The 486,869-nt window shown below is 40.3% G+C and overlaps 8 protein-coding genes and 1 long non-coding RNA gene across 11 annotated transcripts; 4 read left to right on the top strand and 5 right to left on the bottom strand.

Annotated features, from left to right (window-relative positions):
• The first annotated feature begins 2,811 nt into the window (after positions 1-2,811).
• LOC124154907 (protein bric-a-brac 2-like) lies at positions 2,812-24,993 on the top strand. Its single transcript, XM_046528680.1, has 6 exons — positions 2,812-3,341; positions 3,489-3,688; positions 3,777-3,965; positions 9,629-9,934; positions 9,970-10,204; positions 24,185-24,993. Exons 2-6 carry the CDS (start codon positions 3,506-3,508, stop codon positions 24,991-24,993), a joined length of 1,722 nt encoding a protein of 573 aa, XP_046384636.1. The 5' UTR covers positions 2,812-3,341; positions 3,489-3,505.
• A 48,945-nt stretch (positions 24,994-73,938) lies between these two features.
• On the top strand, positions 73,939-276,996 carry LOC124154908. Its single transcript, XM_046528681.1, has 8 exons — positions 73,939-76,204; positions 97,618-97,864; positions 265,640-265,782; positions 268,485-268,678; positions 270,468-270,629; positions 271,720-271,823; positions 272,706-273,052; positions 276,197-276,996. Exons 1-8 carry the CDS (start codon positions 76,019-76,021, stop codon positions 276,497-276,499), a joined length of 1,686 nt encoding a protein of 561 aa, XP_046384637.1. The 5' UTR covers positions 73,939-76,018; the 3' UTR covers positions 276,500-276,996.
• LOC124155394 (glycine-rich cell wall structural protein 1-like) lies at positions 112,035-144,847 on the bottom strand. The gene is made up of 4 exons (XM_046529174.1): positions 144,740-144,847; positions 121,251-121,495; positions 119,017-119,471; positions 112,035-114,067 (listed from the first exon to the last, which is right to left on the bottom strand). Exons 2-4 carry the CDS (start codon positions 121,459-121,461, stop codon positions 113,774-113,776), a joined length of 960 nt encoding a protein of 319 aa, XP_046385130.1. The 5' UTR covers positions 121,462-121,495; positions 144,740-144,847; the 3' UTR covers positions 112,035-113,773.
• Positions 198,156-219,776, bottom strand: LOC124155396 (vasotab-like). Its single transcript, XM_046529176.1, has 3 exons — positions 219,640-219,776; positions 205,251-205,445; positions 198,156-198,301 (listed from the first exon to the last, which is right to left on the bottom strand). Exons 1-3 carry the CDS (start codon positions 219,680-219,682, stop codon positions 198,210-198,212), a joined length of 330 nt encoding a protein of 109 aa, XP_046385132.1. The 5' UTR covers positions 219,683-219,776; the 3' UTR covers positions 198,156-198,209.
• LOC124155395 lies at positions 245,156-258,283 on the bottom strand. The gene is made up of 4 exons (XM_046529175.1): positions 258,178-258,283; positions 249,522-249,645; positions 247,068-247,325; positions 245,156-245,632 (listed from the first exon to the last, which is right to left on the bottom strand). Exons 1-4 carry the CDS (start codon positions 258,189-258,191, stop codon positions 245,447-245,449), a joined length of 582 nt encoding a protein of 193 aa, XP_046385131.1. The 5' UTR covers positions 258,192-258,283; the 3' UTR covers positions 245,156-245,446.
• Positions 276,997-289,405: 12,409 nt separating the features above from the next.
• Positions 289,406-321,481, top strand: LOC124155398. Its single transcript, XR_006864181.1, has 3 exons — positions 289,406-289,507; positions 294,822-294,919; positions 318,767-321,481. It is a non-coding gene; the product is annotated as an uncharacterized LOC124155398 (long non-coding RNA).
• Positions 309,221-379,090, bottom strand: LOC124155397. 2 transcript variants are annotated; one of them, XM_046529178.1, is made up of 25 exons: positions 378,642-379,087; positions 376,184-376,345; positions 375,893-375,958; positions 374,241-374,327; positions 372,519-372,623; positions 372,349-372,429; positions 368,829-368,960; positions 368,536-368,697; positions 366,968-367,102; positions 365,658-365,801; positions 363,712-363,834; positions 360,169-360,297; positions 359,911-360,078; positions 358,874-359,002; positions 358,658-358,786; positions 356,523-356,651; positions 356,307-356,435; positions 355,970-356,092; positions 353,632-353,703; positions 350,799-350,930; positions 347,035-347,145; positions 342,470-342,646; positions 341,377-341,490; positions 337,170-337,304; positions 309,221-310,072 (listed from the first exon to the last, which is right to left on the bottom strand). In XM_046529178.1, the coding sequence occupies exons 1-25, from the start codon at positions 378,768-378,770 to the stop codon at positions 309,296-309,298; spliced, it is 3,780 nt and encodes a 1,259-aa protein (XP_046385134.1). In that variant the 5' UTR covers positions 378,771-379,087; the 3' UTR covers positions 309,221-309,295. The 2 variants fall into 2 exon arrangements, with proteins under 2 accessions (XP_046385134.1, XP_046385133.1); XM_046529177.1 differs by lacking the exon at positions 309,221-310,072 and adding an exon at positions 325,656-326,586 and having other exon boundaries at positions 378,642-379,090.
• A 1,321-nt stretch (positions 379,091-380,411) lies between these two features.
• LOC124155399 (zinc finger protein 83-like) lies at positions 380,412-424,510 on the top strand. Of its 2 annotated transcripts, XM_046529180.1 has the most exons (10): positions 380,413-381,036; positions 388,726-388,890; positions 392,751-392,816; positions 410,667-410,756; positions 412,243-412,542; positions 413,964-414,038; positions 414,203-414,337; positions 420,145-420,300; positions 420,560-420,646; positions 423,599-424,510. In XM_046529180.1, the coding sequence occupies exons 1-10, from the start codon at positions 380,908-380,910 to the stop codon at positions 424,373-424,375; spliced, it is 1,980 nt and encodes a 659-aa protein (XP_046385136.1). In that variant the 5' UTR covers positions 380,413-380,907; the 3' UTR covers positions 424,376-424,510. The 2 variants fall into 2 exon arrangements, with proteins under 2 accessions (XP_046385137.1, XP_046385136.1); XM_046529181.1 differs by lacking the exon at positions 420,560-420,646 and having other exon boundaries at positions 380,412-381,036.
• Positions 424,511-452,598: 28,088 nt separating this feature from the next.
• On the bottom strand, positions 452,599-467,808 carry LOC124154946. Its single transcript, XM_046528710.1, has 4 exons — positions 467,175-467,808; positions 463,462-463,670; positions 457,304-457,381; positions 452,599-454,669 (listed from the first exon to the last, which is right to left on the bottom strand). The coding sequence occupies exons 2-4, from the start codon at positions 463,619-463,621 to the stop codon at positions 452,610-452,612; spliced, it is 2,298 nt and encodes a 765-aa protein (XP_046384666.1). The 5' UTR covers positions 463,622-463,670; positions 467,175-467,808; the 3' UTR covers positions 452,599-452,609.
• Between the last annotated feature and the right edge of the window lie 19,061 nt (positions 467,809-486,869).

The following is a 486,869-nucleotide window of genomic DNA, read 5'->3' on the forward strand; positions in this document are numbered from 1 at the left end:
TTCCTTTCTGCGCACAGCGATTTTTTTCGGCTCCGGCTGGGTCGCACGCCTAGCTATGTAGATCAGTTCGTCACAATTCATAGTGAATTAACGCACAACTGTGATACGGTGTTGCATTCCGCAGGATAACCACACTCCTTGATGCCTTGCATAAGTTTATGAACTTACGAACAAGCTCTTGGAATGCATCTAGTTTGTATTTCGAGGTCTTACTGTATTCGGGAAGATATCAACCCTCGATTGCATCATGCTGCATAAATATTGAGAAAATGAAATGAATATGCTTGTTTTTTACATATGGTTTTGCACCTTATTTAATCGTGTGTATCATACGTATGTACTCTTGTTTCAGAAGTTATTTTTCAGTGCAGCTATACGTTCGGGAGATTGAAGAGACAAGAAATTTTGACAAAGTATGTTTTTTTCAATGAATCCTAAAAGCAAAATTCAAATGAACTTCATTATTACGGACCTCTGGTTTTTCGGTCCCGTGAACTTCGTAATAACAAGTCTTCTGTACATTGTTAACCTCTTTCGTTGCTCTTCCCTCTGAACAGTGAAACCTCCCATCCTTTCACTCAAATTTGTATTTATTAGGTTGTGACTAATGGCTGTTTTATAGAACCCTATTGAAAATTATAATATAGTGAGGCTTGTATGCATCTCAAAACATGGAAAGTTTTGAAGATAGCTAAAAAGTAAAGATGGAAATTCCAGTTAAGCGCTATGAGGACGTGAGTAAGTAATTGGAAGCAGTCAGTAAACATTTTTAACTGTCCCTACATGGTAAGAATTCTCACCCAAAACACATGAACTACACATACTTGTGGTGAAGCTTCCTCAACTGAGGAGTTCTGATTTTCCAGATAGCCTATATTCTCTCATCCTCCAGAGACCATGTCATTTGCTTTGTAGTTGCGTTGTTGTCTGCTGTCGACTGACCAATGAGAACTGTGGGCCACAAAGCATGCGTTGGCTTGTAGTGTGGCTGTTTTAATCAATTCTTGACACCTTTGGTGTAGGCAGTGGATGAGCACATGGTAGGATAGCCCTGTGCAAAATTCTGTCTTCCTTAAAAAATATAGACTGAGAATATGGACTGACTTCCAAATGGTGGTATGACTATTTGGTGGTATAATTTTTAAATATTTCCTCTCGAATCTTCGCCAAGTATATTTATAAAATGTTACATAGATGAATGCATGCCTATACTATATTTACTTTTCAGCCATAATCCTCTGGCACAATGAATCTAGGGATGCTCTTTTCCTGACCAGCTGGGCAACACATATTTCCAATTTGGAGTTTTGCAGTGATCTGCTTATATTGTACTTCATGATCTTCTCCAGTGTTGTTTCACAAAGTAGCATTAGCTTGAGCACCCACTTTATATTTACAGTATTTCAACACATGATTAGGTCCAAATAAATCACAATGTCACACATTAGCTCTCGTGCCAATTTTTGCACATAGTATTGAAAGTATATTTTTTATAGCAGTTTATGGGTCACTACTTTGTGTTACCAAGATCTTCAAGGAAAATATGCTTCTTTTTGTTGCATTGATCTGTGTTTATCGACCATAATAATTTTCATAATCTATGCTGATATTAGGTCCTTGATACTGCAATTAACTTCGTACAGCGCTGTTTTTTTCACCGCTTGAATCATGTCGTGGGATGTATGTGCTTGTAGTACATAAGCTATTATCCAAAACAGAAAATTATGACAAAGTAACCAAATTTCAAAATATTTTAGGCCATATCATTGCATGAATTGCTATAAAGTAAAATTACGCATTATTTACTAAATTCTTATTGATGTTTTGGATAGGTACATATTCACAGTGGAACATCAGTGTTGCGGTTTTCATGTTGCATGTGAATAGCCTCCTTTCCTCAATTTTTGTGACTGGCATTGGACTTCAAAAATGAAAGTGCACTCCCCTCTAACACGATTTTCCTAGGCACGATTTTAGTGTCAGCGTAACCGTAGGGTAAGTATATTCTATGGTGTTACAAAGAAATTCTTGGGATGGAGGTGAAATGGAAATATGCAATAAGAAAGTGCATTTGGGGCATTTTGAGAGGAAGCATTCTTGGATATCGCTTGCCTGAAATTGCAGATCAAATGAATTTAAGGCTTTGTATGAGAAACATATCTTTTGCTGTTGATAAAAATGCTTCCAAACTCATGAAAACTGAATGCAAGGCAGTGGGGTAAGAAGCACTTTAACTTCACTTCGTAGGAAAGGAAAAAATGCTATCATTGGACCTTGATGGAAAGTATGTTCTAAAGATGACTGGAATTCTACTGTCAAATATATTGCTTGAGTCAGAGGCGATGTAAAGCTACACTCTCTATTATACTCCCTTTACCCTCGGCAACGTGGAATTGTTTTACATGGAAAATCGTCATACTTCCTACACGTCTCAAAAATATTGCCAAATTATTATTAGCCGAGTTATTATAATGAAGAGCTTAAATCTGCTGAAAGGATAGTAGTAAGTATCAAATATACCACCGGACCCTGCGACAATATATTCCAGCTTTAGTTGGTGTGTACCAATATCGACCACTTGAAAAGTCCGCGAGTCGTGTTTGTTTCTCACGCTTCCCGTTGTTGCAGATACTGTCGCTTCCTTCTGCGTGAGAAGTACGCACGCCTGCCGTCGCTAGATCAATGGAAGAAAATAAAAAAAATCATAATTGAAAAGGATTTTTTTGTACCCTAATGTCCATCGCTTCTGCCCTACCATACTATTCGAAAATGAACTGGAACATCGCGGTCGCTTGAAAGTGACGAAAAATAGCCAAAAGTTTGCATATACTCTAAATTATGTCTGGATGAAGTATAACTCCGAGAAAGAAAGTATTCAATTAATTAATTGTTATAATCTGTCAAAATTCTCGGCATAAGTATCTCTCATGCTTGTGGTTAGAAATCTCAGCCTTTAAATGAGAAGAAAAGTAAAAATTGATCGGTTTAAATGGAAAGTTCAGTAGACATAATTATTGCTTTTCGAGATTTGAAACGAAAAATATGATTATCTCAGAATTTCATTGCACTTAGGGCAAACGGTAACAATGCTACGTCGGTAAATAAAAATTTGTAGTGATTTTTTCGGTGCGACTTCGAGAGACTCAACTGTTTTTCTGTTTTTATTCACTAATCGCTACTGCCCTCTGTACGGTAAAGAAACGACAGTGTCTGTCTCCGTTTGTCAAGTTAATTTGTTATTAAATTACCAAACATGAAATCAGATCCCTTATTTCTGTAATACGTTGATCTCCCCAAAATTATTCGTCTGGAATACCTTTATCACTCTCGAATTCGACTGGGTAAGTTCATTTTCGATTGCAAGCCCAGAGGACTCCCATTTCTCCGCTGATTACATGGGGCCTAATATTATTGTTACAAGCGAGATGTAGCTTCGTCTTCGGAAGGTGCAGAATGGCATGAAAAAACGTATCTACTTGGTCGTTCAGGTGATACAATCGCGAAAATGGCCGGGCAGCAGATATGCCTTAAGTGGAATAGCTTTCAAACTAATATTGTGACGAGTTTTGAGAATTTGTGGGAAGAAGAGGGGCTAGTTGATGTGACACTAGCAAGTGACGGGCAGTGCATAAGAGCCCATAAAGTGATTTTGTCTGCATGTAGTCCATTCTTCCGTCAAGTATTTCAGGTGAGGCACTCGCGGACTATGAAATTGCGCATTTCCGCGTAGTTCTGAAATTACATATTGACTTTTCGTTTAATTCTCAATATTTCAGACCAACCCTTGTCAGCATCCTGTCATCATTCTTCAAGATGTTCATTTCTCCGAACTCGAGTCTTTGTTATGTTTTGTATACAAGGGTGAAGTTAATATCGGCCAGGAAAACCTACCAGCGCTTTTGAAGGCTGCAGAAACATTGCAGATTCGTGGGTTGTCCGGTGCATCTGAACAGGTGAAAGAGAAGGTTAGTATTTTGCAAGTTTGAGAATACATGACCATTCCTCCTGTTCCTACAAGGTAAGGTAATGGTGTAAGCAAATAATCCAATAATTTAGCTGCGTGCTGAGAACAAATTTGCCAGTGCCATGTAAATATTGTACGCCAGTATCGCCTTAAACTTTTTATGGGTGTATTTTTAAAAAACTGTATGCTAGATACCAATAATGTGATAATCTGGAAGAAATGGTCCATTTTGTTTTGGCTGTTATACTATTCAGGTAATGTTGAAGTTAAAGTTTATGTGGAGGCATGTATTGAGCTTGTTGAACTGTTTTTGCAACGAAATTATAAACACAATGTGACACGAAAAGCACTTAAGGGAAAGGGACACAACTCAATAAGGTGTCTAAAACATCAAGGGCAAGGAAAGCCTAATATCAAAATTGAACCTTTAATGTTCAAAACCTATGAAAGCATTGTGTACTATTGGATGTTCTCTTTCGTATGCATAGTTCTTTTTACTAATAATACCGAACGAACATGGCATTCTTTTGGATGCCTGCCTACCTCATGCCTAGCCTTCTTGGGGAGCAGAAAAACTTCCCTTTTAGCAACTTAATGCAATTCATCTACTTTCCCATGTCTCATAAAAATAGCTTCTGCTTGCTGCTCAATTAACTGCAGGGTGGAATTCTTCTATTTGTGTGTGTAACTCAGTCATTTAATTTGCCCTTAACTGATTAACATTACATGGTATGTTGACTGTAGCAATCACATGTGATAACATTTGTTTTTAATGATGCCGAATCTAAGTTAGTGATTATGATATGTTATGTGGCAACTGAGTGAGCAGTGACTGAGTTGAATCATTGCTATGTAGCCTTAGATCAAAGGTAGTAGTAACCAGTAAGCTGCAATTGTATTTTAAATGATAAGCTTCGGTATTGAAAGATTTAATTTGAAAATACATACCTTCTGGTGTTAGAATGTGCCGCTGATGAGATGAAGTATGCTTAGTTAAAGAATACTAGTTTCTATAATTTGCAGTAGAAAATTATAGTAGTGCACAAAAGCTGGGTGAGGAAATGATGGCATAAATGTACAGCATAGAATAGCAATATTTACCACTGTGTCATGTGAGATTATAGGACATTTTATACTAAAGTGAACCTCGAGAAGTTTGCAATGGGCGTTAAGTATTGTTATGTTATTATGGGCGTCTCTATTGTTAAGTGTTGACAATAGATTCAGGATATTATTTCCTCCGCCTCTGGTAAAGCAAGGATTCACCATAGCGAGTGTTTATTTCAGTACTGTGGGGTCTTACTTTATAGAGGTTGCATTGAAACTTGTGCTCTAAATAAATTTCAAACAGACCTTTTCATAAATAATTTCAGTACGTACCAAATCTTTATTTTTGCATTGGTTCTTATTCTTGCTCTGAGCTCCTGAACTGATGTAAAGTAAACCGACCCATCCCTATCAATGAGGGCAGTATATTTCGTCTCAATTATTTCATAAAATCACCGTTGAATGTCCAAATCAATACACTTGGGCTAGTTATTTTTCTATTTTCAACCAATTTGATGGATTTTCAAGGGGCCTTCAATTGGAAACTTATTATGTGAATTTAGGTGTATAGTACACTCCCGATTATCCCAATGGCCAATGATGGATGGGAGAGACGACACGAATAATCGGAAAATATGGATAACCTAAACTTTTACTTTAATTCCTTGTAATTTTCATAATTAAAGTAAAACAAAAAATGTATTATTATTGATGCACTTATTATGTTATTTTAGAGTGCTTCCCGGACTCATTGAGATCTTTCTTCACCAGACCGCAATATTTTTAAAGGCAATAACATGATTGCACTCGTATTACTACTGCTCTATATATGACCTGATTTTGAAAACCACGCATCCTTGGCTGCGTGATCACGGATACAGGAAAGTGGTTGGCACAAATCCTTCAAAACTACTGCTCGACGTCGGAAAATACACTGCCAGGCACAATGCCACGTAGTCGCGTCTCGCACAAGTTGCGTGGATTGCAGCTGCTGCAGGACATGCATCCGTGATCACGGATTGCAGATGTGCACTGCGAGGCTTGAAAAACAGGAAGTCAGAGCTCCCGTGAATGCAGCTAGCGTGCAATCGCATCATTATGTAGCAGTGGTTCTAGGCTGTCAGTAATTCCATTTTACGAAGGGAATTCTAATGGAAATGATGAGCTCTGTGTAGCCTACCATTAAAATGCAGTAATTCTGGGTCTGATGTAATTTTTTTTAAAAAAGATCGCAGGAAACACTGAACGAGAGTAATAACTCATGCACGGATAATCCGCAGCCAGATAATCGGAAGTCTGCTCTATTATTTTCCCATCACAGACTTTCGTGCCACCTGACCTACTGTGTTTACATTTTGTAAATCACAGAAAGCTTCTACGGATACGAAGGGCTCCAATTGTTCACTGGACAACCTCAAAACTGTATGGAACAAAAGGTTTTTTAAATAAGCTGCGATGCATCCCCAAGAAATCTATTCAAAACTGCTCCGGAATTTTTGCTGTCGTCGTTTTAATTTTTCATTTAATGGTTAAGCATTATATCTAAGTAAAATTGGAAGCAACTGTTGCAAAAGGTATGAAATGAAAAATATTTCTGATGTAGCAATGTATTTTATTGAAGCAAAAGGAAGATGATAGATTCCTGCACAAACATATATCACATACTGATAAGGATATTTATCATCCTACCATGTTTTCTTTTAAATGAAGGAGTTTACATTTTCATTTTAACTTCAATGAAGGGGTGCCATTTTAATTAAATGTGGACCTGCTGTTGGATGATGACCCGGCTTCTAGACTAATCTTCATTTTACTTCCACGCACCCTTACAAAATGCCACAGATACATAAAAAACCAAAAAACTCCAAAAGCATGAAACTTGCTTTGCCTACTCGCTATAAAACTTAGCTACTCTTCATTTTTCTCTAACTGATTAAGAGCTGGATATGAACTGACAAATAAAACAATCCAACCCAGCTACCAAGCAGGACACCTTGTTTGGCACAATTTTTCCCAAGCACAGACAATATCAGTATGAGTTTTTTAACCCATCTCTAAAATATGGAAAGCTTTTCCTTTAAAAATTAAGATTATGAATGGCTGGAAGAAATAGGACCATGAAAATAGTGAAACCAGTGAAGAGAAAACAATGTGCCAAGGGGGAATGAAGGAAAGTATGTCACGGAATGCATTCTTAGGATGCGCTTATCCAAAATTTAAGAGCGCCTCATTCAGATGCACGTAGGATCCTCAAGCTAGCGGTTGCCTATGATTGGTGCACGGCAGTCAACAGGTTACATATACAGCTCTCAGAGGGAGAGTAAACATAAGGGTGTCCTGAAATACATTTTGGAAATGTGAAAGAAGGAACCCCTCAGCAACGCCTCGGCTCAGAGGGAAGCAAGACCAGGCTATGGAGGATGCCTCAATAAGATGTGCGTAAGTTTACCTCTGCCCTCGTGCAATCAACTGCCCAAGATTCAATCACAGCCAATGACCAGCCGTATTACACTGTTGAATGCAGGACTCCAAGGGTTTTAGAGTAGATCACGCATTTCCCATACCTTTCCACCTGAGCCACCTTGCGTGCTCAGACCATTCACACTATTTTTCGTGCTACGGGGCATCTCGCTTTCATCATGCAATGCCAAAAGGGTACAATTCTTTGCTTATGAGAGAAAGTGAAGATGTTCGAAAATGCAGATACAGAGAAGAGTGTTGTTTGTAAATTAGGAGTTCATTTTGGTATGGGTAAGACTCATATCACTGCTATTCAGGAGCAAAATAAGACAATTGTAAAGATGTGGAAGGAAGATAATAATGAAAATAGATTATAAATAGCATTATCAGTATATGAAATATTTTTGAGCAGGAATCCTCATCTACCCTCTGTTTCAATCAACTACATTACTACTTCAGAAAATTACTGTAAATATTTTTACATGCCTTCGGCAACATACCTTTCTGCTGACATCATGCTCAACCATTAAATAAAAAAATAAGTGACCAAAATTAAATTTCACGGGTGATGCAAAGAGATTTCTACAGCATGCATCGCAGCTCGATTAACAATCCATTCATTCCACATGGCTCGAGGAAATTCAGCAAACAATCAAAGCCCTTTGTAAGCATTTACGGATTTACAAAATCCAAACGTATAGGGCCTGGTGGCATGTAAGTCTGAGAGGAGAAGCCTCCATTTGGAGGGCCAATGAAAATTCATAAAAGAGGCTGAAAACAGAAAATTACTGTGACTGGCTTAAATGTACGGGTTTGGACATTTAGCAGCGTTTCTGCGAAATATAAGACAGAAAAATTGTAGTTATTGTGACTTGAACCCAGGTCGCTCACAGCAAATTTGACAGATATTAGACTGCACACTCCTGTGCAACTGGTTGCGGCAAATTAATGAAAGGAGACAGTGGTGAATTGGAGTGGTGCTGCACCAAATCTTCACTTGCGTCTTTCTCTCAAAACACAGGATTTTGAGGAAAGCGCCAACTTATTTAACACTTCCTCTGGACGTGAAAATTACTTACCTTAGCTTCTCATGATGTGACCAACGGAAGAGCTTATCAGGACTTCCTCATATCTCAGAATTTCATCGAATAATTTTTAAATTTTTCTTCGGATATCTAGTACAACTATATATGGGCTTTGGATGATATTAGAAAAATTAATCAATACCACACATACAAATTTATTCATTGCATTGACTACCACCTGTTCCTATAGGAATCTATCCCATAATTTCTTGACTATCCCACCAATTACACCCACCGGAACTTTTCTGAAAGCACTGACAAGCAAGCTCCAGCTCACTGAGGTATTATCTGAATGAAATTTCAGCGGTCTGAACACAAAGGACCTATTCTTGGGTTGGCTTTATCAAGGAAAACATGCTAAGAGAAGCTTTCTTGAGCATTTTGGAAGGCGTATGAATTTGCTCTTGACGCCCATTGCAAACTTCTCGAGGATCACTTTAGTATAAAATGTCCTATAATCTCAAATGACACAGTGGTAAATATTGCTATTCTATGCTGTAGACAAATGATTAGGAAAAGATATACATATAAATAATGCCAACAAATCTCAAAAACCTTTAGGCACCAAAATTTCATGCTTGAAAAAAACCCACTTTTTGTTTTAACACGTTGCATACGGATGGCGAGAATCAATTTTTTCCCCGAACGTTCCGGACGGATGACGAAGATTCTCGTCATATAGGCGCGTCAACCTAAACAATTTTAAAGCGTACAACACGTTATCATTAGTACGTTTTTAATTGTTATTTGTTATTAATAATGAATTAATGCATCGTAACGTTTGATTGGGTAAAGTTATATTCTAAGCATTAGCTTTTTAACCATGTTTAAACCAAAGGCATTACGCCATAATAGGCACATATTTCCAATCTCGGCGTTCCCATTAGGAACTTAAATACCCCGGTACGCAACGTGTTAATCACAGTGGCTTTTTTTTTTTGGATCAGGTGAAATCAAGCTAACCCTGTTGTTGTTGAACTTAAGGGAGTTGAAAAATCAGAAAGTGATATTTTCATCCAAGTGTGATTGGCATTTGACTTTCTCTGATGCTGTGCATTGCGTTCGTGTGCAGATGGCCATTCCGAGGAAGGTGCAGGGAGCAGAGGGTGCTGAGGGCGCAGTGGCGCCACCTCCCAGCAAGCGCCACAAGAGCTGTGGCCCATCCCCACCCGCCACACCCACCAAGGACGAGGAGGCGCTGCTGAGTGCCGTGGCAGAAGCACCCCCCCTGGCGCTGACCACCACCACCGGCACGGAAGGCGAGGGACTTCCCACGCCCCCCCTCGAGGCAGAGGGAGGAGCGGAGGAGGCAGGTAGGGGGGGAGAGGAGGAGGAGGAGGAAGAGGGGGGGGTGGAGGACGGGCAGCGGAGGAGGCAGGTAGGGGGGCAGGGGAGGTGGATGGGGAGGGGGAGGAGGGGGGCGGCATTGGGGGCGGAGAGATTGGTGAGGAGGAAGACGAGGATCGCCCCCTCGCACACCTCTCCCTCAAGATGGAGCCGGCCGAGTTTGAATACCCGTGCGACTCGAACAGCTTGCCGCTGGCCCTCACGCTCACGCTTCCCAACTCGGCTGAGGAGATGGCAGCACTGCCCTCGGTCATGGCCTCTGCAAGGAGGATCTCGGATTGTGACGCGACTCTCATGAAGGGTGAGTTAGCCTCTCTCAGCCTCGGTTTGCTCGCTAGTGTAGCCACCATTTATTTTCTTTCACCTTTAATGATAGTGGGATTTTAAATGGGTATACAGTCATGCTTAGGCGGTGTATTGAATAATTACCCTTAATAAGCATTGTGACCACTTTATGCCAGCCAAAAGAGAAATTAGCAATAAATTAACCTCTGAGAGCAGTGAATAGGGAATTGCAAAACTCATGGATCAATGGAAACATAAATATAAAAAAAAAACCTGTTGGAATTAATTGCTGTTGATTAATGGAATGAGACAACTCAGGATGAAGAGTAACATGGATGCTGAATGCCAGTAAAGGTATTGATGTGGCTCAGAATTAACTTGGTTTCAACGCAGTGAATTTGGCCGTTAGTTGTGAGGTCTTAAGAAGAATGAGAGAGGGTGTGAGTGTGCTTTAAATATTTTTATTGACACCCAAATTCCAGGAAGCTTATTTCTTGTTTTGTGCTTATTTTTTTCAACGAATGGGCAATTATCTTGAGATTGCAGTCATAAGGTCGTGAGCAGTGTTCAAGAAAAGAAAATCATAAGGAAGCCACACGAATTTATTAGAAATAGAGTGGTAAAGGGTTCATATGGGTCAGGGAAATCAGTGGATTAGGTCTGTGAAATAGGATGATGGTTAGAGAAAAACTGTGGAGGTGGGGCATAAAAGCCAAAATGGTTGAATGAGCAGCCAAACAATGAAGGGCTCTAATGAATGCTATTGGTTGGACTCTGTGGTCATATCACTTCAACGCGCTCCTTCTTTTCTTTGTGAAGGGGTTTTGTCCTAACACCACCAGCACATACTTTGGAAGGCTGTCTGTGGATGTACACGTTGATGCATATTTCTCTAAATTCTCATGTATCACTGCTTTGCCATTGCTACGAACGGAAAGAGAAATTTCAAAACTCCATTGGTGGGCATGAGGGGAAAGTCATGGATGTTGAAAATAGAAAGTTTGTGGACCGTGCTTAGATTTGCCCGATTTTGACCTCACTTGAAATGCCGTGGGCGTGCTGTGTTGTAGTCTTTGGGTTCAGTCCTCCCCTTCACTGTTTGCTCTGTCAGATAATGTTCAACCTAAAGTTTAGTTTTCACATTATGATATGTCCGCAGGGCGACCATATCTTCCCAGTAGATATATATTTCACCTTTGTGGTTTTCTATCACGAAAATATCACCTTGAGCTCTGAGTTTTAGGTGATTATTTGAGTGGTATATACAAGACTGTAAGTTGTTATCAACTGCATAATTGATATTATTCATACATTTCTAAAATTACTCCATAAATGGTTGTAGATTTTTATATTTCGAAGCAGTACTTGTCATCTTAAATATACTGCAGGAGATAATTACCCACTTGCTGCCCTTCTTACAAGGCCCTGGTCAACTACCAGGGTCACCAAAGACCTGGAGGGTGTTTCAGAGTCTCCCATTCCGAGCGGATTGGGAGACTTGACTCGGATTCTGCGCCACTTACTATCGGCGAGACAATCCGTGCATTTCAGACTTGCTTCCTATCGACTCAAGGAAGGCTTTCCAATAGGATTGGGCTAGAGGTGCCGGAAAGTCATTCCGGTTGCGAATGGTGGTCTGTTATGATGCCGTTAATTATTTGGCTCTAATATGTAGTATAATACCACTTTATTTCATGAGTGCTGATGTATGTGGATGTTCTGCTAGAGTAATATAGGTGCAAGTGAATTTAATTATAGTGTAAATCAGACAATATATGTGCGGACTATATGTGTGTATCACTGTTGGCACAAGTTTGTTTACATGTTATTTGGACGAGTAATTTGGCAAAAAGAAGATGAAACAAATTTGAATGCATGGCGTAATTACTTACGTAATAACGTAGGTAGCATAATGTATTGGAAAGGGGTCCTTGGTTTGGAAGTACATATAACCATGTGTCTTTTTCGATATAATGGTGTGCGTGACTTGGCATCCTAGTTACATCAAAATTACACATTTTTATTTTTTTAATTCGGTTGATTCCGTAGTGTACATCCTAAATATTCGTTTTAACATGAACTATTAGATTTTGCATACCAGGAATAGCCAAGGGGGAAACTATACGAAGTCACCCTCACACCATCTTATCAGATATAGTCAAGAAATTTCCACAGTGTGATAAGACTCGTCAGTAGCTCAACTGACTAAAGAATTTGACCGAGTATCAAAAGATTTGGGTTTGAATCCTGCTCAAGGCAAGTGATTTTTCCATTTTGGTGCAATTTTGGCACAATGAAGTATAATTAGAAGATATATTAAAAGGTGCAACAATAGTAAGTATGTCTCATTTTAGTACCTAATGAAATGGTGTTATGAAAATAAATGAGTACATGCAAAACAGATAAAAATCTAACCACCCTACTTAAGTCAAGCCATTGATATTAAATGACACATTCAACCTAATTTTATCTCTGTATTTCCTTCCAGCATACTTCAACTTTTATGGAAAATTTGTTAGATGTTTACAGCATATCATGAAGGCCATAATGTCATTGAAGAAGGTCAATAATCACATTGAAATTTGATAAAAATGAAAATATGGCAGTTTGAATAAGCCGTTGAGTAAATAATGCTGAGTATCTGTTGTTGCAAAGAAAGGATGGTTTTCGCGACTACCTGTATTTTAATTCTAGTGATACATCACCTTAACAATCAACTGTGCTCTCATGAGAATGAAGAAACAAAATCGTTTAAAATTTACCTGCATTCTGGTCATTGGCACAAAACGAGAGGAGATTACATCCAAAAAAACTAGAAACAGACAATTATGAAATAATTTTATCCCGCAATAACGTAAACTATGTGACAATGTATCAATTAGCACTTATGGATGGCCGTATATACCTTTCGCCTCCATTGTGAAGTATCAAACCTGGTGGGAGGTTGTTTTTGATGCTCACTTGTCTCTTGAAAATTGTGATGTTTTATCGTTTCTGTTTGGGATGACTATTGAAGCCATTCCAAAAGCGGAACGCTTTCCATTCGTAAGTGTGAAATGCACAGAAGACGAATGATGGATAGGTTCCCGATAGACTCGGACTGTATCCGTTTCCAATGGTGCCAATCCGATGAGACTCTGAAACACCCCCCTGACCTACATTGTATTCTCTTTTGAGTAAAAATATGTGATAAAAGTGAATTATTTCAGCATTTTTAATCTTATTTTATTCGTCACAATTCAGGACATAATCCTTGAATTTGAAGACGTTATGATGGTCTGATATTCCCATTGTTGGTTACAATAGATAACTATTTTTTTCTCGGGAACACCAGTTAGTAGAGTTAATGTTACGTAAGAAAAGCGTGTTTTATATTTTTGTTTGAAGGCACATCACCATGCATTCAGCCATGATTTTCATTTATCAAGTCCACTTGGACCAATGTGAGTAATCGTAACACTATGGAACAGCCTACTGCCTGTCAATGTGAAGTGCTCCAGGTCGTGGAAATATTTTACAGCATGTACCAGGCTAATTATGAAAATAAGTGAGTTGGCAAACACATCCATTGGCAACTTTCAGTAGCTCTGAGATGGGTTGAATGAAACAGAAAGTCACCATTAAATAATTCCTTTGGGCAAAAACTTGCATTTACTTGGGAAACGAGATGTGATCACCATAGCAACAGATTGTGGTAATGCGAGACACTGCGAGTCCGTTTGTGTGTTTGAGTTGGAACGTGGAGGCTTGGTGACTTGGGTGTTAGTGTTTTGCAGTGTTGTGAATTTGCTTCAATACTTGTTGTGTGCTAGTGATAGGTTGTCAAATACCCCATGGCTTACCTAATTTTCTTTAGAGTGTAAGTTTCAGAATATGGAGTGATTAGTGCTGGATAAGTGAAATGCACAGCATGCTTCTAGTACCATTGCTATTTGTGAATAAGTGAATATTTCAACCTGTAGTGGAACTAGAGTTAATTGGGTTACTTGCAAGTTACATAGTGAGCTATATAGTGCACCCAATAGTATTTCAGTGTAAATATTGAATGTTGTGCTCTCCAGGGAAATACATTTGGTGTTACGGACCAGAGCAGGAAGAGTGTATTTCATGATTTACCTCAATTGTCTTCAGCGTTGGCATTGTGGAACACTTGTTCAAATTCTAACCTTAGTTCCATGCGGATGAATTCTTCTCTGGTTTCTGATTAGGTTAGAATGTGTATTGCTGATGCAGACAAGATTTAATTTGGAGACTCTCCCACCTTCCTCTGGGTTTATTGATGTCGATGTTTGCTGTTATCTAGAGATTTGCTTCAAATGCCATTTCCAGCAGTGCCTGGAAGCCAACCTTGACATGTTAGATGCTGTTTGCCCAATCGGTGGGTCATACCCAACCTTCTCCCCACTCAAAGACCAATCGACTATTTTTCCTAATTTTACGACGCTTGCCATCTAATGGCATGAGAAGTTAGAAACGTAAAACTTGCTGTGTTAATTGTATAGGTGATAAACTGTGTGATGCAATGGGGCCTGTAACCCACGTGTGGGTCACTCCACCCAGGATGAAGCTTGTCTCGCTCAAGGGCAGAGTGCGACCCAGTCGCGTCTCATACCCTTGCCAGACTGAATGTGGGTTGTCGGAATGTGAAGGAAGGACGTGATCTTTCCTTGAGCTCTCTGCTTGTTCTGCTAAGGTGGTGATTCTTCTTTAAGTTTTCATTTAAAACCTCATTTCCTCCATCAATTAAAATTCTGGGCGTCTATCACGTGCCCATTCTCTCATTTTGTTTTGGTTGGTCAACGCTCAAAGGGGCAAAATTTATCCGTGAGAGGGAGTATAACTCCCATGCCACTGGCCTTCTTTTTGTGATGAATTTCTCTCGTAAAAGTGATGCATATTGTATTGAAATTTTCAGGGTGTATGTTTGGGACGCTTGTCCACGTAGGCCTCAAATTTGAGTACATATTTAGTGTCTTCTCAGATGCAATTACGTATGTGCAAATTCAAGAAAGAGGAAAATGTTTGCAAAAGTTTGCTCTATGCATCCTAAGTAATTCAAGATCATAGAATCGTCTTTAAACAAGCAGTATGTCACTAAAGAAAGTTGAAATGCGGCCAGTCGAGAGGGAGGATTGTTTTATTGTTGCGCCTAATATGTGCGCCTCTGCATTCTGCATTATCTCTCTCTCATTTTATGGTTGGATATCATCTGTGAGAACTCATGCTTTTGTAAGTTCAGTCTGTTAGTTACCACCTGTCTTCAGAAATATGTACCAATATCCCTTCCTGGCTCCAGAATTGGAAGTTCTTCATTCATTATATTCTGATATTTTATGGAAAAATTGGAGCCTGTGTAGGCATCGGCCCTTGACCGGACACTCTTTCACACAGACCTGAAATTGATATTTATTGAAAGAATTCAATGGAAGGGAGAGTGAAGTTTGAGCGAAGCAAAATCTTCCCAATTCCGCCATTGGCTCCCAAAAATGTAAAATTAAGAAATGCCTATGTTTCTGCTCACTTTTCATGAGTTGACGGTGCTTTTAGAGGTCTGGCTCATTTCCTCTTTCATGGAGGACCTTTCCTTGAGGGAAGACATTACTTGCGGGAGTGTGAACAACAAGCGACCACGTGTGGCCAATTCACAAGGCTGAGAAGCAACAGAGAAGTGGCTATCCGCTCAACATGAGTTGGTGACTTTATTAACTTATTTGCAAAAGAGTTGATGCCGTTGATTTTTCACTGAAATCATGTACCTCAAAAAGTAATGTAAGTTCAATCAGCTGAACAATTGTCGAGGAAAGCCAATAGACATGGTGAGAACCCGAAGATAATGCAGAAATCGCCATGAAAAGCAGGTGACAGATCAACGAGTAGAAAAACAAGTGCGTCTATAATTTTATAACTTCAATGCTAAACATAAAATTAGTGGTTTAAGTATATTGGGATTAGCCATCGTGATAATTTTACAAGAGTCACCTTCAATAAAATTAGTGAACAAGACCATTTTACAGTTCTGTAGGAAGTAAGCTAAGAACATAGCATTAATAAATTTTTCTTGTGTTTCTATCCAAAAGATAGGGTTCATTTGTGGCTATGCTTTGGGAAAATAGTCTTGTGTCACTTCAGGATAGCCTCTCCTCATGTAGGTAAGAGATGGAGAGAAACTGTGTACATAATATGTTGGGAGAACTTATTGTTAGTTCTTTTGTAGCCTTCACAGTGATTCATATCATCCAAGCAGCGAACAAAGTTTGAGTAAAGTCACTCTGCTTGTACTCAAGTTGAGCCCCTGCTCAGTCATTACTGCCCACTTGCTCAGTTCTCAGATATAAACACCTTGACAGTATAACCTGGAAATTCATAGAAAGGTAGCCTTAATATGTACTAATAATAATGCCTGAAAGTTATGTTTTGAATTTTGTGGATGCACTGTGAAGTCACTTGGCCGCTAATGTATATGTAATAATAATGAAGGTTGGCTGCACAGAGAAAAATTCTCTCCAAGAAAATAAGTGGCAAAATGGGGTCCCGTCTTAGCTTCTGGTAAAATATTGTCTGACCATTATAAGTTGGCACTTGGCCATTAAACAGTCAGCTAATCAGTGAAAGCAGCCATACAAGCCAGTTGGGTGAGGTAGGGTGAAGAAACGTGCATAGCAAATATGGCAGGCTTTGTTTACATAAGTTTGATTGTGTCTACATATCATAATTCTCCTTACTTTATTGAAATAACAATGATATTTCATAAAAATATTACATTTGTTTATATTACTGTGTTGACACGCAACTTTGCATACTTCGTTGCCTTCATATGGCTTCTAAAAGAGTATGGTGTATTTAGGCATAGTTATTATGCAGACGACTACATTTCAGCTTGCATTAATAATTATTTCAACTTACAGGTACCCTATTTCTCTCTGTCAGTGCGTGTAAATAATCAGTTTTTAATGCTAGAAATATGTGAGTGTCCTTTTTCACTGGTTTTTCACCTTCGCATTACAATAACCTGTACTGAAAACTCTTCTAGCAGTTCCAATGAAACTTCAATTGATCAGAGGCTCAATGAAAGTCATTCTTAGCAATCAAAGAAACTTCAATGAACGTGCTCTTCTAGGATGTTTTCATCTTAATTGTGTATATATGGTGATAACACAATTAAAAGGACATTATCTCTCATCAAAGATGCATTTATTTTCGGTAGATACATATTTCACTGATAATTGTCTTCCTTTGAAGATAATTACAGCTATTGCTCGGTCCAATCTTCATACAATGCTCTGCAATTTCAATGTTTTAAATTTATTTTACTAAGTGCTGTTTTGTTTTTCATTGTATTGTATCCTTCACTGGTATCAACGATTTGGACGTCACTTCGTAATAATTTGAGCTTTTGTCGAGGACAGTAATGAGTGTATTGCTTTCAGTCATTTGCATCTTAGTCATGAAACTATTATCGTACTTTAAAAATGCTGAAAACACTCCCTGCTTCATGATTTCTTGTTAAAAAATTTTCATTCCAATTCGGTTGAGGATGACCCTGAGGAATGATCAAACTTATCAGTAAACACCTTTTAATCAAGTAGATGTCTTGTGAGGTGTGCACTATATTGCGGAAAATATAATTTTACATTTACAAATATACTAATCAGTGATCAGATATTTATGATTCTCATAAATTACATGTATGTATTTTGAGTGTCATTTGGGTATGCTTCGAACAGAAACTTTTATAGTTGTGCTGCTGAGCTTCAAGCCTTTATGCATTTTGCTTTATTTAAATGCATATTTTCATTACTAGCTTGTAAAACCACAAAAGTTATTGTAAATTCACTTTGAGCACTACCCATCTCACGCTTGGATAGAAGCTACAGTACGCCCATCAGGAGTGAATGCCCTGTGCAGGCTGCTGGCATTCCGTTTTGCGCTACTTTAAATGCCCATATACCAATTTATGATGGTCAGATCATTCCCATTCTTGACTACAAGCCCTTACCCCTTGATGAAGGCATCAATGACATTCAGATGAATGCATGAACCCACAGCTAGGGGTTACTCGTGGTAAATTATTAGTTACTGGCAATTTTCTTCATATATTCTTTAATTTCACTTCACCACCCAGTTTCAATGCATTGTCGTCTGGAAATGAATCTCGTTTGAATACCGTGGAGAGGAAGCAAGTGGGTGAAATAGAGACAAAGGGAAGACGGAGAAGGCTTGGGCGTGGGGTGGAAAACATTGGTCAATCATTACGCCTCCACGGTAATAATTAGTCAATGGAATGTTTTGAGTTGAAGTCACCTGGAGACGATATGAAATACTGCTCATGTTGGACAACCGGTGGTGGTGTGAAACTTAAGCATTTGTGGAAAATTGATGGTGACTTTTAATTCACTAGTACATATGTTATAATTCCGATACAAAATCCTCTGGGTGTAAGGTGGCTGAGGAGAAGGAATTGACCCTCCTTCCCTGACATTCACATGTCTGTGGCTTAAGTTGAGGTGAGCTCTATCCTCACCTCTCCGAACCAACCTTCCGGTTGAATCTCTCGGGGCAGTAGAATTCCATCAGATTCAGCCTGGAACAACTCCTGAAATATATCTTAGTATTAGTGCCTTCAATGAGCAGGGTTGTCTTTGAAATCAGAGAAAATTCAGGGCATTTGAAATTGGTAATCAGGGAAATTCGTGCAGGGCATTGGGGTGTACTCATGTCATGACGAGAAATTGATATGTTAGTTTCTTCCTTTATTTTTTCAATTGTGCATACTCTTTGTTTGATGTGTCGATTAAAATTTGGCTCCATATTTCTACTTTTATTTGACTTACCATAAGTTTACAAGTTAATATGCTTAGTTCATTCTGAAGAAAATTTGCTTTTTTTAATCGAAATTTACTCCTAAAATAATTTTGTATTCCAGTGACTCTTGCTCCTCTTTAAGGGCTACTTGATGGTGATAGGAAGAAAGTGAAGTCTGGGGAAAGGACATTTTATGTCTCAGAATAGTCAGGGAAAAGTCAGGGTATTTGAATGTGGATGAATCTTCTATTACTCTTGTGAAAGAATCTTTTGCAATGTTGGAGAATTTTGGATGTTGGTTGTGAATGAGCCAGGAAGTAATGATTGCTTTTTTACCATTTAAACTATAGAGTGATGAAAAAATTGGAGTTAACTATTGCATTGAAGGTGGTGGTGGGGTTGCTGGGTAACGTTTGGAGAGTGCGTCTCGCGCATTTGTCTTCCTCTTGAGTTCTGATCTGAAATGCTGTCAATATGTTCCGATTCCAAGTGTTTGGCAAATGATTTTCTATCTATTGGTTATCAAAATGTAGTCTATGTTAATGAATTGGGAAATACTTCAAGCATCGTAAATGCTGAAACATCAGCAGTGCAATGATTGGCGTTCTATGTTGGAGCAAAACTCAAGAGAAAGGCAGTGTGTGGAGGTGTTCAAGACGTGCCTTTTCTTTTTCATTGTGTAATACATTTATGTCTGTAGGTAATTGATTCAGATAGTGAAATTTGCTATTTAGTGATCCTTTGCTAGCTTTTATGTGCCAATCTGGTGTTGGCAGAACTTTAAAATACTGCTTACTCTGTGAAGAATTTGGTACTGAGCCTTTTCCCTGCGTTCCCAACTGTTCTTCTGGCTGAAATCTCTTCTTCTCTGCGGTCCGCATTCAATCAATCGCACTGGTGGTCTATTATTCCTCCTCTCAGCTGAAAGTCTGAGGACAAGGGTGATTGGTTAATTTTAACTGTATGTTAAGAACGCTTTAGCTCGTTTTTGATTCTTGTCTTCCATCTTCTCATTTTTATCAGGATATGAGTGTAGTAGTGTGGTTCATATCAGTTCATCAGATTTGGAGATTCCTATTCAAAAGCAGAGCTTAGTAAGCATCAAACACAGGTACTTTTGCCTCATAGAAGTTTTCCTCTTTCTCTTGTATTTATATGCTTTGTGATGCTTGAAAATTCATTTTTGGGAATTCCCTTTACTCCAAATAATATCTTTATCTAATTATACATATAATTATACATTTATATATTTTGTATGCTCTTCTTCAGGAATGTCTTTTGATGTCTCTTATTCCTTTTTTCCTCTCTCTATTTACATATCTCTCTTTTCTTATATTTATATTAATATGAATTTATATATATATATACATATATATATCTTTACCTCTCTCTCTATCTCTCTCTCTCATAGTGTAAATTTACATTGCTATATATTTATGAGACTTGTCTTGTTCTTCCTTCTCTCCTTTGACGCACGGTAGTCTCTTATGTCATCCATCAACGTTTGACTCTAGGTATTCTCACATTAACGTTGGTGGGTGTGACACAGGCATTGTTGGTTATGAAATCCGTTTGCTACACCAATCTGCCACGTCAATCTTTTTTCTATGTACAACAGTTGAAATGTGGCTTGCCATTTGGTAAGGGTCCTAGTGCTGGTAGTTTATACAAATTTATCTCCTTGTCTTATGTTCCTAATCAATATAAGTATTTATTTGTGCATATTTGATGGATGAAGTGAAATGGATATGAGGGTTGTTCCTTGCGCAGGACATCTGCGCAGTGTGCTTAATGCAGGTCCAGTTGGTGCGTGTGGAATGCTTACAACTTACTAATGTTGTCCGTGTTTTGATTTACTCATCTCCTCAGCCATTGACGTTTTGGATACTTGCATCTGCATCATGTGATATGATCTTCCTGGATAACTTTTTCACATTTATACATATTTTTATAAGTATATTAGATACATGTAGATAACTTACATCCTTCCTCTTACATTGTCCTATTTTTCTCTAGTAATAATGCACTTTTCTATAACTAACTTTTTGGATTCTCCTTAGATTACTGCTACTGTCTTGGCTACGTGTGTGGTATATGGGAAATAATTTAATTTTGAAAATTGTTACTACGCAGCCTCTGAAATATTATTTTGGCATTGCTAATAATTTGGAATGGATTTGATATACTCAGCAGTTTTGTATTGCTAGCCTCCACCGTTTGGTGAATCTTTTTGCAGTTTTTGTATCTCGCCAATAGAGGGCAGTGTCCAAAATCATGGTCTGAGAATTCGATCAGCCTGTGAAGACTTGCAGTCCATCGGATGCTGTCCATGGACCACCCTCCACGTGGGGTTACGTATCCAGTAGTTTAAACCAAAACAATTTTTAAACATTTGCAGTTCTAGTGAATTCCCTCCCAAAATCAGCTTAGGACAGTCTTAAGTCGTCCAGTGGCTTTGATGATCCACTTTTATGCTGATGACCTGTGTCCCATTCTTACTTGCAGAACTTTGTTCTTAATTACCATTTTGCTTTCACCGATGCTTGCATTGTACCACTCTTTTTATGTGTTATTCCTTAATATCAATTTTTTGCGAGGAAATATTTTCTTAGCACTCATGTAGGTCCACGTTTTCCCCATCTTTTCGAACCAAGGGAGGATTATGTTAGGCCCACATCATAGCATTGGGTGCTTCCTCTGCACTTGAAATCCTTTCCTTCAATGCAATGTGATACGTATTACCCCTTGGATTGAAACGTGGAGGGGAAGGAAATGTTTCTTTTGCATTGTTTGGGTGGTGAGTGGCCACTTTGCGCGAGGGCCAGTTGCCTTCTGTTATTGGAGGCACCAGGAAAGCACAACAGGGTCAATTTTGCTTTTGCATCTCCTAGCAAGGGGATTATCCCTTTCATTAGGGAAAATTTTTAAGTTTACTCTTAATGCATTTCTCATCCTCCCCTGCACAGTGTTGAATTTTTGACCAGAAAAAAGAAATAGTATGTGCGCCTATCCGATTTGTAAACATACTAAGGGTGATTTGTTGGAAGAATGTTGGGATAGACTCAGACACAGGTCTTTTGCTTGTAAGTCGCGCACCAAAGCCGCTGAACCACTGGCCACTGTGCATGGATACCTTTTGGAAGAGAGTTCTTTGGAGCTGCAATTGTTGTCATTTATTGTTTAAACTATTGGATATGTAACCCCATAGGGATATAATTTTTGTGGGCACGTCCAATGGACTGGAAGTCTGCTCCCTTTGATTGACTTTTGGGACGCAGATTTTGAATGCTCCCGTCGTGGCTCCATACGTCTGGTAATGTTGAGTTTGGATTGAAGCCGTGCCCATCCCTATTTTTTTGCTCTTTGAATAAACTCGTTTAGCTTTTAATGACTGGCAGTTTTGCACATAATAGATTGACATTTTTCGATCGCTTGCACTAAGTCCTATTGTCAGTTGAAGTGAAATTACTTGAGTTGAAATTGCTAGACAAGTGCCATCAAACAGCTTGATGCATGCGAGGTTAATGCTGCAAATGAATCGTTGGCATCTCTTCCATACTGGAAGTCTTGTCGTCAGACACTGGATATAATGTCAGATGCTTTTGGCAACGCATCAGCTGAACCATTTTTCATGTCTATTTTTTCCCTATTAATATGCCATTTTTTCATAACTCAAGACAAAATTAAATTCAGCTCAGATTGCTGTGATTGCTTGAGCTGTTGTGATAAGAGTTTGATAGTTTTTTAAGTCCCTTCACCTTGAATCCAGAAATATTAGTCAACAAATTTTTATTTGCTCCGTAAAAGTGTACGAATTTTAACTTATCTTACTTAAATGATTGGGATTCACTTACATTACATGAAATAATGCTTAATATTTAATAATTGGTTTAAAAAGGTCTTAATTACTAAGGATTACTGTTATGTTGAGAGTTACTGATAACAAACTGCATCAAAATTTCATGTTGCCAACGGCTGTCTTGGGGAATAGTGCATGGAGAAACGCGAGTATTTTGGTGTGTGTTTGCGTTTATAAGGTGCACACATCCATGTGCAACAAGTAATTTCTCAACACAAACCAAGTGGGAGGAGAATACTAGATAACTCTGTACTGTCTTTCTTTTCTCTCCAGTCTGGATTTGAAGTAGTCTTCTCTGCATTCCATGTGTGCAAGTTTGCAGCAGTAATTTAAATGCTAGTGTGATGATTTGAAACTCACGGAACAAGAACGTTCTCTCGGTCGTTGACAGTTTGTTTGTTTTGCTTCCATTTGCCCTGACCCCCATCTGCATGACTTGTCCCCCCTCCCCCTCCACTGATTGAGGAGTACTCCCCCCCCCCCAACCTCCCCTCCCAGGGTTGTTACACGCCACGGAATTCAGGGGAGAGTGTGGTGAGGATTTGAAAAGGGAATATTTGCAAATCAAAAATATTACTGGACTGTCAGCTTGGCTTCCTTAACATGAAAGATGTGATAAATTTTCTTTTGGAAATAAATTAATTCCACATCAACCATTTTCATGATTGTTGTAGAAAAATAAAGGTTCTGAAAATATAGCATTTTGCTGCATTTTTTAACTTCAATAAAGTATGTACATTAATATACCAAATATTTATTTTGTTGTCTTACCATCTAGAAATTGTTGAACCTAATCTCTACTCAGAACTCAGCTTTGCCATGTATCTCCTGTAGAAAATTTGATGGTATTGTAAGCCAGGCCAAATAATCCATGAGAACCAAAGAAAGTTTTTATTCCGCCAGCTTAAAAACCTATGTGAAAAATAGATTGAGGAAGATCCATAAACCACTTATCCTGGCATATGATACCTCAGAATCATTATCACTGGGGGGTGTTGTAAACCACCTAGGCACTCCAAAAACGATGGTCTCCCTAATGCACCCTTGTTCCTAGGCAAACCCAAATCACAGCTGACGGTGGTCGTAATCATTGGCTTAGCTGGGCGAAACCATTAAGTCATGATCATCAGGGCAGTGCATTAAAGTGGTAGCAAATGAAGGTATTCGAGAGGGAACAGTTGGGAAATTTGAATTCTGGACTCTTGTAACAATCCTGCTTCCCCCGTCTGTGCTGCCTTGCATAATGGCTGCCGACGCTCCATTTGCTCCTCTCCCCACTCTGTGCTGCGCTCCAACCCAAGCACCTTTGTTTCTCTCTTTGCGTGTCGCGTGCAGGTGAGGAGACGAATGGAGGCAACAACGGAATGCAGCAAAGGCGGCGGAGCAGGAGTCGTGGGGTCTCGTCAGGTGGCATGGGGGGGTCTGGCGCAAGGCGCAAGCGGCGCCACTGCAACAACTTCATCTGGCGCTCTGCACCCGCCACTCCCCTCCTGCCACCAGTGCCGCTCCCCACCGACAACGGCGACGCCAGCCAAGCCGGGGGCGACAGTGGCGGTGAGGGGGAGGAGGGGCTGTCGTCCTTGGCACCACCTGCCCCTGTCGTGGCGGCGCTCGGCACCTCAGACCACGGCACGGCAGAGGACGATGGGGACGAGTCGGACAAGGGCAAGAAGGCGAGGCAGCGTGTCTCGGACGAGGAGACGGAGGCTGTGGGCGCGGGAGGGGGGGCGCCACCCCCTTACAGCCTGCTCCCTCACGCCTGCCTCCTTCCCTCGCCCAGCATCCTGTCTGCTTGGGCGCGGGCACGCACGCCTGAGCAGCTGTCGTGCGACCTGATGCGCTTGCTGTTCAGCACGGAGGAGCGCCTCGTGTGCAACGTGAATGGGAAGATGGGGAAGCGTCGCTTTGACGCTCACAAGGTGCTGCTCATTCGGGAGGTGGTTCGCCACCACTATAACGAGTGCTCAGGGGGCGGTCGGGCGGGTGGGAGTGGGGGGGAGGAGGGGGGGGACGAATCGGGCGAGCGGACAGTCACGGACTTTGAGGAGCGCTGGAAGGGGTGCGTGACTCGCATTGACACCGCAAACCGCGGCCTCAAGAGGAACCTGGTGCTGCGTGGTCGCAAGGCTTCTTTCCTCGTCTAAAAGATGCGTCTCCTTTGATGGCGTTGACGTCCTTGCCAGTGAGGGCATCCTCCCCCTCCCCCATCGGGTGACATCCTTATAGAAGACCCCTCTGGTGCGTGTCTCCCTCCGCAGCTGCTCTGCAACGGATGACGCTCGTCCTGCCGTGTGTGTTTGGCTTCCCATGAATCTCTTGTTGGCAGTTCTGTAAGAATTGCTGATGCTGCGTTGGATGCAGCAGAGGATGCATCCTTTCGTTATGAGCCATAGGCTTCCATGATTATTACTGGTGATGTTTTTTAACCTGGGGATGTTTTTGTCTCCGCAGATCTCAGTTTAAAGAACAATTTTAATTGAAAATGTTCTTCAATTTATTTTGGAATATAAGCTGAAGGGTTTATAATGCTCAGTTGATCTGATTAAGTATCAATTCTTTTTATGAATTTTTCAGTTGTTGAAATTGTTTATCTAATGTAACTGTTGAATATCCATGAAAGTTTATGTTTTAGTTGTTAGAGTGTTGGTGGCTGTCTTAGTGTAATAAGCAGGGTGTAGTCAAATTTTGGCTAATTACCATGTCTGGTACACGTAATGGACAGCTTGCTGAGAGTTTATGTCCAAGATTCTTGCAAAAACATTTTGTAAAGTAATTGTTGTCTGATCCGTTAGGAAGGTGATAGGGACTCAAGCGTGGTCCTCATGTTTTGGAGAATTTATGTGGATAATAGATGGGGGTGTCTGTAGTTGCGTAGTTCTTGTGTTGGCGAATAGAAGTGAGCTCTATGCCCACGATTGCTCGCTCATATCATGTTGCACGTACATGCATGAGAGTGGTATGGTTTGACCATGACAATTGAATCTTCACACTAATTGTGCGCGGTTTGTTAGGCGCTCATCTCCCGCTTGGAGAAAAGTTTAGCTCTCTGTTTTACGTATCCCATGAGCTCACTATTGATTGAGATGACGTAGGTCCCGGAAATAATATGAGTTATTTTTAGAGAGGTTGTTGAGTTTTTATGGAGCTTGTCTTGCAAAGTAACCATGTTTAGATTTGTAGAAGAATGGCTATGTTTTGTAAGGTTGCATGTTTGTGGTTATGTTAACTAGTGAATCGGTGTTGATCGTAATGTACATGGGTACATTAGATATTGAAAAAATAGTTGAATTTTAGAAAGAGTATATATACATACACATAAAAATTATATGTATGACGAGGGGATTTTATGTTTTGTGCAGATATTGAAAGATGAAGAAAATGTTGTAGAGCATCATATTTATTGAAATGAGAAGAGGCAGTATTTTTATTAAGAAGCAATAGTAAATTCATGATTGCATGACTGAAAACATTTTTGGCAATGAGCATAAGTATAGGTTGCATGTTGATTAGGCCATCAGCCTTCTACCTTTAGTCACATGCTGCGTCTTTTATTACGTTTGTGAGGCATTGCGATGATGGCTGATGATATCACCGTAGACGGAATCGAGCATTGCCTGTGCAAGATCGCTACCATCACAGTCATCTAGCGTGCTTCAGATGGTGTGCGTAGTATTGTGTAGCTGGACCTCAGGATGTCAGAAAGGCATGTTGTATTATGCTCGTGCAATGGATTTTAGGGTGCTGCACGTCACTTGTAGTGTTGCAATTGATGTTTGAAGTGGTGTGCGCAGGCCAGTGCTTCCGTCGATAGAGAAGCTGCGCCATTTGTCAGTGCGCTTTGATTTGACAGGAGGTGAGTGTGGGCTCTGCAGTCCCCCCCCATCTCGCTGCCAGTCAATGTTGTTGCGCACTCGTTTGTTTCAGGTACAGCCTGGACTTCTTCTGTATTGCAATTTCATGGTTTCCACTGGTAAGAGTGGACGGGTCGATGTGGGTGAATGTTGTGCGTGGAGTAGGTATTTGAAAAGGGGATGAGCAGGTTGGCTCGTCTGCCATTGTTGTCTTGAGCTTTGCTTGACGTAGGCCAGAGCGCAATGGGAATAGTTTTGAACAGGTGTGGAACCGCAAGTTGTTCCTCTCATTGTTTGGTGTGTAGTTGTGTGAGGATGTCTTTCAGCCAGCTTTAGGCATCTCAAGTGAGTAATGCTAGAGCTAAGGGTTATAATAATTACTGAATAGTATTGCAAAGAGTGTCGATTGTGTTGGCATACCTCTATGCTTGTGTCAAATGCCCCTTGACTGTTGTGGTGGCATTTGACTATTGCCATTCCCCTTCAACCCTAATCCTAGCTGCTGGACCCTCTCCCCTCCATTCCCACATGGTTATTTGCGCTGCTTTGCGTTTTTGATCTCAACAAGAACTGGTGCTCTTCATAGATGCACTGGCAACATAAGTTCCTTCAGCTTAATCCTTTACTCTGTTCTGAGCTGAGCTGGCTAATATATTTGTGCGAAGAAATGACAATTGACTTAGTTCCATGACATAATTATTAGGCTGTGAGTAAATTTATTTTTCTTCATCATACAGTTGAAGTTATCGCTAATTATGCTGGTTTAAAATCCTTTTTAGTGTCTTTCTGATTATGAAATGTAGTTATCTTTGTTCTAACATTGATATTCACTAAGTGACTATCCTAATCTCAGAGAAAATGTACTGAACATGAAGTTAGAGGATGATCATGATGAAGGATTCTGGTATAAAATATGTTTTTAGTTAATGAAAATGCAGTATTATTGATTTTTTGCTCTGGCCTGCATTTCAGAATGCCTTTTGATGACTTGTTGATAGTTTGAGGTGTGTGCTTATCTGCTGTCGATCACTGTGGCTAGTAATTGAAGTTTCCTCTTTATCCAGTTTCTTCCCTATGGAAGTTAGCTGTGTAAATATTTAATATCATGAAAAATGTTTTGGGAATAATTTTTTGAGCATATTGAGATGTCTCAGATATTTCAGGTATTTCTGTTGGTGGTCAGATTTTGATGGCAAGCCATACATCACCTTAAACCTTTTTCTTTGTCTAGCATGTTTGAAATGAGAATTTTCTCTGAGCTAAACTTAGTGCAAAGCTTCATTATCGTGAAAAAAATCTTGTAAGTATAGGCACTGAATTTTTAAAAAATCATTGTAACTCACAGTACAGTCAAATGACCACAAAATTTTCCTATAGACTAAATAGAAATGTTTTCTATGCCCATTAGATCATGACTGTAGTTTGTTGTACAATTATGGATGTTGAAACTGTTCAACTAACTTAACTTGTTACTGGTTTCTGTGAAAATGCGGTGCCTCTACTTATAAGACAGGATGTTATCGGGGACATTTCTAATAAGCCCTTTTAGTTGTCTTGTATATTAATTTTGTTGATTTGTCTATTTTCAATCTTTTATGGTTTTGCTGAAACAGCTTGCCAGAGTATGTGCTTCAAAGTTTACACGTTGTGGGAGAAAATTAATGAGGTTGCATTGTATGTGTAGTGCTGGGAACTCTTTATCACTTTGTCATTTTCACATGTCATGCAACCAGTCGTCCATTGTGCCGTCTACAATGAGAGAGGCACCAAAGCTTGTGGTCGCTGGTTTTTAGTTCTGCTGTAGCTCTTGTTGTGTTTTAAGTTCCAAGGATAAGTGGGTTGCTCATTTTCTTCAATTCTAGTTCCAGTCATAGCATCAGTTTGCCATCCTTATTCGTACTGCAGTGTTTTATTTTCAATGCTTGAGTTCCAAAAGCTATGATTAATTTTTGTTGGGGCATTATGAAAACTGCCAAAACAGCACGTCATTCACAAATGTTGTCATGCATGGCTTCATTCTATTTAAAATATGTCATTCGCGTATTTTTTGTACCAGAAAGTTTTTAAATTGGGCTTTGCGTGGCATTGTGGTACCAGTTCTTTTTGCCTTTGGTTGTGATTCTGGTTCTGAGGTCAATAACCCATTGGTTCGATAACCGACTTATCCCTAGTTCCAACTCAAAATATCCAGTTATCATTGTTTCCTTTTTTATTTACAAACTCAGTTCATACATACAAAGAGAATAATTCATATTGTTACTTTTTAGCAGGAGGCTTGTTTTCAATGTGTGTGTGCCAATAATTATCAAGTGCTTTTCTTCTGTTAATTTTCTGAATTGAGTGTCATTCAACTAAAAGTTAATGGGATATTTTTTGTTGTTTTTGGAACAATATTGAGTTTTACTGCAACTTGGGTCTCGCTCGATTTGTGATAGCTTTTACGTCTCATCTACGGTTGTGCTTTGTTGCTTGAAGTTGCCGATGATGTGCTTGTGCGCATAGCGCTTGTTTCCCACTTCTCCCTTACCATTCTGTTCTGCCCTCCCATTTTTGTGCGCAGATGGTCTTGCCCTGTGGTTTATAGTTCCTCCCTCGTAGACTGCATTCGTTTAAGTTCACCCTCGCATTTCTCTGCTGAGCCCTAGATTCTTGTGTATTTTTGTATTGTTTTGCTGTTGCCAGAAGCTCTTGAATTGGAGAAAGTTAGAGAAGTGGTCGTTGTTGGTGCGGTTAGGTTCTGCTTCGTTTGAGGACTCATAAGCTGTTCATTGCCCAAAATTAGAATCTTGCCGTTGGGATAGTATTATTGGGTTTGAAGCTTTGTTAAGATATTAAGGCAACGTAACTGTGACTGTCGGTGTGACAGTGTGCATAAAAACGGGTGTTTCATAGTATTGCTCTCTTTCTTAATTCTCTCTGAGAATATCCTTTGATTGTGTTGACTGAGGCGAGGTGTGTTCGGCTGGCGCTCTTTGTCTTCCTGCTTCCTACATTCCAATGGACGAAGCAGCCCCTCTCTTCAGTTATCCTCAGCTATTCTTTGTTTGATGATCTGCCGAAGTTTCCTCTCAGAGCGGATGTAAATGATGATATCTTTTGTGATTGTTTTATTTTTGTTGCTTTTGGTGTTAAAGTTAACGCTGTTTCAATCTTAAATTGGCAGTAGCTGTTCATTGGCTTTTATGGGTGCTAATTATTTTTGGTATTTGTTATGGGTTTAGCATAAATATTTTATTGAAATGTTGCCTATAAGAAGAGATATTACTTTAGGATTCTTTATCTAAGGAGATAGAATATTTAATGGGAATGTATAAGTCTAGGTTTCCATGTTAGATCTTGAATTGTATTTGGTTCCATGTTAAATTTAAAAAAATGTCCCTAAGTGTTTGTCATTGATTTTTGAGATGCTTTTAGGGGACTTAAATGGAAAATGTTCTAGGCCAATGTTGATATAGTATAAAGTGACTGATTCAGTATCTTTCTGGTAGAGTATGAAATGTTGTGTAGTAGGTATATAGTGTGTACTCATGTAATGAGTTTGAGCTGTGTCCTAGAGTTGTTCCGTTTCAGGTGATTCAGCCGCTGTTGGTTGGTCAGCTGATTTTTCGAAATTGATCTGTGGAAAATCCTTTGGTTTTTGTTCCGTCGTGCTGAAGGAGGAGACATTACTTCTCGAGTTCCTGCTAGCCCTTTTTCGTGTTGTTGGTGTGAACGAAGGAGAGCCTTCTCTCCCGTGGCCACATTCCTCCCTGACTGTCTGTGCTCTTCACTGCCAGTCGGCTGGCGTACATCCCACCAGCAGCACGCTGTTCATTCCCACCTGTTGCGTTTGTCTCCAATTGACGAGTGATCATCATCAGTATTTTATTTGCAATTTTTTTTTCCTTCATGTCCTGTGTGAATACTCTTGTGTGTGTATTAATTATGTATACTTTTGGTGTTTAGCAGGGTGTTATAATGTTGGTGTTTGTATAATATATATATTTTGTGCAAAACTTGCCTAGGAAGGGATAATAATAACTTTGTGAGAAGTTTTAGGACACCATAAGCGTTGCTACATATAGTTGCTACTGTAATGTGATGTGCATTGTGATTGCTATTGTACAGGGATTGCACTGCCTATTATAATGCGACGTTTGTGCACGCACATGCGTGTGCACCAATGCGCCAAGGGAAATGCATGTAGTAGGCATCACCCAAGCCATTACATTTACCTCCATAAGAAAGAAACCCATTCATGCCGTTTTTTGCAACTGCCGGTGTGTGTATGTGGGCGTGAATGTTTGCATTTTGCGCGGTAGGGCACGATCCGCAACTCTTGTGGCCTCCACTCCCTCGTGTTTGGCTCCCAGAAGTATTTTTTGATAACACCCCATCCAGCCGTTGTTGCCCTTCGGGTCGCCCTGTTGCGCAAGCAGCCCCCTGGCCTCCCACTCCCCACCCTTCCCGGCGACAAACACACGCCACAACCACGCCGTCATTCCTCTTGAACACCGTATTTGAATGGGCTGATAACCTGCAAGGCGTCCGTAAAAAATTGTCAAGCTGCTTTTTTTAGAGGTTTTTTAAATGTTGCCATATTTTTAAGGCCACAGGAAACTTGAAGGATTACGAGAATATATTTTTGTTCTATTTGCAGTTGAATATTATGAAGATAGAGCTACAGTTCATGTTGTTACTGATTACCTCACAGTTAGTGTTTGTGGATAAACTGGTGTTCATAATGGAAGGAGTTCATGTTAGTGCTTAAATGTATATTTGGATATATGTGCGGATGTGTATGTCGTTGTCATCTTCATCGTCATCAATCAGGAGTAGACTGGAGAAGCCGCAGCTTCTTCTGTGCAGTGTAGCTGGCAAAGAATAACGAGAGACTTTAATTATTACTTAATTACATATACAGTACCTGCCAATCCTGTGGCCTTAGAACCTTCCGAGACGCTCTCCTTCCTTTGGGTATAAAAAGAGATCTCTTCATACATTCCCATTTGATGAAACATTTACTAGAGCATTGAGACTGCATTGGACATTGCTCCCATAGACCCCTTGTAATAATGCAAACGCACGTCGTTGTAATTGGATGAAAGTTGTCAGTCTCAAGTAGGCCAATTAAGTCAGTGGTTAGTGATGAAAATATAGTGCTGTGAGAGTATATAAATATACATATATATATTATATATATAATAAGATGATGGTGATGATGATGAACAGACTGAGGTGAATTGTTTTGTATGTCATTGGCATTTGCCCCGTCCCAACCCCTGACGATCATGTGACCCCTGGCCACACCCCTCCTCCCGGGTGCAGAGTGGACAAGGAGGGCGTGGGGGGCAGAGGAAGTCTCACCCGAGGGAGCAGAAGCATCGTCAGCGGATGCAGATGCGTCTGCACTTGCATCCGGCTAACGGTGCACTCCCACAAACATATGTACGTAATGAATGGTTTCATTTGTGGCCATTCCTCTTGAGGCAGCCTCCTGCACAGGGTGATGCAATCGGAGAGTATGTCACGTAATAATGCTGCCCCCACAACCCTTTGTCCGCAGAAGCACCTATGGGACTTGCCCCTCTCCTCATGGGCGTGCAAATGACTTATGCCCACGTTGTGGTTTTTGTTTCCCATGTAATGTTTTCCACCTCTGTAATGTGTCTGATGCTATGTGTTCCGCAATCAACATTTTGAAGGAGAGATTTAACTTGTGAAATAAAACAGAGGACAGCTTACTCTTGTGTGTCAGTCTGTGCGTGTGTGAGCGTACACCCTCTCGCCTCCCTTGAAATGCAGCATTGAAGGCAGACTCCTCAAGGAAGATTTGTAGCAAGTAAGGATCTGTTCAATTTTCAGGAACATAAATGTGACTTTAAGGTACTTGGCGAGGTAGTTTCAGGACCCTAGGGAATACAGGGAAAAGTGGGGAGATTTGAAATGGCTTACAAGGGAGAAGTAAGGGAATCCTTTCCATGGTTGGCTAAAAATTATGCCATAACAAGGGAACCAAAATGACCACTAAGGAATTCTTACTGAGTTTTCTTACCTGCAACAAATAATAGAAGAAAATTACTCTGTAAACGGAGCAATGAATCTGTTACTCCACAACTTATTTTACTGACCATGGTTTTAACCTGTTACTTCATCATTAGGGACTAACACACAGTTACAAACACAGTTATGCACAGACAAGGCAAAGAACATTCCAGTGTATAGTTCTAAGCTAGGCTATTTGTAGTTCCACGTATTTTTCAGTGTGCTTATAGAAAGTCCAACTTCACTCCTCCCCCACCATCTACGGTCGTCCCCACCCACTGCTCCCCCCACTCACTGCTCACACTCATCAGAAATGCTCCGTATAATAACCTTGTCTGTGCATAACTGTATGCTTGTGCCTGTGTTAGTCCCCCGATTGGTTTGGAAATGAAGATAAAGGAAGAGTAGGTGATCATTTGGGATGAATTCGAAGAAGTTGAGAGCGAGTAAGGTGGGCAATACTGCTTTCAGACTCACTGCGTTAACACAATGAATGTCTGAGGTCGACTGAATTTTCAAAGCGCCAGACCAACCTGTCTAATTGGCAGAAATGGTCACGAGAAACTATCGCTCCGCTCACCCCCACTTCGAAGTGGGCTGAAATAAAAAAAAAGCTGGACATAAATTCCTGTAGTCTTGAGTACAGCTGGATTAATTGAAATGTTTGCTTATTGTGTATTTTAAAGATGCTATGAAACTTATTTAGGATGATAAAATCCACAATATTGTTTAGGAGGGCGATGAAAATAAAAAAAAAGGTGAAGTGATGTTGGAGGCACAGTTTCCAGGGGCATGTCGAAATTTTTGATGCGGGAATATCAAGGGGAATGTAGAATTTATTCAATTGGTAATAATGTTAAAGCTATCAAATATGGTTGCAAAGGATGATTAAAAATTGCTATTGTGTCTAAAATTTTGTCAAATAACCGTAATAATGTAGAAAATACCACTAAGACATTGTTATTGCTAATTGCTCAAAATCAAAGGCTTAAACTCTTATTCATAGTTAGAGGATGAATACTCCTCGTATTCCAAAATATTTTCTTCTATCACCAGAATATTTTCCACCTCTGTTTTTTTTTTACTTTAAGGGACAGAACAAGAATTAAAATGATCGGTTGTAAGCAGAGTATCCTACGGAAAAAGCCATGCTTTGTGACAATCCTAGAAACTTTTCTAAAATGTTCTTCGCTATACATATCTTCTAATATCCTTGTGCCAGGCTTCCAATTCAACTTCTCTAGAGAAAGAATGGCATGTTTCACTATTCCCGCTCCATTTATTAAAAATTTGTGAATAGGTTGTACCATGTGGTGCCATGGATAAAGTTTTTCATGTAGTTTAGCTGATTTAAAACGGTAAGCTGGAAAACCATATCAAAGTCCAGCGGATTTTTCAAAATGACTGAGGAGCAGATAATTGGGTCGTCCGAAATTCTTGGAAGGATTTATCATTGCACTCTAAATGATTGTGGATTAATAATTTTACCATCTCGAAGATTATTGGGAGATATTTTTAATACAGCGGCAGGAAGTGTTAATGACTTTTTTAAACCAAATATTATTGAAATTCAGAAATCAACCATTCACTTTGGAGAACTCATCACAATTTCGAAAACATTGATAAAAAAAACATTTTTTGAACATAGGCCTCCGACCAAGTTTTTTATTTCTTGTCTCCTTCCGAAAAAGTTATTAAAGTATAAACTCTAACACGAATGATGTCTTCTGCTTCACGGACCCCCCTGTATTTGCCCAGACCATAATATGTAAATCTTGGCGTGTCATTTTTGTTGTAGCCATTACTGGGCAACTACACTGTGACTGTCCTTCGGCACTAACTTCGACTAATTGTAAGAATACTGGAGGGAGACTGATGATGAGCATTAGGCTGGAAATGAGCGAGCCAATAGCTTAGACGGCATATTTTGGGGAAATCCAACCTGTAGAAAGGAAGCCTTCGCACGAGTTCATAGTAACAGAACAAATCTGGGGACATAAAGAGATAGCCGGCGAGGTCAAAGGGCCTGGAGTGCGCGCAAACCGTTATGTTAATTGCCGTCCGCACGCGGAAAGACCCGAGGGTTAAATCGTCAGCAGAGTGTATATACCAAAAAGGCACCGCAAATGATAGGTAATTTACAGTCTGTGTTACACCCGAGGGTGGCCCGCCAGCTACCCGAGTCGGTCCTTTCCTCTCGCGGCTCTGGTAGCTGGCGGGCCAGTGCTCCACCCTACCGCATACAGACTGAAGTGCAATCCACTCCAGATTTAGGAAAAATCCAGTCTCTCAAACGGACTGCTGAGCATGTCAAGTTCCCGAGTGCCAACCCCGTGTATTGCGGGTCACTGCGCTCGAGAACCGCGCGAAGTCAATTAACTTTACCACGAAATACTCGGAAAGTTCCAAGTTTGCGCTGGATGATATTGTTCCGTCACATAGATTAAGCATCACTGTAACCGTTGATGAAAATATCTTCGCGTAGATCAGTAATTTTATCTCTGATTTAGTTAAAACTTAAGCGGAAAACCGTTAATTTTTAATTGATGTATAATGGTCATTAGGAAAGTGATATTTTCCGATAAACATAGCTTAATAGTATCTAATAGATGTATATCATCGTTATATAATCACCAATAGAACAATCTTTATGTTTTGTCCGCACAGCAGGGCAACACACATTGAAGTATTTGGCTATAAAAAGTATGCATTTTCGCGATTTTTGTCTCTTTTTGATTGAGGTTAGTTTAAATTAGACGAACATGAACAAACAGAAATGATCAGTTAACGTATTTGGGTATCTAGGCATTCTAGAACAATCCTATATGTAACTTTTGGATCGATAAAAAGCGGTGAAAACTGGGGTTTTTGGCCAGCTTTTTTCGATTTCCGCCCGCTATGCAACCCATTTGCATCAATTGGAAATTTGCACCGAGAGTTGCAATTGCATTCAACAGCTGAAGCATGGATCCTCTTCGAGAATCTGCAGGAGCTGAAGACTAATTGTTACGAAGCTGTACCAGCTTTACTGAAGAAGCATGGCGGGAAAAACACAAGAGCATTATACTTGCTCTCAAAGCTATTTTACACGGGTCATGTAATTGCACTATTCAGAAATGGGTTGGCGGTAGTTTCGTGGGGCCAAGTGCAGTCGACAGGTATACCGGACAGAGCCACCGCTCGAGCGCGACCCTTTACCGAACCCTTCCTCGCGCTCTCAGAGATAACCCGGGTCAGCCCCCCGGAACTAGGGCTTTAGCATGGCCACCTATAATACAGGCCGGAACATGCAATTTGGCGACAGCGCTTTACGTGACGTCAGGGGTGCTACTCTGCACATCGCCTGGGGTGCGGTGGATCGGCCTCTCAGCCGTTGACGGTAATACGGTTGGACCTCCGTTCACCTTCCCTAAAGTTAAGCTAAAAATTACGGTAGGGTTGAGTTATTCGAGTAGTTATATTTCGTATTTTAACAGCTATTTATTAAAAGTAATCGTGAGAACTAATAACAAGCCAAGGGATAAGAGAGATTATTCACGGAAATATATTTAAGTACTGCGATCGACGTCCCAGAAGTTCAGACCAAGAAGGAAATACCGTTTAGTTTACTACTTAACCCATTGGTTGTTAATATGGAAGGACACCCTATAAAATTTATTGACTTAGAAATAAAGAGAGGCTTTTAAATAAACATCATTTCACCTCCCTGCATAACCTAAAAAATTAACATGTTAAAAAGTAATTCGTTATTTTCTAGCACCTTTCGTCGCGGTATTTCAGGGGAGAAAAATAATTTATGAAGGTCAACAACATTTATTTAAACTAAAAATCAGATATATACATTTTCCGGTAAACATTTCATATTGAAGAGGTCAAACAACCTCACAATGTCACAAGACATGGCCATAAAAGCATAAATATTACTCCAGAAAGTGGAATAAATAAAAGCTGCCACAGGTCCTTAATTTCAATTTCAGCTGGAAACAACCTCCATAGATCTTGCCATTTGAAGTTCACCGATGAACCGTCACCAGCAACAGCTATCAGTTTCACAGGCACCACATTACCTGATGGAAAAAAATGATCAGTACAAATGTTAGGGCTAATTAGAAAACTATGTGATATAAAAAAAAATAGTCTTAGCATAATATAAATTGGACAACGTTTAAAAAATATGAAGCCACTAGGAAGATAAATATATATTCAATCTAATATTTCTTAACAACAAGATCAGTATAATGAAATATTAACGACTTCCGAATTGGAAAAATATCTCAACAAATAACATTATACTAACATTTAACTCAATACTTATTAAAAGAAAATCAAATTTTACAAACGAGAGGAAATTATTGAATTAATCTCGATAATGGTAGCCACAACAGGTTCTTCATAATTGATTATATGGCCAAATTTTCAAGGTTCACTAACAAACGTTCACTCAAAAGGGAGTTTTAGCTGCAGAGAAAATTATTATATTGTTCTAAATACTACATACATATATGTAATTTCACTCAGCACTCATGGATTTTCCAATATACCTACTGTATTGGAAGGCGGCTAGACGTCAATTTACTAAGTATTTTCAATATGAAAACTTATAGTCATTTCCTCAGAAGTTCTTTCATGTTCCACTAATTCATACAATATTCGTTCATTTCATCTTTAATTATTTCCACAGATTTTCATGCTTCACTGATCACAATAAGGAGTTTTACCTGCAAGAGAAAGATGGATTAGTTCAAAAATACCACGTATAGATATATCACTCAGTACCCTTGGATTTTCAATATACCTAGAATATTGTAAGGCGGATAATTATCAATTAAGGTGCCCTTATCGATAAGAGAACAAATATTGACATTTCATCAATGTTCTTTCATGTTCCACCGATTCATAAAATATTTGTTGATCTCATTTCCAAGATTTACATCTACTTATGTTCACAGGTTTTCATAGTTCACTGATCACAACAAGAAGTTCTACCTGCAAGGGAAAGATGAATTAGTTCAAAATACCACTTATATATTCCGTATCACTTAGTAGCAATTGATTTTCCAATGTACCTTCAGTAGTAGAAGGCGGCCAGATGTCAAATTAGCATGTATTTCGGAAATAATGATAAATATTATCATTTCATCAGCAGTCTTTTCCTGTTCCACTGATTCATACAATATTTCCTGATTTCATTTCTTAGAAGTACAACTCATCTACTTATTTTCACAGATTTTCATGGTTCACTGATCACAATAAGAAGTTTTAAGAAGAGGAGAGGGCCTGAAACACTGTGGGAGTAGCACCAGGGGACAACTTTAGGCGATCTAACTCGTAACTTTTCACTTCAACGTTCTTATTCATGTAAGTTACACGGTGTAGGATATCCTGCTCAGCAAAATGCTTGACGCAAACTATTGCGCTTGAAGAAAGATTCCAATCCTTCCGAGGGATATTCTTCAGCCACTTCTGTCAACTGCGTTCATCTTTGGTGAACTGGAACACAGTCACATACCCCTTGTTCTTGGTGGATAGGTAGTTGCTTCTGCAATATGGCACACGATAACGTTTGGGCACCTTAAATGAAAACAATGGAAAGTTGCATGAATAAAAATAGTTTCGCTGATTACAGAAAAAAAGGAGTGCATTCATGATTAGTTTGGAAAATATGAATGACATTAGTACCTAGAAACATTAATAGAGTTAATGAGTAGCCATTCTTCCTTCAATAATATACGACGTTATTATAGATACAGCTACACATAGTTATTCATAAGGCAACCAAATATAGCAATCACTGTTAACTCAAGAATAATAATATTATAAAAAACAACGCAGCATTTAAATACCCGACAAATACACTTCGTTTCATTTGTGTTCTCTTAATGTTCCTTCGTGGCCGGCCGCCAAGAGACGCAATGCTTTGGATGAAATACTGCTGAATATCCACTCACAATACACTGAGAATATCTTTTAACTATTTTACTTGCCGTAAGGCAAAACACAGTACAGAAAAATAATTCTTTTTCCCCATTTAAAACCAGTATTGTTGCACTCTCAATTCCCCTCCATTAATGGCCGGCCGGCATGTGATCACAATACTTTTGAAGTAATAAACGTGATTTTCCTCCTTCAGCTCCCAAAAAATATCTTTAAACTATTGTACGTACCTTTAGCCAATGGGATATCCACAAAATAAGTCCAGTTCTGCCTTTTTAACAAGAGATTTAATGCTTCTTAGGTCACACGGACACTCTTCACGCATAAGTCGCCATGCTCTTAAGCAAACACAATCGCACCCCGGCACAGCGTTGCCAAAATTCCATGTTCCGGCCTGTATTATAGGTGGCCATGGCTTTAGGCATGTTCCTATTTTGAAGCCAGTTCAGGGCTGTGGCCAGTAGAGGCGCCACTAGTCGAAGAGCCCATCGGGAGCATTACGTTGCATTGCGAAGCACTGGATTTTGTTGGCAATAGATACTGATTTTAAGGTGAAAACCGTATTTATGATACGTTATTTGTAATACAAATAACATCCAAATTAAATGCCCGACATAAGGTGTACCTTAAGGGATGTAATTATTTAACCAAGCGGAGTGTCGTGACCTCGAAAGAGCACGATACTATTTGGGGAATTCGTAGCTAGAGGTAGAGAAGGATCTTAATTGACAGAGGCAGTCATTATAAAGGAATACACACCCATTTCTTAAGTAAAGACCATTTAATAACATTCAGCAAGAATACATGTGAGACTTTGGCTAACTTACTCGTCAAAAGAGCTCATGGCGAAGCAGAGTTGGAGAATCGGATGGATGGCTCGAGGGGGAATCGAACGATCGGCGTAACTGGCGATGTGGCGGAGAGAAGACGCTGGTTTGTCGGCTGACAAGACGAGAATCAGAGTGGCAGAGGTTCCACGTCCAGAAGAGCGAATGATCCTTGGCGTCTCCGAGTTTACCTATTTATAATGGGTCCCCTCTCTGGAATATTCCACGGGTCGCTCGACACGTGCAAACAGAATAAATGCGTAGTTTCTCACGACCTTTAGGAAAGACCCGTATTCTATATGAATTTATTAACCAAGGTGGGATGAGTTAATCTTACGTCAGAAGCGAGAGTTGAGTGTTTTCCCGGATGTATCCCGGATGCGGTCACTGCGATATGAGCGGTGATTTCAAAGGGATGGCGAAAATTAATGAGCGTATGTCTCAAGAAAATACGCGAGGCGAAAAGTTTGGAAATAGCCTTTGACCTCATGAGGGCTCTCCTTCGTGAGAACCTGGCCAAGAAGGGTTGGCAAGCCTAATATGGAATCGTGAGAACTTGTATTGAAAGCCAAAGAGAGATAGGTCATAGGTCGCGAAGAACGTAAAAGGAGGAAAGGTGAAGGCTATCTGATACTGGCCGGAGGAGGGGGGGGAACCTTGCAAACGTGCGAAAGTCGGAACACGACATCACTTCCCCCCCTGGAAAAGCGTTTTTCGTCCCCGAAAAATGACCCTAGATAACACTATTGGACGAGCAAGTAAAAACCATAAGCCAAAGCCATAGATACAAAAATACAAAACACCAGAAAGTAATCAAAACACCAAATAACCTCAAAAATGACAACGAAATGCACGCCGTACAGAGAAGCGACAAGCAACTTGAATTACACAAAATAAAATGGCAACATACGAAAACGAAAAAACCCAATACCAGCAATAAAACTAGGGCTGATGAAGTCAGCCGTACCTTAGCACAAAAATATCAACCAACACTCATGAAAAGTGGGCAAAACACACAAAAAAGACAGCAACGGGCGAAAAGGATCACCCAACACAGAAAAAAACACTAAATACTTGTCCCATTACCAAAACACTAGCAAATACAAGCCTGCACAACTACAGGGTGCAGAGCAAAATCTAGGAAAAACGAAAATGTTCGTACCAACATAAACCAAAACGACAAACCATAATAGCAAATACGCAAAAATATACACAAAAAAATCAAAAAAATAATAAAAGGAATTCGATGCAGTAAATAAATGAAGCATCGTAGCATTGGCAACGCTCTATGCGCCCAAAAGTCCAACAGCATAGGCAAGTGAACGAGTCCATTAAAATGCCAATGAAGACCAGCAAGAGGCCGAAGGCACAACATAGCTGATAAAAAACTCAAAACAGATTGTAAACAGAACACAGAACAAAGAAAATATACACTAATCGACTCCAAGAGTCTATAAAAATTAAGCTTGAAGAGCAGTCCCAAGACAAAAATAAAACACCAATAACCCAAAAACACAAAAAACACCAACAACCAAAAAAGCACAAAACGGAAAAAGCTAGTCACAATAGCACACGCAAAAAAAAACACTAAACACAAAACAAGTTCTACGGCCGACGTCTCATGGGCAAGTAGACTGTCTCCAGTATTTCCTCATAAACAGGACCGGTTACGGCGGGGGTGGGTAACGGACGGCGGAAGCTAGCAGCTGCGGTTGGAATGGGCGGAGGGGGAATTAACGGAGGGCCAAGTCTCGTAGGTGACGTTGGGGGAGGGCGATCCGATGGCGATGTGTCGTTCGTACTCAGGTAAAAAGGTACAGGAGGGCGATTACAGGTAACATAAGGTAAAAGGCTGAGGAACAAGGAGGGGAGGCAGAGGAAAAGGATTATGGCGATATTCAAATACAGCATCCACGGCCGAAGCTCAAGCGAGGAATGGCTCTCAGGATCCCATGATGATTTGGTACATTCGTCCAGATCCGTGCAGGATAAGGAGTGCGCTTTTGAGAAAGGGGGAAGGGAAACGGATAGTAGTAACGACCATTCCGCAGGAATAAGGCGTCGGACGGATAAGGTAGGGTTGGCTGAGGGTAAACAGGGAAAAGTAGGAGCGACTACGCTGCCATTGTAAGACAGTTGGCAGTCGCAGGGAAGGGTAATGCGGAAGGAACCCTTTCTCCTAGCGCCCCAATCACTCCACCTGACTGCGTCGCAACGGATCACAGCATCGGCCGGAGGATGAGTAATTAGAAAGGTGGCCGGGCCAAGTGAAATGACCCGGGTCTCCGATGATCGTTGACAATGTAGTGGGCAGACCTTGGCTGCTTCTTCTGCCGTACCCCCAAGGGCGACTAATTTCGCACACTTGGCCGGAACGGACTCGTCTTCTCGTACCGACTCGAGAGAGCACAACTCATCTCGATAAGGGTTACACTGCAGACTTCCCAACTTTACTCCTTCAGCGGTACGTACTAGAGCCAATTCCGCCGCAGGGGCCGTGATTTGACAAGTGAAATCGCCGTAGGCAAAGGGAATGGGGATAAAGGAGTGGAGTGAGACTGACGTGGTGTTAGCCTTTGTCAGAGGTATCACTAGGAATAGGTATAAGGACGAAGGGGATAGTAAACAATCAAGGAGTGGTAGAACGTAATATCTGGAGAAGTGTTGGATCGCCAGCTCCCAACCTCGGCTGTGGACAGAGCGCTGCAGTGATAATAACTCAGCGCGAAGTCTATCCACATTCACGACCGAAGGGCTCAGTCTACGCGTCTGACACATGGCTAGGACATCTCTTTGGGCTGCTATGGTGGAAGTGATGAGGGTCAGTAGGCCAAAATCAGGCCTATCTCCCGAGGCCGGTGCGTACGCAGGTATGCAAGGCGCTGAGAGATTTTTGACGCCCCCCATCTCAGCCAAATCGTTCTCCAGCTCCCTCGCTTCCTCCGCGGAGATTATCATTCGTTTGGAATGTCTGCGCGTGGGAAGTGTGAAGGTATTGACCATTGCGCCCCCATCCGTGGCCAGGGGTGCCTCCGACAAGGATTCGAACCAATTCCGTCTGTCCCAATCGCGAAGAGCAGAGTCGACCGCGAGCCGTGGGAGACTGCATACTGGCCGATTATCAGCTGTTTTGCAGGCCCTTCCAACCATCTCTCTCAGTAGCTGAAGCTGATAGCCTGGGTTGAAGTCCCACCGAAACGCCAGGGCTAACGCCGTCTCATAAATGGTTATGTTTGGAAGGTTCCTGAGGTATGCGCCAGCGGTCAGGTCAACGTGGGGTGATTGGCTGCCAGCTCTTGGCGCGCCTTGAGTGGGCGTGGTCAGCAGGACCGCTGCCACTAGGAGGCGCACGCCCCTCCCATTTTCACAGGCTAGAATCCTCTGAGGCGTCATGGTCACAGAGGACGTGACAAGCGGCCTGTTAAGAATACAAGCAAATCCAAGGAGACTTTTAGTCTGAATTCAAACGCTTAAGAATTGAGTAAAAAAAAAGATTCATAAAAATATACAAAAGAAATATCACAGTATTTTAAAAATTGCCAGGCACCATGAAATGCCAGAAGCCAGTAGAGAGTCGACTGTGTTTTTAAAAATGGCTGCCTCCCATCCGGAGACACGCCCACAGGAGATAATGACACACACTCTTTCAAAACACGCCATGAGCCATCCTCGCGTGAAGCAAGAGCGCTTGCCACGCGATAACAGGAAGTGGCGTGGTTAGCCGTTGGCGCAAAGAGAGTTCCGTTGAGGAAATAAACAAAATGCACCTACAGTGAACAATAATAATAGGAAGTCAGTAAGAGTGATCAAGTCTTTTCGCTTCCGCTAGTTATTTCACAAGTGGCATTAAAGGTTGTGTAATCAGAAAACCTTATGGGTTTTTTAACAAGTCGTTTAAAACTCTCAGCTGGACAATTAAAATATATCCAGTTAATTATGACGGATAAACGTTTGTTTCTAAAAGTACTTGAAATTACTGAATAGTGGAAGTATGTAAGTAATTAAATTCCTCCAATTAATTAACATGCTGCGCTTCACAGGCGACCAGGTCATGTAAAATTGCGTGAGGAAAAATCTAGCTGAATAACAATTCACGTTCTCATAAGTAATACATAACTTCTTTTCCACCGACCCACAGTCAGGTGGATACAAAAATAGTTCAGTACCCCTAAGAAAAAATCTTAGCTTAATATTTCTGCGACCAGTTCGTTGCATAACAGCAAACCGAACTTTCCTCATAAAAGTGCTTAAGAATTGCACCATTTTTAATCTTGTTGAGCCTCTTTCAGTGTAATCTAAAACCGGGGTAATTCCTCATTACCCAAACTAACAAAAAGCACCAACTTGTGCTAACTTGGCTTACTTAGCCACTGCGCCCATACGTTCTCTGACGTATTACCGGCAAATTACTTAATAAAACTTGGCTTACCTAGCCTCCATGCCCATACGTTCCCTGACGTATTACCGGCAAAAGTATTTCATAAAATACATTCAAGCCCATGTACTAACACTTGTACATTACTGGCAATTAACAACATGATGCATCATAAACTTATTAATTCAACACGGGCCTCTAGGCGTCCCCAGATACTGACCCAAGGAGAAGTCCTCATCTCCCAAAATAATTACGTAAGTGGTACCACTGAAAACTTATACTTCTTAAAACAACAAAACACTTTAAAAGGAGGAGGGGTGCCTCTCATCCCTTGCTCTCCTCTGGCCCCAAGCGCATCTCACGCCGGCCAAAAATTATTACACTGATTGGCTTCAACATCCCACCCACAATACTTCGAGGATTTTACTCCAATCGAAGCCTCAAAAAATCAACCAAAATTATGCATTTTGGCGTCACCGCTCTTACGGCTGTTCACAGCTCGGGCGGTAATTGCTGAAAAATAAACACATGTTAATTACATCGAAATTACTCTCATACTCAAGCATTATTCTCACAGGCAAGCTAACAAAATCTACTCGCGAGTACGTAACATTGCGACTTCCATTCATGCCCGCAATGAGACAACGCCCTAAATGCGTAATCGCTGCTTCAAGGGAAGGAAGTGGTGTGTGGCGGGTTGCCTCCCTCTTCTCTCAGTCAGGCGACTATGAAAAAAAGAGAAAAAATATCTACCTTTATCCGCTCACAGGTTAGCTGAAAGCTCCTTGTCCTGCCTCTTTGGAGTGGCGCCTGGGCGCCGAGCCGTTGAGTGACTTAAGGATGTGATTTCTCACGGTTTTAACTTGCTTACCTCTCCTTCAGTCTTTTCCCACTGGTTTGCTGATACATCTCCTCGGCCGCCCTTTCGGCCAATTTTTCATTGCATGCCACATACATAAATTCCACACACAATTGCATCATTTATAACTAATGGGGGTCAACAAATTGTTCTACTTTTAAATGTAAACAGTATTTAAATGTAAGAGTGTCAATTTACTCATGAAAGCGGGGCAAGTTTGAGAACGCATTCTCCAAGACAGGAAAAAAAAATATTAAGAACAATTTGTTGACAGAAAAAGATTCAAAAATACATCAAGAAATATGGAAAATTGGCTGTAAAAGGTTACTTTTCATTTTATACTAACAGCCGTGTTGCCTCACTTGGTATTCAATTATCTGTTTCATAATATTATTCGAGTTTTCACCAGCCGAATAGAACTGGAAACTGACTGCGGAAAAAATCCGGGCGATGTGAGTCGTTAATTTCACTACGCCATTTCCTGCCTCCGAATTAATCTTCGGCCGGCGCGTCGGTCGTGCTTATCTCCACGCCTCCCTGACCTACATTTACTACAGCGGCTTCTTCGCCTTCGCGCTCATGATGCGGTGACATGCGTGAGACATGTACCGTGTCTAATTTTCCTTTCTTGACCCTCACTTCATAAGTGACAGGTCCTACCTGCCTAATCACTTCATAAGGACCGTAATATTGAGGCAAGAGTTTTTCACTCTTACCCACCTTTCGTGTGGGGGTGTAAATCCGAACCTTATCTCCGGGATTAAATTTAACATTTACATGCTTAGCATCATAACGCGTCGCATCTTTTTCTTGGCGGGCTGCGAGTCTTTCCAGGGCTACCTTTTGAGCCTGCTTCCATCGTTCCCGCGATTTTACGCCTTCCTCGCCTTCGTCAGGTGAGAGGCTAATTTCCGGGGGTAGCCTGGCCTCGCGGCCATAGACCAGAAAAAAGGGGGTCTCCCCCAAAGAGCCTTGTAGGCCTACATTATATGCAAAAGTTACCTGGTTTAAAAATTCCGTCCAATCGCGTTGCTCCGTACCTGTGAAGGCAGAGAGCATTTCGGCTATGGTTTTATTCAATCGCTCAGTGAGACCGTTTGTTTGGGGATGGTAGGCCGTTGTAAATGTACTAACTACTCCCATGCTTTTCAGGAGGGAGGTCACCATTTCGGATTGAAATACCTTTCCTCTGTCAGATAGAATCGTGGTCGGACAACCGTGACGACAAATTATTTGTTCGAGTAGGAATTTTGCCACTTGACCAGCGGTTCCATTTGAGAGGGCTCTCGTCTCCGCGTAGCGAGTTGCATAATCAGTTGCCACTACAATCATGGTTTTACCTGTGGCACTACGCTTGAATGGACCAAGAAGGTCCACGCCCACCTTCTCAAAGGGTTTACCTGGCTTAATTGGCTGGAGAGAACCTCCGGGCTTCGTATGGGGTCCTTTTCTGCACTGGCAATCCGGGCAGCTGCGTACATACTTTAAAATGTCCGCTTTCATCCCTACCCAGTAGTACCGAGTCTTTAATTTGTCATAGGTTCGTGCGAAGCCTAAATGGCCGGACATAGGGTCGTCGTGGTGAGAATATAATACCTCTCTTTTCAATTCTTTGGGAATAACTGTCAAGTAATCCTTTCCCCGAAGACCGGCATTTTTTCTGACCAATAATCCGTCTATTAGCGCATACCCCCTCGAGATTTTTTCTATCTTTGGCGGTGCGTTTTCTGGGTCTTCTAGCGCTTGTATTAAGGGAACAAGAGACGAGTCATTCCTTTGTTTAGCCTTTAAGTCCTCCGCCGCGAGTAACATAAGAGGTATCTCATTTGGCCCGTCCTCATCCTCCGCCGTCGGCTCAGATACCGGGTGTCTTGATAGGCAATCGGCGTCTGAGTGTAAGCGGCCTGATTTGTGCACGACTTGGTAATCAAATTCTTGCAAACGCAAACTCCATCGCGCGAGCCGACCAGAGGGGTCTTTGAGGGATTTCAACCAACATAAAGCATGGTGATCGGTCACAATTGTCACTTTTTTACCATAAACCATATCTCGGTGGTGTAATAAGCCCCAAATCGTAGCAATACATTCTTTTTCGGTGATGGAATAATTTCTTACAGCTTTAGTTAGCGTCCTAGACGCGTAACTCACGGGGTGCATTTCTTTTTGATTCTTTCCTTGCAATAAAATCGCCCCTATTCCCGTCCCGCACGCATCCACGCGGAGCTCTACTGGCAGTTCGGGATCAAAATGCATTAATACCGGAGCGGAAGTCATTGCGTCTTTGAGCGCTTGGAAAGCAGTTTCTTCGGCTTCCGTCCACGCGAAAATCTTATCTTTTTTTGTCAACTCGTGCAGAGGCCGTGCTATCTTGGAAAAATTGCAAATGAATTTTCTATAATAATTACACAAACCTAAAAAGCTTTGCACTGCCTTGACCTTCGTCGGGCGGGGGAATTCAGAGATTGCCTTAACCTTATCGGGGTCCGCCTACAAGCCGTCCGCGCTTACGCGATAACCCAGCATTTTAATCTGAGTCTGTGCGAAATGGCATTTAGACGGCTTCAGTGTGAGGTTCGCCTCTCTAAGTTTATCAAAAACTTCCCTCGTGTTATTTAATAAATCCTCGAAAGTTTCAGCGAATACTACAACATCGTCCAAATATACTAAAACCTTTTTCCATTTTAATTCAGAAAACACATTATCAGCCAAATTTTGGAAAGTAGCGGGCGCTGAGCAGAGACCGAAACTTAATACATTGAAATCATAGTGTCCTTCGGGAGTTACGAAGGCGGTTTTAGGTTTATCTTCCTCTTTAACGGGGATTTGCCAGTAGCCACTGAATAAATCAAGACTAGTAAAATACTTAGCCTTACCTAAATATGTCAGAAGATCGTCGATTCTTGGGAGAGGGTATACATCCTTCCGCGTAACTAGATTTAATTTTCTATAATCAACGCAAAATCTCACTCCGCCGTCTTTTTTCTTGACTAAAACGACAGGACTTGACCAAGGCGACTTAGAGGGTCTAATTATGCCAAGACTCAACATTTCATCCACTTGTCCTCGGATTATTTCTTTTTCTTTGTGCGAAACTCTGTAAGGCGCTTGATGAATTGGCATTGCATCCCCTGTGGGTATTGAGTGCTCCGCTAGATGAGTCCTTCCCATCTCACTTGGACTCCAAGCAAATACATCTCTATACTGAGCTAATAGAGCGTCTATTTGTTTTCTTTCCTTGCGATTCAAATCTGGATTAATGTCTAACGGCTCTGGAAAATTTTCAATGAAATCAACCTCTTCCACTTCGCCAAAATCTATATCTCCCCCTCCGGTATTTTCGTGTCTAAGCCTCCTCCCTAGGGTAGTCCCCTTGAATAGTTTTTGAGGAACGAATCGATGGTTACAAACCATAGCTACTATATTGTCGCCGCTCTGGGGGACTTCGACACTCAACCCCCGTTGAGTGAGCATTGCTGTCGTCACTAAAATATCCCTAGGTGCGTTCGTCCTTCGTGGACCCTCATATTTAATTTGAGATCTAGGGGGAACAGTTAAGTCGTATCCGAGTCGCAATTTGTCCAACTCACCCTGCTCATCATCATCCTCATCCGAGGATGAGTCAGAAAAGTCGGGATTAAAGAAATTCGTCGCCAGAAAGATTTCTTCGTCTCCCCATTTTAGCCCAACTATGCCTGAGTGAAGATCTATCCTCGCTCGAGTACGGCGTAAGAAATCATTTCCCAACACCAAGGAGACGTAGGCATTTTTAATGACTATTGCTTCTAAATGGAACTCAGCTTTCCCCTTAAGCCTAATTTTTACGGCAGCCATTCCCAATACCTTCACTGGAGTTCCGTCTGCCCCTTTTATACCCAGCGAGGTTTTGCGAATTGGAGATCTTACTAGGTCGTCTCTTAGAACGCAAATCCCAGCTCCCGTATCAACTAAAACTGTCTGATCTAGGTGGTCCTCTACGTCTGCTTTGATGAGAAGGAGGTCTTTAACGTCCGGTCTATCCGCGAATGCTGCCTCTATTACATCCGCGCATTTGAGTTTCCCACGATCTTTTTTTCACGTGGGGCGGGCCGAGGCCCCTGATCTGGTTTATTCGGGCATACGGAAGCGTAATGCCCGGTTTTCCCGCAACTGTAGCAAACTATGCGCCCATCAGGAGTCCTCGGTTTTTGATCATAAGGTTGGCGCCTCGGCGGCGTCGCCTGATTTGGCCCGCCTTGACCTCTGTTCTGGGGGTTAAATCTCTCTTGATTGATCCTAGGACTCGGAGGGGGCCTTTCCTGATAATAACGAGGGGTTCCTTGCCTCATTGGTGGGCCTGAATAGCGTCTACTCCTTTCCAATTCGCCGCGAAGACGAGAGATTTCTTTTTCTAATCGTCCTATCGAGGCGTTCGATTGCTCAACTGCTTTCTGAGGGGTAATTTTTTCTTTCACGGTTTCCGAGACCAAAATGGCTGCCTCATGCAGCTTAATAAATTCTAATAATTCTTCACAGGTCCTGGCCTTCATAGGCAACACGACCCTTACAATATCTGGTCTCAGCCCCTTGAGGATGTTACGGATTTTTTCCGATTCACGCATTTGGGGATCAACCTCTTTGCATAAGGCGGTCACGTCATAGAAATATGATTCGGAGGTTTCGAACGCTTGCTGAGTGCGCTCGTTCAATCTATGGGCCTTCATCTCATCCGACATCGTCCCCTTGAAGGCAGCCTTGAAGGCCGCCACCAGTTCTTCCCAGGTGCCACGAAGGGCACCTGATTCTACGTCATAGGCCGGAAGTGCTTGCAACCATCTTTGGGCAGTACTTTCTAGAAAACATGGGAAAAGTCTTAATCGTGCGTCGGTTGACCATGAGTTGGCAGTGCTAATCTTATTGAAGGTAGATAAAAATTGCAAGGGGCATTCGTTTGCATTCCCGCTAAACTTCGGTGGCGTCAGATGGACTCCACCTATACGAGGAAATGTCGAAGTATTATTTTCGCCTGAAGGGCCAGCCTCCGTGGTCGGCGCTGCTGTCCCACCATCTGCCATCTCCGCTGCGTTTATTTGCAACGTTCTTAAGTCCGTGACAAGGACCTTATCTTCCCTCAACTCACCCTCTGAGTCACTCGTTTCGGAGTCCGCAGCCGGACGCCTAGTAGGATTTACGGGAATACGATACGCAGGAGATTTTCCTGCCAAACGGTCACTTCTTTTTGGGGGCGGCGTTCTTGACGTCGACATGAATTTACCCTCAAAAACTCAGAAGAAACTAAATACAGGTCGAACGGAGAGACTCTTACGCGAAGCACAGGTAGGAAGCGAAAATAAAAACCCTATACTTAAGTACTACACACGCACTTAAATATTACACACGCAAACACAAAATCAAGAACATTTCCTGGAAAGCAAAACCCTGCCTAACACATAATCAAAACTCGACACAGATCATAAAAAAGAGCAAACATGCAACATAAAAAACACTTCCTGTAAGAGAGAAATTAATTCATACATCTTACAACATAGGGCGTTTCCCACACGCCTTGCTCAAAGAAAAAAACATAACTAATATCTAATTTATGCACAAAGTGCGATGTGAATTCTTTTATAAGACTGCTTGTAATATACCCGGCGCATATACACCATTTGTCGTGACCTCGAAAGAGCACGATACTATTTGGGGAATTCGTAGCTAGAGGTAGAGAAGGATCTTAATTGACAGAGGCAGTCATTATAAAGGAATACACACCCATTTCTTAAGTAAAGTCCATTTAATAACATTCAGCAAGAATACATGTGAGACTTTGGCTAACTTACTCGTCAAAAGAGCTCATGGCGAAGCAGAGTTGGAGAATCGGATGGATGGCTCGAGGGGGAATCGAACGATCGGCGTAACTGGCGATGTGGCGGAGAGAAGACGCTGGTTTGTCGGCTGACAAGACGAGAATCAGAGTGGCAGAGGTTCCACGTCCAGAAGAGCGAATGATCCTTGGCGTCTCCGAGTTTACCTATTTATAATGGGTCCCCTCTCTGGAATATTCCACGGGTCGCTCGACACGTGCAAACAGAATAAATGCGTAGTTTCTCACGACCTTTAGGAAAGACCCGTATTCTATATGAATTTATTAACCAAGGTGGGATGAGTTAATCTTACGTCAGAAGCGAGAGTTGAGTGTTTTCCCGGATGTATCCCGGATGCGGTCACTGCGATATGAGCGGTGATTTCAAAGGGATGGCGAAAATTAATGAGCGTATGTCTCAAGAAAATACGCGAGGCGAAAAGTTTGGAAATAGCCTTTGACCTCATGAGGGCTCTCCTTCGTGAGAACCTGGCCAAGAAGGGTTGGCAAGCCTAATATGGAATCGTGAGAACTTGTATTGAAAGCCAAAGAGAGATAGGTCATAGGTCGCGAAGAACGTAAAAGGAGGAAAGGTGAAGGCTATCTGATACTGGCCGGAGGAGGGGGGGGAACCTTGCAAACGTGCGAAAGTCGGAACACGACAAAAAGGGATAGCTGTTAGGGCGATGAAACCGGGAACGAAATTATTATACTCGCTTCAGCACTGTGGTGAATTAGGAGTCAAAATAAATTAAGAAAAGAAAGGAAAACGGACCATCTTTAACTGTGGACGAAATGGGACAATTAATCCGTTAACAAATAAAATTATACCAGGTACAGGCACTTCTTAAAATTTTAATTAAGGAAATAAGCAACCATGAATCATGGGCGTAATCAGAAGGGAGCAGCAGCCCCTCCCCCCCTAAAATTATATATATATACAATTGACAATATATACAATATATTGTCAATTACTAAATCGGGCCTAAGGAATAGTGGTAAGGAGGTGGAAAAATGTGAAAATTTTAAGAAGCGATACAACCCAGACTCGTTTAAAAGGAATGAGCCAAAAGGAAAGTCCTAGTATAAAAATCACAGCAAGGAATCAAAAGATATCAGCCATCTAGTCAATAGGAAAGCAAACAAAATCCTAGGAGTATAGAAAAGAAAATACAATTCAGTTACAATGGCAGAGCAAGAATGTACCCAAGACAATTAAAGATACATTTAAAGAAAATTAAGATCCTTTTCAGAAGGCTTTTACACAGTAGGGGTGAAGGACAAGTATGAAATTGTTCTCAGTGAACCAGCCCAAGTTTTGAAAACTTGGAAATAAAACTTAACTGAGCTCTTAAACTGCGAAGAAAGTATAAATAGAGAAGAAAATAAAAAGGAGAGGATATAAATGTTTAAGGGATGATACATGGGCGTACCCATGATCATAACTAGGGGGGCAAGCTATGGTCTAGCGAGGGAGGGGGGGGGGCAAGCCAACTTGTGACATTTTAGCATTATATTATTTTAGCATTCTAGATTATTTCCTTGAAAAATAGTTTTATCTTAGTTACATGCCTTATACTATTACATATCATTATTCGTGGGTTTAAAGAAAATTTGTCGAAAACTTTCGTTTCAATGCAGTACTGATTTAAATCAGTAAATTAAAGACTTCTGCGATTTTTGCTTCTGGGGGGGAACCCATGGAAGAAAGTTACCCACGCTCTGAGCCAAGAAAGATGAAATAAAATCCGTATTACAGATTTCTGTTTCAAAAGCGGCAAAGCTGTTGGTAAAGATGCCATGATGCTTTTTTAATAAAAATTATCACAAGAGTATGGCCAAAAGACAGAACGGGAGGAATATAGAGGGATACTTCATCAAAATAGGAGAAAAAAGTCGGTTTAAAAGTCAATGAAGACAGAAAAAATGGCCTGAATATTATCAGAAATGAACACGAAGACAATTCTATACCAGCGTTACATCATAAATTTAATAAAAACACCAATTTAAATATCCAGCAGAACGACCGTCGTGAATTAAACTGTAAAGAGCAGTTGGAAATTATGTGAATTATTGAAAACCAGGACAGCACTCTGATAAACGAACATCTTTTATCCATCTTTTTCCCCTGTTCTGGCGTTCGACGGCACTTCAAATATACAATATTCCGTCTTCGAACTGCCATAGCCTGTGGAACAATGCGGCACACCATACGACCACGGCATCCCTCCGAAAGAGATTAATAATCGGAATTTTTACGAAATAAAAACGATTTTTATGTTCAATAGAACAAACGATCGAATCATACTACAGCGGTAAATAACCTCAGTAGTTCGTTCAATCTTCAAATAAGAGTTTTAAACACATATGCTCTCAAGAGAAATTCAGGCTGAATCATATGCTCAGGGCTCTTAAGCTTGGGCTTTTCTACAGGTGGCGCCACCCCCAAACCAATGCGGAGAACGCAGGAACTGGCTTCAAAAAAGGAACATGGATTCCAATGGGCAGGGATAGGGAGTTCTAGGCCCGTATCCAGAAACCTCACTACTGCTAGATACGTCATCAGATGATGACGTAGCCGCTGTAGCGGCCGAGCACCGCTACGGGCACCGCTGCAAAAGTCTAGTGAGGTCCATGGCACACTACTCGCTACAAGTAATATGGCCGCCGGGTTTCGTCTGCTTATCGTCTCGCATTTATTATTAATAATTATTGATGTTTAAAGGGCTATAAGCTCATGATAATTATTTATTATTACTTAAAAAGATAGTAAGAATGCTTCAATAACCATATTTTATCCTAATGAGTAAATATTTTACCTAATTTAACTACCACCCACACAGCACAAAGTGAATAATATGCACATAATATTCAAATATTATGCGAATATTATGCCACCACAATGGTATAAAACGCGCATATTATGTACATAATATGTGCATATAAATGGTATAATGTCCTCATAAATTGCGGTATTATGCGCATAATATGCGGAATATATGCAGTGATGGAATGGCATAACATGCACATAATATTCAAATATTATGCGAATATTATGCCACCACAATGGTATAAAACGCGCATATTATGTACATAATATGTGCATATAAATGGTATAATGTCCTCATAAATTGCGGTATTATGCGCATAATATGCGGAATATATGCAGTGATGGAATGGCATAATATTTGCATATATACGGAATATATGCACCTTTTATGTACATAAAAGGTGCATATAAATGGTATAATGTCCTCATATATTCCGTATATATGCAAACATTATGCCATTCCATCAGTGCATATATTCCGCATATTATGCGCATAATATCGCAATTTATGAGGACATTATGCCATTTATATGCACATATTATGTACATAATATGCACAAGTTATACCATTGATGTGGCTATATATATGCACATATTATACCCATATATGCCATTTATATGCACCTTTTATGTACATATTATGCACAATTTATACCATGGATGTGGCCTAAAAAATATATGCGCATATTATACCATTTATATGCTCCTTTTAGGCACGATTTATACCATTGATGTGGCTAAATATACGCACATATTATACCCATATATACCATTAGTATGCACCTTTAGGTACATGTTATGCACATTTTATACCATATCTACGAACCTTTTATGCATATTTTATACCGTTGATGCGTGATAACATGCAGTTGCATAATATTCGAAAATTACATGAATAAAAATTGATTTCTGGAAACGAGGAGAAATTTAATGAATCATTCATGTAGACACAGCATAGGTACATTGCACTAAAACAAGGCACAATCCTTCATCGTTGTATCACAAATATACAAATATTCAGTTAGGAGTCCTATATCATCGCAAATTTGGTTTAAATATCATGTGAATGACATCTAAAGACAAACATTCGCCCTTCCATAATCGTTACTCATGAAATTGCGATTAGAAAGTACAAAGTATGTCACACGAATTCACAATCACAACACTCGCGATGATTCCTTCCATGACATCCGCATGGTTGAACATCTACGGTCTTTTCTTAGCGAATGTATTAAAAATGGTCCAAAATGTGATTCCAAGCCACAAAGAGGTCTTCTAATCGCATAATTATCTCTGTGTTAGTCATAGAGTTGTGGCGAGCAATCACGCAAACGATGTAAGCAAGCCGTTCATGAAAATGCACTCCGAAACAATAAAGATAATATTGTCATTAATAATCACAAACTAAAATAATTATATGCATATATGATCAAGTACGTGATATCTTCAGGGCGAAAGTGCAGCTCACAACCTGGTTCAGTACTTAAGTGCCAAAACTTCGTCTTTCCTTGGAATAGCCTCCCTTCACTTTTCAAGCTGGGACTCTTGACTGAAAAAGTACCGTCATAAGATATACATTTAGGTAATTAAAAAAATTAATTAAAGTACTGGGAATAACACTCAAAATTAGGAGCTGATAATTTCAGATTTGCTTTCTACCCTATGACAAACGACAACGACTCACGTACGTGTACTTACTTTGATTTTAAATAAAGTCCTGTTCTTCATACCATGAAGCTTATTATTCCTTATCGTATATGCGTTACCAGAATAGTACTGTGACATAAAATAGTTCCGTAAACCCATCTTTTCCTCTTTAATATTAGATTTTTCAATAGACGTTCAATTTTCCCAACTACGGCAATATGGCTACGGCAACAACTAACAACAATGAACAACAACACAACGGCCATGGACAACGGCAATATGGCTACCAAGCTGCGTACCTCGCCAGACCGGAATATGCCGGTGTGTAAAATAAAAAAATAATAATAATTGTGGAGTATTCTGCGAACGATACGAAATTGTTAGTGATATATTAAAACATAAGTTTTCACATTTTTTGATACAGAGGATGTATGATCATCGATTTTTACGGATACAATCACAGTTTACGGCGGCATAATATTTAAATATAATGTGCATATTATTCGCATATTATGTGCATAATCGACGGAATATTATTTGCATATTATGCCTATCCATTTATGCAACTTTTATACTGAATAGGATTTTTGAGTTTGCTGGGTGGCCGTTAATTAATGATTCTTATAAGAATCATAACCCAGACGGCACAGAACCCTCCGTATCTAATTCGTATGTACATAGTACCCATTGACTAAGGGGATACTGTGCCGCTCCGTCGCTTTTCGTCAATGGATACATACCATTCGCGGCCTGTCGACGAAGCGCGTACGCAGCATGTGAATGTCCGCTACTAAGCACGTACGATTGGATACATAGCGCGCAGGAACACGGCACTCAGGCTAATCTCAATCGATTAGGTCGAAATTAGTTATATCGTAACTCGCACGATCGAAAAATGTATCGAACGCAACACAATCGATAGCTACCGACCGTAGCGAGAACCTTGATACGAATGAATTGTAAGTTCTCAATAGGTAAATAACACCATATCATGAATTCTAATTACCATGAAAGACTCACGACCGACAAAGTTTTTGTCGGTTGTGAGTTTTTCATGGTAATTAGAATTCATGATATAGTATTATTTACCCATTGAGAACTTACAAAACTTACTCGGCCACTTAAATAACTCTGCGAAAAATGAGATTCTCACGGCTAATTCACGCACCACCAGCATCCAGCATTGTTAAGTGGCTCGTACTTACTTGGAAACCTTGAGATGTTAATGAGAGTAAATTCTTATTAATTTTGACACAAAATAAGACATCACATAGCCCACGAGCATTAAAAAGCTTACCCTAAAGCCTGACGAAATAAGATTTTTAAATAAAAATTGCCGATGAAACAGGATTGCTGACACATCTGCTATTAGTATGATCGAATTCATCAAAATGCAAGCAAAAATTAACGTATAGTTCAGTCTCAGCTACTAAAACTTACCCATATCAGGCGCTAAAGTATTTGAAAAATTATTTGGTATGAGTAAAAGTCCCTAGGTAACTGCAGTAAATGTATCAACCTATTAAAAATATGAAAGTCCTGCCAAATCACCAGCATAAACACTTGTAAAATAAAACATGTTATCTCTTAGATCACACCTCCGATTTTATACTTACTTTGCATGAAGTCACCACCGCAAGAAATTTTAAAGAGGCAGGAAAGAAAAAACCCACAGAAATACAATACATATATTATGTATTTTCTATTGTCAACCACAATAATATTTCCAATTTTCTCTTCTATCCCACATCTAATTTAGCGAAACAATTACTCTTATTCTCTTTCGAATAGAAAATTATTTAAAAGAGGACTGGTCGATACATACAAACTATCGTCAATACTTTCTCCGATGAACGTCCACTATCACTGCACCAACTTGCACAAATCAAATCCACATCCACAAATATGTCACTTCTGCCACAATGTCTGTCTTCTTGGCGACAGGTAACAGTGAAGCAATGGTACCTTCCTCCAATCTGGGCACCTTCCATTCAGCAAGAACTTTCTCCTCGTCTTCTCGTCCAAGGCCACAGATTACTTTCTGATATCACAATGGTGCAATGTGAAGCTCACACACCTAAAATTAATAAATAATAAAATACCATGTAACTTATTAGGTCAAATCATTTCCAATTTTTGGTATTTCTGCATGAGAAATCAAATTGCTAGGCTCGTAAATATAGTAAATATTTGTATGCCTGATATTTTTATTGTTTTAAACTATAGCATAAGATAATTTGAAATGATGAAATCCGACGTGTAATACACCATAGGGCAAGCTAAGAAGCAATATTCGATCCTATAAACTTGGCAGCTTATTCCTAGTTTCTCCTTTAACCACACGTTTACCGAATGAATTAATACAAAAAAGACAACTAAAATGCAAGAATTTTCAAAAGAATTGCTGCTACAATATTTTGAATCACCATTTTTAGTACTGAATAGTTCGGGATGTTGATAAATAATTACAGCGAGAAAGAGTACATACCTCACAGTTTTTCGTAGGGGTGAAATGTTTTCTTCTTATCGCCCAAATGCACTTCTTCTTCAACTCAGGATCTTTTGGAGAGCTAAAAACTTGAACCATATGTCCCGGAGTTTCCATTACATCCCGACAATACACACACGAAAGGCATTTCTAACAAAAATATCTCACAAACACGTTTCTGAAGCCCAGTGAATGAAATTAAAGAATAAGGGAAACTTCACCATTACCAGACACTCTATTCTTCACTAACTTAACCACAAAAATCCCTGAAATGTAGTGAGACGTGACGTAAACGACGCGATCTCCAACGGCTTGTGAAGGCATGTGATCTTTCTAGGAGGATAGGGCACGATGGCACCAGATGGCACCACCCGCGAAAGAAAATAGTCCCAGACCGAATACAGTTTTATCGATGAGATACAATTTTATCGATGCATATGAATTTGCCAGTCCTCTTGCATCTTTTTTCGTCATTAAAGGAAATAAAGAAACAAAACCTTCTAAGTAACTTCCTAAGCGCGATTTTTGTATCTTGATTGTCCACCCTCGTATTTAGGTACGAAAACTTCCTGTGCCGTCTGGGAATTAATGATAAAATGTTACTAACAACGAAATAATATACATACAATGTCAATATTATTAATAGTTTACGGCGGCATAATATTTAAATATAATGTGCATATTATTCGCATATTATGTGCATAATCGACGGAATATTATTTGCATATTATGCCTATCCATTTATGCAACTTTTATACTGAATAGGATTTTTGAGTTTGATGGGTGGCTGTTGATTTATGATTCTTATATGAATCATAATTAACGATGGGATGTTACTAACAATGTAATAATATACATATTATGTCAATATTATAGTAATAGTTTACGGCGGCATAATATTTAAATATAATGTGCATATTATTCGCATATTATGTGCATAATCGACGGAATATTATTTGCATATTATGCCTATCCATTTATGCAACTTTTATACTGAATAGGATTTTTGAGTTTGCTGGGTGGCTGTTGATTTATGATTCTTATATGAATCATAATTAATGATAAAATGTTACTAACAACGAAATAATATACATACAATGTCAATATTATTAATAGTTTACGGCGGCATAATATTTAAATATAATGTGCATATTATTCGCATATTATGTGCATAATCGACGGAATATTATTTGCATATTATGCCTATCCATTTATGCAACTTTTATACTGAATAGGATTTTTGAGTTTGCTGGGTGGCTGTTGATTTATGATTCTTATATGAATCATAATTAACGATGGGATGTTACTAACAATGTAATAATATACATATTATGTCAATATTATAGTAATAGTTTACGGCGGCATAATATTTAAATATTATGTGCATATTATTCGCATATTATGTGCATAATCGACGGAATATTATTTGCATATTATACCTATCCATTTATGCAACTTTTATACGGTATAAATTTTGAGTGTGCTGTGTGGGCAATAAATACTGTCAACAATACCGTGATGAAACCTCTTAGGATTCACCGTTTTATTTGCAATTAACTTCTAAACGGGCCCTGTCATGCCTTGAAAACCATTTATAATTAAATACAAATAAATTAGGGACACAAGAATGTCTCGCCTTGATGCTTTTGAAATACTTTTTTACGAAAATTAACCATTGTCAACGCAACTATGCTGAAACCTCGTCGACTTTGCCATTCTAATAGCTATTAACTTTGGTATAGACCGTGGCTTTCCTTGAAAACCATTAATATTATATATATATAAGTGCCCAAATAAAGTTGCAATCACCAGCTTTGTGTCTCTGATATCCAAAATTTGCGTAAAATACTCAAAGCGACAAAGTCGTCTTCCAGTCAGCTACGTCCATTCTCAGTTACTGCTAGTTTGAATAATTTCAGTTCCGAGCCATTGAAAACCATGTTCAATTACGTGAAAACTTACCTATAATGATTTATGCCGTCACAAAAATGATGAGTTAAAGTTTAAGGGAAGGGTCGATGGAAATGGCATATTGCTTCTCAGTCCGTTTACAATAGCACATGATATTCATCTCATAATGAATGTCACGTAAATCTTTGGACGTTGCAATACAATACATGTATCTATTATATTACCTCAAAGTCTAAAATATCCAACTATACCAATGCAATCGACAGTTGTACGAGTATATTTGTCAACCACAATGACGAATTGCGCAAGTGACACCAAGGATTATTCAGCAATAAATACCACCACAAGAATTACTGAGTTCACAAACTTGTATTTATTAACGTCGTAAAACTCACTTTCAATTCAACAAATAAAATGATCACACTTTACAAGAACACTTGTCCAAAAAAAAGTACTCACGAAGAAAATCAACATCAACACGACACGTACTGTTACTTCACAAATCTAATTAACACAAATTGCAAATAAAATTGTCCAGGAAATGTTCACACGAAGAAAATCGGGAGCGAATACACTAACTGTAACTTCACAAATCAAATTACACATACATTGCGGACACAAGAAGTCGGTAATTAGAGCGAAACATCGGCAGCGACGACCCGTACAACTTAATAACGGCACTATTTTTAAAAAATGCTCACTTTCCTTTCATTTCGCATTATCAACAATAATTGTAACAGATGAAACATTTTATTTAAAAAATCATCAATAAAGTCAGCACCGAAACTAGGGTGTCCTGAACAAAACTTGATGAGGTTACTCTTTTCCGCCCAGATTGGTGCATTTTCGGGGTGCGGGGTCTGGGGCATCGGCCGGCTTTCCCCGGCGGCAGAGCCGCCGAGGCCAGCCGGCAATCACCGGCGATCGACACTAGTCGAGACACTTGGTACACGTCGCGAGATTTCTGAACACGAAGATTTATCAGCATGTACCAGCTGGTTCTCAATGATAACTTTGCCGATTTAAAGGGACACTTTTCACATAATGAACGGAACCAGATTCACAGAAGAAACTTGAAGAACCAAGAAAATCCCATGGAACCGAGAATAAATTCCGTGTGAGATACCGCATCTCCTAAGACATCTTATTTCCACGAACACCACTAAAAAAGAGAAATTATATCAATAATTTCCATTCAGATTTTAAGAACAAGACAAAAGATTCTCCGCTGAAATTTCACAAATCACGGCCTAATAATGTGCTTACCTTCGTTACGCCATCGTGCCGATTAAAATTCAACCTCCACCTTCTTCCATGCCATAGCCTTTAAAGAAAGACTCACAGCATTGGTTTTCTTGCACTCCAATACAACTTTCCTATCAATAATTAGTTTTAAAATCAAACTCTTCTCCTACGCCGAGATTCTTCTTCCAACCCGTTTCCATTTTGCTTACTAACAAAGTCGCGTTGCGATATTCGTTATTCAATTGTCGCCCTTAGTTCCTCTCAAAGCCCGCATAGTAGGGACTCAAAATGTCGCTAAATTCGTCTACGTCATCAATCCAGCCCAAAATAAATGTGGCAACACTGCCCCCACCCATTTGGAGCGTTTTGGAGTAGTGAGGTTTCTGGATACAGCATTCAGCGGTGCGCGCCGCTACAAGCTGAAGCATGGTTTCTGGATACGGCCCCTAGGGGGCTGACCCGGGTCCTCGGGAGACGGCCGTCACAGCATGAGGTCACACCTGCCGATATGAACTGTCGAAGTGCAGTTTTTACTTTACTAATTTCAATACTCTGAGGTAAGTGAATGCACTCATCATACTCCTCGCGTTGTAGCGATTAAATGCGTCTTTTGATCGAGGTTCTACGACGAGGAATAAGAATTTTACGAACAGTGATTGTATATATATGCCGATTGCCTATAGAGAATTGGCAACGCCGAAATTTTGTTAGGGGAGGGGGGAAAGCGGAAAGATTTCTTTTTCTCCCCCCTCTCCACTTTAAAGCTTGTCCATTTGTAAAGGCCTGTTTACACGATACATTAACACATACGAGTTAATGTCTGAAGAATCTGAGCTTTTCCCGGTGAATAGCGTGGATTAAAGCTTCTTGGGTTTCCAACCGGGTCAGGGTCTGCATGGTGTAGGCCGACGTTTCGTTGGGAGACTTTCCCAACATCCTCAGGGCTCCGGGATTTTTCCTCCTTCCTCGTCCTATTTAATGCCAGGTTGCAAGCGCTACTTAGCTGCAGTCCTCGATCTCTGTTGATGTTTTTGGGGTGAAGACGGATCTCTACGGCTTCTTTAGTTATACGGTCCCAATAGCCTCTTGTTCTTCCAAGTTGGGCAGTTTCTTCCCAGTGGATTTTCCTGGACACAGTGTTCAGCAATGGCCGATTTTTCAAGTTGTCCGAGTCGGAGGTGGCGTCGATGCTCCTTCACCCTCGTCTCAATGGTCCTCTCCGTCTCTCCAATATACACTTTACCACATTCGCATGGAATGCGGTAAATGCCGGCTGTCTTGAGACCAATAGGGTCCTTGGCTCGGACTCACTGATCCCGGAGTTTGCCAGGAGGAAGGTGAATGCTGCGAATATTGTGTTTAGCAAAAAAGATTCTTGCTAAACACAATATTCGCAGCATTCACCTTCCTCCTGGCAAACTCGTGAGAGTAACACATCGTGAGAGGGACATCCGAATCGTTTGGCGAATTTATACAGCACATATAGTCCAAGTATAAATTTCAGGACATTTCGAGCATAATACTCCAAATTTTTTTCTCAACATGGTCTTGATAAAATACGAAAATATATTACGCCAATGTTAATATTGCCGTTTGCGTCACGGCTACCATCCATGCACGCGTTCACCCGTGTCGAGGGCGAAGGATTTTCAGACATTTTTCAATGTTTACAAGTGAAATATCAGTTACTCCCCAAGTTAAAGTTTATTCGGAGTACAAGTGGTGTCTACATTTTGAATACCGTAACTTATTCCCATCATCTATATATATAAAAGAAAGTCGAAAATCGTGTTAGTTAGAACACTTATAACTCGAGAACGGCTGCACCGATTTCAATGAGATTTGGTTCTTTGGATTCGTCACAGGCGGGGTTAACATATAGGCTATTAAAAAAAGGATAATTTCACAAAACAAAATTCATCTCTTTCCTATGGACATGCATTTAGGAGTTATAGTAACACAACAATTGATAAGTCGGTCAAAACTACAAATTAAATAATTAGTTTTGTTTTTTACCACTTTAATAACTGAATTTAGTAACAATATAACATTTTAATTACTAAATATATTCAAAATATTAATTAAATTGAAATTACATTTTTTAAATTTAATTCGAGCTGATTGTAAGCCCAACCGTGGCCCAGCTCGAGTTGACACTTCACTACCGTGTTTGTAAACAAATCTCCAAGCAATTGTTGACAAACGGTAATGTCCGTGTTCCTGTCGAGGAATCGAGTAGTTTGCTCATCAACAAAGAGTTCCAGAATATGATTGATCACCAAAAGAATCAAAGATGGTTGATTTAGCGAGCAAGAACGAAGATGTGGATGACTAAAACGAGGTAAATTCAAATAGTTCGTACTCTGCATGGATTCGAATCTTTTAAATGTGTAACAAACGAAGACGAAATCACCAACTATCTATCTGAATATTTTAAGTCCTTGGACGTACCTGGCTTACCAAGGCACGATTTACAGAAAAATGTAGTTTCTGTGCTCATGATCTTTCGAAGCCTAAACCAACCATAACTATCCAACGGAACGTGTTTGATCATTAAAAAATTGGTGATGAATGTGATTCACGCAACTTTACTCAAAGGAAAATTCAAAGGTTAGGAAGTCCTCATTCCGTAGATTCCATGATCTCAACTCATATGCCCTTTTGAGCTAAAACGTATTCAATTTACAATTCGTGTTGCATTCGTGATAACGATTAAAAAATCGCATGGTCATTCTTTCAGTTTTTGTGTTGTTTGTGCTCATGTGCTAATGAAAACCCATGATTTTCTCATGGTCAATTTAGCGTGCTATGTTCACGAGTCGATAAACCATCCTCTGTATTTCATCCTTCGCTTCAAGTGCGTAGCTAGGATAGGGGGTTTTGGGCGCAGCTAATACCACGGGTCTGTAGGGTATAGCAAACTCGCTAAGGTAAGCGGGAAGTGTGGGGGCACTTCCCTCAGACATTTTTTGAGATAAATGGTTCAAAATAGTGGGTTTTGCGGCTGTGTGAATAATTAAATATGTTTTGTTTGTTAGTCATCCGTCCCCCTAATATTAATAACAAAATCTTTCATAAAAAAATTCTCTAAGCTCTTGGGGGGGGGGGGGGGGTTATCCCCCAAAACCTTGGTGCGTTTACGCATGCAGTACGTTTACGCAGTGCATTTTTTCCAAACAGAGATACTAAAACTGGCGCGCCTTAAGGCCCGTATCCAGAAACCTCACTACTGCTAGATACGTCATCAGATGATGACGTAGCCGCTGTAGCGGCCGAGCACCGCTACGGGCACCGCTGCAAAAGTCTAGTGAGGTCCATGGCACACTACTCGCTACAAGTAATATGGCCGCCGGGTTTCGTCTGCTTATCGTCTCGCATTTATTATTAATAATTATTGATGTTTTAAGGGCTATAAGCTCATGATAATTATTTATTATTACTTAAAAAGATAGTAAGAACGCTTCAATAACCATATTTTATCCTAATGAGTAAATATTTTACCTAATTTAACTACCAATAAATACTGTCAACAATACCGTGATGAAACCTCTTAGGATTCACCGTTTTATTTGCAATTAACTTCTAAACGGGCCCTGTCATGCCTTGAAAACCATTTATAATTAAATACAAATAAATTAGGGACACAAGAATGTCTCGCCTTGATGCTTTTGAAATACTTTTTTACGAAAAATAACCATTGTCAACGCAACTATGCTGAAACCTCGTCGACTTTGCCATTCTAATAGCTATTAACTTTGGTATAGACCGTGGCTTTCCTTGAAAACCATTAATATTATATATATATAAGTGCCCAAATAAAGTTGCAATCACCAGCTTTGTGTCTCTGATATCCAAAATTTGCGTAAAATACTCAAAGCGACAAAGTCGTCTTCCAGTCAGCTACGTCCATTCTCAGTTACTGCTAGTTTGAATAATTTCAGTTCCGAGCCATTGAAAACCATGTTCAATTACGTGAAAACTTACCTATAATGATTTATGCCGTCACAAAAATGATGAGTTAAAGTTTAAGGGAAGGATCTATGGAAATGGCATATTGCTTCTCAGTCCGTTTACAATAGCACATGATATTCATCTCATAATGAATGTCACGTAAATCTTTGGACGTTGCAATACAATACATGTATCTATTATATTACCTCAAAGTCTAAAATATCCAACTATACCAATGCAATCGACAGTTGTACGACTATATTTGTCAACCACAATGACGAATTGCGCAAGTGACACCAAGGATTATTCAGCAATAAATACCACCACAAGAATTACTGAGTTCACAAACTTGTATTTATTAACGTCGTAAAACTCACTTTCAATTCAACAAATAAAATGATCACACTTTACAAGAACACTTGTCCAAAAAAAAGTACTCACGAAGAAAATCAACATCAACACGACACGTACTGTTACTTCACAAATCTAATTAACACAAATTGCAAATAAAATTGTCCAGGAAATGTTCACACGAAGAAAATCGGGAGCGAATACACTAACTGTAACTTCACAAATCAAATTACACATACATTGCGGACACAAGAAGTCGGTAATTAGAGCGAAACATCGGCAGCGACGACCCGTACAACTTAATAACGGCACTATTTTTAAAAAATGCTCACTTTCCTTTCATTTCGCATTATCAACAATAATTGTAACAGATGAAACATTTTATTTAAAAAATCATCAATAAAGTCAGCACCGAAACTAGGGTGTCCTGAACAAAACTTGATGAGGTTACTCTTTTCCGCCCAGATCGGTGCATTTTCGGGGTGCGGGGTCTGGGGCATCGGCCGGCTTTCCCCGGCGGCAGAGCCGCCGAGGCCAGCCGGCAATCACCGGCGATCGACACTAGTCGAGACACTTGGTACACGTCGCGAGATTTCTGAACACGAAGATTTATCAGCATGTACCAGCTGGTTCTCAATGATAACTTTGCCGATTTAAAGGGACACTTTTCACATAATGAACGGAACCAGATTCACAGAAGAAACTTGAAGAACCAAGAAAATCCCATGGAACCGAGAATAAATTCCGTGTGAGATACCGCATCTCCTAAGACATCTTATTTCCACGAACACCACTAAAAAAGAGAAATTATATCAATAATTTCCATTCAGATTTTAAGAACAAGACAAAAGATTCTCCGCTGAAATTTCACAAATCACGGCCTAATAATGTGCTTACCTTCGTTACGCCATCGTGCCGATTAAAATTCAACCTCCACCTTCTTCCATGCCATAGCCTTTAAAGAAAGACTCACAGCATTGGTTTTCTTGCACTCCAATACAACTTTCCTATCAATAATTAGTTTTAAAATCAAACTCTTCTCCTACGCCGAGATTCTTCTTCCAACCCGTTTCCATTTTGCTTACTAACAAAGTCGCGTTGCGATATTCGTTATTCAATTGTCGCCCTTAGTTCCTCTCAAAGCCCGCATAGTAGGGACTCAAAATGTCGCTAAATTCGTCTACGTCATCAATCCAGCCCAAAATAAATGTGGCAACACTGCCCCCACCCATTTGGAGCGTTTTGGAGTAGTGAGGTTTCTGGATACAGCATTCAGCGGTGCGCGCCGCTACAAGCTGAAGCATGGTTTCTGGATACGGCCCTAAGTCATTTAATGCGAATGCTGCTTCATAGGGGCTTTTCTTGCACGATTTTGAGCATCAGTCAAGCGTCGGTCTGGGGTCGTGTCAACCTGCCCCCTGAATGGGCCAAGTGTATGCAACAGACTTGGACCTAAAAACATTTTTTTACAGCTAATAACGCAAATAGCCAACAACTGAATGCGTATAATTTTTATTTCATGAACTGCTTTATTAAACCACAATGCCCAAAATTTTTTAAGCTAAAACGTAAGAAAATTTGTTGAAAAAATCCGCGTTAACGTGCTCCGATTCACCCTATGTAGATTCAATAATGAAAATGTCTTTCTGACAAGCAATTTTGGTACTCATTTACGTAGTTTTATTGAATTTGTACATATAAATTAAACATGACTAAAAACGATACAGCCGCTCCTGATTTATAAATGGTGTAAGTAGACTGTAAGTTCATTGATTGTTAGGCGGTACGAAGTTCGCCGGGTCAGCTAGTGTTAATATAAAATAAGAAGTATTTTAATTTTTTACCTAGAAAAACCACCGGCAAAGAAATGGTTTTATGAGAGAAGATCATTTTTGCATTATATTTTTCAGATGAGCAATCGGGTTGCCTTAAAAATGCTTTGAAGATAAATATAATTTTTCAGTGAAAGAAGTAACGAGATATTTATGGGCATTGAGAAAAATTGGCTTGCTTTCAGGCCGCAATGCGTTCTAGGAAATGTTGTCCTTTTCTTTCGGTGGAATACATGCATCTCACCTTTTCCGTTGTTTTTTTATACTCACATCTCGGATACCTTAATTCTTTTCTTGTCCATCTTCGTCGTCGTCTAAGTTTCCGCACCGTAAATCGCTACATCACAAGCTTTATATTTGGTAGCTAATACATATCATTTTTATTAATTGCGCAGAATAGTCATCAGGTACCCGACACGGTACAATTTTATCGGATGAAAACTATGCTTGCGTAGTATTTTGTTTGTAGGATAATGATCAGTATTTTTTCACCCGTAAGACTGCCACAAGGTATTATCATTGCGTTAGTGTAAGCTCTATTATTGGTGCGAAACCACTTATATGTAATAATGTAGAGGACATTGACATGTATGATATCACCAGGTGCCAATTACGACTGACTCTAGCTGAAAAAAGAAACAAAAACAGGAAAGACTTAGTTTGACCTCTCAGTGAAAGGGCGAAAGATAAAACATATACTAAATGTGCCTTAACCCAGTGAGAAATGGATCGTCGAATCTACGTCGATTCGACGTCGAAGTACTCATCGATAAAACGTCGATGGTAACACATCGATCGATGTCTATATGGTCCGAAAATCGACGTGTTTTCGACGTCGAAGCCATCGACGTGTTTTCGACGTCGACACCATCGACGTGTTTTCGACGTCGACGCCATCGACGTGTTTTCGACGTCGACACCATCGACGAGTTTTCTATGTCGACGAGATATCGTCTTTTTACCTGCGATTCCTACTAATAATTGCGGAAATATACATCTTTTCGGCTAAGAAAGAGCATCTATTGCTGCGCCAACAACGTATTTCAATCGAGCACGTAAAGTCTAAACAAATGAAGGCTGAAATAAATTTATAATGGTGATTTGTAATCTTAAGTCCTTCGTATTCATCTTCAATAATAATCAGAAATCCTTGAGAAAAAATGTGAGGAGTTGACATCTATGACGCGAGTATAAAGGTATCGAAATGAGGTAAACGTAGTCACAAAGCCAAGCTTGTGCATATCACATACCACGCAGGAAAGAAGTTAGAACTTGGACGCAAATAGAAGGTCCGGCGTATGTGGCAAATGTGTGAAAATGGAAATCTTGAACACATTAAATAGGAGAAGCTAATCCTACCTGTCATACAGCGGTCCAAAAGCAGACCGATTCCGAAGTATGGAAGACGTAGTGAAGCTTGTCTTTACTAAGCGACGGAATGCCTTTTTCGATGATTAATACGAATCCAAAAGCTCATTAAGTTTCAGAAGGATTTTAAATACCAATAACAGGATTTAGAGCTAGCAAAGTTTGTCGCGCAAAATAAATGCGACAATAAATTTTCTATACGGCGCCGAATGTCTCTGTTCCGAGTTTACTGCGAAGAACTAACAGCATGACGACTAACAGCTCAACTCAGCTCAACTGATACACGCAATCGAACTTCAACGGTCAAGTTACAGAATTAAAAGGAATCAAAGATTGTTCTCGGAGATTAAAACTAATGTTTATGGATAAATAAAATAATTATTTAATTTTATATTTCTTATTTAAGACACATATGTTGTAATAGCGTCTCACCGTTATTTTTAAGACATTAAAACTACATCACTAAGTTCTCCCCTCAGCCAATCAACACGCTGACCCCGCTGGCCAATGAGAATAACACGTCGAAAAAACGTCGATTGAACAAATAAAATCGACGTCGACCACATATCGATCTATAGTCGTCGAATCGACGAAGATTCGACGTAGATTCGATGATCCATTTCTCACTGGGAAATGGTAAGAAAGAGGCAAAAAAGTCATGTAGTTAATGTTGCCGAAGGTTTTTTATGTATTGGAAATATATTTATGATAACTATTCAGACGTCAGCATGAAGATGCCGGTTGGAACACCGGAGAAACTGTCGTCGCAAAGAAAATCCACGCGGTGAAACCCAGAAGTATGGAGACATAAACTATTTAGACATTCCAACTTTCGATGAACACGAAGAAATATGTTAATTTCTTACTGATACCTGGAATACATTAAGAATTAATAAACATTTTCTAAGGGAAATGTTAGTAACGACTGGAATAAATATCATAACGAATTAAACGTAATAATTTGGCGCACATAAGTATTTTTATTTCTCGTATGATGAGACGCGTACAAATCTTGGGATATAATATATCCCAAGAAAATGCTTAGGAATGATGAATGCCCCTATCAGTGTGACCAAAATACTAATATATAGAACAGTATGCATTGATCGTGTTTGGTAATAATGTGTTAAAGGTATAATCTAGAATGTTATTTTGGAGGCAACTTTTAGAATACTCTTTCAGACGTAAATTCCGATTTTCGTTTCTTCCTTATACGTGCGTTGCGACGCAGATAGGTACGCCTCGGTATTTTTGAGTACAAGCCATACTACTCTGACATCTGTCTCAGAATACTATCACAATGAGAATCGCGTGACTGAGAACTTATGATTCACCTCTGTTCTGGCACCGGGAGTCGGAGAGGTCGCGAAGAAACTAGGAATAAAGAAGAATGCCTCGGTCAGATTTTCGCGGATGGTGCGAGTAAGTCAGACTGGCCAATTAGACACAGAAGGCATAAGAAATACCCGAAGTTCGATCGCAGCGCAGAACGTAGTTGCTCGCGCTGGCCGTGGGGACCGACTTTTGAAAGTGACTGCACCTATACCTTATTCTTCTAACTTCAGAATCAGTTTGATTGTGTAACTTTATCAAATACCTTACTGAAGTCTAAAATTATGACGTCAACTTGAACATGTCTCTCAGCCAAGGCTAAGATATCTACATCTACGAGGTACTTACGATGCAAGCCACCTGCAGGTGTGCGGCATGGAGTGATTCCACATGCAGCACTCACATCCTAGCCATGATTAATCAGAAATGCCGGACACAGACCAAGAACTCAGGATAACGACACGCGGTCAAACCAGAGGAGGGATAAGGACACGAACATGATACCATGCAAATGAAACTAATAGTTAATGATTGAAAAAGGAAAACTTAGCCTAGTAAGTGATTCATGCATGAATTATGGCATGAAATTGATAGATACCATGAACAAATAAATAGATGTCATGAACAAAGAGAGTTTGATGTGTTTCACACGCGCTCCCTTTTCCAAAGCCGTGTCGTTCTTTTCCTAACATATTTTGGCTATCTGGATGTCCCATTATTGAACTGAAAATAATTTGTTCCAAGATTTAGAAAGAATTGGAAGTAAGTGAGATGGGCCTGTAATGACTACGCTTTTTCCTATACCCAACCTTAAATCCGTAGCGGATACAGAAGGGGGGCGCCCTCCCCCCTTGTGGGGCCGCCCGTATTGACAAACATCGCAGAACCACCATTGTATCTTTTTTATATAATAAAATGGCATTGTTGTGTACAGGGCTTTAAGGGCGGGTGCCGCAGGTGTCAGCGAGGTCGGCAAGGTCCTCGGGGTCCTTATCACGCGAATGTTAAGACAATGATGAGGGCGGGTAAACTAGAAAATATAAAAAGGTAAATGTGGAAAGGGAGGATAGATATCTTGGGTCTATCCGAAGTTTGGTGGGAGGACAGTAGGGACTACGAGAGTGACGGGTACAGGGTTATATATAGCAGTGCAGAAGAAAGTCAACGAGGGCTTTGGCCCTGGCGTTAAAAAGTTGGAAGATCCCTGCTTTTGTACTAGTGATTATTCTTATTATATGTTGAGTGATGCGGAAATGTTGATTACTTGGTTTTTCGATTTTCATCTTTTGGCCAGCATAGATATTTACCTGTTCAGTTGGAATTGATATGTTTGGGTAAGGCTGTTACATCCATGTTTGGTTGCCAACTGACTCTTGGAAGAATTTGATCTTGCAGAAGTGCAGTCATTTAGTTAATATTTTAGTATATAAATGCACTAATTAGCAAAATGATATATTTCGGGTGTTTTTATTTTTCTACTTCCATTTGCAGTGGTGCTAATGACTGCAGTAGTAGGCCATGGAACGGAAGTAAAATAATCCCAATTGTTTTTGGGGATTGCGAAAAAATGGGAAATGTCACCAACAAAAACTTATTTGCTTATAATAATTTGTATAGATCGGAAGGGTGTAATATTACATCATGTTTTGATACTAGAAATTCTTATTTTTGGACGATAAGGGAGGTAGAATGTGCCATACCATTATGAATCCCAAGATTAGGTGCCTTATTAAACTCGTGGGTTCAAGATTCTTGCGTAAGTAGCCATCCCCGAGTAACTTGATTCTGCCTTTGAATTTACCGCCGTTTGCGTGGTTACTGCCATCTTCCAGTCGTATGCCATACTATTTCAAGCAGCGGTGACCCTGATGGAGAACGAAATAACTACAACGGTCCGCTTATTGGATGCCTTTGACACATAATGCGGTTTGCCGGACAGAAGACCATTGTTACACGAGGTTTATCTCATTTTCTCTCGGGTAACAACGATTTTTCACGAGATGAAGTACTTTTAATAAAATGCCTATTTGCGATCGTCTGTGCTATCTGGGAATAAATCATGGGTCTATGACAAGAGGGTAGTTTCCTATTTTTTATTGCCTAAATCGAAAGATTATTACTCCTGGAATACGTATTTCACGCTTTTAATTTTTAAATGACGATAACAACTTTTCGCGGTTAAATGAAAAGTGAAAATTTTCAAGCGCGCGAAAACGCGACGGCTAAGTATGAATGCTGGAAAAAGCTCGTGTAAAGTCATTCTGGTTCCGGCTATACCGGATGCGTTTCCGCCGTGTGAGGCCACATTGGTGGGAGGCTATGAGCGCCGCTACGACGCAGGCTGCTAGCAGGTAGCACTTGGCTTAAATAAGGATTATTATAATACCCTATCAAACGAAGGAAACTTTCCGAACATAGGCAATTTCAATTAGTGATTATCAAGAGATATTTCCCTGAGCTCTGTGCCTCATGCATGCATTGGTAATCTCAGACGATGTAAAACTCCTACCTACTCGGATAAAAACTAGGTCCCTGTGACGTCACGTGGAGTGGCATCGCATGGGCGTCAATCTGGCCATTTTTCAAATGAGGCTAAAATTGGCCATTAACATTCGTTTAAACTGGGATTTCTAAAGCAAAATAATTAGTATATTATTAATACACTAATGGTGGGTAATGAATCGCTATCAATGCCATTCGTTTTCTTGATGAAGGAAACTCTTATTTGGTGGCAAAATAGAGGGAAGTTTATGATGCAAGGCACTATTTTCGGCAAAAATGGGAAAAAATTAAAATTTGTATGAGGCGTACAAATGTTTTTCGCTCTAAACGGTTTTGGGGTATTTATTTTGAGGTGAATAATAGACCCAAACAGAAATTTTCATCAAAATCTGATATCAAATGGGACAGAAGTTTGTTGAATTGAGGCAGTGTGCATTAAATGTATATATGGTGCAGGCCAATATGACTGAGGATCACTACACTTTGTCTGATAAATTTAGTGAAGAAAACAGCGTAAGTTTTCGATGAAGAGAGATGCTTCCCCACAAAAGGCTAAAATACGACCTCTGTTGATGGGATACCCCTCTTAGAAATGCCGGTGAAGCTAAAAACGTCACATATAATGAGGCAAGGATGATATTAGGTGGCGCAGTTGTTCCTAGGACCTATGTAAGCGATTATGCCCGTGGAACCTCTATCCTCAGCCCGCAAAGGGTCTGACACCCAGTTAGACACGTGTAGGCAACTTAACCGTACAAGTCACATTTTATACCGGAAGTAAAGTCATTTTCGTATTTTTACAAGGAAATTCTTATCTACTAAATGTAAAAATAAGCGATTCAAATTCGATAGAATGAATTTTTGACATTTTGGACGCCTTCAGTGACCATAAATACTTCATTAACGGTACGTCATGCCGGAAAAATGTCATTATTTATTATGCGCCCACGAAATACCCGCCGCTTTTAAGATGGCGCCATTTTTGGTACTTCCGATCGTTGCGGCAAAAATTCTCGCTTTCAGCTGGTTTTCATTATGTGAAAACGACACCTTGGACTTGTTTAGGCTGATATAAATGTATGATAAGTATAAAATAATTAGCCAACATCTACCCCGTCCCTCTTTCCCCCCCTCCCCCCCTGTGGGCGTTCTGCGGAAAAAATCGCTTAGATTAATCCGAGGAACAACTGCACCACTGAATGTCATGCTTGCCTCATCGTGTGCCTTCCTTATTATTGGCGAGCAATATTAGTCTCGACCGGTCGTGCTAAGTGTGGCTCATTGCCAGTCTTATGTGCATTTTTCTTATTTATGGGATTATTGTGATTTACATCTACATAATACCCTGCCAGCCACCTCTAGGGTGTTTGGCAGTGGGTGACAATTCACCAACATGCAGCATGCAAGAGGACCGCCACATGCACACCGCACGGCCGTAGAAATGTTACGCATACTAGCAAAATATACATGCTTATTCATAAAAAAAACTTGCTAATGGCTATTAATTTAGGTGAGGTGAAAGTTACTACAGCCAATGCTTCTAGCGTATTCAGATTTAAGTCTGTCCTTGGGAACGAAAATACGGAAGTTGTTTTTGTGACTGATAACCGTAACCGAAGAAACTCATCGACCGCAACTTTAAAGCTGGCAATTCTCGATAAAATGCAGCGGAAATTTTCTAACTGGATCAAGGTGTTTTTTTCTAATGGAACTACACCAAAAAAATTTCATCCGCACTTGCAGCTTTCGAAGGGAAATTTATTTGAGGCACCTTGGAGGGAGATAGGCGTGCTTCCTCTTTTTACATTAGACGAATACATGAACTGTGTGACGAGCGGGAGTGATGCGTGTGTATATGCGTGTGTAAGTGCCCCTCGTGCGTGCGTCGGGCCTTCTTCGTTTGCTGGGCTGGTCTGACGTCACTCGCTCCTATGCGTCCATTGGTGGTGGTGGGGGTGTTTCTATTCTGGTGAGTGGTGACGTCGAGTGCCCGTCGTTTCGCTGCCGGATTAATATTAGCCGGGCGTGCGCCAGTTGGACGACGCGCGTGCTCGCTTCGCTTGTTGTTCGGCCGCCGCGCGACGAGGCCACTGCACCCGCTGCTCTCCTGCCCGGGAGGGCCGGCTTCGATCCCGTTCGCATCCTGTTCCGGGGGTCGTGGCTGCACCTGACAGCCAGCCATTCGGCCCTCGTGCACGTGGACGCCGATTCCTTTTCCCACCGCCGTGCGGCGCTCCGGTCGCCTGCGACTCCATCTGACGAAGGCCTGGGCTTTTTCAGTCGAGTCGTCCGTGCTGTTCCGTCACTCTCAAATCCTTTCTCCGTTTTGTCGGGGGTTTTTCACTGTCGTGGCCGTTGATCCTCACCCGTGATTCCCGGTCTCTCTCCTTCTGCGATGGTCTTTCGTAGAATTTGCTGGCTTCTCTCCTGAGCGTCCGCCGCGAGGCCTCGCCACTTCGGAATATCTCTGTGCCACTTCTCCCTCTCAGGATTCCACATCGCTGGGTGTATTTAACGCCGCTCCAACCGCCCATAGACGCTTTTATTTCGGCGCGCACCCTGTACTGGCACTTCCGCTGCTTGTGTAGTGCGCCGCTTCCCATCAATCACGAACCATCCGGGTCCGGGTTCGACGCCAGTGCGATCGCCGCTCTCCACGATAACGGGGGTTCTCAGGAAGTGGTGTCCGTCCCCATTGTGGCCATGCAGACGACGTGACGGAGTCCCTATATCGTCCGGACGAGGCAGATTCCGCCCGTTTGTTTGACCAGTATATCCCTGCGCCATGTGCCCCGATCACGCTGTCAGCATTCTGTGAGTCCCTCATGAAGCGCTTCCCTCGTGCGTCAAGCAAAACAAACGAAAGGCGGCAAATGTTGGTCATACTTTTCGCGAAATGAGCTTTGTGTTGTGAATGCGTTGAGTGCACGGACTCAGGTTGGTGGTCGACTCGAGTGACGTGGGTCCTAATCCTGGCGCAGATACACTTCCTCCATCCCCGCGCTTTGTGGGACCCTTCGAGGGCAGCACTCCGTCCGTCGCAGAGGCCGTTGAATCGTGGTCTCCTTGGCGCCTTTCCTTTTGGTAGCTCGCCGGGTTTTCCTCCTCCCCATCCTTCCCTCTCGGGGCCAATGGCCCGACCTGTGGGTGGGCTGCCCATTCCAAATCCCTCCTGGGGCAAGTCCTCTTGATCGGGGCAGTGGCGACCTCTGACAGCGACCGACACGACACGCCGCGCTACGCCATCTGACCCTCAGCCAATCGGACGCCGTTCAACGCGTGTCCACGAGCGGGCGTGTTTCGAGTCACGGATTGGTGGAGTCGATGAAGAGTAGTGCACTCGACATCGACATGAACTCGTGATCGAAGGACTAGTGGCTTCGCAACCCGGAAGGTGATCCAGTGAAGCCAAGTAATTGATCAATTTCGTATCTGAACTGAACGATTGCGTGTGTGAAGTCTCTCCATAATATTCTACTTTTATTATCAAGTTCTAGTTGAAAATGCTCAGAGTGCGAATGAATTTAGCATGATAATTAATTTAAGGGCCGCTCACCATTGTTAATTACTATTCCAAGAATGCAAGTACTCAAGCGATAAACAATAAACATTCTGCATTATTTTATTTTCGTTCGCCATCGATGATTACCATTTTGTGAAGGGCGAATAAAGTAGTAATAATTAACAGATATTCTCAAGTGATTAATTTTGGATCACCATTGCAATTTATTATGTAATGAGTGCGACTGTATTAGCGATAGTAATTGTTGGATATTCACAAGGAGTAGATAGCCGCTCGTCGTTGTTATTCACCATGTTATGAGTGCGAATATAATAAAGTGATAAATAAATATTCCCAAGTGGTTGATGGGATCCATTGTTGACCGTTAATCATCTTTTGTTTCCCCGTGTTGCATTCGTGTGCGCGTCTATTCTTCTGTGAGCGGAGTGTCCGTTTGTGTGGTGTTGTTTGTGATTGTTGCGCGTGTCGTGGATTGTTGTGATGCAGGGCGGCGGTGAGGGCGGGGGCGTGGGGGTGCGGGGGGGCCGCTGCTCCACCTTCCTCTACTACACCTGGAAGATCTGCTCGTGCATCTTCTCGCACGTGGTGCTCGTCTCGCTGGTCGTCGCGTACTGCATCCTCGGGGCGTTCACCTTCGAGAGCCTCGAAGCCGAGCACGAGAAAGATGTGAGTACACAATGCGCACCATCATTCCCTCCTACCGTCGAGTGATAGCGAAAGGCTTTCAGCGAGTTCCCTAAGAGTGATCGCTCAGTGGACCATCATCTTCCGAATCACACGGTCATTCCTACTGTCCCTCTCTCTATCGCTTATTCCCTCACTTTCCGTATTTGTAACAGTCGTTCAATTAAATTCCAATCGTGGTGTCACAATCGCTGTTACCGGCCGTACGTTATGATTGGCTGAAAGTCTGACCATCGATGGTTTCAGCGATGAAAAAAATGGTATTTTTCATCCCTTGAGCCATCGCGGAAAATGATGGTGTGAAACGGTCATCATTGATGCGATCGTTGGAGCTATCGCTTGGGAGGGACGGGAAAAATGATCGCTTAGTTGAGGCCTAAGCAAACAAATGAATGCACAATTAGGATGACGCCTTCCTTGCCTAGATCGGTCGTATGAACACTCACTTTGTGGACATGCACGTAACAGATGTGGCTCTGCGGCTAAGCATATCCTGAACCGGTTCACAGTGCTTAAAAATACGTCGTTTACTTCGATGCACCGGTTCCGTGGACTGAACAGCTTTTTTTTCTGCTCAATCGGTTTTTCCCTGCTGAACCAAGTTTTCGGCTGCACCAGTTTTTTCTCTTGATATATTTTTTTTGCTGGAGTTATTTTTGGCTAGGTTCGAAGCAAAATTCATTTCATTAGAGAAAATTTCGGACAAAAGATACTTCGTTGTTGATTTGCTCTGGATTTTCCGCTTGGTGAGGTGATCCATGATCGAATCATCGCCGACACTAAAGAAGGAATTTTGCTGGGAACGAAATTAGACATGTTTTTCCCCTCGAATCTAATGTAATTTTACGCATTGTGGTGGGGAAGGGGATTTTTGGATGGGACGAAAGGGAGTAGGCCTTATTTTGAATTGAAGTCCAAGTATGGAGGGGAGACGGCCAGAATACTTCGTAATTACTTCATGCAAAGCTACCTTAATCGGTAGAATACTTAAATAACTAATTTACCCCTAATCTCAAATTAATGGTGATGAAACCATTTAAACTGTAAATTCCTATGCTTTCAACGTGCTCGTCAAAAGTGAACTTTCCCTGGTGGCGGCTGCCCGCGAAACATGTGTACGAAAGCCAATGACACCGGCGCTCTCTTTACTATGCCACTCCTTTCTTCGACATTCCTTCGATATATTTACATTCCACAATGGTCGCCGCTGAATCAAGATGTGGAAAAAAGAAAATTCCCTTTGCTAAAGTACGCACACATATAACAGTGATGAATAAACGGATGGATTCCGAGCATGTGAGTGGGAAATGAAAATCACAGTGTGAAGTTTATATTTAATCGTAACTTCACAAATTTAATTTACACATATATTTCAATTCACACGTATAAAAATATTAATCACAAATCAAATTAGCACACAAATATTATGAATAAAACCGGGCGAAAACACATACAGCAAATTTTCAAATTTAATCATCACGAATTGCAAACGCGCTTGTCCGTGACAGGTATTCACGACGAAGGCAGCGACACGTTCTGTTACTTCACAAATTTAATTTTCACACAGATTGCCAGAACACTTTGTAAGTTCTTGCGGCGAAAACACTTGGCCGCGAAGACGAGTACACCCAAACGCCACCGTTTTCATTACAATACTCACTCCTCTATTCTCTCTTCCGCGCCGTCAACAACAATTGTCGTCCATTATCGCTTGACTCATTTTTTTCCTCCCATTGTCAACATTAATTGTTACAAAATATTTTAAGTGAAAATCAGTATCATATAAAATTTATAATCGGTTTGTTTTGTAGTTGCCATGATTCTACTGTATGTAGACGGAAGTAGAGAAAAATCGAAAAGTAATATTGGGTGAAATCGCAAGAAGGGTGGGGGAGGAATCCTTTCCCTCTCTCATGCAATGGGGATGATGAGGAAAAGGGAATTAGGAAAAGAGAGTGATTCTCCACTCAGAATATTTGGTGTCGATAATGCACTCGTAAGAATCGCCCTCTCATCATCGGGAGTCGGAATGTAGAAGTGGAGGGATTTAAGTAGTAGGGCTGTGCAGGAAGGTTGAGCGACAAATAATTCGGGATGAACTCAAACAGAAAAAGAAAACGGACTCACTTTTAGACCACCAAATAGGATGTGAGAACGCTTCCGGCTGCCGCTGGCCGACTTCTCACTCTGCCACCCTAACTGCCGTCCTCTCGGCGGTGGACTGGCTTAGCGCAAACCTCGCGTCGGCGACAGCGGTGACCTCCCCGGACATTAAATAAAATAAAAACAAAACCCATTCGCCATTCCTTCGGTGTATTTAAGCAGGTTTTGGTTCACTTTGACGAGATCCACGTGGCCTCTGAAATTTAAAATACAATACTATCTCTCTCTGTGATCTACCGATTCGATCGATAGATTTTTCTTCCTCATAGGAAAATCCACTAGGATTGGTAGCATATTAATTGCGTCAGCTTGGTTTCGCTGTTAGTAGGGCCCGCCCGCCTTTGTGACGGTGCGGGACTCCTCGTCCCTTCCCTTCCTTCCCTATCCACTCCCAGGAGGCGTCGTCGGGCTCCCATCGCGGCGGCGCCTCCTTCCCTTCTCCTTCCTGTCCTCCCCCTTCTGGGTGCAGAGGTAAAAACCTCGCGCTTATAGACCCAGGAGTGTAACCCGCGAGCCCGCCCCAAGGGTTTCGTTCACACTCTCTCTCTCTCTCTCTCTCTCTGTGCATTTGTAAGGAACGCGGAGGACGAAAAGAGAGAACCAATTTCATCTGAAGCTGGGCTCCATAACTTTTATTCAATCTCCATTTGATCCACTTTGTTTTACATCTCATGGAATATATAGAAAGCGCGTTTTTGCGAGGTATAGCGGTGAAGTTGGATTTGCTAGTTGACTACTTCTAATTTAAGTTATTCTTACATTGCTGGAGTATTGTTTTAGATGACAGCTCAGCAGAAGGTTCATTTCGCATGGCTCAATGGCTCATCCTGCTGCGAATTTCGATTAGTTTGGCGCGCCGATCAAAACAACTCACGGTCCTCCATCTGACTCTCAAAGGAATTTGGACTTTTTTGGCGTAAAGTTCTGTATTGGTGAAGAATTTCTCATAGCTTTTGCCAGAAGATCTAGTTCGTGTTTATTGCTACACCAAATATCTGGCACTGCTTCATTTTTGCATGAATCAAATAGGAATCTCTCCACGAGGTTAATCCGTAATTTGTGATTAAAATTTGCAAGATCGCCGCGGAAAGTGCGTTCATAATGCAAAATGATAAATCTTAAACCTCTTCTTAAGTTGAATGAAATGTTTTATCTTTGATAATTCAAACGATGGAATATCAAGGCTAACCTCTGACTCTTGATGAAAAAAGTGAGTGTGGCACAATTGGAAAAGTGAGGGAGGCAACTTTTGATGAAAAAAGGAACAATCACAAGTAATGATATGCCCATTGAGTAAAACGAAAGCAGCTTATTTGAGCTCTGCAGCTTTGTACGCAGAGCGTCGAGATAGGGCGGAATTCAGCTGGCAGAACGGAGGAATTTTTGTTGCATAAACAAAAAGTGGGTTTGTTCCAATTTTGAAATGTCCGACTTCCGCACCTGGGCCATTCTACTCATTGCAATTAGACATCGACATCTGTGAAGATAACAGGATTAGACGAGTATTCGATCTGGGAATTTGGTGTTATTTTGCAAGCAATATTAAAAAGAGAAACATATGAGCCGAACTGTTTGAACATTTTTCTTTAGAAACTGCTAAAAGATCGCAACTGGTACACAATAATAACCAGTTTACTCAAAATATTAATGCACATGACAACCATTATAAAAACGTCATTTTACCAATAGGTCAGTTATGTGTGAAAACAGCCGAAGCAAGAGATAACCTTGAACGCTGCGATCGATTAATTTCTTTGTTAAAGTCCTCATGGCTTCAATGCAATCGAGACTTCCTTCACTGGTTGTCACTCAACTCATGTCCACTTATCAGCAGTTCCAGAAGGAATGTAACCACATTTAGCGAATCAGTCAATAAAGGAGATACAGTGGAGATTTTATTTCCAAGCTCACCAGAACATTTGAAGAGTCGAGGAAGCGCTTAATGGCGAGGAAACGGAGATAATGGAGTGGCCACTGAAGGATTCCGCTTTTATGTATGTACTTATAATGGGAATGGAAATACTCTGCTACGTTGCGTTGGAATATATAATGTAACTGTGTGTAATTCTCAGTATGCAACCATTGATTTGTCCATAACTAATTTTGAATTTTGCTCCAAGTTTCATAAAAAGTCTTTAACAATATTTTTATCCGCGACCTACGGATGGAAATTCATTTAATACACTGGTATTAGCAGTGCTTATGAACTTTGCTCACTTTTTCATCAAAAATGAGATTAAAATAATATGTTTCCCAGTTGTATTGTGTAATTTATTCTCCTCTTACCAGCGTATTCATGCGATTCGAAAATATGGCATCCAAGAAATAAAAAAATTATTTCCATGGAAATTAGGAAATATTTCATACGTTCGGAGCTTTATTGGGTTCGCCAATTTAATTTTCATTTGTTTAAACATTGTGTTTAGATTCAGCTCACCAAATATGATAAATGCGCCAATGGTGAATCAATTACAAGGAGGTATTTAATTTTGGCCAACTTTCGAGCGTAAATATTGTACTAACAGAAGCGTCGCGTCGTTGCGGTGTAACTGTCCCTCCCCATCCACTCACGTTACAGCTACATTACAATGGCACAGCGGGTTGCCCAATCAGCAGGAAAAGTGTCCACAGTAAAATGCAGGGATGGAAATTTCGAGGTTCCCCGCAACATAATTAATTCAATTGTGTTATGCAAGATATGGCGGAACAATGTGATAAATTAATTCTACGTAACTTCTCGTTCCCTCTTCTTTTAGGTTTCAAATACATCCGCCATTAACGATGCGCTTCGCTGCAAAACGACATCATCAGCTCCATCGTAGCATTTTAATTATTTAATTGACCTGATGATGGCGCTTCGCGTCGAAATGCGTCGTTTATGATGTATTTTCGGAATGAAAAAGTCAACGGAACGGTAGGTTGTATTGGATTCATTACTCAAGTTAATGTTGTTTTTTTACCTAGATAGATGTCTTTTATGATTGTGCCTGATTATTACGCACGCGAAGGGCTTGTAAGTGCTGTCATCGCCCTCCCCCCATGCCTTGGCCCGCAAGAATAACCAATAGATGATGCACTGCGGAAGCTAACCGCAAACCAGAGTCCCTGAAGGACAGCCTTCCAAAATGCACCCTGGTTTGACTGCCTTTGTTCCCGCCTGACTGCTGTTAACGTCGTGTTAACGTGGAGCGTATAAGTTAAAAAAACACCTGAACGAAGTGCTATTGTGATCCGCATTTCGAAAAAGGAGTGGCCTTCCGATCCTAAAAGAAGGGCTGTGCGGTGGAGAAATTCCCAAGAGACGAACGAAAACCCACAAACACGTCGTGATTGCGTGAGGCAAGCTATTAACGATATTATCAGCTATTTCACCCGCAATTGCACATTTGTAATTATTTAAATATTCAACGTAATGCTTATTAATTCCAGTAAAAATGTCAAATGTCATTGAGATAACTTGACATTGTAGAATTATCGGCTTCTTAAAAGTTGAAGTTGTAACCTGCGTTCCATTGATGTAATTTCATAGGAAACTTGATTTTAAATTTTAAATTAAAATCTCGCTTAGTTTTTTTCACATCACTTTATTTATTTCCGCCCCTTCTTCTATTTGCACTTTCATCGTAGCTTTCACCAGAACAGTATCCTTTTTATTACATTTTATATTACTGGTGTATCCAATGTATTGTGTTTTAAAGCAGTTTATGTAAAGAGATATTTAATCAGTGCGATTTTTTTGACAGTCACCGGTTACCTAAATATTTTCGTGAGAATTTTGTGTCAATGATCATGGTACAAAAAGTAACAAAAATGGGAAAAACTGACAATATAATATAGAAAATAAAAAGCATATATTTTCTGGAAAACAGCCAAAAAGGAGGGACATTAGAAGTGGAAAGGAATTAATTGTTATGAAAAATAAAGAGAGATTCTCAAAATAAATTATTATTTTAAGTTTCCCATCGTAGCTTTTTATTCCATTCCATCCACCATCAATGGAATTACTGCGCATGTGATGAAGTAATACTAAACTGCTTATGCCAAAATTCTTCGACCCCAGTTCTTCCCGAAGAACCATGGTGTATGTCGTTAATTTTGATTAGGCGCTCCTAGACCTGAGGTGTGTGGTATACCCGCCAGGAGGTGCGGGGGCCCTCCCGCAGAAAATTTTTGAGATAAATGGTTCAAAATGGTCAGTTTTATGGCTTTCTGAGGGATATTTTATTAATCCATGCACTCTGCTAAAAGTAAATTAATCAAATTAGGTAAAATGGATTAAACTTATAAGTTTCTCTGAGCTCTGGGGGGGAGGTTTTATCCCCCAAAACCCCCCTCGCTGCGCCACTGAATTTGATTACATTGATTACATCATAATTAATTTAAATTTTGGTCAAAGGCCCTTTTAAATGCGCAGTGGATTACTTCAGATCTAGCGGACGATTGGAGGATATTTGAATATCCGTGATTCACCCGTTCATGATGTCCATTGAGATATGTACCATGCGGAAATGAAGCATACCTATTTAGACAAGTCAATGGAGGAGAAGGAGCAATCTATGAATGCACTCGAGTTCAAGAGTCGGGTGGCAAAGGAACTGATAGCCTTCAAGAAAAAGGGGACGGTCAAATACACCCAGCCCTTCCTCGCTGCAGTTGAAGAGAAAACCCACCCATAGTGTCATAGATGAGCTCAGACTATGTAAATGTGGTTACTATCCAATAACAAACTGAGCACTTAGCAAATAGGCGTCTGGACAAAAAATGCATAAGCAAAACTAGGTCCATGTACTGTGCTTGCTCGTTATCGCCATGTCCAGATTGTTTTGAAAATTTTCACTCATGATGTGCATTTTACAGGGACCCAAAAATATATTTGTAATAAGTGTTAAAAATTTGATAACAATCGTAATTTTTGAATTCAAATGTAAAAATAATTTTAATTTAAAAGTATGAATTGTCTGTAAATTTCTTACGACGTAATTTTTATGTTATTTACCTTACGTTGGTGAAAATATTTCAAGATGTCACCAATCTTGAACGTCATCATAATATTAAAATGTGACAAAACGTAGTTAAAAAACCTGCTAAATATGCTTCCATGAATGTTAACTTGACCATGAAATGTATAATAATACTCAAAGCGGTTCTGAACATTTTTTAACCAAAAGATCCAATTTATAATCTAATGTGATTAAATGTTTATATTAAATGTGTATAATAATGTTTATATTAATGTTTATGTTTATGGATGATTCAATACCTATATTTACATAGAGATGAGTATTGTTGTTGTTGTTGATCTCTGCTAATAAATTCGGGTAGTATCAAATGGTGATCGATGCGAGAGATATCTTTATTATTTACCGGCCATCAGTCACAACAAGTTGGCGACGAGGATTAAAAAAAAGAAAGATTGTGAAGTTCAAAGACCAGAAAAAACCTTGTCGACGCTTATTTACGTAAATTTAACCCGGATATAATGGACTCAAAACAGCTCAAAGAATTACTTTCTGCGCTGACTTCCGTCATCAAAAATCAGCAAACCGCACCAGCTCCGCAGATAATTCCATTTGAAGCCTACGACGCAAAAACTGAAAAGTTTTCTTCGTATATGGAACGCTTCAATAATTACTGCGATCTCAAGAACGTCAGCGATGATATAAAAAAGGCTCAACTCCTGCGTTCATCGATCGGAAAAGATCACTACAATAATCTTGCTGCATTTCTGGGACCAGATGATCCTATTAAAGAAATCGATTTCGAAACCTTGAAGGCTCATTTCGAGAAAATGCTGTCACCATCAGTCTCAACGATCGTCTCACAGCATTATTTTCTCAGCATCACTCAACAGCCGCATCAATCAATCTCGGATTTCGTCGCATCGCTGAAGGGAAAGTTGAAAGACTGTGATTTCTACGCTACTTGTCCTACTACCACGTGCAAAAAGAAGTTCTCAATAGCTGATATATTCCTCCGTGCTCAGTTTATCAGAGACCTGAAGGATAGCTGGATACGAGAAGCGATACTGCAAGAGACAAATCTCAAGGATTTCGACGGAATCCTGACGAAAGCCACAGCACTAGAAGCATCTCGCTTCGAATCGGGACAGTTGAGTAAATCGCCTGAGAAGACATCGGATCAAGCCGCAGATACAAATAAGATTTATCGTCGTCAAGAAGGAAAACGTCGCAATCGCCGGAGTTCCGAGTCTCAAGATAATCGCCGTCAGTCCAACTCTCATCCGCGTCATTTTTCCCATTCCCGCAATTCTAGAGGGCATATTAATTATCGGTCATTAGGTCTCGATGGCATTTGCCTCAAATGTGGTCGCACAAACCATAAATCGCGAGATTGCAGAACAATGCGCGAATCTCTTAAGTGCATTTCCTGTGGGAAAATCGGTCACATTTCAAAAGTCTGCATCACCACCCTGCTCCGTAAATCGAAGACCAACACCCTGTCGTCTCAGCGGTCTCAAGAACAAGAAGAAGATCGTCATTCAAACAATGATTATGGCATCACTCGCATCGAAGACACTGAGGATTTGTATGAAGTTGGACCAGACACCGATAAATACATCGTAACAGTCACTCTCAATAACAAGCCGCAGTTGTTCGAAGTGGATTCAGGTGCGCGTTTCTCTTTAATCTCAGAACCCGATTTCAACAAACTTGGACTTAATATACCGCTTCAACCGACATCAATTTCTTTCCGCTCATACTCAGACCACGTCATCAAACCCATAGGCAAAGTTACGGTCTCAGTTACCTATAATAGGAAGTCAATGGACGCCGATCTATTTATAGTACCAGCAGGGCATGATGCTCTACTCGGACGAATGTGGATTCGTGGACTCGGAATTAGTCTAAAAGAAATAGATAACCATGAATCAGGTCTTCGCACTGTCAATGTGAAAGTAGTCACCTCACTAGAAGACATCTTCAAGAAATATGAACAAATTTTTGAAGAAAGAATCGGGTGTGTTCCAAACGTCGAAGTACATCTTCAACTTAGAGAAGGCGTGACACCCATTTTTAACCGTGAACGAGATGTTCCTTTTGCATTGAGAGAGAGAGTTGAAAGAGAGTTATCCACATTGGAAAAACAAGGTGTCATCACTCCCATTATATCAAGTGACTGGGGATCGCCACTCGTGGTAATACCTAAGCCCGATGGAGGAGTGAGGCTATGCGTAGACTACAAATGTGGGGTGAATTCTAGACTCGTTGCATCAAATTACCCCATCCGCAGAATAGACGAGGTTCTCCACAGCCTCAGAGGTTCCAAGTATTTTTGCAAATTGGACTAGTACAAGGCTTACCTGCATTTACGGGTCGATGAAGAAGGGAGCAAGATTCAAACGATTTCAACACACAAAGGCACGTTCCGAATGAATCGCCTCAGCTTCGGGATTAAGACTGCTCCAGCGGAATTCAATCGCATTCTAGGTCAATTGTTGAATGGCTTACCAAAGGTGGAGGCATACTTCGATGACATTATCTGTCATGGTTCAGATCTTGAAGAATGTACCAGAAATCTTACTGCATGTTTGGAACGCCTCAGAGAGAATGATCTTCATCTCAATCGTGCCAAATGTTCATTCTTCAAGGAAAGCATCAGTTATCTTGGTCATGTAGTGTCGCATAATCAGATTCAAAAGTGCCCAGTTAAAATTCAAGCAGTTTCTCAAATGCCACGACCAAAGGATTTAGGTGAGTTGAGGAGATTCCTGGGCTTAGTAACATATTATTCCAGGTTTATTCCAGACTTCTCTTCAAAGTCCTATCCACTACGCCGCTTGCTAAGAACGGGTGAACGCTTCGTTTGGTCTGCTGCTGAAGAAGCTGCCTTCGTAAATCTCAAATCAGAGTTGTGCTCGGATAGACTACTCATTCCATTCGATCCATCAAAGCAAGTCATACTCACAACTGATGCCTCACCAACTGGGATAGCTGCAGTACTTAGCCATGATATTGATGGTCATGAGCGCCCAATTGCTTATGCCTCACGAGCTCTGACGCAGGCTGAGTCTAATTATAGTCAGCTTGACAGAGAGGCCTTGGCCATTATATATGCAACAACGCACTTCTTCAACTACATTTTCGGAAAGCGTTTCGTTCTCGTCACAGATAATGAGCCACTCTCAAGGATTTTTCACCCAGATCGTCCACTACCACAGATGACCTCTTCGCGTTTACTGAGGTATGCATCTTTTCTCAGTGGTCTTGATTACACAGTTCGATGCAAGAAGGGGAGAGAGAATGAGAATGTTGACTGTTTATCTCGCGCCCCAGCCTCTACATCTAGTCCTTCTCTAGAAATCTCTATCGATCAAGAAATCAACGCTTTGCATGCTGAAACCCTGCTACAAATCTCGAGCGCATCAATCACTGCAGATATTGTTGCTGAGGAAACCGCCAAGGATCCAGAGTTGCAAGCGCTTCTACAGGAGCTCAAGACCAGCCGCAAGGATAGCCCGTACACTGTCTCTGGTGACATGTTGTTCCGCTCTGATCGTGCAGTAATTCCGAAGTCACTCCAAGCACAAATTCTTAAAGAGCTTCATATGTCGCATTTGGGAGTCACGAAGATGAAGCAACTTGCCCGGAGATACGTGTACTGGGAAGGGTTAGACAAAGATATAGAACGTCTTGTTAAGAGTTGCGAGCCCTGTGCTAAGGTCCGCCACAGTCCGCCGAAAGCGCCGATTCATCACTGGAATCAGCCTGATGAGAATTGGGAGAGGGTGCATATCGATTTTGCAGGGCCATTTGATAGCCAATTTTTCCTAATGTGTGTGGATGCAAGGTCGAAGTGGGCAGAAGTCCGCATGATCCATGGCGCTCCATCCTCTGCCAAAACAATCGTTACGCTGGAGGGCATCTTTTCAGTACATGGCTACCCTTCCGTAATGGTGTCGGACAATGCAAGCATCTTCAGGAGCGAAGAGTTCCTAAAATACTGCAAAGAGCGAGGAATATTCCAGAAGTTCAGCGCACCTAATCACCCAGCCACAAATGGACTTGCGAAACGCAGCATCCAGACATTGAAGAGGAGACTTAAAGCTGCTGCTGATGATCCTACTCCACTAACCACCAAGTTACGGGACATTATGTTCCGCTATAGGGCAACACCTTTGGCCTCAGGTCGGACTCCTGCAGAGCTGTACTTAAAGAGGAGGATCCGCACTCGTCTCGATGCCCTGCTTCCCAACTGCAAAGCTTTTGTCCCAACAAAACATACTAACTCACGAATTCGCAGTCTCCAGTTGGGGGAGAGAGTACAGGTGAAGATTTATGCAGGAATTCATCACAGTTGGCAGTTTGGCATCGTATTAAAGAAGCTCGGCAATTGCCATTACATCGTAAAGTTGGATAACGGTCGAATCATAAAACGTCACATCAATCAGCTGATAGCCACCTTGGTTCCGAAGAAACAAGTCACATTCTCGCCTTTGTTTCCACAACACGCAATGGGTGTGCCATCCTCAGCAGGAGCTGCAGGGGTGCCTCCTGATTATCAATTGCCGCCAACCCACCAATCGCCGCTGGCACCTTCTCCTCCGCAAGTCGTTCGACCAACCCCGTCTCCTTCGGCCAGTAGCCTCCTACCGCACCTTCCCAGGAACCGGCAAAAGCCGACCTATCTTAAAGACTATGTTGTCTTCAAATAAGTGGGGGAGAACTAATGTGATTAAATGTTTATATTAAATGTGTATAATAATGTTTATATTAATGTTTATGTTTATGGATGATTCAATACCTATATTTACATAGAGATGAGTATTGTTGTTGTTGTTGATCTCTGCTAATAAATTCGGGTAGTATCAAATGGTGATCGATGCGAGAGATATCTTTATTATTTACCGGCCATCAGTCACAACATAATCGCAGCTTATTAAATCCCGATGGCCTGTTTCAAGAATAATGCCCTCATATGAGGTCGTCCAAATGTCATAATGTGGCAAAAGTGTTTGTGTATAACTATGTAACTACAATATAATTGTGAAATACCCGTAAAAATCGATTAAAAATTTTATCACTCGAATGTAGTTACTCATGCATGAGAGGGTTAACTAGAACAGAAATATTTTTCCTGGAAGATAATTCTAAAAAAAAAGGATTTAACAGTTTAGTGCATGAAATTGTTTTAATATTTAAATTCAAATCAAATGTAATAATGATAATCTTTCCCAAAAAGGATGGTATTGATATGCAAGTTGAAAATGGTGGAACTAGATCCCTTGCTAGCAGTTTGAAGAAACTGAATGAATTATTATTATTATAGTATTCTACCGATAAAGGGAGGTTTCCATGGAGTATTCAAGAAGTGATCTGGGAGCCTCCCATTCCTTCCAGCACTGCCTTCTCCAATTCACTGTAAAGCCTACTCCCTTTCAATCTATCTAAAATCCTATTCTTTTCCTTCCCCTCCCTCGTTTCCCTAACATTCTACCCTCTAACACTATTTTCAACATCCCCTCCCCGATGAGCACTAACTCCATCCATACCTTCTGTCTCCTCCGTATCTCATCTAAAAGCTGCCTCTCCTCACCCACCATGTCCAGCACTTCGTCGTTTCTCCTTCTCTCCGTCCACTTCGCCTTCTCCATTCTTCTCCATACCCACATGCCTCGAATGCCTCCAATCTCCTCTCGTCCTCTTTCCTCAGTGACCACGTTTCCGCATTGTAGAGAGCTACACTCCAGATCAAACTCTTCAAATACCTTTTCTTTAAACTCTTACATAACGATCCTCTCAGAAGTTCCTTCCTGTTCATGAAAGCCTCCTTTGCTAGTGCAATTTGCTTCCTCCTGTTCTTGCTAATGTGTCCGTTTTCCTCTAATGTGCTTCCCAAATAGGTAAATTGCTCTACCTGCTCAACTTTTTCCCCACCTACCTCTTTCTTGAGTCTCGCATTCCTCGCTCGCGATACTTTACAAAACCGCATTACCTTAGTTTTCTTGTGATTAATCCTCATCCCATACTCCTCGCACCGCTCGTATAACGCATCCACTAGAGCCTGAAGCCCCCTCGCTGACTGGCTAATCAGCGCCTGATCATCCGCGAACCTTACCGATTTCAACATCATTCCTCCCACTTTCACTCCAGCTTCAAACTCGTCCCACGCTTCCCTTACCATCTCTTCAGCACGTTAAAGAGCAGCGGCGATAGCGGACAGCCTTGCCTCACACCTCGGCCAATGCTTGCCCACCCAGATTCTCCGTCGGCTACCCTCACTTGCGCAGCCTGGGCCATATACAGATTACGAATCAGTCGCCTATCCCTCCAATCTACACCTATTTTATTGAGAATATCCAACAACTTTACCCAGTTCACTCTATCAAAAGCTTTTTCAAAATCCACAAAGCAGGCATACACGTCCTGCTCATATTCTAGGTTCCTCTCCACTGCTATTGCATCACGGTTGACTTCCCTTTTCTGAAACCAAACTGATCTTCGCCCAAATACTCGTTTGCCCTCGCCTCCATTCATCTGTTCAATATCCTTAGTACCACTTTCGCCGCGTGCGATATTAGGCTAATAGTCCTTTAATCTCCGCATTCCACAGCTTTCTTCTTTTTCGGGAGCGGAATTAAAACCGTCTTCACGATATCCTCCGGCCAGCATCCCTCCTCATAGATCCTGTGCACTAGTTCGAAAAAAACTTTTCTTACTATCCTTCCCTAAATTCTTCAGAAGCTCTCACGGGATATTGTCCACGCCTTTCCTAGCCTTCATATCACGAAGTGCTCTCTCTATTTCCGAATCTAGTATCCCCGGCCTAAGATTATCCTCCTCCACTGCACTTTCCTCTTCTAGAGTCAATATCTTCGGCCTGTTCATTCCGTCATACGGATCCTTCACGTATTCCTTCCATCTACTCTGTACCTCTTCTCGCTCGGTTAGCATCCTCCCATCTTTAGCCTTAATTTTAGACATGGCTTGTCCTCTTTTGCCGCCCGATAGTGGCTTAACTTTGGCGTACAACGCGCCTACTTCTCCATCCTTCTGGAACTTTTCCATTTCCTCACACTGTCTTTTCCACCAAGCCTCCCTTGCTCTCTTAGTTTCACGCCGTAATCGATTATTTTTTTCCCTATACATTCTTTTGCCCTGCTTTGTGTCCACGTTCATCATCTTCCTTCTCTCCTCCATTTCTTTTACCATTGCCTCCGTAACCTCTTTATCCTTCTGCTGTCAACGTAGCCAATTAACTTCTCCGCCGCATTGGCTATTCCCGTTTTAATATTAACCCATCTTTCCTCAACAGTCTTCTTAATTTCAATCTCCCGCATACTAGTGTCCACTACTTCCTGATATTCTCTCCTCGTACTCCCCTTCAGCGCTTCTACATTCCATTTCCTCACCCTCCTGCATTTCATGAGTATTTTGAATCTTACGTTGCATTTCTTAAGTACTAGGTTGTGGTCTGAATCCGCATCTGCTGCTGGGAAGCTGCGCGAGTTTTTCACATTATTCCTAAACCTCTGTCCTACCATAATGTAGTCTATTTGATATCTTCTGTGGATGAGGGTAACAGTTACCTATTTGGGAAACCGCGTCTTCATATTCCTCTTTGAATTTACAAAACCATTGAAAATACGCTAAACTATGTATGTGGTGCAAGCAACCCAAATGTGAATACGTCGACCAGGTTGAGAAGAAATTTAGCAACCTTTACAAATCTCTGAAATATGCCAGAAAATGAGTCGTAGCAGACACCTTCATAGGTCACACTAACCACATGTCCGCAGAAAGTCACGCTGTCGAAACTTCGAATGCTAATGGAAGTGATTTCAAAGGCATGGTCCTCGACGAAATATATATTAATTAAAATGATGAGATCCATTATAATGAGGCGAAGGAGATGAACAAAATGGAAAAGATGACGATAAGAATATGATCGAAGTAATCGACGATTCTTTTTCAAGATTACAGCTTTGAAAATGGAGTGAAACTTCATCCCATTGATATTCGAAAAAAACTAAATGATTTCTCGTCACGGGACAGAGGAGCAAAGGCATATTGCGACATCATATTTTAAGAAACACCTACAAAACAATATAAAAGTGTGATAGCCTTGAAGAAAATTTTACAGAAGCCCTCGAAAAAAAAACGTGGTTAAAATTACGGTTTTTAAACAAGAATTTATAAAAAAACTGTAATATTTATGTAAAATGAAAATTTTGAAGTAAATTACAAAATCAAAATTGTCGAAGCAGAGTAAAAACCGACCGTTGTAAACTGTTCAAACCATGGAGGGTTTTTTATTACTCGATATTTTTATAAAAGAAGTATATTCTTAAAATCCAATTTAGCAGTCGGATTGCTACGTCATGAAATATTTTATTATCTCTGATAAAGAGCAGTTATTTCATTTGTTAAACATTTCATTGATCTTTCATTATATTTGATAATGGAATATATTAGTAAACATTTTCATCTTTACAGAAGTGAAAACCAAAATATTTGATATTTCTTTCCAATGTTGGTTTATCCTCATAGGAAGGTGACTTTAATTGATGGTGTTCCAATGTTTGTCCCGCTTATGCTATATATTAATTATAATCTGGCTTCAGCATATGAGCTTCGAAAACTGCGTTATTCTACGCTAACCAGAAGTTTCGGCAAGCTTTCCATAGCTACAGAATCCGCGTGGTTTTCCAGTAGGTATAAGATACGCCGGTAATTTTGATTAAAAGGAAAAGGATGTGATTACTGAAACAAGTAATAGGAGTGCAGTAAGTTACTTTTAAATATTTTTCAACGGAAATTTATAAAATGTACTCAAAAGGACCAAATAAACACCGTCTTTACCGCGAAAACAATCAAATCGTCACTTTCATCAGTTCTTTTGTTCGGGATCTCCTTCCGCCCAGCGTCCTTGAGGAAATGCGCTTGTGTCACCCCATTTGGATTTTGGCAGCCAATCGCATTTCATGTGGTGAGCCAACGAATCAAAGTTATTCCAAATCACCCCTCTTAAGCTTTTCGGCTTTCAGCCTCCCACTCTTTGCTATTTTATGAATTTAAGGGCCGAGGTTTACCGTCCCGTTTTCAAGCCCAGTAAAAATTCTCTCCTTTACACTTAGCTCTTCTCCGTAAGTTATGAAATTAATTTCGCTTAATGCGGGAAAACTCTACCCTATTTTCTCATCGTTTAATTAAAATTCTTCATCGGTCATTGCTTGATAACACTGGAGAACAGCTATTTCGTCGTCTTAAGTATGTGATTTTTTTGGACCGACTTTTGGCCTTGGCATAATAACCTCAGTTTTTTTCTATAATCACGTCAAATTTTTAAGGAACAGGTTACCCTCTTTTTGTCTATAAGCGTCATACAAAATTAGCATATGAAGGAATTAAGTAGGAAATCTTACCTTTTATACCATCCATAGAGAAGTTTTAATATTTACAAAGGTTAGGTACAAAGTATGTAGTTGCTTTGATAAAAGGCACGATTTGTCAACGCGCGCAAATTGACAGCAAAATGTGGTGTGTGCAGCTCGAATATCGCATGAACTCTCCATGTAGTATTCCCTACACCACTCTGCACTTCCCGCTGGTCTCGTACGACGCGCTTCAGTCACCCGACGTCATTGGGAGAGAGGTTTAATGGCAGCCAATTGGAGAGCAATGATGCCTCTTGTGACCCGCACTCAATCTAGCAGAGAGTGGTCAAAATAACATGAAGTGTAGAGATAAAACTTGAAGTACGTGAAGAAAACTAACTGCAGTTCTGGAATCACCCTGCCTATTTGAACGAAAAACAGCTCGAAAATCGAAGTCGACAGAAAATATGTATAACATTGTTCCCCAGTGTTAATGAGTGGCGGAGGAAGCATTTCCTCTGGACCATCTAAAGAATAGTGGAGCTAAATTTAATTTCCCAGGTCATACACAGCAAGGGATGAAGTTCGCTATGAACAAATATTTGACTTAACCGGGATAGGGCGAACTTCATCCCTTTGTGTGTTTAACTTTGCGCGTGACTGCGTACAGAGTTACTTGTTTCAGGCAGTTCCTAGGTCATCATTTCTAATTTATGCCACGGCTATTCAAGGAAGAGATGTATCCTGTATTGGCTGTCCCATAAACAATGAACACAGTTATATTTTGTGTGTATCCATTTTCATGGAGGTTATGCGAAGTGAAGTAAAAGTTTGAGCTCCCAACCAAATTATACGAGATCTGTACGAGTGTACGTGCCATCACGTTGTCATCATCCTAAACACGTGTCCTTGTCTTTATAGAAAGCTGGGGTTTTGGCATACTTCTTCCTACATGAAATTTAAATTACTATTTTGTTGCATGCTATATGGGAAAAAAGAATATCATTTAGCAATTTATTGACACATTTATTTTATGGTAACATTTTAACATGTTTTAGTGATTAAAGGATTGCCAGCAAATACTGGATCGCCTTTTAACTTATTATGCAGATTGACTGCCCCAGTTTTCAGCCCATCATGTTTCACTTTTTGATAATTTTTCACGTGAATTAAAATTAAATGGAGCAACTTTAATTCTAAACTAAATATAACTATATATTCTAAACTAAACTAGCAATTAGTGGGAAAAATAGAGAAGCAGTGTGAGAGTCAATCACGAATTCCGCGTTCCCGCATATAGTGTAATGGAAGTGTGAGTTTGGTGGAATGTGACGTGATGGGAACTTATTGATTTACAACTCCTTATTGGAAGAGTGGATGTAAGGCGAAATGATATTATTATTATTATTATTAAACGCATATAGAAGGCTGCAATTTCACTCACTGACTGACTGATTCATCACAATTCGCAGCCCAAACTGTGATAGGTGGGGGTATTTGGCTTATTGGACGTAAAAGTAAAAAAAATTTCATCGGGAGAAAAAATCTGAAAACTTGAAAAAGTCGATTAGTTTTCGAGATATATCGACTTGAATTAACATGGGAGCCTTATGGGACTAAAACTTTTTCGCTTTAATTTTGTACTTTTAAACGTCCAAGGAAAAAGATATTCAATGGACATAGACTAGATTTTTTGGTCAATTTTTTGGTACGGTTGCCATTGCGACCAATTGATATTTAGTATTTTTTATTATTTTTTGAACGTTTTCTATGCTTTTCTTATGGAAAAAGTTTAGGAATTTTTTTGACAAACTTGCAATAATCGTAGGACAAATTCCTTGAAATATAAGGTGTAAGATTTTTTGGTTGATTTTTTGGCTATCTTGGAATGTTCATACGTCGAAACAATTCCGAGGAATAAACGATTTCGATTTTACATTGTCGTGAAGGGCGAATTTTCAAACTCGGATTTCGGCCTTGAGACATGTGCCATATAAAAATTTGGAATATCCTAGAAAAACCGTAGAGGGTACTTCGTACCCTTACGATCTACCTTACTTTTCCCGTAACCATCTTTGTTAATTCATAATAAAATTTCGAAAAATATCCTGCACGCGAAAAATCATTGTCGCCATTTTTTTGTGGAGCATACAATCCTGGATATCTTAGCAACCATTTCAGCTAGATTAATGAAATTTTCAGGGTAATACTTTTATCAATAAGGTCAACTTTTGCAATGATGACCAATTCACTCGAACGATTCATTAGCGAGTTATTTCGATACTAATCTCCTTAGTTACGCTTTAATCGCTAATAACTTTTTTATTAATCAAGTTTTGAATATGAAAGTCAGATATATAAAATCTGATAATGTGTTTTATCAGACAAATGTTAAATCAAGCGGATCGAATGATTAGAGCCGAAGTAATTATCGATCAAAGTGTACATTCGATAGATCCCTTTTTTGGACTTATTTACATAGTTACGGGCATATAAATTTTAATATATTGGTAAGATAGAAAAGCTCTATGCACACATGCAAATAATTTTGATGAGTAACGATTCCTAATGAAAATATATCGATATGAAATTATATCGATAGGACTCATTTTCTCCTTTGCTATTGACCGTACCTCTCTGATATTTTCATGGTAGTACCTGATCGGTAATATAGATGTTTCGTTATAATAAGGGCTCCATGGCAACCATAGTTTTCATTTTATATCGACATTTCATTTCAATGTAAAGTAAATGGCGATACACTCATATCGTTTTTACGTACGATTTCATTCAGGATTTCGAAGTGGTTGCTAAGGCTGGAAGTGATTGTTGATGTCTGGTACCCCAACTCTACTACACGTAAGCGTAACCAATTCATTATTTTGGTTTAAACATTGACTTATTTTTTTACTTTCAATGACGTTTGCATGCATTACACCATTTCAAAATGCTTAACTGTATTTATGTATTTTTTATATTTGATTGGTTTTAACAGTTTTAATTTCCCTTTGATAATATATCTCCTTTCCAAAATTACATACTACATTATGCATCATTGAAATACGAAAAATTCAATATTCAAGGCGCATCCTTACCCATTCTTTCATCAAATCATTTCAGTCGCATTATTGATTGCCTAATGTGCGGAATAATTTCAATCATAGTAACCGGTAATACTGACCATTATATACTAGGGTTGCTTTTTCCCGTGGTTATTTAACTACACGAAATTACGGATAGTTTGCTATTAAAATTTGTAATTACATTTTCTAGCATGCGTAGGGCCTATATGTTATGCCTGCTGCATACTTCTTTACCAACGCTGAAATTTGGGGTTATGGGGACTACACCCTCACGTAATTCATCGTTTAAGAATGTTTTACATTATATGGGATTCAAGTAGTCGGGAATCGATATCTAATAAAGTTCGCGTAAGACGTCACGACAAATGAATGCCATAACCAAAAACTGAGTTGATTCGGCGAAGACAATTTGCTGTGAATATGTAATGATTATGAAAAAATCTTGCGCGACCGGTTATGAAAGCCGTGTTACGCTGATTTGCGTTGGTGGCGCCATCTATTCAGTGATAACAAAAATATATTTTAGAATATCTATTTTCATGTGTATTGTTAATAAAAAAAAACTTTCGTGCATGGTGATACTTTTGTGTCCCGATATTTCTCGTTCATATTGCCATCTCCCACCTCACAAATAAGAGCAGGTTTTAGAATAGCTAATTTTATTGCTGTGTGTGAAAATAATTTACAGGCCAGGCGATAGCTATCTTTCAGATTATTCCGCACTCATATATTTAAGAATAGATGAACAGTTATGATGTGTATGAATTGTCGAATTTTTATAAATAAACCTCAAGGAATATGCGAATGCTGGATTTTGAGGACAGAGCGTTTGAGCTTTTCTCGGTTGAAAAGTGGTAGCATTTAATAGATCCGCGCTTTTTGGATTTCTGTCATCGAAATTAACTTGATAGGCTGGGTATTGGTGCATTGAATTGGTCTCAGTCCTATAGTAAAAAAAAGCTGTTATATTTTTTTAAGTATGTTGGGTTCAAATCTTCATAATCAGAAAGAAAAAAGCTACAATTCTAGGACAAAGGTACAGATACGAAAAATCGGCGAGATTTCACAAGTGCATCCGTCGTTAATTTTATATTTCTCTCAATTACATAAATATTCTATTCAAAACGGTCTTAACGCTTATATCATCGTGGTTACTAAGACGACGTTATGTATTGTTGAGAGCGAAAGAGCGTATCCTCCGTCTACTTCATCTATTAAAACGATATTGTAAGTGTTTTCTTTCCCTTTTTAAGCAACTTATGGACCCAATACTCGAACACGCGTGACACAAACATGTTCCAACCCCCCTCTCGAACCCGCTTGATGAAATCAAGCGCCTATCGACTCGTTATTACATATTGCTGCAAGTGGGTAATTTCCTGGTGGCAGCATTTGATTTACATTCATGAATAACAATTGTACCAATTTAATAACTTAGTAAGAAACAGAAAAGACACCTAAAGTAAAAAAATAATACATTAATTCTGATATCATACAACTAACAATTGAACTATGACCCCAATAACCCAATTCCAAACATTCCATGGAAACATAAGTTCTAATATCGTACAACTAACAAAGGAAGTATGACCCCAATATCCCAGTTCCAAACATTCCATAAAATTTATTAATTCTAATATCGTACTGCTATCAAATGAGCATTGGCCCAATTAACCCCATTTCACTCACTCCCTAATAAACCACTATAAGTAATCAACCAACCAATAGATGATGAACACTTATTCCTAAAAATGTTCGCATTTGCGGGGAATATCTGTGATGCATTGTGGGATATGGTCCTCTCTCTCTCGCAGGTGAAGCGTGGCATTTCCCGCGTGCGTGAGAACGTGACGGACGACCTGTGGTTGCTGACGCGCAACACGCCCGTTCTGCACCGCGAGAACTGGACGTCCGCCGTGGTGGACCGGCTTCGATCCTTCGAGGCGGAGCTGCTGCTGGCGATGAAGCGGGACGGCTGGGACGGGTCGGAGGACCTCGCCTCCATCCAGTGGACGTTCGCGGGCGCGCTCTTCTACTCCATCATCGTCATCACAACCATCGGTGAGTGCACGCACTCCCTCCATCACTACATCTTTCTCCCTCACACAATCGCACGAAATTACCCGTGTCCGTGGGCTGCCATAATGAAAATACCAAAACTAGTAAATAAAGTGGTATATTATTTTATATACCCTTTCTCTAATTTTAGTGAAAAATCAGAAAAGAAAAAGAAATATATTCCCCAAATTTATTGTCCACATAGTGGACAGTACCACATAGATTTCCGAAGAGGTGTTTATTGCATTAACAACATTTACTAAATAATTTATTTTAAAATCTATGATTAACCCTTTCAGTGCCAACCTGTTTGTCCAGGTACTATGCTACAAGTGACGAGGCATTTTTGCTGATTTTGCAGTAGGTTAGGGAAAAAAATTAGGTCTCAAAAACAAATAAAGATATATATTAAAAAACTTTAAGAAATCTTTTTCAAATTGTCACCATTCTTTTGCAGCTATGAAATGCAAGTTCAATGTAGTAAGGACAGCGCCCTAACTTATTGTAAGTCCCAACCATAACTTAATTTAGAGGAAATCGTCATGTCCGTGGACATCATGTTCGTGAAATCTGCAGTCCATAGATATGACAGATGGTAACGGACATGATTATACCTACACTATGACTAGTAACAGAATGTCCAATGACAAATTTAAAAAAATTCTCGTGAGTAAACACAATATGTATTGCTCTTCTGCTATGCCCGTGGACAAATATATCGTGTCCGTAGACAGCACAAAAGTAAAAATTAAAAAAATGTTAATACGATCTCTGCCACTTGCGTCTTTAGATTGTATGATTGACAAACTGTAATTTCAGAATATTGGTTCTCTATAAACAAACAATAATTTTTTAAAAATTCTGCTTGTAGAAAATGTACGTTTTTTGGAAATTAACCTACGTACTAAAACGCGTAGCAACAGTTGAGAACATAGCTGCCAAGCTGTAGCTCTCAATGCCTCGCGCTCATCAATAAAGAGTAATATAATAAATGTAAAGAACGATGAATAACATAAGTACTGATTGGTATTTGCTTTCCTTTTATACCCTAAGGTAGAAGTTTCTGCCTTGCCTAAAACCAGCAGTACCCTGCCACTATGCCCGCATTCCACTTTCCTGAAAATCTCCTCTCAAAGTTGCCGATGTCTTGACGGAACCGTTACCCTTGTTAATTTGAAACTGCTGCTAACTTTATGGGAAAAAGTCCAGGTTTGAATGAAGGAAATACATTGTAGTGACATGACCTTACACGCTGACAGTAATTCCTCGACATGAGCGACATAATCATCACTTTTTTTATTTACACACGTTCGTCGGAACCCAAGCCAACCTCGTTTTTCTTTACGATTCAGGTGTTTCATACACGGGCAATCTTGGAACAGTTTTCTAACATGTCGACCCACTTGATTTAAGCCTCACTAAGGCGAGGATATTCAACTTTTAAAAATTGAAATTTTTTGCGTCCTGTCTTGTCTATTGCTTTCACTAGCTGTTTCATCGGTCCGAGTTTGATGTGCAATGGTGGAAAGTAAATATTTTCCATCTGGACCAGTGGATCACGAGCGACATTTGTGTAGCCAGGAATGAAGGCCTGTCTCGCAGGTCCCAGTTCTGTGCGTTGTTGTAATGTTTTTCTCGGGCTCGGCTGTCCCATTCACGAAAGAAACAGCAGTATTTCACGAAGCCTGATAGGAGTCCCGTGAATGGAACGACAGCTTTCAGGTCAGCTAATTTAGAATTATAATCATGATAATTAATTTTTGGTATTTCCGGACGTCTCCTTCATATTAGCATAGTATGCAACCGGGACTGAAGGTAACTCATTCCCATTGGCCAACAGGACCAGTTTAAAGCTTCTATTTTACGAATCTATCAGTCATCAGTTCTTGCATCAATGCATTTGAATTAGGGAAAAACGCTAAACCTCCATCTTCCGGAAAACTAATTTCAGCGTTGACTTTGTGATCCTATTGGTAGAGATTTTTACGCCCGTTTCTAAGAGATTCACTGCTGAAGTCGAGATCCAAGAAGTTGAGATTTCCTCTTAAGCCCTTACGAGATCATTCAATTATAACTCATTAACGAAATATTTACGCCCGTCAGCCTGAAATGTTTACATTATTTTCATTCTCGTCGGAAGACGCGTCGCGACAAGGCATGCCGAAGGAAGCCGCGCATGAAATCTGCTCCGTTCGCCTGTCTGTCGCCCCCGCGCCGATTCTGCGTTGCCTAGGGAACCACGCACTATAAATAGTCAATTTGTGGCTAAACAGTCGCAGACACGAGTAAATGGACAACATTTCCATCTTTTTACTGGTCTCATCCGTAGCTTCGGATCTTTATCCACTGGAACCTGTCCCTGTTCCTAATCTTGTTAATATTTCAGGAAATAGCCCCGTTGTCGCAGCCGTTAAGGCTAAGAATAGAATTGATGGTTTGAGGCGTAGCTTTAAGGATAGATACCAGTTGTTTGTGATTGATAAGGTAGCCTTCGTCTTTGTCATTTCTAAAATAAATGCTCTTACGCTACCTTTATTACTCAGTCCAATTGTGACCAATTCTCTACGATCAATTTTCATAGTTCAATCCTTAGTGTGATACCGGGGTTATTTTACTCTTAAATGGCTTCCGAAAGCTTTCAATATACTTTTGTCCAACGTCTGCCATATCAACCGACATATTGTGTCTAACAGAGGCGCTGAGAGGGGGGGGGAAGCTCAGAGAAATTTTACGATTAATCCATTTTACTTAATTGGATTGATATCACTAGTAGAATAATATAAGGATTAATAAAATGTCCCTCAGGAAGCCGTAAAAACTCACTATTTTGAACCATTCATCTTAAAATTCCGCAATTTATTTATCTCGCAAATATCGCTTTTTCTGATGGGTATTCCATACTCCCACACACCCCGGTATTTTTTACACCTTAAACCCCCAGACTTAATTCCTAGCTGCGCCCCTGGTGTCTAATGTGTTCTTTTGTTATCTTCCACTTTTGTTTCATATTCGCCGTTTTTGTTTCGACGCAATAGGAAGCTATTTACGTAGTGATCCCTCTGTTCCACTAATTTTGACTACTATTTGACCGCCAATTGGCCGTCGCTGAACGGAGGTTTCGACAAAAATCCCTCCATCATCTTCAAGTCAGAATTTCGAAGGGCGGGACTGGCGTCATGTGACGATAAACAACGCGGAGAAGACCCGAAAAATATAATCACTCGGACTCAATGACTGAAATTTAGGCAATATTCAATAACAATGGGGAACATGCACAATTTTTAAAAATTACTATCATAAAAAGGTCACTACCTCAAATGTGCTCCCCCCGAAAATCTGGCGGATGGATAATGTCTGTAACTGAGTTATGAGTCTTTAAAAATTAATCTTCATCGGCTGCTTAAAAACACGACGTCATCGAAGCGTGACGTCACGGCACGTTATCCACTGGTGAAAGACAGAGGAAGTGGATAGAAAATCGGTCTATGCAGGGCCTCAAACGTGAATTTGGCGAAAGTAATTGCTATTTTTACTTCGATATCTTAGATTCAAGGCTCTACCGCTCCACTCTCTTAGCGGAGTAAATGGTGTACCGTCCGATGACGTCAGAAGGCGTTCCAGGTCACGTGACTTCAAGCGATATTCGAGCACTTTTACTTAGCATTTAATGACGTTTGTTTAGTGCTAGGAGAGTTTTGGCTTATACATTTGGACTATTGAGGATATTTTCTATTCAGTGAGACTTACTAGCATGATGAACAAATTTCATCCCCCATTACATGAGCATATTGATGCGCAACGTGTAGGCTCGGAGGTGGGTGTAGCACCTTGATGATATGTCAAAATGGCTTTCCCTTCGAATGTGGTCGTCACCACCTGATACTTCGATAGTATTCGGATCGTTCCTCGAACCAGAATTTGCAATTCGTGGAAAGAATCCGGAATTGATGAAGTTGCGGTGAGTTATGACGGAAATTAATATTCCCCGTTTAGAGATTATGTTTAAAAATTAAAAAAACGCTCAAGTTTCCACTGCCCACTTTTACGCGTTGATGACGTCAATAAAGCGCCGGATGATTATTTCGTTCAGAGAGGGCAGCAGTGAAGAATCGCTCGCAAGAGCAGTTGCAACAATAAACCACTCGAGTGTGCAGAGGAGTAGGTGAAACCGCTCCCCATGGACTCGTGTCGTCACGTAATTATTTACGAAAGGATAGGGTGGTTTCCTGTTATTTTTTATTGCCTAAATCGAAAGATTATTACACCTTGAGTACGCATTTTACGTTCTCTAGATTTTCGAATGACGATATCTATTTTTCGCGATTAAACGAAAAGTGAAATATTTCAAGCGCGCGAAAACGCGACGGCTAAGTAGGAATGCTGGGAAAACTACTTGTGACGTCATTCTGCTTCCCGCTGCCGCAAGTGAGGTGACCTTGGGGCGAGGCTTTGATCGCTGATACGACGCAGGCTGCTAGCAGGTAGATTAGTACCCTGCTAGCAGGTAGCGCTTGGCTTAAATAAGGATTATTATTGCACTAACAAATGAAGGAAACTTTCCGGACTTAGGTAATTTTAATGGGTGATTATTGAGAGATGTTTCCTTGAGCTCTGTGCCTCATGCATGTATTGGTATTCTCAGACGATGTAGAACTCCTGACTACTTGTATAGCGTCTAGGCCCCTGTGACGTCACGTGGAGTGGCATCGCATGGGTGCCAATCTGGCCTTTTTCAAATAAGGTTAAAATTGACCATTGCCATTCGTCTAAAACGGTATTTCTAAAACCAACTAATTTGTATATAATGAATACACTAATGGTGGACAACGAATCGCAATCAATGCCTTCCGTTTTCTTCGATGAAGGAAACTACCCTATTGGTTGTAGGGCTGATCAAGGTAAATAAAAATTCACATTCTAGGATGCTGAGCACTTGTTGGCAGAATGCACGGATGAAAGTTTTGGAAGTCCACCAAACAACTTCATTTACAGTTTTGTTATCAGCCACCAAAGAACCCCTCCTTAGCTATTCTTTGAGCTTAAAAAACGGCTCCCATACAAGATATCTTCGCTATCTAACAGGAAACCATGTTTTGAAGACACAAATATTTCAATTCTGCTACTGATAAAGAGTTGCTAACTTTTTTATTTTTTGCTCAAGTTACTATCAAGGGCTCTAGTTGCCCCATGCGTATTTATTAATATATCGCTCCTCAGACGACGTATAACTCCTATCTACTCGTATAGAAACTATGTCCCTGTGACGTCACGTGGAGTGTCATCGCATGGGCGCCAATCCGGCCTTTTTCAAATGAGGATAAAATGCACCTTTAACATTCGTCTAAACTGGGACTTCTAAAATCAAATAAATATCATATTATGAATACACTAATGTTGGGTAACAAATCGCAATCAATGCCTTTCGTTTTCTTTGATGAAGGAAACTACCCTATTGGAAATCGATGGATGCTGAAATATATCGCGCAAGGCAAACGTTGATTTAGCTACGAAGGGAAAGGGTGTAATTACAGATTGATTCATCTCTTAATCTATTTATTTCTTATGTTGGATCAATGGTTTGCCAAAATTTTTTAGTGAATTTTATTCCATGAGGTAACATTTAAGTATAAATTATATATTATATTTAAATTAAAACTTCTGTGTAAAGTGTTTCGAAAAATCAATACTTTTTGAATGATTCTTTTTGATTAACGAACAAATAATTTATCGGTAGTTGTAAGTTCTATTCTCAAGGTTATTAAATTATTAGAAAATAAAACTCCCAGTGAAAAATATTCATCCCTGTCGCGGTAGTAGCATATCAGACCATTAAGATCTATCACGTGATCTTGTTGTTTTTTCATTTCCATCTCGGCCTTGTGCGCAGAATTCGACAATGGGCGCTCTTCTTTATGCGATCTTTCCTTCCTGATATACTTTCGAGCGGGAAATGATGTCACACAGGTGACAATCGATAAAGCTTGTTTGATAAGTCGAAGGCGAGCGCTATAGCAACCGACTGTTGAGTTCGAATCGTAAGTTGATTCTCGGTACTCGTAAGTAATTTCGCCGAACAGATACGTATGGAAATTCGTTTTTCTCCCAAAAAGTAAAGGGCCTCAATAAACTCTTGTCGTAACTTCGTTGGAGAATTTCCATTTTATTTGTGAACGATGGTTTCAAGGAAACGCAGTCGACAGTTTGAAAAAATGCCGCACGAATCCGTTACATGAAGAGCAACATGGGTCCGCGGCGTCTTTTCATCTACGCCCAACTGACACTGCATCGAACGAGGCACACACTCACCCTCTCTCTCTCCTTTCACTTAAGCATTCGTCTCCCTCCCTCACTTCGAGGCGTCTTTTTTAATGTTTTTTTCCGGAGGCGCCCCTCCCTCCTCACCCCCCCCCCCCCACATGCTAGTCTGTGTTCATTCCCCGCCGCCGTCTCCTCTTCCTCTATTTATAAGATCGGTGTAGCGAAACGACAACAACTCACTCCTCTCACTTCAACTCGTCTCCGTCGCGACCGCCCGCCCGCACTACCACCTCGCGGCATTAAACCACACCAAAATACACGCAATTCCACACTTGAAAGGCCGGCTTGCAGAAAAAGATAATTGGCAAAAATATTTTAATCAAGCGCTTAGCAAAAAATTAGCTCAACAGCTTGGGGGCGTTTATAGAAAAAAATATGGGAGGGCTGGACGTCATCTATGATACTTCTAGGTCTATATAGTACTGAGGAACCATTTTAAAGTACGGAGTACAATATGTAATACCATAAGGGACAAGCAAGGAAATATTTTAGTTTAAAACGAAGACAAAGCCGAGAGATGGAAGGAATACCTGGAGGAGTTATACAACGGAAGCAAACTCAGCTGAAAAATTATCGAGAAGGAATTTGACTGAGGAAAGATGCATTTCTCCCATATCGTCATGGGAGCCAGCATCTTAAATAGGAATTTGACGGTGAAATAAGAGGACTGCGAAAGAATAAGGCTGTGGGAATAGACGATATTCCAGCGGAGCTTATCAAAAATGCAGGAGAGAAGGCTTCAACTCATCCATACAGAACCATCTGCGACATGTACTCCAAAGGAGATACACCTGGTTGGTCCAAAAAGAACATCATTATTCCTATTCACAAAACGAAGATAGGAGAGAAGTGCAAAGATTTTAGGACCACACATTCATTGAAAGTACTGACGAGAATAATTTACAGGAGAATAGAACGGAGGGCAGAAGAATTCCTGGATGAGGACCAATTCGCATTTAGGAAAAGCCAGGGAACAAGAGCAGTAATTTTGGCTCTGAGCCTACCCATAGAGGAGAGGATGAACAAAACGACTTTCATAGCATTTGTGGACTTTGAGGAGGCCTTTGATAACGTGGAATGGAATCTAATGCTTAGAATTCTGACAAACAATTCGGTGCTTTATGAAGATCGCAGAATAATTCACAGTTTGTTTAAAAGCAAAGTAGCTGCGATAAAATATGAGAACCCAGCTGTGTAGAACCAATAATAATAGGAGAAGGAGTGAGATAAGGTTTTCCAGTAATTTTTAATGTTTACATCGATAAAGGTATCAACGAAATCAAAAAGAAGGCTTTGTGTGTCTATATCCACGGAGAAAAAATTAGTATGCTGCGATTTGCTGATGGCATAGCACCCATAGCTGACTCTTTGACCAAAGGAGACTTTGAAAATGTGGAAAGGACAATGGCCATATATCATCTGAAAATCACCAAGAAGACGGCTAAGATATTAGTATGCTGCAAAAGAGAGGAGGCTAAGACAAACATTGACTTAGGGAAGCGTAAGCTTGAAGAGGTGAACGAGGTCTCTTACCTGGGAAGCCGAATTACCAGCGATGGACGAAGCAAGAAAGAGATAGTCAGTAGAATAGCGCAGGTGAAGAGGGCTTTCTACAAAAAGTAGAATCTTCTTACAGGTGAGAATACAAGCATGTAAGTAAGGAAACAATTCATCAGATGCTACATATGGAGTATGTTTCTCTATGGAAGCGAGGCTTGGACGTTGACAGCAGCAGAGAATTTAAGAGTGAAAGCATTCGAAATGTGGTGCTACCGAAGAATGATGAAGATAAAATGGATCCAACTAGTAAGTAACGAGGAATTGCTGAAAATAGATGAGAGAAATTTCTAGAAACATGGAAGAGATGATTTCATATTCTCAATATCACTCGGCTAATATAGACCGTATTGTTACAATGGGGAACAAGGGCGTACCCAGGATCAAAACTAGGGGGGGGGGGGCAATCCATGGTTGTTCAAGTTGTAGGTAAGATTTAAGCATGGAGAAGGTGAATGAAATAAACATTTTAAAGAAACTTTAACAGCTCTTTATTACTTTTTAAAAAAATTTGCTTGAAAAAATATTATTTTCCTTATAGGCATTAGCGATTTTTGCTTCAGGGGGGAGCTTCAGGGCTGCCCCCTCCTGCCCCTCGCTGGGTACGCCCATGATGGGTAACTCTTCTAAAAATCTTAAGAAGCAGACGGGACAATTCAGTTGGCGGCGTATCATGGGGCATGATGGCCTGATGAAAACAAATTTTAGAAGGACACGAGGAAGGGAAAAAGGGCAAGGGACGGCCCCGTATGAGTTATATAGGACAAAGGGTTATAAAGGATGTAAAAGAGAGGAAATACGTCAAATAAGGGGACATAGGAATAGGCGTTATTATTGAAATTTGAGTGAATGATGCATTGAAACTTGCGGGCATAGCGTTTTTTTTAACGAGGCAATCATTCTAAGTCTTATTCGGTCAAAATCTGCTGAAAAATAGAGTTCTTGCGAGAGGTGGTCGATTATTTGCAGGTAAAGTTTTTGTGCTTCAGGAAACATATATTTTGAGATATTTTTGAAAGTGAGTGAGTATTGCATTGCAACTTGTGGGCATAGCGTGTTTGAATCGGGCACTCATTTCAAATCTTATACGGTCAAAATAGGTGAACAAATAGTCTTTATCAGAGGTGGCAAGCAAAGATTTTGTGCTTTGAGATGACTTTTATTGTGATATTATTGAAAGTTGAATGAATTTTGCGTTGAAACTTGTGAGCGTAGGGTATTTTAATCATGCAATCATTACATATCTTGTATTGTGTGATTCGGCTAAGTAGGTAATAGAGTTTTTACGAGAGGTGGTCCAAAATTTGCTAGTAAAGTTTTTGTGATATTGGGGGACATATAGTAGGGAATATATCAAGTTGAGTGAGTATTGCATTGAAACTTGTGAGCGTAGCGTATGTTAATCATTCCAAATATTATACGGTTTGGATCTGCTAAAAAATAGAATTTTTAAGAGTGGTGGTGGAATTAGTATGCAAGTAAAGTTTTTTTGCTTGTGGGTACATTTATGGGGATAATTTTTAAAGCTGAGTGAATTTTTCATGGAAACTTGCGATCTAAGCGTATTTCAATGACGCACACATTAAAAATCTTATCCGGTCAAAATCGGCTGAAAAATAGTGCTCTAACGAGAGTTGGTCGAATATTTGCGTTTGTAGTTTTTGTGTTTCGGGGTGCATTTATTTTGAGATATTGTTGAAAGTTGAGTGAATAATGCCTTGAAAATAGTGGCTATAGTGTGATGTAATCAGGCATTCATGCCAATCTTATTTGGTGAAAATCGGCTTACAAACAGTGTTGTTACTAGAGTCGGTAGATTATTTGCAAGTAAAGATTTATGCTTTGAATGGAAAATTGGACATATATTGCTATATTTTCTAAAGATGTATGAATGATGCATTGAAGCTTGTGACCATGGCGTGTTTTAATCAGGAAATCATTTCAAATCTCACCCGATCATAATCGGGTAACAAACACATTTTTTATCAGAGGTTGTCCAATATTTTCAAGTCATGTTGTTTTTGCTTTTGGGAGATATATATTGTGATATCATTGATAGTTAAGTGCATTTATCTTTGAAACCCATGAGCATAGCGTTTTTAACTAAGGAAATCATTTCAAATTTTATCCTTCAAAATCACTCAACAAAAAGAGTTTTTATCTGAGGTGGTAGACTATTTGCAAGTCATTTTATTTTGATTTGAGGAGTTATACATTGCGATGTTATTGAAAGGTGAGTGCAGTTACCTTTGAAACTCGTGAGCAGAGTTTGTTTTGAATAGTTAATCATTTCAAATCATTTTTAGTTTTTATGGCGCCCTAGAAATCATGGAAATACAAAAACTAAAAAATCTGAACAATGAGGTGACGGAGAGTAAAATTTTTTAAAAATATCCCTCACTATTTCTGAAAATAAAATTTCAAGAACCTAGGCACACTTAAAATAGCAATTTTACTTAAGAAGTGTTAAAAGCCGTTGTCCGCCGATCCCCTTTCTACGCACGCGTGAAGTTGGACTCTAGAATATCAACCGTCCCCCGTTCACCCCGAGAAGATGGTTGGTATAGAAGAAGGACACGGGGTCAACCACCCAAGAGACGGAGATCGTCTGGACGAAGACTCCATCCGGACGGCCACAACGCGAAAGAAGACGGTGAAGGCGTGCGTGGTACCCTCCCTGGAACCATTCTCTCCCTCACCCCCGGACCCTGCTTCTCCACCGAGACCCTAAAAAAAACGACCCTTTCTCCCACAGCCGTCAATATCCCCTCTTATCGACACCCAAACCCCCATCCTTCAACCCCTTCAAGCACCAAGACTTATATATGTAAGGAAGAACTCTTAAGAATTATTTTACACTTGATAATGTTGTCTGTAGCAAAGAAACCCCTTGGGATAAAATAGTGGAAATATTGCAAGGTCTACTTTTAGTAATTTTTAGAACTTTCACCGCAACGTGCCTCACATCATGCAAGTATTTGTGTTTTTAGAGGACATGTATTGCGATATTATTGGAAATTGATTGACTTTTGCATTGCAACTTGTGATCCTTGCAATGCATCGTGCAAAATCATGCAATCCTGTCAAAACTTATACAGTTGTATTCGGCTAAAAATGGAGTTTTTATGAGCGGTGGTAGAATATTTGCAAGTCAAGTTTTTGTGCTTTGAGGTGATATTATTGAAAGTTGAATGAACTTGTCATTGAAACTTGTGCGCGTTGCGTATTTTAATCATGCAATCGTTGCAAAACTTATACGGTGTGAATCAGTTAAAAAGTAGACTTTTTAAGTAAGGTGGTAGAATATATGCAAGTAATGTTTTTCTGCTTTGATTGGAATTATATTAGGATATTTTTGAAAGTTGAGTGAATAATACATTGAAAGTTGTGGGTATAGCGGTTTTTAATAAGGCAATCGTTTTCAAATATCATCCGGTCAAAATGGGCTGAATACTTATTATCAAAGTTGAGTGAACTGTTATGAAACTTGTGAGCATAGCGTTTGCAAATCCAAAGTAATTTGAAAAGTATATGCTGGAATTCTGTACAACCATACAAGTTTTCTTTGGTGGAGGTTGAATATTTGTAAGTAAAGTTATGTGTTTTTTCATGATTTTTTGTTTTACTATTGAATGTTTTGCGAATAATGCTCATAAAAAGCCAGATAATGTTTTTTAATCAGGCATTCTTTTCGATGCTTCGCTGGTAAAAATCTTTTCGCAAATTGAGTTGTTATGATATTATGTTTAATATTTTTAAGTTATGTAATGTTGTTTTGATATCGTTATTTTATAAATAGCAATGGGATACCTGCATGAAAACGTTTCAGCATAGAGCACTATAATCATATAAACTCTTCGAAAGCTATCTGGTTGAAATCGAATCGTATTTTCAGTTTTTATTTTATGAGGTTTAATATCAGCACGTGTTTTTTATTTTTGTATCGGAGATATATTTCGTGATATTATTATAAGTTTTACCAGAAATGCGTTGAAACTTCCAGTATAGTGTTTTATTCTAGCAATCAATTCAAAACAAAACTAGTCGAATGAGGTTCACAAATACAGTTTTTACGATTGGGGGTTGAATAATTTCAATTAGGATGTTGGTGTTTGGAGGTGTTGGTGTATATTACGTGACATATTCTGTCTCATTTAGAAGCTGCTTCTCCTCACCCACCATATCTAGCACTTCGTCGTTTTTCCTCTCTCCGACTCCTTCACCATTCCTCTCGACACTCACTTCTTGATCGCTTGCATCGTGATTTCTCGTCCTCCTTTTCCCTATGTGTCCATAATTCCGTACTGCAAAGCTATACTACTGATTGGTCACTTCATCAACCTTTAATTTAATCTTCTACATAAAGATCCAATCCTAAGCTCCTTCCTGATCATGAGCGCCTCCTTTGCTAATGCGATTCTCTTCGTGGTGTCCTTACTACTGTATCTGTTTTCCTCTAAATTGCTGCCTAAATAGTCGAATTGATCTACCTGCTTAAATTATTTCCCACCTATTTTATCCGGAGTCTCACATCCCTGGCTTGCGATGCATTACAATACCGCATTACCATGGTCTCCTTGTGGTTAATCCTCATCCCATTCTCCTCGTAACGCTTGTATAACGGATCCACTAGAGCCTGCAGTCCCTTCGCTGACTGTTTAATCAGCGCTTGATCAACTGCGAACCTCACTGATTTAAACATCATTCCCCCACTTTTACTCCAACTTCCAATTTATCGTACGCCTCTCTTACTATCGTTTCAGCGTACGCGTCAAAATGCAATGACGACAGTGGATACCCTTGCCTCACACCTCGGCCAATGCTTGCCCACCCAGATTCTCCGTTCGCTACCCTCGATTGCGTTGTCTGGGCCATATACAGATTACGAATCAGTCGCCTATCCCTCCAATCTACACATTTTTTTCTTGATAATATCCATTAACTTTGCCCAGTTCACCCTATCCGATGCTATTTCAAAATCACGCAGGCATGCTGTCCTTGCTATATTCTATTTTCTTATCCGCCATGGGCCTCATTACCGCTCTGGAATCTCGAATTGACGCCCTTATCAATTTCTGAAACTAAATTGTTAGTCTCGCTATCACTCGTTTGACTTCGTCTTCATTCGCCTGTACCTTTAAAATCCTTCTCTGCCTTTCCGCCGCGTGCGATGTGAGGCTAATGGTCTTATGTTTCCTCCATTCTTCTTTTTTAGCTGCGAAATAAGAACCGTTTTAGATCCCTCCTGATGGATTCTGCGTTCCAGATAGAAAAAACCTTTTCTTACTATCCCTCCCTAGATTCTTCAGCAGCTCACATGGGATATTGTCCACGCCCACTGCCACCCACTGCTTTCCTGACCTTCATATCACGAAGTGCTCTCTCTATTTCCGAATCTAAGATCCCCGGCCCAAGATTATCCTCCTCCACTGCACTTTCCTCCTGCAAAGTCAATCTCTCCGGCCTGTTCCTTCCGTCATACAGGTCCTCCACGAATTCCTTCCTTCTACCCTGATCCTCATGGGGTTGCTCAGTCAACATCCTTCCATCTTTAGCCTTTCCTAATTGGGTTGGAGATACAATGAGGTAAAGACGGATGGGAGAAATTTGGACATCCACCAACCTGGGGGAGTTTCTGTTTGGGGGTCTCCGCGTGGACCCCTTCCAACACACACCCTCTCCCCCGCTGTCTCCCCTCCCCCTCAGAGGGGTCTCTTTCGAAATGAGAGAGGCCTTCCGTCGTAGTTCGCTCCCTTTGGCACGCGTCGGGCACGCTTGTCACGTGACCTCCGAGTCTCTCATACCTTGATTCTCACGATTCCGGACCAGCGGGACCGGGAGGCTGACAGTGGCCGTCTCCGTCTTGTTGACCGAAATAACATCCTTCTGTTCACTTCAATCTCTCGGCTGTTTCCTCATCATTCCACGTTAACTCAACGAAAACAAAGACAATCCTCGACCCCTTCCTCTTCCGATCCCTATCGATGTACTCGCGGTCAGTGGTGCGATGAAAAAATGCAAGCTCCAAAAATGTTTATTTAATAAATGGACATTCGAATCGTCTGTAGTTGTGTGTGCAGGGGCGACCAATCTCATGACTGTGTCCATTGGAAATTAGTCTCATCCTCCGAGAGAGATCTTCGAGGCTGGAGTCTCGCACATTTATCTCAACAAAGTGATCAGCAATACCATTTGTTTTTTCTTTTACCCATCCAACGCGGCTCTTTGCTCCTGTGGATTATGGTAATTTTTGGATGTTAATGCTACGTGCAGAATTAAAACTCACACAAATTTTCTTCCATGGTATTTATTATAATCATAATAATAAATAATTTTTTATAATAAATAAAATTAAATGGAGTGGTTGACTTCGATGTATGAGTACGGAATTTGAAAGCAGGCATCCGGGGAGACCACTAACCCAAAGTCATTATAATGTCTGTTGATATGATATTAATATTGGGTAGACTTAGGTGAGCGCCGCGTGAGAGTGGACGGCGAGATCTTGAACTTCTCCCGTGCTTATACTTCCCTTCTTTAGTGCAATAGCACACGTCCAGCGAGCATGCAAAGTCCAGTTTAATGGCTGGCGAAGGTTTGAAATACTAAATTCTGAACGGGGACTGAATTTGTGATCGCTATTACTTACTGTTAATTTATCGAAAATAATATATACAGATCGTTTAGTTTTTCATGACATCTGACGTCTGGCGCATTACGGCATGTTAAAAATTTGCGACGAAATCATATTGTCGTCAGTTGAAATGCACGCAAAAGCGAGAGTCTGAGGAGAGAACGGAGCTAAGATTAATCTTAAGCGGATCTGCATTGCGTAAGTGGGTTGCATTTCATTTCTATTGAATTCAACAACACTGTTGAGTGCTATTCCATGGGAGTTCAGTCTTTCGGTCAACGTCAACACTTCCATGTTGCGAGAGTAGGAATAATGATAATGCAGGCCCTCGTGGGCCTCAATGGTCCTTTGCGGCGGGTTTTACAAACAAATTAGCAACACATGGAATTGAAATCTTGGCAAAAATATTTAAATACTCAGTTTGAGGCATTAGAAAACTACGGCGTCTCTACTGGAAGTAATGCCGATTTAAAAACTGTTGTTTAATTTGATTGAATGAAAATGGGAAAAAACTACCTCAATGGCTTTGGGGCGCATACGAAAAAAATACCGCTTACTGGGCGGCATCTGTCACTGTTATGAAGTACCAGCGGCAAAGCGATGCATTCGAATTGAGTCGAATTGATCTCCAGCTTCCACGATGTTCTTTTTTGGAGTCTACTCCTCCATTCCACATTCGTTTCTAAATTATTTTTCATTTCGAGATGTATATTTTCATTATTTTCGGCTAGGGGTCATCATAACGTTCGTGATTTACGCTTTGACTCAGCAAGTAACCGAAGAAGAGCGCATTTGAAGCCTGAATCACGTGATCGATTTATACTTTCCCTCCGAGGGATCGCTCCGATGATAAGTGACCCTTTCGCGCAATCATTTTCCGCGATGGCTCCAGGGACGGGAATCCCATCCATTTTTTTATCACTCGGCAGGTCCCTTATTCCGTCCCTGAAACCATCGCTGGCACCGTCTTTCAGCCAATCAGAACGCACGCCCGCTAACAGCGATTATGACGCCACGCTCGTCTTTTAAGTGACGGAATAAGCGATAGAAAAAGGGACAGTGGGAAGTCCCGTAGTGAGCGATCGTGCTTTTGGTCACTAAGAAACCCATCGCTGAAGCGCGATTCACTCCACAGGGACGGAAAAAAATTATCGTGTGGTTATCAGGCTTAACAAATCACTACGAACTTCACAAAATTTCACACTTATTCAAAAATGTTTAATTGTTAATGTATTGTTATTATTTTGTGTCCTATGAACCGGCCTCAACGAATTCACACACGGACATTCACTCAGTCTCACAGTGGGCGATGTTGAGATCGAGTTCATTTGTTCTTCCACTATAGATTCCTTATTCGGGGAGATTATCCGTCCACTCTTTAGGCCATGCACTAGTGACACACATCACAGCTTCTTCTCATCGGCGGCTTTGGCTGAGCGCGCGAACTCGGGCCCTCCGAACGGGAAAGGGGGCCCTCCGTGTGGACCTCCAATGGGCCCTCCGTGAGGACCTCCAATGGGCCCTCCGTGAGGACCCCCAATGGGCCCTCCGTGAGGACCTCCAATGGGCCCTCCGTGAGGCCCTCCAATGGGCCCACCGATCGGTCCTCCTGGGTGGGGCGGCCTTCGGACTCCGTGGCCCTCGGTCGCCGATCGAATCCCGTTGCAGCAGTACTGCTTGTCCTTATCGCACTTGCCCTGCAGAGAAATGAAAAAAGAAAACATGGTCAATAAATAAAAACGAACAAACTTTGTATCAATCCACCAATTTATTAATGTGGTACTACTAGTTTCGACGCAGCGGCGTCATCCTCAGGTACAAAGGCTACAAATAATCAAACATCCTTATATATCATATGGTATGGTCTCCATTAGCGATACAATCGTGGCTGCGGTGGCGTAACTATGGGGGGGGGAGAGAAGGTGTGAGGGGATAGATCCCCCCCTCAAAATCATCAGAGAAATAAAAAAGTTATTTAAATATATTGCCTGGTTTTGAAATATGAGAACTGCATCTGCATAAATTTTAACTTTTAGTGCCAAAATGATGTAAAATGTAAATTCAGGCATGTCATTTTTCAAAAACATTTCCCGCCCCATGCCATCTCATTCCCCCGAAGCATATTCCTAGTTACGCCATTGCGTGGCTGCATCCATTCCGGTTCGAACGGGACACAAGGAAAACCTTCACAACTAAGAGCCCCTTCCCCCCCACTTACTCGAAGCATGCCAGAAATATGCACTATATGGAATTTCAAACGTTCCAAAGAAAACAACTTGACTATTTTACTTTATTATTGTTATTTTATCTAGATTAATTCAAACTATGGATTCCGGAAACTTCCGAAATGTGTTGCCACCGAAGAAGGATGAAGTTCAAACGGATTGATCGTGTGAGGTACGCGGAAGCGCGGAAGTTTTAGAAGTGTAAGAGGGAGAGGAGAAGTATTTTGAAAACCTAAGAGATAGGAGACGGGAGAATTGGATGGGTCAAATGATGAGAGACACGATGGATGAATGATGAAAATGGTGGTTGAGGGACAGAAGTGGAAAGGAACGGAGTACGACAGGAGTGCGCGACGGATGAGATTTCTATGCAGGTAGAGCAGGAAATAATTGAAGGATGTTAAGCAGAAGAATTATAAAAGTGTTATGAGATTGACTGTTGATGATGACGTACAAATATGAATGATTTCTTGTTTTCTTGGCGGATGACTGGGACAAATTATCCTCGGGTATTTCACCGGGTCAAATGGTCCTCGTTGGCCGACGTTTCGCTGAAAATCCTTTCCTCGCATCATCAGGGTTCAGGTAAGATGCCGCGGTTCCTTGCCCACAGCAAGATAAGGGGCCCAATAATAAAAAGGAAAGCTCTGGCTGGCCGAGACTCCACCAATGAACGGCGACCCAGGTTCATGGAGAATCGTATTGATACTCCGAAATACAGAACTGTGGCATTTGATTCTCGAGGGACGCGGTTTCCTGGGATGCGAACGATTGGGAGATGCGACACAAGGGACTCATTCGCAAACTCAGCCTGCTTCAAGTCCCACGTCCACTTCTCCACCACTTATCCGATGTACTGCCGCCAATTCCGTAGGAGCTCCTCTATCACCTCTTCGGCTTCTCGTCGAAGCAGACGTTGCTCTCTGCTAGCCTTCCCTTGCCCGCCCTTCTTTTCACACATTTTGCCATCGACATTCCCAGTGCTCTACGCCACACCAAGGGCGTACCTAGGATCATAACTAGGGGGGGCAAGCCATGGATAAGAGGGATTATTATAATTAGTTTATGAGAATATTTCCTTGAAACATTAGTTTTATTTTAGTTACATAAAGAAGACGAGAGAAGATTGGAGGCATTCGAGATGTGGGTATGGAGGAGAATGGAGAGGGTGAAATGGACGGAGAGGAAAAGGAAGGACGAAGTGCTGGATATGGTTGGCGAGGAAAGGAAGCATTTAGATGAGATACGGAGGAGACAGAAGGTATGGATGGAGCGAATCCTTAGCGGGGAGGGGATGTTGAAAATGGTGTGAGAGGGTAGGATGTTAGGGAAACGAGGGACAGGAAGGAAGAGAATAGGATTTTTAGATGTCAGATGAAAGGGAGTAGGCCTTGCAGTGAGTTGAAAAAGGCAGCGCTGCACACAGTGGGCGGAAATCGAAAAAAGCTTGACAAAACTAATATCTCCGTTATTATTCAACGTAGATCCACGATTTTTTTCGATTTACAAATATTTTTACCTCCTTAATCCGATTCTAATGTTATTTTTGCTCTAAAACAATCAGGGGCTTCTCTAAAATAAAATGGCGGAAGCAGTAAAAATTCCCTAATTTTAATATTAAAAGCGCTGCATGTTAGATGCTTATTATATTCATACAAGTACTATCACTGACTTAGAAACTTTGATACATAACCCTAAACAACTTAACCATGATGTATCAATACATCATAGAATGTATAGATGCGTGGTATCTATGTAATATTAAGGATATGGATTTTAACAATGTATTCCACGGAAATTAATGCAAGTATTTTTCGATTATTTTCATTAGAAGTTAAAACCATATTTCTGTTTCTGAAATGAATGACTAATGAAATGGAAATAATGCATACCTGAGTAAATACAGTAATAGGTCTTCGTTACCTGAATCAATCTCGTCTCCATCTGACTCTGCGTTCTCGTCAATCAGAAGGAGGTTCCTAGCTCCCTTAGGTACCTTCACATTTCCGTGATTCGAATCGATTGATGAGGATACTATTGCGTCCGAAGATAGAAGAAGTCTTAGAAAAATAAAATTTTGCACTGGAAAATTTTCTGGAGTGCTGCTCTTTGAACCTCCTAATATCCTTGTGCCTCGATTCAAGGGCCTCCTTCGACAATTGTCCAATGGGTAGCACTGCTGCGTTTACAATACACGCTCCATGTATTAGAATCTTATGCACAGTTGGGGGTATATAATACCATTCAGAGTGCTCCACATAAAGGGCGGCAGTGGAAGAGCAATACTCGCGGAAACGATATTCATCAATTAGAAGTCGCTAATTTCCCAAAAAATCCTTTATCTCTGCATCTCCCCCAATACTAAAGTTTTTGATAGAAATTTGAATGCCAATAGTTTTTTCGACTCTACCGTCTACACCATTCCTTGGCACATAGCATCGAGCAGTTCTTTTCGAGTCACTTTCCTCCTCTTCATTTTCTCCCCTGTCGGAGATAATAGCTTCTAAATCTACTAGCCACAAAAAATTGCTACATTTTCTAACGTTGCCTTATCGACATAAAATATTTCTACAACTAGTGGTGTTAATCATACTTGTGACCGATTAATGTATTCCCTCCGTCGTGTACGACCTCTCTGTATTAGAATAAGTTCAACAACCGGTAACTAATCGATGGGCTCACCTAGGAGAACTCCTCTGTCAGTAGTCACTGTGGCTAAAAGACGCCGATGTTTCAACACTCACCAGCTAAGTTAGGCTCACCGTATGAGTAAAACTGAGGAAGCAAGACATTATCTAAGACAATAGAACGTGTGAATTTTTGGGAAAACCGCCCGGTAAATCGCCAGCTAACTCGTTCACTAGCGTGTTCCAGAGAAGCGATCTTTTGGAGGGCATTAACCGATGCACGTGCGCTGCGGTGGTAAAACAAATAGCGGCGAGTTTCAAAGAAACAACCTAGCCCCAAACACCAAATTCAAGAGCCCCACATTTTGAAGGAACAATAAGCTGGAGTAGTCAAGAGGTGTTACATAGTGAGCTACTAGTAGTGGAAGCGGATTACCGCCCCAAGGAAAAATTGCGGTCCGTTGGTCGTGTGCACTGACCGCGCCTGCTTCGATTCTTTTCCCTCTCCTCTAGGTCGGAGGGATTTCTAGTTTGAAGGGACCTAAAGTGCGGGAAATTCCCTGTACATATGTATGTGAGAGTACGAATAAGGGAACAAAGCACTCTGCCGACGCATGGTCACACGTCCTCATAGGGCTCATGGGTGACCGGCGGCAGCGGCGAATTTTCTACTTTCTATGTGCAACAAGAGAGTACGAAATTTTTTTGGACAAAATATTGCCTTTACTTTTAGATTTCACATCTTTCCTAACAATTGGGGTAAAAATAATAGTGGTGGAACCATTATTTGCTTTAAACTGGAGCAAAACCCAAATCAGGGTAATCCGCGGCCGGGCCGGGCGGCAGCGTTGACTTTTTTTACATATCCCATCAACAAGCAAGGTAGCAAGTTGGAGCAAGATTTTTCTTTTGGATCATATAGTCAAGATTCAGGTCTTTATTTCCATGTGAATTTTAAGATCCAGTCTCGTCGCCCTCATAAAGTTTTTTTCCACTTTATGTCAAAAATAGTCCAAAAACAATGCACTTTTGAATGTTTAATTTTTATATGAAAAATTGATAAAAATAAATAAACTATTCCGTGTAATTCTTAGGAAAGGTTTACTCTTTTACAAAATATGCGTTGAAATTTATGGAAAACCATATTCATGGCTCAATAGCGAAAGTAAATACTCGATTTTTGCAGAAATTCAGAATTGACATTTTTTATAATTTTTTCTCGTCTTTAACGGATTCTAATGATTTAATGGGCGAACCAAATATTGAAATAGCCATAGTTCCTTAATCCTTGGACATTATTCTATCGGACTGTACCATTTTTGTTTACCAAAAAAATAGTGAAAATTTAGGGTTTTGTCACACTTTTTTCGATTTCCGCCCACTGTGCGCTGGAAGGAAAGGGGGGCTCCCAGATCACTTCTTGCGTACTCCATGGAAACCTACCTTAATCGGTAGAGTACTGTAAAAATAATCTTATACTAATACATATAATTTTTCGTGGGTTTAAAGAAAAAATGTTGAATTCTTTGGTTTCAATTCAGTACTGATTTTGGTTAAAGGCTTCTGCAATTTTTTCTTATAGGGGGGACAGCTGCCCCCCCTGCCCCTTACTGGGTACGCCCATGATACTGACGACATTACAATCGCTGCTGCATCACGGAATGGAGACAATCACATTAAGAAACTCGCCGCACGCTTAAAACTTAAAACTAGTACGATCTTTCTTTGTGAAAATGAAATGGTAAGAAGAGAGAGAGAGAGAGAGAGAGAGAGAGAGTGAGAGTGTATACTCACGAATTTGAGTGCGGGTTCCTTGCAGTTGAATGAGTGGACGCACGAACACGAGTCGAAGGAGTGATAGCGGTGTCCCACGCCCAACGCGTCCAGACGCTCCTGCTCCCAGGAGGGAACGGGGCCCGTCAGGATGCCTGGACCGCTACCGGGCGGACCGTATCCCGGGCCCCCGAACCCGGGGCCCTTGATGCCGGGGCCGGGGTATCCGGGCCCCCCTCCGATTCCTGGGCCTGGGTATCCGGGCCCCCCTCCTATCCCGGGGCCCCCGAATCCGGGGCCCTTGATGCCAGGGCCGGGGTATCCAGGGCCCCCTCCGATCCCGGGGCCTGGGTATCCTGGCCCACCCCCGATTCCTCCGGGTCGGTACCCTGGGACGCCGATGGGCCCTCCGGGTCCGGCGAGGACGGGCCCCTCGTGCACGGGAGGCGGCTGAGGTCGGTAAGGCCCACCGGGCCCTGCGGAAGGAAAGACACGTGGTGTAAGTTTAACATTCTATCGTCCTAGTTTAGGGACCAAATACACGCACACTCGAAGATCCACTCAACAACGGAATGCTGGTCGCTATGCACCGCATTGCACCATGAGATCAGACTAAACTTTTTTGCCAATAAAACGTTTTTACAGGTATATATTAAAACAATAAAAAACACACCGAGAAAATTAATGTGGCATATATGTAGTGGTTTCGTTTGTTTTTCAGTTGATATGTTAAATTATTATATTTATTTATTCACATCAATTTAGATTAATTTTAATAATTAAATTTTTCTTCGTCTTATGTTGACCTCATTTAATTAATGATAAAATAATTTTTGGAGTATAGGTCAAATTTGACCTATTTTTTTAATTTAATAAATATTAATACAATATATAAAATAAATAATGCTTGAACCATCTGAGACAGTTCTTTTATTGAAATTTCCTGAACAATTTCATGCATAAAATACCATTTCTTGAAGTGGTCTTTTGATGGGTAACATTCTGTATATAAAACATCGGTTATACCAAAATGGAATATGTGTTTATTAGTTGCATGGTTAACAAGTGCATGTAACTGTATTTTTTCTTAAATAGATGATTTGTGTTGTGAAAGCCATTTCTTTTTTCGAAAGCAAGTAGGTAGTTGTAAAGGTGATCAGTGACCATAGGAACGTCTGTTTCGACGCAAAAAAAAACTAAAGTGAAGCGTCTGAGAAATGCAAAAGGTAAAGGACTATGCACCAAGATATGGTATCCATTCACTAAATAAATACCTTGTATCAATACCTAGTAGTCTGGTGGATTAGTTTTTTCACCAATCTTAGAAAATTAAAACAATTGAGAAGTTACGCTTTTTGCTTTCATCGAGTTCTTAGAAACCTCAAAATCCGAAGAAACTGCGCCTCTGGGCTCTTTTGTACATCAGTTAAGTTAAATTTGACTGAAGGAAGAGTTCTCGGGTTTCCAGACGGGTCCAAGGGTTTTTCAGCACCGACGTTTCGAGGGCTTAGTCTGCCATCGTTTTCAGGGTGAATCCAGAGTTAAATTTGGCAACTTTGTGACGAACGTACTGAGGAATTTCTTTTTTTTCCAAAATAATTGCTACTCTTTGGCTCACTTTTATTTCGGCAAAATGAAGCACTTTTTTCCCCTCGCTCTTTTGATGACACGATGAAATTGAACCGTTCCCTTGGACGTGAGCCGTTAGTTATTCGCGCGCCTTATGCGGCCACTTATTGAACTTAGAAACAGTGCCCTTGTTTATCTAAAACTGTGATATCATCCGAATTTAAGATGAAATTCGTAAAAGCATTATAACACCACAAGGAAGGAGGTCACCGGAAGGGCAGACACTGGCGCGAGACATTCAGGGCAGAAGGTCCAGTTCCTTTCCTCAACATACCACGACGCAATCAGAGGATTTTTATTTTTGCTATTATGATAAGGGATATGAAATGATTATTAAAATGTTGTTTTCATTTTATTTCCGTGTAATCTTCTTTATATCGTATCCATTTTGTTCTGACTGCTGCAAAGTTTTCCATGGTAACGTAACAAAAAACCCAAAACCCCACCCCCAGCAAAAACGTGTGATTCAGGCAGGGGCTATTTCTAGCATTCCATGTTTGGTACTGGAAATCCTGGACCGGCACTTGCATGCTAGAACATGGGCATAGTCTAGGATCGTGCTAATCTTTATTTTATTTGACAAGGTGTGTAGACCTAAGGGTTATATTTAGTCAAATGGGGCTCACCTCCTCCTCCTCCTAGGCCGAATTTGACTCCGTTTCCTCCTAGGACTCCGACGCCGGGTCCCTCGCCCAAGAAGCCGTCGTCGATGCCTCCAGCCACGTACTTCCGCTTCTGCGCCGCGCCTCGTCCCCACACCCAGCGCCCCTCCGCCTCAGCGGCCGACTCGTGAACTACAAAGAGCACGAGCGCCCACCATGTCACCGCCCGCAACATTTTGTCACTCCTCCCGACGCTGCTGACGTCACTGCTGTCGTCATCATATACGAGAGAGAGAGAGAGATGAATTGGAGAGGGTTACTAAAGCATTTATAGTTTTTTTGCGATATATTTTGAATAAAGGGCAAAAAATAATATAGGTACAAAAAATCAATTTTCGTCTGTAGGTTGGCTCGGATAGGTGAGGACAGAGCTCGCCTCAACTTGAGCCACAGACATGTGAATGTCAGGGAAGGAGGGCCAATTCCTTCTCTTCGGCCACCTTACAACCTCAGGTATGGTATGGTATTTGGAGGAGGTGACCGACAGCTGACGTCATTTATGCCATGAGGAAATGGGTAGGTAAGGAAGGGTGGAGAGAAACCCGGCGTCGGCATTAGCCTGCTCTTAACGAAAGGCGCCAAGGGGACCATGGCTTAACGTCCCATCCGACGGACGGAGTGTTGCGCTTGAATTGTCCTCCACACAACTTTCAAGCAGAGATCGGGCAGTCTCTTAAAATTCTCTGTCACCGCAGGGATTTGAACCCGAGCCCGCCGGGTGGGAAGCCAACACTCCAGCCACCACACCAACCCGATCCCCTACACCCTCAGGGTTTTATCTAATATACTAATGAATTATAAGTCAGCGTCAATTTTCCACAAATGCTTAAGTTTCACACCACCACCGGTTGTCCAACATGAGCAGTATTTCATATCGTATCCAGGTGACTTCATCTCAAAACATTCCATTGACTAATTATTACCGTGGAGGCGTAACGATTGACCAATGTTTTCCACCCCACGTCCAAGCCTTCTCCGTCTTCCCTTTGTCTCTATTTCACTCTCCCCGCCCTCCTCTTCACCCTCCTCCAAATCTCCCCCCCCCCTCAACCCACTTGCTTCCTCTCCACGGTATTCAAACGAGATTCATTTCCAGACGACAATGCATTGAAACTGGGTGGTGAAGTGAAATGAAAGAATATATGAAGAAAATTGCCAGTAAGTAATTGATATTTCATAAGCATGTTCCACTTTCATATTCACGGCTATTCCCAGAGTCCTTTGGATTCCACCGATCTTGCGTCTTTAGTCGTGCGTTGTAACAGCTCCCTATTCATTCGCATTCCCGGTTTTCATGCACCTTTAATCTTGGTATATTTTTCGTTGCCAATTAGAAAAACCACTATCTAAAACTTAACGAAACTATAGTTAATGGTGTTTTATTTATAAACCCCCCCGATATTAAACTAGATATAACAGTCTGGGCCATTGTTAGTGCTGGATTAGCGTGGTGGATAAATTGTTAGTGTTCCAGCTTGTGTGTCAGGATTCAAATATTGGCGGCGGCGGCGAAGATTTTTCATAGAATGTCCGATCCCTGCTTCATCTCTTTGTGGAGGATACTTCAAGCGTAGCCCGTCGGATGGGACGTTAATCCGTGGTCCACATGGTGCCTTTGGTTCAGAGTAGGATAATGCCGACGCCGGGTTTCTCTCCACCCTTCCTTCCATGCCTATTCCTTTGGGCGAAGACGACCCCAGCTCCTCCGAATACAATTTATTGATAGCTATATTTTATATTATCCTGCCTTTTTTCCTTCAGTAAATTCTATGTCGCCCTCTTATGTTTTATGTTAGCTGGTTTATGCCACGTTGACTCCGCCTTCGTTGCGTTCCGATAGTAAACAAATGTAAAATGCAACAAAAAGTTGGTGTATTATTGTTCTCCGAGGAAGGATGAACTGTAATGAATGCGAGAGCGCTTACCGACCCCGGCGCAGGAGAATGAGCTTGAAATGGTAGAAACATAAACATCACGTGATGAATGTGAAGGCTCCGATTGGCATACGGTGAAGATAGGGCTACTTTTCATGAAGTTTACGCACAATTAGATCGCCTTTCAGCCATTACTCCGCCACGTTGAGCTCTCTTCTCTTTGTATTTATTTCACTATTAGCGAGGAGATTGAATGCAGGATGCATCACCCGTAACTTTTAACCTTTATTTTTGTCTTCACTTTGGGTGCATTTCAATCGGTTTCCAAAATTGTCCGCAAAATTGTTGATTAAACTTAGAGATTCATTCATTCGCTATATTTGCATTTACGAAGAATATCACTGATCAGCTTTGAGTTCTATCTATTGATTTCGTTTTACACGAATGTAAGTTTCGCTTGACAACCCGATTAATAGCACGTCCGTCCGTGAAATTCGGATCGCCCTGCCCGACAGCGACGCGAGTGGCGGCTTTTGCAATCCCATTTCATTGCGCGGTGGGTGACAGCACTCTCAGTGATCGTTTCGGGGAGCTCTCATTCGTGACTCTGTGGCATCGCGTGACGTGGAGGTGTGTGCCCCGTCTGAGCGTGACGTCACGCCGCGCGTGGCTACGTTCGTTTGTTTGTTTTGACGGTCGTCCTTGCGGAGGGTGAGAGTGCGGCCTTGTGTCGCCGTGACTCACACGCACTGCGTAACGATGTGAAGGGGAGGGGGAGGGCAGGGGGTTTATTATGATTAGGAGGAGAGAGTGCTGCCACGGAAGGATCGGCGGCGGAAGGGCGAAGTTCATTGATGGAATAATCTCGCATGTTGCTGAGTCTTTTGTGCTTGCCGACCTCGGAGGACGAAACATTCGTGAGTGACTTCTGCTCTGACCAATTCTCAGATCGCGTGATAAGTGTGATTGGCCGAGACTACATCTACATAATAACCTGCGAGCCACCTCTAGGGATTTTGGCAGGGGGCTATCAATCACCAACATGCAGCATGCAAGAGGACCGCCACATGCACACCGCACGGTAATAGAAATATCACGCATACTAGCAAAATATACATGTATGTTTGATAGTACGCGTAATATTTCTATGCTCGCAGACTACTGTGATAGCATTTGTTTTCACGTCATTTTTTGCCGACATGAAGCTTTGCATGTCATCAAACTAGCTTTCCTCGTTACTGTGATACAAATAATAACTGTATTATTGGTATTTTATCGTGTATAGTTCAATTATCTTATGTATTTACATTAATACGGAAAGGTTGAGGATGGAGACGAAATAGCGCCTCTTCAATCATAGATGAAGTTATCTTGACTGTGTAGTGATCAACGGGCGGTCATTGTGCCTCGATTGCGATCGTGAGAAGTGTGAGCCACCTTGGGCGAATGAAATGAGCCAGTCAGTAACATGAAGAGCGTTCGGTGCGGTGTTTACCTTTCGACACGTAGGTAGCAGTCATTATGATCGCTGGGATTGGGAAGCCAATTGTGTCACAGGCGAAATTATCACCCAGTCCTGAGTCTCATCTCGAAAACACTCTAAAGGCCGTTTTACACGGGGCACGTACTTGCACAATCTGACGTATGTGCGAAGGCGCAATCAAAATTGCATCTTGTGAAGCGGTGAATGCTAGAACACATGCGAGAATGCGTGGACGTCAGATGGAAAAATAGCCCCTGTTCTAATTTCGTTCATGCATTCGCACAATTCCACGCCATTTTAGAAATTAATGCAGCTCTAACCTGCGCAATTCCGTGCCCCGTGTGAAACGGCCTTTAGAGTGTGGAGCGACGTGCTTTTCGCGTGTGGGCGACACTCTTTCTCAAGAAATGCCTTCCTCGAATGTGGGTCACTTGCGAGTCTCCAATATGATCTCTCGTGGAAAGGCGGATAGAAGAATATAATGGGGTGCATGATATTTCATCGATGGGTGGAGTGGAACAGACACGAAGCCAAGGAGGGGGGTAGTGGGGGGCTTCGGTCCTCCAGAAACTTTTTCCCTTTGTGGCGACTTCCCGTGATACATCTTATTCGGAGACAATCAGCCCACGAGTAACGCAGTATCCCTCAACTCGAGATCCAGCACCCTCTTACGCATTTAATATTAAAGGACTTTGATAGGCATAGTATCTAATAGATGTGCCCAGTGGCGCAGCGAGGGGGGGGGGGAGTTTGTGGAATAAACCCCCCCCCCCCAGAGCTCAGAGAAATTTTTAAGTTTAATGCATTTTACTTAATTGGATTGATATTACTAATATAATAGTGTAAGGATTAATGAAATATCCCTCAGAAAGCCGTAAAAACTCACCATTTTGAATCATCTATCTTAAAAATCCGCAATTTATTAATGTGGCACCAGGCGCTTATCCTGCTGGGTATTCCATACCCCCAAGCACCCCGGTATTGGTTGCACCTAAACCCACTCCCCCAAGCCGTAACTCCCAGCTGCGCCCCTGGATGTGCCAACGATTTAATAAATCACTCCCACCACAAGTGGATGAATGGACATTTATCCACTCAATGGTTTCTTATTTTTTCAATGGTTGGTGTCAACTTACTTTGAGCAATGCATGATTGGTGAGCGCTTGATGGTATTTTCAATTTTTATGGCCTTTATTTTCGATGACTACGAAGATGCAGCACCCTCTCTAAGGGTGTTTGGCAGTATACACCATCAAGTATTGCATGTTGGTGAATACCCCCCCCCCCCAAACATCCTTTAGATGGCTTGCAGGACAGTAATTGATGTACATACATACATTCAGCTGAAAAAACGTAAAAGTTGAAATCATTTCTCAAAACATTAATTCCAATGTTCGTCAGCTGTGCGTGCCCTAGGCGTGCTTCATAAGTTCCTCTAAGTCTATGAATAATGAAATGTGGCCGTAATCACATATTTTGGTCACTGCGTCTACGAGCCAAGGGTGATTAGAATGATTTCATATGACGCCTTCTCGACCATCTAAACTATACGAGTTCACGAAGGTGGTAGTGTTGCCCTAGAATGATGGATGATGTTATTGCACAATTGCATTCGGTACAAATGCCAATGGCATGGCTTAGCATTGATGCTGTGTGGTGGGCGTTGGTACTGTTTGGGGTCGCTCAAATGTCGCACCAGCCGTGGGCGACGACAGTTGGCCTTCTGCGACGGCAGCGCCGACGTGGGCGTCGAAGCGACCCACTTTTGACAAAAGAAGGCGTCCGTGCGCCAGCCTCTCTTTGCAGAATTCAAGGAGGCGACGACATAATAGTGGAGCTTGATTTATGTAGTTATTCACTTTGAGCGCATTTTAATATGTTTTCAAAATTGACCGCAATCCGTTGTTGAGTAGAGAGCGATCAATTAATACCTAATATTTACAATATGTTAGTGTACACTCAGGAGGAATAGCAATGGAAAGTATTATAATCTATCTATTACGTATTCAGGAATATTTTAACATCCTTAATTATTAAATCGAGATCGATCTGCTATCATTGACGCGTGTGACCACAGTAATAAATTCATTTAAGTGCGCGGTGGGTGTCAATTACACATCTTGTGGCCTACTGATCTGCCTCGTGGTTTTGGCGGAAGAATAGCTTGCTTGGTGCGGTTGTGGTCTCCATGGCAGGGAGGAGCGAAGAATTCCCCATTCAATCTCATCTTAAACTGAAAATGTAATCAATCATCCTCACGATTCATCTTTGCTCGGAAAGCCTTTCGCTTGCTTGCTTAGTGGAATTGTTGAAAACGCCAATGGTAAGTCCGTAAATTGATATGCATGGTGGTAGGAATGCTTGACAAAATGAGTGCAAAATGGAGAAAGATTAATGTGAGCCTTTTGCCGTGCGCGAAATTCGGTCGTTCAATAAGACCCGATGGCATCATAAAAATAATTCGGCATTGATGGAGGAGAATGATAAACTACAGCAGATTAATCTCTTTCCCGTTCAGCCATTCCCTCGTCTATGTTTAAAATAAAAAAACCCGAAATTTACTGACCCTTATTTTATGAGTTGGTGACCGTGTGCGTTGGATGATGCATGGGCGATTTCAACGCACGAATAGACACAGTGAGTCTTCTCTTCGATAGTGGCTTTGATCATTCGTTCATCTCCCGGGTATTCAGCATACGTAGTCACCGAATGGTAAACAATTGAATCCTGGCACCCTCTCCCCAGGTGAAGACAAAGAATTGCGCATCTGGGCATCTTGAAAAGAACCTAGAGAGATAGGCTCTAGTGTTGGAAATCACGCAATTATTTCCGAATTTTTTTCTCAACTCATTAAAGAAGATAATATGGCGAAGCTGGAGATTAATTGGATCCATCAAGACACTCTGATCACCTCAAACAGCACTTACTTAACATTCTCTCAATCGAATTATGTTTTTATCTAAAATCGAATCGAATTGTCCCTTTTACCATTTAAAATAATTCATGGGAGTCGGCCATAATTGTACGGACCGGACGACCTTCGGCCAATATTCAACGGACATAATGCATAGCGACTGGAGTGATGAAGAAAAAAAGTCAAATGGAGTGTTAAAAATATTATAAAATATGCCATTTGTAAATGCTTTTAAATTGATTATGTGATGTAAATGAAGAGACCCATACCCTACCCTTTTACAATCTATCACAACCTTCTAAAAGTGTTCGTGATGAAAAATCAACGGTCCCAACCATTTCGCATATAAGTTGATGATGTATTGTCTCTTATCGATCGGACCGCAGCGTTTCAGCTACTCTTGGGCCTCGCGCATCGACGTCGCGTGCTTTTCATTTGTTTATACTCTTGTGAGGAATTCCTCCCTCCAATGAGCGCTTCTTTTTGGACGAGTTAAAGAGCGAAAACTGGAATGACGTCACTAACTCCTAGAAAAGGACAGATAATTTGGTGGTTTCTTTTTAAATATTAAAATTATGAGGGAATGGCTATATTACAAAGATTATTCTTTTTTATATTGCGAATTATTTTAACGAATTTCTACCGTGAGTGATCTATCGCATGAGAGTAGTATTTCAAAATGTCCGTGGGCAGTCCGTAAACTTCTTTCGGTTATGGTGCGGAAAAAAAACGAAATTGATGGAAGAGAATTATTTATTCCCAATTCTGACATTCTCCCGTCTGTGTTTTAAATAAAATAAAAAGTACGAAAGTCACCGCCCTTATTTTATGAGTTGGTGACGCCATTGCAGGTCTAGGTCAATTTGACGTATGCTCGGAATGGTGTTTTCGGAAGAAATAGAGCAACTTTGCTTTTCGGACTTGAGAATGACGTGAGTTGTTGAAAGTAGGGACGTGGGTGTAGGATTTATTTCCTGAGATTGCATCATCGCCAGGCGATACACTTTTTGGGCTGAAATCAACCGCTGACTGACGAAGGGCGGTTCCCTTGCTCCAGTGCACTTCCTTTGAACGTGATTTCCTTTTTTTGTTTGCGTGTTCCTTCTTTCCGGCCGAAATCCACCCTGGAAAGCCATTGAACCGATGTCTCCGATGCCAAGGAGCTGAAAGAACGCCTTGGTGTTTAAACCTCCTTAGTTCCCCTTCACTGTGGATTCAAGTCGAATGAATTCATAGCGATCCTATCCTCCTTCCGTATTTCTCCACGCATTTACTCACGTAATGGCGCCACCCTGCATCGACGGAGCGGATGTTTGAGGAAACAAAGGAAGACGTTTCCTGGACACCATTTGAACCTCTTTTTTTTGGGACCGTCCGTTTTTTTACGTTACGGCGGCGAGTGATAGGGAGTGTGTATAGCGAGTGAATGTATCGCTTGAAGCAGGTTGGAAAGCGGAGAAAGGGGGCCAGTCGACCGTGGCGCCACTGGCATTGTGGTGTTCGGCCTCCCGACCACGCATTGTTGTGATTCTCCTTGGAGAGGGGCTTAGTTCCTCCGGGTCCCGCCCGCGGCGCTGCCCCACTGCTCCCTCAATGTGTTCCTCGTATCGAGAGGCGGCGATCAGTGACGCTTCGGTGCGCGAAATTCCAGACAAGGCGGAAGTGCGATTTGCGCACGTTTTTACTACCGTAAGCAATACCGAATTGGGAACTGGAAGCCCACTCGCTGCTTTTGGGAGGTTCGGATGGGTGAGGGGAGAGCTCTCCCCAAACCAAGGTAGCCATTGCTGCGCGAAATTCACGCATTAGGTAAATATGTCGAAAGACTGGAAATCAAAACGCCGATTAAAGCCGTAAGAGGAGAGATAGTCGCCCTCGTCGGGTTCCAACGTCTTCTGCTCCCCGTGGACGATTGCCCGAGTCCAATGAAACACTGGTTGCAGCAGGTACTTAACCAGGGCCTCGAAGGCTTTCGGCCCTTCCGAAACTTTTTTCTTAGTGGCGACTACCAGCGATAGATTAATCTAGAGAGAAGACCACAAGTCCAGCGATGTCTACGCTTTAACACTATTTTTTTTTCAATTGAGCTACTTTTCAGGATGCCTGTCAAGAGCGAACGGCGAATTTGACTTTCAAAATTAACTATAGCTGATTCAATGACGTGTGTGTATTTCCAATGCGTGCGAATTTCTAGCACATTACGGCAACCCGCGTACTTCCAAAGCACCCGCGGATCTAATTTCTGGCTCCGTACTTTGGGTTGCGGAGTAATAGTAGCGCCATTATGTGGAGTAAATAGTAGCTCTAATGGCGTGACCAGGGGGGCGGTCCAGGAGGTCCGGACCCCCCCCGAATTATAAAAACACTAATTTTTTCCCATAAAAGATAAGAAAATATTGAAAAAATCATGAATTAAATTTTTTTAACAAATGTAGTTTTTATCGATTAGGAAAAGCATTAAAATTAGTTTGAAACCCTCTATTTAGTACCCTGTTTTTCAAAAATTTTCCCCCCTGATTTCGGAACCACCCCCTTAACGAAATTCCTGGCTACGCCACTGAGTAGCTCATCATTCGCACACGATCAGGGCAGAGGCATTAGTTCCCTTTCTCGAGTCTTGAAAGCTTTGTATTTGTTGTCCGAAGGCTTCAATTCCTGAGATTCCTGGGGCATGTAGTGAATTTGGAATCATCAGCTATTAATCCCATGAGAACAGCACTCAATGCTATTGAAATGGTTTCTTAAATTTTCTGCACGACGACGACCCAATTTTCCCTTTTTCCACCTCTCGCCACGTACCTTCTTCTAACTTTGAAACCATCGCTGATACGGTATGTCTTCCATCCAATCAGGGGCCGTATTCTGTAACTCCAAACCGATCGGTGCGGCACCGATTCGTCGGGTGCGACGTCACACCGACTCCCGGTAAGAAATCGTGCGATTCTGTACGAACCCGGTCGGTGCGGCACCGACGAGAGGACGGGAGATCGTCGGTAGCCGTACCGACAGCAAAAAGGTGTCGGTACGGCCACCGACTAGTGGGTTTCATGAACTCCCCGGTGCGCATTGTACGTTTTATTTTGTTTTTACCTCATCACCGAGTAAATAATGAGGTTTTCTCCAATGTTATCTTTTTCTACCCCTTCGAATACGCCTCTATAATTCACTGTGTCATCATCCATATTAATTACCTTGACAGAAATATAAGATAATGGTTAATAAACATGAGGTTTGCTGACATATAATGACTTTCTCTCATTTATGTTATCACTTAAGTGAAATTTCACTCGCTTGTAATAATCTTTATTTCTCTCTATCATCATTTGTTTGCTCCTTTGACATAAAAATGATATTTTTGATTAAATATGAGTTTTGCCGTAATGTTATCACTTTATCTCACTCTGAATAGGCGACTGTTATTGCACTCAATCATCAATTTGGCGTTTCTCTCGGCATAGAAATAAGATCTTTTTATTTAAAAATGAAGTTTGCCACAACGGTATCAGTTTCTTTCATTTGTAACAGGCAACTATATTTCATTTCATCGTCAGCCATTGATTCCCTTGACGATAAAAGAAGATATTTGTTAATAAGTATGAGGTTTACCGCAATATTGTAATTTTCTCTCACTTGGAATGCGCAATTTATACATATGTATTTCACCCAATCACAATTTATTTACTTCCTCGTCATTACACTTCTTTTAATTACACCCAGCTCCATATTTTTAAAGCAATTTCGTAACTTGTTCCTCTAATATGACATTTACATTTGAATCCTACGTTCACGTTCCATGGTATGTTATTTTCGTCTGCTACGGTGCCAATGGCATAACCTTCCGTTGATAACATTTAGACGGAACTTACTTAATGACAACTATATTACTAAATCATGAATAAATAGCATTATACGGAACCAATATTTAAAAAAAGAAACTACGATCTCAAGGATAGTTTCAATAATTCATTCCAGCAACAACAATCTCCATCACATACCAACTTTATTGTGATGTTGTAATATTGTTTCCTTCGATTCTGTAGGTACAGCATTACTACCACACATTATATAAGCATTATTAACAACTTATCCAATATCGATTATCTTAATCTAGCAATAAGTCGTAATTTCCGCAAATAAAAAGATTGAGAATGACGACAACAAACTTTGCCAATGAGTCTTCACTTGTTTTTACCCTTCTCATTGGTGGAGACACGTTAGATGACTTCCAACTTCGGATATATTCGGATTTTCCCTGTTTGGGAAGGAGAGGGAACCGTACCGACTGGTTTGATTATACCGACGACCATACTGAATCGCTGAATTAGCCGTCGTCGGTATGGAAACCGTCGCGTCGTCGGTACGGAATGATGTGCCGTCGGTGGGCTGGGAAGGGAAACCGACCGGTGCGGTACCGACGAAATACAGAATACGGCCCCAGAGCCCACGGCCGCTAACAGCGATTGTACGTAATGCCACCATTGGCTTTTAATTGAACGACTGTTGCAAATTAGGAATGTGACGGAGTACGCAAATTTTAATATTTCAAATTTACCCCGCACATTAAGAAAAAATTAGCAAATGTATTTTTTCACATTTTTGAATTTACCGCGCCTATGTGTACAAAAATATTAAAAACATTTTCTGTAGATATAATTAAAAAAGTACACTGTATTTAAAAAATACAATCAAATCATTTTTGAATTTATCGCGCAAATTTAAAAAAGAAACAAATTTATTTATTCATATGTGTAGTAACGGTGACGGTGATGCGAGTCCAGTGTCTTTTACCCACCTACAAAAGTGCTCAATGCGCCATGAGAAATTTTCAATTCAAAAGGAACGTTCGTAATTATTACCGTGTGATTAATAATTATCATGTGTCAAAAAGCGATCACTCTTGAAAACCTATCGCCGGAGCTATCAATTAATGGGGATGGATAATGTGATCGTGTGATTCAGCCCTATTATTAATATATGGAGTGGCCTTAATGCGCATGTGCAGAATCGCTGATGCGATAGCTCTTGTTTCGTATGACCGTGGGTGGCGCGTGATGGTGTGTGCGTGGGCTTCGCAGCCCTCTGCTCCCTGCCCCCGTCCCTGACCTGCTCACGCCACGCATAAAAAGGCTCACGCCACGAGAGAGACGAAAAGGGAGCATCTTAAGGCCGTATCACACTAGCGACTGCGGCCGGCGCTGCGGCTGCGACCGCGACTGCGACTGGCCCGTCGACATATCAGAGCGAGGCAGTCGACGCTTCGACTGCGACTCCGAAGAATAGCCGACCGGCTATTCTTCAGAGTCGCAGTCGCAGTCGCAGCCAATCAGAGAGCTCCATTTCAATCTCGCGCGCTGGCGGCAGACGTGTTTGTTTGTTTTGGTTACCGTAGCGAGGGAAGTTCAAGAAGGTTATAAGATAACGCTGAGATAATTTCGGATTTTTAAAGTGAAGATGGAAGCCCAGTATATTGGATATTGCACCCGAGTACACAGGTGAATGAAAATGAAGTACGTTTTAACATATTTTAGGAACATTTTCAACAATTGCTGCTCTCTATCTATTCTTTGGGCTTTCGTAAACAAACAAGCCACAAGCAGAAACGTTCATACGTGCGCATGCGCGATCGTGGCGTCGGCCGCAATGTGTGATGGGGTGTAGTCGCAGCCGCAGCCGCAGTCGCGGTCGCAGCGGCGGTCGCAGTCGCTAGTGTGATACGGCCTTTAGAGTGGTGCAGTGGAGTGATGTGTAGTGTGGTGAACAGTGGTCGACTGCCGAAAGGTCCCAGCCGGAAGAAAGCGAATAATGGGACGGAATTGGGAATAGGGTAGTCTCCTTCATCAAAGAAAACGAAAGGCATTGATTGCGATTCGTTACCCACCATTAGTGTATTCATAATGTACAAATTATTTGGTTTTATAAATCCCAGTTTAGACGAATGGCAATGGTGAATTTTAACATCATTTGAAAAAGGCCAGATTGGCGCTCATGCGATTCCAATTCACGTGACCTAACAGGGTCCTAAATGCAGGAGTCAGTCAGTCAGTCTAGTTAGGAGTTTTACAACGTCTGAGATTATCGATGCATGCATGAGGCACAGAGCTCAGGGAAACATCCCTTAATAATCACCCATTAAAATTTCCTAAGGTCGGAAAGTTTCCTTTGTTTGATAAGGTATTAATAATCCTTATTTAAGCCAAGCGCTACCTGCTAGGGTACTCCGTTACCTGCTAGCAGCCTTCATCGCAGCGGCGATCATAGTCTCGCACCAAGGTGGCCACACTCGGTGGCAGCGGGAACCAGAAAGACGTCACTCGGGCTCCTCCCAGCATTCATACTTAGCCGTCGCGTTTTCGCGCGCTTGAAATTTTTCACTTTTCAATTAATCGCGAAAAATAGAAATCGTCATTTAAAAATCTAAAAGCGTGAAATACTTACTCCAGGAGTAATAATCTTTCGTTTTAGGCAATAAAAAAATAATAGGAAACCACCCTATTATATTTGTCACTTCAATGGACATTTATAACGTCGTGGACGTCAGATGCCCAAACCGAAGGGACACAAGTAGGTACCTAGGGGAGGAGAAACCTCGGTCTATCCCCCGTAAAAAAATTATGGCATTGAAATTGAACTGAGCTATTTCTTGGCCGATTGTATTTCTTATCAGCAGTTTTTCTGGTCAATTTTATATCATATCCACGTATTTTTTCATTCCGAAGTGTCTTATTTTACGATTCATTGTTAGAAGTAACAGAAGACGGATGCAGAGCGCACGAAACACGTTACTCCGACACTGCGAGTTCCAAAATTTCGCGCAAAAAAATTCCCGTTAATTAAAAATGGACCAAAACTCACCATGCTCCTCGCTAATCTTTTCTACGTGAATTTATCGCTAATTTTTTGCCTTTGATTCATAAACATATATCGCCGCACTTCCTCACGGCAAGGTACAATTTGAGTTGCAGCAGTTGATGTGTTTGCTTTTTCTGTCTCATTTTAATCTATTTCCAAAAATGTCCGCTATGCGGCGATGGGTTTAGAGCGATCCCTATATTCTCAATATTTACCGTATCGTTGCAAGCATATACGATCGTCAAGAATCGTATCGGAAAGTTATAAAAATAAAAATTCAATAAAAATTTCGGCTAATTTCCCTAATTGTACCTCGCTCATATGTGAAATTCGGATCAGTATGCGACACGAGCGGCGACTTCTGTGAATCTATTTAAAAGCGCGGTTAGTGACAACACATTTTGGGATCGAATCCTCTCTCTCTCTCTCTGTCATTCGTGGTATTCGTGACTCACGTGAATGTTTTCGTACTTGAGCGTGATAATTGTATGCAATCGCGTTTTCTGCGGCCCACGTCACAGAGTAAATCCGAACAGGACCAATTTCAGACTTCAGCGCAACATGAAAACGGCAGAATGAATCCCAGATGGAGGAGTGATGTGTCTGATTTGCTGACTCAGGCGATAGTGACTGTTGGAAACCCGTTTATTTTGGTTGATGATTTTAAATTTCCTTCAATTTGATGACCGCGAAAGAGGAGAAGCTTCTGGAAGTTGTCAAAGTCGATTCACAAGTATTTCATTCGTTAACATTTTCCATTTCCCATTACATATTGTATTGAAGTTCGTGGTGCGCTGGTTGGAACCAAAAGCCAAGGCTCAACCCAGGAAGTGAACCAAGCTTCTGTATTATTTATGGGAAATTGAAAGAGTTATCGAAATAAATACTATTAAATGGATTGCCCTAAATTTTTAACCCTACAATGCGCGCGCTCCTCTTCATATGTTTCCATTGGTGCGTGTATTTCTCGTTAGAAATATATACTTGAAACATCTTTTTTCATCCTCTTTAAGGCTCAATACCCAGTAAATCTCTTTTCCATATTTAAACCAAAATTAACCTCTGATTCTAGAATCAATAGAACCGATCGTGTATAACTCCTGCGAGCCTTACCTCGAGCAAATATTTATCATTAATCTATTCTCATCTCTCCTTGGAACATCTGGAATTCTCTGCCGATATTAATAAAAGATTCTTAAGCTCTATTCATTTTCTAAGAAAAGATATATAATTAACCTCCTACCTCCGCGATCAATGATGTCCAAAAAATATGTACATTTTTTATTTTTATAGTGTGATATCACAAGTTTATCTGAAAGTTTCTTGTCTGAATTGACTCTTCCTCTTGTTCGTTTCTGTTTATTCCCATTGTTTACTTGGTGTTATTTATACTTGGGTGTATTTTTTCTGTTCAATTCTGTTTTTTATGAGGGAATCGTGCCAGATGTTTATTTTTTATTTTTGTCGCTCGAGCAGATATTGCTACGAATTTGCTTTTATGAATCGTTTTAAATACATTTTTTGACCACTTGAGGTTTAAGTCATGTAATGTTTCCCATTTTCCCATCATATTTGAATTCGCGCTGATCCCTGTGCCCCCCCCCCCTTGGCCAGACTACCAAACTGGAGAAAGAGGGAGAAGTACCCACTTATCTCCGATTTCTTCCCATGAATCGTCGGTGACTTGGCGCGTCGTGGCCTTGACCTCGTTCCGTCTGCGTCCACCCGAACTCCGTGGCGTAACAGTCGGATTTTCCTGCCTCGCAAGAAATTAATTATTCCAAGGATTCCGTTCGTCTGTAGCTGTATTCTTTTCATCACCGAGTATTCGACGTTCCTCAATAGAATTCGGGGAACTTTCCTTCTGTGTCCTTCGTGCTGATTTTTGGGGAACCTTCAGCCAATTGAGACATGTCCGCCAGTCGTCCGGTCCGGTAAAAAACGTCGCTTCGCGTGAGAATGGAGTTAAATTTGCTCAGAGTTGAACGACGAATGATTTACTATTATTTATTTATTCTTCCGGTTTAGGTAGTTTTACATGGAGTGTATTGCTATTTAATTAGTTAAACCATTCCCGATCGGACCTGTCTCTTTAACGCACAATATGGCCTAATCCCTTCTAAATCTAATAATACTATTCTCATCCTTCCTCTCCCTCGCTAACCCAATATCCATCCCTAATCTAACGCTGTTTCCAACATCCCATCCCCGCTAAGTGCTCGCTCCATCCATACCTTCTGTCTCCTCCGCATCTCATCTCAAAGCTGCCTCTCCTCACCCACCATGTCCAGCACTTCGTCGTTCCTCTCCGTCTACTTCATCTTCTCCATTCTTCTCCAAACTCACATCTCGAACGTCTCCCGTCTTTTCTCGTCCTCCTTCCTAAATGTCCACGTTTCTGCACCGTAAAGCGCTACACTCCAGATCAGACTCTTCACCAGCCTTACCTTTAAAGTATTACGCAAGGATCCTCTCATGAGCTCTTTCCTATTCATGGGGATGAACGAATTATCACCGAAAATGTATACCTTATAAGAAAGTAATCCAGGCGTAAGGTTTGTTGTTGTTTTATATGGTATATTTTGTAAACAATTAAATTTTAATTTTGAAAAATCAATATTTGAGGTGTAAAAACATGCCCTGACGTCAAAGACCGTGTCTGTATGGCTTTTGAATGTTTTCCACACCATGGCAACGAGTCAGAACATAGCCCAGACTGCGAAACACTTTTATTGTACTTTGCGGCACTAAATCACTAAAGGGGCTTTCCTTGTGGTCCATCGTACTCGCCGTAATTTGCTGCCGTGGAATGTTTATACCCTCAATGATGTAGCCACGATTGTTTACCGCTCAGGGTGATACATTTCGTGAGCAATACACAAAGCGAATGCAAACGGAGCTTGCAGTGAGATTCAGTGGCGTAGCCAGGAAGGGGGTCCGGACCCCCCCGAAATATAAAAAACACAATTATTGTCCTTCATAAAAGAAAACAAAATATTTAAAAATCAGGAATTTACAATTTTTTTTCAACAAATTATGCTTTTGCGATTATGAAAAGTGTTAAAATTAGTTTAAAACCCATTACTTAGTGCCCGGTTTCAAAAAATATTCCCTCCTGGTTTTGGACCACCCCGAACGAAATTCCTGGCTACGATACTGGTGAGATTCACTAACGTCTATAGGTAAATATGGAAAAAAAAACTCGACCGTTCGATTTGAAATACGATTTTTTAAATGCAAATCTATTGCTGAATTCGTACGAAATATTTGAGGGTTATAATCTTTATTTGGAGTTATTGTTACTCATTAGATTTTGTCAGTGTTTCCAAAAATGTGTGAACTCTCCGCTATTTGTTTATTCCCCCGTTGCAAACAATAAAAATGTTTTAATTGGCGATTAATTTATGAATGATGACACCTTTAACAGATATTTGCGGCAAGGCCCTTAAGAAGTTGTGGTTCGTCAAGGGAGTCGTGCGGTGATTTTCGGATGAGAGAGAGAGAAAGAGATGTGTGCTGTTTCGCACTCGTCCGGCCACGCCTTGCAAATGCAGCGAGCGCATTGGATCCGTTGTGGAAAGATTTAATTCTTTAACATAATACAAAGAGAATCTGATCGATTCGTCAAAAACTGCTACGGCCGTACAAAAAGCGTTTCAATGGTGTTAAACGAATTGGGTCGGGAGCCGCTAGAGACTCGGAGTCTGCGCGCTGGGCTTAGACTGCTTGAGCTATTTAGAACATAGATCTTTCGAAGGGATACGGAGAACATCATATTAACCTCTCTATATTTTAAACAGTCCTACAAAAAACGAAAGAGTGACATTTTGCCAAACGGATCTGTTATGGAATTAATTTATTTCTTTAAGCAGTAATGGACGGTCATAAGTGCTAGGTGGGACTCAGAAGTGACATATTTATTACGTGCATCTCTTATTCTTTTGTTTCATTTTGTAAACGCCCACTATCGTGAAGCCAATGGATCAATTTCTATGACCAATATTTGGTTTAAAACATGACAAATTGGAAAATATTTACTTTTTGTAGAAGATGGTCTACTTTTTTAGTGCCGTGATTCCGAAACTATTGCAAATACAGGGCTGATTTAGGTTTCATTTGTGGAAAATTTATTCACGTTTAAAAATTGTTGTGACAGCTTACAACAACAAAGCATAGTTTTTGAGAGAAAAAAAAAAGAAAAAAAAATCGAAAATTTTTAAGTCTTTTGCCTCCCCCGGGAGTCTCTCAGGCCTTTGGGAGTTACAAATTTGGTCATTTGATGCGGGCAATGGGCCCTTACTACATCTCTAAAAATTCGAACTGTATGTATTCATGCTCCTGTTTTATTCAACTGGCTTATAGTTTAAGTTCGACTGAATGGTGTCCTAAATATCCTTACTAGCGGCGGCGGAGGCTGTTGGCTGACGGAGAGTGTTCGGTGTTGGGTGGGATGGCGAGTCTTCTTCGGCGCAGACGTGCGGGTGATGCAGTTCTAATTGTGATCGGTGGTGTCGCCCCTGTGAGGAATTTGATTCGGAGGGTAACTTACTGTCATGGTGATGGTCGGTCGTGGGCGGTCGCTCTCGTGATGGAGAAAGGTTTCCAGCCAATTAAAATAGAGAAAAGTCGATCGCAAATGAAATTCCCCAACAAATGCGACGCTCCTGTGATTCGAAAAATCGCGACTATATGCATGTGTATAGGAAAATATGTGAAGACGTATTCGGTGAGCATATATGTCATTGGCAGTGACCGGCATTTGTCGTGACCGACATCGGCCGTGATTGACATAAGTGGTGACCGACGATCGACTCACTCAAGTGAATGGTTATAGACATCACTGAACTACTCTCACTCAGTTACGCACTCTGTCGTCATTCGTTCATTCATTCATTCATTCGTTGAGCAAGAGAGAGCAATCGCCTCGTGGGAATATTGCAATGGATGAATTAATGAATGAACGAACGTGATTAGCGTGGCGCGTGGTGCAACAGAAAGACTTCCCTCCTTTCGAAAGTGCGCCCGCTCGCGTGGGAACCTTCGCACGCGTGCCTCGTGCACTGATATCCTCCACGGAGAGAGTGAAAGCGAATACGATTGCCGTTCATCAACCAAGCGTGCCTAGTATAAGACACGGTCTCCGGCGTTACTTTGTTGGAACTGCTTCGTCATAGAATAAAAATACTTTGTCCTATTCCACACTTTAGTTTAAATAGCACGACCCGGGTTTCTGCATAGACTGCTATCATTAAACCTTTTGGGAACTCCCCCCCCCTTTTTATCTTTTTTCCTTTGTCGTTTCGCCTATGCTAGCCAGCCCAAGGCCTTCCCCCACCCCCTTTCTTCAAAAACAGCTTTACCCGTCATTAATGTTCCTTCCCACCCCATTTTTCATGCTCCCCCCTCTACCCACGGTTACCTATTCAAGCGCAAGCCACCCACCGAATTGTACCTGATGATAGCATTAGATGCAGAAACCCGGGTCGTACTATTTAAAATAAAGTGTGGAATAGAACAAAGCGTGTCTAGTTTTACCTACGCTCATCGTGATTTTAAGCTCTCGTTCACCACAACTTAACGGACGTAACTTACCGTAACTGAGGAGTTACGGCTCTAGGAGAGGAGCGTCTACTGGTTCCAAACGACTTAAAAAAGGATTTAAAATTGACTTGGAACTTCAGTTGAGAAAATACGCAATAGTCTAATGGACTATCGAAGGTTTTCTCAAATTGCTTTCGGTATTGATCATTGGTCTTAGCTGCGATTCGTGGAATGTTTGAATTATAAGTCGGGGTGATTTTAGCCAAGTTACGCCAAGTTAAGCTTTTGTCAATTCGTGGTCTCAAATAATATAAGGTAATTTACTACGCAATTCAAATATAAACGAAAACATTATCCGTTAAGGTACTTGGATCGATGCGGTGATATTGATTCATCAAGTAGATTGTTACTGTTGATTGAGATGCAATTATACACACTATTAAACAATCAAATGGCACCACTAGCTTCAATACTCTGAGTCACAATGTAGTCTCCGAAAATCAAATTATTCTTGCAATGAGGAAGTACCAAGTAGATTGGGAGAAAATAGAAGTTTTGTAAAATTAGGAGAAGGAGACGGTTCAACTTAATTTGCCACGCCATGTGGCACGATGGCATCATGAAGACAGGCGTCCAATGACAGTTAGACGGTAAGAAAGTCGAAGATTTATGCGAATGAATTACAAAGAACCAGTGATCATGAATGTGAAAGAGAATAAATAGGTGAATAGGATAGGGTTAGCTGATAGGAGGGCGGTGTAATGAGCCGCGTCAAATCAATCTTATGATCGTCGACTCTTGTTGATGATGATGAAGTAGCGGTACGATTTTGGACGAATGGATTTCTTCTCTTAGAAGTAGATGAAATAAAGCTATAAACATTCTTTGGCGTATAAAACTATTTTCTTTTTTCATTCAAAAAGCTAAATATTGAATTTTTACGTTCGCATATGCAACAAAAACCTAGTTTTTCGGGAAAGGTACCGTAATTTTTTCTCAGTTCGTGGCGTTCGTGCAATATTTGAAGTATAATTTATGTAGTATAAAATGCAGAAAGTGAGAGTTCGATTGTGGTGATTATGAAGATTGATAAAACGAATCGACGGAGTTTAGTAATACGGAAGTTCTGAGGATATTTGGAGATCAATTGAAGTCTTCTAAAAAAAATGACAAGAAGATGGGACACTTTAGTCGGCTACGTCATGAGACATAATGAAAGCCTTCATAGGTGGACAGGCGAACGGGAAGAAGGGCAAGGGATGGCCCAGAAAAAGTGACATAGCACGTAGAAGAGAAGAAATACGTCGCCATGAAAAGGATAACAGATAGGAGAGCTTTTTCAAATCAATATTTGGATTGTTTACTTATGATGATGTAAACTAAACTTAATGTCTTTATCGAATTTCTGCAATATATTTTAATAAACAGTTTCCTAAAGTGTAAATCCACGTTCAATTACTGCGAGTACGTTGTACTCGCGGGTTGAGGGCAGCACTTGACGTGATTACATCGGCGGCGAAAGAAATACGGTTTGGCGATCAATTTTTCACCTTCTATCTGTCATCGTCATTAATACCGTGTTTTTCAAAAATTTCCAATGGCGAGACAAAAGAAAACTCGAAATGAATACACGTGACTCTTTCCTTAAATATTCCATCAATACGAAGTAAAATCTGATGCTTTCCCGGCGAATATATTCGAAAAAGGCTATTCGGGCTTCCAGCCGGGTGGTCTCCCTCCATTCTGCTTCATCAATACTTGTTTCCCTTATTTTTCGAAGAAATATTAAGACAAATTCCTTCATAAACAGAGGATGTACTAATATGTCAAAGCTGCTCATTGGATTTTAAAATAAAAGTACACCTAATTAACACTGGTTTGTATGCTGCGTGTACTATGAGGGCATGACCAAAAGTCGCGAGGCGCAGTTCTCTTATCGACGATTATTTCGATGTGATGCCATAGTGGAGGGAGGGATGTCGCCAATTGCGATTCTCTCGCCTCCGATTCGATTAACACGCGTGCTGCCTCCGCCGCCAATCAACACACTCTTTGGTCACCCCGCCATTGACCCTAATATCTGTAAGGACTTGATGGAGAAACGGCAATGCTGGATAACCTGCCGAGTGTTTGAACTTATTAATGTCATTTCCTTCGTGGCAAAAAATGATTCGTTGTGCAAGAATCGCATTCGTAATGGCCATTAGTGGTGGGAATACCTGTCAGAGTCGATTGCGAAGATGTCGAATGAAAGTTTCGCTTCTTTCCGTTGAGAAATCATCTGTCGTCGTGAGATTCGATCAAATATGAACTGCGGAGATTCTGGCGATACCGAAGTAATTTCGATCGGGAAAAAAATGATTGGGAAAAAATGCCGAGGTCCCGGCGATGTCTCGGCTACTCACTTCTCGATTGTACTCTGATTTAGAAGGAATTTACCGTGGTCTTTATTCAAACCAAAAGAGAAACACACATTGATACAGCATTTAAGGAGATAACCACCCATATTCGTCATGAGTTTTTTTTGCATCGCCAGCAGACAGTGCAGTAGACGGCAGCATACCTAAGTTTATGCATTGCATAAATTTTTCAACCGAGTTTGAAGGCCCGCACCGCAAAGATTGTTAATTGGGTTTTCAAACAGAATACGCCATTGAATATGATGTAATTCTTTCCCGGCGAATTGTTTACTTGATCTCGTATCGGTGTTCCCACCGATTTAGCTTCAATATCTTAAAATACAAAATGATATATCTCCCCCTCTTTATCCGAATTCTCAAGATCTCTGCGGCCGATCAGAATCTCAGTTGGAATCTCGTGATTTATTACTCTTCAGTGCAAGTCCCCACGATCGCAAATGCAATATTGTAAACATTTAGAATTAATCGATCGCTTTTCATTCATCGGAAAATTTTGAAAACCGATAAAAGTGGCCGAAGTAGCGATAGAAATCCAGCTTCTGTGGCCCTAGTGGACCAGTCTTCTGCCTGTGTAATCCCATCGGCATTCTCTTTGAGTTGCCTGATGAGCGTAAAGGCCTTTTTTCACAGTACACGGAATTGCGCAATCTGACGTACGTGCGAAGGCGCAACCAAAATTGCGTCGTGTAAAGCGGTGAATTGCTAGAACACATGCGAGAATGCGTGGATGCGAGACGGCAAAATAGCCCCTGTTCTAATTTCGTTCATGCATTCGCGCAATTCCACGCCATTTTAGAAATTAATGCAGCTCTAACCTGCGCAATTCCGTGCCCCGTGTAAAACGGCCTTAAAAGGCTGGCCTTTGGGCGCTGCCAGTTGACAGTTTCAAACCGCAGCATTCCTCGCACGTCTCGATTGCCAATGGATCGCTTTTCAGGCACCCGCCGCCATTCACCCGGTCCGCAGTCCTCTGGAGCAAACATCCTCAGCAGCACTAACACTCCGTCACACTAAGTCGACAGTCGCATGCGCGTTCAAGAATTAAGATTTCCGCCTTTCCTAATTGTGAACCTTGGGTATAATTGGAAATAAGCAAATATGTTTTTTTTTTAAGGTCTATTGAGCATATGAAGATCGTCGAGACGGAATTCAAGAGTAGTTTAGATTTTGGTTTTAATGTTTCCGCAGCGATTAGATGCACTGTTACATTCCATTTTTCGGGTGTGCGTCTGCGTGCTTAATATTTTAAAACTCGACGTTTCGTTCCTCCTGCTGGGAACGTCGTCGGGAGACTCAAGACCTAAATATTCTTCTCAGTGACATAAAATAAAAAATATTTACTAATTATCATTTATGTTTATTTTTTATTTTATTAGTAGAAAAATATTTAAACATCTTCAGTCTCCTGACGATGTTCCCAGCAGGAGGAAAGAAAAGTCGAGTTTTAAAATATTAAGCACGCAGGCGAACACCCGAAAAATGGAATGTAATAGTAGTTGAGATATTTCGCGGAGACAGTAAGAACCAAACTATAAACATTCGAAGCCTGAAAACTATGGGAACGTCGGAAATAAAGTGGACGATGCCATTTATGGAGTTATTGGAAATGTTTGTTGCTGACGAACTGTCCACTTATTATTTCTCTAAATTTTCAATTGGAAAAATTGAAAATAAACTCCGCAACTCTCGACAGCTATTCTTCGTCACACTCGGCCATTGGTAATAATGTCCCAAACAATGGTTGGATGCGGCAAATCCGCTTCGTAGTCCATCTGTATCTACGAGGAACCGTGCACAACACCGCTGGGGTGTATGGCAGGGGGTGATTCCACAACGGGCACTCATCCTAGCCTATTAATCAGGAACGCGCTCGTTAGTCGGACACGGGCCGAGCGCTCTGGACAACGAAACGTGGTCAGTTATGATGTAAGTTATTATGAGGCAATCTAGATCAGGGGTCTCCAATTTACTAGGGCCACATTCCAAGTTCCGAATCGCCCCTCGGGCCGGATAGCAAATTTGCCGATGACTGAAGTATTCGATACCAACGTCTGCTGAAGAATCCGGTGGCGTATTTCTTATTTGCGAACAGTTGAAGGCGACTTTGACGTGCAGTACAGCGCTGCAATGCTCCTAGCGGCGTCTCACAGAGTTAAACGAGCGAGAATCGCGCGCTACTTGAAACGAGTGCGCGGGCCGGATGAAAGCCCTCCGCGGGCCGTAACTTAGGAGACCCCTTTGGTCTTGAGGACTCGTGACGCGGTGATCTCGACAATGGCGCACCCTCGCGATGGTTGTCATGCTCTTCGGAAAGATTCGCACTTGCGGAATACACTTCCCTTCGATTCGCCGTCGGCCCCTCTCCCACTCACCTCCAATAGCTCGCCTCCGCGTGCTTAGCCTCCTTGAGGGCGCGTGCCGTGTCTGCCGTGCGTGCTGCTGCCTCCGATCACTTTCTCCTGCGTTGTGGGTGCTCTGCCGTCGAGAGCGAGAGTGTTACGAGTCGCTTGGGCGTCCGTCGCTTTTATTATTATTCCGAGGTAAGCCCCCCCCCCTTCCCTCACGTAGGGGGAGGGGGGGGTAAGCGAGGTCACCCCTTGTATCCTCCAACTCCACTGCCCTGGGAAATCCCCACATTCACTCCCGATGGAGCTCACCAATGGTAATTCACGCTTAGGAAGGTGAAAGGAAGGGAAGCAGATGGAGAAAATGGACAAGGTGGTAGAGAAGGGACCTCTCTAGGAATCGTACCCATTGCATATATGTTGAATTCATCTTTTAATATATCCATTTTAACAATGAAATAATCCGTAGTAGGCAGGATTAAAATGTATACGCATTCAAAAGGAAGAGCCCCATTGCACCATGTGCGTATACATACGATATAAATTCGAAGACGGGGAATGAACGGTATTATTTTACGTGGAGTTGCAGTGTTTAAGTGGGAATGGAGTTTTAAAATTCCTCAGAGTAACGCTGGAACTGAGACATTAATTTTTTATCAATTTATTTATATATATAATGACGTAATTTAATTAATGCGGCTTCTTCATTCTCTGAAAATTGTGAGTTAACCATGCTTTCATTTTGACCGCGATTTTAAGTTTTTATATTGGTTTAACTTCAAAAAGATATTTATCTATCTTCCAGTTGTTATCTACATTTGTTTCTCACATAGGCAAGCTTAGTCGCGAGGCCATAATGAGCGGGAAAGGCAGACAAGGGGATCAAAACCCCCTCTGCCCCCCCGCAGTGATACAGCCCCTGGCAAATGAACCCCTCCCCTAATGCATTCACGTGTTTCTGTTAGTAAACCATTCCTCTCTCCTCTTAATTACCAACGGCTAAGGCCTCGTCTACAGTGGGACGTTAGCCATAAGACCTCATTAACCTACCCTAGCCATAGTACCTCATTAACTACGTTATATTTCGCATGTAACATGACATTAGTTTTCATTCAGTAGGTTTTCGCAGATTTTTCGCGCCCCCTTCTTGTGTGGGCGTTTCCTGAAGGATACTATTCCCTTATTCTCATGTTTTTCCCTCAAAGAGAAGTCTTTTTTACACAAAATTTCCGCATATACTTTTTATGTTGTTTGGCATTACACTGAATGTCTATATTGTATATTTTTGTATGGTAAATGTTTATTTGATATTTTTTATATGTTTCCATTGACGCGAAAGAGGGGTCTCAACCTCTCCCGAAAAAAGGCATCTATTATTATTATTATTGTTATTATTATTATAAGACGGATGCCGTAAGACAGAATCCGTGAGAAATATTTGCAATGGGGCACACTATCCGTAAGAAAATAATTCAATATGATTCTGGCGCTGTTCATTTTCGATATCATTTCAGTCCCTCGAGACTTGTGTCTTTATCGTATTTTTTCACATGAAAGTGAAGTGTGCCGAGTTACACTTAGCAAAATGTATTCTTCCTCGTTCTCAATGTGCTTATTACACGCTCTGTTTAATTAGTTATCCAATTTGCCAGGATTTTACCGAATCGAGCGACTTTATACAAATGTAGTCGGTGTTTCCTGCTCAGACTTTTGATATTTTCTTAATCTGTAGTTGCTATTTAACATAAAACTTACAAATTCATGAACATAAAATTAAATGCCTTACTTAGTGAAGCGTGAACCATATATCCACTCGAATTCATTTAAAGTAATCCACTCTCGTTGATTACATATATATATATTGTATACGACATGTCTTTACCGCGGTTTACATTTCATGGACATATGGCTGAGGTCGACGAAATCACCCGACACCACCCACTTCCGATTTGGCTGGACGCTGCATTGATAACAGTCGTGCTCAAGACGCGCTCTGATTGGCTGGACGCAAGCCATAAGGGTTTACGTCCATTGTGGTATTGCATTTTGTCTCCCTGAACGTTTACGTCTAATTGTAGAGCAGCCATGAGTCCTCTGTTTCGCCGAAATAACTCGTTCCCTTTTCGGCTTTTTAGAAATCGCTTTCATAAACCTTGGGATTTGGGAATTCCGGTTCGTGGTAGCGTCGGACGTTGGAGGGCTATTGAGAATTACGTGATAGGCATTCATTGTGTTTGTATTAGTATTTACTCAGTGGAAATACCCGCCTCAGGTGGGGGGGGGGACACTTTATTCCTCGGCCGAGGCGCACTAAGACTCCAAAGAAGAAAAAAAAGGTAACTAAAGGTAATGAGAGCGTGGCATATGGTTAAATTATCACCGACTATAGATGGAATAGTTCGTGGTTGAGTCGCCCAATAAAATTGAATTTCTCATGGTCTGCAATGTATTATAAAACTATGAAAGAGATTAAAGGTCGTTGTATGTTTTTTATAATAAAACAATTTCTACTGGTTGAGATAGGTGTGCATGGAGCAGTTTTCACATCATCCCGGCCTGTATCCCCCTTCCTTCATGGTCTTCGCATTTCAAAATAACGCCTATCCCCTTCATTTTATTACTAAAACATTTATTGTCTTCCTTCTTTCCCTCGTGTATCTAACGTTCTACCCTCTAGCACCGTTTTCAACATCCCCTCCCCGCTAAGTACTCCCTCCACCCATACCTTCTGTCTCCTCCGTATCTCATCTAAAAGCTGCCTCTCCTCACCCACCATGTACAGCACTTCGTCGTTCCTCTCCGTCCACTTCACCTTCTCCATTCCTTGCCACACCTACAGCTCTAACACCTCCCGTCTCCTCCTTCCGAAGTGTCCACGTTTCCGCACCTTAAAGAGCTACACTCCAGATCAGACTCTTCACTAACCCCTTCTTTAAACTCTTACAATCCGAGAATCGATCCTGGGATATCTGGTCGACTATCGTCCACCGTAACCACCGGTATACATTTTATTCAAGGTTAACGAGTTTTCCTAAGGATATATATTAGGCCTGCAAGTGTTTAACCGCGTTTTTTGTTTAAACTATTGGCAATACAACCCACCACATAAAGAGGATGATTCGTGGTCGGCTCCCGATGGACTACAACACTACAAAGTTTGATTCGAGGTCCAGTGACCCAGTTTTGTGACACATTCTCCTTGTTAAGATGATGATGCTGCCCGTGTCGTTCTCAAAGATATCTCTTCTCAACTTTTCAAGCAATAGAAGCCCAGCCACAGCCACCTAGAGATAAGGCCCGTTCACAGGCGTGTGACGTCACTCATTGAAGTGCTACCGCCAGAGCATGGCAGAACAGAAGTAGTTGTGGTGCTGTCTGCGACGGTGGTTTAGCCGCCGAAGTGAAAAGATAATTGATACCTAATTTACTCAGTCAATAAGAAAATAGTCAGCGGGTTCGGAGAAAATACTGACACGCATCAACAAAAATATTTTTCAATCTCAAAGTTATTCGTTAATATTACGTCTTATGGCACGTAACATATAACTTCGCCGTTCTCAAGAAAAAACTATTTATAGCTAATTCATAAATTGTTGTGAACTAGAAGTACTACAAAACAATATTAAAATCTGAAATAACTATGTAGAGAAGGCTCTTTGCATCCAAAGAGCATTTATTATTCAACATAAAACCGTCTCGAAATTCGATAGCATAAAGTGGTGATGGCAAGTTTTTGATTATCTATATACTTCCCTTGGATAAACAATTTCTTTCTGGCAGAGTAAAAGGTGTTCACACAAAGTCCCAAATGGATCTATTATTTAAGAGTGAATTCTTCTTTAGTTTGACATTAAATTAGATATGCCCATGGGCTATGAAAATCTTACCGTAGAGCCTGATGAAACAAGATTTTCAATGATAGTTACTTGTGAAATTTGGTATCGTTGACACATCTGCCATTATTACTCTCGAATGCATCAAAATGCAAGCCAAAATTTACGTATAGTCCAGCCTCGGCTAATAAAACGTACCCGTCCCAGGAGCTTAAGTATTTGAAATATTATTTGGGATGAGCAAAAGTTTCAATCCCACTTCAGTAGATGTATCAATCGAATAAAAAATTTGGAAGTCCTGCCATATCACCAGCATTCACATTTGTATAAAGAACACGACATCTCTTAAATCACACCTCAGATCTTACTTAACATGCATGAAGTAATCACCACAAGGAATTTTGGCGGCAGGAAAGAAAAAAACACAGAAGTAAAATACAAATATTTTGTATTTCCATTCGTCAAAAAAAATAATACCTACAATTTTCTCTTATTACGATGAACTAATTTGGCGAAACAAATACTGGTATTTTCTTTTGAACAAAAATCATTTAAAAGAGCACTGGCAGAAGCCACAATAACTATCTTCAATAGTTTTTCAGATGAATGTCCATTGTCACATGAACCACTTATAAAAAACAAATCCACCATATGTCACTTCAACCACTATGACATTCTGTCTTCTAGATGACAGTTTCAAATGAAGTAATGGCACCCTCCTCCTATGACACTTCTAATTCAACACGAGTTATCTTCCCCATCTTCTCCCGCAAGGCCACAGGTTCTTTTCTGATGTCACTCGCTGAGAAGTGAAGATCACACGACTAAAATTAATAAATAAGAAAAAGTCATGAAAATTACTAAGTAGTTATTTCATTTCCAATTTCAGGCATTTCTGCATGAGAGATATCTAATGACTAGGCCAGTAAATATAGCCATTATGTACCTTAAAGATTTTTAAAAATTTAAAAGACCATAAGATAATTTCAGATGATGAAAGCAGGGCATACATAAATTACGGTTCATTGCACCAATTGTAAGAGAAAAACGCAAATTTTCATTCACGGTTTTCAGACACACCAATAACATAGTATAGCACAGTATAGAAACATACGTTTCTGACGCGACTTATGAATTTCTCATGATTAGATGCTATCCATGCAATTTATCAAGTAAATATCGTTGGTCTTATGGAATTATATATAAGCTGAAATTAATTTGAACCCAAGAACCCTAGAAATTTATGTGCTTTACCCCCTAATATAAGTTACTACGCCAAAATAAAAGACTGGTAGTTTCATGGAAAATACCTAAGCACATAAATTATCGCGTAGATAATTCACATTGCTTTTCAACTATGAGTAACAAAAGTATAGTTAAATAAGCACTGTTTTGCTGAGTTTTTAGACGCATAACACAGCAGAGGGCAAGATATTAAAGAATATTCGATGCTATAAACTTGGCAGCTATATTATAATTCCCAAGAAACTCCTTCAACCTCACGTTTACTGAACGAAATAATACAAAAAATTCAGCTAAAATACAAGAATTTCCAATTGAAATGCCGCTTCTGTATTTAATTCACTACTTTTAGTACTGTCAACATCCCCAAGACACATCTACCTAGAAATTACATCCAAATAATTACAGCTAGAAAGAGTACATACCTTAATGTTTTCCGTCGAGGTGAAATTGTCTCTTTTTATCCCCCATATACACTTCTTCTTCAGCTCAGGATCTTTTGGAAAGTTAAAAACTTGAACCTCGGGTCTACTCCTGTGGAGTTTTCTTCGCATGCCAGCACTACACATGTGAAAGGAACTTTTTAACAAAGAGGCCTCACAAATACACGTTTATGAAGTCCAGCGAATGAAATTCAATAATAAAGGAAACTACACTACCCTCAGAAACTTAAATTTTCACCAACTAACACCACAAAAGTCCCTAAAATGTGGTAAAACGTAACGTAAATACACTCGTAAACAAAGTGGTCTCCAACGGCAGCCGGAACAACACAGCACTTCTCGTGGTGACGTCAGAGCCTCAGCCGTCGCCCAGCGCGCTGCCGCGTGGTCTCTATAGCGACTCCCAACATAATTCGTTTTACATCAGCAGTGCAATCCCTTCCGTACGCCCACAGCAGTTTGCGAAGAATCTTGCGGCTTTCCTTTGCATAATGTTATGTATCTGTGAGAGATATTTTACTATTCATAACAAATCTATTATCGATACAAGCTAATGCCTAGTAGGAGAGCGTGGTAACCTCATAGTAAGCTAGGTAAACCTGTTTATGGATTGGCCCCTAAGTTAGGGGTCCCGGGTTCAAATCCGGTGTGAATCCTTTGGAATCTCCAAAACGAGATACCAAAGGAAAATATCTGCCCCACCCGCCGCAATGAACACACGAATTTAGATGAACGCGGTTCGATTCCATGAGGACGCAAATTTAAATTCGAATTCGAATTTAAACAGCTCATAGCGTCAGAAGTAAAGTGAGCAATGCACGGATTAATAGAAAATAATGATATTCAGGCAATGCAGTGGATTTTATTTGCCGTAGTATTATTTATCTGCCGTGCTATTTCACAACCACGCGAATATGTATTGGGAGCTCCAATTACCATAGCAATCTCAGTAGCATATGGATCAACATTCTCGGTAACAACTGGATTTCATGAGCCACATGTAATTAATTATTGGATCAACATTATTAAAAGTGTTCTTAAAACGGCATTATGTATAAAGCATCATTTTTGGTCAGGCCAACATTTCGCAATTGAAATAAATGTCGCATCCTCTGTCGGGTGACTTCGACTCGAATTTTGTATCCCTTGGAATAATTTTCCTCACGGCGGATTTTGACGAATTCGTTCACGCCCGGCCGAATGTACTTAGAAGTGAGGAAAAAGACAGGATATCAACTCATGAATCACATGTATCATATTAATGAATCCGCTCGGGGAAACGGCGTAACAAGGGGCTTTTGGGAGATTGGTGCTTGGAGTGGGGCGACCAATTTTACGAATTGAGGAAACGCTGAACTCCACGACTGATTTAAAAAATGCGACTCATGAGGCACTTACGAAAAAGCCACTGCTACCAGAGCAAGCTCCTCATGAAAGGGGTTTGATGCGGGCAACAGTGTATCCATGGCAACGCTTCCACTGATCGCATGATCGAAAGTTCGCGATTATGCACTTTTCCATTTGATTTTCCGTAGCGGTGGTGTACGCATAATAAAACACGAAAAAAGACGTGACGAGTAGAAAATATCGGGAGCTTTCGAAGTAATTGGATGTTTCATATACTTAAACAATTTCTCAATGTGTTTTCAGCCACCATTCCATATCCACGCTGGTAGCGCAACTGGTGGAACAGTCGGGAATTTCTGGGCGGTTGTGGGAAGAGTGGAAGGGTCAGGGAGGTCCGGAACCCCCCCTGAAATATTAAATCACAATTAATTTGCTTAGTAAATAAAACAAAGAATTGAAAAATCATGAATTTACAAATGATTTATTTGAAAAATGAAGCTTTTTCGATAGTGAGAAGTGTTGAAATTAGTTTAAAACCCTCCACTCATTACCCTGTTTCTCAAATATTTCCCCACCTCTGGTTTTGGACCCCCCCCCCCCCCGAATGAAATGCCTGGCAAGTCCACTCCATTGGTTCGAGACCCGCATTTTGATCCCTTTTCTTTCCCATCGTCTTTGTCATCACTTCTCAGGGCATTCGGCCGGGCGAGATCGAATTCGTCAAAATCCTCTGCGAGGAAAATTATTCCAAGGGATACGAAATTCGAATCGAAGTCACCTCTTTGAACCAACGGGTATAACCATGTATAACCAAAGGAAGTTGGCTTAAAGGTTCTGCCTCCTGGTGACGAATTGGTAGAATACTTAGTAATCACTCCAAGTCGGGACTTATCTTTTGAGGAAATCGCGCACGTTGGGTTTGCGGGGAAGTCAGAGTCGCAAACTGGGACAAAGACAGAAAGAATTCTCGGGAAACGAGACAGCAGTGGCGTAGCCAGAAATCTCGTTCGGGGGGGGGGATGGGGGTCCAAAACCAGGGGGAAAAGTTTTGAAAACCGGGCACTAAGTAATGGGTTTTAAACTAATTTTAACACTTTTTATAATCGAAAAAACTTCATTTGTTAAAAAAATTGTAAAATCCTGATTTTTTCAATATTTTGTTATCTTTTATGAAGAACGATAATTGTGTTTTTATATTTCGGGGGGGGGGAGGGTGGTTCGGACCCCCTGGACCCTTCTGGCCACGTCACTGCGAGGCAGGGAAGTGAAAGGGGGAAGCTACGTAGGCCTCGGGCGCAGAGTGCCGCCATCGTCGCATGAAGTCTAATATGTGAGAGGTGCGATTACTCCACGCCTTTCTTGTGCCGCACACAAAATAAGGAATATTTGTGGCATAACCCTCAATAAATTAGGTTTCGTCAACCGTATTGTGGGAAGATTTGCGGATGAAAAAGTGGGAGAGAGGAACTATCTCGCACTCGTCCGGCCACAAATTGAATGTACAGCTAGCATATGGGATCCGGCGCGGAAAGACTCAATCCGTGAACGAAACAGAAAACAAGGGAAGGGTGGGCGTTTCGTCAAAAACTGCTGCGGTCGTACAGAAAGCATCTCACAGATTTTAAACGAATTAGGCTGGGAGCCGCTGGAGGCTCGGAGGCTACTTGCTAGGCTTACATTGCTTGAGTAGTTGAGAATATGTGTCAATGTCACCGAGGAGACCATCTTGGAACCTCTCTGTTTTTCTGGGTGCGACAGAAACGATAAAACAAGAGAGATGTTTTGCCGAACTGATGAGAATGTGAATCCGTTTTTCCCAAGAACGATAGAAGACCCGAGAAAATGCTAGATAGCACTCAATAGTTAAATATATCCAACGATTGGATTTTTTCTTTGTGTGAACGACTGCTGTGTTAACAAGGCCCTCCGCGCGCTTTTACAGGCAACTTGCGAAGCAGTAACTTTGTAGATGGGTAAGTGGGACCTCCCTGAGGAACGGCTAATTGCAGAAATGAAAGAATTGCAGCGCATATCGGCCAGATTCCTAATAGGGGTTGAAGGCAAAGGGGTCATTCCACGTCAGGGTCGCAGCTATGAATTAAGGCTGGGGGGGAGGGGTTTACGTGCAACTAATACCGAGGTGTGTGGGGGTATGGTATACCCACCAGGATAAGCGGCAGGTGCGAGATTAATAAATTGCGAAATTTTAAGATGAATGGTTCAAAATTGTGAGTTTTACAGCTTTCTGAGGGATATTTTATTAATCCTTACACTATTCTTTGTAATATCAATCCAATTAAGTGAAATGGATTAAACTTAAAAATTTCTCTGAGCTCTGGGAGGGGGGGGGGGTTTATCCCCCAAAACCCCCCTTCCTCGCTGAGCCACTGTTCCGCGTCAACTTTTCACAAGATAGTAAAATTCCCAACCCATCCTCCTCCGTTTACTTTAAATTTCGCATTGGTATAAAAACTGGCTTTGCTTTTTAATTTAGGCTTGTACTGCGCATATGGCTACCCTTAAAGGTAACGAAAAAAATTCCCTTTAGTAGAGGTTTACGTTAGTGGAGGAGAAAGTTGAAAATGAAATCATATCAATTTGATGACATATTGCATCGGTAGTGAATTATTTTTAGTACGATGGCTTAAATAAGACCGTCCGATAATTATATTACAATTGTTTGCAATAGATTACAATTGTTTTAAACTGGTCACCATGGATAGTTTTTAGGGAGCCTCATGCGTACGCTTGAGGTCCAAAAGCGAGAAATCTTAAAAGAGATCGCTTCACTTCCAATAAACCCTCCTTCTTTTCTTTCTTGTTTTACTCTTCCGAAGCATTAATTGGCTTGAACTTCCTCTTTAAGGTCTTGGTGTTTTCCTGTGTATGATGCTCTCTCGGGTTCCCCTCCGCGTCAAGATTCCGCGCCCGACGTTTCAAAGGCCAAGGTTGGACAAGACGGCGATTGTGCCGTTGTGGTCCATGTGGGACAGAGCGTCTCACGGCGTCCATTTTTGAAAGACTATGGTTAGCAGCAACAATTAGGTGTGTTCCTGAGGAAGATGTCTTGATAGTTACTGTCCGCGAAAGGGTCGTCACTCGCCTCATAAGTAGATATATGCAAAAATAAACAACTGGCTGCAAACGATGTCGAAGATGAGGCCCTCAAGCTTAAATGAAAACAGCGAAACCTTCAGTTGTCTGTGTGTGCATTCTACTCATAATGGCGCCTCAATAGGCAAATGGCGGGGGTTGCTAGGACCTTAGAGTATATGGTCCTTTAATAACTCTATGGCTAGGACGCCAGCCTTTCAAAAAGAAAAATACAGCAGTGCTCGTGGGAATGATTAGACTTCTTGGTTCATTAAAGACTGTCGGCCGTATTCATAGATTTCCGATAAAACACGATAGTAGGGCGACTAACTTAATCGGCTACCGAGACCTTTAAGTCACCTACTAATGATATGGTATTCATGGATTCTATTAAGTGAGCTACTAACTTAGTATGCTACTGGCCAGCTCGGCAGCCGATACTCGGTAGCGCTTTGTGTTCCACCCGTTCGGCTACGCTTGGCAACACTGCATCCGACTCCTCCGCGGCGCGGAAAATTCGTAACACCATCAAACAAAAGAATTGATTCTGCAAAATGAATCGAAATATTTACTTGATAATGGATAAATCGATCTAAATCCATTGCAGATATATTTGTTGATTATTGTGCGCAAAAAAATAATACCATACCGTTGAGAATACATTGAGAATTATACCATACCATAGATTTATGTGTACTGCCAAAGAATTTGTATGTTTGAAATGCAGTTATTCTTGTATAAACGACCGTGTATTCGTGGATGATATATATTGCATATTTTTTGCACTTCGGATACTTATTTTCATTGGTTCATTGGTGTATGCGTGATGAGTATGGAAAAACATAATTAGCAACGTCAGTATTATACACATTCATACTCGAAAAGCAGAACCTCAATGCCGAAGTAGAAACTCAAAATTATAAAAATTTTACAATGCAGAAAATAATCGTAAAGAAAATAACATTGAGGTAAATGTGTGATTTTTACACAAATTTATCACGTTACAACTGCCTACCTGCGAACAATTAGTAACATATATTTGCAACTCCTTAAATTCATGGTTAATAACTATAACATTTTAACTATAATAAGGAGACACAACAATCTGCCTCGCCACATTTAAAAAAATTTCAAAAATGAGCCGCCTACCAACAATAAGATAATAACATAATAAGCTTAGTTGCCCTTAGTAACGATCTATGAATATCATTATGCTAGTATGCTACAAGGCCATTTATGTGTATGGCCTTGGTATGCTACTACTTAGGGCGCTACTCAGGCGTCAGTAGATTACTAAGGAAAGTATGAATACGGCCGTATGAGTTTATTAAAGTCTTTCATTGTTTTGGGGAAAAAAGAATACCAATGCCTATCAGTAAGACAAAATATCTGTTTACGTACGATCCCTGTTGAACCTTGGTATGGTCTGGTATTTGGCGGAGGCTACCGACAGCTGAGGTCATCTGCGCCTAATGGGATGGTTAGGGAAGGAAGGTTGGAGAGAAACCCGGCGCGTCGACATTAGTCCACTTTTGACGAAAGGCGCCAAGGGAACCACAGCTTAACTTCCCATCCGACGATCGGAATGTTGTGCTGCTAATGCCCTCCATAAAGCACTAAACCAGAGACGGGCGGTCTCTGATAGATCTCCTCCTCCGCCTAGGTTTAAACCCGGACCCAAATGGTGGGAGGCCAACAGTCTAGCCACCACAACAACCCGATCACCATGGTCCGAGTTAAATTATTCGGACGGACTGCCTCCGTGTTGACGTTTGTTTAATCTTTGTTGCGTAATAATGTATCGAAGGGCAAAAGGGGAGGAGGGGTAATTAGCGCTTCCCGCCGAGCGAGAGACAAGGGCGGCGGGAACGGCAGCGCCGCGACGCGGCCGCGGAAGCAATTATCGGAGGCGGAGTCTTGGCAGTGACACTGGAGGTCGACCGCATGGAGTGAATGCCCTTGCTGATGTCTTGTTCCCTGCCTCTGAAGTGAACATGATAACAAGAGTATGCATAATTCATGCTCCATTCACTCGTGTGGAGAGGGCAGCCTTTTTAAGGGGTGGCTTCGAAGAGTGGCGTGGAAAATTTGATCCTCATTTTTGGGGGGAATTTGGGGGGGCGGTTGAATCCCTTATAATCCATCCCTTATGTCGCACGATTCTATGTTCAAGTTAACAGAACACTGGAGAAAGCGCTGAAACAAACGACTGCGACGTTGCGCTCTCAAGATATTTCACTTTTGTCCGGAATCGATCAAGCCTTGCACTATTTCTCGCATTCATTAATCCAGATTTCCCGAAATTTTTTCTTTGAACGTGGCTGTTGACATCAGTGAGGAGAGGCCGAATATCCTGACACTTGTAATGACCTCTGCGCCAGAATTCGCAGAAAGACAATCATCATCGGACAGACGTCATCTATCACGAAATTAGTGATCTCTCTGACTTTGAAATTCTACCATCGGCTTAAACGAAGTCATGCGTGAAAACTAGAATGGCGACTAGAACTTAATCCCAGCAAAATGCAAGGCGGCACTTTTTTGGAATATGTCGTCCAACCATCCCCATGTTTGTGTTGCGGGTGGTATTCACGTAAACTCGATAGATGAAGTAAATTATCTAGGAGTAACGATAACTTGGAACCTATCGTGACGAATAAATATAAGAAATGTTTTCCGCAGAGTCCTGAAGAAGCTAGGGTTCGTCAAGCGCATTGTGGGAAGGTTTTCGGATGAGAAAGTGGAAATGAAGCGTTATTTTGCACTCTTTCGGCCACACATTGAATATACAGAGAGGATGAGGGCTCAAGGTGAACCATTCAGGGATACAACACACTGGGGCCGGGAACCAAGCCCGTGGCTTATACGCCCGATCACCCGGGTAGGGGCTGGAGAGGAAGGGAAAAGGAAAGACGCGCCGCCGCGATAGGAGCCCGTCGACACCCCTGGGGCAGGATGGGGAAGGAAGGGATGGGAGGGGGAAAAATTCTTCAACGCTATTGAAGCGAAGAAGGCCCACTAAAAAGCGAAACCAATATTAATGTTCTAACAATTTTGAAGGATCATTCTATGAGGAAGAATAATCCAACGATCAAATCGTTAGATAACATTGAATATAATGCGAGCGTATGGGATTCGGCGTAGAAAGACTCAATCCGTGAACTGAATAGAAAATAAAAACCTTTGCGATTCGTCTAAAAACTGCTGCGGGCGTACAGAAAGCTTAGCACCTTTGTTAAAGGAATTTGGCTGGCAGCCGCTGGGGTATAGGTGGCCAAGCGCTAGGCTTATTGATAGATTGCTTGATCAATTGAGAATTGGTGATACCTTTCAGAGCGTCCCCGAGAATATCATATAAGAGCCCCACTATATTTCCAGGTCCGACAGAAACGACAAATAAAGAGAGATATTTTGCCACACTGATAGGTGTGAGGATTGGGTTTTCCCCGAACATTAAAGGACTTGAATAAATGCTAGTCATAATGTATTTGGAGCACTTCCTTTTTATTTTTTGGCGGCTGGTGTGACTTTACACCCCCTGCCGCACGCCTATTGATGCGAATTCCGGAGTAACTTGTAGGTTTAAAGGTAGATGAAGACACTTTAAAAAAATTCATCTAGTTCCGTTCTTGAGCGATTTCCTACCTTCGTGTTTTTCTCTAGCGCGCGCAAACGGTGGGATTAACAGTGCTTCGCCACAAGCTAAAAAAAATAAGTAGATTATAATAAGTAATAGTTTATAATAATAGGTAGAGGTTTAAATCAAGTCAAGGTGAAGTCAGGTGAAATAAATAAAATAATCGATGGCTTCAGGTTTAGAATAGTGGAAATTTCACGATTAAAATAGTAAAATTTACTAATCATATCGATGGCTAAGTTCTGACAGCACGTATCTCAATATTTGACCCGTTTGACACAGGTATCTTAAAGTGTATTAACATTGAAAAATTAAATTCAAGCAAAAAACAACTCTTTGTTGGCAAATGAATGCTTCTTTTTCAGTTTTATAAATTTTTGGTTTTTAATTTTAGCGTACGATTAGAAAAAAATATAATCGTTTTTTTGCTCTCCTGAAAAGTCGCTATTTTTGAGATACGTGTTGTCAGAACTTAGCCATCGATGTAGTATATTTTTTATGAATTTATTACTAATCCATATTTCATGTAGACATCTTTATGTCGGCGTTGCTTTTGACCTCTGGGCTCTATAGAACGACGCCCAGTGATCAATGCAGTTTATTGATTGCTAAATCATTGAAGAACCGCACCCAGTGGTGCAGATGGCTCCCCAACTGATTGGGGGTGCCGGCCACCCTCCTCTGTTCACCAGAAGTGCAGTGTGTCGGAATCATTTGCACGCGAGTATGCCTCAGTGAAGTGAATCGCGTCGTGTGAGACTGAAATTATTTTGACACCCGCGAATTTGGATTTTCCAATTCCTTATTCTTTGCGTCACCATCTACTGTAAGTGAGCGTAGCTTGCAGATGCGGGTGCAGTAATGCGTTGTCATGCAGTACATTGCATTGTCCTGTAACCAAGACAGGAACGGTTTTGAAAGTCGCCAGAATCAAATTAGTGTAAAATGTATAACACAAATCATCACTTTTATTTTTCGGAAGTTTTCCTGGTGATGGGCGCATCGGGTTACATGCCCATGGGTCAGGACGGATGCAAGGATTTCTGAGTAGCCGTTCGATTTATTGTTGACAATTTGAGCGTATTTAAGTTGTTTTTCAAAGACGCAACGTCTTCCATCTCGATCTCTCGATTTACATATCGTTAAAAAAGAATCGAGTGCAGGTCGTCAGATTAGGGGCGATTAAGAAATCATTCTCTGTCAACGTCACGTAAGTCAATGAATTCCATCCTCGGGGCTACACAGAGGGAATAATCTACATCTACATACTACCCCGCAAGGCGCCTAAAAAGGCGTGTGGGAGGGGGTGTTAGGAGAGCAGCCGCTTGCATATATATTGGGGGAAACAACACCTACATCTCATGGCTTAATCAACGAAATCGGTTCAATTATTTAGAGGGACAACTACCTTAGAATTGGATTTTGGGTTACATCATTAATTCTTCTTCATATTTGGATGAATTCACCACTACTTATAGTAATAAGAACGAATACACAAACAGAATTAATAAAAAAAGTAAGCATGATGCCTTTAGGTACCACCTCTATGAGTCATCATGCACTGCATGAAAATCACATGTTTACAAATGTTTATATGACAATAGAGCTGCTGAGTGTCGTTATATACAGCTATAAACACCAATATTAATCCATTAAATAAAAATAAAATGTGTATATGCAGAAATATATGCCTACATAAATGAAATCAGACATATACACATGAATGAATATATTTGAAACTGTATCGATTTTCTTCGTTAAAACTTTCGCGGGTGCTCGTCATTACGATTAAAAACTTTTGGGCTATGTCGCCGCATCAATTCTTGGGTGGCCCCAACGTTTCCCGACCGATGCTGGTCGCTCTTTTCAAGGAATTATCCCTTGAAATAATCCCTTGAAAAAGCGGCCAGCATCGGTCGGGAAACGTTGGGGCCATCTAAGAATCGACGCGGTGACATAGCCCAAAAGTTTTTAATCGTAATGTATCCATTTTGTTGAATAAGCTATGAGATTGTGGTGTTTTGCCGTCGTATGATTCCTTCTCTTAAGATGGATTTCATTGCATTCTGAAACGATGACGAAGAATGATTTTCTTAATCGCCCAAACTGATGAACCACACACGATATTTTCAACGGATATGTTTTCAAAATTGTCCGCGTCGTGGACATGAGTCAATCTATTCTGTTTCCTTTCGATGCAATATTTGCACTCGCCAGTTAAAGCTACTTATTCCATCCATTCCACCATCTCGAATATAAATTTCGGGTTCCAGCCATTATTATATAGTTTCTCTTGAAATTCGGATCACTCTGTCGGTCAGCGACGCGGGTGGCGAATTTCGTAAGCCCATTTCCATGCATGGTGTGCGATGGCACATGAATTGGCCTGAAGAAGAGTCCTCTATTGTAATATGTGTTCGTGACTTCATGCATCGGAAGGACTTCGAGATAATCGTGTCATCGCGATACGATGTCGTCATTTTTCCTTAAGGAAACTTTTACACTCTGATTCTGAATCGAAGGAAAATTTCCTTGGAGTTTGGGGGCGCATTATGATAAAGGGGTGGGTGGGTGGGTCCCTTCTCCACCCCCGACCAATTCCACTTCCGACGAATCCGTGTTCCTCCCTCCCCACCCCTCCCAGCCCGTCAACGAATCCTTTGAAATGCCTCGACGACGCACGGTGGGTTGAAAGCGGTACACACAGCCCACCAACCACTAAACTCTAGACAAAGGAATGATGACGCCCGCCTCACGTGCCGCGACTATTACGATATAGGATTTTCCAGACTGCCACAAGTCGATTGTCACCCTTCGCTCATATGAATGCATTTATTCATGATATTCCCGCTCGCGTCGCTAAAGCTATGGAGATCCGATTTTCACAGAGGTTTAAGCTAAAATCAGAAAAATTATCCAAAATATAAGATTCTACATAATAATAATAATTTATTACTCCTACCTTTGTTTTTTACAGCTTAATAAAATGAAAAAAGAGAAGGAGCTTTAGGTGTTCTCGAAGGTCATAGGACCTGAATTGAGCCACCAACAATTAACAAATGTATGCCAAAACATAATAATGCAGTACATGATACATTTGTAGGATGTTTCTGTATGGAAGCGAGGGTTGGACGTCGACAGCAGCAGAGAAGTCAAGAGTGGAAGCATTTGAAATGTGGTGCTACCGAAGAATGATGAAGATAAATGGATTGACCATGTGAGTAACCAGGAAGTGCTAAGGAGAGTAGGAGAAAAGAGAAGCCTCCTAAAAACCTTAAGCAGAAGAAGGGACAACTTACTTGGCCACATTTTGAGGCACGATGGCCTGATGAAGACAATCGTTGAAGGACAAGTGGAAGGGATGACCCGAAATGAGTTACATAGGACAATGAGTTATAAAGGATGTAAAATAGAAGAAATACGTCGCTATGAAAAGGCAAGAGGATAGGAGAGAGGGATGGAGAATCGAACCCAACTCTCAATTGGTGCCTTACGATGACGAACGAAAATATTAAATTCGTGATATTATAATGTGTCGTATTCATACCTTTTCCAATGTTATTCCTCGCAAGTGGAAATACTATATTGCAAGTATTGGGCAGTCATGAATTACTGTACTGACATGGGTGTCCTATTCCTGGTCCTCCGATCCGTAGTGAAGCCAACGAATTACGCATCTCGCCATCTTGAGGATGACATCGGAAATTGCGCTGCATTTGAACGCGTGGGAGGTCGCAAAACTTCGGAAAAAGTTCGTCGCTTATGTAAATCGGATGAAAATGCTACTTTGAAGATAAAACGCTTGGATCCCATACGACAGTTTAAAAAAGTATTTTAAAAAAGTTTGACATTCAAACCGAGTATTAAGCTTTCATAGCAGCACAAAGATATTTTGTCAACAAGCACACCCCCGAATGAAAGAATGTTCTTCTTAATATGGCGCTATAGTTTTACCTTTTTGTGAAAAAAACAGCCATCCAACTAATCATTACGAGGAACATCGCACATTTCGTACGCATATATTTGTAATTTATAAAATAGCTATATTAAAAATATTTTGTAATACGGTGAGGAAATTTGAAAGTTATGTCGCCACGCTGTGTTGGCTAATTATGCTATTTAGCATTTTCTCACATATACCTCCTCAGTTGGCAGGAAGCGCATTTGTTAGGAATGAGAGGGCTCTGCGTGAGTTATCTGAATTCGACGGTCTCGGGACCGAATATATACGAGGCATAAAATGCCCATAGCGTGCCAAAGACCTTATCGCGCTTCGCGAGAGTGCTTTGTTTGTTTTCCAGCGAAAGGGAGCGTGGTTGCCGGGGAAACCCATATCATTCTCCACTCAACCTCCCTTCCTGAAGAAACAAAAGAAACGCGTTGTCCTCAGCTCTTTTGTCTCGGCCTCCCGTGCATTCTATGCCAATCGTACAACGGTTTCGTCGTCGGTGCATTTTTTTATTCCGACCACAATTGAAATTTAAATTTGTAACTTAGGTAAAAAGTTTTAAAAAAATTGTCCTGAACATAAACCAGTAACTGCTTGTGCATTAATAAATTTTAAATTCCCTATGGAAGTTCTTTCGTCGGAGTATAAATCAATGTGCTATCAACGAAATATTTTGATAGAGGGGGTGTTGGTGTCGTGCGTTTCTCGAATCGCTTTTGTTTCTTGTCGCTGGGCGTCTTTGAGCTTCCTCGCGTGGGCGTCGAACCCGCGATCGCTCGATGACCGTACGGTTGCAATTTGAATGGCGATTCCACATCTTTCCGGACCTTACCTCAAAGTTAATATTGTGTCCGTGTTATTTTTCGTTCCGAGACTCCTTCTTCAAGAAGTCGGCTGTTTATGTTTGCAAAAATGAATGGAACGAATGAAACGACTTCTAAGCTTTGCTCTAATGCCAAGTAAATATTTCCGTTGATACCGAATCGACCAAATCCCTTAATCGCGTTAATTTTAGCGCTAATTCCGGTTATATCCGAGCGTTATTTTTCTGCGAGCGCCGCCGTGGAAGCGTGGGTGCTGGAATCTCACCCAAGGTGATCCTTACGGTTGATTTGATTTTAATTATTTCCTCAACTTTGATGGAGTGTTGATTCGAGTTGTTTGGATAAATATTTTTTAGTAAAAAATTATCGATTCCAAAAATCAAAAAATCATAATTTTATTGAAAATAATCGCTAATAAGAATAACACATTTAAAATCAGAATCGGTTCATTTTTTTGGGGCAAGTTCTTTTAGTGGTCCTCTAGTGGACAAGGCTTCTCAAACTGTTTTTTTTTGTTACGTCCTATCCTATTCAAATGACAACCTTAGTAGCGTTTTTTTTCCAAAAAAACCTCTTTATTTCCTTCAAAATATAGTCTTCATTTTTGTCTCACTCCTTCGAGCAATTTTCCCTTTTCTCCTCAACAACCCCACTCCCCTCCCTTCAACAACTCCCTGGCAACATTAAATAACAGTGTTTAAATACCAAAGGTTTCACCTTCCACGCCCCCCTTTACAATAAATTTTGTGGGTATGAATAAAAAACAAGTATTGCAAACAAAACAAATGTGGAGACCAATATTTAGGCCTATCAACGGATCTAATGTTTCTAATAATAAGCAAATTTTCCCTACTGACGCAGATTGCCTCAGCTATCATCCAAATTTTCGGATCAATAGCATTACCTACGATTAAAACGAAGGGACGAGTCAGCAAAAGAAAAGATAGGTGGAGCTAGGGATGGTCAACGCATACCCCTAGGTTGTCGATCGCGTGCATCAAACAGCTGAGCACCAACACAACCACGATGTTAGAATCACAACGAGTGGAGGATTCTGGGTGGAGGTGCGTCACCAGATGAGTTTTCACACTACGAGATTCTAACTAAGTTTGCTAAAGTCACCACTCGTGTCAATGACGGCTGAGCGATTCGAATTCCGTGGAAATGTAAAGCCTGAATCGCACGATCATTCATTTATTCTCCTTCCCTATCGAGGGCGTACCCAGGATGAAAACTAGAGGGGGGGGGGGCCCAGCCATGGGATTTATGATATTATTTCCTTGAAAAAATAGTTTTATTTTAGTTACATATCTTAGACTAATGCATATCATTTTTCGTGGGTTTAAAGAAAATTTGTTGAATACTTTCGTTTCAATTCAGTACTGATTTTGCTTAAAGACTTTAGCGATTTTTGCACCTGCCCCTCGCTGGGTACGCCCATGTTCCCTATTGAGTTCCCTATAGCTCCAGCGATAGGCTTCTATGGATTAAAAGAGTCATCGCTCATTGGTCCATCATTTTCTGAATATACTTTAGCTGACTCTTTGAAATGTATGGCTTTAGTGCGCATTGATTGCAAATATTTCACAATTGGCAACCCTGACTTACCACCCCCTCAAAACTAAATTTCTGACCGCCTGAGTACTACTTTCGGAAGATTCTGCGCATTAATTTCTTTCCTGGAATTGTCACTCATTGTCTACACTGCACTCATTTTCATTTTGCTGCTCTCGTCTTTCATTTCTCTCTGTCATTCGTGACGCTCCTCTCCTCCCTTTTGTTTCCATCCCTCACTCTCTCTCTCTCCTTCTCTCTCTCTCTCTCTCTCTCTCTCTCCATTCTCCAATTCAACCTTCCTCATCACGTTCTCAGTTTTTCGGGAAATCTCCAATCCAATATTTGCTTGGGCCACCTGGAGCCATCCATCCTATAGAATCACAAGGCCAAACCAAAGCACTTGCTTCCTTACTACATCTGGAACCCTTGTTATATTTGTCCAGTCATATTGCATTAGTTTTTGCGTGCAAAGTTTTGGGATAGCTTTTAATTTTCCTCAATGACAGTTTTAGTGGCGCTAAATCCGAATCCTTATTTTTATTTCTTTTTGATTCGCAACAATTTCAAAACATGGAAAAAGGGCAAAAATTGTTATTTGTTAGATTTTTTTATTTATAATTCGTAAATTATCAATTTTTTACGAACAAGTTTTTTTTCAGGATGAAAGTACTTTCAGTAAAGGAAAAAAAACTGAAGATGGTGGCAGGGGGAGTTATTGAAACATTAATTTCGAATATATTTCCAAAAAAATTCGGTATTACTTTATTTTTTAGTACACATTTCAAGCGATACATTTTTATTTGCAATAAATTGTTATTAGGTATATTATATGATGAAGATAAAAATACCGAATAAGTTATGATTAAGAAGTTCTGAGAAGAATGAGAGAAAAAGAGAGAAGTCTTCTATAAACTTACAGGAGTAGATGGGACAACTTAGTTGGCCACATTATTAGGCATGATGGCCTGATGAAGACAATCGTTGAAGGACAAGTGGAAGGGAGAAAGGGCAAGGGAAGGCCCCGAATGAATTGCATAGGACAGGTTATAAAGGATGTGAAAGAGAAGAAATACGTAGGTGTGAAAATATTAGCTGATAGGAGAACTGAGTGGAGAGCTGCGTCAAACCAATCCTTCTAGGATTGTTGACCAGTGGTGTTGATGATGAAGGAATCTTAATATTCCCACGAAAATCGATTACTTCGATCATCCGCCATTCATACTGGTGCATGTAATAATAATAATAATAATAATTATATCGTTTATTTTCGTAGGCACTGGGGCCCATGAGAAAATGTATGTACAGCTCTCTACAATTCACATTGAGATAGATAAATAAGAGACAAAAAGTAAATAAATAAATATATATATATATACTGTCAAATGTGAACAGTGCATATCGCCTAGTGCATGAAAAAAAAGACAATACAATGTTTTCGACAAGAAAATAAATAAATAATCGCACTTGGATATAACACACTAATTACAAAATTTAAGGTGACAAACAAAAGAAATATGAACAAGAAATATGGACGTAAGAAAGTGAATATAAACAAGAAATATGGACATAAGAAAGTGAATATAAACAAGAAATATGAACATAAGAAAGTGAATATAAACAAGAAATATGAACATAAGAAAGTGAATATAAACAAAAGAAGTTTAAATTGGGGTTAAGGAGGCATTCTTCAGAAACCCGTATGCGTTATGTTTAAACCTATTGATATTTGTACTGCTTCTTATTTGGGCTGAGAGAGAGTTCCATATTCGTGAGGCGGTTACTATAAATGATTTGTTCATGTAGATCATTTGCGTCACTTATTCCGTTTGGAAGTTTATTTGATCGCTCGTGGCGCGCTTCGGGCTGTTCCTTTCATGTTGGAGGTTCATTTCCGAGGGGATTGAGGAGGTCGTATGTGGGTCACGACGCCCTCTCGCGGCGTCCAGCGTCGAGTGGGCGTCTATCTCGCTTTTATTAAGGGGGAATTGCAACACTCTCTCACCGTGGATTGTCCTCGTGCTCCCAACTACGCGAGCATTTTCGCAACCACTTGTCGCCCACCCTTCACTCCACTGCTCTCGTTCCGCGCATTATCATCGTACTTCTGATCCAATGCACCTCAAGTATTAAGGAGATCACTCCGCCGCGGTGGATCTCTTCTCGTGGCCTGTGCGTTTTCAAAAGAGCCAATGGTGAAGTTCACTCGACTGTCCACTTATGATGGAGAAGGACACAACGATCTCATGCGAAAATTCGCGAAATACCTCCAACGGAGCAAACATCACTCTGTCACCTCCGAGTTAAAAAAAAAGATGAGCATCGAATTTCAAATAGTATCCATGGCAACGAAGTCATTAGGACGGGGATGACCGCGAGATGTCTCTTCCGTCGGAGTTATGCATTTCGTGAATTTTCATATGTGATCTTTGCCCTACGTCATCTTGAGTTAACTCGCAATCAACTTAACTTGAGCGTCCTCGTTGCTTGCGCTAGCCTAGCACCCAGGGGGGCCAACGTAATTGAGGAGAGCCCTAAGCAGTCCAACCTTTGAAGGATTGGTTGTTGACGTCGCCTAATAATGCGCATTTCTATCGATTGTCATGATTCTCCACAGCAGCGATCCATTCATTCCCATAATTTCAATCGATTATTTGCACGCACGATAGATAGCGTTGAGAATATACCTAATCGGTACTCTATTTCATAAATATAAATTGGTGTTAATAGCCCTATTTATAACTTATTTTACCTTGGAATTCGGATCGCTTTGCCATCAGCGACGCGAGTGGCGACTTTTGTGGGCGCATTTAAATCTGCGGCGGGTGTACACATCTAATGGCTGACTTGTGAGTCCTCCATTTTGCACTATTCGGCTATCATCATCATCACTCATCCATGACAATCCTGAGATTGGTTTGACGAGGCTCTTTCCTCTCTATATCAGCTAACCTTTTCATATATATTTCGTCTTTAAGTGTACCCTTTGATACTCTCGCGCTTTCTTCAACTCATCCTGGGCCCTCTTTTGCCTGGTGCGCTCCTCGTGAAGTGCAACAGTTCAGGGGCTGCACTGGTCTCCATTACCTCGGTCATCAGCCGTCAATTGTGTCGCTGCTTTTTTCCCTAAGGATTAATAGCCTTGACCAAGTTCTCCTCAGCCTGGCACGCAGATAAAATTGAAAGTGTATTTTGACAATGTTCAAGGCCTCGTAAATAGGTTGTTTGTCATGAAAACTGTCTTCGGCTAAGAATACGTATTTGCAATGAATTTGGCGTGACTAATACGACCGCCTCGTACGCTTTTTTTTTGCAATATAAGGAGAGGAAAAGGAAGAGGGATATGGAGAGGAACTGTCTTCTGATGGCGGTCGAATAATATTATGGAATGAATGATGTCACATATCAATAGAGGGAGTTTGGATGGAATTGGAGGTAATGAGGTAGCCAGTCGGTGAGGGATCTCTGAGTCACGGAGGGAAACTGTGGCGAGGGGGATGGAAGATGGTCCAGTTCCGTGTTTTACGTGAAGGGAGGGTTTTACGATCATTGGGAAAATGTCATGTTAGACCTAAAGTGGACATTCATGATTTGGTGGAGAACCCACCGGATGGAAGTCAGTAAGTTCGCGCCGTCCTTCTTGAAAAGGAACGATCTCTAGTTGGGAGAGGAGATCTGTCATTAATATTGAGAGTTAGTTAGATACAGGGGCGCAGCTGGGAATTAAGGCTGGGGGGGGGGGGGTTTCAGGCGCAACTAATACTGGGATGTGTTGGGGTGTGGCATACCCGCCAGGATAAGTGGGAGGTGCGGAGGACTTCCGCCGGAAAAAAATTAAGGTAAATGGTTCAAAAATGGTTAGTTTTATGGCCTTCTGAGGGATATTTTCCATCATCCATGCTCTCCTCTAAAAGTAAATTCATCAAATTAAGTAAAGTAGATTCACATTAAAATTTCATGTGACCTCTAGGGTGGGGGGGTTTATCTCACAAAACCCCCCTCTCGCGGCGCCACTGGTTAGGTAATACCGGCCTCGGTGGCGGCGGGGTAAAGTCCTCGATGAAATATGCTAAATCGTAGCGGAGTTTTGCAGTGAATTGACATAAGAATAACATGTTAACTACACTCCATTCGTTCTGTGTGATACGAAGTCTGTCATGAGGAAGACAGCGCATCAAAAGTCCCGGACAGTTAATCTATTTTTCGTCTCTCATAGTCTCACGCAGCCGCGAAAGGGGGGCTTTCGGCTGAGGACCCCTCCAACCCCCCTCCGAAATGTTATCCCTAATGGCGACTTCCTGCGATACATCTTCTGAGGAGACCTCTAGCCCAGCTTCTCCTGACCTCTGACACTCATTTCACAATGTGCCTACCAATAATTAACGATTTCTTTAACTTCCAGTATCACGCTAGCGAAATGTGCACTTCAGCCAACTTATTGAAATTAATGGCTTTGCGATGCGTGCGTATTGACGACAAACTTTCAGCATTGGCAACCCTGAATTCCACCCCTAGAAACCAAATTTTTGACATTGGCTCTGACCACCTGAGTTCCACTTTTGGAAGATTCTGCGAAATCATTTCTTTCTTGGAATGTCACTCATTGCGTTCTAAACCATTGTTATACCCACCATCATTTTTAGACAGACTCACGTTAGTAGTCATTCATCTCGGGTGGTCATATTCCATCTGCAACTAAAGCCTTAGTCACATAATATTTTCTCCGTCCCTCAATAGGGTCAAATCAAAGGAGGGGATTAGTTTTCAGGGACCAAAACAGTGACCCATCGCTCTTTGACCCGTCATTCTCTGAATCACTCGGTCTTTCCCACCATTTCCTTTTCCATCGCTCATTGCGTCACTTTCCGTGTGCTGATACCGTCACAAACGTTACGAAATCGGCGATGGTTTTACGTACCAGCGACGGAGAAAGGGAGGTGCCGAAGGATGGAAAAAGGGATGGTATTTCTATTCCTTCCTGGCTGGCCATCGCGGAAAAATGATCATTGCGTGACATGATTATTTTTTGGCAATCATGGGAGCTATCGCGTGGAAGGACGGAAAAATTACCATGTGATTCGGGTATGAGTGAGTATGAAGACGGCTCAGTTTGAAATCTCACGCAAGTGTTGCACGCAGACGATACAAGGCCACGTTTTGCATCGAAAAAAAACTCTATTTTCCAACGAAATGCAGAGGAAGCAAGGATGACCTACGAGAGCTACTTCCACTGTTGGATGCAATTAAAATGTGTCGAGGTGCGATCCTTTTCCTCGGCCGCCTATGCTGCGTGCTGTTGAGGAGCGGAGGCCTTAGAAAGAGGCACGTGAGCACGATCACCACCACGAGTATATCTATAATGATCCGTCTCCCGGAAAGACAGACTTAAGGCAAGGTGGGAGGTCGTGAAGGGGCTCTTCGAGGAATCTTTCTCCTCTGAATGCTTTGAAGTTTCTTCATCGATATATAATTCAGTATCTACCATATCGATTCATGCATCCATTAGAAATATCGAGTGTGGGCCGTCAGTTTAGGCGAATAAGAAAATCGTTCTATGGCATCGTTTAGGTTTCAATGGTGCAAGAATCATACGAGGGCCAAACATCACAATCTCATGGCTCATTCAACAAATTCGATACAATTTAAAATGTATTCATTCATGTAGGTATATTCATGGTGAAACAAAAACCAAGTACTGTTCCACAAACTTTTTTATTCGCTGTCGACTAATTTCAAAGGCTATATCGTCATTATCAAGACAGACTGTTAAAACAGCAAAGCAAATAAAAAAGTTTGTGGAACAGTACTTGGTTTTTGTTTCATCATGAATATTTCATCGTTCCACCAAGTAACGCCCAAATCAGTTGATGTAGGTATATATTTCTGCATATACACTTTTTATTTAAATTTAAGGATTAATATTGGTTTTTGTAATTGTATCTAGCGACATTCAACTGCTCTGTTGTCATATAAACAATTAGATACCTCCACCGCACAAACGCTCAACCGAACCTTGGAGAATAGGAGATGAGTGTTTATGCTCCGGACACTGTCAGCTGAGCGGATTCATATTGTTGGGCAACAATAGATGAGCGGATTTGATTCGGTGGGCGATTGTCGAGCGTTTGTGCGGTGGAGGTATCTAATTGTGAGTATGTTGTTTTCACACTGTTCATGTTGACTCGTAAGAGGTCTTTTTTGTTGTTTCCTACAGACATAATGCTTAAGTATTTTTTTTAAGTACTATTATTGTAATTATTAGAAGTTCTATAAGAGTTGAAAAATTTATCCAAATATGAAGTTGCGGTAATGATGTACCCATATAACAAATTTTAAGGTCGATCCCTATTGAAATTGTATCGATTTATCTTAATGAGCTATGAGATGTTTGTGCTGTAACCGCATGCGTGTGATTACTTCAATGGAACCCTGGAGATGACGTTCATTGCCTTACTTTACGTTGACAGAAATTACTTTACGTTAACAGAAAATGATTTCTTAATCTCCCTTCTATTTTTTAATCAACCTTTTCATTCTATACTAAATCTGTTAAGTTATTGCATGGAAGGACTTGTGGTTCAATCCCTTTGACCACGCCCTTGACCTAGATGACACATTTTTCAAATAAGTACGCCTATATACTCGAGAGCTCCATAAATGCCCTGACAGAACTATTATCGATATGTCTCATTACCGTTGGAAAATGCGGAGGAGTTTCTTGGTGTTGATATTTTGCCGTGACCTGGTTTCGTGAGTATAAGCTTCACTAGTTTTGAATGAAAGAGCAAAATTATGAAATAGTTCCTTTATCGATCATTGCTAGCCTCTCATTTCATACATTCTGAAGTAACTAGGAGCAAATTATTTTCTATTATTGCGCCACAGGTAAGTCACGCTTTATTGAAGTATTCTGTTGGTCAAGATATGTTTAAATGAAGCATTTTGTCCATTTTCCCGTCCTGTCTCCCTTCGTGGAATTTCCTCTTCAATTCTCAGTAACTTTAAAAAAATCCCTCTCTCCCTTCCTTTGTACACCTATTAATCCTATTCTCTTTCTTCCTCACCATCCATACCTTCTGTCTCCTCCGTATCTCATCTAAAAGCTGCCTCTCCTCACCCACCATGTCCAGCACTTCGTCGTTCCTCCTCCTCTCCGTACACTTCACCTTCTCCATTCTTCGCCACACTCTTATCTGGAATGCCTCCAGACTACTCTCGTCCTCCTTCCTAAGTGTCCAAGTTGCCACACCGTAAAGAGTTACGCTCTTGATCAAACTCTTCCATAACATTTTCTGTGAACTCTTTCATTAAGATCCTCTCATAAGCTCCTTCCTGTTCATAAATCATCATGAACCATTATTTCACCTTCCTTTCTCATGGCCGTGGAACTTTTATGCGCTCTGATTTGTGAAACTAGAGGAAAAAACTTCAAACTAATGATGTTTTTTTAAATCATTCTAGTGCAGTGTTTTTCCCAGATTTTAGGCGCTTGGAAATTGACTGCTTTCGTCTTGGCTCGCCAGAATGGCCATCCATGGAGTGTTTGTTTTAGTGGCTCTAACTTTATGTAATATTTCATTTAAGATTTTAACGTGACCTATTTTTAAAGTTTTTCTTCGTCTCCGCAACAAATATATTCTTAAGAGAAATTATCGCTACACCTCGTTCTTGATTTTAAATGAAATCCACCTTCAAAAGAATAAGTTAATAAGATGGAAAATACCAGTTCATAATGATGCTAAATCGTAGCGGAGGTTTGCAGTGAAGTGACATAAGAATAACATGTTAACTACACTCCATTCGTTCTGTGTGATACGAAATGAATTCCTAAAGCTGGCATTGCTGAAGCAGTGGAAACGAAATCAGGGAAATCTCAAATCAATGTTTTGTATTCACAAAATTTCCCATTGCGCAAAAAATATATTTAAAACATTTTTAATTTATCAAAAAACCATTTTAAAAATGTCTATATTTTTGGTTTGCTTATTGACTAATTCTTCCGAGAAATGGTTTATTGTGCAAAAGATTCACGTATTCTGTATTCAACAGCAGAACCATGGAATACTTCAATTTGTTTTCGATACTTGTCTCTCATTAATCAGACTCTGAATTGAAAAGACGTAAGCCATTTTAGATTGATGCTCCGCAGGTCTTGCCAGACGACATAATATCATTGTGAACCGTACCACAAGGGTGAGACCAGCAGTGCTGCCATCTGTATTCCGTGGTTGCTGCCGTGCACCCAATTGTAGCATGTCGAACCCATATTGTGGAAGGGGAAATGTTGTGACTGATGGCCGGTAAATAATAAAGATATCTCTCGCATCGATCACCATTTGACACTACTCGAATTTATTAGCAGAGATCAACAACAACAACAATACTCATCTCTATGTAAATATAGGTATTGAATCATCCATAAACATAAACATTAATATAAACATTATTATACACATTTAATATAAACATTTAATCACATTAGTTCTCCCCCACTTATTTGAAGACAACATAGTCTTTAAGATAGGTCGGCTTTTGCCGGTTCCTGGGAAGGTGCGGTAGGAGGCTACTGGCCGAAGGAGACTGGGTTGGTCGAACGACTTGCGGAGGAGAAGGTGCCAGCGGCGATTGGTGGGTTGGCGGCAATTGATAATCAGGAGGCACCCCTGCAGCTCCTGCTGAGGATGGCACACCCATTGTGTGTTGTGGAAACAAAGGCGAGAATGTGACTTGTTTCTTCGGAACCAAGGTGGCTATCAGCTGATTGATGTGACGTTTTATGATTCGACCGTTATCCAACTTTACGATGTAATGGCAATTGCCGAGCTTCTTTAATACGATGCCAAACTGCCAACTGTGATGAATTCCTGCATAAATCTTCACCTGTACTCTCTCCCCCAACTGGAGACTGCGAATTCGTGAGTTAGTATGTTTTGTTGGGACAAAAGCTTTGCAGTTGGGAAGCAGGGCATCGAGACGAGTGCGGATCCTCCTCTTTAAGTACAGCTCTGCAGGAGTCCGACCTGAGGCCAAAGGTGTTGCCCTATAGCGGAACATAATGTCCCGTAACTTGGTGGTTAGTGGAGTAGGATCATCGGCAGCAGCTATAAGTCTCCTCTTCAATGTCTGGATGCTGCGTTCTGCAAGTCCATTTGTGGCTGGGTGATTAGGTGCGCTGAACTTCTGGAATATTCCACGCTCTTTGCAGTATTTTAGGAACTCTTCGCTCCTGAAGATGCTTGCATTGTCCGACACCATTACGGAAGGGTAGCCATGTACTGAAAAGATGCCCTCCAGCGTAACAATTGTTTTGGTAGAGGATGGAGCGCCATGGATCATGCGGACTTCTGCCCACTTCGACCTTGCATCCACACACATTAGGAAAAATTGGCTATCAAATGGCCCTGCAAAATCGATATGCACCCTCTCCCAATTCTCATCAGGCTGATTCCAGGGATGAATAGGTGCTTTTGGCGGACTGTGACGGACCTTAGCACAGGACTCGCAACTCTTCACAAGACGTTCTATATCTTTGTCTAAGCCTTCCCAGTACACGTATCTCCGGGCAAGTTGCTTCATCTTCGTGACTCCCAAATGCGACATATGAAGCTCTTTAAGAATTTGTGCTTGGAGTGACTTCGGAATTACTGCACGATCAGAGCGGAACAACATGTCACCAGAGACAGTGTACGGGCTATCCTTGCGGCTGGTCTTGAGCTCCTGTAGAAGCGCTTGCAACTCTGGATCCTTGGCGGTTTCCTCAGCAACAATATCTGCAGTGATTGATGCGCTCGAGATTTGTAGCAGGGTTTCAGCATGCAAAGCGTTGATTTCTTGATCGATAGAGATTTCTAGAGAAGGACTAGATGTAGAGGCTGGGGCGCGAGATAAACAGTCAACATTCTCATTCTCTCTCCCCTTCTTGCATCGAACTGTGTAATCAAGACCACTGAGAAAAGATGCATACCTCAGTAAACGCGAAGAGGTCATCTGCGGTAGTGGACGATCTGGGTGAAAAATCCTTGAGAGTGGCTCATTATCTGTGACGAGAACGAAACGCTTTCCGAAAATGTAGTTGAAGAAGTGCGTTGTTGCATATATAATGGCCAAGGCCTCTCTGTCAAGCTGACTATAATTAGACTCAGCCTGCGTCAGAGCTCGTGAGGCATAAGCAATTGGGCGCTCATGACCATCAATATCATGGCTAAGTACTGCAGCTATCCCAGTTGGTGAGGCATCAGTTGTGAGTATGACTTGCTTTGATGGATCGAATGGAATGAGTAGTCTATCCGAGCACAACTCTGATTTGAGATTTACGAAGGCAGCTTCTTCAGCAGCAGACCAAACGAAGCGTTCACCCGTTCTTAGCAAGCGGCGTAGTGGATAGGACTTTGAAGAGAAGTCTGGAATAAACCTGGAATAATATGTTACTAAGCCCAGGAATCTCCTCAACTCACCTAAATCCTTTGGTCGTGGCATTTGAGAAACTGCTTGAATTTTAACTGGGCACTTTTGAATCTGATTATGCGACACTACATGACCAAGATAACTGATGCTTTCCTTGAAGAATGAACATTTGGCACGATTGAGATGAAGATCATTCTCTCTGAGGCGTTCCAAACATGCAGTAAGATTTCTGGTACATTCTTCAAGATCTGAACCATGACAGATAATGTCATCGAAGTATGCCTCCACCTTTGGTAAGCCATTCAACAATTGACCTAGAATGCGATTGAATTCCGCTGGAGCAGTCTTAATCCCGAAGCTGAGGCGATTCATTCGGAACGTGCCTTTGTGTGTTGAAATCGTTTGAATCTTGCTCCCTTCTTCATCGACCCGTAAATGCAGGTAAGCCTTGTACAAGTCCAATTTGCAAAAATACTTGGAACCTCTGAGGCTGTGGAGAACCTCGTCTATTCTGCGGATGGGGTAATTTGATGCAACGAGTCTAGAATTCACCCCACATTTGTAGTCTACGCATAGCCTCACTCCTCCATCGGGCTTAGGTATTACCACGAGTGGCGATCCCCAGTCACTTGATATAATGGGAGTGATGACACCTTGTTTTTCCAATGTGGATAACTCTCTTTCAACTCTCTCTCTCAATGCAAAAGGAACATCTCGTTCACGGTTAAAAATGGGTGTCACGCCTTCTCTAAGTTGAAGATGTACTTCGACGTTTGGAACACACCCGATTCTTTCTTCAAAAATTTGTTCATATTTCTTGAAGATGTCTTCTAGTGAGGTAACTACTTTCACATTGACAGTGCGAAGACCTGATTCATGGTTATCTATTTCTTTTAGACTAATTCCGAGTCCACGAATCCACATTCGTCCGAGTAGAGCATCATGCCCTGCTGGTACTATAAATAGATCGGCGTCCATTGACTTCCTATTATAGGTAACTGAGACCGTAACTTTGCCTATGGGTTTGATGACGTGGTCTGAGTATGAGCGGAAAGAAATTGATGTCGGTTGAAGCGGTATACTAAGTCCAAGTTTGTTGAAATCGGGTTCTGAGATTAAAGAGAAACGCGCACCTGAATCCACTTCGAACGACTGCGGCTTGTTATTGAGAGTGACTGTTACGATGTATTTATCGGTGTCTGGTCCAACTTCATACAAATCCTCAGTGTCTTCGATGCGAGTGATGCCATAATCATTGTTTGAGTGACGATCTTCTTCTTGTTCTTGAGAGCGTTGAGACGACAGGGTGTTGGTCTTCGATTTACGGAGCAGGGTGGTGATGCAGACTTTGGAAATGTGACCGATTTTCCCACAGGAAATGCACTTTAGAGATTCGCGCATTGTTCTGCAATCTCGCGATTTATGGTTTGTGCGACCACATTTGAGGCAAATACCATCGAGACCTAATGACCGATAATTAATATGCCCTCTAGAATTGCGGGAATGGGAAAAATGACGCGGATGAGAGTTGGACTGACGGCGATTATCTTGAGATTCGGAACTCCGGTGACTGCGACGTTTTCCTTCTTGACGACGGTAAATCTTATTTGTATCTGCGGCTTGATCCGATGTCTTCTCTGGCAATTTACTTAACTGTCCCGATTCGAAGCGAGATGCTTCTAGTGCTGTGGCTTTCGTCAGGATTCCGTCGAAATCCTTGAGATTTGTCTCTTGCAGTATCGCTTCTCGTATCCAGCTATCCTTCAGGCCTCTGATAAACTGAGCACGGAGGAATATATCAGCTATTGAGAACTTCTTTTTGCACGAGGTAGTAGGACAAGTAGCGTAGAAATCACAGTCTTTAAGCTTTCCCTTCAGCGATGCGACGAAATCCGAAATTGATTGATGCGGCTGTTGAGTAATGCTGAGAAAATAATGCTGTGAGACGACCGTTGAGACTGATGGTGACAGCATTTTCTCAAAATGAGCCTTCAAGGTTTTGAAATCGATTTCTTTAATAGGATCATCTGGTCCCAGAAATGCAGCAAGATTATTGTAGTGATCTTTTCCGATCGATGAACGCAGGAGTTGAGCCTTTTTTATATCATCGCTGACGTTCTTGAGATCGCAGTAATTATTGAAGCGTTCCATATACGAAGAAAACTTTTCAGTTTTTGCGTCGTAGGCTTCAAATGGAATTATCTGCGGAGCTGGTGTGGTTTGCTGATTTTTGATGACGGAAGTCAGCGCAGAAAGTAATTCTTTGAGCTGTTTTGAGTCCATTATATCCGGGTTAAATTTACGTAAATAAGCGTCGACAAGGTTTTTTCTGGTCTTTGAACTTCACAATCTTTCTTTTTTTTAATCCTCGTCGCCAACTTGTTGTGACTGATGGCCGGTAAATAATAAAGATATCTCTCGCATCGATCACCATTTGACACTACTCGAATTTATTAGCAGAGATCAACAACAACAACAATACTCATCTCTATGTAAATATAGGTATTGAATCATCCATAAACATAAACATTAATATAAACATTATTATACACATTTAATATAAACATTTAATCACATTAGGAAATTATACAGACTGTCCCACAAGTCGTCATCATTTTTGACTCCCAATTTTAGTGACTTCGCATCGAGCAGTATTCTTGAAAATTGGCATACTTGTGGGGAAAGAACCTAAGTTTTGTTGAGTGCAAGCAAAATTTTACAATTTTGACCTTTTGTCTTCACAATGTGGGTCCGAACCAAAAATTTGAATTTGCCTTATGGGGTTTCAGTGTTAAAAAAATCGAGATAGAAAAAGTCTGAATTTCATTGACCAAGATGTCAATTCCTAGGTTTTCGGACACGAAAAAATAGGAAATAACCCTTTTATTTACGAAAATTCAATTGTTGACCCAGTAAGGTCACCGTCAAGGTCATAAGGGTGGAAAAATGAATAGCATACTACCAAAGGTGTCGATCCATGAGTTTTAAAGGGTACCCGTGTCAATTATATTGTCCTATTACCCGTATTATCCACTAATTGATCTCCAAGGTCAAAGGTCATAGAGGTAAACGTTGGGCCATCGTGACAACCAACGTGTCGAACCATAGGTTTTAAAGGGTGCCAAAGTCGGTTTTGCTGTTCATAGATCCGTATTGTTGATTTTTGGACCTCTGAAGGTAAAAATGGGGGTCAAAGGTCATAGAGTTGAACGTCACCATGACAACCAACGATTGGAACCACAGGTTTTAAAGAGTTCCCGAGTCGGTTTTGCAGTTCATGGATCCGTAATGTAGTTTTTTTTTACCTCCATCATCCGCGTTGGTATTTGCTGAACAGGAGAACTCTTAAAGTGCTGCACCATCTGTCGTTGCAAAAGGCGATCCGGGTGCATCGTCTTTTGTCTGGACATGCCCTCCACACTCAGCGCTCGTCATATGTACTCCGTCCAAACCGTCCTTCTCCTCCAGGAAAGAACGTGTAAGTTTACTCATATGCTTACTTTCAGAAAGACATGATGGCGTTGTTTTTATTTATACATACCAACTGCATGAGCAGTAAATACGAAGCCGCGTTGAAATTCTGTGAAGAAAATAAGGAAACTTCAGTAAAATTAAGATACCTAACTGATAAAAAACCTGAATCTGAAGTTTCATGGTATTGCTAGAAGAATAAAAATACACTTCCAACCTATGAGACTTCCGTAACAAGTAATCTCCAATTTTTCTGAGGGTAAAGATGTATTAAATACGATTTTCGAATGAATCAGCGATTATTTAAAATAAAATAACTTTGGATGTAATTTTTAAACTGAAAGCAAAAGGGTTAAGGTGCGTTTGGTGGGGACATGGAGCAGGTAGTCCGAAGATGGGCGTGGTACACCTTCCGTAGGGTCCTTAATCCTCAACCCTTTCCTCGACGCGTTCGGCCTCGCTGGCCCGTGTCTTGGACCCTCCCAGGGGGGGGGCTTCCCTCCCGAAAAGTGACCCTATGACTGCAATTTGGAAATCAATCAATCAATCCAATAATCAAAAAATGACTGTTTGCATAGTACTCCTGTCAATCATGCGATCAAGTACGTCTTTGAAGCGTGATTCTGCGATGAAAAATAACGATTTTGTTAACTTTGCTAAACACGTGGCTGTGGACCACCGGAAAATGGCAACAGCGCTTTGGAATGGGCAAAGTAGTGGGCTGTTTGAATGAGTTACGAGCATGATTTTGCCATCTGGTACCGCTCATTTGCACGCCAAGGCTTCAGTTAATTTGCCTTCAGTTCCACATAGGCTCCGATTAGATAACCTGCGTCGAGATAAAGGGTCAATTATTCCCTAAGTCGGATATTGAAGGGTTAAAGCAGTCGAACTACTTCAAAAAGTCAAAAAACACCCGAAAGGTGGATAGGTTGCGTGATTTTTAGACGGTGACTGCGAGTCCCTTTACGTATTTTCTCCAGAGAAATGAAATAAAATTGCGGCAAAGTTCTTTGTATACAAGGAATCTTAACTGCTGACAAAAATGCACCCCATTAATGATCATTCATTCAAAGAGGCGCTGCCAGGTACGGTAAAATTCTTTACTTCTTGTTAATCTTGTTAGTGTTAATACCTCATCGATAAACTCGAATGGAAATCTCTATAAGACCGCAGACTGAAAAATAAACTTAGCCTAATTGATAAATTCAAGAGACATGTATTTTCTGGCGAAGGTAGTCATATCTTACCAACGCCAGCATACCACGTAGATCGAATCATAAAAAAAATATATGAGAGATAGACTGTGGAACAGACAGATTCAGAATTTTTTCCACAATTTATAAGAGACTGTACAGACAGCATTAGAACTCACAAATAGATTACATGAGTTATATTGTAGCTTACAACTTACTTAAACATTAATGCATGTTTCTAAATTTTCACGACGGCTCATAATGCTTGAAAAAATGCTTGACAAATTTGTATTGATAAAAGAAGACTATAATGAACAATGTAAAACAATTGACCCAGTTACATTTGATTTTATTACCTTTTCTAAATACTTACTGAATGGCCGTCGTATCTCACTTTGTCGTCGCCCTTTCCTAGTATTTTTTTACAAAACCCAATTTACTTAATACCTGTTATTTCCCGAATATATTTTATTCCACGATAGATGATTTTTGAGGTTTCAAATGATCTGCGCTTCCTGAATCCATGTTGACCTCTCATTAAAGTTTTGCGCGTCTAGGTGTTTAATTAATAAGCTGAATACGGTGTGTTCATCTACATCTACATAATACCCTGCGAGCCCCCTCTAGGGTGTTTGGCAGGGGGTGATAAATCACCAGCATGCAGCACGCATTAAGTTTTACAAAGGTTAGTAGGTTACACTAAAAGTCATTTAATCTACTTATGCGTCTATCGCTACCGTTATAATTTCTTATTGACCGTGGAAAAAATCGATCGTTTTACCTTCAACTTCCCGGACATAAGACCATGATGCTCTTGAGTTATTCCGTAACTGCTCTACTAGTGTTTTTCTTTTAAAATTCGTGAATGCATTCCTGAACGCTTCCTTCGTGGCGGCTTGGGACAACTATATTGTTCATTTATTAACTCAACGATTCAAGATTCAACCCTGGTCTCTGTTACGGTTACCGCTTGGCTGACGATTGAATTCTTTACAGCTATAAATACTCCACCTCCAGCTCGATTCCTCCAGCTAGATTTTTATTCGATCGAAATCTTACCAAGATCCGGGAAACATTGGTTAGTATCAATGTACAGTATTGATACTATTGTACTGTTCCGATTAATGCTCAGAATTTCGGCAAAGACGGATTAAGTTCATTGTATGAATTGCTGTCTCATATGCCCATGGAAAAATATGTTTGTTTTGGAGTTATCCTTTAGACTAGCTAATTTTTTGCTACCTGCTCGAAACCCAAGCTAGTCTTGACCGACTTTCATTAGGCTGAGAGTCCAGATCGGAATTTCCGACATCGCCTTCATTCCTGCAACCCTTCCTGTATAATACAAATTGCACGACATTTTGGATGGTCATTAATGGGGTGCATTTTTTTAGCGCTTTAGAGTCCATATCTACAAAAAAAACTTTGCTGCAATGGCTGAAAGAGGACTGAGTAGTGAGTAGTATATGTGAGCATTTATGTGTGATAAATTCAAAGAATACCTGTCAGTGCGATAGTTAAAGTATTCTTAAAAAATTTTCTTTCCTTTCTCTGGGGAGAATATATAAAGGGCCTCGCAATCACCGTCTAAAACTCACGCGGCCTAACCACCTCTAGGGTGTTTGGCATGTGACAATTATTTGCTATAGCGTTATTATTACAGCGCTATTTACCTGCACCTCTCTTACGAATAATCAAAAAGCCTTAGGGCTAAAATAATGGCCATATTTGCCCATTATTTTTCGTTTGAATTCATTCGATGCCCCCAGAAGAGCTTCCTTTGTATCATTTTTCGATTTTAATAATTGTCCCGCATTTATTTTATTTTCACACAAAAAAGATCTACACGTGTCTTTTTCATTTTTGCGAGAGAAATTAGCTACTTCTCCCTCATTAGACTCCATGTAGAATACGCTGTCAGTGTTTGGGATCCTCGTGAAATAGGCTTAAAAAAGAGTTAGAACGCGTGCAAAGAGGAGCTACCAGCAAACAATTATCTCAAAAATAGCAACCTTTCGGGAGAGCAAAAGAAACTATTCATATTTTTAATTGCACACCTAAATTCAAAATCACAAATACATTTATTAAATAATAAATTCAACAACGATTTCAGAAGGGAACTTAGGAAGCAGAGCAATTTATACAACGTGTACAGAAAGTACATTACGTCATGTAATAAATTGAAGGAACTTGAAGCTAAAGAAAATTACGCTCCACAACGCTCAATAACTAAGGAGTTAGCTCCACAGATCACTCCTTACTAAGAGATAATATCTAGAAGTCACTATCAGAAGGAAAGTTATCGCTAGACTGGAACATTGCAAGCGTTACACCCATATTTAAAAAGGGAAACAAACATGACCCAGGCAACTACCGTCCAATTTCAATAACATCGATCATAGGCAAGATACTTGAGCATATCGTCGTTAGCAATATCATGACTTTCTTGGACAGACGTAACTTCCTCCATGACTGTCAGCACGGATTCAGAAAAGGTAGATCATGCTATTTACGAGTTCTATTGCTGCCGTTATAATCTCTTATTGATCGTGGAAAAAATGACATTCGGAATCTGTCTGTTCTGCAATCTATCGCTCTTATTTTATTTATATGATCTGATCTTCCGTAGTACGTTGGCGTCCGCAAGATATGGTTAACTTCGTCAGAAAAGACACTGCTCTTGAATTTATCTAAAAGGTTTAGTCTGTTTTTCAATCTACGGTCCGACAGAGATTCCCATCCGAGTTTATCTAAGAGGTCAGTTACACTAACAAGACTATCGTAACGACCTTTCACATACCTGGCAGCTCTTCTTTGCACGCGATGCCTTGTAAATAGATTGACGAGAACTCGTAAATAGATTGCATGACTTGTAGTGTAGCCTACTAACCTATGTAAAACTTAATGCATGTTTCTGAATTTCTATTCTATATTCTATTTCTAACAGCATATAGTAGTATAGTTTGTTATTATACAGGACGTTTTTTGGACGGTGTGGTGTGCATGTGGGAGTCCAAATGCCTGCTGCATGCTGGTGATTGATCACCCCCTGCCAAACACCCTAGAGGTGGCTCGCAGGGTATTATGTAGATGTAGATGTGGATGTAGATGTAGATGAATCTTAAACCGATCTAAATCAGCTCTTTTAAAAATGAAAACTACGTGATTATTGAAACGCGGGTAAAGCATTTTACATATGAATCGATGACATGAAATTTACCGATCTAAATCAGCTCTTTTAAAAATGAAAACTACGTTCTTCTTTAAAATTTTCAAAAAATTGCTGTCTCATATGCCCATGGAAAAATTATGAAAGCTTTTGAGTTATCGTTTGCACCAGCTAATTTTTTGTTACCTGTTCGAAACCCAAGCTAGTCCTGACCGACCGTCATTAGGCTGAGAGTCCAGATCGGAATTTCCGTCCTCGACTTCATTCCCACGACCCTCCCTGTACAATGCAAATTGCACGACTAATCTGGATGGTCTTTCATGGGGTGCATTTTTGTTAGCGTTCTAGAGTCCTTATCTACAAAGAACTTCGCCGCAATGGCTGAAATAGGACTGAGTGGTAGATAAATGCATTTATATGTCACTGACGTCTGGCGAAATTCAAAGAATACTTGTCATTACGACAATTGACGAATTCTTAAGAAAATATTCTTGCGAAAATACGTTAAGGTGCTCGCATTCACTTTCCAACACTCGCATGGCTCCTTATAAAAAGAGGGTTTTACGTGCAAAGTTTTACTCTCTACTGAACTGCCAAACCAGTGACATGGAGTTCTGTAAGAGCATATCTGCGTTTAAGGCCCATATTAGGGTGGTGGGTATAGTGCAATTCTTGGTGCTTTGGGGCTTGGTGCGTCTGTGGGAGCATGAGAACTACCCTCTCGAAGGGGAAGGGGAGGCTGCCTGTATTTAGATGCCCGTTGGCTACATGCCGGAGATGTTCCTCCATCACAGTGGGAACCATTTTTCAATGGTTTGCCACTAGACCGGAGGACGTCCTTGCCGTAGTCATAGGCTGGATTAATCGCTATCCAGTCTGTGTAATTTCTAAGGAGATAGGCATCCAGCGGAGGACGGTTTCCAGCATCATCGGGGTCTTCCAAGAGATGGTCTTCACCTGGCTCCAGGAAACGAGTGTAGAAATCGGCGGTCCGGGGCACGTGGTCGAGATCGACGAGAGCGCATTCGGGCGTCGAAAATATAACCGCGGTCGTCTCTGCCAAACGAAGTGGGTCCTTGGTGGTGTTGACCGGGAGACCAGGGAGACCTTTCTCTGCGTCGTGGAGAAAAGGGATGCCGCCACTCTCAACGAGGCAATAACAAAATACGTAAGAATGGGAACGACGATTAAAACAGATATGTGGCGAGGGTACGCCGGTCTGGAGAGTTTGGGGTACATCCATGATACCGTCAACCACTCTCAGAATTTTGTTCGTCCCGGAGATAGAAGCACCCACACGCAAAACATCGAAAGCGTGTGGTCAGTAATGAAACGGGACTTGAGGAGGAGGACCGGCAGATTACGTGTGGGAAATCTGGAATCGTTCCTCACAGAATTTGTTTGGCGATCCAGGCTCTCAACGACGGAGGACCTATTTCGTGATTTGGTGAAAGCGCACAAGTGCTTTTACACAAATGTTTAGAAGTAGTATGTAAAGGAACTGACAACGCTTATGGCTGCATCTATTCATCATAACAAAGCTCTTTTCAGGGCTGCTACCTATATTTTTTTGCTTTGCTTTGCATTTTTTGGCAAATCAATTTCATAGTGGTAGCAGACTTGTTAATAATCACCAGTGTCACCCAGCTAGATGCCAACCAAACGCGATGGAGATGGTGGGTAGAGAAAATTATAGATATCAACAATATTTTGCTGTCTCCTCTACATTCTAGAATGAATCATTCGTTCTATAACTTAACAACTTGGCTATGAAATGATGAAATAAAGTGGCACATGCAGCATCATTTTACCTGTGTCTATCCCCAAGTACGTACTATACAATACCGTGGGAGCCACATCTTGGGTGTTTGGCAGGGGGTGGCCTCCGTTGACTTCATCCAGAAGAGTACCAAGTCCTTTCCCTCCGATGTGTAATCAGGGATGCCGACTTAAAAAAATATTGGGGGGGGGATCTTGCACTGGGAAATTTTATAATTAGTGAGTTTTAAGCTTATAAGCATTTTAGAAGAGTCATATGATCAACATTAGAAACGTGATAACTCGAATGTCGATATGTAGACAATCCGGGGAAAATCGAGAAGCCTGACATTTTTTCCTCACACCCATAATGAATTTTTGAGGGGAGTCGGGCCCCCTCAAGCCCCAGCGAGTCGGCGCCACTGTTTGTAATTACACTACAAACAAATAATTTGGGGAAAGTAGAAGCCAAATTCTTGTTTGATTCATTGAATTCGGTAATCGGCCCCATGTTGTTCATTGTATACATTAATGATCTCTGCTCCCGCATACCAGTAAAATTCGTTTATTTGGTCACAACGCTGTCATCTATCGCGAAATTATGGACCACTCTGACTATGAAATTCTATCATCGGCGTTAAACAACGTTCATTTGTGGAGCCAAGAGTGGGGACTCGATCTTATCTGAGCAAATGCATGTCGGTACATTTCTTGCGAAATTCGTCCAATTATAGCCATATTTAATCTGTGGATGGTATTAACATAAAGGCAACATACTAAGTGAACTACCTGGGAGTTACGATAACCTCGAACCTCTACTTAGATTGCCAAAATCTTTCAGTAAAAGAACAGCACGGATTTAGAAAAGGGATAGGAAAAAAAAGATATTTTCTCAGACGACGAGAATCATATCCTTCGTTTACCATCGTACTATAGTAGACGTGATCATGAGAATAAAATAAAATAAATAAACTGCAGAACAGAGAGATTTAAAATGTCATTCTTCCCTCGTTCTATTAAGGATAGCAACGTCGTCTCAATTGATAGGATTAATAGCGTCGCTCGCTAGGATCACTCATTGCATGTTTTTTTCATAGTTCTAACCTTGTATGTATTTGCTCTACGAATAAATAACCATTAGCAAGTTTTTTTATGGACAAGCATGTATATTTTACTAGTATGCGTAATATTTATATGACCGTGCGGTGTGCATGTGGCGGTCCTCTTGCATGCTGCATGTTGGTGATTTGTCACCCCCTGCCAAACACCCTAGAGGTTGCTCGCGGGGTATTGTTAAAATGTAGATGTAGAACACCTAGACGCGCAAAACTTGTTAATGAGAGCACAATATGTATTCAGGAAAAGTAGATCATGCGAAACCTCAATAATGATCTATCGTGGAAATGCTGTCGGTACAGTCTCATAAATCGTGGGAAAAAAGACAATGAATCTGTCTGTTCTACAGTCTATCTCTCTGATATTATTTATATGATTTGATCTACCGTGGTATAATGGCGTTGGTTGGTAACATATGTCTACCTTCGTCTGAAAATACACTCCTCTTGAATTTATCTAATTGGTTCAGTTTATTTTTCAGCCTGCGGTCTGATAGAGATTTCCATTCGAGTTCATCAATGAGGTATTAGCACTAACAAGACTAACGTAAAGAATTTAGAATGGATATCTTTAAGGGGGTGTCCTAACGCCCCCTGCCACACGCCTTTTAGGCGGCTTGCGGGATTTTATGTAGACGTAGACGAACCGTGAGGTATGTACGCACTCCGAAATATTCGCAGTCACTGTCTAAAACTCACACAGCTTAGGCACCTCTAGGGTAGTCATCATAGCGAGTAACGTAATGATCTACTTATTGAGATACCGTTGCTATCATTTGCAGTACGATGGAAGATTGACATTTTGAAAGCCTGCGAACTTAGTATCAGTAGCTGGTGAGTAAGAAAATACTCTGGTAAATTAACTGAAGCCTTGGCGTGCTACTGAACGGTACCACATGGCCAAACTCACGCTCGTAACTCATTCAAACAGCCCGCTACCTTGCCCATTTCAAACCGCTGTTGCCATTTTCCGGTGGTCCGAAACCACGTTTTCAGCAAAGTTAACAAAATCGTTATTTTTCATCGCAGAAACACGGTTCAAAGACGTACTTGATCACACGCTTGACAGGAGTACGATGAAAACATTTATTTTTTGATTATTGGATCGATTGATTGATTTTCAAATTGCAGTGGGAACGGTCACTTTTAGGGAGGGAGGCCCCCCGCTGGTAGGGTGGAAGGCGTGGGCCAGCGAAGGTGAGTTCGTCGAGGAAAGGGTCGAGGATTAGCGACCCTTCCGAGGGTGGCCACGCCCAACCTGGGACTACCTGCTTCATGTCCCCACCAAACGCACTTTAACCAGCAAAAGTGCACCTGCTTAGAATTTTTTCAGAGCATGAATTATCCTCTTAACCTTATCTCACGATTGAAAATGAATCTGGTTATGCAACAGCACAATTATATTCATGATCGCGTTGAGGGAGCTACAGTTGCCTTTGTTTGCACTTATTCCATCTGCAAACTACAAGCACGAATATTCTAGTGCATGAATGTGAAAAGTGCGAAATGTAGACGCGGAAATAACTCTCGGGTCACTCTGTTATTGAACACGAAGGCTGGTTTGGATAGGTGAGAGTAGAGCTCACCCCAGGGTAAGCCACAGGCGTGCCACTCATTGGAGGCAGTTCATATGGCAGCCACTCGGAAGATGTTTGCAGTTTTTTCGGAGGATTCACCCGAAATTTGAACCCAGGTCCCTCCGATCAGCGTGCCATAGATCCGGCCATCACGCTTCCCTCAATAAGCGCTAACGCGTGTTTTCCGACCGGAGATGCATGCATTGTGTATCAGTATATCAATCGGGGCACGACGGAACCCTAAACACCGTGAATGTAAACCTATTAGAAATGTGGGGTCTTAAAAGGGTAGTTTCCTTCATCAAAGAAAACGAAAGGCATTGATTGCGATTCGTTACCCACCATTAGTGTATTCATAATATACAAATTATTTCGTTTTAGAAATACCGGTTTAGACGAATGGCAATGGTCCATTTTTATCCTCATTTGAAAAAGGCCAGATTGGCGCCCATGCGATGCCACTCCACATGACGTCACAGGGACCTAGTTTCTATACGAGAGGATAGGAGTTATACATCGTCTGAGGTTACCAATGCATGCATGAGGCGCAGAGCTCAGGGAAACATGTCTTAATAATCACCTATTAAAACTGGCTAAGGTCGGAAAGTTTTCTTCGTTTGATAAGGTATTAATAATCCTTATTTAAGCCTAGCGCTACCAGCCAGCAAGGTACTCAGCTACCCGCTAGCATCCTGCGTCCTATCAGCGCTCAGAGCCTCGATCAAGGTCACCTCACAAGGCGGGAGGGGGAACCAGACCAGAGTCTAAATGTATGAACGCTAGAATGAACGCCAAAATGCACCGTGTTATAGCCACCCAACTTGTGCGAATGCATGAACGGAAAATAGAACCTGTTCTAATTTGGTTCATGCATTCGTTCATGTTCCGTTCCGGTCCACCAAAATCATTCACGAAAACAGACATTAACTTGAACGTGTTAATGTAGCGTGTAACCAGGCCTTAACAAGAGGCTCCCGAGAAGCGTCTCGTTGCTGTAAAATTTTGATTTTACTTCTTCCATCAAGAAAATTATCAAATTATATGGGTAATAATTGTAGCTTTCCGGTTCTGTTTTTTCCACTGCGCAGAGTACAGGGAGTTTCAACTAATAACGCCTTATGATTAAATAGAACTAGGCTTCAATTGTAATAATGAGTCCACAATATCATATTGCAGCATAAAGGGAAACCAATTACCTACATGAGTACATTATAAAAGCGTCGACGCGGAAATCAAATGATCCGGAGTAAACTTTCGCGTGAAAAAAATGGGAAAAAATCAGATGCCGTGCAAAATATTTCCTCGCTCAGAAATAAAAGATGCAATGAAAATCATGAATATTATTGTGAATATTTGGCATCGGTATAAGGAAAAGAAGAAGGTAATTATTTGAAAACAAGTGCCGTTGACGAGAGTCGATCTCAGAACGGTTGCACGGATATCGAGCACTTTAAGTGCAGGATGACAGTTACACCCACTTTTACATACTTTTGAAGGGAATATATTTCACTTGCAAATGTTTAAATGCGTTTTTGTTTAAATTATTTGTTACATAATTGAGCTTAGTATTCAAGAATTGCCACGAGAAAAAAACACCTAGTACCATAAGGCTGCGTATAATTGCCATGGGAATTTAAGAACCTGGATAGCGTAGTGGTCTGCTCAGTGGCACGGAAAGCCAAAGGTCCGTGGTTTGATTCCCGGTCCAGGGGAATTTTTTCTCATGGCAACTCTTGTATATTTCACCGCCGTTCACGCGGCAGGATTTGAAATATTGCTCGAGCTTACAAGGAGACTTTGCCTAACTGATGTCAAGAAAGAAGATGAAACCTTTTTTATTTGAAAGTAGACACATAGATAGGAATACTGTTGAAGGGTTTTGTCCATATACGCCCGGGTTTGAGAGAAAAAAGCATTTTTTTAAATGGAGGAGGTGTCAGACAGGAAAAAATTTACTCTCTCCGAGTGTCGAACCCTGGTCTTTCTAAACAGTAACGCGGCACGCTACCACTAGGCCAAATCGGCCAGGAAACAATTAGTGAAATTTTTAAAATTAAATTCAACGTGACCATATTTTTAAATTTTTAAATGCTTTTTTCTCTCAAACCCGGGCGTATGTGGACAAAACCCTTCAACGGTATTCCTATCTAAGTGTCTAATTTCAAATAAAAAAATGTTTCATCTTCTTTCTTGACATCAGTTAGGCAAAGTCTCCTTGTTAGTATTAATTAATTGTTCTGGAAATTCGATACTCATTTTTACAGCCCGGCGATGACCGCTATATCTATGCCTTCTCCGTTGGATTTATTTCGTGTATGATATCGCTGTCCTTCGTCAGTCGAGCAAGTGGACTTGTTTATTGTGGCTTTCGACCAAAGGGAGTATTATCTCCTGCGGTACCTACACATCTGCCTGTACTGTGGGTGGGGGGGGGGGACGAAACGGAGTGGGGTGGGAAGTGAAGGGAGGGAGTCCTTGCGCTCACGCGAGACCACGGACAAAGGAAGAGGCAGTGCCATTGACAACGCCCCCTTCCCACTGGCAATGCCACTGCCACTGTCGATCAGGCGCCAATGAAACTGAGACCTCCACGGCCACGCCAATGTCGCACGCTCACACAACTCACTGATCGACTGACATCACGGCGAGAAATACCCATTTGCAATTGGGTCGGAGTTGATGGCCTAAGAGTGAATTCCTCTTATATCTCACGAATGAGTCATTTCCTCTTTTATGGTTGAATATTGTAAATATCATGAACACGGTTTTAGTTGCATTTTTTCCGAACCGATATTGAAGCATCACAAACTTTCTCTGACGTCTCAGGCCCAGCTGTAATCGTATAGTTAGTATGGTTTACAGTGCTGTTTTCAATTAATACCATTTTTTATTTTAGATAAATAACTATGGCGTTTAAATAATTACTCATAAAAGAAAATATCTTATTCTTTATGATCCATGCAGAAAATCCTGCAATTTTGAATTTAAGAAAGCAGGAAGAACATATTTACTTCTTTAAAATTTTGGGCGCAGCTATTCGCGATTAGGTGGGCAAAAGAAGATTCAACTTTTTGCGCATGCGCTGGCTGTGGCGTCATATCAACCAATCAAATTCTTAATAATCCTAGCTTAAGGGTATGGCGATATTTGCAACTGGTTTGAAAAAATATTTTTTTCTCGCCGTAATCTGAAGCAAAAGACTTAGACAAACATTAAGCCAAGGAAACAAAATCTTGAAAAGTTGAAAGATTTTTGATACATGGGAAGCCAAATTACTGTCCAAGGGCGAAGCAAGGGAGAAATAGTCAGTAGAACATCGCAAGCGAAGAGGGCTCTCTACAAAAAGAGGAATCTAATTACAACTGATAACACAAGTATAGAAGTGAAGAAACAATTCATCAGATGCTATATTCGGAACATAAGCGAGGCTTGGACGTTGACAGCTGCAGAGAAGTCATGAGTGGAAGCATTAGAAATGTGGTGCTACCGAAGAATGATGAAGATAAAATGGATCGACCGTGTGAGTAACGAGGAAGTGCTAAGAAGAGTGGGAGAAAAGAGAAACCTCCTAAAAACCTAAAGCAGAAGACAGAACAACATAGCCAGCCATATGAAGAGATATGATGACGTGATGAAAACAATCGTAGAGGGGTACAGATCGGCCCCGAATGAGTTACATAGGGCAATGAGGTATAAAGGATGTAAATTAGAAGAAATACGTCTCTATGAAGAGGCTAGCGGATAGGCGATAGGAATGGAGGGCTGCCTCAAAACAATCTCAAGATTGCCGACTTACGATGATAATTATCCAGGAAGTAAAGAAAAAAAGTACTGTAAACATTTTTTTTAAGGTCAAGATTATTACGGCACAGTATACGGTAACCCATAATTGTTCTATCGTTGATGGCGCGCGGGGTCGAATTCGTGGGAAAAATGTCGTCAGCATTGGAGAGGAGAGAACAATGGCGATTTCGGCGACCGGCCCAGCACCTCAAGGATCCTTCGTGTTTGTGTGGAACGAATCGCATTTCGGGCGTCGCGACCGAGGACCTTGGAGTGAAGCTTCCAGTTTTTGCCAGGGGAACAGTCACGGACGCGCGCTCAAGGAACGGCGTCGTCGCCATGGTGACGACAATGGCTTAACAATTGGTAATTTTTATCGATCGCCGAAGAGTTTACAGAATAGATAAACATGTATTTTTTCTTATCGATCCGTTTACTGCTTCTTCAGCAGTTCGCGAAGAAATTTCGATGGCCTCGACCCGTTTTGGAGATAAGTTGACGACGTCACAAACTCATTGCAAGCGGTCCACCGCCTCTTATGAAAGCCATTCCTCTGTCTCGCGAATCACTCTGGAGGAGTTCGTTGTTGTTTACACTCTCGTGAGAGATTCATAAAATGCGAAGGATTTTTCTACAAAGCATGAGGATGAAAAAAAGCGTATCCATTAAGATATTCTTGGAAAATAAAGAAGACTTAAACGACTGAAAACGATGAAAAACCGAAGCATTTCGATGATACAATTGCCTTTGCTCGACACGAGTGGCATGACGGTTATTCTCATGGCGAACGAAATGTATAAAAGCCGAAAAGAATTTTTCCCTCTGTAGCAAATCTTCCTCTTCTTGTCAATGTCATGTAAACTACGACATTATCAGAAGACTTAAACGTATTCTCATCTTCATTTATCGAATTCTTTAAATGAGTCGAGTTTTCTTTGGTTTTAAATGAACAAGATCCCATTATTACTTTTATTATAAGATATTCTCTTGCGGTGTAGGTCTACGAACTAGCTCTTGAGTACATCAGTACGATTAGCAAGGACATATATCTAATATAACAAAAATAGCTGTGATATAAGAATAGATATTATGAATTCATAATTAGATTTTTTTCCTACTTGACCTCTATTTGATTTATGATAAAATAATTCTTGGAGTATAGGTCAAATGTGTACAATGCAAAAAAAACTTTGCAAAGTTAAGCCCTCCCTGATGATGATGGTTTTAAATAAACTCAAACGTTGGCTAGCAACGTTTTTTTGCATCATATACATTTCACCAATACTCTAAGAATTATTTTATCATTATGAATTCAAGTGAAATTAATTATAATTTGATTAGACCGATGGATTTACAAAAATATGGCATAGCAACAAAAAAAGCGAATAACTCAGCAATATTTCAATGAATATTTGTGGATTTAGATTCCACTAATAATGTTAATCAAAGACCTACTACTTACCATAATTATGTAAAATTTAATTTTCTAGCGTTACTCACGTTGAGTGTTCGCTAATTTTTTTTATCACCATCCATTTCATAATGATATTTCATCGTAATCCCAGGGGAAGAACAATAAATGTATGGAACGTTGGCGCACTGTAATGTTTGCTTGGAGACTCACAACTCAAGAAAAACATCCACCCACTAAATTACTAATATTGACGGAAAAGAAAGCTTAACAATTAATAGAACGAGAAATGTTATGGAATGAAGTGTTCCCTCTATGTTTTGTTCACGTCTCTCGCCTTCAAATGTGAATGTATTAGTTGCATTAACTACGCATTTGTTGAAGACTAAAGTGCTCCCTTCTTCTCTTTTCCAGGTAAGGTCTTCTGTCGGCGCATGCGCAGTACATATCGTCCACATTCCACGTGACCCTCGGTCAGCCACGCCCCCCGCCGTGCGTGGCCCTCGCATAACAATTGACAAACGGTGACTTCATCGGAGCTTAATCAAATCGCCAGATTTCGACCAACAGTCACGAAAATTAGGATTTATCAGTTAATTCTCATTGGGAAATGACGGTGTTCAAACATTAACCGCCACACGCAGCAGTCGTCGTTGGCAGCCTGGAGCTGGGCGGGGGGGGGGGGGGGATGGATGAAACTATTTCAGGAAAATGCGTTATATTGCAAATTTTACCGCAGGTAACCGAGCTCAAATATTTGATTTGGTGTTTCTAAAATACGACCTCTGACTCAACTTAAGTTTGAGCTGTGAACCACGAAGGGAGAGTGAAGACTCGAGATTCAGTCAGGTTCCGAATAGGTCCCCACCCTTCTCTCATAATTCAGAGCGCGGGAAATGTATTTGGGGAGAAATAAGAGGAAGTGCTACGTGGACGCCAGAGAGGGAAATTATCTTGTTAAGAGTAGCGTTGACATTTTTACACCTTTTCGAGCACTTTGTAATTTTCGCTTCGTTTATAAAATTGGAATATCGTTGCAGGAGGCGTTGTCATGATGGGGAAATTCGTCAGAATTAGAAAAGAGAGGAAATAAACCAGATCGTAAAAACGTCAAAGTGGGAAGCAAATTGCTAAAGAAACTGAGGAAATTTAATAAGTGTACTTAGTAAAGAGAACGATTGAAATACTATCAGCTACATAAAATGGAAATTGGTACGCTAAGACTTTGCATCAAAATGAGGTTGGGGTGATTGCGGTCCATAAGGTTTCTCGTAGAGTGGATAACGCAGAGTCAAACTAGTGCTAAATATTCACGACAGTTAATGGATGCAATATTTGAGTGCTCGTCATCTTGCCAGTCGTAAATTGCCTGTCATATGAGAAAGGCTGTTTTGACGTTTCGCCTCACAAGAAAGACTATAGTTTATTCCACTATCAGCTCTTACTGTATAATTTATATGGGACGAAACTGATGTCGCAATAACAAGGTAAGCCATATTGTTCTATCACGTAGCGTTTTATTAAGGTTTTAAACTCTGATATTTATTTTTTAGCCGTTGAATGAAAACATGCAGTTGGATTAATGGCAGTCTTTGGCAACTGACCGGCGTTACCTCATTATAGCCCGGTCAAAATAGACATTGACCATTGCATAAATTCCCAACAAGCTAAAAATTTGCATGAACCTCAAGGATGCCACTCTGATGAAATACTGAAAAGTCCCCATTGATCCCGTGTGTGCAAAAAATTTTATTCAAGGTCAAAGGTCACAAAAATGTTTTTTTTTGCATTTTTTTGCCAAACGGTTAGTTTTATGATAAAAATTGCTCCGACCAAATTTGCAGATCAGAAAATTATCTACAAAGATGTCATACACTTTTTTCTCTAAGATTTACCGTTTCTGAGAAAAAGCCATTCGAAAGTTAGCTGGAGCTGTATTCTCCGTAATATGCATGACTATACTGTTGCGCTCTCCGAACATTATTGGACACATAACACGCATATTGGTCACTAGCTCTCACCTGTCCCTCCGCCAACAATCGGGACAGAGGGTTTAGTATTCTCCATAGTATGCACACGTTTCCACGCCACCTATGTGGTAGTTACGAGGCGCGTTTTTTTAAAGTGTAGTTTCCCCAGTAGGTCTACTCCACGGTCTGTTTTTCTCGTAAATCAGGTCTTATTGAGCTTATTATTTTTTTATTTCTTCTTCCACCCTTATCTTCTTCTTCCTCTACATTCCCGTGAGTCGATGTAAATTGTTGTGACAGCGACACATCATCTGTTTCGTCGTTGATGTCGGTATCTTCTTCTGTTGAAAGTTCAACATTTTTAACAAGACTGGGCTGGACGACTGATGCATCCCGTTGAACAAAATAAGCCCACCTTTTTCAACTACATTTTGAACTACACCCTTTCTTTCAGTTGCAAAAAAATTAATAAAGGCGTTAAGGAGACAGGCGTAGAGTATGGATTGGCTCCAGTACATTGTGAATTGACTTCCAACCCCATTCTTCTGGATCCAGTTTATTGCTAAGTCACACTTGAAGCTGTTAATACAATCGATAAAAATTTTGCTGAGCAGAAGTCTACGTTAGCATGACTACGATGGCAGCGCCTGCGTTAGGATTTCCCAATTCATGTTCCCTTTTGGATTGGCTACCCCAAAATTTAGCCTCCCAAATCCATGCTCCCTAATTCCTAAAGAGTTGGGATGGACGCAGCGTTAATGAGACGCCTGAAGTGTCGGCTGGCGTGATGTACGTCCTTCCTTTTCTCTTTCTCTCTCTCCCACAGATCTCTTTTCTACAGACTCCCTACCTCTTTCGATACCATTTCGACCACTTGCCCATCCCTAGATTTTTCAATGCCCAACAGATCGTTCAAGAGGCAGCTTCGAAAAGCCATCTTCTGATTGTTTTTAATATCATTTTTGTAGTTTTTTTTTATAGTGTACATTTGTTGAATCTGCAGATTTTAAGTTTTCTATTCAATGTAAAGTCCCTTTCGGTCGTTTTTGAATGATTAAATAAATAAATGTGTACCCACTCTTGTAGGGGTCGCTGTCCTGCTTCACACCCATACGCCAATGGCCGTGTTCACGGAAATCATTAGCTCGGAAATTACCTGGTGAAATCAGGGCTAAAGTTAGCGTGAAAAGGATTTGGTTCATTTCAGATTTACGAAAAAGTTAGCGCGGAAACGGTAGAATGCGCAGTGTCATCTTAGTCATTTTTTTAAATTCGCTCTTCACCAGTTTTTGTCAAAGCTAATCGTCAGTATTAGAAAAAGGTATTTCTGGATGATGCGTACAATGTGATTAATTGGGAATTGAAAATTTAACTCGAGGAAAGACATTGATGGTGCTGATAAACCATTCATATCAATTTCAATTTCGTTTACGGCGGTTCGCTGGAAATTCTGCAGAAGAATGGTTGATGGCGTCTGGTGCTTTTCTTTCAAACCCCTCAGAGTCGTTAAGCTTGTTTTTCTTTCAATGTTTAATTTAATTCTATGCTATTTTTTTCTACGCACGTTTTGGTTGTTAAAGTCAAATGTGACCGAGCTCAAAAAATCAAAATGCCCCTGTATTTTTCCATTGATTCTTGATCCGTTTCTCACATAAAAATTGTGCGCGACGTAAAATCGACGGCATCGACCCTTTGACAGGTAAGTTGATGACGTCACGAATTAATGATTAGCAATTCGCCGCGACTCATCTATTCCTCGACCTTGTGCATCGGCCTCATGTGGGTCGCTGTTGTTTTCACTTTCGTGAGCTAGTCATCACCTCAGTCAATTCCCGTCCCTTTCCATGTGAATGAACCACGTCAGCAACTCATGAAAAGCGGGTGGAAACCTTCGCTTTTCTAGCTAATGGTTTTTATGACATCATGATTGAATGAGAGAGATTGGTTTCCAATCGTGACTTATCTTTGCCTTCGATTCAGACCGAATTCTTTTGATGAATACAGGGTCCGTTAGTGAATGACCCTTCTTGATCCATCCCACACTCATATCACAGAGTATACTCTGTGCTCATATCATGTATGCGGATTCCGCTGGTCATTGTATCGCCCGTGGCCCGAATGACCTCAACCTGCTTCTGGTCCTCCGTTTTATGTAATGCATCAATGTATTTTACCGGCAGAGGGAGCTTCACGTGGAGTATTTTGCGGATTACGACGAGTTCTCTCTCCACCCAACTGGAAGGTCGCTCTACAATTCTCACTAAGGTCTATTCCCTTTCATTCTGTGTGTTGATGATAAGACATGAGTGAAAGCATTTAAAAATGGAATATAAAGAACTAACCAAAATACGAAGGGAATAATAGGATATTAAATAAGTTTTTTTACAATGTTTTAAGAAAATCGATTTTATCTGACGTCATCAACTCTTAATGCGATTTTTGTAAATCCATTAAAATTCGCGGTGGATTGCAACATATGCAGTGGTCGGATAACCCTCCATTGCTGTTATATTCATGGTTTGTTTACGTCAATAAATGATGACAATGGAAACCATTCGTCTCAGAGCACATTACGTCTTTAAAACTGTTTTTTTCCCCCAGAAAGTTTGAGAAATATTTATAGATAGATATATTCACAGGGAGATGCTCTTCTATTAAAGATATTCTTCCGGTTAAGACATGTTCCTCAAATGGAACAATTGTCTGATCACCTCGTCCTGTATCCCCTCCAAACTTGGATATCCCTCTTCCATTCAGAATAAGGTCTACTCTCTTTCAATCTATCTAAAAATCCTATTCTTTTCCTTCCCCTCCTTCGTTTACCCAACATTCCACCCTATAACACCATTTTCAACATCCCTCCCCGCTGAGTACTCCCTCCATCCATACACTCTTGTCTCCTCCGTATCTCATCTAAAAACTGCCACTCCTCACCCACCATGTCCAGCACTTCGTCGTTCCTCCTCCTCTCCGTCCACCTCACCCTCTCCATTCTTCTCCATACCCACATCTCGAATGCCTCCAATCTTCTCTCGTCTTCTTTCCTCAGTGTCCACGTTTCCGCACCGTAGAGAGCTACACTCCAGATCAAACTCTTCGCTAACCTTATCTTTGAAATCTTACATTACGATCCTCTCAGAAGCTCCTTCCTGTTCATGAACGCCTCCTTTGCTAATGGAATTCTCCTCTTAATGTCCTTACTACTGTATCCGTTTTCCTCTAGCGTTCTGCCCAAATATTTAGATTGGTCCAACTACTATTGTGTGACCACCCAATTCAGTGGCGCAGCGAGGTGGGGGTTTTGGGGGATAAACCCCCCCCCCCCAGAGCTCAGAGAAATTTTTAAGTTTAATGCATTTTACTTAATGGATTAATATTAATGATAGAATAGTGTTAGGATTAATCAAATATCTCTCATAAAGCGGTAAAACTAGTCATTTTGAACCATTATTCTTAAAATTTTTCTGGTGGAGGGCCCTCGCAACTCCCACTTACCCTGGCGGGTATGCAATACCCCAAACACCCTAAAGTATTAACTGCGCCTAAAACCCCCCCTAGCCTTGAATCCTAGTTGCGCCCCTGACCCAATTTGATCTTTAGTCTCACGGTCCTACCTCGCGACTCTTTACAAGGATCATGCAACACCTCCAAATGACGTCTCAAACAGTACTTGTAAGAACCATTTATTTTACACGTGTACACTTGAAGACAGTAGTTTGCTTTAAGACGTCTCTTCGGAGGATTGGTGCTGCTGCTGTTGCGTGTCTCCTACCTCCTCCCTCGGGCATGCTCCAGGCCTCTGGTCCGTGAACGCTGTGGGCGCCGCGCCGTGGCCGAGTCGGGAAACAGAGATAAAAAAAAAGCATTGCACATGAGAAGATGTGATTGACTCAAGCCTTTAGTCCCACGCCCAAAGAAAATTCAAGAGGGTTGTGCTGTTGACTATTTTATTTGATGTGCGAATCTGGACTTCAGTGAATCTTTGCGTATGATTTTGACAAAATGAAGGCCATCTAACGAATTCCTCCTGTTGCTTGTTGAGTAAAAAATAATATATTCTCAAGGTTGTATTTAATTAAAGCCTACCTCAAACAGGGTACTCTCAGGGCCTTTTAAGTGTATAGGACTCTATTCAATGTTAAGAAAACATTATCAGTGAGAGAATGTTTTATGGATAATCATGCCCTGATACTTGAAGTGAAGAATGTAATTCGGAGACCAATAAAAAGATTGAGCGGTTTTTTCACTCTTCGCTAATAGATGGCGTCACGATGCGCGTGGGACGGATCAGCTGATCGGTTTGGCGACGACATAACAATTAAAAGAAAACAATGCAGACGCGAATATGCCGTTAAAATGAATAATTAATAATAATATTAAGTGATTTCTGCTGTTTTTTTATGATTTTCGCTATTGTTTGCACGTATTTTTTGCACTAATTGTCTAGTGATCAATCATACTTTCTATTTGTTCGATGGCGGGTTTCTTTTAGTTTAATTTGTGACTGTAGTATTCCACTGACCGCAAAAGATATCTGAAAGTTTTAAGCATCTTTCTAATGTTGTAGTTTCGGGAAAAACAGATAGGTACTCTTTTTGGAGGAGAAACAGAACTTTGAAATGACTACCATATATACCATGGACAAATAGGCGTGAAGAGCAGCACAAATACCACCAACAATAATTTTTTCAATTGAAAGCAGAAGCCAACTGGGAGTTGTGAGCAGTGCAGAAAGGTTCCACTGACCACTATTATTTGATTCTTCAAAGCAGCCGGTTGCGGTTGTCTTAAGATTTTCGCATAGGATTTTACATATTTTTTGCACCAATTATCTTTAGGGCAAATAGAAGGACGGTCAACAGCAGCGCCTTTGGCGACATTCATACCACTGCTAATCGAACCCATACCAACAATGGTCGCTCCCAAAACAAACCCCAATGGACGCCAATATCTCTGATATTGGCGTCCATTGGGGTTTGCGTCCATTCTGTTCTGTTAAAGCTAAGCAGTCTTAAAAATATGGTAAATTAAAAAAAAACAAAAAGACAGATATAACTGAATTTTCAGAACCCGGCAGTTCTAAGAAGGCAGAGAAATCTAAGAATAGAAATTCCGTAGAAGATTTCTTTTGCTTGGTGTGTACTGAAAAAACAGAGAGCCGATTATGGAAGACTGGACATAGTTTAGCCAGTCCTAAGGATGGTCACACGAGAACTGCACATCATATGCATGAGTAGGCAGCTATATCTGAAATGATTATCAAGACTATCTTTAAAGAAATTCATCTTATACTTTTTGCCCTCATGGCATAAGGATTGCCCCACGGATAATCGGTGCCTTTTTTAAAAGTATTTTAGAGGAAGTTTAGTACATTTTTTTCTACGCTTTCCTGTGGTACATGCGCCTTTGCATGGGCCTCCCCTGCCTGTGCCCAAAATATTCGAATGAGAAAGAAGTACTAATGGAGATATTGTGATATCAGCAAATATATAATTATAAAATTTCCCGTGGTCGAAAATATTGGCTCGCTGAGTTTTTTTTACCTTTTATTGATTCTTAATTTTTAAAAATGAGATTGCATGCATGAGAGAAAATGAGAGATCATGCCATGGTGGTCCTCTCGCGTGTGAAACTATTCAAATCAGGATAAGATGGCGATATTTGATGGACCTCGTAACAGGTAACGCATTGAATCAGAAACATCTGTGTGATCCACGGAATTGTTTTGATAGTCGATATAGGTTTCAGAAACGTGGTATGCCATTTTCAATGTGCCTGATGTGAGCTGAGTGTTTGCCGGACTCTAAGCTTAAGTCTGATTATAATGTGCTCCACAAACAGCTCAAAGGGTAAAGGATGGACATTTTGGAGTATTTTGGAATGTTCACGGCATGTCCAAACAATGGTGTTTGCTTGACCTTTTGCACCCTTCCCACTCCCACCCACCACTGCGCCCTGTCTCTTCGACTTCAAACCCCGGAAATGCGTCGTCAGCTATTTTTCCACGAGAGATTCGAGCAGGACTTCTTTCAGCCCATTTTCTAACCCTGCCTCCACATCCAAAAACATTTGTATGAATCAGTTCGTATCATGTATACTTGATGCCCAGATAATGGATATTTGGGTATCCACTGGACATCCACTAAATATCCACAGAATTCTCGATGGATATTCATTAGATATCCATTGGATGCTTAATGTATATCCATGGTATATCCAGATAGAGGACATTTGGGTATCCAGTGGATATACGTATGAATATCTAATGGATATCATGGTTACGAAATTGGATATCCACTGGATGTCGATTGGATATCTTTGTGCTGTGTGACTGCCCAGTTCCTCCATGACAATGACATAATTTGGGTCAAAATCTGGGTCAATCAATGAAAATCCATCCGTGGACCACGCAAACGTTTGCCTGTGAATACGTCACCCGCGGGACACCGTTCGAAATATTTTCACGAATTCAAAACATGTTTTCGTGTCTGATGGAATGCACTGAGCTCCTCTAAACCGCTTTGGGGCCCTTCTCAACAAAGGAAAATCGTTTTCAGCCGACTGATTTGCTGGTTCATATGAGCCACGTCTTCAGGCTTTGTTCTGATGTAGAATCGTCACTCTGAATTGCTCTTTCACAGCAAAACGCTAAGCTCTCTCTTGATCTGCATCATTGACAGCATGTGATTCTGCACTTTTTTAATATGCGTGACGTTTTTTGGACCGTGTGGTGTGCATGTGTGAGTCCAATTGCATGCTGGTGATTGATCACCCCCTGCCAAATACCCTGGAGGTGGCTCGCATGGTATTTTGTGGATGTAGATGTTGTAAATGTAGATCTCTACCTCGGCGTAGGGCGGAACCTGGCAGAACGACTGCATCGCTCATCTGCAAGGGCAGACTCACAGCGCCGAAAGAACAAGTCCTCAAAGCGAAGAGTAACTTTTCCCGGTTTAGACGTTGTCGGCGTGGATCATATAAAATCAGCACTTCCACATATCCGCATCAGCAGACGTGTGGCGGGAGTTGTTAGGGCAACAGGCGTTGTAAAAGAAAAATGTAATGGGCATACGACTTTCCGCCTAGCGTTTATTAAAGTTCTTAATTGTTGTGGGGGGGAACTAATCGTTTCGGTAAAATATCTCTCTGAATTCATCCTTTCTGTCGGACCTGGAAATGTAGTGGGATTCTAATGTGATGCTCTCCGCGTTCCTCTGAAAGATATCTATTTCCAATTGCTTAAACAATCTTAGCCAAGCGCTCAGCCTCTTTTGAGTCTCTGGTGGATTCCAGCATAATTCGTTTGACATCACCCGAACGGAAGCCCAAAAACAAATCTCCTTCGGAAAACGACTCTTTAGTTCTCAACAGTTTTTCCTGGGAGCTTGCCCTGAATGCAGAGACTGTGAGGGTTCTAGGTGAACCCTCTTAAGGGTACAACGCACCGGGGCCGGAAACCAAGCCCGTGGCTTATACGTCAGATCACCCGGGGAGGGGCTGGAGAGGTAGGAAAAAGGAAAGAGGCGCCGCACAGTGGTCCCAAATCGAAAAAAGCTGGCCAAAAGTCATTTTTTCGACTTTTTACGAGGAAGTTTTGAATTATGTATTCGGATTTTATGGGATATGGCCTATAATATTTCGTACCTGATAGGTCTGTGTGATTATTATGTTGACCTGTGTAACCCGTCAAAAATGGGCATGTTCAGCCTAAAACGCCCGAGGCGTAGAAATAGTCGAATTTAGGGTGATTCAACTTAATAAATTACTATTTTAATTTCAAGGGATTCATTTGTCAATTTTAATACGGTAAGTTTATATATTTGTTTACAATATTATAGTATTTTATGTTCTCTTCAGAATTTATTATAACAATATTTCATTATTTATAATGTTAGCTGTTTTTGAGCCTATTTTTAGTCAAATGTGTCGATATAGTTTTGTGCCCATCCGTGCCCCTCGAAGATTCCTATGCAGAATCTTTAGGAAGAGTATATACAACAATATGGAGAAAAAAAATCTTGCCTATACTTGCCTATCCGACATCTAGAGGGTTTTAAGTTGAGCGGTGCACCGCTCCGCTGAGGGCGGCTGGCCGGCGGCCGGCGGGAGACAGTGGCATTATCGTTCAAATAATCCTGTATCGGTGGTCAAACTTGCATGGTGTATACTTAGCATAATTCTACATCCTGTACGATTACATACATCAACTGCTTCACGCCTATCGTATGCACACTCCTTGTTTGTGCACTCACCTTCAAATATTCATGAAACCAATGAGGGCCGGTTTTCATGCTCTTAATGAGAAACATTATGAGTGATCAAAAGCGACTACCTACTTAAGTCACTATGCGAGAACCTTACAGTAACCACAAGATGCTTTTATTTGTAAAACTTTCCTCATATTTTTATAGAGAAGAGATCCCTTATATGCCGTGCAGCGTTGTCAGCACGTTATTCCGAAATAAGGAATTGGCGATAAGAGAAATAAATGCTCCCTAATGCCAAGAATTGTTCATAGGATCATTTCAACAGCCCATAGACGTAGATAGAATTGAATTCGGAGGGAAAAATTCATCTAAACCCACCAAGGGTGCGTGCATCTTGCAAGTGCTTTTTTTTCTCATATAATAACGGAATGAGGATGACGGCCTCCTTCACCATAACCATTGCATCGATGTGGTGAATATTTCCCACTCAGTTTTACATAATGATTTTCTTAGTGAACAAGTGCTGTGCTCCGAACTGCGTTAACACGGCTAACTCGAGAAACTTCTCCTGTCCAGATAATTAAAGCACTTGGTTTGCCAATGTTTGGCATTCAAATTTCAGGACACGCCGGAAACTCAGAGGCAAGTCTATATAAGCTTGTATATCTTTTATTCAATGTCAACTCATAATTTCCGGTTTATTATTGGTTAAAAATAGACAACTTTTAGAAATCACATTCATCCTATCAGCCGTAAATACACCTGTTAAATTTGAATTATGGGTGCCGCAAATTTTTTCGTACCTTGCGGTGTACAATAAAATCACAGAGAGAAAAGAATATTAATAAGCGAAGAAGAAGGAATATTTGAAAACAAGATTTCGACTGAATGAAATCAAGCACGCAAAAAATATTCTGACGCGTTTTGTGCGAAGAATGTTTTCTCGAAATACCTGAGAAAGTGGAATCAAAGGTCGAGGACAGATGAGCATTTCAAAGAGACGTTCAAAAGCTGGTTGCAGAAGGAAATGAAATTCCCTCCAGAAGTATATCAATATCTCCCTCTCGCATCTAGTGAGTGCAAATGATTAACGTGTGTGCACAGACGGCGAATATATGCAGTGTATAAAAATAATCACTCATTAATCTCAATCATCATATTTTTAAAAGTGGAGTTTTAATTCAGGATTTCATTTCAGACAAGATGAAATTACGTGTAAATATAAAATTATAATCAATGAATAAGAAATATTGGACCCGTTTCCATAATTTTGAAAAATCTACGAACAAATGCTTTATGTGTATGAAATGTAATTATTAATGTGATTTGCAATTTTCACGACAGTATCGATGAAAGACTATGTCCATAGACTTACAGTGATATTAAAATCTCTATCCTGCGGCTATGAGATAAATAATGAAGCCTTCAGCCAGTATTGCATTGAAATAGCTGAGCTGTGCATCAATTATGGTTGGTATTAGTATACTCTGCTTATGGTACATAAAGTGCTGATACATGGAACAGCAATTTCCAAAGAATCCTTTCTTACAATTGAACTTTTAACGGAGGAAGCATTGGAGATCAGGAACATAGACATGAGGAAATTCCGAGAGCATTGTACAAGAAAATACCCAAGAATGTTAAATTATGAAGATATCTTTCGAAGACTCCTTTAAATATCTGAATGGTACATTTTAATTACATCAGTAGTTACAAAAAAACGATGTCAGCCTATTAAGTTTGGTGAAAATTATCTAATTTTAAGTGATTCGCAGAGCGACAATGAGTCCGATAGGGTGACATCGGACGACGATTCTTTTAAAATTCGTTTTTTGTGATACATGAAAGCGATTTTATTGCAATTAGAACATTATTTTCCTCAATGTTCTTAATATCAGTCATTCTATTTCATCTTATGTGACTTATCAAATACATGGAAGCCAAAATTGAGTGAGTGTATTTTTTTCGATTTTGGTATCTCACCGACTATGCTGATGGTCGCGGGTTCGAATCTCACCAATTTCATGTCGTAAATTCTATAATAGGTTTTAACAAAAATCGATACATCTTTTACCTTAAAATTAATCTATTTTAAGCTCTCCATGAACACCAAGTTATCGCCAATCGTAGTGACATCTATATCGAGATTTTCTAAAAATTGTTTAAAAAATAACAGCCCAAAAAATGCTAAAATGAAGAGATATCGTAAAAATAATGCCAAAATCAGATTCAGACGATCAAAATCAGTAAGGGACATCCACGTCTGTTGCTGTTTTAGGTAAAATTACGACGTTATTAATTTTGGCCAGCTTTTTTCGATTTGGGACCACTGTGCGCCGCCGCGATAGGAGCCCGTCGACGACTCTGGGAAAGGAAAGGGACGGGACGAGGGAAAAACACCCCAATGCTAAAGAAGCGAAAAGGTCCCCACTAAATAACGAAACCAAGCATACGCAATTAATTTTCTACCAATCCTAGTGGATTTTCCTATGAGGAAGAAAAATCCATCGATCGAATCGGTGGATTGCCCTGAATGCAGTGGAGATTAGCCGCACCTGTGTCTGGGTTTAGGCAGTTGTGGTAGTTCAGGACGCACTGGTTGGGGAAGGTGCGGCTCTCTCGGCCGTTGGACCCGCACACCGGCCTGTAGTTCCGGAAGCAGCGACCGCTGCACTTGGGCTTTCCCGCACTCGGCGTCTCAACAGCCTCATCTCCACGCACCAACAGCACCAACGCCATCAGCACCAGCGCTGCAAGACAAGAAAAGGAGCACTTCTTCAGGCATCCGATTTGGACATGTCTCAGACAGCCGACTTTGGAGAGCGATAGGGTCATCAAAGAAAACGAAAGGCATTGATTGCGATTCGTTACCCACCATTAGTGTATTCATAATATACAAATTATTTGGATTTTTGAAATCCCTGTTTAGACGAATTTTAATGGTCAATTGTATCCTCATTTGAAAAAGGCCAGATTGGCGCCCATGCGATGCCACTCCACGTGACGTCACAGGGACTTAGTTTCTATACGAGTAGATAGGAGTTTTACATCGTCTGAGATTACCAATGCATGCATGAGGCACAGAGCACAGGGAAACATCTCTTGATAATCACTAATTAAAATTGCCTATTGTCGGAAAATTTCCTTCGTTTGATAGGGTATTAATAATCCTTATTTAAGCCAAGCTCTACCTGCTAACAGGCTGCATCGTATCGGCGCTCATAGCCTTGCACCAAGGTGGCGTCACACGGCGGCAGCGGGAACCAGAATGACGTCACAAGGGCTTTTCCAGTATTTAATGGCGAAAAATAGATATCGTCATCTAAAAATCTAAAAGCGTTAAATGCGTAATTCAGGAGTAATAATCTTTCGATTTACGCAATTAAAAAAAATTTAGGGGAAACCTCGTAACACCACGAGGGAAATAAAAATCACTTCTTAAGTTACACATTTTATTTTTACGGACGCCCACCACGCTTTTGATGCGTATTTGCATCATTATCAAGTTATTGCAATGTTATCTACCATGGTTTTGATACTTACATTGCCATGAAGGACAGTCTTGCATCGATACAAGTATGGAAAACATCGTGGATGTTGTCACATGTTGTGTATAACCACTGTGGAACGGACAAAGTGATTTTTATTTGCACATATCATGGTTCATCAAGGTGAAGCCGAAAACCTTGCACTTCAAAGGCATTACAGTTGAAAATTAAGTACATTGACGGAAAACAATGAATTTTTACATTTACATTTATTCAACAGCGGATACAGAAAAAACTCCAAGGGGGGGGAAAGACCAAAATATATCATGAGCTGCTGCCTTTACTTTTAGCTTAATGAAAAATAAGTCGAATGCAAATTTTAAGCCAGTTTTATTTAAACTAATGATACACTTATTCAAGGCAATGCCATCTTATGTAACACACAATAGCTACAATTGCGGTTCTGCAATGTTAGAGAATGCGGGCGGCACCGCAAGGGGGGGGCGCCCTCTTCGCCCCCCATATGCATCCGCCCCTGCGTCAATTAACTAAATACTAACGAGCATAGTTACATGAAATATTTTGTGAGTACTGTGGAAAGTTTTTGCTACAACTTATGCGCTGGAAGTTTTGATAAGTCAGTCATGTTAGCATGCGTAGCAAGGTTTCCGGGTTGACCTTCGTGTCGATTCATCTTCAAGACGACAGTTTCGCCGGCGTTGCAGCTAGCGTCTTCAGGTACGAAGTATCGGATGCAGGTTTTTTTGCCCGTCTTATATAGGCCTTGGTTTGGGCTAGGTGCGTTCTGATTGGTCCGTGGGTAAGAGTCTCTTCCATGTGTTTGAGAGCGAATAGCTGTCCTCAAAGTGAAAATGCTACATTCCAAATGTTGGTAGTGAACGGATCGCAGCACGCATCTGAATAATTCAACACAGACCATAATATTCAAGTCCATAATCCCGTGAAATTCGTGTTGACAAATGACCAGCTGAGCAAATGTAATGCGTCTCCATAAAAATGTGAGATTCAATGTTTATGCGAAAAAGGCGAGTGATTTTCAAGGTATTTATAGATATATTATTCTCATCGATTGATTGATGAGATTAAAACTTCGCGATAAACATTTTGTTTGCTCCTCGATTTTGTTTATGCGTAGTTATGGCGACTAAGCGACTCATCGGCCTCAGGAGCTCCTATCCTATCGGTCTTGTCTCATCGTATATCCTATCTCTCTGAAACATACGTGCGCACCGAATGATTCCATAGAGAAGCACTTCAGGCCGCTATCAACGCTGATTGATCATGCAAAGTGAATGATCGTGCGAATGAAATCATTCGCCGACGTATATAGCGGAAAATTTTGCGAATGAACCGTCATGCGCATGATTCCGTGAATGATTGCATAATCATTCAGCATCATCATTCGCATGATCACTAACCGTGTATAGCGTCCTTTAGTGTGGGCGCTGTGCTTGGCTTAGCTCGTATTTGTAAATGTGGCACAGAATAAGGACAATACAAGGCTTTAATCTTGCAGTGGGAATAGCGTTTGGTGGCTATCTTGAAAATAAGTTTAATGTGTGCCAAATTAGAAATAAATCTAACCTTATTGGAACAGAGTGAGTAAATCTATGAACAAACAGTCACTGACTCAGCTGAAACAATATGGTTTCCTGGGGGTACGCCGTTGTTATTTTTTAGAGGGGACTGCTCCTAAAGGTGTAATTGGAAATTCTGTTCACTTAAATAATAATAATAATAATAATTTCATCCCGTAGTTATTTTGTACTTAATTGCAGAGAGCTAACATAAACGTATTCTTTTCATTCTTTCCCCTGCTCGCCCGTTACCCTGCGTCGCAACAAATACCTCTGAGTGTTAAAATTCTATCAATTACACAAAAAGAAACTCAATCGTAAATATCCTAAATGCTTGATTACTGCTAAGCGACCACCATTATATTTAGAGCAACATGGCCAAATACGCATCGAGAGATGACCGCGCCACCTGTATTTACTTGATGTTACGCAAACAGAGGCGGTCGTCCCGTTGGCACTTGGTTTCCGTTCTCGCCACTTGGCGCTTCTCAATCTGTTTCCAAAAATGTCCGCATCGCGGCGATTTATTTAGAGTGAGCCTTTTATTCACATTGCTTGCAAACTAATAGTGCTCACTCTGGAGGAATAGCATGAAAACCATGCTATCTTTCACGATGAATGCGACAAGATCTCTTTAAGTTAGGCCTCAAACTGACACTTACACGTGGATACTATTTCTTGGAGTATCATTCTCTTATTGTTATATTAAGTAAAAAAACGTAAGGTACGTTTAAGAAACTTATTTTTTCAATATTATGATTGGATTTGGAATATATTCTAGAATGAAAATATGTTAAAAATGTTTCGAGACATCAATTTTAAAAGGTTAGGATCATCTAGAAAAATGATTTAGATTGTAAAAAATAACTAAAGAAAAGAAATCTATGTGTAATTTCGCAGAAAAGAACATCGAATTCTGACACATACTTTTCACATAAAGAGTTTTTTGTGGTTACGAACAACTATCGAACTACATGTTTTTTTTAACGATTTTCATTCATTGCTTTAAGATAAATTTTACTTAAATTAAATGTGACATATCTCTGGTTAAATTTTATTCTGGATTCTATTCTATTTCCTCAACTGATATTTCTGGTCAATTAAACTCTGAGGCTTTATATTTTGGTATTTTCAAAATCGAAATGGTGGTTGATGATTAACATGTAGTTTGTCAAGACGCAAATTCGTAATTTTTTTATAAATGATTTATTTTGAGACATTCTGTTCCTTAAATACTAAGACGTTTGTCCTTAGTAACAACTATCACTGTTTTGGCGTGGTGTTTTTATACATTATATCAATTTTATAATGCTTTTTTATTAATGTTACTATTTAGTTATTATTATTAGTGATAAATTAACGATCGAGGTCAGCGCAAGTGTATCTGTTGAAATTTGATAGATACTAACCCTATATCCAATCCTTTGTTGTTGTAATCTATATTTCATACTCGCACGCTCCGCGCGCTCGTTAAGGGGCTCCGCCCCTTAAAAACCCCGGTTCCGGCTTCGCCGTTTACATTTGTGGTCGTTTGAAGAATTTTAGTTTGAATAATCTCACCAGAAAAGGCTAGGGGCCGGCTTCGCCGGCCAGGGGGTAGGGAAGCGGCCTCGGCGAAGCCGTTCCTCGTTGAGAGGCGGCTTCGCCGCCCAGGGGTTAAGTGTGCCCCGCCGGGGCTACCCCGCTTAATTCTCAGAACGTCTTCGCCGTTCCTCGGCTGGGGTCGGCATAGCCGCCCAGAGGGCAAGGGCATTTCGGAACTGTTTCACCGTTATTCGTTTAAGGGGCGGCTTTGCCGCCCAGGGGTGGAGGGAGCCCACAGCGGCTGCGCCGCTTGAACGTCGGGGCGGCTTTGCCGCCCGAGGGTTACTTAAGCTCGTTGTGGGGCGGCTTCACCGCCTTGGGAATGAGGAGCCCCCCGCGGCTGCTCCGCTTAGTCGTAATACATGGTCTTCTCCACCGAGAGGGGTGCCCAGGGGGATTGGGGGGTATTAATGTGTTATACATGCGGTCACCGATCGTCCACAGTGATCATGTAGCGATGATTGTAAAGGGTAGTGTAATGCGGCGTAATAGTGGCGACAAGTACCCATAAAAGAACACTTAATGGCAAGTTTTTCATTTTTTTTGCGGGGGGTTCCAACGGAATACCGGGGGCTTTATACTTATGTTGAACGAAACAAATCGTCCTTATAAATTCCGTGCCGATAAGTCCTAGGGGTCCGCAACAGTGGCGGAGTGCTGACGATTCCTTTACCCGGAGAGGCTACTTATTAGAGAATTGTTTTGGGATGTTTCACGGGGTTATCGGGGGTTTTAATAAGTAGAAGGGGCACCGGCTAAGCATTGTAACAAAGTACTCGGAAAGGCGACATTAAAATTTTTTTTTTCGGCGAGGTTCCAAGAGGTGATCGGGGGTTTTCTGATATTTTTTCCCGTATGGTTTACGGTGGCTCGCCCTCACCAAATATTCCGGATCTAGAGCTTAGAGGGGACGGGTAGTGCGGCGTAATGTTTGCGAGAAGTTCCCAAATAGGAGACTTAATGGCACATTTAATATTTGGGGGGATTTCACGGGGATACCGGGGGTTTATGTGTGTACTCCCTGCGGTCACCATCCGTTCACAGAAATTACGTAGGGATGAGTCGTTGGGGTAAGAACCAGCGGTGGAGTAGTCACGAAATGTACCCAAAAAGTAGACTTATGTGAAAAATTTTATTTTTTTGGGGTGTAGGAGGGTTTACTGGGGGTTTATAGGTTTGTACTGCCAATGGTCATCAATCGCCCATATCAATTCCGTAGCGATGAGTGGTAAGGGTTGGAAAAGCGGCGGGATTGTGGCGAAAAATACCCGAAAAGGCTACTTATATGCAAATTTTAATTTTGTAGGGGGTTTCAGGGGGTTTAAAGATGATGATGTTATATGATCACATCCATTTACTATCATATCTAAGAGAAGTTGTCCCTATGGCATCCATATTTCGAGAGTAATACAATAAAAAATAAATCTCTCCCCGGAAAAAATTAGTAGTGCCCGCCATTTTCATTTTTTTGCCGTTATAAAGATTAAATAATTTATTAAATGTTTATTTTTTCTGAAAGTCAATGCATACGTGTATGCAAATACTAAGTTTGAAAGAAATCGATCAGGTTAAAATTGACAAAATCCTGTGTTAATCTTTTGGAAATCGTAATTTTCGGTAATTTTCGGTATATTTTAATTTTTTTCTGAGTAACCAAGGACGACGAAAGAAAATTGTTGCCTACATTTCGTAGACGATGTTAGGAGCATATATAATAATCATTTTCGTTATCCTACACTCGAAATTAAGGCGAGGGGAGCGGAAGGAATGAAATTATTTTCGAAAAACCAAAATGTAGACGCCATTTTGGCAGCCATTTTGTTAAAAAGAAACTAATACTATTACATAATTACGTGACCACGATTATCAGCTTTCAAAAAATGCAATAACGATACATGTAACACGCATGGTTCGCGCGCAGTAAAATAAAAACAGAAAGAATGTCCCCGGAAAAGGCGCGATTTCGGCCATTTTGTCGTCCTAGCGACGACACGTGGCGGAAACTTCCGGTTTTCGGATTTTTCCTCCGAATCATTTCGGGTTCTCCGCACGCGTGCCAAATTTCAGCTCTCCAGCACTTCTGGAAGTGGTCGGGAATTTGTATCCATGAGTCAGTCACCACAAGGGCTGTATATAGATGGGACTCGCCGCGCTGCGCGCGCTCGTTAGGGGGCTACGCCCCCTAAAACCCCCCCGCATCCGGCTTCGCCGGCTGCCCCCAGCGGACGGCTTCGCCGTCCCACCCGCTACTTCTCGGAACGGCTTCGGCGTTCCTCGCCCGGGGTCGGCTTCGCCGCCCAGATATCGAGGTAGCCCTGTGACGGAGACCCACTAGTGTCTCGGAATGGCTTCGCCGTTCATCGTGGAAGGGCAGCTTCGCCGCCCAAGGGTTGCCCGAGTCCCCCCGAAGCGTCGACTCCTGGGAACGGCATCGCCCTTAACGTGATGGGGCGGCTTCGCCGCCCGAGGTTTACTGTGTCCTCCGAGCCGTCGACCCCTCCTAACGGCTTCGCCGTTCCTCGTCTGTGGGCGGCTTCGCCGCCCATGGGTTATCCGAGTCCCCCCGAGGCGTCGACTCCTGGGAACGGCATCGCCCTTTCTTGTGATGGGGCGGCTTCGCCGCCCGAGGTTTACTGTGTCCCCCCGAGCCGTCGACTCCTCGGAACGGCTTCGCCGTTCCTCGTGAATGGGCGGCTTCGCCGCCCAAGGGTTATCGGCGTCCTCCCCCCTTAAGCCTCCTCGTGATGGGGCCGCCCAAGGTTTACATGTGTCCCCCCGGGAAGTCGACTCCTCTTTACTTTACTCTGTTTCTCCCCGAGCCATCGACTCCTCGGAACGGCTTCGCCGTTCCTCGCCTGTGGGCGGCTTCGCCGCTCAAGGGTTATCGGCGCCCTCCCCCCGTAAGCTTCCTCGTGATGGGGCGGCTTCGCCGCCCGAGGCTTACCAGTGTCACCCCGAGACGTCGACTCCTCGGAACGGCTTCGCCGTTCCTGGACTGTGGGCGGCTTTGCCACCCAAGGGGTATCGGCGCCCTCCCCCCTCGTAAGACACCCATTCGGCTGCTCCACGTGTTGGAGCGGAATTGCCGCCCGAGGGTTCTCGGAGGTTTTCCGCGCCTCTGACTCTTGGGAATGGTTCCGTCGTTCCTGGGGCGGGGGCAGCATCGCCGCCAAGGTTTTCACTCCTCACAGAGCAATGCGTACTACCAGCTATCCCCCATCGTTTACAAAGGCTACCGGGGGATAATGTGGCAGAATGTAGACGCATGCTAGCCGTGATTGTGGCATTTTAGCTTATGATGATGTTTTGAAGGTGGTCCGGGGGGTTTCCAGGTTTTTGTTTTGAGTGTAGTGACAACGGTCACAATCATCCAAAAAAATTCCTTAGCGATGAGTCATAGGAGAAGGGAATTACTGGTAAAATATGCGAAAACACCGAAGGACATGCTCTTTACAGAAAAAAAAAATAATTTTTTTCCCCGGTCTAATAGGATGCCACGTGAAATTTCGAGGGGTTTTCTTGCATAAAAGGTCTTTGTTTACCTACAATAAAAATTCCAGCGATCTAGCTTTAGGGGAACAATGAATTTTCCCGTATTACTCACATTTATATTGCCAATTCTGTGTTCTCCACATAGCGGTGCATAGGCGCTGTAATAAGGCATAACTAATGTGAATTTCGTAGCCGTACCTTATGGGGAAGTGGTTAAAAAAATCGGTTTTATGTGTCCTTGTCCAGGAACCCCTTTTATTATCTACTATTTTGTTAAGAAATGTACATTTAAAAATTTGAAGTTTTACTGCGGGTGTGTAATTGGGGCAGGATAATTGAACATGACGCGTAAATATAGCCGACACAATTCCCATTCGGAAGCAATAAAAACGATACAATTGGGATGAATGGTACACGAAATATACGACTTAGTAAGTAATTTTTATTTTTTTGGGGGGGTCGCAGGGGGTAATCGGGGGACATTTTGTGCTTGTCCCGTATAACGCGGCATCGTTTACCTTCGATAAAAATTTCGGCTCTTTAGCTGTAGTGTAAGCATGGTTTTTCGACGGTGTCACCCGTTTAAATTCAATATTCTGCGTTCTCCGGGTAGCGGCACGTAGGGGCACGAGAAAGACGTCACTCACCTGAATTTGGTGTCCGTACGTCGTCGGGAAGTGGCGAAGAAAAATTCCGAAAAATTTAAAATCATGTGTTGAGGGAATGCAAACTTCACGGCGGATGTGTTGTAAGTTACCAAACGTTGTAGGAGTCGCAAATTCAATGGTAATACATAATCGTTAATTACTCGAAATTCGTTGAATCTATGGATATAAGCATATTCCCAAAAAATTAAGAAAAAAATCTAGTATCTTGCATTAAATTGAATTGGTCCTACGATTATTGCAAATTGGTCAAAAAAATTCCCAAAGTGAGCCCATAAGAAAAGCATTGGAAATTTTAAATTGTTAAAAAAAATACTTTTAAACAAAAAATTGCAAAGGCGACCACACCAAAAAATCAACCAAAAAATCTAGTGTCTCATACGTTAGGGACTTATTCCTACAACGATTATAAGTTGGTTTTAAAAAAATCCAAAGATAGGCCCATAAGAAAAGCATTGGAAATTTAAAAAAATTATAAAAAATACTTTCAAATAAAATATGGCAAAATTTTTCGCATCAAAAAATCGGACGAAAAATCTAGTTTCCGTCAGTGAAATTTCATGTTCCCGTGACATTTTTAAGTAGGCAAAAAATGGAATATGTTTTAGTCCCATAAGGCTCCAATGTTAATTCGGATCGATATATCTCGAAAACCGATCGACTTTTTCGAGTTTTCGGACTTTTCCCCCCAATGAATATTTTTTCTCCACGACCTGTAAAAATTTCGTTTTCCCAGCACGTCCGGAAGTGGTCGGGAATTTGTATACGTGAATGAGTGGTCAGTGAGGTATCTGTCACACATCGGGTTGTATATAATATAGATTTCCATGAGTGACTGATGTGATATCGCACAAGATACGAATTTTTATCGGTGAAGATCTCTATTGTCGGCTGAAATAAAAGCAAACGTGAAATGACCGGCCATTAACTTATCGAGCGAATGGATAAGTACTTTTTTTATCTGATGTTATCATTGTATCTCTTTCTAGTGCTGTCTTCATTTTTTTCACTGTGCTTCTCGAATAACTCCATCTCGTTCTTTGAGTGTACTTTATGGAGCATTTTCACAATTGTTGGTTACATGGATGGAAAAATATTGGCGGCATAAAAATATCGGATCAACTATTTGTGGAGCACACGAGAGGAAAACGGACACAGCAATAAGAACATCGGGGAGAGAATTGCGTCAGCAAAGGAGGTATAGAGCTGATTGGAGGATTTTTTTGCGAGAATATAAAGAAAAGGTTAGTGAAGAGTTTGATCTGGAGTGTAGCGCTCTACGGTGCGGAAACGTGGACCCTGAGGAAAGAAGATGAGATAAGATTGGAGGCATTCGAGGTGTGGGTATGGAGAAGAATGGAGAGGGTGAAATGGACGGAGAGGAGGAGTAACGACGAAGTGCTGGACATGGTGGGTGAGGAGAGGCAGCTTTTACATGAGATACGGGGAAGACAGAAGGTATGGATGGTGAGGAAGAAAGAGAATAGGATTAATAGGTGTACAAAGGAAGGGAGAGAGAGAATTTTTTAAAGTTACTGAGAATCTAAAAGTCAAGTCCACGAAGGGACACAGGACGGGATAATGGGAGTAGGCCTTATTCTGAATAAGGATGTCCAAGTTTGGAGAGGAGACAGGGCGAGGTGATCAGACAAATAAACTCAAGACATGTGACAGACAGATAAAACCAATTTTCTTAAAACATCGCAAAAAAAACTTATTTAATATCCTATTATTCCCTCCTTCTTTTGGTTAGTTCTTTATATTAATTTTTTAAATGCGTTCACTCATGTCTATACTCTTCAAAATCCCATTATTATATTTGGAATGATATCTGGAACGCATTAGTAGGTAAGTGCTAGTAGGTTTTAAACCTATGAAAACGATTGGATCCGCCTGAATCGCCGCAGTTTTTTTATTGATTTTTTTAAAAGGATAAAATGAGCTTATCTAATCTAAAATGACGAAACATGAAAATATACTATTTTGAAGGACATAACCGACATTTAAATTCAACATCATGTATAAACTGTCAATTGTACATGATTATTCAATGTTATTACTTGGAAGTGCTAACAATTTACTGCTAACATGGAGAATAAATGTCTCGCACTTTGCTCATTTATCACGAGGCGGAATTCGGGATAACACGCCCTTCGGTCTCCAACCAAGGTGGAGGGAGATATGGCGCCGCAAAAACGAAATTTATAGCTTATCATCCGAAGGAATTAATGATCGCCCGACGTGTGCAAATTGACGAAAAAATTATCAGCAGAGATAACCCGCATTCCACTGAAATTCGCCGAAGTCATGACATTTTTTTCCGCAATGGCAGCCAAGGGCTTAAACACGTGATCTCCAGTCAGGCACGTAACCAGAGGGCTAATAAGGTCCACCAGCCCAGAACCAATCAATATTCTCAGACATTCCACTGTTCCATACCTATTGTTCAATTTAATAGGGTGGTATCCTGTTATTTCATTGCCTAAATAGAAAGATTATTACTCCTGTAGTACGTATTTTACGCTTATGGATTTTTAAATGACGATATCTATTTTTCGCCATTGAATGAAAAGTGGAAAATTTCAAGCGCGCGAAAACGCGACGGCTAAGTACAAATGCTGGGAAAAGCTCGCGTGACGTCGTTCTGGCTCCCGCTGCCGCAAGTGAGGTGACCTTGGGGCGAAGCTTTGAGCGCTGATACGACGCAGGTTGATAGCAAGTAGCAGAGTACCCTGCTAGCTGGTGGCGCTTGGCTTAAATAAGGATTATTATTAATACCCTATCAAACGAGGTAAACTTTCCGACCTTAGGCAATTTTAATAGGTGATTATTAAGAGATGTTTCCCTGAGCTTTGTGCCTCATGCATGCATTGGTAATCTCAGACGATGTAAAACTCCTATCTACTCGTACAGAAACTAGGTCCCTGTGACGTCACGTGGTGTGGCATCGCATGGGCGCCAATCTGGCCATTTTTCAAATGAGGTTAAAATGGACCATAGCCATTCGTCTAAACAGGGATTTCTAAAACCAAATGATTTGTATATTATGAATACACTAATGGTGGGTAACGAATCGCATTCAGTGCCTTTCCTTTTTTTGTTTTGATGAAGGAAACTACGCTATTGTGCCTGCAAGTAAAAAAAAACAATGCATTTTAGACTTTCTGGACTATCCAAGGGAAAGGTATGGATAATTTAATGGAATAGAATGGTTTCCCGTTGCGTGCGGAACGACAGTAAGCAAGCATGTCAGCTCAGGCAACCCGCGTTCCGTCCAGCTCCAGTGCAACGTGTATCCACCCGCGATGAATCGGCCTCCGGAAAGAGGAGACTACTCCTGATAATCTCAAAGCCTGACAACATGTTTGTTTATGCAAATAAAAGAAGAAAAGCAGCGGAAAAAAGAAGAAGCGAAATAGCTAAAGAGCAAAAGAAGAGGAAGGAAAGAGTAAAAATGAAAAGATAAGAAAGATAAGGTTTACAATTTAACTTTTGAAAAGTCATATTCCTCATTGCTCGTTTTCATGTAAACAAAAGTTTTAATGCTAGAACAACAATTTTTCAATATTCCACTGATTATGACATCAAAGGATATTGAAAAAATTTATAGGACCAAAATTAGCTAACAAAACTTGCAGAAGTAAAAAAAAAAGAAAAGTGGAAATCCAGAAAAATTGGTGTTTTAATCGCTTTAAATTCGATATTTTCAAAACAACGTTTTTCTAAGGAACCAAAAAGAATAAAATAAATTTCTAAAGTACCTAAATATTATCTAAGAATTATAGATGCAGTATATTATTATTTTACGCGTAAAATATCAATTAATACAAAACTATAATTAAAATGTGATTAACTCTAGTTCATTGTGTTTCGTAGTTTCATTGTGTTCTGATGTTAAGCGTACATTGAGTACATATACCTGCGCCCAATGTTTTTCGTGTACTCTACATGAATTCTTCATGGCCTGTTTACGCATGAATTTCTTATTTCGAGTAACTTATTTTTAGAGTTGGTCGATTCTATGACTTTTTTTCGTGTGGCGTCTCGTTCACCCCAAGCATTTTAATAAGTGAGCGATTGGATGTGGGTCATATAGTATCCACGCAGAAATAATGGCGATGTGGTCGCTTTAAACTCGATGTACTCAAAGCAGCGTTATATAGGTAACTAAAAATATAATACAAATTTTCAATGAGAGTGACAGGGTCTCTAAATTACATGCTTCACAGACAACGAATAATTTTGGACGCATGTTCTACTATAAAAGTCAATGAGTTATTACCACATAATGAAAATACGAGATACAATGAATTGCAGTTATATATATTTTAATTGATGCTACGTATAGATTTAGTGTTATTGTGGAAAATGCGCTCAACATTGTTCGATGTTTGTGAAGCATACATTTTAAAGAATATTTCGAGCTCATAGCAAATTGATTTTATTATTTAGTTCCTTATAAAGGCATTTTTTTATAAAAATTGATTTTTATTTTGTAACATATGTACTATACTCTCGTTTTACCGGTAAACGTGGGACTATTGCTTATTTCTAACGTATCCATTAAAAAAAACACGATTTTTAGGGAACAAAAGGGAGATAAAAATAATGAGAACTGGCAGAGTAAAAAACGACTTTCATGCCTCGTTGTAATGTCGGGACGGGAGTGTCGGGGCGCGACGAGAGTCTAGCGTCTCGGTCGGAAGTCTTGACGGGAAGTCTCGGACCCTTTGAGACTTCTCGCCTCACGGGTCCTCGCAGAAAATAAAATCATATCTATTTTATTCCTCTATTTTGATCACATATATATTTGATGCTGAAATAAATTTAACGAAAACATTAATTGAAGAAATACAAAGTATATATTTCCGAAATCAAAAATAGTTGCAATAAAAGATCGACATGAAAAATTTAAATTGCAAATTTATTTATTTTTAATTGACCAGAATTGACTGGTTACCATGAATACTTAGGCACCATCAATAAACTTTTCAAAAAGGCGTTTAAAAGTTTTAGCTCTTCTTTTTTGTTAATTTACTACAGAATTTTTCTTTTTTATAAAAGAAAAATTGATATTTAACCCTTTACATTTTATGTTTCAAAATTATAAAAATACTCATTTACATTCAAAGCCATGATGATGGTTTAGAAATAACCGAAACGTCGTTAAAATTTGTTATTCAAATTTAAGGCCTACCCTCCAAGATTAAAATTTAATATTAAATGTTGAGAGATCAGGAAAAGGAAAAAAATTAACTCAAAATATTTTTTAAATCTCTTGTCGGGTGCTCTATTCGCATCATACTCACACACGCTTCAAAAAATTGAATGTAGGTGTTGACTCATTAATTAAATATTTTTATCCCGTGAATAAATCCGTAATCGTAAATGATAACTAGGTTACCTCTACTGTTAACTGATAGAATTATTATTCATCGGAAATTCCCGCTTTTATCGCGAGTCGCGACGGGTGACTCGAGAAGTCTAGCAGACACTTTAGAAACTCTCGCCGTACCGCGAGACTCACGTCCCGACAATTTTACGAGATATTTTAGTCTCGTCTCGACCGCCGAGACGAGACTCGCACAGCACTATAGTCTATTCAAATTATGTTTGCGGGTGAGCATTCGCGAGAGCCCGGATGGCTTCGCTGATGGGGGAGGGGTACTAACAAGAGAGAGAGAGAGGAGGAGCGAACACAACGTTGCCAAATGTACATAGCCGCCCAACTTTGTCAATGAAAACGTGTGAGTCATGGGTGGCCACAGGTATTTTGGCCCCGGCTCCGAGACAATGTACCTACTCATTTGGAAGGCGTTGGGAATAATCATTTCACAGAAGCCCATGATATTGTCAGCTACCGCGATGATTGAGTCACCGTTGGTGGAAGGCATACTTACAAGGAGAACGGGTGAGGTTTGGTAATACTTCTCCACATGCAGATTCACGATGTGAACTCGACGGAGATCTGAGAGCAACTCACAGAGGCCACGTCTACTGTTTGCTGATTGGCCGAGGGAAAGTCATATGCCCTCTCATCATCTCCACTTGCTTTATTCACACCAGCTCATTCGCAAAGATACAATGAACGGAGTATAGTTACTCTTTTTTACTCACCAAAAGGGAGCAGGATGAATTTCCTCAGCATGTATTTCCTCATGGTGAGTGGTTGTATGTTGTCTTTCCAGTGTCTTGAGGACTATTGCCTGAACTTCCCCGTCGTCTGCTTTTCGTTATTGCGGCCGAACCAAATAGATAAGATAAGCCACCCCTCCAATAAGTAGGGGAGACTCGAGCCAGAATCATAATAGCGATGGGAACTGTGCGTCTGAGTCAGTTCAAATGTGCGACTCAGCAGATTGAGCTGTGAGGGGGCGAGAGAGTCTTTCTTATTTGGTGACTCCCTCCCCTCCGAACAAACTGTGCGCGTTGGGGTCGTGAGCGGTGGGAGTTGGACTCCGTGCGCACGCGACTCCTTCAACAATCATTTTCCGTGTGAGGGTCATCGCACGTTTGGCGGGTGCGAAGGGAGCACATGGCACTTTTCGCGGGGAGCTCACTGCCCACGCCGCTTGTAAGATTATCCTGACTCATTTTCTGGGTATCACTTTAAAGAATCAAATGTGACTATTATCGTAATTCTCTCTCCTGTATTGCCCACGCAAATGAAAATTTGTTCTAACCCAAACTAATAAGACTAATCGAGGAAATGAATTACGAATTGTTAACATGATCATGTAGTTTCAGAGAGAATACTATATTACGACAGAATTTTTTAAATTGTCGCCATCTCTAAGTACAGGAAACGGAATACATTTTCCGTCTTCCATGTAACGTATCGGCAGAAATGGTTCCTAAGTTACATCACCTGTTAAACATTTTGACTATGCAATACGTAATTGATTTGGAATTTTGATCTAGGAAATTTTGCATTTTGAATGTTCGTTCACAAATCCCCCCTCTCCACCTACCCTTTCTTCCACTCCCCTCTTCCCCCCTCCCCTCAACCCAGAAGCGCCTTGATGAGTCGCACTGCGCGAGCGGCTCTCTGGAGTGTGCTATGAGCGGTGAGGCAGCTCACCAAAAAGAGTCGTTCATGCCATCACTGGAGCATAGTGCGGGGATTGCATTGAGGAGGCCCAATGCCACCCCAAAGAAGGCTTATGACTGATGCCATTACGGTCGTATTTTAATCGGCTTTCAAAAATGTCCACGGCGTGGTGATCAGTGCACTGCGATCCAACTTTTTCCATCATTTTGCAGTAAAATATTTGTAATTTGAATTGCATTTAAAAGTGATGAATTAGATAGATCATATCATCATGCATAGTTATCATCAGCAAGTTTCATGAATATTGATGTAGATATTTCATCAGCATCATGAAGTTTCGGTTAAAAACCTCTAATTATACCTTATTTCCCCGTGGAACTAGAATCAATTCGTTCATCAGCGTCGCAAGTGGTTACTTTTGGAGACCCATTTAAATGCGCGGTGGTTGACATCACATTCACAATGACACACTTGAGACTGATCCTCATTCGTATAATTCGGGAGTGGGGTTTTTTTCCGCAAATCGCTAATAGATGGCGTCACGATACGCGTAGGCCAGGTCAGCTGATCGATTTGGCGACGCCACAACAGTTAAAACAAAACAATGCAGACACGAGTTTGTCCTTAAAGTGAATAAGAACGAATTCAGATGTTTTTCTACGATTTTCGCTAAGGTTTGTATGTTATATTTTTTGCACTAATAGTCTAGTGATCAATCATGCTTTCTATTTGTTCCATGGAACGTTTCTCTCTAATATTGTGGCTTTGGGAAAGACGGATATGTACCGCCATACATAATACCATGGACAAACAGGTGTGAAGAGCAGCACAACTACAACCACCAATAGTTTTGTCAATTAAAAGCCGAAGCCAACTCGGAGTTGTGAGCAGTGCAGAGAGGGTCCACTGACCACTGTTTTTTGCTTCTGCAATGCAGCCGGTTGCTGTTTTCTTACGATTTTTGCAAAGGATTTTACATATTTTTTGCACCAATTATCTTTAGGACAAATAGAAGGACGGTCAACAGCAGCGCTTTAGGCGATATTCATACCACTGCTATTTAATCAGGCCCATACCAATAATGGTCGCTCCCAAAACAAACGGTAAACACTAGAGGCAACAATCAGATGTGTAAGTTTTAACAGAACAGAATATTACCGTTTTTAAATTGGTTAATTAAAAAAACAAAAAGACGAATACAACTGAATTTTCAGAATCCGGCAGTTCTAAGAAGGCAGAGAAATCTAAGAATAGAAATTCCATAGAAGATTTCTTTTGCTTGGTGTGTACTGAATAAAACAGTGAGCCGATTATGGAAGACTGGACATAGTTTAGCCAGTCCTAAGGATGGTCACACGAGAACTGCACATCATATGCATGAGTAGGCAGCTACTTTTTAAACGATTGTCAAGGCTAACTTTTTAATTTTTCAACTTATCCTTTTTGCCCCCATGGCCTACAGAATGCCCCACGGATAATAATCGGTGCCTATTTATTTTATGTATTTTACGAGAAGCTACCGTTTAAGTTCTCATTTTTTTATTAGCTAAGTCCACAGTCTTTGAAACGAAGAACTGATTAATAATGAAGAAAGTTATCTTGATCATGTACTTATTCCTTTTTTTCTACGCTTTCCCGTGATATATGCGCCTTGCCCGATCAGCCCCTTCGTACACCATCGATAGCGTCGTCGCGAAAACAGTTTAATGTGAGAATGCAGCGATTCCACCTTAGGTACGTCCCGGGTAAGTTTGGTTACGTCGCCATTATTGCTCCTTTTGCAGAATAGGTTGATTTCCTATCATTTTTTATTACCTAAATCGAAAGATTATTACTCCTGGAGTACGTATTTCACGCTTTTAGATTTTTAAATGACGATATCTATTTTTCGCGATCAAATGAGAAGTGAAATTTTTCAAGCGCGCGAAAACGCGACGGATAAGTAGGAATGATGGGATAAGTCTGTGTGACGTATTTTTGGTTCCAACTGTCGGCGTGTGAGGTGACCTTGGGGCGAGGCTCGAGCGCTGATACGACGCAGGCTGCTAGCAGGTAGCTGAGTACCCTGCTGGCAGGTAGCGCTTGGCTTAAATAAGGATTATTATTTCCCTATCAAACGAAGGAAACTTTCCGAACTTAGGTATGTTTAATGTGTGATTATTAAGAGATGTTGCCCTGAGCTCTGTGCCTCATGCATGCATAGTTAATCTCAGACGTTATAAAAATCCTGACTGCTCGTATAGAAACTAGGTCCCTGTGACGTCACGTGGAGTGGCATCGCATGGGCGCCAATCTGGCCTTTTTCAAATGAGGTTAAAAATGACCGTGGCCATTCGTCTGAACTGGGATTTCTGAAACCAAATAATTTGTGTATTATGAATACACTAATGGTGGGTAACGAATCGCAATCAATGCCTTTCGTTTTCTTTTATGAAGGAAACTACCCTATAGTAATCGCTGTTCAAAAACAATGAGGTGAGAGCGATCCATTCATTTCAATATTTAAAATATAATATCTGTTATCGCGAGAAATTATTAATAGCATTGAAAAGTGAGGAATTTGTCATCGTCACGAATATAATATCGGCCAAATTTACCTGATTTCTCCATTGAATTGAGATCGCTCAGTCATCAGCGACGCGACTGGTGACTTCTATAAATCCATTTAAATTCGCGGTCGGTGGCAACTCTCTTTAAGTATGACCAAATCGAGATTCCTCCCTTTTGTAATATTCGTGGTTCGGACCTTATATGCGGGTGTAATGTGACAGCGTTCCAAATCTAATTTTGCTATGGGGAAATTTTTTGGTAGGTTGCATTATTACGGATTTGAATATAGGTTATACCCTATAATTATTGCTTATTTCTCTCTTGTGATATTCCGATCGTTCTGCCCCTCATTCGCGGTTGGTTGGCGATGCATCCAGAGGACGTCCGGAGAATTCTCTCTTTGGAATTATATTCGGTGGTTTTCACCAACAAGTTCTTCCAGTGCACGCGTCAACCATCATGATTATAAATCACCAGAAGTGTAGTGCGTAAATAATTCAGTTATTTTTTTATTTTTCAAGTCCAAACTTTCTCCGTCGACTTGAAATGAGCGTGGCTCCATTCGCACAATTTTTTTTCATAATTTGACTTTAATCGCGATATTTACTCATTTGCGTCTGTTGAGGGAGTTTTCTATACAGATTTCACTAGGCCCGTTGCCATGGAAACTATACCAACTGACTAAGTTCTCCCATTTACTTAAAATACTGCTCAGTTGTCTTCATCCCACTCCCTCCGACTTGAAAGTTTATTTCTTCATTTGAATCGTCCAATACCGCGTTATTCTTCATTCATTAGCGCAGAGATCTCTTTTTACTCGTATTACAGACTTCCTGCCTTTTTGAAAACCTTTCCTTGGATCTCTCAACGTCCCTCGCAACATCCAAGACGCAGATTTGAAGAGCGTTCTTCTCCTGAATCGTAATTTTTTAAATTATTTTTACACTTTTTAATTTTTCATTTATTTTTGAGCTGCAGATTATAAGTTTTATGCTCAAGGTAAAGGCTAAATGGACTGTTTGTGAGTAATTAAATAAAAAATGGTAATTTGAGAGTTGTGAGGAGGAATGGAGAACTGCATCAAATCTGCCATAGGAATGTTAACGTCTGATTGTGATCATAAACTACCAATGTGAGGAAACAATTCAAGTGCAGAGAAAAAGTTTCGAGGATGTAGAAGAGAAGAAATGCGTCGCTTTGAAGTGGCTGGCGGATAGGAGAGTTGAAAGTTGAAAGAAGCGTAGCATAAGCAGGTAAAAATATTAAAAATAAAATCTGAGTACGTAGTATGAAGGAGAGAATGTTAAACGTTCTCAGAAAGGGACATCGTGTGTAAGGAACTTGAAAGATAAGGGATGAATAAAAATGTCGTGTTGAAAGTATTTCAGAATTATTATCTACGGGAATAGACAGAAAAAAATGAAAGTAGTATGTGCAAAATGCACAGATTGTTAAACGTGGGTGAATGGTGTAAAAGTTTGCCTTTAAATTAGTTCTGTAAATTTCTTGCCATTATTCAGTAACAGACGTCATGATTGTTCTTACTGGAACCAGACTCTCTTTCCTATATCGCATTCATATGTTTTTATATTTTTGCAAGAAAACAACAAAATAGAAAGAACTTTACGATACTCCTTCTTCTCTATTTAATACCCAATTACACCGTTTCCTTAACAGACTTATTCCCTGATTTCTTGAAAGTTCGAAATTTTCGCTCAGATTACCAAGTCCCTTAAAGGTTCGAGGGGACATATGTGTCCCAAATTTTTGAAATTATCCCAAAATTAAATGAGAATGTGGACTGTAAGAATTGGTTCTGGTAAAGAATAGGCCATTGGCTTTTAGTTTTAAATTATTTTTGTGATACCCTTTAGATATTGCAGTTTCCACATTATTAAGAGCACTTGAAATGCTTTTTACGAAGTGGAAATTTGATAGTTTATATCAGATCAATGAGAAAGTCATGTATAACAAGACTTTCGTTTTATCCTTTATGCAAACATAGTCTGTGGAGTTAGTACGAAAAAATCCGCATTTGTGCTTTAATTTTCACAAAATTAGTGTTTTTTTTTGGTCATGGGACACATATATTGACTTTTGATTTGATACACTATTGACGATAAGGGAGCGATAATTGCTATTATTTAACGTCCCAGATGTATATCAGAAGCTATTAGAGATATCGCTTTCATATAAATGTTTTTTGGAATCTACGCATCAATTTTAGACTAAAAACGTATTTTGTAATGCAATCTAACAGATCCAATATTTAAAGGTTGAGCGACGAACACTCTACGTTTTGGTCGAAAATTCGAATGATTGCGCTTAAAAAGGACTGCTGTATTAGATTCTTTAATTCTACTTTTTCCATGCGCTTTGACTTATTCTGATATCGGTATTTTTAATTTATATCATTATTTTTTTCCATGACAACAGAAGACATTGAAACAACCGGGCGTAAATATTCATTGAAAACATGTAGAGAAAGGAAAGTATAATGATTCGAATGAACGTTGGTGCTCTTATGCGTTTTGCTCAGAGATAATAAGTATCATATTATGTAGTGCACGCATAGAATAATAATCGCGAAAGAATAGATGTAAAACTGAAACTCTAAATGTAATCCAACTCGATACCTTGTGTATTTTATTTCACTCTCGCGGTCAAATTACTTTTCAGTGGTCACAATCACCACTTTGTATCATTGCAACTGATTCACCGGCATATATAGACATACATTCACAAATCTTGAGTAGATTGTGTTGACTTCTCGCGAACAATCGTGATTTGGGATTCGTTCTCCGGCTGCACGAGCGCTCTCGCCCCCTCCGCTGTCCGATTCTCAATTGGGTCACTTTGGGCTCGCGGTCCGATTGTCTGACCTTTGGCTTACCCACCCTCCTAGGACAATCCCTATCATCCTCATTTCAGGCACAGTTATTCCAAAGATTCTGCCTCATCGCGTCGAATTTCCCCGTTATGTAAAAGTCGGTTCCCTCCTGTCCACACGAAGATAAACTGCGGAAAAAACATGTATATATTGCCGGGCTGGGTCGGTTAATCGAAAACTTAATTTCGTTATTCTTACAAAAGCTCGTTATTCGAATTTTTTATAAGTGAAGCATTAAATCATTAATCTGGTAATAATTTGACGTAAGTTATAGTTAAAAACCTTGAAGAGATTCTTGGTATTTTTAGTAATTAAATTTTTATTTTACCATGCGTAGCGTTCACACGAATAAGGTGGTTGAACAGGATGTGCTTTTGTGAACTATTTTGAAAAATACGTCGTTAATGCACCAAACAAAGGCTAAACGAACTCCTTCGGCACCATGCCAACGTATACTCGATGTTGTCGCCATTTCACTCTCTCCATTCTCCGCCACACCCCTTATCTCGAATGCCTCCAGTCTTTTCTCGGCCTCCTCACCACGTGTCTTTGTGTCCGTATCATAAACCGCTAGCACTTCAGATCAGATTCTTCACTAGCATTTTCTCTTAACTTTTGCATAAGGATCCTCTCATAAGCTCCTTCCTGTTCATTAACTTACATATTCCCCTTTGCTTCGCGATTATCTTCCTAATGGCCTTACTGACGTATCCTTTTCCCTTTAATGTGCTGATCAAATAGCTTCCCGCTCAAGTTTTTGCCAACCTACTGTTATCTTGAGTCTCAAATTCTATTTCAAAATCGTATAACTGAGGGCATCTTGTGATCAATTCTTTCGTATTAATTAGGAAAATATTGTTGCCTTAAATTGTGTAAATTTCACTGTAGTGTCCTCTACGAAGGAAGAGATAGCGTCATTGATTTTGTATCATTTGGGCGACACGAAACTTAAGCGACGTACTTATACGTTCTCCGCTCCGTTCTATTCCGTCATTGGTCAGCGTGATGTCTCCATGTTCCTGGGTTTCACCGCGTGGATTTTCTTTGTGACGACAGTTTCGACCTGAAGACGCCGGTTGGATTACCGGCGAAACTGTCGTCACAAAGAAAATCCACGCGGTGAAACCCAGGAACATGGAGACATCATCTAGACAACGCCGCGGAAAACTACGCATCAAATTAGTCAGCGTGTTTGATATTTATTTTCGTTGTTTTCGTATTCGCGTCCAAACTTGAGTTTACTCAATTTCTGCACCGATAGCACATTGAAATGCCGGTATTATCAATGATTAGAAATCGTTGTAAAGCTTTATCTGTGCAGCAGACTTCCAAATGCGGATATTATGTGACCGAAAGTTTAAAAATATATTGTTTCCAACGCAATATAAATCGTACCTTTTACGGAAATGTACTAAAAATACCTTTACTCAGTGGAAAAAGTTGTAAAAACTTCGTTTTAATTTAAATTGGGTTTCAAAAGAATTGGGGGGGGGGGGAGAGGGGTCGCAGACAGCCCCCTCTTTACTTCCACCTCTGCTTTTTTTTCATTCCAACTGATGCGTAAGTGTTTTTTTTTCCTCTCTCGCGCGAGTTAATGATGCGAAGTAAATACGTGTGGCATGCTGAGATAGAGATAGCGTGAGTGGGGCAAGGGAGCCTTCTCCTCCGATTTTATTGCGTCCGCTGAGGTCACTGTGTCTCGCTCGTCAATTCGATGACTTCGCTGAATTAATATCAGCTCAAAAATACGTCAAAATTTTCAGAATTTAAGGAAATGAGGTGACCTGCATTTAGTGATGATAATTTTGACGTATTGTCTTTGTTTTTGGGAGCTAGTTAATTTAAAACTACTAAATTCATTAATATAATTAGTAAGATTTAACTGAGTGAAGTGTAGGCATAATTTTCTTTCTGGTATTTAATTATTTACGTTGTACATATACACTGGGCCTATCTGGTAGTTTCCTTTTTTCGTTCATACGACTGTGGTCAACTAAATGACCTACCACCCACTGCCGATATAATTTTGTTCCCCCCCCCCCTCCGGCGAACAATTGCATGAAAGTTTTCTCGGGTTTTGCACCGAGTCAGATCCTCCATATCTCCTTCCAACGTTTCGATGAGCAACTCGCCCATCGTCATCAGGTATTCAGGTCATCGAAACGTTGGAAGGAGAAATGGAGGACCTGACCCGGTGCAAACCCCGAGAAAACCTTACCCAATGGCGAGGTGCTGCTCTGACAGCAATCGTGTTCCAGACGAACTCTTATTGGCAATAATAGAATAGACCAGTGCATTGAATGGGTACTATCTGGAAACAGCCTTGAAACGAAAAACAATTTACAAGGATGAGCGACATGGCTTAGCGAAAAGAGCAATGTGTACACGAAAACCAAAACATAAAGGAAAGATGATACTATTAAAACATTAAGGATTACATTTTTACTACATTCGCAATTTGCAGGCTGTGATTTATTGAGCACAGGAAGTTTTATTTTTCTCTGAATTGGGAAAGAGTCGTGCATAATAACTTTAGTAAATGAACGAATGACTTCTGTTTCCCATTCGTATTGATGTTTCAGAAAGAGAATTTCATGAGTTGGATTCCGAGATGTCTTTCTGGTGGGTCGTTGGATGAGGAATGAGATGACGTAGTACATATATAGTCCTTTGACCGAGTTGCCTTCTTTGCTGATCGTGGCCTAATCTTAAACATCTCACTGTGGTAAGTAGGGGTCGTTGACGTGGTCCGAAATATCGTGGACATTGACCATCGACACATGTCTCCCTCACTCCGCCACCCGCGGCGCTGTCGTCGACCTAGAATTTCAGCCGTCTAGACGCAAGCCATAAGGATCAACATAGACCATCTTCCGCACGGATTTCGTCCATTTTGGAGTTGCATTTTGTCACTCTTCACGGCTTGTGTCTCGTTTGCAGACTAATCATGAGTCCTCTGCTTGAGGCCGAAAGAACTCGTTCCCTTTTCGGATTTTTAGAAATCGCTTTCATAAACCTTGGGATTTGGGAATTGCGATTCGTGGTAGTGACGGACTATGAACGGTTATCGCGAGTAACTCAATGGGAATTCATTGTAAACGATTTTAATTTTTCCTGGTGAATACATCTGACGAATATTTCTCAGGTTCTCATCCAGGTTAATGCTTTTATACAAGCTGACGTTTCGGGAGACGACTTGTCTCCCATCCTCTAGGCTGTGTTAATTTACACAATTTCAATTTAACGTCGGCTTATATAAAAGCATTAACCTGGCTGAGAACCCGAGAAATATTCGTCGGAATTCATTGTGTTTGTTATTGAATTGTCGCAGTGGAAATACCCTCTTCATCAGGAAATCCTATGTCTACAAGTAGGCTGATGTGGACAGTGACTACAAAAAGAAAAAAGTTAGCCAAATGCAATGAGGTCGTAGTTTTAGGTTAAATTGTATCGCCGTCAATAGGTGAAATAGTTCGTGTTTGAGCCGCCAAACGCCCCCGCCCTCTCTCTCTCGCCACTTGTCTCCGTTGGGTCCGCCCGCCGCCACCCGCGGCGCTGTCGTCGACCGCATTCCTCCACTTCCTTTTATTTCCTACGTCCGCCGCCATTTTGTTTTCTTTTTCCTCGACCGTCGCCCCGACAACATCCAAATTTAGAAGACGAGGCCTCGCTCTCTCTCTCTCTCCTAAGTTAGTATCTGTCGCCCGAAGAACACATTCGTCTCTCCTTTTGCCATGATTGAGTGCCTGTCATCCCCTCGGGTTGTTCCCCTCGCGTTCGTTCGTGTTGGCGAGGACGCCGCGTCGAAATGGAAATGATATTTGGCGGTGGATCGAAGGGAAACGTAAGCTGCGGATAACAAGAATAATATCTTACTGATTCAGTCACTCCGTCATCATTTAAAAATGGAAAAAATAAATAATCGCATAAGTTGTCCCCCAATTTTCATGATTTTGTGACGTCATTAAAAGGTCCAATGCATTGACTCAACTAACTACCTTATTCTGTAAAACCTACATGTAGAGGACGTGAATGGGACCGAAAAATTGTTCGCAATTGAGAGGTGTGTGCTATTGAGAGGGGGCTGCTTCTAGGACTATTAAAATTCAGTTCATAACTGCGCTGTTACTGCGTCATTCAATGAAAATATATTGTTTTTAATTCCTCTCAGCAATTTTCTTGTTCTCTAAATTTTGTTACAATACTATTATAATTCAAATATTCCCCAATGAACATACTGCAAATGTCTGTACACGAGGTGGCCGTCGGCATATCGATGACTAAGTTCTAACAACACGTATCTCAAATTCGGCCGGTTTGAGTTAGGTATCTTAAACAAAGTGTAATAAAATTAAAAAATAAAATACAAGCAAAAAACAACTCTTCATTTTCAAATGAATGCTTCTTTTTCAGTTTCATGAACTTTTGGTTTTTAATTTCAGTGTGCAAGTAAAAGAAATTAATCGTGATTTTCCTCTCCTGAAAATTTGCTATTTTTGAGATACGTATTGCTAGAACTTAGCTATCGATATCCATTACCAAAACCACATATGTACGTTCAAGATCCCCTTTTACTCCATATATTCGTGCACAACCGTCTCCCATGATAGAGTGGTACCAAATTCTTATAATTTCACAACAACCACTAAGAAGTATCTATGCATGGCAATAAAAAATACCAAGGACCAATAACCAGTACAGCAGCAAAGTTTTTCTCCCGAATTCTCCGGGTTTTTTTCCTGAATGAGAACTTTTTAAGCAATAGGACTCCATAAATGCTTTTTGGAGGAGAGGTTATTTTCAAAGGATAGCACTTAGTGTGTTCGATATAGGATTTTCCTGGCTACTCTGGTATTCAAACCCAAGATCGTTCGGCAGCAGCTTGAATGGTTGTTCCTCCCCATTCTTCTCGTCTCTCCTCCTCCTTCCTCCTCATTTCTTTGAAGATTTTGCATCCCACATCCTTCATGATTTGGTCTACGCATAAGCCGGAGCCGTGGCCTTCCTCTGGGACTTTTTCCATCGACATGTCCCACTAAGATTGTCAGTTGGATCCCCCCCACGCCTCATTATATGCCCAATAAGTGGACTCTTTCCATTAACGACCGATTTCATTATTCTCCCTTTTGCTCTTTCCTTTGTTTCAATATCTCTTCATTTGATATTCGTTGTGTCCACTAAATTTTCAGCAGTCGTCTGCAACACCATAGTTTTGATGAATTCAGCCTCTCCTTATCCCCTTGATCCATAGTCCATATTAGAGTTTATTGGGGCAGCTAAACACGTATACATTTTCTGCTGACCGCGTCCGTCATTGAGGGTGTCTGCTATTTGAGGTTCAGTGTTCTGTTTCCGGGATCTAAAATACTGCCCATCAAAGGGAAGTGCCCGTCAAGGGCAGCTAGGCTCTATCAGTGGACGAGTAAAATTCCACGATTTTTCATCGCGATTAGCGTCAGTATTACATCTTCATAGTATTCTGCGAGCAAACCTCAAGAGTGTTTGGCAACATGCGTTATGCAATGCGCTACGTCCCACTTGTCATCGAAAAGAGTGGCCATAACAAATGCACATCCCACCAGGCGATAGTCTTCAGCGGCACGTGGAGAATCGGAAAAATATATGTTTTTTTAAAGTACATATCGACAGTAGCAAAATTGGCGAACAGCCCCATTTTCATCGCCCTCCCCCCCCCCCTTAATTCAGGGGGGGTAGAAGGGGGCGCCGCCTCCTTGGCAACGTTCACCCCCTCGACCCCCCCCCCCCACACGAGGCAGTGGTGACGTCATGTACTCCGTAGGGCGATGTGTGCCGACGTCACGGTCCCGGCGGCACGTGTCCAGGATTACGGTTCGAGTCTTTCCCGCCGAGGGCAGCAGCATCGCCTTCCGACAAGAGGCTCTTTGTCTGCAGAATGGATGCGCGGAGTGAAACCACGTGGCCCCTTTAACACGAATATTAGTGCACTTTTTAGAGGATTCTCCCATCGGCCGCCAGACGAGTTTTATACGTTGCTGTCCATTTGCCGCACACATCATTTGCGTCTTTCCGACCCGTATCATTATCCTGTTCTAAGATAATAAGTAACGAAACTCCATAAGTTAACGTGGAATTCGGATGTCCGTAGCCTCACATGGACTGGTGGCGTCCCAAATCGAAAAAAGCTGGCCAAAAGTCATTTTTTCGACTTTTTACGAGGAAGTTTTGAGTCATGTATTCGGATTCTACAGAATATGGGCTATAATATTTCGTACCTGATAGATCTGTGTGATTATTATGTTGACGTGTGTAACCCGTCAAACATGGGCATGTTCAGCCTAAAACGCCCGAGGCGTAGAAATAGTCGATTTTAGGGTAATTCAACTTAATAAATGACTATTTTAATTTCATGGGATTCATCTGTCAATTTTAATACGGTAAGTTTGCATATTTTTTCACAATATTATAGTGATTTTTGTTCGTTTCATAATTTATTTTAACAATATTTAATTATTTATAATGTTAGCTATTTTTGGGCCTATTTTTAGTCAAATGTGTCGATATAGTTTTGTGCCCCTCCGTGCCCCTCGAAGATTCCTATGCTGAATCCTTTGGAAGAGTATGTACAACAAGACGAAGAAAAAAAATCTTGCCTATACTTGCCTATCCGACATCTAGAGGGTTTTAAGTTGAGCGGTGCACCGCTCCGCTGAGGGCGGCCGGCGGGAGACTGTGGCATTATCGCTCAAATATTCCTGTATCGGTGGTCAAACTTGCATGGTGTATACTTTGCATAATTCTACATCCTGTACGATTACATAAATCAAGTACTTCACGCCTATCGCATGCACACTTCTCGTTTGTGCACTCACCTTCAAATATTCATGAAACCAATGAGGGCCGGTTTTCATGCTCTTAATGAGAAACATTATGAGTGATCAAAAGCGAATACTTAAAGTCCTTATGCGAGAACTTTACAGCAACCACAAGATGCTTTTCTCTGCAAAACTTTCCTCATATTTTTATAGAGAAGAGATCCCTTACATGCTGTATAGCGTTGTCAGCACGTTATTCCGAAATAAGGTATTGGCGCTAAGAGAAATAAATGCTCCCTAATGCCAAGAATTGTTCACATAATCATTTCAACAGCCCATAGACGTAGATAGGCTTGAATTCGGAGGGAAAAATTCGTGTAAACCCGCCAATGGAGCGTGAATCTTGCAAGTGCATTTTTTAATAATAATGCACGGTAAGGTGAATATTTCCCACTCAGTTTTACATAATGATTTTCTTAGTGAAAAAGTGCTGTGCTCCGAACTGCGTTAACACGGCTAACTCGAGAAACTTCTCCTGTCCAGATAATTAAAGCACTTGGTTTGCCAATGTTTGGCATTCAAATTTCAGGACACGCCGGAAACTCAGAGGCAAGTCTATATAAGCTTGTATATCTTTTATTCAATGTCAACTCATAATTTCCGGTTTATTATTGGTTAAAAATAGACAACTTTTAGAAATCACATTCATCCTATCAGCCGTAAATACTCCTATTAAATTTGAATTATGGGTGCCGCAAATTTTTTCGTACCTTGCGGTGTACAATAAAATCACAGAGAGAAAAGAATATTAATAAGCGAAGAAGAAGGAATATTTGAAAACAAGATTTCGACTGAATGAAATCAAGCACGCAAAAAATATTCTGACGCGTTTTGTGCGAAGAATGTTTTCTTGAAATACCTGAGAAAGTGGAATCAAAGCTCGAGGACAGATGAGCATTTCAAAGAGATGTTCAAAAGCTGGTTGCAGAAGGAAATGAAATTCCCTCCAGAAGCATATCAATATCTCCCTCTCGCATCTAGTGAGTGCAAATGATTACCGTGTATGCACAGTCGGTGAATATATGCAGTGTAAAAAATAATCTCTCATTAACCTCAACCATCATATTTTTAAAAGTGAAGTTTTGATTCTGGATTTCATTTTAGACAAGATGAAATTACGTGTAAATATAAAATTATAATCAAAAAGTAAGAAATATTGGACCCGTTTCCATAATTTTGAAAATCTACGAATAAATGCTTTATGTGTATGAAATGTAATTATTAATGTGATTTGTAATTATCACGACAGGTATCGATGAAAGACTTATTCATAGACTTTCAGTGATATTAAAATCTCTGTCCTGCGGCTATGAGATAAATAATGAAGCCTTCAGCCAGTATTGCATTGAAATAGCTGAGCTGTGCCTCGATTATGGTTGGTATTATATTCTGCTCATGGTAATTAAAGTGCTGATACAGTGCTGATGGAACAGCAATTTCCAAAGAATGCTTTCTTACAATTGAAGTTTTAACGGAGGAATAATTGGAGGCCAGGAACATAGATATGAGGAAATTCCGAGAGCATTGCACAAGAAAATACCCAAGAATGTTAAATTATGAAGATATCTTTCGAGGACTCCTTTAAATATCTGAATCATACATTTTAATTACATCAGGAGTTACAAAAAAACGAGATCAGCCTATCAGGTGAGGTGAAAATTTGCTAATTTTAAGTGATTCGCAGAGCGACCATGAGTCCGATGGGGTGACATCGGACGACGATTATTTTAAAATTTGTTCTTTGTGATACATGAAAGCGATTTTATTGCAATTCGAACATTATTTTCCTCAATGTTCTTAATATTAATCATTTTATTTCATCTTATGTGACTTATCAAATATATGGAAGACAAAATTGGGTGAGTGTATTTTTTTCCGATTTTGGTATCTCACCAACTATGCTGATGGTTGCGGGTTCGAATCTCACCAATTTCATGTCGTAAATTCTGTAATGGGTTTTAACAACAATTTATACATATTTTACCTTAAAATTATACTGTTTTAAACTCTCCATGAACACCATGTTATCGCCAATCGCAATGACATCTATATCGAGATTTTCTAAAAATTGTTTAAATAATAACAGCTCAAATAATGATAAAATGAAGAAACATCGTAAAAATAATGCCAAAATCAGATTCAGACGATCAAAATCAGGAAGAAACATCCACTTTTGTTGCTGTTTTAGCTAAAATTACGACGTTATTAATTTTGGCCAGCTTTTTTTCGATTTGGGACCACTGTGCGCCGTTCCTTGACGGGTTCTGGAATCGTATCACGAGTGAGTGAGTGGGCGACATTGGTCCGCCCGCAAGACCGATTTGCGGAATATACTGGTAAAATATATAAATTCAGAGCTTTGCGAAAAATAGACTTCACAGCATTGGGGTGTATATCGAAAAAAATATATCGCTTACTCTTCGCCATCTAAGTATTTTTATTCGAAAGAACTATAAGGAAACTGCTTCACAAACGTCTTTGAAATCGATTTGAGTTGTTACTTTGTCGCATGGATGTATCTTTCCGGAGTTTACTTCTTAATTTTGCATTTGATCAATGTTATTTTTCATTAAAACATGTCTTTTCCCACGACTCAAGGCTTGAGCTAACAGAACACGGTTGAAAAACGCCAGAAAATAATTGACTAACGCAATGGTACGTTCGCGCGTTCTCAAGTTTCGGGCTATTTTTTTCGCTTACTTAGCCTGTTTCCAACTAATTTCTTAATTTAATTCCGAAATTGACGCTTGGGTCATGGAACCTTATGCATCCCACGGACAGTTCATTGCTAATGTTTACTATGTGCCAAATTTAGCACCCAAGACAGCAGTTTTTATTTAATATATTGGGTTTTCCAGTCTCAAAGTCTCCACGTGTACAATGACATAAGCTTTCACGAGGACTTCCTCTGTGGGAGATACACGACCGACAGTCTTTCATGAAAAAGAAACACATTTGTCGACGTTTAAGATATTTATTTTCAATATATTTCTGCCGTAGTTTATTTTATAAAAGCTAAAATCAAAACAACTGCCAAAATAATTGAAAATGTAAAAAAATGATTTCCAAAACGTTGAAAAATATGTTTATCTTACTGAAGACCTAAACAATGTCGAGAGTTCACATAAAAATATAAATAAGTGGCCGAGAACAAAATAAATTAACGCATCAAATGTAATGCCATCTCGACCTTAGAGTATGGATAAAAGAAAGGGTGACGTCTTTACCTTTGACCCCACGCACTAGGTGCCCGCAGCGGAGACGTGGAAATTGAGTCACGTGACTAGTATACGATTAGCGAAATGATGCACTATTGCTGTGCATTTGGGTGATTAGAATGTAATTCGTTAAAGAGAAGCTCAACCACCTTTCATTAGTGAGTAAAGCGAAACATATTTTAATACATGTTGTATTTCATTTTGATGCGTCCTTCATTTTATTCTCCACTTATGATGAAACTGATTTTTGCGTGAATTTATGAAATGATTTCTAAAAAAATGAGAATTTTCTGAAAAATGATTTATGCTGATATGATGAAATTCAAATTTCCCACGTCACGTGATACCTGTTGGGTACATCGTTTACTGAATAGCGACCCGCCCTGTACTTTGAATGCGAAAATTAATGCTAGCATATCTATTGCACTTAAATTGACCAATCTTCAAGAAATTTGAACTTTTGTTGAATGCTCCCAGCTGCGGGAAATATAAATCTACCTTGTCATCACGGGAAAGATCTTGGAATGCATACTTACACAAAGGTTCTCAAATTTAGCGGCGAACTGACTTCTCGAAGAGTTCCGAGAACAACTCTCTTGTACTTTTCGGCACGTACCTCTATCATCTTAACTGCTCTCCTCATTATCTTTATGACCAAATACGTTTTACGGCTTAGCAGAGTGCACCCTATCACAACCTCCATTTGGCTAATGTATACATAAGACCTGTTTTGAAATTGCGCGGTCACCTGAAAATTTTCAGGTGCGGAGAAAAAATCTTTAAAGGGAAGCTCAGAGACCTTTCATTAGTGAATGTAAATCTAGTACCTTCATCTGAAAAAAATTTTATTTCATTCTGATAAGTGACTGATTTCTCCTCCTCGGTTCATTGATGTGTCACCGTCATCCATTAATCCAAATAGTATCTAAGTTTGCGTCTTCGTCAAAATTCAATGTTGCTGCGGTAAGATGAAGAGGTATTGTTTTCCACCGGGGATTTTATCAATTGTAGCTTCCCTCAGTATCTTCAAAAGAGAACACAATGGGTTTTATCTTTTCCGATCTTTTATTACAATCATTTTTGGTTTTGGAAATATATTACATGTCTTAAAATAAGCTTTTTGTTAAATTATTTTCAATTTCTAAAATAGTAATAGTTTTATATTTTTGCGAGGAGCCGGGAGTCTCGGCGGGTGTCGAGAAATCTCGAAGGGGCGAGACTTCTCGACTCTCGTCAAGACTCTCGACCCAGGCGAGACTCTCGCCTTTCCCGAGAGTCTTGTCCCGACAATGCCGAGAAAGTCTCGTCTCGCCCTTCGAGACTCTCGGGTGGTCGTGAGTCTCGCACAGCCCTAGTTATCACCCGCTGCACGTTCTAAAAGACTTTATTTAAGTCTCCACTCGCCATTTACGGCAGAGCGACATGGCTTCCACCAACGGAAAATTAGCTATAATTAGGGCTAGGTATTAACCAAAATTTATATTCGTGATAGTAAAATGAAACTAAGCATTGTTTTAATGCTATTACTCCTTAGTGTGAATATTATCTCGTAATGATTGTGAATAAATTATTTATTTTGTTCTTCGGTGGCAGCGGCGGTAAAAACCTCGTCTTCCATCCTGAGGTTGCGGGTTCAAGTCCCGCACGAGTTGTTCCATAGCCGCTCAAGGCATTGGTGTTTGTGTCTGTCCTAAAATTTTGCCGGCGTCTTTGGCGGCGGCGTAACGTCCTCGCCTGCCAATCAAGAGATCGCGGGTTCGAGTCCCGCCTGGGTAGGTTTCCTCTGTCCAGGGCATGGTTGTTCGTGTACGTTTATTTGTTAAAATTTGTTGAACAGCTTGATGTAAAATGGTCAATAGGAGTTGTATTCGGTGGTTTGAGACTAAAATAAAATAATTGAAATAAATCACTTGTTTATATTTAAACATGAACTCTTGAGGTTTTGGCTATTTTTTAAGAAACATCATTAGCCAAATTTTGGGAAATTTATTTCCCATTTTTTACGATTACTTCATGAAGAATCTGAGGCGATGAATCCCAAGAGGCTTCCGGGGTGAATAGCTTGGATGCTATATTCTCTGGTTTCCAACCGGGTCAGGTTTTGCATAGTGAGGGCCGACGTTTCGCTTGGAGACTTTCCCAGCATCCTGAGGGCTGATGTCGCTGCATTTCGATATTTATCACCTCCTCCTTCACCTCTAGTTGTCTCTGATTGGTCCGTGACCTTTCCTCCTTCCTCGCCCTATTTATTACCGGTTTCCAGGCGCTACTTAGCTGCAGTCCTCGATCTCTATTGGTGTTGTTTGGGTGAAGACGGATCTCTACGGCTTCTTTAGTAATGCTGTCCCAATAATCTCTAGTCCTTCCGAGGGGGGCAGTTTCTTCCCAGTGGATGTTGTGATTTTCACGGGGCACAGTGTTTCGCAATGACCGATTTTTGAAGTTGACCAAGTCGAAGATGGCGTCGATGCTCCTTCACCCTCGTCTCAATGGTCTTCTCCGTCTCTCCAATACACATTTCACCACATTCGCATGGAATGCGGCGAATGGCGGCTGTTTTGAGACCGATAGGGTCCTTGGCTCGGACTAACTGATCCTGGAGTTCACCAGGAGGAAGGTGGATGGTACGAATGTGGTGTTTAGAAAGAGTCCTAGCTGTCTTTCCCGAGAGCGTGGAAACGTATGGCAGGATGGCTTTTGATGCTGGAGGTCTAAGGAGGATTATTGTATGGCAAGATGAGAGATGCAATAAATACTAAAGTAGTCGAGTATTAAAATTATTGAAATAAACACTTGCAATGTGCACAAAGCCATTGCACTTGAATCTTCGGATTTTATCATTAAATATTAATTAAACAGTGAAAACATACCCAGTTAATCATTTTAATAAATACATTTTAAAAACAAATTAAGAAAATTAATGTGACATATTTTTATGTATTTGTTTAGTTAGATTGTCAGTTGCTGTGCTACAATATTTACGTTTCGTAAATTAACATCTATTCTAATCTCGGTATACTTCGCTTAAGCAATCTATTTCAGTTGTTCATTACAGTTTTTTGTGTTTGCTAATATGAACCATTTCTTCAAATTATCTCATTGAGAAATTGCATTCTTTGTCTAAAAGTTTGATGCCGGCAAATATGTTTCTTGTAAATGACTTAAACCCGAAGATAAGGAATATGATAAGATGATAGATATTTGCACATTGTTAGTGAATGGATCGGTCAGCACCGGTTCCATTTCCCGGGTTTTACTTAAAGAAAAATAATTTAAATTTATTCCTTTTAATAAACTTGTTTTTGTTGTTGTTCCTGGTTCTTTCTTTTTTAAGAAATAGTTTATTTATATTTTATCTTTTTTTTTAAAGATCCCGAAAACTGATTGTGGGCTCGTGCCTAAGAGTGCCGACATGGATCAGCCTCCGGTGGGATGGCTCCCCTGTTTATGCAATCCGCTTTCGACCATCCTTCGAATTCTTTTCGATTCGACGTTAACGGCATCCTGGCGTCGTGACATTCGATAAAGAGAAAAATAATGAGTGTCCCTCTGTGTTTGAAATTAGAGAGGAGTATTTAGAAACTGTCCATCAACCTAAGGCATTTTGTTTTCTGGATTGTTTTTTTTTTCTTTTACTCCGCCGCTAGAATTTGCGAGGGCCGCCGCGATGCAGCCTCCCAACTATCGGCGAAAAAACGGTAGAACACTGAACTTTATAAACTTGTACGAAATTCTCACGAAGCCCCATAGGGTCCTGTCGTATATCGTTTTTCTCAATGTTTATTCAACTACAACTATGAATGATTCAATATTGTTTAAAGGCGGGCGTGTAGCTTCTAGGTTCGAGAGAGTGAAACGCGTAAAACAATGAAAACGGTGAAACAGTGGTCTTCTTCTTCTCATCAATGGCAAAATATTTAATTGGTGGATATCGTTGAATTTTTTTAAAGAAAAAACAAAATCTTTGCATTACAAATAGATTCTTAAAATTAAAGCTTACCCACTATTGATTTTTAAAATGGCCGAAAGGTAGATTTAAATTTCCGAGGTGTAGAAGAGTACAGAAATATCGAAGTTACGTGTATGCTTTATGAAAAAAATATTTCTAATTTTTTCATGGAAGGAAATGTTGGTATTAGTTCTACTCCTTAAGACGAAAATCGCCATTTTGATAGCGTGCAATTCCGCGGGGAGATTTTCGTTTTTGTGGTTTATTTTAAGTAAGAGGAACAAAATGAACATTACCTCGCATGAAAAGTTTATTAATATTCAATAGCTTCAACTAGGACTTCGTAATGCTCAGCAAATGTATTGCTTTTCAAGGAGGCGTTGATAGGATCAAATACAAGGTGACGGTTGTTTGCCTGTGCATGATTGCTTAATAGTTTCATGGAAACATGCTTAGTCGTCACTTTACCAAGGGTAGTGGTTATTCCAATAAAGTGGTTATTAAAGGCTGTAGCTATTTCTGATGGATCTCTGAGTTGACGTTCATTAATCGTAATCGAATCAATAGATTTACGGGGCATATTTCCTCCTATTTCATTTTTTATTACTCTTCAGGTAGATCTACAAATGTGGGTTGAATCGAGATGTAGTTGTTGTTAGCCATTACTTTGGCTGTGCTTTAATGACTCTTTTAAATACCTTACAGCAGGCACGATAGTATAATTTAATGTTGGGATATAGTGAAATTTTGGCTAGCTTCAAAGATTCTTACAAAGACGCTTTCAATATCTTCTTTATTATCGTGGAATATCGCAACCCCACCCTTCGTAGTCTCCTCATGGACGATTTTCTCTCCCAACTAGAGATAGCCTACGAATATTATACTATCTATTAACGAATATGCTGCATCTTAATGCCAAACGCATTAAGACCGCTTTGCGGCAAAAAAAAAACAATGTGTGCGATACATGTTCGATTTAATTTTTTCTCCATTTTGCTAAAATACGTGCCGTGAGAAATATGTTTCCTTCTCGGTACTCCCAACTATTGTAGTGCTGTGCTTGTGGCTCATTTTGTATGGCTTAGGCCATCACAGCATAATCAATGAATTTAATGCCTTACCAATTGATATTAAATGCTAATTTTTAAATTATGTTATTTTCACTAAATCTCACATAGGCCGATTTTTATTTTTTATAAAAAAATAATTTAATTATATCTAAGAAATAAAATTCAGTGGCATTTCATCAATGCGTTTAAGAATATACTAAACGAACATTAAATGTCAACATAAAATCGGCGACGGCGTTTACGAATGCGTGCAGAGGGCCTTGTTATGGCATTGTATGATGAATGGAATAAATGGTCCAGACCATTCTTGTATGATTAATTCTTCTTCTTCTATGACAAATTACCGAATGTGCCGCTTATCCTTACTATTTCTATGACATTTACTGGACAATTGGTCACTCTGGTCCCGCTATAAAACGAATTAAAGATGAGAAAGGTGAAATAATTCTCACTGCCTCTAAAATCTTAGAAATGAAGCTATTCGCCGACACGCTGTGATGAACGCTTCATTATGCACGACCAAAACAAGCATTTTTATTTTATTTAGAATTAAAGATATGTAGGAAAAATTAAAAGCAAGTTATTATTTGTTTCTAAGCTTATGACTACCTAATTGTATTGTCATTATGCGTGAGTGAGGTTTTCTATCAGCGACCACATTTCGCGCCGTTTTTTTGGTCGTCTGAGTGTTTCTCCATTTTCCCGTTGGAGGCGCCGCGTGGGGAGCAACCGAAGCAGAGACCTCTGTCGGGCATCCTCGACACTACGTACTCGGGCCGAGAGAGGGGCTCGCCTGTCAAGTATGTGAACGGAAAGAGCATCTGGGAAATGTTGGTTGCAGAGATTTTAGGTTAAAGGGGGGGCAGGAGGCCCTTGCAAATGGCCGTGCCTTCAACTTATTACGTGCCTGGAGAAATGAAGAAACGTCGTCCATAACTCTGCCATATTAAGATGGTGAGCGCTGTCCTAACACACCTAGCTATCATTATTATGCCCTCGAAATTAATTATCATCCCGTTACATGACGTCGAATATTTAGAAAAGTCTACACAAAGAAAAGATATCTTCCACCAATCGTATACCACTATAGTCTTTCGTATACCACTTAGATCATTCCTTTAAAAAACTGTTACCTCTCATGTTTTGCAAGATGATTTTTTGTACTTAAAACTGTTGGATAATATGCGTCTGATTTAACCGTGAATTAACCGTTTGAAATCGTGCTTTTTTCATAAAAATTCCAAGTTTACAATCGCGAACTTATGAAAAAGTATTGACCGAATAATTATAAACCTCGTGCTACATTTGCTTCTTAAAATTTGGTTTACTGACGAATTCCGTGGTAACTTCGAAAAAAAACCTCCACCTCCGATTAGGGGTTGAAACAAATCCTTGCGGGTGGGATCGTCTTTTGTTATTAATGCTTGCTGACGCGTTCTTTGATTCTGTGCAATATTTTGAGCACTTTAGTTCCGCAATTTCAAAGGATTCAGAGGTGAAAATCTTTCATGAGTGGAGTGCAGGTGGTGTGCAATGAATCGCAGCGGTAATATGCCAGAGGCACGTAGAGAAGAGGCAATTCATCAGTATTTTTGAAGTATTGTTTGTCTAGGCTAAGAAATAAAACTTTCCTTGGGGAGCCATCTCAACTAGTATTACCATCAGAGTTCATGTTGGTCAGAGGTTGGAGAAATCGGGACTATAAGTTTTGAAAAAAAACCAGAGTCAAATTAGACAAAAAAGATATTTGCGTGAAGCGTACTCCTGGAGTACGTATTTCACTCTTTTTGATTTTTAAATGACGATATCTATTTTTCGCGATTTAATGAAAAGGGAAAAATTTCAAGCGCGCGAAAACGCGACGGCTAAGTAGGAATGCTGGGAAAAGCCCGTGTGACGTCTGTCTGCTGCTGTGTGATGCCACCTGGGTGCGAGGCTATGAACGCCGCTATAATGCAGGCTGCTTGCTGTCGAGCATGGCGGTAGCATAGAGTACCCTAGCTAGCAGGTAGAGCTTGGCTTAAATAAGGATTATTAATACCCTATCAAACGAAGAAGACTTTCCGACCATAGGGAATTTTAATAAGTGATTATTAAGAGATGTTTCCCTGAGGTCTGTGCCTCATGCTTGCATTGGTAATCTCAGATGATGTAAAACTCCTATAGACTCATATAGAAACTAGGTCTCTGTGACGTCACTTGGAGTGGCATCGCATGGTCGCCAATCTGGCCTTTTTCAAATACGGTTAAAATTGACCATTAACATTCGTCTAAACTGGGATTTCTGAAACCAAATAATTTGTATATTATGAACACACTAATGGTGGGTATCGAATCGCAATCATTGCCTTTCGTGAAGATTGATGATTGAGACAAAATAAAAATTCGTCGTCATATTTTTTTAAAGCCTGAATCTGTAAATGTTTTGTTCAGTCAAATTCATTCATCCACCCTGATGACGCCGGACGAGTCTTGCGTTGAGACGTTGGTGATGCACGGCAAAATGAGGAAACTTCTTGCAAATAAATCGTCGGATAACAATTAAATCATATTTTGCAATAGTAATCGTTAAATGCACAGAGAAATAATACGTCAGAGCGACGACACGGTGGATGATTAGATGCTGACCTCGGAAACTAATCTTTTGATGAAGAAATATTTCGTGTTATGGATCGTCAATGGCAGAGGGGAGAGATTCACAGAATACCTATTTTTTCGGGATTGCGACTTCAGGGGAGCCATTAAAATGAACCCCCATATATGCCCGCAGCATGGAGACTTGTTTTGGAATGCCGTCGACAGAGTTCACGGACACCAATCACGAATCGTCTGTTTGACGAGTAAAGAACTCAAAGCCTGTGGTTTACATTTTATGATACTGTAAAACTATAATTTGCTGTTGTCTTAATGGGTACGAATATAGGTACAACGAGCGTGATGCGCCCGCTCCCAGCGGGCTTCCCCCGCTCTTTTCAATGCAGGTCCACAGAGGGATAGGCGCGTTTCTAATTTTAAAATGTAGAAAAAAAGGCAAGGTTTGTATGTACGAATTTAATTGCAATGTTCATATAAAATTGAGGTCAGCGGACCTCTTTAAACTCAACATTGGAAGTAATTATACTATCCTCTGTTAAACGCACACGATGACTCATACTTACGTATCAACAGGAGACTATAATGTGGTATCAGGCGCGTTTTGATAAAAGTTATTTAAAGAACGCGAGATATTGTTGCAAATGAACAAATGTATCAGTTTGTGCAACGTTAACGTCAGGAATATTTACCGGTTTTTGTTTTTTTGTTTTTTTTTATTATTTAAAAACCAATTTTAGGAAACAATAGAAATATCTAGGAAGTAAGATATACCGTCGCATGTTCTCTGATAAATTCTGTGCATTTTGGTACCTCATTTGTAGAGTTTGGTTGCGTATAAGTCGAGAAAAAGGTATCTTTACAGTAGAAATAATGTAGAATTCAAGCGCGATGTGCAGCATGTTCTGAACGCAGCGATTTCCTATCGCCATCGATTAGATGATGACTTGATGATGTGTTCAACTTATGAGTTTGCCCTTCATCAGTGAGTCGATGATTGCTCATAGTGACTGACCTAGGCTGATTTAGGGGGGGTTGGGGACACGGGGGTACGTGCTCCCCCCAAACGCTCAAAAGGGAGGCGAGATTTTTAATACAAATATCAATAAAATTTATATTTTAACATAAAAGTTATATATATTTACATATTAATAACTTTTATGTGAAATATTAAAAGCATATTTCGTAGAGTATTAGTTGCATGTTGTGTTTTATCCCAAATACGAGAAAACCGTTTGCCTGTCAGACCATGACGATTGCCCCCCGGAAATAATCCTGGAACCGCCCTTATTGTGATTGACCTCTGAGGATACTTGTTATATTGCCTGAAATTCACTCACGTATTCTCCTTATTCACAATATTTACTTTAATTTACCTTTTCCTCTAATAATTAATACCAGACAAATATTTTCTGGTGTAACTGCATGAGACGTAGGTGACATTGAAGAATAACTTGAAGCGAATTGAGGCTTTTTATTGTTGGTATCACCCTAAAAATAACTCACAACAAAATAGCTACAGCATCACAATATACATATGAAATCATGGACCAACACGACATTTTTTCTGCTGACATATAGGCTTTCAAACTCGTGTCGCTTTATTTTTGAAACGGATACTATGAATTTGACTGTACATATTTTGAAAGGGATGGAACGAATATAGAATTTTTCATTATTCGTTTCTGCGATTGCATGTTTATTGCGTCATAGTCGTTTTACACGGTTCACAGCCACCACATGCGGTTGGTCACGGCGCCTGCACGATGGTGCAGCAGGCGACCCGTCGCCGCGTCCACTGCGAAGTGACCACGATGGATCGCCCGGCCACGGAGTTGGGGCGGTTCGACTCCAGAGAGATGCCTCGCACGCTGCGGCTGAAGCCGCTGGCCCTCCCGCGGCCCCTCGCCTTCACCTGACCCAGATAGCCATTCACCTGCGACGACGCAAAGTAATAAAGAAAACAACAACAATAAATGCTATGGAGAAACAGGCGACCGTGTCAGCAATGTCCTGAAAAGAGTCCTGAGAGAGATGAGAAGCCTCGTGAAAGGCTTAATTCACCCAATATGCCATAACAGGACATGGCTTGATGAAAACAATCATGGAGGGACAAGTGGATTGCAAGGACGGAAAACGAAGACCTCGAGTATAAAATGTGTGGAACAGGTCTAGAAGAATGTGAGAGAGAAGAAATACGTTGATGTGAGATGATAAGCTAATATGAGAAGGGACGTTCGATGCAATGCCGAACACAGGGCAAATAAACGGGAGAACTAATTAAACGAAAATGAGTTTTTCAGCCGCTCCCCTAACTTCGATGTAATCCCCTGAATGCTATGCAACCCCAAACGACTTCCCCAAAAACCCCTGCAGTGCAACCTTGCGGCATGACACAAATACGGAGTTTTTTTATTGTCTGCATAATTTAATCTTTTCTACTTTGTGTTCAGCATTCTTTCGGGCTGCATCCGCGTCCGTTGTCGAAGAACCACAACAGTTTCGCCAGCTCTCCTGCCAGCGTCCTCAGGTGACGTCCTTCACCTGAGGACGCTGGCAGGAGAGCTGGCGAAACTGTTGTGGTTCTTCGACAACGGACGCGGATGCAGCCCGAAAGAATGCTGAACTCAAGTAATCACCGCGGAAACCTACGTACGAACTTTTCTACTTTGTGTTTGTTCTCCTCCTAAACCTTGTATGGGATCCAATCTTTGGAATAATCTACAAGCTGAAGTAAAAATGTTCGGTTTTTGAAATTGTTTAAGGCAAAAGTGTATTACTTACTGCCCCGTCATAACTTATTGATTGCACGAAGAAAAACGCATAAGCGTTTCTCATATCTCTTTTGGTTGTTTGCTCTTTTCATCATGTAACTTAATTCAATTCCTAAAACTCCTTCCTCAATGGTTCTGCTATATGTGATTTGTCCCTGGGAAATTGATGGCTGTAATGCTACGCATAGTTATTACGCTGGAACGAATTGTAATCTTTTATGCGTATACATATGTAAACATTGATTTATTTATGATGTTTTCTTGTTCCCATTTTTGTATTTACTTCATGTTTTGGTCCAAGTAAATTGTTTTTTGTCCTTAGAGGAAATAAGTCCTAGAACAATAAATATCTTTCTAAATCTAAATTATAAATATAAACAGCCTCCCCCCACACTTTTGTCCCTTCCCCACTAAATTTCTCCTTTCCACCAGTTAGTTTTTAAGATATTTGTCTGAAATGGAATTTTTTTAGTACCTGGCGATGGTTGTGTAACAATTGAAACACGTGCAGTAAGCTATAATAATACAATTCGTGGCCATGGAGGCGTCAAGTGCCTCTTCAAGTGTCCCGTGGTGGTCCATTTGTCGCATCCTCACCTCCGGTCCTCTGAGGGGGTCCCCGGCGTCGTCGCAGTCTCCGGGCGTCGCTGGCGCCCTCTCGTGCACGCTCACGTCGAACCTCTCCTTGTTCTCGGCGGTTCCCCACAGCGCGCCCTTCACCTTGACCGTGTCCAGGCGCCACGGCTTCTGCAGCAGGTGCAGCTGGCCGTGCATTGCTTGACCCGCGGCGGGCGTCAGGCGGCAAGACGCCTGCGGGGCCGACCACCAATCCGCCTGGCGACGCTCCCGGCCCCCCTGCCGCGAAGAAAACAAAAACAAAAGCAACGCGTCACGCACACACACTCACAGATATATACAGTAGTATATATCTGTACAGAAGTATATATCTGTGCACACACTAATCAAACTTGTAGGCCCCTTGTGCCGGGTCTACAGTCTACACTAGTGCCTAAGTGCTAGTGACTAAGTGCTTTCGTTTGCGTTATTAATATGTCATTCCACTGATTCCACGAAGTCAAGCTTGGTAATTCTAAATTCCTCTGGCTCCATTACCTCTCACCAAATAGCGTTTGCTCAGGGTCTGAAATCGGTCTTTCCTTTTAACCTTCTAAATCAAAAATGGTTAATTCACGGAGTTTGGAAGTTTATTTCAAGTATCCGTGGCTTTGCATCACAGAATCGCTAATTGCTCTCCTATATCTTCATCTGTCAACATAACTGTTTCCCGATATAGACAATCACGGTGCTGAAGTCGACTTAAAGCTCAAGTGTAGCTACCGCACCACTCTTAAAATTAGATTTAAGTGAAGTCACTTAAGTCTGTGGTGTAGACAAGGCATTGCACACACACCCATTTTAAATGGTCGGTGAAATACCGGCCGATATTTTTTTTACCGTTGAAGCGCTGCTTGCACACACGCCAGATTTTTACCGGTTAGATGATCACCTGCTTCGTTGTTGTGCCTGCGCCGGTGATCCACAGTGGCAATGGGCGGCAGCTAACCAGCATTTCATCGGTGCCGGAGCGTGGTTCGTCGAATGTGGAAGGCCTATATTTTACCGGCCGTCCAAAATCGGTGTGTGAGCGAGGGGCCTAACCAGACAATTGATTTGAAATTAGGCACGAATTTTCCGTTTTCAGTGTAAGTGACTTTCGTGGAATAAGAAAGTATGTGAAAGCATTTTTGACAGGTGAGATTCATAAAGGGAAAAGAGCCTTAGAAAAATACTCTTAGATGAAGGCAATTTGCTTTTTTATATTAAGATTTTTTTTCATTTTTAACAATTATTCTTTTTTCCTATTATTTTCTTCTTTTAATTAGCCTTTCATTAACGAACAACAATTGAGTATCTCCGCCGGAGCTGTACAGCCCGCGGTGGGGCTTGGCTTTCTCTGTTATGCATAATGTTTTATATTGTATATGCCTCCATTCAGTATTCCTTCTTGCTTTTTCCCTCTCTCCTGTCACTCACATTCCCTCGAAATCATCCTCACCTACATCCTGTCGTCACATTTTCTCTCGTCTACCTCTCGTCCGCTTCTAACCCTCTTGTTGCTAAGTGTTAGCTTGTCATTTTCCGTTCTTCTTACATGACCCAACCATACCAGAAGTGGCAAATATAACTCTATCCTACATTTTTTAGTATTTTATTTGTCTCCACGTTCATTCCAATTCTCCGTCTATCTCCTCCTCCAATTGGACCTTAGGTTCTCCTTATGATCCCTCTTTCAAATTTTTTCAGGGTTTCTTCGTCCTGATTTTTCTTCGCCTCCATGAGTTACATTGTAAGTCAGATGTTTTGCAATGACTGAGTGATAACCAAAAAGACAGCGAAGAATGACACGATGAAAACTATTTAATTGAGCAATATAACGATAAAATATTGGAAAGTGCGTAGTTGCAGTTAATATGTCCTTGACAGCAAGAGCAGATTTATGTACTACGGAGGGAATAATTCTTTTCGAACAACTCTCGTTCGCTTTCCGAATAAATTTTACTCCTCTCGTATTGAGTCAAGGCAGTAGTATCCTCATAAGCGACCTGCAGAATAGCGAGGAACCATTTCAAAAAAGGGAATATAGGATGTAATAACATGAAGGACAAGTCCCGTAAAACTCCCCGATGAAATTATGCAAGTTTTTATTTACACCTAAAATCTGTTCATTCATGGTATCCTGCTCATCTAAAACTAGCATTGTTGAAGTGCAATATCACTCGCAGATACATTTATACGAGATATATACCATTTCAATGGTAGATATGTGGCGATGGACATCTTAAAACATGGCGACTCACTTTGAGTTTGGACTCAACAAATCAACTGTTGAGTGAAGTCTGGGCGGACTTCGGGACTCGAGTGTGGTCTCGTAGTGATAGCAACAACGTGGCAACCGAGTCACGATCTAGATTTGAGTAACACTCTGGAACGCGGCCCTATGACGTCACTGGCCCTCCGTCCCATTGGTCTCCTCGAAGTGTCGATGCTCACCTGTTCGTCTGGCGCGAGCAGGTCCGCGCCGTCGTCCTCGTCGTAGCTGACGTCGCTGTTCCTCGGCAGCTCCTTTGCGGCCAACATGGCGGCGAGCGCAAGCACGATGGCAAAGACGGCGATTCTGATTGGAGGAGAAAGAAGCAAGTGAAATGCTCCGTTCCGATTACTATCATGCTTACGATCAACCGCACGGTCGTGAGCAGAAATCGAAAAGTGCATAAATGTCTGGTCAGTCGTAATGGGTAGTTCACTTCGCTGCCACTTTCAGGGATAAGGCGCTCCGACTTCGGAAGGGAAAAGACAAATTCAAAATATTTCCGAGGATTTTATAGGATAGAAAGAGGCGCAGCAGAATTATTTTTGCAGTCCCAATAAATAAAAATGGAATAAAATTATTATATAGCAATTGAACCGATCAGGAAGCATGCTGCTTCTCATTATCCAATCTCCAGAAGGGAGGAAGGTGTAGATGAGGTGTATGAACAGCTCAAGGAAATAATTATAAATGTTCCGGGAAAGAAAAATCTGGTAGTGATGGGGGACTGGATCGCCTCTGTCGGGGAGAGGAGAGATGGACACGAAATATGAGAATTTGGATTACGAATGCGGAACGAAAGAATTTTGCGGGAGAAACAAGTTATTTATCATTAACATATGGTTCAATCATCATAAAGGGAGAAGGTACACTTGTAAGGGTTCAGAAGATACGAGGTGATACCAGGTTGACTATATTATAGTGAGACAGGTTTAGGAATAGTGTACTGTATTCACGTAGCTTCCCTGCGGAGTCAGACCACAACCTAGCCCCCATGATATTCAACGTAAGATTCAAAAGACTTATGAAAATTGGAAAGGATAGGAAATGGAATGTAGAAGCCCTGAAGAAGACTATGAGGAGAGAATATCAGGATGTAGTGGATACTAATATACGGGAGATTATAAGTACACATGCTGTAGAGGAAGGGTGGGATAATATCAAAACGGGAATGGTCAAAGCGGCGGAGAAGTCAATTGGCAACGTAGACAGCAGAAGGATGAAGAAGTCTTGGGTTACGGAGGCAGTGGTAAAAGGATTGGAGGAGAGAAGGAAGTGGAAGAACGTGGACACAGATCAGGACAAAAGAATGTATAGGTAGGAAAATAAATAATCGAATACGACGTGAAAGTAAGAGGGCAAGGGAGGTTTGGTGGAAAAGACTGTGCGAGGAAATGGAAAAGTTTTAGGTTCAGAAAAATGGAAAACATATGTGCAGGATCTGTGAGACAGCAGGAATAGGATGGACTTTAGAGGAGGATAATCTTGGGCAAGCATCTTTAACGCGGAAATTGAGAAAGCCCTTCGTGAAATGAAGTCTAGGAAAGCAGTGGGCGTGGACAAAATCCCGTGTGAGCTTCGGAAGAATTTAGGGAGGGATTGTATGAAAAGATTTATCGAACTAGTACGCAGGATCTATGAGGAGGGATTTTGGCCGGAGGATATCGTGAAGACGGTTCCAATTTCGCTACCAAAAAAAGAAGAAAGCTGTGGAATGCGGAGATTATAGGACTATCAGCCTAATATCACAAGCGGCGAAAGTGATGCTGAGGATATTAAACAGCCGAATGGGGGCGAGAGCTAACGAGCATTTGGGCGAAGATCAGTTGGGTTTCAGAAGACGAAAGTCAACTCGAGATGCAATCGCGATAGTGAGGTCCCTCGTGGAGAGAAAACTAGAAGATAAGCAAGACTTGTATGTTTGCTTCATCAATTTTGAAAAAGCATTTCATAAAGAGGATTGAATAAAGATAATGGAAATTCTCAAGAAAATAGGTGTAAACTGGAGGGATAGGCGACTCATTCGTAATCTGTACATGGCTCATTGGCCCAGACTGCGCAGGTGAGGGTAGCGGACGGAGAATCTTGGTGGGTAAGCATTGGCGAGGAGTTAGGCAAGGTTGTTCTTTACCACCGTTGCTTTTTAACGTACACGACGGGAAACGAGGAACGAAGAAGTGCTGGACATGGTGGGTGAGGACAGGCAGCTTCTATATGAGGTACGGAAGAGACAGAAGGTATGGGTGGAGGGAGTACTTAGCGGGGAGGGGATGTTGAAAACAATGTTAGAGGGTGGAATATTAGGGAAACGGGGGAGGAGGAGGAAGAGAATAGGATTCATAGTTGTAGAATAAAAGGGAGGGGGCCTTATTGTGAATTAAGAGGTAAGTCCATGAAAAAAGAGAGAGTCATTAGAGATAGCCCAATACTTCTCAAATACTCCATGCAAATCTACCTTGATCGGTAAAGTACTTTAATAACAACAACAATAGCACCGCTGGAATCGTCGTTTTCGGTGACGCGTAACTTTGACATTTAAACCTGCGCAATCTTCTGGAAGTATTCGGTGTAGATCGATATAAGTGTTAGCATTGCATCTCCAGTATGCAAATTCTACTTCAGTATTTTCCCATGCAAAATATCTAAATTTGAGGTACAAGTAAATTCGCCGTATGTCACATGAAAATTTCCAGGTGACTGCGCAAGTTTTAAGCAGATAACAAGTGAGGCATAAGGAAGGCGACTGTATTAGACGGATGTGATGCAACACGTTGAGCCGTACGACGCGTGGGCCATAAAGATAATAAGGAGAGCAGTTATGAACAGAGAATCGAGGCTAAATGTCAGAGGAGCTCTCGGGACTCAATTCGCAGGGAGATACTCCTTCGAGCAAACATGTATTTCCCAAAAACCGTGAGCGGTACCTCACACCGCATATAAACCACTAAATAACTTCTCCCTCAATAAGATTAGATCCTCTCTTGGCATTTCTACTTTAGCTGATCGCCGTATCCTCAATGACCGGAGACTCTTTTTAAATATCATCAATGGCAAATACAGGTCATCAGACCTTCTTTCTTTTTTTCCGCTTCGTGTTCCTTCGCGCACGACGAGGTCGAGTGACCTATTTCATTGTTTCACCCCCCGCCTTTCTGTTTCTAAACGTTCTTTTCTATTCAGACTTCCTTCTTCCATTAACTCATATGCCAAATGTGTTCCAAATTTTGATCCTTTTTTTCATCCCACACCCAACTTGCACCATCACTATCGTAATTTTCCCCCTATTCCTCGCCCCACCTGATGACTATTCTTTGTTATTATTTGTAATTACTGTTGAATTTTTTTTTGTTTTTGTTGGTTACGTTGCTTAATGTTATGTAATTATTTCTCCTGTTATTGTAGTCCTCTGTAATTGGCCTCGTGCTGTTTTAGGACTAAATAAATAAATAAATAAAATAAATAAATATATAATACTCGAACGATATCGCCGCCAGTTTTGGTGTTTCAGTGGCTTTTACTTGTGTGCTAACGGCACCTTAGACGTGACTGCGCAGGTTTCCGCGGTGTTGAAGTTCCAAAATCTCCATTCTTCCGGTGCTAACGCGTCTGGTTGTTCCTTGATGACAACAGTTTCGCTAGCACTGCTGCTAGCGTCTTCAGGTCGAAGATGTGAATTCTTCATCTTCGACCGAATAGCGTCATCGACCTGAAGACGCTAGCGGCAGTGCTAGCGAAACTGTTGTCATCAACAAACAACCAGACGCGGTAGCACCGGAAGAATGGAAGCACCTTGGAAGTGTCTGGGCAAAATATCTGACTATATAACTCACCAGCATGCAAACCTTCCCACTTTCAACAAACTATACTAAAAACTATACCAAATTTCATGCTTGCCTCAACATATGCAACTTTTACGTCTGCGCCACTAGCACTATCAACGGTCTCCCATCATGAACTTCCCTCTTCCATTCATAATAAAGTCTATTCCCTTTAATTCTATCAAAAATTCCTATTCTCTTCCTTCCTCTCCCTCGGTCAACCAACATTTCTCCCTTTAACATTGTTTTCGACTCAATTTCCACACATTAGTGCGACACTTTGTTGCTTTATTTTCTTCTAAAGAATGATAGATGACGTATTGCTGTAGTTCTGCAGATGAATGACACTTTAAAAAGCCCAGCCATGCTATTTCAATAGCTTCAACTAAGCAGATCGTTAGGGTACATTCATTTATTGTCAATTGGTAAATTGACAACCGTACAGTTTTAAAATTAACGGCCGTAGCCACCCGCAACGAGTCCTCACTCTGTACTCAATTTGAGATACCGATTGAGGGAATCTGTGATGCAAGTGTACGCTCCTCTGTTATTCTAATTTAATTCAGGGCCAACATTTGTCTTAATTTTGGGAAAAAGTGTAAAGGTCGACGCTTAAAACTTCAAAACAATTGTAAATAATTAAATAAATCATTCACTCCCATTTGAACTAGTCCTGCATATTTTTATACCTAAGCATTCAAAGTACAAACACCATTTCGAAATCCCAGGCGTATTGCCATTTAATGATAAATGGCGTCGAGTTCTTGATATTTTTTCCGTAAACGCACTTTTTATCGGGAAGAATGAGGCTCTGAATCAATTTTGTCGTAAACCCTAATTTATGGCTGCTTTTATTTTAAAACCGTTCTTAAGTGTGAAAAGGCCGCTTTAAAGTATAAAATTAACGATAAATTGTGAGTGGAGATCACCAAAACTAGTCCCTCCGTCACTCTTAATGGAGTCTGCATTCCGTCTGAGCCATGAGCTGCGAATATTTCTTTTCAAAGCATCTCAAGGATACAAATTCAATAAAACTACGTAAATGAGTACCAAAATTGCTTGTCAGAAAGACATTTTCTTTATTGAATCTACATGGGGTGGATCGGAGCACGTTTACGCGTATTTTTTTCAACAAATTTTCTTACGTTTTGGTTTAAGAAATTTTGGGCATTGTGGTTTAATAAAGCAGTTTATGAAATAAAAATTATACGCATTCAGTTGTTGGCTATTAGCGTAATTAGCTGTAAAAAAAATGTTTTTAGGTCCAAGTCTGTTGCATACACTTGGCCCTTTCAGAGGGCAGGTTGACACAACCCCAGACCGACGCTTGACTGATGCTCAAAATCGTGCAAGAAAAGCCCCTATGAAGCAGCATTCGCATTAAATGACTTAAGGCGAGCCAGTTTTAGTATTTGGAAAAAATGCACTGCGTAAACGTACTGCATGCGTAAACGCACCACGGTGAGCCCTACACATTCGGGTTTAATGTCTTGCGTCAACCACCTTCTGATAAACAACAGTTTTTGTTTTGTATCAGGCGCAAGATGAAGCGGATGAAGCTAAATAAATATAGCGAAGCAAAGCAGTGACGCAGCGAGGGGAGGCTTTGGGGGATAAACCCCCCCCCAAGAGCTTAGAGAATTTTTTAATGAAAGATTTTGTTATTAATATTAGGGGGACGGATGACTAACAAACAAAACATATTTAACTATTCACACATCCACAAAACCCACTATTTTGAACCATTTATCTTAAAAAATGTCTGGGGGAAGTGCCCCCACACTTCCCGCTTACCTTAGCGAGTTTTCTATACCCTACAAACCCGTGGTATTAGCTGCGCCCAAAACCCCCTATCCTAGCTACGCACTTGAAGCGAAGGAAGAAATACAGAGGATGGTTTATCGACTCGTGAACATAGCACGCTAAATTGACCATGAGAAAATCATGGGTTTTCATTAGCACATGATCACAAACAACACAAAAACTGAAAGAATGACCATGCAATTTTTTAATCGTTATCACGAATGCATAACGAATTTGAAATTGGATACGTTTAAGCTCAAAAGGACATATGAGTTGAGATCATGGAATCTACGGAATGAGGACTTCCTAACCTTTGAATTTTCCTTTGAGTAAAGTTGCGTGAATCACATTCATCACCAATTTTTTAATGATCACACACGTTCCGTTGGATAGTTATGGTTGGTTTAGGCTTCGAAAGATCATGAGCACAGAAACTACATTTTTCTGTAAATCGTGCCTTGGTAAGCCAGGTACGTCCAAGGACTTAAAATATTCAGATAGATAGTTGGTGATTTCGTCTTCGTTTGTTACACATTTAAAAGATTCGAATCCATGCAGAGTACGAACTATTTGAATTTACCTCGTTTTAGTCATCCACATCTTCGTTCTTGCTCGCTAAATCAACCATCTTTGATTCGGAACACGGACATTACCGTTTGTCAACAATTGCTTGGAGATTTGTTTACAAACACGGTAGTGAAGTGTCAACTCGAGCTGGGCCACGGCTGGGCTTACAATCAGCTCGAATTAAATTTTAAAAATGTAATTTCAATTTAATTAATATTTTGAATATATTTAGTAATTAAAATGTTATATTGTTACTAAATTCAGTTATTAAAGTGGTAAAAACAAAACAAAGTATTTAATTTGTAGTTTTGACCGACTTATCAATTGTTGTGTTACTATAACTCCTAAAAGCATGTCCATAGGAAAGAGATGAATTTTTTGTGTGAAATTATCCTTTTTTTAATGGCCTATATGTTAACCCCGCCTGAGACGAATCCAAAGAACCAAATCTCATTGAAATCGGTGCAGCCGTTCTCGAGTTATAAGTGTTCTAACTAACACGATTTTCGACTTTCTTTTATATATATAGATATGCACTCCTGCTTGTTATTCTGTGTTTCCGAATGAAAATAAACACATTTGGAGAGCTGTTGGAACTTCAAACGAATCGTTCATCGAGTCCTTTCTCTTGGCAGCAGCGAGGATGCAACGGAAATGAATCGTTCGAGAGGAAGTGAGCCCTTTAAGTGATCCGTTCGCTATCCATGCGAGTCGCTTAGCTTGAACTTCCAAACTTTATCCGTACTTGGCTGAATAGATCCTAAATAAACTCCCTGTACATCTCTCTCTAAGTGGATGTATGTTAGCGTTTTTCACGTAAAGTTTCGTCCCGGGTCGAAATTAAACTCCTTGGCGACTTTAATTTCGTGCGGGAGCGAAACTAAACCCAACCCTTGTATTATAGTTTCCCTCCGGGTCGACACGAAACATTTTCGATTCGTTGCACTTGCCATCCCCGAATTCAAAACTAGTCGTTCCCTTGAACGCGCACATCTCAACGCACTGTGTGGAGGGTAGGTATAGTGGTTGTGGTGGGGATTGAGTGCTTCAGACTGAATGGGACGCACAGACCCCACAATTCCAATTTTAACCTACCACACTTCCGTATGAGAAAAGATTTGCTAAGATTTGCCGATGATATAGCCGTTGTAGCAGAAACAGAGAAAGATCTGAAAAATAATCTGCTTAATATGGGTAGGGTAATGAGTAGATATCAACTGAAAATAAGCACGAAGAAAACCAAAATATTTGTATGCAGCAGAAGAGAAGAAGTCAAGACTAACGTTGAAATAGGGAAGCAAAAACTGATAAAGGTGGATGAATTGGGAGAGATGGACTTCGCTGCAGCGAAGTTCGGTTATTTGGGAATCAAGATGACTAGTGAGAAGCTGGCAAGAAATTATTAGCAGAATAGCCCAAGCAAAGAGAGCATTCCACCAAAAAAGAGGCTTTATTACAGTGGGAAACTTAAATATGGAAGTAAAGAAACAATTTATAAGAACCTACATTTGGAGTATGCTCCTATACGGAAGTGAGGCATGGACAATGACCGCAGCGGAGAAAGCAAGGATAGAGGCCTTCGAAATGTGATGCTACAGAAGAATGATGAAAATCAAATGGATCGACCGAGTTAGTAACGAGGAAGTCCTAAGAAGGGTAGGAGAGAAGAGAAGTCTCATGAAAACCTTAACAAGAAGACGGAACAACCTTATAGGCCACATCTTGAGACATGATGGCCTGATGAAGACAGTCGAAGTCGAAGGGCAAGTGGAAGGCAAGAATGGAAAAGGAAGACCTCGAACAAAATATATGGAACAAGTAAAGAGAGATGTGAAAGAGAAGAAATACGTAGGTGTGAAAAGATTAGCTGATAGGAGAACTGAGTGGAGAGCTGCGTCAAATCAATCCTAGGATTGTGGACCAGTGATGATGACACTTCCGTCTGACGGCAATTCTTCGAAATAGACTCGCCCATTCCCAAAGCCGACGCCGCGGACTGTACTGACGGGGACGCCGAGGACTATTCTATTTCTCTCCATCACCACACTTGGATTTGGGACACTCCAAAGTAGTCGATTATGAGACGTGGAGAGGATTCCATCTCGTCAAAACTCGATTCATTTTTCCACTTGGGACGCATTTAAATCGATTATCAAAAATGCCCACCGCGCGGCGCTGAGTGCAAAGCGGTCCTTTTTATCTTTTGATATGCGTTTACTTAAGATTAGTCGATCGCTTGTCCATTGGGAGCTCTGCCATTTCAACTTTCATTGACGCTTATAATAAACAGTTTCTAGTTGACTGTGAACTTTGAAACGCTGATGCAACAATGTGTAATGAATTCCTGAACTATTATCGTATGTTCAACATATATTAAAAAACTAATTTGTAGCTATCGCTATGCAATATTTACATTCGCGAGCAAATAAAATTGGAAAGTTATGGATTTCCTACCATATCATCAAAGATACAAGTTTTAGTTGACAGTAAGGAATTATGTCATATTTATCCGTGAAATTTGGATCGCTCTGCTCATCAACGACGCGAGTGACGACTTTTGAAACCCATTTAAGTGCGCGGTGGGTGACGTTGAGTATGGAATCCGACTGGGCGATCCTCTTTCGCGTAACATTCGTGGGCTCTCACCTACCTCTTGGCGGCCATCTTGTCGAAGCAAGTCTTCCTCGATGCAGGAAGCGCACTGCAGCTCTCAAACCTTTTATAGGTCTCTAAATACAGGGGCGATTGCGCTCCGAGTCACCTTCCAGCCCTGAGCTGATAAGAGGCAATCGAAGAAGTAGAAGAAGAAGATCAGCGAATGAGTGCGTTGTTTGCTCGTGACGACACACTGCTGCGTCATGTCGAGAGCACTGTTGGCTGCATTGTGACGTCATCCCGCTCGTAGACGCTCACCTGTTTTCTTTTCTTCGGCGCTGCCCTTAGCGAAAAAAAACATTGAAATTTCAACAGTTAGTTAGGACTACTGTTGAACCCAACAATAAGTGTTGTATCCAACAGCAACTGCGGAATCCAACAGTAACTGTTGAATTCAACAGTAAATTGGGACCAGTGTTAAAACTAACAGTAACTGTTGCAACTAAAAATAACTGTTAACTCTAACTGTAACTGATAAATCCAATAGTTGTTGATGAATTCAGCAGTTACTGTTGGATAGAACCCCCCTCCCCCCCAGACGCTTAAAGAATATATACAATATTTTTTAATACGGTTATCATAACGTTCGTTTTATTTTGTATATTGCGGAGCCTAAATTAATTACTTTCATTAATAACCTCATTAAAAAATGATAACTTTCATATCAACATAAAGAGAATATTTTCTACAGTCATTGTTATATTTTGTTTTTAATCTCAAATACGAAAATATCTGTGAGAGCCTTGTGCCATCCCCCCAGAAAAAAATCCTGGATCCGACCCAGGTTAGCGTCATTATCAAGATGAAAAAAGACATCTCTTTTTGATCTGATTAAGGCTCTAATCCGCTGAAACTATGAGACAGCATTACTTGAATGATTTGTGGAGGAGTATTTTGTTTTTACCTTGTGCTACCATGAATACAGTGACGCAGCTAAAGAATTAAAGCTTGGGGGGGTTTAGGTGCAACTATAATACCGGGATGTGTGGGGGTATGGAATACCCACCAGGATAATGGACAGATTAATAAATTACGGAATTTTAAGATAAACGGTTTCAAATGGTGAGTTTTACGGCTTTCTGAGGGATATTTTATTTATCTTTACACTATTCTATTAGTAATATCAATCCAATCAAGTAAAATGGATTAAACTTAAAAATTTCTCTGATCTCTGGGGGGGGGGAGGTTTATCCCCCAAAACCCCCCCACCCTCGCTGCGCCGCTGCATGTATATATGAATTGGTTCCTCCACCTATCGCCGAAATCACTCGATTTGACCTCTACGGTCATTGGCAATCATTAGCATGCGAAATGCCCCACATTCACTCCACATTACACAATATTCTACCGGTTAATACCATGCAGGTTCGCATCTACCCGGAAGGACGGGCGTCAGCCATTTCGACGCATTTAAGTTTCTATCTTCGTGCTGCACACGTCTGCGATCAATGTGCGCAATTCTCAAATGCATATTTTCGCGAATCAGAGTGATATTTCCATGCCATGATGCCTCTTGCTATCAATTAAATTACTCTGAAAAATGCGATTGTTAGATGAACCCAAACATGTGGTATAATTTTTTTTTAATTTTGGTAACCCGCAGAGCTATAGTTATAAACCATTTCATCGGATAATAACACGTGGACGGAATTGAAAGGTTTAAATTGCTATTATTTATGTATTATCTCTTGTTATTTCACCCGTAAATAAATACCCTTGAAGTACAGACAGAAGAAGAGGGAAGACCGCACCTCAATGACAGGCGATGCTAGGCTGATGACCAGTATTGCTTACAAATGACCCATAGCTGTCCTTCCGTGTATAACATCCACCATTAAAATGTCTACGAGTCATTGCAAAGTTTTCTTTCGATGATATTAGTAATAATACACAAAGCCGCGAACTTTCAGAGGAGCAGGATTTAAAATGGGCGTTAAATTTTATTTTGAACATGGCTTAAAATGATCCATCTCTCTTAGTGCTAAGGTATGTTTACATGGAGTGTTTTTCGAGTTTAGAGTTCCGGCCTGTCTCCAGACTTCTCTCTCAATATGACCTTTTTCCTTTAATTCTTTCATCGATTTATTCCATTCTTTCCCTTCCTCTCCATCGTTTACCCAACATTCTTCCCTCTAACAATGTTTTCAACATTCCCTCACCCCTTAGTAAATAGGTACTCCAACCTTCTGTCTCCTCCGTAACTCCGTGGTGAGTGCCATTGAGTGAGGCTTTGAAAGAGTCAGGTACCTTAATGGCGGACTCAAAAATGATAACACGAGGAGAAATGCAGTGAAGATGCTAAAAGATCAAAATATGCCGTGACGTCCGTCGTCCTAGTTGGTGCCGCAATTAATTCCAGAAATTGCGGATCTATTTATGTCCCTGACACTGCGATGGAACGAATGGAAAATCTTCAATCTCTTATCAGTTCAGCATTATCTTCCAAGGAAGCGTGGTGACGTCATGCCGCTCATTGAGGCTCAGCTGTTTTATTTTCCCGAAACTGCATCCGCCTCCAGAGGCCGCTTCATTCATCTCCAGACCGCCTTATGGAGAAATACATTTGAATTAATGGGTACGGGGCACTTAGCGTGATATTCTAGTACGCGTGCGTCAGTGGCGGATTTCATATAAATAATTAGCGTGTGTATTATCACGTGTGAAAAAAGCGTATGGTTTGATCGATTTTGATTTCACGAGAGAAATCGTACTAATGGCACTGGTCAACAGAATAATATTTTTTTCTATCCCAGACATATTGTTGGGCGATCCTAGAGGTGTTTTTCGCGCTAATAAGGTGATTTCCTGTTATTTTTCTATTGCCTAAATCGAAAGATTATTACTCCTGGAGTGCGCATTTCACGCTCTTAGATTTTCGAATGACGATATCTATTTTTCGCGATTGAATGAAAAGTGAAAAATTTCAGGCGCGCGAAAACGCGACGGCTAAGTAGGAATGATGGGAAAAGTCCGTATGACGTATTTCTGGTACCAACTGTCGGCGTGTGAGGTGACCTTGGAGCGAGGCTTGAGCACTGATACGACACCGGCTGATAGCAGGTAGCTGAGTACCCTGTTAGCAAGTAGCGCTTGGCTTGAATAAGGATTATTATTCCCCTATCAAACGAAGGAAACTTTCCGAACTTAGGTATTCTTAATGTGTGATTATTAAGAGATGCTTCCCTGAGCTCTGTGCCTCACGCATTCATTGGTAATTTCAGGCCATGTAAAGCTCATATCTACTCGTATAGAAACTAGGTTCCTGTGACGTCACGTGGAGTGGAATCGCATGGGCGACAATCTGGCCTTTTTCAAATGAGGTTAAAATTGACCATTTCCATTCGTCTAAATGGTATTTCTAAAACCAAATAATTTGTTTATTATGATACACTAATGGTGGGTAAGGAATCGCTATCATCCTTTAATAATCACCTTTTAAAATTGATTATGGTCGGAAAGTTTCCTTCGTTTGGTGGGGTATTAATAATCCTTATTTAAGCCAAGCGCTACCTGCTAGCAGGGTACTCTACGCTACCGCCATGCTCGGCAGCAAGCAGCCTGCATCGTAGCGGCGTTCATAGCCTTCCACTAAGGTGGCGTCACGCGGCGGCAGCTGGAACCAGGATGACGTCACACGGGCTTTTCCCAGCTTTCATACTTAGCCGTCGCGTTTTCGCGCGGTTGAAAATTTAAAAAAAACATGCAATGAGTCATCCTAGCGAGTGACGCCATTAATCCTATCAATTGAGACAAGGTTGCTATCTTTAATATTTCGATGGAAGAATGACATTTAAATCCCTCTGTTTTGCAGTCTATTTCTTTTATTTCCTTCTCTTAATCACTTCTACCATAGTACGATGGTGAACGAAGGATATGATTCACATCGTCTGAGAAAATATCTTCTTCGAGTTTCCTAATTAAGTTAAGCCTATACTTCAATCTACGCTCCTGCAAAGATTCCCATCATAACTCGTGTAACATACTGGAAACGCTGCACTTTTTGTGTTTGTTTTGCAGGTGTTGAACGAATTACGCTGGGAGTCGCGAGAGAACTATTGCTGGGCTGCACACTAGGCTTATATATGCTTCCGCAATTATGAGTGGATATCTTTGAGAGCGACACGGGGAAAATCATCTAGGAACCCCAGTATATTTTCAAAAGTGACGAAAACGATTAATAAAGTGAGCTGTTAAATGACTCTGTTTTGGGATTCCGGAATTCCGAAAGACGCCATTTCTTATTCCCTTAGACGTTGTTTTGGAATCCCGAAACACCTTATTTTTCTGAATACTAGAACTCTTAGTTACGCCATTTCGGGATTTCGGAATGCCGAAAGACGCTTTTATGGAGTTCTGAAAGGCGCCATTTTCCACAATACCTTAATTCCGAACAAAGTCAGAAAGGCCTTATTTCGGCATTCACTTAACGCCTTTTCGAGTTTCTGTACACGCCATTACGGCTTTTCGAAGACCCTATTTTGATATTCCTAAGACGATATTACGTTATTGCGATTGCAACTTCTGTGTATTCCGAAAGGCGCTATTTTGGTTTTCTGAAATGAGATGCTTCGATATTCCGAAGGCGCTACTCCTATGACACATTCACCGCGTCATTCACAAGGCTTCTTTTCATGTACAGGACACATCCAACCTTCATGATTATTTTTGTGCTTCATTCTTTCTTGTAGGGACTCGACATTTTCTGTTTTAGATTTTCTGTTTTAGATTCTATAACTTAATCGCCGAAAGTTTGAATGATCGAAGAAACCCGACGAGAGTGTGCATGGAAGAAATAATATATAAAAAATGTAAGAAAAAAAGGGACTAAAAGTATTTATAAACTTCAAGTACAAGTTCACGCGAACCCCTATTGATATAGGCCCCATAGAAATAGAAGGACATACGTTTGATAATGTTTAAACCTTTTTTAAATACTTTGGAGTCATTTCGATAGTAATACAGAAGAAACTGAGATGCATGATAGACTGAACCTAGCAAACAGATGCCTACACGCAGGCTATAAGTTGTTCTCCTCAAAACTCCTCTCTCATGGAACAAAAATAAGAACACATAATCAATAACCTGCCCAATTCTGCTGTATGGGTCAGAGACGTGGATTAAGAGGAGAAATTATTTATAGTATTCGAAAATAAGGTTTTACGTAAGATTTATGAACAAGGGAGGTGGGCACGGTTCGTCTGCAAAGAATGCAAGTACACTAGTATGCGTATTAGTCATTTCAACTGTTTAGAATGTGAACAAATGAATGACGTAAACTCAACCCTCGTTTCCAATCTCAAAGTGTTAAAAAAATAGCACAGCTGCTTAGTTTCTAGGGATACAAATATGCCAAGAAAGAAAATTTGTCATATGAATATACATATTACCAGGCATTTTTATATCATGCCTTCTGAATCCAATTGGAATTAAGATTTGCCAATTCTTCTTGCTCTCTTGATATTCTCGCTCTCAATATTAGCTTTGCAGATAAATCAAGAAAAGTTAATACTGAAGTTTTTAAACAACTAAAGTCATTAAAATGATGTCTCTATCTACACATTTATTTCTGAACAGATCAATTCACGGAGAAAAAATAAGCAGAGGAGGTAGCAGTGGTTGTATCTTCGTGCTCCTTTGGCTAATTACTGTCAAATCTCCGTTAATTAAAAGTCCTAGTTGCGGTAACTACAATTCTCATTAAATGACCAGATACATTTGTATTTGAAATAATTTTGATAACCCTAGGTTAAGAAAAATTGTAGTATTTCCATCGATAATCATTGTTTTCAAATTGTTTGTTCTTGGCCTTGAAAAAAGGTGGGAAATTTATTCCTCGTGATTAAAAGCCAACCAACGCTTTCCTCCCAGTGCGTGTGCGAAAACAATTATCTCTAATGACCAGGTTTGAAAAAACGGTAAGTACATGAACTCTTTCACCTTTAATAATCCGTCGACTATTAATAATTATGCACATTTAACCGAATGGGTATCAATGGGTAACATATTAATAGTGGCACACCTGAGGAGTCCTCTCTTGATAAACATTCATGCTTTCGGCGTTGCGAAGTTTTTGAGATTAGAAAGTGTTCTTCTGTCTTGACCCTTAACCAGTGACGTGCAATTCTTGTTACTCTACACGTGACGTGCGCTCTGGGAGACCGCAATAAATCAAAAATTCATAAAATATTGCTACGCCATTTTTATTGTTTTGTTTAGTTTGTCTTTGAATTCTTAACTATTTTAAAACTTGTATTAAAATTTTTACTCTCCCAATACGAACCAATTTGTCATAAAAAATTGTGATTTGAAGCAGGATCAAAAAACTGATGCCAAAAACACTTGAGTTGTAATTATTATATTTACGTGTCAATATTTCGCCAGATTCAAAAAAGGCCTTAAATGTTAAAGTTGGAAGGCTAAGTAGTAAGTAGCCATGAAACTTATCCCGCTTATTCCTTTTCTTGATGCATTCTTAGTAAGTGACGTGCGGTCTCAGAGACCGCTAATCGAGTTCAATTGCAAATTTACAGAAATTAATAGAAGGAACGTTAAATTTTACGAGTGGGATGTCCTTGTTATGCAAAAATATGAAGCTAACGAGAATTATAGATATTTTGAAAACTTAGTTTTGAAAATATTCATAATTTTAGATACGCAGCGGTCTCTAAGACCGCACGTCACCGGTTAAGGGTGAAGGCCAGTCCATCGTGGGTGATAATATTAAATCAGAAATTTGCTTCGGAGTGGGGGGGGGGTATGTAAAGGGGGAAATACTGTATGATTGGGTGGCCTATGTTGATTATTTTTTTCGTTGCCAATTCTCACGCATCTAAAAATCGTTCATTCCATTAAACCAGCTTGACTTGGATAAAGTTGAAATTTTAATGCATATTTTGTAATTGGCAGACATTATGAAATGCGAATGAACTCAATGCGAAGTAAGCGACAGGCGTGTTGAATTCGCTCAATGAGGACCAGTTCAATATTCTACACATAGAAATGCCCTTCGAATCACACATACACACCACACGTAAATAACTACACCTTTGAGCATATCGCGGACGCAATGAAGGGTTATATAGGTTCATTGACGTATCGGTATCGTACTGGTGGATCATAATAAATCTTGATTTTACTGCTAATGTATTTCTGCCAGAGAAGAAATTAAAAATCATAGCCACATATCAAAATGAAATATGATGATTTTAAATATTTTTAACTTTCATCGCCTATGAAATGAATCACCTATCAGAGCTTTTGTTAATTTCTTTTTCCAGGCACCCAGGCTCCCAGAAATGGTGCACTATTTCACTAATCGTACTCGTGTCACGTGACACGAATACCGTGTTATTTAATATTGAGGGGCTGGCACCAAATTATTGGCGTCGCCCGCCTTCTACTTTCAAACTTAATCTACAGTCATTACTGATGTTGACGATGTTATGTTTCGTTCGCAGGCTACGGGCACATAGCCCCCAAGACTCACTGGGGCAAAGTGGTGACCATCTTCTACGCCATCTTGGGCATCCCACTCATGTTGCTCTGCCTCTCCAACATCGGCGATATCATGGCGCATTCCTTCCGATTCCTTTACTGGAAGGTAAGTAACCCTCGGCAACCACTAAACAAACAAAATAATCTAGCAACGAAAATAGAATTTGTATTGAAACCCCTGTAGACCATGGCTTGAATTGAAATGTGATGTGATAGAGTGAATGAAATGAAATACTTGGGAGTCATTCTGGACAGTAATTTACGCTGGGATAAACACTTACTTTCTGTAAACAAATGCCTTAGAAGTGCCTTGACCAAACTTTACTGCCTACGAAACAAATGTCCACTTCCGGTTAAAAAAAACCATTTATCATGCTCTTGTTCATTCTAAAATTTCTTATGGTATAATCTGCAGTGCATATGAGCACATTTAAGTGTGTACACGTTTTGCAAAAAAAATAATTAGTGTAATATTGTCTAAAAATTACTATAAACACTCATTTCCGTTGTTTGTGGCCCTAAATTTGTTGCCAATAAGCCATATGTATTTATTCAAAGTGCTTAAATTGTTTTTTGCCAGAAGTGGAAATATGCCGAGTGGATGTGACAAATATAAATATAATTTAGGGACTGAGTAATTTATAGTAGCAAAAAGACCCAAGTTAACTTTATATAAATGCTATTTTCTTTGCATGGGGCCAAAGTTATTTAATTTACTGCCTGCTAGAATTAAAAAAATTAAAACCTCAAGTGTAATGCTAAGACGTGCTAAAGATTGGCTCTTCTCTCAAGAAATAGTTGAAAATTTTATTTGATGTTATTTATTATCTAAAATACTCTTGTATCATTTACTGCATTATCATTTTTTTATTGGCATACATTTTTGTTGTTTGATGGTGGCTCAATTCTGGTCCTATGACCTTGGAGACCACTTAAAGCTCTTTCTCTTGTTTTTTTTGTATTCAGATGTAAAAACAAAATGTAGGAGTAATAAATTATGATTATTATTATTATTGCTATTTTTAATCCGAGGGCGTACCCAGGATCATAAATAGGGGGGGGGGAGCAAGCCATGATCTAGTGGTGGGGGGCAAACCAAGTTGTGACATTAGTTTACGAGATTATTTCCTGGAAAAAGTAGTTATATTTTAACCTCACCCCCCCTCCACCTGCGATACCCTCCCTAAGGGAGCCTCCTCCCCCTAACTTTTTTTTACCGTATGACCAAGTTTTTCCCCCTCCCTCATCTCTGTGGACCAATCCGTTCGACCTAATTACCTTCCTCCCTCCCCCTCCTAGCCTCGTATAAAATGATATGATGGACCTCTGTGGAGTGCACCTGAAGATGACGTCTAACGTTGAAACCATGGTCGTGTAAATGTGTGATGTGAGAAAGCACAAAGTTCTTCTTTTTAATTGTAATAATGAATCGCTTTCACAAAGTTACGCCTCAAACAATCATTAGTCATATTTTAGTTATATTATACCAATACATATCATCTTTCGTGGGTAATCAGCAGGGTTCATATTTCGGCAGCAAGCAGCCTGCATCGTATCGGCGTTCATAGCCTCGCACCCAGGTGGCCTACACACATCAGCAGCCAGACGTCATACGCGCTTTTCCCAGCATTCATATTTAGCAGTCGCGTTTTCGCGCGCTTGGAAATTTTCACTTTTCATTAAATCGCGAAAAATAGATATCGTCATTTAAAAATCTAAAAGCGTGAAATACGTACTCCAGGAGTAATTATCTTTCGATTCAAGCAATTAAAAAATCAATAGGAAACCACCCTTCTGAAAAATAAGCGGGGAACCTGGCTACGGGAAAATTAGCGTGAAAAGGGTTTGGTGGGTGTCTGCGATGCAAAATTATTTGAAAATATTTTAACGTTAGTTTTGTACACTATTCCTCGCGAGTGTAAACACCATACCGAAAATTGAGCTTCTAATCACCTCGCAGGCGACATTTTTCGCAACCGATAAGAAAAAGCAAGCGACAGCATGAAAAGCAATATCCGTGTCGTTCTTATGCCTCCAACAATAAAAGCTTATGGTCTATTTTTTTCTCTTGGGGTAATTTTAAAGAATCGACCTTAATGTCAATTGGCATAGTTTTTATTGCAATTTTGCTTGATGATTATCAAATACCACCATCAATAGCTATAATTCACGGCTTTCAAGAGGAAAGTTTTACCTCTCGTGGCAATACTTTATTTTTGTGAATGCTCCACTGCGATGAATTGATTCGAGGAAAAATATTTTAATTTTTGTTTTTCAAAATTAACTTACTTATTTTCTTGAGATTTTTTTTCTGGAGAGAGGTGAAATAGAATCCTTTCCACCTTTAACGGAATCAAAGGAGTAGGGGTATTTCCTTTCTGAGGCCTATTAATCGAAAATCAATTTGCTAAAAGTTATCTTCACAGATTTGGGGCTCAATTTAATTTGCCAAGTCCTCTGGACGGACAATCCCAAAACCAACACTCCGTCGTCAAGTGGAGTCGTCGCTTACGCGTCCAAAATTGGGAAATGCGGTGTCCGCCATTGTTAGTCTAACGCCTTCCCGAGAACCTTATGGAGGAAATGGACAGATATCATATTTCTTTTTTGAAAGTTTATTGAACGTGTGAAGGCTGTCGGGCATTCAGCGAGAGTTCAAGTGTTTTCGGGAGCGCAAAGTAACCACTTCATAAACATTTGAAGAGTAAAACGAAGCTTAGTTCACGAATAGTTCGTTGCTAATTTTCGTCCGCAAAAGGGTTGAAATGGCGGCATTTGACTCTGCGTGTGCGTGTTTTGCCATTGCAGGTGTGCTGCTACATGTGCACGCGTCGCCCGTCGTCGGGGGGCAGCGTGGTGGGGGGCCGCCGGGGGGCCGTGACCCCTCAAATGGTCGCGCTGTCTCCTCACGCGCTCCGCAGGGGCCGCTCGCTCCGCGCCACCGCTGCCGCAGCCGCCGCAGCCGCAGCCGCTGCAGCCGCCGCGCCCCCGCGGCAAACCAGGTGGGTGCCGTCCGATCATACCGCACACCTTGTGAGATACTTGAAAGTAGCACTTTCATGTTGATTCTATCGCACTTTCAATCACAGTTTATAGCATTTTGTAGCATATATTTTTTCTTTATTTTCATAATGTACCAGTAGTAGTTGACGACAAAATGTGATGAAACACAGTAATTTGTAAAAATACGGAATAGTTTACATAAGTATGGGATATAACAATAATAATTAAGGAATAAGACATAAATGAATAATTTAAAATGGTATTAGTTGCTTAAATATCATTTACACTAGTTGAACAACGACATTGAACAAGTTTCAAAACTTTCTTCCATCAACCGGTTGCGTTTGTCAGTCACAACTAGATTGTACTGGCTGAAAAACCTCTCTGCATACACGAAGCTAATTGGTGTCCAGATTGAGTGGATTGCAGCGTAACCAAACTCAGTTTTTTCTTGGCAGATGGCAAGAAATATTTGCTCAACATCGCAGAAGCTACCGAGGGTTCCCCCTCAACCTCTCTAGTTGTTTCCAATGAAAATACAAGTAACCATGTATGAAGCAGTAAGGCCCTTAAGGTCCAATGTCGCAGGGAGGTGTAGGTACGCTCGGCACTAAATTGACGAATTTTTCCATCGAAAAGGCAAATTTGCGGTTTAAATATCATAAAAATCCCGCCATCGCGCCTGAGTCGCATTCACTCACGTGTATCGCATCAGTATCGCATTTGCGATTTTCACGTATCCTTGCGCATACCTCATCTGGACACTCCGCCTGTGGTCCTTGGATGCAATTGGCTCACTATACCCTTTTTCCCAACTGATGGCGGGTGATCTTGAGCGCCCTCGAGACCCATCCACTCTTATAGCCAATCACAGAAGAGTGGCAGTTTGGAGGAGGCCGCGGTCTCTCTTCGACTTTCGTCCAATGAAAATCGTCAATACTTATCGTGATTAATAAAATTTTTGTTCTGTCCTTGTTTTTATCGGATACACTGTGGAAATATTGTTTGGAAATATCCCGTGGAAATATATTGATGAAAATGTGTGCACTAGACTTATGTTAAATATCATTTAATATTAATCATTTACATGTTTGTAATCGCTATTTAGTAAGCGTATAGAATGGGAAAATGTGCGGTGTGCAATGATAATTGCATTTGCCACCGTTCATTAAACTAAATAAAAATTCTAGCAAAAAATACCAAAATACTATAGTAATTTCGCTGCACTGGAGTGAACAATTGTAAAGCACTATCACCAGAAAAATGACTCTGTACTTATCTTGTATTTACTTGGGATATGAGCATTAATTATGACTAAACGGAAAAGAGAAAGTTTTTCAATTTGTTGATCATGCTCTTAAGTAATTTCCTCGTCAAAAGTACACGAGTCTTAATGGAAAATTCATAAAACCGCATTACTTCAGCAAGATCTTGAGTTAAATGGGGCTGTTGGGGTATCCAAATGGGGTATGCTTTGCAAATAATTGACAATACACCGTTATTGCCTGCAAGACATTGCTGTTTTGACACTTGCCAGGAAGGAAATGTGAAAAAGTAGGGCCAAGTTTGCAATTATTTTTATATTTCCAGGAGATTCCCTATATGTGTAATCGCGATTAGCTCAGTAATTCAGTACCTACACGTTTATATATATATCAACGCTTTTTGTCCTTTCTGTCCCAAGCTTTATTATTATTTGCCTTAGGAATAAGAATCACAGGCAACACATCTTTCAATATTGCTCGGGGGAATGCATTTTACTAGACTCATTTCGTCGTTCATTTGCAGCGTTCGCCACGTAGCCGCCGGTGGCGCCGCCGGTGGTCGGTGGTCGTCTCGTGCGGCTCGCTCCTCGGCGCGCGAATCGCAGCGATCTGCCGATTCCGCTCTGGGCAGCCTCGCCGATCGACCCTCCACCTACTCGGACACGGAAGTCAACAGCGGCAACAGGTGGGTCTACATGCATGCGTATCGCGATTTATCCGATGGTGTTTTCCATAGTTCCAATGATTAAGTTGGCTGGATTGCGAGATTTCTTGATGACGAAGGGCAGCGATCTCGAATGGTCATTTAGGAACAGCCTGCAACGGAGGAGATTACTGGCTTAAAACCACATCTTGTAGCGATCATCGCCGAATATAATGGTTCATGAATATTATAAATTTAAACTGGCGGACTTCGCCGTGATACAGTTGCTGAATACGGCCTGGACGCGGCGCCAGCGAGTTTCGTAATGAAATGAAGATTAAAGCAAGGAAACGCGCGGATCTGGGTGGGGCTGGCACCGTAAATAACTGCGGTAGGTGCCCTTGGAATTTAAATGGCCATTTTATTTAACACGGTTGTGGTCGCTAGATGTCACCTCCGTTGCAGAGAGTTCGCAAATTTTCGTATGAGATCGTTGTCCTACGTCATCAAGTCGAGTCGAAATCGAGTCAACTTGATTGTTGGCATGTAAGATTTTACACTTTCCCGGCGAACAATATGTATAAACTCTTCTCTTCTCGGGTGCTAAGTTTTAGATGAACTAATAACGACGACCATTTGGGCATGTTTTTATGCACACCGAAGAATTATCCGTAGCATGCTATTCATTACGTTTTCAATATAACAATGAGAACGCAACAATTGTCTGCGGTTCCGTGTAGATTATATTTGTTTGCTAAATTTTTGTGTCACTTTGAATGAAGCACAAAATTATTTAATTCTTTGATGCCTAATGGCACGTATCTATCAAACTTTGATATAGCTATGAGGATGCCGCTACTAAATGGCGAAACGTTGGCTTTTTGTGAAAAGCGGTTTTTGAAAGTAGCCGTGAGAGTGGGTAGCGAGTCGGTACCCGAAACGTCGGCGCTCTTACAATATCTTACCCACGCGGTATCCCGAGAAGGGTTTGTGCATCTGGATTGTTGGCGTTCTCGAATTGTGATTGTCCTGATCAACTATCATCCTCGGTCGGTCAGTGAAGCCGGCTGAAGCGACGCGTGGCTAGGGGATCCCAGATCGTTTCCTGACTGTGTGTCTTTTGGCTTCGCAGGTGGTTGGATGCGGAGGGCGGAGTTGCCGAATGCGGCGTGCAGAGGGGAGTGCCGTCGCGCGGCTCGGATGCGGTCGTCGCCATGGGAACGGAGGCCCCGCTCGGTGCGTGCGCTGACAAAGTGACGATGGCGTTTCCCACGAATGCGTGGATCGCGATGAGGGTCGGAAGCAGGGCGAGGGGGGGCAATATTTCCCCGGGCGGCAATATTTGAAATGTTCATTTTAAAAGTTATTTAATTTTTCTAAAAATTTTTAACATTAATTATTAATATATTTTTCGTTACTTATTAATGTGAATTTAACTTTTTAATAGCAAACGTAGGTGTGTAATTTCTACTACCGCATCTAAAAATAATATCTTACGGATGTATTATACATATATATGTATTTTAAGGGAGAGAAGGGTGAAACTGATCTTTGCCCTCTCAAAACTCCTATTTCCGGCCCTGATCACGCCTCTAATAAACTTGTTTACTGTCATAAATGTATATAATTGATCCATCGCATGTGCGTACGAGACCTGTTTCCAGTGGCGTAGCCAGGAATGTCGGCGTTCGTTCGGGAGGGGGGTTCAAAATCAGGGGGTAAAATTTTTGAAAAACAGGGTACTAAGTAGAGGGTTTTAAACTAATTTTAAAGCTTTACATAATCGAAAAAAAACTTTATTTGTTAAAAATATTTTGTAAATTCATGATTTTTCAATATTTTGTTATATTTTATGGAGAGTAATAATTGCTGATAAAGTTTTCACGCGAAATAAGCCGGGTGAGGATGGACATTGCTGCAATGGGTAAGGATGGCAAGGCAGCAATGCCCATGCCTGATTTCCCCTGAAGACTTTATCAACAGCATTCGTCGGGAAAGCATCTTCTTCAATAATGATTGTTTTTTTGTATTTCGGGGTGGCAGGGAGGGGGGGGGGTGTCCCCAGACCCCCTACGCCACTCCCTGTTTCTGTATTTTCTCCCGCTTCGTGTGTGACAGGCGCGGAGTCTGCGGTTCCCCGGACGCTGTTCAACAAGTACGCGGTGGTGTCCAGCACGGGCGGTGGGTCCCTTCGGCGGACGGCGCACCGGGGGCCCGGGGATCCGTTCCCGATGGCCCGTCCGGGTCCGCCGCTGCGCAGCCTGTCCGCGCGCTCCGCCTCCACGGGGTCGCGCCTCTCCCGTCTGCGCGAGGACGACGACTTCCTGGTGGGGGCGGACTTCGGCGAGGAGGAGGAGGAGGAGCTGGGGGGCAGTGGGGCGGGCGGCGGGGGCAGCAGCGGGGGCGGCGTCGGGGGCAGGGACCGCACGAGGCCCGTCCCCATTTGGCTCTGCGTATTCCTGGTGGTGAGCGGTCAAACCAACCGGAGTTGTCTTAAATGTGTTCAGATTTCCACGCCTCGTTCACCAGTGTGTATAGGTATCAAACCACAACCATTTTACTATCGCGTACGCTATGGGCTGGAAAAGTTGTCTGTTCAATGAAATAAAATGAAAAAAAAATACTTTGTTCTATTCCACACTTCATCTCAAATAGTACGACCTGGGTTTCTGCATATCATGCTATCATCAGCATTTTTTGAAACCATCCTCATTGCTTATAAGAAGATGAGAGGTACAATGAATAAAAAATCTGCTTCGTTGGAAAAATTAATTTCGCAATGAAAAAAATTTAAAATTAAACTTTGTAGCTAAATATTTAAGAATTAAAAAAACTAATGGAGAAATTATTATATTGTGTTTAGTTTGTTAGTTGCTATGTTACAATATTTTATTTATATCAATTTTTATTAAATTTTTTTACATTATATTTTGCCTAAATGTTCTGTGTCAGTACTTTTATAGTAATTTTAGTTGCCTAAATCGTACCTGTTTTGGAAAAAACCAGTTAACTGAAAAATAATTGACGCAGTATAAGTTTTAATGCTGATTCATATGGGGAGGTATGTCTACTTCTCTCGCAAATGGGACAATTAATTCCATGTAAAAAAAATTCAAATTCAAACCTTTGCAAACGGAGCGATTTAGGCAAAAGGTTTCCCAAATCGCACCACCTGGGGGGCCAAAATATGCCGAACACCTAGTACCATGAGCCTCGGTATAATTGCCATGGGAACTAAAGAGACTGGATAGTGTAGTGGTCTGCGCAATGGCCTTGGTTCGATTCCCGGTCCAGGGGAATTTTTTCTCACGGTAGTTCTTGTATAGAAAATGGTGTTTCATTGACAATGGGAGACAGAGAGGCAACTTTTTCAAGGTTATTTTTTGGATGCTTAAACATAGCGAACATAAGTATTAAAAATATGTGGATCTTAAGGATCAAAAAAATGAAAACAAGGCACATCTTCGACATTAATAATAGACTGTAATAATTGAGACAAAAGTTACAAATCTATTGGAGAAATGTTTATGTTTTTGAATAGTCCTTTCACTGCAGCTTTTTTAAGAGTTCTTGCATCAAATCCATTGGCGATTGTGCAGCATACAACAGTGGTCTGTTGACAACTGTTTCAGCGCTGGAAATCGCCCTAACATGTCGCTTTTCCTTTTCTGCTAAAACTTTTGGTGGTCTTTTTTTGAACAGTTTGAAAGCCCATTTTATCCATAGTAAATAAGGAAACCATGTAGCTTATTGTCATCATCAATTCTTCCGAGGACAGAAAAAAATGGCGGACTCTGTTGAATCCTTTGACTCTATGGAAGAATATCTTCTTGGGCTGACGAAGATATCTCCTTGGGTTGCGTGTAAGAAATCCATAATATCGCTTTTTGAGGGCCATTCTCTTCCCTTTGTTAAAAGGATTGATTAAATGTGTGTTGACTTCAAGCATTTGAAAGCAGACATATATTTGGACTATCCCAAATAATCAAGCTTCGAATTGCAAAATAACTTATTCGTGCTCTGGTTCTATCGGGAGAGCCGTCTCTCTCCTCCAATAACAGCAACGTTAACACCACGATAAAAATACCTACCAACTTCTCCTCGGCAACTGCCGTAGAAATATCTTTTTTGGAATTTAGTACTTATTCTCCACGACATTCATTTAATCTAATTTTTCTTTCTCTGTATTCTTGCAAGGCAGATTTCATGTCCTCAAAGGGTCCATTTGCCATAAATCATTTTCTCCTTACTTCATTTCTCTTTACTCTCGATAAAAGAACGAAAAGCCAAAACTTACGCATGCGATCGGAGCCACTGGCAGTCGCCCAAATCGCACCGGCGCGGCACAGAGGGACGCGGTGCGGTTTGGGAGCGACCGCCATTTCGCATTAAATCGTTTCCACTGCCAAAACAAGCGATGATTCCACGCACGTAATGACGCTAGACGAAACACAATAGACTTAACAAATATTATATGATCTCCGAAGCTTAGCAAACACAACTTACCTCTTTTCAGTATTCTTGTGAAAATACGAAAAAATAGCAGCAGAGACATATCTTTTCTTAATATCCTCACCCCAGACTTGTCACTGCACCGGAGGCTACAACTGAAGTGCGGTGTATTAAGGGATGTAGGAAGTTCAAAATCCATCCATTAAATTGCATATGCATTGGTTTCTAGAATTGTGGTGCGATTTCGGAACCGATTCAGGCAACTCTATCCTATGTTTTTTTCCATTATAACCCATTTAATTAATAATGGTCAAGATAAATTACATTCTGTCCCAAAAATTTCAATACTGTCAGTATGGTCTTGTATTGATTGCATGGCTAAAAAGTTCCTAGAACTAAATGTTATTTTTAATAGATGATTTTTTTTAAATCCATCTTTTAAGAGCAGAGATATTTGGTAACAGTGTTCATAAGGTTGGCAAGGGTTTTTATATATTATATTTTTTAGGAGTTATTGATTTAAGTTTCGCGTTTATATGTTTTTACTGAGTATTTTGATTTTTATAAGCAATTTCGTATTTTTTAAACGCTCTTCTTTGTTTTGATAAATTTTCAAGCGTATAACCCGAGGTTTGGGGAATGGATGATGCTGTATTTGATAGATCATTTTTTCTTTCCTGAATTTTGATGATGTCATCAGAAAATGACACGGAAAGGAATGCATTAGTTTTTTTTGTGGAAATTGTTAACTTTTGCCGTATGATACCTTCGGTTTTTCTCAGGTTTCTTTAGTGAAAAACATTTTCAGTTAAATTTAGAGCTGTTCTAAATTGTTGAGCTATAGTTGTATTTACCTTGTATTTCAAAGGGTGATGGGATTGACAATTTCAAAGTCTATTTGATTCATATGGCATTTTACACCAGCAGACCAGCGCTTATTAAAAAATAATGCAATTTTATAAAAAGTACACTTTGAGCGAAAATAAGAAGGATGACTACGTTAAGATACGTGGGTTGGTACATTAAAAAAAAGAAACAAAATATAAAAATGTCCGCTTCATGCAATGGGGATTTGTTAAGTTTTGAAAAGGGGAGGTCATGTTGCCGTACCTTGTGGTATTCCCTTTCAAAGGCGTGATCTTGCTTGTGCTCCGCAGGTGAGCTACATCTTCGGCGGGGCGTTCCTCTTCTCCGAGTGGGAGAAGTGGCCCTTCCTGGACTCGGCCTACTTCTGCTTCATCACGCTCACCACCATCGGCTTCGGCGACTTCGTGCCCGCGCAGAGGGTCAAGGACAACGCCGAGGTCAGCATCGCGCTCTGCTCCCTCTACCTGCTCTTCGGCATCGCGCTTCTCGCCATGAGCTTCAACTTGGTCCAGGAAGAGGTCATCTCGAGCGTCAAGTCCGTCGCCAAGAGACTCGGCATCATCAAAGAAGAGGAAGACGAGGACGAAGACTGAGATGACGTCGTGGAGCAGCCTCCTTCCTCGCTTCGGAGGGAAATGACAACGGTTCCAATGATATCGACACGATTCCAGAGTGCCTCATCACCAATTACTGGAAATTGTCGGGTGTGGTGGAGTTTGAGAATCACGCCAGAATTCGTTTTCTTTTTAGGAGCTCTATCTTCCACTTCTCGAGCTATTCCTGGATAGAAATATTCGGCCTTTTCACGGATAAGTTGATGATGTCACATACTCATAACGAGCGGGTCGCCACGTACTCCTCGTCACCATGGGAGACGGCTACAAAGACGAAGAACGTGTGCACGGAATCGTGAAATAGCATCCTCTCTCACGGAGAAATAAATAATCATTTTCAAAACATCAGCAACACTTTCCGCGGAGTTTGAGAGTGGCATTCTGGCCGCCTAACTAGCGCTCAACGCTCTTAAAAGTGTGTTAGAGTTTGGAAAATAATTACTTCCGAGTATTTTCGTTTTACAATCCGTCTCCTTCCGCTTGAGCTGTCCCCGGATTAAAATCGACGCTTTCGCAGATGAGTGGATGACGTCAAGAACTCATGCCAAGCGGGACTCACATACTCGTCGTCCTCGTGCATTATTTTTCGTTGCAGTTGACACTCTTTCGGGAGATTTCAGTGAGCGACGGTCTCCACAAAGGAATTCATGATCCCAACAGGCGAATTGACGTCACGCACTCAAGGAAAGTGGGTGGCACCTTTCGATTTTGAAATAGTTCTCAGTCCAGGGTGAAGTTGGCCCGTAGTAATATCAACACTTTCCGCTGCACAACGCCATACCGCCAACACCCAGAATGAATCCACACCGCAAGCGAGTCCAACTGAAGATAAGATAAAAATATACTCGACGCTTGAATGAATAATTCGTATCAATACGAAATATAATATACCCTATCTCATCTCGCCCTCGAAAGTCAAATCTGTAACTGTTAGTTGTTAAACTCGTGCCCGAGTCCAGTGTATACGGGAAGATATCAGATAGACAGTGTCGTGGTAAGACAGAGATTTAGGAAAAGTGCGAAAAACTCGCGCAGCTTCCCTGATGCGGATTGAGGTCACGACCTGTTGCTCATGTGGTGAGGGTCACGGAGAAAGTCAGCGTGGCGAGGGAAAGGAAATAACTGAAGGTAACTGTGAAGAAAGAATACTGGGAATAAGTGGATAATTGTATCCGGATGATCGGAATTGAGCCTTCAGCAGAGGATTTCATTTAAACGGGAATAGCGGTGGTGATAGAAGTGAATCCGATTGCATGTGTTTGCAAGGGATGAAGAAGAAAGATTGTCGCGGACGAATCAGGAAATGAACGGCACCGAGCCACTGTAAATGCACCCGGACGCCGCCATCGAATTTTTATTGCCAACATCCACCCCGAAAGCCGTTTCGAAAGGCGTGTGGCAGGGGATGCTGGGACGCCAGACATTTTATAAAAAGAGACAAGAAGATGCTCCATCAAAGTTCTGCCTAGAATTTATTAAATTTCTTCATTGTTCGGGGGAAAAACGAATTACCATATGTATTTGCTTATCCAAATGTCTCTCTTAGTTTAACAAAATTCGCTAACTCTTGGTTTACTTTGTGGTATTCCATTATAAGTTTTTCCTGGATATACACAATTACTTATACCATTTTTTTTAAATAAGTGATATAAGTAACTGTGTATATCTCTTAATTTAACCTTTTTATTGGACCTGGAAATATAGTGGAATTGTACTTGATATTCTCCTCGTCACTCTGAAGACGTCGCTCAGGGAATCGAAGCCTATCTCGTCCCCTTGAGGCTCCAGTGGGTCCCGGCCTGATTCGTTGAAAATCTGTGTACGCCATAGAGGTACTCAGGCCTGCCAACATGGGCTACATTTTCTATTTTTTTCGATTCCGGTGAATTTGAATAAATAAAGATACCTTCACCAACCCAAACTTGAAAGATTCTGTTACACGTAGGTGCGAGCCATCGGCTTCGAAGGATATTCAGGTGGAAGGATCGCAACTTATTCGGTGTAGCCTCAGAGAGCAAATGTAAGCAAGAGAGTTCAACAATGCTGCGCAGTGGAATGCCGAGTCCAACAATGAATGAGCTACGAACAATGTGCAACAATGACGCCAACAACCTCCTACTTCAATATTGTCGTGGGAAATGGAGGGAAAAGATATGAAATGCAATACTTATACAATAAATACTTGTGTTATATATAAATAATTTTACTTGTCCTTTTCCCTAGCCAATTTGATGGCAATGAAATTTCAGGTAGAGCTGAAGGATGTGTCAACGGAGATTAAGGAGGCTTTCAGCTATAAGATGCCAGCGCTTTCAATGCCATGCGGTCGCCGAACATACCGCTATGATGGGAATACTATGGATATCCCCTTCGGAAAGGTATTCTCCAGATATGTGGAGACTTGCGTGATTTGGTCCGGGAGACTGAAAAACAGCAGCAGCAATTTCAACTGGGATACTGGAGAAAGATATCCACATTAAATGGCTTCCATTTTTGAAAGCAAGAATGTTCGAGAAAAATAATCCCACCGCCTTCCGATCTTCACCCGCAACCCCCTCCCCCCATACCTACGCAACAATACATTAAAAAGGCATGCACATATAAAACAATATCAATGTCTATATGTGAGTCTTAGTATTTCCTCCCACTTTGGATATTTGTTTACAGTGGCTTAGGTCCGTACTCTCAATCGACCCTTCACATCCCTCCTTAAATAACAAGAGGCCCCTACATGCGTTTCTCAGTCGACAACCTTGTATTAATGGTGGGGGGTGATTCCGTCGTCAAGTTCTCTGAGATGACGTACGTCATGACGTAATCAATGACGCAGCGCCAATTTTCTACTCTGGTTGCGTAATGGGACATAACTATGAAACTAAGAAAATACTTCCGATAATTTTCGGGTGTATTGTTATGGCAACGGCTCAAGGTAAATAAACAATTGGTGTCGTTCGCCAGGTTGTGTCGGTACCTTAATTATCGCTACAAATACTCTCATATCGAGCCAAAAGTAGAATATTATTGTCTTTAAATTACTTCGAAAGCTGTTTTTACCAGATAGTGATAAGTATGGGGCAAATATGATCATTGAGGTGGGAACTTACGTTGCATCATCAAGGCTAGTCATTCGCTTTTACCTTCCGTAGTTAAGTTTATTAAGTGGCGACTAGCGGGATAACAATACGATTTCTATGGTTACACGTAAACATGGTAATGGTTTCTCAAAAGCATACCAAGTGCCAAACGTGAAAAACATTAACATATGTTGGCAAATCAAGGTGCATATATTCCACTATATCATGCGTATTATACTTCAACCAATTTTATCTACTACAGGAGCAGCAGTTCATGACGAGTTCAATGGTGACTACTATGTTCGTAGAAGGAACGACGGTTGCATAGCAACATATTCAATCGATCTTTCATTTCCGGATTAAGATTCATAAAGTTGAAATTAATGCAATTTTCGAATTGCCAGCCTTTGTTTTGCGAGTAACATATGAGTCAATTATGTTTGACTAAAGACCTCATTGTCCGTTGATTATTTTCTTCCTGCAGGTCACAAGGGCTCTGATCTGGATTAAATTTATTCTTTGGGCATGTATTATTATTTATTTTTATCTTTTTATTCCACACTTTATTTTAAATAGCACGAGCACCTGATGATAACACTAGATGCTGAATTAACCCTGGTCGTGCTATTTAAAATAAAGTGTGGAATAAAACAAAGTTATTTTATTTTATTCTGTGATGATTAAATACTGGCAATTGGCAAAAAATACCATTAATAAAAAAAATTGAGGCTATTTGCTCTAACATTGAGGCGTATCGCTTTAATTTCTATTTAAATGAATCGGAAGAGGAAGAATTTTCATTTCCTTGATTTTCGTGCTGCAAGTTCGGCGTTCATGCCTGTTCCAGATTTTCACCTCCTCTGGTATTTATTTTTCCTTGTGGGATAACCCACGCAGGACAAAAAATGAATGGATCTGATGCAAAATAGTAAAAGCAAAAATGGTAGTCAAAATTCACTCCACAGTCAACTGCCCAAATGGTTATGCGATATGGATGTTGAATTTCAACAAATAAATAAGCGCGTTAGGATTCAATAGCCATGCAATATCCTATGGATCTATGATGAATCAAAGGATGATATGAACATCTTATGAATCGATGATAGCTATTGCGAAGTTTTAAGATGAGAAAAATGTTTACAGTGTGTGTGTGTGCAGCATAAGTCATCCGTCACTGGGACTTGATCCGTGGAACCTCTGATTTGTACCTTGATACTTTACCCACTACACCACCGGAACAATCGGGTTCTAAGGCAGTCTCAATGCCCAATATGTCGGCTGTGTCCACTGACGTCCCGACGAGAGTAGATTCCATTGTAGGTGAGTCGAGGGCGAAGCATACTTTGGAGAATATGGCGAAGAATTCGTAGCTGGATCTTTTGCGCCCTGTCATAATGCGACGGGTATGATTATTTCCTCGGTATAGGGGATATATTGCTTTTAAAACTCCCGGTTGTATGAGAGCATTACGAGGGCAAAATTTTGGAAGACAAGTACAGGGTGGTATCCAAAAGTAGCAGGACTGATTTTTTTTTTAATTAATTTATTGAACATTTTGATACATCGAATCCATACTCTTCAAAACAGGCCCTTTGGGCTTCCACACCCTTCTGGTAGCGAGTCTTCCACGTCGTGAAGGCCTTCCGGAAGTCATCCTCTGGGATGCTGTACAGCGCCCTTGTCGTCGCCGCTTGGACCGCTTCCACCGTGTCGAAACGATACCCCTTTAGCTGCCTCTTGATCCTGGGGTACAGGAAGAAGTTCGGTGGTGCCACATCAGGGCTTTAGAGGGGGGTGAGGCAATGTGGAAACGCCGAATTTGGCCAGGAGATCCCTCACAATCCACGCGCCATGGCATGGTGCATTGTCGTGGTGGAGCTTCCAATGCCCCACCAGGTCTGGTCACACGCGTGTGATCCTATTTCGCAGCAGTTCCATGAAAAATCTTGCGTTTACAGAATGTCCAGGAGGTACAAACTCCTTATTGACAATTCCATGACGGTCAAAAAATGCAATCAACATGGATTTCACTTTCGATTTCGAGGTTGACGGACGCCCGGCGCATTGGTCGTCCTCGACAAGCTCCCTACCATCCCGACAAATTGAGCCACTCAAATATCAAGGAACGGCTTATGGTATCTTCCTTGTAGGCCTGCGTAAGCATTTTCCTGGCTCCGGTTGCCGATTTACGAATTTTGCAGCAAAACTTGATGGCGTACCGCTGCTCTAAATTTTGCTCCATCGCAACTGACGACGAGGCGTCGAAACAGGAGGTCACTAAAACAGCTGTCCTCACTCAACTAATGCATCCAGGCAACTGCCGCTCGTCGAAACTTGTTCCCAAGGCTCCCCCCCACAACATCCGGTCTTGCAGACCCCCCTCAATCTTTCCGCCCGCGCGTAAAAAAAAGTCCTACTACTTCTGGATACGACCCTGTAATTCCTGAACTGGCCGCTCTCAGACGCCAACGAGCTTTGCGTTAATTTTTTCCGCCACTGTACGTACATTTCGGTTACGGGGAATTTTTACGGTTTTGAAGGCAGGCATTGTTTTTACAAGTCATCGCCCGCATGTTGGCTACAGGGCATGCAATTGAGTTCACGGTGCAAAGCGTGTATTTCACCCTCAGCGGCTTTTTTAATAGAACAGCATTAATTTTTCTCCAGATACATTTTCTACACAGACGGACCATTAAATACATCCATTAAACCCCCCCCCCCCCCGGTGATAAATACATCCGTTTGTCAACGGGGGGGGGGGGGGGGGGGGGAGGGTGTTGCTCGTATTACGAATCTCTCAAACATTCCCACCAAATAACTCGCGTTCACGGAATAATTGTGTTTCCGCAGTATCTCCATTCATAGTAAGCAATATCTCTCCTATCGCTTTCTTACAACGGACAAGTCCATCGCTCATAGCCGAGAAGTATAGTATCTCAAAAAATCATTCCACTCCGGCGTATCTTGTATTTCTTGTCCAAAAATCGTATGTGTATAATGTGAGACAAATCTGAATCTACCTTAATTTTTTCCCCATGACTGTTGTGTGGACGAAATTTCAGATGCGATAATTCGGCTCAAATTTAATTGACAAATTCAATATTTCATGGTCATTCCCTGTAGATTTTGCAGAGTTGATAAAACCTTATGGTAGAGTATTTCGTTCAATTGGACCTACCTGCCTCCGTTAAGCCACAAAATGCGAATTTTGAGGGCGCGTCCGCGAGGAAAATTTCCTATTGCTCTCGCAGCGTGGCGGATTTTTCATGGCAATTACACTGTGAACGTCCTTTGGCACACAATTAAATATTTACTCGGATTCCAGCGGATGGCGCTCTCAAAATTACTGAGAAGCGGGTTATTATTTTGTCCGAATTGATCAGAAATGAATGTTTGAGTGAATTTTTTAAATATGTGTCCCCGTTTCCACTTCTATCATTATTTTCTCTTTCCAAGTCGTTCACATATCCATTGTTCTAATCACTCCTCTTTTCATTTCTTATTTGAAATGCGTTGAGTATATAAGTTTTCATCAGCAGTTGCTCATTTAGGGTAACAAATTTACCTCCAGCACGATAAAAGTACGTATCGTATTAATTCTCCTGGGTACTCGATTGATGTCGCTTCATTTCCATTTGCTTCAATTACTTCCCTCGTAATTTTCCATTCTTACCAGTTACAAGGTCTTCAGATTTTACCTGTACTCTTGACTTTGTTTATTTCTCTCAACGTTTACATCGTAGGCAAATATCAAGAATGGATATTAAATTACTTCCGTTGGGATCGGAGGGCGAAGGATTAATGACAACATGTCGCAGTTATGAGGAAATATGTTTTATTGGATTAATCGATTTACATGGATTGATTTCTATATCTCTTGTGTTTGACAATTGTCCTGTTCCTCCATATGTTGAGCGCATTCCATGCCGAGCCCAGGAGGCCGAGCTGTCGGCTCGTTATCCTGTTTAATGTGGGGATTCCCCTTCCGGTCCATTTCGGTTCCGGTCAGGCCACGCACCCCCGAGGTCAGAGCAGGGCCTTGACCCTCCCCTGGCCCCGTTCGTCCTCACTCACTCCACAGCTGGCTGACTGAGGTGCCACACGCGAAAGATGTCCTCCACTGAGATGTCACCTCGAGCCAGCAATCTGTTCTCCCACTGCCCCCACCAACCAGCGGCAGAAGGTGGGACCCTCGCCAATGCCATCGTGAAACACACGTCTTCCTCGCTTTCTCCTTCCCCCAGATAGCCTCCCTCATAGATTTCGCTGGACGCATCCAACGAAATCAAATCATCTCCCGCCACAACTCCCTCAGTCAGGAATACTGTTGACTAGGGGCGGTCATCAAACAAATTTTTTCGAAAGTCAAAGTTCGACATATTACAAAATGTAGCCCGACGTACCAAATGAACAGAGAAAAAATTTTGTTCATGTAGGTTGACATCCTACGGTTGCACCAAGGCCGTTTATGTTAAGCTTAGGCAACCCGCAGTACATTCCCTCTTTTTACGCTATTTCGGCGATAAATGTCGTGATTTGAATGATTTTTTCAGTCGATTCTGCACCAGTCATGTACAAAATAGTCGAGGTAAGCAACATAGGTCGAATAATAACGTTTATTATACAATCACCGGTATTAAAACGCAAAGAAACATAAAAAACTTTGAAATTTTCTTAATTAATGGTATATATTATTTTAATTTGGTGTACTCGTATGGGCATGATCGCACTAATATGACCCTACCGTTTATATACAACAGCATTTTTCCCCTCTCCCATCCTAGAGTAAGGATCTCCTCGTCTCCCTACGGCCCGCCTATGAACTGATATAAATACACTGGTCAGGGATGTGAAAAGCCCTGATGCCTTCATCTGGCGAATAGGTCTTTCTTGCCTGCAATATCCTTTGGAAGGCTACTCTTCTCGCTTCGACCCTTTCATTTTTCACCAATGAGGATGTTTTCTGGATGAGCAAAGAACGCTTTGCTCTGGATGAATTTCTCAAGAACTCTACTTTTTACGGAATTGTCTTATTCTCTTAAGCATTTCCCAGATATGTTCTGCTTCTGTAATCTTCCAATTTTTCTTTATTGTGACCCTCATAGGAATATAGAGTTTCATCATAGTCTCGGTTATTGAATTCAAAGCCACTGTTGGTCGTCTTGTTTCTATGTAAACGCGGATCACTCTGTTGGCCGTCATTCCCCATCTGCTGTTATTCATTTCCCCATTATCGCGATCAGCCAGCTCTTGTGGGATTATCCCCTGTAAATACCACGAGCCATGTCCAGCGAATAATTTTGGTATTTGCTGATGAAAGATGAATTTAGTTCAGGATCAGGTAGACCAAGATCAATCGTCTGAAATTTCATTAGAGGTAGCTGCACACAGGTCTTTAGTTGGCGACCAACTGACCCAATGTAGATATTTGGTCCCGTCGTTGTCCCATCAAATTTCTCCATTATAAGTGGAGTTCATCTGAATGCAGAAGGCACTTAAATCTATAAGGCACGCCCGAGACGCACGTCGATAAACATATAGCGCCTCCGTTCCAGCCGTTCGCGGTGTTCGAATGTGATCCATCACAATCGATGCACCATATGGAAGACGTGTCAATTGTAGCAGCTTCAACTAATTCGAGGATAGAGTTTCCGAGCCATTCTCTTTCTCCTGTTTCAGTTTATGCATGTCCCAAATGAACCCCGCCGGGTTCTGCAAGGATGACTACATGCTCTTCGGTTATGTCGTGATGCGCACTTCATTGTTGCTGCACAATTCCCTGATTTTCGTCTTCTCTTTTCTTCCCTCGAAGAACAATGCTATCCTCGGTTGATCTCTAAGCTTTTCCATATCTTCTGAAGTCGCAAGCTCTCTGTATTTCTTCCTTTGTCGCGCAATTTTCTTCCGGTCGACAATCATCGATGCATTTTCAGGTGTGACCTGGCCGACGTCTTCAAACGCTCCAGTCACGAGAGTTGCTGCAAACCGCTGGCTACGTTGTGCCTTTTCACCAATTGGCAGGTCACAGGCAGCTTCAGGATGTTGCGCGCCAAGCTATTATAGGATGGGCGGGAGGATGGTTTCCATTCGTCGCCGAGCACAGGCGGCGAGTCATTTTGAACTTTAGAGCACTAAGACTTGAATTTAGAACTAATTTTCTGGGCAAGTGATGCCCTATTTTCAAATGATTCCTTCGTTTTTATCATTTTTTTCTTTGGCAGCCTTCTTCCTATGTTTTTGTGGTTATCCAATCAATGGTCCCAATCACTAGTTCTCCGGTTGATCTTTGGTCTAAAAGGAATGATATTTCTTCATTTTTAATTTACGACTTCGGCTTACAAATACACTTGGCCAATTTTGGAAGACACATTGAGGAAAATAAAACAATATTTTAACATCTTCCTTAAATTAATAAAGTCTCGATGGGCAACAGAGGAATTTTTCTTCTTTGTGCTCTTCATAATTTTTTTACATTTCGTGTTGTATCTCTAAACTGCCATGAGGATGCCGCGGTTCGACATTAAAGGTCCAGACGCGTAGTTTTACGCTTGGTCCACTCTGTCGGCGACAACATGGGCAATCTCCTGGACCGATTGATCAAATTCTCATCTTTCTTGCATCTTTTCCATCTTCACCCATTAGTAATACTTCATAATATCTTCATGTGTGGGAAGATATCTCCCAAACATCTGTCGAGGAGCGCCAAAGAGATGACTCTCAACTGAAGAGCGTGTCAATACATTCATTTTTTATTTTAGTTGCTTCTCCATTAAAAAAAATCACTTCGGCACGAAATCCTTGCCTCACAAAACCTTGCGAAAGGCCATCCACATGTACAAGACAATTCATCAATAGCGTACAGGGGATATGTATATAGTAAAAGAGAATAGAGGGGAAATGGAGAAAAAGGAGAGGATACCGGCAAATGTTATTTTGTTTTAATTTGTATTTACATAGCCTTCAGCAACTCACTTCCTTCCAATCTGTTTAATTACCATTTATCTCCACCAATTTTGGATACAAAAAAGATTGCATCTTAACTGGTACGTCATAAGACTTGAAGGGTGGGTAGTAATGGGAGAAGCTGGAGTTGGAGCGCCCTCCACGTGGCGAGTTCTGGGTCTCCCTGAGAGCCAGAGTGGCACCTGTTCTCATGGTGGGTGAAGAACTGCAAAATTTGGAACACGGAGTCATTTTCGTAGACGATGTAGCCTGAGCAGTGCGTTGACATTAGTTCATAGGTGGGAGACGAGGAGATCCTTACTCTAGGATGGGAGAGGGGAAAAATGCTGTTGTATATAAACGGTAGGGTCATATTAGTGCGATCATGCCCATACGAGTACACCAAATTAAAATATATACCATTAATTAAGAAAATTTCAAAGTTTGTTACGTTTCTTTGCATTTTAATACCGGTGATTGCATAAAAAACGTGATTATTCGACCTATGTTGCTTACCTCGACTATTTTGTACATGACTGGTGCAGAATCGGCTGAAAAAATCATTCAAATCACGACATTTATCGCCGAAATAGCGTAAAAAGAGGGAATGTACTGCGGGTTGCCTAAGCTTAACATAAACGGCCCTGGTGCAACCGTAGGATGTCAACCTACATGAACAAAATTTTTTCTCCGTTCATTTGGTACGTCGGGCTACATTTTGTAATATGTCGAACTTTGACTTTCGAAAAAAGTTGTTTGATGACTGTTGACATTACGGATTTATCCTTTATTTTGCACTATCTATATCTAGTGGCGCAGCGAGGGGGGGGTTTTGGGGGATAACCCCCCCCCCCCCCCCAGAGCTCAGAAATTTTTTTAAGTTTAATCCATTTTATCTAATTGGATTAATATTACTTACAGAATAGTGTAAATATTAATAAAATATCCCTCCGAAAGCCGTAAAACTCACCATTTTGAACCATTTTTCTTAATTTTTTCTGGGGGAGGGCCCTTGCGCCTCCCGCTTAGGTTATTCCACACCCCAAGACACCCCAGTATTAGTTGTGCCTAAACCTCCCTCCCCCCCCCCCCCCTAGCCTTAATTCATAGCTGCGCCCCTCTCTATATCCATTGTCAGTAGAGATGCGTGAAAATCGCAAATGCGATATAGATGCGATTTTTATGATATTTTTTGCCTTTTCGACGGCAAAATTCGCACATTTTGTGCCGAGCGCAGTTTAAATGCTCCGCCGGCACTCACCGCTTAAAGCATGTGAGCGACTGGCCAGCTGCTAGTTGGCTGGGACTCCACGTGGCCGCGAACTACAAGTGGGCGCGGGCAAGCTACACCTCCGCCACTATACGTCTTATTCCTCAATTTATTATTCTACAGCATAATTATTTACAATATTCTGTATTTTGTCAAATAACTGTGTTTCACTACATTTATCGTCATACATCTCATTATGAAAATAAAAAAATAGACGCTACAAAATGCGATAAACTGTTATTGGAAGCGCGATAAAATAAAAGTGAAAGTGCGATTTTCACGTATCTCTAGTTATCAGATTCTCATAGTATTTTTTTCGTATTAGGGTCATATTGGAAATGAAATATTACGGTAATGCGTAAATACAATTGGGGTCGCCAGCGGAGAAATACACTTTTGATTGGCGCTCGAGATGTCTGGGATTACGACCAATGCCCTCACACCAGCAGTTAGAAGTTACAATCAGCAAAATGTCAAACATTTCCACCCCTAAGTTGGCACTTCTTGCACCGGAGACTTATTGAATTCGAGTTGACCACACTCCACGGGACGTTATCACTTCCCTCCGCAGCCGTCCAAATTATCGCTTCGTCCTCCCGGTGGCGATAATTGGAATTTCACGAACCTGAAAATCGTGAACACGTTCTTGCCAGCAAATGTTGTCCACCGACCCACGGCCCTGCTTCCAATGAACCACACACCGTCGGTTACCGTAAAACGGGGAACAATTTCAACATTGTGGATCATTTTCACAGTTCTCGGAGTTACTTTGAAAGAGTGCCTCAGGGCCAATAATAATGCAGAACACTCGTGCATTTTTTGGCATGGGGAAGGTCCCCCGCGTTGTTTCTATACCCCAAGCTCTTATTTGAACTCGATGTAACTGAATCATGGCCCCAACAATGTTCCAAGACTCCATTTCATCTAAAGCCTGAATCATACGATCATTTTATGCGTCATTTCCTATATACTGAGAACTATCGCGAAAACCATAGTGATCACTCGCAAATGATCGTCGCCGGCAATTGTTTTTCGAGATCACTCCAATGATGAGGATTCCCATCACTTTTTTCATCACTCGTCTGGTTGCGTTGCTAAAACCGTCACTAAAACCCCAAATCAGCCAATAAGAACGCATGGCCGTATGGAGCGATTGCAGCGCAACGTTTGGCAATCGTGGGAACGACATAGGTAAACATAAACACGCTATATATATTTACGTGATGCGTGTCCCATGACAACGAGCTGTGGTATCGGAAGTGATGGGAAAGGCGACGACATGAGGGACCGTGTGATTCAGAAAAATGATCATTGGAGCGATCATTTAAATTCCCGCCGCGAAAAGCGATCGCTCTAATGATCACTTTTCGCGACGAAAGAAAATGATCGTGTGATTAAGGCTTTATTCTTTGAAGCCTCGAACAAGATTCATTCCAGTGCAATCGTTAGAGTAGTTACGGATTGGCGTGGTTATTACATCTCTTCAAACTCGGCTATGTCTCTTATATTACGGGCAGCAGTGGCGGCCATAGAGAACCTTCCCCTAACCCCCCTCCCCCCTAACCTCACTCATCAGAGGAATAACGTCGCCCGTGCGTCGCGTCAGCATTCGGCTGACGGCTGAGGGCGACAGCGGACACGCAGACAGGAGTCCCGCCTATCGAAGTGAGTGGATTCCTCGTCCCTCATTCTTTGTACGTGGTAGGTACCTGCTTAATACATATGCAGTCCATGCCTCCTCGCTTTTAGATCCATTATGGTGCTCGCAATCAATCAACGTCCGATCTGTATGCAAAGGGACTCAATGTCGTCAAATGCGGTCAGAGGGCGTGTATCCAGCACCCTCTTCAGTGAAAACGTGTAACCATCACGTGATGTGGGAAATCGTTTGCACGGGGGATAAAAACATTAGCCACGTGTAAAAATGATTTTCAAAGTCTTGCAATACTTTTAACTTAACCCATCCATGAGAGGTCGACGGCCTTCCCTTCAAGGATTTTTACGTTCATCAAAATCAACCATTGCTATAATCCACCGTTTCGCTTATCGCACGAATGTCACGTGACACAGTACCGACGTCACCGTTGAGACTCTCGAGGTATGTCGAAATCACGGTGGTGACGTCACCCGTCCTCTACTGTAGACCTTACCATAACAAGGGGAGACCTAACACGTATCTTCCTACGCCTTTTTTAATGCCATATTTTTATGCTTATGAAAATATCTGCGGCAGATAGTGAACAAAATATATAATACAGAATATTATGATGAACAAAAGCGTAGTCCACATGAAAGTGATTACAAACTAGACCGCGAAAACGAGTTGTTCAAGATATTTTTTAAAAAATCTTAAGAAATGGTGCTCTTGACAAACGCACTTTACACCGTTACAAGCTAATGCCTGTTGGATCCGCGTTTGGATTATTTAATTTTCAATTCTCTTATGCCTCGATCAGATTACGATTGTTCCAGTAGTCTTTGGAACTATCGTGCATTCACGTATTCATACATTTCTTGAAACAATCGCTTTATAATCGATTGCACTTCTTAAATTGCTTTCATAACTCCCTAGGCGTGCAGTGTCATTTCGTATGTCCCGTGTTATGACGGCCTCCTAGGCAGGCCATTATAGGTCTTAACTACTTATGGCTTTTCGCTCAGAGGAGAATCGCACGAAGCTATACGTATGTCTCGAGGCCGTAGTTATGGTTTATTTCGACTTATGATTAGTGGAATAACCCTAATAATAAACTATTGATTTTTCGTGACTCACAAATCAGATTTTTGTTTATCAGATGTTTAGTTTGTTCGACGTATGACCCTTGCGTTGTTTATCGTTTAGCTGCGTACCATGAGCCGTTCTTTTCTCCGCTGCGCGTGCTATCGTGACACATGAAAAGGGCTTACTACTGCAGGTTAATATAATAATAAAAATATATTACATTAATAAATTTAACCGTATTCAGTCGTTGTCCCCCGCGGTTCCAGTGACCCACATTTTGCGTTCTACGAGCGTGTATTGAAATGTAAGGTCTCCAAAGACGCTATTTACGAACCCGAGTCGCTAAGCAAAATTTGACTACAGCACTGCATTCCTTGGTTCCTGCGCTGAAATTTAAAATCACTCACGTGCTTCTTTAGGCCACTCAGTCGCTGCGTGGCAGTCGTTAAGCTAGGTTTACACCTGCGAGAAATTGCGCGAGTTTACTGTCTGACAGTCAAAATTGCAAGTGTAAACGGGTCGGCGAGCAGTGTCGCGAGCTGGGCGGCGGAGTGTCTGACACTTCGACTCGCAGGTCTAAACATGAAACTTAGCTCTGGCAATTTCTCGCGCTCGCACTGTCGCCTGATCAAACCGTGGGAGATATTTCCCGACACTTTTGCGGAAGTTGGGCTAAAGTGTAGTTGTGTTGTCTCTCGAGTCTCCTGTAATTTGCTGTTTTTTGTCTGTTTTTTGGTGTCATGTTGTTTTGTTGATGGATGAAGGGAAAAAGGATGGAAAATCCCCTTGAGCAAAGTAGTTACAAGTGGACGGATTTGGAGACAAAAAAAACTTATTACGTTATATGAAGAAAGCGAAATATTGTGGAATGTGGCCCTGAAAGATTACAGAAACAGAGTGAAAAATCAGGAATCTTTGCGTGACATTAGCAAGAAGAATAAATACATCAGAGAATGATAAGAGTCATCTAAAAAATAGAGATTGTATGACGAAGATAGTGCATAGATAGTATAGCGCCAAACATATAGCTATGCATGGTACCACTTCAGTGGCAAGTTTCTCTCAAGTAGATTGGGATGGACAATTTTACTACTTTACTAGTATTAGCTGTTCTTATAAAATTTGAAGAAAATTACAATTGAACTTTCATAACTTCCTTCAGTCTGGTTATGAATTCAAATATACGATGATATTTAAGTGTAGTTAACATGGAAGTAGTGGCCTCAAGCAATATAAGCTGAGATTTGTATTTCGGAAGGAATCAGGTTCAGTGGATGATTCCTATATGTTTTCCATTTCTATGTTGCCTCTTCCGCTAAAATCAAATGATAAAAACAACATCTCATGGCAGAATATCAGGCCGTCTTCGATCAGGTATTGTAGACCCATTAAATCATTTCTGGAAGATGAAAGTTATGAGGTAACTGGGAAAGAAGTGCAAAAGATAAAAGGCACAGATATCTCCACTGATGCCCTTCGTCATCGAAATAAACGGGAAGAAATTGTACAAAGTATCAGAATTTTGACCGTAAAAGAATCCTTTCATTTCATCAGGCATTAGTTGAGTAGAGGTGGAATTATTTCATTGGTTTGGAGCAATTCTTAGCGCCATTTCCTGTGGTTTCTCCTTAAGTACAAGTGAATTTGAGAAGTATGCTAAAAAAACAGAAGAAATGTACATGCGTCATACTCATGGTATTACATGCCTTTCACGGTACTTAAAATATAATTCATGGGACAAAAGTGATTGATTGCCCCAATTGCATTGCTTTCCGAAGAGGCCCAAGAAGCAAGGAATAAGCATATTCGGAAATTCAAAGAAAATCATGCGCTAAAATACTCAAGAAATGACACAATGAGAGATGTTTTTAACCTACTATTAGTCACATCTGACCATATGTTTTCAGTATTAGTTCGTTGCACCCAAGGCATTGTTATTCCCTCTCGGGGAGGCATCTTCTCAGGAAACCAATATTATCTGCGCCTAATGAAATGAGTAATGTTAAAGAGTTGGAGGACGTGGAGTAGGTAAATGTCGGTGATGAAGAGAGTTGGGAGAGTAATAATGATGAAGGTGACTAACGTTCCGCAGTTCACTTTCTGTGAAAAACGATTTTACGTTTAAATCCTGTGTTTAAGAGCATATTTTTAACGTTATTAGTTTATTAAATTAAGAAAAGCGCATTACTATACAATTTTTTTATGATTTTCTTCGTTTTTCTCAAGTGTTAAGGAACATGAAATTATTTTGCAAATTAAATTAATTTTTTCATAAAAACCACCTTGAAAAGACCTGAGATAGTGTTATTTTGTATTTTTGTCTATAATTTGGAATTTCTGAATGTTTTCACGACAAAAGATCTAAGTTTTTTGAGAAAAATAATTTTGTCCCGCTAGATTCGCAATTGGAACCACTGTGCCATCCCTTTGGTTACTGTGGATATTTACACATACGTAAACAGGCCAATATAACGAATAAAAACGATTATACTTATCAGAGGCAAGAAAACGTGGGGTTATAACTATCAGTCGCTGACTCGCTGATATCGATTCCCTCAAAACTGTCCTGTTTTTGGACTTATGGCCCAACAAAGTAGAGCAGATTCTCCAGCTCTGTAGCAGACATCCTGATGAAAGTCCTAAACTGTTGAGAGTCCTCTATTTGTAACTCATTTACTTAAAGTCGTGAAAGCTCTCAAATGTTGCCTTCTATCAATCCATTCCTTAACGCAGATACTCCTCTTCCTTTTTTCTGTTTATCTACTCTATGCCAATTATAAAGTAACACTATTGTAGCGGCAGTTTGCGCACGTCTACTTCGTGGCATTGTAAAAAAACTACTGACCACGGTACGGGAGGGACCGCTTCCGCGAGTTGAAATTGCTCCGAATGCTGTCACATGTAAACGGATTTCATACCAACTGTCGCAACCAACAGTGACACTGGCTCGCGCGAGAGCTCGCAAAATAACTCGCGTCCAACTCTCGGGAAAAATTGCATCTGTGAGTTTACACTATGCGACACCACTCGCGCAACTTATGTCGCAACTTTTCTCTCAGGTGTAAACCTAGCTTTAAGGATGAAGCTCCCGCTTAGCTCACCCTCCAGGTGTGAACTACGCTAAGTTATTCGATTTTTTGAAAGCGAGAGTGTTTTCCCCGATAGATATTCGTCACCAGTTAGTGGAAGTTTACGGTGAGAACTGTGTGGCCATCGAAAACGCGCGGAAATAGTGTGGGGAGTTTTCTAATGGACGGGAAAACGTCCATGATGAGCAGCGGTCGGGGAGGCCGTGTTTGCCGGAATCAACTGCGGCTCGAATTGACGAGATGTTGCACATTAACCGGAGAATAACCCTTCATGATATAAAGGAAGGTATAAATGAAGACTGTGGCAACTTCTCCTTGCAGAGTGTTTTGTGGGAGGTCCTCCGTTTCAACAAGATGTCCCTGAGCAGCTCAGGACAGAAAAAAGCGCGTCAACATGACGTGTCACGTCAAACGACCGCCGTAATCAAGGAATTCGTCTGGGATATCTTCGACCACACACTATACTGCCCAAAAGTCGCCGCGAGGGACTACTACCTTTTTTCTCGCTTTCGAAAAACTCCTTGGGGGACAGAGATTCAAGTAAGACGAGGAAATGAAAGACGCAGTCAACTGTTGGCTTAGCAACGCTGCGGGAGAGTGGTACGACGCCGGTATTAAAAAGCTGGTTAAAAGTATGCAAAAAATCAATTGATCATCAAGGCGACTGTGTAGAAAATTAGCAAAATGCTCGGCCTTTCCAATGATAACACGCAAAGTTGAGAATAAATTTATGTTTCATTTTTAAAGAAAAAGTAGACCTCAATTTTCATTACTACCTCGTATAACAATGAATCGCATTTGAGCAGACAATTATCTACTATATTTAAATATTTCGATTAATTTGGGAAAAAACTCGAATTTCAAGGAATCCATTCAAAAACCAAAATCGAATGCTGATAATTAGGAAATAGATTTTAGATTCATAATTCCAATCCAAATAATCATCGGTGATACGGACACAGACAAAATCAGGAATGGTGCAGCCTTGAAATTCAGTTTGCAAAGAAGCCTTACTTACTTTTATGTTAAAAGATAGAATTGCATGGGAAAGCATATCCAGGTGTGCACAACGATTTTTATCAAGTTTCATGGCTTCTATTATCGAGTTATTTTAGCATGTTTTATGCTTGGATTGAATGATTCGACGCCTGGATCGCTGCAGTATGCTTCGGTCATTATTCTCCCTGAATTTTTATCATTTCAGATCCCAGACCTCCGAGGCCACGATGTCATTTTTCCCACTCTTCATAATCCTTCTCTCTATGCTATCAGGACTCACTAGTCCCATGGACCCGGAAAGTGGTAAGTGCCGATATCAGTCGAAGGGAGATCATTTTGAAAATGCTCAGTCCAAAATAGATGTTAATCACTGGAGTTCCCGCTATTTGCAGTCAAAAGTTGCTCAATTCACGTCTATTCTACGTAAACAGTGAGGTGTCCAATTACTTACAGACATAAAATCGATTGTTTCAGGCTTAACTTTGTGAAAATCCATTTGAAACAATGAAAAGGTATGGTACGTTTTCACGCAATTTATTTAAGACGACCGGTTTCGTCGCAGAGGCGACATCTTCAGGTACAAAAAGCGTTATTTTTATAGTTATTTTGATGTTTATTTGGTTGCTATTACGCTCCAACTCCAACGCAACCCTCCCCTACCAACGCGTAATAGCATCCAAATAAACAACAATATAATGCTTTCTGCACCTGAAGATGTCGCCTCTGCGACGAAACCGGTCGTCTTAAATAAATTGCGTGGAAAAGTACCATAACTTTATATTACTTAGAGACATGTTCATTTCTCAGTACATTTTTAATATCTTTCCATCGCAGACAACAAATTAGTCGTTTTTTCATAGTCCTGTTTTTTTATTTTGACCATGAGAATAATTTTTAAATTATTGTTACACATATTTCTGACGTTGGTGCTTCACTGAGTATCACAAACAACTTCGAGAAGATGGAATTCGGTGTTTTCTGAGCAGCAGTTAGCACGCCGCCGCGGCGCACAGAGGTCCGGATCGCGAAAAAGTTGCACAAAAATCGTATTTTCGACCGATCCCTTTGAAAATTGCATCCCACAAGTTTTTTGTCTTGCCATTTACATTTCTGCAGTTATTTTTACGAATAAACTGTTATTTAAGGATATATCTCGGAACTAGAGGGATTGGTTTAATAGTGGAAACCCTGTTTTAAATTATGTTAGAAATGGATTTTTTTCTAAATTCATGAAAAAAACTCACGAAGATACTCTACTACCCTTTATAACCGCTTTTGGTTTTATGCAAAATTTATCGTTTTTTTTGTAAAAATAATAGTAAATTATAAATTTCCACTTTCATTAGATTTTCAGAATGTGCTGTTAAAGTGGAAACGTTTGCATTCTGACTATAATACAATGGAAAAGTGAAATATCAGATCACCTACTTATTATTCATTGAAAAATCAACGCAAAGCTTTAAAAAATAGCAATTTTCAATAAAATTTTCCCTTTTAAAAGTCACAAATGTAGTCAACATTTTCACTACTGGAGCACTAAGTATGTAATCCCTCTAGTTCCGAGATTATTTAGCACTAAAAAAAACTTGCCTCAAAAGTTTTACGAGTGAAGAGTAACTCGGAACAAGTATTTCACAGACAATAAATCTTAAGTTGACCGTCACCGCTCCTACAGGCTTACTAAAGAAGCGGGCCAAGAAGTTGATGCGGTCACCGCTAGCCTACAGTACCTCCCTATAAGCCCTGAAGGTTATGTTTTCACATTACAACAAGCTTACATATTTGCACCAATCCCTCTATGATTTATTAACTGGCTAAACGGCACATGGTAATTATGATTTATATTTGAAATCTTTTATATTTGATATTATCTTTGAAAGAATTAAAAAAAACAAGGCTAAAAGCAGGGTTGGGGGTGCGTTGATTTACGTTAAAGAGGTGCGATTTCCAAAGATATCCTGAGGTAGTGCCTACTTCTATATGAACTAAAAAGTAATTTTTAAATGAGCATCAAAACAGTATTTAAGTGAAACTCTTTTATCTTCATATAACCATAGTTAACGCCTTATAACTTTAAAATCATATATTATAATTATTCAGCATCAGATTCTCCTGAATCCCACCCCTTCGCTTTCTGAGTCTTGCGACTCTATCATGACCAAGAGCCCACTAACTTCCTGCGGGAAATCTTTAAGGCCCCGGAATTTGTTCAATCCAGTCCCTAATGCACTAATAAGAGGAAGTGAAGGAATGTAACTGTCATTTCTCCAAAATAACAGTTTCATCGCGAACAAGTAAAATTCTCCAAAATTACAGTTTCATCGCGAACAAGCTCGCCATATTCTCTCGTAGAAATAAAAGAAATTCATGCTCAAAAAATTAATAAGCTTAACCCCCGCCTCTTTTTCCGGCGTCGCTATTTACTCCTCCTCTCACTTTCAAAAGACACGCCGCCTCTTTTTACCCCAAACCGCCCCTTCTTTTTTTCACTCTTCTCAACACCCCCTCCTCCCGTTTTGCTATGGTTCTTCCCCACGTGTCGTCATTTTACAGTTATTTTATTTTATTTATTTTAAAGAAATATAACCACATACAGCATATGCCATTTTATAGTGGCCAGGTAACAATACATAATATAGAGGACGAAGACGCAATATAACATGTAGAAAACAATAATTACATTTAGAAAAACAAAAGGACAACTAGAAACTGCAGTGACAGACTACTTCGGTGACAGATAGGATAGGGAAAGGCTTATGAAGGATTTCAATGGAAGTGCAAAGGGGTCGATGTGTGGAGGGAGTGAGTTCAACACAGAAGTAATGCGGTAGAAAAACGAACGTTTAGTGAGCGAAAGTCTAGGAATGGGCATGTGGATTAGGGGATGAGAACGGGTAGGGCGGGGTGGAACTTTAAAATTGATAAAAGAGAGCAATGCTGGGCAGTCGATGGTGGAATTGAGAATCTTATAAATAAGTTTTAAATCAGCCGTGAGCCTATGGGTAGTGAGATTGGGGATGAAGAGGGAGGAGAGAATAGCATTAGTGGACATGTTGCGTAAATGCGGTATTCTATTTTTTACTACATTGGCAAAGAAATTGCTGACACAGTCCAGGGATGAGAGGTTGGTTTGTGAAGAGATAGACCAGATGGGACAAGAGTAGGTAAGAATTGGAAGAATGATAGATGAAAAAAAAGTTCGAAGTGCCTGGGGGTCTTTAATTTCAGTGAAACGGAACAGGAGTCCTAAGAGGGACATTGCTTTAGACTTGATGGATTGTATGTGCGGAGAAATATTTAATTTATCATCAGTGATAATGCCTAGGTCCTTAGATGTTGATACACGTGACTAGACTGACTATATTATGACTAGAGTCCTCCATTCCAACGTGGGTTCTCCACATCCCGTAGTTGTATCTTTCCCCATTGTCTCTACTCTGTACGCCCGTTCCCACCCCCCCCCCCATCCTCAAAGATGTCAAATCCTCTCCTACTCCTTTCTCAAGGGTATAAAAGGGATGTGTTCAAGTGTCTTGTACCAGATGATGGGTCAGTGAGCCGAAACGCGTTGTACGCATTAAAAATTCTTGTGGAAAAGTGCTACGATCTTTCATTTACTTAAATTAAGTTTTGCCTCCTCGTCTCCGCGTAATCTGAAACAACTCTCCAGAATATTATTCAAATTCCTTTTACGAGCGTTCATGGTGTTCCCTTTTTTTCTCTACTATTTTTTCGTGGAATTCTCACCGCGATAACGATAAAAGACACAGGTGTGCAAAGAGCCAAACAGCAGCCTTCTTTCTGAAAACTTAAAGTAATAAATGGAAGGGAAAGCATGAAAGATTTAGAGTGGTGCCTCTTGTGACGTTTTTCTTTGCTTTGTTTCCCTCGGTAGCGCCCACTGACTCTCTTTTGTCTTAGTTGCTTCCGTACACAGCCGCGGAGGCCGCTGTCGGAAGGAGAGGGGGGAGGTCGCAACCCCCTCCAACCCCTCCATTGAAGGGAGTCGGCGAGAGTCGAAGGCAGAGAGGGAGGTTGATCGGGTGCGGCAGTCTGGGTCGGATTGTTTTTTTTTGCTGATCCACCTGTAAGCGTCTGGCGAGGCCGGTTAAAGTTGCGCGGTTGAGTTTTTTTTCCGAGTTCGGTAGTGGGTGATAGTCGGAGAAATTGTTTCGTTCGTTCCTTTATCTTTATAGTTTTTGTATCCCTTCCATCGCCCTGTCCTGTTTCCCAGCCTCTCTCGATTCCCCGTGATGAACAGGTGCACGAATAATTGTCCGTCACCACCTACTCTGAGGGAATCTCTCTATGAAAAAAAGTTATTCCCAAACCCCTCCTTCCACCCCTCCACATCTTCCGAGTGTGGGCGGAAGCCCTTAATTATCCACCCTGGCGCCCATCATACCGCCGACAACTCAACGAGCACTCCCGGGCAAACGCGACATCTTTGGCGCTCGACGCGGGGCCGACTGTAAGTAGAATCCACCCACTTCTTCATCCACGAGGTCGGCGATATTATGTTTTAGTTTAGATTATAGTTTTTTTGCTGGGTTCAACGTCGTGTCTCTATCCCTGTTGTTGATGCCTTACCGCTGTCCTCCCTGAATCTGTAGTCTCATTACCGACGGACACCGGGAAGCGAAGATTAGAACCCATTTTATCCTATGTGGTTGTTGTTTTAGCGGTTAGTCATGGAGGGTAAAGTAGGAACCTCGGGGATAAAAGATTTGCCCAAGGCTGAGGCGATAACATATTGAGAGAGGTTCGGTCTTCCATCGTCGGGAACGTCCGATCAGCTGCGCTCCGTGAATGTTGCAGAAATTTGACGCCTGAAGAAGCTCTCCCGCGAGAAGAAAGCATGCTTTCGAATTTTGTGCGTCAAATCATAGAATCGAAAGAGCGCTTCACGACGCCGTAGGTTGGGCGAAATTGGCCAGTAGAAAAGGGCTCTGCTGTTCTGACGAGGAGACTGAGAGCGTTGCCTCAATTTTAGAAGCTTACGACGAGTTTCAGGCCGATAATGATGCTTCCGATGTCATAATGCACCGTCTTGCTTCTGAAATTTTAAAGGGGAAAGCTCTACAATGGTGGAGAGTTAATAGGAATTCCCTCGGGACATTTTCTGCATTAAAGGATGGGCTTCGAGAAGCTTATCTACCATTAGATTATGACATCAGGCCAAGAAAGGATATGTTTGTACGCGCGCAAGGGACGGGCGAGAAAATTAATGAATTTCTCACTTGCATATCCGCGATGAATGGACGTTTGAGGCGACCCCTGCAAGAGAGTGAACTAGTTGAGTTGACTTACGGGAATTTGCACCCGGATTATCTCCAGCAAATTCCTCCTCATAATTTCTCTTCCACGAGGGAATTAATGCTCTTTGGACGAGCCGTAGAAGGGCAGCAAATAAAAAGAGAATCGCATATCCCCCCCCCCCCCCAACCAGTTGATATGGTTGATAAGGAATTCGGGTTTTTAAGGGTGAAACGCGTTGAATGTGATTCCGTTTTAGCTTCTGCCCAATCTCTGTGGAAAACAAACTGACCTCCATTATGAAATGCTGGAATTGTGACGCGGCCGATCATTTCTTTCGGCAATGCAAGAAATCTCTTTCAAAATTTTGCCATCGGTGCGGGAGAAAGGGGCAAACTGTTCCGACTTGCAGTTGTGCGGGAAACGCCGGGGCGACGTCTTAAATCCAGGCAGCAGGCGTCGTAAGTTTCGGCTCAAGCCGGTGGGCCTGGACAATAAATGGGACGATTGGTTAAAAACAGTTTGAGAAGTTAAGTGTAATTCGCCCTCCCACGCATTTTCTGTCACGAACCGAATCTTCGTGGAAGTCGAGATGTATGGTAGGTGTTGGCCCGCGTTGCTCGATACGGGAGCCTCCACAAATGCGACGGTTGAAAGATGGTTGGAAAATCTGAGCATTCAAATGCGCACGCGTAATAGAATATGTGCACTCGGAAGGAATACGATTGAAATGCAGTTTATTCGATAAAGTGTATCGTAAATATCATTACTTTCGATTAACAGCATTAATCGTTGCTTAGTTTGTTTAATAATTGCTATTTAATATGCATTGTTTTCGCAACGATACTAGGCAGACGAAAACGCTCATCTATTGGCTCCTCGGTATGTGACGTCATTCTGGTCTATCTCATCAGCGTGCAAGGTGTTTATCGTGTTATGATCGTGTTTATGATTCAATAAACTACGTATGCATTGGAAAAAGTTGGTGGATCTGATCTGTGTAAAGGGAAATACGTTTAAGTGCTTATTATGGAATCAGGTTTCGTGAGGGTTTCTTCAAATAATATCCCGAAGGTGGATGCTTCAATGATTGACCGTGCTGATTATGTTGGATTATACCTACATGCCTCGGCACGAAGTTTTAATGTTGAACTGGAGCTTTTTTGTTGTCTTGTCTCATTCATAATAAAGAGAAATGGACGGGAAACCTCATCGGAAATTAGGTCTAACATAAGTGAATTAAGTGAGATTGTTTACAGTAGGTAATTGGCCAAAAGTTTGTTAGCACGATTCGAAGGTTTATGGAAGTAAAAGTGCCGGTAGGTAGATAACTATCGATATTTGTATTATTGTCATTTCAAATACCGATCATAATTTAATCTATTTAACTATTTTCTATTCTATTATTATTTAACGTCACTATACGTTAATTTTAATGTCACTATAAATCTGCAAACGAACGCAAATGCGAGAACCGAGGAGTAAGAAATACGATTAGGTAGTTCGAGGTAGAAAAGTTGATAGAGTCTTGTCGTCAGCGTAACCGAGAAACAAATGAATTAAAAGATGTAGATGATGGCATGTACACACTTTAAATCTAGTTCATAAGGTATTCCATGGCTTCTTTCCAAACTCAGTATACGCAGTAGAGGGGCTCACCCTAAAGAACAAGGAATGCCTGAGAACACGTCGAACAAAATGATGTCACAGCCTTGAGAATATGGCCGACTGGTGTTTCAGCGCATCATTAATTTTGCAAATTTTAATAATTAATATCTCGCTTAAAAAGTACCGCTCTATTCTCAGACTCGGAATTTAGCCTAATTGAGGTGTAAATTCTTTTTTAAGATCACCTCCCAAAAATGTGCACATACTCCATTCGAAATGGCGGATAGTCGTCGGGCCTCCGTTATGAAGGCAGTGACTCTTCCTGTAAGCGTGAAAGAGGGGGTCGTATTAGCTCATTTAGACGTACTCCCCACTATTACCTATAGCCTAGTTCTGGGGGCGGATTTTTTGAAGAGTATTGGAGAAAGTTTGGATTTTTCCCGTCATGTGGTTAAGAGTGTCGATGGGACCAGAGTCCTCTGGATGGCAGTTCTCTACACTACTCCCTCATAGGGTCGCACTTAATACAACTTTGTAGTGTATTATCAACAATACAGAGGACTCTGGATGGGACTATTATTCTGGCGATAGTTTCGCGGGCTTCCTCCGTAGGGTTTAATTTACAATTTGAGAGGGTTAACCCTGAAAACAGTCACACGCCCGCCAAGGATATCGCCCTTGCGAGATATTTCGACTCAGAACTCAAACTATTCGATATCGTGCCGGGACGAACAAGCGTTATAATGCATAGAATGGGCCAGTTGCATAAAATTTGTTATGTATCAGATTTACATCGTTTCCCTTCATTTTTTTCCGTAGAATACGAAAATGTTGATATTAAAGTCGAAAAATTAATATTAAAGCTAAATATTAGCCTTAAAATACGTAAAAAAAAGAATTAAGGCGTCTGCTTGGCGGATGGCTCTTATGACGTAGAACCACTTGAAAATATCGTGAAGTGACCCGTTTGAAATGACTTTCAAAAATCGAATTTTTGAGCGCTGATTACTTAATAACGGCGCATTGAAAAAAATACCTGGAGTATTTTGTCACATGTCAATTTGATTATATTTTCATATACCAAAGTAAAAAAAATCATGCAACTGGCCCATTGTCTTAGAACGGGACGCCCCGATTAAACAGAGATATTATCCCGTCTCCCCTGTGATTCAGAGGGCTAAGACGCCCAGGTAGACAATATGCTGACTAATGGGGTAATCGAGCCTTCGAATAGCTCTTGGTCTTCTCCCGTCCTTCTAGTGCCGAAAAAGGATGACTTTAAAAGATTCGTCGTTGACTTTCGTAAGGTCAACAATGTGAGCAAAAAAGACGCTTATCCATTGCTATATATTTTTAATATCTTGAACGAACTCCGAGCAGGAAAGTACATTTCCACTTTATATTTGGAGAAAGGCTAATGGCAAGTAGAGTTAGAGGAGGAAAGCAGAGAGATAACGGCATTTACGATCCCAGGGCGTGGATTATACCATTTTAAAGTAATGCCTTTTGGTCTGCATAGCGCAGGAGCCACTTTTCAACGCTTAATGGGCGAAGTTATTGACGCAGAATTGGAACTTTATTCTTTGGCCTACTTAGACGATATTGTAGCGTCATTTCTACTTTTAAAGAGCACCTGTGTCACTTAAGAGAGGTTTTCAGTCGTTTGCGAAACACCGGTTTGAAAATAAATTTATATAAGTGTCAGTATGCGAAGTTGCGTCTGAAATTTTTAGGGCATATTGTTGGAAATGGCGAACTAGAAATGGACCCTGAGAAGGTTGATGCGGTAGTTAATTATCCGACCCCCACCAACGCAACGGAGCTGCGTATATTTTTGGGTTGGTATCGAAGGTTCGTTCCTTCTTTCGTCTCATACCGATCTCTTAAAGCAAAAGAATGCGAAATTTCGTTGGTCGGCGGAACAAGCGACTTCATTTGAAATATTAAAAACTTGCCTTGTGTCCGCCCCAATCCTTGCCTGCCCGCACTTTGATTTACCCTTCGTTGTCGAGTGTGACGCATCCATCCGGTGTGGGAATAGGGGGTGTTCTAACGCAGGAGATCCACGGAGAGGAACGCGTCATCGCTTATTGCTCGCGAACCCTTTCTACTGCTGAAAGGAATAATTATAGCGCGACTGAGCGTGAGTGATTAGCACTGTTATTCGCGGTGAACAAATTCAAGCCGTGTGTGGAAGGCTACCGTTTTAAGGTTATCACCGGCCACGCTTCGCTAAAGTGGTTGGCGAACTTTCCTAATCCACAAGGACGACTTGCGAGATGGATGTCTCGGTTGTAACAATACGACTGTGAGATAATCCATAATGGAGGCGGATATCGTGTGGTTCCTGACGCTATGTCGAGAATCGGGGCAATACAGAGTTCGGAATCTTCCGTCGTTGAGGATCCTTGGTACTCAAGTATCCTGCGGAAAGTGGAGGAGAGCCCTGACGATCATCCTGAGCTACGGATTTACTCGGGGAAATTGTACACTATAGAGACGTAAACGGAGCGTGGAAAAGTTTCGCTGAGACCCCAAAGTTTAGAGTAGAATAACTGCTCTTCGAGGGGCGGTCATCTTGGATGCTTTAAAACATTTCGGAGCATTCGTGACTTTTATTCGTGGCCGGGGTTTAGGAAAGATGTAAGCGATTTCGTTCGGCAATGCCGAACTTGTCAGCGCTTTAGGGTTGCGCAAGCGAAACCCTCAGGGCTTATGAAGCCACATGAAATGGTTCGCCGGTCGTGGCTTCAGATATAATAGGCTCCGTTCGCTCAAAGGAAACCGCTGCGTGCAAGTCTTTTTTGGATGCTAGCACTCGTTGGCCAGTTGACATACATTTACGTAGCCTGAAGACTACTCATGTAGCTCATTATTTGCGTACCGAAGTAATTAACCACCGGGGTTGCCCTGCAGTAATGTTGACTGACTGATAACGGTCCCCAATACGTGAGTCGAATTTTAAGAATAGGTTTGTCAATTGTTCGAGATCAAACTTCGTCTCACAGTTCCGTATGTTCCGCAAGCAAACCCGCGTGAAAGGGCGAACAAATCCATTATAAACAATGTTGTCGATTTTTTGCGAAAATAATCAGCGTCAAAGGGACGAATCTATTTCTGATTTAATGTTCGCTCTCAGGAGTTCTGTCTCGGAGACAACCGGCATCTCCCCAGCCGAGTTAAATTTCGGGAGGCAATACTACACTATTGCCTAAATGCATTGGCACAAAGAAGAGCGGTTACTGCTTGTTTAATTTGCCTTGCGAGCGCAATGGAGTAGTTTCCTTCATCAAAGAAAACGAAAGGCATTGATTGCGATTCCTTACCCACCATTAGTGTATTCATAATACACAAATTATTTGGTTTTTGAAATCCTAGTTTAGATTAATGGCAATGGTCCATTTTAACCGCATTTGAAAAAGGCCAGATAGGCGCCCATGCGATGCCACTCCACGTGACGTCACAGGGACCTAGTTTCTATACGGGTAAATAGAAGTTTTACGTTGTCTGAGATTACCAATGCATGCATGAGGCACAGAGCTCAGGGAAACATCTTTTAATAATCGCACATTAAAATTACCTAAGTTCGGAAAGTTTCCTTCGTTTGATAGTGTATTAATAATCCTTATTTAAGCCAAGCGCTACCTGCTAGCAGCCTGTGTCGTATCAGCGCTCAAGCCTCGCCTCAAGGTCACCTCACAGGGCGGCAGCTGGAACCAGAAATACGTCACACGGATTTTTCCCATCATTCCTACTTAGCCGTCGCGTTTTCGTGCGATTGAAAATTTTCACTTTTTGTTTAATAGCGAAAAATAGATATCGTCATTCGAAAATGTAAGAGCGTGAAATGCGTACTCCAGGAGTAATAATCTTTCGATTTAGGCAATAATAAATAATAGGAAACCACCCTATTATGCAAATAGAGCGAGGTGCTTTTTCTCCAAACCAAAACTACCAGCGGAAATTTCAGGTGCGTAAAAAAACAAATAACTGGTATTAGTTTTTGTTTCATAATCTTTCATTAACAGTCAGCGTTCTCAGTGAAAATTGCTTAGAAATAATACCTGGTCGCAATATTTTTCCAGGTATTACTGAAGAGGTTATTGAGAGGTTTTTGACCATTCTGAGAGCCTTAAGTATCCAGTGGACTTCCGATTGATTTATGGCGTTTCCGCGATTCCTTTCCTCTTTCACTGCTGCCCTTTATGTTGAGTCCTATTCATGGTATTTCGTGCCCCAACTGTACATAAGATTCTTCTCTATGGAGCGCCTGTTGGAAAAGCAGCAGTGCTATTGGGCAACTGTCGGAGGAGGCCCTTGAATCGAGGCCTTAGGATATTCGCAGGTTCCGGGATCAACATGACAGCAAATGTTTAAGAATGGTTTCATTCGAGGATATTTTTCAAATACTTTTTCTACATTCGCATCCAATAATACCGCAGTCAACAAGATCAAATCAGGAAAATGCGAAAGTATACAAAGAAACTAGGAATCTCCCTCCATCTGATTGACGAGTTCACAGAGTCGGACGGAAACAGCAATGATATTGATTGAGATGACGATGAACTTTAACTTTATTTATTCATGTAGGCATTGTTTCAATGTAATTAGTCATTCATTTCAGTCGGAAATATTTTTAAATTCCAAATGAAAACAATTAAAAAATACTTTTATAATTTCAGTGGAATACATTAATAAAATTCCTAACCTTACTATATGGGATACTGGATCGATACTACTTATCGACACATCACGGAAAATTTGTTCAAGGTTATGCATCGATGTTTCTAACTGATTGATGGTACTTGTAAGAATATAATAAGTACGGTAAAACGGGGTGAATAGAAACAATTTTCAACTTTGGTTTGAAATTTTGTATATTTGTAGTTGTTCCATATAAACAATTTTTTGCCCAAACACAGGTCTCTGTTAGACCTATTTGTTTATAGTATTTAATTTTTAAAATTTTATTTGATTTTAAAGAAAAAAATTAAAACATAGTATTTCTATTCACCCCGCAAATGGGGGTGAATAGAAACTGCTTCAATTTCATGTTTGTTTCTATTGATACGAATCGGGGGTGAATGGAAACAGTTAAATATGACATTTTTAATTTGTAAATGGATAAAAATAAATTTATCTGGTGATTTTTCCTGATATTGCGCGTTTATTTAAACGCGGAAGAATACCCGGAAAAATCACCAGATATCATCATAATCTCCGCGGAAGCCTACTTGAAATACAAATTTATTTCTCAACATAATGACTTAATTCAGTACATAAACAAAAGAAGTTAAATAACTGTAAGTAAACAAATTGAATAGGTAGACAGTTACAATTCAATGATTTGTTTCTATTCACCCCATAAATTCTGAAAACCTAACCTAAAAAATATGAATAATTTTTAAAATAATATTGTTAAAGTTAAGGCTTAAAAAAAGCTTCAATCTTTTATATGAATAATTAAACTATGTTTTTTACAGCTATTTACTTTTAAGAACACTACATATTCTGACTTACCTGGAAAGTTCAAAGTGGATAAAAAAACACAAGAATCACGTGGTAAAATTCAACATGACAAACAAACAGGAAACAGTGCTGCCAACCAAACAAACCATTATTTCACTTCATAGAGGTTACCTCGGTTACCTCAATAACCTCTATGTTTCACTTTCAGCCTAAAGTGTACCAACCTAAAAAAATAATAGTTGCCACTATTTACCCATAGTTATGTAGGAAATAGATTATATATAAAAAATGAAGTTTCGTTTCTATTCACCCCAATGTTTCTTTTCACCCCGTCCTACGGTACCTTACATGCAGCGATTTTAATATTTGAAGAAGGGTATCTATTTGACTGTTTCCGCCATATTGTTTCAGAGAAGGTCATGATTGGTCTACAGCAAAAATAACATTAGATTCGGATTTAGAATGTAAAAATCATTAAAATGTGGTAAAAAAAATAGAGCATCTACGATAAGTAATGACGGAGACATTAGTTTCGTCAAGCTCTTTTTGATTTTCGCCCGCTGTGCGCCGGCCGGCCGGCAGTTGGCGCTTCCGAAGCACGTTGTCCATTTTTGGGAAGTGTCGCCAATTTATAGGTTACTGGATGCTTTGTAATGGCGGGGTGTGAAGCGAAAGGGGCGGGGCGAAATTGCGCATCTAGCCATGTTACAAGGCCTCGCTATGAGGCCTATTCGTTGGCTGAATGATAATCTTGTCTCCTATCATATACAATATTTTAATATATCAATAATAGATAAAATTGTCACATGCAATTTTTACCTTAGCGCATGGAAGTGCAATATTAGGAACAGGAACACAGAACCGGTGCCAGGGACCATTGCCTTCTTGATGTATTTTTTGCTGATATGAAGGTCGTTCAATTTAAATTTGAAGAATCCAATCGCTGATATCGCGAACAAAACCAAAATTCAAAAGAAAAATAACCGTTCTCGAGAAATTATTCTTTCTTTTAGTGTGTTCTAGTGCTCAATTTGGCTCCTTTGACAAAACTTTAATGCGCCGAGGTTTTTGTTTATATGCTATGGCTTTACTGCAGTTCCACGGCTTAAAAAGAATGAAAACGGGTGCAAGTCGTTTCCTTACTTGCAATTGGGTGATTTCCTATTATTTTTATTGCCTACATCGAAATATTATACTCCTGGAGTACGTATTTCACGCTTTTAGATTTTTAAATTACGATATCAATTTTTCGCGATTAAATGAAAAGTGAAAATTTTCAAGCGCGCGAAAACGCGACGGATAAGTATGAATGCCGGGAAATCTCCGTGTGACGTCGTTCTGGTTCCCGCTGCCGCAAGTGAGGTGACCTTGGGGCGAGGCTTTGAGCGCTGATACGACGCAGGATGCTAGCAGGTAGCCGAGTACCCTGCTATCTGGTAGCGTTTGGCATAAGTAAGGATTATTAAGACCTTATCAAATGAAGAAAACTTTCCGACCGTAGGCAGCTTTAATAGGTGAATATTGAGACATGTTTCCCTGAGCTCTGTGCCTCATGCATGCATTAGTAATCTCAACAATGTAAAACTCCTATCTACTCGTATAGCATCTAGGTCCCTGTGACGTCACATGGAGTGGCATCGCATGGGCCCCCATCTGGCCTTTTTCAAAATTGTCTCACAAAATTTTTGTTTGAGCGTATTAATTTTCTACAATGGAACATATCATGAAATCGGACCCGGAACCACTACCTTATTGATTACCATTTCTGTTGATTTGATGACCATTTGTTTTAAATTGATGTCATACGAAGACAGATTCAGGTGAAAAATCGTATGAAGTGACAATTAATTTTTTTTAAACTTAAATCCGAAATACGATTCAAACAAGGGAATCGATCCTATCACTACATTCACGAATTTGTTTGCTGACGACACATGAAAAATGACTAGCACTCTACATCGTAGATAGAAGAAGTTCCCATTTGGCTCATTTCACAAAACTATGACACACCGAGGTTTTTTTATACGCCATGGCTTTATTGCAATTCGACGATTTAAAATGAATTAACACGAGTCCACTCGTTTACGCACCAATAATTTCCGCATCCATTATTTTATTGCGTACATTCCGGATCTGATTTCAGGAACATGTGGAACCGAATCTACCAATCTCTTGTAATAAAGGAGTTAATTTCAAGCTAACCCCTGACTTCGATGTGCGAATATGCTCCACAGTTCGTATTACAAAAATTAAATAAGAACAAAGCACACATTTTCTAATCAAATACCATTTTTTTATTCGTCTACCATTTATACAACAGGACTCCAAAAATACCTGCGTTACAAATTATCCTGAGTCGGTGTGACATTTCTTCATGTGGTTCTTCAAATTGTGACTCTGCGTGTACTGTTTACCACAATTGTCGCATTTGTATTTCATTTCACCCTTGTGTCTCTCCTTATGACGTGCTAGGCTAGTCACTGTGGACAACACAGCATCGCAAACATCGCACTTGTAACTCTTCTCCTTTGTGTGAGAATTCACGTGCTGCTCCAGGAAATTTTTCGTCCTGAATGCTTTATCACAAACGGAACATTTGAATGGTCGTTCGCCTGAATGAATCATACGATGACTCTTCAGCGCATACGGAGTTCCACATTTCCTACCACACACTTCGCAAGAGTATTTGTACTTCGTTTGTTTCAAATGCACAGTTCTGACATGTTGAGTAACATAAAATTTTGTGGTAAATGTTTTCCCGCATTTCTCACAAGGGTATATTTTATCTCTGTTATGACACTCCAAATGATGATTCAATCTTGATACAGTTATAAACTTTTTCCCACATAACTCACAGACATAATTTTTTTCACCATGAGTTTTTTTGTGACGATACAAAAGAGCAAATGATTTAAATGCCTTTCCGCACACATCACACTGAAAATTCCTCTCTGTTTGATGTACATCCATATGAGTTCTCAAATACTCCTTTCTATAGAATGCTTTTCCACACTCATTGCATTTGAAGCGATTCCCAAACCTGTGTTGATCCATGTGGTACCTGTATGTCCTCCATTGAAAGTACCTCTTGCCACACAAACTGCAATCATAAACACCTTTTTCCTGCAAAGAGAAAAAAATATTACATTCTTAGGATGCATTAAAAACATTATCAATTACAACGTGTTTGATATCTCGCTCTACCAATGTTTGAACACCAAAAAGAAAGCATTCGACTCAAACATTATTTGGGAGAGCATGAGTAAATGGATGTCCATAAAATAAGTTCTTACAGTGCTCAAATAAAAGCCATTCAATTCGGTTGAATGATAAGGTGTGGGAGGAAAAAAAATTCCCCCCCCCCCTTTGCTAGGGTCTTTGATTCAAAAAACGTTTTCTAGTTCCAAAATCTTTTTTCCATACCGCCAATTGTACCGAGCTATCAGGATGAACCATGGTGACGAGGGCACTCGAGTACTTTAGGAAATGTTCTATACTGGATATTTCACCTTGGCGGGGAATCGTAACTCTTCAGGACTCGAGAACCACGTTTCCGCGACCAGTTTGGGTAATAGGGTGGTTTCCTATTATTTTTTTCTTGCCTACATCGAAATATTATACTCCTGGAGTACGTATTTCACGCTTTTAGATTTTTAAATTACGATATCAATTTTTCGCGATTAAATGAAAAGTGAAAATTTTCAAGCGCGCGAAAACGCGACGGCTAAGTATGAATGCCGGGAAAAAAACTCCGCGTGACGACGCGTCGTTCTGCTTCCCGCTGCTGCAAGTGAGGTGACCTTGGGGCGAGGCTCTGCGCTGATACAACGCAGGATGCTAGCAGGTAGCTGAGTACCCTGCTATCTGGTAGCGCTTGGCTTAAATAAGGATTATTAATACCTTATCAAACGAAGAAAACTTTCCGACCTTAGGCAGTGTTAATAGGTGATTATTAAGACATGTTTCCCTGAGCTCTGTGCCTCATGCATCCATTGGTAACCTCAGACGATGTATAACTCCTATCTTCTCCTTTAGAAACTAGGTCCCTGTGACGTCACGTGGAGTGGCATCGCATGGGCGCCAATCTGGCCTTTTTCAAACGAGGTTAAAATTGACCCTTGCCATTCGTCTAAACCGGTATTTCTAAAACCAAATAATTTGTATATTATGAATACACTAATGCAGTGTAAGGAATCGCAATGAATGCCTTTTGTTTTCTTTGATGAAGGAAACTACTCTATTGCGCTCGCAAGGCAAATTAAACAAGCAGTAACCGCTCTTCTTTGTGCAGAAATCGATTCTGATATTTTAATGGATAGCAAAAGGGAGGTCACGTTACTTTTAAGTGTACTTACTGAAGCACTGTTATAAGGTCCTCGAGAAGTGAGACTTGCATGGTCATGAGATTGAGACACTCCTTAAACATACTCCTCTAACGCAACCCTCATTTCCCCTTTCATAAATTACGCATTCAGAATGCTGGACCCTGTGTGTACCTATACTATAATTTTGACCCATTAAGCAAACCAGGAATCCACTGCGTTGCAACGCACGTCATGGACTCGCAGCATGTTGAATATTTTCAACCCTATACCCCGTTTACACCAGGGACGCAGCTAGGAATTAAGGCTTTAGGGGGGGAGGGTTTTAGGTGCAACCGGGGTGTGTGGGGGTATGGAATACCCACCAGGATAAGCGGTAGGTGCGAGATTAGTAAATGGCGGAATTTTAAGATAAACGGTTCAAAATGCTGAGTTTTAAGGCTTTCTGAGAGATATTTTATTAATCCTTACACTATTCTATTAGTAATATTAATCCAATTAAGTAAAATGGATTAAACTTAAAAATTTCTCTGAGCTCTGGGGGGGGAGGTTTATCCTCCAAACCCCCTCCCTCGCTGCGCCACTGGTTTACCGACCACGATCGTAAACACGGTGCGTTTACACGTCTAAAAGTTACCATCGTAACTCAGTGCCGCCCTCGTTGAGGAATTGTGTGTGATAACAACTGTGTCAGATAACAACTGAAAACGTGACTGTGTGAGAAAATTGAAATCCATAAAATTAAGAAGCAAAATGATATTAACATATCCAACAGTTTTTAAATGAAATCAAAAGTTAATATTTTTAACCAGATTCGTTAAAATTAATTATGGATTACTTGTGTGCACTCCGCAATGATCATAAGCTACTTTATTTCGGGCTCACTTCCTCAAATATGCACTTATTCAGCTAAACGGATCCTATTATCCCCCAATGATGCCATTCATCCCCCGCCTGCTTTCCGCCTCCTACCGCAACACTGAGGCTAAATAACGACAAACAGTGTGAATATTCGCCAAGAGATGGAGCAACCGTCGTTAGAACCTCAACGCCGTAGAATAGGAACTAGGTCCTGCAAAGGTCCTATATACGCACTCTGGTCCCACATTTCCCAAAAACCACTATTCCCCACCCTTCAGTCCTCAGACCACCCCTCTAACGTTTCACTTCTACCCTCAACAAGCCTCTTGCACCCCAGGTAATTGCTCGCTCAGGTTTCGTGTTACGAAGACCACAAATCATTCAAAATAAAATATCGAGTTACACGAGAATAATAGAAACGTGTTTCACCCCCTCCCCCTTTCTCGACAATTAACCTTTTTCAATCAACCTTCTTCAAAGCTCCCAGTTTCTTGAGGACAAAAAAATGAGTCACCTATTGGGCCTAAACGTGTCTAACCATGACTTTCGGCAAATGCTGAGGTATCTTGATTGGATTGAAATATTCGTACTGTGCACAAAATTCAGGAGATAATGACTCCAAACTCGGTGTATTTATGAAATTTTAATGCATTCTAAGCGCGGAAGTAGTTCCCCGGGAAAAATTAAAATTGGAAGTGGAATGGATAGTACACGAAGTTATACAACAGGAGAAAATTCCACTGAAGTCTAATAAAATCGCAAAACCATTTCTTCCAGTTATGAAATTATAAAAAGTTACCGGAGGCAAAATCTGATGCATACGGTGAATTTCGTTACAATTGAAAGTTTAATTCTGTAATTTTAGTTATTGACTCGGAACAGATGTGCAACCGCATATTCTTTTGTTGACGGAAGAAAATTTTCCATTTCAAATGAGGGCGCTTGTGTTGATTTGTACCGTCAACCGGTCCAATAACGATGCATATTTCTCTCCTGTTATCGTTTATACCTTTTCCAACCAATCGATGGAGAGAATTCCGGATGCATTACAAAACATCGTTGCCATGACTTCACCGGACCATTTCAACATCTTCGCCTGCCCTGGAGCCCGTTCATCTTCAAAATTTCATTTTTCACCGGTTATTATGTCTCTGCATTGTAGTGAAGAATCCATATTTCATCAAAAGTTTTGATTTGATGCGGAAAGTGCTCAGGATGGCGAAGGATAAGCGCCGAAACAGACTTTGAAATAGTCACACGATTGCGTTTATTCTACAATGTGAGGAAACGTGGCAGCAATCTAGCGGATATGTTTTTCACAACCAAATTTTCGAGCGAAATCAAAGCAATTGTGCTTTGCGATATGCCTGTGGCCTGACCTTTATCGCGCACTTCGATTCGCCTGGCTCTTAGAATCATATCGTGCATGTTATCAATCATTTTGGCGGTTAAAACTTCCACAGAGCGTCCGGAGCAATGTTAATTCATTTGCATTTACGGCAACGTCATCAGTCATTTATACAATTGCAAATAGTTTCAAACACGGGAGCAGATATTCCATAAGCTTCATTCAAGTTAGCCGATATATATTTCCGCGCTAACCCTTTCAAAAACAAGTGTTTCATGACCGCACATTTCTCAATGCTATCAATTTTTATAAACAAATTTATTATATTTAAATGAAAGTTGTTCACTACAATCGGCAACAACAATGAAACTTTGGGATGAATACAGTTGAAACTTTAACAGCTGACTATATAGTCACGAGTGATACTTTCTAGTGAAAATTAATGTTTGATGTAGAGAGAGCAATATTTCGGGCATTCTAAGGACTTATTGAATTACCGGTTTAGACGAATGGCAAGGGTCAATTTTAACCTCGTTTGAAAAAGGCCAGATTGGCGCCCATGCGATGCCACTCCACGTGACGTCACAGGGACCTAGTTTTGAGATAAATTCGATTCTTTATTGAAATGAACTTGATCACTCAGACGTGATTAGAATTTATTTTTTTCTGTGCGAAAGGACTTTGAGAAAAGAACGTCGGACTTTGAGTGGATCCAGGAGAGTGCATGTTTTACTCACTAGATGGCACGGAATAGGCATGTGAGCCTGAGCACATGAGGGGCACAGGCAGGGATACCACACAACACACGCTTCTTTCTTTTCCACATGAATGGCGTTTAAGTGTAATCGAAGAAGATTCATAAAAATCTTGAATGATTTGTTCACGTATCTCTTAATCTCTTTGAATTATTTTCAGCACCGTCACACAAAACTGAATCAAAAACACCAAATACTGTTTTTGCATCAGTTTTGGAAAACAGGAATGTTATACAAATATTTGTTAAAAGTAAATGATAAACATTGTGATAGGCATAGTTCTTTAACGATGGAATCAATCACAATCAATACCTTCCCTGTGATACTTCCATTTCTTCTAATATAGGTTAGTAATAGTTTTAGAAGCTTTCATTTGAATCCTGTCGTGAAATTGACCTTCCAATCCTCATCCAGCAGCCTCGTTTCCACATTCATAAGGTCCCACTTCCCGCAAGGGAATTTTTGGAATTTCTCAGAATGCATGTAACTCACATGATATGTAATTCAGAAGCCATGACGTTATGAAATAGCACAAAAAGCAGCATAAATATATTTGCCCTCATCATCGTCATTAGTCAACAATCCTAAGATTGGTTTGACGTAGCTCTCCATTCCTCTCTCCTATATGCCTAGCGTGTAGCCTATAGCCTTTTCATAGCGAACTTTTGCATCCTTCATAACCTGTCCTATTTTAACTCATTCGGGGCCGTCCCTTGCCCTTTTTCCCTTCCACTTGTCCTTCAAACGATAGTCTTCATCAGGCCATCGTGACTCAAAATGTGGCCAACTAAGTTGTCCCTTCTTCTGCTTAATGTTTTTAGGAGACTTCTCTTTTCTCCCACTCTTCTTAGCACTTCCTCGTTACTCACACGGCCAATCCATTTTATCATATCATCATTCTTCGGCAGTGCCACATTTCCAATGCTCTCAAATGTGCCGCTCTTGACTTCTCTGCTGCTGTCAACGTCCAAATCTCGCTTCCACAGAGAAACATTCTCCTTACATATAGCATCTGATGAATTGTTTCCTTACTTCTATGCTGGTATTCTCACTGTAAGAAGATTCTCCTTTTTGTCGAGAGCCCTCTTCGCCTGGGATATTCTACTCACTATTTCTTTCTTGTTGGTTACTCGTCTTCCCAGGTAGGAAGACTCTTTTCACCTCTTCAAGCTTATGCTTTCCTATTTTAATATTTGTCTCAGTCCCCTCTCTCTTTTGCTGCAAACTAATATCTCAGTCTTCATTTTGTTAATTTTCAGCTGACATCTGACCACTATCCTTTCCACATATGTCAGTCTTCTTCAAATCCTTCTTTGACTCGGCTATGAGTAGGGGCACCGAATTTTCGCGAACCGCGAAACGCGAATTATAACGCGAAATTTCCAAGGCTGCGCGAAATTCACTTGGTTCCGCGAAATTTCGCGTTTAAGCCCTTTTTCTGCGAATTTGGCGCGATATTTTCTACCATTACCGATAAAAAACACCCCATCACTTAAGGTCTATTTAGAAACCGCTATTAATAACCGATCGCATGTAGACGGTGCTTTGCAACCGGCTGTGGCGAGGATTTGAATTTGGCGCCCAAAGCGGAGATGGTCTGCAGCGTATTCATGGCCAAAAAGTGAAAAAAAGTAAAAAAAATCGCATATATTACTTTCCGATTGCATGGCGCCCATGTTTTTTCTTTTGAGAGTTGCTTGCTAACTCGCGCGTTTAAGGGTTCGTCAGTTTGTCCGCTCTCGCCAACAATGTAACATTTTGTAGCCGCGGGCATGGAAGAAGGAGGATATTAACTCCTCCTTCCACGGCCGCGGCCACGTAGGCCGCTTTCAAACGAGCTGACTTTTCGTCTGCTACCGTCCACAGCACGGTGACGTTCTCTCAATTGACTATAGGTCTCTATGGATGTCTTCAAACGAGTCGAATCGCGCCGTTGACGGCACGGCGCCCATTTCAATCCGGCCCGGCGGTGCGCCGTCTACCCGTGCGGTCCATTGAACGCAATATAGACTACGCTACATTGAGGCCGCTTTCAGACGAAACGATTTTCGCCGGCCGCCGTTCACGTGAAATTCAGGCGGCTTTCTGACGAGACGACTCTCTGCAACGCCGTGTGCCGTTCCGTTGACGGCGCCCGCGGAAAATCGTTTCGTCTGAGAGTGGTCTTAAGATTGATTCATGTATATATACAGTAATTCTTCGACATACGAGCAAAATGTGTTTCGAGAGCCGATTAAACCTATGCAAGGCGTGGAAAAGGATGGTTATCCTGCAGAATGCAACACCGCATTACAATTTTGCGTTAATTCATGGCCGCTCAGTTTATCCAGTGTCGCTGTACCGGCGTGTTGAGCAGTTTATTGTTGAGGTTATAAGAACTGTGACAGTGAAGCATGCAAATAAGTTGTCAATTAAAGCAATTTAAGCTAGCCACATCAGAGAATGTATTTTGATGTGACTTACAGGTTAAAATAAAAAAGGTGAAAGAACCCTTGGCTGCCTGATGTAATGAGACATATTGGTCGATAATGCATTCTTAACAACGTGTTATTTACCTTTTTTACTAGGCAAAGAAAATTATGGAGTCATTTTTTTACAGAGCTTTCCTGCTGATTAACATCTTTCGTGAAATTATTTTCATTCACTTCTTGTGGTTGTTCATTTAAATTTTCCATTAATTCAGATAATTAGAGTTCATCCTTGGAACTGAGTATTGAGAACCGGTGGGGAAAAACCAGACCGGTATCTATTGAGAACAGAAAAAATTTAAGAACTGAAAAAATTTAAGAACCGACTCAACCTTAATTTATTGAATTCCTTTACCCTAGTCAGCAATGCACAGTTTGGAAAAGAAAATGAATCTTCTTTTAATAGTCTCAAAATATCTGTGCAACTTTCCATGTGTGAGGTCCTGAATCAAATAGGTGTAAAGACTAATATGAAGTTGTCATTCCTTGTATAGAGTGACCCAGGGAGGAACATTATTACAGCCATGGGAAGATTATTCAACACAAGGTGTATACTGACAACTGATGTAAAGAACTTAGGCACATTTGTAGCTAATGTCTTCATATTATCATTAACAGAAACTCAAGAACTTTTTGGCTATTCTGCTTCAAAGGAATCTGTTAGATCAGTTCAGGAAGAAGGAAAAGAATTTTCAGTACTTCCACTAATGCTTGCCCTTTAAAATGATTTTCCCAATTTTGTGGAAAATTGTGTGAAAACCCTGAGGATACCTGTAGCAAATGTAGATGCAGAAAGAGGTTTTTCCATGCATGGAAACATAAATAAAAGAACCACTAAACTTCCAAAAAATGTAGAATTAAAGTCAAGTGTGACCAATGGGTCTCAAATCCAGTAAAAGAAGGATTCAGCCAATTTTAAATTCCAGAGTGTGAATAATTTCAGATGGCAAATTCAAAAAAAATTTATAGGTAAAATAGGATAAACACATACTTGCATATGTTGATGTTATATTTTTTGTGTAAGACCTTAAAGACTTCTGTTACCAATGTGTTAAGTGAAAGCTATAAGTTTTTTACATCATGCAGGCCAATGAGACAGTGAAATTTAGACCAATCAAAAATATTCCCCATCTGTACAATTCTTGCATTTGTCTAGCGGTATGAGATTGAATTACATACTGTAAAGAGTGTTTATGGTATGTGTATCTAACAAATGCTTAACTTATTCCTTTAGCATTTGCTTTGACCCTTCTTTATCAAGGTTTTTACCGTTGAAAATATATTTAATATGGTAATAAGCATTTTTATTGTTAAAATTATTGTTCTGGGGATAAAAAAAGGAATATTTTTGACAAGTGAATTTTTATGACGAAACTGTATTTTTTGTGACGAAATTGCAATTTTATGACGAAATTTTAAACCGAAATTGACAGATTTTTATGACGAAATTCACAGTTTTTATTCACCGATAATCTTTGCCTCTAGCTATGAGTGCTATGTCATCAGCAAAGTGCAGCATACTAATTTTTTCTCCAAGGATATTTACCCAAAGCTTTCTCCTTGATTTCATTGATGCTTTCTTGATGTTAATAATAAAAATTATGTGGGAAAGTGCACACCCTTGTCTAATCCCTTTTCCTATTCTTGCTTCTGGACCATTAAGTCCACATAATCAGAATTCTAAGCATTAAAATTCCATTCTACGTTTTCAAATGCCTTCTCTAAATCGACAAATGCTATATAAGTCGGTTTGTTTTCTCCATTCTCTTCTCTATGAGCAAACTAAGCACCAAAATTGCTCTGTTGTGCCCTTGCTTTTTCTAAATCCGAATTGGTCCTCATCCAGGAAATCTTCCACTCTTCGTTCTATTCTCCTGTAAATGATTCTTATCAGAATCGTCAACGCATGCCTCTAATTATCCAAAAACATATGACCATGAGAGGATGGGAAAACCTTCAAGGCAAACCTCAGTGTTCTATGTAAATGTGATTACGTAATTGGCGCACCTAACGTTGCCACGAAAATTTTTTACCACCCACTCCCAACTGTTTGATTCCCTCAGTAGGTGAGTGGGTCCTGCTGCCGTTGGCATCCCCATCAGCCGACTGCTCTTCCAATCCCGTGGCGTGCACGCAGTACTGCCGCTCCAAGGGCATCCACAGAGGGCAGTGCCACGGAAAATACTGCCACTGCTTTTGGACCAAGCCCACACCCACGTCAACAGTCAGCCACTAGAGGCACTTCCACTCACCACTAGGGCTGCTATAATCCAACAACAGCCAATATCAAGGGCAGTCATCAACTGAGAACGAATTGCCATTGATGATGAAAACAAAGACTGTACACTAACGCTGTCAAACAACATTGGGTGGAGCTGCTGATTGGCTGAAATGAAATTTAGAAGTCTATGCCTTCAAACCAATCAAAATAGGGATAAAAGGCTAAAAGTAAGCAAAATACACATGACTGATACAAGTCGTCAAGCAGCAAGTGGAATTTTCCACTAGTTCCCTTGAAAAGTGGGCCCTCATCAAATCCCCACCATAAGTAATTCATCACCCACGTAGCACTAAATATCTTCTAGATAACTAGTAAATACCTTCAATGTCTTGGATATTTTAAATACCTACTAGAAGTCTAGAAAATGTCTTCAATGTCTTGGATATAATAAAAATCTACTAGATGTCTAGCACATGTTTTTTGAGAGGGGAATGTTTTTTATACGTCAAGTGAAATGGATAGGAAACTATGAAATGTCTCAGCTTAGTTACCATCAATAAACAAATCCATTTTAATGGAATAAAAGGTATCTCAAAATTCTAGTCTCTGATTCTTATAATTAATTTACAACTATTTTTTTTACTATCATAACAAATATTGCCATAACCTTTTATGTATCACAGTTATGCACTCATTAACATAAACATCATTCATTCATTGCCCTGATGAAGGTGTTTAAATACGTTGGCAAAAACTTGTATTGAAAATTCTTCAAGAGCTACACTGCAAGGCACTGAATCAACATTCATTGATTATGGGTGATTGTTTTTCGGGTTCATTTTACGCTGCCTCATATTTTGCGGACAAAAAAAAACATAACAAAAAAAATGTCCGAAAATATGAGTCGATCACCCAAGAGCAATCACCAATTAACTCACTGCGGAAGCCTCCGTAATAACATTCATTGATAATGTTGCAGACTCCTTTGAGAAATCTAAAAGGAAATTGTAAGCTGCTTTGGTAACTTCAAATTTGGAATCGGAGGAGGAAGCCCCCATTTGAAAGAAGTGAACGCCAGAGAGGTTCCAATATTCAGGAAGAATCCCCAGGAGGCACCCTAGCATCACCACCTGCTCCACCAGTAGGCTGTCAGTTGAAAATATAATCTTATTGTACCGAAAAATATTATATTTTAGTCATTTATCCTGAATTTTTTCAATGGATTGAATTTGAACATGAATATCTAGAAAATATCTTCTCAAAGATACATAGTAGATATCAGAAAAGCGGACATTCAGATATACGTAGTATACAAAATTTCTAGATGATGTCTTGAAGATATTATAAGATATTTTCCAGAAGTTAGCTCAAGACACTCTGGATATTTTGTAGACATCTAGAAGATACTTTGTGCTCTGTGGAGCGGATCCTCCTGGGTCATGACGTCATCTCAACAGCATGCGGCGTTAACCCTCCACCTCCTTGAGTTGCCAAGAAACACGCATCGAAAAAACAATGTAAAATTTGCAAGTTGGTGCAAGATTTTACTTTAGATTCACAATGTAGAAGCTTCATAGAACGACTTGGTATAAGTCACTAGGCGGAACTCGATGGAAGTATCTACTTTTTCTCTGCATTTATGCAAAAAGGTTGGCTGAAAACAGGCTCTGCTATTTTGTTATATGTCTATGCATTAATAATAATCAAACAAAATCTTCAAACAAACTCCAATTGGAAGAAGAAAAAGAGTTTCTTAACATAGTATAACAGTTTTGTAAATAAAGCAATTCATGTAGCCACTGTGAGGCAATAAAGTTGGCAATTTTCAGACAAAATCAAGGGTGGTCTTTTTTGTTACATTAGTTCAATGCAGATATTGCTGTAAATAAAACTTCCACAATTCAATAAGAGATATATAAAGCAGTAGCTGGAATAAATTATTTAGTTAATGATAATATCTTACAATTATTCCATTTCCAACAAATATTTGCTCTCGACAATAAGTAAATGAAATATCAACTTTTCCTTAACAATCTACCCGAACCAAACTCCTCTAAAACTTTTCAAGAAATGCGGTCCTTACATAGTAAACTTTTGAGCAGTCCAGTTGCAAACTCTTATGCAAATTCTCATGATGATGAAGTTGCAGCAAACTTCAAATAGGCTCTCATTTCAGCAATGCATTACTAGAAAACTTGCAAAATTACCCTTATTTGTAAACGTAAATAAAAAGTTCATACACATTCTTACACCAAGAGTATTTTCAGAAAGAGCATGCTGTAGTTTGGAAAATTTGGTAGATAAAAAAGAAATTGCTTAGAAGTGAAAATAATGTATTTTCTGCACAAAAACAACAACGTACAAAATTCAATATACAAAATTTTATTGCAAATGACATTTCATCATACCCCATGCCATTATTATTGCAAATACCTGAAATGTTTATATTGACTTTGAAAAAATAAATAAATGTAGATATTCACTAGTAAGTATTAATCTTTTTTATTGACCCTGTCTTTGGTGGGTGGGAAATATATGACTATTTTTCATTTATTAATTACTTTACAAAAAAGATTCATTCACAGCTGGGTGTAATTAATTCATTTACAAAAATGGTAGAACTTATAATAAAAGATTTGCATTAAAAGGAAGATTTAATTTTCAAACAAAAGGGGAGGATTACGATTTGATAAAATTACAGGATTGGGATTTGTTCGAATTTGGTCTTCAATTCACTACATAAAAGCCTTATATGTATGCTAAATTGGTTTTCAATGGATGTCTATGGGAAGCTTTATTTGATTTCTTCAATGATCAAAATCTGTGAAAATTGTCTTTCTCTCAGAATAATAATAACAACTGAAGTAGGGAAAGTACAAAACATCATTCGTATGATCAGAAAACGGATGAATTACAAAAATAAATTAAATAGGTGCATCAACAGATGATACTTGGCATAGTTTCCTTTTAGTTTATACTCAACATTCCCACCATTCCAGATCAGGACTCCATGCAAAAAATTGCATTATAAATTATACTGAGTCTTATTCTATTACAGTTTGTGAGGATTTCTTTTACAGTAAGTGGGAGAAGGTGGAAATTTGAAGGGTAGCCTGAATGGTAAATGGACTGCCGCCTGAGTATGTAAATGGCACTTCTTTGCTTCATCATCATCATCGACTGCACTGACTCCACCACTTGATGAAAGCCATGCGAATGAGGAATATGTATATACAGTGAAACCTCTATGTAGTGAACCTCTTTACATCATAAACCTCCATACTTCATACCACCCCTACGGTCCCGTCAGATTTACGTGTAAATTTATAGGCAAACCTCTTTGTAGTGAACCTCTTTATCTCGTAAAACCTCCACTTATAATGCCAAGAAGACACCCCCTAGACGGCCTAACAACCTACCTACTCCAAATCGTACCGAGACAACTAGAGACCGTTAATGCAGCTGCGATTACGTACATGGAATGACATTTTCAGTGATGAATGTTTCACCCTTACTTTTTTTTCCTTTACACCTTTAATACCTGTATGCTGTAATTTTCACATTAACCATTAGTTATGGCCATTTTGTTCTGTATGAGAGAATAATTAACAGTAAATAAGAAAAAATATATCCAACTATCCTAATTATTTTAAGTAACTGTTGAATTGAGAGAGATTACATCATTTTCCCTTGAATCATGGTAAAAATCAAGCGATAGCACTCGCTGTCTGTTATCATTAAATAATTAATGCTGTATCTGACGGCGTGTAAGATGCGCCCTTATTTAGAAGGCCACACGCAAGGAAAGAAAGGTTCAAGAGTGTGTGCGACAGCGAGCTACCGCGACACCCAACTTAAAGTGTTGTTTCTTCTACTGCTCACGTTTCGTAGAAGCCAAATAAACAATCATTGAATTCAATTACCAAACGTATTTTCATTAAGGAAAATTAACAAACAGCAAGCTATTTTGAACGTGATATGCAAGTACATATCAATAATAAATAAATGAATGAACGGCAAGCATTCGAAAAGTAACACAAAACAAAGCAGAGTCAACAAAAAACACTTATTCTTTTAGATAATCTGAGGTTTCAGGCGAGATGGAGTGGAAACGTGATATAATGAAAAATGAAAAAGCAGGAGCAATTTCCACAATTTTTAAAACACTAATATATTTTTAAATATATTAGTGTTTTAAAGTATTAGTTAAAAATTAGTGTATTACTTAATAGTAAATGTATTACTTAACAGTAAAATTGTGGAAATTGCTCCTGATTTTTCATTTTTCATTACTTATTCCTTTAGTTTTCACGTTTTGTACAAGCCAAATAAACAAAGTAGAAACAGAAGAGGGCAGAGCGATCGCTACTAGTTTCGTTTACTTTCTGACGGGAATGGTGAGGTGTCGGAAGGAAATTATCCCAGTTCCCTCTTTTGAGCGACATTTTTGTTGGAAAAAATTATGTTAAACCTGATAAAAAATGTGTAATATTTATGATACTATTTATGATAATTATGTATGTATTATATAATATTTATATTACCGTATAAGCTTGTGTAAGAGGCGCACACGTGTAAGAGGCGCACCCCTATTTTGAGCATCGGATAAAGAAAAAAATTTTACGGCATTTTTTTTTAATACTATCGCGCGGTGTTGCAGACGTACGCCGGGAATTACGACAGTTATCGAACTTTTCTCTTTCAATATTAATTGAAAGAGGAAAGGAAAGGAAAATTTCCTCTTTCAATTAATATTGAAAGAGGAAATTTTGATAACTGCGGCGGTAATAGCGGTATAAGAGGGAGTAGAAAGAGTTCAGATCCTCTCTTCGCATACGCCGTTGCTCTGCGATGCTTTTCCTACTCACGAACAATCTTGTTTAAATGCTCTCGCAGGAGTATTGCAATAGAATTGCAGCCGTGGAAAATTTTAAGGCAAAACACGACAGGCATTTAGCACGAACCTTCCCAAGAGCTTGGACAACAATCGGGCAATCTCAGTGCCGTCGTAGATTTAACCACGTCGTAGATTTAACGGAACCACCCTCGGTCCTCCATCAGCCAATGCCTCTGCCGTTTTTTTCCCTTTCCGAGACCCCACAGGAAAACATCAAGTTACAGGGGAACAATGGAAACGTGTTTCATCCCTACCCCGTTTCACCAACTGACCTTGATCGATCTCCCAGTTTCTGGAGGCCAAATGCTAGGTGAGTCATCAACTGAGCCCGAAGATATCTCGATAGCTTTCAATAATTGTATGACATGTGCGAGGTTCAAAAAAAGAAAGAGATCTAAAGAGACGCATATCTGACAGAATTTAAGTTTTTTAAGATCTAATTGTTTGACACAAAGATTTACAGTTACAACAAGGCTACTTATATTCAAAATAGTCCAAACAGAACAATTTCGGAAGAAAAAAGTGTAGCATAAGCGCATTCAAACAAGACGAGACGGACTGGAAACTTTATGCAACGCAAACTGCGTATATAACATTGCTGCTCCTTCGCCCCTTCGCTTTGAAGGCAACGACGTCAAATGCAAGATCGGACGTGTTCTTCCCGTGCTCCTTCACTCATAGCTTCGTAGCTTGAAATACGGAGGGGAGGGAGCGCGCACCTTCCCCTCCGTATTTCGTCGCTTGCTTCGAAGATCGCGCTCCTTCCCCTGGACCTCTCCTTCCGCGCTCTTCACTTACAAGCATTTCTGATTTCTTCCATCCACAATTTAGTCCAAAAATGAACACACTCGTTCGAATTTTTTAAAGCGCAGGTTTTGATACCAATATAATTTTCAGTTGCAATAATCGTCATATTTGCGTCTGAAGATGATTTTTGGAAAATCAGGCCCTCAGCGTAATGGAAATTACTCGGCAAGACAGATATTGACTATTGACCAGGTATGTCATTCAAAAATACGCGTTTCTCTAAGTTTGATAAGCGATTACTATATGCAGTATAAATGGCGCGGGATGCCCACTCGTGGCAGTAAATTTAGCGCGCCCTCCGGAGCGAAAAACCCCCGCGCGATCTTTTCCATGTTCACCTCTGGGGTACCGACGTGACGGCGCGATGCTTACAAGAAAGGCAAACAGGAGCATTTTAAAAATACGTCACTAAGGGAAAAACTCCCCTGCCTGCCGCTTGTTTTTGACCTAGGATTACAGATAACTGACTCACACTGAAAACCAAGGCCACTCAGTTCCCCTTAGACTCGCGACCGGTGAAGGGGAGGGGGGAAGATAAGAAGTTTGTGTAAGAGGCGCACCCTCATTTTCGGCTGCAATTTTTGGGAAAAAAGGTGCGCCTCTTACACAAGCTTATACAGTATATGATATATATAATATAAATATAATATAATATTTATGATAATATTTACTGATAAAATAATTATGGCAGATGTAGAAAAAGTTGCGTGTGTCTAGACCTTGATCTGGGCTTATAATAGTGTTCAGTATGGAAAGTGAACCTGTGTCCTTCATATGTGATGAGCAGGTAACTTTTTTGAGACCAAATTTAGGAAAAAAGTGTGTCTCATACGCCGTAAATATGGTATATGATCACTAATGCATGCATGAGTATTTAAACACATAAATATAAAGTTTAAAAGAGAGTAGTGCCTTTCACTTCCAAAGGATATGAAAAAATGGTGTCTATAACTGAAACCTCTCTATAGTGAGCCTCCACGCATCGAATTGCCCAAATTTTGGTCTCCTCCATTACGATGTAAAGAGGTTTTACTGTATCACAAATTATATTTTAACGTACATCAATGGAACATAATTGGCATATCCTTTTAGTTTATACTCCACGTTCTAACAGAGCACGGTGCGTCTCGTATGCCGTAAATATGGTAAATATGGCTACATACAATTCTTTGCGTTATTAATTATCCTGAGTCGGTGTGACATTTTTTCATGTGGTTCTTCAAATTGTGACTCTGCGTGTATCGTTTACCACAAATGTCGCATTTGTATTTCATTTCCCCCGCGTGGCTCGCCTTATGACGTGCTAAGCTAGTCGTTGTGGACAACACAGCATCACAAACATCGCACTTGTAACTCTTCTCCTTTGTGTGAGAATTCATGTGAGTCTTCAGCAAAGTCTTTTCCCTGAATCCTTTACCACAATTGGAACATTTAAATGGCCGTTCACCTGAATGAAGCATCCGATGACTCTTCAGCACAGCTGGAGATGGACAAATCTTACCACAAACTTCGCAACAATGGTTTTTCTTCCATTGATTCAAATGCACAGTTTGGACATGTTTAGTCACATAATCTTTTGTGGTAAATGTTTTCCCGCATTTCTCACAAGGGTATATTTTATCTCTGTTATGGCACTCCAAATGACGATTCAATTTTGTTACAGTTATAAACTTTTTCCCACATAATTCACAGGCATAATTTTTTTCACCATGGGCTTTTTTGTGACAATACAAAAGAGCAGATGATTTAAATGCCTTTCCGCAAACATCACACTGAAAATTCCTCTCTGTTTGATGTACATCCATGTGAGTTCTCAAATACTCCTTTCTATGGAATGTTTTTCCACACTCATTGCACTTGAAGCGATTCCCAAACTTGTGTTGATCCATGTGGTAACGGAATGACCTCTGTTGAAAGTATCTCTTGCCACACAAACTGCAATCATAAACACCTTTTTCCTGGAAATACAAGGAAAAAGAATGGTTACACACTAAAGATGCATTAAAGAACACAATGCAACATATGAACCACAGGAGTAATACCTTGTTCTGCCAATTTCTGAAACTCTAAGGAGAATCCAAAGCAAGCTCAAGGCTCTTTTTGAACAATATGGACACACAAATGTCTAAGAAATAACTACTACCAGTGCTTATAATCCTAAAATCCATAAAAAACATTATTCAGGTCGAATGATTGGGTGACAGATGAGAAAAAACATGTGTTTCCTTTCGTTACCAGCCGTAGAGTCATCGAATCAGACCTCAGGCCAATCATTTGCACACTCTTTCAAAAGTCCTTCCCCTGGGAGGAGGATTAGGCATTGAAAATGCCCCAAGTATACATTTGTGGATTCATTCTCTGGGTGTAAACAGGGCTGAGCCACGACCACCGAGAGACAAGGCCTGAGCGCTCCATCGTGACGTCACGAGTCGTAGGCGGACGGAGGGAGTAGCGAAGACTGCCATTGATAGCCCTGATTGGTGGGGAATGCGTAAGAAAACCAAACGATATGTGAACAAACATTTCTCCGGCTACAATTTTCCTTATATAATATCATATGTATTTACATTTAAATGATGTTAACAGTAAATCCCTACCTCGGGAAACATAATTGTTTCGAATGGACCAACGCCTTCGCCGAAAAATCTTCTTTGAAGAGAAACAGCTTGCTTCCAAATGCATTAGAAACCTAGAGAATATCATTAAAAGTCTTATATTCAGTAAAACATTTTTTACGCATCAGTGGTACTTATAACATAGAAGTCATAGGATTTTTACATCCTTCACGGGGCTTCTATTTTTTCAGCATCGCTGCATTAAACGATGATATAATACAAAAGTAATGTTCTAATACATGCGCAAGATTAGGATTAAACTAGATTGTGCTTCTGTTAAATTACATAGGGATTGTTTTGATTACACCTATCTGCAAATCATAATTTCATGGCAATTTATACTCTTAATGGGGCTAATTGTAACCTTTTAAGAAACGGTGAACTAGGATTTGCTGCTTTAAAGTACCTGGGGAAATTGTTTTGAATGGAAAAATACCATGTCCTACCTGATAACACAGAAATGTAGCATATAATGCATTCAGTTGGGAAAATAATAGTTTTTCTTATTGATCCAGTTGTTGCGAATACATTTAAACATATGGACAGAGTCAAGCCTTTAGAGTAATGGTCAAGAATGATGAGAAGGATGTGGATAAACTATACTCAGCCTTGGTGGATTGGTGAAGAGAGGTACTTCCTGTCGATGGATTTGTTTTCACCTATAACACAAAACACATCCAGACCAACTTTTTCGAGACCAATGATGACTTTCTTCAGAATATCTTTTAGAACACAGGCTGACAGAGTGCTCACTGGCAAAATATGGACAACATCTTTAAATGAATATAGTAAGTTCTCTACCGCGAACACATGAGCACTAGAAGCTAAACTGCTGGAGTTATATGCAGGTTCTACTATACATCTGCCCTTGTAGTCAAGAAAGGGTTTCAAGTGAACTTCATCCATCATAAGGGTGATATAACGCTCGTGGCTCTGTAATGAGATACTCGGTGCTTCACGTAAGATAGAAAGCCATGCTCATTTTGCTCATTAATTGGACCAACTTTAAAAGAAGAGCAGAGCCGTTTGATAGTAACTGGATGTGGGAAAACCAAATTACCAGAATTGCAAGCAAATTTATGAACTTCAGGATTCGCAATTTGTACTAACAAAACATGGCAGCAAATACAAATATGTCACACATGTACCTTACTTGCCTTCTTTTCTTGAACCTGCTTAACTTTTTTTCTAGAACAAGAGTCATTTGTGATTTGATAAAGTTATTCAAAGATTAATTTGCAGAGTCTTTAATTTTGCATTCTTCCAGTAGAGCTACAATATCGATATAAATATTTATATTATTTGAGGAGTTTTTAAATTCTATCCAACACATCATTGGTACTTTTCATACATGAAAGAGGCTTGAAAAAGTGGAGTGAATTTGCCTATTGCTTTTAATTCCCTTTTTCAGTGGTATACTTTGATATTATTATGAATGTATTCTATTAATGAGTAAGTAATAAGAGGTGGTGCACACTCTTCCAAATGCTTTAATATTATAGCACACGGCTTCACGACCACATCCCAAAATGCTGAATACTTATTCATCTTCACCAGAGAATTAACGTTTCCGAAAGAGTCTAGCTTTTTCTAAGCCTTATATGCTTCCTGAGTTTTCAAACTCTCAGCTAAAGCAGCTTCCTTATTAGCACTTTCAAGATGCTGTTCCCTCGTTATGGTGAATCCCTTGTCTGCTCTGAAGAAGTAAGGTACCCAGGGTAATCAGGGAAGATCTTTGGCATGGCATCATCCCTCAGTTTTGGGCTGTTCAATGGTACAGCCAGCAGTTTTCCTGACTTCTCATCGAAGTAGGAGCTTTAATGAAGCACATCTTCAACCAGAAAATGCCGGATACACACCTTAAAAATGGAGATAATTTTATTGGTAGACGGAAAATCAACTGTATTTCAAGTGAAGAATACCTCGTCTGATAAGGGTGTAGTAAACAAGACTTAAATAATTTGCTGTGCACACAATGGTAATTAGATTAACAATATTTGATCTAAAATGCCAACTTAGACATGGGCCATATTTATCTCGCTTGTAGGTAGCCCATTTATTCATCCCGAGCGTTTCACGTTTCCATAATTTATTAACTACTGAAGAATCATTCATTTAATACCCTCGAAGACTTTAAGATTTCGCTCTCTACACAATCGTTCTCAGATTAACACGATTAGTTAGTACATATTACCTATGTAAGAACTACTTAATGCAAAAAAATCTTTTCTAAAACAAACATACAAATAATGTAAAATGCCATCGTAGGCATGGGTCATATTTATTACACAAGTAGGTATCCCATTTATTCATCCTGAGTGTTTCACATGTTTCCACAATTTACTAATAACAAAAACTATTCATAACACCCTCAAAAAATCAAGTTCTTCTTAATACCAACACCTTAGAACACGAGGATAAGCACCGTATTCTATTTAGCGTTGATATGCGAGAATTTCAAAGACACTGAAGTACTATGAAATAATTAAAACCATTAATTATTCAAGCGATAACTCAAATAATATTGAAATCAACCTGCAAATACACTCGAGAGTAGAATTGTTTCAAGAAACCAATAACAATTCGTCTACCGGTCAATGCTTATAACAAATATCTTTTTAATTCACTTTTCTTGGCGATCAACATTTACATTATATGTACTAACATTTCCCTGAATAATCACGCCGTCCAAATAGAAAGAAAGAGATAGTAACTCACCTTGGAATATTTCGTCGGCTGGAAGTCTTTTCTTGGAATGGTAAGTATCCATTTCCTCTTCGTCCTTAGGAAATTTGAAAATGCACACTTTCGTTTCCTCCGTGTATTTTCCTCTGCACAGAGGCAGATAACACTAGTACACCATTTCTTGAACACTTATATTCAATACTGTTGACCAAAAAACCATCGCAAAAGCTTTAAACCTCCAAATAACTTAGCGTTCAACAACCCAATCACTATTTTCACCGCAATGGCTTATAAATATAAACAACTGCAAGCATTGTCGGAAGGCGTGGTTGATAACCTACAGCTCATGACGTCAGACAATTAGAAGGCATCAGCGCTCAGGCCTTGTCTCTCGGTGGTCGTGGCTGAGCTCATCCATGGTGTATCTGAACCAACTTTCTGGGTAGCCGTTGGTGATCACCCGATGACTCTTCAGCACAGCTGGAGATGTTCATTTGCTACCACACTCTCTCTCTCCTCCACAAAAGTGGCTGCTCTTCCCGAGTTTCAAATGCACTGTCTGGACATGATGATTGATGAGTAACACGATATTTTCTAGTAAAGTTTTTCCTGCAATTCTCTCAATTTTCGTGCGATTGCACAATTTCGCACGATTGTGCATTGCGGGTGACTCCCGTATAAGTTGTCACCGTGGCTAGTCCCGGTATACTTTAAAAACTACTCTCAATTTTCTCCCTACTATGGTAGGTCAAATGAATATTCAACCTTTTTATAGCCACAAACATTTCCCACATAACTCACAGGCAAATTTTTTTTACCATGGGTCTTTTTGTTAACATACAATGGCCCAGATGGATAAAAGTGATCAAACGCTCATGAGTATAAGCTTGGAGCATAAGTATTTGTTTTGAGCAAAAGGTGCGGCCAAATGCTTCTGTTTAAATACCTTTTGCTCATCATTTTGCACATGGAGCACTCACTAAAGAACAACTTTCCCTGCTTTGCCATAACTTCCTTGTCTACAAACGACCTTTCAGTGTATATTTCACAACTTATTTCTGCTTTATGCTTGACAATACTAGGGATGTGCAAGTACTCCAAAATCTGAGTCGAGTAGTTCCGGCTACAGAGCAGTCAAAGCCAGTAGGTCCAGATATCTGCCAACAGGAAGCGCTACCATGAAACTCAAGTAATTATATCGTTTTTAAGGTTGATAAGTCATTCTAATGCCTTGGTCTGGGAGTTCCAGCTTGCTGCATACACTATAGTTGTCAACAAGGGCACCAATCACTTTTTTGTCAGCCGCGGTGGCCGATCGTCTTCCAACCCGCTGGCCTATTTGGAGTAATCGGAGTGGACCGCTACATCACTCATACTTTCTTATGTTATATGTACTTTTTTACCCCACTCAACTCTCTTCACTCAAATGCCATATGGCAATACGCAAAAAAATTGTTAAGACTTCTGAAATAAAGAAAAATAAGTATCTTTAGCCCTTGTAGTGTGGCACGCTCTGATATATATCGGCTTTTACGTTATTGTTGTTAAATTTGAGGACATTGAAATAAAGAAACATATAAATCAGTAAACGTATAAAAATGTTGTGATTATCGTCTAATTTAATCTCATTAAATTAAAAAAACAACGCTTAAAGATATCTAAAAAATTAACTATATAATGTTTATTTTTCCTAGTTGCCACATTTTATTAATATACACTCCTCATTTTTCAATTGTACCCCGGGAAGAAGGAATAGCACTAAAATGGTTAATGTTTTAGCGGACATTGCCAGTTTTTCCCAGTCCTTGATGTCACAATCTTTTAGTCATTTTGATTACTGTGTATGTCCGTTGATTACTGCGTGTGTCCGATGTTAATTTTCATTTAATCCTTTCTTGCAGTAAGTTCCATTCTTGAACTTAAAAACAAGAGTTACTAAGGTTTATTTAATAACATGAGAAAAATATTTTTTTTGCTCTAGAAAGCTACATTTTCTCCACTTAAATTCCATGAAAATTCAAGATCCATAAAATTCGTTGATAAATATTTAATAAGAATTCCCAAGGTTCCCGAATCTAGCATTTTTGGCTGGAAAGTATGGGCTTGTGCAACCATGCAAGCATGTTTCAAAAGGCAATTTTCTGCAGGGAGTAATACTCTACCATGGAGACGTCAATACCTACTGTCTGAGCATTTAGAAAAAATCGCTTTTTCCGCGTGAGAATTAGAAAGGATCAAATATAACATGATTCATTTACGGAGTGGGTAGTTTTTATTATAGATGTGCAAATGCCTTTACTCAGGGCTCTTCCTAGCAGTTTGGATAAATATGCTATTTAAATTTTTGACATATTACTAGAGGTTAATTCATTTCAATTGTGCCTGTGGAACTGTCAAAGACACATTAATGCTCATTTATCTCCTGATTCTGACACAATCACCATCAATGCTCCTCATTATCTTTCCCTTTTCACAACAAGCATTTGGATTTAAAAATTCATGATGGGATCAGAAAAATGAGAATATGTATATTAGAGCTTGCATTGTTGTATTGCCTGGTCCAGAAATAATGATTCTTGACTCCTTACTCAAGCATACAAGTAGTTTCCTTCATCAAAGACAACGAAAGGCATTGATTGCAATTCACTACCCACCTTTAGTGTATTCATAATATAGTAATTATTTGGTTTTAGAAATCCCCGCTTAGACGAATGTTAATGGTCAATGTTATCCTCATTTGAAAAAGGCCAGATTGGCGGACATGCGATGCCATTCCACATGACATCACAGGGACCTAGTTTCTATGCGTGTACATAGGAGTTTTACACCGTCTGAGATAACCAATAATGCATGAGGCACAGAGCTCAGGGAAACATCTCTTAATAATCACCTATTAAAATTGCCTATGGTCAGAAAGTTTCCTTTGTTTGATAGGGTATTAATAATCCTTCATTAAGCTGAGCACTACTTGCTAGCAAGGTACTCTGCTACCTGCTAGCAGAAACTGGGAGGATTGAAGCTGGGAGATCGAACAAGGTCAACTGGTGAGACGGGGTAGGGATGAATCAATTTTCGATTGTTCCCACGTAACTTGATATTTTCCTTTGAGGCAAGTGATATATGGTCCATGGGGTCTTGGAAAGGCAAAAAAAATGTCAGAGGCATGGGCTGATGGAGGGCCAGGGGTATTTTGTGAAATCTACGCCGTAGTTATTTTCTTACGGTGCTGAGATTCCCCCGATTGTTGTCCAATCTCTTGGGAAGATTCATGGTACATATGTGCCTGTCGTGTTTAGATTTAAAATTTTCCACGGCTGATGTTCTATTGCAATACTCCTACCAGGGCTTTTTAAAAAAATTGATCTTGAGTAGGACAAGCATCGTATTGCAGCGGAGTATGCAAAGAGAGGATTGGAACTCTATCTACTCCCTCTTATTGCATTCATGAAAGCATTGATTGAAAATTTTGGATTCAGATTCAATTTCTTAGTTGAATTTGGATCCAAAGTACATTAACGTGAAGGGCATTATTCATGGATATTTGGCTCTGAGGTATCCGATCCGACCGTCCCTCCTAATCATCATAAGGTTAAGACAACAAGTGAATACCTACTTATCTCCAAGGATCATACATATTGTGTAAATTTAGCTGAAAAATGCCATGTGAATTATTAGTATTGAAAGTGGAAAGTATGATGACTGTCAAAAGTCCAGGCATACGTCTGCAACACTGTGCGATAAGATAAAAAAATGCCAGAAAGTTTTTTTTCTTTAGTCCCGATGCTCAAAATAGGGGTGCACCTCTTACACGCGCTATTATGGTAATTTTTTCTACATGCCAGCCTCAACACATACCCATGCTGCCTTAAGTAATGCTGTGACACCACCCTCCCACATGTCAGCTTAAGAGAGCCAACTCCATTTGCCCCAAGCAGTGTGTTGCATCAGAACCTCCCAGCCTGAGAGCACCTGATGTGGATTTGGATGATCGGGATTCACATTCCTGCCAGGGTGATTGATTTTCAAGCGCGTAATTGTCGCACTCTGTCAAGGAATGCACATGGCTCCCCAACGGCTAACCAGTACAGTAGGCATCACTAAAATCTATGACACACATACAACGAAGAAATGGAAATAATGTTTCTAAATTCTAATTTCATGAAATAGTGAAGCTTCAAAATGAAGACACGCATAAATTTCCTGTCGTGCAGGGACGAAGTCAGGGGTGATCCACACGTGAGTGACACCGCAGCAAATGTGTAAATGCACGAGTGAAGTACTCACGCTCAGGACAATAAATATTTCATTTCTCTTTGCAGGAAAAAGCTGTTTTTGATTGCTGCTTGTGCTACTTTCAACAAAGGACACTCCCCAACCACATGGATGAACAAAAGTTTGGGAATCGCTTCAAATGCAAGAAATGTGGAAAAGCATTCCATAGGAAATGCTATTTGGAGTCACTCTTGCCCGTACACATTATATTATTATTACATAGTATTATGAAGTTCCTGAGGGAAATGTGAGGGAAAGCATTTACATAAATCTGCACAGCTATAAGCCTTTAGTATGAATAAAGTAAGAGCAATTGCTTGAGAGAGTGAGCAAATACTCAGGAATGAATGCATCTCTTTCGGACTAGATGCATCAAGGAAGTTTTTCATGATTGAGAGGATTATTCATTGGGTGTGGTTATGAAATGGTTCATGTAAAATCTGATTTCATCAATCACACAGTTATTTTAAGGTGTGAACAACTGTGATATAAGGAGAAATTTATGAAAATATCTTCTTCTTCATCGGAGCGTTTGTCCCGCACTATAGCAGGGTCTGCTGTTGTGCTTAGTCTTCTCCACTTGGCTCGATCCAGGGCGTCTACAAGCGTGGCATCGACGGTCTTCATGTCCGCCTTAATTCTGTTGAGCCAGCGCATCTTAGGTCGTCACCCTCGTGGTCGGCGTCCTTCAGGGCTCAGCCGCATTGCTCTTCTCGCCACGGAGTTCTCGTCGCTACGCACCACATGCCCATACCATTGCAGTCGAGCCTCCTGCATCTTGTCCGTGATTGTTGCAACTCCCATTCTTAATTTTCTGGATGTCTTCATTCACGACGGGATCAAGGTGGGAGATGCATACGGTCCATCGCAGCATCCTCATTTCCATGGCATGCAAGGCCTGTGTCTTGCTCTTGTTGTCAAATTTATGAAAATGTGAAAGGTGCAATTTTGTCCGAGAAACGCATTCAGACTTTCTGTAATGTTAATAATATATAAATATTTCCACAAAGAGATGGGAAACAAGTTGAAAACGCAACCTTTTCATGGACTATGCTCGTAATACAGGGTTATCATAAAAGATTGGTGTGGTTTCAGTGATTCACAACACCCATTCTTTGCAGCAATGGGCATTTTCTCTTCCATTCAAGATTGCATGGCTGACGAAGTGTACCCCAGAAAAACAAAAATAATGAAATACATTTAAAGAATACATACAATAATTTCTAAAATAGAACAAAAATTCTGTCACTGCTTCACGACGTAGTTTCTCCATGCTATTGCATACATTGGAAAAGTAAATTACATGGTGCGAGTGTAGCAAGGGAAAAAATTCAGCCAAGCATTTTACAGACTATTCAATCTCTATTTACTTATATTATTACAAAAGTGCATAAAATAGATATTTTCAAAGGCACATAACATAACTTACAACATCATGACTTATAAATTCAATTGCAATAATAATTTACAATATGAATGTATCAAATTATTAACTACATGAAGTTAAACCATGAAAGGATATACAATATTTATCAACTTAATTATTTTCCATATTAAAAATAATTTAAATACTAACAATTTAAATTAAAAATTATTGAAATTATAAATACAACTTTTATACGATATTGTACAATTTTACGATGACAGTAGAGAGGGATCGCCAGGGGATCTTGGAAGCAAGCATCCAAGCTGAGGCCGGGTTCTTCAAAGTTTCTATACACTAAATAAAGCCTTTAAAAATGCTTCTGTAGTAGCAACAACCACCTCCCCCTTCGCTTTCTTTGAATGAGTGACTGTGTGTTCAAATGATAGCTGTTGTTTTTCGGGTCCTCTTTCTTTCTCACGTTTATGTGTATCGCTACTGATGTGCTTTAACAAAGTGTCACATCTTTCGAATTAAAATCTCTTATCGCAAACTTTGCACAGTAATACTCTGTCTTTCACATAAAATCCTTCTCAGCTGAATTCACTTACCCTGGTGTGAAGAGTATCACTAGCTTTTGGCATTTTAAAATTCCTTTCCTTCGTTCGATATTTAAAGCTGGAACTACGATAAAAAAACAGTCCAACCACAAAACACAACCACTCACGCTGGTGTTTTCAAACTGAGGGATGGGTAGCTACAGTACAACCTTAGTATGTACTGTGCAACTTACAAATTGGCCGAAATGTTTCACGTCGGGGGTTCCCTTTCCATACCCCTCACCCAGGAGTTGAGGGAAGGTAGGACAGCAGCTAGATACAACAAAAACGCTTAGCTTTGATTACAGCTGTTGCCAATCGGTCAGGAAAGGCAGGGAAAGAAGTGCACATAACTAATAATCGGATTCAAAGAAACTTGAAAAATAATTTTCCATTTATTAATCCTGAAACATCTAGAATGAGATGCTTTCTCACCTGAAGAATTAGATATTAGATTTGGCCAATGTCGAAATGATTTTTTTTGCATTGAAGCTCAGTGGAAAGGCGAATATTCGACGATCCGTCTGCAAATAAGGAGAACCCCCTCTCCTCCTATCCTTTCTGTTCCTTCCTTCCCTTCCCCCAACTGCTAGAGCTTCGTGCTTTCAAATAACCATACGTGTCTATGGATGTCTTAAAATGAATCGAATCGCGCCTTTAACGGCTGCCGTGGTCACCATGGCGACCATTTCAATCCGGCCCGGCGGTGCACCGTCTGCGGCATGAAATGCAGGCAGTACTACATTGAGGCCGCTTTCTGACTTAACGACTTTCAGCCGACTGTGATTTTTTCGCTAATTCGCCTAAAATAGCAAAAAACACAAAATTTCATTTTTATTTCCCGATTTCCCATTATTTCGTGTTATTTCACGTTATTTTGCGATATTGCTTTTCGCAAAATTCACGGACATCCATGTATGAGAAAGCCACTCACCAGTTCACGGTTGTTTGCTTGATTAAAGGCATGCAAAGAAAAGATCCATAAGAATAAGGACGTTACGACATACCCCTTTAAATGCAGCCAGGATGGTGTCATTGTCCTCCCCTCCCTCTTCGTCCGTGTCCTCAGAATCCAAGTCCGACAAGAAATCAGTTGTATCTTCATCCTCATTCCCGGAAACATCTTTTGAATTGGAGTCATTCTATAAATAAACAATGGAGGGTGTTTTGGTCACAGCATATTGTTAGAAATAAAAGGGCATTTTCAAATGAATGAAAATTGAACTTTGTTTTTCCACTTATGCTCACAAGCATGGAAAATTCTGTACTCTGTTAATGTCCTATTGCAGCGTTTCTCAACCAGTGGGTTGCGACCCACTAGTGGGTCACAGGCGGAATTTAAGTGGGTCGCGGCGTGGCTCTTGAAAATGTACCAAATTTCACTGATTCACCAGATAATTTTAATTTTATGCATGTGTCATTTTTGTTATTTTTTTAACATAAAAAATCTTGGTGCAATGCTTGCCTATTACGCTGAAACGAAAACAATAGCGTAACAGTGCTTGTGCACGATCTGGCTATGCATACATACGTACAGTGGAACCTTGTTAAAGCGAGTACGGGCTATAGCGACACTCCCGCTATAACGAGAGATAGCCGATGCACCGTCAATTGACCCTATAATAAGCGTGTTAAAAAATTCGTTTTTACGAGACCCTTTTGGTGTTGGCTCTCGCCATAGCGAGGGTTTCACCGCCGGAAGACTTTCACCAAGACTCCTTAACCTCTGTAATTGCTAGCGATCTGTTAGAAATGAAGTTAATGGAGTGCTCAGTCTCAAATTTATGTGGTAAACTGTCGTTCGATAAATAAGTAGTTAATTTTGGTGAAAATATTGTGGCATTAGCATTCGCAAATGCTTAATCTTCTTTTGTTCCTCGGGCGGCAGAAAGCAGTCGGCAGCATACCCGCACGTCCGTGAGTTGCGTGAATAGAAAGCATTTGATGGCAGTCACCATGGCCAAAAAAACACCAAACTCGTCTAAGCGAGAAAATAAAAATAAAGGAGTAATATGAGAGTGTCGAAATTAATTTATCTTCCTATTCGCTCTGCAAAATTAAAAAAAAAAAAACAAAAGCGCACAAGGAATGCAGACGATGAAGAGTTATAAGGAGCTTTGTTCGGGTGGTTTTGCCCATTCAAATCTGCGGGAACTTCTGTGAAAGGGGCTATGCCCAAGCCTGAAGCGGAGTATTTTAGGGATAGATTGCGAATCGAGAATTTAAGAGTGCGGAAGGTTGATTATACTAATGCAAAGCACCAAAGGGTTATCTCCCCTCACAATTGCTGGTGATGCCTGCGGTGTAAACCTGAAGTCGTGGAAGAGAGGACTCCGATCATAAGTATCTTTAGAAGTATTCCCCGCATCATATAACATAGACGAAACGGAACTTTTTTTTACATAAAACTCCCCGACAAAACTCTTGCAGTATGAGGTATTTCTTGCAATGATGCCTCTAAAGGTAGGTAGTGCGCCTTAGCGATGATGTAGGATGTACGAAGCAATGATACTCAGCATGAATTGTCCGGATGGACGTATTTATTCTCCGTTGCGGATTTACAAGGGTGAACTATTCGGGTCATTGGTCGGAGTCGTACTGGTGCTCTCTTTTGTCACGTGGGTAGCCGAGCATCCCCTGGTGGCAGCTGGAAGAACTCACAGAACAACTAACTCTCGTTTGCAGTGCCGTGGTAAACTCTGTGTATCATTTCAAATATGTCGCGAGCATAACACTCAAAAAGAAACTGTTTTTCAACAACGGTAATTTTAATCACGTCATTTTTCAAGCTTAGCAAACTTTTTACCGTAGATGATGAAGATATTATATTATGTGATAGAAAAAGTCTTCCTAGGCGGGAACGTTATACAACCTTCCACCGTTTTCGCATGTAGAAACAAATGTAATGCGTTATTTCACTTCACTGCCGCTTAACGTACAGAAACAATAAACATACACCAATGGAAACCTTTGAGGCATTAAATAACTGCGATACTGTTTTGTCAGTTAATTTTTGAATTTTCAGTGGAAAATGCCAAAATAATAGAATGATCACGTAAATGAACTAATTAAGTGCATAGAAAAATGACTTCGTCGGTTGTGCATTAGCATAATGATCGACGAAACAATGCTTTCCGTGATTTTTATTCAGTGCGGCGCTTATAAATTGTTTGAATAGTTAGTCGTTGTTTGAGTAAGGAAATTTAGTGATGCAAAAAACATCGCCTTTCGTCTGGATTTATGCTTATGTTTATCAGATAGATGTTTATCTGTCGCCTCACCACTCCTGTTCCTGTATATCTGTTCACAACAGGTATATTGGCTATTATTTGCTCCACCTCCGGTAAAGTGACAATTCGCTATAGCGAGTGTTTATTAGTGCACCGTGGGGTGTCGTTATATCGAGGTTGCACTGTATTTGTATGTGTGTGTGTAATCATGGGTGGGGTAGGGGTGGGTCGCGAAAATGGAAAAAATTAAAAGGTGGGTCGCTAGACATAAAGGTGGGTTGGGAACCACTGTCCTATTGCACTCTTCCCTCTCTTTCCCTCCCTCTCACTCCTTCTCCTCTCACTGCAGTTGGTCAGTTTGGGTGCATCCACCCTACCCACCCCCCCATCCCCTTACTTACAACCTGTGGAGGAATCCCTCCCTCCCCCCTACCTCTTGATTTCCCCCCCCATCCCCCACACTCCTTCTGCTTTATACGGTCAGGTATTTAATACGATCTTTCCACGTACTCCTTGCCTGAGGATGACGCAGTGCCTCGAAACCACGGTCGTGATAGAATAAATATTTTTGTGGAAAAACAAAGTTCAATTTTCATTCATTATGAGTAAATTCCACAAAGTGTCACCTCAGACCATCAAAGACATTTTCAAAGGCATCTATTATCAAGTTGACTTGATTTGAAGTGGACTTGTTAGCATACGACAACAATCTAATGCATTAACATTTCATGTACTATCTCCAATGGAGTAGTCATTGAGTGGACGTCGCCAAATTAAAAAAGAATGAGCATCAGCTTTCCTAAAATACCAAGAGTATGGAAGTTATTTCCTAAGTCAATATTAAACCTTCTTTTGATGCAGTGCCATGCAGATTATCTGCTTCGAATGAATTACACCAACCTTTGATGTTTTCCACGATTAATACGACCAATCCAATTGGACACAAAAATACCAGAAATATTGTACTTTAACGCAAGGATACACAAAGGTTATCATTTCCATTTGAAAAACCTTCGTCTTCTTCATTGAATGTGACAAGTTCTCTATGCTCAAATAATGCAAAAAACATCATGTGATGGAAAAAACTCTTAGACTAATTTTAGAAGAGTTCTTCAATGGATAACCAATTGTAAATTAAGAAAATGTAATCTATAATCTTTACATTTATTTCTCTTATCAGAAATGCTATGAACATTAATTGCTGTGGCCTCACATGCTGTTGAATACAACGCAAGGGAAGCGGAGGTTTTTGTCGCACTCAGGTATACAGTAAACTCTCGATTATATGATGCAGGATATTAAGAAACTTTCGATAATACGAAGTGAATTTGTGGTCCCACCTATTGACCTGGTTATAGAGTAGAAAATCCAGGATGTCTGGGTCCAGATGCATTCCTGTATTGAGATACTTCCGCTATATGGATCGCTTTTCTCGTAGGAGGCAATCCCACAATGCAGTGGGCAATTTGGCAGTAGGTACATATTGGAGGCTGGAGTCTCATGAGATTTGAGCTCTTTGAATGTGGCTGTTGTTAATGAGGTGGCAAGGCATGATTAATAAAGAATTGTTAAAACAAAAGTCATTAGATAGTAGTATTTTTTGATGATGCAGCTTCAAAAAAATAAAAACTTGGAAAAACCTTCCAATGTTTAGATCATTTAGTTATTTACACTTCTGGATTAGCAATCTTCCACTCGATTTAACAAGTTTTTTTTTTCGAAGAAACTGAAATAGTACTGCATTTCCTGGAATTCTAGGTGTGCTTCCAATCAGGGCACCATTTAGTGATTAAATCTGTTTGGCATGTTGGAGGCCTTTGAGGAGAGATTGAAAATACATGGATCTTTACGCACTCCCTGCTGTGCTGCAGACGTTTTCAACATCCGACTCAAATGGACCGTTTAAATTGAGAGGAAACACACATCACGCTTCCGCAGGACGCATTAGTGTCTCCCAAGTGCAGCTCCCTAGATTTATAAATACCTGAGAATTTTCTTCATTTGAAATTCCCGCATCAGGATCCTGGGGAATGCAGGTGCTCCCCTTCCCAACCATTGCCTTTCCCGCAGCATTTTTGCCAGGGACCCCTCCAGACACCTAAAAAGAACATTAGGGAAGGTGTTCAGGGTGGTCACAAGGTTCCTTAACTCATTCCCCTTGAGTTGTCGACACTCTCCTTCAGATCATTGAATACAGTTTTTGAAGAAAAAGTCAATTAAATATAAAAATCTTTGAAAATATATTTAAATTCTTTTCTAAGCTCATTCATTCACAATGAACATAGTGAAAACAGAGTAGCATAGTCCACTCCTGTTTAACCTTCATAATGAATGTCAGGTGAGGCCTGAATGATAAAAAAACACAGATAATCCATGGATTATAACAAAAATGGCCCAAACATGGAAATTATACTTTGGTGTAAAATTGTGGAAAAGTATTTAGAAAGATATTATAGTTAATCTAATTAAATTAATAATACACCTAATCATAAAATTATGATTTTCTTACTTAGTTAATCCTCTCACATAGCTGCCTAAAATCATGTCTCTTAGACAAACAATCCCCTATGTATTTCAAATGAAGTGCCCTTTTCTAAGCAGGCAAATTTTGTCGGCTTGATCAAGATATAGTTTTTCCAAGTATGAATAAGCAGTAAGAAAATTATATGGGTGTAATATTCCTAAGTCTGCAGTATGAACGGCAGTGAAATATAAATGAATAAAAAATTGCAAAAGGAATTCAGGAACTACGATACATGGTTATCATTAGTTACGGACTTCCATTGCCATGGGAATTCAGCAATTTGGGTAGTGCAGTGATCTGCACAGTGGCCTAGAAAGGTCCATGGTTCAATTCCCAGTCAAAGGGAATTTTTACTCCTGGCAATTTATGTGAATTCCAAGGGTATTTATTTGCAGAGAATGAAGTACGAATTAATCCCATACTTTGATTAAACCGCTCCCCATGAATACATTGTTTACATTGGGTTTCCTAGACATAAGAGGAAGAATCGCAAAACATGCAGCCAGTGAACATTTGACCTGACCAAATGGTTACCACAAGCTAAAATACTTACAACTCTCTTTACAGTCCCCACCATGGCTTGGCTCTTCCCAGAAGCAATAGCACCTTTGTTTGTATAATCATGATCCGTATTCACAAACGAAGAAGTTCGTCTTGGTGTATGACATTTTCTTAACTTTCCTGTGCATGCATCACAGTCACAATCAAGAGACTCTTTACCCAAAGACTCCTGCAATGTAAACGAATTAAACATACTTAATGTAGGTTCGAAGATTTTCGCGGCGTTGATTAGATGATCTATCCATATTATTCGGGTTTTCACTGCATTCGTTATTCTTTAGTGACAACGGTTTTGCTGGCATAACAGTCAGCGTCTTCAGGTCGATGGTGAGGAAATTGGAAAATTTTTTCGCCTTTATAGGCATAAAATTTTCCGCCTTATATAGTCGGCGGCGGCTGCTAATCCGCTGCTGCTCTCTCATTGGCCGGCTGTCTATCTCTCATTGTTGGTGGTCGGAGAATCCTCTTCCATGCACTATGCAGGAAAAAATAATCCTCTTCCTTTTTTATGCCTAAAAGGCGAAAAATTTACAAGTTTTTACCTTCGACCTGAAGACGCTGACTGTAATGCCAGCGAAACCGTTGTCACTAAAGAATAACGAACGTGGTGAAAACCCGAATAATATGTATAGATCATCTTAAACATACTTAGTTCACTAAAAGTTCAGCTGAATGGCCAGCACATTAATTGAACAGAATGTTTCCGAAATTTCCTTTGTGATTCCATTTAGGAGTTTGGCCAGGGGTTGATTCAGCTCAGTTGAAAAATGAAGAGAGGTTATGCAACATTTACCATCATTGAAACAGTACTCATACATACTACACAACTGATTTTGTTTTTGCCTCCAAGAATATGCATGTGTTTGTGAGCTAGAATGGAAGCAAAACATTTGAATCCATTCCTTGATATATTAGTAAATAGGGTGGTTTCCTATTATTTTTTTATTGCCTAAATCAAAACATTATTACTCCTGGAGTACGTATTCAATGCTTTTAGATTTTTAAATGACAATATATATTTTTAGCGATTAAATGAAAAGTGAAAAATTTCAAGTGTGCGTAAATGCGATGGCTAAGTATGAATGCTGGGAAAATCCCGTGTGATGTCATTCTGCTTCAGGCTGCCACCGTGTGAGGCCATCTTGGTGCGAGGCTATGAGCGCCACCACGATGCAGGCTGCTATCAGGTAACTGAGTAACCTGATAGTAGGTAGCAGAGTACCTACCCTGCTAGCAAATAGCACTTGGCTTAAATAAGGATTTTTAAATACCGTATCAATCGAAGGAAACTTTCCGACCTTAGGCAATTTTAATAGGTGACTATTAAGGCATGTTTCCCTGAGCTCTGTGCCTCATGCATGCATTGGTAATCTTAGACCATGTAAAACTCCTATCTACTCGTATTGCATCTAGGTCCCTGTGACGTCATGTGGAGTGGCATCGCATGGGCGCCAATCTGGCCTTTTTCAAATGAGGTTAAAATTGACCATTAACATTCGTATAAACTGGGATTTCTAAAACCAAATAATTTGTATATTATGAATACACTAATGGTAGGTAACCAATTGCAATCAATGCCTTTCTTTTTCTTTGACGACAGAAACTACCCTATTGTTAGCTAATTCGTGAGTGTGTCTAGATTGTGCTTGTTTTGAGCCCTATTGCAATATGTACTTGCACCTTCTTGTCCCTCTTCCCCTTGAATCATGCAAGTCCTGTATTAACCCCCTAACATTCCCCCTATCTCTCCCCTGCCACTTGTTTCACCTCCAGAGTATTCAAACCAAATGTTTAGACTTAAAGTCACCAGAAGAATATTGAAAGTGCATTGAAACTGCTCATGAGGTCAAAATATTTGTGAAATACTGTATTTGCACGAATCTAAGACGAACACGATTCTAAGACGACCCCCCCTTTTTTGGAACTACGCTTGGGAAAAAAAAGTTTTCCTAATAACGATACGAATAAGCTATGAATGCGGGAATGTTTGGCTAGGTTGCCTATGCCCCAGGAAACGCAGGCTTTTTGGAGCGTAATTATTATTAGATTTTAGCGCGTAATATTTCTTACAGGAATATTTCTTCGCAGGGGCCATGGCCCGAAGACGAATAAAATTAAACTGGTGAAAATGAAACCTGACTTTATTAAACCCACACGGAAAACACCCCGTAGTTTGAAGTCGAGCTACCCTGGAAAGTAGGGAACCACTCGTACGAGGTGAAGTTCGGAACTGATGCTATCGCGTTCGGCGTACGCGACGGGAAATGATCAATGCGGGAACGATGGATCGGGATTCCGAGGTATAACTTTTCTTTTGAAAGCGGCATTGCAATGAATATTCTCTGCCATCGTAATACTCTGAAAGGCACGGTTAATCACAACTGAATCGATCTCTCTAATCAGAGGCAAATCATGTTGCCTTCTTACCGTTGCTCTGAGAAAAATGCAACGACTTTGTAGCAGTTTATTCCGCGACATTGAGGCTTTTACGTTACAATTTAGGTAAATTGTAACCAATCACGGTATCATTTTGTGAGTTGATCGAGCTATAACTTGAATGGAGCCGAACCAAAGGTAAAGCAGGCAATCTCGCGAATAAGTGAACCCGGCGCGCTGCGGCGACTGATGAGCACACACCGAATCTTTGCCTGCTGCCCAAAAATGAAATATTTTTTTTACTTGAACGCAAAACTAATTATGCTAAATTACTGTTCAGCTATTTTGACGTTGATTTTTCGTTGCATAGCTATCAGGTGGCAAACTCAGGTGACCATGATTTTTCCGACGTAAATTATGCAACCCAATTGACGTCGAGAATTTTGCATCCGATTGTAAGACAAACCCTCTTTTCTGCATGAGTTAGGAGGGAAAAAAACCTCGTCTTAGATTTGTGCAAATACGGTATTGCCTGTGACTTTTAATTTTTTTAATAAGTTAGAATCCCACCAGATTAAGCCAGAAAAAGCTCTCTGTATGCATTTCCTGACCACTAAGTTCATGCTTTTAGTTTCTCATTAGAGCAAGTCAGTAAAAGAGCATATTTATCCCTTGTCAAAGTTTCAACAATTAGGTATATTGCCATCCTCGTACCTAATGCCAAAAACATAAACTAACTTTATCAGCCAAATTCAAAATCAACAATAGTATAAACAAAAATAAATTTACCTTTATAATAGTAATAAACACTTTTTTATTACGATGATAACATTATATGGACCTTCATTACGAAACTAGGTGACTAAATTCAACTAAGTAGTAGATATTTAAAAAATTACAGCAGAACCTTGATGTTCAATGATTTCAAGTCATGGTGGCACAGCACAGTGCACTGCAAATGAGTGCTCACTGGCTGAGGCTGAAAATTGAGTCATAATTGTCATGAAGTACAATATAAGGATCTTTGAATGGGTAAATTTTGAGAGGTCCACGGAGTAATTTTGAAGAGACATGGCATTCCTGTGGTTTGTTTTGGTTGAGCATAAGGCTGCTGCGCTTGCATTCCTCTCCACCCCTTGTTAAGTACCAGCCTCTCCATTCTTGTCAACATTCATTCATTCATAAAACAAATGACTTAACCATTGCTTCCAATTCTGAAATTTTCATTGAAGAAGGTTCCTTTTGCTTCAACATGTAAATTTAGTCCAGACTGATCATAACTGCAAAATTTCATGTGATCAGCACTCATTACATTGATGTTCTATAGCGTTCAATAACATACAGCAGACTCCCGATTATCCGGCTGCGGTTTATCCGAGTTGCGGATTATCCGTGCATTATTTTCACTCTCGCTCAATATTTTCTGCAATCTTTATAAAAATTATATTAATTTGGATGCAAAATCATCGGAATCACTGCATTTTAATGCCAGGATACACCAGACTTATTATTTCCGTTAGAATCACCTTCATAAAGAGGAAGCAATCGCGTGCTAGCTGCATTCACGGGAGCACCGTGTTCCTGTTTTCCAAGCCTCGCAGCATGCGACCGTGCTCCGTGATCACGGATACTCGTGCCGCAGCAGTTGCAACCCGGGCAACAGGTGCGATACGCACCTACGTGGCGTGCATGGCCCCTGACAGTGCAGTTTCCGACGTCGAGCAGTGGTTTTGAAGCATTCGTGCAAACCACTCTTCTGTATCCGTGATCACACAGCCACGGATGTGTGGTTTTTGAAACCAGGCCTTACATGGAGCATTAATAATACGAGTACAACCATGTTATCACCGCTAAAAACATCACAAACTGGAAAAGAAAGCTCTCAATGATCCCGGAAAGCACTCTAAAATAACAGAATAACGCCATAAATAATAATAATGTATAGTTTGTTTTACGTAAATTATGAGCATTACAAAACACTACATAATGTGAGGGTTTGGGTTATCCATGTTTTCTGATTACTCATGCCGTCTCTCCCATCATTAGCACGGATTATTTGTGGTAGTAAAAAAATGAACTGATTCGCACAAAATTTTAATTAGGTTAGTGCACTGTAAAACAAAATATAAAAAAAAACAACATTTCACCAAATAATCAGTGGTTGGATAGAAAAATACTTACACTAGATTTTTTCTTTGCTCTCTGACCACCATCATCGTAGTTTTTGGAATGAGAACTTGAAGAGCTCAAAGGAACATCGGCTTTCATGTTGGCAGGTCCTTCGGAAATGCCCTGAAAAAAGCAGCCATAATATATATGCATACGATTAATTGCTAATGAGATTTTAGATGGCCACAATAGAAGCTTCTTTGACCAGGATGCAGAAATCTTATGGCCATATTGATAAATTTGACGTATAGCCTGCGGTGGGAGACTTAATTCTAGTCCAGCATTGACAGGAATGGATTGAATATTTAATACAGTGGAACTTGGTTAGTACGTTCCTCGTTAGTACGTTTTCCTCCTTAGTACGTCGATTTCTCTCGGTCCCGGTACCATCCGAACAAAATACAGGTAAAAGTATTTGGTTAGTACGTTTGAAAAAATTGCGCTTTCCTGGTTAGTACGCTCAATTGCTTGCCGTGACGCAACCCGCAATTCGTTCTCCAGTATCTCCTTAAGGGTTGTAAACCTCCGAATTCATGATTTAATTCAGAATCATCAGCCACGGACATTGTTACTTTCATTCCATATCTCTCTTTCTACGATTAATCAAAACACATTTCTCAATTGTTGTTACGTGATGAAAATAAATGCGGCCATTTTTCGGGAATGTCTGACTTTGCAGAACTGCAACCAATGAGAGGCCCCAATTTTCCCCACCACGAGCTCCTCAACTTCTGTTGCCTTAGGAGTGCCACCCACAGCACAAATTTCGCGTTTGGGCAGTTGTTGCTATTGCACGAGTTATCGTAGTGAAGGCCGTGAAATTACAATTGAAATGGAGAGAAAACGAACTGTGAAGCAGATTACAGCTTTAGAAAAGACCGAAATTCTCGAGGAAGTGGACCGAAATCCACTCGTAAAGCGAGTGGAATTAGCGCGGAGATTAAACATTCCTGCATCCACATTAAGCACGATTGTAAGAAACCGCGAAAAAATCACAAGTCAGTGTGACAAAAAGCGAAAGCGCGTTCGTGATGGGAAATTTCCAGAATTGGAAGATGTTCTTCTTAAATGGTGCAAACAAGCGCGGAGTTCGAATGTGCCGTTCGATGGATCCATCATTAAAGAACAGGCAATGCATTTGGCTGTGAAAATGGGCATTGAAAATTTCCATGCTTCTAATGGCTGGATCGATGGTTTTAAAAAGAGACATGGATTAGTTTACCGATGTGTGCGAGGTGAGGCAGCCAATGTCAATCTTGATGTCGTTGAAACGTGGAAAAATAGAAACCTGCCAAAGTTACTAGAAGGTTACAGCCCAGATGACATTTACAATGCCGATGAGAGTGGTTTATTTTTTAATTTATTGCCAGATCGAACGTATGCATTTAAAGGAGAAAAATGCCACGGAGGAAAATTAAACAAAGAGAGACTGACAGTTTTGTTGTGCTGCAATGCGAGTGGGACTGACAAGCTGATGCCCCTTGTTATTGGAAAATCGAAAAACCCAAGGTGTTTCAAGAACGTTCGAACATTCCCCTGTCAATATAAAGCTAACCCGTCAGCGTGGATGACGACCTCTATTTTCGAAGACTTTTTGCGTGGGTTTGACGCCAAAATAGGAGGAAAAAATAGAAAGATTTTACTTTTTATCGATCAATGCGCTGCTCATCCCATCGATACCAGTTACCTCAGGAACATTCGGGTGGAATTCTTTCCTGCAAATACGACAAGTCACCTTCAGCCCCTTGACCAAGGCATCATCCGATGTTTCAAGCAAAAATACAGAAAATTACTTGTGCAAAAGAGGCTGACAAACCTTCAATCAGCTGAGCGGAAGATAGATGTTATCCATGCCATGCACTTCGTCAAACATGCATGGGATTCCGTAGCCACAGAAAATATCACCAATTGTTTCAAAGCTGCGGGATTTAATCGTCTAGAGTGCGAATTAGATGATCACACAATAGAAGAAGCAGAAATTACTCCTTTTCCCCAAGAAGAGTGGCGTCAGATTGCTGGAGAGGTGAATTTCAATGAGTATTGCGAGTGTGATGATGATCTCACTGTTTGCCAAACCATGACAATCGATGAAATTCACGAACAGGAGTTGAAAGAAAACGAAGATGGAAGTGATGAAGATGATGCTGAGGAAGGAAATGAGTCATGTCCAATCCCAACTTTATCTAAAGCAGTCGAGGCAATGGAGTACGTGCGTCATTACTTGACTACTGTTGCGGGAGCAGACGACGCTCTGGATATCCACGCGAAGCTTAGCGTCAAAATACTTGATCTCGGCACGAGAAATAAAAAGCAGACGACAATAGACAAATTTTTTAAGTGAATTTCAACTGTGCAATATAAAAATCTTCTTGCATAATATATAATGATGTTGTATTCTAATGGTTTTGTGTGTTATTGTTCGATATATCGATCGATTTAACAATCGATATGGTATCATTCTAGAAGCGAATGTGAACGGCAGTTGCCGTACTTTAAGATCAATAAAGTTTTTCCCAATTTTTATGATGTTTAAAAACAACCAATTCACATACTCAGGTTTTCGTTATATTCTTAGAGTACTCTGTGAGAAAGAAGAAATTACTTAGCTTCACTTGTCCTCTTTCTATATATATTCATATAGAATAAATCACGGGAGATTGACGCCGTTTTCATGTAATTGTCTTAGGGAAATGTAATAAACATTGCGATTGTTATTCACATGGTATTGTTTTTCAATTTAGTGCTCATTTTATTGATTTTAAATACGAAAAGATTTCAGGAAGGCGATCCTATGAGAACTACCGATAGTAATTGTAATTATGACGACTTTTTCACTGATTGCAATAACCCCGACTGCTATTATTTACTTTCCTCGTTAGTACGTTTTCCTGGTTAGTACGTTCATTTTTTGTGGTCCCTTCAGAAACGTACTAACCAAGTTCCACTGTATTCCTAGCTAGGTTCAAAGGAATAAACTGCATTAGATTCAAATGGGATAGAACAGCATCAAAAAGTTCATTAATTTCCCAGACTTTTAAAAACCCACTTTTTTAGAGTAAGTCAATAAAGCAACATATTAATCCCTTGACAAAGTTTCTACAATAATATTGCCATCCTCAGACCTAGCGGTTTTCTGAAATCTGCGATGTAGTTACTTTTGATGTGGTTATTATCCTATGACACTGAGATTCCCCCAATGATTGTTAAATCTCTTGGGAAGTCAAGACTCCAAAGGCAACAGAAGGGAAGGAGCTCGGGGTGGGGAAAATGGGGGCTTCTCATTGGTTGCAGTTTTGCATAGTCACATATTCCCGAAAACTGGCCGCATTTTATTATTCATCACGTCACAAGAATTGAGAAAGGCATTTGGATAAATCACGGTCGTAGAAAGAGATACAAGAATGTTACTGGCTAATAATAATAAATTAAATTATGAATTCAGAGGTTTACGACCCTAAAGAAGATACTAGAGAATGAATTGCAGGTTGCGTCACAGCAAGCAATTGAGCGTACTAACCAGGAAAGCACAATTTTTTCAAACCTATTAACCAAATACATTTAACCTGTATTTTGTTCGGATGGTACCGGGACCGAGAGATATCGCCGTACTAAGGAGGAAAACGTACTAAGGAGGAACGTACTAACCAAGTTCCACTGTTCTGCAGAGAAGGGCCTCTTATATTACATATCATGTATACATAACATATCCAATGCTAAAGCATACTTACCATACTCACATAACATATCCAATGCTAAAGCTACATACACACACACACCTTGGATCTTTTAGGTGGTTGAGGCACAAATTCTTCACCCGAGCTGTCTGACCCATCCTCCACACCTCCTGGCTGGAAATCACTTTCTGAATCCTCAAGACCAAAATCATCCGTTGGATCATCCACTTTATCCTGCATAAAAGAAAAAACAATGGTGCATTTAGGGCCAGTTTCCTAAGGTCTGGCTAAGATTGCCATTCATACTTGACAACTAGGCTGCATGCTATAGTAATATCCATGTATGCATCTGTAATAAAATGTATGTACTGTGAGATGGGGATCTACACATATATATATATATGTAAAGACTATTTATGCAAGCATTGCATTACAATAAGTTTTAAGTGCTACCACATGAATATTAAGACTTCATACCTAATCAACAGCAAAGGCTTATATGTAATGTAGATAAGATTCAGGGAAAAGAGATGGCATCCAAAGACGTTAAAGTGGTCGGATCAGAACGGTAGCATTAAATTTTACCTCTCAGCCATGTTGATGGATGCAATTCTATACTTGTTATACATATTTTATTTTACAAGCAGCAAATCAAATACGAAGCTTTCATTTTACATGTTTGAAATTTCAGCAAAGAGCTTAATTATAAAAAGATACAGTTATTTATATAGCATGTAATGAATTTATTTTAGAGTTGGGTTGGTTCCAGTGCCTGGTTCTCTGTACTGCCGGCTCATGACTTGTGGATCCGGTATTGAGAACCAATCGCATAAAGTCAGTACTTTGGAACCAACTCGGACCGGTGGCGAGGATTTGAACCTGGCACCCAGAGCCAAAATGGTCCGCAGCGTATTCAAGGCCATGGCCAGCGCCTTGCACTAGATTTTTTTCAGTTTTCATTCATAACTTAAAATACCATATTCTAAGAAAGCATTATCAGCAATTCTCTAAAACTCTTTTACATGTTCAATCTATTTATTGTAATTCCAGTATTACGATGTCATCTATACGCAATGAATGCCGCCATACGACTGAGCAGCCACTTACCGCAGCTGCTCAGGGGTGCCTTCACAGCTCTGCGTTGCGTCAATGCGACAAGAGCTCCTGCCCCACCAACAAATTGTGCCCTTCACAGCTCTAAGCATATAATATTACTTTCTGATTGCATGGCATCCAGCTTTCTCTTTTGAGAGAAGCTCGCTAACACGCATGTTTAAAGGTTCATCAGTTTATCACTCTCACCAACATTGTAACATTTCTATAGCCACGGCCGCTTTCAAAAGAGCTGACTTTTCACCAGCCGCAGTCCATGGCACGGTGCCGCGCTTTCATATTACCGTAGGTCACTATCTTCAATCGAGTCGAATCATGCCATTGACGGCATGGCACCCATTTCAATACGGCCAGGCGATGCGCTACCTACAGCATGAAATACACACAATGCAACACTGAGGCCGCTTTCAGACAAAACGACTTTTCGCCAGGCACCGTTCACATGAAACTCAGGCGGCTTTCAGAAGAGAATACTCTTCGCAAAATTACTTTACTCTTTACTTCATTTTAAGCAAAATTAAATTCTAATTAGCTATGTTGCTCACAGGAAAATGCAGCGGTGTTCTACGGCGATAAATTCGAAGCCTGTTTTTCCGCGTTAATAAGTGAAGTGAAGAGGATAAAACTGACATGCTGACTAAGTCTGAATTGAATTTATAAGTTCCTATTTTTAGTGCATAGCTGACTTTGATAAATGTGCAGATTTTGCGATAGGGAGAAATAAATTGCAAAATTTTGGTGGGGAATAATGGCAAAATAGATCCGGATACATTTTGCATAAATTCCCGCCCACCCCATCCACTCATTCCCTTTCCGTTAAAAAGTGACCGTTCTTCCCACCAGCGTTGCCAAAAAGTCAAACGCTTTATGTCTGTTGTTTCTCCAGGCTACCCGACAATTTTGATCCTATCAAGCCAAAGTTTAACGGCTCGTGACTAGAGGAAATAACAATGCCAGCATTTCATTCACTACCAGCGGTCCTTAAAGGCACCAAATTTCATTCCCAAGTCAAAGACATGGCAATACATGCATATTGTTTGGAATTATCTTCTCTTTTCAGAAATTAATTTTCCTCAAAAGGCTACATCAACGCATGGTGTTGCCGGGCACAATATTAGAAGCATAAATGAGGACTCAACACAAAAGTCATAATGCCGACAACTGAATGCAAATATGATATTCATGGTTTTTTTTAAGGTTTTTTTCATTTTACTGACTGCAATATACAAACTTGTGTACACTGCAACGAGGAGAAAAAAAATTGGCATTTCGACAAAAGATAACTTCAAAAACCTCAATAATGTACACTGCATAGAAAGATGGACCATTCAAATTTATTCCTTTTCCCCTCCCGTTCACTCTTTGACAATTAAGACACCTGAATTCATGAAACCTGTACCATAAAATAATAAAACACCTATAAACCTGGGAAAAATGTAGCATTACAATAACACCGCCAAGATTTTCTATAACACCAAAATCACTTGGTTTTAAAACGAATTTTAGCAAAAAATAAAACCACTTTCATGGACCTCTACCCATTGGTAGTTAAAACTGCTCAGAAAGATTTTCACGTCAGAAGAGGCCAACCTAAAAAATAGCTTGTGGAAGAAATAGCCCAGCTATAATCCAAAGAGTAAGATCACTAATCTTCTTCATCCAGAATACGGATCCTCATAATAATAATAATCTGCGGAATAGCAATTACTATTCATTCTGATCCTCATCCAGAATAGCAGCCTTAATACAACTGCAGCCCGAGGTGTTTATATCAAAGCTCATTCAAGTTGTCACTCGAAAAAGCAAATGAAAGTATTCTTACATCTGAATCAGCGGGTGAGGGCTGCTCCTCCTGTTTCTTCTGCTTAGGGGGTGCCACCATGCTCCGTGTGGCCTGGAAGTAAAAATAAGGGAGCAGGCAAATTAGTATTTTTAAGCACACTTTGATGAGAGGATCACTCTGCAAGAATTTAAAGATAGGGTTGGCGAATAGTCCAATAAACACTTTGCGTGCCATGGACGTAATATTATGTCCTGCTAATCTTACTGAAGAATGCCATGGACATAATATTACGTCTTTCTATTTATCGGCTTTGTATGCATGAAGCTGTAATATTTCTCCCGTGAAACTTCTCCAGTTTACTGCTTAGCAGTTCTATTATTTCAAAAATCAACTGCTCGATGGAAAAAAGAGTTCACACTATGTGTTGAGGACGAATAGTCCTCTGTATCTACCGGCACCCTTACCTTAGCCCACTTTGTGTGAAAATTCTTTTGGGGAAAGAACCATTCATTGAGGGTGCAGTGACCCTTTTTGTCATCCGGGATTTTGAATGCTTTGCTTGGAACAATGCTTTTTTATGATTTCCTTGTTTTAAAGAGTTCAAATTGAGCATAACAAAAAATTATAATGCATTTTATGGCTCTACATCATTTGTTGCAACTTTTTTATTTTTAAACAACATTATGTTTTAATTGTTAAATTGTATATTTAAAAGTTAGCAATACATAATTTTATTCAACTCATTCATAAGCAAGAGCAAAGTTCATTTTTATTGGAATACACATTATTAAAAATATAGTTTTGATGCTTATGTGTTAAAAAATGTATGAATTTCGTAAAAATGGCTCGATTTTTCAGTAGGACTTTTGAACTACTGTATTTGACAGCATATAAGATGCACTTTTTTTCCTCAATTTGGTCTCAAAAAAGTTACCTGCGTCTCATATATGAAGAACACAAGTTAACTATCATTACTGAATGCTATTTTTAGCCCGGATAGGGGTTTAGACACACGCAACTTTTTCTACATCTGCCATAATTATTTTATCAGGTTTAACATAATTTTTTCCAACAAAAATATAGCTCAAAAGAGAGAACAGGGATAATATCCTTCCGACACCTCACCATTCCCATCAAAAAGTAAACGAAACTAGTAGCGTTCGCTCTGCCCTATTTTGTGTCTACTTTGTTTATTTGGCTTCTGTGAAACATGAGAACTAAAAGAATAAGTGTTTTTTGTTGACTCTGCTTTATTTTGTATTACTTTTTGATTGCTTGCTGTTCATTCATTTATCCATTATTGATACTTGCATATCACGTTCAAAATAGCTTGCCGTTTGTTAATTTTCCTTAGTAAAAATGTTTGGTAATTGAATTCAATGATTGTTTATTTGGCTTCTACGAAACGTGAGCAGTAGAAGAAACAACATTTTAAGTTGGGTATTGTGGTAGCGTGCTGTCGCACACACTGTTGAGCCTTTTTTTCCTTGCGTGTGGCCTTCTAAATAAGGGCACATCTTACATGCCGTCAGATACGATAGTGACTGGCACGCAAAGTCCAATACTCTCCTTTCTCAAGGGTATAAAAGGGATCTTCACATGTGTTCAAGCGTCTTGTACCAGATGATGGCTCAGTGAACCGAAACGCGTTGTACGCATTAAAAATTCTTGTGGAAAAGTGCTACGACTTTCATTTACTTAAATATGTCTAACTTCCACCAATTGAAGCCTGAATCTGTTGAACTAACATCGATTTGTTTAATGCCGACGAGGCGCCAAATACGGGACAAGTTGTCTCTCTACGCATCGTTTTTTACCTTCTACCATCTTCTGATTTATATTATCAAAGATGAATGCCCTCCTAACAGCACACGCAGGATAAATTTTGCTGCATTTGAGGCATTGGAGGGGTAGAAGGGAGCGGGGAGGGGACGGGATCGGCTTGCTGCTCTTGTATCTGCACCGCTGTGTGGGCGTTGGAATATTTTCTTCGCAGGCGCGGACTCAAATTAAGCATTTTGTGGGTAAACGGTGGCAGATACGTCAAAATGCATGAAATTTTTGCCCTCAACAGAATCTATAGGGAATGACCATAAAATATTATATTTTTCGAATTTCGACCCTTCCCCCCTAAATTGCATCTAGGCAAGGGTCAGGGGTTCACGTAGAGGTCTCAAATTTTTCTGGCCTTATTTTTGATTGGTTCCACAACTTTTTTTCATTGGGCCAGATGGATTTGAAAACAATCGATTTTTGCGATCCGCCCTAGTGCACAGCCTAGGGAGAAATGTTCCACTTCAATCAAGAAAAGGCAATGGTGCATCCACTAATCCTAGTCTTATCAACTCATGGTAACTTTTAAGCGTGGCACTCTCACCCTCGCGCTTGGCTCCTCTGCGCTTCGTTCACAATTAGATCCCTCGGCCTCCAATGCACTGTCACTGACGAGGACAGGCCGCTCAACGATCTTACCACTCTTCCCTTGTGCGTAATCAACATCCTGGAACAGAACAATAGAACAATGAATGATAAGGAATTTTTATAAGCTAAAACCAGATCCACACATTTTTCTTTTTGTCCAAACATGTTTTCATTTTGAAAAATATGTGATTTTGTTGGGCAGCAATGGAAATGTCTCACTATTGAACAAATTTGCATCATCCAAATCTTACTTCAATAGGTATGGAGGACTACCCTCAGGAGCAATTGCTTACCTTTTGGTCCATTTTTATAGCACCCTGCGTATCTTCACTATTTTCAGATCTATCCTTCTCAGTTACATGCAGACTTTTCGGTATATTCTGAACATCAGTTTTTCCTGCCATTACTTCTGCCTCAACAACCTGTGTGACAAAATAAGAAAGAGAAAGTTGCAAACCAAATCATTGTCATGTTTTCATTGCTATTCTCCATAGAAATCTCTCACTTACTTTTCGGCCCATTTTTTGAGTGCCCTCTTTATCACCACTATTTTTAGATCTGTCCTTCTCAGCAACAAGCGGACTTTTTGATAGATCCTGAACATCAGTATGTCGTGACATTCCTTCGGCCTCAACAACCTGTGCGACAAAAAAAGAGAGAGAAAGTTGCAAATCAGAGCACTGCCATTTTACCACGTTTTATCACACCCACTTTCATGTTTGTCCTTCCATGAAAAATCTAGCCACTCAAATTTCAACCACTTCCTGATTAACTAGAGCACTGAAATTTTCAGGATAGCTCAGAACTGGATGACAATGCACTGTTCTTGGACTTTAACCACGATTGGAATAGTGCAAGTAATAATCAGAAATAAAAATTAAACATGGAGTTCCAAATGTGGCCCCAATAAGCCAATGGAGGCACTGCAATTGCAATGAGTGCGATAAAATATCTGTTTAGTGAAGCGTAAAAGTGTCTCTGTATAGAAAATTGCATATTGCTACGTTTTCAACTTCACGCACAACTTCTGCCATCTCTATGTTCCATTCAACAATTGAATAAACAAAGTTTGCCACAAAACTATTCCAAATTGAAGAAAGAAGTTAAAGAAATTGAATTTAGGGATGAAAAGATTATTAAGAAAAGAAAAGTGGGGAACAACATAATAATACAGAGTGTTAAGACATCAATTCAGAACTTCACGACAAGGTAGGTTGTAAAGATACGCAGTTTAATTAGATTCCATTACAAAACTCTTGACGGCTCTTGATGAAACTGTTGCATTAGTTCTTGAGATCACTTGTCGATTCAATATAAGGGAAATTATAAAAAATGCTGTTAATTTTAGAGCAAAGAAAGTAATGGGTGAAATAATTGAAGTACATATGAAGAAAGTGAAGTGAAAGAAAGTAAAGAGTACATGAGGGACTGCACAATAATACAATGTGTAAATACATCAATTTGAGGGCATCACGCCAACGAAGGTTGTCAACATGAAAGTTTAATTAGAGCATTGCATCAGATTGGTGCCCGCCATTAGTTTTAATGGAACAGCCATCACAACACTCTGGACGATTCTTGATGAAACTGTTGCATTGGTTAATGACATCTCTTGCCTGTTATAATAATAGGAATTATAAAATACTCTTTCAATTTTTAATCAGATACATAGCAAACGGAAGTGAATGGAAATACATCTACTTTTGAAGAAAATGGAAGCAAATGTTCTTTCAATTGATTCAAAATATGAAGTGAATGTCAGTACATAAATAGCACATTTGTGATAACAATAACTCTCCTTCTTGATAAGCACTGGTATTATTTAAAGATTACTCAGTCTTGCCAACCAAGAGAGCTCTTACATTTTGTTTGTAAAAGATTTTCTCATAGATTGAAATTTTAGCAATCATTATCACTTAAAGTTATAAGTCGGGTATAAAAGACAAAATATTTGAGACAACCATATGGCGGGCGCACTTAAGATTTCAGCTGATTGCAAAAGTGTTCTCCAACAAAACCAAAAGTCTTCAATAATATTAATGTATAAAAATAGCATTTTTATAAAAAAAACAACTTACATGAAAAAAATAATGACCTAAGACACCTTAAATTATTGAAAATTTCAAATGTGATTGATGACAAAGTTTAAATAAACTTTAGAATAGCATTTAGGGTATCAAAGACGAAAACCGTGGTGCACGTATAAGACTATATGTATTCTCTTTCGCAAAGAGACAAATTGTCTGATATGCATTGACCAGCAAGCATTAAATATATACATATATTATAAAAATGGTATTTTTATACAATATTATAAAGAATTTTTAGTTTTGTTGGAGAAAAATTTTGCAATCAACTGAAATCTTATGTGATTGTCTCAAATATTCTGTCTATTATACCTGACTTATAACTTTAAGCGATAATGACTGTTAAAATTTCAATCTATGAGAAAATCTTTAACAAACAAAATGCCAGCTTTCTTGGTTGGCAAGACAGAACAATCTCTAAATTATAAAATCTTTTCATCCCTAAATTCAATTTGTTTAACTTCTTCCTTTAGAAATTTTCAACTATTTAAGGTGCCGTAGGTCATTATATCCCTCTTTGCCTTCATTGCATTTCTCCATATCAATCTCTCACTTACTTTTCGGCCTATTTTTTGAGTGTCCTCTTTATCACCACTATTTTTAGATCTGTCCTTCTCAGCAACAAGCTGACTTTTTGGTATATTCTCAACATCAGTATGTCGTGTCATTCCTTCGGCCTCAACAACCTGTACGACAAAAATAGGAAGGGAAAGTTGCAAATCAAAGAACTGCCATTTTTTCATTGCTATTCTCCATATCAATCTCTCACTTACTTTATGGCCCATTTTTTGAGTGTCCTCTTTATCTCCACTATTTTCGGATCTACCCTTCTCAGCAACAAGCGGACTTTTTGGTAGGTCCTGAACATCAGTGTGTTGCGTCATTCCTTCTGCCTCAACAACCTGTGCGACAAAAATAAGGAAGGGAAAGTTGCAAATCAAAGCATTGCCATTTTACATCACCATCATATATTCTCCACAGCAATCGCCAACTTGGTCCATTCTCCCAGCATCCTCCAAATCTTCCCCAAATTTAGATCTACTCTTCTCAGTCAATAATAGACTTTATGAAGGACTACGAACAGAGGTATTTCTTCTCTTTGCAACAAACATAAAAATTTGTAGCACAAAAACAGGAAAAAAATCAAAACTCTGAGAATTCCTTGTACATAAAAGTCAATCCTCTTTATGACAATCTTGGGAAAATATTTTACCACATGAATGTGTTAGTAGCACAATGGAAGAGAGATCAAAGGCAATTACTCTCGCCGAGTAATTTCCATTATGCTAAGGACCTGATTTTTCAAAATTCTTCTTCAGACGCTATTGAGGATGATTGCAATTGAAAATTTTATTGGTGTCAAAACCTGCGATTCAAAAAATTCAAACGAGTATGCACGTTGTTTGACTAAATGGAGGAAAGAAGAAATCGGAAATGCTTATTAGTTGAGAGTGCTGAAGGAGTGGTGTAGGGGAAGGAGCATGCTCCCTCCGTCTTTCAAGCAACGAGGCTACAAGCGAAGGCGCAAGGGAAGAATACGTCTGATCTTGCATGTAACGCGATGTCACCTTCAAGGCAAAGAATTTTTTAGTGTTGAAAGAGGAAAATTTGATAACTGTTGAAAGTCCAGGCATACGTCTGCAACACCGCGTGACAGGATAAAAAAAATGCTGGAAATTTTATTTTCTTCAGGTTCAATGCTCAAAATAGGGATACGTCTCTTAAATGTGTGCCCCTCTCATACATGCTTATACGGTATGTCCAGAATTTAAGGTAAAAAGACGTTTTGCTCAGGCATATCCTGACTTACCCTTTGCTCTTTTATTTCAGGCTCCACCATCTCCTTACTTTTTCTGAGTATGCTCTTCCCAGCTGGCAACAAACTTTTTAGTAGACTCTGACCAATTTTGGGCTGGTAGAACAATTTCTTTGGTAAACTTAGAACAGTATTTCCCTTCTTTCCTATGGCCCCAACAACCTGCAGCACAAAAATAGGAATATAACTTTCAGATCAAATCAGTGCAATCTTCTCATTACCTACTACTCTCCACAACACGACCTCACTTACCTTTTGGACCATTTTTCCAGCATCCTCCGTATCTTCGGCATTTTTTGGCCGACTCTCCTTAGTTCGCAAAACAATTTTTGAAGGACGATGAATATCAGTATTTCCTCTCTTTCCCACCACCACAATAATCTGTAGCACAAAAATAGGACAATAAATCGAAGCACACTGATCTCCTCCTTATTATATTCAAACTTCTTTATAGCAAACTTGGAAAAATATTTTGTTACATTTAAGTCCCGATTATCCAGGCTAATGATGGGGAGAGATAATTGTAAAACAGAGGCAATCCAAATTTTCAATTTTTTCTTTTAATATTCATAATTTATGTAAGTAAAGCAATATGTTATTATTTTATTATATTACACATAGCCTTACAGTTTAGATTGCTTAAGAAACTCATTGAGAGCTTTCTAAACCTGATCCTAGACTTCATAGCAGTGATAATGTTTATGTACACCCATGCCTCGCTTAGCGAATTTCGATAGAGCACAAATTCGTTCCTCGATGAAACATTCCAACGCTGCTCGGCATAATCAAGTAATCTTTAATACTCTCTTGATAAAATGTGAACTTGCATTAAGTACACACGAAATTACACTCATTCTACGAATATTAATGGTAATGCTTGCCTCATATTTTATTCGTTGTTTATATAACCATCAAAATCCATTGCTGCACAATGGGCCAAAGCATTACTCATCATGCATCTGGACAGCCGACACACCAAGGTAATTTTTCCTATCCCCTTAACTGCATAACATCAGTTATGCACAGGTTAAGAAAAAGACTTCGCTGTTCCACAAAATAAAATATATTTGCGACCGGTTTCGATACAGCGTATCATCATCTGGCAATTCATCATCATCATCTGGAATCTGCATCTGATACGCTGTATCGAAACCGGTCGCAAATATATTTTATTTTGTGGAACAGCAAAGTCTTTTTCTTAACCTGTGCATCATGAAGGAGTTCCACCATGCTACGCCAACCACCATCGCATTTAACATAAGTTAATTTATATCATCCATTATGTTTGGAGCTAGTGGAAATGAGTTTTTTTTAGCAATACAGTTTGAGATGTCATTTTTGCCAGCATATGTTATTCGGCGAATTGACTACCACGTAAAGGGTCCACCCGTTCAGCCTTCAAGGTCATTGGGGAGCGGATGCCCAGTTGCATATGAATAGCATCAACATATCATTAACATAGCATAAGGGTCCAAGAGAGAGTCTCAATCACAATGGGTCAATGGATTCATTACTTCCCAGCAGTAGTAGGCCCTCTGCATCTAATGCAAACAGTGCGGCAGTTGTTCAGCATAGAAGGTGATTTTTATAGATCCCTACGGGGTAAAAAAATCAAGTGAACAGTGGGAAAAAATAGGAAAGCAGAAAAAAAATAAAGTTATCAAGGAAAAGCATAATCCTAGAAGAGAAATTGAAAGTGATCTATTGTTTTGAAAATAAAGAGCGTCAAAGCTAAATTGAGCGTAAGTTTAATCTCATGACATTGACAGTCCACACTATTATTCTGACAAGGTTAAAACGTCAGTGACATCGGCCGCACCAACTTCAGCCAAGTGGTCAACATGTACACCAAGTTTATTGCTGGTTAAAACAGAAAGACTTCTAATTTCCTGCATTTATAATAAACGGTTGAAAGATGTTCCTCTATCACAGGCAGTTATTTGTGCAAAAGCTGTGGCTTTATTTGAATTCATAAAAGGAGATGATTTAGTGGAAGCTCTGGTTGGTTCCACAATTTTAAACTTTGAGCTGCGGTTTTAGTGCTACAAGGTGAATCTGCAAGTGCTGATAGCATAGTCGACTCCGCAACATTTTCTAATGAACTCCAAACTGTTATTGAGAGTGGCTCCTTTCCCCCTCAACTAGTTTTTAACATTGACGAGACAGAATTGTTTTAGAAGAGAATGCAATCTCGTTCATTCATTTTCAGGGAAGAAAAACCTAAGTTAGGTTTCAAGGCATTTAAAGACTGTTTCAGGCTGCTGCTTATGATGCTAACGCCTCGGGGGAGTTCAAATTAAAGCCATTTATGATTTATCTTTCAATAACTCCTCCAGCAATGAAATGATATTCAAAGTAGCATTTGCCTGTCATTTGGATGAGCAACAAAAGGGCCTGGATGACACAAGAATTGTTTTTAGACTGGTTTGAAAAATCGTCAACTGCCGGCAATGCATTATGAACCCCTAAGATAGCATGAATTTTGTCTTGGATGTTAGCTCACCCGCTCGAAGGGTGGGAATTCCAAAAGCACGTACAAATTTATTTTAATGAGAAGCAATATCTTTCAATGCATTCCTTCTATCTTTAAAGATATTTTAAACTATAAATGTTAATATAATTAAGGTTTTCTAAGGCTATTAATAGGAATATGTATTGTTTATAGGAAATTCGATACTCAACAATAATGCTACCGGGAACACATCCTTATCTTCCCAATGTTAAAACGCTCTCATATAACGCAAATTGCATGGCGCAAAGGCCCAATGGAACGTATCCCTTGCGCTAAGCGAGGCATGGGTGTACCTGTATTCCCAGTGTGACAAAATCTCCAGTTCTCTTGGACTGTATTCAACCTCATGCAAGGCCACAGAAATAATTAGCAATTTAGCGGGTTAGCAATATGAAAAATACATTTTAAGGTAGGTTAGATGACATTTTCCCAATTTACAATTGGCTATTTAAGAAATACATATCCTACAATAAATCAAGTTTTTTTGCCATTCATTGTCTTCTGCAATACTAGATCAGATGTCTGACTACATTTGAAACATTTTTTGTCAGCAAGTAAAGAAAATAATTACGTTATACGAAAGGAAATTTATGTATCCTAGCAAAAAAAATACAATGATACTGGAATTTTTGCATCCAATTTTATTCTTCACAAAGATCCTGGAAAACAATAGAGAGGGGGAGAAACTCAAGCACAGAAAATACACAACACAGACAATCCGCACAACAATGCAACGGGAAGTTCACTGTATATGGACTGCACTGATGAGTGACATCAAGTGGGATACATTTTGTACACTCTCATTGATACCGTGAAAGGTCTTTATAACGAACGCCAGTGTAACGTGATATTCAGTATAACAAAATTATTTTCTGTCTCACATAACGAAATTTCCTGTATAATGTATTTCCCGTATAACGGAAATAAATATTCAGTTTAAGAAATGTATGATTACAACTGAGAAATAGAAATATATCAAAAGTCACTCCAAGGTGATTTGCACCATCCACTGAGATGGCAAAATGAGAAATGTTACCAACCAAATCTTAGTAGCTTTAGTACTTAGATGTGGAAAAATCTTTTGTGTGCTAAAAATTTATTTTGCTGTGCAGAAAATTTATTTTGCTGTGTGTTTGTATTTAGAAGGTTACCCATTTAGTGAGCCACAATGCATACATTTAGTCAACGGGAGGAATATTGGGGGCATGGGTTTCTTTTGCTGCACAAGCAAAGCTTTGTTGTAATGAGGTTTCATCAATTCACGGTCCCACCTTCTCACTTACCCTTTGCTTTCGTTTGCCAGACACCATCGCATTTTCACCATTTTTAGATCTGCTCTTCTCAGCCAGTGATGGAATTTTTGAGAGACTCTGAACCTCCACATTTCCTTTGACTCCATCCACAACCTGAACCAACAGTAGAAAAAAAGCATGACAGAAAATTTTTTGCAGAACTTATTTAAGGCTTAGTATTGACAAGTGGCAAAAATTTACAGTGAATAAATCTTTAAAATTTGTCAACTAAATCTTTTGATAAATTTTCATAAAGCCATCACATAAACTTTCATCATAAAGATTTAAAGTTTTCCATTTTGGAAATGGCTTTAAACATACCGTATAAACTTGTGTAAGAGACACACCTTTTTCCCAGAAATTGCAGTCGAAAATGTGGGTGCGTCTCTTACACGAACTTCTTATTTTCCCCCTCCCCTTCCCCGGTCGCAAGCCCAAACAGGAAAACAGAGCTCCCTTGAATGCAGCTAGTGTACAATCACTTCCGTTTTACGAGGGGGGTTCTAAGGGAAATATTAAGCCCAGAGTATTGTGGCATTCAAATGCAGTCATTCCGGTGATTTTGCGTCAATTTTATTTTTTTATAAAGATTGCGGAAAATATTGAGCAAGAGTGAAAATCATGCACAGATAATCTGCAACACCTATATACTGCAGCTGGATAAGTCTGCTGTAATTGCAAAACAGACCTTACATAGGGTAAAACTTTGTAAGCAGGAATGTTATGCACAGGACTTTCCAACCACAGAGAGATTTAGGGTATTTTTGGAAGACTGGTGAGCAACCTTACCAGTGGGGAAACCTCATATCGAGTAGGCGGCACTGCATTTCACAGTCAAAGAAAAGCATTGCATAATCCACCTCGCAGTAGCTGTATGAGATGAGTCCCTACTGCAGTCTAACATTGGTATCCCTTTCCCTCAGCACTAGAGAGAATTGCCACAGGTTTCAAGGAGAGCATGTAATTTCCAAGTTATCCCTAAGAAGAGTTAAAATCACATGCGCTACGTTTACTGCGTAGAAGAGTCTTCAAGGTCGGAGCAATGTGATGTAATTTGGGTGATGATAAAAGAGTCTAACACATTTAGCAAGAAGCACACTAACTGACAAAACCACTTTGTCTGCCAGGTATTCTTTCCTTGACTCTGCCACAAGGCTATTTCCCCTTAAACACGCTTCCAAAATATATTTTGCCAGCAGTTGGGTTTTAGCAACCAAGTGGCTCTAAATAAAGGATCATCATGTCGACCTGTATTCAAAAAATACACAATACTTACCTTATTTTCTGAGTATATATGTATTGGAACTGTTTTGCAATGTTAGAAGAAATCTCCATGTTTACTACCAAGGAAATGTTAATCATGATTATGAGATTAGAAATGGCCTATTAATGCCCATCCCTCAACATAGGTTACACTTTTATAAACAGTATTCTTATTAAATGGGTATTAAGGTGTACAGTAAGTTTCCCAATTACTTAAAATATGTTTCCATAAATTTCAATGTTTTCAAGATTAAAATTAAGCAAGTCCTGTAAGAAAAACTTATTACTCAACACAAGAATATCTAGACGATACTATTTCCGTAAATATGTAAATATATTCCGAATTGTTTATGAGAATACACTTATATTGGCTATTGTACTTCTGTTGTTAAAACTTATGGGTCTTATATAATCTGTAAGTAAATTTTTGTATTACCTTTGTGACGAGTCACCAATCTTACAGTGGCTTTAGCCACAACATATGTCAGTGTCATGTAACAATAACCATTATTCTATTCTATTCATGTGGTGTGCAGATTTTGGATGGATGCTTCCTGAGCCTTTGTCAAAACGGCCTCTCCTTCATCTCCAGATTCCAATCAAAGACTCCATCCAATTCTGATGGCATTCTGCCAAAACTGTTCCATGTTAAATGTGCTCACGACTTCACTCACCCTGGGCAATGCCCCTCTCAGCTCCTCAGTTCCGTCACTGGGATGGCAGCCAGATTTCTCAGCTGCCACACGCGCACTCCTTGACGGAGTCTCCTCAATGTTATCATTTTCCATCCCTCCATCCGCTTGGACAATCTGCGGATCCTAAGACATAAATGAACTTCAATAAAAATAAGAAACATGCCAAGGTCACAGCAACGCACAAGTTGCTCTCAATATTTGACAGCATGTTTTCAGGGCAATAAGAAAAGCATTGGTTTTGTGGCATTTTTTAGTGTCCCCCCCCCCCAAAAATTTCTGGTACCCCCAGAAATTCCTCGAACTTCCTCGAACTTCCTCCGAACTTATCCGCAGAACTTCTCCCGCTAAGGATTTTTCGCGCTAAGGTTTTTCGCGCAAAGGATTTTCGCGCAAAAGGCCTGAAGCAAAAGGCCCTGTCTCGCAAAATCCTGTCTCTGGAAAATCCTGTCTCTGGAAAATCCTGTCTCCGGAAAATGCTGCCTCCGGAAAGCAGCATCCGAAAGCCAGCACCGAATCCCAGCACCGAATCCCAGCCTACCTGCAATGCAAGACTTATATAGGACTACTGCGGAGAAATACTTCTCCTTGGCAAGCAAGGGGAAATCGGTGCTAAGGCCTTAGTATTGGACTTGGAGTGAGAAGTATTACCATTGTCCTATCACAACTCTGTCTCCCTCCAACACCTCACCCCAGTATCTCCCTCCCCTCCATGTGTTCCAATGAACTATCCCTCTGATTCCTCTGATGTCTCCAACCCAGAAGTTGAGGGGAAAATTCTGGGTGCAGTGCTGTTGTCTCAAAACCAGGGGAAGGTTGATTTTGTGGAGCGGCCGTCCTATGCAGAGTGGCGCCGTAGTTGAATTCGCCTGCCTACCCCTCCACTCCCTGGAAGAATCCCTCCCCTCAAAATCCTGCTTGTCCTGAAATGGGGAGCCCTCTTTCTGCTCGTGGCCTGGTGGGAGTCACATGTTTTGTGAGGCATGGCAAATTTTAGAGCAATTTTCTGCTGGTATTTAGCTGGTAATGTTTCCTTTGGGATCATGAATTACTATCATTGTTTTCTGTAAATACTTGTGATTTTGAATACTCTACTTTCGAATAGATATAGAACGAAAATACTCGTAAATTATTTTTGGCAATTTTTTTCTTGTGAGCTGATGTTCTTGTTTGTGGAGTTTTTCCCTGATCCAGCATGTGACCGACGGTTGGAGTATTTCCCTTGTCTGGGCCTACGTTGAAAAATCAACTAGATTTACGACGTAACGCTTTAGTTTAATGACTTTACTCACCTTGGGCAATGCTCTTCTCGACTCCTCAGTTCCGTCACTGGCCAATTTCTCAGCTGCCACACGTGCACTCCTTGATGGTGTCTCCTGAATTTTATCATTTTCCATCCCTCCATCCGCTTGCTCAGCCTCAGCATCCTGAAATAGGCATGAGTGAACTTTGATGAGAAGCCCCTCTCATGCTTTTCTCGTCTATCACTCGTACAGGGTTCCCATTCAACCTAAATTATAAAATTCATGCTTCATTTCAGGTTTTCACGGTCTAAAAGTCTCCAATTTCACAGTTTGTAGACGAACCATTTTAGGCAGAAATATTGATCACGTGACAATCATCGGAAGCAAGTTAACTACAAATTTAACAAATGCGACAGACACCGTGAATGCAAACGCAGCAATCAAAAGTGCTATCTCTCCTGGCGTCACTTATCGTTTGCAACATTCAGCTCCGGCTAAAGGTTGTGAGTGGAAAAACAGAGGGGCCAGGGTGCCAGGGAATTTAAGAACTGTCTGACTCTTCGCAAGTGTTAATGAACACTTTGGTCACCAGTCTTCCGGCTTAGGTACTTTAGGCTTAATGTTAGCGTGTCCTCATGGCACGCGGACCAATAAATGCTCTTCAAATATACGTGTGCAGATAAATCCTTGGCCATGTCTGCCCGTGACTGACCTTCAAATATGATCGAAATATCCATTTTTCTTTGAATCGGTCAATCGTAGTTCCACGATCATAAAATCAAGGTTGAGAGATTTTTAAGGTTTAATCACGAAATTCACGGCTTATTCACAGTTTTTTTAAGGTTTTCAAGGATGAGTGGGAGCCTTGTAGCCCAGTGTGGGTGTATACGTCACGCAACTGAAGGTTTTAAATAATGGTCACATGACCCCACATGAAGAGCAGCATCCAATGGACTGCAAGTCTGGAAAACTGATTGCCTGAATTCCGAGGCCCAGATCTTGGGAACTCTGATTGTGAGATGCAGCATTCATAGAGGAGTTACTTCATTGTCAACAGGGTAGTTTCCTTCATCAAAGAAAAAGAAAGGCATTGCTTGCGATTCGTTACCCACCATTAGTGTATTCATAATATACAAATTATTTGGTTTTAGAAATCCCAGTTTAGACGAATGGCAATGGTCAATTTTATCCTCATTTGAAGAAGGCCCGATTGGCGGCCATGTGATGCCACTCCACGTCACGTCACAGGGGCCTAGACGCTATACAAGTAGTCAGGAGTTTTACATCGCCTGAGATTACCAATGCATGCATGAGGGACAGAGCTCAGGGAAACATCTCTTAATGATCAACCATTAAAATTGCCTTGGGGCGGAAAATTTCCTTTGTTTATTAGGGTATTAATAATCCTTATTTAAGCCAAGTGCTGCTAGGTTTTAGCGTGATTGAAATTGTCCACTTTTCATTTAATCACAAAAAATAGATGTCATTTAAAAATCTAAAAGCATGAAATACGTACTCCAGGAGTAATAATCTTTCGATTTAGGCAGTAAAAAATGAATAGGAAACCACCCTGTTGGGGTGAGAAGAATAGGTTCAATAAAATCAACCTCACTCACCCTTGGCAACCTTCCTTGAGGTTCCTCACATCCATCACTAGGATGACAGCTTAAGTTTACGGCCACACAGCCAGATTCCTCAGCCACACGCACACTCCTTGACGGTGTCTCCTCAATGTTATCATTTTCTTTCCCTCTATCCGCTTGGACAAGCTGCTGATCCTAAGACATTAATGAACTTAAATATAAATAAGAAGCATGCCAAAGTCACAGCAACACATAAGTTGCTCTCAATTTCTGACAGCATGTTTTCAGGGCAATAAGAAAAGCGTTGGTTTAATGACTCCACTCACCCTAAGCCTTGTACTTCTCTTCTCTTCAGTTCCGTCACTGGGCTGGCAGCCTGATTTCTCTGCCACACATGTGCTCCTCGATGGTGTCTCCAGAATCTTACCTTCTTTACCCTCATCAACAGCTTCAGGGTCCTGAAATACAAGCGAACGTCTATTCAGAGAGGAAAAAGTCACATTTGCTTAGTCTCGAACAAATTACAGTGAAATGTCTTTGTAACGAATGCCAGTGTTACGAAATATTCAGTATGACGAAATTATTCTCCGTACCACATAACAAAATTTTCTGTATAACGAAATTTCAGTTTAACGAACGTATTTCAGCGGTCCGTAGGATTTCATTACCAAGACATATCACTCTAGATCATTCCACATCAACTTGATCACGGCTCACCATCTCACATATTGACAATTATTTCCCCAGTTAAAACCTTAGTTATCCCTCAGGTGGACGTGTCCAATTCACACCCATGAGTTTCCATACCGTAGCAATTTCCCAGCAAATACTAAAGGCAACCCTGTCGCTACAGTGAAAGTGCTGTCAGATGAAAAAAAAGCCTGATTAAGGATACATAGTGATAGTGTGATTGCTTGACACTGAAAGTGCAATGCTTATCATTCTCACACAAATCTAGTCCCTGTTTTATTTCGTAGTCTTCGGTGGCGTTCTGGCTTACATGATCTCTCAATCATTAAGAGTTCTTGCCACGTTGTAAGGTCAATGGGTGACAACAGTTTTGCCTGGATTCTGCATGGTGGAGATGTAAAAATATTGCAATTAATAAGTAATGCAAATGAGTAGCAAAATGAAAATGGGCCTAAAATAATCCCTGCTTATTTTCATTTTGCTACTTATTTACATTACCCTTTAATTGCATTATTTTTGCATCTCCAGCACACTACGTTTGACCCATTTTTTTTCACATTGTGAATGTAACAAAGCCACTGGGATGTACAATGTCATCGTTCAAGGCATTATCAATAAACAAGTGAAATGCTTCTACTTCTCCCCCACTCATCAAATTCTATTTGATGTCACACAACTACTGAGACATTTGGTGAATAATTGATCTGGGTATAGGACATATGTACTGCCTCTTTCATTGAATATTGACACCAACATTAAATATAATATCCACCAAACAAATATATGGAAAACTAAAATACTTTCCAAGAAAAGCTGAGTTTTGTATTTACCAATTCACGCAAGAAAATTGAGCTTTCTGTTAATTTTATGCCAAGCAGCCATGTTAGCATTACTGTAAAAACAAAAGTGATGAAGTATGTAGACCGACTTAGTTAATTGTTGTTAGTTAGGTTGCTAAAAGTTAATTTATGAATCAACAATACTTCCAATTTTTATATCTCTGTCATGCTACCAGTAAAACCTTTAAAGCTCTTCTCAAAAAATATAAATCAGTACATTTTAAGAAGAGATTAACCCATTAGCAGATAAAGTATGATATATCAGATGCATGCATGCATTTTATTTTTTTCCCCCAAATTCCAGTTGACATCAGCTACACTATCACACTATTACTTTCAAGTGGATGCCTTTCTATATTGCAGCATTAATATCATCGTTGCCTCAGTGAATTCTTCATGTCAGCAAGTGATAATGATAAAAAAAAAGCTATAAAGATGTACGATAAGGAGAAAAAATTTACAGTGATCTCCGCAGAGCAAATGAATCATATTTTATTTCATTATGTTGCATAAATAATTCTATAAAATAAATACATTTTAAAATGTTACCACACTATGGATGACATTTTTATCAATATATTATTAAATGGCATTGCAACTGTGCACGCAACCAACTACACAGTTAACGTTGTTTAGGAGAACATTGACCTCACATGGAGCAGTGTGCAGGACCTATGAAAGAACAAGGCGACCACTCAGCAAGAGGATGGGGTGGGCAGCAGAAGCACGTCAAGGACAGGTGGAGGGAGGGTGAGGACGTTTAAGCATTATACGGGGACTAGCAATGGTGAGAACTTTTGCGGGAGTCACCCGCAATGCACAATCGTGCCAAAGATCCACAGAGAAAAATATCATTCACCACGACCAGGATTCGAACCTGGACCCCCCGATTACTTTACCCGAGTGCTTTAGCCAGTTAAGCAACCGAGGCGTCATTCTCCCCTGTGGATATATGGGGGCTTTACCGGACAAGGTGGTATGGACTGCTGAGCATATGATGCCACGACCAGTCCACATTTTGTGCACACAGCGCCACAACCAGAGAGCGAAACCCAAACTTCGAGCATATAGAGGTGTTCGTTCTTGACAAATTAAAATATACCAGGACTAGCCATGGTGAAAACTTTACGGAGTCACCCGCAATTCACAAATTGTGCAAAAAACCAAAATCTATTAAATCACGATGGGAAATGACATAAATCGGAATGCCGAAGTTATGCCGACATTCAACAAACAAAAAAGGAACATTGCACTCACTGAAGCTTTAATTTAAATTTTTGGATCTGGATTTGATTTCTTCAAGGTCGTTGAATCCGATTTATGTGGTGAAGGGCATTACCCACAGATACACATTTGAATCCTATCCCACCATCCCGAATAATAATTAGTTAATATACATCCATTTATTTTCATTTAATTTTATAAAATGCTTTAAAAGTAACTAATGGATTGAGGAAGTAGACTGGAAGCAATGTTTCAGTTCCATTTTCCGGCACCCCATGCAAATTGCCACTTTCCGACTCATTCCATTACAGCTGGTCAATCACACAACACAACAAGCACCTCAATATAACAAAATACGTACCTACTATTCACACAAAAAAAGGTGGAATGCTGAACTTCAACTACTTGCACAAAATTCTCCTGAAGCTCCATAAGGTCATGTCATGTATCGTTTTACTCATTGTTTATTCTTGAAGCGATTTTTGTCTTTATGGGTTATTTTAAGGAATAGGATTAACACCAACATTTCCTTACCTTAATAGTCCATAAATATTTTTTTCGTAAAGCATACATAACTTCAATATTCATCCACTCTTCTAAACCTCAGAAATTGAAATCTACCTTTTGACCATTTTAAAAATCAAGGAATGGGAAAAATTTAATTTTAAAAAGCTCTTTATTATGCAAAGATGTTGTTCTCTCAATAAAAGTACAATGAAGTGCAATTAATCAATTATTTTGCCATTGTCGAGATGAAGAAGATGACCATTTCGCCATTTTCATTGTTTTTTGCGAGTTCTTCTTCACTCCTTCGACCATAGAAGCTAAACGTTTACGTTTAAACAATTTTTAATGATTCATTATCGTAGTCGTATAGACAATGAGTAAAACAATATATGAAAGGACCCTATGGAGCTTCGGCAGAATTTCGTGCAAGTGCTTAAAGTTCAGCGTTCCACCTTTCTTGCAGCGATAGTAGTCCCAATTAGTTAATTTACAAAGAGGTCACTGAACTAAGAGATAATTTTGTGGCAATAATTCTGATTTCCCCAAGGCCTCTGCTCATCCATTACATCAAAATTTTTTCCCTTGCCTTCTCATCTGCTTCTGATTCAGTCTTCACTTGATCTGTATTTTCCACTCCAGAAATATCAGGACAGATGAAAGCCCCTGTCTGTAAAATACACATGCCATCTCTTCAAATCAGTACACTCAAAAATATGTGCACAAATGGAAAAGTAAGACTTCAAAGCTCATAAATACCTCTGATTTATCTTCACACAAAGCCTGATCAAGATCTATTGGAACTAAGATGTTCTTTTGGTGATTCCCTTCAAATTCTGGGTCGATTTCAGCTTTTGCAGGAAACTAAAAAGCAGAAGTACAAATATGGTATGCATTGTTCATTTAATTGCAGATATGCACAATCAAATCTATAAAAATGTTTCCGAACTCGCACTTTCCAGCTTGCATGCCTTGTTTAGCACTACAGTCTGTTCACTTGATGTCTGCGGGTGAGCTTTCGCGAGAGCCCGGACACTCTCGGATGGCTTCGCTGATTGGGGAGGGGTGCTAACAAGAGAGAGAGAGGAGGAGCGAAATCAATGTTGCCAAATGTACGTGGCCTCACTACTTCGTCACTGAAAACATGAGAGTCATGGGTGGCCACAGGTATTTTGGCCCCGGCACCAGGACAATATGCCTACTCATTTCGAAGGATAATCGTTTCATGGAAGCCCATGACATTGTCAGCTACCGCTATGATTGAGGCACCATTGGTGAAAAACATACTTAGACACATACAAGGAGAACACGTGAGGTTTGGCAACACTGCTCCATGAGAAGATTCACGATGTTAACTCGGCAGAGGTTTGTAATTTCATAATAACATTTCTTTTACCACTGCTGGGTTTAGCCTTTTCATTTGGACCAACGATTTATGTATGTACTTCCAAAAAATGAGAATAGTCCCCCCCCCTAATTTTGAGGCTTCAGTTTCGGGAAAAGTAATAAAAATGCATTTGAATATAGTCCCCCCCCTTTACTTTTACCACGGGCATTTTTGGAAAAAAAAGGGGGGACTATAATCAGACATATTCGGTACATTGTTCCTACAACTGCATATTCATTTGCAAGAATATATATGATATCTTTAAAATGAAGTTTACAGAGTTCTGTGTGAATAGGAGGGCTTTCAAAAAACATTAATCCATCCAACATGGCATCAATGGACTGTAATATTGATTAGGGCCACAATTGATGCAAGAGTAAGATAAGTTTTGACAAGAGTTACAATCAGTGGAGGTCAGGGCTAGTGTCAATTACCACAGAATTATATGAAAATAAGATGGATAGGATCCTGGACTGGTTCGTTATATTGTATCAAGTGTTTAGAATAGCCCTCCAGACAAGCTGTAGAACACAGCTCACTGTGCCGTGTGTTTGCGAGTTCACAGCCAGCAAGAATTTGCACGGATTCTCTTCAACACATAGAAAACATGGTTTTGCACCTCCCCCTACCACTGTGCGTTGGGCAGCGCTATCTGTTGTGCTAGAGGTGCTTCTCATCGCTCATACAGTTCACACAGCACAACATTGGGTACACACTTTGACGCAGGAATGCCCTGGCATTGCTCTACACTGTTAAGAAGACGGTCCCCACTATGCACGGGTTCAATGCCAGGGTGATTGATAGAAAGACTGCAGCAGGAGGGACTGATTTTTTTTTTTTTTTTTTTTTGAGCCAGTCAATATTACATTTTCACAGATTTCATTTTGCGGTGGTAAGGAGAAGGGTAGAGGGGGAGGGGGAGCACATTGTTGACCTTCTAAACCAGCCTCCACTGACTGCTATCCACCCTATGAAAAAACTTGCTAAACAAGGCACTGACTTTGACGGAGAGTGGAGCCAGAACTAGTGCAGACAACCAAGAGATTTATTTTAGTTTCACTAAAATCAATGAAAATAATGATAACTCCTCTTACAAATGGGATACGAGTCAGGTCCTCTGGGACAATTACTTCTTCATCAGTATTCAGTGCACCCAGCTCTTGAGTAATAATACCCGGTCCCTAGAAAAGAGATAAAAATAATTAATGGAGGAGCCACTGCAGAACAAATAAGTAAAAATGCCTACAGATTTTAAAGCATCAAAAAGATGGAAAGTATACACATGAAATTGCTATTAAAACAGAGTTATTACATCAGTCTATCAACAGGCTAAATGCATACACACCATCCCACAGGTCATGTTTCATTTTTGACCTCTCATTTTAGTGACTTCCCATCGAGCAATATTCATGAAAATTGGCATACTTATCACGAAATGCCCAAAGTTTTGTAGAGAGTAGGCAAAATTATACAATTTTGACCTGTTGACCTCACAATGTGGATCCTTCGGAGGTAAAAAAATCAACTTTACGGATCCATCAACTGCAAAACCAACAAAAATAAGATGCATAGGATCCTCCGCAAGATATAATAGGAGGGACTTTCTGCACTTATTTGTTATAATGTATCTAGAGTTTAGAATACCCCTCCAGACAAGCTGTAGAACACTGCACACTGAGGCATGTACTTGCAAGTTCACAGCCAGCAAGAATGGCCCGACGTTTACCTCTATGACCTTTGACCTCCGTATTAACCTTGGAGGTCTTTAAGTGGATAATACAGGTATGTATTTCGACAATATCAATGACTTGCGAAAACTTTAAAGCCCATGACGGTATGCTATTCTTTTTGCAAATGACCTTCACTGGGTCAACGATTGAATTTTCATAAATGAAGGGGTTGTTTTCGATTTTCTTATGTCCGAAAACATTAGAATTGACATCTTGATCAATGAAATTCAGACTTTCATGATTGACTGATTGCGATTCATTACCCACCATTATTGTACTCATAATACACAAATCATTTGGTTTTAGAAATCCCAATTTAGACAAATTTTAATGGTCAATTGTATCCTCATTTGAAAAAGGCCAGATTGGCGCCCATGCGATGCCACTCCACATGACGTCACATGGGACAGCCTAGTTTCTATCCAAGTACATAGGAGTTGTACATCGTCTGAGATTACCAATGCATGCATGAGGCACAGAGCTCAGGGAAACATATCTTAATAATCACCTATTAAAATTGTCTATGGTTGGAAAGTTTCCTCATTTGATTGGGTTTTAATAATCTTTATTTAAGCCAAGCGCTACCTGCTAGCAGGGTATTCTGCTACCTGCTAGCAGCCTGCATCGTATCAGCGCTCAAAGCCTCGCCCCAAGGTCATCTCACACGGCAGCAGCCAGACGTCACTTGGGCTTTTCCCAGCATTCATACTTAGCCGTCGCATTTTCGCGTGCTTGAAAATTTTCACTTTTCATTAAATCTCAAAAAATAGATATTGCTATTTAAAAATCTAAAAGCATGAAATACATACTCCAGGAGTAAGAATCTTTAGATTTAGGCAATAAAAGATAAATAGGAAACCACCATATTGATGATGCACACACTTGACGGCTTAAGTCATTTGACCACCAACCAGCATCTACTGTTTGCAGCAGATGAAGAAAAACACCAATAACCACAGTTGGTCTGCCATGGGATTTGGTGTAAATTAATGGAAGTAATAGATTTGCTAACTTACTCGGACACCAACTTCTTCCACTGCACGAACTTTCTCTATTTTGCAAGGCACAGGACTCTGTCCCACCTGGAAGAGAATTTATTCTTCATTAGTATAACATTGACAATCAAAAGTGGATATCACAGAACTTTCTCATTCAACTGCACTGGGACTTTGCAAACAGTCATCAGCTGGCCATTTGAGACGAATCCCTCACAGTTTTTCAGATATATTTTTATCCTTTCAGAGAAAAAAGGTCTTTTTTTCATCATAAAATGACTAAGGTAGGTATCATACCAAAAAAAGGCTTACCAGGAATAAATTTTTTCCAGGTACTTTGGTAAATTTAGCACCATACGCACGATCAAGGGAGGCCTTGAAAATGCAGCAAATCTCCTGAAACTTCTTGAAGTCAATCAGCTTTCCCACGCATTCTCCACACACACACTGGGGAAACATATCCCCCTTGGCAACCTGAAAAAAACATTTAACAAAAGAAGAGGTCCTTTTTCATTTCCAAGAAAATATGCAAACATGTACATTCATTTACAAGCACATCATAATATTCACAGAGTCAGTAAATTCATAGGCTTCTCGTCACGCAAAATATGAAAGTAAACAACACATTAATATACTACATATGTCATATTAACAAACATGATTCACCAAAAAATGCATAATTAACAATCATGGTAGGAGTTGAATTTTTTATACTAAAGCCAATGTCAGAATCTGTGTCATCTAAAAATTCTTCAAATGAATTATATTACCTATCACATAAAATGTTTTATAATATTGTCAAAATAGCTTTTGTAAAGGTGCCATCCAGTGGCGCCGACTCCATGGGGACTGAGAGGGCCCGAATCCCCTCACAAATTCGTTATGGGTGAGAGGAAAAAATGAGTCAGGCTTGTCGATTTTCCCTGGAGTGTCCAGATATCGAAACTCGTGTTATCAGGGCTCTAATGTTGATCGAATATGACTCTTCAAAAATGCTAAAAAAAAATTAAAACTCACTACTTATAAAGTTTCCCGAACAAGATCCCCAGTTTGGCCCCCCCAATATTTTTTGTAAGTCAGCATCCCTGGTGCCATCAAAGTTTTTTTTTTAACAAAATTCACTAATTCTTGGTTAACTTTGTGGTATTCCATTATTTCCTGGATATAGACAGTTACTTATACCACTTATTTTTTAAGTGCGCGACCCGGGTTTCAATGAGTAATCATCATCAGGAGCTAATTATAATTTGTTTATCTTGTTGTTACCTAGTTACTTGATGAATTTTAAAACGGACGCCAGAATAGGTGAAAAGGATGGGTAGAGGTATTCATTTATAAGGGTACTATCTTGATTTTCAATAATTTTTAAAATTTCTAACTGTTCCCTAGAATCCAGTTCTCGGTGGTCATTGCAAAAATTTAAAATATTCATTTTAAAATCGCTTCTGTGGCAGTTACATATTAAGTGCTTAGCAAAATTACTCTTTTCATCTTTATTATGTTTGTAAGCACTTAAATGTTCTTTTTTCCTGATTTCAAAACTTCTTCCTGTCTGTCCCATGTATACACCATTGCAATCGCTGCATTTCAAAGAATATACTCCACATCTATCCAATCGGTCTATATGGTCCTTGCATTTAACGATCAGTCTCCTTAAGGTGGAATAAGGTTTAAAAGCCAAGCGGAATTTGTCCTTGGGTAAATGATGAGCCACTTTCAGAGAAAGTGCATCGAGGTACGTCACTGTGCACCACTGCTTCTTTTTATCCTCGTCCGCCGAAAACATTTGGTCGATAGCCAATCTTCTCTGTTTTTTTAAAATCAGTTTATCTACTAAATTTTGAGAATAACCGTTGGCAGAAGCAATTTGTTTAATGGTGATGATTTCTTTCTTAAAGTCTTCTTTGGAAAGTGGTATGCTTAACAGGCGATGAATCATGGAATGAAAAGCCATAAGTTTGTGTGAGTAATGGTGTCTTGAACTTGCTGGGATGACATGATCGGTATAACAGGGTTTCCGAAAAATGAAGAAGGAATGCCGGCATTTATCGAGTTTGATAGTAAGATCCAGATAATTTAAGCAATGGTTGGAGTCTCTTTCACAGGTAAATGAAATTGTAGGATGGATGCCATTCAAAAAACTCAAGGACATATCCAGTTACCGATCAGTTCCATTCCAAAGCACAATAATATCGTCAACGTACCGGTACCAGTATACCACAGAATTTAGTAGGCTATGCCCTGAGCTAAAAATTTTCCTTTCCAAACTATCAACAAAAACATCTGCCAGCAACGGAGAAAGTGGTGAGTCCATAGCGAGGCCACTACTTTGTTTGTAAAATTTACCATCGAACTTGAAATAATTTTGTGCCACACATATTTTGAGAAGGGTGGATAATTCGTCCTTCATTTTCTTATAAGGTATTGGTCATATGTAGAAGAGGCAATGACTAACCTGAAACTTAGTGAGGAGGCAAAAGGACTTCTGCTACCAAGCAGAAGTCCTTACTCCTTAAACGAAAAGGGTTGATTTATCCGAGGGTCGACGAAAGCTCACACGAACAAAAATTAATCTTGGGTGAACATTTTGCCATGGCTTTTAATGAGATATAAATCCAATTTCAACTCCCCGCAATGTGTGATAGATACGGCCTTGCGTGTATCCAATAAAAATTAATACAGCCCCCGAAACTTTTTCCTAGCTAAAACCTTAGTATAATCACACCACACAACATTAAAAATACTTACCCCAGCAACAAAGCGTACTCACCTCAAACCGCAGCAACTCGACGATGATTTCAGCAGGAATATATCCATGATGATGATCAAAGATTCCTATCAAGATTTCACTCGAACACAAACACAAACGGCATGCAGTAAACCTCTTGTCTAATTCCATGGTGAAGATTGGAATAACCAAATATTATGAGAATACAAATAACTTCCGATGAGCATGACGAAGATACTCTATCCCATCCTATATGTAATTTTCTAAGCGCGAAAATAATAACGCATATTCTCACTCATTTAACAATCACATCATCGCATACTACAGGCATAATTCAATAAAAACATCCCCTACAGACTATTGCCAATCAGTTTACAAACGAAAGTAGTTCTAGTTGCCGCCCAAAACCTCCAAATGTTTATAATCGCCAACGCCAATCGCTTCTCCTTTGTCTCATGTATTTTTCGATTCGTCCCCGGTCGTTTCGAATGCAGGAAGCACGAGATAATTTGCCTTCTCTTTCGAATTTTATCTCTGACCGCCCGCGGTGGGATGGGGCAAGGTCATCTTTTCTTATTTAGCCATTCCCCTTTCCATTTCGCCCTCCCCTCATCCTAACAGTCCGTCACGCTCCAAAGCAAAGCTCCAAGGCTCCCTTGGCTTGAGCCATTGGGCTCACAACAGCCAAGCCGCCATTTGTTAGCGCCATTTGCTGCGTCGCACAGTAGTGCGAAATCAGTAAAAGCCAGACAAAAGCCCAAAACGGCTTTTTTGAGATATGCGTGATTCGGAACGCACCCGAATGAAGTGGATGCAATGCGTGATAGGATGCGTTAGGTACCAAATATCCCTTTGGCATCCTTTTCCTGTTGTAGTTAAATACTTAAAAGATGAAACTACGGCACGAAAAACAACCCCATTGGTTTCCCGTAGTGGTTTGGAAAATACTACAGGAATTTATGTACATACATGTCCAGATACATAATTGGAAACGAAGAAATATATCAAGTAGGATCTCTCACGCCTGCGAGAATGAAACATAATGAAAATTGGAACTCTCTCCCCAGCTAGCTTAGGGAGAACCGTCTCCCCCGAATGAGACTGTCTGAAGAAACCGAAGAAACCAAGGAGGTCGTCTCCCGGAAGCGGTCAGCGTCTCGAAGAAGAAGGCGGGAAGAAACGATTAAGAACCCGCGAAGAAATGTCTGCAGAGACTGTCTCTAATTCCAATCGACGCGCCACTATGCGATAACACAGTCCTACGGTAACTTGCGCCTCTTTCACATTACCAAGTAGTAGCGGATATAGAAAAAAACTCGGGAGGGGGGAGGGCGCAAAAGATGTCTTGAGCTACCTGTGCTTTTATGGTTATGAAAAATAATCAAATCACATGCTAGGTTTAAAAAATTTTATTTATACTGATTATACACGCATACAAGACAATGATATCTTATGATATAAAAAAGTTTTGCAATGTTTGGAAATACGGGTGGCCCCGCAAGGGTGGATGCCCCCCCTTTGTGGGACCAAAAAAGTTGCAATTGTAATCGTGTTGTTATGGAATGTTAGATATTAGGGCGGACCCGCAAGGGGAAGGGGGTGCGCCCCCATGCGCATTCGCCACTGCTCCCAAGGTGATAGAAAGTATCATTATCCTAGTTGAGTCTCCTCCTTTATCACCTTGAGTCGTCCCATGAGCTTACATGTTACAAATATCAAATTGGTTGGTATGGTCCAACTGGTCCAACCGTCTTGATGTTCATGCATCCCTCCATTTCTTTAAATTCGCGAGACTCGGAGAAGAACAAAACAATAACTAAAAAGGAACAAGTGGCGGCAATGAGTGTAGGGCTACGTTGGGGTTAGGGGGTAGTGAAAGATTTTTGTCTTTGGTGAAGATTGTGAGTGAGCAGTAGAAGAACTTTTCTTATACCGTTTGATCTATGTTATTTTTTATGTCGAATAAAACCTGTATTCATGATTCCGAAGCACATGAATACAGGATGAGGTCAGTGACGGATGGTGACCATCGAGTTAGTGTTCTATACGCATTGCAACATGCTGGTAATGAATTAAGATATTACGGACCTCACTGATCCGCAAGGTTTGCTAATGTGCTTCAATTCAATTGGTGTATATTTGTTGGCAAATCTTCATGCTCGAAGGTGAATTGGAATCTCTCTTATTGTTTGTCTTTGCGTCCTAAAAACATGCTATGCTAAGAGATTTGATATTCGGAGGTTTTTACTGATGAACATCATTTCGGAAGTTGTAGCCTGCTAATTTTTAGTACTACTAAATACCAGTGATGGAAGTCGGCAATAGTTTTGCCGCATGTCGGCTTTGTTTATGTCAGAGTGAAAGCTTTTCGGGTGTCTTCGATTATTGTGATGGATATACTCCTGCAGAAATGATCATTGAATTGATGCGATTTGAGGTAAGTTAAGTTTTGAGCACTTTTAAGCTTGAATTATTGGTTTGGAAACACCTCATCCATTCCATAATGTACTCCAATTAATAATCTTCCCAGTCAACACAACAATTATGGCCACAGTGTGGCCGAACTGTGGTTTACCTGTGGCAACTATGGCTATGGCGAGCCACAGCTTGCCATACTATGGCCAGACTGTGGTTGCCATGTGGCAAGCCATAGTGTGGCTTGCCAAACACATATGCAACTATGGCCACAGTTTGGAAAGCCACAGCTGCCACAGATGATAAAGTTTGTTTACGGTTGCTATAGATGCAGACTTGTTGATGAGTTATCAAAATGAGAGTTGGTTGATTTCATTGATATAAAGAAAGTGTGTTAAAGAAAGAATAATATGTATTAAAGGCTTCCACATTATTTATTGATTTAATCTATTTCGGCGTCTTTCCGTGAGTACTGTGATGTTGAAATGTGGGGAAGATTAGATAGACTACCGTAAATGTTGTAATGACTAAATATGTGATTTTACCTGTTAAAGATTGGTCCATAAGCCTAGCTAAAATAACTTGAGGTGGATGTGTAACATGTTACTGTCTCAAATCCAAGGCAATATTGTAATACTAGCTTATCTGCAATGTTGTTATGTTTTTTTAGTGGCTAACCTAGGCGATCATTAATGGTTATATTATGTTATTTATGGTGAATTTACTGCAATAATAAAGTACTTACAAACATCATTTACTAAGTAGGAACTTTTATTTGCATTTACCTTTCTGATACTCTATATCGCAAAGTGCTACTTGGGGTATGGGGTGCCAACCAGAGGGCATTTTAACGTATTTATTATTTAAATTGATGGTCAATTAAAATTTTTGGTTCGCATCTAATTTTCCAAAAAATCATTATTTTTGCATTGATGGGCATAGCTAGGATTGAAGGAGGCATAATAATACTAGTAAAAAGGAATTATTATATGTATAAATATTAATATATTAGTAGTGGAGCATTGTGACTAGCCAAAATGTGGCCATAGTGTAGCTATCCACACTAAAGCCACATTATGGCTAGCCACACTTTGGCCACAGTGTGGCCGGGGGTCAAAACCATTATGGCGCCATAATGGCAACCCACTATGGCCATAATGCCTTGCCACAGTATGGCCATAGTGTGGCCACATTGTGGCCATAATTGTTGTGTTGACTGGGTTCTCTTTCATAAAATTATACTTAAATGAAATTCGTTTACCCATCACACCCTCTACACGGTAACGTGTAATTATCTATTTAAAGGGGTCGTCAGAACTAATAGTCGAGGTTTTTACATTAGTAGAATAGAAAATAGCTCCTAAAGCTATATAGCACCACTCAATAGAATGTGCCACATTCGACATCTAAATCTGAATCCCCTTCAATTCCAAGAAGCAATGAATGGTGTTTAATGCCATGCCACGACTGCAGTATCAATCTTGTATGGCAGATAATCCAACATTTGAAAATAAACTGTTCCTACGTGATAATTCATGAAAATAAGATTAATATCTTTCCATCGTGGAATCAAGCCCATACCTTCAACTCCCAATGAACCAAGATTCTATATATGCCGAACACAATCCAAGTAAAAGGTTGTTTTAAGAAATTGTGTGTATTTCAGAAAGCAGTAATAGTGGTATTAGAAAAGCATATGAATTTAAGATAAATATATTATAATTCAATGCATCAAATACTATAACAGCATATCTGAACGTTATAAAAACTTTAAACCATATTTAAATTTAGGCATGGAAATTTATGTAAAATTCAGAATCTTTAAATGAATGTGTTTAATATTTAAGTAATTTGGGTTTTATATTAGGTTCTTTTACTATCTTCAATTTCATAGTATTTCATTTGAAGACTAGAGGAATGGAAACAAATGTTTTGGACGTTGGCGAACTGAAGTGTTTGTTTGCAAACTAACAGTTCCAAATTAATACCTAACAATATGTTTACAGTAATGATTTATATGTGATGGCAATGAGTGTAGGACTTTGTTAGGGTCAGGGTGGCGAAAGATAAATAGTCCTTTGGTGAAGATGGTTGGGGAGCAGTAGAAATACTGTTATTTTTTTATATTGATTAAAACCACGAGTTCTCTTAAATACACTCCAAACCTGGTGCTCCTCATCAGCTGAGATGCTGACCCATCGAGTAAGGTCGTGACTATTCACATCCTGCTCTCAGTGCTGAGCTCTGTCCATCTCTTATTGAAAACAACCTATCACCATCCAAATGTCCGTTTAGTTTTGTGATTCCTCATGTAATAGCACTGAACATTCTTTTTCTGTGGTCCCATATCTATTTTTTTTCTTAGAAATAGTATGGGGTGCTTCTCTCCGTCTGTGAGGGTACAATATCTATTCCATTTGCATCTGTCTGTATTAGGAATTCACTTTCAAAGTTGGGGCCCCTTCCAGTTAATTGACAATCTATTATCCTTGAGCAGCCTCAGTATCAACATTTGGTCTCCAGGTTGGAAACTTTGCAGTGCGGCATGCTTGTCATGCCATTTCTTCATTTTCTGATCCCCTACGTCTCGCTGATCAACAGCTATCTTGTGAATACGATAAATGATGCGTTATACTCAGTCCACTACTGGTGTTTAAGTCTCATCAGTACATCCCTTTTTCCCCCTTTCAAATAATAATTTCAGAGGCAACCCAGAGCAGTAAGTTGGCACACCTTTCCAGACACTTGAATGTCCACTTCATAGCCTGCAGGCTCCTTGTGTGCGTTCTCGGATCTGAAAATATCTTAAAAATTACTAGTATGTTTCATCGTTTCTATAAAAGTTGGAAACGTGGATTTGTTTAATGCCCACGAGACTCCAAAAAAGGGACAAGTCGTCTCACTACCCATTCTTTTTCACCTTGTACCATCTGGTGATTTATATTATCAAATATGTGTGAGCACTCTCCTAAGCAGCACACGCAGGATGAATTTTGGTGCATTTGGGGCATGGGAGGGGGAGAGGCAGGCAAGGGGGAAGGGACGCGAGCAGCCTGCGGCTCTTCTATCCGCAATACTGCGTGGGCATTAGAATATTCTCTGCGCAGATGCACACTCAAACATTGGCGTTTTGTGGCTTAAAGGCCATTTTACTTGGGGCACTTACTTGCACAATCTGATGTGCGTATGAAGGCGCAGTCAAAATTGCATCGTGTAAAGCGGTGAATAGGGTGGTTTCCTTCATCAAACAAAACGAAAGGCATCGATTGCGATTCGTTACCCACCATTAGTGTATTCATAATATACAAATTATTTTGTTTTAGAAATACCGGGTTAGACGAATGGCAATGGTCCATTTTTATCCTCATTTGAAAAGGGCCAGATTGGCGCCCATGCGATGCCACTCCACGTGACGTCACAGGGACCTAGTTTCTATACGAGAAGATAGGAGTTATACGTCGTCTGAGGTTACCATTGCATGCATGTGGCGCAGAGCTCAGGGAAACATGTCTTAACAATCACTTATTAAAACTGGCTAAGGTCGGAAAGTTTTCCTCGTTTGATAAGTTATTAATAATCCTTAGTTAAGCCAAGCGCTACCAGTCAGCAGGGTACTAGGCTAGCCGCTAGCAGCCTGCGTCGTATCACCGCCAAGCCTCGCCTCAAGGTCACCTCGCAGGGTGGGAGGGGGAACCAGAAATACGTCACGCGGAGAGACTTCCCGGCATTCATACTTAAGCGTCGCGTTTTCGTGCGCTTGAAAATTTTCACTTTTCATTTAATCGCGAAAAATAGATATCGTCATTTAAAAATCTAAAAGCGTGAAATACGTTCTCCAGGAGTAATAATCTTTCGATTTAGGCAATAAAAAAATAATAGGAAACCACCCTATTGCTAGAACACATGCGAGAATGTGTGGATGTAAGAAGGTCAAAATAGTCCCTGATCTAATTTCGTTCATGCATTCATGCAATTCCACGCCATTTTATAAATTAATGCAGTTCTAACCTGCGCAATCCCGTGCCCGGTGTAAAACGGCCTTAATGGTAGCAGGTTCGTCAAAATGCACGAATCTTTTGTGCAAAAGGACAATAACTCGGCTAAATCTATCAGGGAATGACCATAGAATATTAAATTCTTCAATTTTTAATGCACCCCCCCCTACATGGCATCTGAGCGAGGGTCAAGGGTTCAAGGGCTTAATATCTCAATATTTTTCAGGCCTTATTTTTGATCAGTCCCACAACTTTTTTTCATTGGGCCAAATGGATTTGAAGAAAATTGATTTTTTCCAATCCACCCCACTGCTCAGGTGTTTGGCTGCCTTCCTTCCCTTCTGATGACGTCGATAAATTGCAACAACGGAAATTAGATTGAACATGTAAAAGAGTTAAAAAGAATTGCCGATGATGTTCTCTTACGTTACAGTATTTTAATATAAGAATGAAAACTGAAAGACTCTCTATCAGACAATGGCCATGGCCTTGAATACGTTGCAGACCATTTAGGATTGTTGCACCAAACTCAAATCTTCGCCACCATTCTGAGCCGGTTCCAGAGTACCCACTCCGGGGGGCACAAAAAATATCTTGGACAATTGGTTCTCGATACTAGTTGCACAGGCCAAGAACCAACAGTACCAGAACCGACCCATCTCTAGTTTACATCAATGAATCTCTCTCCCTAAACAAGTTAATGAATCAGACCTCTAATCATATCACTAACTCATGATAAGTGTGAAAACAATTTCTCAGTTTGACCTGAAAAATCTGATGGAATTCTTGAGAAATTTCAGCTGAACTGTGTCATAAATTACTGGCTAGTTTTTTTTAAATATTTTTACCAGAAATTTCTCGTATAGTTCATTGAAATGCCTATTCTTGGCTTTGCTTGCCACAGGAACTACCTTATGATTTCTGAATTTTGACACGAAGTGCCTAAGAATGTTGTGGTCAAGCCTCGGTTATTTCTGTACAGTTAACCGAAGAGTATAATGAAGGATTTAAATGAGATAATATTGAGAAAAGTATCCCATTTTTTTATGCAGCGTTGTCACAGATCAAAGAAAAGGCAGGGGATTTGAAATGGGCCAGAGGAAAGTCATGCCATGTTCCACAAACCTAAAGAAAGGCCACTCGGTCAGCTGTAGGAAGGCTTGGATCTGTGACACGGAAATATCATGGTGAATTTGCCTTTGGAAATGGCAACCTCTTACGGAAAGTAATACGTCTTCACTGACCTATTCACTTATCCATCAATGTGTAGTCCAATCTGCTGGAGATGCAGACATAAGTTTTCTGTGTACATTCTTTGCGTCATGTTTTGGCATCTTAAGGCAGGATTTTTGCAAGAAACAATTTTAGAGGTTGTTTTTACTACATGAGTATTGACTTTTTGATCCACATCAAAAAGCGTTGAAATCCATGCAGGCCTTTTTTTCTTTTTGAAGTTACTATAACTCAAGATATTGGTTGAAAATTTGTATCATTGTCCACGGAAAGAAATGCTGTAGTTATTTCTTTGGTTCCAATGCATGTATGTATATACTTCATTGTCCTTTGGTCATTGTATTTTAGAGCAATAATAAATTGCATAAACCCGGAGTAAACATTCATTTGAAAGATACACAGAGTGGAAACTTTTTTCTTTATCCTACAGGAAACAGTATTCTCCGGCTCTTATACTAGTCAGCCATATTTCAATCTCTTCTCCTTGATGAAATCCAATTGGTATCTTTTGCTAACTTGTTGTGAAACGTGAAAATGCGATGGTGGTTGGCGTAACATGGTGAAACTCCTTCATGATGCACAAAGGTTAAGAAAAGACTTCGCTGTTTCACAAAATTGTTGTGAAACCATTTTTATCGTTGTTTTGAGATACATAATTTAGGTACTGATAACATTGGATTCCTCACAAATGTTTGTACTTCACCAAATATATATTGTGTACCTACTAGGGTGGTGCGAAAAACTTAAGGTTATGTATTTTTTGTTGCTATAGCACGGGAAAGTTGTGATACCTTAGTGCAAGAAAAACAAAAAAAGAATCATAAAAATCGGACGTCATCTTCCGATCCCGCAAAGCACCTAAAAAATCACAAAAATGAAAAAAAAAAATTTTTTTTCGTTGTAAAAGAAATTTTTTTTTTTCGTTGTAAAAAAAATGAAATGAATGTATTTTAACACTAAATCAATAAATGATTACAAATAGTATAGGTTATTATTAATATACACATATTAATCGTTTTAAACAGTTATTTCTGATCGCACAATATCATTAAAAATGTATAAATTTTGAAATTTAGCCGATTTTTCAGAGTTGTGTAATAATATAATACTGAAGGTAGTATTTTAGTCTAAAATACATGTTTAATTGTGCAGCTCTTCTTTTGTTTTGATATGATTTAATAATATTTAAACAACCCAGAACTCACCGCAGAGAGCTGGCTGTACTTTGAGTTGCACCCACACCCTTTCCTTCAATCCAACCAATGAGGGCTAGTGCTATTTACATTTACAATATTTACATTTGTTGTACTTTTAACTTTTGTTTAATACTACTTTGTACTGCGATTTGGTGGTGAAGTCTGGCATAATGGACCTTGATTTGAATATAGCCCTAATAAATCCATCTCCAGATCGATAACCACAAAGCTTAAGGGATGCCTCCGTTACCAATTTCACACACGGCTGCACTGCTTGCGTGTGATATGGGAAGTTTTTAATATCCCAATCCCGTTTATCGCCTGGAAGCTATGTCTTCATAGGTAATTCTCCGAAGAAGAGGTGGAGTAGATAGTTTGACTACGCTCCAGTCAATCAATTCTGTATAGTCACTAATTTCAAAGTTAATGGTAGGTGTAATAAAGTTTACGATAGGTTTGCTTTAGCGTTGAAAGATATTCATTTTATTTCATTTTTTATAACGAAAAAAAAAAAAAAACTTTTTTTTTTATTTTTGTAATTTTTTCAGGTGATATGCTGGATCAGAAGATGACGTCCAATTTTTAAGGCCATTTTATACGGGGCATGGAATTGTGCAGGTTAGAGCTGCATTAATTTCTAAAATGGCTTGGAATTGTGGAAATGCATGAACCATTTTACCATCTCACATTCATGTGTATTTTGCCATCACGCATTCTCGCATGTGTTCTGGCAATTCACCGCTTAAACACGACACAATTTCGACTGCGCCTTCGTACACACGTCAGATTGTGCAAGTACGTGCCCCGTGTAAAACGGCCTTTATATGCAATTCTTTTTCTGTTTTTCTTGTATTAAGGTATCACAAATTTTCCGCGCCGTAGCGACATGAAATTTATAACTTGAGTTTTTTTGCACCACCCCAACAAGTTCTATAAACAAATTCCTCCACTCTGCATTCAGCTTACCCTCTCTAAGAAAATTGGACTGCTATGCAACTTAGTCCAAATTACCCGTAAGAACTAAATTATGTTATTCCCAGGCAAACTTGAATCATAGGTGAAGTGGGCCTTGCTTTTCTGAACCAAGTGATTTAAAGAAGAAGGGAAGATGATGATTTTTTCAGGCAAGAGCCTGGGAATATGGATTCTATGATCTTGCAGCACTTTTCACTTGCACTTTCCTCATAAAATATTTATTATCTATACATACCTCTGAAAACATGTCACCAGAATATTTTCAAAAAGGTACTCATTCCCATGACTTCATTTTGTTTCATATCATTTCAGGTGTCATCTACAGATATATATCCTCAGTGTGTTTGTAGCACATGTGTGAAGAAACTGACTGACTTCAAGAAGTTCAAAGAACTCTGCTGTGTGTTCAAGGCATCATTTGATCGTGCATATTGTTCTAAATATGGTGGTGTCACCTTTGGAATAACCTCATTTCCAGTAAGTTTCTGGAAGATTACAATCTCTGGTGTGTGTTCAGCATTCTGGAATGATGGGAAGAACCAGGGTATTTTATTTTCTCTGGAAACATCAGGGAAATATGGAATTGACTCTTGAGTTTTTTGTGATGCCAGATTGTGTTCATTTCCCAGCGAATTTTTTTTGTCCTTCTGGCGGTTGCCTGCAATGCATTTGCTGAGAACACCACTACCCCTGGGGTACATATCCTCTGGAAATCCATTTTTGATAGAAATACAGTAGAATCCTGATTTAAGGTTTTTCAGGGGGGACAAACTTTAAAACACTAAATGCGGAAAAACACTAAATGCGGACCTGCCATTTTTTTCAGGTTTTAGGGTCTGTAATGATTGGAATGGCTTTTTATGAATAAAAAGTATTATTTTACATAACTAAAAGGTGCTGCATGCAGCAAAAAATTCATTGATTAAGTGTTTTCAGCCCTATGAAGGTTGGATAATACTTTTCAGGAATCAGCTAAAAAAAATGGGTAGTAAAAATAAGTAATGAGAGGATGACAATAGGGTAGTTTCCTTCATCAAAGAAAACGAAAAGCATTGATTGCGATTCGTTACCCACCATTAGTGTATTCAAAATACACAAATTATTTCCTATTAGAAATAGCGGTTCAGACGAATGGCAATGGTCCATTTTTATCCTCATTTGAAAAGGGCCAGATTGGCGCCTATGCGATGCCACTCCACGTGACGTCACAGGGACTTAGTTTCTATACGAGAAGATGGGAGTTATACATCGTCTGAGGTTACCAATGCATGCATGAGGCGTAGAGCTCAGGGAAACATGTCTTAATAATCACTTATTAAAACTGGCTAAGGTCGGAAAGTTTTCTTCATTTGATAAGGTAATAATCCTTATTTAAGAAAAGCACTACCAGCCAGCAGGGTACTCAGCTACCCGCTAGCAGCCTGCGTCGTATCAGCGCTAAGCCTCGCCTCAAGGTCACCTCACAGGGGGGCAGCGGGAACCAGAAATAAGTCTCACGGAGAGATTTCCCGGCATTCATACTTACGCGTCGCGTTTTCGCGCGCTTGAAAATTTTCACTTTTCATTTAATCGCAAAAAATAGATTTCGTCATTTAAAAATCTAAATGCGTGAAATACGTACTCCAGGTGTAATAATCTTTCGATTTAGGCAATAAAAAAATAACAGGAAACCACCCTATTGTTTTAAAGAAATATTTTAAGAAAATTTTTATATGCATCAACTGAAAAGCATTCCCACACGGAATATTATTATGGACATTAGTGATTCCAATTTTACGTACATTTCAGTGGTCTCGATGAAAGTTTAAATTTTTTTCCGTAAAAGTGACATGTAGGTGACTATAGCATTTCTAATATAATAAGAAAAGGTGTAAGTATAGGTACTGGAAAAATCGTCATTGCATCTATAAAGATGAGCGAAATAAAGGGACAGCAGAAGATCGCTAATCCCGAAATCTAAACTACCGAATATCTAGTAAAAGGGAGATTTTCTGGAATTATACCAACTTAGCGTTTTCTGTTGCCTCGGCGAAACGAGGGATTTATGAGCCTTTAAAAAGCCTCCCGTGCGCACATTTTGGATTTCGAGGTCATCCAAAAAAGGAGAATCTTATTTCTAGTATGCGTACAAGGCGATGGTGATTCAACTCGATGATGGCACCAGATTCGTTGTCATATATCCGCGGCCTCATGCAGGTCGAATGGAACCAGGAGAAGTTGTTTACGCGGCGCGCTGATCACCTTGACTCCGACTCACCTTGTTTCTCTGCAGCTTTTAATGAAATTTGGTTGGACCTTGAATAACGATTAGCTAAACTTTAAGTTAAGTGAAAAGGTTTAATCTTCAACAAAACTGGATTTCATCAGAAAAATTGTCAGTGCCTCTGGAGTTAGGCAATTTCGTCAGGGTTATGATGTCGAAGTCAACCACCAAGGGATACCTGCCGGATTTTCGTATTTTTCCGCGCTCATCTATTCTACCGTGAGTATGCGGTGATTTTTTTCCAGTATGAGCGATTTATTTTGAGTCATGGACCGTGATAGTTCGTCAAAACTCCGATTGTCATTCTCTTTTGACATTAATTAGCACCAGATAGATATTTTTGAATCGACATCGATATCAATCAGCCGCATGTCGGTAAATTGGCTCCGGGATATGTAAATTACGATGTAAAATAATGTTGTTCCGCATGGAAAGAATGCTGTAACTCACGGTCATGACAGGGGAAACGCTTCCTCTGCTCTTTCGCTGTTCCTCCGTGGAAACTGACCTTGGAATGGATTACAGAAAGAATCTTCTAGTGAACTGCGCAATTGATATTGGGCCTCCTCTTTTGAAAAGAGAAAGTAGCCGACTGGAAAAATATTGGGCTAATAATGGACTGCCCGTTGGGAGTAGAGTTGAAAGGGGCATAAGCCATCAATTGAAAACATTAGGTACGAGAAAACATTATTGTAGCGGCCCTCGGAGGATAACTCGTGTCATCAGTCGTCACGTATCATCGAAGTCAAGATCAAGAAGTGAAGGATAAGGTAGTTTGAGGTTATTAAAGGATGACTTTGCTCCATTAGATCGGATCTGATACAAAAAGTGCCTGGTCTTTGGATCAGAAGCGGAGCGAAACATTACGAGAAGACAAATCACCCAGCTTGCGAGTTGAAGGTCGCAGCGCTGCGCTCGCGGAAGAAAGCAGTTGAAGAAGCGTTCCCCGGTAGATTCTATCGACTCTTGGTAAACTTTCATGAGACCGTTCTTGTTGATAAGCATAAATTCGAAGATTTGGATGAACCGTCATGAAAAAACGTTAAATCGAGCAAAAACATCTTGAGCGGGACAAATTTTTACGACCATAAATGCGGAAAAACGCAAAATGCGGAAACACTAAATACGGATAATTTTTACATTGTCCTAATAGGGAATGAATCGGGACCCAAAAAAATAAACGCTAAATGCGGAAAAACGTTAAATGCGAAGACGTTAAATCCGGATCCGACTGTAGTTCCTTTTCTAATGTTTGCAAGTAATAAATGATTAATTGAGCATTCAGCATTATGAAAATAAAATGTATATGTCCTTTAATGAAATGTATGGTTTTCCATTTTGGAAATTAGAAATAAACTATCAGTATAGGCACTTCCTTATCAAGGTATATTTATCATTTCCATATATACCACCCAAGGTCCCCCAAAGCTAATTTCTGGCTACTTGTCTGCTTTGGCATCAATATTTCCAACAGCAATCCCAGAAATGTAGGTAGTGGTTTTTTTTCATTCCTTAAGACCTATACTGATCATAGCTGAAGTGGTATTAATATCATAGGTTAAGGAGTGTAGTCCTGGGAAAAGATATTTAAAATAAGAAATTGCAGTAGATGCTTTGTGGTGAGCTCCCCTCCTGATTTCACCAATCCTTCCTCATCCAGAATCACTTCTTTCGCGTGTACAATAAACTTTGATGAGGAATATAGAGATCCCCACATTTTTGTGTTACTTTTCTTCTCTGTAATTCTTAATCAAAGGAAACAAGATCCTTTGTGGATATTTATCTGTTTAAGAATACCTCATTAGTGACATGATGTAATGAAACCTAATATTAATTAATAATTGCAATGTGTTCCTTTTGTAAATCTGGTATGTGTGAGAAATTTATTTCATTAGTGGCCTACATAAACGGGCAATTTTGACTGCTCTGAGCACTATTTTCATGTCTGAATGTTTTGTGCAAGCAGTAATTAAAAATGAGAGTGTTGATATTTTCTTTCTTTGCTACTGTGTGAACGTTGTTCATAGGGACATCATGTCCTAGAACTGAAATGCATTCTCTATCTCTCTTCTAGATTGGACAGACTGACGTGCCAAGCAGAATTGAAAGAATTATTTGGGTGGAAGGGGCATGTAAACAAGTATGTAGAGTATATGTGAGCCTTCAACTGCTGAAGAAATATTCTTATACATTTGACCTTCTCGTTTTACCTGAGGCTGCTCCTGAGCCTTTCTTATCTGAATGGCCCTAACTCTTTTTATCTTGAGAGGGACATTTGACTGCAATATCCCTCCTTACCCAAACAAAGTACTTGGTCACCTTCTCATTCTCATAGGGGATACATTCCGTCTCCATGTGCTTTGAAACCTTCTTCAAAGCACAGCATACTCTCAATTATCCAATGGGCTAATGATGGGAAAAGGTGGCATGAATAATCCAACTTTCACATTAATTTATTGTAATTTTCATCATACACAAATCAATCTATCCATAAATTATTATCTACGCACATTTATATTATTTTAGATTTCTTTCCAGAATCATTAGCTGCTTCATTTTCCCGACTGCGATCATTTAGCTGCGATAACGTGATTGCACTCACATTTTTACTGCTCCTCATAATATCTAGTTTCCAAAAACTGTGCATCCATGGCTATGAGTTCACGGCTTCAGAAACGTGGTTTGCAGGAATGCTTCAAAAGCGCTGCGTGATATTTGAAACTACACCGTCAGGCGTCACGCTGCGTCTCGCACTAGTTGCCCGGGATGCAGATCCGTAACCACAGGGGGCAATCGTGCATCGCGATGCTTGTAGAACATAGAACTCCCGTGAAGACAACAGGCCCTCAATCATTGCATTGAACAGTAGTGGTTATAGCAAACCAGGACTTATGGCAAATTGGTTACACAGGCGAGGGCCCAGCAATCACTCATGCTATCTCTACTTCCACTTCCCCCGCTGCTTTCACTTCTAATTTTCCCTTCCTCACCACCCATACGAAGTCTCGCTCTGCTAAACATCTTCAGAGTATTTTATATCCTTATTGCATAGTCATGAGGACTTAGGACCTTTACTGTAGTCTGTCCAAACAGAGAAGGCGGGTAAGATATTAAGGCACATTATCACTTATTAGAATGTAATCGTAATAAGTAAATTTTGCCTTTTGTTAATATCCTTGCGTCTGTGGCTGCGTGTCGGTTGATGTTTAGCAATGTCATCATGGATCTGTGATGGTCAAGTATTGGTGAGAGTGTAAAATTACTTGGTAACGGCTGAAACTAGATTCCAGATGCCACGCTGAGCAATCACATTGAACAAATATATATACGTACCTCCTCCTATTCCTCCCATTTTTCAACGTTCCCACAAAATGCCAAAAAATTTCTGTCTTCTTAATTTTTTCTGTAGTGCAATGGTGTGGACACCACTATTAAGTTTTATTGCTGCAAGATGATCTCTTATGGTATGCATATTAGGCTCCAGGGTACACCCATGTCTCGTATAGCGCAAGGGATGCATTCCTTGGGGTCTTTGCGCTATACGAATTTGCGTTATACGAGAGTGTTTTAACATTGGGAAGATAGGGATGCGTTCCTGGTAGCATAGGTCTTGGGTATTGAATTTCCTCTAAAACATATATATTCCCATAAATAGCCTTAGAAAACATTATTTATATTAATGTTTATAGTTTAAAACATCTTTAAATATAGTATGCACGCATTTGAAGACTTTTATTCACGTTAAAAAAAATTCTTACGTGCTTTTGAAATTCCGTCCTGTCGTGCGGGTGGGCTAACATCTGCTATCTCAGGGGTTCGTAATGCCTTGCCGGCAGTTGACGATTTTTCAAACCAGTCTAAAAACAACTATTGTGTCACCCAGGCCCTTTTGTCGCTCATCGAAATGACAGGAAAATGCTACTTTGAATGCCATTTCATAGCTAGCGGAGTTTATGAATGATAAATCATTTTAATTTGAAGTCCTCCGAGTCATTAGCAGCTACGTGAAACAGTCCTTTAAATGCCTTGAAACCTGACCCAGGTTTTCCTTCCCTGAAAATGAATGAACGAGAATGCATTCTTTTGCAAAAGAATATTGTCTCATCAACACTGAAAACTAGTTGAGGGGGAAAGGAGCCACTTTCAATCACAGCTTGGAGTTCATCAGAAAATGTTGTGATGACTGCGCTATCAACACTTGCAGATTCACCTGATTACGCCGCACTGAAAATACCTGCTTGCCGTTTAAATTCTGGAACCAACCGGAGCTTTCACTAAATTCTCGGAACGATTACCACTCTCGTCTTTTTGTACTGATTCACTATGAACTTTCCGTATGTGTAGACCGCTTGGTTGAAGTTGGTGCGGCTGAGGTCACTGATGTTTTAACTTCGTCTTTATTCAGAATAAGACATCGTGCGTTTAAACTACCGCGCAATATCGCTTTGACGTTCTCCATTTTCAAAGCAATTGACCTCTTTCAATTTCTCTTCTAGGTTTATGGCTTTTCTTGATAAATTCTTGATTTTTCTACCCGCATTCCTATTTTTTGCCATTTTCTCTTGGTTTTTACTCTGCATAGCTCTATCGATATCACCTTCTACTGCTGAACTGTATTCTCGAGACGCAGAGGGCCTACGACTGCGGGGAGGGAACGAAGCTATTGTGTTTGAGACTCTATAGGGGACCCTCTTATATGTTGACGCTATTCATGCGCAACTCGGCCACCGCTCCATTTCTCCCCCGTGAATACCGATGACCTTGAAGGCTTTAGCGTAGACCCTCTACCTGGAAGTCAATCACCCGATAACCTATGACGGCAAAAATTACGTCTCAACCAGTATTGCTGAAAAAAACTCATTTCCACTAGCCCCACGCTTAATTAATAATCTAAATTAACTCATTCTGTTAAGGAGACGAGATAAATTACTTCGGTAGGCCGGCTATCTGGACACAATGAGGAGTAATACTTTTGGCCATTGCACAGCAATGGATTTCGATTAATACATAAAAAAGAAGATTTGAGGCAAGCAATAATATTAATATGCGTAAAATAATAGAAATTTCATGTGTACTTAGTGCAAGTTCACGTTTTATCACGAGAGCGTTTAAGATATTTGATTAGGCTACACTGCGTTGCAATGTTTCCCCGAGGAACGAATTTGCGCTATATCGAAATTGCGCTATACGAGACATGGGTGTATTTCTGAATGGGACCAAAAAAAGTTTAAAATTTCATGTTAGCTCTTACTGAAATATTGAAATTAGCTCTTATAGGCTCTTCCCCTTTTACCTTTTGGCTTATCTATTGCTATCACTTATTGGTGTTGATATTCAATTTGGGAGGAGTTTCCCACGATATTAAAAGCCAGAAAAGATGTAGGAATGGTCAGTTATAATTGAAAGTTCTTAAGGGTCAGACGCCCGAAGTGTACACGAAGTCTCGCTCTGCTAGACATCTGCAGATTATTTTATAACCTTACTGCAATTAGTCGTTAGGAATGAGGACCCTTAGTATACATAGTCTGTCCAAACAGGGAAGGCGGGTAAGAGATTAAGGCACTGCTCAAGAGCCCATCAATAGCTGCATACATCCCATCTGCCAAACAGTAGCCGGAGTCTGGTCGACCTCGTGCACTATAATGAGTCAAGAATTGCAGTCCACCCTGAAAAATTATCACTTATTAGTATGTAATCGTGATTTGTAAATTTTTATTACAGTTTTAATCAGGGATGGTCGGATCGGATACCTCGGATCCAAATATCCGCGGATATTGCCCTTCATCGCATACATTGGATCCAAAGTCGCGGAAGACATTGGATCTTGATCCGAAATTTTAAATAATAGCTACAGTGTATGCAACGCCCCATAAGAGTGGAAAGAGTTCCGATCCTCTCTTCCAATGTACTGTCGCACTGTGATGCTTGTCCCACTCATAGGTTTTTGAAGCTCTCGCAGGGGTTACGAAGCAGAATTTCAGCCGTGAAAAATAAAAAAGGCAAAATACGACTGGCACATAGTGTGACTCTTCCCAAGAGATTGAACAATCATCGGGAGAATCTCAGCATCATAGGATAATAGCCACATCAAAGGTAACAGCGTTGCAGATTTTAGAAAACCACCCTCGGCCATCCATCAGCCCGTGCTTCTGTTGGTTTTTTTTTTTTTTTCGTTTCCAAAATCACACAGGCCATAACTGAATTTTTTCTAAGGAAAATATCAAGTTACTACAGAACAATTGAAGCTTGTTTCATCTCTACCCCATCTCACCAACTGACCTTTTTTGGCCTACTTGTTTCAATTTTCCATTTATGGAGGGCAAATTCTAACAAGGGGAGACCACGTACCTTGCTCCACCTTTTTCAATGCTGTTTTTTTATGGCATTCGGAATAGCGAACACATCTCTGAACTGATACATAGTGGTTCCATTGAATGGGCCTTGGTACTGACTAAGTGGAACTGATAGTTTGGCTGTAATTAATTAATTTTTGAGTGGTATTTTTAACAAGCTCTAAATATATCCCAAAATAACGAAGCATTCTATAGATGGGTCAGTTGGTGTACTGGTGAGCATTCCTGGCTCTCATTGAGGGGGCTAGGGTTCAAGGCTTTGTAATGGCAGTATGTTTTGTAGTCTTCATTTTGATCATACGGCGACAAGTATTTCTCTAATTTTAATTGCAGCAAGCATAGGCGTGAGAAAAGTTTTTATCAACATAACAGCGATTAGGTATTTAAGCTGTGTCTTTGCGGATGCGGAGATATGACACCTACACTATTAAGGGTTGGTGTGCGCTAAAATAATAATTTTTTGTATTACTTATACTGATCAACTTCCTGATTAAAAATGAAAAACTTTTCTTGCGAAAGCACATGCCATTGAGGCTCACGGCGAGCAGCAATGTGTGTGCATATGTAATAAATAAGAAATCAAAACAAATATATATTGCCACATCTCTCTAACACTTCCCAGACGGCACAGAACCCCCCGTATCTAATTCGTATGTAGGTAGTACCCATTGACTACAGGGATACTAGGCCGCTCCGTCACTTTTCGGTAATGGATAATATTCATTCCCGGCCTGTCGACGAAGCGCGTACATAGCATGTGAATGTCCGCTATGAAGCGCGTTCGAAAGGATACGAAGCGCGCAGGAACACAGCACTCAGGCTAATCTCAATTGTTTAGGTCGAAAATTAGATATATCGTAACTGGCACAATCGAAAAATATATCGAACGAAGCAGAATCGATAACTACCTACCATGGCCCTTATCCACCCTTGGCCCTTTTATGAGGCAGGAAAGAAAAAAAAACCACAGAAATACAATACAGATATTATGTATTTTCTTTAGTCAATATCAATAATATTTCCAATTTTCTCTTCTAACCCACATCTAATTTGGCGAAACAATAACTCATATTCTCTTTCGAAATGAAATATATTTACAAGAGGACCGGCCGATACACAATAACTATCTTCAATACCTTCTCCGATGAACGTTCACTATCACAGCATCCACTTGCACAAAACAAATCCACACCCACTTTAGATCTATATGTCACTTCTGCCACGATGTCTTTCTTCTTGACGACAGGTTACTGCGAAGCAATGGCATCTTCCTCCTATCTGGGCGCCTTCAATTCAACAAGAATTTTCTCCCTGTCTTCTCGTCGAAGACCACAGATTATTTTCTGATATCACAAGGTGTTATGTGAAGCTTGCACACCTGAAACTAATAAATAATAAAATACAATGTAACTTACTAGGTCACTTCTGTCGTATTATTGATAATTGTCACAGTTATTGTATAAAGGTAGGGCAATAGTCACAACACACTTTAGAGAACAACTCACTAATGTACTTCCTTTATTAGAAAACACGCACTGACAAACATTGTAAAACAAAACAAACACTAGAATAGCGTTACCAACCCTACTTATACAAAATTATCCACCGAGGTTATTGCCAACCTAAAATACATTCCAACAACATCATTTCCAATTTTTGGTATTTCTGCATGAGAAATTACATTACTAGGCTCGTAAATATAGTAAATAGTTGTATACCTGAATATTTTTTTCAAACTATAGCGTAAGATAATTTGAAATGATGAAAGCCGACGTATAACAAACCATTGGCACAGTCTAAACAAACAAGTTATGTTTAGACTGTGCCATTGGGCTAAGAAACAATTTTTGATTCCTAAAACTTGGCTGCTAATTCCTATTTTCTCCTTTAGCCACATGTTTAACGAATGAATTAATGCAAAAAAGACAACTAAAATGCAGGAATTTTCGAATGAATTGCTGCTATAAAATTTTGAATCACCATTTGTAGTACTGAAGTTCTGCATCAACATCCCGACGCCACTAACTTTAATTACTGCGAGAAAGAATACATACCTTACTGTTTTTCGTAGGGGTGAAATGTTTTCTTCTTATCGCTCAAATGCCCTTCTTCTTCAACTCAGGATCTTTTGGAAAGCTAAAAACTTTAACCATGTCCCGGAGTTGCCTTTACATCCCGGCAGTACACACACGAAAGGCATTTTTAACAAAAATATCTCACAAACACGTTTCTGAAGCCCAGTGAATGAAATTAAAGAATAAGGGAAACTTCACCATTACCAGACACTATTTTTCACCAACTTAACCACAAAAATCCCTGAAATGTGGTGAGAAGTAACGCAAAAAACAACGCGATCTCCAAAGGATTGTGCAGGTTTATGATCGGGGATTGGGCCTTCTTCCTAGGAGAATATGTCACCACCCGCAAAAGAAAATAATCCCAGACCGAATACAGTTTTATCGATGAGAAACAATTTTATCGATGCATATGAATTTGCCAGTCCTCTTGTATCTTTTTTCGTCATTAGAAGAAATAAAGAAACATAACCTTTTTAGTAACTTCCTAAGCGCGATTTATTGTATCAGATGGTCCACCCTCGTATTCAGATACGCAAAATTCCTTTGCCGTCTGGGTTGTAATTCACACTACTCAAAAGTTTACTTCAAGTACCTACACACTAAAAAAGCTATTCCGAAACATTAGTTCAGTTAACAAATAGGATGGAATAAAGGTTGATTATTTAAAACCAACAATTACACCAAATGTGTCTAGTGCTCGCCGCTTCCCAAAATCTTCCGCAGCCCTCCAGCGTAATAACTAGAAGATAACCTACGAATGTAATTTCTTAAAAAAAAGCCAATGTTATTGCCCACTGTTATTCTTTCCGCATATTTTTGAGGATGGTAGCAAGCAGTGGAGCTGACTCCATGGGGCCTGAGGGTGCCCGAGCCCCCTCAAAAATTCGTTATGGTGTGAGCAAAAAATGTGCCAGGCTTGTCGATTTTCCACGGAGTGTCCAGATATCGAGATTCGAATTATCAGGGTTCTAATTTTGATCATATGACTCTTTTAAAATGCTAAAAAAAACTTTAAACTTATGAAATTTCCCGAGACAAGATCCTCGGTTTGGGCCCCCCCCCCAATATTTTTTGTAAGTCGGCGTCCCTGGTAGCAAGTGTAGTCTTCATATCTCCACACTCGAAATGACGCTGCTTAAATACCTAAACACCGTTGTGATGGTGGAAAAATTTTCTGAAATACTTGTTGCAGCATGATCAGAATGAAGACTACAAAATATATGTATTGCTGCGATGAAGCCTTGAACCCAAATGAGAGCCAGGAATGCTCACCAGTACACCAACTGACCCATCAATAGATTGCTTCGTTATTTTGGTATTATATAGAGCTTGTTAACCTTTTCGCGCCGAGTTCCTTCGCGGGAATTTGCTTTTGGCTCTACGAAGGGATTGAGATTTTCTTTTTCGCCCCTGTACGGAGTTTTTTTTCGGCTTGGGACTGAACAGGTAGTCGCTCCCTCCCCTTAATGACCTATTCTAGCGGGGTGCCGGACCCTTGCCGCGGCAACTGAGCAAATATAATCCTCGACCCTTTTTCCCGAAGGCAGCCCATCCCGGCGTACTTTTGCGGTCAGTTTATTGTTGCCAGTGCAATTTTAATTTTTTTAATTCTTACTGTTGCATTAAATGTCAGTTCATCAATGTATTCCTTTCATTTTGCAATGCCTGTAGAACTTTGAAACGAAGTTCTACGGTTATTTTTAGGGTTTTCAGCAAAACGGCACTATATCATAGCCAAATGAGCTTTTCCGAGAAGAGTGAATTTATCATCTTCCACGTACATATTTCAGTAGGAGAATACTTACACCAATGAGAGTACCGTATAAGCTTGTGTAAGAGGCGCACACGTGTAAGAGGCGCACCCCTATTTTGAGGAAGGAAGCTATAAAGAAAAAAATTTTACGGTATTTTTTTAATCCTATCGTGCGGTGTTGCAGACGTATGCCTGGAATTTCGACAGTTATCGAAATTTCCTCTTTCAGTACTATTTGAAAGAGGAAATGTTGATAACTGCGGCGGTAATAGCGGCATAAGAGGGAGTAGAAAGAGTTCCGATCCTTTCTTCGCATACGTCATCGCTCTACGTTGCTTGTCCTACTCACGAACAATTTTGTTTAAAAGCTCTCGCAGGAGTATTGCAATAGAATTGCAGCCGTGGAAAATTTTAAGGCAAAACACGACAGGCACATAGCATGAACCTTCCCAAGAGATTGGACAACAATCGGGGCAATCTCAGCGCCGTAGGATAATAACCACGTCGTAGATTTAAGGCCCCTTGCACACGCACCGATTTTGGACGGCCGGTAAAATATCGGCCGTCCACATTCCAATAGTGAACAATGGGAGAGCATTGGAGCTTGCACACGTACCGAACACGCGCCGGCACCGGCTAAATGCCGGTTAGCTGCCGGCCATTGTCACTGTGGATCGCCGTCGCCGGCTAAAAAACATAGCAACTTATCGTTTGACCGGTAAAATCCAGCGTGTGTGCAAGCATCGCTTCGCCGGTAAAATATCGGCCGCCCACATTCGGTGTGTGTGCAAGGGGCCGTTTTTTTCCTTTCCGGGACTCCATAGGAAAATAGGAAATTATCAAGTAATAGGGGATCAATGGAAACGCGTTTCATCCCTACCCCATCTCACCAACTGACCTTTTTCGGTCTACCAGGTTCAATTCTCCGAGTTTCTGGAGGTCAAATACTAGGTGAGTCACCTTCTGAGCTCGAAAATATATCTCGATATCTTTCAGCAATTGTATCACACGCACGAGGTTGTAAAAAGAATTAGACCTAACGCGACGTATATCTGACAGCATTTAAGTTTTTGAGCTCTAATTAATTGACACAAAGATTTATATCTAAAACAAGGCTAATAATATTCAACTTAGTCCTAACAGCACAATTTCGGAAGAAACAAGCGTAGCATAAGCGCATTCAAACAAGACGAGACGGACTGGAAACTTTAGGCAATGCAAACTGCGTATATCGCATTGCTGTGCCTTCGCCTCTTCACTTTAAAGGCAACGACGTCACACGCAAGATCGGACGTGTTCTTCCCTTGCTCCTTCGCTCATAGCCTCGTAGCTTGAAATATGGAGCGCGCTCCTTCCCCTCGACCTCTCCTTCAGCGCTAGTCCAACAATGAACACACTCGTTAGAATTTTTTAAACCGCAGGTTTTGACACCAATATAATTTTCAGTTGCAAAAATCCTCATATTAGCGTCTGAGGATAATTTTTGAAAAATCAGGTGCTCAGCGTAATGGAAATTGCTCGGCAAGACAGATGTTGACGAATCAGGTATGTCCTTCAAAACTACGCGTTTCTATACGTTTGATAAGCGATTACGATATGCAGTATAAATGCCGCGGGATGCCCACTCGTGACAGTAAATTTAGCGCGCATTCCGGAGCGAATCACCCCGCGCGATCTTTTCAATGTTCATCTCTGGGGTACCGACGTGACGGCGCGATGCTTACAAGAAATTCAAACAGGAGCATTTTAAAAATACGTCACTAAGGGAGAAACTCCCCTACCTGCCGCTTGATTTTGACGCAGGGTTTCAGATGACTGACTCACGCTGTAAACCAAGGCCCCTCAGTTCCCCTTGGACTTGCGACCGGGTAGGGGAGGGGGGGAAGATAAGAAGTTTGTGTAAGAGGCGCACCCCCATTTTCGGCTGCAATGTTTGGGAAAAAAGGTGCGCCTCTTACACGCGCTTATACGGTACTTACAATATGAGAGTAATTACCAGGGTAGAGCAGTTCTTATTCCTGCAATGGTATGGAATGCTTCTCACAACATGTGTCTACGTAAAACATTCCCTATTGGTACATCAAATTTACGATTTTTCAGGATATGCATTAATCAGTACCTATTTATAGTGAAATTCGTTTATAATACCTTTGTATTCAAAGGTTGGCAAGAGGTTATTAAAAATAGCCGATGTAATTTTGGCTCACGATGAAGAAGTGAGAGAATAAAATTTTATTACATTACGAGGGCTTTTTTTCATAGAAGTTAAATCGGATATTCTATCGAATTTCACCGCAAATGTACACTTAGAATGTAGCTAACAGAGTAACGTATATTTTTAGATGTAAATCATTACAATATCACTCCTATAAACTTGCTAGTAAGTTATAAAAATAACAATTAAACATCTAACCTTAGCGTCTCCAAAAATTGTTCCAGGTGATGATCAACTCCGTTAATATGAACGCTAGAATTCCGTTTAAAATTTGGAACCAATCAGCAGAACATACAGAATGTAATTACTCGCATTGATTTTCAAAAAATGCAACATTTACGTTTTTAGTTATTCCACCTTATAAACAAATAAGTGACCATGAGCACCATCCTTGAGTGGGACACTGAGAGCCGGAATGGGCCGAGGTAATCCCCACATGGACAATAGGAAAGGGTCGGACCTCTCGCGCCGAGGGACCCTAATGGCGGTTGGGTTCCACTTGGCATGCTTGACCGCGAAACCGTGAAAACACGGCCTTTGGCCTTTAGCTTCGAAAAATTCAAGCCGTGAAAAGCCGGCCTTCCTTCTTTAGCATCAGACAATTCAGGCCGTGAAATCACGCCCTGCGTAGGGAAGAGGTTAAAAATACAGCGTGAAAATTGATTAATTGCAGCCAAACTAAGGTCCATTCAATGGAACCATCAGTTCATCAGAATCATCAGTTCAGAGATGTGTTCGCCATTCCGAATGCCATAACAAATAAGGCATTGAAAAAGGCGGAACAACCCAGATGGCACAGAACCCCCCTCTCGTGGAAAATGTGAAAAACTTGTATCTAATTAGTATGTGGATAGTATCCATTGAATACGGGGATACTATGCCGCTCCATTGCTTTTCGTCAATGGATAGTATCCATTCGCGGCCTGTCGACGAAGCTCGTACGAAGCATGTCAATGTCCGCTACGAAGCGCATACATAAGGATATGAAGCACACAGGAACAAACATTCAGGCCAATCTCAATCAATTAGGTCAAAAATTAGATATATCGTAACTGGCACGATCGAAAAATGTATCGAACACAACACAATCGATAGCTGCCGACCGTAGCGACGCCATGATGCCAGTAGAGAACGTTATGAATTGCAAGTTCTTAATAGGTAAATAATACTATGTATATCCTGAATTCTAATTGCCATGAAAATCTCATGACCGACAAAAACTTACTCGGCCACTTAAATAACTCTGCAAAAAATGAGATTCTCATGGCTAATTCATGCACTCCCAGCATGCAGCATTCTTAAGTGGCTCATACTTACTTGGAAACCTTGAGATGTTAATAAGAGTAAATTCTTATTTATTTTGACACTAAATAAGGCATCACATAGCCCATGAGCATTGAAAAGCTTACCCTAAAGCCTGACGAAATAAGATTTTTTTCAATAAAAATTGCCGATGAAACAGGATTGCTGACACATCTGCTATTATTATGATCAAATTCATCAAAATGCAAGCAAAAATAAACGTTTAGTTCAGTCTCAGCTACTAAAACGTACCCGTTCCGGGCGCTAAAGTATTTGAAAAATTATTTGGGATGAGTAAAAGTCTCTATGTCACTGCAGTAGATGTGTCAACCTATTAAAAAATATGAAAGTCATGCCAAATCACCAGCATAAACATTTGTAAAATAAAACATGATATCTCTTAGATCACACCTCCGATTTTATACTTACTTTGCATGAAGTCATCACCATAAGAAATTTTAAGAGGCAGGTAAGAAAAAACCACAGAAATACAATACAGATATTATGTATTTTCTTTAGTCAATATCAATAATATTTCCAATTTTCTCTTCTAACCCACATCTAATTTGGCGAAACAATCACTCTTATTCTCTTTCGAATAGAAAATTATTTATAATAGTACTGGCCGATACATAATAACTATCTTCAATACTTTCTCTGCTATCACAGCATCCACTTGCACAAAACAAATCCACATCCACTATAGATCTACATATATGTCACTTCTGCCACAATGTCTGTCTTCTTGACGACAGGTTACTGCGAAGCAATGGCATCTTCCTCCTATCTGGGCGCCTTCAATTCAACAAGAATTTTCTCCCCGTCTTCTCGTCCAAGGCCACAGATTATTTTCTGATATCACAAGGTGTGATGTGAAGCTCACACAACCTAAAATTAATAAGTACATAATAAAATACCATGTAACTTACTAGGTCACATCATTTCCAATTTTTGGTATTTCTGCATGAGAAATCAAATTACTACGATCGTAAATATAGCAATTAATTGTATGCCTGAATATTTTTTTATTTTAAACTATAGCATACGATAATTTGAAATGACGAAAGCCGACGTATAACACACCATAGAGCAAGCTAAGAAACAATATTCGATTCTATAAACTTGGCTGCTTATTCCTAGTCTCCCCTTTAACCACACGTTTACCGAATGAATTAATACAGAGAAGACAACTAAAATGCAAGAATTTTCAAATGATTTGCTGCTACAATATTTTGAATCACCATTTGTAGTACTGAAGTGATGCATCAACATCCCGAAGCCTCTTCTAACTTAAAATTACATCCAAATAATTACAGCGAGAAAGATTACATACCTTATTGTTTTTCGTAGGGGTGAAATGTTTTCTTTTTATTGCCCAAATGCACTTCTTCCTCAACTCAGGATCTTTTGGAAAGCTAAAAACTTGAACCATGTCCTGGAGTTTCCTTTACATCCCGACAATACACACACGAAAGGTATTTTTAACAAAAATATCTCACAAACACGTTTCTGAAGTCCAGTGACTGAAATTAAAGAATAAGGAAAACTTCACCATTATCAGACACTATTTTTCACCAACTTAACCACAAAAATCCCTGAAATGTGGTGAGAAGTAACGCAAAAAACAACGCGATCTCCAAAGGATTGTGATCGGGCCTTCTTTCTTGGAGGATATGGCACCACCCGCAAAAGAAAATAGTCCAGACCGAATACAGTTTTATCGATGAGAAACAATTTTATCGATGCATATGAATTTGCCAGTCCTCTTGTATCTTTTTTCGTCATTAGAAGAAATAAAGAAACAAAACCTTTTTAGTAACTTCCTAAGCACGATTTCTTGTATCTTGATGGTCCACTCTCGTATTCAGATACGTAAAATTCCTGTGCTGTCTGGGAAGGTATGTACATACGTGGTACGAAAATCAAGGATCTGATCCGGAAAAAATCATGGATCCATCCATCCCTAGTTTTAATTTCTACGTGTGATTTCATGAAAAACGAGGGTTAACATGACAGAGTTACGTCAATTAGTTTTGTATGCAATACTACTTAATGGTTGCAAACAGTTGCATTTTGCTTTGCTTTAATTGTCACACTACACGTATTGAATGATCTTATCAGTCAGTTGCCTCCTTCAAATGCCTCTTTTTATAATTAGCATAATCTTGTTAGATCATTCCTGTCATTACATATCTTCAGTCAACAGTCCGAAGAATGGTTTGATGCAGATCTCACTAAGTTCAGCTAATACAGTGGGGGACAAGTGACATCCCATGTATTCCTTGAGCATAGATATGTGGTCATCCTCATCTTTTAGCTTTTAGAATATGTGTATGTATTGATGGTAATCAGCTGGCATTTGTTTCAGCCAAAATCAAGATGGTTGCCAATAAATTTAAATTCCTCATTTATGTACCTACAATAATGATAAGTTTATTTCCATCAATCAGGGTTCCCACTCAACCGTGAAAACCTTAAAACCGTGAATTAGCCGTGAATTTCCCCTACCGTGAAAAAACCTGGAAATAGCCGTGAATTTCGTCTTACAACCTTAAAAATCTCTCAATCTTGATAATAATACCTTCCCAGAAATTTTCATCTTCGTTCGTAGCTAGCGCACTTCTATTCATTGTGGCGAGCATCGTCGCATGCGGTCGCATGGGTCAGAAAAGCGTGGGAACGAATGTTGCCTGAAGAAAAAAACATCTTTCCCCAGCGCAGGCCTTTTCTCTCCCCCTCCTGAAATATGACACCACTTCTCATCAGCTTGTTTACTTTCCTCAAATGGCTTGGTTTCCCCTCCCTCGGTCACTGCTTACAATTAGTCCCCCTTCAACCCAATTAGCCTTCCCACTGGCTGCAGCGACCACTTTCGAAACTAAATCTAGATGGCCATTGTGTCGAAAAATTTGAACGTTTATTCAACACCCTCAATCCTATGACTGGAAGACCGCTAGCCTTGACAACCTGCCATGCGCTGTGGACACTACGCTCCCTGCGTTTGAACCGGGTGACAGCGAGCTTTCGGCGTGACGTTACTAATTCTCGCGCATTGCGGCCCTGAAAACGAGAGAAGATTTCCGCTTATGGCAACACAGCATTACATTGTCGCATGCGTCGACCTGGAACTTGCCAGTTTTACGTCGCAACCGGAAAGTTTGTGTGGAGTTATTTACTGTCGGTGGTGATCCAGTTCCTCCACTTTGTGCTATCTAAGGTAATGCTGTTCGTTTGTGTCGTTAAAGCCTCAATGCCGTCGCGATATAAACTGCTACATAGTCTCACGAATACAAGGATCAAGAACTATGCTATTTCCTTGATCCTTGTATTCGTGATATTATGGATTTCCACCAAGTTACGCCCTCTACGATTAATTATGCTACATAGTCGTTCAATTTTTCCCAGAGCAATGGTAAGAAGGGAACATGATTTGCCTCTGATTAGAGAGATCGATTCAGTTTTGGTTTCAGAGTATTACGATAAGAGACAAAAGAAGTCATTACACTGCCGCTTTCAAAAGAAAGTTATACGGTGGAACCTCGATCTATCGTTCCCGCATTGATCGTTCGCCGTTTCTGGTCCCAAATGAAGTTCCTTATAGACAATTTAATTTTTTCCCGCATATATCGTTCCCCGAAGTATCGTTTCTCGCATTGATCGTTTGAAGATCGCGGTTCCGACGCAGAATTTTCCCGCATCCATCGTTTGACGAAAATGAGACGAAATAAATACAATGTGTCATTTATGGCTAATAACGACAAGCACGTAGTTGGAATCCTCTCCAAGAGATGGAACTACCATTGGGAGAAGCTCAGTGCCGTGGGAAAGTAACATTAGCGCATTTCCCAAGAACCTTTATCCCCCTCCATTCACCATTCGCCTCCCCCCTTCTGACGCTTTCCTCTTCTTCAAAATAAAAACAGGTCCCAGCTCGCGCAGGGATCTTATTACGAAGACCTTAGCTTCGAAAAAAATATCGAGTTACACGAGAACAATAGAAACGTGTTTCGCGCTCCCCCCTCTTCTCACCAACTGACCTTTTTCAGCCTAACTGCTTCGAAGTTCCCAGTTTATGGAGGTCAACTGCTGCATGAATCACCTATTAGCCCAAAAGGTATCTAACAATGATATTCAGTAATTGCTATCATGCTTTTATTAGATTGAAATGTTAGTAATTTGCACGTTAAAAAAAACGAGATCACACATGACGTATTTTAAGCAAGGAAATAGATGGAAAAATACGATGGTGATTTTTGGCGAAACGCGATATCCTCGTAGCTGAGCTTACGGCAGTTAATTCGGCATTTTGTTCCGAAAACATGATATCAGGTTGTTATCAGTTATCAATTTACGAGCTATACTATAAGTCTCTCTTGTCAGAGTTACTGACGAAGGGATATCTTCTCAGGATTTTTGTTTCTCCCTACTAACAATCCGAATTCATCTGATCATCTGGCGCTACGCTAATTAGAAAAGAATGGGCATCTTTAGGGTAAAAAATTTCATGGCGCAGTCCTATGGTCACGCTTCGCCCTCTGCAGTGTGCTCTGCGTACCCCCGTACGCGGTAGTATCAGTTCCGAACTTAACCTCGTACGAGTGGTTCCCTACTTTCCGGGGTGGCTGGACTTCGAACCACCGAGTGTTCTCCATGTGGGTTTAATAAAGTCATTTTCACTAGTTTAATTTTAGTCGTCTTCCGACCATGGCCCCTCCGAAGAAACTATTGAGAACTTTAAGAGATGGACTGAAAGTAATTGAACATGAAGAAAAGAATCCGGGCTAGATGCGCGTGAATATTGCAGAGCGCCTTGGGTTGTCCGCTAGCACATGACGGTAGGGGTGGGGGTAGAGTGAGCTACCTGGAGAAAACAAGTAGAGATATGAAGGCGAAGATCCAGGTGGGCGTGCCGCTGACAATTAACGCAACATTGTTCACGCTTTACACACTACCTCAATTGTATTAAAAATATATTCATTAGACAGGAACAATTCAAGTAATTGACTATTTTTGGCCTTCGTGATCCATCTCACAACCAGTCACTGCACCGGCGAATGCGGTTGTTTTAGGCACAACATGCACATTGCTCTCGTGAATACGTGTACTGGAAATGGTGTTTGATGGATAAGAATTTTTACATCTGACTGAAATCCATAATAGCAGTGTAAATGCCGAGTGGAGAGCAAACATTCAGAATTTTGAAAGAGATATGGGTCAAATCAACAATATGACGTATGTGTCTTGATAAAGTACTACTATTCCTGTTATTATCTAAAATATTGTTTTGAAACCTTTAATGAATTTCTTAATTACTCGCCAAAATCCTGCGTTTCCTGGAACATAGGCAATCTAGCAAAAAAATTAAGCATTGATCGTTTTTCCGCATTCATTTTGTAATCGTATCGTTATTAATAAAGAAAAATTGTCCCCTAGTGGAGTTCCAAAAAAGGAGGGTAGTCTTAGAATCGTGTTCGTCTTAGATTCGTGCTAATACGGTGTATGAAATTGTTTTTCGATTTATTATGTTCTATTAACAATTTTCATAAAATATTTTCCGCTGAATAAGAAAGAATCAATTTATTATATTCTATTTAAATAAACAATTTAAATAAAATATTTTCCGTTAAATAAGAAATATTGGGGTGGGGGAAATTCAGTTACTGTGCAGTAATAACAACGTGCGCAAAAAACAATCTCTCATTGTCAGCGAGGAATTAAAAAAGGACCTCGAGTGTCCGGACGGAAGAAGGTCCGAAGGGTATTCGGCGTCCGGGCAAGAGCGCGGTTGGGCTGGTCCTTTAGTCGGCCCTGAATTTTGGAAACGATAGATCACGTCATAACAGATATCACTTTTCATTGCGGCGTTAACATTCACGGCGTTTTTCGCGTACGTTAATTTTCTGTTGATATACGGCCAGTGATTTTCTTATTGTTGGCTTATTAACGGACCGTGAATTTAGCAAAATTGAGACCGTGAAAACCTTAAAAAAACCGTGAAAACGTGAAAAATAACCGTGAAAACCTGGAAAAAGCCGTGAATTTCATTGTTCAGGTAGAGTGGGAACCCTGTCAATGACCATTTCAGTTCTAACTTTGGATTTAAAATACTATCACTCACCATTGTTGAGTTATTGAATAAGGCATCCAAGATGGCTGCCTCCAGGGCATTGTGAATTCCCTTCCACTGTTGACTTAACAGGACCATCATTATGTGGGTGCCTTTCACGCCTTTATGAATTTATTTAACGTATTAATTATTAATTCATGCCTTTATTAATTTTTATTCTAGGAGGAATTTGTGTCGCATCCCAAGGATACCATTCCTAATGAAGATGAAGAGGAACTAATAGTCCCTGATGACCTCAATGCCCCTGTATCGGTAAGGAGTTTCATCATTTTGATTATGAAATTTTAACAAATTGCAGGAAGCCATTTTTTATCTGTGTATCATTTTTTGTTGTCCATATCATTGGAATCTCGTGGCAGAGCTGAAAGGCACCCGAGTGCGACCACCGGGTTGCAGATGGTGGGTCGACCTCTAGATAGAGAAGACATGGGAGCCCCAATTCTAAGATCAGAATTTGGATGTGGCTGTAAGAGACCTTAGGATAATTAAAATATCTGGCATTGATGATATTCCTGCAGAGCTAATTAAAAATGCAGGAGAGAAGGCGTTGAACCAGTTGTACAATATCATTAGTGAAACATATTCAGCAGTTGAGATACCAAAGGACTTTGAAGGGAACATTAAAGAGTAGACTCTCGTTGAATGTGAATGAATTTCACATTCTTTTCTGAGCATTTAAAGTTTCTAAACAAAGCTCTACCATTTATATTAAAGGATTTACCAAATTGGTTTATTCCTCTGCAAAAAATTGGTGCTGCTGAAATTAGGGATGGATAATTGCAGGATGGATAATCGCATCCAGATCAGGATCGGATTTCCTTGATTTCCACAATTGGATCTTGAGATATTTTCGGATCCAAATGCATTTTCAATTGCCTGCTACAAAACGAAGTACATAATTATTCCTGTTTCATCTTGGTCCATTCAATCAAAGGAATGCTTTTTTATCACAATTTATTTGACTGATATACTCTTAAAAATGTCCTTCATAGTGTGGAAACATCTAAATTTGGATAGCGAGAGCTCAACGTATGTCATATGTGTGCACTGTGCATTGAAACTATTGCAAAGAAGTGCAAAATCCACCTTACCCCTCATCTTCTTCCATTGATTGAAATAAAGCCACAGCTTTTGCTCAAATAGCTGCCTCTGATAGAGGAACATCATTTCACTGTTCAGGATCAATCCAGGTAGTTAGAACTCTTTCCATTTTATTTAGCAATGAACTTCATGTATGTGTTGACCGCTTGGCAGAAGTTGGTGTGGGTGATGTCACTGACGTTTAAACTTCATCTATATCCATAATAATAGGGTGGAATATTAAAGTTGTGAGCTTAAACTGATGGGGAATATCGCTTTGACACTCTCCATTTTCTAAGCAATTGATCACTTTCAATTTCTCTATTAGGTTCATGCATTTTTCTTGATAATTTATCTACGCTTCAACTTGCTCTTTGAGGATTTCCTTCAAAGGACATCATGTCTCTTTTTGCGACCAATTCAATTGTCCCCTCTATTATTGAGGTATTTTGGAGGCTTCTCTCTCCTCTGCTGCCACTTGTGACTCTACTGTACGCATTTTAAAGTGTGCTGGTTAATAGCATATCTAGGTACCAAATGGGGAATCCTCCATTGTGTAATATTCTTGTTAGAAACTTTCAAAGCCTATGATTGACTTTAGATGTGTATTTTTTAGTGGGCCAATTTGTAGTGACGATGACTACTTTGCATTTTGCAGGTATCCACTTTGCCTATCCGTGATGTTGTGAAAGAAGAAAATGTCACAAATGTGGAGAATCCCACTGAAACGGTGACTGATGCGGATACAATGAAATACATTACTGAATTGGATAGCCATTCAGACGCAAATGAAAACCCTGTGGATGTGAAGAATCACCGTGACTCTTCTGAAGTCCTTGCAGTAGTGGAGAACTCTGAGAAGTGTGCTGTGCTCCGTATTGTAGCAGGGAGCCATGCAGACCGTAAAGAAAACGCTTGTGAAGTGGAGGGCACCATGGACTCGGGTGCCGTTGGGAGGGTAAGGGCAAGTGGTTTCACGATGGTGGCAGTTGAGCATTGGTCGGTGGGAAAACGACAATCATTACATATATATCGTAAGAGCAGTAGCTTATGTTGTCTATGCTTAGTTTGATAGTGCCATGTTGAGGGTCTGGGGGTAAACCTGGAACTGTCATTTTATTGGTGTTCTTGTATTGTTGCTTGTTTTTTTTATTTTTTCTACCCTTAACATTACCCTGTAAGAGTCAATTCCTTTACTTCAAGTATCCAGTTTTGGATTCATATGGAAAAGTCTGACTATGGTAACATTTTTCCTGATCATCAGATTTATATTTTATTAGGTTGTAAGAAAAGTGTGGTTCGTTAATTTTCTCTCCAACGTAATAATTCTGTATTGCTAATAAGTTTACCATACAAAGAGTAGACAACACATACATTCTATTTTCATTAACAATCTTAAAGAAATAGATTCTCTGGAAAACTAAAAATTCTCTCTTGAAAACTTGGAAATCTGAAGCATTAAAAAAATGTTCAATGCACTTACCTCCTTAGCAAAAGATGATTCTCTGAAATGTTCTGTTCCATCAAGACAATGTATGGGCACTTACAAGTGTGGTCAACATAATGAATGAATAAGTTTTTAAATAAGGCTATGAACTGTTGCCCCATCCAGCTTATTCTTCAGATGTAGCCTCCTGTGACTACTTCCTTTTGCCAAATCTTAAGAAATGGCTGGACGGTGAGGGATTTTGGTTGAACAAAGAGGTTATCGAAAAAAAACCCTGTTTGGAACCCTTGATAAAAGATTTTATCTAGAAGAAATGAAAATTATAAAATTGTTGTACGGATTGTTGCAAACTAAAAGGAGGAAATAATGTCAATTTTTGCAGAAAAAAAAATATCTGTTATTCAAATAGTCATGGACTTATCAAGCCGCCCTCATATCTGATAGAACGTAGGTTTCTGCGGCAATGGTATGAGCTCTGCATTTCTTCAGGGTTTTCTTCCGCATCAGCGTATTTGTAGACAACAGTCTCACTGGCTATCCTGCCAGCATCTTCAGGTCGAAGGTGTCGGCTGTTGGTTTCTGCCTCGCTCATACACTGTTGGCTGGATGGGAACTGCTCTGTAATTGGCTGTCTGACTGGGTGCTTCTCTGTGATTGGCTCTCTCTTTGATGACTTTTCCAGGTGCTGTGAAGGAAGTATCCATCTTCTCTATTGAAATTTGACTGTGTTTTTTGACCTTGTATTGCTTCCCTGATTTGTCTAGGGAAGGGATCTAGTGAGAGATCACCCTCATATCTGACTGCCTCCAATATTGTGTCTATTATTATAGTATGCTTTATATCATCTAATCATTACTTTTATCATTGTTCCCGTTGAATGGTGATTTATCTGGTTTTCTTATGGACCTTCCTCCTCTGCAATTTATTCCCAGGTCACCAGGAGTATGGTGGTTGCTAAAGAGAAGAAAAAGGTGATGACTGCTGGGTCGTCAGAGCCTCATTCACAGGTGAGATATTATTCTCCAATTTTTGTCTTACTGGCCTTATTATGCTTTGCGTGATTAGTTTGTAAAGAAATTATGCATAAACTAATTTGTAGAAAATGTATGAGGCTCGAGATCCGTTTCATGTGCAAATGTATGAAATGTGTTTTATTATTCCCATTTTGCAGGATGATGATGCTGTTGACTCATTGGATGATCTTGAGGACTCGGAGAGCAATTTCCAGCCAGAAGATATGGTGGATTCTGACATTTCCAGCAGCTCTGACAAAGAATTCCTTCCTACACCACCTAAAAGGACTAAGGTACAGTAAAAGCTCAGTTTAATGAGTGCTCATAATCCCTCAGAAATCACTTGCAAAACCGAGCACATGATGTATCCGAAGGTGTTGAATACACCGACCAGTCTCATAATCATTTGTATTTTTTTGTAATAATAATAATAATAATAATAATAATAATATAACTTTATTCCATTTATATTCAAATATATTACATCAGAAAACGCTTAAATAATTTTGGAATTTATGGGTACCCCTTATTGAATAGTTTTGGGGCTACCATCTTACACTTTTTGTACAGGTCTGGTGCTAACATACATGTGAAGAAAATTTGTTTCTTTGTATTCAGTGATTTGTTATCTTACTGATTGCATTCATTTGTGATATTTCAAAAATGTACACATGGATAACTAACTTTCTTTCATAAACGCATAAGAATTACATACATACAATGTACAATATTTACAGTTTCCCTTTTGTTTCTGTGGTATTTAGCAAAGTAAAACAGCGTAAGAGCCATTATCAGGTGCAATTTACTTGAGCATCAGCATATTTAAAGAAAGAAATGGGGTAGTTTCAGTTTTATAAAATATTAATTATAGAGATGCACTAATAGTATCCGCGAATACTCGAGTACCTCGAATACTGGAAAGTATTCGATATTCGAGACCTCAAATAATTATGCTAAAGGTACCATCTCGAATACTTTGAATTTTGCGTCATACACTGTCACATGCAGGTCGTTGGTAGTTGACTCGGAAAAATGCAGAGAACTTTAAGTCGTTTAGTGCATGCACAACCGGTTTAGGCAAATTGACAAACTACATCAAATTCGTGGATTAAAGCGGTGAAAAGGGTTCGACGTGGGGAACCAAAAATGATCGGGTGAAAAAATCCAAAAATCCCCGGTTTCCCCCACCAGGAGAACCTCAGTGCCGTGGGATAGTAACTACGTAGCACAATTCCCAAAATCCGCTACCCCTTCCATCCATCAGCCCTCGGCCCCTCCTCCGACGCTTTCCTCCTCTCCGAAATCAAACAATTAATTTGAGATGGGTCGAATAGCAGATTTCTCGAACTCGAATATCGAATTCCAATATTAAATCATTGATCGAATATTCGAATACCTCGAATTTCGAGTACAGTGAGTCCTCGTTCTACGTCATTTCGCGATAACGTCACGATAATTTTGAGACCGTCATTCATTTATCGCACCTTTGCTTCGCGATAACGTCAGGTCTGATCAGGTCTTTTAAATTTCGCGCGAGAAAAAATGCGAAGCGGCGGGCGTTATAGGTTGTTCGTTTTGTGGGCGGTAATACAGTCAGTCTAAACGAAGTGTAGAACGGTGTGTTTATTGTCAATTTCGATTACGTTTATAGCAAATTTTCTGCAAAATGAATTCTTAGGTAGGTGCGCAAATGTTAAGTGCGTAAATGTCAAGTAAAGTTTTAGCAAATTTTACTTGACATAACGGTTTTCTGGAACCTGAAAAGTGATTTCTAGGAATTTTTCCGGGTAAAACTCGGAGTATTTGTCGTCACTTTTTCGCCGTGTTCTCAATAATCTCGGTTCATGAAACGATGGTAACCTTGGTTCCTGGCGACGATGTTTCAGCAATGATGATGCCCATGTGACCACCATAGCGAAGCCGAAAAAACAAACGAGGGAAGATACAAAAATGGAGAAGGATGTACGTCGCTGCTGGTATTGCCGTCAATGAAGACAGGGACTCGTGTTTATGCCATAGTTTGGCATTCCCATCGTAAGAAATGGCCCAAACATGATACGCTAAAATTTTTTCACGTAGGAATTGTGAGGTCTAGGAGCCGATATTCACTTTTTACATTGTTTCTTATGGGATATTGTGCTTCGATTAACGTCATTTCGTTTATCGTCACATTTTTCAGGAATGGTAAGTGACGTTAAACGAGGACTCACTGTACTAGAGTTGCGCAAAGTATATTAAACGTACGTTTCTTCTTCTATTTCCCATGGATGAATGTACAATTAAAAAAGTAACCAGTGGAACCACGATCTATCATTTTACAAGGGGATGGACGAAAAAAAAAAAAAAGGAATGTTTGACTAGGTTGCCTATGCAGCAGGAAACCCAGGATTTTGGCAAGTAATTAAGATTTCCTTTAAAGGATTCAAACCAGAATTTAGCTGATTAATGGAATATTTAAACTTTATGGAAACGATTTCAGCTTATAGTTGATTCAACTAACATCTCTTTCAAATATCCTAAGGGGACACACCACCTCGCGAAAAAATGATTGCATGCCATCTCGGCTTTTACACTGCTATAATGGATTTCTGTCTGATGTATGTATTCTTATCTACCAAACTCCATTTCTGCGGCATTCCCATCTGATACTCGGCTTCATCCAAATTCTTATTTTCAACAGGTGGCTCGCTTTACCCCCACTCCTACTGTCAAGTGCCAGCGGACAATCCGAGATGTTTTGCAAAATACACGTGCTTCTCTACTGGATTTTCTTCTTCTTCGATTATTTTCAGTCCATCTTCGGAAGTTTTCCCGAGATGAGACGATGAATTTGAATTGCTATCAGGGAGAAACCAAATATCCTGAGAAAATATCCCTTCGTCTGTGACTGTAACAATAGGGATTTATAGCACAACTTATAAATTGTAACTTGATATATGTTTTCCGAAAAAAATACTGCATCAACTTCAAAGAAGCTCAGCTACGAGGATATCGAGTTTTGCTAGAATGCTAAGTCTCCGTCGTATTTTGACATTTATTTCCTTGCGTAAAATGCTTAAATATGGGCAAAAATACTGGCTTGTAGTGGACAAGGTTAGTAAGTATTTGATAAACGTATTTCAATACCTTGGCAAGGACGACTCTTGTCAAGCTTGTGATCGCTTTACAGATCATGCTGCATTGAACCTTATGCGGGCCCTACTTCACCAAAGGCAGAAATATCACTACTGGCCAATTTCACATCACTTTGCTTGGCTTTGTTCGAAAAAAAGGGTAAAAGCCTTTTGGGTACCATAAGTAAGAGAAAAAAGGATATCTCTGCTAAAATAAAAGCTTCTCAGGAAGATTTGTATTCAAATAAATTGTACAAAAATGGTTACGTTACACTTTCCGTTTATCAGGACAAACCGACAAAATGTGTTCTTGGTCTAAGCTCTCTTTGCCCTTATGTTGTCATTAGTGACAACGATAAGAAATAGCCCGAAACTGAACAAGAATAAACTAGTAATTGTCAAGTAAAGACAAAATGCAATAAAAACAGAAATGTTGGTTTTTGTAAGCTGTGTAAAAAGTCAGGATGTATGGCCAAAACTGTGTGAAAGTGCTAGAAATGTAAAGAATCTGCAATTTAGATTAAGCTTTTTGGAAGTACAAAAAAGTATTCGATTTTTTTGTGTTTTTTAAAAAGTGTTTGTTTTTCTTTTATACAATTTTGCAGTTGAATAGTTGTAATTTATTTTATTGTTTCCAAATTTTCATCTTTAAAAGCAAATTTCCGCATTAGAAGATGAAAAACAGATGCCAGAAAAAGATGCTGCAGTCCAAGAAGACAGAATTTTTTGCAACATTATTTTTTTATTCCGGTGGAAATCTTAAAAAAACGAAACAAAAAGGAAGACAATGGCAGAGTTCCATCATGTGTCGCCTGACTCGATTGAATTTCTTAAAAAAACATTATTTTTTTGAGAATATTAAGGAACCGAAAACAAATATTACAACGAGGGTGACACTTTGGCACTAGCGAATAAGAAAAAATGAGGTGCAACATAACACGGTTATAAGAACATGGGTGTCAAGATGACACCCTCCCGGCATTCTTGGGGTATGCCAATTTGCTGGCATTCCAGTGTTAAAGGCATTAAACTGGAAGCAAATGCACTTACTTGAAGTTACAATGCCAAAAATCCTATCAGCAACAATCTTGAAATTGACGATAAAAGTATGGAAAGTTCTTTTTTAATGGAATAATTTCCATTAGAATTCTGAAAGTGGGTTATAATTGGTAAACAGACATTTTCGTCATGTATATTTGAGTATGATGTCCATGTCCGCAGTATAATTTTGTCATTTTTCTACCTTAAGTAAACTTAGGAGCGCTAAATTGTGTAAAAACTTTTAATTTGCCTATGTTGAAGGATTGAAGGTCCTTCTTGTGTTTTGTGGAGATCCAATTAATCCCCCCCTTCCATCATGTGCTAGCGGACAACTCGAGGCATTCAGCAATATTCATGCGCTTCTAGCCCAGATTCTTTTCTTCATATTCAATCATTTTCAGGCAATCTTTAAAAGTTCTCACTTGTTTCTGCGGAAGGGCCATGGTCCGAATATAAATAAAAATAAAACTTAAAAAAAAAATGAGACCGGACTCTATTGAACCCACACGGAAAACACTCGCTTGTTTTAAGTCAACCCACCCTGGAAAGTACATAACCACTCGTACGAGGTGAAGTTTGGCACTAATGCTATAGCGTACGGGGTAAGCAGAGCTTACTGCATAGGGTGTGCATGACCATATGACTTTGCAAAGAATTTTTTTGTCCTATAGAGAAGGCAACTTACCCACTCATTTCTAACAATAAGTAGTGTAGCTCTAGATGAGCAGATGAATTCAAATTGCTAGTAGGGAGAAAAAAAATATCCTGAGAAGATATCGCATCGTTAGCAACTCTGACAAGTGACACTTGTAGCATAACTCGTAAATTGTAACCTGATGCCCTGTTTTCGATTTTGCCGCATCAACTGCTGAGAAGCTCACAATCAGCTGCGAGGATATCGAGATTTGCCAGAAATTGCTATTATTATTTACTTATCCTTGACTAATAATTCTTAAATGAAGTTAGAAATACATCGTGTTTGGTATCATTCTTTTTTGAATTATGTGCACCAATTGATACCAATGGCCGAAATTCATTGTTAGACACCTTTTGGGGTAATTGGTGATTCATGCTGCGTTTGACCTCCAGAAACTGGGAACTTTGAAGGAGGAAGGCTGAAAAAATTTAGTGGGCGAGAATCTGAGAGGTGCTAAACACCTTTCTATTGTTCTCGTGTAACTTGATATTTTCTTTCAAAGCTAACGTCTTTGCAATACGATCACTGCGGGAGCTGGGACCTTTTTTTATTGCAGATGAGAGGAAAGCTTCAGAGGGGGGAGGCGAGTGCTGAATGGAGGGGGATAGGGGATCTTGGGAAATGTGCTATTGTTACTTTCCCATGGCACTGGGCTTCTCCCAATGGTAGTTTAATCTCCTGGGGATGATTCAAACTATGTGTCTGTCATAATTAGCCACATATGACACATCGTAAACACTCTGTCTCATTTTCATTAAACAATGGATGCATGAAAATTATGCGTCGGGATCGCGGTCGTCGAACGATCAATGTGGGAAAACGATACTTTGGGGAACGATAGATGAAGGAAAAAATTACATTGTCTTTATGGAACTTCATTTTGGACCAGAAACGGCAAACGATGAATGCCGGAAAACATTCAATGCTGCAACAATAGATCGGGGTTCCACAGTATTTCTGGTTTCTTCTGCTTCAGTGCCATGTGCTGGGATATGAAGACAATGTGTCTTGGTATTAACATTACTAGTTGAAAACAATTAATATCAATATCAAAAAATATGATTTTTCACTTTGAAAAGAACTTTAATTATAAAAAATAATTATCTTTCTTGTTGTCTTCTTGTGCTGATGTTTTCTGCTATTTGTAAATGCTGGATTTCTGCTGCATACCAAAAGACACATGCTTTTATTGCACCAATGGGTACATAGCCAATGGCTCATTGGATTAAAACAGCCTGCTTTCTTTCAGAATGAAGCCAAGGGGCCTGATCATCCTGAAATGGAGGATCACGGAATTTCTTCACTCTCTTCAAGTTCGGAAACTGAGGACAGTGATGAAGATGATAATGATGATGATGATGAGTTGGAATCAAAGAGGAGAAATGTGAAACCAGTTCATTCATCGGTAAGAAAGAGATTTCTTTTCTGCTTTACTCCTGCATGCTTTTGATTTTCTGTGGTCATCTAACTAACCCCTCGGAGGGCACGCCAATTGCTCACCCGTGGGTGGACGTGCCAAGGCAATTTTCACCAAATATTAATTTCATTTCCATCATTAATGTGGAGGTGATATTCTGATTCATAAGGGCTGATTAAGTTGTTGGTGCTGCATATTTCATTGTTTTAATTTTTATGTTGTGTTTTGTTTTTATGTCCGTATCTAGGGAATGTCTTTGCAGCAAACAGTAGTGAAGAACTGGAGTAGACTGCGGCTGGGACTAGACAGGACAGCAGTCACAAAGATGAAGAAAGTAAGGAGGAGTATTTTAAATATTGGGCTCTATTTACCACCTTAATATTTTTCAGGCTACTCGTTGTGGTGTTAAGTCGTTAAATCTTCGAGATTGTGCACGTAAGCCCCAGACACAGGGAACTCCAATTGTCGGTCACAAGCTGGTTTAGGGAAAGACTCCACGAACAAGAAATCAGCACTCAAGAAACAATTGTCAAAATATTTACGAGTTATTTTCAATCAATTCTATTTGAAGTAGAAGTATTCAAAATCAGAATTATTACAGAAAACAACGATGATAACTAATGATCCCATAGGAAACATTACCAAACTGAGTACCAGCTGTATAATTTTTCGAAAATCACCCATGTCAGTCAAGCCATCCGTCCACCACCGGCGCCCGAGCAAAAGAGGGCTTGGGTATTCCATGACGATACAGGGTGGAGGGAAGGGATTATTTCAAGGAGTGGAGGGGTAGAAAGAGCGATGTTCAGTCAGCTGCGTATCTGCCCCTGTTGACAGGCTGCTCCGCCAAGCATCAGTAATCCCACCCGGGGTAGGAGGGAACAGCGTGCAGGCTGGAATTTTCCCCTCAATCTTCTGGGTTGGAGACATCAGTCGGATCAGAGGGAAATTCATTGGAAAACATGGAGGGGAGAGAGATAGTGGGGTGAGGTGTTTGAGGGAGGGAGAGTAGTGATAGGACTATGGTAATACTTCTCACTCCAAACTCCATATTGGTGCCTCAGCACCCATTTCCCCTTGATTGCCAAGGAGTTGGTATTCCTCCGCAGTAGTCCTATATAAGTCATGCTCTCCAGGTATGGCTGGATTCCGGATGCAGGGTTTGCAGATGCAGGGTTTCCGGGACTTCCGAGTCTCCGAGCCTTTGAGTCGAATCACCTTTGTGCGAAAATCCTCTGCGCGAAAAACATAGGCGCAAAAAGTCCTTAGTGGGAGAAGTTCTGCGGATAAGTTCGGAGGAATCTCTGGGGGGGGGGGGGGGGGGGGTGTCAGAAATTTGGGGAGGGTGGACACTAAAAAATGCCACATCGTACTGGAGAGGCACTTCCAACTCTAACCATGAACTTTCTTGTAGCACTCCTACCCGTTCCCTCACTCCGAGAGATCTTTCTTTCGAAAACCTTTGTTTATTCTCTCCTACTGCCTTTTGCTGATCTTCCTGACACCCAACTTACGCATCCCCAACCCCCTTCCACTAGCATTTCTCCCCTTCCCTATCATTTCAAGGGGATGACCTTGAGTGAATCTTAACAAACACGGCCCCCAAACGTAGCCTCAGGCAAGGCCCTTTTTCCACCCCCCCTCTCCTCCTCTCCCATGTGCTGCACCTCTCTTTAAATTGCCCCCACTTCCTCAACCACCAGCCACCACCCATCCCACTCTTATTCACCCCACCCCCTTGGAATGCTCTCTGACTGTGGAAGCGCATGGTTCATCTCTACCGGCAACGGGGCCAAGTTTCTAACGGGAGAGAGGCTGGAGAAGTATTTTTCATAATCAAGGAGAAGAAGAGGAAAACATTATTAACCACATTCAGTACATTGGCTACAACACGTGTTTTGTCATTTCTCGGCATATTTTTAGTCTGTCTTTGCTCCCGTGAGACCTGGTGGATTAGCATGCCCTCCCAATCTGTTTAGGCAAAGATACCTGCCTCAATATCCTCGTAACTGATCCTAATCATTTTAGTCAAGTTAGGAAGCAGGAATCGCGTATTGGGGAAAACCAAGCAAAACACTAACTTTTTAAATTCGATTCCTTTATACCAGGACTAGCCTCAGTGATAACTTTACAGGTGTCACCCACAATGCACAATTGTGTGAAAAACCCGCAGGAAAAATCATTTGCCTTGACCAGGATTCGAATCCGGATATCTTGACACTGCTTAAATACCTAAAGGCCATTATGATGATAAAAAAATTGTCTCATGTCCATGCTTGCTGCAATGAAAATTAATGAAAAACTTGACCCTGTGTGATCACAATGAAGACAGCAAAATATACTTCCATGACGTAGCCCCAAACCATGGCCCCCTGGGTAGGAATCACACTAACTACCACTACCCCACCTGACCAGTCTGCTAAGGATGTGATATTTAGGAATTATATACGGCTTGTGAAAAGTACCGCTTGAAAATTAATTAATTACAGCCAAACTAATGATTCATGGTATCACGAAGTGAGTCAAGGTTACGCTTCATAGATGGTCTCCCTTTCTTACCAGGCTCAGCAGTATTACCATGTGTGTCTATATAGTGAGAGTCCACACAGCGACAAAATTTAAGGAGATACATTGGCTTCACATTGTTTATTTTATGCAATTTTTATAACTAAAAACTCTGAGATTCTCACATGATCAGGTTCCAACCTGCCATGCCAAAGGGTAGACGTATTTGGTGGCTAGAAAACATTTGATCCTTTCCATTGGCACCATCAAAGTAGGGGGAATGAAATGTGTAGCTCATGGTGCAGGAAAAGTATCCAAATATCCAATTATTTTGTGGTGGAGAGCTGCACAATGCATACAAAGAAAATAGAGGCCTTTAGATCCCTTACCTTTGTGTCCCGTGCATAAAAGAACGGTTAGTGGAAATATTTCTCAAGATAACTGACCTTAAAAAACATTGCCATTTGAATGCAATATTATTCCTGGAACTACTTTTGACAATTCTGGAAAAAAATTAGTACACTACTAATGTATAAGAAGGTCCATTTATTCAAACTCACTGTTGAAGTGATTGAACAAAGGAATCATTTGTATAATTTTTGGTGTAGCACAGGCAGTGCATGGTTATTTCATCCACATTCTTTTCTCCACGTGGTCCCAAAATGAGCTTGATATTGCTTTGGATTTTTCTTAGAGTTGAGGAATTGGTAGAACAAGATATTACTCCTGTGGTATGGCGTAGCACTTAGTGTGTAACCATTCTTTTTCTTTGTATTTGCAGGAAAAAGGTGTTTATGATTGCAGTTTGTGTGGCAAGAGATACTTTCAACGGAGGACATTCCGTTACCACATGGATCAACACAAGTTTGGGAATCGCTTCAAGTGCAAGATATGTGGAAAAGCATTCCATAGAAAAGTGTATTTGAGAAGTCACATGGATGTACATCAAACGGAGATGAATTTTCAGTGTGATGTTTGCGGAAAGGCATTTAAATCATCTGCTCTTTTGTATTGTCACAAAAAAACCCATGGTGAAAAAAATTATGCCTGTGAGTTATGTGGGAAAAAGTTTATAACTGTAACAAAATTGAATCATCATTTGAAGTGCCATAACAGAGATAAAAGATACCCTTGTGAGAAATGTGGGAAAACATTTACCAAAAAAGATTATGTTACTCAACATGTCAAAACTGTGCATTTGAAACAAACGAAGTACAAATACTCTTGCGAAGTGTGTGGTAGGAAATGTGAAACTCCAGCTGCGCTGAAGAGTCATCGTATGATTCATACAGGCGAACGGCCATTTAAATGTTCCGTTTGTGATAAAGCATTCAGGACTAAGTGTTCGCTGGAGAAGCACGTGAATACTCACACAAAGGAGAAGAGTTACAAGTGCGATGTTTGTGATGCTGTGTTGTCCACAGTGACTAGCCTAGCACGTCATAAGGCAAGACACGCGGGGGAAATGAAATACAAATGCGACAATTGTGGAAAACAGTACACGCAGAGTCACAATTTGAAGAACCATCTGAAGAAATGTCACACCGACTCAGGATAATTTGTGACGCAAATAATTGTATGGAGTCGTGCTCATGGAATGGTTGGAATGTGGAGTATAGGCTAAAACGATATGCCGAATATCTCCTCATTGATGTACATATTTATATAATTTTTGATATATACATATTCAATAGGGTAGTTTCCTTCATCAAAGAAAACGAAAGGCATTGATTGCCATTCGTTACCCACCATTAGTGCATTCATAATATGAAAATTATTTGGTTTTAGAAATCCCAGTTTAGACGAATGACAATGATCAATTTTATCCTCATTTGAAAAAGGCACATTGGCCTGATTGGCGCCCATGTGATGCCACTCCACCTGACGTCACAGGGACCTAGTTTCTATACGAGTAGTCAGGAGTTTTACATCGTCTGAGATTACCAATGCATGTATTAGGCTCAGAGCTCAGGGAAACATCTCTTAATAATCACCTATTAAAACTGCCTATGGAAGTGAAGTTCTCTCGGGTTTCGCACTGGGTCAGATCCTCCATTTCTCCTACCAACGTTTCGATGGACAACTCGCCCATCGTCTTCAGGCATTCAGGAATCCAATACCAATTCCTCAAAGTCTCGGGGTATATATACATAATTCTGAAGTTGAGGGCGGTTCAGCGTCTCCTGATTGGCTGCCAGTCCCCTCGTATTTTTAGGAGGTGGTCCCATATATGGCTTAAATTATAGCCGCAGTCTCTGTTGATGTTATTGCTGTTTTTTCGAATCTGAATAGATTCTTTTACTATGCGGTCCCAGTATCCATGAGATCGACAGAGCAGCTTCGCTTCTTCCCAGTGAATCATATGATTCTCCAGGATGCTGTGCTCAGCCACTGCCGATTTTTCCACCTGTCCTAATCGTAGGTGTCTGCGATGCTCTTTCAATCTCGTCTCAATAGTGCGGCCCGTCTCTCCAATGTAGGTTTTTCCGCATTCACATGGTATGGCATACACTCCAGCAATTTTTAGCCCGGATGGGTCTTTTGCCTTCACAAGTTGATCTCGTAATTTTGGTGGAGGCAAGTGAATGGTGTGGATGTCAAAAATCTTCAGGGTTCTAGATATTTCCCCTGGTATGGTGGAAATATATGGGAGATATGCCCTTGTCGTCGCGGTGGACTCTTCCTTTGGTGAAGTCTTGTTAGGGGTAAAGGCCCTTTTTAGGGCCAAGTCTATATGATGTCTGCTGAAGCTGTTCTGTGTGAAGGTTTTCTTCAGGTGTCCTATTTCTTTGCGGAGGTTATCATTGTCAGCGATAGAGATGGCCCTGTGTATGAGAGTTGAGAGCACTGACATCTTGTGGGAGGGATGATGGTGGCTTTTCTCATTCCGGTAGAGATCGGCGTGGGTTCTTTTTCTATAAACATGTCCCAGGGTTCCGTCCCGTTTCCAGTGAATTAATATGTCCAGAAATGGAAGTTTTCCGTCACTTTCTTTCTCCATCGTAAATTTTATGTTTCGGTGCTGTCCTTTCATATGCAGTAGAAACTCATTGAGAGTATCAGGTCCATGTGGCCACACAATAAATGTATCGTCAACATATCTAAAGAAATGCTTTGGTTGGAGTGGGGCTGAATTGAGAGCTTTTTGTTCAAAATTCTCCATAAAAAAGTTTGCAACAGCTGGTGATAAGGGCGAACCCATTGCTACACCTTCTGTTTGCTCGAAGAATCTTCCCTCATATTGAAAATAGGTTGAAGTCAATACATGGCGGAACAACTGCACTGTCTTACTGTCAACTGCATACTTACTAGAGTTTCTACTGCATATGAATGGACAGCACCGAAACATATGAGCCATGTTTGGCTTTGGAGTCCTTAATCACATCAACACGGAAGGGAGAATAGGTCCCTTTATGATCATTTTCTTGCTTGAATTGGGCTTTTCCACATCTTCCATCACTTCTTACAACCTTGGATTGTAAATGAAAATTTTCATATGCGCGAAAACGAGGCGGCAAAGTATGAATGCTGGGAAAAGCTCGTGTGATGTTTTTCTGGTTCTGGATAAGCTGTGTGAGGCCATCTTGGTGGGAGGCTATGAGCGCCGCTACAACGCAGGCTGCTAGTAGATAGCGCTTAGATTAAATAAGGATTATTAATACCCTATCAAACAAAGGAAACTTTCCGACCATAGGCAGTTTTAAAAGGTGATTATTATTAGATGTTTCCCTGAGCTCTGTGCCTCATGCATGCATTGGTAATCTCAGACGATGAAAAACTCCTGACTACTCGTATAACTAGGTCCCTGTGACGTCACGTGGAGTGGCATCGCATGGGTGACAATCGGGCCTTTTACAAATGCGGTTAAAATTGATCATTGCCATTCGTCTAAACTGGAATTTCTAAAACGAAATAATTTGTGTATTATGAATACACTAATGGTGGGTAATGAATTGCAACCAATACCTTTAGTTTTCTCTGATGAAGGAAACTACCCTATTCAATTGAATTTTAAAAAATTTTTTTAATTTTAGAAAATTCAATTGAATGTTTCAGAATTCAATTGGATATGTGAAAATTAAGTTGAATCTTTACATCGAATGCTATTGAATTTCCTATTATCCAATTGAATATTTATATTTGAAAATGAATGTTTGGAAATTCAATGGGGAATGCATGGTTCGTCGATTGCTATAAAAAAATATTTTGAACAGGTAAAACAGATATATTAGCTCGCGAAAATACCTAAAGTTTCTCCATTCATCGTCAAAAGAAATAAAAAAATTGACTTTGAAAATCAAGCAAAATTTACCCGAATGAAGACACCTGAGTGTTGCTGAGGCCAGGGTTGACATCATAGGTGCCTAAACAACCGTAAGGAGTTGGGAAATATGATGAGCGTATGCTGTAAAATTGGGAAAGTTTTCTTATTTCTATTGTTCCACAATTATTAATTGGTATATTAATAATGTGACTTCGGGGTGATGAAATACTAGCATTTTACCTCGTACATTTCAGTAATCAGAAAAATGGATGATAACCTTGCTTCTCGTTCGAATAGTGTGCCTGAAAATGATGCCACAAACCTTATGGAATTTTTTATGAAAAATTATTGCTATGCGTTGGTAGAAAATCACAACGAAAAAGAAACTTGTAATATTGGAGGATAACGATCACTTTAATTATGCACAATTGCCTCAATTTTTCCTATTTCTTGGGATGACCCATGCTTCAGTGCATTTTCTCATCATGTACCACTCCGTTTATTCCAGTTTCATCTAGTTTTATGTTTAGGTGAAAGCACTTATTACTTGACACACTTGTTAGATATTCAAGGGTTCTTTGGAAAGTATCTACACTAAAGGTTTGCACGTGGAAATAGCTGGTGGTGGCCTAAGGAATTATATAACAACACGTCTTTAGATGCATCAACTATAATACATTTAAGTATCAGCTGGGTCACCTGTTGGATATTCACTCCAAAACTAACAAAATATCGGTTGCCAGGGATAAAATAAACCACACCATTTAAATCGTTTCCGGTTGTACTCCAAAAAACAAAAATGAAACACTTTATTCGTTAGTAAAACAAAACAATCAAAATCCGTACACAAATACAGTAAAACCCCGTATTTGCGTTATCGGAATTTACGTTTTCCCGCAAATTGCAAGTTTTTTTCTGGGTCCCGTCATATTTCCTATCTCTACAATGTAAATAGAACCCTGTATTTACGCCGTGTTTTTTTCGTTTTCCCGCCATGTGCATCACGACGTGCCGACTAAAAAAAATTTTTTGCGTAGTAAAATATTTAATCGCGCATATCAGCCCTTAAAACTGTCTTTTGACTTCCTTTCGCGCATTTTTATTTAAAAATCTAAGAGAGAAAGACGTAATGAGAACTATTTTCGGGAAGAATTTGAATGTGGCGGGACAGAACGCCACTAACGTCGGAAAGTTGAACTACGTCATCTCGTTTTCTGTCAGCGGCGAAAAGATTCACGATATGAAAGTAGGTGTATTGAGCAATCGAGCTATGTATTAATTATAATGCAAGAACTCCTGAAGGAATGTAGACAATAATCATGTAGTCGATAATTTGATACGAGAGTTTGAAAGGAGACCAGACGTGATAAATGCCAGAACTATATAACTTGACCGACAACTGGGATCATTTGCGCTGACTTCATTCAACAGTTGCGTAGCAATTATGGGTTAATTAAATACTTAAAAAAACTTATTTAAACTTGAATTATCCCATTCATATAGCAGTGTATCGCAAACTATTGTAACTTTCAAAAATTATGAAGTCCCATGACAGTTTGTACTACGCACTTGATCGCCGAGGAGTAGGTCAGATACTCGTGTGTTGCCGAGTTACCCTCAATTCGTACGGGAAATACAATTGATCCTGCTTGAAAATGGAAATTCGAGGTGAAAAACGGACATTTTTAATTGACGAGAAAATGAAAATTATGGAGATAGTTGATTCCCACACCGGAACCCGCATCGATTCAAACGCTGGCGACTCGAATGTTGGGACTGGCAATCCGTTCGGATTTCCAGTCTCAACATTCAATACCGTGGTGAAAAATCGCGATGCCATTGTAAAATATGCAAACCAGTGCGGCCATTTATCAAAAATGAGAATATATGTGAAGAATTCCAGGTAAGAAGAAATAGAACGAATTCAAAAAGATTAGTTTTTAGGTGCAAGATCATCAAATGTCCCAGCAAATGGTGTCACCTAAAGGCCTGTTTACATAGTACATTAACCCATACAAGTTAATGTCTAAATTATGAACATGAAAATGCACCGTGTATTCACCCAACTTGTGCGTATATGCACGAACAGAAAATAGAACCTGTTCAAATTTGGTTCATGCATTCATAGTCGGATTTAGGGGCGGGGGTTATCATCGGAGGATCTATGGGGGGGGGGGGCATGTGCCCTCCCAGACACCTAAAAATATGCAAGATTTTTAATATGGTCCGGTTATCATTGCGTTCTTTTTGTATAACGTGGTATCATTGTGCGCCCCCCCACTCCAGAACAAAATCCTGGATACGGCATTGCTTGTGCCCCCCAGAAAGAAATCCTGGATCCGCCCCTGATGGTTATCATTATGTTCGCTTTGTTTTGTGTATTACTCAAGGAGGCTCAATCATTTAATTCAATAAGAATAACTTTGATATAAAAATAAAGAGAATTTTGTAAAGTCATTGTTATATCTTGTTTTTAATCTCAATTAAGACAAGATCTTTTGCCTGTCAGGCCCTCTGTGCCCCTTCCAGAAAAAAATCCTGGATCTGCCCCTGCCTACATTCGTACATGTCTCGTTCCACAAAAATCATTCATGCAAGCAGAAATTTACTCGTACGTGTTAATGTATCGTGTAAACAGGCCCACAGGCCCTTGAGAAAAAGTATTTCCCCACAAGATTGGGAATCGAAGATTCCACTGCATCTGTAATGGTTGGTGGGGTAGATTCAAAAATAGGTGCAGTCTTGTATACAAGACTGTGCAAGTCTTGTATACAAGAATAGCTAATTCACTACGAACTATAAAGTATATCGCATAACTTAAATCAGGTTTAAAATCTCATACTATACAACACATTACGGAATGAATCAATAGCACTTTCCTTTGAATTAATTCTGACGAATATAATTCAACAATAACGGCCGTCTCCTCTTCGAAACTTTATTTTCTGTTTTCTTTCCTCCTATCCCACTTCGTTGCTGCTTCGCCTTCTTCTTTTTCTAACCAGCTTTTAACCAACTTGCGTTCACACACGCATGAACTACCGCCAACCATGGTCGGAAAACGGTGGTCAGAATCCCAACCACGGTTAACGGGAACTTGCGTTCACACCTCGTTTTGTAACCATGGTCGGGGCTAACCGGCGTAAAAAGGACGTAGTGTGAACGGGGCATTAGAGGGGGACATACGATGGTGACTTTGAAAATGACCTTGAAGTCGATTTTCAAGGTCAAAGAGGGGGTAATTTCCATTTCTTAGATAGAAACCCATATTTTTTATTGCAGAATCGTATTCTACGGAAAAAAATACAAACTTCTTGTTGGAAACTTTTTATCGAAAAATGTATTTTTCCAGAGTTTTCTCACAAATTTCGCTTATCTTCGCGCAAATCTGGCCCCCACCGAACTGGTTCATTGGGTTCAATTTCATCAGCAGGGGGCTACGGGAGGAACCCTCGCGGATCGCGCCGCTCCCGGAACAGAGAAAAACACGGTAGTTTCACAGCAACCTCCCTGTAAACACAAATAGCTGCAGCCGCGCTGCACAGGGGTTTCACAGCTGCAAGTTCGTTTCCGTTTCAATGAAGCGCGGTAACAGCGCTTGTGCAGCGCTCTTTCGCAGCACGCTGGCGAAACATGCAATTGCAGCGCATCAACAGCGCATGCGCAAAGCATGCCTGCAGCACGCTGCTGGAACGCTGCAAATGCGAGTTTGTGCAACAATCCTCTGCTACGCGATACGCGATTGTTTACCAGGGTGCTTGGGAAGTTTGCTGAGGCTATGGCGGCCAACGTTGTGGAACTGTTGATCGTCCTTGGGGATTCTTATTAGATAAGAATTTATCATCTTTTAAAATGTATAATTTTAGTTACTTTAAATTCAATTCTCCTTGAAATTAGGTAGAATTGGCATTCTTTCATGGTGAATATAAAAACATTTTAAGAGTGAGTGTTTATTATTACGGAGGCTTCCGCGGTTAGTTATTTGGTGATGGTTTTCCGGGTTTACACCGCGTTGATACATGTTTTGCGGACGACAGTTTCGGGCGCGTTCCAGCTCCCGTCTTCGGGTCCAAATGATTTGCAGATCTGTGATCCTTATTTATTTACAGCTAGTCAGACGGATGTTGATTTTTAATTCCATTGTTGGAAAAGCCGTTTGAAAATTGAGGATAAAGGATAGCCGTCTTCCCTATTGAAGTTCTTAGGGTGACTCGCTATTTCAATCGCCTCCCTTATCAGCCTAGGGAAATATTTATTTTCCCTGGCGATGATTTTCGATTCCTTGAATAGTATGACGTGCCCAGGTTCCGACCATGCATGCTCTGCAACCGCAGAAAGACGAAAATTTTTCTTTTCGATTGCCTTCAGATGTTCATTTATTCTGCATTTGAGGGATCTAGATGTTTGCCCGATGTATGATAAACCACAGGAACACGTTACTTCATACACTCCTTCATAGATATCTGATGGATGACGATCTTTTTCACTCCGGAGGAGGTCAGAGGTCTTCTTCAAACTTATAAATCGCGTCAGAACGTCATGTTTGGCGAGAACTCTAGCAATTCTTTCCGACGTTCCAGCCACGTATGGCAAGAGAGCATGTGCCTTTGCCTTTTGCTGGTCTTCCTTTTCAATGTCCAAGGCCACATCTCTTTTCTCTTCTTCCCTACGCGCGATTTTTTGAATCAGTACCCGATCGTAGCCATTTTCTTGGAGCGTGGTAAGGAGGTGTTGTTTCTCTCCAGCGAGCGAATCTGTATCCGATATGGAAACTGTCGTCCGCAAAACATGTATCAACGCGGTGTAAACCCGGAAAACCATCACCAAGTGAGTGTTTATGTTTACATACGTGGTCGTAGTTATGTTTGGAACCATTGGAAATAAGCTTTAAAATAATAATCATATAGGTTTCCATTAATAGTGAAATAGGAAATTTGTAACGCATATCTCAGGAAAAGTTCACAGCTGAAAAGTTTTTAGTTAGCCAACCTTTTTAGTAAAATACTAAAAAGATTGTCTAACGAGATGGGCTGACGCGGGAGTGAAAAAATCATAAAAGCGACAGAGAGAATGCCCTGCTAAAATGGAAGATGTCAATACTGATTTATCCAGTAATTATCTCGTGTTACTAATTAAAAAATATAAGTTGTTTAAAGCTTAAGTAAGCCTTCAAGAATGCATTGACGAATTTTAAAATGAAAACGCTGGTAGAGGAGTAACGGGATAACTCAAAAGCATTTTGGTCTGGTGTTAGGGAAGTACGAGCAATGTAAAATATTTTCCGTTTGATCGCTAAAATACGGTGATGGATAAGTATTAGCAAACAGTTTCGTGAAAGTCAATTTATTGAATTCCTACTTCAAGAGTGTGTTCACTGAACCTTCTGAGAACAAATTAGAAAATATTGACAATGTTTTTGCAAGTTCTAGCTTCAGGGTAGATTGCCTTCATGAGTGTTTGGCAAGTTTAGCCTTTATATAAATGAGAAAGTGTAATTTTCTGGCGTATGTAACATTGTTGTGACCGTGTGGTGTGCATGTGGGAATCCTCTTGCGTGCTTATGATTCATCATGATAAATATTATAATTATTGCAAAGCTATTCTTGGTATAGTTTTTACTCTTGTCATTTATTCCTTCCCTCCTTTCACAATTGATCTCCCATTGATTGCGTCTTTTGTATCAGTAGATGCTTTATGTGTGTTCTTTGGTATTTCCTCAGATGCTGATAAGAAGCCTACGCTGGTTCATGTTGGTTTTGGTAAAATAAATAAAAAGATAGGAGAGTGGTACCAGCAATTGCACCAGGATAAGGAGATCTGTTTTTGACAGCGATTGTGTATACTGTAGCATTATTATGAATATATGCTTTTATTTTTCATTGAATTGCTCTTGCTTCATCTGATGTGTCTAGCATAATTACTTTAAACGACCACTGTTTATTCTCAAATTTTCAGTTTTGTATTTCGAAGAAAGAGCATAAAAACTTCCACTGCTATTATATATGCCATGCAATTCTGCCCTTGGGTACTGTCATTTTGTTCTGTAACTAGGAATTGTGGTGCATTCTCATTCTATATTGAGTACTATGTTTGTTGCATTTGCTTTTGATGATTTTTCGTTGCATTGCTTCTGCTGACATATCATGCATTAATTACTTAACATGAATTTTGTTTATTCTCTAATTTTCAAATTTATATTCTGAGGAGAGGGCAGAGAAACTTCCACTGCCATTAATTGCTATTTAAATCTGGCCTTGCATACTGTCTCTTTGTTCTGAAACTTTTTGGGATGCAAATTAAAAGATGCACTGAAAATAAATTTTTTTAAGCATATTTTGAATTTTTGCGATTTTATTCTTCTACCATAAACTCATTCTGCTGTAAGGATAATGCTATATAGCGAATGGTGAGTAAGTATCTGTGTTTAAGGTATGCTTAGTTATTCTGAGGATTGTTGTACGCTTTGTATGGAGTGGTTACCAGTTCTTAATTTTGCATTCTTTTTTTGATTCGAGATTTGAGAACTAGTGCTGTTTTGGCTGAGTGAAGTACTGATGGTAAGCCTAGAGTGAAAGTCTATGGAAATTTTACTTTCTAGGTTATGACCGTCATAGAATTCTACCCTGTGTGCCAAACTTCTTGTCAAGGTAATTTCGTTTTGGTTTACTACCCTGTGGCCATAGTTATGCAGGTTATTCCGGACCTTTTCATTGATGGTATGCTTTCAGTGTAAATCCCCAAAAGCAATTCCATCATTCATGTGCAGGTCTGAATTATCATCGCTGCTATGCTCGTAGATATGTCTACTTGTCCGGGCACTAGTCAGCCTGGCAGGTGATTGAAGAAATAGCTATTGGGCATAAGCTATGAAGGAGTACTGAAATAAATTATTAGGTCTTGATTGAACTGCGTAATTCAATCAAGACCTAATAATTTATTTCAGTACTCTTTCATAGCGTATGCCCAATAGCTATTTCTTCAATCACCTGCCAGGCTGACGAGTGCCCGGACAAGTAGACATATCTACGAGCATAGCAGCGATGATAATTCAGACCTGCACATGAATGATGGAATTGCTTTTGGGGATAGGCCACCGGGTAAAAATTGGCAAGGATAAGCTTGATTCAGTACGCAATTAAAGCGAAATTCGGGCGCCGCAGCACCGCTGGTGTAGCGTTGCTAATGCATTTCTACAGCGCTGCAAGACGGTTGTTGCAGCGCTGCCGCAGCAACTGAACGGCGCTGCTGCAGCTGTTCAGCAGCGCTCGTGATGCTCCTCCGTTACGCTGCCGCAGCTGTTCTGCAGCGCTACAGTGGCGCTCTAGCAGCGCGTGTGGCATTCAAAAAACGGAAATTTGAAGGTTGCTGTCGCGCGTCAGCAGCGCGTGGGCACCGCCTGCAGCGCTACGGTGCAGCGCTTCAGCAGCTATTTGTGTTTACAGGGCTAGTTACGGGTATTAGTTTTTGTGGTAAAATAATAGTCTAGATGTTCTCGTGGTCGCAATTTTCTTTGGTGAAATATTTGTTCAGGTGTTACCTTCGTCGTTTCGAACTACTATCGTCACAAAAAAGGTAGAAGCTGAACTTTAAGCATGAGTATAAAATCGTATCGAAGCTCGATAGGGTCTCGTCATATTTCTGTTTACTAATTGTTTATTGAACTACAACAATGAATCATGGAACATTGTTTAAACGTAAACATTTAGCTTCTACGGTCGAAAGAGTGAATAGGAACACGCGAAAAACAATGAAAACAGCGAAACGGTCGTCTCCTTCATCTCGTCACGGGAAAAATATTTTTGGTTCCTTACTGGAGTGATGGCGGACTTGAAAAATTTTGCGACGCGTAGAACGATGCGTGGCGACTATGCCAACTGTGTCTATATATATAGTCTATTTTCATCTATGAATAGATCTATATCTAATAGATGTCTATTAGATGTGCAGGTGACAAGGGGCGATTTTGAATACATCTCTGAAAGTGTGTTTTAAAACGCGATTCATGAGCTATGGAAGCGATATAACATTTGATTTAGGGACAATTTTTTTGGTTCCTTACTGGAGTGATGGCGGACTTGAAAAATTTTGCGCCGCGTAGAACGATGCGTGGCGACTATGCCAACTGTATCTATATATATGGTCTTTTTTCATATATGAATAGATGTATGATTCCATTGAATTGGGCTTAGTTTGGCTGTAATTAATTTATTTCCGAGTGGTATTTTTAACAATTGTTATATAATTCCAAAAAAGCACTTTCAACAGGATCAGTTGGTGTAGTGGTGAGCGCGCTTGGCTGTGGAACGGGGAACACAAGACAAGGGAAGCAGCAGTTCTAATAGACATCTACCGTAGATATCTATTAGAACTGCTGCTATTTTGACAATAATATATCTAATAGATATCTATGATAGATGTCTATTAGATAACTATTTATCTATCTGTAGATATCTAATAGATATCTAATAGATGTTTATTTTCTGTGTGGGTGGTGCCGAAAATGGCTTCAGGATCCTCTAAAACCCCCGAGTAAGCTATTCCAAGTAAAAGAATTCCAGACGCGCAAACCCCTTCCCCCACTCCTTCAAAACTTAGAATAGATTTGATTGGGAAGTGTACGAGATTTATTCAGCATCCTCGAGGACCTACTAGTCAGATATTCCAAATTGAAAAAAATCATTGAGACTACCCCAACTACACTTAGCCCTTAAGATTATATCATAGGTTAATGTTAGGCATGTGCTGAAATGAAAAGTACAAATTGTTCAAGTTTTCAACTTTTTTTACTGTTGGCATAGAAATAACAAAAAAAACTCATGAAAAATATCTGGTCAAACATATTAGAGTTTTGGTGAATTTTCACTCAACAATTTTATTCGTCATCCTCTGAATCCTCATTGATTATATGTTATAATATTTTCCTCCAAAAATGTTCTATTTAAATCTCAGCCGGTCTTGCAATTTCATCTCGGTACCACCCATTGGTTAAATAATAAATTATTGCTGATACATGAGCGCAACACCCTACTGTTTGATTACCGTTTGCTCAATCACATCGATATCGAAATGTACTGTCTCGTTCGATCCCATTTGCTACATATTCTATAATGCATTATATTTTGCCTTATTTTTATGTCTAGATGGCACTGACACTCTCAACATCTGATCATTCTCTTGAAAATAGCTTACTATCAGCTTATTGTTTTCATCCAGAATCTCAGATAAGACATCCAGAATCTCAGATACATGGAAGAGACTCTTCGCCCCATACCCCTACGCTATTGGCCGCAAGGCGACCAATCAGGGCGAACCTACACCACTGGGCTGCCGGCGGCCAAAACACGGCATAATCACTTCGACCTGAAGACGCCTGCTGGAATGCAGGAGAAACTGTTGTCACCAACGCAACCACGACGCGGTGAGACCCGGAAAATGCAGCCTACAGTATCGGTTTAACAATATTTATTCATACAATTATCGCTCTAATTACATCGTTATTTGTTGCTTAACCATACTTGTTATCGCTCGTGGGTATTTACAATTTTTTTTCAATGGAGTAGCACTCGTACCTTTAAATGGGGCTAAAAACTATAGAATAAGTAAAGTTAAAACGAAAAAAGTACCTAAGCGAAACATTATAAACGAAATCAAATTAAAAATAAAATGAAAATACTTCTCTGCTCCATAATCCCAATAAATTAATGTTGGCAGGTTTAATTAATTCAAAAGAATGCCAATAGGTTAAACAAGTTTTATTCACAGAATCATCTCCGTACTTACATCCTTATTTGTCACTTAACCACACATGTTATTATATCGAGGGTATTTTACACTTTACATTTTACACTTCACATCACATGTAACAACACTTTTTGTCAATCGAGTATAGCACTGGTAATGTTATAGATAAACACACGCACGTATGAAGAGAGTGATAACACCTCGTGAAAATTTCAAATGTGCCGTAATCCTTAAAAAAAAAGATAGCCGATGACTGAGTTCCATACAATTATTACAAATGCCCCAAGGTGAAATCCACTGTATTTGATGGATCGAAAAAATTTATATAGCAATTACACATCACTCATGTATGACGGAATCAAAAGGTTTTCACAATGTTTTATAGGGGAATTTCCCTTGCGAAGTAACGAAATGAAATTGTTTGTTTACACTGCCAAATTTCACTTACATTCAAACCATTTTACTTGAGCGGATTCATTGTTTTTCAGCGCACATCAATTTGGTAGGACATATAAAGGAATGTGTCCCACCAAATTGATGTGCGCTGAAAATTTAATGAAGCAACTGCAACTCATTTTCAGCACTTAAACTTAAGTCGACATGTAATGCACTTCCGAAGTTGAAGTAATAAAGGCTTTTTGGAGAGTTTGGCCTCTTCAACTTCGTCTACAGATCGAATCACAGCCCTCACATCTGAGTTTTTCCATTTCTCCATTCAAAAAACATAAAAAGTCGTTGGGAATGCCCAGACGACCTTCAGCCTCTATTCAACTTCTTCGCTGCGTAGCGACCAGCATTCCAAAGTTTTGAGTTCAGTACCATCATCGAAGTTTCGATAGCGCCGTCGGTTTGACTGACATGCAATCCCCAACATTTATCGGTTACACCTGGACATGTCTATAATAACGTCTGAAACCTTATGGTTGTTCTTATTATTTAAAATAATTTTACTAAAGGTGCTTCAAATTATGCCCTAACAGCCGTTTTGGATACGATTTTTGATGTTATAGGAATTATTGCTATAAAATAAAGAATATCGTAAGTAATCCGTGTTCGGCTGCAGAGGACAAGTTTGTATGTGAGATATTGAGATTAATTTTATCGATAAAAATGCTGAGCCTTCGTTTTAGTTCGTTTCTAGGACAAATATTTTTAGCGTTGCAGTTCTCCCTGTCTTCCCATTGGTTAGCGCCAGATCTCCTTCGTCCAATTCTCAATTATAGTCTGCCTCCAGCACCTCCAGTCTTATGATGAGTGTCTCAGGACTCACTCACCCCCTTCTCAATTGAAATGTCGGTTTTCCAATCCAGCAAGATATCGTTTCCCACACACTGCTCAATTGATAGCCACCATCCCTATTATAACTGAAAACGAAACGGGACATATCTTCTCAATTCTAAAAGGAAATGTTTATGCTACTTCATTAGAAAGGATAGCTTTAAGAGGCCATGCGCTTTTGCAGTTCCTCAATTCGTACACGGTTCCACACGGCAGCACACCCGAAAATGGTCCATGCAAATAATTGACGTCAAAGTTTGCCTCTTCCCCAAGAAATTTGAATCCGAGAAAGTATCGAATCAAAATTTTCAAATTTCATAATCATGCGAATATCGAGTGGTGTCTGCATCCTGGATATTTCAAGCGAAGGTCATATCACAAGGAGAAGACCATATAATATAGACCCGGATCGGAAACTGTCGACGACTCTGCGAAATATTCCGCCGAACTTCAAATTATTGGGACAGACCCTAACAACACCGGATATCCTACGGATATCCGTTTCAGGTCCGCAATGTCCTATCTAGGTCCGCCGGCAATCAGGATATCCGTCGGATCTCCCACGGATATCCGAAGCCGGATGATCCGAAAAATGTCCGAATGGGATGATCATAGGATATTCTGTTACAGAGCTATAATAACAATAATATACTATTGTTACCATTATTGCATTCAGATTTGCACAATACCAATGCAGTTGTACCATATTCATTGAAGAAAACTAAATGAATACAAATAACAACTCTGACTGCAAAAAAATATTCGAGTTAACATTTGAAGTTTTTCCTGCAAATTTTGGTTTTCGCTCATTTTTAATACGGGGTTTCTGTCGAATGCAAGCATATAGCAATGCAAGCAGAATATCCGTTTCAGGTCCGCTATGTCCTATCTAGGTCTGCCGGCAATCAGGATATCCGTCGGATCTCCCACGGATATCCGAAGTCGGATGATCCGAAAAATGTCCGAATGGGATGATCATAGGATTTTCTGTTACAGAGCTTTAATAACAATAATATACAATTGTAACAATTATTGCATTCAGATTTGCACAATACCAATGCAGTTACAGCAAATTCATTGATGAAAACTAACTGAATACAAATAGCAACTCTGAATGCAAAAATTATTCGAATTGGCATTCGAAGTTTTTCCTTCAAGTTTTGGTTTTCGCTCATTATTAATATGGGTTTTCTGTCGAATACAAGCACCTATAGTTTGGATTTGGTGATTATAGCATTTACAAATTTCCTCCACAATGATAATTATTATATTTTTCGTTGGAACCATTATATTACGTACTTATCTAATAATAACGGATTAAAAATCGTATTTCTATTCTAGCGAAACTAAAATCTGCTCTAGAAAAATTTGCCCTTACATTTGATAAAACAAATAATGCACTGTTAAAAATCTTTGGGACTACGAACCTCCGCTGAAACCAAAACACCGCCTCCCCAGATGTGCCCTCAACCCTTCCCATATCCCTATCCCCTAATTCCCTGTCTTATTATGCCATGACTCTTTTAATCTGTAAAACGTGATAAACTAATCTGCCTGCATTATTACTAAACGAACCCCCCAGGAGACAGCTGCAAAGCTGGGAACTGCGGAAAACAACAACGAGAAATATACTTGGACTTGGAAAATCGTATTTCGAAACTTGCGCCATAACGACCGGCGGCCATCTTATATAACATGTGACTCACAGCGCCCACAGCCATCGCCACTAAAGTTGTGTACGGTTGTGTGCATAGAGCTCTCTGGAGGGGGCATAAGCGCTCTGAGGTGAAGCCAGGCATAACGGTACTTTTGCGCATTTAGCCATCTTACGATGTCCTGCTTCGTCGATTTGCCGTAAGCTTGCATGTTAAGAAAATACTGTTTTTTTTCTGAAACCAGTGGCTACAGAAGTCATATAAAGGTACGTAAGTATTTATTAGTGTGTTTATTTTCATGGATATTATTATCTACATCCGGAAACATTCCGTTAGGCAGATATATGCTATTTAAACTTTGCATTCGCAGATGGTTTGCTGCTCGGCTTACGGATGCAATAATCGCACGGAAAGGAAGAAAACAGGCCTTACTTTCCACCGGTGAGTAAAATATAGAATAAAATAGTCAAAAAAATGCAATATAGCGTGAGATGTTCGCTACACCTGATACATATTGAATTTGTTACCTACAACGTGCTCGTGTTTGGGGTGCCTTTTAATGTGAATAGTTGATAATGTTATTAGTCAACGGTAGTAATTAAGTATTTTATTTGTATTTTAAGTGTCATATTAACTATTTTGTTGCGAGTATAATATTTTAAGTGTCATGTTAACTATTTTGTTGCGAGTATAATAGTAACGATGGGAAATAATGCGACTGAAACACGTGTCACACACACCTTTAAGATGGCTTGTAAGGTATTATGCGGAGTTATGTGGTGTTCGGTAATTTTTCAGTTAAAATATTGGAGAAGACATAGCAGTTATGATGCCTTGGAAGTGTGTAATATTAATTATTTCAATGACGGAAAGAACTAGTGAAAAAGTGGCCTTAGCGTGCTTTATGCTGTGTTCATCGGTACTCAATGTTTAAAACGTAGAGAAAGAAAGTATGATACCTAGGGATTTGTTACTAAGTTTGTGAATAAAGGTATTGGTGAAGAAATATTTGCAGGGAAGTGTGATTATTTAGCAATTTAAATTTCAACTGTAGCTGATCATTTGATCGTTAAACCGACCCTTGTATTTCGTTATGAAGTAGGCAATAGTAGCTTTAGTGAGTGTATATTCATTACTTCTCGCGTTGCCTTCAATGTTGTCCCGTATAGTTATGACGTGTAATTAATGAAGTGAATTTAGTCAATTTTATTTTTAAACTATCTGTTCCCTAAGATGCTGAAGTAGGATTTTAAAGTTTTATGTATTAAATCAAAGAAGTAAAGGAAAGTATACTGTGCATACACAATCAGGGGTGGAAATGCTGAAATCACGTTAAGTTCACATAACATACTTTCGATTACAGAGGGATGCACACTAACGTTGAGATAATTAATCCCGCTAGTTTAACTTTTCTATGTACTGCTGTGTTAGCGGGTATGTTACATTATGGTAAGAGTAACGACTGGAGGTATTTTTGACTTCCTCTCGATGGCATTGGTACATGGCCGCTATGTTATCTTAAAGCAACTCTTGTATTATAAGAGGTGGGAGGGATTATGACCTATTACTTTCCCACCGCAGGAAACTATGTTAGAGGATCCATAATGTCAAGTTTTCATGAATGGCCCTTGTATAAATAACTTATTTCTGGATTCATTTTACACTTGATGGGTGTGTGTTCTTATTTATTGTTTGAGCATGACAAGGATATGATGAATTAAATATAAATGAAGTCAGTCACATTCTAAGGTATGCATCTATGAAATTCTGTGGTGACCACATTGAGTGCATTGGTATTTGATCTGCTATTTCAATTGCCGAGTAAATGTAATTTAAATACATTATCTATAGTAATATTTTTTGGAATTGGTGTATTTATAAAAATAATGGTTATTGTAGAGGAAATTTCTTTCCACCTATACATATTCACTTTCGCAGCCTTTCTACTTTTTTCAGGATATCCTTGGAAGTTTGCTGGTCCTTTTATTAAGCCATTTCCGAAAACCTTTCACCATTTACTTTCCTGTGATGAATCATGAAGAGTGGCAGTTGCTCACTGGAAAAATTATGAATTGCAATCGCCTTAGCTGTTTGCATTTCGGTTTTGCATTTTTGGCCTCACCCATGCATTGTGTATGTTTACATTTGCTGTTGATCTGCCAAAGTTGAATCTTGTACTTGAACAATGTGAAAATTTTTTGTGTCGTGAATTAATCTTTCTGTAATTTGCCCATTAAATGAATTTTTATGCTTGATTTTGTTTTTCTTTGAAAAATCATAATATGTCGACCTTTTCGTCAAGTTAAATTCAGAGGCACGCACTCAGACGAGTTCACTCGCGTGCAAAGGGGCATTACTTGCTGTAGTATGGATATTTTCCAGGGGCTTGGGTTGTAAAAATAAAATAATTTGTATCGAAAACGTAGTGGTTTCGCAATCTTTCGTCCGTCAATCTTACTTGAGCATGGTCAACTGCGGACGTACGCACTCGTAGTGCATTAACTTGCATTACGAGAGGTAGCACCGTTCTTTTTCGGGGGCTTTGACAGTGAAAATGGAATTATGTGGAACAAAGTCGTAAGTTCTTTCTGCGTAATGTCGTAAAACTTATTTTAACTTCGGGTTTGGTCAATATTTCTATCGTACAGGAGCAGTTCATGACGAGTTCAATGGTGATTACTATGTTCGTAGAAGTAACGACGGTGCATAGCAACATATTCAATCGATCTTTAATTTCCGGATTAAGATTCATTAAGTTAAAATTAATGCAATTTTCGAATTACCAGCCATTGTTTAGCTAGTAATATTGAGTCAATTATGCTTGACTAAACACCTCATTGTCCGTTGATTATTGTCTTCCTGCAGGTCACAAGGGCTCTGATCCAGCATAAATTTATTCTTTGGGCATGTATTACTATTTATTTTCATCGTACCTTTCGCGAAAAATGCCTAAAGGTATTATTTAATGAGTTAAAAGCAAAAAATTGTCGTTGCCCCGTAAGACTCTGTGTTATAGCAGGGCAGCGCATCATGGCTAAATGCGCAATTTGGCCACGCCCCCCTGGCTTCACTTCCCGCTATTGGAAAGGATAGGGCGCGCCCCCTCCAGTTACCTCTATGGTTGTGTGTACACATTCGTAGGTACTGTATTTTTGACTTTGTGACTTAAGCTGTGCTGTAAAATCTTATTTTACAAGCAAATTTACGTTGACGTACTCCATGGAAGAGGAAAATGATCCCTTTTTTGCAGTGGAGACTGGCAAAAAGGGATTAGAAGAATACAGTTTGTCAGCATCATTGACCCATCTACTGTTTACTGACCATTTAAATGTAAGTAAACGGAAATTTTTTCTCTATTCGATAGTAAACCAACGAACTTGTGTGTATCTAGCCTTTCAGGACTAATTTATTTCTCAGTGTAATTAATATTTTGTATGATCTTTGCGTGATAAAATACAATCCATTCAGACCGATTAAGTTTAAATATCAGTTCTCGCAGTAGAATCCATTTTTTAGCTGTTCTTTATGGCATTTAAGGGTAAATTTTTACAAGAGGTACAATCCGGATTTCGCCTTCAAACCTTCACTTTCCTACAGTATTTTTGCCTCCTGATTAACGTGGTGACATTCATTCCTGGCGGAAATTAATAGTTTTCGAGATATTTTAACTTTTATGGATAGCGATTTTCGGGTTCTGCGCATGCGCGGCCATATTGGAATGGCGGTAAATGAGTTTCACGGAACATGTTTGAAATTGTAAACAAGAGAAAAATATCCCTAGTGATGGTCCAATACATAACAAAATGGGAGGTAGAAGTGGATAAATCACTTTCTGGGCACATGTACGGGCTGGTCAACTAGAAAAAATATCCTTCGAGCTCCTCCAGTTGGTAAAGTGGGTAAATCACTTTCCGGGCACATGTACGACTTGGTCAACTAGAAAAAAATATCCTTAGAGCTGGTCCAGTTGGTAAAGTGGGTAAATCACTTTCCGGGCACATGTACGACTTGGTCAACTAGAAAAAAATATCCTCCGAGCTGGTCCAGTTGGTAGGGTGGGAGGTAGAAGTGGGTAAAATGTGCTTACCTTCCAGTGCTTATGGTTGCCCAGATGTCCCAGGCAGGTTTTCCTCAGTGGGTAAACTTTAAATTTGGCGGCATGGTAATGTTTGCGCATGCGCAGAAGGTGAAGTGCGTAAAGTAAAGGGTGAGTAAGTGAAGATCGTAAATGGCGGCGCATGCGCAGAACCCGAAAATCGCTATCCATAAAAGTTAAAATATCTCGAAAACTATTAATTTCCGCCAGGAATGAATGTCACCACGTTAATCAGGAGGCAAAAATACTACAGGAAAGTGAAGGTTTGAAGGCGAAATCCGGATTGTACCTCTTGTAAAATAATACCCATTTAAGTATTAAGGCTCCCACACACCTAAGCGGCCGCGGTGGCGGACTAGGCCGCGCGGCAGATACGCCCGCTACGCGGGCACCGCTGTGCACACACCTAAGCGGTTATGCCCAACACCTCACGCCTACGGAAATGTTGCACTTAAACCGAGAGCGACAAACCGACGAACTCCGACCATTCTCGAGGTAGATCTTTATCCAGCAAGTCACTTGTACACTGGAAGTGAATAATAGTTCTGATATTGAAGAGGAAGCAATACTATTAGCCACGTTAATCGACGAAGAGCGAAGGCACAGGTAATTGCTTTTTGAAGATTACCAGCTTCGGTCATACTTAATCAGCAGTTTACAAAATTGTGATATCTATTGTAGAAAGAAGCGTCGGATATGGATTCATGAAATAAATCTTTCTCGAGAGGAGGAAGGAGAATTTCACTCCCTCTACAAGAAGCTAAGGGAGCATGATGAGCGATTGTATTTATATTTTCGAATGGATTTAGAATGCTTTGACCGGCTTCTGCATGCTGTGAGGCACAATATCACTTCACTACTGTTGGCGTCAAAATCATGTGCCGCTGTACTTTGCAAATTTATATCTGGACTTCTGTGCATGCCATAATTATGAATAATGTGTCACTTTAAAGAAAATTTTATTCTCAATTCTTATTTATTTTTTATTTTATGAAAAATCAAAAATGTAGACACGCGAGTGCAATAAATGACTCACCATGCAATTAGCCGTTTTTGTCAACTTCATGGACTTTGTAACTCAACCTAGGGAAAACTACTACGTCTACAACATTCATCTTCCACAATATGTTGCAAACATAAATATAGATTAATAAAGTGGCCTTTGCGAAGTTTTAGAACTTACATTTTGTTGTAAAATAACGAAAATGTTTAAACATTATTTAGTCGTACAGTTTACCCGGAAAGAAAAGAATAAAATTGATAGAAACACGTCTGACTTTATTTTCAATTTTTCTATGATCCGAAAATACATGATTTTTATGTAGTATAGATTATGTATGGGCATTAAAAAATACGCCGGAGCGAACGAAAGCTGCGTTGCCACGTCTTGCTCACTAAATTTTACTTTCTGGTAACCAGCACAGGCCTGGCGCGGCCCCGTTTGGCAAAATGACATTAATAGAAGTTATTGACATTCACAAATATAAATATTGTTATAAATTATGGATCATAGAAAATTTTCAAATAAATTAAGAAGTGTTTCTATCAATTATATTTTTTCTTTCGGGGTAAACTGTAGGACTAGATAGTGTTTAAACATTTTCGTTATTTTGCAACAAAATATGCGTTATAATAATACGCAAAAGCCATTTCATTAATGTACATTAATGGTTGCAACTTTTTGTGGAAGATGAATGTTGTTGACGTAGTAGTTTTCCCCAGGTTGAGTTACAAAGTTCATGAAGTTGAAAAAACGACTAATTTTATGGTGTGCGGAGTCATTTATTGCACTGGCGCGTCTACATTTTTAAAATTTTCATAAAACAAAAAATAAATAAGAATTAAGAATAAAATTTCCTGTAAAATTACGTATTATATATAATTATGGCATGCACTGAAGACCAGATATAAATTTGCAAAGTACAGCGGCACATCATTTTGACGCCAACAGTAAGTACCGAAGACCTATAGGACCAACAGAGCGTCTAGCAGTTGCACTAAGGTATGCTACCGAAAAAATAGAAGAATTAAAATATCAGTCTATTTATGTACTTTACTCGTTAGCTACGCTAAATAAAATAATGTTATTGAAATCGTGCACAAAATTATGACTTTTGAAAGCATTATTTTCTTCTGATGGATTATTCGTACATGCCAATACAGATATAATTAAAATACCAATATTTTGAGCGTAATAACAAGCAAACTTTTACTGGGTTTAAGTATTAGGCTAACATTTACTTTCTTCAAAAATACCTTTCAAAATTTCATAATTTTGTTTGATTGATGGAACTGGGGAATGGGTTCCTAAATGAATTACTGTAAACAAATACCAGAATATTAAACTTTATAGACTTTTATTAATTTAAATGGTTAATTGTTTATTGAACAATACATTTACGATTTGCAGTAACTTCCTAGACCTAATGCGCTTATATTTGCAGACTTAAGTTTAAATAAGAGGAAACCGAGATATGGATGCATTTTATGGCTCATTATTTTTAAACATTAGCCTCAATATAAACCTCTTCTGGTTTATGAATGTTTTCGTAAATAAAGGTACCTACATAGTAAATAAATACGTAGGTACTTCATGCTTCCAATGGTCTATACAACAGCGTTGTATTTTTACGGCTAATTGGTCTCTGATGTTTCAATCCTACATTTTTTTCTATAGAAGCGTCTTCCAGCATATTTGAGCATTTGCTTCACACACATTGTTAATTTCAGGTAACTAAAATATTGAAATGGCTCAGGCTCGCGAGCGATTTTCAAAAGACAAAAAAAGACCTCAATTGGAAAGTAATGCATGCGTTCTTTGATATTTTACAAACCGCAAATTGAATTATTTCAATTATGAATCACCATCGGAGAAGGTACCTGGACAACCAATTTTTAGCGCTACAATGGGTCGAAATATACTTAAAATTTTCCTCGGGTAATTGTCTTCTGATGATTACAAAAAAACTCAGAAGCAAAGGCTGAGTCATGCATATGTTAACAGACACATAATTAGACCATTTCGTGTTTGCGTAGCCCTAATTCGCCAAGGCAATCCATTGGAATATTGAAACTTTGTAGGCGTGAGCAAACGCGGCCTGCGGCCAAACTCGACAGGTCGCGTTCGGCCGCCACCGCGGCACAGGCCGCGGCCGCGCCCGCTACGCCGCTCTGGTGTGTGTGAACGCATTGAACGCTACATTGATAATTGGCCGCGTACCGCGGCCGCCACCGCGGCCGCTCAGGTGTGTGGGAGCCTTTATTCTCTATCACAATGAACTCGTATATGAAGGGTTTTTCTCACAAATGAATAACTATTGAGAATATGTCGAAGAATTATAGTAATTAATGAGCAGTTCAGGACATAGCCATCAATTAACTCTCTCCGATCATTATCATTTAGGTATTGATTTGTGTCTTTAGTAAAATATTCGCTAATGCCTTACAGTTAGAAGAGGATGCAGAAAAATACATCTTCTGGAAAATGACGTGAGGTCCTTCGAGGATAAAAACAACAGTGTGAATGCCGGGATCAGAACATTCCAGTCTCTCCAGACCGCCCCGTAACTAGGAAGAGAAAAATTCTATAGCTACTGCAGGAGCATGAAGAGCCCAAGGAGGTGCAAATGTGCCATGTAATCCCCGGAAATGGTAACGAGGAGGTTGATGAAGATAATTCGTATCTATTGATCCACATTCTTCCTGAAGGCATGTTTACACTGTACATTAACTCGTAGGAGTCATTGTCTAAATGTATGAATGCATCAATTTACACGAAAAGACACCATTGTGTGTTAAAAAAAGTTAACGTTGGAATAGAAATACTTTGTCATTCCTCTTACTCAGGTGTTTATTATTTCGTTGTTTATCTCATTTTAGACTATTGTGCATTCCGTGAAAATAATCTACAGAGCATTGCTCTGCTCACATGTTTTCGCACTGTATTTACTTAGTCATAAGTGTTTTGGAGTTCAGAGATTAAGTGAATTCATTGGTCTTATCTATATGGACAGTTTATTTTGTGCCAAAGCATGACATTTGTTTCCATGTTATAACTTATGTATGTTTAATAATTTTGTCTTTTAAAGCCATGCATGTTGTATTTGTTCACAGAGAAGTGCCATTTTTGTTAATTTTATAAGCTGAAATTTATATGATGCATCAAAAGATTGTTTTAACTGGTTCTTGTCAATATTCAACTGTAACCAAGTGGTAATCATTCTTAACTATTGTTTGCTACAATTTTTCATTAAGGTCACTTTACAAGGTTGAATTTATTCATTGATACGGAAATGCAAACCCAGAAATTTTATCATCTCAGATTTATTAATAGGCATAGTTGGAAGCTTGGGTATATACATTTTACCTATAAACAATGCCATTGTTGATGTGATTCTTCAAACCATTGGAATCTCAAAGCATGAGATGTTATGATCTTCCTTGGAAATCATTTTTCTGAACTTTCAGGGTATGACCTGTTCCATTCGAACTCTTGGATTCACTAAATTTAAATTGATCCAATTCCTAAGAGGTAACATTAATTTTGAAAGTCAATTTGCTTGAATACAATAACTCAAATCATGTAAAAAGGACTTAAAAATGACAAAATAAGAAAGATTAAATAGTTTTTAATGCAATTTTGTTTCTTTTTATTTAATCAGTAGTCATTAGTTAAAGCATTAATCATTCGAATGAAGGAATCTATTTGGTGTATATTCTTGTAACAATATGCAAAAAATGGTATTAATATCCGGAAGGGGACGTCCTATGGATATCGGATTTTGGGACATGCGGATGGGCCACGGATATCCGAAGGAAATCCGGCGATATCCGTCGGACATCCGTCGGATATCCATAAGTCCCAAAATCCGATATCCATAGGACGTCCGCTGCCGGATATTAATACAATTTTTTGCATATTGTTGCAAGAATATCGAATTTGGGACATGAAGACTCCTTCCACCTTGATAGGGTTGTCTATCATGTGCAGGATCCTTTTTGGTGTATATTCTTGCAACAATATGCAAAAAATTGTATTAATATCCGGCAGCGGACGTCCTATGGATATCGGATTTTGGGACTTATGGATATCCGACGGATGTCCGACGGATATCGCCGGATTTCCTTCGGATATCCGTGGCCCATCCGCATGTCCCAAAATCCGATATCCATAGGACGTCCCCTTCCGGATATTAATACCATTTTTTGCATATTGTTACAAGAATATACACCAAATAGATTCCTTCATTCGAATGATTAATGCTTTAACTAATGACTACTGATTAAATAAAAAGAAACAAAATTGCATTAAAAACTATTTAATCTTTCTTATTTTGTCATTTTTAAGTCCTTTTTACATGATTTGAGTTATTGTATTCAAGCAAATTGACTTTCAAAATTAATGTTACCTCTTAGGAATTGGATCAATTTAGATTTAGTGAATCCAAGAGTTCGAGTGGCCCATCCGCAACGTCCGCCTTGGATATCCGACGGACATCCGTCGGATGTCCATGTGTTGTTAGGGGAATATCCACGGAGAGAATTGAATTTGGATTGGAAAACCGACATGAAGTGCTGAGCAACTCATCGTAAGGGACCAGGGCTGGAGCCAGACAATCAGGACATGAGTCTATCAAACTTGACGCAAACCACACACCAGAAATACCACACCCATACATATAAGTAGACGCGACGCTCCATACACTGAGGTCATCGAAAAAAATGGATCAGATGCATTCCCTCACCCGGATGGTATCCTAAGAGAACTCTATCGTTGATATAATAGGTGAAAAGCGACCAGCTCCTCAAAGTTGAAAACTATCCCGTAATTGGAGAGCGTAAATTGGTAACAGCTTATTACTAATGAAGGATCTAAGGTTTTCCCGGCGAATAGACTGGAGTAAGATTTCTCGGGTTTCCAACCGGGTCCAAGAGTTTTTCAGCACCGACGTTTCGAGGGCAAAGTCTGCCATCGTCTTCAGCAACGATTGGCAGTAGTCTTGTGGAATACTTAAAATATGCAGCATTTCTGAGCGTCAGTGAAATTCACGTTAATTGTTAAGGGAAACAAGAAATCTGGATAGCGTAGTGGTCTGCGTGGTAATAGGGAGAGCCAAAATCCCGTGGTTCGGTTACCTGTCTGAGGGAATACTAGTAATAAGCTGAAGGAAGAGTTCTCTGGTTTCCAGCCGGGTCCAAGGGCTTTTCAGCACCGACGTTTCGAGGGCGAAGTCTGCCATCGTCTTCAGTGAGAATGGATTAAGCCAAGACGTGTCCGTCCGTCCATCACATCTTGGCTTAATCATTTCACCCTGAAGACGATGGCAGACTTCGCCCTCGAAACGTCGGTGCTGAAAAACCCTTGGACCCGGCTGGAAACCGGAGAACTCTTCCTTCAGCTTATTACTAGAATTCCCTCAGACAGGAAACCGAACCACGGGATTTTGGTTCTCCCTATTACCACGCAGACCACTACGCTATCCAGATTTCTTGTTTCCCTTAACAATTAACGTGAATTTCACTGACGCTCAGAATTGCTGCAGACTTTAATTATTCCATAAGATTACTGCCAATCGTTGCTTAGGCGATAGTATGAGGTATTGGTTTCTTGGAAGACCATAATCCCTAGTTTTGCCTTCCTTCATAGCCAGTGGTGTGATGGCAACATTAGCAGTGCCGGAACGCACTTTCCCTAACTTTTTTACAAGTGAAATATTACTCAGCGTGTTTCACCAATTTCATTAAATATAGAATAACCAAATAGAAAGAAATTTCGTTTTGGCTACGAACGTATATATTTGAAATTTTGAGGCACCCAAAACTGATAAAAGTGTTACTTGACTTTAATGCCTTGTGAGACACCGCTGCTCATGGTCTGAAACGATCAAAAGGTGTTTCCGAAAGCGCAAAAAAATCAAGATTACTTCATTTAGAGAGCAATTGATGACGTAGCACAATTATCTCACGTGATAATTTACGAAGCACCTCCAACGCATGAGACATCTAGCAGTCTGACGATTTTCGTACCAAAGGTACTATTGGAATAGTCCATGCTCATTTTTGTAAATTCCTCTATGATCGCGGGATGCCTCTTCCGTTCGGAGTAATTCATGAATTGCCATGTTAGATCGTTTTTTTACGCTATGAAGTTAACTGTACTATATGCGCTTACCAACGCGACCTAATACCATGAACCTAAAGCAATTACCACGGGAACGAAGAAACCGGTGGTCTACGGGACCTTGAGTGTGACGTGTGATTACCTGGATCAATGCCGAACAATTTTAACGAGCACATTTCTTCATTTACTATCATTTATTGAATTAATGATAGTAAATGAAGAAATGTGTTCGGTAAAATTGTTCGACATTGATCCAGGTAATCACACGTCACACTCTAGATTCGTTCTTTCTTTCCTCGCCTCATCGCTGCACTCATGGAGCTATGCATATATTTTTCTACCAAATAATCAATGCGAAATATATGCATTTTTGTATGTATTTACATGTCTAGTATTGAGTCTTATCAGAAAAAAGCAATTTCTTATTGTGAGCATAGATTATTTATTATTTACCAGACTTACTTTTCATTGCCTATCACAACCGTTAGAAGCAGTAAAATTTGCCAGAAATTGAGATTATATATCCTTTGGTTTTGTTCTATGTTGTTATCACTGCAAGTAGCGAATGAGTTCGCTGAAAATTCAGCGTGTCCAACTTAACGACGGTTAACTCATCAGTGTTCGGACTAAGAGATAATATGGTGGTTTCCTATTATTTCTTTATTGCCTAAATCGAAAGATTATTACTCCTGGAGTACGCATTTCACGCTCTTAGATTATCGAATTACGATATCTATTTTTCGCGTTTAAACGAAAAGTGAAAATTTTCAAGCGCGCGAAAACGCGACGGCTAAGTATGAATGCCGGGAAAACTCCGTGTGACGTCGTTCTGGTTCCAGCTGTCGGCGTGTGAGGTGACCTTGGGGCGAGGCTTTGAGCACTGATACGATGCAGCCTGCTAGCAGGTAGCCGAGTGCCCTGCTAGCAGGTAGCGCTTTGCTTAAATAAGGATTTTTTCCCCTATCAAACGAAGGAAACTTTCCGAACTTAGGTATTTTTAATGTGTGATTATTAAGAGATACTTCCCTGAGCTCTGTGCCTCACGTATGCATTGGTAATCTCAGACTATGTAAAACTCCTATCTACTCATGTAGAAACTAGGTCCCTGTGACGTCACGTGGAGTGGCATCGCATGGGCGCCAATTTGGCCTTTTTCAAATGAGGATTAAATTGACCACTGCCATTTGTCTAAACCGGTATTTCTAAAACCAAATAATTTGTATATTATGAATACACTAATGGTGGGTAACGAATCGCAATCAATGCCTTTCGTTTTCTTTGATGAAGGAAACTACCCTATTGGAGAGCCAAAATTTGTGTCAACCATTGGGAAAACTCTACACATAAGAGATTGTAATAAATGCGGGTGACTTTGATGGCACCAGCATCATTTCCTGAGGGAGAGGAACATAATTGTTATCGAAATACTGGGCCAGACAGATTCTCATAACCGAATGGAAACCCCAGAGAAATCTATCAATTACAGCATAGATTATAAGGTAGTGATCCTTCACCTAAAATGACCGGTCCAGCTGAAGGAATGAGTTCTCATAAGCCTTGCTTCCAAAGAAAACATACGCTCAAGCATGCAAACTGTGATTGGTTTCCATTTTTTTAAATCGTATCGAGAGTGGTCCTCTACAGCGGGAGAGGATCGACTTCCGTCCATCTGTCCCAAGTTCTAATCTCTCGCCAAAACTTATCACCAGGGTCGCTCGCAAGCGATCCCTCGGATATCTGTCGAAACGTCAGTATCTTGTACTCTGCCGCCAGTTTACCCGTCTCCACTCCGAGTCTCGCGAGGTGATGGAAATGCATCATTGCCAGACGAGAGGGAAGCGACTCGGTGAAATTCCCACTGAATACGACCGAGTAGAATTCAGTATTCAGGGCTTTTCTTTCCCAGAGTGAGGGGTACTTCCAGCCGCGGTGTTCAAAAGATCTCCCATATCCATCGATGTAAAAGTTAGCTTTACCACTCAAGCAGTGATATTGTGCTACGTCCCGGCAATTAGTGTTTATTAACTCCCCAATAACCACGTAATCGACGGCTCTTGTGAAATTGCTCGCTACCGACGACTGGTAATCCAGTCTCGATGCTCGGAATGGAATTCGACCATTCGAAAATAAATCGACCTTTAGCGTTGAGTAACTCGTCCACGATGGCAACGTGCTCAAGTAGCCGTCCAGCCCACGCGCAGGGGAGGGCGTTCCGGTCCTGTATGTCTCCCGGAAAGACGTCAGTTTGTATTGCTCCGATAAAAAGTCCAATCTCACAGCGTAAACCAGGAGACCGGTCAATGCACTGAGGGCCAGCGCAGAAGGGCGATCCTCGGAGAAGGAACCTAAAAATCTAATGGCCATGACATTAGAAACAGAGAATGACCTAGATACTTGAGACGTACATCCCCCTTTTCCCTCGTAAATTTGACCATCTCCTCCGATGTAATAGTTGTAAATCACGGTGTCAAAGCCATATATATCCCTGGTATACTGTTTCTCTCTTATGAGGGGTACGCATTCTTCGCGGGTGTAGCATCTTTCTCCTCCGTTGTCCACCACGACCATTGTCATTTGACTGGACGAGCAACCCTTAGATCCGTAATCCCAATCGTGGCGTTTGATGATAGCCAGGGGAGTGTAGGGTGATGGGTACTGACTGTTGCCAATCCATCCCTCCGACCAAGCGGACCAACCCTCCACAACCTCCTGCAAGCCCTCTCCAAGAGATCCTTTCGCAGCATGAAGCAGTCGACCAATGGAAACCAATTTGTATTGAGGCGACAACCTGCCCACCTCCACGCCGCTCGCCACCAACAGCTTCAGGGCATTGACGGCCTCTTCGGACGGGGCGTCGCTCGTGAAGTTGCCGCACAACTGCACGCTCACGTAGCTGTTCTCGATGCCTTTCAATTCCCACTGCGGCCGAAACTCCCACCCGCGACCCTCGAACACGTCCCCACCGTCCGTGACGTAGAAGTTGTGCGGCAGGTCGCCCCTCAGGGCCGCGCTCATCTCTTGGCGTTCGCGCGTCATGAAGGCCGTGCACTGGACACGCCCCCTGCACCGCTCCCCGCCCTCGCTGATCATCACGTAGGCCACTCCCCTCGGCAGCGGACGCGAGCGGGTCCGGTTCGAAGCCGGCCCTTCGCCGTCCCACGCGGCTCTCCGCACCAACCTCAGGTGTCGAGGCAGCACGTATTCCCATGAGCGGGACAGGCGAGCCACGTCCGTTGCCCTTGGCCATGCGGACACCGCGTCCTGCAGACCACGACTGGAGTGGCTCGTGTCGTTGAGCAGGGTGGCCATCGCGATGACGGCGTGGCCGGCAGAGAGCCGTCCGCTCAAGAGGCCGTCGTCCACGAGCCACTGGTAGGCCTCGAGAGCACGGGCCGAAGGCGGGCCGCCCAGGAAGTGCACGGTGACGGCGGTGAGGCCCCGCAGGTGCCAGTAGGGAGGGGCCCGCCACCCGCGACCCTCGAACACGTTCCCGTCCCCACCCACGTAGAAGTTGTCTCTAAGCTCGCAGTTCTTCCTGCGGCCCCTGAGGGAGCGGACGAGGGCGCGGCAACGCCGCATCCGGGAGCAGCCGATGCCTCCGTCCCTGACCACGATGAGGCCCACCGAATCCCTCGACTCCCTCATCTCGTCTCGCTCCCATTCCGCTCGCCAGTGCAACCGATTCGGCTTCTCCACATCTGCAAGAAGAAGATAACCTTGGCTCTATCTTCAAAGAAATCAACAATCCAAGAGTGTGGTCGTTAATTCGGACCCGAGATCGATATTCATTTTTTCTAAATAAATACGGAAGATGGAAGGGAAACGTATGTATGAGTTTCGAGAAGATCTCAGCCATTCACTCCACACCACTCTGTAAGTTAACGCGGAAATTCGTGCTCATTTTAACTGCGTGCAATATACAACAGCCAACATCACCATTTTTCCCATGAAATTTGGAATAGTTTTAAAACTTTTGATCACGGCCCGGTTGAATGAATTTTTTAAATAAGAGAAGGCCTTATCAATATAAAAATGCCGTGCCTGTCGGAAAATTTCTCGGTGAATCTAATTGGTGAAGGTATAGTGTAGTTTTCACTCGTAATATTCAATTGGAGTGCATAAATCCATCAAAGTGGAAGAAAAGGGAATATGAGTTAACGGCTAAGATCGATCTCAGACCAGGGAACTTGAGGATTGACTTGAGGATTTGTGCTGTTTGGGATTGGTGCTAGACGCGTGACCAGTGGAGGAAGAAGGAATTGGTAGGAATAATCGCCAAAGCGGATAGAGGAATCCTTTAAAAAAATCATCGTCTTCTTACTGCTGAAAATATAAGCATTTAAGTTGGGAACTAATTCATCAGTACTTAGACGTTTCCGTATGGAAGCGAGGCAAGGATGAAGACAGCGGCGGAGAAATCGAGGTTGGATTCCATCAAAGTGTGGAGTTAGGGAAGAATGATGGAGATGGCTACTCTTGTTAACCGAGCATATAAAATTTGCGACTCGGACTCAATTTCCAGCGAGAAGAAGCACCTGACATCAGCCTTACTAAGAAATGGATACAGCGCCAACATGGTCCTGAAAAGGGCCGAGAAGGAAGAAAACAGAAGACAAGTGCCCGCGACGCCTGACCCGGAAGATGCCACCAGGCCGGATTCGAAGGCTTATGTCACCATCCCCTTCATCGCAGGGAGGTCTGAGAAAATCGCGAGAGTATTGAGGAAGCATGATGTAGTGACCAGATTCAACTGCGTCACTAAGATAGCTGACATCCTACCCGGGCCCAAGGACAGAATTTCACCACTACTCTCCGAAGGCGTGTACCAAGGGCCATGCTCTTGCGGTAAATGGTACATTGGTGAAACATGCAGAGCGCTGAACACCCGCATGAGCGAACACCGAAGAGCGACCAGAAACAAACAGTTCAAAGCCTCTGCCATCGCGGAGCACGCCTGGAGTGAATCCGGACATTCAATTTTATTTGACGACGCCAAAATAATTGCGAGAGAAGACAAGTACTTCCCAAGAATAATAAGAGAGGCCATTGAGATAGTCAAAAGACCAGCGAACTTTAACAGGGAGGATGGCTATCCTTTGCACAGCGCGTGGAAAAGGTATATTCGACGCAAATACGAGGACGTTCCCTGATTGGCCGAAAGAAATCCACCGATTTGGCGCCAAAAATTGACTATATAAGAGAGGACTAAAAGCTTCACTTCATCCTTCACCTGAGGACGCTGGCAGGAGAGCAGGCGAAACTGTTGTGGTTCTTCAACAACGGACGCGGATGCAGCCCAAAAGAATGCTGAACTCAATGATGGAGATTGAATGCATAGATCGTGTGATTGGTAATGCGGAAGTTCAAAGGAGAGTACGAGAGAAGAATGATATTTCGAGAATCTTGTGTGGAAGGCGGAACAATCAATTGCTCACATAATGAGATACAATGGAAAAAATGAAAATTATCGTTGAAGGGAAGAATGGTAGAGGTAGTCCGCAAAAGGGTTGTTTCCTATTATTTTTTAAATTGCCTAAATCGAAATATTATTACTCCTGGAGTACGTATTTCACGATTTTAGATTTTTAAATTACGATATCTATTTTTCGCGATTAAAACGCGACGGCTAAGAATGAATGCTAGGAAAAGCCCTTGTGACGTGTTTTTGGTTCCAGTAGCCGCCGGGTGACGCCACCGTGGTGCCAGGCTATGAGCACCGCTACGATGCAGACTGCTAGCAGGTAGTAGAGTACCCTGCGAGCAGGTAGCAGAGTACCCTGCTTGCGGGTAGCGCTTGGCTTAAATAAGGATTATTAATACCCTATCAAACGAAGGAAACTTTCCGACCTTCGGCAGTTTTAATAGGTGATTATTAAGATATGTTTCCCTGAGCTCGGTGCCTCATGCATGCATTGGTAATCTCAGACGATGTAAAACTCCTATCTACTCGTATAGAAACTAGGGTCCATGTGTCGTCACGTGGAGCGGCATCGCATGGGCGCCAATCTGGCCTTTTTCAAATGAGGTTAAAATTGATCATTTACATTCGTTTAAACTGGGATTTCTAAAAAACAAATACTTTGAATATTATTAATACATTAATGGTTGGTAACGGATTGTAATCAATGCCTTTCGTTTTCTTTGATGAAGGAAACTACCCTATAGCGGATGTAGTCGACGGAGGAGATACATGGTGGATGGTTAATGAAGGAATGGGAACAGAGGAAATTCGTGAGCGTGACAAGGCTAGGTGAATTGGTAGGTGGGCAAACCAGTCCTCTGATTGCAGAGCGATGATGATGAAAGGGAATTGCAACATAGCCAATGCTTACGCTCATGGCAATCTTCATGTAACTCAGCGTTCGTGATCTCCCACTCGACTGTCTCGTCAGGAACTTCGCCCACAGCTCCTGTTTGAAGGAGAAACAAAATATCAGTCGAAGCGTAACTCAGCCTCTCTGCTTTTAATGAAACGCTCAGTGCGTTAGGATCTCATTCCGGTCATCAGGTCACATTCATCTAAGTGCACCGGTGGGAATTACACTGCAGTAAGTGCATATAGAGGGAAATTATTCGGACATAGTTCCATTCGAAGAGGGGAATCTATAATCCCTCCTGTAGAAGCTTGAATTATGTATGGTGCCACCTTTTAATCAGTTTCCTAAAATATCCGCGGACGTTGAACAATTTCAGGTTTAACGTAGCAAAATTGAAAAATAATATTAACGCAAAAATTAAAACTTAGTGGCAAATGCCCACAAGTATTTTATCCTAAATCCATTCCTTTTATCCAGACGCCTTTCAAATTGAATAAACCGACGCGATGCAGCTTTTCGACTATTCCCCAAGAGAGGTGCATCATTTCGCAAAGGAAGTTCCACAACGTAACGACCTGATTCTTCCCTACGTACCGTCGCCTGTAAGTGAGATTCACATTTCCTGTCGTCCTCACTCAGGTAACGAACGGTTGGCGGTTCCTCTACCTCCCAAAACTTTCGTATACAATAATCCAATTGTGACTCAACAGCCAAACAAAATGAATCTGTATTTTCGTCCGTTTGATGCACCTTTCCCACTAGGCAATATCCCCACAGTGTCTCGATGGCACTCGGAGTACCCTTTGGACCTGCTTTGTATTCCCAATCATTACAGTGCCCAACCATTCGGCACCCAACAAAATATCAATAGCCTCTGGCCGATAATACTGAGGATACGCTAAGGCGAGATTGCGTATGTGTGGCCACTGCTTCTTCTGTACCTCCATCTTAGGGCACCGCGCAATATTCTCAATAATCAAGGCTTCGTAAGATTTGAAATTTAGCATTTTTCCCAAAATGCCCCAAAAGTACGCAAGTTTTCTCTAGTGTTCATCATTCAGCATTGCTACATTAACTCTCCCCAAGTCCGGGCCTTCGATTTTCAGCTGCCCACCTGGCAATAGACGCAAGACGAAGTGAAGTACCTGGGAGTTACGATAACGTCGAACCTATCGTGGGGATCACATTATAAAGAATATTTGCGGCATAGCCCTGAAGAAACTAGGATTCGTCAAGCGTATTGTGGGAAGATTTCGGATTAGAAAGTAAAAGAGAGGTGCTATTTCGCACTCGTCCGACCGCACATTGAATATGCAGCGAGCGTATGGGATCCGGTGCAGAAATACTTAATCCGTGAACTGAATAAAATAAAAAGGAAGACAAAAGTTTGTCGAAAACTGAATTACCCAGATGTTAAGCGAATAAGGCTGGGAGCCGCTGGAGACTCGGAGGCTGCGCGCTAGGCTTAGATTGCTTGAACAATGGAGAATGGATATCTTTAAGAGCGACACGGGGAACATAATTTTAGATCCCCACCATATTTCCCGGTCCGACAGAAGGGATAAATTAATATAAATATTTAGGCGAACGGATAGATATGGGAATTCGCTTTTTCCCCGAACCATAAAAGACTTTAATAAACGCTATTCGTAATTTCGCATTTCCTTTTTATCTGTAAACGGTGGTGTCCATACACCCCCTGCCACACGCCTTTTAGGCGGCTTGCGGGGTAGTATGTAGATGTAGGAGGAACAGAGAGAAAGTAAATTAGGATGAAAGCCCGACGACGCCTCCAGGGACAGGATAGGGAAGGGAAAAACCCGGATCGTCAATGGGGACCCACTAATAGCGAAACCACACTTCTCTATTTCTACAGAAACGAAAGATATCCCTACCATGAAGAGAAACCCTACCATTTCCCATAGATAAGCAGTAAATTAAACTCTTTTTAGCTAATCAATGTGTGATAATGACGGTAACGGTCGCTGGCCACCGCTTCATTACAATTGACACAAAAAATTAATGCCTGCTTGTGTTTCCGGAATTCCCCCTCCCTAACACTACTGTCAAAAACGATGTGCCGCCTTACTTTGCAAATTTATAATCTGGACTTCAGCGCATGCCATAATAATCATTAATACGGCAATTTAAAGGAAATTTTATCGTCAATTCTTATTTATTTCTTGTTTTACGAAATTTTAATAAAAGTAGTCACGCGAGTGCAATAAATGACTTTCGCGCACCGTAAAATTAGCTGTTTTGTCAACTTCATGTTTGTAACTCAACCTAGGGAAAACTACTACGTCCACAACATTCATCCATCAAAACTGGCCCAAAATTTTATTTCATAGTATGGAAATATCTAAATTCCTATTCTTAAAATAAAATGAAGTGGAAACTCTTAAACATTTTAGTATTAAATAATAATATAATATTTTTTATATTAAAACACCATTTGGCGGATAAACATTGGTCAGAAAACCAGCGATAATTAGTTGAATTTAATAGGAATATATTAATCACAATGTTCTCAATAATCACGTTAACTTTAGTTTTACTTTCCCTGTCCTTTTGCAAAAGTGGTTCAACGCGATACAATATTAACTTTTATGTACTTTTTATTTCATCTCATAGTTTGAGTTTAAATACATCTTGATTTTTAAGCATAAGTTTTCATCAAACCGATGTCTGTCTCTTCAGGCAATCAAATGTGTTGGGATTCTGCAATTATTTTTGCTCTAAAGTAACGGTACTTGAATACTGCCTGCTTCGTCAACCTAAACTTATTCCATGTTAGCCTGTCGAAGCCATAGAGCTCTATGGTCGAAGTCGGACACGACCTTTGCAGCTGTGTGAAACCGTAGTTTTTTTAAATCATAAACGGTAACATAAGAACCAAAACATATTTCCGTGTTCTACAAATCCCGTTGCGATAAAAATTACAGAAAGCACTGGTTGCCTCACCAAAATCATGAACATTTTTAGCGTTACACATGTGGAATGAGTGTTAGAATTCTTCTCAATTTATTTCTCTTTTTCGCCCTTCAGTTTGTCTCCCTCCGATCGATATATGTATCTTAGAAACTTTTCTTGAGAAGTTTTTTAAAATTCATCCCTGACCCTAGTTAGAGTAAGAATTCTCATTCTCAGAAAATTCATTTTTCTTCTCACGGCTCTCTAGTAAATGCGGACGTTCGAGAATGCCAAGCGTATGAATGAAGACGTCTAATATCCTCATATTGATGGCAATATGACTTCAGAGATTATGAAAGGAAAGCTAAAACATTATTTCTAGAAAATGTGGTCCGAAAGAATAACTGTAGAGTCGAGAGCGTGTTCTTTTGGTATGCGTTAATGGAGCATCAAGGATTCCTAATGACTAGAATTTTCTGCCCAAAACTCATACGATCATTTGATTCACTAACACTAGCATTACAACTAAATATTTGCCATAAATGAGAATATTTTTCGGTATCATCCATTTTACGCGAATTAGAATGGCTTCTTTGAATTTGGAAATATTAGGTATCACTTAGACGTGTATTTCATTAGAAAAAAATCGAATGACTTATGCTATTCTAATGGGCAAAGTTGAAATATTCACTAAATCTATAAATATCTAGTGATCCTTGACGAGAAATATCCTGTATTTGAGTGATTTTATTTCTTTTACCACCATCTTATTACAATAGTTATTGCAATAAATTGGCGTCTATAACATGCAGGCCTAGCTCTCTATGATTCCCTGAGGAATAATCTGTGGTGTTACATATAAATCGACCGTAATCAATGATACTATAGTACCTAATCTTCTAAATCCCGATGTTTTTCACATAAACCAGCATTCAACTCAAGAAAACCTCACTCAAGCCATCGATGGCGTTAATGCTGTTATTGAACAAATTAACACGTGGACTGAGATAAATGATTTGAAACTGAATGAAATAAAACAAAAGGCATTATACGTGTATGGAAGCAGAAACCTTTCCTATGAGTCCAATTTTCAACAATATACCAGAAACCATGGCGAAAAATCGATCTCTCCCCTATGAAGAACAATTTTTAAAAATTAAGCAATTAAAAAAACATTTAAATAACTAAGCAATTAAAAAATAAAATATAGCAATTAAAAACTATTAAAAAATTAAGCAATGCAAAAACTATGAAAAATAAGGCAATTTAAAAACCAATTAAAAGATGAATCAATAAAAAATTAAACGTAAAACACCGAGGGGAGTGGGGGAGGGTATTCAATCGACACGCATGGCTTTTCTCATATCACTCGATGAGGCTGGTGTGGTGGCTGGAGTGTTGTCTTCACACCCCGTGGCCTCTGGTTCGAATCCCGGCGGACGCAGATATTTTTCATAGACTGCCCGATCCCCGCTTCAATGTTGTGTGGAGGTCAATTCAGGTGAAGCAGTCCGCCCGTCGGATGGGACATTTAAGCCGTGGCCCTCTCGGCGCCTTTCGCTAAGAGCAGCCTAATGCCTACGCCGGGTTTCTCTCCACCCTTCCTTACCTCCCCTTCCCTCAAGACGCACCTTTCCTCAGCTGTCGGTCGCCTCCTCCAAATACCATACCCATACCATTCGTATCAGTCGATCTATGTTCAGGGCATTATCGTACACAATTTAATCAGTGTAGGTTTATTTATTGATAGGCAAATAGTTCGGAATCAGGTAAAACTCAGTATCACAAATGAAAGACAGAGAAATGCCGTCAAAATGCATGTGAATTGCAGCATAAAATGTTAGGTAATGTCCGCACAAGGTCAACGCATCATTGTTCTTCAAACTGAAATGAATGGCCCTGCTTTTTCAATTTTCAGAGTTTCACATGACGTCAATTCTATCGTTCTATCGGCCAAAGTTTGCGGAGATACGCATAGGCGATTTACACAACTCTCGAAACACTGTCTTCCACGACTACTTTCGTACTCGGCACTTTTTCCGACCATTGCACGAATAATAGGTGATCTCTTGAATCTTCAAACTGTACCACAATTAACAATTCAAATGAATGTGGAGAAGGAGCTCGTGCGAGGAAGAAATTGGTCGTGGAATAGCCGGAAACGAAATCAAGCGAGTGACAGAGACATCGCAAGAAAACTGAAAAATACGTTTCGGAATATCAAGAGGAGATTTTTTTAATTTGATTTCCGATTCTAATTATTTCTCACCATTTGGATGCCATTCTGTTCAAAACTATCAGGTCTATTAATGAATATTCTTTCGCATTATTTCATGCTTTACTTTTTTGTTTCCCGGAAAAATTAATCGCAATCATATCGAGGAGATTTTTAAATTTGATTTCCGATTCTAATTATTTCTCACCATTTGGATGCCATTCTGTTCAAAACTATCAGGTCTATTAATGAATATTCTTTCGCATTATTTCATTTTTACTTTTTTGTTTCCCGGAAAAATTAATCGCAATCATATCGTGAGGGAAAAAAAGAAGATACAAAAAGTTTCATTATTACTTGCCAAATTCGGAACTTTTGGGCATTATGAGATTGAGACTAATCTCAGCTTTGTACTCAATGCTCAAATATGGCAATCATCAATAGTTAAACCGTTCTCAAACCGCCTTATTCGATTCAGTTGGCACGAAAAACTTGAATTTCGATATGTCAAACTTCACAGTAATTTTATCTCAACATTTTTTTTAATTGCCACCATTTTGATTTTGCCCCCTCGAGGACTGATTGAGGCGGTGAAATTGATTCATGCAACTGGAGGGTACACTGTTGAATGCTTCGAATGGAAAGAATATCTGCATGAGCCATTATCTCCTAATGAAATCGAGAATCCAGATTGCTTGATAAAAATCGTCGCCATCTTGGCCGCCTATTAGTTTTTCAGATTTAGGCCCCTAAATCCGGCTTTTCATCTATCTAACTCGGATTCAATAGCATCAAATTAGTTTAATAACACCTTTTGCCCAGAATATCTTTAGAAATGTCTATAGACTTGAAAAATAGTCTCTCTTTCGTTATTTTCATGTGGATTATAAGAGCCATTGTTTTAAAACGCGAACGCTATACAATTTAATAACGCAACGCTAACGCAATAAATGAGCGGTAAATACAACGACAATATCTTTAAACCGTCGTACCTCCTCCGAACAGCGATTTATATTCAAGATAAATGCCTTATCAAATATCATACCTATTCCCATTTCACCGGAGCTGTCCACCAGTACCGGCACCTCTTTGGTTTCAGCAACGGGTCCGAGAAGTAGTGACGTCTTAACGGTATTTTGCATCCCTCCCCGCGATTGGCCGATCACCCATCCAAGCACCACTGCCACTATCAAACTCGTCTCCATGGTGTTTTCAGCCGCTTGCCAACCTTGGTCATTCACTCACCCGCAGAACCTTGGAGAGGAATTGGAAAGGAAAACGAGTGTTAATAAGTCACTATTCATCCAACCACTCCAAAGTTTACGATCTATTTCATTTCCAGTAATTTTAAATTTTCTCTCTGCTGCTCCATAATCTATGGCCACATGGTCGCTCCGCGGCTTGTCTTCAACATTGCAGATAAAAAGAATTTATTAAATCGAGAGAAACGCATTTGATTTAAGATCATGCCCTTCCGAAATTGGAGCTCAGAATTTTTTCTTCGTTTAAGAGGAGATCCCAATAAAAATGTGGTCTCAAAAATATGTTCTTCAATTATGAACACATTTTTGGGAGTTCAGTTTATTTTATTCCAGCATTCAGAAATTATCCTCTCTTAGATTTCAGCGTTAAGATTGTTCCCTTCTTAATTAAAGAAATCTTTTTGGGGGATAGTTGAGGAGGTGGAGGGAAAGAAAGTGTAATAGCAGATGCTTTCGTTTCAACACCTAGTAAACTCCTTTGCGTCCCGGCTACGGTTTTATGATGTATTGCATCGACATATATAGTAACGTATCCATGCCCTAAATTGTATTGTTATTCACCATGGAATCGCCAAAAATAAGTGCAATTTAATAAGAAAATTAATTATATTTTGCGTCGGAAATATGACGTAGGGACCCCGCGCACGGGCGACTTTTTAGTTGCCGCAACTAAATAATTGCGTCCGGACCTATTCTGAGGGCGATTACACTGTTGCCGGCAGGAATAGATCGCGTGGGTTTTTGCCCAACTTCGCGCACTGTTAACTTTTCAGTTGCTTGATTGTTCGCAGCACATCTTGGGAAGTGTTTTGCTGCACGCGTTCTGCAAAGGTCTCATAGTTTGTAAGTTTTGGGGTTATTTACGATAATTTTTTACTGAAAATGCTCGGGATTGTATTTGGAAGCCATATATTTACAACTTCACTTACTTGCATTATGTAAATACACAACAACCTCTTTTACTTCCATATTTACACCTTTCATTAAATTTTCTTCGTCTTGATTTTCTTCAAACTCTTGAGATTCTTCGAAATTCTTTTCTTTACGTTCCTATACTTCTTTCTACTTGTCCAGCTACGACTGTTTCACAGCTCATTACATGGTGGACCACGGATCTCTATTGTAGAGACTATATAATGTTGGGCCTTGGAATTTCTCGCATCTACGTTTCTGCTCTTGATTCATTTATTTATCTCCGTCCAAGTCGACACCTTCAATTATTTCAATCATTTCTGTTGTTCGAAATAGGATTCCTAATTAAAAAAACCACATTGGGTAGGTTGATGTGTCCTTTCGCTTCGGTATGTGCGTTACACCTTCACTCGACGCCACCATTTCTTTTATTTTTTTCCTCCCGTTCTTTCTTCCTAATTCTCAATTTTACTGCAAATGTTGCTCCGGCCCCATTACCTTTTGGGATTATTTGCGGTACATTGATTTATTGAACAAGCTCTGGATTGTATTTGGAAGCCATAAATTCACAACCAGCGATCATATACCCTTGCGGAAAGATTCGGCAATCCATGTTAAAAATCGCGTCGTAAGTTCGACTGAGGAGGCGCCAATCGTTCCTGCAGCAAATTTGGAGCTAATTTGCACAGGTGTGGGTTACTCCATATAAAAACTTTTTTCGTAAATTTTTGTTTAAAATTTAATGCTGAAATATTATCCTTACGTTCTTCTTTATTTTCTGGTTCAGGTTCAGCTTTTCAGGTTATTATCAATTTAACATTTAAAAAAAATTAGTGACCATTATAGAATAACAGTTGTTTGAACGAAGCAAATTACAATGAGTAAAAGGCGGAAATCATGTACAATTCATTCAAATTTATCATGCATATAATAGAGGAATCGTTCTTAAATATCAAAGATAAGTAAGTGATTATAAATAGAAGATAACCAAAAGCAAGCAAACAATATGTATCCCCAAAGATAAAATCACAGTATTGAAATCGTGATTGCAATCAAATGATTGCTGTGCTGCAGCCAGTGACGTAACTATGAATACGCTTTGGGGGAGATGGGATGGCCTGGAGCGGGAAAATTTTTGAAAACTGACATACCTCGGCATAAATTTTACATCATTTTGGCGCTAAAAATTTAAATTTAAGCAGATACATTTATTATATTTCAATACTAGGCAATATTTTTAAATAACTTTTTTATTTCTCTGATGGTTTGGGAGGATCTATCCCCATAGTTACTCCACGGACTGCAGCAGAAATCCTTCCTAGCTCGCGTCATATTTTATTTTTAAGTTTCCTCCTCATGTGTTTCTCGATCCAACTCAGTCTCTTTTCAATAGTTTAGTCTCCTTTTCATGTATAGCTAGATGGATGTATCTCTTCCCTGATATCTAATTCCACTTAAAATAGCCACTCCACCGATTTTACAGCTTCTCTGGTGCCCAATTTGCGATTAAAGCTATTGAAGATCATTCCTGGTATCTATATAAACCAGATTTGTTTAATTTTATTAAGATATCTGTTATATTTAGGTGGTTGAAATGTGATCATTTTTAGGTTACTTGATAATTAATTGGAATTAAAGGCAAAAACATTTTAGATTAAACGAAAGGTCTATAAACTTCTCTTGCCATTTTTACGTACAATATAGTTTATGTAAATTACTCTAAAAAAGGGGATAGTCCACAAGGACAAATACTGCACCCAAAACCTTTTGTTCCTTTGCTTATTTTTTCGCTGTCTCAGAATGAGCGCAACAACACAAGTAGCTTCCACGAGATCCATTGTAAACTGAGCTGACTGGCAACTGTTTAATCGCCAGTGCGCGGTAGCGAGCAACTCTTGGGTGAGTAAATTGTTTAGTTGCCGGTGATTAAAGCTGCCAGTGCGCGGGGGCCCGTACTCTGCACGTGAATGCTAGTTCCAATCCTAGAGTAGATTACCCACTCAAGAATACTACCTTGGGCATTTCATTTCTGTCACTTAGAAACCGAATTTCACTCGTAGAACATAGTGAGGGAATATTTACTTCATGGAGCATGGAAATTGTCACGAACATCGCACCAAATGGATCGACCAATAATGGAGGTTCGATATGCAAATATTTAAAGAAAAGAGTGGTGTAGAATCTGATCTGGAGTGTAGGTGTTTACGGTGCGGAATCGTGGACACTTTGGAAGGAGGACGAGAGAAGACTGGAGGCGTATGGGATGTGAGTATGGAGAAGAACGGATAACGTGAGGTGGACGTAGAGGAACGACGAAGTGCTGGACATGGTGGGTGATGAGAGGCAGCTTATTTATGAGGCACGGAGGAGTCAGAATGTATGGGTGGAGAGAGTACTTTGCGGTGAGGGGATGTTAAAAACAGTGTTATAGAGGGTAGAATGATGGATGAACGAGGGAGGGGAACGATGAGAATAGAATTCATGGATACAATGGAAGGGGAAGGGCCGTTTAGTGAATTGGAAGACGGAACTCCAAGTTGGTAGGAATGAAAGGCCAAGCTAATTTACTAAATGCTCCACGTACCTTAATCGGTAGAATGCTGAAATGAATAAATTGTGTTTTGGTGCGATGCCACGTCTGTTCACCTCGATATTTCGTCCTCCAGTGACCGTGAGACCAGTGCCTCGGTTTGAATTGTATGCTGGCGTGCTGTTGTCCGTCTCCAACTGCAACTGGGGTCCAAATGAGACGAGAGATGACCGAAGAGCCATCCTAATATCTTGCCGTCTTCGCATCCAGCATCACGCGGTGCCTGCCTCTCGGCCACCCCCTCTTCTTGGGGTCAAAGTGCACGCCAGGGGGGCCAAGTGGAGGCCCAAATCCGTCGGCTGGATTGACGTCGCCGCTTTGGGCACGACTGCCAAGATGTCCGCTGCAAGGCGATGAGCGATCCACTCATTCTGAGTGTATTTGCACCAAGGTATTTGCACTGGCGAGGATGACCTTTGAATTTTAATGTTGGCATAGAATGGCTTCCTTGAACTTGGAAACATTAGATATCACCTCGACGTGTATTTTAGAAGAAAAAATCATGTGAATTATGCTAATCTAATGAGCAAATTTGAAATATTCAATAAATCTTTAAAAAATTAAGTGATCCTTGACGAGAAATGTCCAGAATCTGTATCAATTTGCTTTCTTTTATCACCATCTTACTGCAATAGTTATCCAAATAAATAGGCGTCTATAACACGCAGGCACTAGCATTGTATTATTCTCCAAGAAAAAATCTGTGGTGTTTCATATAAATCGACCGTAATTAATGATACTAAAGTACCTAGTCTTCTAAATCCCGATGTTTTTCACATAAACCAGCATTCAACTCCACAAAACCTCACTCAATCCATCTATGGCGCTAATGCTGTTATTGAACACATTAACACGAAGACTGAGATAAATGATTTGAGACTGAATGAAAAGAAACCAAAAGGCTAATAAAATAAATAAATAAAAGGCATGATACGTAAATGGAAGCAGAAGCCTTTCATATGAGTTCAATTTTAACCACATCCCAGAAACCAGGGTGAAATATCGACCTCTCCCCTAAGAAGAGCTATAAAAAAACATTAAAAAATTAAGCAATTAAAAAAATAAAACATCAAGCAATTAAAAAATAAAGCAATGAAAAATTAAATATACAAAACTCGGACACAAATTTCAGGAATAACTTTAATAGCGTCGCGAGTGTCGTCTTTGGTGAACCCATTTGAATGCGCTTTGAGCGACAGCGCACCAAGTGGCCGACGGAAGAATAAGAGGCGGCCGAATACTGAGGTCATTTGCGTCACTCGGAATGGAGGGATATTTATTAGGAATTATCTTGGGGAACGCAAGCATGAGCTATTTTCGGAAGCACGGACGCCAGTGTCAGGAAAATAACGACCATAGGCTCTCAAACGGGGCTCAAAGTTTTAATTTTCCTCGTGTGAAGAGCTTTTCTCAGTCCTTTGCTGGAACGTTAAATGTTTTAGGACATTTTTAAATTCCCGGTTGATTAAACAAAAATAAGTGATGATGCAGAGTTGAGAAAATCTTTTCGATTCATCGAATTGCGAGACTTTCGAAGGGAGACCACGTGCCTTTCTGCGACTATTTCAATACCATATTTTCAATGGTGTTCGTAATGGCGAACCCTTCTCGGAATGGGCAATGCTTTCATTGAATGGACCTTAATTTAAGCTGTGACTAATTCCTTTTCATGTGGTACGTTTAACTTGCCGGCATAGGACTTTTTAAATGTTCAACATCAAACGAGTTCAAAGACGAAGTGACTGAAGTCGACTATTCGCGATAGACTCATTCAAGTGAATTGTGATCGACATCCGACGTAACTTATGCGTCTAAGTTGGCCCATAACTTCCATCCCATATACTTCTTACACAATACACTACCCAGGGCGGTACCGAAAAGGGGCCCTGGAACACCCACCAAACATGAGTCTTCCGCCAGTATAGACGTAAATCTTACATCATCGGAAAAACGGAAAAAAACATCATGTACATGGGGATTCAAAGTGAAGCTGGGTTGTATTTGGTTGAAGTGTAGTCGTCAACGTTGACGTTAATGAATGGTTCAAGCTGCAGATAAAAAGCACTTCGTTGCCGATGTTAATGTTGCTCTGTACGCGACCAGTGGAATGCGAAGCGGTGTCCACGGAAACGCGAGTTGCGCGCGCAGCTCTTTGTGTATTTAGGAAGATGAAGAGCTCAGGCACGACCACCGAGAGACAAGGCCTGAGCGCTGATGCCTTCTAATTGACTGACGTCACGAGCCGTAGGTTATCAACCACGCCTTCCGACAATGCTTGCAGTTGTTTATATTTATAAGCCATTGCGGTGAAAATGGTGATTGGGTTGTTGAACGCTAAGTTGTTTGGAGTTTTAAAGCTTTTGCGATGGTTTTGTGGGCAACAGTATTGAATATAAGTGTTCAACAAATAGTGTACTAGTGTTGTCTGCCTCTTTGCAGAGGAAAATACACGGAGGTAACGAAAGTGTGCGTTTTCAAATTTCCTAAGGACGAAGAGACGAAGAGGAAATGGACACTTACCATTCCAAGAAAAGACGAAATATTCCAAGGTGAGTTACTATCTTTTTCTTTCTATTTGGACGGCGTGATTATTCAGGGAAATGTTAGTATAATGTAAATGTTGATCGTCATTAAAAGTGAATTAAAAAGATATTTGATATAAGCATTGACCGGTAGACGAATTGTTATGGTTTCTTGAAACAATTCTACTCTCGAGTGTATTTGCAGGTTGATTTCAATATTATTTGCGTTATCGCTTGAATAATTAAGGGTTTTAATTATTTCATAGTATTTAAATGTCTTTGAAATTCTCGAATATCAACGCTTAATAGAATACGGCGCTTATCCTCGTGTTCTAAGGTGTTGTTATTAAGAAGAACTTGATTTTTTGAGGGTGTTATGAATAGTTTTGTTATTAGTAAATTGTGGAAACATGTGAAACACTCGGGATGAATAAATGAGATAATTAATTAGGCATGGGTCATATTTATTACACAAGTAATTACTTGTGTAATAAATATGACCCATGCCTACGATGGCATTTTACATTATTTGTATGTTTACGCATGCATAGGGTAGTATTACTGTTTTAGAAAAGAAGTTTTTTTGCATTAAGTATAGTTCTTACATAGATGATATGTACTAACTAATCGTGTTAATCTGAGAACGATTGTTTGGAGAGCGAAATCTAAAAGTCTTCGAGGGTATTAAATGAACGATTCTTCAGTAGTTAATAAATTATGGAAACATGTGAAACGCTCGGGATGAATAAATGGGCTACCTACAAACGAGATAAATATGGCCCATGTCTAAGTTTGCATTTTAGATCAAATATTGTTAATCTAACTACCATTGTGTGCACAGCGAATTATTTAAGTCGACTTAAGATCTTGTTCACTACACCCTTATCAGACGAAGGTATTCTTCACTTGAAATACAGTTGATTTTCCGTCTACCAATAAAATTATCTCTATTTTTAAGGTGTTTATCCGGCATTTTCTGTTTGAAGATGTGCTTCATTAAAGCTCCTACTTCGATGAGAAGTCAGGAAAACTGCTGGCTGTACCATTGAACAGCCCAAAACTGAGGGATGGTGCCATGCCAAGGATCCTCCCTGATTGCCCTGGGTACCTTACCACTTCAGAGCAGACCAGGGATGCGCCATCAATGAGGGAACAGCGTCTTGAAAGAGCAACTATGGAAGCTGCTTTAGCTGAGAGTTTGAAAACTCAGGAAGCATATAGGGCTTAGAAAAAGCTAGACTCTTTCGGAAACGTAAATTCTCTGGTGAAGATGAATAAGCATTCAGCATTTTGGGATGTGGTCGTGAAGCCGTGTGCTATAATATTAAAGCATTTGGAAGAGTGTGCACCACCTCTTATTACTTACTCATTAATAGTATACATTCATAATAATATCAAAGTATACCACTGAAAAAGGGAATTAAAAGCAATAGGCAAATTCACTCCACTTTTTCAAGCCTATTTCATGTATGAAAAGTACCTCTGATGTGTTGGATAGAATTTAAAAACTCCACAAATAATATAAATATTTATAGCGATATTGTAGCTCTACTGGAAGAATGAAAAATTTAAGACTATGCAAATCAATCTTTGAATAACTTTATCAAATCACAAATGTCTCTTGTTCCAGAAAAAAGGTAAGTAGGCTCAAGAAAAGAAAGTAAGGTTCATCTGTGACATATTTGTATTTGCTGCAATGTTTTTAAAATATCTCCTGAAGTTCATAAATTTGCTCGCAATTCTGGTCATTTGGTTTTCCCACATCCAGTTACTATCAAACGGCTCTGCTCTTCTTTTAAAATTGGTCCAATTAATGAGCAAAATGAGCATGGGTTTCTATTTTACGTGAGGCACCGAGTATCTCATTACAGAGTCACGAGCGTTATATCACCCTTATGATGGATGAAGTTCATTTGAAACTCTTTCTTGACTACAAGGGCAGATGTATAGAAGAACCTGCATATAACTCCAGCAGTTTAGCTTCTAGTGCTCATGTGTTCGCGGTAGAGAACTTACTATATTCATTTAAAGATATTGTCCATATTTTGCCAGTGAGTACTCTGTCAGCCTATGTTCTAAAAGATATTCTGAAGAAAGTCATCATCGGTCTCGAAAATGTTGGTCTGGATGAGGTTTGAATTATAAGTGAAAAAAAATCCATCAACAGGAAGGCAGTATCTCTCTTCACCAATCCACCAAGGCTGAGTATAGTTTATCCACATCCTTCTCATCATTCTTGACCATTATTCTAAAGGCTTTACTCTGTCCATATGTTTAAATGTATTCGCAACAACTGGATCAATAAGAAAAACTATAATTTTCCCAACTGAATGCATTATATGCTACATTTCTGTGTTATCAGGTAAGACATGGTATTTTTCCATTCAAAACAATTTCCCCAGGTACTTCAAAGCAGCAAATCCTAGTTCACCGTTTCTTAAAAGGCTACAATTCGCCCCATTAAGTGATTAATTTGCCATGAAATTATAGTTTGCAGATAGGTCTAATCAAAACAATCCCTATATAATTTAACAGAAGCATAATCTAGTTTTATCCTAATCTTGCGCATGTGTAAGAACATAACTTTTTTATTTCATCATCGTTTAATGCAGCGATGCTGAAAAAATAGATGCCCCGTGAAGGATGTAAATATCCTATGACTTCTATGTTATAAGAACCACTGATGTGTAAAAAAATGTTTTACTGAATATAAGACTTTTAATGATATTCTCGAGGTTTCGAATGCATTTGAAAGCAAGCTGTTTCTCTTCAAAGAAGATTTTTCGGCGAAGGCGTTGGTCCAGTCGAAACAATTATGTTTCCCGAGGTAGGGATTTACTGTTAACATCATTTAAATGTAATTACATATGATATTATATAAGGAAAATTGTAGCCGGAAAAATGTCTGTTCACATATCGTTTGGTTTTCTTACGCATTCCCCACCAATCGGCGCTATCAATGGCAGTCTTTGCTACTCCCTCCGTCCGCCTACGACTCGTGACGTCACGATTCAGCGCTCAGGCCTTGTCTCTCGGTGGTCGTGGCTCAGGTCGGTATACTGTTGATAAATTTGCTGAAAATCGTGCGACTTGCTTCTCCTGTCCTTACGTTACAAAGTTCAACGCCTTGAAACTGAGGCCCTCCCACCAAAATGGGCCACCCACATCCTAAGTCCGGCCCTGCCACTACCCCGCAGGCATCTTCGGGCTCCTTCAGATTAAATACTTACTACATGGACTGAGTGTGAATCTTTAGGAAGGCATGGAAATCATAAATCACTCCACTCGCCCGTTTTCGCCATGATTGCAACGACATCACAAAATTGCGATGTCGAACGAGTTCGTCCCTTGACTCCCTCGTCTGTATTTTTCTCCGAAGCCTCGCTGCTAGGAAGGTCCTCATCCGTTTGGGCGCTAGAGAATTCTCCGTCGAGTTGTTGAATTCCGGCACGAGTTGGCAGTAGAGATAATTCCGACAGAAAAACCTCCGGCGCTCCGAGTGTCAGAATACCTCACAAGTTGGAAAAGAAGGTCGAACGGTTTCACCAAAATTCATTCTTTTCCAAAATCAATTAAGTAGAAGGAAATTCTCCGCATTTTAAGTTTGAAAGTGCACGTTTGATTCGGCACATAAGTTTTTAGAGACGGAAGTCATGCTTGAAAATGAAGGAAACCTCCAATCCTTCTCCTGCCTATGCTAAAATTTGCGTGCAGCCCTTGCAAGAAACTTAGAACAAGGGGTTTTGTATTGTATAGCCGATATTGCCATTACAGAAAATCATAATCATCGTGCTCGACATTCATCAAGCTGCATTTTTTGCAATAAAAATAGTTCATTGACAAATATTCTAAGCTGGATAAACTTTCCAGGTCAATATTTTGAGAGGGCAGGGACGCGATTTCAGATTTATAGTGTTCGACAGTATCTTAATTTTTTTCAAAGTTCCGAAATTCGTAATCAGAGACCTTCAGATACTTTCCTTTAGTTTAGATCGGTTGCCGTGCCTCATTTGTTTGTGCCGCTGTGCGGCGCCAGCCTCCTTCCCTTTGTCCTTGCCTCTCTCTCCCCAAGGTCTCAAAATGCCAATGGCTTACGCTCGGAGACAAGAGTCGCATCCACGCCCTAAGATCCCGTAACCACGGGTGATTTCCCCCGCACCAAGCGCCGCCGTACCCAGGCAAATCTCTACTACAAGGATCCTCTCCTCTCCACGCGGAAATTTTCAAGATGACAACTGAGCCTTAAAACGAGTAAATGGTATCGAAATGAAGAAAATCGCGACCGGAGGAGTAGCTGGAGTGACGCGTCTTCTTAGGGTCTCTTCTTCTCGGGTTTTCCTCCTGGTTGGGGCCTGCACGGTGGATGACGACGTTTCGCTGGGAGGCTTTCTGAGCATTCTCAGGACTGATGACCGTTCACTTGAACGGAGATAAATAAATACTGCATGAATGCCATGTCAGGTCCTAAATTAAGACCGTGGAATCTTTTTAATGGAGGTAATAATAGACCTCATCAGAGTGGATAGTTCGTTGGTGCCGGCACTCTGTTAATTCGTGTCATTATCCTGGTGCTTATGCTTCAATTACAGGGTTGTATTGTGTGTTGCGTTTGCGTGAACGGAAGGCTTTCAATCACTTGGCTTTTGACTCAACAAGTGCTCTGTTTACGTGACGTCAATGACTCTCGCTGGCTTTACTGAAGTGTCGTTGGTCTTCCTTTCGTTTTACTCCCCCCGTGTCATTTAAATCCTAGAATGAATCTTTTAACCGGTTGCAGTGCGATATGAGGATTTGGACGAAGGGTATGTACACGTATATTTATGTACGGTTCAAGTTTCTCCCGATGAATAAATAATATTTCGGAATTCTTCTCGAGATTATCGCCAGGTTATTGGCTTCGTATCCATTCGGCGAAGCACACGAAGAGAAAACGACTTTCTACCCATTGAAACGCGCCTTGTAATTGTCAAGTGAGTCGTTTCCCGAAACGTGCCTCGGCGGATGGATAAGATTATTTAAATAAATAAAAGATTGTAGCACTTTTCTACAAAATTTTTTACTTCGTACAACGCGCTTCGGCTCACTGAGCCATCATCTGGCACACTGTAAAACAAAACTGTGGAAAAGTGCTACGATCTTTTATTTATTTTAATATGTCTAACTTCCACCAATTGAAGCCTGAATATGTTGAACTTATGGATGGATAAGGATTAACAAGGACAAGGAACTTCACATAAACAATCAGGACAAGGCAACTTCCCACACGAGTCGTGAATGGCTGTGCCTCTCCATCCGTACCCCCTAAAGCCTGAATCGCTCGAGTTCAGTGTGTTCCACATCAAACGAAAGCCATGAGAGGGACTTCTTCCTCAGTGGATACTGCCCGGAGAACAGGTTATATATTTTTATTGAGAATGAAGGGATGCATCAAGTGATCCGGTTAATGTTTTCGCAATCCCCAAGTCAGTTAAGCCTGAATCACATGATCATTTTCTTTCGTCGCGAAAAGCAATCGCTCTAGTGATCATTTTTCTGAATCACACGGTCCCTCCCGCCGTCGCTTTCCGCATCATTTCCAATATCAGAGCTCGTTGTCATGGGACCAACATCACGCAAATATACAGCGTGTTTGTTTATCTATGTCGTTCCCACGATTGTTGCGCTGCAATCGCTCCATACGGACTTGCGTTCCGATTGGCTGATATGGGGTTTCAGTGAGGGTTTTAGCGACGGAAAAAGCGACCGGACGAGTGATGAAAAATAGTGATGAGAATCCTCATCGCGATCGCAAAAAAACAATTGCCGGCGACGATCATTTTCGAGTGATCACTCTAGTGATCGTGTGATTCAGGCTTTAGCATTCGAATGGACGCCTCATCCCCACGTCCACCTCCTCAGAAAATTCTGAGCCTTCCTTCATGGTCTCCATCTAAACCTTGAACTTTGATATTTCGCGTTAAAATTCAATCTCACTTCTTGAATGGGATCAGGCTATTTTAAGGGTCATCCTATTTTAAGGTTCAGGCGAAAAGGAATTTTCTCTGAAAGGCTACACTCCTCCAAAACAGCCTCTCCCTCCTCCGTCCAACTTATCGCTAACCTCTCACCCGCGAACGGCCAAATGCGCTTCATGAGGCACGACTGTCATCACACCTCTTCCAGTGGCTCCTCAATGTGTCAACTGGTTAATTCCGGCGACTGCGCTGCACAACATGGCCAGAGTGGCATTCAGAGGGGAAGGATAGACATGGTGTGAGTGAGATAGACACACTCTCAGTGTAAGATGCTTAGGAGGACACGCGACGACCGCGCAACAAAACATGTATTTCAATAGATCACGCACATACAATATTCGCTGGTGTCATAACACCCCCCACCAGACGCCGTTTTAGGCGGCTGTCGGAGTAGCATTTAGATGAATATTTACTCAAAGATTCTATATAGCAAAACATTAAAAACCTGGCAAATGATTAAATTGTCATCCGAGCATCCACTCCTATTACATAGGTATCGATGAAGCACTAGGAAGCTCTTAACCCCTCAACGCCGTCATGCGTACCCAGTACGCGCCCTTTAAATTTCGTATGCCGCCGTCATGCGTACCCAGCACGCTTCCTGACCTACTGTTTATAATATTTTTTCTCCGCCAGATATTGTATGTTAAATTAAAACTAATTACTCTATCTTTTGAAGAAATGTTTTTCCTTTCCAATAAAATATTCATAGCGGTTTTATGCCTTCAAGATTTTTTAAAAATGCTTCGATAAAATTCCGTTTTAAACCAGCGCCTTGACGACTTCGGTCCAAAAACTCAACGCCTTCTTTCAGCTGTTCTATCATGAAAACTTCCGCCTATTCTGATTAATTAAGAGACGTCTAGAAGGGTCAGCTACTTTAGCTTGAGATACGGTATCTTCTAAGCTCAATGCCATCTCTTCGTCTTCTCCTTGTTTGTCGTCACCTCGAGCCCCAAGTGTGTTTGGTCCGCCTCGTTAGTCCTAAGCGTCCTAAGCGAAGGGGCCATGTGCTTCGCTCTGCATTTATTTTTTTATTTTTTTTTCTGGACAGTAAACAACGAAGATAAGATTCCATCTAAACAGTCAGCGTATACCAGGGCCCCTTCGAGATATTTTCTTGTCTCTTGAGGGAGCTTCTAAACCACGAGCTTCAGTCCACCCAGTCCACCAGAGTCATTCATGCTGTGTGGTGTTCGTTCAGGCAGTGTGCTGAAATTCTCATTGGGTGTACTTCCTGTGTGTGGTATTTTTTTATAATTGGGGATCCTACGAAATGGGAATAGTATTGAAAGGCAAAAAAGAGACTCGGAAGTCTGTTTGTGTGTTAGGCTATAGTGAAATCATTGGTGGGGTGAATTTCAAGAACCTGTTATTGCATTTGTACGTAATGGAAAGAAAACGCCATTACAAGTGATGTATGAAGTTATTTAGGAGACTATTGAATGAGGCAGTCCTAAATTCATATGTTGTTCAGAGGAAAAACACGTATAAAAATTTGACTTATCATTTCGCGTGCCATTGGGCGAAATAATATTTTTGAAATATCCAACGTCATACGAACTGTTTGGACTTGGCCGTCACTCATTACACAATTTAGTACCAAGACTCACAAAAATTGATTTCCTAAAGACAATTCCTGCAGCTGGGAAGAAATCAAAGTCTCAAAGGAGGTGCGCAGTTTGTGCGTAACATGGGAAATGAAGAGTTTGCGTGTACTGTTGTGAATAATGTGCAGTGGGATTATGTTTGGATTGCTTCAAATCATGTCAGAGCAGATTTTCTAAGGTAAATCATTTGAATATTTGCATATTGACGTTTGAAACATTAGCATGTGATTACCTATATGAAATGATACGGTAATAATGGAACAAAGTCAGAGAAGTGGGCGGAGTGGTAAATTTTCAAGTAGGCGAAACGGGTAATCCTATCGAAAGTATCCAATCTGTTATGAAATTTTCAACCCCAAATAACTAAATTACATAATGTAATTGTATTTTTTAAATGCATGGAATGTTAGAGATCTCGTAGCTTCTTCGAAACCAAATAAAAATCTTTCAAAATTGAAAATTTATTCATTAGTTCATAAAAAGAGATACATAAAACAATAAATATTTTTTCAAATCGCTCGAAAAATTATTATATAGTAGCGCATTATATTACACAAGTTTACAAAAATTTTCAACGATACTGATCGTATATTATGAAATATATAAATTATTGAATGAAAGTATACCAAAAAGGCGAAGATTTTTAAATCTCATCCGGCAGCTGAGATGGGATTTAATTAAATGCCTGCCGCGCTTGAGGGGTTAATATTCACAGCTTGTCTTTCTCATGCAGTCAACACAGAAAATGAATGTATGGTTTCATTTTCAAGCTATAGCAATTGATCGCTCTATCTATTTTCCTTGCCAAATAAATGTGCATCTTCACATAGCCACAGAGGAAGGAAAATCATACTTCAAATGAGTTTTATCGAGCATGGTTTTCCATTACAGCTCATCTCGAAATTTGACTGGATTAAACTTTTTTCCTGGCATACGGAGCTAATTACGTACACAACATAGTGATCTTTCTGTCGCTCCCTCAAATACAAAAGAGGGCTCATACAAAACGCTCACTTACAATTTCTCTATCCATCTGTGGCCGGTGCATCTAGGACCCCCTAGGATCCACCGCGGTATTGGATTCTAGGGGGTCCTTAGCAGGGGGTTCTAAGTGGCCTTTAGCCCCCCCTAAGTGGCTGGAAGCCAGCACTAGATAAAATCGAAATTTTTGGAGGCTGCCACTCAGTACAAAGGTATTTAGTTATATTTTCCGATACATTAACCTACTTGCACGTACCTATGTAAATACACATTATCTCTAAACTTAGGGCTTATTTTAAACACAATTTGGTATGTTACAACCCAGTAGCATAGGGGTTAGGGGGGCTATGGATTTATTTTTATTTGATTTGATTCTAAAACTACCGAATATAGCTCATATCGGAAATGTTATATCAAGGTATTTAACAATTTTACAATTGCACGTACACGAACAACCATGCCCTGGACAGGGGAAACCTACTCCGGCGGGACTCGAACCCACGACCTCTTGTTTGGCAGGCGAAGGTTTCATCCCGCCGCCACCGACGCCGGCGATATGTAGATAGCCTTGGCTATCCAATGTACACAGGATCGAATGGTAATTTTGTTCTGACCCCCACTACTGCTGGGAGTTGGGCCCCTACTTATATTCTGCTCATTTGATCTGAGCTGGTGTGGTCGAAGCAAGTGGAGATGAGGGGAGCCAGAGTTTCTCGACATGTGACTTTCCGTTTGCCAATCAGCAAACAGTAGGCGTGGCCTCAGTGAGTCGCTCTCAGATCTCCGCCGAGTGAACATCGTGAATCTGCTTGCGGAGCAGTTTTGCCAAACTCCACGCGTTCTCCTTGTATGTGACTAAGTATTCCTTCAACAAACGGTGCGTCATTCAGCGCAGTAGCTGACAACGTCATGGGCCTCTGTGAAAGGATTATCCCAAATGACTTCCAAATGAGTAGGTATATTGTCTCGGAGTCGGCGCCAAAATACCTGTGGCCACCCATGACTCTCACGTTTTCAGTGACAAAGTAGTGAGGCTACGTACATTTGGCAACGTTGATTTCGCTCCTCCTCTCTCTCTTTTGTTAGTACCCCTCCCCTATCAGCGAAGCCGTCCGAGAGTGTCCGGGCTCTCGCGAAAGCTCACCCGCAAACATAAAGTGAACAGACTATAGCCCCCCCTCTCGTCCCGATGATGTCCCGATGATGTCCCTTGATGAGGCACTAGGAAGCTCTTAATATTCACAGCACGATTTTCCAATGAATTTCATCTCGAAATTTGACTGATTTCAATTTTTTTCCCTCCTGGATCCGCCATTGTCCGTGGCCACAGAATATGCAACACTCCGTACTCTATAAATAGATTCCTTTCAAATCTACGCCTTGCCCTCCAGCGAAAGGATACCCATGAATCCCGAATACCTTTCCGTCAGCCGCTGCGGCCGACTGTTTTCCGACCTGGCGGCGTAATCGCAATGGACCGCTGCATGTCGCATACTTTCTCATGCGATGCTTTTATACCCTACCATACTTTATTTTCTCAAACTCTGATAGGCTGTGTGAAAAGTTGCTACGATTTCGATGGAAATAATGCAAATTTTAGGTTTTTGCGGGCAATACCGTCTTTCAGCCTTTTTGAGTACGACGTTGATTTTCGTTTAATTCCTTGTTGCGTTTAATTTCCTTCTTGAGCTAACAAAAAGGGATCTATATGGTTGATTAAACGAATGAAGACGTAACGTTTTTTTAAATCTGTAAAGCTAAAGCTAAGTTCTATAGTTCGTTCGCTTCGCCCACTTAAATTCCATTAAGGTTCAAGACCCATAAATATCGTATGTAAAAAATTTTAATATAAACTCCTAAGGTTCTCAAATCTTGCTAATCTGGAAAAAAATACTTGTCCAGCCACACAGGTTTTTTGCGCAAGGCAATTTTCTGCAGGAAATGATATTGTATAACATTGAGACGTTAAAACCTGCTGCCTGAGCACGTAGAACTATTAGTTTTTCTGCGTGAGAATTTGAAAGGGTCAAATATTACATGATTCCATAAAAATGCCATTACTGAGGGCACTTTTGAGCAGTTTTAATACATATATTAATTAAATTGACGACATATAACTAAAGGTAAAATCATTTCAGTTGTGCTTATTGAACTGTTTAGGACTCATTAGTTTCCATTCATCTCCTAATTTTGACACAATTACCATCAAATTTCCTCATTATCTTTTCCCTTTTAGATCAAGCTAAGCATTTATAATAGAAAATTCAATCAAAAATGGTTGATTGAGCGAACAATTTTGACGGCCTAGAACGAAGATGTGGATGTCTCATACTAGGTAAATCAGGATCAAATAGTTATTACTCTGCATGAATTCAAATCTTTTAACTGTGTAAAAAACGAAGACAAATTCACCAACTATCCATCTGAATATTTTAAAGTCCTTCGATGTACCTGGCTTACCACGACACGATTTACAGCTAAAGGTAGGCTCTGTTTTCATGATATTTCGAAACCTGAACCAACCAAAACTATCCAACGGAACGCGTTTGGTGATCTAAAAAATCGATAATGAATGTGATTCACCCGACTTCACTTAAAGAAAAATTCAAAGATGAGGAAGTTCTCATTCCGAAGACTCCATGATCCCAACTTATGTGCCCTTTTAAGCTTAAAAGTATTCAATTTCCAATTCGTGTTGCATTCGTGATAACGATTAACAAATTGCATGGTCAGTCTGTCAGTTTTTGTGATGTTTGCGCACATGTGCTAATGAAAACCCATGATTTTCTCATGGTCAATCATACGTGGTGCGTTTACGAGTCGGTAAACCAATCGCTGTATTTCTTCCTTGGCCTCAAGGGCGCAGCCAGGAATTAAGGCAAGGGGGGTTTTTAGGCACAGCTAATACTGGCGGCCCGCCAGTGGCGGGTCTGTATTATATAGAAAACCCGCCAAGGTAAGCGAGAGGTGTGGGGGTCCTCCCCCAGACATATTTTAAGATAAATGGTTCAAAATGGTGGGTTTTGCGGCTGTGTGAATAGTTAAATGTTTCCTTTGTCACTCATCCGTCCCCCTAATGTTAGTAACAAAATATTTTATGGAAAGATTCTCTGAGCTCTTTGGGGAGGATTTATTCCCCGAAAACCCCCCCTCGCTGCGTCACTGCTTCGCTTCCCTATAATTATTTAGATTCATCCGCTTTATCTTGCGCCTGATAACAAAACAAAAACTGTTGTCTATCAGAAGGTGCTTGACGCAAGATTTTAATCCCGAATGTGTAGGGCACACCGTGGTACGTTTACGCATGCAGTACGTTTACGCAGTGCATTTTTTCCAAAAAGAGATACTATAACTGGCGCGCCTATAGTCATTTCATACGAATGCTGCTTCATAGGGGCTTTTTTTACACGATTTTGAGCATCAGACAAGCTTCGGTCTAGCGTTGTGTCAACCTGCCCCGTGAACGGGCCAAGTTTACGCAACAGACTTATACCTGAAAACATATTTTTACGGTTAATAACACAAATAGCCAACAACTGAATGCGTATAATTTTATTTCATTAACTACTTTATAAAACCACACTGCCCAAAAGTTCTTGAGCTAAAACGTAAGAATGTTCATTGAAAAAAATCCGCTTAAACGTACTCCGATCCACCCGATGTAGATTCAATAATAAATGTCTTTCCGACAAGCAACAAGAAATGTTTACATCCTTTAGTATTTCTATTACTTCAGCAGAAAGAAGAATCATGTTGGCCGTGTGACTGAACGGCAGCAATAGTGCATGGAAGAGATGGAATGGATGATTAATATTTATACCTTAACGTTAGGGATGGTCGGATCGGATACCTCGGATCCAAATATCCGCGAATATTGCCCGTCATCGGATACATCGGATCCAAAGTCGTGGAAGACATCGGATCTGGATCCGAAATTTTAAATAATAGCTTCAGTGAATGCAATAAGGGAGGAAAGAGTTCCGATTCTCTCTTCGAATGCGCCGTCGCATACGATTCTTGTCCTACTCATGAACCGTTTTCTTTGAAAGCTCTCGCAGAGGTTACGTAGCAGAATTTCAGCCGTGTAAAACAAAAACGGCAAAATACGACTGGCACATAGTGTGACTCCTCACAAGAGATTGAGCAATCATCGGTTGGAATCTCGTGTCGTAGGATAATAACCACGTCAAAAGTAACCACGTCGCAGATTTCAGAAAACCACCCTCGGACGTCCATCAGCCCGTGCCTCTATTGCTTTTTTTGTTTCAGAAATCACACAGAGCATAAATCATGGTCTACTAAGGAAAATATCAAATTACACGAGAAAAATTGAAGCTTGTTTCATGCCTAGCCCGTCTCACCAACTGACCTTTTTTGGCTTAACTGTTTCAATTCTCCGTTTCTAGATGACAAATGCTAGGTTAGTGATTTTCTGGGCCCGAAGATGTCTCGATAGCTTTGATAATTAGATGACATGCATAAGTTTAAAAAAAGAATTTTATCAAACGTGACGCATTCCTGACGATATTTCTGTTTATTTTTCAGCTCTAATTGTTTGCCACTAAGTTTTCTATTTGCAATTAGGCTACACTAATATTCAACATTGTCCAAACTGCACAATTGTCAAAGAAGCAAGCGCAGAATTAACCCCTGAAACAAGTAGAGACGGATAGGAAACGCCAACTGCATATATCACGCAGCGCGCCTCGCTTCGCTTTGAAGGCAACGACGCACAGTGGGCTGAAATCGAAAAAAAGTGGCCAAAAATCGCTGTAATCTAAAGTATAGCTAAATTAATGAAACTTTTTACGAATTGGGTACCTATTTTATGGACACAATGAAACTTAATTAGAATGATTTAGTCCAGGACATTGTTTACGAGGTCAATAAAGTTTGAAAATCCTAACTGATTAACGATTGAGGAAACCCAATTAAGTTTAAACTTTGCCAATAAAGTTTAATAAGCTCTTATAAAAAAATTTTTTTTAAAAACCAGCCTTTATATTTAGATTACAGGGGATGAGCAACGTTTATATATGACACAAAGCAAAAAAACTCAGTGACCCCGAAAAACCAAAAGTGACGTATTAAAAAAGTCACTATATTTATTAAATTTTCAGTGAATGGTAAGCCCCCTATGTTTCAAAATGCCACCCCTATGCTTTTAAATGCCTACCCCTATGTTAAAAATGCCACCCCCCTATGTTAAAAATGCCACCCCGTACGTTTTATGTAACGGTAAAACAATATTCAAACATTTACAAAACCTTACAATTGTTAATAAATATATGAAGATCATAATTAGCTAATTTTATGGTGGATAACTTTTACTGTGGTCGCAAAACACGAAAATCGACCATTTGGAACTTCTTAGATCAAAAACATGTTTTGGGGGGCTATAGGTTGACTGGGGGGTGGTTAAAGGGGGGTTGGAGAGAAAAAGTTATATTTTCATGTATTGTCATCGGAAATGAAGAAGTGTGCAAAATTTCAGCGTTTTTGCTTCACAGGAAGTGAGTCAAATTTGAGTTACAAGATTTGTACCAGACAAACAGACAAACAAACAGACAGGTTGGTGAGTTGATATAAAGGCTGGAAAAATACTGAAAAGTTATGCGGGAACCATAGTTACCAGGGGTTAGTCGAAATTTTGATATGGGAATATCAAAGGAAAAACAGATTTTCTTCCATTTTTAACTATGTTTAAGGTATCTCGTAGCTTCTCACAAGGTATATGGTGATTGTAAATTGCTATTGAGCCTTTTAAACTTGAAATTTCGATCATTGAAGCGTAATAATAAAAATTAATACCATTGACACATATTTTTATCGCAAATTTCTCAAAACAAAGATACGCCACATTTAATTCTATTCTTAGTCAGAGGATGAAGACTCCTCATATTCTCAAATATTTTCGCTATTCACTAGAAGATTTTTCTCCTCCTCTGGCAATTTTTTTACTTTAGTGGGAACCCCCGCAGAGCAAGAAATGAAAGGATCTATCCTAAGCAGAAGCCTATGGAAAAGGTCATCGTTTGTGGCAATTCTAAAAACTTTCCTGGTATTTTTTTCACGATATTCCCTTATATCCTTGTGTCGGGTTTCCAATGCCTCTTCGGAAAGCTGTCCAATGGAAAGTAGGGTATTTTTCACAAAGTCCGCTCCATGCAGTTTAACTTTGTGAAGAGTTGTCGGCATATGAAGCCATGGATAGAGTTTTACATAGATTTTAGCTGTTATAAGGCAATAAGCTGAGAAAATTTTTATCATTTACTTGAATTCCAGTCGAGACAGCTCTCAAAATTACCGGGAAGCGGGTAATTAGGTCTACAGAAATTCCTGGAGGAAAATTGTAGATGGCGTTCTATTATGATTATTATGATTGTCGATTACTAATAATTTACCAACTCACGTAATAATAAAATCCTAACTGATTAACCACTGAGGAAACCCAGGAAGTTGAAAAGGTGAATTCCCTGGAGTAAAAATACTATTTCCACATCCATATATTTTATGGCATTTAAAATCAATATCTACTTTCGACAATTTTCAATTTCAACACCAATTGCTTACATTAGAATATTTTTGGAATAAACTACTTCATGTATCTCTTATCATGTCACTAAAAGGAACTATTACAATTAACCTGAAATTTCAGCAGATAGCGCTGGATTTACGAAGTAGCATCTCGCAGTATTGGCGTTATTGGTCGTACCAAAACCTGCCTTTGGTAGATCAACAGTAAGACCCATTCTAGACAGGAATGTGTTTTGAACAATTTTTTTTTCATTCATAAATATGATTTAACTTCAGAAAACTACTATTTTACTCAGGTGAACTGAACCCACTTTCGAAAGTATTGATAAAAAATACTTTTTGAATGAAGGCCGCAAGCAACATTTTTATTTCCTAATCTCCTCCTAAAAAAGATTTTTTTGTGTAAAAACTCCAATATCAACGATTTCTTCTGCTTGATGGTCCCCCTTCTATTTTCCAAGATCACACTATGTAAATCTTGGCGAGTCACTAATGCTGTATCAAAAACTGGGCAACTAAACTGTGAACGGCTTTCGGCGCACTCTTCAACAAGGAACACTGAAGGGAGACTGATGTTGAGCACTCGGCTAGAGAGCGTGCCAATCGCAGAGACGGCATATTTTGGGAAAACCCAATTTGTAGAATGGAAGCACTTGCACGTGTTTATAGCAAAAGAACAAATCTGGGTGCGTCAAGGGGTAGGCGCCGAGGACAAAGGGCTTGGAGAGCGCGCGAACCGTTAGGTTTATTGCCGTCCGCACACGGCTCCCGCGGAAAGACCCTGGGGTATAATCGCCAGAAGAGGGTAAAAACCATAAATATACCGCAAATAACATTTAGTTGAGTATGATGCACTAACAATTAAGGGAAAATCCAGTCTCTCAAACGGACTACGACGCATGTCATTCTAAGTTCCCGAGTGTCTACGCCGTGTATAACGGGTCATTGGACAGGACGACCGCCCGGCATCATTTTGCTTTGCCACGAAAAAATCGGAGGGGAGCAAATTGGAGCAAGATTTTTCTTTTCCATCTAAATAATATAGACTTCAGTTTAACTCCTGATGTAAATATCTTAGGAGCGGCAAGCGGCGGTAACTACTTTTATCCTAGCATTAGGTAAAAAATTAACGAAAAACAGTGATATTTTTAACAGATCATAAAGTTAATAAAAAACAATTGACTAAAACAAAAGTCCGCTCTTAAGCAAATAAAAGAGTGGTATTATCAATAAATATACTCAAAAATTCTGAATTATTAATTGTATTCCATTGCATGGGAACAAACGTTGAACTTTTTCGTATAAATCGCGCACTCTCGATTTCATAAATTTCTGTTGATTTTTGGCGATCTATAAAAATTAAATAGAAAATTTGGACAAAAAATTAACTTCAGTTTTACATGCCTGGACATTCTAAAATGATGATATACTATTCCCGGTTCGAAATGAAAAAGTCGATATTTTGATTTTTGGCCAGCTTTTTTCGATTTCAGCCCACTGTGCGACGTCACTGAAGCAGGATCTGACTTGTTCATCCTTGATTCCCTCATTTGTAGCCTCGTTGATGGAAATACAGAGGGAGCGCGCTCCTTCCCCTCCACCTCTCCTTTACGCGCTTCTGCTGCCCACCCCTTCCTCATGCTGAGCGGTCGAGCACCTCGTCGCACGTGACGTTAATGCTGTTTTAAATACTGTTAATTGTGTTACTGATTGCGTAGTTGCAATTTAATTTAATGATATACTGATAAAAATGCCTTTCATTGTGTGGAAACATTTCTATTGGGATAAGGAGAACCAATGTACGCCATGTGCATGCACTTTGGCGTGAAATTATCGTGAGGAAGTGTTACATCCACCTCACCATACTGAAGCATTTTCGGGTGAAACACAAGTCGGTATGCGATGAGAAAGTGATAAAGTTCGTGGGAAACGTGCGTGAGAAAAATTTGAATTCAGTCCATGACAGTGGGGTAGCCAGGCATTTCGTTAGGAGGGTTCAACACCAGGGGGGGGGGGGAATTTAAA

The sequence above is a fragment of the Ischnura elegans genome, chromosome 3 (genome assembly GCF_921293095.1).
Source record: "Ischnura elegans chromosome 3, ioIscEleg1.1, whole genome shotgun sequence".
NCBI lineage: Eukaryota > Metazoa > Arthropoda > Insecta > Odonata > Coenagrionidae > Ischnura > Ischnura elegans.

Coding starts and splice junctions, on each gene's coding strand:
- LOC124155394 (XM_046529174.1), bottom strand. CDS start 121,461: ATGTTGCGGGCGGTGACATGGTGGGCGCTCGTGCTCTTTGTAGTTCAC. Junction 119,472..121,250: donor CGGCCTAGGAGGAGGAGGAG/GTGAGCCCCATT, acceptor TTCCTTCCGCAG/GGCCCGGTGGGCCTTACCGA. Junction 114,068..119,016: donor AGGAACCCGCACTCAAATTC/GTGAGTATACAC, acceptor ATTTCTCTGCAG/GGCAAGTGCGATAAGGACAA.
- LOC124155396 (XM_046529176.1), bottom strand. CDS start 219,682: ATGAGGAAATACATGCTGAGGAAATTCATCCTGCTCCCTTTTG. Junction 205,446..219,639: donor ATTCATCCTGCTCCCTTTTG/GTGAGTAAAAAA, acceptor CTTGTCTTGCAG/CGCTGGTGCTGATGGCGTTG. Junction 198,302..205,250: donor CTGCCTAAACCCAGACACAG/GTGCGGCTAATC, acceptor CGGCGCCCACAG/CGTTCACGGACCAGAGGCCT.
- LOC124155399 (XM_046529180.1), top strand. CDS start 380,908: ATGGAAGTCGGCAATAGTTTTGCCGCATGTCGGCTTTGTTTATGTCAG. Junction 392,817..410,666: donor TGGAAGGGGCATGTAAACAA/GTATGTAGAGTA, acceptor TTTTTATTCTAG/GAGGAATTTGTGTCGCATCC. Junction 420,301..420,559: donor TGAAACCAGTTCATTCATCG/GTAAGAAAGAGA, acceptor GTCCGTATCTAG/GGAATGTCTTTGCAGCAAAC.
- LOC124154907 (XM_046528680.1), top strand. CDS start 3,506: ATGGCCGGGCAGCAGATATGCCTTAAGTGGAATAGCTTTCAAACTAAT. Junction 3,689..3,776: donor TCTTCCGTCAAGTATTTCAG/GTGAGGCACTCG, acceptor TCAATATTTCAG/ACCAACCCTTGTCAGCATCC. Junction 9,935..9,969: donor ACGGGCAGCGGAGGAGGCAG/GTAGGGGGGCAG, acceptor GGGGAGGGGGAG/GAGGGGGGCGGCATTGGGGG.
- LOC124154946 (XM_046528710.1), bottom strand. CDS start 463,621: ATGGAGACGAGTTTGATAGTGGCAGTGGTGCTTGGATGGGTGATCGGC. Junction 457,382..463,461: donor CTCCGGTGAAATGGGAATAG/GTATGATATTTG, acceptor TCCTTCAAACAG/GAGCTGTGGGCGAAGTTCCT. Junction 454,670..457,303: donor ACATGAAGATTGCCATGAGC/GTAAGCATTGGC, acceptor TTCTTCTTGCAG/ATGTGGAGAAGCCGAATCGG.
- LOC124154908 (XM_046528681.1), top strand. CDS start 76,019: ATGCAGGGCGGCGGTGAGGGCGGGGGCGTGGGGGTGCGGGGGGGCCGC. Junction 268,679..270,467: donor GCGCCCCCGCGGCAAACCAG/GTGGGTGCCGTC, acceptor GTTCATTTGCAG/CGTTCGCCACGTAGCCGCCG. Junction 271,824..272,705: donor GGGAACGGAGGCCCCGCTCG/GTGCGTGCGCTG, acceptor CGTGTGTGACAG/GCGCGGAGTCTGCGGTTCCC.
- LOC124155395 (XM_046529175.1), bottom strand. Junction 247,326..249,521: donor TGCTCGCGCCAGACGAACAG/GTGAGCATCGAC, acceptor TCTTCGCGGCAG/GGGGGCCGGGAGCGTCGCCA. Junction 245,633..247,067: donor ACCCCCTCAGAGGACCGGAG/GTGAGGATGCGA, acceptor GCGTCGTCGCAG/GTGAATGGCTATCTGGGTCA.
- LOC124155397 (XM_046529178.1), bottom strand. CDS start 378,770: ATGGAATTAGACAAGAGGTTTACTGCATGCCGTTTGTGTTTGTGTTCG. Junction 365,802..366,967: donor CGAGAAGAGCATTGCCCAAG/GTGAGTAAAGTC, acceptor TTTATGTCTTAG/GATCCGCAGATTGTCCAAGC. Junction 342,647..347,034: donor GAGCAAAGAAAAAATCTAGT/GTAAGTATTTTT, acceptor TTTACATTGCAG/GAGTCTTTGGGTAAAGAGTC.